We start from the raw sequence: 576,716 nt of genomic DNA, 5'->3' as shown, positions 1-576,716 counted from the left end.
CTCCTCAGTAGATTTATTTGCGCGGAATCCGTATTGAGACTCCGAAAGGAGACTGTTCTTCTCCATAAAACCAACGAGGCGCCTGTTTACCAGTTTCTCAAGAATTTTGGAGAAAACTCCCAGTAGAGAAATTGGCCGGAAATTACTAGGATCCGACTTATCTCCCACTTTGTGTATTGGAATTATGGCCGCTTCTTTCCATCTACTTGGAAACTTGCCCGTGGAAAGGCTCAAATTAAATATATAAGTGAGTGGCATAATGATGTGAGCTTTGACTGCCTTCACAAACTTGTTGGTGATACCGTCAGCACCTGGCGCACTATTTGGCTTTAAAGAATTGATTACAGACTCAACCTCGGCTTCGACAGTAGGGGTGAGGAACATTGAGTCTAAGGGGCTTCTGTCTATGACAACTTTAGCAGCAAGATGTTCTTCAGTGTTGTTGGTGGCTGTGAGAATACTATTTGCTAAACAACGCCCTACGCCCGAGAAATAATCGTTACATTTGGCAAGAGAGGCCGTTATCGTGTCTCCGATTTGAATGAGAGCATGTGAACCTTGTTTAGACTTTTTTGTTTGCGCTATCGTTTTGATTGTATCCCAAAGTTTTTTAGTATTTGATTTGTTTTTCTCAAGTTCTGCAGACTCGTAATTATGTTTTAGTTTTTTAAGTAAGTTGTTATAAAAGTTTTTGTAACGAGTGTAAGTCTGTTTCAGAATGATGTCATTTGGGAAACGTTTACTTCTTGTATGGAGACGATCCCTGTGTCTGGAACATCTGATGAGACCAGGTGTCATCCAGGGTTTGATGGTAAATTTAGAACGGCTGACGGGGACTTGTTTTGTGTGTTTTTTAATTAGATCTGTTAGAACCTCATCAAAAGCGGCAACCGCATCATCAACTGTGGTGGCACGGGTAATATTGTCCCAATCAGTATTTTTTAAGTATTTTTTAAGTAATGTAAAGCATAGTTCACATAGTATTGGCACGCGTTTAGCGACGAATAAAAAAAATATATTTAAAAATTTTAAAAAACTGATAATCACATCTTAATTTTAATACGTTGATAACTCTATATTAGAAATTTGGTTGATCTAACTTTTTGCGTTTGTAAGTTATTGATGATGGACGTTGACCGGCGAAAATGCACTTTGAACAAATACGTGAAAAATCCCCTTGGTCTGGGTCAATGATTGCTAAATTGTTGAATTTCCAGAAAACTACTAGGCAATAATTATTGCCCAAATCATTATTTCATTAAAGGACAATTAAATAATAGTGGCAAAATAATTCAAAATATCCACTCCTTGCGGTCCACACGGAATCAACAGACAAAAAAGATGGATGAAAATCTTGTTCAGAGGATGATGAATACTATTTTCAGAAAAGTCCGTAATTTTGTGCATAAACATACTGAATGATTGAAATATATGTGACACGCTATAAATTAATAAACGATCTTTTATATTCTGCAATAAAAAATATTGTTTACTTTTTTCTTTTCATTTAAAAATTAAATTCCTCCCATGGCGTACCAATTCTAAATTAACTATGCTTTATATAAACTTAATAATAGTCTTTCAAAATAATGTAAAAACCGTGGAGTCACGGGACAGGCTCTGCCTAGTGTGATCCACTAAATGTGTGAGTAACAAAATGACTTATTTTGGAAATAAATTTTACTTTACTTTACTTTAGGGTACCCCCCCTACATGTAAAGTGGGGGCTGATTTTTTTTTTCATTCCAACCCCAGCGTGTGATATATTGTTGGATAAGGGTTTACTAAGACCGTTTTTTGATAATATTAATATTTTCGGAAATAATCGCTCCTGAAGGAAAAAAAGTGCGTCCCCCCCTCTAACTTTTGAACCATATGTTTAAAAAATATAAAAAAATCACAAAAGTAGAACTTTATAACTTTTTTATTTTAAAAGTAGGACTTTCTAGGAAAATTGTTTTAAACTAGATAGGTCCAGTAGTTTTTGAGAAAAATACGGAAAACTACGGAACCCTACACTGAGCGTGGCCCGACACGCTCTTGGCCGGTTTTTGAACTACCTAAAAGTGTAAAATGCAGGGAAAGCAACTGTATGTAAAGCGTTCGACTCACATACCAGTTGCAATTCTACCAGCCAGTTGTTTTTGTTCCAACTTAGCCTTAATTGGCGGTTCGGACGGCCCTTGACAAACCCCAGATTTCTACGAGTTTCATTCAATATACCTATTCATTTTCAGAAAATTTTGGAGTTAGTGCCTATACGGCACCTATTTAGTCTGCAGTTTTTGGCTTCTGATACTTTTTACAGGTTTTGGGTTCGAAACCTGGTTTTTATATAATACCTACCGATATTTCTTTAGTTATACCTATATGTTCAGTAGCTATACGGTAAAGAAGGAATATAAATATACATATTATAGATAATAAGGTTTTTTATAATTCGACAGTATGATGCATTTCGATATTTATGGCCATCTATGGACATATACCTATGTATTTACATTCCAAATTTCAACGTTCCGGATAAAAGAAAATGTTAATCAATTTTAAAAAGGTTTTGGTCCATCAATTCTGATCAGTTTAAACACAAAACATAAATAAAGTACAAGTTTAAAGCATACCTACACAGTTTTAAAGGATTATTTAGGAACAACAATTCTCTGTAACTGTGTCTCTTTTGTTTCCTTTATGTACAATAAAGCTTATACATACATACATACATACAATTCAGTGAGCACAGTAATCTCGCGCCGTAATACTTCAATAGTTCTGCTGGTGTAAGTACCTACAATCAGAACGGTACCTTAAGACCACCCGCAATGTGGTCGTATGAACAGTATCCCACTGTCCCTGCAGGAAACATTTTAGCGTGTCACTTAACCGAGAAGGAATAAGCTTAATTGAAAGATAACATATTTGTTTACTGATCACATTGAAAAATATGTATAAATATGAACTTTAAAACTTAGGGCCGGTTGCATCAAACCGTCTGTCACCGTTAGTCCGTTTTCACACTATCCGATCCGATATCGGATGTCGGAAAAATTTCAATGGAAAAAATCCAAGATAGCGCCTGTAATGTATGGAATATCGGTCCGACATCCGATATCAGATCGGATAATGTGAAAACGCACTGACGATGATGTGTCTGTCAAATGTGGTTGATTCAACTGGCCCTTATTTGAAGCGAATGAAACTATGATCCTATGGTCTGTATGCCTCCCTTTTTTCCCATGAAGAAAAAGGACCATGTTGCCTATGATCATATTTCTATGAAAGTGTAATATCCGCTTAAGTTAAAAAAAACGCAAAGCGTCTCTATGGTATGTTACCCGCGCAATAACTCACAACATGCCGCCTTCCTCGTTAACGTTCGAATTTTAAATTCATTCGAGTCATTTGCTGTCGCACTCGCGGCTGCGCGGGACGTGTGACGTCATTAGTCAAGAAAGCTAGGGGGCAACAAGGGTTTTGATACTTAGTGAATTTAAGTATAAATTACTTAGCAATAAATATTATGTACCTATTTACTCTGTATTAAAAACATGAAAAACAAACCTCAGTAGCTGGCGAGCTGAAAAGCTAATTTTAACGATAACTTAAAGAAAAACCTTAGTCACGTTATTGGTATCGATTTCTATATGTCGTTTTTTACACTTCTTCCTCAATATTTCAGAAAAATTTGTCGCAGTCACGAATTAACAAAGTGTCCATCTAAATTTAGGCTAAATCTTTAGAAGAAGAATTTAGAAGTAGCGTTATAAAAGTCTTTTATATACCTACCTACATTTTACATTTTTTTTCATAAAGTCATTGCCAACAAAACTATGTTATAGATTTCATCAAAACAAGAAGTCGTTTGCGAAAGTACCAAAACGCGTCAGTCCTCGTAGGGTTTGTGTCGCGGGCGGCGACATGACGAATGGCTGCTCCGAATTTAAAATCTGCCGCGTAACGCGAGCTGCTAATGGCATTGTTTATGGACTTTCTCGGCGGCCAGTGTTGCCATAGACTAGGACAGAGAAAACGAAGAAAAAAAAACTTTTTTTTTTGAATTTACCCTAGGTTGATAATTTTAATAAAAAAATAGCTTTATTTCAGACCAAAGTCCATACAGTGATTACACTTTTAAAACTTATTCTAATTAAGTTAATCTTAAAAATTAACATAATTATGTAGGTACTGGACAAAAAGCTGAGTGCCTTGGTAATAGCCACTTACACACATATAACTATGTGTAGGTGGCCACCACCGAGTAATGGTAATAATTTTCTTTGTAGTAGGTATATATTTCATAATTATTGCGTAACTTTATTATTGGAGTATGAAATGTACTTATATTCTAAAATTGTCAAAAGCGCTTTTTCAATATCAATGGCTGAAAGGTGACTGTGAGAGAAATAGCTCTAGGGTCATTTGGCGTCAAATCATTTGTTACCCATCGACATCGACCCATCATGAAAATTGGATTATAGCATACATATAATTATTTATCAAACGAATACTGGAAAACACGTATGTTTATAATTTACTTCCATTAAATATTCAGTTTATCGGTAATATGAATTATAAGTCTGTAGTTTCACTCTTGAGAGGGTTATGTCTGTGGTCATAATCATTATTTTGTATACTTTCCGGAAAATGCTAGCAATGGCAACACCAGTCGCCAGTGACTTACGAATCTGCAACCATTTTGGCTGAACGATTGCTTCTTCCTAATGAAGCCTGAAATTGTTTAAGTGTAGGGAGCTTAAAAAAATGCAAGTAATGTTTATGTGGATCAATGTTTTCGGAACAAATAGATTGAACACAATTTATATATGAACAAGTGAACAGTCGCTATCATCAATATATCGGGTGGCCGAAGTATTCGAAAATATCATTGTTCGACTTTCAAGTCAATTGACAGATTGTCAAATGACCTACCCTATCTGGCATAGTCGGTAGGCCTAATACTTATATGGTTTAAGATATTTACATATTTCCCAAAAGATTTACATAAATTACTTACTGAGAAAACAAAAATTACTTGCTGATTGTAAGTAATTACGATTATTTTCTACATTTAGTAAAAATAGTTACGAGAATATACCGGACATGGATATGGGACTTGAATATTCATTCCTATTTTCGTAGGTAATTTATATCGTTTTAAAAATGAGATCGTAACTTGCTTGGGATCGATATTTTAGAGGCAAGTTAATGTGATAAGTAGGTACTTAACTCAATTCAGGTTATTGCGTGATTTATTCCTAAAAAACATAGCCATTGAGCTAACGGAGATGCAAGGAGCCATATTATAAACACTTACCACGCATCAGGTAGCATGTGACACATTAAAAAATAAGCATATAAGTAGGTACATTAGATGTAGGTATCTGAAATATAATTTTTAAGAAAAAAAAAAAACATTCCGTCGAATTGAGAACCTCCTCCTTTTTTGAAGTCGGTTAAAAAAACCGCCGCTTTTGTGGTTCTGGTGAAAGGTACTTCCAATGTTGGATTATGTAGAAATGTGTAGGTATTTTTTTTAAACTGCTTTTAATGTAAATCTTTGATTATTTGATGGAAACATAAATGAATATACGTATACCGTTAAGGTTTGAAGAGTTTCCTCAATTCCTCATGAATCCGATATCCGATATAAGAAATTGAGCTTGACAAAACTTGAAAACTCAATATGTAAGCATAACAAAGAGAAAAAATCTCCTAACAAATAAATGTGACTGTTCTGAACTTAAATGCTTGCTGCTCCTATAAAAAATACGAAAGTCACTATAAGTGTGCCGTTCAGATTTGAGGAGTTCCGTTCTGATCATCGTCAGAAATTCCACTGTACCAAATGTCACTGTTCTGGACGTAAGTGCATGCTGTTCTTATAAAAATACCAAAGTCACTATAAGTGTGCCGTTCAGATTTGAGGAGTTCCGTTCTAACCATCATCAGCAGTTCCACTGCACCAAATGTCACTGTTCTGGACGTAAGTGCATGCTGTTTTTATAAAAATACCAAGGTCACTATAAGTGTGTCGTTCAGATTTGAGGAGTTCCGTTCTGACGATCATCAGCAGTTCCACTGCACCAAATGTCACTGTTCCGTACGTAAATGCATGCTGTTCTTATAAAAATACAAAAATCACCATATGTATGCCTTTCAGATTTAAGGAGTTCCCTCGATTTCTCCAGGATCCCATCATCAGAACCGGGTTCTGATAAAAATGGGACCAATCTGTATGCATATACATTGAATCAAAAAAAATATCATAATCGGTCCAGTAATGACGGAGATATCGTGGAACAAATATAAAAAAAACATACAGACGAATTGAGAGAACCACCTTGCTTGAGATTTGGGGCGGCGGTTTAAAATAAAAACTAAATTCAAGAAGGCGTCGAAGGTGAACCTACTGATTTTACGACACAGTATACTGCGAGCTTTGTAACAGAAAACAAAGACTCATAGACATAAACAGTTAATTAAACTCTCGCATTTTACACCTTGTCTCATGACCTTAAGGTCTATGGTCTATTGTCGTAGTCATCTCGCTAATTACCGCGCGACTAATCAAATTTGGAACGCTCGCGTGCCAAGATGGCCGCTTGGTGCAGGGTTCTCAAAGTTTGGTGAGTGAACTACCATATAGATGAGTAATTCCCAAAAAGTTTGCACATTTGAATCATTTCTTTGATATTGATAAAAATTTCATGATGTTGAGCAAGATCCACTAAGTTTCCCAAAAGTCAAAAGTAGTTTGTATGAAACTTTCCTTTTTTGTTACCAGATTTTGCTGAGGAACGGTAGCTAGAAAAGGAAAAGTGTTCGCAAAAAGCTCTGTGTAAAATAACGTACAAACGTAGGTACGTACGTACGTACAGCTGTCATTAATCCTATATGTATTACAACGAGCGAGTTCGATCATGCCGATTTGATGTCATGTCAGGTGTAAGTATATTATCGAATTTGCCTGTGAGGTATGAATTTGATTATCTCGCTGAGGTTTCGCTATCTATTAAGAAAATTTTCTGTCATGCAAGACATTGCAAACAACGAAAAGAGTACATACGCTTTGCAAAGTTTGAAATGATAGTTATTGTTGTCTTCATAAAACACTCATTATTGTCGATAACACTTTTTATGGTTCTTAACTATGATTCCCAAAAACGACGTGGCTCTGTTGTATAAGAACTCTAGGATATTGATACGTGGGGTAAAAACTTTGAGAAACTCTGGATCGACTTGGCATAATGCATTCGGCAAATGCCAGACGCTAAACTGATTCTCGGGCAATGAGTGCCATTAGCGTCTTTATGCCAATCAGGCCACGACCGAGCCACAGCCAGTGCCATCAGAGCCTTGAGTTGAGACCAATACTGATATTTAGTCAATCAAGTACGTCTTGATATTTGAATGGACGTACAGTCTGACCAAAAAGTGTAGAAATTAAAAAGCGGCGAACATCGTAGTGTCGTCCCGTTTTCTCACACATAGATTTGAAAGGGATGACTAGGGTTGCAAAAAAACGGTTTTTTTTCTGACTTGAAAAAAAAAACATGAAAAAAAACCGTGAAAAAAAAAACAGTTTTTTTCTGGAGTATGTTTTTTTTCTAAAGTACGAAATCTCAAAATTTGCAAAGTAGTTAATACTTCTATACGGGTTTTTAGACTTAATGTTAACTATTAAACGAATTTAATCAAACAAGTTTAATTTCTGGTCTTATAAAAGTAACATTTACGAAATCTGTAGTTGGTAGTTATCACTATTTACTGTTGGCAACACCACCGCTACACGCAGCATCGGGGATTCCCCAATAAACTTGTGTATACTGAATGTTAATTGAATTAAAATGTACGTTATTGTTATTTGAAACTCGTTACAAGTCACGAAAAACCGTTATTGTCGTATTATTTGTTCATCTGAAAAAAAACCATATTTAGAAAAAAAAACCATGGTGCTCGGTTTTTTTTTTCATGTTTTTTTCACAATTCTGAAAAAAAAAACATTTGGTTTTTTTTCTATTTAGGTACAACCCTAGGGATGACACTACAATGTTGCCAGTTTTTAATGTCTACTCTTTTTGGTCAGACTGTAAGTAGCTATATAAAGGGGAGGGGAGAGAACTTTATCGGCTTGATAATAGTGAACGTTTATGAATAAGGGGGTTATTATGTAACATCGTTTGCTGAAAATTTCTGCTAGATTCAAAATTAAGGAGTTCCGATACCTACCTTATTATGTATTATTTCGCCTGACCTTTTTCGATTAATTGCATCATAGACTACAGGTTTGAGGTGCACTGTAAAACGTCTAAAGATATGAAGATCAAAACCAGAAAAAAATTGTTCAGTCAGAATTGAACCTCGTGATTTGAAAAATTCCTTATCCGTCCATATAGCTCACAGGTTTCTGGTTGGCTTAAATTCCTGAATCGCAATTAGTGTTCATTAGTTTGGACTGAGGCGTTATGACTTCTGTTTGTACTATTTGTCATCTTTGAGTCTTCTTTGTATCGTTGTTAGCAGTGAGTGATGGAAATACGGGAAAAACAATATTTATTACTGTTACAAACTGAAATACGATGCGATTAAGCTCTTTCATACCTCATCGACCAAAAACTCAGAAACTCACATGCAAATTACACGAACTCACTGCTTACTTATACATACATACAACATACATACAATCACGCCTGTATCCCATGAAGGGGTAGGCAGAGCACATGAAACTACTCAAGTTTCAGTGCCACTCTTGGCAAATAAGGCGTTGATAGAAAACGAAACTGTGACATTGCAGTGACAGGTTGCCAGCCTCTCGCCTACGCCACAATTTAACCGCCAAGTCGCTTTCTACGACACCCACGGGAAGAAAGGGGGTGTGGTGAAATTCTTAACCCGTCACCACACGGGCAACACGGGTGCTGAACTTATATAAATAAATAAATAAATATTATAGGACATTCTTACACAGATTGACCGATTCCCACGGTAAGCTCAAGAAGGCTTGTGCTGTGGGTACTCAGACAACGATATAATATATTATATAATATACAAATACTTATATACATTGTAAACATCCATGACTCAGGAACAAATATCTGTGCTCATCACACAAATACATGCCCTTACCGGGATTCGCACCCGGGACCGCGGCATAGCAGGCACGGTCATTACCAACTACGCCAGACCGGTCGTATACTTACGCTCTCGTTTTAAAAATACATTGAATGAAACTTAAAACATTATAATATACTTGCTTCGTCCCGCGGCTTCGCCTGCGTACTAATCTGAGTAATCTGATCTTGTTTTCCCATACAAACTTTGGACCCCGATTTCACCCCCTTAGGAGGTGAATTTTGAAAAATCTTTTCTTAGTGCTTCTCTTTACCTTATAAGGGACTTACGTGCCGGAATATCTAGGACCAGCGGTTTTGGCTGTGCGTTGATACGTCAGTTAGTCAGTCAGTTTCTTCTTTTATATATTTGGATTTGCTACTGGTTTTGGTTGCTAAAAATAGTTACGAATCATTAAAATAGAGCGAGATGCAAGATAATACTACTGTAGTAGTATCTCGCACACTACAAGAGCAGGTACAGATACGGAGAGATTGAAAACCCCAATAATTTCGTTTTTTTTTATCATGCAGAAACGTTTGCGAGAAAGAAAAAACGTCTATACAAAATAAAAACGTCTATAACGCCACCCTAAAGCGGTTGAGAATTGTGGGAAGGCATGGATAAATTCGCACACCTCCAGCAGACTCCGTTGGCGCAGTTGGAAGCGCGATGGCCCCGGCAAGACCAGAGGTCGCAGGTTCGAGTCCTGCAGGAGATGTGAATTTTTGCATTTTTCCTTTAATTTAAAAATACCCAATAATTTCGTCTGGACCTATTTTCGGTAACTACAGATGTATTTGTTGTCTATAGGTACCTATTACGACTCGATAGTCTCATGGTCATGGGCTAATAAATATTTATTAAAAATAATTGCCCCTTAAATAGCATTTACCATAATTTGTACTGTAACAATTTTTTGTGTGACCAAGCCTTAGAGAGTAACAATTATGTAATACCAGTAAATGATACATAAATCCCAGTCTTAATCTTTTAATTTCAAGGTTCATTTTAAACTAAGATTTTTACTAAACTTACTAAGGTGAGATACCTTATTAAAAGCGAATTAATAGCGAAGTTATCATCAGAGTCAGTTGTCGGAACTAAGTGACTAATGATTTTAGTGCGTGATTGGCCTTATGCATATGTATGTCTGTATATCTGTATGTAGGAAATATCGGTCTCGAATATATGTAATGGCCCTGTCATGAAGGCTGTCAATGTTGATGAGGATTTAGAGTCAATGGATCACCGTTTTGCTTTTTTCTTTAAAATAATATGATAAGTAAATGATGTGCCCGCAATAACTCGGCCCTTGTGGAAGTACCGCAGCCAAATAGCACTAGACCCTAACTCATAGTGTTGTGTTCCTGCCGGTGAGTAAGGCTGCCAGAGCTTAACGAGGGTGCGGTGTACTGGTGACTAATTATGTATTTTCGTCTATTGTCCTTTGAGTCATCGGAACCCGAACCCTCCTTGTAATTTGTACACTCCTTTTTGCTGTGTACTTAGCTCAGCAAAAAGGAGTGTACAAGTTTCTAATGGGTTGGCAACGCGCATGTGATACTCCTTGAGTTGCAGGCGTCCATAGGTTACGGTGACCGCTTTCCATCAGGCGGACCGTATGCTTGTTTGCCACCGACGTAATATTAAAAAAAGGGTGATATTTGTGTCAATTCTTTATTTGTCATTGAAACTGGCTAAAAGAAATGCATCATCTAAATACACCGTGTTTCACTTAACACTAAAAACCTGAAAACAGTTTGTTCAGAATCGAGAGTAGAATCGATTGAGCTATATCTTGATGGGGGTAATATTTTTATTTAAATTTGTATTATTAGTTATTTTTAACGTGCCCATTCTATTGTACTCGTAATACAACATTGTGTATATCGCATTGCTAGAGGTTGTTTACCTTTTTTCAGTATTTAGGGGTATTAATACTGGCCGGTTACTTGGACGATTATTTTTTCCGCTACTAGTTTGACGTTGTTTGTCAGTTTAATCTTAATGTTTATCATAAGTCATAACAAATTGAACTCGTACTTAATTACAACCTTGTCATTTTGAATATTGAGTTTATTTGCTTACTGCGATTACCTGTCCAATTTGAAATTTACTGTGACAAAGCTTTAAAGTGTTTTACAGTGACATCTTAGCTGTCTATTGGTAAACCTTATGTTGTTGCAATAACGTACACAAATAAATAGTCTTATGGTTTATGATGGTAGTTAGCAATTATTTCATTGAGTGTAGAGCTAAAAGTCAAGTAGAGCTGTACAGAAAATTAAAAATTCAATTTAAAAAAAAGTAACGATCAGATTAAAAGATGAATACTCTAGATGAGTTTAAAAAAATAAAAATCAGTTGGGGTGTCTGAGGTTTTGAGTGATACCGGAAACACCGTGTATAGTACAGGTTATGGCTACTTACAAGTCTCACAGAGTTCTGATAAAAAGAGTAGATCTGCAAGTGTACTCTATCCTTTTTAATTTGAGGCCCAGACTTGCACCCGTTTTTTGAGGCATAGGCATCTACCTACTTATCATCATAAGGCCTCGTACGTTACTCGTCCAGTACGGCCTTGGCAGATGATTTAAACAGCGTCTGAATGTGAGAGACAACTCCTCTCGTGACTATAAAGACATCCGGGAGTGGCATTAACGTCCGCATTTCTTACATTTAAATTGATATCCAATCGCCGAGGAGACAGTATCGCGGTTGTGTCTTTTTGCACGCTTTACGGCTAAGTCTTGAAACCTGTGTGTGTGAGGTGTTACCTACTTATATGACGATTTTTTTTGCTAATTTAACCAAAATATCTGGGCGACTTCTCTCGGTTCTATTATATATCACGTCTTTAGATATAAAAAAAACTCTTATAAATTCAAAAACAAAAACTTAATTTCTGGCCGGGATTCGAAACCCTGACACCTACGATCTATCTGCGTACATTAGACCGACCTCGTACGGCTGAGCTAAGCGGAATCGATGCGCGCGCGGCGAAATTAACGACCATATTTTACGTTCACTAACGCGGAAGAAAAACTCATGAAAACTCGCAAATTCGCGTTTTCCGGGATCTAAGGCTACGCTAGATCGATTTTTCACCCCCGAAAACCCCCACATAACAAATTTCAGCGAAATTGTTAGAGCGGTTTCCGAGATCGTCGGTATAAATAAATAAATATACAAGAATTGCTCGTTTAAAAGTATAAGATAAAGATACCAGTGGAACATAATTGAACTGTACAGCCGGAGGCTTTGCCCAGACCAAATGGTACGAATGATATATACAATAGTCATATTTAATACATCATTAAAATGGAAATGGCCTTGACATTCAGGTGAAGTCTGATTGATAGTCCATCAATATTACGTGATTGGGTATCGTTAGCTGGCCAAGGTTGGATTGACTGTTTTGGTGACAATGTATTTTTAGTAAAAAGCGATTTTTAAGCATGACTCGAGTGATAAACCGAATGTAATAAGCCTGTGTGCGTAGCCGAATGCATAAACGCTCACGAAACGCTGACGATAATATCTCTTTCGTAATAGCTATCTATCTCTATCGCTCTTGCGTTTGGCGCGACAGAGCCAGACTACGGGTACGTTCAGATGACAAGCGTTCAACGCGCGTTGAACGCGCGCAAAATTTTTGTATAGTGTTCACATGACACGCGCTTGCCGAGCGTTGAACGCGCGTTGCCACGACCACTATGGTTCAGTCAGTAGATTTCTTACATTTGTCGAAGATGGACGTAGGAACAGTTTTAACGGTGATATTATACCGACGGTTGAAACGACGCGCCAGAAGACGGAGATCTTCGGTCCACCCAATTTTGTCAACCACGCTGACTGAAAGCCATGTCATACTTGTCATATCCCATATCGCAGGACGTTTCTCTATTTCGTCTATAAATAATTCCGTATCAAAAGCTTCGGTTTCCATTTCGGACGATTTCTGGACGACCCGATGAACCCTAAAATACGTCCATCCGCGTTGAAAGCGCGCGCTCAACTGAACGGAAACATAGAAAACCAATGATCTCAAAGCGCACGTTGACGCGCGCTGACAACAGTCGAGCGCTAGCGCAGCGTTCAACGCGCGTATTAATAAAACGCGCGTTAGCATGTGTACAGCCTGAATAAGTTGTTATGTAGTTGTAAACGCGCGTTATCAAAACGCGCGTTGAGCGCTTGTCATCTGAACATGCTCTACATTTCTGCGGCGTTTCGGTGGCGTTTCGCGTTGCAGAAATGCCATTCGGCTACGTTGGCTTAGCCACCTTCAAAGGATAGGTGATGATCGGATAGACAAGGACTTGACATGTGACTGTTATCACTCCAAGAGTGCATCTGAACGTCTGTCAAGTTACACCAGCTTGACAGCACTGGCTTCCTTCGAAAACGGTTGATAAGGACTTGAGTCGACCAACTGGACGCTGCAGTCCTGAGTCAGGACTGCAGCGTCCAGTTGGTCGACTCAAGTCCTTGCAGGACTCCTGACTGGTCCCATCCTAAATATCATTGGGCGAATAGAGTGGAGGCAGATCTCTACGAACTCTGCGTCGGCGAAAGCTGACGTGATACGCTATGGACCGAGCAAAGTGAAGTGCTCTTGTGTTGGAGGCCAAGACTCTTTGGATTATCGCGCCACGCCAACCAAGGAATTACATAAACAGAATGATGACCCTCAAAATAAATTGCTAATTATTTTTAAACACTCACTGTAGATCGAAAAGCTATTACGTTGACAAGCGTACGCATTAACTAGGAGAGATAAATCTTGTTCTTTTTTCAAAACGCAACGGCCGTCCCACCCCGGCGCGCGATTGGCCGATAGCTACGCAAGTACGCAGGCGCAACTCTGGAGTACTGTTCGAAATTTAAATGTCACAATATGTTTTTTTTTTAGAGCATTGGCAACAATATGAATTGTTATTTAGGTCATACCTCAGCAATTCCCGTCAACTTTGTGCAATGCCACGTCAGCAAATTTTAATTGATCCTATTTTGTTACCAACATTTAGTAATATAATTCGACTTTCGTAAGATATATACAGGATAATTGTTATAATTAAGAAAATATAGATACTAGAGAACCTTAATGACGAAATAAAACTTAATAAAATCTCAATTCATCAACAAAATCTTGGTAACAAAATAGGAATTAATAAAAACAAATTTAACTTTTCCCTTAATTTTTGTACAAACTTTTCGAGAACTGCTGACCTGTGTACCTATCTCTCGGGTCCTTAACTAAACTCGAATATGTATATTAATCGATGGAATCAGGCGTTACTTTACGGAAATTCATGATAGTCAACATTTTGAAAATTACTTTGCTAATCCGCGAATAAGGAACGATTTTGTTAGAAATTATTATTTTTCAATCATGAAGGTGGATGATGAAGAGACGGGCTTTCACCTGATGCAATCAATTTTAGTCTATTTGGGATGTTAGAGGAAAATTGATTAGATAAATTTATTTTTTGAAACGGTCATCTCCATACAATTTATAGCACTCCTGAAAATGAAGCTAAGGTCACTCTGAATCGAATATATTGTGAATTCTTTTGTAACGTTCCTTTGTGTTGTTGTTGTGACGACCGGTCTGGTCTAGTCGGTAGTGACCATGCCTGCTACGCCGCGGCCGCGGTCCCGAGTTCGAATCCCGGTAAGGGCATTTATCTGTGCGATGAGCAAAGATATTTGTTCCTGAGTCATGTTTTCTATGTATGTAAGTATTTGTATATTATACATATACACTGGAAACTGGATAAGTGGAACCTGGGTAAGTGGAAAACCTCTTTAAGTAGTCCCAAGTTCTCGGTCCCGGTCCCTTAGCAACGAATTACCTCTATAAGTGGAATTTTGGGACCTCTATAAGCGGAATCCATTTTTTCGTAAATTTCTTATTTTTACCTCTGCAACTGGAAGCAGTCGTCTCCGAAACCTCTATGAGTGGAAAAGCTTGACGTTATAAAATTTGTATTTTTAATAAACCGCCGCAAGGAGGGTAGTTTGTTTCGTTAACATTATGGTTTGTGTTTTAACTGTATACATATATCGTTGTCTGAGTACCCACAACACAAGCCTTCTTGAGCTTACTGTGGGACTCAGTCAATCTGTGTAAGAATGTCCTATAATATTCATTTGTTATATTAGGCTGAAACAGTGTATTATTTATAAATATTGCCTGGTACCTACATCCTACATAATATACCTATACGAGTGTAACGACTGTTCAGAATTTAATACATAATATTTAAATACATAAATAAAGTATGAAATCATTTACCAACGAGATATCACCTAGTTAAGTATCAATGTCATACTTCTACTTAGATAATAAATGCCTACTTATTCTACCTTTGATTTCGTGCAGTATTTTGAATTCGAAACTAACAACGATATAATTACTGGCATCAATCATCAGTGTCGCTGCCATTAATGCGTCATGACATTGACTTTAAATAAATCTCTATCAAACATATATCTATGTCAGATTTGTCCAAAAAAAGAAGTAGAGATTGTTGTATCATTATCGAGCAAGGCAAACGTTGACTCGCTTGTCTTTAGAGATCCATAGGCAATAATACATGAATCTGGAAGTCTATCTGATTTACAAAAGAAAAAATATATTGTCGTTACACCCAAGGACAATGTACCAAAGATGTATTTTCCTGTATTGGTCCTTTGACTTAGGCAGATTTTATACGACACCAAGGTCATCCACATACTATTCTGTAATTGGGAGCGAGAAAGAGTTATTCTTTTCTCGCTCTCACTTAAGGTGAAATACCCCATAATGGACGGTGATGCCATTATGGACAAAAAAACACAAATCCTTAAAAATAAGTATCTAAAATTAGTTTCTAAAAACTGACGGCTATATACCATAAACTAGAGTTATAGAGCTGTTTCATTTAAACTGTCCATGATTGGGTCCGTTTTAAAAAACTCCGTAGTCGCCGTAAGGTGCGCTCGTTTGTTAGCTATTTCAAATTTAGCTGAAAATTATACTGATACCGATAATGTTAAGAAGCAGATATACGTACACTTTACACAGTTATAAAACTTATAAACCTCGAACGCATCGGATTTTTTTTGTGCCTGTGCTATGAGTTGGCTGTACAGGTGCTCGCGAGGAACCCGCATAACTTGAACCACGCGTTTCTGAGGCCAAAAGAAAGAAAAAATGTTATATGAATTTGAAAATTTTTCGCAAAAAAAAAAAAAAAATTGTTTTTTTTTGCTTATTTGGACGTATTTACACATAAAAAAAATTATCCATAAAATTGGCAATTAAAATAAGTTTCTTAATTTCTTATTCGAAAAAGTTAGGTAACTTTTTTTGAAGTTTTTCTTGTCAGATTTTAACATCTATCAGTGACGACTAAATATTGACGGCTATGCTCCACAATTGCGCATCAGCGTTAAGAAGACCTTTTGTACTGAGTAACAATACGGAAATGTTTTTTTTAATTGGCAATAACTCTGAAACTAGACGAAATGTAGAAAAGTTTATATGGCATTCTAGTCTTAAAATGTGACCAAGAATACGCTGTTAAAGTTATTTGGGTTCCTCGCGAGCACCTTGTATAACTCATTTTTTAAAACCCAAAGTATACAGAGCTGAGAAGCTGCTGCAACATATTTGCCCTGCATTACTACACAATATTTCCTGTGGAACCCTTTGCCAAATAATGGCCTGTCATACAAACTAATTATCAAAGTTATCCGCCTGATGGATAGCCTCAGGTTTTTGTCGCAAATGATCTGTTTCAAGGTTTAATTACACGTGTGATTTATGAAGAGCCAATTATAGAGAGTTAGAAACCGTTATAGGATCGTTAGGAAGCTATAGTCGGGTGGTCAAAAGGGCTTCTTGAGTGTTCAAAATTGCGTGTTATTAAAAAGTGGAAATGCTGTTTGTTAGAAAAACAAATAGGACAAGGGCATAAATAGAGTATTAGAACAGATTGTTCATTTTTCGAAAGAATTTGCTACATAAGCTGTGTTTCCAAAACTTTGGTGCTGTGACCAAAATCCCATACAAAAGCTGTAACGTTTATGATACGTTTTACAGTATCTTACCTCACCATCATTCGATACGAGAGGTATAAGAAGGTGAATACACGCCGTAAGAACCGCCCCGTATAAGCATTAGTCCTGATTTAGACGGCGTGCGATTTTAGTTACATTGCGGGTTGTTGAAGTAACATACAATTTTGCACAGCCATCAAATAGCGCAATGTCATAAAAAAATGCGAGTTCTCGTACCGTCTAAATGGGCCCTTATAAACGCTACCTTTAAAGTAAGTTACCTACCGATACATCGCTACCTTTGACCAACTTTAAAGTATACATGATTAACTGACAGCATAAAAGCAATGCTTTTATGTTCAAAAAGAAAACCTCAGTTTCAGAATGATATTCTACTCAGTGCACAGTTACGGATCTCCATTTTACCCCAATTTAGCAAACGGTTCTAGTTAAATCATTAAAAGAGCTCGTGGCATATGGCGCCTATCCCTGGCCCATCATTAGATGAAGGAAAAAAACTATACGCGTGCCAACCGCTCCCAATAATTTTGTGCAATAAAACAAAAAAAGAACATTTTGCCGTTTGAGTTTTCGTTCCCTTCAACTCAATAGGACGCGATATGAAGATTTGGCTGAATTTATTTCATTGTTTTTTTTTATACTACGTCGGTGGCAAACAAGCATACGGTCCGGCTGATGGCAAGTGGTCACCGTAACCTATGGAAGCCTGCAACACATGCGCGTTGCCAACCCATTAATAACTTTTACACTACCTTTTGCTGTGTTAAGTACACAGCAAAAAGGAGTGTACAAGTTCAAAGGAGGGTTCGCGTTGTCGACGACTCGAAGGAGAATAGATTGAACAAATTAGTTCCGTAGGTCCTTCCGTCACCAGCACACTGCACCCTGGTTGAGCTCTGGCAGCCTTACTCACCGGCAGGAACACAAAACTATGAGTAGGGTCTAATGCTTTTGGCTGCGGTCTTCTATAATGCAGAGGTACTTCCCCAGTTGGGCTCTGCTGTAGATTCGAGTGAGATGATATCCATTGTAATAGGACGGATTTACATCACCATAGTTGAAAGTGAATATCAGTTGCGAGTGATAAAAACTTTAAAAAGTAAGTGTTTTTTTAAAAGCATACGCTCCTTGATCATTCAAAAATCATTCAGCCGTAATGACTTCGCATGAGAATGGATAAATTCTTATGCCAAAATCTAAATGGACACAATAACTCAAAATTGCCCGTGACAGGACACCAAATTCTGATCCCATAAGCGTTTCGTGATCCAATTTTGCAACGGAACACAAGTAATTGTAGTAGCAACAAAGTTGCAGCATTCTGATAAAAATATTGTAAACGGTAAAATATAAATGAATGTTTTATTTTGAAATCGAAATAAAATGCGTGCAAAAAATACGAAATGCACTATATTAGTGATGGTTACAATAGCCGCTCGCGGGTAGTCATTGTTCATCTGACAGTAACCGGTGTCCGGCTTTTTGTGAATTAAATGCTAAAGGGCAATGTTCACATTTCGACTTGGCGCCATCGTTCGACGTGCTGCGTTTCATGCGTTGTGTACAGAATATCCACCCTGCGTTTGCTTTGGAAAATGGTTCGTATTTCTTTTTAGGTTGTTGGTGGTTTTTAACAATTTAGCGTGCGAGAAAATAGTTTTGGCTGCACTTTATCGCACGGACATACACACAGGCATTATCTTATCTACCAATAAAATCTTTTAAAAATCTTTTATTGTGCCAGAAAAAGTGCTTAATTAAACTACTTACATTTTTATTTGTCGTGACTATTCTATGGTAAAAACCAAGACAAAGTTAAGTAAGTGTATTTCTGACCCCCGTACTAGTATAAACTGTATTACGGTTACCAATGAGTGACGGTTGCGGCGTTTGCATTACTACTGTAAATAAGCAGTTCTGTACGATTTTATCAAGGAAACTTGAGAGACCGTGATGTCAAAAACAACGACGCATCAATAATGCACATCATGCGGGTTATTTGTAATAAGCATAGTTAAGCGACAATCACGCGTCAACTAGCGTAAATTATCAGTACTGCTACTTGTCAATAGATGTTGCGACGAACGAAAAGTCTAATGCTCACCAATTTTTAACTAATATTACAAAAGTATTAATCAGTATTCTGTTTTCAATTCCTTCTGCTTATAATATAAGTTGTAAACTGTTCTAATATTACATTTTTGGCAGAGGAGGCATAGTTACCACCTAGTATCGAGTAGTGGTACTGATAATTCACGCTATTTGACGCGTGATTGACGCTAGATGTCACTTAACTATGCCTATATACAAATAACTCGCATTTACTGATGTATAGAGTTACAACTGTTCCCTTACTAATGTCTTATTCCTTTATTTATTTATTTATTTAATCAAAAAGTAACACAGCATTACAGTTTACACTAAGGCACCGTGAAACTACAAAATACAAAACAAGACATAAACGATAAATAATACAAAAAATAATACAAATTAAACATTACGGAGTAGAAGCATGGGACACTGACTAAGAAAATGTGCAAGCGTTTGAAAGCCTTTGAAATGTGGGTTTACAGAAGAGTCCTGAGAATATCATGGACGGATAGAGTGACTAACGAACGAGTTTTGCAGTTAGTAGATAAAGAGGTCGAGATTTTAAAATCAGTTAAAAAACGCAAACTACAGTATTTTGGTCATATCATGCGAAACGAGAAGTATGAACTCCTTCAACTCATAATCCAGGGAAAGATCCAAGGGAAACGATCATTCGGACGACGACGTAACTCCTGGCTCAAAAATCTACGAACATGGTTTAATCAAAGCACTCGCTCATTATTCCGCGCGGCTGCATCTAAAGTCCGTACAGCCCTTATGATAGCCAACCTCCGGTAGGAGATGGCACTGGAAGAAGAAGAAGAAGAAGAAGACGACGTAACAGCGTGGCTCCGTTGCGTCGTCTGACTCGGTGGTGGTCATCACATATTCATCCTCACAAAACGAAAATCTGGCGGTAATCGAGTGCGTACATCGCGGTAAGGCACAGTAATGTATTCCGGGATAAAGGAGAGCGCCGCAGGCACATTCTTGTACCGCGGGACAACGACGCGACGCCAACGACACAGTGCGTTTGCCAAGGGTTCCACACAAATATTATTTATTTTATAATTTATTAAGTATTATTTTAAGCCTATAGGTACTGTGTCCCACCGCTGGGCAAAGGCCTTCCCTTTCCATTTCCACTCGTCCCGGTTATGAGCGATCTCCGGCCAGTCGCTGAGATACATACCTGTAAGACGTAAGTATTATACTTTAGTATTTTTCTACTTGAGGTTTAAATTACATGGATTTCTGCACGGGTAGCATGGTCGCGCGATAGACGATAAAATATCATCGATAGGGACGGCCAGACGTTTTATCATTTATCGCGCGACCATAATAGGCTACCTGCTCTACATAGTCAATAATTTTAATACAGACAGACAAATATAAACTTTGCGTGGAATTTAGAAATTAGAGATTTTTCAGCTCTACGCTAATTCAAAGACACTTGGAGTTCTGCTCGATAGGTACCTAGTTCAAAAAAACTTTTGCGGTGTAACTAAAAGTTTATATAGTGCCCATCTGATCACATATTCCTGATATACGTAATGGCCGCTGTACACATATGGCCAACGGTTCCACCAACCCCCTTGGCCAAGCGTGTAGAGGGCTACTTGGCCGTAAGTTGGCAGTTGGCGCTTGCGCTGGCCGGCCAACCGATTGGTGTCGGTTTTTTGTCCACACATCAAAGGATCTTGGCGCCAATGGCCAACTGCGTTTACACGTTGGCGCTTCATTCAGTTTGTCGTCAGCCGTCAGAGAGGACAGTAGTGAATTATTTACGAAAATAATAAGTTTGTCTATGCCAATAATAGTGTTGATTTTAGGAAATAAAATAACCTTGAAAATGTTTAATGTATTGTCTAAAAAGATAAATGTGCTTATCAAAATATTAAAAAAATTGTTAATATTTCAAATAATTTAATTTTACTACGGGGTTATTATTATTTAATCAAATTTTGCTGACAACGTTAATGACTTAGAATTTCCTTTTTCATCCCACGTCCATCTTTCATGAAGAGCCAATGCCAAGTGATTGGTTCGCCAATGTGTAAACAGCGGCTCTTATCTTGGCCACCAAGGGTTGGTGGAACCGTTGGCCACATGTGTACAGCGGCCATAAGGCAGAATAATGTAACAGAATAAAAGTAAGATTAGTAATATTGTATTTTGTAGTCAACTAAATCTGTATAAAATACCTACAACTATTAAATATTCGAGAAACGGAACCCTGAAACAAGTCAGTTGGCCCGCGGCGGTGGTGGCGCGCGGACGTCCCATGTCGTTGGTGGCAAAAAACGCACGACTTTTATACGTTTTCTTTTTTGTGCGATATTGCATTTTTATTGCGGCGTTTTGCGTTCACAAACGCTATGGTATTAAGAGCAACGTATAAGGGAATATTATGATATACCTACCTAATATTTGTACGTTTTGAAATTTTTGAATAGAAAAATAATTTAAAGTGCTTCGCTACTTATTTATTAGGCTAAATGTACCTAATACTACAGTCAGGATAAAAAGTAGCGTATCAATCAACGCTCCAGGAGTAACTACCATTCTCTAACCACTAAATAAAAAGAGATATTGTCTTACACCTCCAACAGTGTAAGTATAGATTTATCTAGAAAACTTATTCAGGATGTCAGATACTTTTGGTGCCTTTTTTTTCCGCTACTATCCTACCTAGATTTGAAGGTTTTGAAGAAACATTCAAATCTAGGGTGAACTGGCATATTCTGGGCGGGCTCACTCCATCGTAGGCCACATCTTTGCCTTTGACCAGTCTGTGGCCAAGAGTAAGCCCATTTATAATTTAAAAAAAACTATTGATGTTGACAGTACATGTTTTGTTAACTTGACAAACAACTATTTATAACGCCTAAAGACACCTAAGCAAATAATCATCAAACATAATTAGCCAACCCTGGGAACTGTTAAAATAGACTGTCAATCCTATTTAAAATTAACTCATCCAGCAAATCGTTGCAACTTACAAGACATACATAAATCCCTGCTTACATCACCCGTTTACCTCCGCTACTAACTATATAAACCTCAGATTTTACTACCCCTGCAAAACCATTTTACTCTCCATCTTACGATTTTCAACCATATGACATACTTACAAAGTATAAGTTACATGTCTCGATTTTTATTTCAGACTAGTAAAATTACCTTTTGATTATGACCCATATTCCAAAGAGGTAAGGTGTAATTTTGTGTAAATCTAGGGATGGTATAGTAAAGATGCGTGTGCGCTCACATTAGGCGTCGGAGCGTGGGAACGCGATCATTACTGGCCGATAGTGATGGGATGGGATTTTATTTTTGCAATAAGTACCTCATTTTGTCAAGTAATGAGGTTGTATTTATCAGATATTGAAAGATATTTACGGGTAATCGAGTTTTGAGTAACTAGGACTCGTACAATGATACGATATCTACAGTCAAACTAAACTAAGTAAGGTACAGCGGGGCAAATCTCGACTGGGGGGCAATTGTAACTGATTCATGTTTTCCATTATTACACTATGATGTTGAGTTCTACATGTATCCACTAAACACGCCTACTACCTATATATAACCGGTGAACACTCTATTTAATGATGCAAACATTGTAAAACATGGAAAAAATTGACCAGTTACATTTGCCCCGCTGTACCTTAGACTAATTTAATAGCTCGGAGGAGGCAACTTATAAAATTACTTTTCCTTAACCCATGCCACGTCTGGGCTATCCAAACTGCTGCCAACTGTGTTACATGAGGAGGCACACTGACATTTTATCCCACCAGGTGGCGCCTGTGCTTGTGTTTTACTTGTATTGGCAATGACAACTTGTGGCATATTTCACGAAGCTACAAATTACAAATAGAAGACGCTATCTAACTCGACAAGTTGTGAGATAAAAAAATAGTTGCCCTGTACCTTAGTGAATTACCTCAGTAGGTATGTACCTCAAAATGAGGTAATCTCCCAACACTACGCGGCCAGTCTGGACAGCCGTCGCTGGTCGCTGAGTAATTTGTGCCGATTTTCCGCCTAATCGTCAGCGTAAATACAGGTAGTGGCAAATAATGGTCGAAGCGTCCAGGAAGATGCGCAAGAGTCGATCGACATGGAAACGATAACTGCACATGACGGGTGCAAAGGTTATATAAAGGTTACATTATACTTAGCTATAACTTTTTCGACCGGTCTGGCCTAGTCGGTAGTGACCCTGCCTGCTAAGCCGCGGTCCTGGGTTCGAATCCCGGTAAGGGCATTTATTTGTGTGATGAGCACAAATGTTTGTTCCTGAGTCATGGATGTTTTATATGTAAGTATGTATTTATCTATATGAGTAAGTATATCGTCGCCTAGCACCCATAGTAGGTACGCTTTGCTTAGTTTGGGGCTAGGTTGATCTGTGTAAGATGTCCCCCAATATTTATTTATTAAAAAAAACTAACCACAAAATTAAAATTTTGAAAAAACCTCCGACATAGTGGACCGATTTTCATGAAACATGGCTAAGAACACTCTCAGACTAACTCAGCTTTCAAACAAATAACAACTAAATCAAAATCGGTTCATCCGTTCGGGAGCTACGATGCCACAGACACACAGACAGACAGACAGACTGACAAACATACAGACAGACTGACAGACACGTGAAACTTATTAACTTAAACACGTCGTTTTTGCGTTAGTGGTTTAAAAAAATAAAAGTTAATCAGAAATGGTTTTATTGGTGACTTCTTTTCGGGACAACTTTCGATTTTTTTTTACCTGAAGCCTACTGTAACATTGTTCCAAAATCGAATTTAATCTTTTGATGACATTTTGTTTTGGAGTTGATTACTATTTTAGCAATAAGTTAAACAGGATATTCCCCATCTGAAGAAGATAAACAAGAAGTTTTTATTTAGCTCTTTTATTCTTACTTACACCTTGGTCGATACTGACTTCAAAATTAAACCCAAATCCCTTTCTCACTCTTGTAAACTTCTTTCTAATCCCAAGTGGCTACATCTTTCAGGGCCACGACATACACAAAGCATGCTGGACAAAAAGCGTGTTAGACGAAAAGAATGCTGGACGAAAAGCGTGTTGGACGAAAGAAGGTTTTGGACAAAAATCGTGTTTGTGAAAAGCGACTCAGACGAAAAGCGTTCTGGACGAAAAGCGTCTTGGACAAAATTGTGCTGGAAACGCGTGCTCTAACCCATTTGGACGAATCGCGTTTTGGACCCACAGCTATCAAATCCTACCCGTTTCCATAAAGAAATACATAAAAACGCTTTTATTCTGAGCAAACTGTGAATCGAAAATCACAACAAGCAATTTAATTTATCCTTTACAACCCGCGAAGCAATATCCTTACAATGCGTTCTCAAGGAATTAAAGACAATAACAGTGATAGGTCCGAGATCCGCTACCAATCCACCATTAGACCGTGCCATCGGGTGCCAACATCTCGACAACTATTAAAACTGAACACCACATTACTCTGCCAAGTATGGAACAGGTAACAAGATGTAGCGTTAAAAAAAGAATGAAGCACAATTTAACCGTAGATACCTACTGTGTCCGGTAACACGTTCCCGTGGTCGGGATTTTTTGAAATTGTTAATTTATATATTTTTTTTTCAATTAATAATAGCGCGCACAAGATTTTCGCAGAAATCGCGAAGCGTCTGATTGACGCAATGATTGAATGAATTTTATCCCGCCAGGCGGCGCCTGTGCAAGTATCTAGGCATGACACTGTAATTCATTATGTGAGAGAAAGAAAAACATATCTTCTCGCTCTCACGTATGGACTAATAGGGTGGCGCCATCTGTCATAACCTTTGAGTGTGCCTCCTTCATTGACGGAAGAGGCCTATCCTATTTCACAACAATTGTCGCCCGACAGTAACACTTCGCCGTTCGTTCATTGCCTGTTCAACGAGGAAATATTGACGCTGAGTAACAATGTTATCGACCCAGAAACAGACACAGAATTGTCAGTGCTGTCAAGTGTCAATGACACTGTGGTGAAATAATCCACTGGTGGCGGCTTTCTAGCTCAACATATCAATATTGCGACACGGAGGAAATGGTGCCAGTACCAACATCCTTTGTGGAGACTATGTTACTAGTAATGACTGGCTTTTATGTAAGGTCAAATGGTGTAGTCTAACAGTGAATTAGATAGGCAATCAATCTTCAACCTAAAAGTGCCAGGCACGCTAAATTAGGTACACAATCCCCATCAACCCCTAAAAAATGTAACGACTTCATGTAAGTAGCTAAACTTCATTTTAGCTCTTAGAGGATTCTTCACAGGTTCAGAGGATTCTCGTATCGGCCCGTCAGTTATTGCACAGTGTACCTATTAACTTATTTAACGAGACTATTCCGGCAAACTGGTAATTTTTTGCCCTTTTATTACTTCTTCTTGACGTAACACAATCGCTTTCGCCAGTGTCTTATGCCACATGAACACCAATATCTGTGCCGCGATCGCGCTTTGGCAAATGATGTTAATTTTCGAGTTTTACAGCGAACAAAGCAATGTGTTATCGAGCAGCATCGCTCACGAGCGTGCTATCGCCGGACTCCGCTTAGGCCGGGGAGCCAGTGGGAGCTATTTGTTACCTACCTACGATTGTGCTGGAAATTATTAGTTATAGCAAGGATAATTTATATAGGACTAGCTTTTGCCCGCGGCTTCGCTCGCGTTAGAAAGAGACAAAGTAGCCTATGTCACTCTCCATCCCTTCAACTATCTACACTTAAAAAAATCACGACAATTAGTCGCTCCGTTTTGCCGTGAAAGACGGACAAACAAACAGACACACACACTTTCCCATTTATAATATATTATTAGTATCGATTTACAGTCTCCATACTAAGAATCGTACCTCATCCCCACCTATTAATAAATACTATACTAACACTGATGACGCCTACAATTTCAAAATGTGTAATTGACGTGATGATATTAAAATAAAAAAGAATATCATTTGTTCTTATAAAAAATAAAAACACGCAAAAACATTTCGGGAAAATATGAGAGAGCATTTGTTCTAAGGGATCGAATCCGAAACACCACGCTGCGCTCAAAAAATTAAAAACATGTCGCCGTATGCCGAATGACTTGTGGGCCAAGATAGCCACGGAATGGGAGCCCCATGAGTCGAACAGAGGATCCGGCAAATGGCGGGATAACTGATTTTTTGACAGACTGGCCAGTTTTAGCTCAAGATCGAGAAGAATGGAGAAAGAAGGGGGAGGCCTTTGCCTAGCAGTGGGACACAATAGGCTCAACCACCACAACACCACCATCTAGTTTTAAAACTAAAAGGCCCATACATCTTAGGGGTACGCTTTTTTGTATGGGCTTTGTTTGTCCGTAATATATGGTCATTGGTTATAGTCCGGTTATTCGGAACTTTCTTCTAAAGTCTTTTTCATAGTCGAGTTATGTACTAGGTACCTACACTATCAAATAAGTCAAAGGTTTCTGCACGGGAAGCATGGTCGCGCGATAGATGATAAAATATCAGGCCGTCCCTATCGCACTTACAAATAGCGCGATAGGGACGGTATGCTATTTTATCACTTATCGCGCGACCATAATTGCCTGCCTGATTTCGTCTTATTGATGGTAGAGTTATGTTTATGTTTGTCGTTATTTAAGTATGAGTTTGTTACGTTAGTCCTAGTTTTCTATGGGTACATATTTCTTTAATTTACTTAGAGAGGTACCTACCTACTTTTCAAAATAAAGGGTATTTAAACTATAATATAGGTAAATACCCCCACCGGAAAGTTTTTCCTTCGAGCAACCGATGCTCAACTGTTCACTTTTTGAACCCGCAAACAAAAACCAATTACGTATCCAAAAGTAGATTTTTTATAATAATTATTTAAACCTAGATTTTGGTCAGTTTACTGCGCCAATATTTTTTAATTTTAGTCCATTTTCACATTATCCAATCCGATATCGGATGTCGGAAGGATTTCCATTGAAAAAATCCAAGATGGCGCCTGTAATGTATGAAATATCGGTCCGACATCCGATATCGGATCGGATAATGTGAAAACGCAGTTAGGGAACACAGATAAATGGACACCTTAATGTGTTTATGTGCCAGTGCATACCAAGCTTTACTAGAATCGGTCACACCGACTACCGACACGCAGCGCACCAAATTACGACCGCGATGCGATCGAGTCGCGACGACAAATCGCACGACTAGCTCCTAACACGGGGTACTAATCATCTTGATCTTAGAAACCGAGGTGGTAACAGTAGTATAAAGTACTGTACATTTTGAAGAATGCTTTTTCGATGTTACTGCTGCCGACTGGGTGCTATAGACAGGGATGACCTCGCGTTGCGACCGAGTCGCGACTACAAATCGCGCTACTAGCTCCTAAGACGCAGTAACAGTGGTGAAACGTACTGTAGAATGTTAGAATGCCTATGACTGATGTATCCAATGACTTTCACGGGTGTATGTTAGGAGGGAAAAAGTGTAAAAATCGGTTGTCCAATGCCCTGAGTCGTACGATCTAGGCATATATCACGTAGAAAGTTTGATGCAACTTTGAACAGAGAGATGCCATGGTTTTTATTTTTCAATTAATGGATCTACGAACGCTGGAGAATAAAACTGTCTAAGGCTTGGATTTATTTAAAAAAAATTGTACTGTATGAGTATTACTGCAGGGTTGTAAGTGCGAGAGGGACGGCCCGATGTTTTATCATTTATCGCGCGACCATAATTGCCTGCCTGGTTCATATTTGTTTTAAATTAGGTACAACAACACATTGCATAAGCGGTGTTATGCGCTTTGCCGTTTATATTATTTCCTCGAATTCTCTATTTATTCCCAAACAGACAACGCAATTGTTCGGCACCTTAAATTCTTTATAAGCCCTGCAAAATATTTGCTCCCGGCCATTCTCCAACTAGAACACTACCGACAAAACAACAATAGGCCAACCTCGACCAAAATATTAAATGTCAATCCACTTTTGTTGCTATTATTCACAATTGTAATGCAATTATGATTCTGCAATGTTCAATGAACAATAATGATGTGAGAGAGCACAATAGGGGATATGACAACGTATGACGATTGGACCTCCCGGATGGTCCGACTTTACCGACTTAGATCTTCAACTGTCAAACGTCAAATCACTCGAATATCACCTGTAGAACTTGGGAGTAAGATCGCTTCTACTTTTGAGTGAGAGCAAAGATAATCTGGTAAAGATTAGAATAAAACTGGCGCTAAAGCATTAGCATGCGCAGGAGCAAGAAGATAGAAAAATTTCATGCCATATTGAGCTTTATACTTCGCGCTTCATTGGACTCGTAAGGCTTTGTCTGTTTTACAACCTTTTACTACGAAGGACAGAAGTTACTATTGATAATGTGAGTGATGCGGATTGAATTGTATTTTGTAAGTAAAAAAATATTGGAAAAGAAAAACAGTAGCAATGCTTTGCTTTTGGTGGATAATTTTATATTCGGGAGGCATTTGTTTTTCTTAGTGTAAGGTATTCCTTTTTGTCCAATATGCACGATTCAACTCTGATTTGAGATTTCTAATTTTGCATTGCATTGAAGCTACTTATATTTTCATGGTGCTTCTGTCCAAGTCTCGTCACTCTAGTTCATAATTGTACCTAAGTAGGTACTACAATATTAATTACGTGGAATATTTGATTGCAGTTGGAAAACGTTCCCATGTTTGTTCGCTAAGTATAGTACTAATGGAACAGTCATTTATTTACATGAACAAAATTATTAATTCAGCAGAATCAAGATTAGGTAGGTACATATTAAGCGCCAAAACAAGCCATACCCACCTGCTCATCTCAATTCGCACTTATACACATGTTTCTGCGCACCGTACATAGCAATTAGTTCAAGCATTCGTTACACCATACCAACAGCGAGATTTCGACCGTATTGCATGATTCATAAGGCTGGTTTTTTATAAGAGGGGATTTTGTCAGATTTGAGAAAATTGCTGGGGTGATATTTCAAACACAGATTTAGTCGAGCGTTCAAGTAAACCAGAGAGCATATCCCCAACTTCGTATAACGTTATCTAAGTCTAGATACCTATACCTAGTGCAGTTTCTGTTCGTATTTGTCGTCCTAGCTCGGACAACAAAAGTAAAGCTGGGTCCACACTTGTGACAATTTACCGAACATTATCCCGTGACCGTATCACGAACACGTGTCAGAACAATTTGTTACCAGCTGCAGTATGGCACAATCCATTCCGAACACTGAAAGAAACTCCCGGACACAGGATAACTGTCAGGTTACGATCTACTAACTAGTCCCAATCTGGATGCTGATCTGTGTAATGTCACGCATTAAAGTTACGTGTTTCGGTTTTTTTTCAAAGGATGTTCGCTACTGTCCGCATGACCAGGACACGTCCACACTTGCATTTTTGACACGTGTCGAAGTATGCCAGATGACACATACAGATATGGGACAGACACGGGATAGAAGTGGATCACGTGACGTGTCCTGGCGGTACGTCCACACGTCCCTAGCAATTATAGGAAGGAAGAATAACAACCGCGCGTGCCACGCCACGCAGCAGTCTAGTTCGCCACCATGCGTCTACACTTGTAACATTTCGTCGTACTCGTGGATTGTGACCGTGTCAGCACAACTTAGATCGTCCACATTTAGCGTAACATGTCCTGTTCGATGCCACGTAGTCCGGTCCGTCGCCATGTCACAAGTGTGGACCCAGCTTAAGGTGGAGAAAGATTGAAGGGCTTTTCTTGAGGGATAGGATGAAATATGGTCCGTATAATGAAGCAGCATGGGCGGCTGTTTATCTTGCCCCGCAAGAAAAACCCTTCAATCTTTCCCCACCTTACCTTACTTCTTGTACTGAGTCTGACTGAAATAGCATCAGTTTCCGTGAAAATACGAACGCAAAATATTTCGCACTACATCCTGTTTTCGACTATTCGAAAAGGGAAGGCTATACAGACACTGCACCATCTTCCGAGCCAGGGTCAATACGAGTCTATCCTGCAACATCTACACGGTGTAACATGAGGGTTCCGAAAGATTTTAACTAAGTACGCATTTCTGAAGGCAAAATAAAGATAAATTATTGTATGACGTCAAGCAAATTCCACCAAAAATAATTTTTTTGTCATTTTTTTTGGATGTCTTTTCACATAAAAAGTAAATGTTAATTCGTAAAACTGGCACTTAGTTCAAATAAAAATTTACATATTTTTTTTCTAAAAAAATACATTTTTACAATAAGTTACTAGGTATTCTTTAACATCTATCAACGAGGATAGTTAGATTATGTACGATAACGACATCATCATCATTATCATCGCCATCAAAATAGCGTTTTGTTCTGAGAAATAATAAGTAATTGTTATTTTTTTTTAATCCTTACAACTCTGAAAGTAGGCGAAATCCAGAAAAGTTTGTATGACATTTACTCTTCTAATGTGATGAGGAATACGCTGTTAAAATAATTCGGTTTTCTCATGTTACACCGTGGTAGGTACTTACTGTGTTTAGACTATACTATTAAGTCTACTAACAACTTAGTTACTCTACACTAGTCAGGCTCAGTACCTACTCGACTCAGTGCGCAATTGAAGCACGTCGTAAGGCTCGATACGCAAATTGCCCACCGGCTATTTGCAAAGGGCCCTTTTGGGACAATTAGTTCCCATGCTTTTACCGGACGGTTGAACCGAAGTTTGGTACCAGATTGGCATTACAGTCAAAGGCATCGGAACAGGTCCTCATAAATATCTCAACACTTTTACTTTCAGCTCATACTGGCTTAAAATGCGTTTTTGGAAAATGTAATTATGTACTTATCTGATTTTACCTAATGTGTGTGTAAACACATCTCTTAAATAACTAGGAAATTGCATGTTATACTCAAAATAATAAATAAGTAGAGTCAGGGCTAGTCAGTGTGGTTCTGAAAAGGTTTTTTTTGCAATAGAATAGGAGGCACACAAGCAGACAGGTCACCTGCTAGTAAGCGATCATTGCCTATGGACACCCGAAACACCAGTGTTGGAGGTGCGTTGGCGGCCCTTAAGATGGGTGTAGGTACACTCTTTCCTTGAAGGTTTAAAGGTAAGGTTCTGAGGAAAGTGGTCCAAAATACTAGTAGCCAACTCTAATAACAAACTGCACTGAGGAATGATAATAGTTATTTGTTATACAAGGGGGCAAAGTTGTATTTTAACGCCGAGTGTGGAATTGAAAAACGAGCAAGTGAAAGGACTCTATAGTTGAACCACGAGCGAAGCGAGTGGTTCGATAATAGAATCCTGAATTTGCGAGTTTTTTAACACACGAGAAGTAAAATACATTTGCACCCGAGTGTAACACAAAACTTTTCCCCTCACAATAGCGAGGAAACTACAACGCAAAAAATGCGTTTATCACTGCTTCCAGTAGTTCCACAGGTGGTAAATCATCTTTATTACTAGATTCACCTACTTTTATCAATTTTAAAGCAGTTATTTTGACTTTATTCAAGGTCAAATTACTTTACCCACTAGTGGATAAAATCCGTTTTTACCCGCTGGTATTAAAGGACAAAACACGTGTTTCCGAGCTAGTGAGGGGAAAATATTTTTTTAATGAGTTGGGCTATGAAATTGGAGCAAACTTTAGGTGAGAGATTTTGGTAGTCAGTCACGTAAGTTTTCGCCGTCCAAAAAGTGCACTTGACTGTTTGGTAAGACACTATCACTATTTCTATAAGTTTACCGATAAAATCAATACACAGGAGGCACGCTCTAACGCCACCTAGTCACGCTACTAAAAGAGCAACTAATCCTCACGCCACGATCACGAGCGCGATCAGATCGCGACGACAAATCGCACGACCTGCCGTGTGGTCAGTGCTTTACGAGATCTGGTTGATTTAGGTTTTTTTGGCCGCCCTTACACAGTATAAATTAGATAAATATGAGGAATTCATAATTTGAAAAAATCAGAACGTTTAGGAGTTCCAAAAAAGTTAGGTAGCTATTATCCACATGTTCTGAATTTCTCAGATTTAGGTATGAATTTTCCAGATAGATCTGTTCAGACTGTGTAAGGCCGGCCTTACACGATTGTAGGGAATAGGTACAAATGTAAGTAAGTAAACTCTTTATTTTACCACCAGCACTAACATAAAATATACAAGACATCAAATGTATGGTCCATGGCAAGCTAGATCCAATAGGGCCGAAGCTTACAAAATTTCGTCCTTTGCTAAGTAAGGTACAGCGGGATTAATCTCGACTGGGGGTTATGGTTATGGGCTCCGATTTCCGCACTTAGCCTCATAGAGAGAGGCCATTCTGCATGCTGTGTTTGCCGGCTAGGGGCAGCAGGATCCTCCTGGTGTCTCCACAGGCTTCTCGGAGTGACCTCGTCGTTTTGAGGATTTGAGCCCGTTGTGTGTTCACTCCCTCGCATTCCAGGATGACGTGGGCGACAGTTTCTTCTAGGCTTGTGCCGTTTCGTTCGTTGATCGGAGCGCTCCGATCTCGTTCAATCGCTCCCATGAACTAGTTCGCTCTTTTAGGTCTTTCGCTCATTTAGTTCAGCCAGACCAGCGACCACTGCGGTCGGAAAGATCAGAACGAATGGGACCGAATAGTGTCAAAATTATACGAATAGTCCACAGATAGTAACATTCCGGGCCGAAAGGTTATAAGTAACCGAAGTTTAATATGAAAACTTGACTTTTTTATTTGTTGCTCTGCTAAGTAGCTCTCGCTCTCGGTCGGCGCAATCACACATTCGTTCTCGATCCAAACCGCTCGCGCTCGCTGATCCTATACTGAACTAAATGAGCAAAGACCGATTCTCAGACCACGGAAAGATTCAGTTCATTTCGGTCATTGATGGGATTTTATTCCTAACAGTTCATAGTTCGTGAACGACACAAGCCTAGTTTCTTCGGCCAACAGGCATCCTCGACATAGAGGGCTATAGGTAAGACCGACAGCCCTCTATGTCGAGGATACATGCAAATGTTTGTTAAGTGAGCAGTGTCCAGTAATGTTGCCTACGATTATTCGTAGCGATGCTCTCGACTGGGGGACAGTTGTAACTAATCCATTTGCCCCGCTGTACCTTATGACAGATTACGATGATACGATAGACAATGCGTTAACCCTGTTGATTTTATTGAATTATAATTATTATGTATTTACAAAAACCAATCACATTAACATAATAGAAATGTAAATCAATATTTGATTAAAATCGAATTGTACATTGAAATGTAGCAACACTAAGTGACACGATTTTTACAATGGCAATCTCAGATACCCTCACTTTGAACTTGAACGAACCTGTACTTGCTTCCCAGTGTTCTTGTAAAAGATAAAGTTAATATAATTATCTAATCCGCATACAATATTTTATTTCACGGCCCTAAAATAACGATAAACCCTTATGTAACGCAGACGAATATCAAACATTTTAATCATATTTAATTTATAAATCACGTCCATTAATATTGGATCTCTATTTTTTTACTCAACAGTTAAAAACGATTGAGGGGATTAAAAAGTAAACTAAACTTGAATACAATCAGACACCTGTATCAGAACGTCCAAAAGTAACGCCAAGCAAATGCAACCTTGTCCTCGAATCTCCACAAAACGTCCTAACTCCCCATTACGCCCGTATAAAACCTACCTTACGTGTTAGAAGGCAATCGCTATTATGTGTAATTATTCGGCCTCGCACTCGGCAATTTGGACGTCGAGCCCAGGAAGTATGCGCTTATAAGTCTTATAACTTCTGCTGGCAAAGATTTCAAAAGTGTGGACAAGGCAAATATAATTTCGGCTGTTTGATGCGCCTTGGTGGAACGCTACACGATTAGTTGAGGGTACCTAACCAACGTCATTATCAACCGCACGTGTAAACTTAGCACAATGTTTAGTTTACACGGGCTTAGTATTTGTCATTTATATTCATGTACCTAGTATAATCAATATCGCCCGCACGCTCCTTAGCGTATAGTAGCGTCTCGCTATCACACTTCTGTAGATGCATTTAATACAATATACAGGCGTGACAAAGTCAGGCAGAGAGCCTCGGAGCGTCAACGATTGTCACGTCGGCTTGACTGCACACTTGGCTCGGAAGCGTGTACAGCGATGTTATTATGTGTATGTGTGAGAACAACTTTCAATTTCATTTATTTAAAGGACCAACTGAGATCATCTTTAAGCCACGTCTTTACGAAGTAATATATATAAGTCTATACCTGCTGAATTTGTATTGTGTACTTACACTTAGTGCATGTTGATTTAGGGAGTTTTTACACATGAGACACTCAAATAAGATAGCCTAACGACAAAATTAAAATTTTGAAAAAAAAACCCCCGACATAGTGGACAGATTTTCATGAAACATGGCTAAGAACACTCCCGACTAACTCAGCTTTTAAACAAAACAAAACCTAAATTTAAATCGGTTCATCCGTTCGGGAGCTACCATACACACAGACAGACACGTCAAACTTATAACGTCGTCGCCTAAATAGAATATTGTTTTTTTTTCTCGTCTGTTTTTAATCTGTTTTTTACTAGTTATATGCTATACCTATTGTTTTTATTTTTTAGTCTCACAGTGCCTTGGTTTTACTGTTATGCCGTGTAACTTGTTTAAATAATAAATAAATAACACCCCGTCGTTTTTGCGTCGGGGGTTAAAAATGAAAGATTGACTCTGAAAATAAGCTGTAAAACAGTAATTACCTATATGTAGTAAAAGCATTTCCACCAGTTCAAAAACAAAAAACTTATTGGAAAACATGTAGTAAGTAGAGGGTATAGAGTTTCATTCTAATACGAATGTTTTATGTTCTATTATTAAGAGTTTACGTTAGGAAGCTTCCAAACTAGCGAAAATTCGGGAAATTTTAGTAGTTTTGCAAAGGAATCGATATTCCATTTCCAAAATGAACGTTTTTTTTTTTTTTTTATACTACGTCGGTGGCAAACAAGTATACGGCCCGCCTGATGTAAAGCGGTCACCGTAACCTATCCTCTGTCACAAATACATATTAAATTGTACTTTTATGACTTACGGTACCTACACCTCATTTTGTAGACCATCAGTACCATCACCCTTACAGCAGATGGTTAACTTTTAACCTTCAGTTTTACTTTAATACAAACTTAATCCAATCTACCCAATACACCCCTAATATTATAGCTATAAAGTCCACTTAAGCTCTGGTAAGTGTATAGTGAGTGTTGGTATTTATTAAGGCGCGGCTGTCAACCCGTCAGCAGGCACTGACTTGGTGTAATGAAGCACTACTTCAGTGTGGGGGTTTCTGTTATATATCTTAAGGAATATGTTAGAAATCAGTTATTTTACGTACTCATACAAGATTACGAATACCCACATGGGTTTTAACCTGACTACAGGTCCCAAAGAGCTGGACTTTAATGCTTTATCATTTCCTATTGAGGACTGTTTTGCTCCCCGATTCTGAAATTTCGGAATTCCCTAGCTTGGTGTTTTATACTCAGTATTTTGTTCGTGTTGGTGTGGTGAAAAATTTTGTGTTTCACTCGGTGGCAAAGTTTGTTTAACCTACGTGCCTTGAAATAACTATTACTGATGGATATAAAGTAATTTTTATTATTTTAGCTCTATAAGTATGATAGTAGAGAGGAGAAAGTAGAGCAAAGAGCAAGGAGCTGCTGGGGTTAAACGAATCGTGGTCTCGGGAAATTTGCAAACGACTCGATTAACTGTCCATTTTATTTTAATAACCAAGGTACTGTCAAGGTTCCCTTAAGTTCACGTTTTTAGTTGGTGTTAGTTATAGTATCTTTAAAGTGCTTTATCAAATGGTGAGTCCCATTTGATAATAGTTTGCAATCATGCCATTGTATAAACGGCTTTATCTACCTACATATTGTCGTGTACTTCTTCATCTACATAATAATTAATAAGACAATTATAATAAGAGTCACTTTTGAAATCCTTCATGACATAATTACGTGAAATAGGGCCATCATTTCAATCCAACGCCATCTAGTTTTAAGCCTAAAAAGCCCATACTTTTCAGGGGTATGCTTTTATGTATGGGCTTTGTCAGTCCCGTAGTTCTTGCTGTGACCAAATAATTAATAAACAAGCCAAACTAGCCCCAGTATTTTATAACAAGACCCACGAATTGAAGACCCTTACAAACAATGTCCATTATCGCAGCATCCGTGATCTAACACGTGGAGTCACGAGGGTTTTCAATTTACTGGCCGCCCGACTTGCTTTGGTTTACTGGAGAAAGCTCAGATTACGAGACGTGGAGTCGCCATTACAAGTTTTATATTGTTTCTAGTGCTTAGCATAATTTAAAATGAATACAATCCAATACAATGTAATGAGAAGATTATCTACAGTCAGTAGCTCTCATCAATATAAAAAGTAACCATTTTAGTTGAGTATTTCCACAGATAAGGTCAATACGGATAAGTTTGTCATAAGGTAAGTGTGTCTGGCCTTCTCATTTGGGCTATTTAAACGACGATCTGTGTTTATTGAGAGTTTAATACGTTTACCAGTAATCGTAAGTAGCAAGATGCAAAAATATGAACTCGCAAAACCACCAATGACAACGAGTAAAACAGCCAAATGTGAAGGCCAGACAGACTTAACCGTATTGACCTTACCTACTTTTCTTAGTCTTACTGTATGGCGCCTGATGCCTCGAGAACCATTTGACTATCGACTCGACCAAAATCCGACCAAACAGAAGATGAAGAAAGCGAGTCAGAAGGTCATCATCCTCCTTGCGTTATCCCGGCATTTGCCACGGCTCATGGGAGCCTGGGGTCTGCTTGACAACTAATCCCATGATTTGGCGTAGGCACTAGTTAAAGCGACTGTCATCTGACCTTTCAACCCGAAGGATAAACTAGACCTTATTGGAATTAGTCCGGTTTCCTCACGATGTTTTCCTTCAACGAAAAGCGACTGGCAAATATCAAATGACATATCGCACACAAATACCGAAAACCTCATTGGTGCGAGCCGGGGTTCGAGCCCGCGACCTCCGGAACGAAAGTCGCACGTACTTACCGCTAGGCTACCAGCGCTTCAGAAAGCGAGTCAGAAGGTAACACTACATATTCGTTCTCAGCGAGTGTGATGGTGACTCTCGAGGACTGTGTATACGCTTAAAGTACATCCGATGATTTTCGTGGTCGCTATATTTATTAACCTAAAACGTTACCAAAACTTGAAGTGTAATCAGTTTTTTCTGTTTTAGGTTCTTCTGAAGATATTAAAAAAAAGGCATTTATTGCAACCAACAAAATCACACGTTGGGGTTGGAAAAAAAAAATCAGCCCCCACTTTACATGTAGGGGGTACCCTAATAAGAGGAAAAAAACCAAATTTCAGAAACAAAGACGGATGAACGGACGAAAGAAAAAAATAAGGGTTCCTAGTTGACTACGACAAAAAATTTATTGCAACCAACAAAAAGAAAGAAAAGAAGAAAGAAAAAGAGGAAAGAAAAGAAAAAAAAAAAGATAAAAAAAAGAAAAAGAGAGATATTAACCCATAAATCCAATGTTGCGTCTCCACAGCATTCGTTGGCAGTGGAGTGCTAGTGGCGCGATCTATCGGCGAATAGAGCAGTAAATCGCCCGTATCGGCGCCGCGCAGATCGTGCGCGATCTAGCCACGAGGGCTTTTCCGGTTGCTACCCTGAACCCTCATACTTATTGGATCAAGTTCTTATATGAATATTTTCTAATTGGTTATTTGATATAGAGGTAAAGACTCTAGGTATTACTCACTGGCGTTATCCCGGGCTTAACTAATCCCAGGATTTGACATAGACACTAGATTAACTAAAACTGCCATCTGACCTTCCAACCCAGAGAGGTCAGAGGGGTCACAAGAGTCAATAATGACATTGACACGGGAACAGCAGAGGTGGTAGTATTAGGCCCACTTGCAACAACAACTTAACTCAGGGTTAGTGGGGTCATTATTGACAGCCCACTGGCTGTCATCTGTCAAATTCCATATAAAATAGTGGGTTAACCCCCGGGTTCACCCTCCATTTTCGTTGGAGCAAGTGGCCCTTAGGTACTTATGGTATTTTTGACCAATGGTAGGATCCTAATAAATCTCACGTCTCATTTAGATCTGGATACGATATATGAATTGGGCGTGTCTATTAAACAATTTTATTTTATTTTAATAAACCCCAGTATTATTGTGTGCCTATTGTGTGATTGGAAATGTGTCAGTAGACAGGCTTTAAGATATTCAATATCCTCCTTCTTAGAAGTTTCTTACAAAAGTTATTATTGACTACCGGGCTGGCCTAGCGCGTAGTGACCCTGCCTGCTACGCCGCGGTCCCGGGTTCGAATCCCAGTAAGGGCATTTATTTGTGTTATGAGCACAGATATTTGTTCCTGAGTCATAGATGTTTTCCATGTATATAAGTATTTGTATATTATATATATCGTTGTCTGAGTACCTGCAACACAAGCCATCTTGAGCTTACCGTGGGGCTCAGTCAATCTGTGTAAGAATACCCTGTAATATTTATTTATTTAACTTAAAAGTTGCGGTCCTCATTCAGAAGTGGGACCGGCAAGCTTGGCGGGTGCGAGTTGACGCCGCGCTTGCACGACATCGCGTTTACTACCAGACCAGTAAACTGATACAATACCACTGTAATGAGAAAACTATCGCTTGTTTCCGAAGTATTACCTATTACTTAGATATTTATAGTGCTGGATCTTTTATATTCTAATCTTGGGTTTTCACAAGTAGGAAGTTTAGGTATTAGGTACCCAAAGCGGAAGACGACAGGCCTTGGTATGTAGGTACGTGGCCGTTTTTGTGACTGAAAGTAAAATAAACTTAGTTCACAATAACATACAATAGTACATTACGTAAAAAAGGAAGTTCGAAACGAGTAGCGATAAATTAAAACACGACCGAAATCAACACGAGTTACGAATTTCCTTTTCGGACGTGTATCGTACGACGTTTTTCAGTACAGAATCTGAACTTACAGATGAGCCTCCGAAGTTTCGACCTGTCATATAATGAACCACTTCTCGCAATAGTGCGTATAAAAACACCATCTGGGTGGCTAGCCGAATGGCACAATCGCTCACGAAACGCTCACGAAACGAAGCGCTAGTAGATATCTATCTCCATCGCGCTTGCGTATTGGCGCGACAGAGCCAGCGGCGTATCGCTTTCGTTTGGCGTCGGAGAAATGCCATTCGGCTACGGGGCCAGGGTGGCTAGCCGAATGGCACAATCGCTCACGAAACGCTCACGAAACGAAGCGCTAGTAGATATCTATCTCTATCGCGCTTGCGTTTGGCGCGACAGAGCCAGCGGCGTATCGCTTTCGTTTGGCGTCGGAGAAATGCCATTCGGCTACGGGGCCAGGGTGGCTAGCCGAATGGCACAATCGCTCACGAAACGCTCACGAAACGAAGCGCTAGTAGATATCTATCTCTATCGCGCTTGCGTATTGGCGCGACAGAGCCAGCGGCGTATCGCTTTCGTTTGGCGTCGGAGAAATGCCATTCGGCTACGGGGCCAGTACTGAAAAATATATTATAATCTGTAGCATTTTTAACCCCCGACGCAAAAACGACGGGGTGTTATAAGTTTGACGTGTCTGTCTGTCTGTTTGTCTGTCGGTGTGTGTGTCTGACTGTGGCATCGTGGCTCCCGAATGGATGAACCGATTTAGATTTAGTTTTTTTTTTTGAAAGCCGAGTTAGTCGCGAGTGTTCTTCGCCATGTTTCATGAAAATCGGTCCACTGGGTATTCAAAATTTTAATTTTGTGGTTAGGTTATTTAAAATTTTATTATTTCTTGCTAGACTAGATCCGGCCACTTGTATGTACTTAAATAACTGTAGGTATGTATTTATGACTTACTTATTTCTAAGTCTGTAATATCAAAGAATGGCATGAAAACGTGACCAAACCTTTAAAATTTAAGAGCTTAATAATGTAATTATAATGTCATTACAAGATAATAATATCCACAGAAGTAAATATCCAAAAGAACAGTTGGCCAGTCAAGGTTTCTGTGTGATTGCTTTAATTTATTAGGTAGTAGCCCGGTCCACACAGAGCGAGGCACGTCGCGAGGCTATAGTGCGCTCACGCGGAAATTGTGCTACGTAGATGTGCCTCGGCCGAGGCATGCGCGCGTTTTGCCCGGCCGAGCAACCTGCCTCAGTCGAGACAAGTCTACATTGGACGATTGCCGCGTGACCACATTGCCTCGCGGCGTGCTTCGCTCTGTGTGGACCCGGATAGTTACTTTGAATTATATTTTATACTAGTTTTTGCCCGCGGCTTCACTCGCGTTAAATTTGAAAATTTCTGAATGCTCCATACGTCCATCTCCCATTTTAGGAAAGTGGGGAGTTCGAAAGAGACAAAAATTTGCCTATGTCACTCTCCATCCCTTCAACTATCTCCACTTAAAAAAAATCACACGTCAATTCGTGCCTCTGTTTTGCCGTGAAAGACGGACAAACAAACAGACACACACACTTTCCCATCACATCGTAGATACGCCCCATTAGCCCCTTTGATGCTTGGTAAGACAACTATCTACTAGCCTAAGGAAACTAATAGGTAGTAAAATTTCGACGATTTCGGCGATTAAATCCCGTTTGCAATTTTAAGTACCTAAGGTGAGTCTTAAAGTTTAAATCAGTATAAATAAGAAACAAATAAAATAAATAAATATTATAAGGTCGGTCTTACACAGATTGACCGAGTCCCACGGTCCTTGTGTTGTGGGGCTTGTGGGTACTCACTACTCAGACAACTATATATATAATATATAGGGATATACCGACTAGTCGCCGACTAGTCGGGAAAGCCGACTATCCGGCCATATTTGTAGTCGGCGATTAGTCGGCGACTAGTCGGCAAAAAAGGCCGATTAGTCGGCACTTGATAAGTGATAGGAAAACAGTAGGTAACTAGGTACAAAAATAAAATAAGGGGTGATTTATGGTCGTATTATGTACGTATTCTAAATGTCCTACAATGAACAGCTATAAAGAATGCACATCGGTCTTTGGAAAGAGACAATTAACGTCACATCAGCAAGATACACGTCACATAAGAAAGAGAAAACGCTCTACGAAGACGAAAAACCGATGTGCACACATTATCGACGGGTACTGTACCTAAGACTATGGGTCTCATAGGCAAGACCACTATTTATTTTAAGCTAAAAAATGGAAAATGTGTATAATTATTCTCATAGACCTTTGAACCTGAAAAAAAAATGAAAACGCGAAAGAACCAAAAATGTCATTCAAAAATTCTGGTGAATTTAGTCGAAAATTATGTTCTGGCCGACTAGCCAACTAATCGGCCACCCAAACGCCGACTAGTCGGTAGTCGGCCTAGTCGGCCAAATCACTAGTATGTATCCCTAATAATATACAAATACTTATATACATAGAAAACATCCATGACTCAAGAATAAAATATTTGTGAATCACACAAATAAATGCCCTTACCGGGATTCGAACCCGGGACCGCGGCTTAGCAGGCAGGGTCACTACACGCTAGGCCAGACCGGTCGTCAAAAGTGTTAACCAGTTTTAGTTTTTTGCACACCAAAATGGCAGTGATCCATGTTTTTGTGCAAGACATAAAAGCCCAATTTTCCCACAGTCAAAATCTCCCATTCATCTCCGCAATTGAGTGCACGCGCTCCCGACGGTACGTGGCGGGACTGCGAAAGCTCTGAAAAGCCACTGAGACAAGCAGACAACCAGAGTAACAACAACAGCCTAAAAACGAAATGAAAATTGAACTAGACATAATATTTCGATGTCAAAAATGTTCACCCGAGTATCTCAACGTCATAGTTACCTACTCAAATATTTAAATATACGGATGTACTCACTTTAATTAACCCGATGTAATTAAAGTGAGTACATCCGTATATTATGTTTCGAGTCATTTGGAGACCCGTCATCAGGCATTACGGTGCTGTTATACGGGCAACACAAATTGCCAGCAATTCACATACAAATGCCGCGTTTGTTCAATACGCAGCAACTGACTATGGAGCAAACGCGGTAATAGTATGTGAATCGCTGGCAATTGTGTTGCCCATGCACAGCACCTTTAGTTATTGTTCATAATTGGTCTCATCTAAAAAAATGTTGGTAACCATTGTAGTCAAAAAGCATACGGCTCAGGCTCACTTAATGAAAGCAGTCACCTTCGCCTATGGATACCGTCAACTCCAGACATACGCGTTGCTAACCCTAATTCCTTAACACGTTATGAATCATAACTTGTGATGAGGGTGTGCCCTGACATCCATAAGTACTCGATACTATTAAACAATTTCATACTTAGGTACTGTCTCTCTCGCTCTCTCTCTTTATCACTTCCAACCGCAAAACGTTGATACCGCGCTTTTGCGCTCTTTCAGTCACATCAAAGGTAGTTCACTTTACCGTGTTACTCTGTTTCCTTCACCACTCTGCCAAAGCTCCGTCCGAAAGCTCACGTTTCCGAACAATTGACGGCGTGAGGACGTTAATCGATACAATTCTTAAGCCCCGCTTTGTGTCGTGACACCGCATGACATAAAAGCTCTTTCAACGGGAATTATTGAAATTGTGTGAGTTTTCTTCGTATATAATTACTCGCATTCGTGCCATACCGTTCTTGAGGGAAATAGTCCCGAAAAGATATGACCTGAATACCTACCTCAAACTGTGGAGTAAGTATGAAAATCTTAGAAAAGCCTAATAAGCCTATATTACCTAATACTCGTAACCTAACCACAAAATTAAAATTTTGAAAAACCCCCCGACTGCGACATCGATTTTCATGAAACATGGCTAAGAACACTCCCGACTAACTCAGCATTCAGACAAAAAAAAAACTTAATCTAAATCGGTTCATCCGTTCGGCAGCTACGATGCCACAGACACACACACACAGACAGACAAACAGACAGACAGACACACAGACAGACACGTCAAACTTATAACACCCCGTCGTTTTTGCGTCGGGGGTTAAAAATGGATGATTCGCAGTGTCGTTAGACATTTCACGATATTTCAAGATGAAAACCCCTTATACTCTGGCTCTGTAGCGAAAACACCTAAATAATGTCTCTGACTGATGAATTAATAGTGATAGTGACTACCTTAGTACCTACCGTATATTTATGGTGCACCCAGTGTAGCGAGTCAAATACCTGAAGACCAGAATTGTATATACTGGTTCTCCAATCCCGTAAAACCCCGATCTCGACTATAGAATATAATTATATCTATACTAATATTATAAATGGGAAAGTGTGTGTGTCTGTTTATTTGTCCGTCTTTCATGGCAAAACGGAGCGACGAATTGACGTGATCTTTGATGTGGAGATAGTTGAAGGGATGGAGAGTGACATAGGCTACTACTTTTTGTCTATACCTAACGCGAAGCCGCGGGTAAAAGCTAGTATTTTATAAACTTAGGTCTGAGAGGACGCTCGGAGCGGAGAGTTCGGAGGAGCGTGCAGGGTCGAGCGAGCGTGCGTACACCCTACACAACACCGACTCAGGAGACTGTATGAGCTTCAATTGTTTGACATGTACGCCGCACGCCCAACTTGAGCGTGCACTCAGGGTTGCAAATAGAAAAAAAACCAAATGTTTTTTTTTCATAATTCTGAAAAAAAAAACATGAAAAAAAAACCGAGCACTATTGTTTTTTTTCTAAATGTTTTTTTTTTCAAATGAACAAATAGTTCGACATTAACAACGGTTTTTCGTGAGTTGTAACGTGTTTCAATAACAAAAACGTACATTTTAATTCGACTAACATTCAGTATACAAACGTTTATTGGGGAATCCCCGACGCGGCGTGCAGCGTGGAGAGGCGGTGGTGTTGCCAACAGTAAATAGTGATAACTACCAACTACAGATTTCGTAAATGTTACTTTTATAAGACCAGAAATCAAAGTTATTTGATTAAATTCGTTTAATAGTTAACATTTAGTCTAAAAAACCGCATAAAAGTGTTAACTACTTTGAAAATTTTGAGATTTTGTACTTTAGAAAAAAAACATACTCCAGAAAAAAAAACTGTTTTTTTTTTCACGGTTTTTTTTTAAGCCAGAAAAAAAACCGTTTTTTTTTCAACCCTAGGCCTTACACACTATAATTACTATAAATATAAGTACAAGTATAGGCATTCTCAGCCGGCACAGTAATGACACTGCACATAGATGCACGGTCGTGACCAGTGCAACGAAATATGTAACAGAAGAATCTCAACGGTTCACCTGTCTACTAGCTAGAGTAGCTAGAACTCGCGCACTCTTGTAGATAACGCAGGAATTTCAAGGCAGTTATTAATGCCCATGCCACGACATTGGTCTAAGCGCGACAGCGGTGAGCGGCAGCCATACGTGTGAATGAAAAGTCCCATCGCTGTGTCTCGCTCCAATGTATGGCCGCCGCTCACCGCTGCCGCGCTTAGACCAATGTCGTGGCTGAGCCGTCAATATGTAAAAGAAGACACTGACTGACTGACATATCAACGCACAGCCGAAACCTCTCCTCTAGTCCTAGAGATTCCAAATTTGGCACGAAGGTTCCTTATAAGTGTAGAGAAGCACTAAGAAAGGATTTCAAAATTCACATCCTAGGTGTGAAATGGGGGTTCAAAATTGAACGTTTGAATAAGATTACTTTCAGTACGCGAGCGAAGCCGCGGGAAAAAGCTACTTATAAAGAGATCAGGGTGGCTAGCCGAATGGCACAATCGCTCACTTATAAACGAAGCGCTAGTAGATCTCTATCGCGCTAACCAGAATATCGCTTTCGTTTGGCGTCGGAGAAATGCCATTCGGCTACGGGGCCCGTAACCGAATAGCAAGCAACTGCTACCTTTTCCTAGTTCCACTAACACGAGCTCGCTAAGCTTTATAAGTAATACGGAGGTGTAGGCAATCCCAGGTGGCACGGTAATGACACTGTACACACGGTCGTGACCAGTGTCATAGAATCTCAACTTGTAGCGGATCCTGTCTACTATAGTTGCCCCCAACCAAAGTGACGACCAGGGCAATAAAACGCTATTCGCGTTATCATTTTTCTATTGTCTTGCACGGAGTGAGCCGAGACCCATATCCACTTTCTTTTATGTGGGTTTACTACTTGCATTATAGGTCTCGGCTATAGTTGCATTATAGCTAAAGCTCGGGAAAACTTGTATCGTACGCGGAAGAAGTATTCCCAGTCGGTATGACACATGACGCGATCGTGAATTCGTGATCACTTGATCAGCGTAACTAGCGGTCTGCAGCTGAGCCCCGGTTCCAGTAACCAGAGCTCGCTAAACCATAGTATATATACACTATGCACGGGTGTAGTCAAAGTGGACCCTTGTGGTAATGGCACTCCGGTATCCAATGTAACGCAAAATGCATTAGAAGAATCTCAACTTGCAGCAGTATACCTACTGCGGGTTCGGCAAGTCTTGAATTTTATAGGTGTTTTTTTCAAACGTGGAGGAATCCCCATTAGATTCTGCTAGCCAAGTATTATGGCAATATGACCGACTCAACCTGTGTTGTTCAGTGCAGTACTTAGTATTTTCGGAAAAGGCATTCCCATTAGGCATGACACATTGACACGGTCGTGACCAGTGCAACTAGAGGTCTGTAATTGAACCCGTTTTCCCGGTTTCACTACCCGAGCTCGCTAACCCTTGTAAAGAACGCGGGTGTAGTCATTCCCAGGCGGCACCGGCGCGGTAATGATACTGTACCCAGCCGCACGCTCCTGACCAGTCTAACTAGATATCTGTAACTGACGAGCCACTGCTCGCTAAGCCTTATAAGTACCAGACTGTTGTACGGGGCTGTAGTCATTCCCAGTCTAACTAGATATCTGTAAATGACGAGCAACTGCTCGCTAAGCCTTGTAGCTGTTACACGGGGCTGTAGTCATTCCCAGGCGGCACCGGCGCGGTAATGACACTGCACACACGCGCACGGTCGTGACCCGCTGATGGCACCGCGATTGCGATGCCCTTTTTAATTCGCACAATAACGCACCGTGCGTCCGAGCGGGCACACGGGGTGGTTTGTTGCGTAGCAACCGTTTTTAAATAAATTTGATGGGATGATTATTGGTGTGTATTGTGTATTATTAAAATTATTGGTTCGCTACCCTGCAAAGGATTCCTGTAGGAAATTCAAGCACACTGACAGTAGTAGTAGTAATCACTTTATTGTGTACAACAGTTTATATACAATTTGCAGGAATAGAGATACAAAGGCGAGCTTATCCCTATAAGGGATCTCTTCCAGCTAACCTTGGGGTAGATGAGAGGATCGTGACCATACACCATACATACACCAGTGAGTTTCGATTCGACGGTTATTACAGCGGTCAGGTGATCTAGACGTAAAGACTACTACGGTAGCTATGTAGCTACGTAAGCTGAAGGCCGATAGTCCACTATCATATGATGAGAAACAAATGAGAAAAAGGATGGCCATCCTTTTTCTTCACGTTGGAAAAAAAGGGTAGACATACAGACCCATGATCATATTTTTATGATAAACGTATGATAGTGTACTATTGGCCGAAGACTTAGTCGGGTTTTCTTTGATTTATGTCTGGTACGTTAAGATATCCATTTCATGAAATTAATGGTTGTTTGCGTTACCGGTTTACTGCAAACAACCAAACCGCTAAGTAAAATAGGATTTCGTAAAAATATTTAGGATTTTTTATAGCTCGTGACCAACCTTCAGTTAATGCCTCTGATATTTCTGAGCAACTTGTGTTCAATATTTTTAAAATTGCTGATTGTTCTATTTCAATTTGGTCCAAGATGTTTCCCAAATCCATACTAATATTATAAATGGGAAAGTGTGCGTGTCTGTTTGTTTGTCCGTCTTTCACGACAAAACGAAGCGACGAATTATCGTGATTTTTTTAAGTGGAGATATTTGAAGGGATGGAGAGTGACATAGGCTACTTTTTGCCTCTTTCTAACGTAAACGAAGCCGGGGGCAAAAGCTAGTATATAATAATGCAAGGCAATATAATGGCGACTGTAGGTACTATAGGAACCTAAAGTATGCCCCCGTGTGGATCCGCGTCAGGCATCGCGCCCCGCCCTGCGCAGACGTTTCGTTAAGAGCTCGATCGTTCGCTAATGAAACGGCCTATGCGCATGCCCACGGAACACTAGAACAGACCGCTGGATGGAACATTTATCATACACACTAAAACTGTAGGGATCCATACAAGGACATGTTCACTGTTCAGTATCATGTTCTAATTAAGAACACGAAAAAATTAATATATTGAATTACTAGTGTTGGCCAACTTGCTCCATACAAAAAAAAATCGCGTCAAAAAGTTTATCTTCTAGGTACGATACCGTATGTTTTTTATATCGCTCGCTACCCTTGGCAGGTACTCAAACATCAAAATCAGTAGGCCTAGCACATGATTGCCGCGAGATAGATGACACGTCTTCTTCTAACTGTATTTATGACATAAGGACGGGTAGTCTATCTCGCGGCAACCGTATGCCTAGACAAGTAGCCAAATGTTTTAGCTAGGCCTTTTTGTGAAATGAATCTATGCTCATCTGTCCCATCTAGTGTTAGGTTATTACTAGGTCCAACACGATCTCAGCGCCTTAGACCTTTCGCTTCTGCGCACTGGGATAGGGCGTTATGTGGCTCGTTAATAATTAGAGATTTTATGCCTTTGCGACCATTTATAGGCTACATTCAGAAATGACATTTAGTGCTTTGGATTAAGAGTGTGTCAATAATAAGTGGGCAGGGATACATGTCAGCTTGACGAAGGTTTTTTTTTTTGAGTTTTTATTCAGCTTGTGTAATTTAGAGTGTATTGCGATTAACATCGTTAGCATTATGTTTACGTTCGAAAGTAATTTGTAAGATTAGTCTACTCCAAAATAGGCTAGTTTCCTATTATACTTAAAATATTTTTCCCCTCACTAGCTCGGAAACACGTGTTTTGTCCTTTAATACCAGCGGGTAAAAACGCATTTTATCCACTAGTGGGTAAAGTAATTTGACCTTGAATAAAGTCAAATTAACTGCTTTAAAATTGATAAAAGTAGGTGAATCTAGTAATAATGATGATTTACCACCTGTGGAACTACTGGAAGCAGTGATAAACGCATTTTTGCGTTGTAGTTTCCTCGCTATAGTGGGGGGAAAAGTTTCGTGTTACACTCGGGTGCAAATGTATTTTACTTCTCGTGTGTTAAAAAACAACTTTGCCCCCTTGTATAACAAATAACTATTAGACGACCGGTCTGGCGCAGTCGGTAGTGACCCTGCCTGCTACGCCGCGGTCCCGGGTTCGAATCCCGGTAAGGGAATTTATTAGTGTGATGAGCACAGATATTTGTTCCTGAGTCATGGATGTTTTCTATGTATATAAGTGTTTATATATTATATATATCGTTGTCTGAGTACCCACAACCCAAGCCTTCTTGAGCTTACCGTGGGTCTCAGTCAATCTGTGTAAGAATGTCCTATAATATTTATTATTTATTTTATGCAGTGCACGAAATAAAACACCACATAAATAGAAGAAAAATATAGACAGTACCTAGTTATTTTTAAACATAATTTATATTCAATAAGTCAAAGAGACAAATATAAAGTAAATGAATTGACCGTGACTCCTCAGTATTTCTTAGTAATTCCATAGTAGCAAATCGTTTAGACAGTTCTTAAAAAGAAGCTGATTTGACTAGTAGGAAACTAGCCTACTGGGCAATGCACACACACATACAATAATTTTCAGTGACTCGTTCTATCAGTGTCAAATCTTTCCAAAGCATTATAAAGTAGCTTATGTATAATATTTTCAAAGCATGTAAAAATAAGTAAAAAAAAAAAAGTCATATTTGGCTATTTACATCTTTATTTCTTCTTACAACTCTTCTTATGTCTCAATATCTCCACCGGTGTCAAATAAAGCGTCTCCCCGCAACTCTCGCACTGATATTCTCGACCATTAGGTTTATTTTCCATAGAGGTCGCCGGGACTTCGGTTTTGACCTCAGCCTTGAGTGAGCAGGTGAAGTGTGTGTGTTGGAGCTTTTCTAGGGGGGATAGACAGACGGATATACCGCAGTTTGGACAGGACCAGGGGATGTTGTAGGCTTCTTGGTAGCTGGTGTAACTCCAGTCATTATCCACCACGCTGTAAATAAAAAAAGTAAATAAAACAAATAAAGTCAGAATGATTTTACATTGAATCCTAAAACAAGAAATACCGGAAAGAAAACACAGGAAGCCAATAAAATGTGCAGAACAAGATCTTGGAAAAGACAGGGGACAAAGCGAAATATTGCCATAGGAAATTACTCGAATTATTAACTAACTAATTCACTACAGACGTTTACGTTGTGCTACGCTCGTGGACCATCATATACCTCTGCCACACACTCGACGAGCGGCGTGGGAGGTAGACAGAGGCATAGTGTGGCCGCGCTACTCGTCATACCCACCGCTCCCTATTTTGTCGGTTGTTTGGCGCGAGTCGTTGGGCCGGCAACAACCTAGTACGATTAATCGCGCGAGTGTGTGGGCGGAGAGGGCAACATCGCGGCAGCGCAAGGGACAGTGTGACCGAGGTAATAGGATTTTCTGCTATGAAGAGGAAAGCGACTAACAAACAGAGAACAGGGGGGTTACCATGACGTGCTAAAGCCGTTCAGTTTAGGTTGAGAGAGAGGGACGGAGCTATGTAACTGCTATAGCTGTGTCCCTTTCTCTCAACCTAAACTGAACGTCTTTAGTACGTCATGGTAACCCCCCAGGCCGACCTCAATGTGTTAAATCACTAGCAAAGATATTATAGACAGATAAAGTCTAAGAAAAAACGTACCTCGGAACCATAGAGAAAAAGGTACGGTGGGCTAGATGGCGATACAACTTTGGGGGACTCTCGGCTAGATGGCGCTAATAATGATATTTGACATTTAACACACATCAAGCTAAGAATATGGGCCAAATTGTCAAAACTGAGGTTCAAAAGTTTTAAGCCTGTGTCGAGAGATGGCAGTCTACTCGATCCTCTTTTATTACTAGTAATATCAGGGGCGGCTCACTCCGCGATTCTATCGCCGCGCTACAAGTACATCCTGGCGGCCGCGAGTTCGCGGCCTACTCAGGGGTAGCGCGCGTTCTCACGGAATGCACGTTCCCACTTTCTATTGTTACTTTACGTCGCGAGGTTTTTTTGAGCGATTTCCGCGTGTGGAATGGCTAATAATACTTAGTTAAATAGACATATTGAATACAATAAATACCATAAGACATTCTCACTCAGATCTACTACTGATTAAGTCCCACGGAAAAGTTCAATAAGGCTTGTGATGTTGGAACTTGAACAAAAATATATAAATACAGTATATATACCTAGAAAGTACCCAAGACTTGAATATAATAGTATTAATAGTACACAATTTTATGTGAGTATTAATTCGTTTGGATCCATTGGTAACCCTATCACCGGACGCCGCGCACGTGCGGCTCGTTTCTTTGTAAGAATTTTGTAGGTATTTAAAAAGGCGGCATTTCGTGAACATCAATGCAGTGAGCCTTCTGTACTTGTACTATTATATATTCTGTAGTAATATTACTTGTCAAATTTTCTACAAAGCACGTGGTTCCTTCTGCTCATCGTTACATAAATTATTTTTCTCTAATAGGATAGAAGTAGGATTAATTGGTAGGTAGGAATTAATGTCAATAATAATTAATAATACTGAAATAAATGTCATATACAAAGAAAAAAAATGACCAAGGCCTCCAAGTGCTCAATGCCATTCCATGCCCAGAATTTCACATTGCACATAGCATTGTTGGACACTTGGAGGTTTTGGTATTTTTTCTTTGTATATAACATTCATTTCAGTTTACAGTTAAAATAGTAGTCGGGATTCGAACCCCAGCTCGCACCAATGAGTTTTTCGGAATTGATGTGCGAAATGTCATTTGATATTTGCCAGTCGCTTTTCGGTGAAGGAAGACATCGTGAGGAAACCGGACTAATTCCAATAAGGTCTAGTGTTATCCTTCGGGTTGGAAGGTCAGATGGCAGTCGCTTTCGTAAAAATTAGTGCCTACGCCAAATCTTGGGATTAGTTGTCAAAGCGGACCCCAGGCTCCCATGAGCCGTGGCAAATGCCGGGATAGCGCAAGGAGGATGATGATGAGTTAAAATAGTAATGTGACTACTAAATAACCTAACCACAAATTAAAATTTTGAAAAACCCCCGACCGCGACATAGTAGACCGATTTTCATGAAACTTGGCTAAGAACACTCCCGACTAACTTAGCTTTCAGACAAAAAAAAAACTAAATCTAAATCGGTTCATCCGTTCGGGAGCTACGGTACAACCAGACAAACAGACAGACAAACAGATACGTCAAACTTATCCCCGTCGTTTTTGCTTTGGGGGTTAAAAACACAAATCAAAATATTTTCTATGAAAATAATTTAATTTGTTCTTAGAGTCAATAATAGTTTTAGCGAGGTTCGAAACTAATTTGTAAATAAGTAAACGAGAACTTACCAATTGTAAACGATGTGATCTGTAACACAAACACCTCCCTTTTTTTCATGCGCATGACATTCGTAACCTTCTTCGAACGGGTTAGGCTCGATATTCGGGTGAGCCTCGTCAGGTCCATAGTACAATACCTTCAGATCACCTGAAAATAAAGATATTAGATTAAACCCTAGTTTTTATACTGATTTACTGATTTTATTAATAAATATCACTTTTTACTATCCTATTTCTTAACTTTATGTGTTTGACACCTGTCAAATCTGACCTGACGAGTTTAACGGAAAACAAAAAAAAACACGGTGTATTCGACATCCATCATCATGCTTAACTTATAAACTAGCCAACATTACAACCCAAAGTTAAGGGTGGAAACTGAAGGATTACGAACGAGGGGCAGTTAGAAGCCGTTGATGTCGAATTTGATACCTTCCACAGCCCGTGATACACAAAATGTTCTTCATCAGTGTGAATCTAATAAACCAATTAGCTTAATTTAAATGAAAAAAGCCAAGTGAAACTTGGCTGTTCGGTTTACCACGGTATATTTACCTGGAACATACATACATACAATCACGCCTGTATCCCATGAAGGGGTAGGCAGAGCACATGAACAGAACTACTCAGGTTTCAGTGCCACTCTTGGCAAAAAGGGGTTGAAAAAAACGAAATTGTGACATTGCAGGGACAGGTGGCCAGCCTTTCGCCTACGCCACAATTTAACCCATATCCCACAGTCGACTTCTACGACACCCACGGGAAGAAAGGGGGTGGTGAAATTCTTAACTCGTCACCACACGGGCACCTATATTTACCTGGAAGTAACCTCTTTATAGTGTAGTAAACTTCGCTGGACATGTAGGAACTGAGATCGCAGGACAACTCGTGTTGTAGTTGCTCGTAGTTCAGTTTTGGTTGCTTCTTCAATTCTGATTCTACAGATTTTTCTGGATTTGCATCTGGAATAACAAGAAATATTTAAACTTGAAATTGAAGTTACAAGTGAGAAGAGTAAGGATAAGGTACTCAGGTGCAAACTTTTTTTTGCCCGAATTCATCTTGAAATCCCAAGCTATCTGGAAAATATGTGAGTGTGCACGGAAACGTCCACATTGTCGATTGCTATAAAGCAGCTTTATCAGTTTACACATACACACATACAATCACGCCTGTATCCCATAAAGGGGTAGGCAGAACACATGAAACTACTGAAGCTTCAGTGCCACTCTTGGCAAATAAGGGGTTGAAAGAAAACGAAACTGTGACATTGCAGTGACAGGTGGCCAGCCTCTCGCCTACGCCACAATTTAACCCATATCCCATAGTCGCCTTCTACGACACCCACGGGAAGAAAGGGGGTGGTGAAATTCTTTACCCGTCACCACACAGGCACCGTCACTTTATCAGTTTATTCATATAAAAATACAAGTAAACCTCGCCTTAATGGTAACCTACAAAGTGGGACGTTTTGCTGAACACACTCACATATATTTGTTTTAAGACTAAGTATTACTAAGAAAACATTTTTTACTAAAGCTTAAGCAATGACATTTTGCTTTGAGTACTCTTATCACGGCGTTACCGTTTTTTGAACATATCACAGTGTGGTTTGCAATATGAAAAAATCTAACCCATCGGGAGATCAACAGTTAATATTTCACCGAAATATCCCCCATAATTCTGACAAAGTATCAAAAGCCTAGCATGCCAGAGGGACAATCCTGATGCTTCAATAATAAATAATAAACATTTAGAGTCTGTTGAACCAAAACGTCTGTCACCAATTTTGCGTTCGCAAATTCCTTGCAAGGGAATTTCCATAGACTTCTGCCGCGAGGCACGTGACATTGATGTGCCTCTAAGGCCGAAAGTACACTATCACATATATGATCATGGGTCTGTATGCCTCCCTTTTTCTCCAACGTGAATAAAAAGGACGGCACGTTGCCTATGATCATATTTATATGATAGCGGACTATCGGCCTCACTGTGTTTGATGCAACTGCTCTTACCCGCCAATCGCCCGTTGATCAGAGCGTCCCACCGCTGCCGTAGTTTCGAAGCTTTCATTAGAAGGTTCAGACCAGTCTCTGGATATGGGAACTCCAGTAACAGCCACGAGTCACACACGATTCTGCAAAAGAGCAAATTACTGGTTTATGACACATTTAAGTACTAATAGGCTACTTGACCCTTTTTTAAAGTTTGTCTTATATTATTACTTTTTATCTGATCATTGATCAATGATACCTTGATAGACTTATGTCCCCTATAGCTGGCATGTAATTTGTTATATATATATGTATTTGTATGTTTATGTATTGTATTTATTTTTATGTGTGTAGTATATTGTTTTGCGTAGTATAGTTTGTGCTAGATTTCCTCTGTCTACATTTAGTACACATACTTACAAGGTTAAATTTATTATTCTCCACTACCTAGGTTGTCTGGAAGAGATCGCTCGCTCTTTAGCGATAAGACCGCCTCTTGTTTTACCTCTTAAGTTGTTGTTTATACTTGCTATGTTGTTTCGTGTATTGAGGTGTGCAATAAAGAGTATTTGTATTGTATTACTTACTGTCCAATTAACCGAAAAAAAAAATCACTATATATTATTATGACTTATAAACCGCAAGAAATATTTTTAAAGAATACTTTTAGATAATCAGGCAAAAACAACATCAGCCATGACATCTATAGATTTTCTGTGAATGAAGTCATTCAGTGCGAAAACAACACTTTCTGACACTTAAGTACGAGGCATAAAGGTCATTATGTCAGTGATTGATTTGACATGAATTCTATGACGTCACTACACGGCCGACAGCGTTTTCGGTGGCCAAAATTAAAAAAGAATACTCACATTTTCGAATTAAAAATACGTAGTTAGCGTACACATTTGATACCCAAAATCATTAAATATTGGTTTCTTAATGTCAAATATTAGATTACAGAAGACAATCATTTATTGTGCCAAATTAGATATGAGTCTAGTAGCCTATAGAGGCACATTAAAAGCCTGAGATAGTAAGGATTTAAAGACGCGGCCAATGTCGGCCGGCAGAGAAGTTATTTCTTAGTCCGTACGTTAAATAAATATTGATGATGATGAGACTATTACAGGGATAGTTAGCACCATAGCTACTTTGTTAACTATAATTTGCTTATTAGCATTTTTTAAGAGGATTCCATAACGCAATTTCCTTTAGTGTCTACTACTTTACGCATCTTTGTATTGTCGTATGTACATACCGAATATTCGGTAAATATTCGGTATTCGGCATATTCGGCAAGTTTTTCAATGTTCGTATTCGGCCGAATAGTTCGGTTACATTGCCGAATATTTACAGAGTAAACAAAGTAAATAAATAGCACAAGTTGTTTCGTAATTTATGGGATAATAACATCCTATTTCAGGATTCTAAGGACTAAAGGGGTTAAAAATGCGTTAAATATAAGTACCTACAATAATTATGTAAAAAAGTAAAAAAAGCGAAGCTTTCAAAATGCTCTTATGCACTAAATTATAGGAACATTAAGAGCCTTAGTTAGTACCCATTACCAACCATTGAAAAGTTTTTAACTCTAAGCCAGGTATTAAAATTAAATATAGTGGAAACGAATATTCGTCCAAATGTTCGGTTCGGTAACAACTGAACCGAATGTTCGGCCGAATATTCGTATTCGGCAAAGTCCGTATTCGGCCCATCTCTACTACATACCTACTAAACCCTATATTGGTGTCGATGGAATGAGCCAATAGCAGCAGAGTTTGAGCGGCGGGCATTCTCATAGAGTTCACTATGTACGGCTTCGTAGTTTCTAACAGCGACCTGAAATTGAAACATTTGTCGAAGTTTTGGCGAAGAATTTGGGCTAGTGGATGTTATCAATGATGAGCGTTTGAGGGTTTGAGTGTTTGTTTGTGTGAATCGGTCTTTGGGCTAATCCATACTAATATTATAAATGGGAAAGTGTGTGTGTATGTTTGTTTATCCGTCTTTCACGGCAAAATGAAGCGACGAATTGAGGTGATTTTTTTAAGTGGAGATAGTTGAAGGGATGGAGAGTGACATAGGCTACGTTTTGTCTCTTTCTAACGCGGGCGAAGCCGCGGGCAGAAGCTAGTACGTATACAGGGTGTAAACCTAATACGGGCGAACCTCTTAACAGTGGTGAGTATGGGACATAAAAAGTGGAATTAGATAACTTTTACTTAAAATTGAAATATTTTTTTTATCCATACAAATTAGTTCGGCCCGCAACGTAATGCAAACACACTCGCTTTAAACGCTCGTTGACAGTTGTCATTGATTGTCATCGCAACCACGTTTACAGTACATTGCTGCTGGGAAAATTTTCAAAAATTAATTATGGGCTGAAAATTAAGAGTAACTCAAAAACACCTCTTAATTCATGATAACAATATTGAATTATATGCCTGGTTTCATTTATCGCCCTTATTACGTTTACGCGCTGTATAAATGAATGGACACTGGGAAGATTTTGTTTGGTGTATTGATGTTTGGACAAATAGGTGTGTGAGCGAGTGTTTATGTGGATGGGTGTTTGGATGAAAGGGTGATTGGAAAATCGGCTAAAAGATAATGTTTGTGTATGGGCATTTTCAGAAATTGGGACCCAAAATTAGTGACAGTTGTTAACAAAAATTAACTCTATGAGTTTTGTGACGACAATTAAGAATACAATTTGTCTAAGATCGATAGTCCACTATCATGTTTATCATAGAACTCTATGCCTCCCTTTTTCTCCAACGTGAAGAAAAAGGACGGCATGTTGCCTATGATCATATTTCTATCATAAACATATGATAGTGGACTATCGGCCTTAAACACAACTTATTTCTTGTTTTAACGGTAGATTATTGCTTATAGTTTACGTAATTAACACAAAAGCAATATTTTTATTGAAATTTCATGCTTAATTGTCGTCACAAAACTGATATCGAGATTTTTGTTAACAACTTTCTTGTGATACATACAAGTAGCAAAGTATCTGATGTTTTGACGACACAGGCAGCTTGCTCTTGAAGCTAGCTGGCAACTCCGTCTGGATATCTGCTTCACTTAGCTGAAGCACCCTCGGCTGTTTCCCGAAGAATGACGTCGGGTGTAGAAACACGAAGGGCTTGCTCCAAGTGTGGTACAGTTGCTCGGATACTGACTGGAATTTATAAAAAAAATTAAAGAGTCATATATATTTCAGTATTCCAATTAAAGACAATTTTTCCTTGCCTATTTAAATATTTTAAGCGGGTTACTCACGTATTGGAGCGAAACATGTCGAGCGTTCTTAATACGTGAGTAACCCGCTTAAAATCCATACTAATATTATAAATGGGAAAGTGTGTGTGTCTATTTGTTTGTTTGTCTTTCACGGCAAAACGGAGTGACGAATTGACGTGATTTTTTAAGCGGAGATGGTTGAAGAGATGGAGAGCGACATAAGCTACTTTTTGTCTCTTTCTAATGCGAGGCAAAAGCTACTATTTTTATATATGTCTGAGTCTCACGGGAGTTTTATAGTTAAAATGTTCCTTTGCCGTTTAAGCAATTTGAGTAACCTATTCTAAAACGTGAAATACTCATCTTGGTGGAGGCTCTATAGTTGGCATTAAGAATACGATGAATTATTATAAACATTATTGCACAAAATAATGTATGATAATAGGAATCAAAGAATTTTTACCTTGCAGTGATTGAACTCATCTGCTACTGCTATTTGTGGGTACAGTGCTCGGCATAATACCACCTGTAAAAGCAAATATATAGAATAGAATAGAATGCATTTATTCGTTAACACACCAAAAATACTACCTAATACTACCTACCTAAAATACTACCTAAAATTTTAAAAAGTGTGAAAATCTCGAAAACCAGGCGACTTGTACTAAACCTCAGTCAGTCAGTCAGTTCGGAAAGACGAGTCGTGAAATGTATGGGGTCTAATACATTCACGAATCTTGACTTTCCGAACAGACTATATTAGTCATGTAGAGGTAGTTTTAGAATATTTATAATTTAATTATCTTTGTGAATTTTCTTCATTTTTTTTAAATTATAAATGGGCTTACTCTTAGCCATAGACTAGCCAAAGGCAAAGACGTGGCGTACGATGGAGTGAGCTCGCCCAGAAGATGCCTGTTCACTCTTGATTTGAAGGTTGCCGGGTTATCTACTCCAGATACCATTACTTTTTGAAGTATATTAATTAGTTAAATTTCTAACCTTCAGTGTGATTAGGTCTCGCCCGCTACTCGCGCTCGCTCCGCTTATGAGCGAATGTATCCGCTGCGCGTCGTTAGTCATTCGGAATTCTATATCTCTAATATCTAGTGAATTGTCTTCATCGGCGTTTTCGTCGACTATCTCCCAGGAATCGACTTTTAGGCGTTTTTTGCGTTTCTGCTCTTCAGCGGTCTTTTGTTTGTATTGCCTGAAAACGTATTGACAGTATTTTAATCATCACTATCCTACTAGCATTAGGGCGTATTCAGAATTTGGGACGCCCCAATTAGTGTAGGTAAGTTGTTAACAAAAATTAAACTAACTGTCAGTTTTGTGATGATAATTAAGGATGATTTTTTTATAAAAAAATATTGTTAATTACATAAAATTAAGCGATAATCTACATTCAGAATGTTAAAAAATGAAATTTTTAGACAGATTTTATACTTAGTATATAGTTTAGACAGATTTTATACTTATAATTGTAGTCACAAAACTGACAGCGAGTTAATTTTTGTTAATAACTTTCGCTAATTAGGGGATCCCAAATTCTGAAAATGCCCACTATCCCGGCATTCGCCATGGCTGATGTGAGCCTAGGGTCCGCTTTGACAATTAACAATTTGATAATAATATTTTTCATTACACTCTCATACTAAATGTGCTATTGCACGCAGGAGGAGCAGGAGTTAAGAAATTTCTAGAATCGCATTTAACATCTTCTTTTTTTATTTTTTTATATTGCAATTGTGATGAAAAAAAGATTTATACCTTCTCATATTTTTCAACTGCTTCATTTGTCCGTGTCGTAACGACCTTTCAGCTGAAGTCATTGATTCGGGTTCTGGAGTCTCCATTAAATTGTTGTCCTGTTAAAGAAAACTTAATTTCCAGTAAAAAATATGAAGTCATTATTACCACGCTTGCGTAGAACGCTCTTCTTTCATTTACAATGCTTTGAGTGAGGCTCCATTCATAAAAGGGATCTTGTCAGTGTCTTATTAGTTATTTCATGAATAGACGTTTTAGACTTTTTCTAGTTACCATTCCTGTTGCCGCCACTGGCGGCACGCCAACAGTACAGGGTAAAACGTATTCCCTTTGGCACAGGGCTACTTTTAGCACTTTTTAACCGCACATTTAAGTAACCTTACGTTACCTTCAAAAGTAATCATTCGTTACGCACTTCCGACCGAAGTTTGTGTGAGACGTAGCTTTTTAATAAGCACATAGCGTTGTCTCACTCAAACTTTAGAACTACGTGCGAACTGTACAAGTTATGATACAGGTATATTTACCTGCAAGAGGCTTCTAAGTTGCGCAGCGAGTTTAGTCAACTCGTATAGCCGCTGCTCCTCCACGCCTCGGCGGCGGCACCAGGCGCGGCCGCCACCGCGAGCCTGTATTTCATGAATAATAGATATATTATAAACTCTAATTATTATAGAACATTCTTACACAGATTGACCTAATCTTGAGATTTCAAGGTAAGAACAAGAAGGCTTGTGTTGTGGGTATTAGACGATATCCATACTAATATAAATGGGAAAGTGTGTGTGTATGTTCGTTTGTCCGTCTTTCACGGCATAACGCGGCGAAGCCGCGGGCAAAAGCTAGTATGTAATATACAAATACATTTTACATGTCAAATATATTATTATACACAGGAAACATCCATGAAAATTATATGATAGTCACAGATCCGAGTAAGACTATCGATATCGACAGGAGTCTCAAGCAAGAGTGATCTGAGTTTTGTAAAAATAACAATTACCTTTTCACCAAGCCACGCACAGTAAAGTGACAGAAGAGTTAAGGGGTCGCCGTGATCAGATTCGTCCGGTTTCCTCGCGTTCTGTAAAATTACAAATATAGTGATTATAAAACAAACATGCGAAAAGCGTGCTACAAGATAATACAATTTTGGCGGAACAATTTCGGGACTGTGTATCATTCTTGGTGATATTGAAAACGTAAGTGAAGGAAGTGGCATTAATATTCCGTTCATGTCAAACGAATGCCAGCAACGGCTTCGGCTTAAAGTGTCGGGCGAAGTCCGACGCACGCGGTCCTAAGCCGGGCGCCTCCGGCGCCCTCTAACTTAAAGTGTCGGGCGAAGCACGCGGTCCTAAACCGCCATTGAACTAACAGGCACAGACATTGAACTAATTTGATTTCATAAGATTAAAGATCACAAAATGAGGCAAGCAACGGTCGTGTGCCCAGCGAATAGGTACATACCTGTGAATATAGACCGTATGCCCAAGGCAGCTGCTAGAGCCAGGGCCGAATCTCACATAATGTGGTGGTAATGTAGCGCTGTCCATCACTAGGGCTTTGGCTAAGAATAACTACTTAACTCTTTGCTGGACACTACTCCAGACACAATATGAAGAACAATGGAATTACGCCTATAGGCGTTTAGTGTCCTCCTGTTAAGATAGTACCTAGGACCTTCCTATGTACAGTAAGTTACACTAAAATACTAAATAAACTATAGTACTGTAAGAGGTTTCGCATTCAGAATGAAACCTTTTACAGCAGTCATGGTCGCTGACTGGCAGTCCCTGATTTAAAATTGGAACAGTATAAGAACGTCAAGGAAAACAGACACTTCAATGGGGCATTCATATAGAAGCAGCGATTGAGAGTGAACAGTTGTACTTAGCTCCTAAAATATAAAAAAAATATTGATTCAAAGCGTTGTTTAAATGTTTGGATGCTCTCCACTGATAGGCCGACTCTCTTACATGGTGGAGGCACTAACGTCTGAAAGTTTCCCCTAGTTTCGGTTTCAGAGTTTTCAGACAACGAACCCCGACCTCACAGCGCGAGGAAGCGCATGCCAAGCGATAAGCCAAACGCGCTTTAAGAAGAAGGAAAACAAAGTGACCATCGTCGCCGATACGAAGAGCTATTCCGGGTGATATATTTCTTATTATCTAATATTCAGTGTCACCCATTCAGTAGTTAGAACATAGCTGTGCAAAATAGACATTAACATGGAATTGGAAAAATTCAACGGAACAACGGACGTTGAAGATTTCATCATCCAGTACAAAATTGTTTCTCAAGTAAAAAAATATAAGGAGGAACAAAATAAGTATGCAATTGCGGCATATTTAAGCGGACCAGCTTTGCAATTTTACAAAGCAAATTTCAACAACTTTGCATCCCTTGATGACATATATGACAAGCTCAAAAAGGAATTTCCATCACGCGTCAATTATGCACAGGCATTTTATTATAGAACACAAGCACCTCATGAGTCGCCGTTAGACTATTACTATGCTCTGGATGCTTTAGCCACCAAAGCGACGGGCATAAACAATGAGACATTTATAAAACACTTCCAGAGAAATACCAGTGAGAAATACAAAATGTATTTTGCGACAATACAGGCACAAACAAAAGAGGATTTGCGGAAAGCAGTTTGGCAATACGTAGACATTTTTGAAGCCGACAAATCCCCTCAGTTAAATATACCACTCACTGAAAGTGTTTCAATTTCATTGCCAACCACAATACCTGATAAGGAAACACTATGTAGCTCCTATACAATAACAGGGGCGTCAACGCCAATTGCGTCAACGTCAGCTCCATCATATCATACACATATGCAGTAAATCTTCCTAGATATGTAGGTTACATTAGATAGGCAATGTAAAGTTAGTTTCAATCTTTTAATTATACATTATATTGTAGAACTTACGGAATAATTGTGATTTGTGAACTAAAATGTACATTATTTCAAAGGAAAAACGACTTGTGACAGAAAATGTCATTTGCCTATCCCTAATATTAAAAAGGATAATTATTTGTAAATAACCACATAGAGCTAATTATTTTGGCGCAATATATAACATGTAGAATACTATACATATTATTTATGCAATGTTTATATTAGAATAAAAACTATTTGATAGGCTTATTTATTCCATAATGTTTTCCTATAGCTACCAATAAGGTTAAGTTATATGAAAATATGTAAACTGTGGAATAAAACACACCCCAGACTGTAAATATTTAATAAATAGATACAATCGTTTAAAGTTATAGAGTAATATGTCACAACACCCTTATAATTTCCTGACTACAAAGAACAACGTTCATACACATTTCTTTTACATGTATCAAGACAAGGCCGACTAGATGATCCAGCTGTTCACGGTGTGGCGAGATGGCTGGCGGTCATATGCAACCCCCACTTCGTCGTCATCACCAACGTGCAGCGCACTGCAGCTGCAGCAATCTTCATGAGCCGTTCGGGCTCCACTTCACTTCGCAACCGGCGCGGCGGGAAGATTGGCGGCCATGAGAAGCCCCCACTTCAACGCCACCGCCAACAAGAATCGGCATCTTCAATTTATTATGTTTTTTCATGTGAAATAAACGTTTTGCCTTGTTTTTTTACTTGAAGTTAGGTGAATTTGCTAACAGCTGTCATGTCAATGTCATCTAGTCATGGCCACAGACAATTAGCTGTCAGAAAGTTCAAAATAAAAGGGTTTAGTCGATGGCAGGGGTTAGGTTTTTGCCATTGGTTTTCCTAACCATAGTCCATATCTGACTAATTTGCGAGGACCTTGGCTATAGTCCAACTATCCAAATTATGGCGGTCTCAACCGTGGACTAGGCAACCACGCAAAGAGCGTTAGATGTTGGCTACCTTGAATGAGGCTGTCACTATTGGGTGTTAGGAGATTTTTTTTGTGTGTAGGGGGGCCTGGCTTAGGTAGGGCCAACCGGTAGTTAGGGTAGAATAGGATAGGATAGGGTGTAGTATTGTGAACAATGGCTGCTTCTAACATAAGGGGGAGGGATATGTAAGAGGTTTCGCATTCAGAATGAAACCTTTTACAGCAGTCATGGTCGCTGACTGGCAGTCCCTGATTTAAAATTGGAACAGTATAAGAACGTCAAGGAAAACAGACACTTCAATGGGGCATTCATATAGAAGCAGCGATTGAGAGTGAACAGTTGTACTTAGCTCCTAAAATATAAAAAAAATATTGATTCAAAGCGTTGTTTAAATGTTTGGATGCTCTCCACTGATAGGCCGACTCTCTTACAGTACCAACCTCGCATTCAAAATCTCTATGCGCTCTTGTAGTAAAGATCGACCGTATGCCCAAAGCAGCTGCTAAAGCGAGCGCCGAATCTCGCTTATGTGGAGGCAATGTTGCGCTGCCTATCACTAGGGCTTTGGCTAAGGACACCTCTACGGGTAAGTTGGCTAGCGCCCGGCCGAGGGATGTTAGCTTCTCATTTGAGGTTAGGGCGCCCTGAAATAAGTGTAATTTTAGATGAATTCAAAAAGCTTTTGATCCTAGATTAGGAATGAGATCGATTGGCGTCAAAAAATGCAAATTTTCTCGCACCCTGTATGTCTTTTTTTTAAATCCGTAAATACCATTTTTCATCAATTTCAAATCGAGTGAAGGTCTCCTTAGACCATTTACGCGTATGTCCACGGGATCTCATAGCTGCCCTTACTGACCCGCTATCAAAATACAACCTGTATATTGTTGGTGTCTTTGTGAGAAGCATTCTCTATATTCAGGAGGGGTGTCAACAAATGGGAATCTTCTAACGTCACTAACTCCGAACGAGCTCATAAGGGGTAATAATGAAGCGACTGGTACGCGTGACAGTTCGGGGTACTGTACTGTTCATAAAATTGTATAATAATATGTTACTGTGCTAGGTTTTAGATACTTACATGTTGCTTTAATTCTAGCAAAGCATTCTCTATAGCTTTTTCCGGAGGGGTGTCAACGAATGGGAACCTCCTCACATCACTCACACCAAGCGAGCTCATAAGAAGTAAAAGAGAAGCGACTGGTACGCGTGACAGTTCGGGGTACTGTACTGTTCATAAAATTGTATAATATGTTACTGTGCTAGGTTTTAGATACTTACATGTTGCTTTAATTCTAGCAAAGCATTCTCTATAGCTTGTTCAGGAGGGGTGTCAACGAATGGGAACCTCCTCACATCACTCACACCAAGCGAGCTCATAAGAAGAAGTAGTGAAGCCAGTGGTACGCGTGAGACTTCAGGGGTACTGAATGGATCCATCTCGTTGTATTGTTTCTCAGAGTATACGCGGTAGCACACACCGGGACCTAAAAAAAATAAGTATATTTAAGTCTCCTTTATTGATGTCTGCTTGTGCCAATTTTTACATTGAACACAGAAGTATAATTATTTAAAGTCGCCGCCAATAGAACTTGTGAACAATGTAAACAAACCTTGTAGTCAAAATGTGTTTAATTTCCATTCTAACTCATCAGATACGGACTAAATCGGGTCTCCCTCGGAATCCCTAATAACGTTTGTTCGAAAATCACTTGGCCTAACTCATTTGGCCGAATTATGAAATGCCTAACGCTCTTTTGGCTTAACGATCATTTGGCATAATTTAAATTTTGCCCCAAAAATGACATTACCCAGAACCGATTCGCTGTTAGAAAGGTAGGTTTAGGTTAGGTTAGAACCGTGACCTCACACAAATCCGAATCGCTTCTAAAAAAGTGGGTTTAACGGCGTTAGGCGAAACAATATTAGGACATTTAAATTAGGCCAAATTATCATTATGCCAAAAAATATTAGGCAATGTAAAAATAGTTCAAAAAACTTTAGGGATTCCGATATAGATCCGACTAAATCAAAGTGTTATTTAATCAATTCATCTCACATTATGATTCTCAACCTCTAAAATATTGATATTTTATATAATGGTTTGTTTACATTGTTGACAATTTCTATTGACAGCGATTTTACGAAACCTTTCGTGCTATTTATTAAACAGGACAGGATATTATTTCACTTTTAACTTCGCATGGGAAGTATTCATGCTTAACCTAGTGTCTGCTATAACTATATCTTGAAATCAGAAGACTGTATACTTATGAGCCCAGGGAAAAGCTAGAACAAGACAGAACAGAAGAATATGTTTGAGACTTTTAACGCTTTAACCACTCACTAGATCCAGAGAATTCTCAATTTTAACTAACTAACAGTAAACTTCATTTCCGTATTTAATTACTAGTTTTTGCTCACTCTCCACATCTTCAACTATTTCCACTTAAAAAATCACGACAATTCGTCGCTCCGTTTTGCCGTGAAGGACGGACAAACAAACAGACACACACACTTTCCCATTTATAATATTAGTACGGATTGATAAAATACCCGTTCTTCCAGCTCTTCCCTTCCTCTGGTCCGCGCTCGCTTGAGATATCCAGAACTCTTTTAACCGCTGCATTTTTGTAGTTGAATCGTAGCTCATTTCTTTAACCTTTAAAAAAAATGAAAATTAGTTATTTTATTAACTAATAAAAATTGAATAAAACAAATTATTCTTCCTACGAACAGGACAGCACGAAGAGGTATACTATGTCACCCAATAAAAATCAGGTTCTCTATCTTTTCATGCGTACTCGCGTTCCATGAGACCGTTTAAGTGTGAAAGAGATAGCTTGATGTACGAACACTTAGTTTTGCTTCAAGAATAGTTTAAAACAAGGACTAGAACGTACCTTTCCGGAGTCCACGACAAATCTAATCCCATCGATGGTGACAGATGTTTCCGCAATGTTCGTAGACACGATACACTTTCGGACCCCCTCTGGTGGGTAATCAAACACCTAGAAATGGTGAAAAAAAATATTATCGTAATACGCACATAATAATAATAGCCGGTAAGGGCATTTAACTATTTGTGTGATGAGCACAGATATTTGTTCCTGAGTCATGGATGTTTTCTATGTATATAAGTATTTGTATATTATGTATATCGTTGTCTGAGTACCTGCAACACAAGCCATCTTGAGCTTACCGTAGGGCTCAGTCAATCTGTGTAAGAATGTCCTATAATATTTATTTATTTAATAATGCACAACTAAATAAAAAAGTGTTTACTACGAGAATGTACGCATGGAGTCGCCTATAATGTTGATATTTCTTTCTACGGGCAACCATAATGTTGTCCCGCCTACTCCTTAAAATATTATGGCGGCTTGCAAGACTGAAAGCATGACGATATAATTTTGCGCGTGCGAATCCTGCGATATTCGAAAATACATACATACATACTATCACGCCTGTATCCCATAAAGGGGTAGGCAGAACACATGAAACTACTAAAGCTTCAGTGCCATTCTTGGCAAATTTGAAAGAAAACGAAACTGTGACATTGCAGTGACACTGTGACAGGTTGCCAGCCTCTCGCCTACGCCACAATTTTACCCATATCCCATAGTCGCCTTCTACGACACCCACGGGAAGAAAGGGGGTGGTGAAATTCTTAACCCGTCACCACACCACACTACCACACAGGTATTCGAAAATACTTGAATAAAAATTCTTTAAAACAAGGTACTACTATCTGTTCTACGATATGGACTCCTGTAAATTGAAATATGGCTACGCAAAAACAGCGTTCGTGGCGTACCTATGAAAAGGAATTCGATATTCGAATGAGCCGTACGCTGTTATCTTATGGATTCTTAGGGAAAAAGTCATACCTTGTCTTGTTCAGCAATAGACAAGCCGCTATGCAAAGGAAGTACTATCCATTTCTTCGTTTTCTCGGTATACTGTTGCGCCGCGTCGCAAATCGCTGTTATTTCTTGTACGCCAGACATGAATATCAATAGGTCACCTCTTTCGTCACCTGAAATTTCACAAGTCAGTGTTCAGTAGGGAATATGGCCAAAGCAAGTAGAATTGCTAAAGAAGCGAGATGTAACAGTCACAAAAATTGTTAAGTAACTGATGAAGAAGAGTATTCTGATGATTCTGTTTAAGCATAGATTAAATATAAGAAGATTATACCATCCCATACATTAAAATGCGACCGCCTAAGAACGCGCTTACACTACACCACACATAGATGGCGACACTTAACGCCAATCTACAAATAATCGATGGCAACAAGGCATTTTTTTGTGGTGTAGTATGGTATGCGCGTTCTTAGGTGGTCGCATTTTAATGTATGGGATGGTATAATCTTCTTATATTTAATCTATGGTTTAAGTCAACCATCCTTCCAATCAAAGCCAAATTTCTATCTACCTTTGTTTGCCTGAATCAGAATACAATATTGATATGCCTTTTCACGGAGCCCCTTTTTAGGGTTCCGTAGTCAACTAGGAACCCTTATAGTTTCGCCATGTCTGTCTGTCCGTCCGTCCGTCCGTCCGCGGATAATCTCAGTAACCGTTAGCACTAGAAAGCTGAAATTTGGTACCAATATGTATATATCAATCACGCCAACAAAGTGCAAAAATAAAAAATGGAAAAAAATGTTTTATTAGGGTACCCCCCCCTACATGTAAAGTGGGGGCTGATATTTGTTTTCATTCCAACACCAACGTGTGATATATTGTTGGATAGGTATTTAAAAATGAATAAGGGTTTACTAAGATCGTTTTTTGATAATATTAATATTTTCGGAAATAATCGCTCCTAAAGGAAAAAAAGTGCGTCCCCCCTCTAAAATTTGAACCATATGTTTAAAAATTATGAAAAAAATCACAAAAGTAGAACTTTATAAAGACTTTCCAGGAAAATTATTTTGAAGTTGATAGGTTCAGCAGTTTTGGAGAAAAATACGGAAAACTACGGAACCCTACACTGAGCGTGGCCCGACACGCTCTTGTTTTTTTGTTAAATATGACTTTGACGAATTTACAGCTGACTTTAGGTATATACTGTAAGCAAAGAGGATCGAGTTTCTAAAGAGTTACTGCCAAAAAGAAATTTGTAGTCACAGTGCATAGACTGCCATCTCTCGACACAGGCTTAAAACTTTTGAACCTCAGTTTTGACAATTTGGCCCATATTCTTAGCTTAGCTTGATATATGTGTAATTGTGTAAAATGTTAGCGCCATCTAGCCGAGAGTCCCCCAAAGGTGTATCGCCACCCACCCCACCCACCTCGCCCACCTCGCCCACCGTTCCTTTTTCTCTATGGTTCCGAGGTACGTTTTTTTCTTAGACTTTATCTGTCAATACGGAGTTACATATGTCTTTGCTGTAAGTAAACTTACTAGGATACTTGTTGTCAATCAACTGCATTATCTGAACGTAAGGCTGGGGGTCGAGCCTGTCGTCTCTAGTAGGTTTATCTTCAATAAATATTGGCTTGTACTGCAGTTCTATTGGAAATAATCTGCCTGGTACCTGAAATTATATACGTTTATAAGGAACTAGCTTTTGCCAGCGGCTTCGCACGCGTTAGAAAGAGACAAAAAGTAGGCTATGTCACTCTCCATGCCTTCAACTATCTCCACTTAAAAAAATCACGTCAATTCATCGCTCCGTTTTTAACCCCCGACGCAAAAAACGACGGGGTGTTATAAGTTTGACGTGTCTGTCTGTCTGTCTGTCTGTCTGTGTGTGTGTCTGTCTGTGGCATCGTAGCTCCCGAACGGATAAACTGATTTAGATTTAGGTTTTTTTTCTGAAAGCTGAGTTCCTCGGGAGTGTTCTTAGCCATGTTTCATGAAAATCGGTCTACTATGTCGCTGTCGGGGGTTTTTTCAAAATTTTAATTTTGTGGTTAGGTTATGCCGTGAAAGACGGACAAACAAACAGACACACACACACTTTCCCATTTATAATATTAGTATGGATAAGCGGGATGTCTTGAAATTTAACTGCAACATGAACACATTTAATAATTTTAATTGCAAATAAAAGTTTATATAAAAATATGCAAAATTTAAGCCTGTTGTGGAGTAGATAATATGAAAATTTTGTTTACTTATTTTTTAAAGATAGATATGCTACTTTATTTGGTATTGGAAAAAGTAGGCCCAGTACACATTGGACTAGGTTACATTACATAGCAGTTTTCCATAACTTATAAATGGTTACTATATACCATCTAACACATATCACGGGTCACGGCAAGCCTCTAAGGTACAGCGGGGCAAATCTCGACTGGGGGGCAATTGCAACTAATCCATTTTTAGGGTTCCGTAGTCAACTAGGAACCCTTATAGTTTCGCCATGTCTGTCTGTCCGTCCGTCCGTCCGTCCGTCCGTCCGCGGATAATCTCAGTAACCGTAAGCACTAAAAAGCTGAAATTTGGTACCAATATGTATCTCAATCACGCCAATAAAGTGCAAAAATAAAAAATGGAAAAAAATGTTTTATTAGGGTACCTCCCCTACATGTAAAGTGGGGGTTGATATTTTTTTTCATTCTAACCCCAACGTGTGATATATTGTTGGATAGGTATTTAAAAATGAATAAGGGTTTACTAAGATCGTTTTTTGATAATATTAATATTTTCGGAAATAATCGCTCCTAAAGGAAAAAAAAGTGCGTCCCCCCCCCCTCTAACTTTTGAACCATATGATTAAAAAATATGAAAAAAATCACAAAACTACGGAACCCTACACTGAGCGTGGCCCGACACGCTCTTGGCCGGTTTTTTTTCCATTATTACACTGTGATGTTGAGTTCTACATGTATCCACTGAAGACGCCTACCTTATACAATCGGCGGACGTAAAACATGGAAAAATTGACCAGTTACATTTATCCCCCCGTCGAGATTTGCCGCGCTGTACCTTATAACAAATTCGTAATGTTGACAATTCAGTTGGGACAGAGTGAAATAACATTAATCAGACATTATTACCTGTATAACCACAGCTGATTCAGCCGAGAAATAATCCTCAAAAAGCTTAATATTGATAGTAGCGGACATAAGCACAAGTTTGATATCAGTCCGACTGTGTATTAAACACTTTAGTACACCCAGAAGAAAGTCACCCATCAAGTGCCTTTCATGGATCTCGTCTAGGATTATAACGTCGTAGCTGGGCAGGGTTTCAGAGACATCTAAAAACAGAAACAAAAGTACAAAATGTTATTCTACCAATTTAACTGCTGTAAAAAAACAGTTGGATTTACCCACTCTTTTTATTTTATGTGACAGTGATAGAGTGAACACAGCCATGCGCGGATCCAGGGGAGGCTGGGGAGGGGGGGGGGTCATGTGGCTCATATGACCCCCCTATGGAGTAGGCTCCAACCTAGGCGTTGGCCATACAAACAGACCACGTGACCCCCCCCCCCCCCCTGAGGCCTGGGCCTTTACCACGTGACCCCCCCCCCTGGGCACGAAGCTGGATCCGCGCTTGAACACAGCGTTCTCTCAAAAATGTTTAAGTCAGCCAGTCAGTGTTTAAATCAGAAGCTTCAGACTTAATGGACACAGGAGGGAAATAAAATTATTAATTAGATAATATATTGTATAAGTCATAAGTTAAGTATAGCTTTAAGAATATTGTGTGTCCTTACAGGGCGTCATGTACCTACCTATATATACTTGTAACACCTACTGTATCATGCACATGACTACAATGAAATAAAGAAATAAAGAAAAGAAAATTGCCTTCCAGTAGCTGGAAGAGATCCCTTAAAGGGATAAGTTCGCCTTTGTACTAGTGATAAGCTCTTTTTCTTGTGTGTTGTATTATTTTCTGCTAGAATAAAGTGTTTTACTACTAATTTAAAAGTAACATTTTGCAACCAAGAACCCACTGTGCACTCATGAAATTTGCTCAGAAGCCAGACAACTTGCTCCGTGCTTGGCTAGTACAAAATTGTTTTTATAATATAAATTAATTTTTAAATTATGACTTACTGGGATATATTGTGTTTGACTTTCAATTTATAATTTAATTTTTAATTTTGTTATTGCATGTTCCTATATTAAGAATGAATAAATAATATGATGTGTATTAATGCATGATATAATTCCTAGTTAGACTAAGACGTGTAAGGAATGCTTTGTTTGTACACCTGTAAAGGTAGAGTTTTGGTGATTCCATGAAAATTGTTACAATAGTATTACTGGCAATGTAACCCATTTCTCACAAACAATAAAGATTATGATTATGACGGGTTGTCACTATACATGTGGATGGTTATAGATAACATTCAGTTTCTAACATATTTAGTGCACAATCTTTTGTCTGGATTCACTACCAGACAAAATGTTAAATAAAATATAATTACTTTTAGCACATACTTGTCTTAGCAGTAATCCTTCAGTGATGAAACATATCTTCGTGTCTGCAGTTTTGCTTTTCTCAAATCTGATTTGGTAACCAACTTTACTTTGAAATTGGCTGAGAGTTTCATATGCTACTCGTTTTGATAGAGATATGCAGGCTATTCTCCTTGGTTGTGTGCAAGCTGAAATCATAATGAGTTAAGTTCTAATTAATGCATACACTTAATTACTAGTTGGTAACAAAATATAATCTCTAGTTTAACTAACCTAGTAGTTATAATAACTGTTCATCATCATCATCCTCCTTGAGTTATCCCGGCATTTGCCACGGCTCATAGGAGCCTGGGGTGCGCTCTGACAACTAATTCTAACATTTGGCGTAGGCGATTACGAAAGCGACTGCTATCTGACCTTCCAACCCGAAGAGTAACTAGGTCTTATTGGAATTAGTCCGGTTTCCTCACGATGTTTTCCTTCACCGAAGAGCGACTGGCAAATATCAAATGACATTTCGAACATAAGTTCCGAAAAACACAATGGTACAAGCCGGGGTTCGAACCCGTGACCTCGGGATCGAAAGTCGCACACTCGTACCGCTAGGCCACCAGCGCTTCAGTTATAACTTTTCTAAAACAATAATTATTTTTTTAGTGGCAGAATGTGTATAGCTACTTCTACTATATTATTTGTAGGTACTGTTAGAAATAAGGGGTAAAAAAGTTAGAATCATAGCAATTTTGGATGAAACAAAACTCTGTTTAACACCTGTGCTGCAGTAATTAGCTTAACTCATAATCAGATATCGGATTTTTGTGCGTCATCTCATACTAAAAGTCATTAAAATGACGTAAGTCACTAAGAATGTCGCAAATCCGTCCGATCTCTGTTCATAATAGATCATTATAAGGTATTATCTTTAGACCCAGTATCGCAGTGAATGTGTTAACTTGTACAATCAATATAGGTACTTAACAAGGCATACAAGGGTCAGTATCAGTTGAAACATTGAAATATATTTACTACAAAGTTATTAGCATTAAAAATGTAAATTCATTCAATGAATTCAGACACTGCTTATGTTTCTCACCTATATTTTGAAATCCAGCATCATGTAGATACTGTGGCACCTGTGTGGACTTCCCGCAGCCAGTGTCTCCGGCAACTATGACAACCCGCTCATTCTGTACTGCTGATACTATTTCTTGTCTGAAAACATAATTGACACAATAGTTTTTTCACTATATTAAGTTTTTTTATATCACTCTTCAGGGGTGGATAAGATTGTCCAGTTTACTGCACACATTTAATATAACAAGTTTAATTTTATCATGGTGTACAAAAAATCATGAAAACTTGCCTTACAGAGTTTGGGAGCTCCTATTATACTTCATACTTCAGTGTTTAGCTGACAAGTATAAAATATGGTTACCAATAATATGTATGAGTAGTAGTGGCAGCTGGTGAAATTTTCTGCTAGGCAACACTGAGCAAAAAGAAACCTACCTTTACATTAGGTACTTTACTAGTAATCAATTTTAGGTAAGCCGGTGGGAATCGGCTTGTATGGATCAGCCGCTGCTGATGAGTAGTAACAATTCCTTATAGGGTTTTTGAATTTAAAATTATTATAAGATTATAACAAATAACAATAACATCTACAATAACAATTAGTTACCTGTATTTAGCTACAGGCAAATCCCTCTGAGCCTGCCTTAATTTCCTGAGCTTCTCGAATTTCTCCTTATTCTTAAAGTCCAAATAAATTGACACAACATTCAAAAACGCTTCAAATGTTTTCTTATCCAATTTTCTTCTTTCTTTCGCATCATGAGCAACATCAACATATTTTAATTTTGTGTTAAAGTTAATGCAGTTGAATTTAGAATAAGTTATTTTATCTTCAGCTTGATATTCGAGGATTGGTTTACCAGCCTTCTTCAACGTTGCTTCGTATTTTTTAACGAACACCCAAAAGTCGTCCAAACTATTCGCAACAGTATTGCTTTCACTGCTGTATAGAATTATCTTATTCAAAGTGCGTTTATGGTTTTCGAAACTAAATTCGGTATCTGGTTGTGAAGTGCTGGGGGCTGGAGATGTTTTGCGCTGTTTATAATCACGATACTCTCGTGAATGAGATCTTCGTCTCTTTGAAGAATACCTGTGCGGACTTGCATCACGAGGCATAATACAGTCTTGGTCATAAATCAAACACAGGTGGATTTCCCGTGCCCGGTTTATTTTTTAGTTAAATATCAATATTTATATAGAAAATGAAATGAAAACATTTTCGGCTTCCCAAGCCAAGACCACGGTATCAGGAATGTCATTGTCAATATTGACAGTTGACACTGACAAACAATCGGTGTACATTCAGAAATCATTTTAGCGTGACTGTGAGATGTGCGTTTTCTTATAAAGGAACTAAGGTGGAATTTAAATAACTATGTTACGCGTGTTAGATTAAGAACTTTATAAAATTAAAAAGCTTTTTAAATTAATTAGTCCTTAAACCACGGACCTAGGTTTATACAGAACTTCATGTCGTGGTTCTCGATCTTAGTATAAAAACGCTCTTTAAATACTGTCCCAAAACAAATAAATACATTAATATTTCAAAAAAGAAATAACAACAACATGTCGCATGTGGTTATTTACTTGTTATTTACTCATGAGCAGGTTTTTATTTATTATTTGAACTGATTTCGCTTATTTACTTTGGAGGTCATAAATTACGCACGTGTATTGTCAACAGAAATAAATACAAAACTACCAAACAAAAATCATCCATTCACTTTAGTTACAGCTTGAAGCAAAATTATCTAAAAATAATTATAAATTCATCCAAAGAAAAACAAAATTTGAAAAAGACGGTGTATAATATTTGTGACGATAAATCGAACTTAACTTGTAACATCTGTAAATCCCTTAATGACCGAATCAATTTCTGTATTTTGATTTCGAACGTCCACTTTGTTTGATTGACGTGTTTGTGCATTATGCATTTTATTGACTTATTATCGTACTTACTGGATTTGACATAATATTGGAAGGAAGACTTATGAAATTCAAAACAAGATGAATAAGAAAGGCTATGACGAAACAACTGAAAGAGACGAATTTTTTATTGAGACAACTGAAGACATGCTTACTGGATTTGACACATGATATTAAAAGGAAGACTAATGAAATTATATTTTATAACTTATAAGTATTAAAACAAGAAGAAGAATAAAGGAAAATAGAAATACTTCACTCAAGACGAGGCGGTATGGCCTATGGTCCTAGCCTGTCCAGAAGGACGAAGAAAAAAAAAAAAAATTGACGTGTTTGTACTGTCAAAACCAGCACGGGAAGCATGGTCGCGCGATAGACGATAAAATAGCAGGCCGTCCCTATCGCACTATTTGTAAGTGCGATAGGGGCGGCCTGATATTTTATCGTCTATTGCGCGACCATGCTTCCCGTGCAGTTGCAAATAAGAATTATTTTTGTGCAGAATAATATGGGATAAATACGTGTGATAATTTTCTATGTGGAATTTTAAGTGGACATATATAAATCATAATACCTAATAAATTATCTGGCCGGCAAAAACTCCAATCATGGACGAAGATAAATTCGCTTTAGTAGAAAAAATACTCAAAGATGTCGATAACATCCTGTCGAAGAACGCTGACTTGTAAATATTTTGACTTACTGGCAAGATTTCAATAAGTATTGCGTCTGTTTGTAAATATTGCGTTTTTAATTTTCAGGTGCTCGTTCGACATCGTGCCCGTGGACTGCAATTTTCAAAATAAATCACCAGTTTTGCTTTTGGAAAACTGTCTGGGTTTGGAATCCTGGTGCATGAAGCATGTTTACATGTACTGTTACTCGGAATTAATGGATAAGTACTTTGTAAAGCCAAAACGAAAAGTTGCCAAATCATCCGTCAACTCTGAGCGGTTAGAGAAGCTGCTTAATGTGACGCTACTTTTAAATCCAGAACTGAGTACCTTCTGGAACAAGCGGAAGGAACTTGTACTGAGGTTACTGCTGGATAAGACTGCTGAGCTGCGATTTACTAAATTAGTTCTGTCAAGGAAGCCAAAGTGTAATGATGCATTTTCTCATCGGAGATGGTTATTGGAAGCTATTTTAAAAGGTTTGTGTGGTTTTTTCAACATCTGTATCATCAGTGTGCATCTCATTAAATCACTTGATTCAAGTATAATATAAAGCAATAATAATAAAAAAGTCCCATCAATCTATCTGTTTGTCATAATTGTGTTAATTTTGGTTATTTGCTGGAACTGCATAAACAAGATTGTATACATTTCTATATTATTGAAGCTGAGGCGGAACCATTTTGCGGTAACCCTGTCATACCTTTTTTAATATTAAATTAAAATTTATGTAATACTTATGTAGATAATTATGTGTTTACCATGAATAAAGTGTTGAAACTTGAATATTACTAGAGTGTGTAATGTTACAGATGAATGTCTGCAAACAAATGACATTGAGTTGTTAATCAATGAAGAACTCCACATTTGCCAGTTATCTTCAGACAGGAGTCCAAACAACTACCACAGCTGGAATCATCGGACCTGGCTACTCCAAACGCTTAAACTAGTTGAGAGAAAAATTGATCTTAATTTTCTGTATGTCAAAGAATACAATTTCTCTGAAGGATGGGTGTCAAAACACATTTCCGATTTCAGTTGCTTCCATTACAGACAATTCTGCATTAAGAATATTTTTGCTATACCAAATGATCATTGGAAGTCATTTGAGGCTGCTATAGACGTGAATCTTCGTAAAAGTTTTGTTAGAGTATTAGCAACGCATTTTCCTGAAGATGCAACCATGCAAGCTTCTGAAAGGGATTTACTTTCATACTCCGAAGACAGTCTTATTAAGTTACTTTTATGTTATTCTTCGAAGAGTTGCGATTGCATTGCAGATAATGCTCTTTTGTGTCGAAAGTTGGAGATTTTGTTCCATGAACTTGTTTTGAATAATGAGTTAGTGAGATTTTATAAAGGTCATGAGACGCTTTGGTATCATCGGAGATTTATAATACACGAAATATTGTCTTCCATGCATGATCATTTTGGGGTGGTTAGATTAAATGGGGTATTAGTGAAGGATGTATGTAGAAATTGTAATCATGACGAATTAAGGCAGAAACAGGCAAAAATTGTGAGGTATGACAGTAATCGCATATATTCTTGTGTGCTGTTTAATGTATTATCAAAGCATGAGCACGAATTTATTGAAGAGAGACAAAAGGAATCTGACAATTATGCTGGTAGACATGAGAAGTATTTAAAGTTTGTTGAAGGTCTCAATAATGTTATGTAGGTTTTAAAATATTGCCAATACGGGTGGAAAAATTACAAAATTAACAAATTGGCTAGTAATTGTGTTTGGCATTTTAAAGTTGAAAAGCCTCAGGCAATTATTGTCTTTGTTTTCAGTCATTTTTGTAAAAATGGTTTACATACCCTATTTCCAAATATATGTCATGTATATATTATGTATGTACATTCTTATTTGGGAAAAGAAACATTCTCATAGTAAGGAAAAAATATGTTTATAACCAATTTTATCCTATAGCATTGTAAACTTGCATGTGATTTATAAATAAATAATAAATAATAATAAATAATAAAGGTTCCTCATATATTATGTATTTAAGATTAATAGTAATGGAATTATGATATGCATTTGTACATATGGTTTTAATTAGATTTAGTATTTTATTTTTACTAAACATCACAAATCATCAGCTTTATTTATATGATATGGTAATACCTACATTTTATATACCTACATATAAAAAAAAAAAAAAAAAAAGATATTTATTTACCAACACAGCACAAAATGGACATGTAAGGACTTATAAAAACTTAGTAAGTAAAATTACAGATGTGTGTGCAGTAAAATGGATGAGACTCAGAGAGACCGCTGATTTTCAGTCCCCAACCAATAAACTTAAATTTAATACTTAACTAAATAACTAGCTTACTAGCTAACCCATATAGCTAATATGTGCTTGTACAGTCGAGTTCATAAATATGTGTACATTTCTTCACCTTAACTGTATGCAATAAGGTGAACAAATGTACACATTCATGAACTCAACTGTACTCAATAGATTTTTAACTTTTGTGCGCCAAAATATTTGTGGTAACCACTAAGAACATCGTATTATAACAGGTAAAGTGGTATTTTATCATTTTTTTTATTACACGACTTGATATTATGAAATGTGTGTGAAGATCTTTTTTTTTTTACGATACACGTTCGAAGAGGAAATTCGTAGCTCGTGTCGACTTAAAACACACCCTTTGGTCGTATTTTCATTTATATTCACTCGCTTCGAATTTCCTCTTTTCTGCACTTTTATCGTAATCAGGGACCGGAAAACCCCTTTTTAGGCTTAACTTCATCAATTTGCTTACCCAATCAATTTTCTTACTAAATAAAACGGTAAGCTTTTTTAAAGGTAACCTTTTAAAACGGTAAGCTTATTGAATCTGTTACTATGAGGTTACCATAACTACTAACTAAGTTAACTCCGAAACCCTATCGCGATAGGGTTTTTAAAACCTGTTTTCATTGAGTTATGGTAAGCTTTATCCGTTCCTTGTTGTCTTTCTACATTGAAACTGGTTTGCTATAGATAGAGCTTGTCTCAGACGCATGCACTTGAATTTGCGTAGTTATTACCATTTGACATGTACGTCATTTAGTTTCTGTATTTGATAGTACAATTATTGACCTACTCGTACTCATCAGTATATTATAAGGGAATAAAATGAAGTAGGTTTTTACAGCAAGCAAGGTTTTGTACCTACTTTTAGGGTTCCGTAGTCAACTAGGAACCCTTATAGTTTCGCCATGTCTGTCTGTCCGTCCGTCCGTCCGTCCGTCCTTCCGTCCGTCCGCGGATAATCTCAGTAACCGTTAGCACTAGACAGCTGAAATTTGGTACCAATATGTATATTAATCACGCCAACAAAGTTCAAAAATAAAAAATGGAAAAAAATGTTTTATTGGGGTACCCCCCCTACATGTAAAGTGGGGGATGAATTTTTTTTTATTCCAACCCCAACGTATGATATATTTTTAGATAGGTATTTAAAAATGAATAAGGGTTTACTAAGATCGTTTTTTGATAATATTAATATTTTTGGAAATAATCGCTCCTAAAGGAAAAAAATGCTTCCCCCCTCTAACTTTTGAACCATATGTTTAAAAAATATGAAAAAAATCACAAATGTAGAACTTTATAAAAACTTTCTAGGAAAATTGTTTTGAACTTGATAGGTTCAGTAGTTTTTGAGAAAAATACGGAAAACTACGGAACCCTACACTGAGCGTGGCCCAACACGCTCTTGGCCGGTTTTTTACTTTTAATTTTTATTTATTTTGAACTTCACTATCAGTCTCATAAAAATAACTATAACAATGCATGTGCTCAAAAAGTGCGTTTACAATGCATGTGCTCGAAAAGTACGTTTTTTACGAAGCAAAATCGTGCAGCAAGTAGTAGGTACTTTTAAAGTAGTACTTTTCCATACTAGTTCTTTTTACTTTAAATTTTGAACTTCACTATCACTCCCATAAAAATAGCTATAACAATGTATGTGCTCGAAAAGTGCGTTTTCTATAAAACAAAATCATGCGGAAAAGTACTACTTTCCGATTTTAAACTCGTGCGGAAAGTAGTACTTTTCCGTACTAGTGCTTTTTACTTTTTTTTAAATTTGTTACTTCTCTATCAGTCCCATAAAAATAGCACTGTATGTGCTCGAAAAGTGCGTTTTCTATGAAGCAAAATCGTGCGGAAAGTACTTTTCCGCACTAGTGCTTTTTACTTTTCATTTTTCTTTAAATTTTGAACTTCACTATTAGTCCCATAAAAATAGTTATTAGAATGTATGTGCTCGAAAAGTGCGTTTTCTATGAAGCAAAATTGTGCGGAAAGAAGTAGGTACTTTTCCACAATATTCACTGGTGCTTTTAACATTTTTTTTTATTTTGCTTTTAACTTTAACTTAACTGATGACTGGGACTGATAGTGAAGTTAAACTTAACTTTAACTTCACTATCAGTCCCATAAAAATCGTGTGGAAAGTAATACTTTTCCGCACTAGTGCTTTTTAATTTTCAATTATTTTATTTTATTTTGAACTTTACTATTATAAGTCCCATAAAACCAATGTCTTTCAAATTCGAAAATTGTACTAACATTCCAATTTTATTTAAATTTTGAAGGCCACCATCCGTCCCAGAAAAATCGTTCGGAAAGTTGTACATTTTCGCACTAGGGTTTGTACTTTTTTTTTTTTAATTATGAACTTCGCTATCAGTCCCGTAAAAATAGCTATTATAATGTATGTGCTCGGAAAGTGCGATTTATATGTAGCAACATTGTGCGGAAAGTAGTACTTTTCCGCACTAGCGCTTTTTACTTTTCAAATGTTTTTAAATTTTGAACTTCACTATACGTCCCAGAAAAATCGTGTGGAAAGTAGTACTTTTTCAAACTAGTGCTTTTTACTTTAATTTTTTTTATTATGAACTTCGCTATGAGTCTCATAAAAATAGCTATTATAATGTATGTGTGCTCGAGAAGTGCGTTTCCTATGAAACAAAATCGTGCGGAAAGTAATACTTTTCCACACTAGTGCTTTTTACTTTTCTTTTTTTTTACATTTTGAACTTCACTATCCGTCCCCGGAAAATCGTGCGGAAAGTAGTACTTTTCCGCACTAGTGTTTTTTACTTTTAATTTTGAACTTCACTATCAGTCCCATAAAAATAGCTATTACAAAAGTGCGTTTTCTATAAAGTAAGATCGTGCGGAAAGTAGAGTACTTTTTGGCACTGGTACTTTTTACTTTTAATTTTTTATTTTATTTAGGACTTCACTATCAGTCCCATAAAAATAGCTATTACAATGTATGTGCTCGAAAAGTGCGTATTCTATGAAGCAAAATTGTGCGGATAGTAGTACCTACTTTTCCGCACTAGTCACTAGTGCTTTTTACTTTTAATTTTTTTTAAATTTTGAACTTCACTATCTATCCCAGAAAAATCGTGCGGAAAGTAGTACTTTTCCGTACTAGTGCTTTTTACTTTTTTTTAAATTTGTTACTTCTCTATCAGTCCCATAAAAATAGCACTGTATGTGCTCGAAAAGTGCGTTTTCTATGAAGCAAAATCGTGCGGAAAGTACTTTTCCGCACTAGTACTTTTTACTTTTCATTTTTCTTTAAATTTTGAACTTCACTATTAGTCCCATAAAAATAGTTATTAGAATGTATGTGCTCGAAAAGTGCGTTTTCTATGAAGCAAAATTGTGCGGAAAGAAGTAGGTACTTTTCCACAATATTCACTGGTGCTTTTAACATTTTTTTTTATTTTGCTTTTAACTTTAACTTAACTGATGACTGGGACTGATAGTGAAGTTAAACTTAACTTTAACTTCACTATCAGTCCCATAAAAATCGTGTGGAAAGTAATACTTTTCCGCACTAGTGCTTTTTAATTTTCAATTATTTTATTTTATTTTGAACTTTACTATTATAAGTCCCATAAAACCAATGTCTTTCAAATTCGAAAATTGTACTAACATAACTTTTAATTTTAATAATTACTAAAGTATTTTGTCTTATTATGTTTTTTTATTTACTCGCACAATGCAAAGTAAAGCATTGTTTGAAAACTTTGAAACATGTGCGCAAAGATGATTTCCGAAATTCCGACTCGTATCGGCTTATATGACACTCATCAGAAATCACCTACTTTCCGCACTTGTTGCATAAATAGCTATTTTGACATTTTTAACAAAGCCCAATTGAGAAGATGTTTTCAATTATCTAATCGTAAGATATCGATATAATTATTTGCTTTGTTCTTTCACAATATTTTTTTTAGTTAGTTCTTTACTAAAATTTGCTCTCGAGTATGAGCGTCTTTGCTGAGATGGTCCGACGGCCAAACAAAAGGTTGATCTTTAAAAAGCTAAAACTAGAATTGTTCGGAAACGCACAGGTAAGATAGATAAACAATAGAACGACCCGGCGCGCGCTACGAATGCATTCAATGCCAAAACACACTATGATAATTCAGGTCAGTTATGTTTTAAATTTTAGTGTAAGGTTTTAAAGTCCAATATTGTTTGAATCGACATAAAACTACGTTATTTGAATCGACATAAACTTGTTTAGAGACGATACGTATGAGCTTGTACTCGCTATGGTTATTCAATAATAAGTTGAATTTCAATGTGCGCAGAGATTAAAGTTGCTTAAACGGTTTAATAATTAAAATGATAGGGTAACCTTTAAGACTGGGTTTGGTTTTCGTTAGAGGTTATTTAAGTTAACTGTATCAGATAGGCTTACCCTATCAAACAGTCACCCTTACAAAAGGTTACCATTATGGTTGGGGTTTTTAAAACAACTTCTAAAATAAGCCTATGAAAAACCCCGGTTATGGTAAGCGGTTCCGGTCCCTGATCGTAATGCCCTATTTGGTTTAGGCACTGGTCCCACCGCGAGCTAGTAAGCTATGATCTATCGGCTATAAAAACGAACAAAAGATAATAAGCACCTCCGTGCAAATAAAAAAGACACGGCGAATTTGATAGCTCACCGCTGGGCCAGTAACTATAAACATCGTCGTGTCTCTTTTTAACCCCTGACGCAAAAACGACGGGGTGTTATAAGTTTGACGTGTCTGTCTGTCTGTCTGAGTGTGTGTCTGTCTGTGGCATCGTAGCTCCCGAACGGATGAACCGATTTAGATTTAGTTTTTTTTGTCTGAAAGCTGAGTTAGTCGGGAGTGTTCTTAGCCATGTTTCATGAAAATCGTCTACTATGTCGCAGTCGGAGGTTTTTTCTAAATTTTATATTTACACGTGAGTGATTATCTTTTGTTCGTTTTTATAGCCGATAGCTCATAGCTTACTAGCTCGCGGTGGGACCAGTGCCTTATTATCATCAATTATTATCTTAGTCAAATGTAAAATCGGTTGTAGCTATAGTCAGCTGAACCATACCTTAGTATACTCCATTTCAAAGACGAAGGCCCAATATCACTTGAATCTTAACCAAAGAGGATCGATAATTATAGAGAGTTACTGTCAAAGTAAAATGTGTAATCAGTGTAATCACAGTGCATAGACTGCCATCTTGCGACACAAGCTTAAAACTTTTGAACCTCAGTTTTGACAATTTGGCCCATATTCTTAGCTTGATATGTGTCAAAATGTCAGATATAACACTTTCGCTACCAAGAACCCGACTGTCGGGTACACCGCTCGTAGAAGCGTAGCCGATTACATGGGTTTCCCCGTATGTAGCGAAAATGTCGTAGCGCCGCGTAGAGCCCGGTTTCGAAAGTGTTAATATTAGCGCCATCTAGCCGAGCGTTATCCAAATGTGTAACGCCATCTTGGCCACCGTACCTTTTTCTCTATGGCTTTGAGGTACGTTTTTTCTTAGACCTTGGCCGTCTATACGTAGTTATATAGGTCTTTGATCTTAACAAAAAGGCTCATAATGTTTGCCCTTTGTTATCCAATTAAGACCTCTTCAAATGGCACGCGTCGGTGCAAACTGCATACAACAACGTACCTTACCACTCTGACAATACCTTCCAAAATCCATCAAATCAAATAAATATATCTATACGTATGTCTTACTAAATTCATATGACTTAGTGTTAGGGCTGCTTTCAAAAAAAACGTCAAAATAATGTAAAATTGATAGTTTTAGTCGGTGAAATACTACACTTTCCGTTATCCAATAGATTTATTTAATTCAAGTTCCAGTTAGAGCATCTTATTATCTTGATTTTTATAAGACTGGATTTTTGAAAACTAACTCACTAAATTAATTATGAATTTTTTTCTAATGCACGTTTAGAAAAACGCACGTATAGAGCTGAATCAGTCGACCTTATTTGTAAAATTTAGACAATTTTGAATATTAAAACGGGTAAATTTATAATTCGTATATCCTGTACCACAATCATTTCAGACTAGATTTTTATTTTAAGTTTTTGAAAAAGAGTAAACTAGCCTAAGGCGAATTCAATTTATTTCAGAAATTACCTAAAATTAAGTGACAATTTCTTTGAAAATCTACATCACATCAAAGTAAGTTTTATACTAAATTAATCTGCAACGTTTACTTAAATTGCTGTTATGCCTTAGTGATTATACATTGCTATTATTGATTTTTGCCAATTTTTTGAAAACGAGCCTTCACCGGTACAATTATTACCACTTTTGGACATTTTCTCATATTTTGTTAGACCAAGTAGAAAAAGTAATAATATAAAGTAATAGTATATAATAGGTGAGACCAAGGCACATCGTCTCCGCTGGCTTGGCCATCTTATAAGGATGGGTGAGGATCGGGCAGTCAAGAGAGCCTATCTGGGTTGTCCAACTGGACGCCGTCCCGCTGGCCATCCTAAATATCGTTGGGCAGATAGAGTGGAAGCAGATCTCCGTGAACTCGGCGTTAACGAGGGCTGGCGAGAGGTCGCTCTGGACCGCGTAAAGTGGCGTGCTCTTGTGTTGGAGGCCAAGACTCACTTTGGGTCGTCGCGCCAACAAAGTAAGTAAGTAAGTAAGTAGAAAAAGTCCTATAATGTGATATATATTTATAAACTACTCGCAAAGCCCTTTAATTTGATACCACACACGGTATGATCGAGTGCTCGGTTGCGATTTCACTATTTTTAACACGAAAGCCCTCTTAATACAAAGACATTAATAATATGAATAAATATGTACCTGTCATGTATTTGTATTTATTTAAATGCCATTCTATTAGTAGTCACATATCTCCTGTGCTAAGCTGTACTATTATAATATCCTGTGGCTAAGTCTAGTCACACCTCTCGGACAATCGCGATTAAATAAATTCGAGGGTTTACTGGTGAAACCCGATAAGTCGAGATCATTTGTCCTTAAAATAACAACATTGTGGAAATTGCACATAGTTCGAATTTCAAAAACCAGTTTGCTCAACTTATCAGGTTTCACCAGTAAACCCTCAATATATGAAAAAGGCGCGTTCCTAGCAGACAGTCTAAGCTCGTGTAGGTGATCGCGCGTGAAGCATAGTAATACTTGTATGAGTGAAACATGACAGGTCGACTGTTCGCGTTTTTGACAGGCGGTAACTGTGAGGTAACCGAGAGGGGGTGGGCGGCACTTTCAGCGGGGAGCGGGAGTGGCCATACTGTACGATAGTACTCTTTATTATACTGTGCCGAAGTGAAGTTGACGCTACGTGGCGATCGAAGCGCAACTGGCTCTGTCGCGCCAACACATGTAAAAGAGATAGAAAGTGCTACCTACGATACTACAGAGTGTAAGTGATGACGTTGGCTAGATACTCAGGTGCTCGTACAGTACTTTATTATAATAAAAAAATTAAAATATTTTTCCCCTCACTAGCTCGGAAACACGTGTTTTGTCCTTTAATACCAGCGGGTAAAAACGCATTTTATCCACTAGTGGGTAAAGTAATTTGACCTTGAATAAAGTCAAATTAACTGCTTTAAAATTGATAAAAGTAGGTGAATCTAGTAATAAAGATGATTTTCCACCTGTGGAACTACTGGAAGCAGTGATAAACGCATTTTTGCGTTGTAATTTCCTCGCTATAGTGAGGGGAAAAGTTTTGTGTTACACTCGGGTGCAAATGTATTTTACTTCTCGTGTGTAACACTTTCGAAACCGGGCTCTACGCGGCGCTACGACATTTTCACGGGGAAACCCATCTAATCGGCGCTTTACGAGCGGTACCCGACAGTCGGGTTCTTGGTAGCTTGCTTCAGGATTTTTTTAACTATAGAATCCTTTCACTTGCTCGTTTTTCAATTACACACTCGGCGTTAAAATACCTACAACTTTGCCCCCTTGTATAACAAATAACTATTTTATTTCCACTCAGAATCGCGAGCTTTTCCAATCCTAATAGGAGAAACAATGGTGTCCCAAAGTTTTGTTCCATTCCGTTACCATTTTTTCATACATTTTGTATGGCGGTAACGGAATGCAAGGTTTGAAAAATGTATGGAAATCTTGGGACATTTTTTTTCTCTTATCAGGATCGAAAGACCTCGCGATTCTGAGTACGAATCGCGTAAAAACTACCCATGTTACAAAAAAAGTGGGGTGGACAACTTTGAAAAAAAAAAAGGCCTGGATACATATTTTTAGCACTTTGTCCGCATCTATATTTAATAGGTACCTTGACTGTACATGATTTTAATCTTTTCAAAACTTCAGATGCTCCGTTTTAACTTTGGGCGGAGCGAGGCGTAGATCGGAGAAGCCGCGTAGCACCTTGTAGCACTGCTACGGGTTTTCGTAGCATCTTGTCTTACAGTATATTTAATTTTTACCTCTACTTTTTACTGAAACACTGCGTATTATAGATTATTCGGAAGACGTATTCCATTATTATTAAAATATGATATTGATTTCATGTAGGTAGGTACCGCAGCAAATGCCGGGATAACGCAAGGAAATTCCAAATATTAAAATATGATATTGATTTCAGTAGGTAGATTGTATCACAAGGGAATAAAATTACCTACCCTAAGGCCGATAGTCCACTATCATATGTTTATCATAGAAATATGATCATAGGCAACATGCCATCCTTTTCTTCACGCTGGAGAAAAAGGGAGGCAAACACCTATGATCATATTTCTATGATAAACATAAATGTGAGTGTGTTTAGTAAAACGTCCCACTTTGTCGGCTACCATTAAGGCGAAATTTACTTGTTTATCTTTATATGAATAAACTGACAAGGCGGTTTTATAGCAATCGGTTTTTCGTCTACCTATCTATACTAAAAAAAAAAAAAAAAAAAAAAAAAAATCGACAAAGTGGGACGTTTTCCCATGCAACACTCACAAATGATAGTGGACTATCGGCCTAATGTATACCTAATTATAGCGAGGGCGGTAGTGAGGAATTATAAAATATTATTACATATAAGCCTGTGTGGTGACGGGTTAAGAATTTCACCACCCCCTTTCTTCCCGTGGGTGTCGTAGAAGGCGACTATGGGATATGTGTTAAATTGTGGCGTAGGCGAGAGGCTGGCAACCTGTCACTGCAATGTCACAGTTTCGTTTTCTTTCAACCCCTTATTTGCCAAGAGTGGCACTGAAGCTTTAGTAGTTTCATGTGTTCTGCCTACCCCTTTATGGGATACAGGCGTGATTGTATGTATGTATGTATTACATATAATCCTGAGCTTAGTGAGGGATTTAAGTGTTAACAACCACGCCACGGTGGAAATTATTTCGCCACCATTTTCACATCACTTATGGGCCATTTTTTTTTCAAAGTCCACCCCATTTTGTTTTGGATTTGGAATTTTTTATGTGGTTTCCACTCAGAATCGCGAGCTCTTTCAATCCAAATAGGATAAAAAAGTGTCCCAAGGTTTTTTCCCATTCCGTTACCATTTTTTCATACATGTTTGCATAACGGAATGTAGGTATGGACATTTTTTTTCTCCTATCAGGATTGAAAGACCTCGCAATTCTGAGTATGAATCGCGTAAAAAATACGCATGTTACAAAAAAAGTAGGGTGGACAAGTTTGAAAAAAAAAGGCCCTTATATGAGGATATTAAATATTATGTTTCATATTATTAACAAAAAAATGTTCCTACCTACGCAAGAAAAAAAACATCTCGTTTGATTTAACTTTGATTTCTCTTAAAGAGGAAGAAAGTCTACTTTCGGTAAAGGTGATATGAAAAAAACTTGTTGAAGTGGGAAAGTTTTTCCGAAAAACTTGGTGGAGTGAATCTATTCATAAAATAAACAGACAAAAATATGTAAAGTTTGCGACCGAAATAGGACTATTGTTATGCGGTTCGTATTGAAAAGACGTAGGTGTAGTACTACTTTTCTTATGAAAACTTATGAAAAATTCATACCTAGTCGAAAGATATTTCTGTGCCAAGAATTCAGGAGTGTAGGCCACCGGATGTTCTCTATGATAATGGATTTATTATTACTCTCAGTTTTATCACAGTATAATAAAGAGTACTATCGTACAGTATGGCCACTCCCGCTCTCCGCTGAAAGTGCCGCCCACCCCCTCTCGGTTACCTCACAGTTACCGCCTGTCAAAAAAGCGAACAGTCGACCTGTCAAATTTCACTCATACAAGCGTGGTACGCGATCACCTACACGTGCTTAGAATGTATGCTAGGAACGCGCCTCTTTCATATATTTTATCGCCAGTGTCCGAGGTGTGGTTTGACTTTAAGAAAATCATTTTAATCATTTAGCAGTAGTATACCTAGTAGTAATCACTTTATTATCGCTCCGGGTCGTTCCTGTTGCAAAGGTTGTCCATCGCGGTTCAACGTGGCAACGCGGCGAGCGTGATGGGCTCCTTTGCAGCTGGAGGGACTCGGAGTGGATTTAGTGAGTAGTTTATTTCTAATTTTATTTGTAATTATTAATTTATTTAGTATTTGTATATATAGTATAAGTCTTAATTGTAATTATTTTATTTCCATTAAAATGAAAATTAATCTTTATTATGTACAACAGATTTATATACAGTTTACAGCAACAGATGTACAAAGGCAAAGTTATCCAGCTAACCTTAGATTAGATGAGAGGAACATTAAAGTCGGTAAAATAGACAAACTTAGAGAAGTAAAATAAAGGTCAGAAATAATGTCCACAAGTAAATAAACTACATAAATACTAAATAACATTTTGATGGTTACTTAAACCAAGAACCATTTAATGCCCATGTAATCGTCCTTGCTTAAACTAACTTATCTACGCGAAATAACACTATGGAAACGGATTAAATCGCGTATAATAATCGCGTGTTTCCATAGTTTTATTTCATGACTTCGTTAACAATATGATTCGAACTTTAAAAAATTGGTCTAGATACGTTATAAATTGAATAAGAATGTCAGTGGATATTATGTCTGATCTACAATATCTGTATAATATGCCAATTTTTGACATTTATTTAGAACACACATCCTGATGTGTATGTGTGTATCCTACTGGCCTCAAACTACATCACATAATACTAAATTTCATCTCAAACAAACAAAATCGTGGGCAGAAGATAACTAGTTCTATAAGACCATCCCAAACTCTCAATATAATTAACAGTTCAATTTTAGTTGTGTCTGAAATAATATCAATATCTATTAATAGACACCTCAGTTTTAGATGCCTCCAACGCATACACGTAGTTTCAATAATACACTACTACATTTGCACAAACTATTAATTATGTGTGGTGCATACGCAGTACGCACTATACTCTACTTTACGAGATGTGGGTCAGGAGGCTCGCTTGCGGGGGACACCAATCAAACCAACACCAAAAAGAATTAGCACTAAAATAAGCAACATTGAAAATCTAACCTCAAAATTATATTTTAAGGTTCAAACTGGATCGCTCCGTTTGATGCTGCTAAGTCGTTCGTCGTTCCCCCAACCCAATGCTGACGTCACAGCCGCGTCGCGCGTTCGCTATTCGTCCGGTCGATATACGTGCCGACTTCGGCTTTTTCCGGAAACATTCGGTTCCCGAATGACGCTGCCACCACCACGTGCGTGTTACGTAATGATGGCTACAATTCATTGACAAAGGTTATTTGAGAAGCCTTGGCTCAACAAGCTATAAGTATCACATCGGTTAAAAAGTTAGACGTGTATTATTTATATTTACAAACAATGCCTATAACCCTATAGGCGTAATGCTGTTTTTACAGCATGGCTGTGAAGAATGGCATTTTGCAATGAAACCTTTCAAACCTTTGGTTTAAGTCGGCGCTTAATGGGCATGTTAAATTAAGTAGACATGTTTTATCGTTGCCTTTTGGGTACCTAATTGGAATTAGCGAAGGCAATAATGTAGCTTAATATATTTCGCTGATTGTGAGGCATTTTTACGTTATAAAGGAAATTTAATTTTACAGTCGAACAAACAGGAAACAGTCTAATTTCACCAGTTTTGCTGCAGATACATACATACACACATATCCCATAAGCCGTGGCAAAATGCCGGGATAACGCAAGGAGGATGATGATGATGACACAGTTCATTTTTTAAATCCACGCCAGTGGCTAATAATCACGCGGTCCCCTGATACGCGGTGTCTGATGACCACTGTAGCTTATGGACACATGATGAAGCGAAGAACAAATGACATGCTTTTTATTTTAATACCATGATATCACGTCAATACACATTTTGAAAAAAAAAAAAATTGTAGGCATCATCAGTATGATAGTATTTAGTAGGTGGCGCTAAACAATCGAGGTACGATTCTGAGTATGAAGATTGTAAACCCTATATAAATTATCCTTGCTAGAACCTAGTTAAAAGGTATTGTCCAAAACTCTGATATAATTGCTGCTGACTGTACTTAGTACCCATCTGCATGAAATTTATTCAAGATCTGCTAAAGTTTGTGTAATTCAACAGATATTACGTCGTATATCGTACAAAAGGGCCCTAATATGGTAATCCGACACATTATCTGGAGCAAGAACGTGGTCAGTAATTTCAAAGGTTACCTACCTCAATAATTAATGGGAGTAAGGTATCTACACTTAAGGCTAAAGAAATAGGTTTTTCATATAACCTAACCACAAAATTAAAATTTTGAAAAACCCCCGACCGCGACCTAGTGGACCGATTTTCATGAAACATGGCTAAGAACACTCACGACTAACACAGCTTTCAAATAAAAAAAAACTAAATCGAAATCGATTCATCCGTTCGAGAGCTACGATGCCACAGACAGACACACACACAGACAGACAAACAGACAGACAGACACGTAAAACTTATAACACCCCGTCGTTTTTGCGTCGGGGGTTAAAAACAGTACTTATGTAGTTATGTACCTACTCATTTTACTTTCTGGTTATTTATTTATTTAATCGTATTAGGTACATTAATTTTTATTTCTACATTACAAATTTAAATGTCAATATTTGGGAGTTGCTGAGGGTGATAGTCAAACAGTAGACTTAGCTAAGTGCGTTTTCACATTATCAGATCCGATATCGGATGTAGGAAGGATTGCAAAGGCAAAAATCAAAGATGGCGGCTTAAAAATATGGGATATCGGTCCTACATCCGATATCGGATCAGTTAATGTGAAAACGCACTAACGATGCGGTCAATTATGTATCTATCAAATATACTTTCTTAACTCTGTCATCCGCGTCCACCGATCCACCAGAGACAAAAAAAATCGATTCAGATAAAAATAACTGTCAAAGATGATTCCGAAATTTTAATAAGATTCGATTGGTTCACCGCCCACCTATCTGAAGGAAGCACTCATTTCTCAGTCCCTCAAAGCTATGAGTCGTGACGACTAGGGAGTAGGGAACTAGGGGCCTGTTTTATAAGTAGGTCAAGTCATCTAAACGGCGTGCGTGCCGTTTAAAATTTTATTTTTAAACTTTCGTAGGGAATTTTGTTTAAAAACTCAGAAGGTTTTGATAGGAGAGGGGGTAAAACCGCCTCCTTTTAACCTCTGATTTCCGTTTACAGTGGAGTTCATAAATCTGTAGGTATGTATAAATTTGATCACTTTAATATTGCAGTATTAAAATGAAAAACCTTTATATTATTATGAAAATGTACTACTTGTTAGCCTTTTTGCTGTAGGTACCTTGATCTATTAAAAAAAAAAAACAATGACATAATGTGTTTTTAATGTCATTCACTGCTAGATGATAAGTTACGCTATTTTCATAAGGAAATAATAAGGAATATCGTGCAATCTGTTTCAGTATTGTTATTTTATACTGTATGTGCAATCAGTTCGAGTAATTTCATAAATGCAAGAATACCAAACGGAATTTAGTCTCCCGAAGCAACCTGCCATGGTAGCCGAATGGCAATCGTTGACGCCAGACGCCGACAGAAATGCAGGCTGGCTCTGTCGCGCCAATACGCAAGAGCGATAGAGATAAAGAGCTACGCAACAGATGTTATCGTGTTATCGTGAGTGTCTGTGCATTTGGCTACGCACCTTGGATTATTTGCATCGTTTGCGCGTACCCTGGATACACAGGTGAGTGAGTGTATAATTGTCTGAGCATCTTGTGCCAATATTGCTACATACCAAATACATATGGTAACTCCGTATAGACAGATAAAGTCTAAGAAAAAAACGTACCTCAAAACCATACAGAAAAAGGTACGGTGACCTAGATGGCGGTACACCTTTGGGGGACGCTCGGCTAAATGGCGCTAATTATAATATTTGACATTTTAACACATATCAAGCTAAGAATATGGGCCAAATTGTCAACACTGAGGTTCAAAAATTTTAAGCCTGTGTCAAGAGATGGCAGTCTATGCACTGTGATTACACATTTTACTTTGACAGTAACTCTCTATAATACTCAATCCTCTTTGCTACATACCAATGCTAGCACACAAAGGCTTTAAATGATCAGCCGACCGTGCAATATGTCTATGTAATCGCTTCCTGCTCATGAGATGTCCATTCTAGGACCTCAAATTCTAAATTCACCCTATTTACAATACCAAAACAGCAAATATTCTACGAATACTATAGTTTATCATTATCAAGCAGAAGCTTCTGCAAGTGATACTACAAAATGTGAAATGACAATCGTAATGAATTGATAGACTCATTAGAAAGTCGAACCTGTAGCCAAGCTCGTTATATACTGAAAAAACACTTATTAAAAACGAAAAAACTTAATAATGTATAAATAAAATAAATAACAATTCATATGTACCTAGACTCTTTAACTCAAATAATCTTTTCAATTTAAGATTAGCAGTTAAGTTCATAAATGCATTACGTTTCTTAAAAATAAACAAATTATTTTTTTTTGACGCTAGACGCCGATCGAAACGCATACACAGCAGACGCAGTCTGGCTCTGTCACGCCAATACGGAAGAACGATGGAGATAATTATGCGATAACAATATTATCGTAAGTGCGTTTTCACATTATCCGATCCGATATCGGATGTCGGCCCAATATCCCATACATTACAGGCACCATCTTGGATTTATTCTATTGAAATCCTTCCGACATCCGATATCGGATCGGATAATGTGAAAACGGGCTAAGATTTTGTGCATTTGGCTACGTACCCTGGCTTGACTGGAACCTAATGCCTTAGTGCGTTTTCACATTATCCGTTCCGATATCGGATGTAGGACCGATATTCCATACATTTAAGCAGCCATCTTTGATTTTTTGCTTTTGAAATCCTTCCGTCATCCGATATCGGATCGGATAATGTGAAAACGGACTTACGCCAACTTAAACCGTTTAAGCATTTAGAAAAAGTCACATATACACCGTGTTTTTTCCGTTAAATTAGACACGTAGCTGGGTTCGACCCTGTATATCACTTTTAGTTAAATTCGCAAAAAAAACTTTTTATCATTTTCACACATAATAAATGATTTATTAGTGTGAGAGACCCTTAAGAATGACATTCAAGTTAGTGTCAAAAGTGATTGACGGTACATGTCAAAACAAATAACATTAGGAATTGGTAAAGGCTGTCATACACGTGTTCAGTAATTATTTTTATTTTTTTAATAACTCGATAACCGTAAGAGTTAAGACGCTAGTTTCTCAGAGAAATTAATTGTATTTGATCTAAAGAACCTTACCTTAAAGTTAAGGAAGTCAATAAAAACAAGGTGTAGAAGGCTTCTGTGACTCAGTCAGGCAATTCTTCCAGGAATTTCTTTCAATAAAAAAATGTAACGAGTATCTTACAGGGAAGGTTGTTTTCCATTACGGATTGTTGAAAGGCGATCACAAAATTATTACTACCATGAAAAGCTAGGCGTGGCTCCATTAATCGACTTATTTATCGTACTGTTGACACGCCAAGGCAATTTAAACATCAAAAGGCTGAGAGTGGTCGTTTACCACCGCGATTAAAGCGCCTCCCGGGGGATAAGACCCGAATTTATTATGACACCTCATCGTATCTCGTGGCGATTTATTAAGCCAACGGATACGGGGCTAAACATGAGACTAACCAACAAAGCCTACGGTGTGGCATAATACGGTAATATTATTCATACCTGTACCGAACTGGCACTTCTCTGCCGCGCTGAGCGGTCTTGTATCACAGGCCCATTCTAACTAGATTATGTTTAATTTAAAGTAAGCGAAATATTGTTTTTAAGTACTTGATTTTTTTAAACATTATTACAGGATTGTATTTAAAATTTCATTAGTTTGCGCGTGTTTACGTCTTGTGGACACTGTCATGTGTCAAACAGAGGTTCTTACAAATCTGGGACAATAAACACATGTTGTTAGGAAATCTGTAAAAATATTACCCAGCTATCGCGCGTTTGCCTCACGTCAACACAACTACGGGCAAGCACATGCGAAATGCACGACACGTTACAGTATACAAATTATATCTAAAATACTATCAGTGTAAGTTGGAAATTCAGGTCAATACCTGATAGTCTGCGAAATAATAACACTGAATCAATTAAAGGGCCTCGGACCACATAAAGTTCAAAGTTGTTTCGCATTATCAAAACAGATGGCGCTGTCACGTTCTACATCTCGCTAACACATATCAGTTCATCTATTTTTTTTAATTTCTAAAAACACTAAACTGAATACAACATCTTCCTTCTGGTTGAAGACTGATACTTAAAAACGTTCCGTCGACTTCAGTCCCTAGACACTACACACGTCTGGAAAGAGTACACTTATTATTTTACTTCTCTCGACTTTCCACATCTACCCACTCAAAAGAATATTTGATTTTCTATCGCTCTTAATATTTCAGAAACTGTAAATTGCAATGTGGTTTAAATTATTACGACTATTATTAATTTTGTATATTCAAATCATTGAGCCCAGTGAAATTACAAACAGAGACAACTTTTTACGTCAATTTAGTTTCTAGGAAAATGATAAAACGGATGGGCCGTTTTTTAACATCACTTACTCAAACACCTTTAGTCAAACCTGTGTTCTGATCATTTCCTTACGACAGTAAACTTATATCATTTCTCTCTACCTTTTGGAGTAGAAAAGTAGAAATACGTAAGTGTTATGTAGGTATAGATTTTATCTATGTTGGTAACACAGGGATTTAGCACCTAACTTAGGGGATTACCTGAAGCCACCAATTTTCATAGGTAATATTTTGGCAAAATACCAACGAAAATGGGTTTGGAAGTTCACCCTGTATGGACCTCGAGCCACGTACAGCTTTCCATGACCAATCGCCTCCCGGTATTTTGTAATGTATAATGAACCCTAGTGAAAGTCAGCTGCCACTTTCTTGGTGGCAACTGAATCAGGTAAAAAATAGTGAATTCAGTCATCGCCTACCGTTTAATACTTTGTCTGTAATGTATCATATTTAGCCTTATTTTTTTACAGGTAAGACCAAAATAATATCTTAATATAATATTATAATAATATATCTATACAATACAATACAAATATTCTTTATTGCTCATCAATATAACAAGATGACATTTTAAAAAAACAAACACATAACTTTAATTAACTATGGTAGACAACAGGTGGTGTTATCGCTAAAGAGCGATCTCTTCCATCTATATAATAATATCTTTGACAAAGACTGTACAATTTGGACATTTCTTCTGGTACCTATAGATTTTATTTCAAAAATTACGATGGAAAGTTTCTTAGTGAAATGCGCTCGGAGTTGCGAGTATAAGGTATAGGGTATAGGAAACTGTTTAATGATGAACTAATTGAGCGGACTGTAATTTAATAAAATATCTTTAAGACGAAATTGACAAAGATAACTCGAAATTTTAGAGATTTAAACAAACACTTACTGGGGAAAAAACAGTGCATATGTCACATACCTTTTAGCATGAGGTTCCAGTGGGTTGGTTTCAGCTCGCTAACCATCAGCCTTGGTATGCAAGGCGCACGTGCGGGCCCGGCTTACCGTCTCCTCGAGCCCAGAACTGTTCTTGGAGCAGAGCTTTCTTCCTGTCCACTTTGATAATGTGACTAGCACTGAGTTTAAACTTAATTTAACGATAATTGTTGGGAAAATGTGACTTTAACTATTTAATTAGCAATAAATGGCAATTTTAATGCAGCGACGCGTTCGCAAGTTAGATCGAGAGCGAAAAGAATGTGAGGTAATGGCTACCGGAAATGATTAGTGCCGGGCTAAACACACCGGAAGCTAAAGACAAAATAGTGTTGTTTCTTTAAAAAACCGATATTCATACGAAAGTTGAACATACCGCTCACCTAAATATGCAATATTTACTCTACAAATAGTGCTAGAGTTCGACAAACTACTTAAAAACTATAATGTTAAACTAAGTGATAATACTAGAACGACGAAAGTTAATTTGAAAGTGGTAAAGGACACAGCTTCACAACTGGTCTTCTGTACTGACCAGTAGCAGTTTGAATTGTGACCACTCTACAGACACCGTCAACTCCGGGATGTAGAGCAACGATGCGCCCAAGAGGCCATTTTAAAGGGCTTGTCTGTTCGTTGATCAACAAGACCAAGGAACCCACGACAATGTTTGTATTTACTTTATTCCATTTAGTCCTCTGTTGTAGAGTATGGACGTACTCAGCGTGCCATCTACGCCAGAAGTCTTGATGCATTTTCTGTATCATTTTCCAACGATTACAGACACTTACTTTTTGATCTACAAGATTTTCCTCTGGGACAATCGACAACGGTTCCAGAGTTAAAAAATGGCCTGGAGTTAAGGCTGAGAGATCACTAGGATCCGAGCTAAGAGGTGTCAATGGACGAGAGTTGAGCATAGACTCAATCTGAGTCAGAATTGTATAAAATTCCTCGAAGGTTAACCTTTGATTACCTACAACCCGTGCGAGGTGAGTCTTAACCGAGCGTATCCCGGCTTCAGCTAATCCGTTAAAATGAGGCGTACCCGGAGGGTTAAACGAGAATTTAATTTCTTGGGCATCAGCAGCACCTTTCATGAGTGAACCAAGATAGTTACTAGCGCCCACAAAATTCCTACCCTGGTCAGAGACAATGTTACTGCATCGACCACGACGAGCGACAAACCGTTTAAGAACACAGAGGAAAGCTTCTGTCGACAACTCTGAAGCAAGCTCTATGTGAATGGCTTTGGTACTAGTACATACAAAAACACAGATGTAACCTTTGTACGTTTTCGCACCACGGCCACGACCGAAAGCGATATCAAATGGTCCTCCATAATCAATGGCGACACTCGAAAAAGGTTTAATTTGCGAGACGCGAAAGGTAGGCAAATTTCCCATAAGCGGCGGAGATGCCGCAGAGGGATTGGCACGAAAGCATTTCACGCAGCCTCCAATCACTGCCTGAATTGCTCGTTTTGGCGACAAAATCCAAAACGTTTGCGCAAGTAAATTTTGTAAAGTTTGGGCACCTGGATGTAAAAATCTTTTATGATATTCGTCAATTATTAAAAGAGTGAGTCGGTGGGAGCGAGGCAATAAAATGGGATGTTTGACAGAAAATTTAATAGGAGAATTTGCCAAGCGACCGCCCACCCTGACAATACCCTGACTGTCAATGAATAATGAAAGCTTGCGCAAACCCTTTGGCAATGCGTTCAAACGATCCTCCCTTAATTGATTGATCTCTACACTGAACGAAGTGAGCTGCACATGTTTTACTAAAAACATGAGAGCTGCAGTGGTTTCAGCTGACTGTAGAGATCCGACAACTTTTCCATCCTTAGCTGACCGTAAAAAACGGAAACAGTAGGCTAACACACGCTTTAATGTGAAAAGCGAGGAGAACCTGCTAAGGACTTCATCAATTAAGTTAGGATCGGCCGTCACGAGTAAGCTACAAATACGTTGTTCCTCTACAATACAGTCATTGCTTGGATCGTGCAAAGGTGAGCAAGGCCAATCCTTCTCTTCCTTTACCAACCACGACGGACCCTTCCACCAAATATCACACTCTACCAAATCTTCAGGCAGTAACCCCCTGGATCCTGCATCAGCAGGATTGTGGTGTGTACTGACGTGACGCCAGCGATCAGGAGCAACAAGATCCTGGATATGGCTCACACGATTTGCAACAAATGTTTTCCAGCGTGAAGGGCACGACTTGATCCAAGCTAACGTTACGGTCGAGTCTGACCATGCAAATATTTCCTGAACAACATAGAGAGGTTTTAATGCCTCTTGTGTTGACTGCATCAGGTCTGCCAACAACACGGCAGCCTGCAGTTCCAATCGAGGAATTGATAATTTACGCAGAGGCGCAACCTTACTTTTGGCACAGCAAAGCTCTACAAAAGTAGAGCCTTGTGTGTCATCGACACGACAGAAGACGACAGCAGCGTAACCACGCTCCGACGCATCACAAAATCCATGCAATTGTAATGAAACAAACGAATGGATGATGCGACGGGGAATAACGACAGATTTCAACGACGGAAGTTGATCGGTAAATTTCATCCATTCTGATGTGATTGCTTCTGGAACATCATCGTCCCATTGCACCCCAGATGACCACAAGACCTGCATTAAATATTTAGCGTGAAACGTGACAGGACATAAGAATCCTAGCGGGTCATATATGCGCGCTATATTCGATAAGATAGTACGTTTAGTACATTTCTGATCACGTGGTGTTGCAACCTCAAATTGGAACGAATCTGTTTGTGGACGCCATAACAATCCCAATATTTTAAGGGACAAATCCGAAAGTTCATCAAAATGTTTAAAATCACTCGAATACAACTCAGAAGATGGAAGGTCAACGATAAAACCTTTATGGTTGGAGGTCCATTTTCTCAAATGGAACCCACCCGACGACAAAATTTCAGATAAATCTGATCTAATTTTTAAAGCTTGCTCAATAGAGTCAGCGCCTGTCACGACATCATCAACATAAATGTCTCTCCCAAGCACTTGTGACCCTTCAGGATAGGAGTCAGCAGTCTCCTCCGCTATCTGTGCTATTGTGCGCAAAGCTTGATACGGAGCCGATTTCACACCATAAGTTACCGTCCGCAAACGATAGTCTTTAACTGGGCCGTCAGTCGAAGGTCGCCACAATATCCGCTGATACTCAGCGTCCTCGTTTGGCACGAGGATTTGACGATACATGGCCTTTATGTCACCCGTAAAGACTATTTTATGCCATCGAAACCTAGTAAGGACATCAAAAATATTAGTTTGTAACTTAGGTCCAGCTAGTAGTGTATCATTAAGCGAAATCCCATTGCTGTCACGACAACTTGCGTCAAAAACGGCTCTCAGAGGTGTACTGACAGATTCGGGGCGCAAAATACCATGATGTGGGATGTAATTAAAATTCCCGACACTAGAGACAGGCGGCGCAACCTGCTCCATATGACCACTGACCTCATACTCTTCCATAAAGGAGGCATAAGCTTTACGAAAATCCGCATGCTTTGTAAGCTTGCGTTCCAACGAAAAAAATCTCCGCATTGCAATTTCACGAGTGTGCGAAAAGGTAGGCTTGTTCGAAGGATCGACGAAAGGTAGAGGTACCTCGAACCGGCCTTCACTCGTGCGACAATAATTTGCACGGAAGTTATCTTCACATAGTTGATCCTCTTTCGACAAGATAGGTTTACTCGGACCACAAATATTTTCTAGTTCCCAGAACCTTTTAAGAGAATCATCCAACGACAGCGACAAGTTTGATTGTGAAGCATTCGACACGAAAAAACAATCTTTCCGACAATTAGTGAAAGATTGTGTACGAGAGGCATAACAGTCACCCATCAGAACCCATCCGAAAACAGTCTCCAAAGCCTTTGACTGCCCCTTCCGGCCCTCCTTTTTACCACTTAAAATGGAAGATGCAAAGATCTCTGCATTTAAGAGTAAATCTATTGGGCCCGGCTTCGCAAAGTCAGGGTCAGCGAGAGGTAGACCTTGAATGTGATGCCATTCCGATGTATTGACTCTATAGTATGGTTGCTCCGAACAGATAACTGGAAGCACTGACGCTTGGAAGTCAAAATTAACCATTTCTGATCCAATAGGTTTAACAGAGCATGATAACATACCCTTAGGTGCAACTTCAGATAGTCCAATTCCAGTAATTGGCTCACTAGTATCATCTACCTGTAAACCTAATCTTCGAGCACAGTCATGGGAAATAAAATTGACACCACTAGCACCGTCCAAAAGAGCACGAGCTATTTGATAATTACCTGAACTATCCCGAACAGCTACCCGAGCAGTAGCAAATAAAACTAATCCATTACTTTGGACCGACGTCAAAGTCACTTTGCTATTTAAACCGCTCACCGTTGGCTGAGGTGCTGGTTCAGCCTCTGGCGAAGCCGGTTCCCTTTTTCCAAAGTGTAATAAAGTGTTGTGGGAACAACCGCATATACTGCACCGACAATCCGATCGACATTGTTTAACTTTATGAGTTTTGGAGAAACAACAAACACACAAGCCCTTGTTTTTCACCACCTTGAACCGCTCCGAAGTGTCTAAAACTTTAAATTTTTTACAATTTTCTAAGTTATGCAGTTCAGTACAGAAAACACATATATTTTGTTGTGTGGCAACTAGTGTTACCTTGCCTTTACCTTTAATGGCACTTGTTACGGGCTTAACCTCCGTTACTTCCAGAGCGCGGACTTGTTTTTCAACAAACTCTTGTAGCAATTCAAACTTTGGAATTTCATTGGAATTGAACTCGAGGAGGAAGGCCTCCCGAGTCGCCTTGTCCAATTTTCCCCACAACAGATGAAATAACATAAAGTTTTTATCGGGTAAGTCGAATCTTTCTAACACTTGTAATGTTTCTCTAAAAACACGATGAACTTTTTCTAATTCAGTTGAAGACTTGGTCTTCACCTGTTCACAAAGTAAAATCTTTTCATAGTACCCAAAGGCAATTTGCCGTTTTCTATTGTAAAACTTGTTTAAAGCATTGTAAGCATCCATGTAACTGTTGTCTGAAATTGGGTAATTCTTAATCAAATCTAAAGCCTTACCTTGACACGATGTCATAAGATAATGCAGCTTTTCAATGTTCGAAATATTCCTTTTATGAATTAAGGAATCAAAGAGTTCCTTAAATGACAACCAATTGTGCAAGGAGCCATCAAATGGTTTCACAACAATTTTAGGTAACTTCGCTGAATTATTATCACTACTATCATGTTTGTCAACAGTTTCATGTTTGCTTGTAATGACAGGCTCAGCTTTCCTTAACCTTGTCAAGATTGACTTTACTTTTTGTTCAAAATCGACAGTAACCGAGAACTCCGTATTTACATCCTTTGTTTTCTTCATTATAGCCTTTTGGGCACGATGAAAGTCTTCAACTATTGGGTTTAAGTCGGCCGCGACATAACCCTCTAAATCTATACAATCAAAGATTAACTCTAACCGCATAACCGCGTAATTGCGTTCAACCCTATCCATGTCAACGTCTCTATTGCTCACATCAATGTCCGACATTTTTCACGTAATAATCACTGTTGATTTATCGAAAAACGAGAACGAAAATATAAATAAACAGTTTACGTTACTCAATAAAATTAACTTGTTGACTTTGACAATGACAGATGAGATGACAACCGAATTGTTGCCATACACCAAAGCATAGACTAAGACCGAACGAGATGAGCGGATTGAACGAACTGTCACACTGCTACCAACCTAAATTCTACTATAAAAGTCACACTTCCGGTCAGCCATTAACCGAATCGAGAATTAAAAGTTTTACCCACCAATTTATTAGAAAAATATTACGACACGACAAATTTGATATTTTACTAAAAATAGGTAACTTTTCAACGGATCCGGCCGAAGGAACAAATGTTTAATGATGAACTAATTGAGCGGACTGTAATTTAATAAAATATCTTTAAGACGAAATTGACAAAGATAACTCGAAATTTTAGAGATTTAAACAAACACTTACTGGGGAAAAAACAGTGCATATGTCACATACCTTTTAGCATGAGGTTCCAGTGGGTTGGTTTCAGCTCGCTAACCATCAGCCTTGGTATGCAAGGCGCACGTGCGGGCCCGGCTTACCGTCTCCTCGAGCCCAGAACTGTTCTTGGAGCAGAGCTTTCTTCCTGTCCACTTTGATAATGTGACTAGCACTGAGTTTAAACTTAATTTAACGATAATTGTTGGGAAAATGTGACTTTAACTATTTAATTAGCAATAAATGGCAATTTTAATGCAGCGACGCGTTCGCAAGTTAGATCGAGAGCGAAAAGAATGTGAGGTAATGGCTACCGGAAATGATTAGTGCCGGGCTAAACACACCGGAAGCTAAAGACAAAATAGTGTTGTTTCTTTAAAAAACCGATATTCATACGAAAGTTGAACAGAAACAAAGTTTTAAATTCATGGCTGCGTAGCCACATTAAATTAGAAGAACGTAAGAATGTCCAAGCAGTCGTCATCATCCTCCTTGCGTTATCCCGGCATTTGCCACGACTCACGGGAGCCTGGGGTCCGCTTTGACAACTAATCCCAAGATTTGGTGTAGGCGCTAGTTTTTACGAAAGCGACTGCCATCTGACCTTCCAACCCGAAGGGTAAACTAGACCTTATTGGAATTAGTCCGGTTTCATCACGATGTTTTCCTTCACCGAAAAGCGACTGGCAAATATCAAATGACATTTCGCACATAAATTCCGAAAAACTCATTGGTGCAAGCAACCCGCGACCTCGAACGAAAGTATTAATAAAGCAATCGTAAATAAAATAAAAGCTGAAATTTACATTTAAGATTCTGTTACGTAGGTCAACAATGCTATGAAATAAAATCGTTTACCGACCACTAATAACAACATAATTAATGTAGAACTTCCTTCAATAACAAGTTTTATAATTTTGAATGGCTCCGAAAAGAATAAAATAAAAATTTAACGCATATTTTATAACTCATCAACGGGAGAGCGTAGCACAGGCGGCGTAGCCGAGTGGCAATCGTCGACGCCATACGCCGACAGAAATGCAGTCTGGCTCTGTCGCGCCAATACGCAAGAGCGATAGAGATAGATAGCTTCGAAACTGATATTATAGTGAGCGTTTGTGCGTTTGGCTACGTATCCAGTTACGCTGTAGCACGTCGCATGTAAATTGTATGGGCGGGAAATCGGCCCCACTACCTTACTTGCATGCTAGTCATGCGCGCTAGAAACGTAAGTTATACTTATATGTGTATGCGTATACCTGAGGCGTCATTCGAATGTTTCTTATTATAAACTGAAATTAAAAAAATCTGCTTACGTGACTAACGCCCGTAAAATACCTGTTTCTATTGTTAATTTGGATTATTATTGACATCACTAACAGCATATTGTGCTCGAACCGTATTTCAAGCTTCAACTATTCGGGGAGGCAATTTTATAAGTAAACTTTTATTACCACCTACTACTAACTTTTGTATCGACCTTAATATGTATGAAATGGTAATCCCTTATTAAGCCATTTAATTTTGGTAGTTATCCAATAATGATTGACTTGTAATATCTGGCGGTCTTGTCTATACTTGAATTCGCGCTTAATGTAACTTTGGATTCTCGCGCGAGGACTAAAGTTGTGCTAAACTGCATTGTACGGTCTATCTGATAGCCTCCTTAAATATGACGGTATACCTCTTGGGTCGACACGTTCGTTTTTCGTCACATTCCTAAATGTGTCCGATTCTACTTTCGTCAGCCATTCTTCATTCGTCAACTTAGTCTGCAGTCATTAACGTCTTTGACCATAAGTTTTGTCGCCTTTTTCTTATTTCGACTCAATCGTTTTTCGTCATTTCGTATTTGGTCAAATTCAAAGTTGGTTTTGACCTAAGACTACGAAAAAACACGAAAAAAATAGATTTAATAGCGAACATGCCGAAAGAAGAATATGACGAGTAAAAAACGAGTCGAGTCGGATTAAGATAAAGAATGGCTGACGAAAGCAGAATTGGACGAATTTAATAACGTGACGAAAAACGAACGTGTCGACCCAAGAGTATACCAAAATGATATAGGTGTCAAAAAACCTCTGTAAATATATGCTAGATGGAAGTGATATTAAAATGCGATCTCGTCAAATACATTAAGCATTTCGAATCCCTCGAATACAAGTCGGCAAGAAGCGACAACGAGTTGAGAACTTATTTAAATTGGTCGAAACTTGTGTGGCTCTGTTTTACTTTAATTAAGCCAGTTTGCGAATTACTTGAACGTCATTTATCGTGGTTAAAAACGGGTTGTTTTGTTTACGTGGCTTTTGTATGTGTCTTTGGGGGTGAGGAGTAATTTTACTACAAAAATCACAACCTTCTGCAATTCGCTTTTTGAGGTAAAATAGTATATAATGATACAAGTGCGGAAAAGGTAAGTCTGAAACGAGTGGCAATAAGGCTCGGAGTGGTTCAGTTCTTGTCAGGTCGAAACTTCCCGAAGCTTCGGAGGGCGATCTGTACTGAAAAACGTCGTACTATACACGTGCGAAAAGTAAATTCGTAACTCGAGTCGATTTAAAACACTCTTCGGTGGTGTTTTAATACTTTTAATTTATCGCCACTCGTTTCGAACTGCCTTTTTCCGCACTTGTGTCGTAATGTACTATTTTATTTAATAATTGAGATGTGTTTTAGAAGGGTTTCTGACTATTTAAGAATTTAGTACATCACACTGACGATGTCTAAATAGAATGTACTTTACACACCCTGCAGTAAACCTATGAGTGAGGTCCGACACAGCTAAACGAACTAAAAACTAACTGAACATTACTGAACTGCACATCACGGTAAGTGCGTTTTCACATTATCCGATCCGATATCGGATATCGGACCGATATCCCATCCATTACAGGCGCCATCTTGGATTTTTTACATTGAAATCCTTCCGACATCCGATATCGGATCGGATAATGTGAAAACGGACTAACTCTAGCGTGCAATTCCCATACCATGTTGTCCAGCCGTCCGTCTGAATCAACCCTTACTTTATTATTATTGGGTGCAACGTATCGCGACAGCTATTCGGTAAAACTTAAAATTTTATCTTGAAAATCAAAATCAACTAGGCTCAAAACAGGAATCCTTATATAACTGCTACACATAATTTTTTTTCATAGACTGAATAAACAAAGAATAACTATTTCTAAAATTTTCAACAAAACCTATTTTTGGCAAAATTTCTGCCAGAAATGGCTTCATTAGAAAGCTTCACTCGGTGGCTGTGAATTAGGTCACACTTTTTTTATAAAACCAAATTGGCACAATTTCTCAAATAGCCTAAAACAACCATTTTATTATTAGGTCTGTTCATTGTCATGCGACTCGCGAATTGTGCCGCCAAGACGACTGGAACCACCTGAAACTCTTAACCCTTTTGGCGTCGAGCGTTGAATAAAAATTAGAGGCCAGGCGGCAAAGTGCCACGTTTGAATATATTTCGTGTAGGGTTTATTTTGAGTTTTTTTTAATTACAAGTACAAAAGTTTCAAAATAATATGGCAATGTGGCAGTGACTTATTGAGTTTGATACAGTAGATACTTTAGTTGATTTATTAATATTTATAATGATCTAATAATGTATGATATCGTCTAGTATGAAAAAAATATTATGTCCTAACTTCGACCTCAAAATTCAGGATGAATTAGATGATTAGTAGAACATGTAACATAAAAACAAGAGAGCTTATAATGCATATTTTATTTATTCAAAACATAAATTAACAATTTTCCTCACTAGTAAACAAAAAAACATAATTTCACCAAATGTAACACTCGCAAAAATGTTCGTCTTCAGCGTAGCCGATGCAGAAAAGAACAACTACCACTTGGTGGCGTCACCTTTTGCATCTAAAACGGCCTTAATTCTGAGCGGCATTGTATCTACCAACTGTCTATACTCCTCAGGGGTTATTCCATTCCAGACACCCACAAGTTTCTCCTTAAAATCAGCTTTGGATTTAGAAGGATCTTTTCGCAACTTTTTCTTCATTTACCACTACAAAGTTTTTATGGGAGACAAGTCTGGACTGCTGGATGGCCATGATATGGTAGGAATTTGTTTTTGTTTCAGCAACTCCATCGTTGTCTTGCCAGTATGACATAAGGCACCATCTCGTTGAAAAGTAAATCCATTTATATACTTGAACTTTCTTATAGACGGTAGTGAACTCTATTCCAAGATGCTTTTGTATTTCTCTGCATTGACGGTTCCATCTATAAATTGCAGACATCCCACACCCTGTGCCGACATACAACCCCAAATCATTTAAAGATGCTGGAAACTACATCTTGCGTTCAAGACAGTCTTTGTGAAATGCATCTCCTTTATCTTGAATGACTTTACTTCGTACATCGCCAACTATGACCTCAAATTTGGATTTGTCGCTCCATATTATTTTTCGCCACTGATCGGCAGTCCAGTTTCTGTACTTTTGTGCAAATTTCAACCTGTTAGTTTTCTGCTTTTGAGTAAGTAATGGTTTCTGTTTAGCGGTGTGAAAACCGAAGCCCATTATTTTCATTACTGTCTTTCAGGTATCGACTGAAATGTTTATTTTGATCGCGTCATGCCATAGTTAGGTAAGTTCTCCTGCTCTTGCATGACGATTTTTCCTGATGATGCTCCTCAAAATCCTGTTTTCTCAACTAGGCGTATGTAATATTTGTAAATAGGGTATGGTTACGGGTTAGGAATTTCACCACTCCCTTTCCTCCCGTGGGTGTTGTAGAAGTCGACTGCGGGGTATGGGTTCCTTTCCACTGTGGTGTAGGCGACGGGCTGGAAACCAGCATGCAGTCACTGTTTTACCATTCGTTTTCTTCAAACCCTTAAATGCCAAGAGTGGCACTTACAGTTTCATATTCTGCCTACCGCGCTTGGGTAGACAAATCCCGATCGTTTATGTTTAATTATTCATGTAAATAACACATAATTATGTTCAAAGGACAAAGTACACAGAAATAAACGTCCGCGTAGCGAGGTTTGTCGTCTTGGGGAAATAGTATGTATGTATGTATGTATGTATAAACTCTGTATTGTATAAAACACAAATATGACACAGGATAGACAGTTAAGTACAAAGGCGAACTTATCCCTTTAAGGGACTAGTAAGGGTCAATCCGCAGCAAGAGTAACGTAAGTCACGATTTTATGGCATGTTCCATTTATTCACGATGCATGCTTTGTATTTAGATCCTTCCATTTGCAGCTGTAGTTCAAATAAACACTCAATGAAGTCGTGACTCACGTTACAGTGTGGATTTACCCTAAATGATATCACGATATAATTATCCAGAAAATCTACAGTTGAAAGATATTCATCCACCTATAGTTGGGTAGTGGGTAGTTTTATTTAAAGGCATACTTAACTGCAGAAAACTTTGGCAGAGAGCTTATAGCGGAGGAAAAATTCTGTAAATCCGAGTTCCCTATTTTATTCAAAACCAGTGTAAACTTCGAAGCAAGGAAAAGAGAAGCAATATCTAAAAGTAGGTAGATACGAATATTCATGTGAAACTACCTCGTGATAGTAAGTTTTGAAATACTTATCGAACAGTAAAACTTGTCGAGAAAGGATTCTCTAAACCCGAGGAGGGCGAGTCCAGCACCGATAGCATGGAAGGTTTTGTTTTATTTTTGAATTTGGAACCTTTTGTTACTCAATAAAAGTTTAAAATATATTTTGGAATATGTACAAAAATTTGTACAGTCGACTAATACAAAGAGATGTATCCCCTTTTTCACCTTATTGCAATGTGATGTGAAAAAGTGGATACATCTCTTTGTAGTCGACTGTACACGAGGACTGAGGAAGATAAATATAAAATAAGCGTCCTTAATATTTTTCAAAGGCTTTGTGATGTTTTACAAATATTATAGTCGAGTCCGTGACATAACACAACTCTGTGACGTAATTTGATGGTCTCGGGGTTAGGCTACGAAAAAATAAAACTAATTTTCATCACACCAACTGATAAAGGCTTACTTTATTCTCAAATTATTCGAAAACAGATAGCAAAAACACGCATTTTATCCACAAGAGTGCAAAGTAATTTCATACAAATTTGAACATGATATATTGAGCTGGCTGGTAGAAATTATCTATAAATGATGATTTTGAATTATAAATATTGAACAAATTCATAGATTTGATTTAGTTTGATGTTTTATAGTCAGTATTTTGTTCGTGTTGGTGTGGTGAAAAATTTTGTGTTTCACTCGGTGGCAAAGTTTGTTTAACCTTTGTGCCTTGATATTGATACCCTCGCAACGCTCAAGATTCCACTTTTTGAACCACTCGCTACGCTCGCGGTTCAGTATTGGAATCTTTCGCTTGCTCAGGCTTCAATATTGGCACGTGCGGTTAAACAACAACTTTGCCCCCTTGTAAAACAAATAACTATTTCCTTTTTATGTGACTTTACCAAAAACCTTAAGCATTTTAGAGTTAAACTTTTAGTAAAATCAATACAATACATGTAAATGCAGCGCGCGACTTTCAATCCGGAGGTCGCGGTTTCGAACCCCGGCTCGTACCAATGAGTTTTTCGGAACTTAGTGCGAAATGTCATTTGATATTTGCCAGCTTTTCGGTGAAGGAAAACATCGTGAGGAAACCGGACTAATTCCAATAAGGCCTAGTTACCCTTTGGGTTGGAAGGTCAGATGGCAGTCGCTTTCGTAAAACTAGTGCCTACGCGAAATCTTGGGATTAGTTGTCACAGCGGACCCCAGGCTCCCATAAGCAGCAGCAAATGCCGGGATAACGCAAGGAGGATGATGATGACATACAAAAATACTTATGTAGAATGTAGGTAAAGTTAGAAGTAGGTACAGTCAACCAATTGGAACCCTAGGCCACTCTACAACTATGTCAAAATGACAATCAGTAAGAGATTTCTTACAATCTGATCAATAACGTCACTATGACATAGTTCTACAGTGGCCTTTAGGGGAACCCTAGTTCCAATTGGTTGGCTGTATAAAGTAGAAATGTCTACACAGTAATCTTCGAATACCGCAAAGTACGTTCCTAAACGTGACCTGAATTTTTAAATACGTGATTTTAGCTGACTATTTCTATTTGATTAAATTTCTGTCCCCGTGGAAAAGCTACGTGAACGACTTCTTTTTTTGATAGGCTTCTTGATAGTTTAAAACCAGAACCTGGTTAATGACATTTCGTCACTACTTTGAAAAAATCTCGTATCTCACGCTGCTCCTCAAAGTTAAAACAATTGTGTCATATACTTGAAAATTTCGACCCTTGCCGCCGTGACCGGTTGGCCGAGCGGTTTGAGGCATCCGTGGCTATAACGGAGTACGCTGGTTCGAATCCAGCATCGGACACTTGGAGGCCTTGGTCATTTTTTCTTTGTATATGACATTTATTTCAGTTTACAATTTTCTTTTCATTGACAGACGAAGATACAAGTTTTTTTTTAAAGTAGTGACGATTTTGAAATTTCATGTTTAAAAATATATGTTTTAACGAAGCGAAACAGCCTTAAAGTCACTTTTAAAAATAAATAACCTTGGTGTAGGTTCTATGTATATTTTCAAGTAAATTGAAAATCTAAATTCTTTTATAATTCGCGAATGCATTGTGTTTCTACATTGTGTATTCATTAATTGGCCAGGGAAAGCACTCGCGCTTGGTACTAAGAAGACACCATTATCCTGCAGTAGGCACCTATTTTGATAAGACTTTACATCCGGCGGTATCTTCGCTCAGAAACCTAGTTATTCATGTTCCATTCCAAAGTTTTCGTTTGCCGAATATTTTTCTTATCTATTTATTTTTTATTTGCACACTTTAATAAAGCTTCCTAACGTTTTTAGGTCAAAATCGAGTATATGTTCAACCTGTGTGACTGCGCAACCCATATAAAAGCGACTTCACAAAGCTCACGATATTCCACCTGACTAGTTAGTACGTCGATGTTTAGAAATCGAAGCTTCGGTCATCGGAACTCGTACCGTATGTTCGCTGACTCTGACTGTAAGTATTTCAAAGACTAGCTTTCTAGACTACGTATTATAAGGCATAGATGTCGCTGTCACCACAGGCCTTAGCCGAATGGCATTTCAGCGATCCGAAACGCCGCAGAAAGGCAGCCTGGCTCTGTCGCGGCAATACGCAAGAGCAATAGCGATAGATAGTTATCTATCGCTACTCTTGCGTTATCGTTATTGCTAAACGCATCGACTCATCGTGTCTGATCATAAAGAGAATACCTAAATGCAATTTTCTAGATCAATGTACATCCAGCGACAATATTGCATGGCCATTTTCCGAACGAATGCATAACAAAATGTCCTTACCATTTTGCAGTTCGCTGAACAGTACACGCATAAAAATATGTATTAGCCGAATGCACAAACGCTCACGATAATATCTCTTTCGTAACTACGAAAGAAATATTATCGTGAGCGTTTCGTGAGCGCACACTTATGCATTCGTTCGGAAAGTGGCCATGCAATATTGTCACGATAAGTCGATCCGTTTAGTTGTAGCTAAAAATGTTTTTTCATGGTCATATTAGCTTCTCACATCAAACACATGCCATGCCAAACACAGAGTTATAGATACTGCATCTCCACGTTTACAACTATATACGTGCACTTATATAGTTTCTTTTTTTTTTTACCTTGCGGAATGGAGTATCGAGACAAACCTTGCTGGTTTAGCGATACTTTTTAAAAATATATTATGTAATTTGTGGTGTTTAAGTAAAATAAATAAAAATAAATAAATAATAAATAACATACATACATACAATCACGCCTGTATCCCATAAAGGGGTAGGCAGAACAAATGAAACTACTAAAGCTTCAGTGCCACTCTTGGCAAATAAGGGGTTGAAAGAAAACGAAACTGTGACATTGCACCACACGTTTGATAGACATAATTGTCTTTTTATCGAACGCCCCTTTGATTTGTAAAAAAAACCGACACCGAAGTCGATCTTTGGCTTAAACACTGTTCAGATACCTGGGTACGTATCCGAATGGCACAAACACTCACGAAACAAAACGCTCGTAGATATCTATCTCTATCGCTCTTGCATATTGGCGCGACAGAACCAGACTACCTATTCGCGGCGTTTCGTTTTCGTTTCGCGTCGCAGAAATGAAATTCGGCTACGGGGCCTGTCCAGCCGAACGTATTCGTTGTTTATTTTTGCTGCTTGAAAATCATATGAATAGGCTATAACTGTCATACAATACCCAGCGATAATGATTGCACATCGGTTTTTCGTCTCTCTTCTTGCTTATGTCTCTTTCCAAAGACCTATGTGCATTCTTTATCGCCGTTTACTGTACATGCAGATAGAGTTACTTTTGCATTTTTTAATTACAGAAGACACATGGCCGTCTAAGTTGACTATGGTTCCATCACATGCATCATCTACTGGTAAGTACCCTGTGATTTCAATTTTGCTTACCCAGTTTTACGATCCCTACCGAAACGTACGATTTATTATCACGGGCAGCATTCACGAAATATACCCTTTTACTCTTTAAATCTTTTAAGACTTGCACAGATTTAGCATGTCTCATTTTGTATGTAAATATAACCTGTAGGTACAGTCAACCAATTGGAACCCTAGGCCACTGTAGAACTATGTAATAGTGACGTTATAAATCAACAAAGATTGAACTCCAGACATCTCTTATACTGATCAACATTTGTCGGCGACTTTTGATTTTGATTTTTATCATTGGTTGTAGAGGTAGTGTATTGCCTGTTAAGTCTAAAGTGTGACAGACAACGTTGACAACAATAATGGCGTTTGAAGCTAATATTTAATTTGTATGAAAAATTAAAAATTTAAAGACTTCATAATTTTTAAAAGTCACTGAACAAATGTTGATCAGTATAAGGAGAATAACGTACAGTTCAATTCTTCGCCTTTGTTAAGGTCGTAAATGTCAATCTTGTCATTTTGACATGGTTGTATTAGCTTAATTCATTACTGAAAAGAGAGTACAGCGAAGGTTGTTGTCATTATGGCTGATTACGATTACTAATTCATCATTAGACGAAATAAGGTGTGGAATATTTTCAAATATGAATCTTTTACCGCCTCATAGCTTACCCAAAATGTAGCGAAAAATGCTTAACAGAGGCAAAGCGCCTTGTCGATTAGCGCTAAACGGGTTAACGGAGGAGAGAAATCCATCATATTGTACCTTGCAATAAACGCAACAAAAACAAACCAGGCCTACCGCAAACGTCGAATAACGAGATTTCGTCACATGCTTCTATCGCTGTTGCATATGCGAGAGATAGAGAGACAAATAGAAGAATAAACGATAGATATGGTTCGTAGTAGGCCCGCGGTTATAACGCCAGCTGCGTGACCTCTTAATGTGACGGCACCATCCAGGGCTACGGGGCTAGCACAACTTATTTTAACAACTTTGTCACGCGACACAATACTTATTACTGTACATATTTATTGCAATAATTAAGGATGTTAGCTAATAACCAGTCGAATTATTTGGATATTTTGTTGTCGTTGGCTTTAAAGTGATTTTATGTTAATTTTATATTTATTTTCTTTGTCAAAGATGGTAATTTGTGCAATTTATGATAAAATAAATAGAGTCAATATCTATATCTTATATTAGAAAACTCTATTTTGCTTAACGGTAATATTTTTATCAAGAGAGACTGATTCTCCGCCTTCAATATTATTAGAATGCTATTATAAATACCGTTCCTAACTTAACCGGACTCAAGTTAAGGTACAAGTACACCGAATCGTTGCAACTCACTGAACATAAAACGTCAATACAAGCGAAGGGATGACCTAATTTCAGGGCCGGATAAGGGTCAGTGTACCAACCATGGAAACTGCATGAGGCCCAGGACAGTGCAATAATTGCATCAAGTTTAACCGGGTCCGATCGATGTGAGGGTATTTACCTCTCCGGGCGAAAATAATCCGGTGATGTCAGAGGCGTAGTACGCTTGCGCGGCCGGTGGCGAGTAGCCGCCTAGCCGGGCGTCAGTCGGTCGCCGGCCCGCGTGAATCGGGCGCGCGAGTCGAATAATGCCGCCCCGCGGCGGCCGGTGAGGCGGCGGCCCCGCCGACCGCCCCGGGTCGACGGGCCGAGCCAGCTCCTGAGACAAGAGCCTCACCATGTCTTTGCTCAGCGTCACAGGTTCGAGAATGTTCCACCTGGAGTGCCCGCTCGCACTGTCTTGGGCCGTGTTTTGCTTTTAGTGCAGGAAAACACTGAGGAACACCTTTAGCCCAACGGATCGAAATTGCTGCAGGATCTATACAATGTTTTATTATTATGCATTTGTGTAGCAGGCACTCCAGGTTACAGTCAACAATGTTTAAATCTAGTGTAGGTACTTAGTGTTTTGTATGATATTCATAAAGGAAAGTTATTACCGAGGCGAAAGCCTTGAGTGTTCGCATTAAACGCCTGTGAACGAGGGAAACGTGATGTTTTGTTTTGTCCTGGATTTAACCTGGATGTACGGCAAATGGTTTTGTTAGCGGGTAATTAAAATCCGTAGTGACGGGCAATGTGCGTCTGTGCTTTTAGTTGTGACTGAATGTGTATGGTTTTTATAATTTTAGAATTTATTTTGTTATTTTCAACATGGTTTGACGGTGTGACCCATTTTTAACAAATGTAATGTTATTAAATCCGTATATATTTAATTACATTACATTGCTGCAAATTGTTTTAGTCCAAAATAACGTTTTGATATACATATACATATGTCTTCACGAACACGTATTACAGTTAACTTGTTATGTGAACTCTGCTCAGGGTAAGAAAAAATACATGGACAAATTCACAGATTTTTCCGAGAACGTTCTTTTTTTTCTGCTCTTAAGAAGATTGCCCGACTCACACATATGAAAGTTCAACCCAAGAATTCACTATAAAAAATAGCGTGAATATTTCATGGTTTAAGCCTAAATCCCAAAACGGTTAAGTGAACATTCATGTCGTGTCCAGAAACGGTTGACTGGTTTCAGAACGAATGGTGGTATAATTTGATGTAATATTTCAATTTTTGTTACCGTTTTCCTTGTTGTTAAAAGTATAAAGGGATAAGGGGAATGTAGGATAACGGTTTTGTTTACGAAATAGGTAAATAGGATAAGGTTTACTATGTTGTTAACTTTGATTTTTAGGATTGCCTTCCTCGTGTATTGTAAGTAAGTAAACACTTTATTGTACAGAAAAATAATACAGCACATAATATTTAAAATAAAAAGTTTCAGTACAAAGGCGAACTTATCCCTTTAAGGGATCTCTTCCAGTTAACCTTTGAGCATTTGAGGGAGAGTTTGAGACGGTAGACATCCACATAATACAAAAACTACAAAATAATAACAATACATTTTTCATTCCTTAGTCTAACACGCAGTATATATTAATAAATATATAAATAATCAATAAATATTTAATATATATAAAATATATATATACTACTTACAAAACCGCATACAATCCCTGTCTCAGTTTGTGTCGTCTTCGCCAATATTCGGCTTTGAAAGACTCATCCGGCAACCTTCAAGTTCTATGAATATGTGACGACCGGTCTGGCTTAGTGCGCAATGACCCTGTCTGCTAAGACACGATCCTGGGTTCGAATCCCGGTAAGGGGATTTATTTGTGTGATGAGCACAGATATTTGTTCCTGAGTCATGGATATGTATAATTTTATAAGTACATATAAGTGTATGTTTATCTATATACGTATGTATATCGTCATCTAGCACCCATAGTATGTAGGTACAAGCTTTGCTTGCTGTGTCCCCACGATATTGATTTATTTATTTATTAAAAATGTTATATTTTTAGCCCCTGACACAAAAACGAAGGGGTGTTATAAGTTTGACGTGTCTGTCTGTCTGTTTGTCTGTCTGTCTGTGTGTGTGTCTGTCTGTGGCATCGTAGCTCCCGAACGGATGAACCTATTAAGATTTAGTTTTTTTTGTCTGAAAGCTGAGTTAGTCGGGAGTGTTCTTAGCCATGTTTCATGAAAATCGGTCTACTATGTCGCGGTCGGGGGTTTTTTCAAAATTTTAATTTTGTTGTTAGGTTATTTTAATGTGTAGTTGTATTAATTCCAACATTCGAGGAACTATAGCCAATATCATCAGATGCTTATCGCCATGAGTTTACTGTTAATCTATTATATTGATAACAATCGTGTTTTATCTCGCTTTTAATCTACTTTCCAATATGTTTCATTGTGTAACAAAGGCTAGAAAGGCTCTGTTTTTACATGGGCCTGAAAAAGAGCAGGTGTAATTTTTTAAACATATTTTTTGAAGTTTGTAATGTATTCACTCTTTGAGACATTTTCAAAATAACCCAGTTTACGAACTAATCTAAATGCATCCTATATGTACAGTCTACCAATTGGAACCCTAGGCTAGGCCACTCTAAGTAGTTACAACCATGTCAAACTGACAAGCAGTAAGAGTTTTCTTTCATTCTGATTTATAAAGTCACTATGACATAGTTCTATAGTGGTCTAGGGTTCCAATTGGTCCACTGTACTTATAAAGAAGTTAAGGCATCATATGAAGCATGGTGTAAGATAATTATAGTCACAGTATTTTGACTGCTGAATTGTACGTGGTTCCGTACTTGAAGGGTCCAAGCGTCCTTTGAATTTCTGTCTAATTCCCTTCTGTCTCATAGGTACTCGTAAAGCCATATACTTCACATAGACAAGCTTCTATGTTTGACGACCGGTCTGGACTATTCGGTAGTGACCCTGCCTGCTACGCCGGCGTTCTGGGTTCGAATCCCGATAAGGGCATTTATTTGTGTGATTATGTTTTCTATGTATAAAAGTATATATATAGTATGTATATCGTAGTCTGAGTACCCACAACACAAACCTTCTTGAGAAATGAAACCGATCATATTTTTTGTACCTAAGTGTAAAACCATTTAATATGTAGTTTGATAATCTCGTCTATGTCTACTACCAAGTCATATATGTGGTGCATATTTAAGTAAGCTTTTGGTGACCCTTCCTCCTTCTGGTATACTTATTACCTTGGTCAAATTATGGTAACATTGCCAAGAATAGAATTTTTTTATTTTAGAGATGTTGATCACTTGATAGTTTTTGGATAGTAAGGTCAACCAATTAGATTCCTAGGCAACTGTAGAATCCTGTCTTATTGACACCGTGTTCTATTTGTCACATTGACGTACTGTACAAACGTTCTACTGACATCACATTGACGTTTACTGCACAAACGTCATTGACGTTTACTGCACAAACGTTCTACTCGTACTTACAGCCTAGGATTCAAAGTAGTTGATTGACTATCAGCTGCAAAAGTGCATGGCAAATTTATCAATGAATTCATTCATAATTTCTCCTTGCACTTTTGCAGCTTATATACTTACATACTCACACTATTCGTGGAACCGACATGTGAAACCTACGCTTGAGATATCTGTAAATGAAAAATATTCGATGCCTATCTTCATTCACACTACAAGGTTATTGTTTTTATATCGGCTAGGTCAAATATCCAATAAAGCATCATATGGAGTACCGGCGTTGACCGATTCAGTTATCGAAATTGTTAATCAAAGCTCACTTATCTATCGATTGACGTACACTGCTGAATACTTCTGCGAAATGCGGGCTAGATAACCAGCGCGTACATTGCAATGTCAATGCAATGTGATACGAGTATACTAGCCATACAAACATCAAGAAAAAGGGTCAAGCATCACATGAAACTGCTGAAATTTCAGCGCCACGCTTAGCTTGAATCTTAAGTTAGTGCAAACGAATGTTAAATACACCTTTTTGCGCTTTATTGAAGTGAAACTTCTAGTGCGTCTTCCAACTAACAGAATTCATGAAAATAACTATCGTAATTTCACGACTTTACGTAAGTCAACCGTGAAACAATCCAAGTTGGCGCCTGTAATGTATGGGATGTGGGTGCTATATCCTATATCGGATCGGATAATGTAAAAACACACTTAGTTGTAACTGGTTCGACTTCGTATTCTGGAGGTCGCAGGTTAGAATCTCAGAAAATGTAAGTTTTTGTATTTTAGCATGCCAGCCCAGTATTGAAAAAGAACACATTACGAAGTTTCGCTTCTTCCGGTCGGAGGGACTCTACGCATATTTTTTTTATATTGAGGCATATAACTCATTCATTCAATGTTTACTGAATGAGATAGACACTGATAATTCACCTGCTGTAACGAAAATCTTTCGTACATTTTATAAATCCTTGAGGTAGGCGTCTTCATCAACATATTTTAATTAGCTTCCTTCTAATTTATCAAATGTAATTTGTATAACCTTAATATAGTATTTCCTTCCTTCACAGAAAAGTCTGTTTAATATCAAATTATATTTTGTACTTAAGGTGCATTAGGGTAATTCTGAAAGTCGTCTTAACTATTACGAAAGTCGCATAAATTTACGCAGTGTCTAGGTACAATTAATGCTGTAATTAGTGACTGTGATGCTGAAAGTGTCTTTATTCTGGGTGATTTTAACTCGCATCCCAACGAGCCTTTTTGTAATGAACTTCTTAATTATTGCTCGGACCAATCGTGGATCTGTGCTGATTTTGATAAACTTGGCATGTATTCCAGTTGTTATACTTACATTAGTGAATCTCACGGGTGTAAGAGGTGGCTTGATCATTGTATTGTTACAAGTGCAGCTTGGCCTACCATTATTGATGTATATATTAAGTATGATGTTTACTGGTCAGACCATTTTCCACTCATAGTGAAGTGTAATTTGGGCTCCGTACAGCCAAAACAATTTATCTATTATCAAAGTAAAAATAGTGTTCTGTGGGGAGAGAGAGATATAGAGGAAATTGAGCTGTATAAAAATAAATGTAACTTGTTACTAAAGAATATTGACTTTCCCCAGTCTCTGTCCCAATGCTGCGATGGTATGTGTCATAACTTGGAACATAGAAATATAATTACCAAATTGTACTGTGATATTATTAGTGCTCTAAGTTTAGCTTCTATAACTTCTAAAAGTAAACTGTGTAGAAGGCATAGAGGTAGGCAGATCATGGGTTGGAATAAATATGTGGCTGATGCCCACAGGGAGTCTAGGAGTAAATTTCAGATGTGGCAACTTTGTAATGAGCCCTCAGCGGGTCCAGTGTATGAAGAAATGTGTAGTAGTCGACGCAGGTTCAAGGCCAAACTAAAGTGGTGTAAGTTAAACCAAGAACAGATAAAACTTGATAGGCTTGCTTCATGTCATTCCGATAAAGACTTCCGTGCATTTTGGAAACAAACTAATAAACTTAACATAAGACCTGGACTTCCTGTGAGTATCGAAAACAGTACTGAGCCGAAGGTGATAGCGAATAAGTTTAAGGAACATTTTTCTGTGAAGTCACCATTGAACTGCAGTGCTGCGGTGCCTGATGCTGGGGCAGCCATGGCCGGGGTGAATGTTACCAAATTTTCTGCTACGAGAATTTCTCAGATTATTAATAGCATGAAGAGGGGTAAGTCTCCCAGGCATGACGGCTTGAGCATCGAGCATCTCCAGTATGCAGGTGCTCATCTGCCTAGGGTTTTGGCTATGCTTTTTTCCTTTTGTATGAGTCACTCCTTTATGCCAAGTGAGATGACTAAAACAATTGTTGTACCTATCGTTAAAAATAGAACGGGAGATGTATCTTGTATAAATAACTACAGACCTATCTCACTAGCTACTGTTGTGTCTAAAATATTTGACAGTTTACTTAATGCTGAGCTTGATAAGTATTTGCAACTTCATGATGCACAGTTCGGGTTTAGGCCCGGCCTGTCCACCGAAAGTGCTATCATATGCATGAAGGAGACTGTTAAGTATTATACTAATAAAAATACACCTGTTTTTGAATGCTATCTTGATTTATCAAAAGCTTTTGATCTAGTTAATTATGAGCTTCTGTGGAAAAAGCTTTTTGAGGCAAATGTACCTAGAGAAATAGATAACATAGATATGATAGAGAAAACATAGATATGTTTTTAGGCATTGGTATACTAGTCAAACTAATGTTGTTAAATGGGGTGATGCAATGTCTGATGAGTATGGCCTTGAATGTGGGGTTAGACAGGGGGGCTTGACTTCCCCTAAATTGTTTAACTTGTATATAAATGCACTTATCGAGGAGCTCAGTAGCATGCATGTCGGCTGTCGCATACAGGACACAAGTTTCAATAACATTAGTTACGCAGACGACATGGTGCTGCTGAGCCCCTCGGTAGGCGGGCTTAGGAAACTGTTACTAGTCTGTGAGCAATATGCTAACAGTCATGGTCTTAAATATAATTGCATTAAAAGTGAATTAATGATTTTTAAATCTGGTAATAAGTGTCCTGAAGAGGTTCCTCCAGTGTTGCTTAATGGAGTGCCATTAAAAAGAGTGTATGTATTTAAGTACCTTGGCCATGTATTATGTGATGATATGTGTGACGATGAGGATATAAAGAGGGAGCGGAGGGCGCTGGCGACCAGGGCGAACATGCTGGCACATAGGTTCGGGCGATGCACAGTGCCTGTCAAGATAACTTTGTTTAAAGCTTTTTGCACATCACTATACACATGTGCACTATGGGCCAGCTGTACGCAGAGGGCGCTGGGTGACCTCCGCGTCCAGTATAACAATGCGTTCAGGGCGCTGTTGCGGCTGCCGCGCTGTAGTGCATCGGGAATGTTCGCGCATGCGCGCGTAGATGGTTTCCAGGCCATGCTGCGCGCGCGGTGCGCGGCATCTTTGTGCCGCCTGCGTGGCAGCCGGAACAGCCTTCTGGCCGTCTTAGCTGATCGCTGGGATAGTCAGCTCCTCATACACTGGACTAGAATGCACTCGGTGGTGGCCACCTACACATATAACTGAGTGTATGTGGCTGTTACCAAGGCACTTTAATTATAATTAGAATAAGTTTTTAAAAATGTATTTTGCTCACTGTATGGACTTTGGTCTGAAATAAAGATATTTTATTTTATTTTATTTTTATTTTTTTTTTATTATAAAAATCACCATTATTTCCATCATATCAAGATTCCCCTTTCGGAATTACCAGAACATTTCTGTCATTCGGAATTACCCTAATGCGACTTTTATCTTTACTTTAGCTAAAATAATATTTTGAAATGGGATTCACGATATCTGGAGCTCGATTCAAATTTCACATCTTGCTTTAGCTTTGATCGTAAATTGATACCCCGTGTGGTGACGGGTTAAGAATTTCACCACCCCCTTTCTTCCCGTGGGTCTCGTAGAAGGCGACTGTGGGATATGGGTTAAATAGTGACGTAGGCGAGAGGCTGGCAACCTGTCACTGCAATGTCACATTTTCGATTTCTTTCAATCCCTTGTTGCCAAGAGTGGCACTGAAACATGAGTAGTTTCATGTGCTCTGCTACCCCTTCATGGGATACAGACGTGATAGTATGTATGTAAATTGATAAGCTTTTGAAGATATGAATGAAGATACTTGAACATGGTTGGGTGGGTGGTATCGTGGTGAGGTCGTATTAAAACCTTATCAAAATACATAGTAATAAGTAATTTTATTAAAATAATGCGTATGACACACTTATCCGTATTGACCTTATTTTTGTTTGATTGGATTATTTTATATTCATTTGCTAAATATGCATAAGTCGACGTATTCACAGATAATATATATTTCTCCTTAGATGTAGAAGACGACGATCTAATACAATATTATACGGTTTGCCTAATAAAACATCGAAACACTTAAGTATGCTATGTAAATATGACCTTAATCCCCTCTAACAGAAAGTACATATTTCACCCCCACATCGTTACACGTGTTCGTCTCAAACCGTTTGAATATAAAAGCAAAGCGATTTTCAACTTTATCACAACACAAATTCAAGTGATTTTACTTCGTCGAAGCTCTCCATGGCTATCGGAAGTCCCGTGTGCAATAGGTTTTCCTGCTTTCGATGCGACGCTGAAATGAACGACGTTTTACGGGAGGTTTTATTTAAAGCCTGAATTATGCTGCTGTTTTTGATCTTTTCCCCTTACTAGCTCGGAAACACGCGCATTTTATCCACTAGTGGGTAAAGTAATCTGACCTTCAAGAAAGTCAAATTAACTGCTTTAAAATTGATAAAAGTAGGTGAATCTAGTAATAAAGATGATTTACCACCTGTGGAACTACTGGAAGCAGTGATAAACGCATTTTTTGCGTTGTAGTTTCCTCGCTATAGTGAGGGGAAAAGTTTTGTGTTACACTCGGGTGCAAATGTATTTTACTTCTCGTGTGTTAAAAAACTCGCAAGTTCAGGATTCTATTCTCGAACCACTCGCTTCCATCGTGGTTCAACTTATAGAATCCTTTCACTTGCTCGTTTTTCAATTCCACACTCGGCGTTAAAATACAACTTTTCCCCTTGTACAACAATACTATTGTTCGCAAATTATAAATGCAGACATCAATCTCAATGAAAAAATCAACAGTGATCGACCCTGACCAACGTGCCAAAAAATGCGTTTATCACTGCTTCCAGTAGTTCCAAAGGTGGTAAATCATCTTTATTACTGGATTCACCTACTTTTATCAATTTTAAAGCAGTTAATTTGACTGTATTCAAGGACAAATTACTTTACCAACTAGTGGATAAAATGCGTTTTTACCCACTGGTATTAAAAACAAAACACGTGTTTCCGAGCTAGTGAGGGGAAAATAACTATTTCCAACTCCCTTCTTCTTCCTCGGTTCCTCAAGGCTGAGGGTCGCGACTGCATGCGGTCGTTATTTTTCGCACCAAAGCTCTCCATTCCGCACGGTCTTCTGCAGTCCTAATAATAGGAGCCTTTGTTAATCCCTGGCAGGCCTTCTTAATGCTGTCCACCCAGCGGGTTGGTGGATGGCCACTTCCCCGTCCTCCATCCACCATGCCAAGCACAATGCCCATAATGACCATAATGCATATTTTCCAATTAAACGTGTTGAAAATTATATATAACGACGAAACGAGTACAGTCGCCATCATATATCATATCCTTAAACCACAAAAAAATATTAAATAACCACAAAAAACGATAAAAAAAAAGAAAAAGACTTGTCTGTTTTGAGCGACATCAATCGTCAATTGTTTATAAAGAAAGAAAAAAATGTGTCAGTTCACGATTTAATTTTCAACCAGTTGACAAGGGATTCTCTGCAGCTAACCATGAGTTCGTCTCATCCAAGGCAGACATTTTCTACTTTTAAATTCAATATCTGGGCAACCGAGCTTCGCTCGGTTCTGTTTCGTATCCTTGACATGTGTCGCCATCTAGTTCAAAAATGAATAGTACCTACATCGAGCGAAAGAATTCTCAGCCTTAACAACACAACTACTCCACACGAGATGGCGCGCATTTCGCCACAAAAACTCAAATAGTGTATTTTTCTATTCGTTTTAGCCTTGACCTGTGTCGCCATCTAGTGTTTGCAATAAATAGTACTTACATCAACCGAAAGAATTCTGTCTTAACAGTACAACTACTGCACACGAGATGGCGCGCAAAGAAAAACGCATGAAAACTCGAAAATTCGCGTTTTCCGGGACCTAAGGATAAGTTAGACCGATTTTTCACCCCCAAAAACCCCTACATAACAAATTTCTGCGAAATCGTTAGAGCGGTTTCCGAGATCGTCAGTGTAAATAAATATATATATAAATAAATAAATAAATAAATAAATAAATAAATAAATAAATAAATATACAAGAATTGCTCGTTTAAAAGTATAAGATAAATGTTGAGGTCCTTAATTAAGCATTTCTTTTTTTTTTGCCAATAAAAAATTTTTGATTGTTTTAGGGAATTTTAGGTCAAGTGTACTCAGAATCACGAGTACTTTCAATCTCCCTGGGAGACAAAGTGTCCCAGAATTTCCACACATTTTTGCTACCTTCCTCTTTTGTTACCCCATACAACATGTACGGAAAATGGTAACAAAATAAGAAAAAATTGTATGGGACAATTTTTTTAACTGCTAGGATTGAAAAAGCTAGTAATTCTGAGTAGAAATAGCAAATTTTTTTTCAAAAAAAAATATCACACTTACATCACAAATGCTAATTACATCATCCATACTAATATTATAAATGGGAACGTGTGTGTGTCTGTTTGTTTGTCCGTCTTTCACGGCAAAATTGGAACGACGAATCGACGTGATTTTTTAAGTGGAGATAGATGAAGGGATGGAGAGTGTCATAGGCTACTTTGTCTCTTTCTAAACCCCCGCTTCCCTAAAATAGTGAGTGAAAGCTTGTATGGAGCATTCTTTTTTTAGGTTCCGTAGTCAACTAGGAACCCTTATAGTTTCGCCATGTCTGTCTGTCCGTCCGTCCGTCCGTCCGTCCGCGGATAATCTCAGTAACCGTTAGCACTAGAAAGCTGAAATTTGGTACCAATATGTATATCAATCACGCCAACAAAGTGCAAAAATAAAAAATGGAAAAAAATGTTTTATTAGGGTACCCCCCCTACATGTGAAGTGGGGGCTGATATTTTTTTCATTCCAACCCCAACGTTTGATATATTGTTGGATAGGTATTTAAAAATGAATAAGGGTTTACTAAGATCGTTTTTTGATAATATTAATATTTTCGGAAATAATCGCTCCTAAAGGAAAAAAAAGTGCGTCCCCCCCTCTAACTTTTGAACCATATGTTTAAAAATTATGAAAAAAATCAGAAAAGTAGAACTTAGTAAAGACTTTCCAGGAAAATTATTTTGAACTTGATAGGTTCAGTAGTTTTTGAGAAAAATACGAAAACTACGGAACCCTACACTGAGCGTGGCCCGACACGCTCTTGGCCGGTTTTTTTAATTTAACGCGAGCGAAGCCTAGAAAGAAAAGGCAAAAGCTAGCCTATTATAAAAGTTGAGTAGTTATGTACATTATGACAAATGCGCATATTCGTGCTATTTATTACTATTTACTCAAAATAAAAGAATAACTGGTTTCCTGTTCTGTCGATCAGAAGTCACAAAAAACATCTGAGTAATTCTTTCAATACCAATACAAATACGCGTACTTAAAATGAGACCAAGAAAACATTGTACAAAATGTACATTGATTGGTAACATCGTGAAACAAGGAAATGAATAGTCCCCTCCTTTTTGAAGTCGAGCCTTTGATGAGCTCAGTCAGTACCATCACGAGGTGGCTGCCATTCTGTCTCGATAGAACGGCCCATTGTGATGTAAACAGAACAATGTGTATTGTTTTGAATTCATTATATAGTTATGCATATTGTATACTACTATTCTGCCTCAACGTACAGTCAACCAATTGGAACTCTAGGCCACTCTACAACCATGTCAAAATAACAAGCAGTAAGATATTTCTTACAATCTGATTTATAACGTCACTGTGACATAGTTCTAGGGTTTTTTTAGGGTTGAATTGGTTGACTGTACTTAGAATAGTTAAGAACTTTAATATCTATTCGATATTCGAGAAGTTTGTCATTTACTTTCCTGGCAGTTATTCTATCGAAATCTTAAGCATGCTTAATAGCTAAGAATTATATTGTAACAAGTAATAGAAAATTCGTAATTGAACAGAATTCTAGATAGTATTTTTCTAGCAATTAATTAATATTATTGTCCATCCATCAAAAACTAGAATAGCTGTCTTGTTTAGAAATATTTTCAAAAGATTATTGAATCAGTTTTGATAGTAATTGAATTTATAATTTTCATTGTTTCGTCATCAGTTAGTTCCAGAAAATGTGTAATTTTACTAATTCAGAATTAAATGTTTTTGCTCCAGCGAACATATTTTATTTAGGAATAGTTTTTATATATGCCATGTTAGAGCACTAGTCTGTTTTAAACTTCCTTTTATCGGGATGAAATTAAGATTGTCGCTTTTAGGTAAGTTACAGGAAAAAATTCTCTTAATTTTAACAAAGTCTCACGTTTTTGACGATTTGGAATACGTTATTCAATAGCGAAAACGTCAAGGACTGCTGCAAGGCGCTTTTTCCTTTCGCCATGCAATGAATTTTCCGTAACGCGTACGCTATCGGCACAGTATAATAAAGAGTACTATCGAACAGTATGGCCACTCCCGCTCCCCGCTGAAAGCGCCGCCCACCGCGATCGGTTACCTCACACTTACCGCCTGTCAAAATCGCGATCAGTCGACCTGTCATATCTCACTCACACAAGCATGGTACGCGTTCATCTACACTAGCTTAGACTGTGTGCGTTAGGAACGCGCCTCTTTCATATATTTGATCGCCATTGTCCGAGTTGTGCTATCAGGAAACTTTTGAAATACACACAGTAGACTCAGTGGTAAAAGCGTCGTATAATTTATATTTGATTTATAAAACTATGTCTTTCAGTAAATTCGAAATACAATCGGTTTCTCGTTTCTCTAAATCCAGGCCTGAGACATAATTTGCGTGCCGCGCTCACGTTGGTACGTAGGTACATAATAGAATGTGCGATTTATAGAATATTTCACAAAGCTCATACAGCGGTAGATTAATTCAGTAAGTCACCTTATTTATAGACATTGCTTCTTTGAAACATGAAATTTTGAAACAACAACCAAACCAGTAAAAAATCAACAACAACATACAACATACAATCACGCCTGTATCCCATGAAGGGGTAGGCAGAGCACATGAAACTACTCAAGTGTCAGTGCCACTCTTGGCAAATAAGGGGTTGAAAGAAAACGAAACTGTGACATTGCAGTGACAGGTTGCCAGCCTCTCGCCTACGCCACAATTTAACCCATATCCCACAGTCGCCTTCTACGACACCCACGGGAAGAAAGGGGGTGGTGAAATTCTTAACCCGTCACCACACGGGCACAAAAAAAAAGTAAAAAATCAGGTTTAAACATTCAATATCTTTCGAGGACCACCTTATCATCTTAGCTAAGTCTACCTTAAGAGTTTTGAATGATTCACGGTTATTTTCATTAGACTTATATTGACCGGGATATAGACCGTGATTACCTTTTTGATTTTTGTCGAGCTCCCGATATTTCGACGCAGTTGCATGCATCATGATCACGGAAAACTGACGAAGGCGGGTGGATGTTAAAGTTGCATAGACAGCGCGCGATCTACCCTCCTTCGCGCGCGTCGGCTGCGTTCACTTTCACTCGACAAAAATCAAAAAGGTAATCACGGTCTATATCCCGGATATTACCTTTTTGATTTTTGTCGAGCTCCCGATATTTCCCGGGGTATCCCGGTCAATATAAGTCTAATGAAAATAACCGTGAATCATTCAAAACTCTTATTTATCAGTTAGGTACGTAATAAAGTTAAAAATTATACACTTTTTTGGAGGCATTCGTTATCGGTTGCGTACTTATTTAGTATTCGTCGGTACCATTACCAAAACCTTTTTCTACAAAAAAACTCCACACTCAAAAGAAACATTTTTATAATCGACATCACAGTCCACCACCTCGATTTAGATAGAAGAAACAAGTTCATGCGTGATTTTAAATATGTCTCAGTCCCTTGAGTGTTCATAATTTGTATGTTGTTGCAATTAAATATCACGTAACGAGGCATTTTTAATGTTTTTGTTGACGTCAAATTACAAAAAAAATATATATTTCCGGGGTACGCTTTTGTATGGGATTTTTCTGTCCCGTATTACATGGTTCTTGCTATAATTATTAGATTTGCTTGTTTAAACGATTAACCTGTCAAAGATTCCTTGTAGCAAGCGTCCAATTGATACTTTTTGTGGCATCGACACGTCTTATCTACGCAAGTATATAGTTGCAAAATGTAAACTACTGTTTGATAATGTGTACCGTGTAGTTGCGTAATACGAGCCGGCGGCGTATTTCGTTGTATTTTCATTGTCCCACTTCCTTTCGTCAGTTCAATTGTAAATCGCAATGTTATTAAAAGGTAAGAACGTTCGACTCAAAGAGGCTCACGAAAATATTTATAGAATCACTAGGTTTTGCCCGCGGCTTCGCTCGCGTTAGAAAGAGACAAAAAGTAACCTATGTCACTCTCCATCCCTTCAACTATCTCCACTTAAAAAATCACGTCGATTCGTCGCTCCGTATTGCCGTGATAGATGGACAAACAAACAGACACACACACTTTCTCATTTATAATATTAGTATGGATTTTCTGATCAAAAAAATGTATTGGAGTTTATCTTTAATATAATATCTGAGTAATATTCACTGTTGTATTATTAAAATGACAAGTAAAAGATTAGCTAAATACAAGGGAACCACGAAACATCGAGGGTTTGAAGGTAACACCCGATAAATCGAAATTATTTTTCAGCCAGGTCCTCACAGAGCAAGGCACATCGCCGTCGCGAGGCATTTCGCTCACGCGGAAAACGTCCAACCAACGTGCCTCGGCCGATTAAAACGCACGTGCTGCATCAGTCCGAGCATATACATAGCACGATTGCCGCGCGAGGAAATTGCCTCGCAACCTCGCTATGTGTGGACTTGGCTATTAAAATAAGAACGTTGCGGAAAATACACATCATTAGTTCGAATTTTATATACCGGTTTGCTCAGTTCATCGGGTTTGACCACTAACCCTCCGATATTTATTGCAAAACCTATTTCTGAAGTTGGTAATCGAAGCTTCCGAGGGGCAAAATAAATCGATTGACACCTCATCCATCAATATGGGTTCTCTAGTTTTGACACTAGGACGGAAGACAAGACAAGTTAGAAAACTTGAAAGGGTAAATGGGTTCATAGCTACATATACATAAAGGAGGGTGGCAATTTTTGTCTTGGGTTGTACTCGTACAATAAAAATATTGGTATATAAGATCCCAAATCCCGAAGGGCGAATTGGAACCATGATGACTTAATTTTTCTTGAGTTTTATGTTTTGTTTCCATCTGCAGGGCGATTGGGTCTTACAAATGATACGATACCATCGTCATAAAAGGAAACTTCTATTAAGTTATTCGAATTTTAGGAGCAGTTCATGATCGATCCATATTGGTCTTTTCTAATACATGGCACTATCACTTAAAGCTACCTATTTATGATTATCAAAATCAAGTAATTATCTGTGGCAGTGCCCGCAGAAAGACGTTTAGCTGTGCCAACCAAGATTGTTATATTATAATGGCTGTATTTTATTGTATAACAATGCTGAGCCGAAAAGAACCGAGTTAACCCGAAGTTTACAGTTTCTGTCCACTAGCGGTGGCGATAAAATGTCTCCAGAGTATGTACAGTCAACCAATTGGAACCCTAGGCCACTGTAGAACTATGTCATAGTGACGTTACAAATCAGATTGTAAGAAATCTCTTACTGCTTGTCATTTTGACATGGTTGTAGAGTGACCTAGGGTTCCAATTAGTTGACTGTACAGTACAAAGTACCTGCAGTAACTTCCCACAACGAAGTGCTTAATAATTACAATACAAAATTTATATTTTGAAAAGACCCCCGACATAGTCACACCTCGGACACTGGCGATCAAATTTATGAAAGAGGCGCGTTCCTAGCTCACATTCTAAACTCGTGTAGGTGAACGCGTACCATGATGAGTGAGATATGACAGTTCGATTGTTCGCGTTTTTGACAGGCGGTAACTGTCAGGTATCCGAGAGGGGTGGGCTTTCAAGCGGGAGTGGCCATACTGTAATAGTACTCTTTATTATACTGTGACATAGTGGACCGATTTCCATCAAACATGGCTAAGAACACTCCCGACTAATTCCGCTTTCAAACTAAAAAAATTAATCTAAATCGGTTCATCCGTTCGGCAGCTACCATGCCACAGACAGACCACAGACAGACAGACACGTCAAACTTATAAAACACCCCGTAGTTTTTGTGTCAGGGGTTAAAAATCCTTTTTAATGAAATAATATCGTGACTAATTTGAAAAAATCTCGTATCTCACGCTGCTCCTCAAAGTTAAAACGCAGTAAGTCTATATGCATTCCATACATACTTACTACAATTTTCTTTTAATTGACAGACGAAGATACAAGTTTTTTTAAAAGTAGTGACGATATCTTCTACATACTCTCATCGCCTATAAACTTCCGAAATCTCATACTGCTGTAACATGTGAAGGTATTTTGCAATCTCAATAATTGAACCCTTCTTGTGTATTCGTGACGTTGATTGATTATATTGTGGAAGTTACATTGAGAGACCGTGAGAAATGGGGTACGTGGCGGTATATTTTCCTAATTTGAAACTTTTTATTAGCCCCGCTTTGTGACTCATGTACGAAGTTTTAATCCCGCAAATAGTCCGATTAAGACCCTAATAGCTTTTAACAAAAAAGAGTCTGAACAGTCTGTCGTCTATTTTAGGATTTCAATCATGCTTCTCTGAGAAAGTACGTGTATACAGCGTGTGTATTCCATACGGGCGAATATCTTAATACTAATCGTTATTATATCGGATCTAAGATGCCTAACTACATGTTTTTTTAGACGAGATTTTTTTTCATACAAAATAATTCAGCACGCAATGTATTACGTCCACATCAATTAGCATGTCTACCTAATCGTCATTACGACATGACGTTTATGTCATGTCAAATTAAGTTGGACGGTGTACATTGCCGCTTGGTCAGATTAAAAAAAATACTCTTAATTAAAAACACTTTATAACAAAATGATTATCCTATACGATTCGTATAATCAGGTAGTATAACTGGATACATTATTCGCCCGTATGGAATCCACACGCGGTATAAGGGTATACTAACCAAAATTATTTTAAGTGTGTCAATATAGTTTTTAAAGCTTTTTTATTATGATATTAGCACCAAATAAAGCGTAGGATATAATTATTAGTCTTCAACTTGGTATGAGTTCGCCTTGGGCGCCCAACATTGTACCGCTTAGGGCCACTTGCACCAACGAAAATGGAAGGTTAACCCGAGGGTTAACCCACCATTTTATGTGGAATTTGACAGATGACAGCCCCGTAACCCCGAGTTAAATGTTTGGTGCAAGTGGACCTTATTAAGTTTCAGATGCTTAGGTTTTACATTTTAGGGCCACTTGCACCACCCGTTTAAGACAAGGTTAGTGTGCTGTTCACTGTTAAATTCCTTATAAAATTGTGGATTAACCTCGGGTTAACCCTCCTTTTTCGGTGGCGCAAGTGAACCAGAAGTATAAAAACATAAGGCGACTTAATTGTTTGAATTAAAATAATGTCAGAGTTTTGAATGATTCACGGTTATTTTCATTACACTTATATTGACCGGGCTATAGACCGTGATTACCATTTTGATTTTTGTCGAGCTCCCGATATTTCGACGAAGTTTTCCGTGATCATGATGCATGCAACTGCGTCGAGATATCGGGAGCTCGACAAAAATCAAAAAGGTAATTACGGTCTATATCCCGGTCAATATAAGTCTGATGAAAATGAAGTCATTCCACTAAAATAGCTGCAACTGTTTTGCCTCCAGTTATTCACCGTAAATACTACCTTATCACAATGGAGCTATTACCATCTTGCCTAGCCGTGGGCTCTAAAAACAGCGGTGTTATGCAAGCATCACGTATGCAGGCTGGAGTGTCACCCACATCTCACATTGACACACAAAATGTTAGGGTGTGTGACAAGTGACAGCGTGTTTGGCGATATCCAACCAACGCTTTACCACACCTCGGACACTGGCGATCAAATACCTCTATATATGAAAGAGGCGCGTTCCTAGCACACATTCTAAGCTCGTCTAAGTGAACGCGTACCATGCTTGTAGAGTGAGATATGACAGGTCGATTGTTCGCGTTTTTGACAGGCGGTGACTGTGAGGTAACCGAGAGCGGGTGAGTGGCACTTTCAGTGGGGAGCGGGATTGGCCATACTGTACGATAGTACTCTTTATTATACTGTAGCTTTATTAATAACTTCTAAATAGTTCAGAGTTACACCAAGCTAAGCTTGTAATGGCTTTGATAGACTCCGCAAGGGTTTAAAAACAAGTTTTTCGTCAAAATTTCAATAAAAATGAATTACAAGAGGAAGTTTAGAATGGAAATTAAAGAAAAGTCTTTACAACTCTCAGTATTGATAACAGTCACGTGGACGAAATATCATACTTACTCGTGTCTGGGACAATTCCCAAGGTTGAAGGGAAATGCTGTTCAGTTTCTGTTTGTAAACACTTTCATAAACTAAGTTCACCATATCGTGCAATAAAATTTGGTCTCAATTTTCATAGTTTTTTCGCCCGCAAAATACTCCTATCGATTTCGGACATTTAAAAAAATTACTTACAGTAAACATAGCGATCAAGGAAAACGATCAATTCCATCTATCTAATCTGTAAAAATGTTATGTTTCGTTCTCATTTGAATTCGCTTAAATATTAAGCTGTGTTGCCAAATTGTGAGTACCACTAGAAGCGTTGTTCAAACTTCCTTAAAAATGAGGCACCGAAAACTTTTCCTTCACGTTTTTGAATTAGTTACGCACTGGAGGTACTGGGTATGTAACCAAATGCTTACGTTAATATCCTCATTGTAGCTAGAGCTTTATCGCTCTTCCGTATAGGCACGATAGAGCCACACTAGTACGGCCACTCCCGCTCTCTGCTGAAAGTGCCGCCCATCCCCTCACGGTTACCTCATAGTTACCACCTGTCAAAAACGCGAACAGTCGACCTGTCATATTTCACTCATACAAGCATAGTACGCGTTCACCTACACGAGCTTAGACTGTGTGCTAGGAACGCGCCTCTCTCATAATATTTGATCGCCAGTGTCCGAGGTGTGGCCACACTGTGTTTCTATCACCATCTAGCGTCAACAACTGTAATTTCGGCTAGTTCGACGGTTCCATGGCTGTTCTATCTTAGTTTGATCGCTCGTAGCTTGCGCCTAGTCAGGTGTACTCCGGAAACGATGTCATGTCAAGACGCTACGCTGATGCAACGTTTCATGCCTGATAGGGCATTTTATAGCAGCCTTATCCGCCCATAGACCAAAGAAACGCTGGTCTGAAGACATTACCCATATAGCCGGAAAACAATGAATGAAAACAGGAGAAGACAGAGAAAGCTGGAAAAAACTGGGGGAGGTCTTCACCCAAAGAGGGATCCATACTAACTAAAGAAATAATAATAATAATGGCAATACACCGAACAAACTATATATGGAAACCAAGGCTATATAATATAATAATAGCAGCCTTATGAGAAGAGTATTACGGATAAATTCCTTGTATTTATAATCAATTAATCACCCATGTTTATTTACTTGCTCCACAACAGTTTAAATTTAATAAGTAGCCTTATTATTAAAATGCATAGAATAATACAAACATGTATGTAGCGTTGGATGAGTTATCGATTCTGATAGATAAAATGTCAGATAAAAAGTTTGCCTACCTACACGTTCAGCGATTACTCAAACCTACGTAGGTCGGGAAGAAATATTACATAAAGTTTTGATAATGACATTTGAGTTAGGTTAGGTTATGTATTACGTAGGCGGTGGAATGATATAATAAATTAAAGTAAGAAATGTATTACCTACTTGTTACTAAGAAATGTTTTAAGACGTCGTCTTAAAGACGCTGAATTCTATAGGTTTTATGTCTGTTTTCGAAGGAGGTAGAAAGTGGCTCGTTTAGCGCAACGGGTTCAAAATTGACACTTTCTAATCGAAGCAGTAAATTTTGTCGATACTAATGTAACTTTTAGGTAGAATTTTTTCTGCAAAAACCTGTACAAATTGGCAATAATTTCTAACAATTTTAAAACGCTTATAAATCGACTTCAATTGGCCATTTAAACGTTATCTAACTAATAATATGACGATGAAGAAACTTAATAATATAGCGGACATGCAAGCCCGTATAATAGCCTTTAGGTTGGTCGCCCCTGCCTCCTATAGGAGTAATATTACTTAGGAGTGTGTGTGAATGTGGCTTGTCGTCGTAGTTAATGGACGACACGTGACTGCCACTGGCTATGACAAATAGAGCTTAGAAATGCGAATGGCTTGAGTCGTATATCTGCAGGTTTAGATGGACTGAAAGGCATTTATTCCCAAGAACTTAGTATTTTCTCAACTATCAATAGGGATGTTACGAATATTTGAATTCGCATTCGCATATGCGAAAGATTCGTATTCTTTTAAACATTTGCATTGACATTCGCATTCGCTTCAAACGATGCGAATGTTTTGCGAATGCGAATATGTGCAAGTCGCAGCTTGTTCCTCGCCCGCGCCGGCCGCTCCAATTGCTACTTGTCGACTGTCGACTCGCGCATGCGCAGATAGCTCAAATTCGTACGGCGTAAAGTTCGTACTCGGCATTTTGACCAATAGTAAGCATTTTTACCCAGCGGGTTGTTGGTGATTGCTTGGTTTTTATTTTGGTTTTTTATGAAATTCAGCGATATTCGCATTCGCATTCGCACATCCGCATTCTGAATATTCGCATTCGCATTCGCGAATGTGACACATGCGACATTCGTGACATCCCTATTAGGCAAACACCGAATAGACTTAGGTATTTGCTAGATTTTATAAAATTACCTTCAACGGCTGCTGCTAGCATTAGACAATGTGCGATATTGCATCCTAGTCGAAAGAAAATTTAAAGACTCGAGTTTGAAACATTCTTACATCCCGAATCATACACAATATTTTTCATTACACTTGCAATGTAAAAAATATGTAAAATGATAAATAAAATTTAAACACTACCTTATATTTAGTAGTTATATAGTAGGTACTAGAAATTCCATAACTCCATAAGAGAACGATTTTGTTGTAACTGCCGCTTCGCCTGCGCCGTAGTGTGATGAAAAAACATTACCACATTTTTCAAGTAGTAGCGAGGTAACCACTAAACAATTACATTTCATCCACAAAAAAAACCGGCCAAGTGCGAGTCGGACTCGCGCACCGAGGGTTCCGTACAAACCTGCAAATTAGATCTAAGTATTTGATATGAATTTCAACTTGATAGCTCTACGCGTTCATGAGGAAAAAAGTAATAAGTTTATATTTATTAAAAAATATATATTTTGTAATGTAACTAAAAATTTAAGGTTTTCGGAATTTTTCCTTTATGTGTGCTATAAAACGTTGCTTCATGCCAAATTTCAAGATTCTAGGTCGACTGGAAGTACCCTTTAGGTTTTGATTCCCTTGCGAGTACTTGCGAGTTTCAAAATATGCAGCTTAAATTGCTGTTTCTTTTGATTGCGTTGACATAGAAGTTTGATTTTGTTACAGCTTAAAGGTATTATAGACCTGAGTATTTGGTATGAATTTCAATTTAATACCTCTACGCGTTTATGAGGAAATGGGTAGTAAGGTTAAAATTATTAAAAAAAAATATATTATGTGATGTAACTAAAAATTTATGGTTTTCGTAATTTTTCCTTTATCTATGCTATAAGACGTTGCTTCGTACCAAATTTCAAGATTCTGAGTTCACGGGAAGCACCCTGTAGGTTTTGATTCCCTTGCAAGTGTCGAAAATTTGCGGCATAAACGGCTGTATCTTTTGATTGCGTTGGCTTAGAAGTTTGATTTTTTCACAGCTTCAAGGGACAGTAGACCTGAGTAATTGATATAAATTTCAGCTTCATACCTCCACGCGTTCCTGAGAAAAAGGGTCTTGACAGACGGACGGACGGACGGACAGACGGACAAAAAAGTGATCCTATAAGGGTTCCGTTTTTTCCTTTTGAGGTACGGAACCCTAAAAACAACATTCCACCATCCCCGACCTCTTACAAATTACACTAAAACCTACATTAAACGGAATTACTCGCTAAAATAAGTGCGCATCCACTGACCCATTTGGCTTTGAAATGAAACGAAGAATGGGCGAGAAGAGCGTTGAATACGAAAAGCTGAGTCGACGCCTCCATTTAGAGCCCCTGTATTGTTGTTCCGGCGTTTGTTTAGGCTTCATCCAAAGATAATCTAACTTCGTATAAGATAAACAAAGTATTTTTTTAATATAAATTGGCTTACTTAGGGTCACCGAACTCACAGACTATTTATTTAACCGAGGCGAAGACATTAAAAGTCTTAGAAAAAACGTACCTTAAATTCACGCCTGTATTCCCAAAAGGGGTGGGCAAAGAAAATGCTCAAGTTTCAGTGCATATCTTAGTAGGTAATTAACGGGTTGAAAAAACCCGAAATAGTGATATTGCAGTGAATGGTTGCTAGCTTACCGTCCAACACACAAACACACAACAACACACAAATGAACACAAATCTCACAAAGAAAACGAAAGATGGTAAAATATTCAGCCCTGCAACACGGAGGTCCACCACACAGAACTAGATTTAGATAGAAGAAACAAGTTCATCTATTTGTATAGGCGCCGAGCGTGTCAGATTTTATACTGAAGTTGTTACTTGCCTGTGATTTTAAATACGTCTCAGGCCCTTGAGTGTTCATAATTTTTGTGTTGTTGCAATTAAATATCATGTAACGAGGCATCTTTAATGTTTTTGTTGATTTCAACTTACAGAAATTGACGCCCGAAAGCTGCAAGCTGCGATTAAAGACGGACAACTCAGTGGATTTTACTGAGTTCATTTGACACGCTAAATAGATACGTTTGCTTGATCTATGGTATATATGACTTCTGTGGTCCACCACTTTGGAAACATCAATAAAAAAAATGTATGTACCAGCATCCTTATATGATATGGGTCAATTTGACAAAACTGATGTTCTAAAAGTCTCTGTTGAGAGATGGCAGTATATTCACCTCGACTACAAATTTTACTTACAACAATAATCCTCTACTATGACTACTATACCCATTCTCTTTGTCTCAACTTTACTCAAATTGTGCATCCCGGCTTTGCGTATGGAAATTGGTGTTTATCGATCGCGATGGGGCGAACAGTGGCGTAGGAAAATATTTGCAGAATGCTTTTCACCAGCTTTTATTCTTTGACAATGGAGTTACTTCCTGTGACTGTCAGTGACCAATATGTTAAGCTACAATACGAAGCGATATATTTTGCTGAATTTGGTACTTAGTTGCTATCAGTTTGAAGCTAACAGTACGTTACGCGAATTCTCTATTTTAGGGTGTTTTTAAAAGGACTCCTTTTTGCGTAGATTTCATAAATAAGTAATGTTCCGTTTTTTACATTTTCATTTTATATCTTCACTAGCTTTTGCCCACGGCATCGCTCGCGTTAGAAAAAGACAAAAAGTCTTAAAATAATTTTTAAGAAAAAAAAACCGTCGCCTTTCGGGTTCTGGTGAAAGCTACTTGCGAATGTTGGATTATGTAGAAATGTGTAAGTATTTTTTTAAACTGCTTTTAATGCTTTAATTATTAGATGGCAACACAAATGAATATACGTATAACGTTAAGGTTTGAGGAGTTTCCTCAATTCCTCATGAATCCGATTATACGTATTATAAGAAATCGAAGCTTGACAAACTTTGACTTGAAAACTCAATATGCTTAACAAACATATATAACTAAATAAATGTCACTGTTCTGAACTTAAATGCATGCTTTTCTTACAAAACTACCAAAGTCACTATGAGTGTGCCGTTCAGATTTGAGGAGTTCGGTTCTGACTATCATCAGCAGTTCCACTGTACCAAATGTCACTGTTCTAGACGTAAGCGCATGCTGTTCTTATAAAAATGGCAAAGTCACTAAAAGCGTGCCGTTCAGATTTGAGGAGTTTGGTTCTGGCCATCATCAGCAGTTCCACTGCACCAAATGTCACTGTTCTAGACGAAAGTGCACGCTGTTCTTATAAAAATACCAAAGTCATTATAAGCGTGCTGTTCAGATTTGAGGAGTTCGGTTCTGACCATCATCAGCAATTCCACTGCACCAAATGTCACTGTTATGGACGAAAGTGCATGCTCTTCTTTTAAAAATACCAAAGTCACTATAAGCGTGCCGTTCAGATTTGAAGAGTTCCGTTCTGGCCATCATCAGCAGTTCCACTGCACCAAATGTCACTGTTCCGTACCTAAATGCATGCTGTTCCTTTAAAAACACAAAAATCACCATATGTATGCCTTTCAGATTCGAGGAGTTCCCTCGATTTCTCCAGGATCCCATCATCAGAACTGGGTTTTGAGAAAAATGGGACCAATCTGTATGCATATACATTCAATCGAAAAAAAAAAAATTTTCAAAATCGGTCCAGTAACGATGGAGATATCGAGGAACAAACATAAAAAAAAAACATACAGACGACTTGATAACCGTCCTTGAGAGATATGAGGCGACGGTTAAAAAAATCACCACAATTCGTCGCTCCGTTCTGCCGTGAAAGACGGACAAACAAACAGACATACACACTTTCCCATTTATAATACATATTAATATGGATATGGATAAAGTCATACATATAAAAGCAATAGGTAATTTACCTCTACCTGCCAACCTACCTACAAAAATAATATCTACGCATAAAAATATCATTAATTACGAGTGTTAATCGAATGTAACAACTAAACCTAGTAATAATTTACTACTATCATTATAGAAATTAGTCTTATGTCTAATAATTGGACGTAGTTACGCAGAAACGTCCAATCCACATGAAATTGTCATTAAGTTTTAGACCTTGTATGAAAAACAAAAGTCTTTCATTTCAATGACAATTTCAGATGGATTGGAACGTTTCTGCGTAACTACGTCCAATTAAGCAATGTTACCATATTACGAAATAAAGTAATCACTGTGGATTTTAATTTATAATAAAAGCGCAGTGTTAATTTCTGGCCCAACCCAGCGACCTTCGCCTCACTTGGCATCTGGCGAGTCCACGGCCACCCCGGACGTTATTCGCAGTTAACCTCTTTTCGCACGCTTTTATTTTACTTATTACGAGCGGGACTGTATGTAAAATCCTGGTTTTATTTCAGGTCGACAATGTTGCTCTTTTTGTACAGATTTTTAGAAGGGCTTGGTAACGCTATAGTGCTTCTGTCTATGAAATATTCTTCTCTGACGTATTCAAACTAACACTGCATTAAACTTATAGATACATACCTATAATTGAATGTTGAATTGAAAATAATAAGTGTCCGGAGTCGCCGCTGCAAAGGGTAGACGCACGCTTCGCTCCGAGCGTCTACTGATTGTAAAATAAATAAATAAATTAAATAAATCAATTTTAATTCAGGCAAAAAACCCATATGAATGACAAAAACAAACATCAAAGTAAAATAAGACAATACAGTGTATAAAAAGTGTAAAAATACAAAAACAATAATTAAGTTAAAATTCAATATAATAAAATAATTAAAAGCCATTACATTTCTACAATTAGATACACCTTAACGTTTACTAACTTACTTCCGGTTCGCATCGAGATGCAGCCAAAACCTAGTAATTAAGTCCTCACTACAAGTGGCAAGGATACAGTTTTCAGATCTGCGCAGCCTATTCCAAAAGGATGCCACCCTAGACAGAATTACAGCGAAGAAATCCGGAACGCGAGCCTCCGCAAACATACTCGATGCGCTGCAGAACCTTGGCAACTTCATCAGTATTCTGAAGGCGTCATTATATTGAACCCATTGGTGTTGATTGTGTTGTGAGGCATTACAAGTGTATACAAAAACCTTAAAATTATAAAACACTAGACTCAAAATTTCGTCTCCTCTTAACAATAGGTTGAAAGATCCTTACAAATAAATTATTATTACCTCGAAAGCGGCTTACGGCTGTATATTCAATCAAAATGAAGCTTACTTGATATCATTAGGGCTTGTAATAGGATCGGAGAAAATCTCTTCTGCGAAACGTTTTCTTTAATGACATCCTTATTGAAAATTTATGTTTGAATATAATACGTAGTTAATGAACAATGCTTTTATATTAACATATAAGGTTTAATACAGGGAAGTTAGAAGCGAGGAGAGAGAAGGATTTGACCATAAATACCTGTAATCATAACCAAGCGTAGGCACAATCGTTATTATGGTGTCCATATACCTCTGCCACACTATGCTCCTCGCGCTGCCGCGATGTTGCCCTGTCCGGCCACACGCTGCCCTACTCACGCGATTATCACACTAGGTTGTTGCCGGCCCTTTGACTCGCGCCAAAAAAATCGACAAAATAGGGAGCGGTGGGCATGACGAGGAGCATGACGAGCGGCATGACGAGTAGCGCTGCCACACTATGCCTCTGCCTACTTCCCACGCCGCTCGTCGAGTGTGTGGCAGAGGTATTACAGTGTCCAATATCCATATAGTATCGTAGTTATAACTCCCTAACTCCGTGGCTTACGTGGACGACGCTCGCGCGTCCGTCGCCGTCGCGTCGCATCGCATCGTCTATCATCCACAGTCCATTGACGTCGCCCACCTTACCTCTGCTACACACTCGACGACGAGCGAGGGAAATAGGCAGAGGCATAGTGTGGCCGCGCTACTCGTCATGCCGCTCGTCATGCCCATCGCTACCTATTTTGTCGGTGTCGGTCGGCGGCAACATCGCGGCAGCGCGAGGGCATAGTCTGGCAACGGTATAAGACACTTCCATGCAGATCGAAGGTTGAATTCGTATCATATTGCATCGTATTGCATCGCCGTCGTGTCCACGCAAGCCAGTGGCGTATTGTTTACTACTATAAAGCGTAAACGATTGTACTCTTGGCTATGGGCTCTGTTCAGTAGTCTTCTCTAAATTGACCTGAAATAAAATTATGACAATAACAGCGTAGAGAAATGGCGCTGTCTCTCACAAATTACACGTTATCGAACGTGCTAGCAGCAGCAGCCGTTGAAACTAATTTGATCCCATAAGATTTAACATAAAAAAGCCCACAAAAAGAAAGGCAGCACCAGTCGTTATATGTAGTTTTAATTCAATGTTGGCAATGTTGCCGACACAAAAATATCGTGACCTGGGTTCACGCGATGTTACAAAATGATACAACATGCACTTCTGGCTAAAGCATAGTTCATTATTTTCATTACAAATAAATGTCAGGAGTTAACCGCGTTTAGTCAATGGAATTGAAATATTAATCATTGTTTTCTTTTTTATAATGCAGCCTGCACGTTGTTTTATTGGAAGCAAATCTCTTTATTTACATGAACATATTTACATAATTAAATAAGAAACTAAGACTAAACTTAAAAGCTAGCTAATATCTAAAATAGGCCCTTGAGGCATTGTACCAAGGATACTGGCGACATTTCCTCGCTTTATCGCAATACTGATACGTTGTGCGAGGAAGTCGCCAGCTCTTCGGTCACCAGTTACCTCAACCAGACGCTTCGCGATTTCTGTGAACAACTTGTTCGCGCTGGGGCCCCATGGACCTAGAGTTTCTACACCAAAGGGTACAAAAAGGTATTCTTTGCCAAGACTTTTGTATTTATTACGTTTCAAAATTTCGGCACTTTCTGCCGCTGCGCCCGCTTTTATCTTGGTCCGTTGGAGGTGAGACGGTGCCAATGTGTCTACGCAGGTAGCATCCCACACTAACATTTTTATAATTAATATTATACCCGTTCGATTCAATTCAAATCCAGTCAATTAAAATCAAAAGGTAAAACAGTCCGGCATTGCCGAGCAACAATATCGTCCGGGTATATAGTCTATGCGCTTCATTGTTTGTATATGTCTTGGCCATGCTCAGTATCGTAAGTCATTCTCAAGATTGCTACGTTTCCTCGTCCGTAAGTCCGCCGGTATTCTATTATTAGACTGCCTGACAGGCCCGGCAAAGCCTCTGGCCACAGACTACTCAGATACCGCATTATTAAGAACCAGCTTTAGCCCGTGGCTTCGCTCGCTTTAAATTTGAAAAATGCGGAATACTCCATACAACCCCCCCCCATATTTGAGGGAAGAGGGGGTTAGAAAGCGACGAAAAGTAGCCTATGTCATTTTCCATCCCTTCAACTATCTCCACTTAAAAAATCACGTCAATTCGTCGCTTCGTTTTGCCGTGAAAAACGGACAAACAATCAGACACACACGCTTTCCCATTTATGATATTAGTATGGATTTTACTGGTAAATACCACGATTTGAGCAGCGTAATTGAGCAACATTGGTTCAACCCTAAAACTATTGTTTTATAATTATACCTAAATTACACGAGTGCTTCTGAACGTTGTCACAAATTAAAAAAATAAAATAAAATAAAACTGTTTATTTCTATAAATAATTACAAATAACATGTTTTTTCTTAACTACTAATCTTAACTAATAAAGATTTTTTGAGTAAAGGAGTCCTATCTTTTATGGCTAAGTAATTATACTAATCTAAATCGTCACTACTTTTAAAAAAAACTTGTATCTTCGTCTTTCAATGAAAAGAAAATTGTAGTAAGTGTGTATGGAATGCATATAGACTTACTGCGTTTTAACTTTGAGGAACAGCGTGAGATACGAGATTTTTTAAAAGTAGTGACGAAATAGATCTAGGGATTGCAATTCCATGCTTAGTAAATTACTACGGGAAATCATATATGTGTGCTAACTTTAAGTTGGCTTGAATTCTCCGTCTAGTAGTTGGGGTGATCTGTGCCTCTGGCTTACAATGCGACGGTGTGACTTGCAGACAAGGTAGGTAGTCCTTGGAATTGTTTGTGGTACCTACTACAATATTATGAATGGAAATGATACGGCAAAATAATTTTAGTGTTTTTCATCCAAATCGATTGGTATAACAAAATGCATGTACATATTTTGTACACCGTTATGAAAAACTCACATAAATAATGGCTCAATTTAAAAAAAAAATCTGTTCAATGGACCCGTGTCCACCACCAACATATATGTCTCTGTTAAATCCAATGGTTGACTGGTAGAGAATGCCTTATGGCATTAAGTCCGCCATTTATACATGTTTCTTTGGTTATGCAATGAACTTTAAATAAATAAATGTGCATGTTTTATTATCTGCTACTTGTATTGCGAATACAGTTATATTTAGATTGAATCTACATATTATATAGACATATTCAACATCAGCCAATAGAAAGTCACTTGACGCACACACGACCCCATTATACCTACATACTACTATTAATATATTGCACTTCATGCATTTTTGCATCGCATATGTCATAATACAAATATAGCAGCCGCGTAGCGAAGCGTACTCACGCGTAACCTTGGGTGTGTCCAATTAGCAGCGTACGGCGATTAGGGATTGCAAACCGGATAAATTCTGACCGGACTAAGCCGGATGTTGAACGTAACCCGGCCGGATCTCGTCGAACTTGATCCAGTTCTCTAAAGGAATATCAAAGATTGCTTATGAATAAAAATTTCATGCATTTTTGCATCCTATATGTCATAAAGCAAATATAGCCGCGTGGCGAAGCGTACTCACGCGTGACCTTGGGTGTGTCCAATTAGCGGCGTACAGCGATTAAGGATTGCAAACCGGATAAGTTCCGACCGGACTAAGCCGGATGTTGAACGTAACCCGGCCGGATCTCGTCGAACTTGATCCAGTTCTCTAAAGGAATATCAAAGATTGCTTATGAATAAAAATTTCATGCATTTTTGCATCCTATATGTCATAAAGCAAATATAGCCGCGTGGCGAAGCGTACTCACGCGTGACCTTGGGTGTGTCCAATTAGCGGCGTACAGCGATTAGGGATTGCAAAACCGTCCGGAACGAATCCGGATCGGATCCGGTTTTCTATAGAAATATCAAAGATAAATTTCGTTTCCTTTTAACACATTAATAGCATTCAATTTAAGCAGTTTCATATACTCTTCCTATATCAAATGGAAACACAGGCGCGCGCGAATAACATAATTTTTTAGTTGCATGCTTGATATGAGACATAATTTGAAATTTTCAGCTATAAAACTTTAACGTTACAATATCAATCTCTCTGTTAAAAATATAATATATTATATATGATATAAAAATGTCTCAAATATACACATATACACAACATTTTCGTTTGACCTCTGTTCGGTTCAACTCACAGCTTCTATTCGTCGCCTTTGCCATAGTAAGAAATGCATAGTGTGCAGTGTTTAGGCGTTTTTGTTTTTGGGATGCAGTTACCGAATCTGAAAAAATCCGGTTTCGGTAACCCGACAGAATAAGAATCCGGATAAAGTCCGGCAAATTGGAATGCTAACAACAATTCACTATCGCACGTTTAAGGGCCATACTGTTACGGAATTCGTTAGTGTTTTATGAGCACGCGAGCCAAATAGTATGAAAGGGCTATTAAGTGTTATGGTACAAAATTGCATGTGTTTTCTTTGCAACTTCAATGGGTTATTAGTTGATTATGTAACTATAATAACGAATATCTGCATGCCTTGCATTTAGTTCGCGTGACATTTTTGATATTTAGTTTATAGAATAGAATAGAATAGAATAGAATCGTTTATTGCATGTCACATACCAGATATAAAGGTGTTACATATAATGTGTGGTTAGTTTTGTGTGACGTCCTGTAAGGACACAGCAAATCTAATACTTACATCTAACTTAAATATAATGTTTAACAATATAATATCTGTGTGTTCAAAAATGAATTAGTTTTGTGTGACGTCCTGTAAGGACCGAAAGAATTCTGTCTTAAACAGCAAATCTAATACTTACATCTAACTTAAATAATTATAATGTTTAACAATATATTTATATCTTAACAATAGTAGGAACTCTGATACATTACTTAATCATATGTCTCGTTAAAGTAATCTTTAATACCTGTAGTAACATTTATTAATTAGGAATATTTTTAGCTTATTTTTAAAGGACTTGAGGTTTTTTAAGCTTTTTAAGAATTCGGAAGGTGATTATAAATTTTTATGCACATAAAATGAGGACTAGATATAAAACACATCGTATTGAGTAAGCGTCATTTTAATCTAATTTTATTACACACTGAGGTTCAAAAGTTTACATATTATCAAAGACATATGTAACTCCGTATAGACAGATAAAGCCCTAGAGAAAAAGGTACGGTGGCGTTACACCTTTGGGGAACGCTCGGTAAGATGGCGCTAATATTAATATTTGACATTTTAACACATATCAAGCTGGACAATATGGGCGAAATTGTCAAAATTGAGGTTCAAAAGTTTTATGCTTGTGTCGAGAGATGGCAGTCTATGCACTGTGATTACACATTTTACTTTGACAGTAACTCTCTATAATACTCGATCTTCTTTGATATTATCTATGTTATAGGTTATGAACACCCTAAGTAACACACTTTTTGTTGTATTCGAAATAGAATAGAAATAGAAATACGTTTATTATTAAAAAGAACATTACAGAAATTATCAGGGATCTCCGCACTAGGCTAAGCCTGTATCGCGGGGAACCAGATAACAGTTTATATTGTAGAACTAAGTTACACATTAAATCTAACATATTGTGTCATATAACAGACACAAAACGATAAGTAAACTAAAAAAAAATCGAAATACTTATTCGATTTTCTCTCTATTCCCTTTCAGTGAGAAAAGTTGACAGTTTTTTTTTCATCTTGCACCTGAGCAAAACAGAAAATTGTAGTCACCGGCATAAATAAGTGATGATTTCTGTACCTTGTCACTTTAACGTCGTGTTTGAAATGTCATACGAAATTGTCAAACGACTAAAAGCGACAAGGTACAGAAATCATCACTTATTTATACCGGTGACCGTACCGACGATGTTTAACTACCTTGCATATAAAAGGGTATCTTATTGTCCGAGAGCTGTAAGAACCTCTTTTTGACACATGACAGCATCCACAAAACGTACCTAAACTCGCGCAACCTAATGAAAATTTAAATAAAATCCCGTAATAATATTTAAAAATTCAAGTACTTAAAAACAATATTTCGCTTACTTTAAACTAATCTAACACACCACCGCAAAAATAAAAATAAATACGCAAATAAATATAACAACCCACCACCAAAAATACAAAACTCGACACGTGTTTCACCTCTCTACGAGGCATCCTCAGGAGCTGATGTTGACGGTCCGAAGTCCCGCAACTGACTGATCGTCCCCAGAATGGTCGGCCATATTTATACTTTGTCCACCCCCTACCAAGCAAGTTAGATGGAAAAATTCGTAATAACGGCGATGACGCAACATTCAACTGCTCATTAAGGATTAACCCCCTATTGTTGTACCTAATTATCTCCAACTGTTCCAGAACCCCCAAACGCAGCCCTTTCTCACATACATGTAAAACATCAAAAGAATGATTCTCTGATACAGTATGGTCACTCTCTATCAAATGCTTTGCAAAATTGGATCTCTCTGGATGGTTGTGCCTGTATGATGCCATATGCTCCTTATACCTAGTAGTGAAATTGCGGCCCGTTTGGCCCACGTACACTTTGTTACAAACATCACAGCTCAACTTATAAACCCCAGATTTTTCCCTTTCTCGATCCTATCTTTGCCGTTACAAAGCTTGGAGTGCAAAGTGTTATTTGTCCTAAAGGCCACAGGAATGCCGTTCGACTTCAAAATCTTATAAATGTCCTCTGACACTTTGCCAACATAAGTAATGCTCGCTTGACACCTCTTAACCGGTTCAGAAGGACGTGCCGCATACAACATATTGTTAACCATAACCATTCGCTTCTTTCTGATGATGCCATCAACGATTGATTTATCATAACCGTTCGAAACCGCCAAGTGGTAAATATTGTCCAATTCGGCTCGATAGTGTTGTTCAGAAAGAGGCACAGACAACATCCTATGCACATAACAGTGAAAAGCGGCCAACCTATGCTGCCAAGGGTGTGTAGAAGAAGCTGGTATAACTGTATCAGTATGTGTAGGCTTGCGGTAAATTTGAAATTGATGGCTATTATTAACTCTAGTAATGGTCAAATCTAGAAAATTCAATGACTTGTCTTGCTCTAGTTCCTTCTTAAACTTGATCTTTGGATGTTTACTATTAAGCCCAGTAACAAATTCATCCAGCAGGTCCATACTCCCCGTCCAACAAATAATCAAATCATCTACGTATCTGAAGTAATACAATATATTATCATTCCCTGCAATATGCTGGTTCTCAAAGTGGTCCATAAAGATATCCGCCATTAAAGGACTCAGTGGAGAACCCATGGCTAAACCATCACTTTGCAAATAATACTGTCCCCCGAATCTAAAATAATTATGTTTCATACATATAGCAGTTAGATCTATCAACTCATCTACCTCCCCTGGATGTAAACGTTGCTTTTCAAAAAGGTCCCTTAGAATATCCAAAGTCTCCCCATACGGCACATTCGTAAACAAACTATCTACATCCAACGAAAGCAAGACAGCATTATCTGGAATAATAATATCTTTGATCTTTTCTATTAACTGCAAACTATTCCTCAAACAAAACTTCGGCCGGAACTGAGACTTTTCTCTAATAATGTGATTCAACCTCTTAGCTAGATTATAAGTTGGTGCACCCAAATATGAGACCACTGGACGAACTGGAATGTTATCCTTATGAATCTTAGGTAGCCCATAAAGAATGTGCCGTATGGGGAGACTTTGGATATTCTAAGGGACCTTTTTGAAAAGCAACGTTTACATCCAGGGGAGGTAGATGAGTTGATAGATCTAACTGCTATATGTATGAAACATAATTATTTTAGATTCGGGGGACAGTATTATTTGCAAAGTGATGGTTTAGCCATGGGTTCTCCACTGAGTCCTTTAATGGCGGATATCTTTATGGACCACTTTGAGAACCAGCATATTGCAGGGAATGATAATATATTGTATTACTTCAGATACGTAGATGATTTGATTATTTGTTGGACGGGGAGTATGGACCTGCTGGATGAATTTGTTACTGGGCTTAATAGTAAACATCCAAAGATCAAGTTTAAGAAGGAACTAGAGCAAGACAAGTCATTGAATTTTCTAGATTTGACCATTACTAGAGTTAATAATAGCCATCAATTTCAAATTTACCGCAAGCCTACACATACTGATACAGTTATACCAGCTTCTTCTACACACCCTTGGCAGCATAGGTTGGCCGCTTTTCACTGTTATGTGCATAGGATGTTGTCTGTGCCTCTTTCTGAACAACACTATCGAGCCGAATTGGACAATATTTACCACTTGGCAGTTTCGAACGGTTATGATAAATCAATCGTTGATGGCATCATCAGAAAGAAGCGAATGGTTATGGTTAACAATATGTTGTATGCGGCACGTCCTTCTGAACCGGTTAAGAGGTGTCAAGCGAGCATTACTTATGTTGGCAAAGTGTCAGAGGACATTTATAAGATTTTGAAGTCGAACGGCATTCCTGTGGCCTTTAGGACAAATAACACTTTGCACTCCAAGCTTTGTAACGGCAAAGATAGGATCGAGAAAGGGAAAAATCTGGGGTTTATAAGTTGAGCTGTGATGTTTGTAACAAAGTGTACGTGGGCCAAACGGGCCGCAATTTCACTACTAGGTATAAGGAGCATATGGCATCATACAGGCACAACCATCCAGAGAGATCCAATTTTGCAAAGCATTTGATAGAGAGTGACCATACTGTATCAGAGAATCATTCTTTTGATGTTTTACATGTATGTGAGAAAGGGCTGCGTTTGGGGGTTCTGGAACAGTTGGAGATAATTAGGTACAACAATAGGGGGTTAATCCTTAATGAGCAGTTGAATGTTGCGTCATCGCCGTTATTACGAATTTTTCCATCTAACTTGCTTGGTAGGGGGGGTGGACAAAGTATAAATATGGCCGACCATTCTGGGGACGATCAGTCAGTTGCGGGACTTCGGACCGTCAACATCAGCTCCTGAGGATGCCTCGTAGAGAGGTGAAACACGTGTCGAGTTTTGTATTTTTGGTGGTGGGTTGTTATATTTATTTGCGTATTTATTTTTATTTTTGCGGTGGGAGGGTGGGAAAATTAATTGCATGTAAAAAATACGCAAGTAATTATAACAGGTTAGCACTGATTGACTTGCACGTTATCTATTCGCGGATTAGCAAAGGAAAGTTCTAGTTTACGATTAACATGGATTTCCGCAAAGTAACGCCTGATTCCATCGATTATTTGAAAACGGCTAGCGTGGCCGAACAGGCACGACTTTATGTCAAACTAACCAAACAACATCGTGCAGCTGTCCAGAATGTGTGGTTTAATCAACAGTGCAAGCGTTTGAACGTTGTGCCTAATTACATCCAGTTGCGTTGTAGTAGCAATTCGAGGGCTGCTAAGTTGGCTGTTAGTAGGGCTCAGAGAATTTGGTTGAACGAAGAATCTCGCCATTGGTTTTCGGTTAGAGATAATTTGAAACTGCATCTTAAAGTGTTGTATTCTGAACTCTCATTTAAGTTGCATAATCTCGAGTTTGATATCCTAGACCAAAAGGCGAGATACTTTGCTTCTGAACTTGCACATGAGATGTATACTACTCAGCTAAACAAATTGCGTAGGTTAACGGAGTCGAGTTCGAGTTCGTTTTTGAGGGGAGGGAAACGGAACCAACACCTCACCATGACTTCCATCCTCGTGTGAAAAATTTAACTGATGTGGAGTTTTCGGAGAATGAAGTGGAGCTTTTAGGAAAAGGGTTGAAATATAATTTCCAGCCAAAAATAACTCAGGGGACGTTAGAGAATTTGGCTGTGGATTCAGAGGTAGCGATAGTGCGGGGCCGTGGTGATTTAGATACCAAGACCATGGTGGCCAATGTTATTAAGAGTACTGTTCCGGCACAGGGTGGTGGATTTAGTTCAGATGGTTTGGCACTGAGAACTATTCAACAGAAAGTGCGAGAAAATGATTTGGTAGTTTCGAAAGCAGACAAAGGAAATTGCATTGTTATTATGGAGAAAGGAAGTTATAATCAGAAAGTTCTTGATCTGATTCAAGGTGATGGCTTTTTGAGTTTGCAGAGAGACCCAACTCCAGGATTCCAGAAAGATCTGAGACAGGCAATTAAGAACTCTATGTTTGTTTTTGAAACTGAACACCAGAAGAGCATGGTTGTGCCAATGAATCCACGAGCTCCTATTCTTTATGGGCTACCTAAGATTCATAAGGATAACATTCCAGTTCGTCCAGTGGTCTCATATTTGGGTGCACCAACTTATAATCTAGCTAAGAGGTTGAATCACATTATTAGAGAAAAGTCTCAGTTCCGGCCGAAGTTTTGTTTGAGGAATAGTTTGCAGTTAATAGAAAAGATCAAAGATATTATTATTCCAGATAATGCTGTCTTGCTTTCGTTGGATGTAGATAGTTTGTTTACGAATGTGCCGTATGGGGAGACTTTGGATATTCTAAGGGACCTTTTTGAAAAGCAACGTTTACATCCAGGGGAGGTAGATGAGTTGATAGATCTAACTGCTATATGTATGAAACATAATTATTTTAGATTCGGGGGACAGTATTATTTGCAAAGTGATGGTTTAGCCATGGGTTCTCCACTGAGTCCTTTAATGGCGGATATCTTTATGGACCACTTTGAGAACCAGCATATTGCAGGGAATGATAATATATTGTATTACTTCAGATACGTAGATGATTTGATTATTTGTTGGACGGGGAGTATGGACCTGCTGGATGAATTTGTTACTGGGCTTAATAGTAAACATCCAAAGATCAAGTTTAAGAAGGAACTAGAGCAAGACAAGTCATTGAATTTTCTAGATTTGACCATTACTAGAGTTAATAATAGCCATCAATTTCAAATTTACCGCAAGCCTACACATACTGATACAGTTATACCAGCTTCTTCTACACACCCTTGGCAGCATAGGTTGGCCGCTTTTCACTGTTATGTGCATAGGATGTTGTCTGTGCCTCTTTCTGAACAACACTATCGAGCCGAATTGGACAATATTTACCACTTGGCAGTTTCGAACGGTTATGATAAATCAATCGTTGATGGCATCATCAGAAAGAAGCGAATGGTTATGGTTAACAATATGTTGTATGCGGCACGTCCTTCTGAACCGGTTAAGAGGTGTCAAGCGAGCATTACTTATGTTGGCAAAGTGTCAGAGGACATTTATAAGATTTTGAAGTCGAACGGCATTCCTGTGGCCTTTAGGACAAATAACACTTTGCACTCCAAGCTTTGTAACGGCAAAGATAGGATCGAGAAAGGGAAAAATCTGGGGTTTATAAGTTGAGCTGTGATGTTTGTAACAAAGTGTACGTGGGCCAAACGGGCCGCAATTTCACTACTAGGTATAAGGAGCATATGGCATCATACAGGCACAACCATCCAGAGAGATCCAATTTTGCAAAGCATTTGATAGAGAGTGACCATACTGTATCAGAGAATCATTCTTTTGATGTTTTACATGTATGTGAGAAAGGGCTGCGTTTGGGGGTTCTGGAACAGTTGGAGATAATTAGGTACAACAATAGCTAATCTAACACATGTTGCATTTTTGCGGATCTTCGTTAGTGAGTATTTTACGATATTAATTTATCACGCAGGATTTACTTATTATGTAATTTATCATTCATTTTTATTTTTAAACTAGTGCTGTGGCAGAGTCTGTCATTTCGATTCAAATGACATTTCAATAAGTTGATAGAAATCGTATATTAGTTAAGCGCCTCCTTGTACATAGGGCCTAATCGATTCAACCAATTCGAAATTAATCGTTAGATTAGGCAAACGATACGTCTTAGCCACATCGCAACATACTTCAAAACAAATGTGTCAAAAATGTGAACTTACAAATCCGGGACAATAGTTAAGTACTTATGTTTCCGTTTACTTTCCTCTTGATGTTACATCATTTTTATTCACCAACCCGCCGTTTCCCATGATTCAGACTAGCCCCGGCCATAGCTTGCAGCCGACATCTGTTGTGACATTAATTTACGCGCTCTTCACCCCACCGTATAGTCATTAAACAGATAGATCTGGATACTTAGGTAAATGCACAAATGCTCACAATATTATCGTATCGTAGCTGGGCCATTTTTTCAAAGTTGTCCACCCCACTTTTTTGTAACATGGGTATGTTTTACGCGATTCATACTCATAATCGCGAGGTCTTTCGATCCTGATATCCCTACATTTTCAGACCTTCCATTCCGTTACCGCCATACAAAATGTATGAAAAAATGGTAACGGAATGGGAAAAAAACCTTGGGACACTTTTTTTCTCCTATTGGGACCGATTCTGAGTGGAAAGTACATACAAATTTCCAAATCCAAAAATAAGTGGGGTGGACAACTTTGAAAATAACCTAACCACAAAATTAAAATTTTGAAAAAAACCCCGACCGCGACATAGTGGACCGATTTTCATGAAACATGCCTAAGAACACTACCGACTAACTCAGCTTTCAAACAAAAAAAAAACTAAATCGAAATCGGTTCATCCGTTCGGGAGCTACGATGCCACAGACAGACAGGAAAACAGACAGACAGACAGACAGACATACACGTAAAACTTATAATACCCCGTCGTTTTTGCGTCGGTGGTTTGTATGTAGAATTTTCCACAATTTCAGGATTTACCGCGCGTGAAGCCGCGGGTAAAAGCTAGTATTGCTGTTAAGCAGGGTCTTAATTGTAGATACACCTTTTTCATCACACTTGCAAAAAAAAATATGTAAAAAATATTTAAAAAATTAAATACCTACGGTTCTTGAAATTTCATGACTCCCTAGGATAATTACGAATTAAAAATTATTATTTTTTATCATACGCTTACATTACGCAATTTAAATAATTTCTATGTATAATAAATCAATAAGATTCAACTAAAATCTACTGATATCGGAAAGTTGACGCGCTACGTTCGCCGACGTAGCACATCTACGGCGTAGCTGATTCGTAGCAACTTCGCTATCTTAAAATCACTAAACTTACAAAACTTCAAATAAAATTTATTATGGGTATATTTAATATACTCTTGAGTTTAATTAGTTTAAATTTAAAATCGGGCGTAGCTCACTAGTTCAATAAACTCTATCGCATGGTGCGTCCCATGGTAGGCATACCGCACTTACAAATACTGCGAAAAGGACGGCCTGACATTATATCGTTTATCACGCGACCGTGCTTGCCTGCCAGTGAGCCTATTATGCTTGCAATTTTATCACTTATCTAGTGGATAAATTATCCGTCACGTTTGAGTGACAAATGTCTTATCCACGTGGGTAAGTGATAAAATTGGAAGCATAATAGCCCTGCAGGGTGAATAAGTGAAATACCAATTTACATATTACACCGTAATTACCTAGCGATTTTTTTACCTATCTATTACCATAATAAAAATTACTATGGGGTCAACGCTTGTACTTATTCTGCAGACAAAATATTTCATATCATTTGTGTTTTCAAAGAAGTTTTAAAACGAGTGCGATATACAAAAATCTCTGGATCACTTTATTTCCCTTCCTTTACAATGAATATTAATAATCATAAACTACGTAGGGAACCAATCAAATTATTTTATTAAATATTTTTTCCAGCCTCAGGCACCAGAGGACTTGGTCACTTTTTCTTTCATATGTGTAATTTATTTCGGTTTTAATAAAATATTTTTTTAATTTGTTTTTTTTTAGTAGTACTGACACTACCGCAGGATAGAACCACCGTGTATAAATTTCATACAATTCATTATCTATCAGAACTACGCTTTATCTCTTTAGTGTATGTTTTCATACTATTTCAGTGTATAATCATAATTACATTTTATTTGATTGACGGCATTGGTAACAATTGGTAAATGCTGATACACGTGTTCATAATTATTTTTATTTTTAACCGTCGCCTCATTCTCTCAAGAAGGACGGTTTCAAGTCCTTTTTTTTTTTTTTAAATGTTTGTTCCTTGATTGTCTTACCTTTTGAAAAAAAATTTTTTGATTGAATGTATATGCTCTTGGTTTTTTCTCAGAACTCGAATCTGAAAGGCATACATATGGATTTTTGTGTTTTTAAAGGAACGCATGCATTCGTCTTCAGTGGAACTGCTGATGATGGCTTGCGGAACTTAAATCTGAACGGTGGACTTTGGTATTTTTATAAGAACAATGCACTCGTCCAGAACCATTTGGTGCAGTGAATCATGATGGTCACCGAACCGTCAAATCTTTTTTTTGGTATTTTTGTAAGAACAGCGTTTCATTCAGAACACGACATTGTGGTTCATTGGAACTCAATTTATCAGAACCAAACTCCTCAAATCTGAACGGCACGCTTATAGTGACTCTTTTTATAAGAACAGCATTACGTCCAAACAGTGACATTTGGTACAGTGGAAAATGGTCAAACCGAACTTTCTGAACGGCACGCTTATAGTCTTTGTTTTCTATACATAATCAATAAATTAATCAGTGTGAGAGACCCTTAAGGATTACATTCAAGTTAGTGTCAAGTGATTGACGGCACATGTCAAAACAAATAACATTAGGATGTGGTAAAGGCTGTCACACACGTGTTCAGTAATTATTTTTATTTTTTTAGTCTAGTATCTTACATAAATTAATTGTATTTGATCTAAAGAACCTTAAACGGAATTCAATAAAAACATGATGTATAAGATCAATACGGTTAAGTGTGTGATAAGGTGAAGTGTGTCTGGCCCTCTTTATAAAAGCTTTTTTCTTCTCGTCGACTGTAATCTGTCAATTAGGACACCACAGACTAAACTATAAGTGCTAACTTTTCAGTGTTGGATACTCTATGGCAGTTCCGACTCAACTATAATAATATATGTAATCTCATTATAGTTGACTTTAAGTTAACTGTAATAATTTCAAAAATAGAACATCATACAATTTCTATACTAATTTGCGATACCTGGCAAATTTTTCTGCATCTGAAATACATTTTTTTTATTTGTCACGTTATCGGCCAATCAGAGACGGTTATTACAAACAATTGGTTGCTAGGTAATTCGATGTTGATACAAAGGTGAACGACGCTATTAACATTAATTTTAACTTGCATGAATGATGATATTTCCGTCCATTGATGATGAAGATGATGACTCGTAGAAAAAGTATTGTATACAATAGTGATATAACTAAGCTTTTCACTCTCGTACCGTACTATTAGGCCACTCAGCAAGCTTCGTGGCCTAAACATGGTACTCGACTGAAAAGCTTTGTATTATATCACGATTGTATAAAATACTATTATTCAACTTGCCTTGTAATATACTAAATATTACTTTTTTGGGTCAAAACGTAGAAGCTAAATTTGACCCACTTTCCGGTTTCCGATTGACCTGAAATTTTGCACACATATGTAAATAACGTGACAATTCAATATTTTGGTATCATAGAGCTGGGGGATTACCATGACGTACTAAAGACGTTCAGTTTAGGTTGAGAGAAAGGGACACAGCTATAGCAGTTACATAGCTCCGTCCCTTTCTCTCAACCTAAACTGAACGGCTTCAGCACGTCATGGTAACCCCCTGATCTAATTATGGAGCAGAAAGGTGGTCGTATCAGTATATGAAATGTCGTACCCCCATCGAGTAATGGGTTTTTGGAAACGTCTCCGAGAGCAGTAGATGACTGTTGAAAGAAAAGTACAGTCGGCGATAAAAACTTGTGCCAAAAATGTTTTTTTTTTTTTTTTGCAAAAAAACTTTTTATTTACTTACTTAAAATTATTTTATATCTGTTTTTGCGCTACAGACAGACACACACACAGCCAAACAGACTGACAGACATGTCAAACATAAATAACACTCCGTCGTTTTTGCGTCGGGGGTTAAAAAAATCAAATGTCCACCTCGACATTGGCAAAATCCACCTTGTTTAAATTAGCGAGGAGTAAAAGCCATGACGGTAAAAAAAAAATCTTATAGTACCTTTGGCGCCTGAGTTGGCGCACGCCTTAGTTATAATAGTTTTTCTTTATCTTTAACTGTGAAGGCTAGTTCACAGACAAAATAATATCATTTCATATATAATATTGCTGTCTAGACGACTTACTTGCCCGATGACGAGATAAACTAGATAAATAAGAATTTCATGATCTGTCAGATATAAAATTGATAAATTGCTCCTTTATTGTTGTTACTCTTGTTGAGAGCTTTTGTCTCGTTACATTTTCAAAGGCTTTTAGACCGCTTTGGATCCAGACGGAGGCTAAGCTATTAAGACCATAAATAACCCGATATCTTCGAACTTGGTTGCTTTCTAAATCCTAGTGCTTGTAACACTATAGACAGAGAGTTCTGTAGGGATGACATGACGAGAATTGGTATTTAGGTTATAATAAATATGATGGTTGAATCTACGAAGCTTTAATATTTTAATAACAAAACTACCGTGAGACACTGACATACATGTTAAACATGTAAAATCGGGTAACTTATGTCGAACAATCTTCGTCAATTTTATTTTACGTATTTATGTATAGGCGTAGGGTGGTGTACAGAAATTCTCGGATAATTTCGAAACGGGAATCTTGATATGATGGAAATAATGGTGTATTTATGTAACTTTCGAAATTGGAATTAATTGAAATTTTAAATGTCGCAGGGAAATGGCCAAAACAGAGATTTCATCAAATCACTAAGGGATATGATCAAATCACGCACGATGTCAAAATGGCGAATCCATTTTATCATTTCTCTAGAAAATTTCAGTCATTTGACAAAATTATTTACTCTGTTTAGTGAAATCACAAAATCGACCAACAGACACGCCAAGTTTTGTCATTTCACTAGATTTGTTTAGGGATTTGATAAAATCCCTGAACCACGTCAGTAAGTTGACGAAACGAGCTTATAAAGTCAACTAGTTTTATCATTTCGCTTAACAAGTTCAGTGAAAAGACAAAATGTTTTAATACATATGAAAATAAACATTTTTAGCTTTGTTTCTTCACTTATTCTATTTTTTTTCTTATTTATAGAAAACCAAAAACTCTTAAAAACGGATTCATTTCTACCATTTCACTAATCTAGCTAAAGATTCAATCAAATCAAGTGACAAAGGCAAGAGTCTAATAAATCTAATTGGATATATTAGATTCTTGGCTTTGTCATTTCACGAAACCAGTTCAAAGATTTGATCAAATCACCAGTTGAGACTCTATCATTTCCCTAAATTTGTTTAGGGAAATGTTAAAACTAGTTGACTTTTTGAGTTCGTTTCGTCAACTCACTGTTGTGGTTCAGGGATTTTATCAAATCCCTAAACAAATCTAGTGAAATGACAAAAAGTGGCGTGTCTATTGACCGATTTTGTGATCTCACTAAACAGAGTCAGGGATTTAGTCAAATGACTGAAATTTTCTAGAGAAATGATGAAATGGATTCGCCATTTTGACATCCTGCGTTATTTGATCAAATCCCTTAGAGATTTGATCAAATCTCTGTTTTGGCCATTTCCCTGCGACATATATATATATATATATATATATTTTTTATTTTTTTCATTCAGCATATTTTTAGATTTAACCAGGGCCCTATTTGTTTTGTGTGGGTGCACAAATTGCACATGCTGCGCGAGAAATTCGAAGTTTATCATATTTTTAGGTATTTCCTTATAGGGATAGTTTTTTTCTAATCATTTTTTTTTGTTTTCAGGTAATGATCCGAACTAATAATCCCAAGCTATTCGGAGTGGTAATATTTTTATATGTAATTGAATCATTTATAACGGTAAGTAAGTCTTGCTATGTTACCAGAAAGGCAAAGTTTTACAAATCCGTTAAATTTCCTCTGATACTGACATCACTGAACGTATGACTTTTCATCATAGATTATTAAAAAAATACTAGTAAAATATGCAATCTGTAAGCCAGTTTAACACACGTCACTTACTGTACACACGCACAAACAAGTACATAAATAAATAAATATTATAGGACATTCTTACACAGATTGACTGAGTCCCACGGTAAGCTCAAGAAGGCTTGTGTTGCAGGTACTCAGACATTGATATATATAATATACAAATACTTATACACATACCCCCATATTCATAAACGTACTCTAAAGTTATCAAGCCGATAAAATTCGTTTCTCCTTTTTCGACGTATTGGTGTGATAGAAAAGGACAAACGAACTTTATCGGCTTGATAACTCTAGAGTACGTTTATGAATAAGGGGGTTAGAAAACATCCATGACTCAGGAACAAATATCTGTGCTCATCACACAAATAAATGCCTTACCGGGATTCGAACCCGGGACCGCGACGTAGCAGACAGGGTCCCTACGCCCTAGGCCAGATCGGTCGTCATCACAAGTACATCATGTGACTGATTTAATAGTGAATAAAACGCATCTCAAAACGATGACGTCACTCAATTAAATGCTTGCCCATCAAAGCCTGATGACATTAACATATTTGCCTCTTAATGCCATCCAGGAGCATTACATCACTTTTAATCATATGCTGTATCTTCACAATATCCTATTACAGAATTTATCATGAATAATATTCATATTATGTACAAAAGTACTACCAAAGACATATATAACTCCGTATAGACATATAAAGTATAAGAAAAAAACGTACCTCAGTACTATACAGAAAAAGGTACGGTGGCCTAGATGGCATTACACCTTTGGGGTACGTTCAGCTAGATGGCGCTAATATTTATATTTGACATTTAAAAACATATCAAGCTAAGAATATGGGCCAAATTGTCAAAACTGAGGTTCAAAAGTTTTAAGCCTGTGTCGAGAGATGGCAGTCTGTGCACTGTGATTACACGTTTTACTTTGACAGTAACTCTCTATAATACTCGATACTCTTTGGTACTACTTAAAAATGCAATCTATTATACAAACGAACATCTTACTCATCTTAGGTACTCTAATCTTTCAAGACTAAATAGTAAATCAAATACATGACCAGCTGTACGTATCGAAACGATGACGTCACTCAATTAAACGCTTACCCATCAAACCCTGATGGCATTAACATATTTCCCTCTTAATGCCATCCATGAGCGGACCCGGATCCGACCTTCGGGCCAAGGTCACGGTCGGATTGCGTACGATTACGTCACTCGCCGCATTTTTGTACAAATGTATAGTAGGTTTGAGGTTATTTTGAGCTTACGGACATTTTTACTCGCATTTGATGTTTATTCGTTTACCTGAGCATATACTTTTTAAGACGATACGATACAGGTCAATTCTCCATACAAACGCTCTCGACTATTTCCTCCCTGGATTTTGAAGATAGAGCAATGATTTTTTCAACACAGATTATTATTATTTTTATCTGTGTCGGACCGTTTTGATTTTTTTGCTATTTTTATTTTAAAAGATGCTAGAGCCAATCAAAAATATCTCAAAACGGCCTTTTTCAATATGGCTCATAAAAAGGTGTGATACTCAAGATCGGTAACAATTAGCCAACAAATCTAAACGGTCCGACACAGATTATTTCATTTTTATTCAAATTCTCAAATTTCGTTCCGTTTAAATAAGTTTTGAAGGAGGAAACAGTCGAGAGCGGAACCTCGATTTTAAAGATTTTTTCGCAATATCTTTTAACTGAGTTGTTCTTAATGGACATTTTTTGTTTCGATAAATGTAGTTAATAACACTAGTATATTTAACTGAAATTCCCAAATTTTCTTTCCATTTTAGCATTTTCGCTCCCGTAGCGTCTGAATAGGTACATTCACCGATGAGCTACGGTCGTAGCCGATAACATGGTTTTCCCGTATGTATCAAAAATGCGTCCTAAATGCAGAATGCCAGGGTGTCGTGATTAGCACTGAATGGGTTAACGTTTTAATCTATTACAAGAAAAAAGACCCATCCATACTAATCATACTAATATTACAAATGGGAAAGTGTGTGTGTTGTTTGTTTGTCCGTCTTTCACGCCAAAACAGAGCGACAAATTATCGTGATATTTTAAGTGGAAATAGTTGAAGGAATGGAGAGTGACATAGGCTACTTTTTGTCTCTTTAAAAAGCTAGTAAATTATAAATATCATGACAAAAATTATACGCGATTTAATCCGTTTCCATTGTTTTATTTCATGAGTAACTATCGCGGTAACCGAAGACAATATTAAAGAAGCATTGTTTTTTTAATCTGATGAATTATGATTGTAACTATTACAGATTCTAAGTTCAGCTAATTTAATGACTACCCAATACCCATTCCGAATAAGGCGACGGTGACTACGAATTTAAACTCGCAAAATCCATCTCATTTCCCTTACGTCATCCCGGCTTTGTACCATGGCTCATGGGAGCTTGGGGATATAACATCGTATGGAGATAGTAGTCTGAGACACGAGCAATGAGATAAATATGTTTCATAAGCAAGTGCTGCCATGTTTGTTCTACAGTTTATCCTACGTTACACATCTCACTTGCGTAACTGGCCTTTCAGCCGCGTATAAAAATACTCGGATGCCAGTCCTTAGTAACTTTGTACGATTTGTGCAAACTACAGGCATTGTACATCACATCACAGTCATATAGGTAGTTTTGAATAGGCCATAGACAAACTTGGTTGATTGATTAAGGTTATAGCCGTGTTCTTTCAGCCGAGAAGGTCTAGGCTACACGTGCTTCTGTTGCGACGTTATTGTCTCTCTATTTTTACTCGACGCCCTCAACCCCTCTCAAGCGTTGAACTTTTATCACAACTACTGAAATATAACAGAATTTGAATAGTTTCAGTATGCCGTAATCTGAGATCACAATTCTCTTTACAGTAAATCTGAAACATGTTTTTTTATACAGAATGTTTTAAATGGTCGCTTACTGCAAGTTTACGTAATTTTCTTCCTAATGGGTTTTTCACGAGGCTATAGGTTTTTTTTAAAAACAGTTGTAAGAGATTTTTCCCAAAGACTTCAAACTTCAAAAATATATAATTAAATTAGGAGTATTTTATCAGCAATGACGGCAAACCTTAAGTAGGTACTACTTAGCCTGGAAAAAAGAGAGCAAGAAATAATAATAAAAAACTTCGAGTTCTATGACGTTACCATTTTTTTAAATCTACTCCTGAGGATGTCTTCGGCTTTCTCATTTCCGAAAACTTCTATCAATTAAGCGTTTTTGTTTCCCGGATATCGCATGAAATCTAAATTCGCATTCGGCCATTAAGGTTACTTTTAAATACTTAACATCGCAGTCCAATTAACTCCTAATAACAATCATCAACTACTCAGGGTGTATTAATTAATCAAAAAGTTTAAAAAACTTTAAGCACCGTTGAAATTTTAATCTTAAAGTTGCGAGTATAAGGTTGGAAAGAACAGCTGGCGGGCGGGAAGTTTTTGCAATCAGTTGGGAGTTAATGGCTTCGTGCCAGCAATAACGGATAACCAGGTGCACAGTGGAGTTTGGGGACAGTAGTGTCAGCTGCAGGCAAGGCCGTGTGATGTCAAGGTAATGTCAAATCAGTATCGGACACCATAGATTGTGGAAACACCTGGATGTCAGGTATCTGTCGTTATCACGGCCGAAGCCAGCTGGTCTCCAAATATTTATCTGGAGAGATTGAGCGGTACCACGATACTAACGTTTTTGAATAAATTTGTGTAATTAGATAAGCCGTGTTTCCAAAATATTCAAAACCCCATACAAAGTGATGCTTACGTTCTTTAATTTAGGGTGAAGTCACATCTATCAGCATCAAGCCCCATTTTGTGTATGAGAAATCGCTCTTTAGTATGAAAATGCGTACGCATGCTTTCAGCTTTCTTCATACTAACGAGCGATTTCCCATAGATAACATGCGGTTCGATGCTGATAGATGTGACTTAAGCCTTAGGTTTTCAAATGTAATTTGAACTATTTCGATGATCCATAAAATTACGTAATTAGACTAATTAGTTTCACTGTAGATTGAGATACTGCTTGTTATATTTTTTTAAGCCTCCTTTGTGTGTGTGTAAATTCTTCATGTTCAATTGTTCATTTGTAGTAATAGCGCTAAGCTACCTTTAGGCATTAAGTCGCCATTCTTACATTTTTGTTTTTCGTACCATAAAGTTGAAAGAAACTGAAAAAAAAATTGTATTGAACCTTGTTTACCTCAGAAGTTATAACACCAGTTAGAAATATGTCACCAAAATCTTCTTACTGCGTTTAAAATGTTTACTATTTCAGTACGTTATCCGCGGCTTGCACGAATATAAAACTAGTGCGATGCAAACTACAAATGTTGCGTGAATAGTTCGTTTACCCGCGAGGGATTCGGAAGTACTTTGCCAGCCAGTTGTTGGTTCACGGAATGATTTTTAGTTTTTTCGGCGGAATAGCCATTGTTCAGTATGTACAATAGTGACGGTACACCTACCTATTTATATTCATGTTGTTTGTAGTCATTTGTAGTAATAGTGACTTAGGCACTGGTCCCACCGCGAGCTAGTAAGCTATGAGCTATCGGCTATAAAAAAGAACAAAAGATAAGCACCCCCGTGCAAATAAAAGAGACACGGCGATATTGATAGCTCACCTCTGGGCGAGTAACTATAAACATCGCCGTGTCTCTTTTATTTACACGGGGGTGATTATCTTTTGTTCGTTTTTATAACCGATAGTTCATAGTTAACTAGCTTGCGGTGGGACCGGTGCCTTAGTAGGTGACTTAGTAATAGTAATACTTAGTGACTCAGAACGAATGAGAAATATGTCGATATGGAAACATTTATTTAGATGTAGTGTAGGTATCAGGGAGACACAGTTCTCGGAATTGAAGCTCTCTTTCGGATGATGTAGTGTTGCATTACATTTGAAATCTATTAGGGTCACTTAACAATGGGGGTAGTTTAAAATGTAAAATGTCTATTAAAACATATTTTTATTACAACGACAAGACAAGTGCTAGTGTAGTAAAGCGCGTTTGATTTTAAACAGTGGTGCCATTTTGAACCGCCTAATTATACAATTTTCTGAAGTTTATAATTTACTAGCTTTTGCTCGCGGTTTCGCTCGCGCTAGAAAGAGACAAAAAGTAGCCTATGTCACTCTCCATCCCTTCAACTATCTTCACTTAAAAAATCACGTCAGTTCTTCGCTCCGTTTTGCCGTGAAACACGGACAAACGAACAGGCACACACACTTTCCCATTTATAATATTAGTATGGATAGTATGGATTTGTATATTATATATATCGTTGTCTGAGTACCTGCAACACAAGCCTTCTTGAGCTTACCGTGGGACTCAGTCGATCTGTGTGAGAATGTCCTTTAAAATTTATTTATTTATTTTTCACCACACCAACTGATAAAGGCTTTCTTTGCTATTTGAAAACAGATAGCAAAATTGCATTTTACCCACAAGAGTGCAAAGTAATTTCATACAAATTTTAACTTGATGTCTAAATTGTCTAAAGCTATTGGAATTCACGTATAAATGATGATTTTGAATCCTAAACGTTAAATAAATTGAAGTATTTTATTTATTTTGATGTTCTACAGTTCATATTTTCCTAGTGTTGGTGTGATGAAAAATTTTGTATTTCACTCGGTGGCAAAGTTTGTTTAACCTTCGTGCCTTGAAACCCTCGCAACGCTCAAGATTCCACGAGTGGTTCAATATTGGCACGTGCGGTTAAACAACAACTTTGCCCCCTTGTAAAACAAATAACTATTGAACCATGTATGAAATAAGGCATCTGATAATTATAAGAAAACCTAGACATTAAGTTATTTTTAAGCACAATTTCTATTTAATACGTCCAATAGAAAGATTATAAAGTAACTGAGTTGATCGTGACGTCACTACTCACTATTTAAGATCATTAGAGACTACCGCTGTTATCGGGGACAGAAATAGTATTTTATACAATCGTGATATAATACAAAGCTTTTCAGTCGAGTACCATGTTTAGGCCATGAAGCTTGCTGAGTGGCCTAATAGTACGGTACGAGAGTGAAAAGCTTAATTATATCACTATTGTATACAATACTTTTTCTACGAGTCATCATCTTCATCATCAATGGACGGAAATCATTCATGCAAGTTAAATTTAATATTAATAGAGTCGTTCACCGTTGTATCAACATCGAATTACCTAGCAACCAATTGTTTGTAATAACCGTCTCTGATTGGCCGATAACGCGACAGATAAAAAAAATGTGTTTCAGATGCAGGAAAATTTGCCAGGTATCGAAAATTAGTATAGAAATTGTATGAAGTTCTATTTTTGAAATCATTACAGTTAACTAAAGTCAACTATAATGAGCTTATTATAATTAAGTCGGAACTGCCATAGAGTATTCAACACTGAAAAGTTAGCACTTATAGTGGTGGCCTAATTGACAGATTACAGTCTACAAGTAGAAAAACCTATTTAATCAATGCAAGAATCATCTGGTTGGCACTAAAAGTTATTCACATAGCAACCGTTACATAAATAACTAAGTTGAAAGCATATTATGGACCAGATCTGCTCCTAAGCATTCGTGGACAATGTACTAGATCTAACTCAGCGATACACGCTCGCGATTCGTATCGGGCTCGAGCAGGCCTTTGACCGAATCACTCGAATCAGGCTAAGAGTAAGAGGCAATCTAGGCAGGTTTATGGTCACATGTGATGTAAGACTAGCGGACCATCAGCCTAGACACCGTAATAATTATTTGGGGTTAAGTAATTATTACAGAACTAACTATTAAGGCACAGTCTGCTGTTTGTCAATTACTGAATTTTTCATTTATGTATTTTCCTAACCAGGTGTAAATAAAATTCATTATTATGAAGGTTGTATAATTTCAGTCTTTTATCAATTCGGCATTTGATATTTATACCATTATTGGATCAAGAAGAAAAATCCGCTTATATCTGACATAATATATTATAATCCCGGTAAGGGCATTTATTTGTGTGATGACTAAATAGTAATGTAGAAATTGCAGAACATTCCCAAAAAGCGGAAACATTCTTGAGAATGTTCGCAGAACATTCCCGCAACATGCAATTTATTATTTAAACAAGAGAATATACTTGAAATAATGTTTAAATGGGCATAATATAAAACTATATGTTATTGTAGGTATAATATTGTCTATTACAGTTAGCTATTTTGTTGATAAGTGATAAGTTACCTAAATTCTCACTATACTTCAGGGAACATTTCGACTTTCAGACTTCACAGTTTTAGTCCTGACTTTTTTAAATTAGGTACCGAACTATTATTTCTTGATGCCTGTTTTTGGTCATGCCAATATATGTATATACAAAAAAAAACAAACAAAATAAAAACAAAAAGATCGCTGTCAGGATCGAACCTGAGAACATCGGTATACGATGCCAACGCACTACCACGGGACTATAAGAATAAGAATAAGAATCGTTTATTGTTTACCGTGTTAAACAAGATGTTAAAAGATACATAATTATGAACAACGGCTACCCTTTTCGGGTATACAATACAATGTTACACATTTACAATTTCGCATTATATACAAGTCACTTAAATTTTTTATAAATTAATAATACATAATACATTACTAAAATAAAATTACACTGTCTTAAATAAAAAATATTCATTTAAATTGTAAAATGCATGATCTAGTAGCCAGTGCTTTAGCTGCCGTTTAAATGGTTGACCACTTAACATTTTAATGCTACTGGGCAAATGATTAAAAACTTTGATGGCTGAGATAAATGTACTTTTGCAGTAAGTTGTGTTATTGACCCTGGGGAGCAATATATTATACTGATATTGTGGCCGTAAATTTTCACGACGTGCTGACCAAAAGTTGAAGTAATGTTTATTTGACGAAACAAATGAACACAGTTCAAGAATGTAAATGCCAGTTAAGGTAAGGAACTTGTTAAGTTTAAAAATATGTCTAATAGATTCCCTGTTATAAAGGCGGTATATGATGCGTATACACTTTTTTTGTAACTTAAAAGTCGTTTCAACATTGACTGAATTACCCCAATAAATAACACCATAATTTAGGAGAGGGTAAACATTTCCATAATAGGCTTTTTTTACTACGTCTTCTGAGCAAGTACTGGATAAAATAGAGAGAGCGTAACATTCGCTAGAAATCCTTTTATTTAGCTTTTCAATATGGGATTTCCAGTTTAGGTGTGAGTCTACAGATACGCCCAAGAAATTTGCACTATCTATGTTTTCTATAATAGTACCCCCGTGTTCTACATTTAGAGGTATCTGGTTTGTTTTATAGTTTCTAAATTGCAAAGTTTTAGTTTTAGTAACATTTACTTTTAAGTTTAAAGAATGTAGCCAATCTACAACTGTTTTCATAGTGCTATTGATTTTTATTTGAAAGTTCAAATCTAAATGTTCACCTGAGAATAATATGGTCGCATCATCAGCGAACATAACACACACCTCATTTATGATTTTTGGCAACTCATTTACATAGACTAGAAATAATAGGGGTCCAAGAATACTTCCCTGAGGAACTCCAACCTTAATGGGTTGAAATTCAGACTGCGTTTGTTCAATTGTCTTATTATTTTTGTTATACCTTTCAAGCACAGTAGCTTGTTTTCGGTCACTTAAGTAACTTTCAAATAGTTGTAACGCATTTCCTCGAATACCTACATTGTTAAGTTGGCATAGTAAAATTTCTGGAACTACGCAATCAAACGCCTGCGACATATCTAAAAAGAGTGCAACGCATGGTTTTTTTTCATTAATTTCATCCCAAATATTTTTAAATAATTTAAATATAGCGAGTGACGTTGATTTGCCCTTTTGAAAACCGAATTGGTTTTGATCTATGATGTTATTTGAATCGAAAAATTTCACAACTCTATTATATATGCACCTCTCCACTATTTTTGAGAAGCTCGGTAATAGTGCAATGGGACGATAATTTGATATTTCATCCCTTTTCCCTTTTTTAAAAAGCGGCTTAATGATAGCTTTCTTTAAATCATCTGGAAAAGACCCTGTTTGGAAAATAAGATTAATCACGTGAACAAGTGGGTCTGCTATATACTCTAAGGATGCCTTAACAATTTTTATAGGTATACTATCGTGACCAGAACTCTTTGTGTTTTTAAGTGATCTCGTTACCTTCTTTATTTCAAATGCATCAACTGGATCTAAAAATATACTTTTGCAAATAGATGGCGAAACTGGTTTGAAGTTCTGATTTGATGCATTTTTATTATAGTTACGTGATATATAAAAGTCGTTAAATGTATTTGCCATTATTAAAGGATCTGTTAAGACCTCATCATTTACTTTAACTCCTTCAATTGTAGTTGCTATAGAATTTGTAGATGTAGTGTGTTGCTTAATTAAGCTCCAAGTAGCCCTTGTTGTATTAGCGCTGTCAGTGATATACTTATTGCTGCTTATTATTTTTGATGCACGTATAATTCTTCCGAGTAATTTGCAGTAATTTTTGTACTCTGATAAATGTTTGGTATTCTTATTATTTTTTAATTGTAAATATTTCAGTCTTTTAGTTCTGCAGCATTTTAAAATGCCTTTAGTTTTCCACTGCGGTTTCTTTTTATGCGTCACTCTTATTTTTTGAATTGGGATACATAGATCGAAAATTAGCATAAAAAGATCTTTAAAGAGAGTATAAGCTGAACACGGATCTGTCTGCAAGTATACCTCTGAGAAATTAATCTGAGATATGTATTTTAAAAAAATGTCTATATTCGAATCAATTTTCCGTCTATACATATACCAGTATTTTTCATTGAAGCTTAAGTTTGTTGGTAGCTTGAGGAGTTGGCCGGTGTGGTCAGAAATTCCTAAATCTAATACTTCTACATTACACTCCTTGGCATTTGTTATTATGTTATCAATGCACGTTTGCGACTGACATGTTATTCTAGTGGGTGCATCAATAGTCAATCTTAAATTATATTTACATAACATTTCTTTAAATCTTTTGGACGCACTGTCGTCTTTGAGCGTGTTTATATTAAAATCGCCTGCAATGAAAACTTTCTTATTCAATCTACGATTCCGTAAAACTAGTTTAATGAGCAGAAGTTGTAACTTTTCTATGAAGACATCAAAATTACCATTTGGTGATCTATAAATACAAACGAAAATACTGTTTATCTCAGGGACACTAACACCACAAACCTCAAAGTCCACTTCAACTGACAAAGCAGAGATCCAATCAAGTGCTACATAATTGATAGATTTATTTACATATATGCCTACGCCGCCTCTTGATTTGCGTTTTCTACAGAAGTAAGCGGCTGTTTGAAACTTGTCCAAATTTAGAGTAGTTACTTCATTGTGCTTTAGGAATGTTTCTGTGAGACAAAGGATTTGAACATTTCTGGAATCTGCTAAAATATCTATTTGATCCACTTTTGATCTTAAACCTTGGACATTTTGGTGGAACACATTTAATGTATTAGGCTCGAAAAAATTCTTCTTGCGATTTTGAATTTTCCTTTGTTTCCAGAGATTCATTTATATCTCCCAGAAGTTGAAGAACATTTGTATATATGTTTCGCAAACCTTGGTTGTTTAATTTACCAGACCATGCAGAAAACATGTCGAGTGACACTTTCAAATTGGAGTCAAAGAAATAGGCGTATTGGTGTGACATAATGTCTTGATTTAGCAGACTATTAAACAGTTCCACTCGGCAGTTATACACCTTTGCTCCACATATATAGGTTGGTGTGCAAATTACAATATTGGTGTGCGTGATTTTTTCGGTTTCTGTTTTAATATACTGAACCAGTTGAATATAGTCTCTAGTGGATTTAAAGTCAGGTTCGCCTATGAGCATCACACAGAAATCATTTAACGTTAAGTGTTGCACTTTACTTTTTAGATTGTCAAATAATTGTTTGATGCCTCCTCCTTTCATTTTGTAGTGTGTGTAATCAAAATCCTCAAAATACTCTTCGATAATTTTCAGCATACTGTTGTTTTCACTGCTGCTTATTATATTTATTTTCTGCTTAGCTAGACTGACAGAGTTATGTCTGTTTATACTGGATTGCTTCGGTTGACTTCTATTGGAATTGGTTGGTGTACTACTATTATTATTGAATCTTCCTGTCTCACGTTGTTTTTCAGGTGATACGTTTTTAGGCGATGGCGTGCCTGAGTTATCTGTGGTTGGAGCTTTTTTGGATATAGGAGATCTACGGGGGCTTCGCTTCTTTTTGCCTCCTCTTTTTGGAGTAGTTTTGTTGGGTGTTAAAATTTTATTATCCCCGCAAAGGTTTCTTAACACAGCATTCTGACGCTCCAATTCAGCTTGTCGTTTTTTAAGCTGTAGAATTTCAATATTTAGATTTGCTATTTCATCATGTGCACTGTCAAGTTGTGTAGTGAGTACATTTATCTCGTCCTTCAATTCTTCAACTTGCGAAAATTGAGCAAAGTTTGGCAAACTTTGTGCACTGTCACTTGAGTTTAGGGTGTCTGATGACTTAGTCGTAAATGAATTATCTGACGTGTTTATAGGCGATAGGCTTAGTTTTTTTGAGCTTGGTTTCCGAGTAGTTATAAAGTCTTGTTTTTGTGGAGTACATGTTAATACATCTTTTCCATTTTCTATGTTTAGGTTAGCTAGGACGTCTTGGGGCTTGCTCGTGGTGGCATGGTTTTGATTTGATTCGTTCAGGGTACATTTTAATTTATTAAATATGTCTTCAGAGCCCGATGGGAGTTCATTTTCCTTTGGCGGCTCACTTGCGACCGATTGTTGTATACATAATGATTCTCCGGTTTGTACTAAGTCTTTAGCGATTTGCAGGTCAGTTGTACTTTTTTGTGATGACAATGACAGTGCCAAGACTTGATCCCCGTTCTCGCAGATGTTTTGCGAGTTTTGCGACATATCTGGGTCTGACGGCAAATGATTAGTAGGTGAGTTTAGTAGCGAGGACGATGAGTGTTCAGCTGAGACATCTTTATGGGACATATTTGCGTCCGATGCCGTCATCATCTCTTCAGCTGCGGCCTCTTGTAGAGGCGTTTTTTCGCTTGGTGGTGACGAAGCTATAGCTACTGTGTGTTTCAGGGTCAGTACATTTTCTGGTGATGATGAAGCTTTGGCTACAGTCGTTTTCGGCGGGTTGGTTGTAGTATTTGTAAGTGGCAGTTCTATTTTAGGCGAGTCATTTTTCTTAGGGACTGTTTTATTTATTTTTCTATTTGTTATACCTGAAGGGCCACTCTGAGCCTTATCATCTTTTTTTGATAAACAGACCTTGCATTTCCACTGTTTTTTTGATTCCTCACTCGATATATTATACAATTTTTCAGAGTGTCCGGCACAGTCAAACTCATATCTATTCTTACATTTGGAGCACTGTAGCGTATTTTTTATGTCAACATAGGATCTGCATTTAAAGCAAGATACCAACGGTGCCATCTTACGGCCACTACCTGCAGCTCTCTGATTGAGTTTGTTAGACATGATTATCTTTTTCCTCTCCCTTATATTAAACACACTAATTGTTTACTAATTTCGTTCTCTCGTAGTCGTTAATACGTAGCACCGAAGCAGCACCACTTGAGTCTTGTAGTGATGTAGGTGTAGTAATTTTAAAAATAGTTCCACTTTTTTATTGATTATACTAGCACTATCATCCACTTAGGTGTCACTTATTTATTTTAGGATAAGACGTCTAATTTTGCTTGTGCAAAATAAACAGTATTTACTGGCAATAAATTAATAAGTAGTCCACAATAACGTCCATGTATAAACAAAATAAGCAAATTTAGCAATTAAAAAAAAGCGTAAAAAGTTAAAAAATAGCAATAAAAGAACAAAAAGTCAAGCAAATAAAAAAAAAAACAAAATATAATTTTAAGCTCTGCGTGGGATTCGAACTCGAGCTCAAGTAGCGCGCTAATCTTTAGTCTGTAGCTTTCACACCGCGCCAACGACTCATGTGACGTAGGTGGCAAAATTGGCGTAGTATTGTTGCACTAGTCAGTCAGTGGGAGTGGTTTTACGGAGAAGTAACCGCTGATTGGTGAAAGCACTTAACACACACTGCGCAATGTTTATATGTGTGCGTCAAATTTAAATGACCCGGCGCCGTTGGTCATATTATTTTCATTGTTTGTCGCCAAATTACCACTATATATAGTTCACAAAATGTACTTCACAGATATTCAACAATGTCTTGGAGGTATATGCACTTTTGACACACTTTTCTATTTATTTTCGCGGAGCAAAACAATAACACGTCTGCTCGAAGGTAGCGCTATCCCCTCTCTCGTCTACGTCTTGACTTGCTGAGTTCTACGAAATTATGGTATAAACTACGAAGTTACTAAGTATTCTGATAAATTCTCGTTCTCGAGAACATTCTCAGAAGTTACCGAAAATTCTCATTAGGAATGTTCTGCAACTTTGGAAACTTCTCGACCGTGCATTGCTAGTGATGACCACAGGTATTTGTTTCTGAGTCCTGGATATTTTTTATGTGTATAAGTATTTGTATATTATGTATATCGTTGTCTGAGTACCCACATCACAAACCTTCTTGAGCTTACCGTGGGACTGAGTCAATCTGTGTAAGAATGTCCTATAATATTTTATTTTAAGACGATACGATACAGGTCAATTCTCCATACAAACGCTCTCGACTATTTCCTCCCTGGTTTTTGAAGATAGAGCAATGATTTTTTCAACACAGAGTATTATTATTTTTATCTGTGTATTATTATTTTTTTATCTGTGGACCGTTTTGATTTATTTGCTATTTTTATTTTAAAAGACGCTAGAACCAATCAAAAATTTCTCAAAACGGCCTTTTTCAATATGGCTCAAAATAAAATGTGATGTGATACTCAAGATCGGTAACAATGAGCCAAAAAATCTAAACGGTCCGACACAGATTATTTCATTGTTATTCAGATTCTCAAATTTCGTTCCGTTTAAATAAGCTTTGAAGGAGGAAATAGTCGGGAGCGGAACCTCGATTTTAAAGATTTTATCGCAATATCTTTTAACTGAGTTGTTCTTAATGGACATTTTTTTTTGGATAAATCTAGTTAAAAACACTAGTATATTTAACTGAAATTCCTCCTCTCCATTCTCCTCAGGCTCCTTTCCATTTTAGCATTTTCGCTCCCGTAGCGTCTTCATTAGGTACTTATGTATTATAGATATTAGATGCACATTCAAATTTTAGTATCGTTTAATAGTTATTTGTTTTACAAGGGGGCAAATTTGTTGTTTAACCGCACGTGCAAAAATTGATACCCGAGGAAGCGAAAGATTCCATCATTGAACCGCGAGCGTAGCGAGTGGTTCAAGAAGTAGGATCTCCACCCGCCCGCCCGTGCGCGTGTGTGGGCGGGCGTAGGCCACCAGTGGGCCTTGAAACCCTCTCAAGGCACGAAGGTTAAACAAACCAACACCAACAAAATACTAACTATAAAACATGAAAATAAATCAAATCCATCAATTTATTCAATATTTATTATTCAAAATCATCATTTATAGGTAAAATCTACCAGCCAGCTTAAGACATCAAGTTAAAATTTGTATGAAATTACTTTGCTCTTTTGTGGATAAAATGCAATTTTGCTTTTTTCGAATAGCAAAGAGAGCCTTTACCAGTTGGTGTGGTGAAAAGTATGTTTGTGCTCTTATTTTGCGACTTCAATCGAACAAAAATATTTCTATTTATACCTAATTAACCCTGTGATCCGATTCACCTCGCTCTACCCTACATAAAATATTCAACTAAGTAACCACTTCCTACTTTAAACTAATTAAATACCGTAGAACAAAGTTCCGGATAAAAGGATATCAAAGAATTAAATCAACTTTTATCTCAGAACAAAGACTAGTTCACAATAGAACGAGATTAAACTACATTTTAGACAAAAGTCTTTGCTAACAAAATTATCTTGAAAAGTAATGCTCGGTTGAACACTACATAGCTATCCGAGTGGACATGGTCCCCTTTAGCGTCCTCTGGCGGCAGCCGGACGTACAATGTCAGGTAGAAAATGTAACTGTAAAACTTACTTTGAAATATATGGAAAAGGAAAGGATAGTTTGATGTAGCATCTGAAGCGGGATTATTTTTATCTTTCTCCTCGCTTCATTTAAAAGAACGGAATCCATACTAATATTATAAATGGGAAAGTGTGTGTGTCTGTTTGTTTTTTCGTCTTTCACGGCAAAACGGCGCGACGAATTGACGTGATTTTTTAAGTGGATATAGTTGAAGGGATGGAAAGTGACATAGGCTACTTTTTGTCTCTTTCTAACGCGAGCGAAGCCGCGGGCCAAAGCTAGTACAATATAAATTTAAATAAATAAATAAAAATATTTTATTAGACTTATATAGACTGGGATATAGACCGTGATTACCTTTTTGATTTTTGTCGACCTCCTGATATTTCGACGCAGTTGCATAATATCGGGAGCTCGACAAAAATCAAAAAGGTAATCACGGTCTATATCCCGGTCAATATAAGTCTAATGAAAATAACCGTGAATCATAAACCTCTCAAAATATTTTATTTTAAGTACAGTCAAGTTCCCTATTGTCAGTCTTGATTTACTATACTGCTCGCCGTTACCATGGCGACGGCGGTAGGCTCTAATGGTCGTTAGACACGCGACAATTTGCAGCGGCTTTTTATCTCGCCTTATAATTAACAGACGCTTTTTTCTTCATTTCCTGTTTTGGAAATTGCTGTTCGTTACGAATAGCAGCAGTTCAGTGCCCCTAGTGTAAATGTCATACAATCATTAAGTTTTGTTGTCAAATGTTCACGTGGCGCATTGATAAAAATCTCGTTGAAAGTAAGGTTTAAAGACATTTTTTATTTTATGTCACTATTTTGAAAGCTCGGCCACACATGCGCGTTTTAATAGCGTAGGCGGAGCGGTAACGGAGCGCAACGATAGCCCTTTCCGACCGGTTTGATATAATCCTGCAAATTATTTTTAAAAAATCTTGACAGAAAGTAAATTGTATTTTCGGGCTCAAACCTATACCGATCGAATCTGCAGACACTAGCAACACGTAATAATAGTAAATACCTTAGGTTAGCCGGGTCAGTCGGTCGCAGGACATGTTTGAAGATGGCGCGGTATTTTGGTGAGAGTAGTGACCCACGTAAGTTCATAATTTCGTATATTTTTGGTGACAAACCTTTTATTTAATGCATGATTTATACTGTTAAAGAGCTAGTGGTTTTATTAATTATGAATTAAGACTAAAATTAAGTGATTTCGTGTTATTAATAACATCGTAAAAAAGAAGTGCACGAATTTGTAGGTTCGGTCGTAGCCCGTAATCCGTTTGCCATAAATATCTGCACGTTTATGTGTATTCGGCCTTTGGGCGTAAAATGAATTTCGAACAAATAATCAAATATTTTCGCGATTTATTACAAATTTCGGTTTGTAATTCAATATTTATATTCTATAGGGCGTCCATTAAGTGATGAACAAATCCTTAAAATTTTGTGCAATGGTGAAATATCAGATACTGAAGATTTTGACGAGGGCCTTGAAGAATCAACTTATTACCTTTTTGAATGGCGTGACAACGAAAGTTTGGAGGTTGACCAGCTGTTTTTTGAACCTGCGTCTTCAAATACTTTAACTGATTTAAAAATACACGATTCGTTAATTGTTTCTGAGACGCAATGATAATAATTTAGCTTTGGTGAATGCATGGAGGGCATACGTACAAAATTGTTTGCGACGCCATGGGCCTCCCTAGACGCAAAGTACTTATACTAGATTTCCGCTTGGAAATCTTTGCAATGCTCATTAAAGCACCAAGAAAACGGCGTAGTGAATAGAGAAGCATGTTCGAATGACGTTTCACATGGTAAAACACCTGTGAGGCCCAGAAAGTGTCAGAGCTCGTCAGCCCCTTGCGTCTATCATATTTGATAGTTAATAATCAGTTGCCTATATTTGACGATATGAAATCCCCCAAAACCCGCATTTCCCATTCGAATCCTGATCCAGTCGAACTACCTAATACACGTTGCATCACCTTTGCATTACACACAAAAATTTGTTTATAAGATTTACATACGAAGTAAGTGATAGTTGGAATGAGATTTTTTTCGTCAATTGTTTTTTTTATAGTTTTTTAATCGTTGTATTATGTAAAAACGAATAATAGATGATTATAAAAAAAAGTTTTATTATGTAAAATAAGATATTTAGTCATTTTTTTACGTGTCCTTCCGAATTTGCACTTTTGTGCATTTACATATAGGTCCTGAACGTCACTTTCCTGCATGCGATTTTTTTATTGATTAAAGGCAATAAATTTTTTTATATTATTTTTTACGAGTATTTGACGACCATTGAAAACTGTTCACATGCATTTTTTATGAGATTTTAGAAAATAATTTTCTCGGTCGTAAAGGGATAGCGGTGCGCCGGACGAACGCTGGCGTTGCGTCCAGCGGATGCCGCGCCGGCGGGAACTAACGAACGCAGATTGTGAGCGGAATACGCGCAGATTGCGAGCGGAACGCCAGCGTTCCGCCGGCGCACTGCTATCATTGCGCTACGCTAACAAAACGCTTTATGTGTCGCGTAGGCTTGAATGAAATGTTCGTAATATTAAGGTACTGGATGGACAAAGAAAATATTATATGACTCAAGTTTTCGATTTCGTGTAGGTAATTCAGATACCTTGACTCCGCTATGGAAGTCGCAGGTAATAAAACGTAGTAGTAGTAGTAAAACACTAATGTCTTTATTGTACCAAAAAAGAATACAACATACAAGAAAAAGAGCTTATCACTAGTACAAAGGCGAACTTATCCCTTATGTATTGTTATTACTCTGAGGGTGATTCATATAAAAGCAAAGCTATAGAATCTCTAGATTTTTCAGACAAAAATGTTATTGAGAACTCAGCGAAGCTTATAAATATAAAGAGCGATTGATTTAAGGACAGGCGCTCATGCACATTTATTGTGGGATAAACTGACAATTGCGATGATAATATATATTTAACAAACAGATACACGTATCGAGAACAAAGCAATCTAAGCGTTTGTTCCCTTTAGCTTTGGTAACGATCTGATACAATACACATACCTAACGACATGTTACAAACGGCTTGTCTTATCGACAGCGGCAGGTAAGGATAAGTAAAAGAAACCCAGGTTGTTTGGGAAAAACCATTTTGTGGTAATAAATAAACAATTTCAACATGACATGACTAATAAAGACTGTATCGTTAAATATGGAGACAACTTTGAGTACCCGTATTTATTTGCTATTATATTTCTTTCTTATAACAAGACATGGGCTTAATAAGGCACATAATAAGGTACGCATTTTGTCCTAGAAACTCGACGTAAAGCATGTGGTTTAGACAGCATTGACTTAATCCTCCCGAGTACCAATTACGATTTCGGACAAATGCTACTAGAAAATTCACAAAGTGCGTACAAGACGACACAATTGCGAAAAAAAATTGTACAGTGCGAACCTCAACGACACATGATCCACAAAGCAGAATATCTAGACATAGTCTAGCCACTGTTATTTAAAAAAAATAAAGTTCATGATCTGTGTATGGCGGCCATTTAGAGAATGTGGCATGGCGCTTACGCTAACTCCGACTTTGATGTCGAATTTAACTATCATACACTGTTTATATCGATCTGGTTTAGGCACTGTTCAAACACCATGAATGTCTATTAGACATTGGCCTATGCCTACTTTTTAGGGTTCCGTAGTCAACTAGGAACCCTTATAGTTTCGCCATGTCTGTCTGTCCGTCCGTCCGTCCGTCCGTCCGTCCGTCCGTCCGTCCGCGGATAATCTCAGTAACCGTTAGCACTAGAAAGCTGAAATTTGGTACCAATATGTATATCAATCACGCCAACAAAGTGCAAAAATAAAAAATGGAAAAAAATGTTTTATTAGGGTACCCCCCCTACATGTAAAGTGGGGGCTGATATTTTTTTTCATTCCAACCCCAACGTGTGATATATTGTTGGATAGGTATTTAAAAATTAATAAGGGTTTACTAAGATCGTTTTTTGATAATAGTAATATTTTCGGAGATAATCGCTCCTAAAGGAAAAAAAAGTGCGTCCCCCCCCTCTAACTTTTGAACCATATGTTTAAAAAATATGAAAAAAATCACAAAAGTAGAACTTTATAAAGACTTTCTAGGAAAATTGTTTTGAACTTGATAGGTTCAGTAGTTTTTGAGAAAAATATGGAAAACTACGGAACCCTACACTGAGCGTGGCCCGACACGCTCTTGACCGGTTTTTTTTTATCTATTTCTCTCATCCTGCTTGTATCAAAAATTTACGGCAATCCGGAACGTTGCTCAAAAATGCGTTTTTTTTAAATATATAAATTCACCGCATTTATTCTGCAAGTACCCAATTGAACAACCATGAAGAGGACTCTTAAAAAATATATTTTGGCAGCATATTAACCTTTGTTTGTCGAAATCGTACAAAGAGTCTTTGAGATATTCTCAAATTAAGCCAGATTAGGGGTTGTCCGAAATTTATTTGCTAGACCTTAATGAAAGTACCATAAAGTCCCTAAAATAAAAAAATATCAGACCTTCTTATATCAAATAGTACTTACCAATACCTTCAGATCATACTCTCGGACCATAATAATACAAAATTATGCACGTGTCAACATTTAGACGAGGTTTGTTTTGTCCCTATAATTAACGATACAGTCCTTAATGTTCATTTTGTGCAGTTGTATATTTAAAAATAGAATGAGTAAAAATGATGCGTTGGTTAAAACTTATACAGTGAGCGAACTCGTCACATAAATACGTACTATCACCTGCAAAAGTGCATGGAAAAACTATGAATGAATTCATTGATCAATTCGCCATCCACTTTTGCAGGTGATAGTACGTCATTCACATACTTACATAAATATAAAGCTTAAGAATAGTACAATTTTACGAATATGAAATATAACGAAATAACTTTTTACGCCTTAATGTTACTTAGGACTTGCTGAGTGCTGAATAAGTTGAACTTAGTTTACTTACGGTTACTTTTATGGACCTCAATATCATAATAATTTTAGATGCAGTTCGAAAAAACATTTAAAATTTTACTACAATCCGTTATGGTAATGATTTATTAATTCAAATACCGTAACATCAGAGCATTTTGACGATTTCGATAGCGTAAAATCCACAAAAAAAATTATCTTGTTTTTGGACCTCCTAAGTAACGGTTTGAAGGCTAACTAACCGCTTTCTCTATACAATCTCATTTTCCTATACGTTTATGCTATCCAGTAACGTAATTATTCTAAAATGTCAAAAACATACAGAGGAGGCTATGGATTTTAAGTTTCTTTCCTAGCGGATACCTACCGTAACCACGATTGCGACTGACACTAATAAAAATAAATAAATATTGGGGACACCTTACACAGATCAACTTAGCCCCAAACTAAGCAAAGCTTGTACTAAGGGTGCTAAGCGACGATATACATACTTAAATAGATAAATACATAGTATATACTCGTACATAGAAAATATCCATGACTCAGGAACAAATATCTGTGCTCATCACACAAATAAATGCCCTCATCGGGATTCGAACCCAGGACCGCGGCTCAGCAGGCAAGGTCACTACCGACTGAGCCAGACCGGTCGTCAAGGTAAAAGGTAGGATCATTTTTGTAGAGACTACAAAATCTGTGCAATTACAACAAGCTTTATAATAACGTGACTCCTGACATTTACTCACATGTAGAGCTCTTAAACAGGCACTTAAGTGCAAGACAGAAAATAGGTTTTAAATTTTATAGAGACTTTAACGAGGCGGAGTTGAAAAGCTAGCGATAAATTAAGTAATACTTGAGTGCTTTCACTACTTACAAGTCATCCTTGATGTTTATTATTCAGCCATTAATGTAAGACAAATTGCAATTTTATTTGAGTCGTTTAACTCATGTTTATTTTGTTGAGAGACCAGTAAAACGATAAGACTGCTGGCCCCATAGCCGAATGGCTTTTCTCCGATGCGAAAGGCCGCAGAAATGTAGTCTGCCTCTGTGGCTTCAATACGCAACAGAGATAGATAGCTTCGAAAGAGATATTATCATTTGTGCATTCGGTTATGCACACTGAATTCCACATTAATGGAGTTTAGATATTATCACAGAATATATAATAGTACAAGTACAGAAGGCCCACTGCTTTGATGTTCACGACATGCCGCCTTTTTAAATGCCTACAAAATTCTAACAAAGAAACGAGCCGCACGTGCGCGACGCCCGGCGATAGGGTTCCCTTCGGATTAAAACGATTTAATACTCAGATAAAATGTTATACTATTATATTCAAGTCGTGGGTACTTTCTAGGTATAAATATATAGTATTTATAAATTTTTGTTTAAGTTCCAATATCACAAGCCTTAGATCTGTGTAAACATGTCCCATTGTATTTATTTTATTCATGATATCTATTTAACTAAGCATTATTAGCCATTCCACACGCGGACATCGCATATGAACCTTAAAAAAAACTCGCGACGTAAAGTAACATTAGAAAGTGCGAATGTGCGTTCCGTGAGAACGCGCGCCACCCTGATTAGGCCGCGAACTCGCGGATATTATTATAAAATATGATATGAAAGGAACGCAGCTGGATGATATCATTATTTATTTGGAGCCCGTCGTGTCCCACTGCTGGGCAAAGGCTTCCCCCCAATTTCTCCACTGATCATCCAGTGCTATGTCTGGCCATTCCTCCATGATATCATAATACTTAATATTGTAAACGGAACCACAAACCTCCAACGTTTCAAGGATGACATTGTCCCCGTGGTTTAGGAGCCTAGCTAAAGTTGACATCAACATCTAGCTGTACGAGTTTTTCGAACTAACAAAACATGCTGCACCCACCCCAAATGAGTAAGATAAGGCAAGAAAATCTTATACTTTTAAACGAGCAATTCTTGTATATTTATTTATTTATTTATTTATATATACCGACGATCTCGGAATCCGCTCTAACGATTTCGCCGAAATTTGTTATGTGGGGGTTTTCGGGGGTGAAAAATCGATCTATCGTAGCCTTAGATCCCGGAAAACGCGAATTTTCGAGTTTTCATGAGTTTTTCTTTCGCGGTAGTAAACATAAAATATGGTCGTTAATTTCGCCGCGCGCACATCGATTCCGCTTAGCTCAGTCGTACGAGGTCGGTCTAATGTACGCAGATAGATCGTAGGTGTCAGGGTTTCGAATCCCGGCCAGAAATTAAATTTTTGTTTTTTGTCTTTTTTTTTGTTTTTGTATTTATAAGAGTTTTTTTTTATCTAAAGACGTGATATATTGAAATAGAACCGAGCGAAGCTCGGTCACCCAGATATTGATAATGATATTGATAACTATAATGTTCATAATAAATTGCATTTTTTTGCGCAATTGGTAACGCATTGGACCGGCAATCCAAGGATGTGGGTTCGACCCCCACGTTGGCCAGAGTCGATCACTGTTGATTTTTTCATTGCGATTGATGTCTGCATTTATAATTTGCAATGTTGATAATACTTTGACATTTTATATTGATTTAAACTAACATGATCTTCACTCATATTATTAAATGCAAATGTGGAATCCGGTGATTAGCAAGTGTAAACGTGAGAAAACTTCCGGTCCCATACCATCGGATATCGTGAGTGTTGTTATGTAGGCAGAGTGGCAACCCTACCGTAAAAGTGACTAATGACAATCAAGTGCGGGTAGTTCGAAAAACTCGTACAGCTAGAAGATGTTGATACAACTCAAGCCAGTCTTTATTATTAGGTGATCTTTGATGTCAGATACTTACAAGGTTAAGCTTCTCTCTAGTTTGCCTAAATTAGTTATCTATATGTTTGAGCACTAAAGCATTTTTTTTAAACTACGTTGATGTAAATATTTTCTTTTCTTAATCTAAATTCTAAAATAATCTAAATTCTAATCTAAATTAATCTAAATTCGATGAGTTAAATAGGTATTTTTTTTAAAACGTTAGTAAATATTTAAAATTTTAACTAATACAATTTGATGCAAATATTTATAATCTGAACAAACTAAAATAATAAATTACCTAATAATGCTTTGTATGTTTAGATCAAAAGAAAACAAATAATCTCTTTGCTTATATTAAATATTTAACAACCCGATTAACACATTTCATTTACTCAGTTTGTAAGTCTCAGATTTTTTTTATTAGTGATACAAGCTAGCAACTTGGCAACCTGGCTGGCTTAGTCAACATTTATCGAAAGTATTTAGTAGATTGGATACACAAGTAATTTTTTAACGCATTTCTGCGACCCTCTTTTTCTGACCATTCTCCAGGTGCCGCACTTTGCTATGTGCTCCAAACGCACATTGTGAGTTCCACTGACAATGAGTCCATACCAATTTGATGTTTTTATACAAATTCAAATATATATGCTTCGTGTATATCTGCGTCGGTGGCAGTGACTGCGTTAATGAAAAAAAATACGAATGATTGGATCTTTGTAATCGAAAATCTTCGGATGAAATTCCAAATAACAGTCACGACTGTAAAATATTAATGCCTTCACTTATTCTTATAATAAAGTAGTCCACTAGGCGTCCACGTTCACCCTCTTTAAGGATGCATCCGAGAAAGTGGGAAGTGGGAGGGCAGATGGCATGACGCCTAACTTATACGCAAATGAACGGCACGTGGCGCGAATATATCTGCACTTTCATAAAAGCTTTCTTGAGCTCAGTGTGCATAGCCGAATGCACGAACGCTTATCATAATATCTCTTTCGTAGCTGTCTATCTCCATCGCTCTTTCGTATTGGCGCGACAGAGCCAGAATGCATTTCGTTTGCCGTCGCAGAAATGCCATTCGGCTACGAGGCCAGGTCACGACGTTCTCATATGTCAGTAAAAAATATGGGAACGCGAACGAGGTTTCGCAAAGTGTTGGCATCTGGCTAATGTTTCTTACCGTTAATGGTTGTAATTAGGAGAAACCGAGGAAAGTAGGCATATTAGGGAAAACATCAATCTAAAGAACACTACTGTTTTGTTGGTATTGTGAAGTTGCCAGAGCTCCTAAGGGATCTTTACATTATGAAACAAATATTTCAACCTACCTTTTACTCAGCATATTCGGCTATGTATAAGATATAGGTAAACGATGATTGCTTATTAAAACAAGACTCTGACCACGCCGCTCGTCGTTCTTGCGACAAAATACGTCAAATCTCACGTCAGTTACAAGGTACCTACCCTTAATTTGGTCATGTCACTTACTTTCATGCGTTGTCGAATATTTCTCAAAATTACAATACCAAACATCTCGAAAGGAGATTCTAAGCATAGATGGCATAGGCTAGTTTCTTACTAGTCAAATGAGCTTCTTTTTATGAACTGTTAAAACGATTTGCTAATATGGAATTACTATGAAATAATGAGTAGTGACCTCGCGGTCAATTAATTTACTTTATATCTTTCTCTTTGACTTATTAAATAGAAATTATGTTTTAACATAATGGATGGTGCTTTATGCACTGCATAAAATATTCTATTTTAAGTATAGGAAACTAGCCTATTATCATAACCGAAATTACCGTTAATGGTGTTTCAATACTTGTTCGTCAACTGTCACATGCGACGCTCGATTACAAGAATAGTAACGAAGTATCCCAGTCTTCTTAGCCCACAGGGACGTTCTACCCAGTACTTACCGCTTATCACAAAGTAGTAAAGTCGAAATGGGCGAAATGGCGGCTTATAGCAGATGATAAACGTCAGGCGTTTCCCTGAGAGAAGGTGAATTATTACCGAAACCCGTGGCTACATTTCATTATGTAATGGATTATTTTGTACTGGATACTCGTAATATTATAACTCGAATGACGGTTATGGGATGTGATGTATTGATAGTATTGAGTTTGATAGGTACATTTTTTATAGTTTATCAATTTTGTCTGATTTTATAAACCCAGACATCCGATAATTTATCATCAGGTAAATAGCCAAGAGTGCAATTGTTAACGCTATGAAATGAAATATTTATTTTTCAAGTAGGCATATTACAATGCGCATATGAATCGCATAATATCCTAGTTGTCTCCTTTATGCCACTCTTCCGTATTGACGCTATTGCTCTAGCCGAAAATATGACAATAGTTGACGCTAGACGCTGCTCGAAAGGCAGTCCGAATGTGGCACCAATACGGAAGAGCGATCTATAGAAAGAGTAATAGGGTTACAAATAGAAAAAAAACAGACTGTTTTTTTTTTCAGAATTATAAAAAAAGAACATGAAAAAAAAAACCGATCACTATGGTTTTTTTTTTCTAAATATGTTTTTTTTTTCAGATGAACAAATAATTCGACAATAACGGTTTTTCGTGAGTTGTAACGTAATTCAATAACAATGACGTACATTTTAATTCGATTAACATTCAGTATACAAACGTTTATTGGGGAATCCCCGATGCTGCGTGCAGCGTGGAGAGGCAGTGGTGTTGCTAACCCGTATAAAAGTGTTAACTGCTTTGCAAATTTTGAGATTTCGTACTTTAGAAAAAAAAAACATACTCCAGAAAAAAAAACTGTTTTTTTTCCACGGTTTTTTTTCATGTTTTTTTCAAGCCAGAAAAACAACCGTTTTTTTGCAACCCTAAGAGAGAGATACGATACCGATATTATCGTAAGTGTTTGTGCATTTGGCTACATACTCTTATTACTTACCCAGTTGCATATCGTTTGCCAAAGAGCGTCAACGATTGTACGTTTGGCTAGCCAAACATACAATCCCGTAGAATACATCAAATAGTACTGAAAATTGTTTATTAAAATCCGGTATCGCCAAAATGGGTGCGGTAACCAAAGCGTTTTTACAAGCTTTTATTCAACTTGCCTTGTTAGTATGTTAGTGTGCGTCAAAACGTAGAAGCTAAATTTGGCCCACTTCCCGGTTTCTGATTGCGCTGAAATTTTGCACACACATGTAAATCACGTGACAATGCAATATTATGGTATCATGGAGCTGATCTGATGATGGAGCAGAAAGGTGGTCATAGGAACTCTGTCATGAAACGTCGTATCCCATCGAGTAAGGGGTTTTTAGAAACGTCTCGGAGAGCAGTAGATGACTGTTGAAAAAAAGGAACAGTCGGCGATAAAAGCTTGTGCCAAAAATGAAATTTTTGCAAAAAACTTATTTAAAGTTTTGAATACTTTCCAAAAATCTACCTAATCTACAAAAAGGCCCAGGTGTTTTTCCGCTTCTTTGCCTTTACTAAGAATGAAAAAAGTTTAACATTCAATACACCGAATAATTCTGAAGCCAATTTGCAAAGACAACATAGACACTTAACACTTTGGCTGCCAAGAACCTGCTAGACTGTATCGTTCTGTACAAGAATCGGGTTTGGCTTTGCAAGTATTAAACTTTAAAATATCAATTCCGACCTCGTTTGAAGCTTTGGTCTGTAAATTATAAATGAACCGACCAGTTCAACGCTGGAAGATGTAAAGAATATTTAACTAATATTTGGTAATGATAAGTTTGATTTGGACGCGTTCAATTTGTTAACAAAACCCTTATGAGCGACACACAAAAGAGTATAAAATACATTTAAATGGGCAATTCACGTTGTTTAACTTGTTTGGGTAACGTCAGTTTATTTTGATTCATCACACAAATAAATGCCCTTACCGGGATTCGAAGTATTGCCGAATTAGATTTGAAAGTTCATAAAAGTGATTTTGGGACTCTATGAACATCGATAAAAAGACGTGGCCCAAGGACACTTATTCTAACTGTGACTTAAATAATATAGTATTACATATAAATGTTGGAACTAACTATTATTTAATAATTGAACAATTTATACCTGCAACCGATGGCAATATTTTAAATTATTTGCAAGTTTTATTAAGCAGGCAGATCAGATCTAAAATGCGATAAAAACTTTTTACAAAACAATACAACCGACTTCAAAAAGAACAATCATCCTTATGAGGTTCACTTTGTGAAAGCGCTAGTTTTCGAGAGAAAATACTCGAGTTACTTAAGAAAACACCGAAATCACCATACGTGTGCCTTTAAAAATTGAGGAGTTCCCTCAACTTTTCATGGATCCCACCATCAGAACAGCTCCAGATTAATATGGAACCACCAGCCCCCCACAGGTAGCTCCTTTCAAACATAAAAATAATTATTGAAATCGGACTACGGGTCTCGGAGTATTCAGGTAACATAGGGACATAAAAATGAACCCGAATATATAGCCTCCTTCTTCTTTATTTTCAGTAAAGAAGTCGGTTAAAAAACTGAATTTAATTTGATTTGTATTAGTTATTACTTATGAATACCTAATCATCACTATCAAAAGTGACGACCGTTCTGGCGTAGTCTGTAGTGACCCTGCCTGTTAAGCTAATGCGCGATAGAGATAGATATCTACTAGCGCTTCGTTTCGTGAGCGTTTCGTGAGCGATTGTGCCATTCGGCTAGCCACCCAGATATCACAGCGGTAATAAATTGGGTCCGACCAAGCAATGGTTTAGAAGAGTTTATTAACTTTGAACGCTTTGAATATGAAAATGTTTGTTTTAAAAATACGTATAATCACAGAATATATAATAGTACAAGTACAGAAGGCTCACTCCTTTGATGTTCACAAAACGCCGCCATTCTAAATTCTTACCTACATTAACAAACGGACCGCACGAGTGCAGACGACATTGAATTCTTTTGCGCCGCGCGAAGGTCGTCGCCACTGAATGGGCCGCGAACTCGCGGCCGCCGGCATGTACTTGTAGCGCGGCGAAAGGATCGCGGAGTGAGCCGCACCTGGCCCCGTAGCCGAATGGCATTTCTCCAACGCCAAACGAAAACGAAACGTAGTCCGGCTCTGTCGCGCCAATACGCAAGAGCGATAGGGATAGATATCTACTAGCGTTTCGTTTCGTGAGCGTTTCGTGAGCGTTTGTGCCATTCGGCTACGCACCCTGGTATAATATAAGTATTAAAACAAACTTGCAGTACGTACCCTATCACTAGCTCAAATATTTAAACATATACGTATTACGTACGTACGGTTAAGATACTGATTTTGACGACTGGTCTGGCCTAGCGGGTAGTGACCCTGCCTGCTAAGCCCGGTAAGGGCATTTATTTGTGTGATGAGCACAGATATTTGTTCCTGAGTCACGGATGTTTTCTATGTACTTATATAAGTATTTGTATATTAAACATATCGTTGTCTGAGTATCCACAACACAAGCCTTCTTGAGCTTACCGTGGGACTCAGGCAATCTGTGTAAGAATGTCCTATAATATTTATTTATTTATTTATTCTATAATTTGTTATGTTTTCGATATTCTTGGCACACGAACTTTAAGTTCGCTATCACCACCTGCAACTGATTGGTTGCTTTATGAAATGAAAGTCGTGAGGGATATGCGTGCTAATAATACAGTACATAGGTGATTGTCAAAGTCGTGTCAAAATCAATGTAATCCATGATTTTTACGTTGCAAACGGCCTTAAATAATGTCTTTCTTTACTTTAGTTTACATCAAAATGTTTCATACATTTAGTAATTAATAACTTAGAACGATGATAATTATTACAATTAGAAAAAAAATGCACATCAAATTTAAAAAATGAGGTTTTAAAACAATTTTGGTGTATCGACAAGGATAGCACTAACGACTACTGAAATCAATACCTATTAAATGGCCTAGTATATTGATATTTTTCTATTATGACATTTATGACTCAGTCCAACTTATCCTATATACGACCTCGTTTAGCGGTTATTCCTTAACGATACCCTTGTAACGACGTACGCCATCTAGAAAAGTTTTTCTTATATATCGTATCCTGCCGGCGTATTATGCTTACAATTTTATCTTATCCACGCGGATAAGACATCTGTCACTTTCACACTGACATACTTGCCAAAGCGTGACGTATACTTTATCCACATAGATAAGTGATAAAATTGGAAGCATAATACGCCGGCCTACTAATATTGTGGCTGGTTTTTAGGGTTCCGTAGTCAACTAGGAACCCTTATAGTTTCGCCATGTCTGTCTGTCCGTCCGTCCGTCCGTCCGTCCGTCCGTCCGTCCGTCCGTCCGTCCGTCCGTCCGTCCGCGGATAATCTCAGTAACCGTAAGCACTAGAAAGCTGAAATTTGGTACCAATATGTATATTAATCACGCCAACAAAGTGCAAAAATAAAAAATGGAAAAAATGTTTTATTAGGGTACCCCCCCTACATGTAAAGTGGGGGTTGATATTTTTTTTCATTCCAACCCCAACGTGTGATATATTGTTGGATAGGTATTTAAAAATGAATAAGGGTTTACTAAGATCGTTTTTTGATAATATTAATATTTTCGGAAATAATCGCTCCTAAAGGAAAAAAAAGTGCGTCCCCCCCCCTCTAACTTTTGAACCATATGTTTAAAAAATATGAAAAAAATCACTAAAGTAGAACTTTATAAAGACTTTCTAGGAAAATTGTTTTGAACTTGATAGGTTCAGTAGTTTTTGAGAAAAATACGAAAAACTACGGAACCCTACACTGAGCGTGGCCCGACACGCTCTTGGCCGGTTTTTTTTTTTTTTTTAGTATGAATAGGTAGACGTTTGACCACGATCACACCTGATGGTAAGTGATGATGCGGTCTACGGTGGTTTGATCGTAATCGAGCGGCATTCGAAACAGAATATGTTTTTGCCTGTCTATAATAATGTATATCATGTATATAACGTACATAACATGATATAATTACATATAATCACGCCTGTATCGCATAAAGGGGTAGGCAGAGCACATGAGCTGCTAAGTTTCAGTGCGACTCTTGGCAAAAAGGGGTTGAAAGAAATCCAAATTGTGACATAATATAGACAGGCATAAAATTAATTCTATTACTACTAGAAGCTCGTCGTCGCTCTATTATGTATTTTACACTTATTTTAACATTTTTAACCTAGTTTTTTTTAAGTATGTCGTTACTTAGAAGAATTCATACTAATATTATAAATGGGAAAGTGTGTGTGTCTGTTTGTTTGTCCGTCTTTCACGGCAAAACGGAGCGACGAACTGACGTGATATTTTAAGTGGAGATTAGGGAATGCAGAACCGGTACCAGTCCCAGAACCGGGACTGAGATTTCCGGTTCTGGGAAAGAACCGGGAAATCCCGGTTCTTCGGTACTTTTCGGTACTGAGGGTTTACTAGTACATTTGTTGTAAAATTATGAATAAAACATAAAATAGAAGTCGTCGATAAGTTTTGCTACCTTAGGTCGACCGTATCCAACAATCTCTCGCTTGATGCAGAGATTTTTGGATACGTGTTGCTGTTGGCCAAACATCTCATTATTTTTTTATGGTGTCATAAACATCTCATTATTTTTTATTATTATTAAGAGCCTGCGATGTCCCACTGCTGGGCAAGGGCCTCCCCCCGCTTTTTCCATTCCTCCCAGTTTTGTGCAGTCCTCGGCCATTCTTTCAAAAAGGAGTCCAACTCGTTCCGCCATCGCATACGTGATCTGCCGGGTCCCCGTTTTGGCCTGGGCTGCCACTCTGTGGTAATCTTGGCAAATAGCTCGTTCGGCATTCAGCAGACATGACCGGCCCAGTCCCACTTCAGCTTTGCCGCTTTCCGAACTACGTCGACTATTTTTGTTTTGGAGCGCAGCGTGGTGTCCTATGTCCATGAGTTTTCGCTTAAGTTATGAGTTGAATGTAACTGCTATCTATATCTTGATTGCGTAAAGCTGTGAAAATGGAATTGTGATGAAGACTGTCGAAAGCTTTAGAGTAATCGACAAATGCGATGTAAACTGGGATTCTGTATTCTTGGCATTTTTCGATAATTTGATTAAGGGCTTGTAGGTGGTCGGTGGTGGAGAGGCCTGGGCGGAATCCAGCCTGTTCGGGTGGTTGGTGACGATCGAGTGTTCCCGAGATACGGTCTTCTACGATTTTAAGAAATATCTTGTACAGATGGGAGACAAGACTGATAGGACGGGAGTTTCCTATATCAGACTTGTCTCCTTCTTATGAAGGAGAATGATGTTGGAGTGGCACATTTTTTGTGGAAAAGTTTGAGTGGTTATTATAGTATTAAACAGTTTGGTGATATACGGGATCAAATTATGTTCTCCTACTTTCAGTGCTTCGATGGTGATTCCATCCTCGCCAAGGTTTTTCCCGTACTTCATTTTTTGAAGAGCCATATGTGTGCCGTAACTGGCGGGATAGCTTTGAAGCTTTCTTCTAAATCAGGCACAGGCTGTGGGTGTGTGGGAGATTCGGAGTAAAGGGTTTTGTAGAATTTGGTGGCTATTGTTAGAATTTTATTCCGGTCGCCTATTAGGACCAAAATTATAATATACCAGACTGCATTCTAAGCATACTTTCAAAAACCTGGACGACATGTGCAAGAAACCATTACAGACCTCAACTAATTCTAACATTAGCAAAGTTAGTTTGGTTTACCCTCTAAGTATAACCGAGCCGAGGTCCCGAGTCCCGATCACAGCCGATGAATACCGAGCGGGACGAGTACAACGCATTTGAAACTATTTATATTACATTTGTACAGCATTCAATGGATATTCCATCGTTTACGTTCAAATTTTTGAAGCGATTAAATGCGTTTTAGTTTGTAATCTTTGTCCATTTTTCAGTACCGAAAAGTACCGAAGAACCGGGATTTTATAACATCAGTACCGGTACCCAAAGAGTTCAAAAATCCCGGGATATCCCGGTACTTTTGGTACCGGGAATTCCCGGGAGCATTCCCTAGTGGAGATAGTTGAAGGAATAGAGATGGACATAGGCTACTTTTTGTGGCATTTTTTGCAGCTGAATTCTTGAATATTCCTTAGTACTTATCTATTTATTCTGCATTCAATGACTACGAGTATTTAATTGTTTTAATATTGATTTATAGAACGCAACAAATAATATACTTTATATTAATATTTTTTTCATCATAGCTCTATCTAAACAGCAGAGCTTTCCTATTTAATTTTAGTTTATTAGTCCCCTTTGTTTCAATAAACGTTCATTTAATTGAAAATCAGTTTCTCTTTGTAGTTAGCAACGTTAGAAATTAACAAACAGAAAATAAAAGGGCAGAAATTCGCTTAAAGGTCAAAGCAACCCACATAAAATTTAGAGGAATGCCGAGTGGGACGGACACAGGAATGAAATGTCACCATTTGTTATTAATCTTAATCATGATTAATTTTTCAAAGGGCATTTGTGGCGCTGTACTGTCGGATTATTTTATTTGTGTTTTAAAGCTTTCAAATGTAATTAGTTTTTTTATACCCTGTTTTACGCCTCGACCTACTTTGTATAAATGAATCGAATTAGAAACAGAACACCTGACAACAGTTGTTGACGTTTTAGAAAACGTCGAACGTACGCAAGTTTAACAATAAAGATTCCACTTTTCAAAGAAATCGCTACGCTCGCGGTTCATTATTACAATTTTACATCCTCTCATGATATTTAAATATTGGCGTAATAAAATAAACTTTGTCCTTTTGTTAAAAAAAATAAAAATGACTTTATATTTATAACTAGTAATAGTAATAACAAAAATTATAATCGTTCGTTGTACGTTTTTATAACGACAATTCTTTGGCGATGTGACTACGACATCACGGTCATTTTTCTTATGCGATAGGGGGCAAATGAGTCGAGGCTGTCCTCATTCATCACAGAGAAACATCATATTCAATACATATCGCATCAGGATCTGATATTTGACGTAAGTATATTAAAGTTTCAGCATGTGCATCTCAAATTAGGTAATCTAATGGTCGTAGGTTATTGACCTTTTGGTCATTTCCCCTTCATCAATCCCCCTCCCTTCCCCAATGTCATTTGACCGCGCGGGTCCGAAAGCATTTGCCTGGTCGCTGTGATTCATGGCGTTCCACTTTGACAAGCTTTGTTTAATGATTTTGGGTCAGGATGGTTATTTATAATCTCTGAAGCAGGCTTTGGATTACCATGTTACTGGTTGGTTTTGGTGGCTCGTTTAAAGGTTTAGGGGTTTTGTGGGTAATCTTCAATATGTCTGAATGTCTTATTAGGTACCTATTAAAAGTTGTGAAAATTCGAATAGGTAAGTAGCTACGATTATATGATTTAATATCGATATAATCTATGACAAAATTCAATTAGGAGCATGTAAGGAGAATAACAAAGTTGTGACAAGAGATATAAGTATATTTTTCCGTGATAGATAGCGGGTGTTGGAATAATAGAAAATGTGGATGTGACTAAAATGCGATTAGTTTGTAATGACATGTTTGAGGTGGTTCACTATTATCTTGCAGAAACTTTTTTCTCATATATTTGATTTGCATAATAGTTCTTGGCAGAAGTCACGTTTGACAGAATATACGTTGGCATAAATCATTTCGCAGAATTTTGTAATACCGAATCGTACGTTGGCATAATGTTGATGAGCATAATAGTCTTCTAGTCGAATAGTACTTTCGCAGATAATATTTGAGCATAATATTTAGGCGGCATAAAGTTGCAATTGCGAGTTGATAGCGAGTCAGATGTGTTGGGGATGCAAGATACCTAACACTTCTCCTCGCTTCGCTCATCGTCGTACCTAACGGGGGCTCTGAGAAAGTATTTCGTTTTCGATAACGTGTCATAATTCTGCTCTTGTAATAGTATGCTATAAGTACGACTATTATGGTACATACAATTATGCTAAATCAAAATCGACCAAAGTAATGTTCTGTGAAACAATATTCTGCTAAATGTGTCCTATGCGTCGTAGTAATAATGCCAACTAAGTTTTCTGCAAAATTACCATTCGACCGAATGTTTTTCTGCGAAGTGTGTTTTTGACCAAAATTATTCTGCCAGATGAGGGTAACCCGTTTGAGGTACATCCGGAAGCTTTCCATCTAAAACTTATCCATACTAATATTATAAATGGGAAAGTATGTGTGTCTGTTTGTTTGTCTGTCTTTCACGTCAAAACGGAGCGACGAATTGACGGGATTGTTTGTGGAGATACAATAATAGGCTACATTTTGTCTCTTTCTAACGCGAGGGAAGCCGCGGGCAAAAGCTAGTTGTAAAAAAATTGACCTACCCCAGATAAACAAAACCATCGCCACACAAAAAAAAGAAATTTAACCTACTTATAATATTTTTTTGCGTTTACATATTACCTATACTGAAAAGTAAACGCTCCTGACATGCCACGACATGCAACTTCGTTAATAATATTCTTTGGTCATTACCATTTCCGATAACACCAAAAAGAGTACTCCTAATAAGAACCAGTAGTATCCGAATGAGATTGGATGTTTAATATTCATTTGCCTCAGTTACGTTCGGTACAGATAAATCTCTGTCGTAGATTACGCGAAATTTAATTAAATAAATGGCTTGCCCGAATCAGCGGTATCTTTTTGTGGCGTTAAGCTAAATGTAAAGATTCCATTTCATTTGTTTACATTTTGTAACCAAAAGTTGTAAGGTAAAACGTGGACATTCTGAGGAGGATCTATTTAAAATATTCGTTTAGGGTTAGCACATGATTGCCGATACACTACACTACCCGTCCTTAAGTCATTAAGGGTCACTTGTACCACCGAAAATGGATGGTTAACCCGATGTTAACCCACCTTTTTATATGAAATTTGACAGTTGACAGCCCACTAACCTTGAGTTAAGCGGGTGGTGTGCAAGTGTCCCAAATACAATTAGAAGACGTGTGATCTATCTCACGACAACATACTCTCGCGGCAATCATGTACTAGGCCTACATAAACCCATAGTACAGGTTTATACCTACGTTTTTTTTAAAGGTAAATAGCAATTCCATTCAACCACAAAGTCAAGAGTGTCAAAGCGTTTCGAGGTTTTGATGTGTAAAATACCTCGGTTTTTGTCAACTTGCTCGGTTCCACTTCAAAAGAATGGATTAACATACTTTTAGTACCTTTGTTGTTCATGTTTGGTTTTTAGAGTGCTGAAGAGAGAATTTTTTACAGCGCTGTACCAATACTTGTTGGGTTAACTTTGATTGAGACATTTTTAGCAATTTTAAGGGGACCCATAGCAAAAATTGCTTACATTTTGTAACCAATTACAAAAGCTCATTAAGACCTAAATTGCTCACCTCGTAAATTATTGTAGGCGACGTATAATAACCTGTATAACGCCTTCGCCCCCAGTTACGAATAAAACTCAAGTTTAATTCATGATGGTGGATATTGTTTCTCTTCCAGTGATTTGTACTTTTGTGCCTACATACTAACCTACCTTGCCATCTTATTTAGAATAACACACAATAATAAAATATAAGGTACAGCGGGTCAAATCTCGACTGGTGGGCAATTGTAACTAATCCATTTTTTCCATTATTACACTATGATGTTGAGTTCTACATGTATCCACTGAACACCCCTACCATTATAATATAACCGGTGGATACTCTACTTAATAATGCAAACATTGTAATACATGGAAACTAACCTAACCACAAATTACAATTTTGAAAAACCTCCGACCGCGACATAGTAGACCGATTTTTATGAAACATGGCTAAGAACACTCCCGACTTACTCAGCTTTCAGACAAAAAAAAACTAAATCCAAATCGGTTCATCTGTTCGGGAGCTACGACGCCACAGACAGAAACACACACAGACAGACAGACAAACAGACAGACAGACAGACAGACAGACAGACAGACAGACAGACACACAGACAGACACGTCAAACTTATAACACCCCGTCGTTTTTGCGTCGGGGGTTAAAAATGGACCAGTTACATTTTCCACCAGTCGAGATTTGCCCCGCTGTACCTTTCCGATTTTTAAAACAAGTTATGAAAATTAAAAGCATCAATCACAATATCCATTTTTTCTCTATTATACTTAAATACAATTAACTCGGCGATAAAGAGCAAGGGAATATGCATGTGATTTGATACATTTTTCGTAAAACATTTTAATTTCTTACGCCGTGTCTTGCGTGGGCGACGGTCGCGCGACCGTCGCCGTCGCGTCTCATTCTTCCATATCGATAAGGTTTGATTTCGTATGCGTAGCATCGCCGTCGCGCGATCATCGCGCGACCGTCGCCCACGCAAGCCACGGCGTTAGCTACTTATTAATATGGTCAAAAATAAAGTAACTAAGTGCTTTCCTTTTCACAATACAAGTTGATATCATTTAAGTTGTGGTCAGTACGTCAAAGCGGGCAATAAATAAGCTAGTAATAAATTTATACCAAGTTACTAACTAACTTAAAACACGTTGAAGACTTAATAATAGGCCTTCAAAACTTCATATTATTGACGGTGGAAATGTTCAAAGTAACATTCGAATTTCGAAGTTTAGAAATCTAAACTTGATTTCATTACTAAGTTTTATTTCACTTTTAGTATAAAATAAAGTTTTTTATGGGTCAAATGACAAGTTTCTAATTGGTCGACAACGCGCGACAACACCCCTTGAGTTGCATGCCTAACCTATGGAAGGTTACGTTGACCGCTTTCCATCAGGCGGACCGTAAACCTACCTGTTTGCCACCGACATGGTATAAAAAACATGTTGCAACTTAGTTTGCCCACTCTCGATACACACCTCGGATAATGGCGATCAAATATAGATAATTATGAAAGAAGCCACATTCCTAAGCACATAGTCTGAGCTCGTGTAGGCGAACGTACCATGCTTGCAACAGTGAGATAAGACAGATCGACTGGTCGCGTTCTTGACAGGCGGTGACTGTGAGGTAACCGAGAGCGGGTGAGCGGCATTTTCAGCGGGAAGATCGTACAGTATGGCCACTGCCTGCTGCAGGCAGTGGCCATACTGTACGATAGTACTCTTTATTATTATATACTGTGCCCGGAATTCTAATTAATGGTTGCTGCTTTTAGTGAGACTTGAATTCAATCATGGCCTCTGGATCCAGAAATGTTGTTTGAATTAAATGCCTGAACCTGGAATTTCTTACCGAGTCAAACTTCAAAAAACTAGTCATCAAACTCAGGTAATTTTATGAAATCGCTCAGAGAATGGGGTCACAGATGATTAACAAGCTGGTCAACATCGATTGAAGGCTTTCGTGCGCCACGCGAGCCTTGAAGCAGATTGAAAAAGTGCGATTTACCTATAGGTACATATATTTATTTTCGTTCTAACATCTAGCCTAGAGCGTAGCAAACTAAAAACTATATTTAGATAGAAGAAACAAGTTCTTCTATTTGTATGGCGGCCGAGCGTGTTAAATTTTGTACTGAAGTTGTTACTTGTCTGTGATTTTAAATATGTCTCAGGCCCTAAAGTGTCCATAATTTTTGTATTGTTGCAATTAAATATCACGTAACGAGGCATTTTTAATGTTTTTGTCGACTTCAACCTACAAAACTTGTCGCACCGAAAGCTGCACGCTGCGATTAAAGACGGACAACTCAGTGGATTTTACTGAGTTTATTTGACACGCTGAATAGATACGTTTGCTTGATCTATGGTATATATGTAAAGATCGTTATCAGCGTGCTGTATTGGTGGCAGAGTATGGTTGACAAAAAAACAAATACACAAGTATTTAAAACACTACATATACTTACCAAAATATGATATATATACATATTTATAATTACATAGCCAAATTACATTGAATAAATAACTAAAATTTGTTCAACATATTTGGCTGTCAGTCGTTCATGTCGATTAGAAAAAAATCATTTTAAATAACTAAATGACATTTCTACGTTGACAGAAGTTACAAGAAGGTTGTTATAAAATCTAGGTATTGTGTATCCCATACTGTGAATGAAGATGCTGGGATTATTCGTGCATTTTATTACACTCCTCCGTGTTCGTCTTACTTCGTGCACTACTTTTGACTTGAACTACTTGAATAACAATTCTAGATAATTAGTCGTATCTAGAGTGCATTTGATTATTTGGATTTAAATAATATAATTACACTTCGCGTAATGTATTTTTATAGCATACATAATTAATGTCATTTGACGTATATTGTTTTAAAAATATAGGTGTAATCCTAAGGCCGTTTTCACATTATCCGATCCGATATCGGATGTAGGAAGGATGTAAAATGTAAGATTTATGCGCTTCCAGGTTTTTATTTATGTATTTGATAGATCATTATTACTAAAAAACCGGCCAAGAGCGTGTCGGGCCACGCTCAGTGTAGGGTTCCGTAGTTTTCCGTATTTTTCTCAAAAATTACTGAACCTATCAAGTTCAAAACAATTTTCCTAGAAAGTCTTTATAAAGTTCTACTTTTGTGATTTTTTTCATATTTTTTAAACATATGGTTCAAAAGTTAGAGGGGGGGGGACGCACTTTTTTTCCTTTAGGAGCGTTTATTTCCGAAAATATTAATATTATCAAAAAACGATCTTAGTAAACCCTTATTCATTTTTAAATACCTATCCAACAATATATCACATGTTGGGGTTGGAATGAAAAAAAATATCAGCCCCCACTTTACATGTAGGGGGGGTACCCTAATAAAACATTTTTTTCCATTTTTTATTTTTGCACTTTATTGGCGTGATTGATATACATATTGGTACCAAATTTCAGCTTTCTAGTACTTACGGTTACTGAGATTATCCGCGGACGGACGGACGGACGGACGGACGGACGGACGGACGGACGGACGGACGGACGGACGGACGGACGGACGGACGGACGGACAGACAGACATGGCGAAACTATAAGGGTTCCTAGTTGACTACGGAACCCTAAAAACGATATAAAACGCAAAAATTGCGGATTTAATGCAGATGGCACTTTCCTACAACAGTTTTTGTCCAAGGCACCATCGAACTGCCGATATCGGCAAGACGCTTCCGACATTTTTGGCATGCCGGGCCCCCCGCCAGCTGTCGGTCGATAATATTTGTATGTATGCGTATATAATGTAGGTATACGTTTGTAGTAGTGTGCGTGACAAAAATGGCGTCTATTAAACAGCTGTTAATGATGAATTTCTGTTGAAAAAAAAAGATTGTAAATTGTAATTCATCGGTCCGAATTGCGGATACTAATTTTTTCATGTTTTAGTAGATATAGTTAAATGTAAAATTATTTATTTTACCTGCACACACTTGAGTATTTTTATGCTCATTATTTTAATTTTACAATAAAATATTTGAAATATAGTGCTTATAATTATTAAATATAAAACTTTTTAAAAATATTATTTGATACAAATTCATACTTGATTGATTTGGAACAATGCGTTTTATCGGACCGACATCCGACACTATCGGAAGCGTTTATCGGGTGTAGGATGTCGGTCCGACACCCGATATCGGATCGGATAATGTGAAAACGGCCTAAGAAGGTAAGTATTTATTTTGTAGTTGAGAACAAAGTAAATATTTAAATGTATTTGTTTTTCTTTGCCAACCGTACCTCTTGCCACGAAAAGTGCACCCTGATAACGATCTTTAATATATGACATCTGTGATGCTAAACATAAAGAAAATCCAAAAAAATACGCCATAAAAATACAAGAAGTAAGAGGTAAGTGGCACACGTTATAAACTTTGCGCGAAAGCTAAAATGGAAGTGGGCGGGGACGTGGCACGTGGCAGATGGACCAGAAGAATATCTTCCTGGAAGGATCCTATAGGAATCGTCGAAGGGCATGACCTTACACGAGATGGGTAGATGACATCATCAAAATCGCTAGTCGTGTCTAGCGAAACCGCTAGACAAGATAGAGAGAGATGGTTTGGAGGAGGCTTATACCCAAACAGGGGTTCTTGCAACAGAACCAGATAATAAGAAAAAAACTGTAATCTAGATATTTTTTGCAAAAAATAAAAGGATTTTTTATTTTTATTTATTTTATTTATATTTATTATCAAAAAAACACAAGAACTTTCGACATAAGCACGTAATACAGTACTATTTTGCGCACTAGCTCCATAAAACGACACTATAATTAAGTATGTAATTGTATAGATACTGTAACCTGCATTTTTTGCCACATAAAAATCATGATTTTCAAAAACCTTCGTGCTAAGCCTAATATATAATGTCACGTCGAATTTCAATCAAAACTAAACCAATAAATACCCTTAAAGTGGTAAAACAGCTTTACATTTCTCAGCTATGACGATTACTCATCTACCTCAAAGTTGACTACCAATACCAACTCACACAAGCCGACTTAAGTTTAACTGATATGATAAAGTCAAGAGTCAAGAGGAAAGGCCACTAATTGTACATATAAACTTCGTCCTCATTTTCCTCCGGATATTGACATTCTGAAAATATTTTAGGGAAGTACATATTTGCCTAAAAATGTGTTTTGCCACATCCCAAAGCGTTTGATTTATTTAGATTTTTGTTATAATTACTAGCAGACAGATTTCATACACATGATACACATTTTCAAATGATTTTAGCTCTTATAGTAATTAAAAAAAAAAACATAAATATTCATATTTAGAGCGAATGATGTCAAACGTGTAACAAAAGTATAATTAAATAGTGGTACAGTCACCGGCACAAATATGTGATGATTTCTATACCTTGTCACATTAACGTCTTGTTTGAAATGTCATACAAAATTGTCAAACGATTAAAAGCGACAAGGTACAGAAATCATCACTTATTTATGCCGGTGACTGTACATGCAACAAATTGTGTAAAAAGTGTAGCAGTCTCAAGCAAAACAACACGTAGATTATGCGTATTACGATACGAGGCCAATTATGGCTCATTTTCAATGATTTTAATAACCAAGGAGTAAAATGAGGACCACGTTTGTATGAAAAATTGGTTTCTGTACCTACGGACGTCCACTTTTGTCTTAAGTTTAACAGATAATGTTAAGCTCAGTTCCTTAGGGGCCTATAGTTATTTCACTTTGTTATCTGACTTTGAGTTGATATATTGCTCTCTAGTGAAGAGGAAATGACCTCAGACATTTTGAAAACACTTTTTTCTTGTGTTAGTTTGAAAGTTCGCTTTGGCCCGAGTTTCTTTTGTTTGTTTTGTGGACGTGATGCGAGGTTTGTTTTTGTTCGAGAAGTTTCGGCCTGGGGCCCGTTTCTCGAAAAGTACAAGCCTTGTATTACAAGTGCGCGAACTGTCAAATCGTATGGGTTAGATAACGGCACATATATTATACTTGTAAATCATCATCATCATATCAGCCCTTTATCGCTCACTGCTGAGCATATTAATATGCCTCTCTTCTAGTACCTACGCCACTTCTCCCCGGTCCTGGGCTAGTCTCATCCAGTTGTGACTCGCAATTTTCCGGACGGACCCAACGAGCTTACGGATGCCTGGCACTGCTTACATTTGTTAGCGGCCACCATTCAGTTAACATTTTATAGTCCACCTGCCGTTACTCTGCCTAGCAACATGTCCCGCCCGGTATTTGGTAGTCAATAAGAGTCAACTAGTTATATAATAGGGAAATTAATGAATTAACCTACCTGATCTAAACAGAACCATGTTTAGGTAGAAGAAATAAGTGAATCTATTTGTCAGTCAAGAGTGTCACATTTTGTACTGAAATTTTTTTCTTTCCTGTGATAGGAAATGTCGTTGGCCGTTCAGTGTTCATAATTTCTTTGTTGTTGCAATTCAATATCACGTAACGAAGCATTTTGCTGATTTCCACCTACCGAAATTGGCGCGTGAAAGCTGTGAGTTGGGTAGGGATGGACTACCTATGCCTATCCCTATCCAACTCACAGCTTTGCTTAGACCAGGGGCGATTTTTTAATGTCGACTATTCGATTACGTGAATTTCGTTCAATAATATCTCCACTACTAGCGATTCAAATTCTACTAATAGGATCAAAAACGAGTGGTCTTTACCATATATTTAACATTACTAGCCGTCCTTTTTCAAAAATAGCATTATTACGTCGTTTTCCACAGACTTTCGAACGGCGATTCAAAAATCGGTCCCCTGACCGTGTTCGGGTGCGCTAAGATTTTCTTGACTATTCTGTTGGTGAATTCTGTTGGCAAAGGGCGATCGAAAGAAAAGCTTTAAATATTAGACTTATTGACAAAATACGACACAAGAATATACGGGAAAGAACTAAAATAATCGATGCCCTCGAGCATTCATTAAAACTCAAATGGCAATGGGCAGGCCACGTCGCGAGGATGCCAGATGACAAATGGGCAAAACGACTTACCATCTGGAAAGTTGGCAAACGAGGATCAGGGCGCCCCCGCGCTCGCTGGGCAGACGACATTGAGGCAGTGTCGAGCAACTGGCCCACAGAGGTACAAGACCGAGAACGGTGGAAAAAGTTGGAGGAGGCCTATACCCGGAAGGGGTCCTAACCACTAATAAATAATAACTTATATTTAAATTTAGTTTATAAGGAAAAAAATTGTAAAGTGTTTATGGAATAAAAAGGCTTTTTATTTTTATTTTATTTTATTCTGTTGGTGGCGACTTGCAGGTTGTTTTTGAGTTGTAGGTGTTTTTTTAAAGTGTGTAATTTTAGGTTTAGTTTATTGACGAAGATTGTAGCAAATAACGAAGTTTGTATTCACCTGACGAAACCTTCGTTGCGGATTTAAGAATATGGTCTCTGAATAAATTACGTTCTTACGAGTGGCAAACTCTGTTGTGAATTGTCCAACTGAGTTAAGATTGTATTTGTAAAACCTTACTGTGAACTAATATTGTTATTTTCTTTTGTTTCAGTTAAAAAAGCGCGTTATGTCGGTATACAAGGTGAGTTGAATTTACTTCATATTGCACAAGTACATAGTAGTAGTAGTAATCACTTTATTGTGTATAACAGTTTATAGGCACTACCAATCAAAACTTCAATTTCAGCATCTTTTTATTTATTTGTTTTAGTGTTAAAAACTTATAATATCAATATAGTTCTTATATCACAATTACGATGTAGAAACATTTTTTTTACCTTAACCAAATTAGGAAATGAACAGAGTAGAAATATACGTAAATTATTTCAAACTAAAACACACGAAATCAAAAAAAAAACCAGTGGTAAATAATTTACATAAATTTCTACTCTGTTCATTTCCTATAATGGTATACTTATTAACAGAACTCTGTTAACTAACCCCCTTATTCATAAACGTTCACTAAAGTTATCAAGCCCATAAAGTTCTAATCTAGAGCAGAGCCCAACTGGGGTAGTACCTCCGCCTTACAGAAGACCGCAGCCAAATAGCACTAGACCCTACTCATAGTGTTGTGTTCCTGCCGGTGAGTAAGGCTGCCAGAGCTCAACGAGGGTGCGGTGTGCTGATGACGGGAGGACTTACGGAACTAACTTGTTCCGTCTATTGTCCTTTGAGTCGTCGGCAACCCGAACCCTCCTTAGAACTTGTACATTCCTTTTTGCTGTGTACTTAACACAGCAAAAGGGAGTGTACAAGTTTCTAATAGGGTGGCAACGCGCTTGTGACACTGTTTGAGTTGCAGGCGTCCATAGGTTACGGTGACCGCTTTACATCAGGCGGGCCGTATGCTTGTTTGCCACCGACGTAGTATTAAAAAAAAAAAAGTTCGTTTGTCCCTTTCTATCACATTAATACCTCGGAAAGGGACAAACGAACTTTATCGGCTTGATAAGTTTAGTGAACGTTTATGAATAAGGGGTAAGTCACAGAATTAGATTTAGATAGAAGAAACGAGTTCATTTATTTGTATGGCGGCCGAGCGTGTCAGATTTTGTACTGAAGTTGTTACTTGCCTGTGATTTTAAATATGTCTCAGGCCCTTGAGTGTTGATAAGTTTTATGTTGTTGCAATTAAATATCATGTAATGAGGCATTTTTAATGTTTTTGTTGACTTCAACTTACAAAAATTGATGCCCGAAAGCTGCAAGCTGCGATTAAAGACGGACAACTCAGTGGATTTCACTGAGTTCATTTGACACGCTAAGTAGATACGTTTGCTTAATCTATGGTTTATATGACATCTGTGGGGTAAGTATTTAATGAAATGCCTAAGATAGCATTATAATATAATTTTCTATTCAACAGCAACACAATTCAACACGTACGTGACACTCAAGCTGCAGAATGTCAAGTCGACGACGGTGACAGTTAAGGGGCCCACGCCGTGCTGGGAGCAGGATTTCCTGTTGTAAGTACATACTAAAACCACCCTAACTATGCAGCGCGAAAGCTGAAATTCCACTGAAGTGGGCAAGACACAGTCGGGGGTTACTATCAAATTTACCTTATCGCTAAAAGACTATATATCTGACATGTCTGGATTGTGTTATGTCTTTATGGCTACGTAGACATGAATGCTAAATGCGTCTTTAGCAAAACGTCTGGATATTAAAACGTAACAATTTAAAATGATCTAACAGCAAAACATCTTCATCTTCGAATGTCTGTATTACAAAACAGACATGAACGCTAAACAGTCAAGGAGCAAAAAGTCTGGATTGTTTAATGTTTTTATTGCTAAAAAGAATAAACGCCAAACGACCCGTTAGCAAAACGTCTGGTTTTAAAATGCTTAAGTGTCTTGAGAATTCAAACCTTCTCGCACTGTTAATAGGAACTGTTACATATTTATTATAAAACATGACGTCCATGACACATTATATTTCCGGACGTTTTGCTACTGTATCGTTCTGTGTTGACGTCAATTAACTAACTACGCTTTTGGGTTTTAGATATGCTAATCATACGGACTATGTAAATTTCCAGACGCTTGGCTACTCTTTCATTCTAAGTCTTAGCCATCCAGTTAAATTGACTTTTTGCTGATTGAGTATTCTACTTTCATGTCATCCCAGCTGAATTGACTTTATGATGACATCTAGCTGAAATAGTCGTTTAGCGATAAGGTAAACTTGATAGTGACCCTCGATCGGTAAAGTTCAGAATACTAGCCGAAGTGACAATTGTCGCTGCGTCGCAATCGAAACGCAGTCAGGCTCTGTCGCGCCACTGTACACCGTGTTTTATATTTTCGTTAAATTCGAGAACTTTAGGGATCATTAACAAAAGTTAACTGGTATTATCGCTTTTTCAAGTGTATAATACGTGTGAGAGATTCTTAAGAATAACATAAAGTGAATGTCAAGTATCTGACGGCAAGAGTTAAGACACTATTACTTAGGCCCACTTGCACCAATCACTTAACTCAGGGTTAGTGAGCTGTCATCTGTCAAATTCCATATAAAATGGTGGGTAACCCTCGGGATTAACCTCCATTTTCGTTGGTGCAAGTGGCCCTTAGTATTGTAGAGAAATGGATTGTAGTTGATCTAAAGATCTAAAGAACTCTCCTTAGAGTTAACGGAAATCAATAAAAACAAATGAGCGATAGGGAAGGCTAGCTACGGTACGCTTATATCTAAAGCGTAAATTATTGTGACCTTTGCTAGGTAACTTGAGAAAGCATAAAAATGATATTTATGTAATAGGCCCTATGGGACATTGAAGTTTAAATTGGTTGGTTATACAAGGAATACTTTTGCTAAGCAATAGAGGTTTATGTTTAACTGTAGCGAGTTTCTTTGTGGTGGTATCACTGTTATTTTGGGTTGATATCTTGGGTTTTGACTCTGAGTTCTTTTATAGAAGTTAGAAAGACTTGAAAGTAAGATGAGTATAATTTTAAAATTATACATAGTGTTTATTTAAATTACTGGGTGAATGGTCAACTGCGCAACATTTAAGAATAGGGCCAAAATCGAAGTTGTCAAATTCTACATAGGTATAGGCAACAGGTATAGAGGTTGCAAAGTTCATTTTATACTTAATTTAAAAGTCGTACGCCGATAGCGTTTTTTTTGGTTTTTTTTTCAAAATCAAGTCTCGGGTTACCGTTATTCATGATTCATGAACGAAACTCAACTAAACTAAATCGTTATATTTTACTAAAAGTAAATAAAGTTTTAATTTACTTAAACTTTTAGCTAATTACCGCACCTAATTAATTTAATTTACCTTACCAATTCCTAACTGGACATTTCTATTTTAGTAACCACAAATTCTCGAATTGGTACTTTACACTTAAAACCCCGCCAACAACTTATTGCATTACGAGTTTAATTCAGTTGACTGGTTCGCGCAATATAATTTGGCCAATTTAGCGCTTTTCACCTGGACAACTTTTCTCCTTATTATATTTACAAAACCGCATCATTGCTATTTTATAGGTACTGCCATAATTATAAGTTTAATGCCTGACTCAAAGTAGAATTTAGAGTTTTTTTATTCACGAATTTAAATAAGAGGAAAATAAACGGACTGTGACCTGCCTGTGAGTCCTGTGACTGATGGACGGACAGACAGACAGACGCACGAGTCATAAAGATAAAGAGATAAAGAGATATTTATTTTCGAAAATGTATTGTTAACCATAGGTGGACAGAATTAATAATGTGCGTACACTTTGCTTGAAGAAGCATGGAAAACATTCTTATAAGCTAGGTACTAAATCTAAACATTATATACAAAAGTATGTTATACAAGCAAGCTTAGTCTACACATATTATACAATTATAAAATAGACATTATTAATTCAATTATTCATATTAAAATTCTGATTACTCTTAATTCATATATTGAAATTCATATAATTATTAAAATCCTATTATTATTCATTCATTTACAGATGCCAAATATTCGTCTATTCTATAAAAACATTTTTCTAAACAAAATTTATACAATTTACATTTAAAAAGTGATCTCATAAGGTTTCCGTTTTTCAGTTAACAACAAAAAATCTTTGACTTGTAGCTCGGTTATATCGTGTAAACGTCTTGCACTGAAATACCATCGTGATTTGGAACATTGCCCCTTTAGTTCAACAAAATCTTATGAAACTATTGTTTTCTATAAAGATAAGTCGTTTTGCTCCTAAGTTTAGTCTTCTCGGCTAGATAAAGTAACGGATTGTTAGGGGAATGAAGGTTACGTGACAGGGATCGCAATTTTTTCTAACCAGATGTGATTGATCTCTGAAAATGGACGTGTGTTATTAGCACTTTATTCTCTTTTAAATTGGATTTTGGATATGATCTCTTAATATTTTAAGGCAAAACGAAAATAAAATAAAGATTAACTTTAAACTTAAAATAAATTATGTAAGGTCAGTGTGGGGAAGACCGTCTACCCGGAAAGACCGTCTATTGACTATAACTTTTTTGTTTATATATCTACGCTTCTCACACCTCTGGAGGTATAGCAGTTTTTCATCCTTAATCCATTGGTCTTCAATACATATCCCTAGTACGAACACTAGTTAACAATAGACTTGTTTCTCGTTTCGAACTCGAACATCGAGTTCAACAGGGCTCCGCAAAAAAATAAAATAAAATAGAAGCAGTCGGAATATTTGTATATCATGTATGTAACGCAGTCATTTAATAACCGTTATTTCTGACTAGTACTATTATTTTACTCAAAACGCGCTCAATTTCTAGTTTTATGTTCTGAAATATGTAACTTAGAAATTGTGCCTAGTCAGAAAGTCCGGCATAAAAGAGAAAGGCAAGACCGGCATATGATAAACAAGGAGTTGCCAACCTTTTTAGGCTTTATTCGAAATAAGTCGAGTGTAAACAATATCAATATATAGGTACGTTTTTGGCTTATGATAGTTGTACCGTTTTTAGGGTTCCGTAGTCACTAGGAACCCTTATAGTTTCGCCATGTCTGTCTGTCCGTCCGTCCGTCCGTCCGTCCGTCCGTCCGTCCGTCCGTCCGTCCGTCCGTCCGTCCGTCCGTCCGTCCGTCCGTCCGTCCGTCCGTCCGCGGATAATCTCAGTAACCGTTAGCACTAGAAAGCTGAAATTTGGTACCAATATGTATATCAATCACGCCGACAAAGTGCAAGAATAAAAAATGGAAAAAAATGTTTTATTAGGGTACCCCCCCTACATGTAAAGTGGGGGCTGATATTTTTTTTCATTCCAACCCCAACGTGTGATATATTGTTGGATAGGTATTTAAAAATGAATAAGGGTTTAGTAAGATCGTTTTTTGATAATATTAATATTTTCGGAAATAATCGCTCCTAAAGGAAAAAAAAGTGCGTCCCCCCCCCCCTCTAACTTTTGAACCATATGGTTAAAAAATATGAAAAAAATCACAAAAGTAGAACTTTATAAAGACTTTCAAGGAAAATTGTTTTGAACTTCATAGGTTCAGTAGTTTTTGAGAAAAATACGGAAAACTACGGAACCCTACACTGAGCGTGGCCCGACACGCTCTTGGCCGGTTTTTTATTTTAACTTCGAAATACAGTTTTGATAATGATTCGTATGGTGTTACTAAAATAATTCAAAAGTATTCAGTAAAAATAAAATATATGTGACATGGTTGTGAAGAATGATAAGAGGTGAACAGAAGTAAGCTTACACTGCATTATTCATCATCATATTTAAGTTGGTAGAATTATCGTTTTCTATTATATTTGTTTAAGTATATTTAGATTGTGCAACATGCGACGACAAATATGTATTTCAAAAGAGAGTAGGGTTTCCAGTTGGTCATTATTTTTATAATCAGCATTACCCAACAGGGACCGTATCCTTTAAAGCGGTTTTGACACTTTTGACCGACTATTTTACGGCTACCCGACCGTTAATTGACATTGCTGGCTATCACTTTGACAAAAAGTCGTCATGGGTGTCGTCGATAGGTTTTCGGGGGTGGTAGCTCAGGTATGTGGTAACTCTGGTAGTAACTATAGAAAAGCCAAGCATTGCTAACAAATGTTACCAAACCAATTCACGTATCTTAATATCCTATTACCTTTTCTTAATAAAAAAGTTTCAAAAACAGATAAGTAGTTGGATTTATATGAGCCTGTAATATCGTGACTAAATTGTATCGCAGGTGTTCGTTGGAAAAACAGTATTATGCAAAATCTGGACCTGAAAAGAAAAGGTTTTGAACCCCATCTACGGGACTTATGCCGGTCTTGCCTTATAAATAGAAAAATGCTTATATGTTCAATATTTTAACATTATTTTATTAATTATCTAGCACATTCTGCCCTGTTATTACGTAAAATAACAATGATCATGATTTTGGAACCTAGTATCATATGAAATTACGCGACAACAAGCACTAGACGGTCTTTCTGTACTCATCGCGGGAGGACGGTCAACCTGCCGAGCCTTATAAAATGTGATTTTTATGACTTAAAAGTACCTTATTTCACCAAAATATTATAAAAGCTTTATAAAATATAATATTTGCCATCTCATAGGACCATGCGCATTACGCCAGACTTCATTAATTATAGAGTTTTATCCACTCAAACTTTATTTCAAATAAACTATGCCGGTCTTGCCCGCACTGACCTTACCTAATAACTAGCGGCCCGCTCCGACTACGCACTGGGATTAGCGTAAAAATGGCGATAGTAAGTTATCGGTCGAGAGTCAGCCGGGAGTTATAACCTAACCACAAAATTAAAATTTTGAAAAAAAAAACCCTGACCGTGTGACATAGTGGACCGATTTTTAAAACATGGCTAAGAACACTCCCGACTGACTCTCGACCGATACACTCGACTCGCTTTCAAACAAAAAAAACTAAATCGAAATCGGTTCATCCGTTCGGGAGCTACGATGCCACAGACAGACACACACAAAGACAGACAGACAGACACGTCAAACTTATAAAACCCCGTCGTTTGTGTCGGGGGTTAAAAATAATTGTATTTATTCTAAGATTTTTGAATTAATGAAACTGTAAGGCAGTTTCATTTCACTTCACATGCTCACATTCTTTTACTGTTCTCTATAATTTTCAAACAATGTGAGCATCGGAAAATTCGGAAAATCCGCAGAAATTTGGCTGAAAATCGAGTGCCGACTGAAAGCAGCTAATTGTCTCTATTGAGACCCGGTCTATAATGGAAGCTTAATATTCGCGTGAAATTATTGGTCTGCGAAACGATTAATTTAAAGTCTAATGATTGCAAATTCACATTCTTTGTCTTTATACACGTTTTTAGGGTTCCGTAGTTAACTAGGAACCCTTATAGTTTCGCCATGTCTGTCCGTCCGTCCGTCCGTCCGCGGATAATCTCAGTATCCGTTAGCACTAGAAAGCTGAAATTTGGTACCAATATGTATATCAATCACGCCCACAAAGTGCAAAAATAAAAAGTGGAAAAAAATGTTTTATTAGGGTACCCCCCCCCCTACACGTAAAGTAGGGAGTGATTTTTTTTTTTCATTTCAACCCTAACGTGTGATATATTGTTGGATAGGTATTTAAAAATGAATAGGGGTTTACTCTCACTCTCTTGGCTGGTTTTTTTTAAGTTGTCCAGGTATTACCTCTCTATTAATTTATTTTAGTAGTAAAGTAGGTTGAGGTTTGCTCCTCCTAAGATACGAATTCGTTGCATAATTGCAATATTGCGAGAGAGATGGCGCTGCAATCTATCGAATTAGGGAAAAGATCAAATGATTTTCTTGAATCTAAATTTAATCTTGTCAGTGTTAAAAGTTATTGCGCGTTGTGGGTTGAAGAAAAGTTTTCGGTTTAAGTCATCCTTGATACTAACATATGATTAGTATCTTCTATTTGAGATCGCATAGTTTAATTTTTTTGAAGTCAACTAACACCATGCAGAAATTGCTTCTTTTCCATTTTTAATGTCTCTTAAAATTGTTGAGTGAGTGTAATACTAATAAGTAATAGTTCTTGGAACTTATATGTCATTTATAACAAATTTAAACTATTAAAATTGTCAAGTTGCCGATTTTGAATCTGAAAGGTCAACCGTCTCTTGATTTAAATGCGTCTACCAATCACTCTCAATTGAACTTAAAACTTTCAATCTTCAAAGCGATTGATTATGATTATTTAAACGCGTTTGCTAAATTGAGGTTTAGATTTTTAAATGAATTTATTTTAATATGAGAAAGCTAAGACCTTTTACAAAAGGTCCTTATTATTAAACGTTAAGAAAAAATAAGTAGAAAGAGTAAGATGGCCCCGTTGCTAATCTTTCCCACTTTCTAAATTTCTTAAGTGGGAATGCTGACTGAAACTGCAAGTTTACATAAGAAAAGAAAAATAAAAATAATAACGGTTTAGAATCGTCCCATGAAAAGTCTGCATACATTTTAATAGCCCCGCCTCTGCAAGGGTTTAATTTCATCAAAGCATGACGATTAAAATAACATCTGCACTGGCGAGGCTGTGAAAATCGTTGCAAACTTATCGTGGATTACCTATATCTTAGGCGTCAGTACAATCATTATTAACTTAAAATAGATCTCACCCATGAAGCAAATTTATTTTAACAAATTCAGTATCACTAACATATCAACATGAGCAAGATGCATATTATACTAATAAATTACGCACACCGCGCACACGCTATCAGTGTTAGATAGGTTTAGGGCACGTACACTAATACCGTTATCACAGCTAACTCTCTGTCTCTCTTCCATATTGACGCGATAGAGAGAGCTATCTGCAATAATGATATTAGTAAGCGATTGTGACGTTGCCAGGTACCCAGTAGGCCTATGCTGCTCTCAGTTTTACCACTGATCTACGTGGCTAATGCATACATCACGTTCTCGCAACTATGTCAGTGTGAGTGACAGGTGTCTTATCCACATTGATAAAGTGATGAAATTGCAAGCATAATAGCCCGCCAGGTCAGTGTCAAGCTTGTTATAAGTATTATGTATAGATTTCTAGCGAATCACCCTGAAGCTCCCCGCCTCGCGAACCCGCCCTAAAGTTATTAAAACAAACTAATATTAAATTTGGCCTAGTAAGGTGATAAATATTTTCGTTGCTCCACGCCTTTAGTTTGTTTACGACCGCTGCGTACAATCCAGCGTAACAAGCGTACATTTTGGATGTTTGTTTATTATTAATTTCCATTGTAAAAGTGCACAAAAACTAAGTGAATCATTCACAGTCCATAATAAAAGGTGCCAACAAATATGAAATCTAATCAATTTAATTAAGACCTAAAAGTTAGCAAGTTTTAAATGGATCCGTGTTTTAATATCATTTATTTTTTATTTTCTCGCACTTTATTGATTTCATTATCAATTAACTTTTGATTAGGTACTATTAATTTGCTATTAATTTAGCAGTTGCCAAAGAAAGCGATTTTTAACAACCAATATTTTTCTACTGGTAATTTAATTTATAAACTTTGTAAATAATTTTAAATTTAAAAGTGGAAAATGTCTGCGTTGGGTGAGACTTGATCTTAGTGGTGGAAAATTTCGCTAGCTTGGTTGAAGTCTTGGTGGCTCAGTTGGCAGAGCGCTAGAGTATCGATCCAGAGCCACCCAAGGCAGACGTTTTCCAGTTTTAAATTTATTCTGAGCCTAGTGGCATCGATTGCAGACGTTTCTGCTAATCAGAAGGAAAAATATTTGTAAATAATAACAAAAAATAAGAGAATTTTCATTAACTTAAAATTACTTTATGCCTAAATGTACTAGTATGTAAATATAAATATGTGTTGTGTACATGCATTGAAATATTATTACTTTCTAGAACTTACAAATAACAAGGAGCTACTCTCAAAAACATTATAATATAATTATATTTCGTACATGTATTTACATACGATAACATTCCAGTAATGCCTAAGGGTTGGCACCCTTGACGAAACATGTTCGTACTTTAGAAGGGACGAAACTACATGCTCATGTCAGACCGGCCAAGGGGCTGACGGATAACCCTCTCAAAGAATATTCTTGTAACTATCAGTGTATTAGCGTCTGGGAAACCAGTAACAAAGAAGATCAAGTATAAAGGGAATTACTGTCAAAGTAAAATGTGTCAGTCACAGTGCAGTGCCCACAGATTGCCATCACTCGACACAAGATTAATACTTTTGAACCTCAGATTTCACAATCTGCCATATTATTCACTTTTGTCTTGATGGTTCCGTATGTCCCTACGTTTTTATCTTACGGAGTTATACCTATATATGTGTTGTGTTTGTCAGGATCAAAGGGAATGAGTATAGAAGAGAAAAGTATACCTAATATTTTGAGCCATAATGCACTTACTGTCATATTTCAAAATTTTAAAAACCCCTGTTTTGATAATTAGAACCATATTCTTCAACTGGTGTGCATCCAAATTGTTAAAATTCAGTGTCGCCACCAATCAAATGAGTCTCAACGAGAATACATTTTTCTTGATGGTTCCTTGGTATCCATGGTATGTACATACTTTTTATCTTATATGGAGTAATATATGTACCTATGTATACCTAACTTTGCCAGTACTTCTTGTTTTTAACGGCTCAGCCACGACATTGGGCTTAGCACGACAGCGGTGAGCGGCGGCCATACATTGGAGCGAGACACTGCGATGGGACTTTTCATTCGCACGTATGGCTGCCGCTCACCGCTGTCGCGCTTAGACCAATGTCGTGGCTGGGCCGTAATAATGCATATTTAAGTATATAGCCGACTAGCTTATTTGGTCTAAGCTAAGCAAACGCTGAGTATGTGATAGGAATAGAAGGCCAGCTTGCGTAGAAATTCGGTCAGGAAATACGGCCAAGATATTTGGCGCGACGCCAACAGGATATTTAACATTATCTTTACCGTAACTCTTTTGGTTTCACTTTAGTTACGGAACAAGTTCTTGGTATTGATTTGCCTATAATCTTGTTATGCTGGCAACATTGAACGATATTAAGATCACACAATCTGCGGCATTCTAAGAGGATTTAGTTTAATACGCGGAACAAACCAACCTGACTTACTGGTATTATTAAACGTCTTACAATATTATCTAGGTAGGTAGATAGGTAGTTTGGTGGAATAAGTTTGTAGTATTGAGTTTTACCTGATTTCGTTTGATATTAATTTTGTTAACATTTCGCAAATTTTATACGGGTTTCGTTTTTTTTTGTCTTGGCTGACGATTGACTATAATTGATAATTTTATGATGTCGAATGTGGCAACTTTACCATGTGTGACAACTTTATCGTTATGTAGATATTATATAACTTAATATAAATAGAATTGAATATAAATAGCTCAAAATAACCTGATTTTAGTATAAATGTGTATAGTTTTAAGTTTCTATTTACCTTCAACTACTGCAACATTACCTTATGTCAAATTCTATGTTAAAACAGAGCTACCACAAAAGGTAAAGTTGCCACCCTTGATAATACTTTGCAACTCAATTAATATTTGAGGCCTTATATTTCGTTGTGGAGGGTCGCAGAATTTGTGATGAGACATGGTTTGCTGCACTTGCTGATAAGAGACAGAAGCGACGCCAAGGTGCCTCTCGAATGTTACACCATAAACCGTTTGCAATAGACGTTAAGGCAAATGATGATGATGATGATGATATTTCAGCACACTTTTTTTAATTTTGATTAATTATCTTACGTAACCGTATCCTTGTGCTCTGTTTCGCGGCATCAATGTTTTTGGGCACATTCGTTTATGTCCCCCAGGGAGAACCCAGATCATGTTCTATCCCGGCCCAATTTAGGCCTTCCGCAATATATTCTTATAAGAGTGATTTTGTTTTTGCGAGGACGAGGATAATGTCGTCAAGATATTGTAGCGGCGAAGGTTTATGATGATTCTGATAATGTTAGAAGTGATTCAAAATATTTTATAACTAGCTTTTGCCCGCGGCTTCGCTCGCGTTAGATTCGAAAATTGCGGAATGCTCCATACAAACTTCCACCCCCCCTTTAAGGGAAGTCGGGCGTTAGAAAGAGACAAAAAGTAGCCTATGTCACTCTCCATCCCTACAACTATCTCCACTTAAAAATCACGTCAATTCGTCGTTCCGTTTTGCCTTGAAAGACGGACAAACAAACAGATACACACTTTCCCATTTATAATATTAGTATGGATTAAAATCTTGACAAGAGAATCTATTACTTAATTCATAAATAAAAGTGTGTTTAGTTAATGATACAATCTTTTGCGATAAAGAAACGTTGTGTCTCTCTCTGTAATTCTTCCATAATTCCGTATTGGCATGTTGGATATGCACGCAGGGACTAAAACCATTGAAGCATGAGTCTCCTCCTAAGTGGGGAATTATATAGTTTTACTTCGATCATTACATTGCGGTATTGAATCACATTGTGTTTAAAAGCATTTAGATTGTATAGTCTAATCATGGCATTCATGATATTATTAGAAGTTTTGGTTATTCGTAGAAAAACCACGTTAAAATGCAAAAGCATCATTAGTTGGCATTTGGAAAGACGGACAAACAAACAGACACACACACTTTCCCATTTATAATTTTAGTATGGACCATCTACCAATGACTATGTAAACGAAAATATTTAGCTTTTTTTTTAAAAGCTTAACGACGAAATATGTATTGGTGGTAGAATATTATTTGCATCAAAAACACTAACTAAATGTATGTTTTGTCCACAGTGAAACCAACGACATCAACCAGGGCTTACTAGTAGAGGTGTGGAACAAAGGCGTCATCTGGGACCGGGCGCTCGGCTACCACTACTTGCCTCTCACCTCCGTCGCTTATAACGAGGTGAGTCAGAAAAGGATAGATGATCTGCTGAAATGAACAGTGATTGCTGACTCTAGATATATTATGACATTCTGCACGGCCATACGAGTAGGTATGCGAAGAAAAGGAAAATTATGTTCCGATTTCAAAATACTGCTTTAGCCTCTGGAGTTTTGGCCGTAGACTCAGAACGGATTGCGTCAATAAAATTAGGAATTTGATGAATTGAATTAAAGTCAAATATTACAGCATGCCACTGGAAAAGTTAAAAGTAATATGTGTTGTTAACTTTGTGTCCTTGCCCTTTCTTTTTACAAAAATGTAAGATACTAGCTTTTGCACGCGGCTTCGCTCGCGTTAGAACTCTTTCTACAAAAAGTTGCCTATGTCACTCTCTATCCCTTCAACTATCTCCACTTAAAAAATCACGTCAATTCGTAGCTCCGTTTTGCCGTAAGACGGACAAACAAAAAGACACACACACTTTCCCATTTATAATATTATTATGGATTAGGAATGTAATTTAGTTGAACAATGCAATGCAAGTTTGCGATTTGCTGTAGATATTGAATTCAATTTTATTTCCATACTAGGTTTTGCCCGCGGCTTCGCTCGCGTTAGAAAGAGACAAAAAGTAGCCTGTGTCACTCTCCATCCCTTCAACTATCTCCAAAACATCACAACAATTCGTCGCTCCGTTTTGCCGTGAAAGGCGGGCAAACAAACAGACACACACACTTTCCCATTTATGATATTAGTATGGATAACCTTTTATAAAGAATTGATACTTTAAAAAACATTTCCTAAAAAAATATAACAAAAAGAGTAAACCGGTCGGATAAAATTAAGTCCAATATCCATAATAACTGTCTTTAGATTCGAAATCTCACCTGATCTAATCATTCCAGACAATCGGACAAAGAATAATGAAATCCCTATTTCTTTTCTCATTGTTATCAAGAATATCAAGGAATATTGAGGTAGGATTTTGGAAAGACGAGACTATTTATAGTACTTATCCGGTAATGGGGACTAATGGTTTCAGATTGTAAAAATAGTAATGCCAAGTCATTTTAGGCACTAATGTACGGTCGGTGTCCTAAGTAGCTATCCACTTGGCATTTTTGTATAGCGATAGTAGGTACTAAAGTCGGGGAACATTATGTACCTGACTCGAGTCTTAATAGACATGTATCTAAAATAGCAAAAGTTGTCTTATTGATACGATTATCCTTAATTATTTTAAGTAATTATAATTTATTTAACATTAGAAAGAACTTCACAGAAGTAAGCCTGCGATTCAGAAAGTAGTAGTAGGTTGTACTTGTTGCGGTAAAGTTGTGTTTGCTTTGAGAATTGACTTAACTACATTATTAAGATAGGTAGTTCCTTTGTTTTTAATAAATAAAGAGCTCGATATAACTGCTTGACCTCTCTTCTGTTCTGTCGAATATTTATCAATATCGAATAAAATCAGATTATTGAAAAAAAAAAAACATTATTTGGTTTCAGTTATTTGATATTATCTCAGGAATATCTATGGTTTTGAACTAACTGCTGTCTCTTGTCAAATCTCTTCCTGTGCGTTGCGCGATATTTTATTGATACCTACTTAATTTTGTAAGGTGTTATAAATAAATCGTGTCACAAAATGTACCTAACGCCGTTCAACCAGCCAGCTTTATGAATAAATTAAATACGTTTGTGTTAGTAAATTGAGTTATACAAATTTAACCATTGTTTTAACTAGGCGTCAATAGAGCAACTGCTCGTTAATTTAGTACGGTTCAAAGTCTAGGCAAACACTTGAGTCTGAACTCGGAACGCGACTGGTCATTGTGTTGCACGACAATGGAGAACTTTGTGGAATAATTGGGCTTTTGTTAGTTATAATTATTGGTAAATTGACGAAAAAATTGCAAATTATAAATGTCTGCATTTATAATTTGCGATTTATAAAGTGGTACGTTCCACAATAAAAAAGGAAAAAAAATCTATATGTTTATATTTAAAAAAAAACATATGGATTATTAACATGACGAAAAAATTTATGGAATTTTGACAAAAATAGTCTAATTTGTATGTTTTTAATAACAAAATTTCTGTGAAGGAAACACTATGTAACATTACGAAGTGGAACGCGTATCGTACGACGTCAGTACAGATGGCCCTCCGAATTTTCGACTTGACAAGAAATAAACCACTTCTCACACTAGTGCGTAAAAAATCACCATATGTACTGAAATAATACATTACGATACAAGTGCGTAACTTCCTTTTCGCGTAAAGTTACGAATTTCCTTTTCGCACGTGTATCGTACGACGTTTTTCAGTACAGATGGCCATCCCAAGTTCAGATGAGCTTCCGAAGTTTCGACCTGTTATATAATGAACCACTTCTCGCACTAGTGCGTAAAAAAAACACCATCTGTACTGAAAAGTATGTTTTGATACCAGATAAAAACAGTTTAAATATGTATTTATTATTGCTTGAAATTAATTTTTATAGAGGCACATGTTTATTTGTAAGTTCTTGATGTAAGTGTATTTATTGTGTTTTACGTTGTTTTTTCGTTATTCAATAAATTAACTAATAAGGAAGTCAAGTGAATCAAAATGAATAGGTATATTACTGGTAAGAGCAATTCCCGGCAACTTTGTACATAGCCACGTCAGCAAATTTTAATTGATCCTATTTTGTTACCAACATTTAGTAATATAAGTCCACTTTCGTAAGATATATACGGGTTAATTGTTATAATTAAGAAAATATAGATACTAGAGAACCTTAATGACGAAATAAAATGTAATAAAATCTCAATTCATCAACAAAATCTTGGTAACAAAATAGGAATTAATAAAAACAAATTTAACTTTTTCCTTAATTTTTGTACAAACTTTTCGAGAACTGCTGGTAAACAGAAGATACGTATAAACCTAAATTAGATAAAGTCAGTATAAATACCACGTTGTTCAGTAACAATATATGAATAATAACGATATGATAATTATATTATTATAATATGCATATGCATATATCCCCCTTATTCATATAGGTACTTTCACTAAACTTATCAAGCCGATAAAGTTCGTTTTTCCCTTTCTATCACACCAATACGTTGGAAAAGGACAAACGAACTTTATCGGTCTGATAACTTTAGTGAACGTTTATATGTCGTTAGGTAATCAAATTTCATAATATCACAAATTGCCCACGGCAAGGATAAAATATGCCTACGCACCAAGTTTACTCCCACGTGTGTTTGGAGATCTAACGTGCCGTTATTGTTTCGTTTATCTTTCTTATTATTTTAACATTGCTCTTGCAAATGTCAAGAATGTTTTCTTGTCTTCGACGGATTTAGTTTTATTGAATATTTCCTTGGCAATATTTAATCATAATATCAAACTTGGCAACTTTACCATGGGTAAAGTTAGCACAGATGGTAAAGTTGTAACGTTTGATGGTCATTTTAAAGCCATGGTAATTTTATGAAAATGTGAACTACTTGCCTTGCTAAATTAAGCTACGTTGATATTGATTTTTAACCCCCGACGCAAAAACGACGGGGTGTTATAGTGGTTAGGTTATTACAAGCTTTTATTTCAAATTGCCTTGTTAGTATGTTAGTGAGCGTCAAAACGTAGAAGCTAAATTTGACCCACTTCCCGGTTTCCGATTGAGCTGAAATTTTGCACACATATGTAACGCCGTGGCTTGCGTGGGCGATGGTCGCGCGATGGTCGCGCGACGGCGATGCGACGCATACGAAATCAAACCTTATCGATATGGAAGTATGAGACGCGACGGCGGTCGCCCACGCAGGACACGGCGTAAATCACGTGACAATGCAATATTATGGTATCATGGAGCTGATCTGATTATGGAGCAGAAAGATGGTCATAGGAACTCTGTCACGAAACGTCGTATCCCATCGAGTAAGGGGTTTTTAGAAACGTCTCGGAGAGCAGTAGACGACTGCTGAAAGAAAGGTACAGTCGGAGATAAAAGCTTGTGCCAAAAATTAAATTTTTCCAGAAAACTTATTTATTTATTTGAAAGTTCTATAAATATAATAAAAAAATGATATTTGAACTTTGTTTTGTATCTTATGGTACAAGTTTGTAAGGAAGAGATGTTAGCTATTGCCAGAATAATGAGAACTATAAGTTGCTTAAAGTAAAAGCTGTTATTTCTGATTAAGTAGTAAAGGGTAGTGACTTTGTAAGCATAACTGCCGTGGTACAACCTCGGGGTGGGGTCTACTTTGTGTAAGTTATCAAGGAAAATTGGCCTTAATTAAGGCAAACAATGTAGCACTTATCGAAGACTATCGATTATTTACTCGTAATGATGGTTCGAACTTTTATTATATTATTATACAACCTGAACATAATAAATTCTTAACATTTACTTTCTTAAACCCAATTTACACAAATTTATGCATGTATGTTTTGTAATGGAAGTAGGTAGGTACATAATGCTCCTAGTATTATTATCTAGATATGTACGAACCAGTTTAAAAAAAAATGTTAAAAGATAAAGTTTACATTTGTCCCCGTGGCCTTAGATTTCACAAGGAGAGGCATTTCACTCACATGTAAAATTAATCAAATAGCGTTGGCCTCCTTATGTGGTTTTTTTATAACTGTTGATTTCTTTAACCTTTTCGCTGCCTTGACTCACTAGTAAATTAGTGTCCGCTGAAAGATTTTGGTCATAGTTAATTCCACTTTTGCCATAATGTACAGATTTTCGTTTGTTTTTTCAGTAACTTGCCACGTGATTCATCGCAGTATAGCGACAATAAAGTTATTTCTCTTTCAGCAGGAGTGCGGCGGTCGCTGGGTGGAACTCGAAGCACAGTTGATGATGAGAGGCGGGGCCGTTGTGGGCACCACGGGGCCCACGGGCCACGCTCTGCTGCTCGACTGCCGGTTCGAACCGCCTTTTGGTAAGTTTACCACACTAGTCAGTAAGAGTGTGAGCTCGAGGCCCAGTTGATGATGCGAGGCGGGGCCGTTGTGGGCACCACGGGGCCCACAGGCCACGCTTTGCTGCTTGACTGCTGCTTTAAGCCACCTTTTTGGTAGGTTTAATTAACTGATTCAGTTCATTCCAGGCGGACCTGTAATGGATGCTATATATTTTTTTAGATTTTTCAATCATGTGCAGCCAACACCAACTTGCCAAGGAAAAACAAACAAAAAGGGAAATTTGTAAAATGTATTGCTTATGGTTATGAGTGCGACCGTGATTCTTAATTCTTACACCTACTCTGTTACAATTCGTTGGTTTATTGGCTAACTTTAATAAGACCTGTAGCCACATCACGCTGTCCTGGCATATATTATATGTATAATATCTGGGCAACCGAGCTTCGCTCGGTTCTGTTTCGTATCCTTGACATGTGTCGCCATCTAGTTCAAAAATGAATAGTACCTACATCGAGCGAAAGAATTCTCAGCCTTAACAACACAACTACTCCACACGAGATGGCGCGCATTTCGCCACAAAAACTCGAATAGTGTATTTTTCTATTCGTTTTAGCCTTGACCTGTGTCGCCATCTAGTGTTTGCAATAAATAGTACTTACATCAACCGAAAGAATTCTGTCTTAACAGTACAACTACTGCACACGAGATGGCGCGCGAAGAAAAACGCATGAAAACTCGAAAATTCGCGTTTTCCGGGACCTAAGGATAAGTTAGACCGATTTTTCACCCCCAAAACCCCCACATAACAAATTTCTGCGAAATCGTTAGAGCGGTTTCCGAGATCGTCAGTGTAAATAAATATATATATATAAATAAATAAATAAATAAATATAATACAAGAATTGCTCGTTTAAAAGTATAAGATATACTATTATACATATACTGGCTACGTTTGCATTTTTGAATTATAGAAACTGATGCTGCTTCAATAGCCAGTCATATAATTATCACTGCTTAACTTTTTTTAGCTCTAAAATGCTGATGAACCCGGCTCAATTTTCACTTTAAAATTATCATCTTTAAAAACTAATATATCTCTTACAAACTGTCAGTAATACAACACGCATTGATAGTTTTCTAAATTGATATTTGTTCCAATTACATAAAACAATTCTAACGCCCATTTATAACGATACCCTTGTGGAAAGAAATGGCATCGCTATTTATATCGATTGCAATTTATCAAAGGCTCACTCGAGGCACCGTGTGATATTATGACGAGATATTTTTTTACGACCATGGGAATTGTCAGTCTGATACAACTCATGTGATCAATGATTATCGCCAATCAATAAAGAACATCGAAGGACTAAAGATTTTTATAAAATGTAGGTCTTCAGCTTTCCCACTTTAATCATTATCATTACATTTTTTTATAAATAAATAAATATTATAGAACAGTCTTACACAGATTGACTGAGTCCCACGGTAAGCTCAAGATGGCTTGTGTTGCAGGTACTCGGACAACGATATATATAATATACAAATACTTATATACATAGAAAACATCCATGACTCAGGAACAAATATCTGTGCTCATCACTCAAATAAATGCCCTTACCGGGATTTGAACCCGGGACCGCGGCGTAGCAGGCAGGGTCATTACACGCTAGGCCAGACAGGTTGGTCGTTTTATGCATGATTAATTTACAAATTAATACATTTGAAGCTTTTTGGTGCTTTGTGAACATATTTTTATGCATACGTATTTTTTCTTTTTATTTCAACTTGAAATAATTTTTAATTTGAAAAATACTAGTGTAGGTACTAGAATCGTCAAAGATTGAATAAATTCATCCCTAACCCCGACTTGTTTTGTAACCGGGTTAAGTTTATAAAGAACATCCATAGACCACTCAATAGTGGATGTAAACCCACTATAAGATAATATATTGCGGTCAACAAAAAGGAAAATATCCCAGAATCTTGGCAAGGAGAACTGTGCCACCGTGGCGCCGTCTGACTGGTGGCCTTGCCAATTTTATGTCCTAGTAAGGAACGAACAACCCTATTTTTAGGTTATCATGAGCAATGCTCATAATTTTAGTTCGGAAAGTTTTTCGGGGCAATAGTTTGAGACGAAAGAGCTATATTTTATGATGATGATTTAAGTCTACCCTACATATTAAACTGTTTGCCTGCGGATATCGGGACGGAAGCCAATAGAGCTAAATTCAAAAGAAGTCTGTTTAAGTTTTTTTCTACTCCAGCACTTAAATTTGTCAATTAGACAATAATGTCAGCGGTATCTAAATTAAGTTTATTTGAGTAACGATAAAAAAGTCTATTTGTCTATAGGTTCATATGATTACTGCTAAGCATAGGTTCATATAACGGTTTTCACAGTTTGACTGTGAGATCCTCTGATCCCACAGTCAAACTGTGAAAACCGTTTTGTGGGACATATGTTTAGATTGTTTTTTTTTTTAGTTATAGATGTTTGACCACGATCACACCTGATTTAATAAATGGTAATGGTAAATAAATAATAATAATAAAAGTGTTCTAGTTTCAATAGTTTGGGCAGTCTAGCATAACTTGCGCTCTCGCCCACGCTTGAGTCCATACTTGAGTTGCCTCGAAGATTGGACCCGCACGCGCATTTCAGACTAGCGCAATTTTACGCCCGTGTACGAATATTTTTAACACCCGACGCAAAAACGACGGGGTGTTATAAGTTTGTCTGTCTGTAGCATCGTAGCTCCCGAACGGATGAACCGATTTAGTTTTTTTTGTTTGAAAGCTGAGTTAGTCGGGAGTTTCCTTAGCCATGTTTTATGAAAATCGGTCCACTACGTCTGGGTTTTTTTTTTCAAAATTTCAATGTTGTCGTTAGGTTATTGTTAAACGTCTGCTGCATATATTTCCTTACATTTAATTTGATCGTATGTATGCGGTCGTAACTATAGTATTATGCGTCTGTGTGTACGCAGGCATGCGTACAAATAAAACACTATAGTTTGTAGTATATGTCAGTGTATTTTATTCGCGATAATCTTGCAAATATTAGTATCTTTCTTCAACACTATTTTGACATATTTTTAAAAATCGGGCACAAAATTAGAGCCCGTGACCTCTAATTTGAAAGTCGGCCCACCTGGCTATCCCAACCAAATTGAGTTAAAGCTTTACGTTAAGTTTTCAAGTTCAAGGCCTTATTCCGAGGTTAGGCTTTATTCCGTCCTATTCAAGAACTATGAAAGCTCATTAGTAGCGGCTCTCAGTATGCACTAATGAGTTAGCTTGGGTAAAATGGCAGCAATTTATTTTTCACTGTTTCGAGGACTAGCGTAGAATACTGGCCGAATTTAATCTTTCGTAATGTATGTGGGGTTGGAAAATTCTTTAATTTTATATCGTTATTATGGCTACGGATCTTTTTACTGGCGGGGATATTGTGTTTTGTTATGACCAATAGAATTCAAAATTGCTTTCAACTAGTAGTTAAACTACCCCAGTTTAATTATAGGTATCCATATTCAATTTATAAAGTGTCATTACCATTACATTAAATCCATATTCACTTACAAATACAAGTATATGTTGATGATACACTAGTGCAAGTGAAAAGTAGGTCCATTTGGCACTTTACTCGCATCTATATTTAAAAATCTGACTGTAAGGTACAGCGTGGCAAATCTCGATTGGGGGGCAATAATAACTGATCCATTTTTCCATTATATTCCTCTTTATTCATTTTAATTCTTAGGCTAGGTTTTATAATATGATTATAAAAGTAAAATACAAAACCACATATTTACAAAACAATACAAAATATATAAACACATTGTAGGGGCACGGCGGTGACGCATGCATTAGAGTCAGCAAATATGAACTTATTACTTTGGAGCTTTAGCTAACAGTCAGTCAGTCACTGAGCGCGAGGCATACAGCGCGCACACAAACTAGTAGTCGTACCGCGGCACCGCCTGGCCCTCACATAGTTTTGTGTACTTATAATTGTAACCTTCTGATCATATAAAGTCGGATTAAATACAGAGTTAATATCGGACATTTAAAGTTTAATTTACCTCCAGTAAAGGTTACCCATAGACTCTTTAAAGTTCGCCACAGTGAATCATTATAGTAACTATTTAACGTTTGGCAATAAACGTTAAAGTGGTGACCCCGACGTGATCTTTAAACCGGTGTGGTGAACATCATTTAAGTCAGAGGAGCCAGGCGGGCTGCGAAGTTGTGAGGACTTTAGTGAATGAAAGTGACATTCCGTGCAGTGACAAGTGCGTAAATGTGCGATCGAGGATCCAGACCAGTGGGCGTGCCAGTTCTAGCGGGCGTGCCAGTGCCAGTGACCGTGCAAGGACAGATACCGCCAGAGCGTCCAGTATCCAGCGCCGAGAGGTTGGAACAGCAGCCTACAGGGACAACTGAACAGAAAACAGCGACCATGGAGAGTGAACTAGCCGCGATTACAGTGTCAGCTAGGATATATCCTTTCTGGAAAGATATGCCTAAGCAATGGTTCAACCAGTTTGAGGCGATCGTGGGTCCCCAGAAGATGTCCAAAGAGGCAAAGTTCGACCTGGTAGTGGGCAAATTAGGCCGAGAAGAGCTGACCACGATAGGAGACATATTAGATAATACGGAAAGGAATTACGACACCCTGAAAGCTAGGCTCATCAAGGCGTTTCAGGAAAGCGCCGACCGGCAGTTTAACAAGCTAGTGAAAGAAATGGACTTAGGGGAACAGAAGCCGTCGCAGCTTTACAGAAGAATGGCCGAAGCGGCCAGAGACGCTAACGTCGCAGAAGAGACTGTCCGGAGGTTATGGTTGCAGAGACTCCCGACAGCATCGAGGGCGCTCCTCGCAATGGTACCAGAGAGCGCAAAGTTGGAGGAGCTGGCAGCGATGGCCGACAAGGTGCAGGAGTCCATGGGCTCGGGGGTGATAGCAGCTGTAGCAACCCCGGAGAGCCAGTTGACCACGGCGATAAATGCTGACCTGATAAGTGGGTTCCGAGATATGGCTTTGGAAATAAGGCAACTTAGGACTGAAGTGAACGAACTCAGGTCAAGGCCTCCGACGAGAGATTTCCGTCGGAACAGGAACCGGTCGCGTTCAAGGTCGCGCGGCACAAACAGGAATCCGAATTGGTTGTGTAGATACCACTTCAAGTTCCGGGAAAATGCACGGAGCTGTACCCAGCCGTGTGCCTGGGGCAGGCAGCAGCCGTCGGCAGGCGTAGCGCCGCCGACAGCATATACCTGGCAGCAGCAGTCGGCAGGCGCGGAGCCGCCGACCGCGTTCAGCTGGCAGCCACCGCAGGGAAACTAGACGCGGTGCACCCTGGAGCGGCTGGGGGGTGCGTGGAGCCGAGATCGGAAAGCCACCGCTTGTGTGTTTTAGACTTCAATAGTGGTATTAATTTTTTAGTAGACACCGGAGCAGACGTATCCATCGTACCAGCTAGTAGATTCAGTGCCACAGTGCGTCGCGAGTGTGGTTTAAAATTGTACGCAGCTAATAACACGGAAATTAAAACTTTCGGTACAGTGTCGCTAGAGCTCAATTTAGGACTGCGGAGAGCGTTTCGGTGGACATTTATATTGTGTGACGTGACTCGAGCCATCATCGGTGCAGATTTCTTAAGGACTCATAAGTTAATGGTAGATTTGGACAGTAGAATATTAGTTGATAAAGTGACAAACTTTAGATGCGTAGGGTCTATTGAGCATTGTGAACATGTGTCCATAAAATGTATTCGGGATGATAACCCATACCGTGACATCTTGATGCGTTACATGGACGTAGCAAACCCCGTATCGTTTAAAGAACCTGCTAAACACAGTGTAAAGCACTACATAGAGACATCAGGTCCTCCGGTATATGCGCGAGCTAGGCCGTTACCGCGAGATAGATATGAGCAGGCAAAGCAGGAATTTCGTAACATGCAAGCTTTAGGTATTTGCAGGCCGAGTAAGAGTCCTTGGGCCAGCCCCCTACACATAGTTCCGAAGAAGGACGGGCAGATCAGACCGTGCGGAGACTATAGGAGGCTGAACGCTGTCACGAAGCCGGACAGGTACCCGATTCCCAGGTTACAAGACTTCACGTACGGATTATCGGGTAAGTCACTATTTTCCACTTTAGATATCAATCGAGCATATCATGCCATAGAAGTCGCACCTGAAGACATCGAGAAAACGGCAATAATTACGCCTTTCGGATTATTTGAGTTCCCAAGGTTATGTTTTGGATTACGTAACGCAGCACAAACGTTTCAGCGTTTCATGAACGCTGAATTACAGGACATCGAGGCGATCACTGATAACCTAGGCGCAAAGTCTTCATTATTTTGTTACATAGATGATATAATAGTAGCTTCAGAGAACGATAGTGTGCATAGGGAACATCTTGCAAAAATTTTTGAGCGTTTCGAAAAAGTCGGTTTAACGATTAATTTGAGTAAATGTCAGTTTGGATTATCGCAGGTAGATTTTTTAGGTTATACAGTTTCAGAAAACGGATTACGACCACGCGACGACAAAGTAAAGGCTATTATTAACTATCCGAGACCCGAGACCGTTGAGCAACTTAGGCGTTTCTTAGGAATGGTTAACTTTTATAGAGCACATCTAGGTAAAGCCGCGGAGATACAGAATCATTTAAATAAGTTTTTGCACAACTCGAAGAAAAAAGATCAGACGAAAATTGAGTGGGACGCCGAGGCAGAGACCGCGTTCGAGCAGTGTAAGGAAAGCCTTAAAAGCGCCGTTACATTGTCATTTCCGGTACCGGACGTTCCACTAGCTCTTATGACCGACGCGTCTGGAACTTTGTGCAGGTGGCGTGCTACAGCAACGCACGAATAACGTTTGGAGACCCCTTGGGTATTTCTCAAAAGCATTTTCAGAGGCTCAGAAAAAGTACAGTACATATGATAGGGAATTGACTGCAATATACATGGCTATAGCACATTTTAGAAACATGGTAGAAGGCCGGAGGTTGATAGTGTATACGGACCATAAGCCCCTCACGGCAGCGTTAACAAAAGTAGGCTCAGCGAAAGAAACACCTAGGCGAGCGAGACAGCTAATGTTTATAAGCGAATTTACGAGCGAAATAGAACACATTAGCGGCTCTCAGAATATAGTTGCTGACGCGCTATCACGTGTAGAAACAATAGCGTGCCCTGTAGCAAGCGATTTCGAAGAAATTGCGCAAGCACAGGAAGCAGATAAGCAGTTCGCGGACCTGTTTACAACAGATAGAACAAAGTATAAATTGTTAGGCATGCCAAATTCAAACGTAAAGTTATATTGCGAGATATCAGGTGACGTGGCTCGACCGTATTTACCAGAACAATTCAGGAAGATAGCGTTCGAGTCAGTACATAACGTTAGTCATCCTGGGATTAGGACCACGCGTAAGATGGTAGCCCAAAGATATTTTTGGCCAGGCATGAATAAAGATGTAGGCACATGGGCAAGGGCGTGCGTACAGTGCCAAAGGGCAAAGGTAAATAGGCACACGATATCGAAGTTAGGTAAATTTCAGGACGCGGAAAGGTTTAAGCATATTCATGTGGACATCGTGGGACCTTTACCCACGACAGCTCAAGGTTTTAGGTACATAGTTACTATGATAGATCGTCGCACTAGATGGCCGGAAGCCATACCAATTGTTGACATGACAGCGGAAACAGTATCTAAAGTTATTTATGAAAATTGGATTTGTAGATTCGGTTGTCCAAGTTTAATTACAACGGATCAAGGTAGACAATTTGAAAGCGATCTATTTAGGGGTTTGATGAAATTTCTAGGCGTTCAGAAGGTACGTACAACGCCTTATCACCCTCAGAGCAACGGGATCGTCGAACGTTGGCATCGGGTAGCTAAAAGTGCTCTAACAGCCAGGTTAGCAGACAACGCATCCTGGACGGACGAGCTTCCAACGGTTCTACTAGGACTCCGAGCAGCGTGCAGGTCAGACAATGAGGTAAGTGCAGCTGAGATGCTATACGGTCATGTATTGAGATTACCGGGTGATTTTTACGTTCAATCACAAAAAAGTTCCGACGACCCATTTTCATATGTAGAAAGACTTAGATCTGTAGTTGACAGTCTACGTCCCGCGTCACGAGCGAATAGCGATTCAAGAAAATTATTTGTGCATAAAGAGTTAGAGTCATGTTCTCATGTTTTTGTAAGGAATGATATGGTACGTAAACCGCTTACTCCTAATTATGACGGACCATATTTAGTTTTGAATAGAAGGCCTAAGACTTATAAAATTCAGTTACCTAACAGACAAGTAGAGATATCCATAGATAGGTTAAAACCAGCATTTTTGTTAAATGAACAGCCAGAAGTAGAAAGTTCCTCTGAAAAGACAGGTAATAGTAATACAAGTTTGAGCACAAATGAGCCTAAACAGCCTTTAGTGCAACAAACGCCGACACCTGTGACTCGTACCACGCGGAGCGGCGAGTTATAAATAGGCCAGTTAGATTTTTGCTTGATGAATAGTTGTCACATACAAGTAGTACCACAGTCAATATATGGGAGTACAATGACTTTAAGAATATCGATGTCGAGAGCTGAGGAGTAAAGTTACTTGCGCGGAGGGTTTCCCGCAAGTGATCATTTCTTAATCCAGGTTTTCCTAAATTCAGGAAACCCGGGTCCACTACATTTGTCTTTTAACTTAGTATCTCCTGGATGGAGACTGGACCCTGGGGATGGAAATCCCCTAAAGTAGGACGTTAGTCACTCCACCGGGTGGATGGCTACATTCAAACATAATTACTTATTGCTAAAGTTTTTCAGTTTCAAGTCGGGCTCTATAAAAGAGTTCCGCAACTTAATTTAGAGTTAATGTACGGCAGGTCGCGTAGGTACTGTGACGATGTTTAATTGCTAAGTATGCGTATCAAGGTGGTACGTGATATGTCATAAGTAGTAAATATACTGATTCATGATTGTTGTAGCATATTTAAACAGATGTTTTTCTAAATACATGTATTAAATCCAAATTCATCTCGAAACGTATTAGACGTTAGAGTATCAAATTAGTTTGCCAGTTTATATAATATTTCAATTGTTTAACAATGGGATTATCTCAAGGAAAGCAGGACGATAGTAACTCACACAATGCTATTGCTATAGCAAAAGTAGAAAATTTGTCTAATCAAGTGGAGTCAAAACTAAATTATGTCGGAATTGGACTTATCGTTTTGGGAATAATTTTGTTTTTGGCAATGTGTTACATTGTAAGAACGAAATGTAAGCAATGTGCAAGATCGTGGGTACAGAGAACTGTGGAGAACATACCACCCACAGCGATCAAAGTCCATACTGTTCCTGCTAACCCACAACAAGTGTATTAACAATAAGTGTCATTATGTGAAGAAACATGTTTAGCTTGTGTTATTAAGTTTTAAGTTCTCAGAACTAGATGTATGTTATTATAAATGAAACAGTGTTTGTGTAATGTAATGTAATGTAACTAGAGCGGATACGATTTCGCAACTCTTGTTTACCATATGAACGTTAGCTTGGTAAGCGTTCCTTGAACCTTTAGCACTGTAAGGTTTGTGTTACATTGTTAGCAAATACTTGGCTATTATTAGCTTTGATTATTTTTTGTATGATGTTGTATTAATTTGGACCTTTTCTTTTCTTTTTGAAAAAAAGAAAAGGGGGAATGATGTAGGGGCACGGCGGTGACGCATGCATTAGAGTCAGCAAATATGAACTTATTACTTTGGAGCTTTAGCTAACAGTCAGTCAGTCACTGAGCGCGAGGCATACAGCGCGCACACAAACTAGTAGTCGTACCGCGGCACCGCCTGGCCCTCACATAGTTTTGTGTACTTATAATTGTAACCTTCTGATCATATAAAGTCGGATTAAATACAGAGTTAATATCGGACATTTAAAGTTTAATTTACCTCCAGTAAAGGTTACCCATAGACTCTTTAAAGTTCGCCACAGTGAATCATTATAGTAACTATTTAACGTTTGGCAATAAACGTTAAAACATTATAAAATACCTAACCTAGGGTGCCGCCAGCAGCGGGGCAGGGCCCAAGCTGCCGGTGGTTAGGGCTGCAGAGAGAGGAACCGTCGGACTATACGCGCCGTGTCCAAGATCACCGCCTTCTGCATCTGGCCCTTGATCCAGCCACCTAGCGAGAGTGTCTCGAGATGTTGGTCGAGACTCTTCGCTATGAGACCGTTCGCTGAAACGACTATAGGGACAATGATCGTTGAATCAACATCCCACATGGCGGTTATCTCGTGAGCCAAGTCTAGGTACTTACTTTACTTTTTTCCATTATTATTATTACACTATTAAGTTGAGTTCCACATGTATCCACTGAACACCCGTGCTGTATACACCGGTGGACACTCTAATTAATAATGCAAACATAGTAAAACATGGAAAAAAAATGGATCGTTGCATTTGTCCCCAAGTCGAAATTGTATCGCTGTACCTTACATAAATTTCTCTAGATTTTCTGAACTTAAGCAGAACAGCACCTACGCATAAATCCAAGACACAATTTAACATGCCTCAGTTAAAAAGATGACGTCAAATATTACGGATTTAGATGTTTTCATGAGATGTTCCGATACTTAAATTGGAATTTTTGAGCTAATAATAACATAGGCTAAATACTGATGTGCCGACGAAAAATTTCCAAAATTCTGAAGTTTTCACATAGGAAAACTTCGGAAACTTTCCACACTTTGTATGGACAATTGTATGGATGGAAACTTTCCATTTCATAAATTTAAAATCCCTTTATTTTTCGTGAAAGTTTCGTGAATTTTTCAAGAAACTTAAGATTTTATTGGAAAGTTTCCGCAACTTGCACATCATTAGGCTAATATCGTAAATGTTTATAGAGTAATTTGAAGCGTAAGTGACTGTTCTCATTTGATTGAAGTCATAAATGTTTCCAGAATAAAACACGTCTAATTCAAATGAATCACTAGTTTCTTAAGAATATCATTACATGGTGTTGCGGTGTCTGCAGGCTCCACCTCTCTGAGCTCAGTGGATTGTAGAACGGGTACATCGTCATCGTAGTCATCGTTTTCCAAATCTCTACTGCCTTTGTACATAAGCAGCTGGTCGACATGCTTTCTAGTCGTTACTTGAAGACTTTTAATGTAAACCTTGAACATTGACGAGCCAATGGTACTCAATATTGTTCCTTCTAACCACGCATGTTTTGTACCGTTTTTAAAATATGATTTAATAAGTACTCTGTCTCCGACTTTAAATTGGATTTGCCTCTTTCCATCGTAGTATTTACGCTGTAAGATCTGTTTTTGGAACACAATTTTATCAGCCGAGGATACTGACGAATTGGCGTCGGATGAGTCGTTCGATGTTGGCACGAGTGAATCAAAACGACAGCGCAGAGGCCGCCCTAGCATTAACTCTGCTGGCGAGTGTCCAGTCGTAGCGTGAACAGAGTTTCGGTACTCAAAAAGGAAATAATTTATTTTATTATAAAAATCAGTCTTCGATACATTTTGCGCTAAGATTGTTTTCAACCCCTTTTTAATAAATTTAACGCTATTTTCAGCGAGACCGTTCGATGCAGGATGATAAGGCGCAATTGTTACGTGCTGTATGCTATTACTTTTACAAAAATCCTCGAAAACCGCAGAAGTAAAATTCGAAGCATTATCCGTAACTAACGTTTTAACTAAACCAAACCTAGCAAACATGTCGCATAGTTTCGCTATAACGCTCGCTGAGTCGGTACTCGACATAAAATAAACCTCCACCCATTTGGAGTGTGCATCAACCGCGACGAGCACCCGGTAGCCCGCCAGCTCCGCCATGTCCAGGTGCAGGCGCTGCCAGCACGCGTGCGGCCGGGGCCACACCGCGAGCGGCGCGCGCGGCGGTGCAGCGCGGATCGAGGAACAAATACTGCAAGAACCAATTTTTTCCTCGATCTGTTTATCAATATTTGGCCACCACATGTATTTACGCGCGATGCTTTTTGTTTTAACCACCCCGAAATGTGAATTGTGTAGTTCATTCAATAAACGTTCCCGGTAGATAACTGGTATTACGATTTTATGGCCCCTCATCAGACAGCCTTTTTCCATAGACAACTGCAAACGGCAATTAAAATATGGCTTAAGCTTGCTATCAACTATTTTTCTTGGCCAACCTTGCAAAATATGTTTAGATACTAAGCTCAAAACGGGATCATTTCGCGTTTCTGATTGTATATTTTGCACGGAAATAGGATGAATGTCATATTGAATAAAATTTATAAATAAAGCTTCATCCTCTACTAAACTATCCTCATTAGCAACTTGTTGCGAATCTTGTATTGCGCGTGATAAAAAATCAGCTACGTTATCTGCACTTTTAATGTACTCTATTTTAAAATTGTACGCTGATAAGAAAAGAGCATATCGTTGTAATCGATTAGCCGCAAACTCCGGTACGCCTTTTTTGCTGCCAAAAATTGAAATTAAAGGCTTGTGATCAGTCCTTAAAATAAAAGGCTCTGATCTACCGTACAAGTAATGATGAAATTTTTTATTCCAAAAATTATTGCAACCGCTTCTTTTTGAATTTGAGCATAATTTTGCTCACTTTTTGATAACGAACGAGAAGCGTAGGCCACGACGCGCTCCCTACCATCCGCTTGCGTTTGAGCCAGTAAAGCTGCTAGGCCCTTGGGCCCCGCATCCACTGTGACGATCGTCGGTAAATCAGGGTTGTAATGAGCTAATACTTTGTCAGACGCCAGCTCCTTCTTAATTGCTTCGAACGCGTCGTTCTGAGCATCGCCCCACTGCCATTTGTAATCTTTTTTTAATAACAAATTTAAGGGACTTAACACACTCGCTGCAGCGGGAATAAATGCCCTATAATAATTTAGCATACCTAGAAAAGATTTCAATTCCGACACGTTCCTAGGCTGTTGACATTCTAAAATAGCAGTTACTTTCTTTTTAGACTTGTGCAACCCATTTTTGTCAATAACAAATCCTAAATATTCTACGGAATCCTTAAAGAACTCGCATTTTTCCTGTTTAACGCGTAAGCCGGCCTCCTTTAGTCTGCCTAAAACTTGTTCTAACCTAGCTACGTGTGATTCCCTATTTGGCGCGGTAATTAATACATCATCTAAGAATATACACGTGCCCTCAATGCCAGCTAACAGTTTATCCATACATTGCTGAAAAATACACGGCGAGTTGCACAAACCGAACACTAAACGGGTATACCGAAATAACCCCTTATGGGTATTAATACAGGTTAAATTGCGTGACGGTTCGTCTAGTACCAGCTGATTGTAGGCTCTGGACAGGTCTAATTTTGAAAATTCTACCCCGCCATGTAATTTAGAAAATAAATCTTCTATCCGCGGTAATGGATAGTTGTCAATAAATAACATTTTGTTTAACGTTACTGAGTAATCGCCGCAGATACGAATATTTCCATCCGAACGCAACACGGGAACAATCGGCGTAGCTATATCGGAATGCTCGACTTTCTCCAATATTCCCAGGTCTTGTAATCTCTGCAATTCAGCTTCAACTTTAGGCTTTAACGCTAAAGGTACCGTTCGAGGCTTAAAAAACTTAAACTCTGCATTTTTATTAATTTTTAACTGAATTTGATAAGGTTTAAAAGTGCCAAGTTCTTCCGAAAATACTTGCGAATACTTTTCGTACAAGTTTTTAAATATCTGATCCTCCTTTATGTTATGACAATTAAAGTTACATAAATGTAGGTCAAACTTGCTAATAAAATCACGCCCTAACAATGGTAACTGTGCCATTTGTGAATCAATCGAAGCAATAATAAAAAACTTAATTTCAATTGTACGGTCATCAAACTTAACCGGTAATAAGATATAACCTACAGGTGTGATTTTATTGCCATCGTAACAATTGAGCCTTACGTTACACTTACACAGAGCATACTTTGATTTAAATGTTTTTGTGTAAACATGGGCGGGTAAGACGGACACTGCGCTGCCGCTATCAACTTCACACAAAATCGACTTGTTATTAATCAATACCGATTGCATCATAGGTTTCCCATTAACAGAACGGATAAGAAAAAAATCATAAATACCTTCGCAAATATCATCAGTATCCTCCGCTAAGAAATTTGTGGCCTTAACTTTAGATTTACACACTCGGCTCAAATGGCCTTTCTTTCCGCACTTTTTACACGAATACTGAGTAAATTTACACTGATCTTTGGAATGTCCGTGATAACCACACGCACTACACTTGGTTTTCTTCTTATCACTTTCCGCGGCGGGGCGCATCGCGAACACACCTGTAGACGTGCCGGCGCCGGCGCTAGCCGTGCCGCTGTTGCCATGCACGGCTAGCCGGGCGCAGCGCACACTCTGAGCCAGCTGCAATGCTTTACTAAACGTCAACGAAGTTGGGTCTTCAGCAAAAAGTTTTTCTTTTTCCTTTCTGTTTTCTAAACCAAGCACAAAACGGTCTCTCAACGCCGAATCGAGTTCTGTAGTGAACGAACAATATTGTGCTAAACTGCGCACACGCGCCGCCCAGTCACTTAACTCCTCTCCCGGGCGCTGTTCCGCTTTGTAGAATAAATATCGCTCCGCGAAAACACATCGCTTAGCTTCAAAATGGCCGTCTAATTTCGCAATAAGGTCCGTATAGCCGATCGAATCTAGATTGTCCGGAGACACTAAGTCCTTAGCGATGCGGAACGTGTCCTCCACCAAGGCAGAAAGTAGTATCGCTCGCCGTGTAGCACCAGATTTATCGGTTTCTTCTGTAAATTTGTTTGCCAAACAAAACTGTGTAAACCGACTTTTAAAAATGGCCCACTCCTGCGTGCGGTGGTCGAACACCAGGCTGTTACCTAACACCAGATTCGTTGCTAACATCTTCTCACTCGTGAATTACTGAATTTAATCGTAAAAACTTCACTTTTTACACGCGTATGTTCTTTTTCGTCGCCACTGAAAGGTTTCAGGATATATTCCAGAATAAAACACGGGAGTACTAGTATAGCGTGTACTGGTCGGTTACAGACTGACTTACGTCACTAGTTTCTTAAGCTACCCTATATTATAAACATTACACACATGTCCTAGGGACATTATTATTTACATACGTTCTTACCCTGTTATACTTAGGTGCAAACATACAAGTGCAAAAAAGAGATAACGTGACGAATAATCATCACTTGTCTATTGTGTCACTTTTAAAATTTTTAAGATTTTCATTAAGAAGGGCCTGTGATCTAGGAAGAGTAGATTTTAAGAATCTTGTTAAAATAATTAGAAGAGTCAGCGGCGAACCCAAATTGAGGTTTACGACTCCTGGCAGCCTGTAGACTTTTTGCTTGTTACTTGCTTTTGATTAAATTTGAATAAACTCGTTTTAACTGTTCGACGTCCCGGAAAATAATGAATGCAGGACGAGACGAATGGAATCAGCCATGAATATTTTACATTTAAAAATAGAGTTTGAAGAGTTTTGAAGAAAGATGTTGCTAATGAACAACCAACCAGAGGCAAAGTCCAATGACTAGTTGCTACATATTTAGGGCCAGTTGCATCACCCACAGTTAATAGACACATCAACGTCAGCAGCAAAAGTCTATGCCATGAAAAATAAGGAGGTTAAATTCGGTAACAGACGGTTTGTACAACCGATCCTTAGTGTGACACACGGTTGCGTATCGTGCGCCATGGAGCGTTACTTGTGAATTGTTTGTGAGGCTTACCCCCTTATTCATAAACAATTAAGATAAGCCGATACAGTTCGTTTGTCCCTTTCCAACGTATGGGTGTAATTAGAGATGGGTAGAGGTGAGTAAATACTGAGTATTTACCCGTAATTTACTCAAAGCACCGAGTAAATACTCGTATTTACTCATTTGGGTGAGTAGAAACTGTTACCTAAAAAAAATTTAAAAAATGAGATTTAAGTACTTAGTCGTGTTTATTTTACCTGTGTGGACATGTTTAAATGAGATTTATATTATTAGAAGTTTATGGGAGTCTTAGTTTGTCGAAAAAGAGGTAATCATTGTGAGAAAAAAAATAGTGATAATGTTTAGTTAGCAGTTTTGTTTTAAAAAAGCAGGTATTTACAGTAAAAGTATGAGACTTAAATAAAATTGATGTTCTAGATAACGGCATGACCTTCGGAAGTGATTATTAATGTGGCACTTACGACCTTTTATTAAGGGTTTTCTAAAGAAAACTCAAAAATGGCTCAGCTGGTGACGTTTAAAGTACTAGTTTTGTGTTTTGTATTATATGGCCAATAATTTGACGGTTTCTGGATATTTTTCCAACAACGAATTCGAAAGTTATAAAGGTATAAACATTATTTCGACCTTAATTATCGTTTTATTCCAAAACTGTTCATATTATTAAAAAACTTTTTTAGAAACATTCAATTAATTTTTAAAGACCTATCAGATGATGTATAACACACTGGTAATTTCTGAATTTTATTTTTGTAAAAATAGTTACGGGTATTTTGAGTAAATAGAAAAGGACAAACGAACTTTATCGCTTGATAACTTTAGAGTACGTTTATGAATAAGGGGGTTAGCTTTTACTTAGATAAAAACTTTCCGTCGCTGGACTTTATTTCTTCGAGTATTAAAGAGAGTTACTGTCAAAGTAAAATGTGTAATCACAGTGCATAGACTGCCATCTCTCGACACAGGCTTAAAACTTTTTTGACAATTTGGCCCATATTCTGAGCTTGATATGTTTTAAAATGTCAAATATTAATATTAGCGCCATCTAGCCGAGCGTACCCCAAAGGTGTATCGCCATCTAGCTCACCGTAGCCTTTTCTGTATGGTTTTGGGGTACGTTTTTTTCTTAGACTTTATCTGTCTATACGAAGTTATATAGGTCTTTGGTGAGAGGAACAATAAGATCTTACTTGTGGGTCAGTTTAGAAACTCTGAAGGTAAACTATTTCAAAGGAATCTGAATGAACGTTCAGTTAACTGATTTGAATCATAGGACACTGTAGAACCTTTGCACAGTAAACGTCAATCTGACTTCTTATGGCAAATAGAACACGGTTTAAATAAGACAGGAGCAACTGTCGCAAGAAATTTCTGGACTACGAGATAGGTTATGCTTCAAAATTGCTTTAGAATGTGCATCCGAGGCACACGCCACCGCTTCAAGGCCATCACCCGATGGCTCGGCTTTGACGACGGTGCTGCCCTCCCACATATAGACTAGATATTATAAACAAATATTTTATAGATATATGTTATATAAATTTCTGTTTAACTTGGTTCTATAATAAATTTTGGTTCTCTCGTGAAACATATATTTTTGCTTTAAATTGTTTACCGTCATATACTTGTATGTCGGGTAGACTTATTTGATATTTGACGTTCGGTTTGAGACAATGTTGAAAATATCAAGGTATATTACAATGGGCAATTGAATCCTATATAGTCATCTTCAATAACGAAAACATCAAGAATATTCAACACCAACTTATTTGTGGAGCCATGAGAGCTTTTCATAGATTTTTACACATAATTATACCTAGATATTTTTTTGGCACGAACAAAGTGACTTCCTTCCGATATTTAATTCATCGATAACTTACACTATAATAATATAATATGTCAGTATTTATTTCCTTTATTCGTTTTTCGTCCTAATTTAGGCTGTTTATAATATGAATATAAAAGTAAAATACATAAAACACATAAGTACAAAACAATATAAATAACATTTATTATAAAAAACCTAACTTAGGGTGCCGCCAGCAGCGGGGCAGGGCTTAAGCTGCCGGTGGTTAGGGCTGCAGAGAAAGGAACCATCGAACTATCCGCGCTGTGTCCAAGATCACCGCCTTCTGCATCTGACCCTTGATCCAACCACCTAGCGAGTATTTATTATTATTATGTCATTAATTATTGCCGTGGCACTGAATCTTGAGTAGTTTCATGTGCGCTGCCTATCCCGTTTAGGGAATATAGGCTTAAATCTATGAGTAAGTTTATAACATTAATGTTTTAAAAAAATTACAATCATGTTTAAAAATATATGGCCAATAATTATAAAACGAACCATATTTTAATATTTACATAAATTCTTACATGTTTAGGTATTCAAGATTTTAGAGATTGTTTATGGGGGTAATTAATAACCTTATGTAAGGCTATTTATCGATAAAAGTATTGTCGATGTTTTTATTTTGTTAAGCACTAGCAAAATATCTAGGTATATACACATAATTAACCCTTAAATGCATGGTGATGTATAAATGCATCATAAATTTAATGGCCCGTGGCTCGATATGTGGCTATCCAAAACCTTGCTTAATTATTATTCATTATTTAATATACCATTAAATAATATAATGATTTACTATTTATTATTTAAGGCGAAAAAGAAAGAAATGGCGGAAAAGTGTGAAAAAACAGGACGGTGGCGATTTTTAGTATGTGATTTAGGCTGATTTTTTCGGAGTTAGTAATTATATAGTTTATGTTTAAACATTTTATCATAAAGGTTTCACAAATAGTTTACCTTTTTAATAGTAGTTTTTTTTTGAAATAATTCTTACTAATTACGATATATTGGTATAAATAAGATTTGGCCTATTTAACTTCTAACACTGATTTAGTATAAAAAATCGATCTTAAATATTTTTTTTTTATTTTTCCCAGAGTCAAAAAACCATTGTCTATCACATATGCATTTAAGGGTTAAAGGTGACTACAATGTTCATCCTACTGACTGCGCCAGGTTCAGTAGTTAAGGAAGTTCAACAGGGTTAGCATATTCCTTCCGAAGCACAGTCCTTATGTCATTAATACAATTAGAAGAAGACGTGTGATCTATCTCGCATATGCCAACCCTGCAGACTGCATAATACAAAATCTATACAAAGTGAAACGTCTACCAATAAGAATGTTAATTAAACCCCCCATGTCTCTGTTACTCTTCTAAACCTGCTAACCTCATCAAAAAACAATCCCGACTACCGCCCCCGGCGTTTATTTTGATCGTCTGCCATCCTGGCGCCGTCTGGCCGGCGTTTTGGCTAGACATCAAGGACGCCGGCGATGAATGAACGTACAGACGCTTTGGCGGGAAATTGTTGATGAGTTATGTCAATGGCTGTTAGGGGAGAAAATAAGTGAATGATTCTCACGATATTTGAGGATTTAAGTGTAAAAGGGAAAGAAGATGCCACCGAAACGTGGCAATCGGTTGCAACCTTCCCTTGTCAGCTATGTGGCAAAATATGTCGCTCTTGCATAGGTCTATTTAGTCATCCATCAAAAGCGACGTCTCTCGGACATTACACAATAAATCGTCTGAACTAGACGCTAAGGCCAGTAAGTAAGGTGTGAAATGAACAAAAGTTGTTTAGAAACTTTAATATTGTTAGGACTGATTGACTAGCACGTTATCTATTCGCGGATTAGCAAAGTAATATTATCTTCTAAATTTTTATCGATTCTACAATTATATCACAGGATATGATACCGCTCTCAGGGCCATGAGGTTTTTGGTTTAAAATAATTATGTCTCTTTTATATACTTACACGATAAAAGTCACGATCTAACGACTCATAAAACAGACAAATTCTCATTACGTGCTTATTACTAACCTTGGCAAAAAGATGGACTAGCTAAACGTGATCATTATTTTACTATACAGCGTGTGTATTCCATACGGGCGAATATCTTAATAACGATTAGTATCGGACCTAAGGAGCCTCACTAGTCTCACTACACGGTTTTTTTAAATAGATGATAAATTTTTTTTCATACATAATAATTCAGCACGCAATGTATTATGTCCACATTAATTAGCGTACCTACCTAAACGTCATTACAACGTGACGTTTATGTCATGTCAAATTAAGTTGGACGGCGTACATTGCTGCTTGGTCATATTTAAAAAAATATTACTCTTAATTAATAACACATTAAAAAAATGATTATTGATTACCCTTTACGATTCGAATGACCAGATACTATAACTGGATACATTATTCGCCTGTATGGAATCCACACGCTGTATATGTGCTTATAGATTTGAACACAAAATTCGACATGTGTTATCATCAAAACTAGTAGTAAATACCTTACGTTTTGAATTTCCATACTTAGTAACTCATTTATTTATAAAACAGCTACTAATGATAAGCATTTTTGTACCTACTGAGTACTTATTTATCTATCTTTCGTGTGCTGCACAGTAAGTACTGTATATAAATCTAAAAGTACACTTATAATAAAAACTTGATATTATCTACTTCTAACTTTTCAATCACCACCTGTAGTTTGTTATTCGTAGCATCGACAATTGACAACATTTCATATTTTTGAGTACTACTTTTTATTGTTTGGTTTGAAAGAACTCAATACTAAAAGATACACGTATTTTTTTATTTTTCCAAAAACTGCTATTTTAATGAGAAAATCCCTTTTTATTACTACTTCGAGCAGAAAGAGCGTAAGTTACAAACGTCAAGACGCAGCTTCGTGACGTCACATGTGTTGTTTCATACACATAAGAAAACGACAAAATCATTTCTAAAAAAAAAGTTTTAACAGTCAGCTCAAACAGTCCGGTATGTCTGACTGTCAAGTGTCACTGTCAACCAATAGTGAATGACTACGAACCATAGACTAAGCCATGAATTTTTTAATATCTTTGCTACGAAATGTGATAAGTGTCACTGTCAAACTCAAGTGACATCTCAACTGTGAGATTTTTTGGTATAGTGGCACCTCTAAATCAGCTATTTGACGTCACTTCCCCTTTAAACTATTTTTAAGATTTTTTATACTAATAATACGGTTTTTTTTTTAAATTATTTATGTGATCTACAAGTGTATATCTCGAAATGGTTTTCGATTTAGGGACATTGAAAATTTTGAAACGTTGTCAATTACAGGATAAGTAGCTATCGTTATCGAGCTATCTCTATTGCTCTTCCGTATTGGCACGACAGAGCCAGACTGCGTTTTAATCGGCGTCTAGCGGCAGCGATTGTCATTTAGGCTAGGCCGGCAGAGGTAGTACTATCTCAACTGGGCCATTTTTTTTTCAAAGTTGTCCACCCCACTTTTTTTGTAAGAGTATTTTTTACGCGATTCATACTCAGAATCGCGAGGTCTTTTGATCCTGATAGGAGAAAAAAAATGTCCCAAGATTTCCATAAATTTTTCAACCTTCCATTCCGTTACCTCCATACAAAATGTATGAGAAATTGGTAACGGAATGGAAAAAAAACCTTGGGACACTTTTTTTCTCCTATTAGTATTGAAAGAGCTCGCGATTCTGAGTGGAAACCACGTAAAAATCTCCAAATCCAAAAAAAAGTGGTCTAACTAAACCTATTTGTGTTTACTCGCGACCTGTATTGTATTGGCAAACAAAAACGCCTTCTGAACCCTTTTCACGGCTTGACGTTTACGAGCAGGTAAGCAGGTAAGGAAAGGCTCATATTGTGGCATGACGCGGGAAACTTTGTAGGTAGACGGTGAAACAATATAAAGTGTAAGGAAAAAAGGCCTCAGGTTGAAAAGTAAAGATTTTATTTATCCATACCAATATTATAAATGGGAAAGTGTGTGTGTCTTGTTTGTTTGTCCGTCTTTCACGGCAAAACGGAGCGATGAATCGACGTGATGTTTTAGGTGGAGATAGTTGAAGGGATGGAGAGTGACGTAGGCTACTTTTTGTCTCTTTCTAACGCGAGCGAAGCCCCGGGAAAAAGCTAGTTTATTATAAATTGACCGATTGACCTTAGTCGCACATGATGGAAAGTGACGACAACGCCGAAGTTGTAGCTCACTGGTTCAGTAATAGCTTATTTCCTTTAAATTGAGAAACGAATGCTCACAGCATTTGTTTATAGCAATTATAGCAATTAAGACCTTAAAAATACAAAAAAAAACTGATAAACAATTGCAATTCTTTAAGGTCTTTTTGTATTTTTAAGGTCTTGATTGCTGTCAATACTGGAAATGAGCATAAAAGACAGTTTAACTTATAAGAATCAAAGCCAAATTTTTTGAATGTGTAAGTTTTGTAAATCACAGCTTAAACTTTTTTAAATCACTCACAATTAAATGACGATAATGACAGAAGTGTTTCAAACCGCTGTCAAATCAAGCCTGATTTAAGGTATATTTTAACCCCGACGCAAAAACGACTGGGTGTTATAAGTTTAACGTGTCTGTCTGTGCGTATGTCTGTCTGTGGCATCGTAGCTCCCGAACGGATGTACCGATTTAGATTTTTGTTTGAAAGCTGATCTCAGCTTTCAAACAAAATCCCGACTATCTAGTCGGGAGAGTTCTTACACATGTTCCATTCAAATCAGTCCACTATGTTAAGGGTTTTTCAAAATTTTAATTTTATGGTCAGGTTAGTTTACTTATATTTTCTAAGAAACAAAAGTGATGTATAATACAAAATTTCTTTTTAAATTGTGGCTGCTTCCTGATTATCACAAAATTATCTTTATGTTCATTGTAAGGTAGGAAAACAGGGGTTACCCTGTACTGTGCTTCTCGAATAGTGTTGACGCGGTACTTGAAAACTGGAAAACTTGAACTTCTTGAAACTAACGACATACTTGGACTACATTCTTATATTTGTATTTGAAGTTGAAGAAGATATTTTTCTATACAAAGTTGCAAAATAAAGAAATACCCTTTAAGACGGGATGGAAAGCCAGGAAATTAGAAGGAAATTAAACGTAATCCCGTAACTTTACTTTTATGTCAATCATTTTAAATATAATTTTTTATAAAAATTAGCTTGTCAAAACCTTCTGTATATCGCAATCTCTTTTCCAGGATAATTATTTATATTGATATGAATGCTAATCATAGCATGGCAGGCAGGCAGTGTCACAGGTGAGGGATCATTTTAATTTACGACTTAAAATAAACAGAGAATTAGTTTTTATTTTAAAGTTTAATAAAAGAGGCAATTACATGTGTATGAGAGGTATTTATTTAAACCAAAATATATAATGGAATCAGAATTAAATTAATTTACATAGATTAGTATTGTAATGATGTGAATTTTACCTCAGAGGTATAATTGTATAATTTAGTAATTAGGCACCGCAATATGTTACACTTTTTTTTATTTGTAATGTGACGGTTTATTGGTAAAACTAAATGAATCCTGTTTTATGAAGGTTTTGAGCTGACTTTTACTTTGATGATAACATGAAAGCAACAAGGATGACAGCGATGAAAAGACGGGAGATACAAAATGGAAAAATAAATCAGTTTGTTCTGTCGAAAGAAGTGCTATCGTTATTTTCGTATTTGCTATGATCATCGAAACGACAGGTAATCGCTAAAGCCGGATTTTTGTCTTTTATCTCAATTTTACCGCCAAGGAGTGGAATGCTCTGCCTGAGTCTGTGTTTCCACATGAGTACAATCCAGGTCTCTTTAAAGCGAGAGTAAATAGGTATCTCATAGGTAAGCGTGCTCCACCGTAGACCGCATCATCACTTAGCATCAGGTGTGATCGTGGTCAAACGTCTACCTATTCATACTAGAAAAAAAAATGATATTGTATGTATACGTATACGATTTCGTACCATACGGAAAAAGTGCCACAAATGTTACACGTTAAAGTATTTTATGCATATTTTGAGACTTTGTCCATGTTCATATACTTATATTCTATCCTAATCCTAATGAACTTAACACTTATGTAGGTAAAATAAAGAAATATGTATGTCATTTGTTCTTATAAAAATAAAAATATTTGGGGAAAATATGATTCTGACCACTTTCAGGCTGCGAAATAGCGCCATCCAGTTTTAAGCCTAAAATTCCCATACACTCCAGGGGTACGCATTTTTGTATGGGTTTTGTAAGTCCAGTATTAAATCGTTCTTGCTTGCTACTAGATAGTTTTACGTTCCTCGTATTTTTGTATTAATTTCATGATTGCTTATCAAACAACTTGAATAAAATAGCGAATCGTGGCTATACCTATCAATAAACATTTTGATTCCCATCGTGTAATTTAGTCCAGTAGCAGAAAAAGTAATGAAAAGAAGCGCTGAATGTAAAAGAAACAAAATAAATAAGGCAAAATATTTGAAAAAATAAAAGATCTTTGGAGTTTCTCCGGAGTCTCATTAAAAATGTTTTCAGAGATTTCGTTTAAGCAGAGTGATTTATAAACGTAACTTAAGTATTTTTATTTTTCTCGTTACGCACTAACGACGTGTTAGAAATTCTTAAAACTATACCGTTTTATTACACTTTGAAAAATAAATGTGAGTATAATTGATAGCCTTTTTAGATACATACTTTTTATAATGTGACAGATTAAAATTAGAATGAATCATAATGCGCCTGCCATATTTAACAGTATTGATTCGTTTATTTTAGCTCTAAATTATTTAAATAAAAGTCTATAAAAAAGTGTGAATCATTTCCTTGCGATCAATAAGGTCTCAATTATATCGAAATAGTGCCAAGAAAAAGAACATTTTAGGTCATACGATTTAGTCTAGTTTACTGCAGTAATTAATGTTATTATGGTACCGATCTATCAGTATAAAGTTACGTTTCCTTAAACAAAATAATCATATTTAATACTGTTTGATACCGTCTTTGATATAAGACAGATAGCAATATAGACGTTATATCATATAAATAAATACGTTATACATAATTATAATACAGTTTTATGACTACCCTACATACATACACAATCTACCTAACCGCAAACATCTTTTAGATTAAGATGCGTCCGAAAGCCATAACTTTTTTAAATTCGATTTTAGCGATGCGACCGATTGACACTGTCGAAGGGGAGGTGGCAATGAATTCCATAATTTGACAGAGTAAACAGTAAAGGACTTGTCATAGGATCTATGTTTGTGAGGTGGGATAGACAGGGTGAGATCTGCACTGGAACGAAGGCGGTGCCCGCTGCCGTCTGCTAAAAATTTAAATCTCTCAGAGAGATAAGGGGGAGAGGAAGGAGAGAAAAGAACATTAAACAGAAGGGAAAGAACATGTATGTCTCTGCGACGTCGAATCGGCAGCCATTTGAGTTGTGAGCGAAAAGAAGAGATGTGGTCAAATTTGCGAAGGCCAAATATGTACCTAATGCAAACATTTTGCAAAACAGATAGGTCTAATATTCAACGTTTTATTTACATGTATTTATAGTACGAATACGGAGGCTAGCCCCATAAGTTTATGTTACTTTTAACTTCACCGATTTTACTTACATTTTTACACGTAAGTATTTAAAATTTCAAACGGGACTTAGGACGGGACAGACTCAATGATAAAAGCGTCTGCTCCGAGACCACGGGGACAATGCCGTCTTTGAAAAATGTCGGAGGTCATGTTAAAAACATAAAAATATGCGATTAAGTCCCGTTTGCAATTTTAAATACTTATAACTTCGTATTACATTATACTAGTAGAAGGTTAAGTATATAGGTCTGCAGGTGCTCAGCCGCGCGTGAATTGTGCCGGTCTTTGATGTCACATCGATCGCTTTCTAATGGATGAAATGCAGAAAACACTATTAGGTACCTATGTCGGAACTACGATGATGTGATTGAAGTTTTAGTGCAGTTTCTGAAGAAAGACCTTCTAGGTAGGTAATGATTATTATTCTATGATACTTAAAAATTTCTAATGGGAAAGATATACTAAAAACTAAGTAGTTAGTAGGTACGTAAATCTATACTAATATTATAAATGGGAAAGTGTGCGTGTCTGTTTTCTCTTTCTAACGCCGTGAAAGATGACCTATGGACAAACAAACAACACACACTTTCCCATTCATAAGATATAGTGGTCTAATCTGAAGAACACATATTAGAAAGATATAGAATAAACTATCTCCACTTCGAGGAAAATCACGTCGATTCGGATGGACAAACAAACAGACACAGACACTACATTTGTATGAAAAGTCTCGTCCACAGTCGTCTAAAGACTTTTATAGCGCCTTAATATTAGCCACTCAGTATTCAGGACGGGATTGGAACCGAAAATGGCGTCTCGGATGCCTTATCTCCCCTTGCAGGAAAATGTCAATTGTGTTACGTAAAAGTTCGTATTTTTATTTGTTTAACAAGTTTTGTCAGCCCCATTCGGTGTTAAAGGTACATCCAATATTAGCTCTGGATACGATACGGTTCGGATATGTTACGCGCGTTATCTTATGACCATTTTTGCTTCGAGTATGTATTTTTGACATTGATTGATGATTTCCTATCGAATCTGTCCGTACGTTATGTTTGTTTTGATATTTTCACGTGTTATTAACTCATTAATTTTATTTAAACTGTAATATCTATAAACTATATAAAGTTAAAGAAACAACTTCTATTATAATTATATCAATACATAATTATACATAATATGTATAACTTCTACAACGTATATACTTAAACAGACGATTTTGAGTTTTAGTAATTTGGTACAAAAATTTCACGTTTGAAAAAAAAATATCGAAAATAAAGCTATTTACATGCATTCTATGTTTAGTAAGTTATAAGTTTATTTTACGCGAATAAATCTCTGGTTGTACGAAACGTCACGAAACGAAGCGCTAGTAGATATCTATCTCTATCGCGCTTGCGTAACAGAGCCAGCGGCGTGCTTTCGTTTGGCGTCGGAAAATGCCATTCGGCTATAAACTTATAATTTAAATTTTGAAAAAACCCCCGACCGCGACATAGTGGACCGAGTTTCATAAAACATGGATAAGAACACTCCCGACTAACTCAGCTTTCAAACAAAAAAATAAATAAATCGAAATCGGTTCATCCGTTCGGGAGCTACAATGCCACAGACAGACACACACAGACAGACAGACAAAAAGACAGACAGAAACACACACAGACAGACACGTCAAACTTATAACACCCCGTCGTTTTTGCGTAGGGGGTTAAAAATGACTTGTACTTGTGAGTTTCAAATTAATAACTGAGTAGCTTTACCATGATTACCAGTGTGCGTAGCAAAATGCACAGAGGCTCACGATAATATCTGTTTCGTTAACTATCTATCTCTATCGCTCCTGCGTATTGGTGCGACAGAGCTAGTCTGCATTTATGTCGGCGTCTGGCGCGGAGGATTGCCATTCGGCTACGCTGGTAGTATTCACCTTCTAAGATTTACGATTCTAAGCTCTCATAGTATTTTTTATTCCACACACGTATTGTACACATACGAGGCGCTTTCTCATAAATTCTTAACTATGGCATTCCCGTGTGAAAACAAAACACAACATGTATGTATAAGGAAGCAAGGAAATTGGGAATTAGAAGTAGGTAGGTACATTAGATAGGCAGTGGGTACATAGTTAGTAAGTAAAGTAGATATTTTACTAATCCGAATCCGAACACCCGAAGGATCGTCATTTCGCTCGTGATGGCCTGTATCCCTGTATCATAAAAGTCACTACAAAGAAATAGTAACACAGGGAAATTAAATGTGAGAAAATTTTCGTCTATGAATAATTGTGAAAAAAAAATGCGTTTAGGAAGCCTATCTTACAAATGGCAATATTGACGTGGACGAGACGCGCGGTGCCTGGATTACATAACTTTTGGGTATCGTTCGGCCAATGTTATATAAACACCACGTTTGAATTGGCCGGCAAATATTTAATACCATTTAAAAATTAATAACAATAAATCAAACAACTAACCACAAAATTAAAATTTAGAAAAAACCCGGACCGTGACATAGTGGACCGATTTTCATAAAACATGGCTAAGAACACTTCCGACTAACTTATAGCTTTCAAAAAAAAAAGAACTAAATCGAAATCGGTTCTTCCGTTCGGGACCTACGATGCCACAGACAGATAGACACAGACAGACAGACAAACAGACACACACACAGACAGACACGTCAAACATATCACCCCGTCGGTTTTGCGTCGGGGGTTAAAAAATAACAATACGAATATACAATACTCTTTATTGTCCTTGATAAAATACAACAATACAAAACAAGGAAGAAACACGAACAAAGGTAAACAACAGGCGGTCTTATCGCTAAAGAGCGATTTCTTCCAGACAAATATGTATCCCCATATTTCCGTCCGACGCGTCCACACAGCAGTCAGAGGTTTAGTATTAGCGCCTGAAATAGCCTGGATTGAGGCAGCGCTGGAAACGGGGGCAGTGAAGAGTCATGACCTCTCTATTTATGGAGCCAGTAGTGTAGGTTGCCGTGAGGTGAGTTTGGCGCGCGAATGTACTTTGAGACATAATTACAGGAATGAATAAAAGTTTGTTGAATCAGAATCCATTTTGGTACAAAATTATTTTTTAATAAACAGAAACGTCGGCTAACGAATTTCCAGATTTCTATATTAAAGGTATTAATGGAAAAATTTACCACCATAAGGAAAGGCATGGGTTATATTTGCGAGGTCCGGCGCGGCTTCCGTAGCTCAATTGGTTAAGAGGCACGGAGAATTGGCACGGATTGCATTTTGGTACTGTCAGGAAGACTGATTTCTGACCTGTTATAAAATAGGTACAAAATAAAAATTCTCGAAACAAATATGCAAGTATGTCACAGATATAAAAAATACAATTTTGGCCTGAGAATGGCCAGATAACTTAGCTGTTTTGTTTATTTTATTCCCTCTTTATTTTATTCCCGCTTTATTTTAAAATAAAACTAAAATATAAAAACACTTGAAAAAAATGCAAGACACATATAAACACATGATAAAAACCAAACTTAGATAGCTTAGTAGTGGTTAGAGATGAACCATAGGATTATTCGCGTCTTGTAGTCGTGTCCAAAATTACACCCTTGTTTTACTTAGGCCCACTTGTACCAACCACTTAACTCAGGGTTAGTAGTGGGCTGTCATCTGTCAAATTCCATATAAAATGGTGGGTTCCGTCCATTTTCGTTGGTGCAAACCCTCCATTTTCGTTGGTGCAAGTGGCGCATTGTTTAATGAAATAATGATCTAATCAGTGAAGAGACAAGCCGGGATTCTTTAGAAAACGCATAAAAGAAGTGATTTTCCACAAGGACGTGTTCCTTGTCTCTGAGTATCTTCGAAGAAAGGGTTACGTGGCGTTTAGGAGCAATAAAACGTTATGACATACTATTACTTACATTGTGTGTGTTCAAGAACTATGTTTAAGTGTCTTATGTGTACGTGAGTACGTACGTGTGAGGGGCTCTTTGAACCACGATTGGATTTCTTTTTATGATCTAGATATGTTAATGGGAAATGTCTAAGAGTGTCACTATGACAAGAATGAGTCTGGGGGACTTAGATTTGATTTATAAACGATTCCTTTTCGGAATTTTTAACTGGGTACTTATTTAGGTTATGTAGATATAAATGTTGTTAGTTCGAAGGACTTTCCCACAATTTTTCTATTCCCGTCTATGAAATGTCTACATTTTAAGAGTATTAAGGTATCGACATAAAAATAATTTTAGTTTAATTATTTATTTCAAATTGAGAATTTTACAAATTGATCTTTGTTTGACTTTATTTGAGCAATTCCCGTTTAGTTTGTACATTTGGATCACGTCTCCGATTTTGATAAAAATTGGTAGGCTGATAGAGTCCATGATGCAGAGCAAGATCCACTAGGTTTCCCAAAATGTCCTGTGTAGTTTGTATGAATCCTTCCTTTTTTGTTACCAGATTTCTATACATTTTTGGTAACAAAAAAGGAAAGTTTCATACAATCAATCTAGGACATTTTGGGAAACCTAGTGGATCTTGCTGAGCATCATGGACTCTATCAGCCTATCAATTTTTATCCAAATCGGAGACGTGATCCAAATGTACAAACTATAATTTTGAAAAATATTATTTTGAAAAAACCTTCGACATAGTGGACCGATTTCCATCAAACATGGCTATGAACACTCCCGACTAATTAAGCTTTCAAACAAAACAAAAAAAACTAAAATAAATCAGTTCATCAGACAACAAGACAGACACGTCAAACTTATAACACCCCGTCGTTTTTGCGTCGGGAGTTGAAAAACAAATTCAACAGGTTTCGCAAATAAGTGAAAATAATGTCAATCAGACAGGAAATAGCAAAATCACCAACGGACAATATTGTAGGCACAATAAAAACTTAAGATAATGTACCTTTAAGTGAATTGAGAGTAAATAAAGCTTATTTGAAAGACTATAAAAGGCTCCAACATCGATTTATCTACAGCCCACTGCAATGTATTTTTAACTAGCTGTCTAGAAGAAGTATCGTTCGGTATTCTGAACCGTGAAATAACATGAAACAGGCGCCAGTTACTTCGTGATAGGGACGTGCTTTATCAAATGTTTCTTTAAGAAAATATCTACTTTAAAAATCTCGAGAAGAGGCATTCCACGAGAATAAACTTTATGCGTGTTTTGTGTTTTATTTCATGATCCATGATACAGGGCAAAATCATTTATTTCATTAAGAACGTTTTCATGCAATGAATGGACATGATGGATTATATTGTTATAGTAAGTAGAATCATAATCTATAACTACACACACAATACATAATCTATAATTGACGCAAATATAATCCATACTAATATTATAAATGGGAAAGTGTGTGTGTCTGTTTGTTTCTCCGTCTTTCACGGCAAAACGGAGCGATGAATTGACGTGATTTTTTAGTAGAGATAGCTGAAGGGATGGAGAGTGACATAGGCTACTTTTTGTCTCTTTCTTACCCCCCCACTTTCCTAGAATGGGGGGGGTGGAAGTTTGTATGCAGAATTCCGCAATTTTCGAATTTAACGCGAGCGAAGCCGCGGGCAAAAGCTAGTTAAAACTATTCTATAAAATCATGATGATGATGATGATTTTACAAATTAAATTTTCCACTTTTCATAGAAAACTATTTTTAACTTGGTCGTCCGCGGGCGACCTTTCTTGATCCGGTAATACTAACACTACTTGCTATGGTATGTTTGGTCTTCGTAAGACATGACCTATCCAGCGCCATAAATATCTCTTTGGCTATAGGGTTTTGTCAAATTCCCACAATTTGACCAAAGCCGTCCAGAAGACTCCAACGATTCGCCGCAAACACTTGTTTACAAACACCTGTAGTCTTCGCTTATGTCTTGTGTCACGGGCCATGTTTCAATGCCGTAGAAGAACCGACTTGACATTGGTCCAAAAGCAAGCTTGGTGCGAATGATTTCTACACGGGTTTCATTAGCGCATATCCGGCACGGGCTTTATTAATTCGAGCGACCCTCTTCCATCCCAGTGGGTCCAGAACACTTCCCAGATATGGAACTTCGGCTACTGGTTCAACCGGCTCCCCGTCTTTTTGGCGTTGCATATGAGGCATCGCTTTGGTTTTATGCCGGTTGATAAGTAACCCTTCTTTCGCTGCTATAAAATCATATACATTTCATAATATTTTAGACATAAAGGTAGGCATTGTACTCGGTTATACCTAATCGGAGCCGATTCTAAGGCGGGTCATGATTTATTCGTACCGAAGCCTGACGTAGCATTTTCGTCACGCAAGCCTGCTTTTTGTTGCTACACATTTTATGCAAACTGTTTTGAACTCTATTTCTAAGTCTAGAAAATAGAAATATTAATAGATATGAATCTAATAGGACTATTTATAATAAGGCTATTTTAAGTATTTACTGGTTTTTGCATTAACGTGTTTTGCGTATAATTAAAATCTACGACGACAACCTAAGCACTAAAGTAGGTACTGTTATTGTACTTTGTGTTTTCTTTTTATGGTCTTGATGTTATCGTTGGCAGAATTCTTAACAACGGGTTATTTTTGACATAAAGGTAACTTTATGGCCACTTGCACCAACAAAAACCCACCTTCTTATATGGAATTTGACAGTTGACAGCCCACTAACCCTGAGTTAAGTGGTCGGTGCAAGTGCGCCTTAATGTTTTTTTTGTTACAGTTTAATAAAGTCTAATGGAGCTTTTAAACGTTCCAAATTTGCACTGCAATGTGGCCAGTAACTAATAAATGAAATAAATGAATTATGGACTATTGATATCTTTCTCCAAAATGTGAGTAAGTGAGAACATGGCTCCTTTAGAAGCCCCTTTACCTCTGCCACACACTCGACGAGCGGCGTGGGAAGTAGTGAGGGAAGTAGGCAGAGGCATAGTGTGCCCGCGCTACTCGTCATGCCGCTCGTCATGCCGCTCGTCATGCCGCTCGTCATGCCGCTCGTCATGCCCCTCGTCATGCCCACCGCTCCCAATTTGTTGGTTTTTTGGCGCGAGTCAAAGAGCCGGCAACAACTTAGTGCGAATATCCCGCGAGTAGGGCAGTGTGTGGCCGGAAAAGGTAACGACTAACGTCGCGGCAGCGCGAGAAGCAGCGCGAGGAGCAACGCGAGGGGCAGCGCGAGAAGCATAGTGTGGCAGAGGTATATTATGTTGTAGCGTATACTTCAGGCTAGGAAAACATTCGTGGAAAAGTATGGTTAATCCAATTTCGGGGTTTTCCTAAGGGGCTATCGATCGGTATTATTATTAATTATTCAAGGGCCAAGGCTTTATTTAGTGTCGTTCTAATATCCTCATTATCTGATAATAAAACAAATTAGGTCAGTAGACTCAATCGCCTTCGTAAATTAATTCTAACCCAGCGGCGTTCAGCTGAATGCCTGTGCAACAAAAGGAGTCTCATGGGGTCTAGCGAAGATAACACGCGCAAAACGAAAAGTGAACAAATAAAGATTATCTTCTTCTTCTTTACATCCTGTTACCCTCTGGTGGGGTGTAGGGTTCGAATCATATTTCTCCATTTATTCCGGTCTTGGGCAGTTTGGGTAACCTCTTCCCACCCCATCATTAACACCCCGAGCTCTTGCTGAACCGAGCGATGCCAAGTCGATTTAGGACGGCATGGTTTCCGCTAACTTTTCGCTAACGATTTAGGACGGCAATATTTCAGGTGAGGGCCATTTTGGATAGGTATCAGGTTCTCTGAGGATAAATATGTCCAAACCAATGCCATTTCCGCTTCTAGATTTCTTCCTGTACGGGTGCTTGTCCAGTTATGCTATTAATAACTAACGTCACGTGAACCCATACTAATATTATGAATGGGAAAGTGCGTGTGTCTGTTTGTTTGTCCGTCTTTCACGTCAATACGGAGCTACAAATTGACGTGATTTTTTAAATGGAGATGGTTGAAGGGATGGACATAGGCAGTCTCTTTCTAACGACATAGGCAACTTTTTTGTCTTTAATACCAGCGGGTTTTTATCCACTAACGCAAATTAACTGCTTTAAAATTGATAAAAGTAGGTGAATCTAGTAATAAAGCCACCAGTGTAACTACTAGAAGCAGTGATAAACGCATTTTTTGTGTTGTTGTTTCCTCGCTAAGTGAGGGGAAAAGTTTTGTGTTACACTAGTATTATATAACTACATTATTTTATTTTCAACTGTACAATCCTTTCACGGATACGGTAAACGGATACGTTTTAAAAATTTGACGTGTCTGTCTGTCTGTATAGAGAAAATGTGTCTGATTTTTGGTTAAAATAGCGCCTACGTGCTCTTTGGTTCTGTCATTTGAATCGGCATCTTAGCTTTCCGGAACGGTCGAACTGAACCAATTTAAATTTAGTTTTTTTATGTGGTGATTTCTAATATTTAAAGTTTATATCGTGGTTATCTACCCTCAAGTTTGAGCTAGACTATGCTCCTAAGCGTTCACGCTCGGAACATAAAGATTTCTCTTATAAACGAATTCTCATGTAAAAGTTTGCTGTTAAAAACTGTAAGTTTATATTGAAAGAAAATAAATGAAATAAAAATATTTTATTTAATCGTATACACTGGAGGCCCCCCGGAAGACATTAAAGTGAATTGAACTTAAAGACGAAGCTATAAAGTTGATTAATTCTCTGGAGTTAGATTATGAATTCTCTGTACATTATATTGCCATACGATTAAATAAAATCAAATAAAAATCGAAAGAGCTCATAATAAAATTCTGAGTAGAAAAAAGTATTTTTTAATAATTGCATGTTAAGATATTTTTAAACACCTCAGTCGTTCGGATATAATTAAGACGTGGGTTCCGTGGCTCTCGGTCCTCTCGGGTAATGGTAGTAGCGGGTGGAAATTAGTTTAATACAAGAATTGGGTCGCGTATAATGGCAGAGATAGGAGCTGAACGCACTGTCTTGATCTCGTGACCTTTTCTTTTAGGTCACTGTGCAATTAGGTAGAATTTAATTTAGAACTTATTGTGCTCGAGGATACGAAACTACCACAGGATAAAGTTGTTTTACAAATTCTCAAGAAATCTAATATTTTGTAGTTTAATAGTGTAAGTATAAATAAATACGTACATATAAGCGTAATAAGAATGCTGGCATAAGAAACGTAGCGGTTTTATTTAATACTGAGTATGTAGGCATCGAGCACATACCGCAGCGCACAGAAACTTTTACAACTCTTTTTCCTGGGGGATACCTAAAGTCATATTCTACTCTAAGCCCTGACATCTCGTCACTACTTTTAAAAAATCTCGTATCTCACGCTGTTCCTCAAAGTTAAAACGCAGTAAGTCTATATGCACCATACATACTTAGTACAATTTTCTTTTCATTGACAGACGAAGATTTTTTTTTAAAAGTACATCTGTAGGAGGACGTCCAGGAGGACGTTATGTACCTCGCAACGGCATGCTCGAGCATATTCCAGTACCGTGATAGAAATTTGTAAACGAACTGAATCTACAGACTAACATTTATCTTTTCTCTAATTATCGCTATTAGTAATAGTTATTTGTGACACACTTAAAACATAAATGACGCTTACGTCGATCCAGTTTTTGAACTTTTTGAACATTTTTCATAATGCGCAATTTTTCTTACAGGTATGATTTAAGCTCCAATACCGTAAGTGCGTTTTCACATTATGCGATCCGTTATCGGATGTAGGACCGATATCCTATACATTTAAGCTGCTATCTTTGATTTTTGCCTTGAAATCTTTCCGACATCCGATATCGGATCGGGCAATGTGAAAACGCCCTAACTGGCTCTTAAAATCATCGTGACTTGACTGTTGTAATGACATAAAGCACTTATAAGTGTTTTTCACTTACGCGTATGCATTTATGCATAAAACATATTGCGAATGTCTATTGTTCACAGAGCCACTTGTGTAATATGAGATGTGAGTCTAATATTTCCATTCGGCTGCCGTGACATGGTTGATTAACCATTTTACTATGTCCATTTCAGACGCAGAAGGCACGGGCGGCGCCGATTTACAGCGCAAGCTGGACCTTCTCAACGGCGCACTCGACGCTGAGCGCGCTGAGCAGGCTCGCCGGCAGATGCAGTATATAGCTCATTGTAAGTACCCATATTACTGACGTAAATGGGATGACTGGCGGTGACTTACAGCGCAAGCTGGACCTACTCAACGGTGCGCTCGACGCTGAGCGCTCGGAGCAGGCTCGTCGGCAGATGCAGCATATTGCTTATAGTAAGTCATATTATTGACGAAAATGACACGAGCAAGTATTTTACTAACGTAAGTAGCACACGTAGCGGTGATTTACAGCGCAAGCTGGACCTTCTCAACGGCGTCCTCGATGCTGAGCGCGCTGAGCAGGCTCGCCGGCCGATGCAGTATATAGCTCATTGTGAGTATTTTACTAACGCAGAAGGCACGAGCAGCTCTGATTTACAGCGCAAGCCTTCTCAACGGCGCCCTTTATTTCAAACATTGTTTTTATATTAAATAACGTATAAGGCATGAGAAGCGCTGATTTACAGCGCAAATTGACCTTCTCACCGTCACCTTCGCAGTGGTGCTCTTGACGCTAAGCGTGCCGAGCAAGCTCGCCGACATCATCCCGGTAGTTCAGAGGCTGACATGTGTTTTTTTTAATGGAAATTGAAACATCTGTGACAGCAATCCTTTTTGTTGGCCTTTGCCTGCCATTGCTTTTAAGGGCAGGTGGACCAAAGTGGAAACGTTTTGGTGGTTAATTTTGTATGAAATAAGCGCATTAAGCCCGTTGACACCATGGGCGGGTTGGCCTGTCACTGTCACGAAGAGAGGTCTGAGGGGCAGAGGACTCAGCAGTAATTAAAATTACAATGTGCTACCCTGAAATAGAAGCTAGATTTTTAACATTGGCTATTTCGCCGATGATACTGATCAGGGCCATAAATTCATTATATGGATGATGAGATGACAGGCGATAGAGAGGTATGGAAGAAAAGGACATGGTGCGCCGACCCCATATAAATTTGAAAAGGCAAGCTAATGGTGATATAGACAGTTTCTCATTACATACTTAATTGTTGTTAAATATGCATTTTTTATTTTCCAGCGGGTTACTCCGAGGATTCCGACTACACGTCGGACCTCAACTATCCCGTGGGCCAGCACGCTAACTGCAGCGCCTCACAGTTCCGTACCGCCGCGCACCAAATGCACACACCACAGGTAATATCACATAATATGACTGAGGCCCACGGTAAGCTCAAGAAGGCTTGTGTTGTGGGTACTCAGACAACGATATATATAATATATAAATACTTATATACATAGCAAACATCCATGACTCAGGAACAAATATCTGTGCTCATCACACAAATAAATGCCCTTACCGGGATTCGAACCCGGGACCACGGCGCAGCAGGCAGGGTCACTACCGACTGCGCCAGACCGGTCGTCAAAACAAATACAGGGTGAAATAAAAAGGACCCATTAAATTTCGCATAGTGACTTAATAAGAGGTCGTAATGAACAACCTTTATTATCGGACCAATGCTGAAATCACGAAAATAAAATATCGTCACTACTTTAAAAAATCTCGTATCTCACGGTGTTCCTTAAAGTTAAAACGCAGTAAGTCTATATGCATTCCATACATACATACCACAATTTTCTTTTCATTGATAGACGAAGATACAAGTTTTTTTAAAAGTAGTGACGATATGCTTTTCCATAGACCGGTCTGGCACAGTCGGTAGTGACCCTGCCTGCTACGCCGCGGTTCCGGGTTCGAATCCCGGTAAGGGCATTTATTTGTGTGATGAGCACAGATATTTGTTCCTGAGTCATGGATGTTTTCTATGTATATAAGTATTTATATATTATATACATCGTTGTCTGAGTACCCACAACACAAGCCTTCTTGAGCTTACCGTGGGCCTCAGTCAATCTGTGTAAGAATGTCCTATAATATTTATTTATTTATTTATTTATAGAAATGAGCGGCATCATGACAGTCGAAATGTATGAACAGGTTAAACACGACGCGGGATTTCCTAGATAGATAGAATAATGTAAATCTGAAAAAGGTATCTCAACTTATCCCATACAAATATTGAAAATATAGCTACCGCGTAAATGAATGTTTGTTTATACACAAGAACAAGTGGTGCCTAAGGCACTGGTCCCATCGCGAGCTAGTAAGCTATGAGCTATTGGCTATAAAAACGAACAAAACCAGTGCCTTAACCTGTTGCCTGGCTTTAAATTGGCACAGACTTTGCTTAGGAGCTCGATTCTTAGATAATTCCATTTACCACAGCGGTTAGGTATATTTAATATTTGTGGTTGTCTCTGACGATATAAGAAGTCCGGTGTTTAAACACTGGAATTTCATTCTCATGGACTAGAACAAAAAATGACACAGCGCTGATCTAGTGCTATATTAATATTAATTTTAATTTTTAAATTTGATTTTTATTATTTGACGACCGGTCTGGCGCAGTCGGTAGTGACCCTGCCTGCTACGCCGCGGTCCCGGGTTCGAATACCGGTAAGGGCATTTATTTGTGTGATGAGCACAGATATTTGTTCCTGAGTCATGGATGTTTTCTATGTATATAAATATTTATTTTAAAGATTTTTATTGAACATAATAACATACATTTAGTAACAAATTTGTTCGTAATCAGCTGCATTAGTATAAACTGTGTCGCAGCTATTTACGCCCACCTCGGAACATAGTGAATTTTATGTTCTACTTATATCTAATAGACACATCAGTTTAGAAGTTTAGTAAACTTAAGTTTACTAGTTCAAACATGTGGTAATTGTTATAATTAACATTAAATAAAATTTAATTACAGCGCCTTTACGTTTTCAGGAATTAATAATATATATCGTTGTCTAATTAAATAATTTATATATTATATATATCGTTGTCTGAGTACCCACAACACAAGCCTTCTTGAGCTTACCGTGGGCCTCAGTCAATCTGTGTAAGAATGTCCTATAATATTCCCAGTATTTATTTTCTATCTTAGGCTAGGCTGTTTATAATATGGATATAAAAGTAAAATACAAAAACACATACAAAACAATATAAAAAAAACATATAAACACATTATAAAAAACCTAACCTAGGGTGCCGCCAGCAGCGGGGCAGGGCCCAAGCTGCCGGTGGTTAGGGCTGCAGAGAGAGGAACCGTCGGACTATCCGCGCCGTGTCCAAGATCACCGCCTTCTGCATCTGGCCCAGTGTTGTCACATACAATTTGAACAAAATGGTAGACCAGGGTGAAAAAATAGGTAGAAACTGGTAGAATTAGAAACGAAAAATAGGTAGATCTACCTGTTTTAATACCATCTAAGGTAAGTCCAGTTTTAATGATTAAAAATGCTTCTAAACTATTAAAAATATATTTATTGGTTTACTTGGTGAGTTCTTTATGGTGTTTATATATGTTTTTGTTAAAATATTTTAAACACAAGCTAGCGTCTCCATTGTTCGCAATGAACCGCTTTGTATGAAGCAGCCCCTCTAACGTTTCCGTACATAATCTGTTCCTTTGACAAGTTTTCATCAGATTTATTGAAGAAAATAGCCTTTCTACATTGTCATATGCACTGCTATGAGGAATGTCATTGTCAAATGACACTGTCACTGTCACTACCAGGCTGTCAGTGTCAAAACTGTCAAACATCAAGACTTTCAAGCTGACTCACCCACAGATTATTCACTAAACACGTTCCGATTTAAGTAAAATGCTGTAATTATAAGACAGGTAAAACTTAATTTCGTAACACGCATGGAGAATTTTCTACAATAGTAATATTTTAGAAAATAGGTAGATTTAGGACCGAAATAGGTAGACAGGTAGACGGGAGGCAAAATAGGTAGATCTACCTATAAATAGGTAGATGTGACAACACTGATCTGGCCCTTGATCCAGCCACCTAGCGAGAGTCTCTTAAGATGTTGGTCGAGACTCTTCGCTATGAGACCGTTCGCTGAAACGACTATCGGAACAATGATCGTTGAATCAACATCCCACATGGCGGTTATCTCGTGAGCCAAGTCTAGGTACTTACTGGACTTGTCCTTCTCGGCTTTCACGAGATTCTCATCATGGGGGATGGTGATGTCAACGAGCACTGCCCGGCGTTGCAGTCGATCTATTATCACAATGTCAGGCTTATTGGCTACAATAGTCCTGTCAGTGATAATAGATCGATCCCAATAGAGCGTGGCACGACCATTTTCAAGAACTGGCGCAGGTAAGTACTTGTAGTACGGTACTTCGCGGTCCACAAGGCCGTATTGAAGAGCAAGTTGCTGGTGAATAATCCTGGCTACGAGATTATGTCTGTGCAAGTACTCGCCGTTAGCAAGATGAGAACAATCGGAAATGATATGCCTGAGTGACTCTCCGGGACGGCGGCATGCCCGACAAATGTCGACCGTACCGTCCTTCAGGATATATTTCCGGTAGTTGTTCGTCATCATAACTTCGTCCGCAATTGCACAGGCAAAACCCTCGGTTTCTCCGAAGAGGTCCCCGAATCGTAACCAGTCGTCTCAGAAAGTTGAAAATTTTTATTATATTTAGTTTTAAGCCAGTTCTAACCTATCTTTGGGATCATTATGCCTGAAATAAAAGCTTTTTTATTTATTTATTTATTTTAGGTACCTAACTGTCTTTAGTTTTCCGATACATGCAAATCTTATACCTACAGTACATTATCCTACAGCCAACACCCACGAAGTTCTGAAAAACCAACAAACGTTGGAATGAATAAGTTGCACTCGACTGAAACGAAATTCACTGGCTTGTACTTTTCTATCAAATAAAATGTTCACTTTATGGTATCTGTATCTAGTTAAATGTTTATTTTATAGACGTTCATTGAATGCAGATCTAATCGGGCGTACGATATGTCTGAAGCGTATACGTTTACGTTTTATGATCGTTTTATAGCAATTCGTTACGTGTTTCAAATCTTGGGATCCATCTTGTTACTTATTGAAATGTTTTATTGTTTTTTGAAACGTTCTGTATTTAATGTGCGGCAATACTGTCGAAGTAAAATGTGTAATCACCGTGCATAGACTGCCATCTCTTGACACAGGCTTAAAACTTTTGAACCTCAGTTTTGACAATTTGCCCATATTCCTAGCTTGATATGTGTGTTATGTCAAATATTAATATTAGCGCCATCTAGTAGCTGAGCGTACCCCAAAGGTGTAATGCCATCTAGGCCACCGTACCTTTTTCTGTATGGTACTGAGGTACGTTTTTTTCTTAGACTTTATCTGTCTAGATGGAGTTATATATGTTTTTGATGTGCGGCAACTGCAATTTTATCATAGGGTTGTATGTATTTATTTCTGTAGTTCGATTTTTCTAGGTTCATGACAGACGAAAACTTTTTCAAATGTAAATTTTTCCTAAAAGAAAGCTTTTTTTATTCAAGCCAGTCCCTAAAAAGGTCAAAATGGAAATAACTTTTTTATAGGAACTATGCGTACTTTTGAGTAGGAGAGGTGTAACGCAAAAAAGGTTGGAATAGGTATTAGGTATGTGAAGGACTGGAGGTAGATTCAGTTTGAATCGACAAAACATGGTTTTGTTTCCAAAAAACATCAACTCTACAATTACCTAATCAACTTTTTTCTATGTTATTCCAGAGATCACTGGAGGTGTCCAGAGAAAATTCATCCGAGAGAGAGGAGTACCATATGCACGGCGACACCGACCCGCTTTACTACAATAGTCAGCCGAGAACAAATAGGTACAGTATAAACACAGTATAATAAAGAGTACTATCGTACAGTATGGCCACTCCCGCTCCCCGCTGAAAGTGCCGCCCACCCCCTCTCGGTTACCTCACAATTATCGCCTGTCAAAAACGCGAACAGTCGACCTGTCATTATCTCACTCACACAATGCATGGTACGCGTTCACCTACACAAGTTTAGACTATGTGCTAGCAACGCGCCTCTTTCATAATTATATATTTGATCGCCAGTGTCCGAGATGTGTGTATAGACTTCCAAAAAATAATACGTGCCATTATTTGGGTAAAGGGACTTTATAGTTTAGTTTCCTACTAGTCAAATCAGCTTCTTTTTAGGAACTGTCAAAACGATTTGCTAATATGCTACGACCCTGCTTGCTACGACGCGGTTCCGGGTTCGAATCCCGGTAAGGGCATTTATTTGTGTGATGAGCTCAAATATTTGTTCCTGAGTTATGGATGTTTTCTATGTATATAAGTATTTATATATTATATTGTATATATCGTTGTCTGACTACCCACAACACAAGCATTCTTGAGCTTACCGTGGGCCTCAGCCAATCTGTGTAAGAATGTCCTATAATATTTATGTATTTATTTTACTATGAAATACTGAGGAGTCACGTCACTATCAATCATTTACTTTATATCTTTTTCTTTGATTTATTTTATTAAATATAAATGGTGTTTAAACATAACTACTGTCCATATTTTTCTTATTACACTGGTCAAAAAGAGAAATAAAAAAACAAAGTGTGATGTAAAGCTGCATTTTTGGTATGTTATTTGGGATCCTTGGGGGAATGTAGGACTATATTTTGCAAGCAAAAAAATGGTGTGCTAACTTCGTAATTTAAAAAAAAAGTAAAAAAATCAGACTTATTTTTTTATTTTATTTTAGGTTATTGCCGTTTTATTAAAAAACTATGCATTTTTGGTCAAAAGTTGCTGTGTAATGTTGAAAGCGCATTAAATTCCAAACAGTTTGACATCTTTTTTATCAATGTCCGTCAAATATTTTTTGAGATATGAAGCGTCAAAAAATAGCATTTTTCCCCTTTCTATGAAAATATTCGTTTTGCTAATATTTTGAGACAGATATCAGCAAAACAACTCAGGCTATTACATAAATTGTAAAATAAAAATGTAGAAAATTTCACTAGTTTTCATTTAAGACCAAAAGAGTGCCAGTTATTTAAAAAATAGGATTATATCATAAGTCTAGTATAACTGGATCAGAAATAATCGGTGGATGGTAATGGCCAAATGGGATAGTTTACTCATATTTACAGGAGGTGTAGCGGAGAACGAATTATTATTATTATTTGGGGGCTGTTCAAGTATTACTCAGACACATATTTGCGTATATCAAATCAACATTTATTTAGTAAGTTAAGTTTACGGTCAGAAAGAGCTTAGGATCGCCGCTTGGCGGAAAAAAATATTTACGAGTAGAAAACCCTCATTAATTGAATCAGATTGTTCCGAAATTGTTCTTGTACGGACTGGTTTTTAAAGCATATCACTGAGGGTCAATAACATCGATGCAATCTCACGAGCGTTGTCGTGGACGTGCCCGAATCATAGTATTCTCCGTTTAACGAAATATCAGTACATAGTATGTGTTGTATTGCACGCGCAGGTCTCTCACCGCCGCGCAGGTGTAGTCGGACCATAACTCGACAGTATACACGCTTGTACAAAAACTGAGGAACAGCTGTCTTTTTACGCTGTCACTACATTTGGCGAATCTTCTAGCCGACATGTTTGCCCTTACTGCGGTGGCTCGCCTCTGCCTTTCTATGTCCTCGTGGTCTTTTAAACTGGACAACAAGATGTGGCCAAGATATTTGACTTCGTGTACTCTCCGCAATTGAACTCCATCAAGCAAAAGAGGTGGTACATGTGTGGGCGTATGTGCTGCGTCCATGAGCATAAATTCAGACTTGTCTGGATTGTATCTCACGTTATGCTGGCTGGCGTATCTCTCGCATTCTGCAAGTAACTCACGCATAGCTCCCACAGATGGTGCTAGTAGGACCATATCGTCTGCATATGCGATGTGATTTATCATTTGCCCATTGATGGAGCAGCCAACCTCGGTACTGGTCAAAACCTGCGACAGCCCATCCATGTACACGCTGAAGAGAGCCGGAGACATACTGCCTCCTTGTCTCACGCCACAGTTTAGCCCGCTGGCTGTGGACAGAGTTGACTTCCATCTTACTACGTTCTTCTGCTGGGAATAGGTACCACTTCTCCAGTATCTTAATAATTGGCGTGGGCGCTTTCCCTTCCCGTAGTTTATTCCACAGCAATTGGTGGTCAAATACAACTCAAGTGGACTTTCTATCACTACAGGAGTTATGCCATCAAGATGCAGAACCAGGACCCTCAAAAGAAAAAGTAAAATATAACTAATTCTGTTTTATTTTTCTAATTTACTAAACTTCAAAATTTTACTGTATTTTATTTCTTCATTAGTAATAGTCAAATCGATGCAAAGTTAGCTTAGACAATTTTTTCAGATAAACGGATGTCAAAGAAAGTAAGATCGAATAGATAGCACTTTCAACCTAAAACTTTTACCGTAAACTATTTTACCTTAACCAATCTACCAGACTCTTGGCTTCTCTATTTATAGATTTTTTTTTGTTTACCAAAGTAACTATTCGTCTTATTGACCTTTATTTGCACTAAAACTAAAGCAATATAATTTTTATACAATGTTATATTGCAATATATATCATATCATGAAGTATTTTGCAGATATTTGTCTAAAAATATTGGCAAAATGCTACATTTTATAAATTCGTCAAAAATTAACCTTTTTTGACGCTTCATATCTCGAAAACTATTTGACGGACATTGATAAAATAGATGTCAAACTGTTTGAAATTTAATGCGCTTTCAACATTACAAAGCAACTTTTGACCAAAAACGCATAGTTTTTTAATAAAAAATAAAAACCAAAAAAAGTCCGATTTTTTTACTTTTTTTTTTTTTTTTAAATTACGAAGTTAGCACACTTTTTTTTGCTTGCAAAATATAGTCTTACATTCCCCCAAGGACTCCAAATAACATACCAAAAATCCAGCTTTACATCACACTTTGTTTTTTTAGCCGATTTTCATGTAAGATTTGACCGGTGTATATAATTATGTGATGCTTTATTTAGTGCACTGCATAAAATATTTTATTTTAAGTATAGGAAACAAGCCTATTTGCGGCGGTGGCGCTTACGTCCCACGGCGTCGTATTTGTATACGATCATCGCTCATAACGCCGTAAGCGCCATCGACAATAAGGTCCCTTTACCCAGATAACGTCACATATTATATTACGCATATTCGTATAACTACTACTCGAATTCAGGGCATTCCATGAGAATTCCCCTTACGAAATGCTATTCTTCTAGTAGGTACATATTTCTAAAAACGCTCAATATCTTTTTTTTTTAAGTAAATAACAAGCAACCACTATTTTATGTTTGACTAAATTTTAGGACATCACTAACAAATTGGCAGTATATTTTCGAGCTTTACGGCTTTGATTAAAGCAATTGCCATAAAAGACATAACCATTTCGCAAGAGACAGGTTCGTGGAATGCACTTTCAGCTTAACTTGAAAATTCAGCAAAAGTTTCAGTCTAACGGTACCTTACTCGTCTCTAATAAAATTTTGATTATCAAATATTCAATATACTTAGGACGACGGCTTAAATATATTTTTCACTACAAATGGTGCTTTTTGCAAGCACTAGTGCTTGCGCACTAGTGGTTCATTTTTAGTCAGGTCAGGAAGATTACTTCAGAGGGCCATCTGTACCTACTGAAAAACGTCGTACGATAGACGTGCGATAAGGAAATTTGTAAATTGTGTAGATTTAAAACACTCCCTTCAGTTGTGATTTAATTTATCGCAAGTCGTTTCGAAATTCCTTTTTTCCGCACTTGTGCAATTACCACATATTTGAATTACCATATTTGAATAACTGTTCATGTTGAGCATACCAGAACTACCCTGATATTCTATTCAGTGACTCATCTCAATTTAACATAATAGATGGCGCTAGCAGCAACGATCAATTTTTTGATACCAGCGCCATCTCTCGTGAATGGTTCAAACTATTAACCGTGAATGTTGGCTAAGAAGGGGATGATTTGGAGTAGCTATCTTATGTTTACCAATCAGCGTGATTGTGTTCTTATCCGCAATACGGAAGGAATCCTACTGTCATAGCAACCTAAATAAAGACAAATATTATTTTCATTACTTACTTTTGTGATTGCTATTGATATTAAAAATGTAAAAAATCCATTTGATACTTACTTACAACAATTCACTTTTATAGTGTAGTGACGAAGTATTATCGTCATTCCATAACCTCTAGGTACTTATAGTAATTTGATATACATATATACATGTACATAGCCACAGTTTAGTCAAAAGCACGTTGTGCGTAAAACTAAATTTTTATACCATTTGCAACTATGTGTGCATTTGTAAAATACTCAACATTGTAATCGATATTGTTTCAAAACTGTTTATGAAAAAAAACCCAAATCCAAAAATAGTTCAAATTTTTTGGAACTAGGTATAGCCTGACAAGTTTTTATTTGACCCTCGCCACGTTGCGGATTTTCAGCAGAACTAATTTCTTTTACTGGCAAGGATTACTATTTGACACCCGTCATCGAAAGCCATCGAATGTCAGTGATATAAACAAGAAGAAAAGATTTTAAATTTCCTAACGGTTTCATCACAAATATGCCCAAAATAATATTGAAAAAGTGAAAATAATTATACTTAATGTGAAAAATGAATTACAACAAAAAAGGATGAAGGATTTCACAGCATTTCGATGATAATGTTCCGAAATCGGTTGTTGACATGTCCGGTACTGACGGTTTATAGTTCGGTTCTCCTGTATTGATTTGTTGGTTTCGATTAAGCTTCATATATTTTTTGTTCTTATTTAAGGTGTCTGTAGCTCTGCCGTGAAAAATATTTATAGAAATAAGGAGTCTGTTCCATCATTGCTACCAGTACAAAACAAGGTCTCACGCAAAAAGAAAATAAACATTGACGACTTCGATGCAGGCACAAGATTCATGTGTATTTTAGGCTGTGCGGATACAAGTAGCGAGTATTCAAACCTTGCTTATTACATTTTTGTTCTCTAAAACCGTTTTAGTTTTCTACAAATATTAACGCGAGACCAGTACACACTGTCCCCATTATATATGACGTCCGCACTTTATTGCCATATGAAAACGTTTTGTAGCGACACTTCTTCAGGGTCAAATAAAATCTTGTCAGGCTTTACTTACTAAAACCTGTTTAGAATTGTATCGAGGATGCGAATGTGTTTTTATTAATTTTTAAGTCCTGTTTATTGTGACAAATTTAAGAAGTTTTTTTTGGTTTTAGGTTAGAAACGTGGTCACAACTTCATGCTCAAACAAGCGTCGAGTCTGCGATATCTTGGCGGACAGCTGCCGATTGGCAATCTGCAGGTGAGTTATCCTAAAAAGATGGATAAATAAGATAAAGATGGATCACGTCTTCGATATTGATAATAACCTAAACTAACCACATAGTTAAAATTTTGAAAGAAAAAAAAACCCCCGACCGCGACATAGTGGACCGATTTTCATGAAACATGGATAAGAACACTCTCGACTAACCCAGCTTTCAAACAAAACAAAATCTAAATCAGTTCATCCGTTCAGGAGCTACGATGCCACAGACAGACACACACAGACAGCCAGACAGATAGACAGACAAACATACAAACAAACAGACAAACAGACAGACAGACACGTCAAACTTATAACACCCCGTCGTTTTTGCGTCGGGGGTTAAAAATTGGTGGGCTGATAGAGTTCATGACGCTGAACAAGATCCACTAAAATATCTCAGGAAGTTTGTATGATTTTTTTTTACCAGATTTCTATACATTTGCATAATAAACCGTGTTTTTTGTCTATTGCAGAGGACCAAAGGCGGCCAAGCCTCGAGAGGCAGAACACGCTATACGACGAAAGTATGGGCTACGGTTATGACCCATATACCAATAGCACGCACATTAGGTATGATTATTCGATAATAATATAGTTGTTACATACATACATACATAAATACTCACGCCTGTATTCCTAAAAGAAGACAGATCACAAGAAACTGAAAGAATGTCCTCATATATAGTGCCAAGAATTTATAATAAAATTAATTTGTTAAGACATACTTACTCCAAAAATGTCAAAAACTATGTTAAAAACTAAACTTAAGTCCTATCTATCAGAGGACAACCAGGAGTTGTAATAATTTCGATAGTTAAAAGTAAAAAAAAAAAACAAAAAAGGGTTTAAATTAGTATTAAGTTACAAACGTTAAATATTAATCTTAGAGTATTAAGTTACGTTTCTGTTTTATATCAAAACTGTATTTAAGTAACTAATGTCTAAAACAATGAGCGCCTCTCGCCATCAAACGTTACAGTTTGGCGAGGATTCCTGTAAACTGTTAATTATAAGTTTAGTTTTTGTGAATAATAAAAAAAAAAAAAAAAAAAAAACTGCTCAAGTTTAATGACACTGTTAGCAATTACCTAAGGGGTTGGAGAAAACGAAACTCTGATAATAATACAAATATATAATAGGATAGGGACATCTTACGACTTCGCACGTCCTATGACCCGTCAAATCTTTATTCAAAAACATAATATTATGTTACAATACAAACTTCTAACATCAACTTCGAACAATACATCTAATCTTATAATTAACTTAAAATTAAATCTTAAAACCCTAAAGACAGCTTAGCTAACACAAGTAGGTTATAATTAAATATAAAAAAACCTCCCTCAGATCCCCTGCTTCCGGAATAGACCCCAGAATGCTTGCGGCGTTTCCCCTTTGCACCGCCAGATTCAACCTCTGAGCAAAGAAGGAACCCGCTCTTTGGTCCCCCAAGCTATAAGGCGTTCCGACACCTTTTTAATAAAAAAATTCGTATCAGACGACCAAGGACCCATAGTCTCCAATGCAAGCGCCGCAAACTCATAATCGTTCACTAAGAAAGAGTATTTGCGGCGCTTTATCGTTTGGGCTTGGTCGGCGGCAGACCCAGGTTTCCTAACCGAGCCCTCCACGTGGGACGGAGCCAAAGTGTCGACGCAATTAGGGCGTCCCACGCCAAGGCGCGGATATCTACCGTTGAATTTGTCTGATATATGTTTGCTGTCACATATGTCCGGGAACGTCGCGCCATTATTGTGACCTTGAGTTTGATCACACTGAAACACATCACTGAAACTTTATAAAATCTTATATTTAATTTTCTAACTTAGTAAGGTTTTAGGAGATAAAAGGAAATACACGTAAAGTACGTCCTGTTGTATGCCTCTATTTAAAATCAATAGTCTTGTCTCTGTTGTATCTTTTGCTGAAATGTGCCAATAAATAGTATTATATCTATCTGTCTACAGTGCAGTCAACCAATTGGAACCCTAGGCTACTGTAGAACTGTCATAGTGATTTATAAATCAGATCGTAAGAAATCTCTTACTGCTTGTCATTTTGTCATAGTTATATAGTGGCCTAGGGTTCCAATTGGTTGATTGTACCTAAATATGCAACTTTATATTTAAAAAATGTGTACTTCCAGGGACCATTCGCATTTATCTCAACAACCCAGCTACGAAGAGTACTACGACTCTTCCAGCTACCCTTACCAGATGACATACGCGGCGGAAGACTCGCGGCAGTGGGACAGCGGCGGGCGGTACTTCTACGACGAGTGTTACGGTCTCACGCCGACCGAGTACGAGAACATAGTCAATAAGAGACGCTCTTCTGTCGTTCAGTTGCCGCAAATACCACCAAAACAGGTAAAATCAGTAGATAGTCTAACTCTAAAGAGTACTAGTAAGCTTTCTGTTTAGCCCAATGGTTGACTGGTAGAGAATGCCTCAAGGCGTTAAGTCCGCCATTTGTACTCTTTTTTTGTAAATTTGTGCAATAAAGTTTAAATAAATAAATAAATAAATAAATAAATTTCTAGCCACGTTTAAAGAACTTGTTATTCATGTCATTAAAAGAAGATTTGACTAATTCACACGTCATCGTGAATGACACAATCTGTACTAGATGTAATGCCACAAAAAGTGTTAAGAAATACAGCGATATATCATTTTGTAGTAGATAATCCAACTACAAATATTACTAGGAGATTATCAGCTACCTTTTTTAGATTATGCCATTCACATTGTCATGTCGTCAAAGTTTAGATTTATCAAAACACGCGTCATCATAAATGACACTATTAATACGCGACGGAAGACTCGCGGCAGTGGGACAGCGGCGGGCGGTACTTCTACGACGAGTGTTACGGTCTCACGCCGACCGAGTACGAGAACATAGTCAATAAGAGACGCTCTTCTGTCGTTCAGTTGCCGCAAATACCACCAAAACAGGTAAAAGCATTAGACAGCCCAATTATAAAAAGCACTACAAAATTCACAGCTACCTTTATAGATCATGCCATTCATATTGTCATGTCATCAAAGGTTAGACTTATCAAAATCACACGTCATCATAAATGTCGCGAAAACATAATGAAACATTATCATTTGTTTAATGTTATTTGACTATGAGGTACCTAGGTAACGTCAGTAACAGGCATGCAATCAGTAATAGATGGGATTTGGGAATCACCCACAGAAGATATTGGGAGCATTTTATTTATAGCTATTATGGTGGGCAAAGGTTTTTCATTGAATAGAATAGAATAGAATAGAAAACGTTTATTTGGTGAAAATATACAAGTAAAACAACAATAGCCTTAATCTATATACATCTTAAACTAAAGTCACCAAAAAGGATGCCACTCAGCATATGCCAATGGCTAATTGATATTAGCCACGGCGCTGGTTTTCAGGGCAACCAAGAAAACAGGGTGGGATTTCATTGCGGGCCATATTTTGAAGGAATTTTAGAGGCGGGTCAGATTACACCAAAACTGCATTTTTACTACAGTGCTGGTCATATCTTATCACACACACTCACACACACACACACTATTTTGAGGATAAAAGCCTTTCGTGGGCCAGACTTGGCCCGCGGGCTGTACTTTTCCCACCACTGATTTATAGAATAGAAAAGTATTTAATTTTATTTGCATGAATACGTTACAGTAAGATCTTATAGTGCTTGTTGTCTTGTTTCAGCTACCGGCGTCCTCACGGTTTTCGGACTTCAACGGTATGGCGCCATACAGACCGCGGCAGCGGCGGACCGCCGCGAGTTTACCAGGTAATTGCAGTTTCAATTACTTCATCTGTGATTGTAAAAACGTGGTCATCTCAGATCAGTCAGATCACAGAACAGAATGATTTGATAATTTACTTAGTCACCACCAGGCGCCTGTATCAAATCATTCCGCGCCTTTAAACTGAAAATTATGTAGAGTCAATAGATCAATAGGGATAACCGTGTCTTAAGGGAAATGTGTCTGGGCACATTTGACCTTTTTGCTCATTGTCACAGGTGTTTTTTCGAGTTCAGACTTTTGCTACTTCCTGCTCATGATTAGAACAACACTTATGAACTCTCTATACTTAAGCACTGATCATTGATTTAAGCAGGTAAAATATAAAGACCATCGGACACACTTGCCCTTATGACACACTAATTACCTTATTACTAAATTGACCTTACAAAAACGAAATTCTTTGACAATTTACCTCAATTGTATTTATGTTATTACCAGCAACACCCTCATCGACGCCGAAGCGCGGGCGCGCGCTGCCGGTGCCGCCAGGCAGCGACGCGGGCTCCGTGCGCTCCCGCGGCGGCCGCCGGCTGCCGCGCGCGCCCCTCGCGCCTCAACACGTGCCTTACCTCCCCGGTAACTATCACAGGACAATGCTAGCACTCGTCTACACCGAGGCGGGCTACGTGCGCTCCAGCTGCGGCAGCCGGCTGCCGCGCGCGCCCCTCGCGCCTCAACACGTGCCTTACCTCCCCGGTAACTATCACAGGACAATGCTAGCACTCGTCTACACCGAGGCGGGCTACGTGCGCTCCAGCTGCGGCAGCCGGCTGCCGCGCGCGCCCCTCGCGCCTCAACACGTGCCTTACCTCCCCGGTAACTGTCACAGTATACTACTTACTAACAGTCTACGTTGAGCGCGGCAGGTTTTCGAAATGAAGAAATAGCGGTGCGGTGCGTGCGAGATACCAGATATTTGCCGGACGAAGTGTTATAGAGTTGTTTAATTTTGTGTTATTTAGACGCAGCTCGCAGTGAAAATAACTGAAACAAGTTCAGACGGCCGAGCGATCTGGGTATACAGTCTGGTAGTAAACAGACGACGGTAGTCTTACAACTCCAGCTCTGGTCACTAGAGAGGCCTTGGTCATTTTTTTTTATATTTTGACATTATTTTATTTCTGTTTAAGGTGGTTGTCCTGACGTGAATTTCATACAACTTTATTGACATGATATCTCGTCATACATAGCTTGTATGAACTTCAAACCTTGACGTGTAGTTAGTTACGTATGCATATATATCGCATAATTCTACAGAAATACCAGTTACTCTTTAATATTAATTAATATCGCATTTGAAAAAATGGCAAAATTGTAGTTGATAGCTTGTTTGTATGCGTGACCTTACGCTGTCCGTGTAAAACAACATGGCGAAGTCAAGTTTAATCATAGTGAACACAGATGTCATCTTAACACAGGTAACCTAACTATTTAGTTACAAATTTGCTCAATAGGCGGCAACGGATAACATTATCTCATTACAAAATAATAAAACATATTTTAGTTTGCAAAAATACTCCAGTAAAATTGGAACCATTCATTCGTACAAGTAACTATGTAATTGGATGTCAGGTAAGATTTGATTCTTTGATAGTTTCCCGGAATCTTTTTTAATAACTAACCAGTTTAAAGACCTAGAAAATATGTAATAAATTGACAAGATTTAAATTAAAATAAAAGATTATATATATTTTTAACGCGTTATCATTGATTTATTTACTGAACTAAAAGATTAAAACATTTATAGGAGCATTATCATTACCCCATTACATAATAATTGTGTCCGGGAACGTGCGGATGGCACTTTATTTGCCATAGACAACTTGTGATTTTTTCTGCATTCATTTTTTCCTACTACCGCTTGATTTTGTTTCCGTTCATGTCAAAACAGTTTCAAAATATTGTATGTTGATTGCAAATAATATCAGAAGTTTATTTGTTGTTAAGTGTTATTTGTTCTTTATTATATAACGGAGAAACGGAGAGTGGAATTCCTTGTATAATAATTGTATATAGGTAAGTAGTAAATTACAAGTTTTGTTTGAATAAATGTCACTGAACTTCAAAACCTACATTTTTGCTTTCATAACATGCGATCTTTTTTCGCAGCTTATAGAATTGTCTGGTCAATTAGTTTTCCCCAAACGCCGCTATGGGCAGAACCAACAAAGCGGCGTACAAAAAACATACGTGGTCTGGTGGAAAACGAAAACGGCGTAAAGTACAAGCTGCCTTACAATATCACTATGGCACCAAATCGTATGTACCTATTTTACTATCTTTAATTATGTATAACAAATCATACAAAACCTTTACTACTTACGTAAGTTGACGCACTTAATGCAATCTTTACTGTCCAAATCATATATACAAGTAAATGATACCTCGCAAATACCTTATTGTAAATTTAATAAGTACATTATTTTCCATGTGCGGATTTGACTATACTCGTGTCTAACAGTTTCCTAAATTTTGTTAATTTTGTAAATTTTGTAATGCCGACTTTTTAAGGTTCCGTAGTCAACTAGTCTGTCCGTCCGTCCGTCCGTCCGCGGATAAATTATGTATATCAATCACGCCGACAAAATGTTTTATAGGGTAACCAACCAACTTTATAAAGCCTTTCTAGAAAAAATATTTTGAACTTGATCTTTTAGAAAAGTCTCATAACTAAGAGTCGTAATAATTATAAGGCAGATATATATATATTTATATTTATTTATGTATATTATAATGTTATATGTATATATGTATATTTATTTGTACTTGTAAGTAGGTATCTATATTATGTTAAGTATGTATATTTTTTAAATATATATAATAGTAAGCTGTATGATATACATAAACATTTATGGTTATTTAGTAGGTATTCCATTTCTCGTCATTGCGACATTTCCTGCACCTATTAAGCTATTATAGATCTCTGTTTGGCCCAAAGGTTAGCTGGTAGAGAATGCCTTCTGGCATTAAGTTCGCCTTTTGTACATTTTTTTTACTGTGCAATAAAGTTTAAATAAATAAACTTGATAAGTTGAACAGTTTTTGAAAAAAAAAAATACGGGTGACTGAGCGTGGCCCGACACGCTCTTGGCCGGTTTTTTATTGATGTTTTAGCCTCTCGGTGTAAGTCACAAAAATATTTCATTATACATAACATAAGTATTGTTTCATATTGCATGACATTAATAAATATGACGATTTCAGGAGAAACTTGGCTTGGCGGAATGTTTTGAATAATACACATACTGCTGAAACGTCAAACGGTTCAACGAATGCAGAGTAAGTACCTAAAATTGATACATTTTGACACAACCAAAAATATCCAAACACCGTATGTTAATATACCTAATACACCGTATGATAAGTTTATATAATGTCTGACAAACTTCAGCCTCTATTTAATCATAATTTAAACGTCAATAACTTCATCACTGTCTTCACATTTTATACACCAACTGATGCGCTTGATAATATCAAATCACAAAATTCATTATTCTGGGTAAATTTTGCAATGGAAAGCATTCCATGTGTGATCTTCGCAATGTACACGTTTCAACATCCCAACTAATATTACAAATGGGAAAGTATGTGTGTCTGTTTGTTTCTCCGTCTTTCATAGCAAAACGAAGCGACGAATTGACGTGATTTTTATGTGGAGATAGTTGAAGGGATGGAGGGTGGACCTGGGCTACATTTTGTCTCTTTCTAACGCGAGCGAAGCCGCAGGCGAAAGCTAGTACGTACCTAATCATTTTGTGTGATCGACTTTTGTAAGTGTTTCAACAGGCCATAATCATTACTTACATCAATATTTGTGTAGCTTAACTTCAAACTTGGGTAACTCCATTCTGCTTTAAGGTTGAATATACTTGTAAAACATAGAATATGATCTGAAAGATAATACCCAGTTTTGAAGTTAAGCGACACATTTTTCTGTTCAATCCGTAACGTATTTATAATACATACTCGTTTGTTACTCCAAAGATATAAATAAATAGTGTTAATTTTGAGTGTCCATAACTGGAACCGGAAAACTGCATACTTCCTATGATCCTTCATTCCTCCATCAAGGAACAATTTACGAAACCAAAATTTACAAGAAACAATCCTATGTTAAAATAACCCAAACTAATTTTATTTCGGGTATATAAGATTGACTCATTGCGTATCAGTTGGCTTTGAAAGTAAAATTTTAAACATTTCACTGTCCATAATGGGGCATCCATTACTGGATAACTGCCGTCCATTATTGGATAAAAAACACTTCGTTTTAATTTGTTAACTATAAAGAAACCAATAGGAGTATTTATTCTGCAAAACGCTTGAAATGTAGAAGGAGGATAAGACATTCAAGTTTTAACACGCTTAGTGATAGAATATACACGTATCAGTGAAATATCAAAAATATATAGGCAAAATTTTATCTTAAACTGTCTATGATTGGGTCTGTTACCTTATGAATGTATAGTCCCAGCTGGCAGAAAGTATAAAACTTGGCAGCTTATAGGTTTATAAGAAAAAAAAATAGAAGTAGAAACACGCCGAGGTGTCAACGTTTCCCCTTTTTCCTTTCATTTTAGGTCCCTATTTTCAGATTTTTAACATTTTAATTAAAACCGTATAAGCTACAATAATAATGTCTAAGAAAAGATATTGTTTATAAAATTATTTACAAAACTTTTTTGGAAGTATACATATAGCTGGAACTTATAATTATCAAACTATGCTTATTTTCCCTTTGCAATATTTGTGTTTGGTGACCAGTATGATAAGTAAGTAATACCAGCGACTTTGCTCCTTTGCCTGTGGCGATGCTGCTTGGCAAAATTGTTCTTTGGGTCAAACTGATCCGATTTAGCATATGTGTCATGAAATCACACGTGACTTACCCCCCCACAAACATTTTTTTTATACTACGTCGGCGGCAAACAAGCATACGGCCCGCTGATGGAAATCGGTCACCGTAACCTATGGACGCCTGCAACTCAAGCAGTGTCACATGCGCGTTGCCACACCATTAGAAACTTGTACATTCCCTTTTGCTGTATTAAGTACGCAGCAAAAAGGAGTGTACAATTTCCAAGGAGGGTAAGAGGGGAAGATAGAGGGAAAGGGCCGGTTCCCTCGGTGAAATCTATGCAATTAAATCCAAAACAGTGACATTTGGTGCAGTGGAACTGATGATGATGGTCATAACCTAATTCCTCAAATCTGAATCGCACACTTATAGTGACTTTGGTATTTTTATAAGAACAGCATGCACTTACGTCCAGAACAGTGACATTTGGTGCAGTGGAACTGATGATGATGGTCAGAACCTAACTCCTCAAATCTGAGTCGCACATAGTGACTTTGGTATTTTTATAAGAATAAGGATTACGCACAAAAGGAACCCTTATGGTGCGATTCTGTCCGTCTGTTGCAGTAGCAAATTGGTTCAAGATCATATTAAATAAGTCAGCCTCACGACTATTTGCCGTTATACTTTACTCCTCAACGAGACATAGATCACGTTAGATTTTTTTTTCTTCGTTATGTTTGCTAAATACTTTTAAAGTTTTAAGTCACAAATAGTAATTTTGGTCAGACTCGAGTTTTAGTGACGGGATCATATATTAAATGATATTTGATGAAGTGGCGCTGCTGGTGATGATAAGAACTCAGACACAATTAGTTTGTATTTTTATCAGATCATCACAAAGACTTACATTAAAAATCGAAACATTTGCTGCAGTGAAACTGTTGATGATGATCAGAACAGAACTCCTAAAATCTGAACAGCATACTGACAGTGACTTTTATATTTTTATCATACAATCAAGAACTGAAATTTCAAAAAGTGACATTTGATGAATCCGAACTGCTGATGATGATCAAAACGGAACTCTACAACGACGCATATCACAGATCAGGAAATTTGTTCTCTTTGTTATGTTTACTAAGCACGTTGAGGTTTCAAGCCACACTTTTCTCAAGCTCGTGCTGATAATGGGATTCATGAGAAATTGAGGGAACCCCTTGAACGTTAACGATATAGGTACAAGGTACGTTCATATATTGACTGTTGCATTTCAGTCCAATAATCAACAATTTATTTTATTTATTTACTTATTCAAGAATAGTAGCAATATTTGATGAAGCGGAACTGATAATGACGATGATGAGAACATACGAGTAAGCTGCTTTAAAACTTTTCTATATGATTCCTAAGCAAGTTACCCGTCCGGCTTAGGGCGACGTCCGAGCCGGATCCTCATCATTTTACTTTTTAACCGACTTCTTTTCTGAAAATAACTAACCGTCTTCTTTACTGAAAATAAAGAACAATAAGGTTATATATTCAGGTTCATTTTATACCTGATTACCAACAATTCTTTTTTTGTTTGAACGTAGCTACCTCAAAGGTGGTCCCATATTAATCTGGAGCTGTTCTGATGATGGAATCCATGAAGAGTTGAGGGAACTCCTCAATTTCAAAAAGCACGTGTATTGTGATTTCCGTGATTTCTTAAGCTTAAATGAAGCTGATGATGATGATTGTTTTGATAATAATTATTTTTGAAATAATATATTTTGACCGGTTACTCCGAAACCTGTGATTCGATTTGTATATTTTTTTTTGTTCGAAAGGAGCCACTTTGGTCCCATGTAGATGACAGGTGTACATGACATCCATGCAGGTCAGGCCACATGGTCTAAAAGTTTGCCGCGCACTGTACCTGTTGCGTAGCGCATGAACTCGAAATAAAAGTTACATTCAGATTTGATTTACATTATTTACACACATGCGAGCCAAGTCCAGTTTTCCGTGATCATGATGCATAGCAAGCACCAAAGAGTTAATCACGGTCTATAGGTACAATAAGTGGACAGTAGTTTGCGGCAGTCAAATTTGTGCTTTATAATTTACTAGTTGTCCTGCTCGACCTTATCAAAGATTTCTGGTGGCAATAAATAACCTAAGGTAACGAACTCAATCATGGACAAGTAAGAACAATTTTCGCCTGGTTTTGATATTTCACTGATAAATGCAAAAATTCTACCGCTAGATAAGCGTGTTAAATCTTGAATTTCCTATCCTTCTTTTACATTTCAAGCGTATTGCAGAATAGATACTCTTATTGGTTTCTTCAAAGTTAACAAATTAAAACTAGATTATTTTTCTCCAATTATGGGCGGCAGTTCTCCAATAATGGATCCCCCATTATGGACAGTGAAATAAGTTTAAAATTTTACTTTTAAAGCCAACTGATACTCAATGTGTAAATTTTATATACCATAAATAAAATTAGTTTGGGTTATTTTAACATAGGATTGTTCCTTTAAATTTTGGTTTTGTAAATTGTTCCTTGTCCATCATAGGAGGCACGCAGTTTTTCGGTTCCAGTAATGGACACTCGCAAAATAACGATATTTCTTTATATCTTTGAAGGATCAATCTAGTATGTTTTATACCTTATCTCATGCTTGATGCAGTAAGTAAAACTCTTTCAAGTTTACACCGAGTATTATTTTTTATTATTTTATACATGAACTCAACTCTTTTTAACCCCCGACGCAAAAACGACGGGGTGTTATAAGTTTGACGTGTCTGTCTGTCTGTCTGTTTGTCTGTCTGTGTGTGTGTCTGTCTGTGGCATCGTAGCTCCCGGACGGATGAACCGATTTCGATTTAGTTTTTTTTTATTTGAAAGCTGTGTTAGTCGGGAGTGTTCTTAGCCATGTTTCATGAAAATCGGTCCACTAGGTCGCGGTCGGGGGTTTTTCAAAATTTTAATTTTGTGGTTAAGTTAGGTTATTCAGTAAACTGATGACTTTAATCTTGCCGCCAAATCCTTCAGATATTAAATGAAACTTCAAAAGTAAGCAGCTCTATGACTCTTGGTTATTGTACGTCAACGTCAAAAGTATGTGATCAAAATCAACGTTTCAAAACATCTTCTAGTATGACGTGCCAGATGTAACAAGTTTTTGACATGATAACGTCTAATAACTCGTTACTACGGGCTGCATGCACGAAAAAGATGACGTCATTGTCCCGTTCCGCAAGGCTCGCACGCGAGAGCGCGGCACGAACGAGAGAGAAGCGTGATCGGCTCGAGCGATCGGCTCAGTTCGGTTCATGCTGCATCTATCTCCCTTTCACTCGATTAGCCTAGCGCAAAAGATACACGTGAACTGTTTTCGTCAAATTTAATGTTTATAAAGTGAAGTGAACATAGTGTTGTAAGTCATGTGAAATTGGTTTGTGTATGGACCATTTTGGTGTGTGGTGCCTAGGCAGAATAAAAAGATGGCTTCCAATATGAACGTGTTCTCATTTAATAAGTTAAATAAAAAGAAAATTAATTATTTCAATTTATACCACGACTTTTTGGCAGAACATATACTACAAAATTCTAACAAAGAAACGAGCCGCGCGTGCGCAGCGTCGGACGATAGGGTTGCCTATGAATTGAAACGATTTAATACTCAGATAAAATGCTATTATATTCAAGTCTTGGGTAATTTCTAGGTATATACATGTACAGTATTTATATATTATTGTTGAAATCCCAACATCACAAGCCTTATTAAACTTTTCCGTGGGAGTTAAGCAATAGTAGATTTGTGTAATATTGTCCTATTTTATTTATGATGTTTATTTAACTAAGCATTATATAAGCCATTCACTTTAAAAGAAGCTTAAAAAAAACTCGCGACGTAAAGTAACAATAGAAAGTGGGAACGTGGGAAACATTTTTCTCGATTTGATAATTTTCTAGCCGGATTTTTTTGTCTCATACAAGCTTTGGATCTTTGATAGAAATGGGATCGATAGGCGTCAAAAAAAGTTTGTGAAAAATTATATTTTTCTCGCACCCTGTATGTTGTTTCCGAAATCCGTAAACGCCAATTTTCACAAATCAAAAATCAAAGGAAGGTCTAAGACCATTTTTGAGTGCCAGCTCTGGTAGTTGCCTTTACTGACCCGCTAACAAAATACACCCTGTATGCATGTGTTTCATCATTTACAGAATCCCACTTATTAAAACTTACACAAAATCACCAACTGTTCGGTTTGAGGCCCCAGCCCCAGTAACGTCGACCTTGAGTAAACCTCAAACAGTTCCAGTTGTTGACGAGGCACCAACGAAACCGGCCGACGTGAACTGGCCAAACCCTGACCCTGACGTGGAGACTCACCGACTGCTAGTAGAGCCAGTCCCACACGAAACATTTACTGACCTCACTGGTTATCGCATTGTTGATATCAACCATGTCGTTGAATGGGCTTGTATGCTTGAAAGGCACAAAAATAACTGTCATGGTTCTACTATAAAATTTGTCAAAGAAATCAGAGACGGGTTAAGCAGCGTCCTTATTTTCCAATGCCAAATTTGTGACAAAACTTTTAGAAATTCAACAGAAAAAAATGCTACTATAAACAAAGCCTTCGTATGGGGCACAGTATCGGCCGGCAGCTATTATTCTGCCACAACACATCTTGTCAGTTGTATGGATGTCCCAACAATGGCAAGCAACAAATTTCGGTCAATTGAAAAAGAGTTGGGGGAGGTTTGGGAAAACCATTTGACAGAAGTAATTATGAAAGCTGGCCAAGAAGAGCGAGACATTGCCATTAAAAAAGGACAGGTTAGCGAAAACGGATTGCCCTACACGACGGTTTATGCCGATGGGGGTTGGCTCAAACGATCGTATGGGCATAATTATAATTCATCATCTGGAATGGTAAGACGTTATTACTTTATCCATATTAATATTATAAATGGGAAAGAGTGTGTGTCTGTTTGTTTGTTCGTCTTTCACGGCAAAACGGAGCTACGAATTGACTTTAGGTAGAGATAGTTGAAGGGATGGAGAGTGACATAGACTACTTTTTGTCTAGATTGACTGAGTCCCACGGTAATAACATTGATATTGGTAGTTTATAATATTGACTGTAGTTTAGGTACAGTAAATACACGGTGTAACATGAGCGTATTCCTGATGACGCTGACGTTGACGGCGTTGCGATAGATCTTATAAGTTTGTTTATTATGAACTAAAACGATTTTTTTAGAATATGTATAACAAAATACGAGTTGATGAGTCTAACCACGTGTTGACATTCGCGGAAACCAAAAAGGCATTCTGTAGGTATTAAGTTATCCAAACACACAAATATTTCTTTCAGGATTGTCAGTTCCCCTCTAAAAAAAAATCCCACTATCATTCCAAGTTCTACGATATTGTCGCGATAGTAAAATAAGATTATTAGCTATATTACTGAAGTTCAAAGTTCTAAGACTATTTTTCAATTAGTTTGGTTATCACTGTTATCACAGTGAAATTGTATTCAGAAGTACCATGTTTTACAATACGGCTAGTAGATAGGATTCATCGCTTCGGGCCCCTTCTGTTCCCCCTACCATGTTTCAGTCCGTCAGTCAGGACACTTGCATTTTTATGTATCTAGTACTATAGTACTACCTATACACCGTGTTTTCAGTAAAATTCGACGTATCAGTAACCACTTTACATTTATAACTGACGAAAATAACCTTCCTTTATAGTAAACGGAAATCAAAAAAAATATTATGGGTTGTTGATAGACTAAACCACTTTGTAAGAGAAATGTAAATATGCTAGAATTAACGGAACAAAATTTTATAGAGTTAATTGATATTGATGCTAACCACACATACTTTTCAGGCTTGTATTATTGGCAAAGAGACCAAGAAGTGCTTATTCTTAGGGGTGAGGAATAAGTATTGTTATCACTGCCAGTATTATGAAAAAAAAAAAATGAAGCCAACGGAACATGTATGTTTCAAAAACTTCAGTGGACCTTCAACAGGTACCTACATAAAGTACACAAAGTGGAATTCATTTGTGATTTTGTAGCTAAATAGTCTTTAAAATGTAGGTACCGATTATGTGGGCATATTTTTTCTTGTTAATATTATGTTTATTATTGTTTTTTCTGACAGCTATGGAAGCCGATATTGTTGTTGAAGGTTTCAAAAAAAGTGAGGAAATGCACGGACTGCAATATCTGGCCTTCATTGGTGACGGTGACTCATCAGTCTATGCGAACATTAAAAAAAATGTTCCTTATGGACACAAAGTTACGAAAACAGAGTGCAAAAACCACCTAGTGAAAAATTATACCGCTGCTTTGTACAGGGTAATTATCCAATTGGGTCAAAGTTCATATAGAAATTGAGGTTGTTTGTTGCTTCAGTTTATATTTTAAGTTCCTTCGGTTTTTTATTTTTAGATCTTAGCCAACACAAAACTACCCCTTCTGGGCAGAAAAATGCTTAAACAGAGACTCGAAAATTTGACCGCCGTCACTAGGAAGGTAATCCTCCACTCCTTCAAAGATCCTGATGTTCTACGAAAAGAACTGAAGAATGTGTCGTTTCACGTTTTCGGCCGACACAACGAGTGTAAGGCATATTATTGTAAATACACTCAGCCGAGTGAAAACGACCCAAAAACAAACGAAGACCTAGTGGCAAACATAACTTCTAAGGCACCCGGAGTCTGGGCCCTTATCTGTGCGGCCAATGAAAATATAATGTTGAAGTCCCACAGATTGACGAACGAAACGACAAACGTGGCCGAAAATTTTATGAGCATCGTCAACAAATTTAATTGCGGCAAGAGACTTAGCCTTGGAAAAGGTGGGTCTTATCAAAGAAGAGTCCTTCTCGCAGGTAAGTTAACTTAATATCAACGTTATATTCAATTAATTTTACAAACTGTCCCTAGCCACCATCAAGAGCTGATCACTTGCTATACGATGTTTGGTTGGGTAAGGGGCAGTTCATAAAGCGGAAAGGTAAGTAGAGAGAGAAGGGCATACTTTTCATATGCATGCACTTTCAGCACATCCGGAGGTAGTTTCTCGAAACGTATGTACAAATATCATTTGCCAGTCGCTTTGCAGTGAAAGAAAATTTCGTGAGGAAACCGGACGAATCCCAATAAAATCGAGTCATCCTTCGGGTTGGAAAGTCATCTGGGAGTCGCTTTTGTAAAACTAGTTCCTACGTCTAATCATGGGGTTGTCAAAGCGGATTGCCGCGCCGGATAACGCATAGAGTATGATGAGTATCTAGAATATGTGTTTCTGATAGTCGTGTACTGATTGCGATTTATTGGGTTTATTTTCGCCGTGACCGATTGGCCGAGTGGTTGAGGCATCCGTGGCTAAACGGAAGACGCTGGTTCGAATCCAGCATTGGACACTTGGGGGCCTTGGTCATTTTTTTCTTTGTATATGACATTTATTTCAGTTTATAGTTAAATAATAGTAGTGTGTCTACTAAAAAAACACAAATTAAAATATTTCCTATGAAATAATTAAATTTGTTCTTAGATTGTATTTTCATCCAGTCAGGATTCTATGGAATGAACCTATGTTCTATTTTTATTTTTATAGTGAACTGGTGCGTTTTACTCTCGGAAATCATCATTTGCTGAAGCAACACCTCTGATTACCACGAACATACTTTGTCGGTCATTTCGATTAATATAAATTATTTTTTTAGGTCTGTCTCAAACTACCGGATATGCTTGGCATGAAAAAGCATGGAAAAAAGCATGTAAGAATCATATCGGCGAACATTTTCGGCGCTACTTAAAACGGAAAGAGCATATCCGGAAGCAACGACAAAAAAGTACACGGGTACGCAATTATACACGTTCGGTTGCTCAGACTGATAATAACTATGGCCCTAATGCTCAGGATCATGTAGACTTAAACCAAGTGGAGTTAAAAAAAATAGTATTAGAAAAACTCAACGAGCTCAAGGTCCCTGCTGACCAAATTTCCGAAATAGAACGAAAAACTAAGGACCAGCACGCAAACGACCTGTACAACGCGATAAGGAGTGACAGATTGACTGCAAGCCAATTTGGGATGGTAATTAATAACTTTTACACTATATCTTATCTAGTTTGAGAGGTTTAATCTTTTGTTATATCCATTACCAAAGATCATAATTTATTCATTCCACAGGTCCTTTTTTATGTGATACATGATATTAATATAGATGACTGTGGTACTCATTACTATTTATCAATAAATTTTGTTAGAATAGAACAAATAGGTCTCCCTTCATGATATAGGGCATGAAGGGAGACCTTCCTCTGTCACTATGTAGGCCCATGGATATATGCATAGGCATACTTCCAGTCCTCACTTACGGTACTCAGACTTGGTCTTTGACGGAAGCTCAGAAGTCCAAACTAGGGGTTTCCCAGAGAGTTATGGAGCGCAGCATACTAGGTGTGAAACTAAGAAACCAAATTCGACTGCTCAAAAACTTAAATAATTGATATAGCTCGGAAAGCGGCCACGTTAAAGTGAGACTGGACTGGCCGCGTCTACCGCATGTCGAATGATTTATAGGCTAAAACAACTACGGAGTGGGAGTCCTTTGAATCATACCGAGGATACGGCAATTCCGGCAGACAGACGCGAAAATTACGGGGTTTCAAGTTTAACGTGTAGTCTATCTTATATGTCTGTCTGACTGTGTGTGTGTGTGTCTGTCTGTCACATCGTAGTTTTCGAACGAATGAACCGATTTAGATTTTGTTCTTGTTTGAAAGCTAAATTACTCGGGGAGTGTTTTTAGCCACGGTTGATGAAAATCGGTCCACTATCTCTCCAATATTTTCATAATTTATTATTTTATAATGGTTGGATTCATTTACACAAATTTTAATTCTTACGAGATTTATCCTATCTGCAATTTATTGTATGAATATTTTAACCAGGTATGCAAACGAAGAAGTAAAACTCCTTGCCACAATCATGTCAAACAAATTCTATACAAAAATAACATCTCAACAGCGGACATGAATTACGGGCAGCACAACGAAGCCGTTGCAAGAACTATTTTTGAGACCACTAGGAATAAGAAAGTGGAACGTGCTGGCTTATTTATTGATAAGCAGTACGGATTCCTAGGCGCTAGTCCAGATGGTATATATGTGTATAGAATCCTTATTAATTTTCAGACAATGTTTTTAATATAACCATTACGTTAAATTTATTTCACCTAGTTTTATGCAATCAAACATTATTTTAAATAAATTATGCTGGTCTTACCCACACTGACCTCACCAAGGCATATTACCATTTCAGGAATAGTAATGAATGAAAATGCTCTACTTGAAATAAAATGCTTTCCTTCATTAAAGAGGAGCCAGGAAACCATCGAAACTGCGGCTAAATCTCGTGGCAATAAGTTTTGTTTAAAGTACAATGAAGACGGGGTATTGATTATGAATCGTAACCACAATTATTATTATCAGGTAGGTAATGTTTTTGGGGTGTGTAATGATTGGTATAACTTTTTTTGGTATAGTAACATTTGATATAATAACATTTGGTATATATCTTGAGGGTATAATCACTCATTTGACATAATTAACATTTGGTATAACCACAAAATATCTACTTTTATTTTGTATAATCATTACTTCGTATAACACTTATTTGTAATAACCGTGGTATGGTATAACTATATATTGATATACGACTAGTATAATATAACTAGGAAACAGTATAAAACATTTCATGAATTAATTTTATTCTTTTTTGAAGGGATCACAGTTCTAACCTAACCTAACCTAACCTACTTTTCTGATAGCAGTACGTATGTTTAAGGGTCACAGTTCTAACCTAACCTAACCTGTTTGTCTGGTAGCAGCGCGTTGTGTGTAAGGGTCACAGTTCTAACCTAATCTACTTTTCTGGTAAATGATGGATTTAATTTATTGTGCAATTCTAACTGGGCTTTAGAAATAATTTGTGTTATACAATTTATTTATTATAGGAAATAAGCATTATATTCAAAGTATGTTATAATAAATGTTATTCGAAAAAATGATCATTATATTAAATAAGAATTATACAATTTGTCAGTATATTATTTGTTGTTATACGATTCAATAATTATATCAAATGATCGTTATAACGACTAAAAATATATCAAAAAAAGTTATACCGATCGATACGCACCCATGTTTTTGTGTATAAATATTCTTTATTCACATAATTGACATAATATTAAATATAATTGCATCTATTATGTGTCTTTAGCGAAACCCAACTTCGATTTTTCTGCATTTTTATCGTTGCTTTTTACACTACGTCGGTGGCAAACAAGCATACGGCCCGCCTGATGTAAAGTGGTCACCGTAACCTATGGACGCCTGCAACTCAAACAGTGTCACATGCGCGTTGCCACCACATTAGAAACTTGTACATTCCGTTTTGCTGTTGGTAATGAGTTTATTGTTATTTTTGTTCAAATAGTGCTCTTTTTTTGTAGTGTTCTAGTTCTCAATATATTTCCATGGTTTGCATTTTATAAAACACTTTTCATGTATTAGGTGCAAGGACAACTGCGAGTCGCAGACATGAACAAATGTTACTTTGTCTGTTTTATTGACCCTGGGATAAATATTACTGTAATTGAAGTAGACCGAGACGATGATTTTATACAAAACATGATACCAAAACTGGTATCATTCTACAAAAACTGCGTCGTCCCGGAGCTTATTCTGCGGAGAGTTCCTAAAAACCAAAAATGCATCGAGATTTCAAGCTTGCCTGGTACGTTACAGATTTTTTCTACTCCCAGTATCGTGTATAGATTTTTTAAACCTTATATAATAAAATATGCCACCTCCCCGCCGACTCTCCCCGAGAGCGCCACGCAGTAACCTGATATCAAAAAAATACGTTGTTACGAGTTACGAAGCCTTTTATAGATATACACACAAACAACCACTCAAGTGTATGCCTTTTTTTAGCTGATCATCAAGCACAAACGTCGGTGTCAGATGTCAATAACGGGCGTGAACTCCCAAAGAACACGAGGAAACATACAAACCAATAAAAATAATTTGTAATATATGTATATAAATGCAGAAAATAATATATGTTTTTAAGTATACAAACCATGTATGTTCGTTTTCTTAAGTTATGATAACATAATATGAAACCAGATAATACATTTATCAATGAATATACAAACTCGTCACTCTAATATCATTCGAACGATAAGCGCATTACTTATGATCAAGTAGTAGTAGTAGATGATATTCACAGATTCTGACCCCGACTAAGGTTGGGTAAGGTCGAAACATTGGCAAAATATATCAATACCTACTGTCTACTATTAGGTCATTTTTGCGAGAAGAATCACCAATAATTTTCTACGATAGGTAAATGTTATGTTTTTCCTATTCAGAATCACGAGCACTTTCGATTTACTTATTAGAACCAAAAATGGTCCCAATATTTTTTCTATTATTTTGCATACTTTCTTCCGCTTTGTAACCGCTGTTCAAAGTGTTTGAAAAATGGTTAGGTACAAAGTGGGAAAATTAAATTTGGGACGCTTTTTTCCGCCTAGTAGGATGGAAAGGTCCCGTGATTCTGAGTAGGAAAAACATTAAATTTGCCTATTTTAGAAAAAAAAAACGTTTTTCAATATTTTTTCGCGAAACGCCCATTACTAGTTTCATGTATGATGGGATATAGCGTGATTATATGTTTGTATGTATAGCACTTTGACCATAATGTATGATAATCCGATAGAGTTGTGATCAGAGCCCGGAAAATCCATAGCAAAACAAAAGACTGTCGCAATCAAACTAGGGTGAGAAACATTTTTTTATCGATATCGAGTAAGTTTTGTCTAAAAAAAATCATACCGATATGTTTAGGTACGTACGTTATTTTATAATTATTCACGCCAAACGCAAAACAAGTAGTAAGTTAAGGGTTTGTTTTATATGTGTTATTATTTCATCTAAAATACAACGTAACCTATATTATCAACGTTACTTATATTTCTGCATATTAAGTAAGTAATAACCCTTTCCTTTTAGCTTGGCCGTAGTCGGGTGACAAAGAGGTAATCAACCTCATTGTAAATTTATAATAGACACTGCAGAAAATTAATATTCCATAAAACATTGAATGTCATTATTGTCATTTCATTGCGTATGACAGTAATAAAATATAAGTTGTGTCTCTGTAGATAATTATTATTTAAACCTTAAATATTTTGACACGTACGTGGTTGATATATAAAACTATTTAAAATGAGTAATGTGCAAGATCGTATTAAAACGTGGATCACCCTTCACCCTGAACTACCTAGTCTACAATGAGTTTTATAAATTTGCTCTCTTGACGTCGAGTGAAGTCGAACGTTCATTTAGTATACATAAATGGCTTTACAGTGATAAACGAAACAGTCTTCTCCCAGAGAATGTTGAAAAATTAATGATTATATACTCCTATTACTATAACAAACCCAATAAGATGTCAAGTGCTGCTGTGTGTACTGACGTGGATTTCGAGGAAGAAATTTCATCTGTCTGTACCTGTATAATTATTTATACATTTTTTTTTTCATTTGGTGGGCCATTTTCTTCTCATATTTAGAACTATCGATATCGATAAAAAAATGTTTCTCACCCTAGTTTGATTGCGACAGTCTTTTGTTTTGCTATGGATTTTCCGGGCTCTGGACTTGTGATTAAAACTACCTATCCGCCAATAACTAGACCCCGGATTCTTGTCGCTAGACGTCCCAATACTTAGCGTAGTTGGGGAGCAAATGGAATGGCGGAACAAAATAGTACAGAGTGACGAGTTGATTGTTATTTTTGTTTATATGTATAGTGCTCTTATTCGTAGTGATTAATTTACAATAATTATATTACTGTTCCGTCGCAACTAGTTGGTAGGACAATAGTCGCTAATAATTAGAACCCAGATTCTTGTCGCACGACGTCCCAATAAGGTAGTCGGAGAGTAAATGGAACGGTGGAACAACGTCATATACAGCCTGGAAACCGGGCACAGAATCCATTATAGTGCGGGGCGGAAACGCGCGGCTAATTAGTATGAAGAGTACAGTTCCTGCTGGCAGAAAGCATGAAACTTCGCATGTAATATCTTATAGGTTTATAAGAAAATATGGAAGTAGAAACACGCCGAAGTGTCAATGTTTCCCCTCTTTCCCCCCACTTTTGTATCCTTGATTTCAGTTTTTTTATATTTCCATGAAAACCGTGTAAGCTACCATCACGATATCCAGGCAGGCAATTATGGTCGCGCGATAAATGATAAAATATCTGGCCGTCCCTATCGCACTTACTATAGTGCGATAAGGACGGCCTGATATTTTATCGTCTATCGCGCGACCATGCTACCCGTGCAGGAGAAGTATATTCTTCATAAAATTCTCTACAATATTGTCTTTGGAAGTATAAAGCTAGAACTTACAATTTTCAAACTATGTTCATTTTCCCCTAACGATATTTCTCTTGGGAGACCTGAACCAAAAGTAAGACTAGCGCCTTTGCTCTTTATCCTGTGGCAATGTTGCTTCACAAAATTGTTTCTTGGGTCAAACTGATCCGATTTAGCTCAATAGTCATGAAATCGCACGTCACTGTGCTACCCCCCACAAAGACAAGGGGAAAGGGCCGGTTTTCTCAGTGAAATCTATGCATTATTTATTTCTGCTCTTAGTGACTAGGACGAATCGTATATCATTTTCGTATAATATAAGGACGAGTTAATCACTTCTGAAAAAATCGTTGCACCTTTTTATACAAAAATAACGATTTGTCACTGTTCTGAACGTAAATGCATGCTGTTCTTATATAGAAACACAAAAATCACTATATCTCTGCCTATACTATTAGAGGAGTTCCCTCGACTTCTCCAGGATTCCATCATCAGAACTGGGTTATTGGCTAATCTGTCCTATTTTTTATTTGTTGATAATTGCCGCGATGTAACTTCCATACTTAATGAAATACATAAAAAATAATTATTTTGCTATAAAATCGTTATTTTTGTATGAAAAGGTGCAACTATATATTTAGATCCTTAGGAGTGTGTTGAATAACGTCTTATGAAATATGTGTGTATTGTCCATTACACACATCACCTCTCTTACACTCACTAGCTTCGCTTGCATTCACAACATCGCCTCCTGTGATCACATGTGATATTGGTCATTAGACCAACCTACTTGAATCATATGTCATTTATGTCATTACATTTCATATGGTGTTTTTTCCCGCACTAGTTCGCAAAGTGACCGTACAATACTTACTTGACATTTCGAAACTTCAAAGGGACATAATCATAATACAGCACAGAGCCGTCAGACCTTCCTAATTTTCTCAAGGATGAAACAAATGGGATAATGTACCATATGCCTTAGAAAATACTGTTAGGAATTGATATTCATCATTTTCTGACTATTTCCGCCGGTCGTAACTTTTACCCGACGCTTGAAAGTCTTTCTAACTTACTCTAATTTTTTGAGCTACGAATCATGGAAATGGAAATGGTTAAGAAATGATTATTATGAATTCCTAATAGAATTTTCTTATATAATTGTAGAATATGAAATTGTGGCGATACATTTTAATCGATACGAATTACGAATTGAGGACGGACTGCGAAAAGAAAATATCACTTGTTGCAAGGTATCCAAAAACGGTATATTTACTAAGTGTGTTATTCGTTTTCATTTGTAAGTATGTGACTCATAAATGTATGTGCTAATATTTTTCAAAATTATTTCATATAGGTAATTATAAGCATGTATTGCCACAAAAATATCTGTAGACTTTGCATAGCTTTTGCGTCGTATGTGCGATGCTTCAACGATTCTAAATTTCTTCCTAAATTCACAAGACGACGGAGATCTGTCAAATGGCTGAAGAGAAAAACGTGAGATAGATGTATGTGATGACAATTCTGTACTCTTCCATGGTTGTCAAATCGCATACCTAAAATAAACGTTTTATTTTTATTTAACTTTAGACGTTATTATCTACGGCATACTCTCTAAACTCCTTCTCGCTACGGGCAAACATGACTGAACGATGAAGGATAAGTAAGTACAAAATTTGCCCATGTGTTTATTATTTATTTATTAGTAAAAACATGTTTACATGACATTACAGTAAAACCAATGCGTCACGAAACTTAGATAACAAAACAGAGAGAAAATAAAGAGAACAATAAATTAAACATTTGATTTGGGCGATGACGTCACAGCCTGGCTCCGTTGCGTCATTTGCCCCGGTGTGGGATTTGGCAGGATGCCCCGGAACCGCCGAAAAACCACACCTTTCGGCCAGAAGTCTGCGCTTGCGATGGTGTCCTGCAGCGGCCGCGGCACGCGTACCACGAACGAACTGAAGTGCACGTAGTGACGCGACTGCAGCTGTTGCACCCTCAGCGTGTAGCCAGTCTTCCGGCGAACGTACTCCACCACCTCGTCGGCCACAGCGAAGTAATGCAGACGAGACACGTAGAGCGCCCTACTCGGTGTGGCAATCCGTAGACCAGAATCCACCGGTTCCGGAGAGCCACACAGTCTTACGAGCCGCTCTGCGCGCCTTGCTCTTCTTTTCCGCCAATGTGAACCCCTCTTCATCCACATTAGGGCGGGGAGTTTATATTATTATTCAATCAATCAATCAATAAAAAAAATATTTGCAGATAAAACATAAATGAAGTCGCCATCAGATATATAAGAGCGTCCGAGGTACTCAAAAATATCTGAACACGCCTCTATTGCCTAATAGGCGTCTTATATATCTGATGGCGACTGTACAATGCATGCAAACATAGCATTAATTTATTATCGAGTTAATACCTACACATACGGGACAATATGATAAGTTCTGCTTAAGAAAGGCTCTCATAAGATATTACAAGCCTAAATTAACTATTAATCGTTTGACTTTGTCCTATCTACTCGTATAATTTAGGCTTGTAAAGTTTTAATAAGGGTAAGATAAATAAATATCAAAGGTCTGCCTAGGTCACCTACAAAAAATATCCAATAACTGCTATCAATTTGTCATTAGACTTATATTGACCGGGATATAGACCGTGATTACCTTTTTGATTTTTGTCGAGCTCCCGATATTTCGACGCAGTTGCATGCATCATGATCACGGAAAACTGACCCGGTCAATATAAGTCTAATGAAAATAACCGTGAATCATTCAAAACTCTTATTGCTATCAATTTGCTTTACATGCTAGTATTTAACAGACGATGTTTTTTTACAAAATTGTACCTAAACAAGTTTGTTGTCAGGTAGGTGGTCCGGTCTCGATCTGGTCCGTGACCATAGACAATCCGCCGAATCTCCTGCCAAATTTAGTTCGTCTGGATGCGCCTTTCTGCTGAATTATTTTTGCTATGAATTCACATCGTACACCACGCCATCTAGTTTAATGTTTTGTCCCTAGTTAGCTAGTAAGGTTAATAAGAAAAGTCCAAGTTTTTACTAGTGACCTCTAGTCTAAATTGGCCGCAACGGCTACGAGACTGACACTGATGGATGACAGTAGATACGCTAGTGTGCGTGAATGCAAGAAATTGCAATATATTGCAGTTTTTACATGTTATTGATGAATCGAGACACAGTTGAGCTTCATATTTCTCGGATTGGGTGTCATATTTTTTTTTCTCCACGCCGAATCGAACAGATCTTGAAAAATTTCTTGACTTTTAGAAAAAATGGTGATAATTTGCAAATTGTGCACAGTAACGCCATCTTTTAGTGCTTGGTCGGCAGGAGATCCCGGGACTTCCACCTTGGAAAAATACCTTGTCTCTACCTCTATAATATCGTAAACTAGAACTTTCCTTTGCTAATCCGCGAATAGATAACGTGCAATTCAATCAGTGCTAACCTGTTATAATTACTTGCGTATTTTTTACATGCAATTAATTTTCCCACCCTCCCACCGCAAAAATAAAAATAAATACGCAAATAAATATAACAACCCACCCACTCCCCCACCCACTCCCCAACCCACTCTATAATATGTTGATTAATCAATCAGTATTTTAATTCAGAGTGAACTTTTTTTACGTGTTAATTTGTATCATTCCAGTTGGTAAGCGATAAACCATAATCTGTTTTTTTTTTTACAGAACCTGTCAAAACGATACCAGATACGAGCTATGGTTATGACAGCTACGGGTACCAGCCGGAATACCAGGATGCCGTGACCGAACAGTATCAGGATCATAATTACAACACGAAGTAAGTATAATTTTAGGATAATTCTTGGCTTAAATATTATACATACATCTTACACCGAAAGACCTATAACAGTTTCTCAAGTCAATTTGAATTTAATGTGACGGGGTATTGCTATATGTATGACTTTTGCTGGCTTTTCTATATTAACTCGTATGGTGTCAAATTATGTAGTTCTTAACGGCTGCCGCTAGCATTTAAGTTGGATATAATATTATCCATAAGAGGACGTATATTTATGACAATCAGCACAACTCTGTCACGTACGTTGCCAGTAACTTATACCTTAGGGCCTCCTACGAATTATATTCCAACCTCACCATAGCATTTATTTGTTACAGCTACGATGAAGATGGAATGCAGCCTTTCTTTGATGAAACCCCACACGCTACACCCCCTGCCGCAGGTAATATGCGTACAAAAAACTGTCTTTCTAAAATACAAATATGCAATAAATATTTTACAATAATAATGTGTAACATTTTTCTGTCGTCATTGAATAACGATTTATAAATAAACTCTTGATAACAGCTTCCGTAATAAAAGATTAATCAACTCAGTTAGTGTCATAGTACAGCCAACAAATGACGTTCCGACTCGCCAATTGGCTCTGCGAGGAATTAACCTTTAACATATTCACAGGTTTCTTTAAAATTTCAGCTCAAAAAACTCCGTGGAGTGAAACGGAAACAACGACACAATTCACATATCCAGTTACTAGTGAAGAAGACTCTTTAGTTCCCTTATCAGTGCCATCAACTATATCAGCGTATTTACCGCAACCCCCAGTTACTACACAACACGATGTTTATCAAGACCAAAGCTATCAACAATACGATTTACAATACGACACTCAATCACAATATCAGACATACGATCAGCAGCAACAATATCAGGAACCACATAATCAGTACATGGATCAAACACAAGACTATCAATATCAGCAGCAATACGAACAAGAACAATATCAGGATTCACTTAAACAGCAGCAGCATTTGCAGCAGGAACAACAATATCAAGAACAGTTTGCGTTGCAGCAGCAAAGACAACAGGAGCAACAATTAAGACAGCAACAGCAGCAACAACAGCAACTGCAGCAGCAGCGCCAACAACAACAAGCACAACAAAAACAGCCAACCCAGCAACTCCAAGCGAGTGTCCTTACTGGAGCTGCTACGCTAGGAAACTTTATGGCTGGTGGTGCTAAAAAACTTGGAAGTCTATTTGGCTCTGCCGCTGCAGCTATTGCAACACCTGCTGTGAGTCAACCATCTGCAACACATCCAGTTCCTGCCACTACAACCCATTACATACAATCATCAGTTATAGCACCAGTGACGCCTTTTACGAGTACAACAACTCTACCCGCATCCGTCCCCGACGTATCGCCGCCAGTGCCCACCGTAACCACCTCAGCACCTATCACATTACCTCGAACACCGTCGCTTAGAAGACAAGAGTCTATACAAAGGCCTTCTGTGCAAAGGACACGAACGTTGCCCGATGCACCAGAGGAATTACCCCCTTCGAGTTATGACGAAAGTGCCTACGAAGATGAGTACCATAAGACTGAATACAATCAATCTGTTGAACGTGATAGAACGGGATCTTTGGACAGGTATCATGACGATGAGTATGTACATGATACGATACCTGAAGAGATCTTAGAAGAAGGGCATTATCCAGAAGAAAGTGCTCAGCAAAGTCAAAGCCCCTCTACCCAGAAAACAGCATCACCGTCTAGATCTGGCTCTGTAATAAGGAAACCTTCTTTGGACAGTTACCATAGTCAAGCCCCATCAGTAGTTGACCGGAGAACTTCCCAAAGCTCTTTCCATCTTGAAGATAAACTAGCTGTCCCTACTACAAAAGAAGGTAAGAATACGTGTATTTGCTTTTTCATAAAACCTTATATTTCATGTCAATGCGAGTTAAAAGACAGACAGCGAGAAGCGACTTTTTTATACTACCTAGTGATCGTCTTACCCGAGTCTTAGATAAATCTTATTAAGTAAGTTAACAAACTTACAACAGTGTTCAAATGGCACAGTTTTAGTTCAAAATAGTTTTCAGACTATTAATTCAGTTCATAATAGTATAGACACGTTTGTACGTTTCTGTAAAAATACAACGGAAAAACATTTCGCACTACATCTTTAGACAGTTTTATTGACCATCAAATATTTTTCAGAAATAATAGCTGATAAAGGAAAACTCAAATTCCAAGAAGAACGCCCAACGTTTCACGAAGTGCCGGAAGAGCCAGAGCAATTTGAAAGACGAGAATCATATGCTAACCGGGAAGAAGAAGAGAGGGAATCGTTCCATGAGGACGAACCTTTTAGTGAAGAACAGGAGAAGTTCGATGATCAGGAACAATTTAATGAAGGAGACGAGCATTATAATGAAGATGAGGTGTTCCAAGATGACCAAGATACTCAAGAGGAGGAGCAGTTAGAGTTCCAGCCGGAACAGCCGAAGCTGACGCCGAAGCAGCGTTGGCACCGCGCGTACAACAAGATCGTGATGCAGCTAAATGTGAGTCCTTTTTATATTTCGATGAAAGCAGAATACTTTTTAAATGAACTATGGTTTATTATGAATTTATGATATGTTTTACTGTTTGATCTGAAAGGTTTTACTTTAAAGTTACAGGTTCTGCTTTCATTATTTGTTTTATAATTACGGCTGCCAATATATACCTAACTTTAAAAATCATTTGAATGAGAACTTCAAATGTTTACTATTCAGATATTTATATATTATATATATCGTTGTCTGAGTACCCACAACACAAGCCTTCTTGAGCTTACCGTGGGCCTCAGTCAATCTGTATAAAAATGTCCTATAATATTATTTTACGTCTTCATTTCGTAAGAATTACGTGTGACAATTTCATGTTGACTGACAAAAAGTTCGTCTAATATTTATTTTAAGTTGGGTATGTAATGGTGGCTAGTACCCAATTACATCATTTTATTATTTCGTCAACATGGAGAATTCATATTTGAGTCATCGAGAAAAAGGTAAGTTAGATTTAGTCATGAAATGATAAACTTAAAAATGTATAACAACAAAAAAACTATATTACACTGTCCCAATGACCGAAGTTTTAAATACGCATTATTATATTCAATGTGTGATAAAATAACAATTATGATGTGCTTCAAGTATTAAAACCGGATGCCACGATAAGGTAAGTACACATACTGTCGAGATAATAATTTAAATTTGTCAAAGAAATGCGGAATTGAAGGTATACGAACTTGTTAAGTAGTTAGGTACAATATACCTACGACGTATTTGATATCTTTTTACTTCTTATCTGCTATGATATAAGCCATCTAACGTATAATATTTAGGTAAAATATGGACAATTAAAAAAATATATCGTTTTCTCGAAATTCAATATCCAGAAGAACGGTTGCCAACTTTATCATTTGACAACCGATTTGTTAACCACCTTTTCATAAATCCCATGCTACGTAACATCGAAATGTCATTTTCCCTAATATCATTTTATAGAAACAATAACCAGAAGAACGGTTGCCAATCTTATCATTTGACAACCGTTTCGTTAACCACCTTTTCATAAATCCGATGCTAACGCGACATCGAAATGTCATTTTCCCTAATATAATCCTAAAAAAAATACAAAAAAAATTGGTTAGGTTACGTCACGGAAACAAACATTTGCTAGAAAAGTGGGTTAGGTTAGGTTAGAACTGCGACCATACAGAAACAAACTTGTGCTAGAAAAGTGGGTTAGGTTAGGTTAAAACTGCGACCATATAGAAACAAACTTGTGCTAGAAAAGTGGGTTAGGTTAGGTTAGAACTGCGACCATACAGAAACAAACTTGTGCTAGAAAAGTGGGTTAGGTTAGGTTAGAACTGCGACCATACAGAAACAAACTTGTGCTAGAAAAGTGGGTTAGGTTAGGTTAGAACTGCGACCATACAGAAACAAACTTGTGCTAGAAAAGTGGGTTAGGTTAGGTTAGAACTGCGATCATACAAAAAACAAACCTTTGCATAAACCCTTATGGCAAGGATTCTTAAGTCAAGTAAGAACTGCGACCGTGAGGGTCGGCAACAAACTTTTGTTAGAAAATTAAGGATTTACTGAACTTTTGATATAGCGGCTTGATAATATTTCGAATTATAAAATTATACGCCATACAAAATAGCTGTCAAAGGATACTTAGGAATTTTAATAAGTGTTAATTCGAATTTCGATCTTTTTATATAGCGGCTAAATAATATTTCGGATTAGAAATTTTACGCGACAAAAAGTAGTTGTCAAATGATTCTTAGGCATTTTAATAAGTGTTGATTCGAATCATAAGCGAAACAAAATTACAGCGAAATAATAATGGGGAAAATAATAATAGGGGAAAAGTACTTTCGGGCAAACAAAATTTAGGGCAATTAATAAAATGGGAAGCGTTTTCGGGCTACTAATATTCGACATTACAATTTTCGACTTTTTGATAGGTAACCGTAACAATTTAAAAAATATTAAGTACCGTCAAGCGGGGTGACTTTAGGAAAATTTGGGGCTACTTTACTTTTGTATCAATTTCCCAACTCCTTGTGTAAATATCATAATTTTATTTTACGTTTTATACCAAATCCGTTTTTTTTTTCTCTCAGCTGTCTTTTCAAAATACCTACTTTCCCACTACTATCATTTAAAAAAAAATTGACAATGATTTCTATACATTTTTATCTAAGAAAACATACCAAAACAAATAAAAACTGTATCCAACTTAATTCGAATTCTTGTAACAATGTTAGTAACAAGATTAACGCATATAGTGACATAGTGCCACTATAACCCCCGCTGAGTAAAAGCTCTTGGCAACGTATATTGTGTATGTTGTAACATAAGCGCCTTACGAACGCTGACCTCTTAATGTAACCTTGAAAATAATATTTTTATTTACCGAGTATATTACACTCGGCACTAGGCAGCTTTATGAACGACATTTATTGTTATTGTATGGAGAAAATATTTGATAGTAAAAGGACTAATTTCAGATTGAACTCTACGCAGATACGAACTATGAATTGTATAGTTTTTAAGCAAAATAGTTTGACACTGACACATCCAAATCTTTACCGTCTCTAGAACTTAAACTTACTTCTAATAAGTATCCTAAACTTTTAGTGGGACCGATTTTGGCACTGGTCCCACCGCGAGCTAGTAAACTATGAGCTATCGGCTATAAAAACGAACAAAAGATCATCACTCCCGCGTAAATAAAAGAGACACGGCGATGTTTATAGTTACTCGCCCAGCGGTGAGCTATCAATATCGCCGTGTCTCTTTTATTTGCATGGGAGTGCTTATCTTTTGTTCGTTTTATAGCCGATAGCTCATAGCTTACTAGCTCGCGGTGGGACCAGTGCCTTTGAGCTGAAAAATAATTATATCTGGATATGATTTTATTTCCGGACGTTACGTAGCGTCTATTTTTTTATAGTGAAACTAGCGACCCGCCCCGGCTTCGCACGAGTACTATACCTACATATAAACCTTCCTCTAGAATCACTCTATATATTAAAAAAAACCGCATCAAAATCCGTTGCGTAGTTTTAAAGATTTAAGCATACATAGGGACATATGGACAGAGAAAGCGACTTTGTTTTATACTACAAAAATATATAAATATAAATATATGTAGTGATATCAGATACTTCTTTCCAAATTGTTTATGTTTCAAGATAAATACTTATTTACCATTCATTTTTGTTGCGAAACATTATACCAATATAGGTACCGGATATTAAGTATGAAATAAGCTCCAATTTATACTTTCATTAACTGTCAATCGCCAAAACTTGTACGGAAAATGTCTATGAAAACGTATGAAGCTTCTTAGGAGACATCACATGACATGTTGAATTAAATTGTCTCATTAAAATCAAATGAAGATCCCTTAAACGAAATACTTCATTAACATTCAGGGAATTTTTACAAAGTTTTCTTTTGATGTTGTTTCATGCAAATGTATTACGATGAAGTGGATTTTGCGCATAATTATAATGCGTAAGATAAATCCTTGTAAGTTTGCCTTCTATGAAAATATTAAATGACATTTATTTTTAAAATGGAATCAGTCTGTAATACAGTCAAATTTTGACATAGACTAGGGCCCATTTACACGGTTTAAGCATGCGAGTTTGCTCGCCGTCTAAGTGGGTCTTTAGTGTAAAAGTAAAGCGCGGGCTTCTTACAGGACCCGGACGCAAAGTGACAGAAGAGAGATATCACCTTTAGTGTAGGAAAAGCTAAAGCTAAAGGAATTTAAAAAAATCCCCGTCCTTATTCAGTAGTTTTGTACCTTTATTTAGTAAGTAAATAAAAAAAGTAACTTTTAAGTAACGAAACTTTAGGCATTATGTTGGCACCTAAGTTCTTGCAAACAAAGGTGCTGCAAGAAAGTTCAGGCTTAAATGTAAAATTACTAAGTCCCACCTAGTTGTTCTGGTTTCCAAATTGCTTTTATGATCAAGTTAATGTGTGTAGTTTCTATTGCACTACTTTATTTAACGGCAACTGCCGTATCCAAGCGTTGCTCACATTGGCAATAATCGTCCGTGGACGTCGTCCCCGCGAGATTGTTTGTAACTATATACACCGTGTTTAACGAGGAATCCGAAAGATTTCTTGATCATGTTTTTGAACTCACCCATTAATATAAATTCATCTAGTTCCAGAATTGATGGCCATAAAAACATAGTTTGTGACTTAGTGTTAACACGACTTTTTATATGTATAGCTTAAATGATATAATTTTCTTGGACAAAAGTGACACACATACACTACCTATACAAAAATTTGTTTGAACGGAGGAAAAAAACAAAAGTTTATTTTAAATACCAGTTTAGTAAATCAAATAAGGTTTCATCAATTTATTTTATTATGAAACTGATCTTATATAATGTATCGTAATATGTTTTTCCTTCTTTACGCCTCAGAAAATATATCTTAAAAGCTTTTCGGGTTCCTCGTGACACACCAATAGGGAATACGATTAGTGTCACATTTACATGAGTGAGTTTATTTATTTTATCTGGGTCGCCGGGAAGTGTCGTCGAACGAACTAATTTGATTCTAACCTAGTCGATTGTTGTAGCGGAAAGTTTATCGTCGACCACAATACAGTTAGGTTTTATTTTTACAAGCTTTTTATTAGGGTTCCGTAGTCAACTAGGAACCCTTATAGTTTCGCCATGTCTGTCTGTCCGTCCGTCCGTCCATCCGTCCGTCCGTCCGTCCGTCCGTCCGCGGATAATCTCAGTAACCGTAAGCACTAGAAAGCTGAAATTTGGTACCAATATGTATATCAATCACGCCAACAAAGTGCAAAAATAAAAAATGGAAAATAATGTTTTTTTCGGGTACCCCCCCTACATGTAAAGTGGGGGCTGATATTTTTTTTTATTCCAACCCCAACGTGTGATATATTGTTGGATAGGTATTAAAAAATGAATAAGGGTTTACTAAGATCGTTTTTTGATAATATTAATATTTTAGGAAATAATCGCTCCTAAAGGAAAAAAAAAGTGCGCCCCTTTAACTTTTGAACCATATGTTTAAAAAATATGAAAAAACTCACAAAAGTAGAACTTTATAAAGACTTTCTAGGAAAATTGTTTTGAACTTGATAGGTTCAGTAGTTTTTGAGAAAAATACGGAAAACTACGGAACCCTACACTGAGCGTGGCCCGACACGCTCTTGGCCGGTTTTTTACTTTCACCTGTTCTGTTGTCTGTCTGTAAATAATCAAATCTTGCAATCTAATTATGTTAAGAAAATACGAAAATAAATTCCCAATACAAAGAGAGTCCTCATTTCCCTCCCAAGATATCGACTTTGTGAAAACTCAAGGAATGTTAAACTAAATTTTCGGATATCAAATCTTATGGAACAAAAAAGACTATTGGAAATTTTGTTTAAATATTTTGTATAGGAAACAGATAGCTGTAACGTTTATCAAACCGTGTAAAAAAATCCCAGTAATATACTTATCTAGGAAGGTAAATCAGAAAAACGTTTGTATAAAATACTGGTAACGGGGTTGTCATCTCCTTTCGTCTTAAAAAGCTATGAGAATGCTGTCTGGTGTCTGGTTCGTTATTGAAGTTAATTGACACAATGAATTTGTCGCGTCAGTCGTAAAAATATTGTATCAAATTGGGTTGTATTATTAGTACCTATAAGCTAGTTAAGGCAAAGGTTTTCAAGATTATGACTGTCTGTGTGTTAGAATAATAAAAGGTACTCTTTGTCGATAAAGGGTTTTCTTTTTCCTTGAACGGTATCACATGAGCAAATATTGGCGGTAATAAAACCGGGGCTATGATAATATTCATAACTTCTAATAGATAGGTATATAGTTAGTTCGGTTTAGATATCATATTATTTTTCAATCTATGATACTCATGCGTTTGTCAAAGGACCTACTTTAGCGTACAATAAAAAGAAAATAAAACTGTCTAATAATACATGTTGCTCCGAAAACGACCTTCAGCAAGCCTGCCTGTGGGAATGCTTGCGGACGGCCACATGTTTGATGTTACAAATTACACAAAGCAAAACTGGATGTTAATTAATTTTACGTTTAATTAAGGGCGGTAAATACTTTCAATTTTCAATTTGACATAGGCAAAAATGTGTTGTTATCCTTATATAAACCTACATCCGTACTTTTGGCATCCCGCAGTCTGAAGCCCGAGGAGGTAGCCGCCCGTGGAGCTAGCGGCTCGCTTTGAACCCGATCACCTCATTAGTTCAGCTGAGTTACTCTTACGTACATAGGCAACTACGCAATCCACTCAGTCCGTTAACAGACTTCGTCCCGTACGCACTCTTAAAACGATATTTATATCTTGAAGAGTTTTGAGTTTACATGATGGCGGAAACCCGTAATGTCGCGATAGCGGCATCCTGCGGGCCGTGGCCTTACTGATACGGCTCGTACGCAGCCATTTGTATGCAAATGAAGTGCAGCTACAGGTGCGAGTGTTAACATTCAGTGGAGTCCCGGACGTGGCTTGTAATGTACTTTAAACTTGTCTGATAAAGTCGTAAAAATGGTGCGTGGACGTAAAGTGCAGGCAATCAGCGAGGCTGACGTGCGTCGCGACCAGCCTAGCGTTAGCGGGTCTCGCTTGCGCGTCCGTCGCGGCTCCAGCTTGACTGACTTAGATAAGCTGCGAAGTGGCGGGTCTAGTGGTGGAGGATCCATCGGGGATCTGATGAACATGTTCAGTGGGAGTGCTAACTCGGTGGGCAGTGATACGTTGGTGGCTCGGACCGTCCCTCTTGAGACTGTCAGGAGAAGTGTTGCTCCGCCTTCATCGAGCCTAGCTCGGCAGATTCCGTCACCACTGATTCACGTGTCGCGTCCAGTCGGGCCGCTGACGATGGCTCAACGCACGCTGAGATTCAGCAGGCTGTTGAAATACCAGCCCTGTTCAGCCGACGCTCCTATAACTTTGGTGAGTCAAGTTTATATGGCGTATATAACCTATTCACAATTATGAAACCAAAAAATGTTTGTTGGCTACGTTTAATGCCGAAAGCAAACAAATCACTTAAAAAAAAATGTTCAAATCTAATTAACATTTAAGTTAATCGATTGAGTTATTGCTACCTAACCTTTACACGAAAAAACCTAAGTCTATAAACCCCGTTGCTCATTATTTTGATGCATTTAAGTATAATTTTATAATTGCAGTAAATTCTATTTGATGTCGACTGTATAGCCACTACTCGTTAAATCTTGTCATTATCCGATTATCGGCTTATAACAACGTTTACTGATATGATTAACTATCGATTAACACTTATCTGAAACCGATTTCAGTCCTGTTTTAATGATGGATGCACAATGTTTGGTTTTGGATGCACTTATCGTCATAGTTATAGTATCTATTTATGATCATAGGCCCTTCAAATCTCCATAAAAAGAGTGTCCTTCCATTTCAAGGCTACTTGAACCTCTTCTAGAATTGCGGTGTCCATAGCCTGTAAATTACAATCAGCCTGCTCAGTTGTTTCTTTATACAAAAAATATACCGTGGATTTAGGGATTGTCAATTCTTCAACAGGAAATGTATATCTATAAAAATATTTTGATTAAAAATATCGAAAAAGTAACATTATGAATACAGTAGAAACAGAGATCGGATATGAAACTGAAATGCAAAACAGATTTATTTTTATTGGGTATATTCCATATTTTCACTGCGTAAACAAACCTTGATTGTACAAATAAAATCGATAGCAATGCATAGAGAAGCAGATGCATTAGCCAGAGCGGAAAGTCATGCATTTTCAAAGTGCATTTTTATTTAAATATTTCCATTTACATTTGAAATGAGTACGCAGGATTGCAGTAGGATGCAGTAGACAGCTCGCTCTGAAATATAAGGTGAGATCCAGGACACCTCTGTTTATCTTGTTAAGAGAAAATGTTTTCTCTTACATTTCGTTTTACTAGTAAGGTCAAAACGTAACTGTAACCACATTATTATTTTTAAAAACCGGGACTTAATCGCGTATAACTACATATTAAACTGACCTCCAACGTTTCAAGGACGGCGTTGTCCCAGTGGTCTCGGAGAAGACTGGCTTGAAATGACATCAACACCTTCTGACAGCCGCGCGAGTTTTTCGAACTACCCGCACTTGGTTTTGATTATCAACTTGAACTGTTTGCGCACTAGGGATGTTACTCTGTCGACATACAACACTGACGAAAATAATTATGTGTAATAATCGTGAAAGTTTAAATCAGTGTCTAACCACATTTTCCTATACAGTGTGTAAATCTAATACGGGCGATCTCTTAACGGTGGTTAGTTAGCACATAAGAAATGTAATTAGTTAACTTTTACTCATAATTGAAATTAAAAATGTATCCATACAAAATAATTCGGTTCACAATGTAATGTAAAGACGTTCGCGGCAAACGCTCGTTGACAGTTGATTTTAAAAGTTCGTAGATTGTGTGGTATTATTGACTGTCATTGCAACCATGCAGTACATTGCTGCTAAGCTGCAAAAAAATTCAAAAAAATAATTAGGTATTCGGTGAGAATTAACAGTAACTTAAAAACACCCTCTTAATTAAAAAAGATAACACGAATGAATGCTTGGTTTAATAACCAACAGTAAAATATAACTTTATAGTAGAAGTACCTAAATACCACCATTTAGTGTGGAAATGGCCATCGATTTTTTTTGCTATAGGTTCCTTTAACTGTTTCTGACGAAACCCATGCATTTATTACCCACCCATTACTTGGAAAAGCTTTAGCTTAAAATTGTTATTAATAACTTTGCGAAAGAAGTGACAACGCCTCACGGAGTTATTCATTGGTCCGGAAAATTGTCAAAAGCGTGACTGTCTAGACATTTAAAAACAAAACTTTAGCAAAATAATAAAATGTTGGATTGGTGCCTCTGTTATCCCTTAGAAATAAAACCATGATTTATTTAAACACTAATTATATTACAACATGAGCGTCGCTTGTAATACAATATCCACAAATATATTCTCGTCGCGACCCTTACCTTGTCTTTTAGGTGTCCTTATCTGCTTATACAGCGTGTGGATTCCATACGGGCGAATAATGTATCCAGTTATAGTATCTGATCATACGAATCGTATAGGATAATCATTTTGTTGAAAAGTGTTATTAATAAAGATTAATTATTTTATTAAATATGACCAAGTGGCAATGTACGCCGTCCAACTTAATTTGACGAGGTACATTGCGTGCTGAATTATTATTTATGAAAAAAATTATCTCATTTATAAAAAAAAAAAATGTAGTTAGGCTCCTTAGGTCCGATATTATTTAATCGTTATTAAGATATTCGCCCGTATGGAATGGAATACACACGCTGTAATAGTTCTAAGAATTTTTAGAAGGAACAGAGTTGCAGTAGTTGAGTATAGTTCAATTTTCAATAAGCAATAGTCAACTATCTCTCTCAATTTGACAGGGCAACTCCAAATACATACTTATAGATTTATAATTCACTGGTAAATTTCAGCCTCCGAAAAGAAAATAATTATATCAGCCTATTTGTAAAGAAAAAACAGACTGTCACATTAGTACTACTAGTACTAATTAGATTTGAAACCAAAAGGCAAATTTCTTATGAATTTCCTATTTAATGTAACAAGGTTGAAAGTAACCCAATATTGAATATGTTTGACCTTTAGTTGATTCCATTTAGGCACTGGTCCCACCGCGAGCTAGTAAGCTATGAGATATCGGCTATAAAAACGAACATAAGATAATCACTCCCGTGTAAATAAAAGAGACACGGCGATGTTTATAGTCACTCGCCCAGCGGTGAGCTATCAAAATCGCCGTGTCTCTTTTATTTGCACGGGAGTACTTATCTTTTGTTCATTTTTATAGCCAATAGCTCATAGCTTACTAGCTCGCGGTGGGACCAGTGTCTTATACTAGTACACAACAAATATTCAATTACCTCTTGCCCTTTTGATAGATTGAGGGACGGACACTTATCTCTCGTCATATATAGACTTTTAAGCAATTCCTTATTTTTTCTTTTATACATGTCAGTCGCTTAGGTACATACTTATAGTTATAAAGATTCGATTACATAAATACAATACATGAAAAGCTTGCGCTCAAATGGCAATCATCATTCATAATGTACATTACAGAAATTACTACTTTGAGCTGTTTCACCATAGTGACTATTAGTGACATTGACACTGACAATCATATGTCTATTTCTGGGTTGGTAAGTAACATTATTTCCTTGTTGAATAGGCAATAAACGGTGAAGTGTCACTGTTGGGCGACACTTGTCACTATTGTGATATAGGCCACTGCTACTCATATTCTTACAACTAAAACCTATTTCTAAGCATATTTCTTCATGAATTTTAGTAAGTACTTCAATTTTGGCATTTCAATGTTGTGGATACATCGGTTAAAGTCACCGATGACCTTCACAGAGTGCGTCATCATGCGTGAGATGATGTCTTTCAGGCAGACGCTTAGATCTGACACTTCTTTGAAGCCGTGTATGCCAATCTCTGCCATTACTACTGGGAATGGCGATGTTTCGTAAAGGAACTGGAACAAAAATACATAAACTCAAAATTATACATATTGCCTTACAAAAATCAAACATATTTCTGGAAACGCAGTCGACTCGTTTGAAAAACACACTTATTTGTCGATCGTAAAAAGTGTAAGTAAGTATAGATGTTGAACTTAGATATCGTTTGCTTTCTTTGGTATGTGTCTGACGGTTAAAAATATGGGTTCGATGGGTAGATTTGGTGGAGAGGGGAGGGGCGTAAGTAGAGCAAAAAATGATAATTTGATCAAGATTCTTAAACAGTCATTATAATAATATAATAGTAGAAACGAGAAATACTCTATCCACCAAGTTCTAAGACTGGCATAATATTATTTCATTTGTCTGGGTAAAAACCATTAATTCTACCTTAAAACCTCGTATTGTACAGCACAACATGACGACACGAAAATTTGCAATCTAATTCATAATGGGCATTTAATTAAAATGACACGTGCAAAATCAGGTCAACGTTATCCTAATTACAGACAGTAATTTCTACCATATGACGTCAGCGTCAACCATTTACTAAGTGCGTTGAATCGTTTGATTAACCTGGCAGGTGCCGATATTGAAATTTGGTACATGTAAATTACACGTTGTAATGAGGAGGAAGCCCACAGGCGGTCTTGCTGTTCATTGTTTACAAATGGGTTATGTGCTGTGTTGTTTGTGCTCAACTGTTTGTGATACGCGTGAGATATGTATATAATAAATACGTCGCTTACATGTCGCAATACGGTGTTGCAAAACTGCATTACTTAACTCTATATATCGGATCAAACAGAGAAAACAAATCTGGTGCTGATATACTAGCTTTGTAATTATAAGTAAGTTAGAATACTCGATAAATCTCGTTTCCGGGGACCTAAGACTAGGCTGGATCGATTTTACATCCCTGGAAATCCCTACATAACAAATTTCAAACAAATCGTTAGAGCTGTTTCCGAGATCACCGGTACTGGAACACGGTCCTATTCAATAAAAAATCTGTCGAAATAGAGCAAGAGTATGATTATATGATGCAACTATGAATTTCTGAACATCTAAATTCATTGAACTGACGTCAAAATCTAGGTAGTCTATCTCCCGTGTAAAATATACCAACTTCCAATTTACCCCAAGCTTCCAGACTCACGTTTTTGATATATTACACCGGCTGTCAGAATCCCGAATAGACGCAGCCATTGCCCGCAACGAATGTTGATATTTCACACCGCTCCACACAAAGCAATCAAGTACATGTTTACCCTGCTTTAAATGCCTCACACTTGCCAACAAGTCAATCACGCTTAATTTCCCTTCTTGATTACTAACACACAGTTTGTTTTGGAAACTTTTTTGTTTGAGTTTTCAAATTTGATTGTCTTTGAAGACAATGAACTTGTCTGAATTAAATTTGCATTCTTTTCAGTTTCTATAAGGTTTTTGTTTACAATAACGTATTGATTGACAAATGACATCTATTTCTCCGGCACTGCTTTAGATTTGGAATGACATCCGCTGTGATTTGCCGTACTACTAAAAGCGAGATGCCATTTTATTCCATATCTGTCTTTTGGACGTAGTTTTAGGACAGACTCGAGTCCTATAAAGTTGTTGACAGAAATATGCACCAATAATTTATGTTCGATTCCTCAATGTGGTGAAAGGAAAAATATAATACCCAATTTTACACACCCTGCCAACACTGCATGACACATCTAAAATTGACGAATTGTAAGAATTTAAAAATGAATAACGATTCTTTAAGGATCTGACTAGTATCTTGAATTTTCAATAATAATATTAATAATATGCCTGCTGAAACCGGTTCACGGGTATTTATATGTACCCGTGAATGGGTTTCAGCAGGCGTTCTACATGACATCAAATATCTCCAAGCGGCCTCTACGTGTTGGATCTATATCCCCACGCACGCCTTATAAATGACCGGGCTCGAAAGACCCGAGAGTTTAAAAACGGAAAAATTAATAATATAATATTGAATTAAATCTAAAGTATAATACAAAAATAAATAATTCTTACCACAGTCCGCTCCAGATCTTGACTTTCATGGGAACAGTTGCCTCCAACCTGCTGTTGCTTCTGGCACTCAAATAGTTTAGATGCCGAATATTTCTTTAAATTTTCTAACGTTTCAAAATGTACTTGTAGTTTTTCTGTAATGAATGAATAAATTAGTACCTACATTGATATTCAAATCGAATTTTGATATTACTTGAATACAGTACTGCCTACTTATTTAATAGGTGTAACCTCCCTATTTTTCGTTACTCAAATATTTTAATATACTAGTACCTACAAATATGTATACCTACATTGCCATACGAGTATTCAAGACTAATCATAACATGGTTCAAATATTTATTCCAAAACAACAACCTGGTTTCAATACCGTAATATCGTTTGCGACACATTATAATAGGATATTATTTGTTTTGATATTGTACACCGGCAGTGGAATGGTTCAAAACTATAAACAAACGAAGCGAGATCCAAATAATATGCGAGTTGATGCGTTTACCGGAAACTGCTAGCGGAAAACAAACAAAATATCCTTAGCCTCACGTTGCTTGGACTGAAATTGCGCGATTTTAAAATGTATTTTGCGAGAGACTAGGTTCCTAGCCAACGTCAGAATCGCTTACGTTTCGCAAGCGTTTCACAGCTGGTTTACCCTATCGCTCTTCTGTAGCACGACAAAGACTGCGGTTCGATCGGCACGTAGCGTCAATGAATTGTAAATTCGGCTAGGCCGGCTGGAAAGAACTAGCACGTTACAGTAACGGCTAGTAATTTTCGTGTGGGTTTAGAGATTCATTTTGCAATTTTCTTTCTCATTCTGTAGAGTAAATTGTGGTTTACTATACTCTTCGAGGTACTATTTATTTGTATTATTTACTCTGTGTAGTCTTTACAGTTGTTAAAGATATGATTTGCTTAAATGAGATACAAAGGGATGTGATGTAGGCAGAAAGGGGAGTATCAGGGTATTATTCAATTAAATATTTATATTAAAAAATTCAATAGGTGTAAATAAATGTAACCTGTTTTAGTCTGTTTCCGTTTTTTAAATTCCCTTGTACAGACAATAGTTGCGCAACGAAATTTTTGATAATAAGTGCGATAGATTTTTTTAAATGTCTACTAAACGACAATACAGGTGCGATTCCGATTTAACATTGCACCACGTATTGTTGCAGTATTACAGTCTGATCAAAAGAGAAGAAATCAAAAAGTAGCAACATTGTAGTGTCATCCCTTTCAAATCAATAATATGCGAGTAAACGGGACGACACTACGATGTTCCCTCTTTTTAATTTCTACTTTTTTTAGTCAGACTGTTCAGTGCCACATCATCGATATCTGCCGAGATTTCTGACAGTATTATTTAACAACAATACAGTGGACATTATTGTTCCGCTGACAGTAATACCACAGTATAATAAAGAGTACTATCGTACAGTATGGCCACTCCCGCTCCCCGCTGAAAGTGCCGCCCAGCCCCTCTCGGTTCTCACAGTTACCGCCTGTCAAAAACGCGAACAGTCGACCTGTCATATTTCACTCATACAAGCATAGTACGCGTTCACCTACACGAGCTTAGACTGTGTGCTGGGAACGCGCCTCTTTCATATATTAAATCGCCAGTGTCCGAGGTGTGGTATTACTAGTGCAGAATGAATCTGAGATATTGACACTTGACACTGACAATTCTGTACCTATTGACAACTGTCACTGTTGTGAAATAGGCCACTGAATGCCAGATTCTCACCTGGTAACCGCTGGACTCGCTGGTAACCTAAAGCGAGGCATAAAGTGACGTTTTCATCGGCGAGCTGTAGATTCTCTCCCAGCAGCTTCACTATAGTTTCTTTACAGTATGTGCCGTTCCGAGGTTTCCGATCGTGGATGATAACCTAAAAATATAAAAATGTATTTACTTTTGAAGGGATTTTTACTTAATATTGTATAGTGCGGGTTTGATTTATGCGATAGATGCAGCGTTGAACTCATGCTATCACAGAATGAATTATGACAACGCGCTTACCGTGGCGAATTTCTGATTTTAAATGTATTTTTGCTATATTTAGTCCATCAAATAATTTGACCGTATAGTTCTAACTGAGTGATATACCTTAAACTCAGTTAAAAATACAACACTAATTATCAAACCACGATAGCACATATTTTCCCCTTTTTGAAAAAAAAAGTGTGCCGTATTATAACAATGATTATAGTAAAATGTCAGTGTCAAAAGTGAGGTTTGTTTTTAAACAAAAACATTACTTTTGACCCAGAAATATCCGACGTATCTAAATCGAACGTTTGATGTAGGTAAGTATATAAAATGACGAATCTGGCCATATGGCATCTAAAACTGATAATACATTGCATGACCTGGGGCCCGTTTCTCGAAAGGTACAAGCCTCGTATTACAAGTGCGCGAACTGTCAAATCGTATGGGTTGTCATGGAAACACACTTGTAATACAAGGCTTGTACCTTTCGAGAAACGGGCCACTGGTCATTGAAAAACTTACTTGAAAATACAACGATATCTGTTCCAAATAAACAGTCATGTAATTTATCGCCTTGTCGGCTTCGTTTTTCATGAGGAGTTTTATTTGCGACACCAGCGTATCCATATCTTCTCTCGATTTTTGTGTTCGCATCTGAATATCTGCGATAAGTGCTCGGTAGCCATTTACTAAGTTGTCTTGGAAGTCTCCAGACTGAAAAAAAATACTAATGGTAAATATGTATGTAAGTATTGTATGAAACAAAATACTGATACAAATGACATTCCGAAGTGAGCTAATCTAACTTTTGAACCATATATAAATCACAAAAGTAGAACTTTATAAAAAAATCTAGGAAAATTAATTACATCTTGATAGGTTGAACAGTTTTTGAAAAAAAAGGAAACTACGGCATCCTTACACTGAGCGTTGTCCGACACGCTCTTAGCCAGTTTTTATCTCGCTTAGGCTAATGAAAAATGTTGTTGACGATTTTTTGTGAAAAAAGTCTCAAGTATTTTATAATAATCAAAAAATGATTCATTTTAAAACCTGATAGGTGTAAGTAGAAACTCGCAATTTTGTTAAAATTATTAGGTGTAAGTAAAGTGTTGTTCAGTTCCTTAATATTTACGCAGAGTCATGAAATCTACTCAGACACAATTTTATAACAATAGTGCGCCTAAGTGGCCCCAAGGACGTGAATTTCTTTCAAGCGATATTGAATTATGAATTTCCCGAGTATTCCACGTAGCATTTTCCCTCGTTCAAAACATGCCTTCTCACTGAAATATTTTCTGAAGCAAATAAAAGTTGTTCTCTTACCTGCACAGTGAACGCAATGTAAAAAGTCAGTACAGCACAAAGCAGAAACTTATTCATGTTTATATTTATACCGCATCCCAGGTCACCGTAACGCACTAAACATTTCTTCCTTAAAATACCCTTCTAAATCTGCTGAAGAAACTGTGTTGGAAGTATCTAGTTACAAATTTAGTTTCTTGTAAAGCGGGTATCAAATAACGATCCAGGCTCAATGGATCTCGAGTAAAGACTGATTGTTTTGGACGACGTCTTTTGTTTTGGCTTACCTCGCCGCTTTCCGCGTTGATTGTTTGAAATTTGCTCCAAACTTATGACGGTACATAAATGAATCCAACCGTTATTACTGCGGCCGGTTACTGAACAATTCTTGTTTACTGGACAGCTCGTAAGCTACGATAGTTTATAGAAAACATGGATGAGTGTGGTAGCATTGCGTAGTACAATAGGTTTCCAAATTCAAAATAGGATGACATGATGACGTAACTATGATGAAAGAGAATAAAATAAATTGTGAATAATCGCATACAGTCATCCTGTTGTATATTTATAAATGTTTCGTTGTTGTACAAATAAAGTTTACATCCATACTAATATTATGTTTTTTATTTATATTTTTTATTATTATTTTTTGACTGTGTGGTGACGGGTTAAGAATTTCACCATCCCCTTTCTTCCCGTGGGTGTCGTAGAAGGCGACTATGGGATATGGGTTAAATTGTGGCGTAGGCGAGAGGCTGGCAACCTGTCACTGCAATGCCACAGTTTCGTTTTCTTTCAACCCCTTATTTGCCAAGAGTGGCACTGAAGCTTTAGTAGTTTCATGTGCTCTGCCTACCCCTTTATGGGACCCAGGCGTAATTGTATGTATGTATTTTTTATTATAAATGGGAAAGTGTGTGTTTCTGTTTGTTTGTCCGTCTTTCACGGCAAAACGGAGCGACGAATTTAATAAGACGAAGTTATAAGGTAATATCCTTTTAATGAACTTCAGAATAACGAATAGAATTAAGCATGTAACGTATGCATTGTACACGTTTTGTTTGATCTCGGAGTGTGTTTCATGAAACATCCAATATTTTTAACGAAACATTATACTCAGAAACAGGAGTTAACATTAAGTAGCGCCATCTACACGACGTCAATGGAATCTCCTGACGGAGAAAGCAGTGGGTACCCGCTTAACGTTGTTCTTACAGAGATGAACAGCAGAGAGTCGCAAATGGTTTCTATATTATTTCACATGATGGCGCTCTAAATCAATTGTTGATATATAATACCATATTACTGAATTGTTTTATATCTCAGAAAATAGTGGGCACATTACGATATAAGAATAAAATAATACAGGTAACTCACAGAGTAGGCGCTAGAAAAATGGGACGCCAGAATATAGAGGTTCAAATTACATAATATAATCCAATACAAGTTATAATAATACATCTGTATCGTACAACGTTTTAATGTGTAATTAAGGTCACTTCAAATTTTCAATCACCATACGAGTAGGTATGTCATGTATTTATACAGTGAAAGTATATGATTTTCAATGTCAATTTATTTATTACTTTTATCGTTAACACAACAACATGTAAGAACGAATTTACTTAAGCTACTCATGTCACTCATGTGTTAGCTAAAACCAGAAATATTATGACTAAGTATTGTCAAGAGGGCGCTGTTATCTATGAGGTGACAGTTCGAAAAAAAACTGTTTTGTGCCGTTTCGTTCGTTGATCTAGAGCGCTACGATCTCTCAATCGCTCCCACGAAGTAGTTAATACTTTTACACGGTTTTTTAGACTTAATGTTAACTATTAAACGAATTTAATCAAATAACTTTAATTTCTGGTCTTATAAAAGTAACATTTACGAAATCTGTAGTTGGTAGTTATCACTTTTTACTGTTGGCAACACCACCGCCTCTCCACGCTACACGCAGCATCGGGGATTCCCCAATAAACGTTTGTATACTGAATGTTATTTGAATTAAAATTTACGTTATTATTATTGAAACACGTTACAACTCACGAAAAACCGTTATTGTCGTATTATTTGTTCATCTGAAAAAAACCATATTTAGAAAAAAAAACCATGGTGTTCGGTTTTTTTTCATGTTTTTTTTTTCATAATTCTTAAAAAAAACATTTGTTTTTTTTTTCTATTTACAACCCTAATTATGACTAAGTATTGTCAAGAGGGCGCTGTTATCTATGAGGTGACAGTTCAGTACAGTATGAAGAAAATAGTTCTTGATAACGCGTAGGCCGATAGTCCACTAACATATGTTTATCATAGAAATATGATCATAGGTATGTATGCCCCCTTGTTCTCCAACATCAAGATAACCTAACCACAAAATTAAAATTTTGAAAAAACCCCCGACCGCGACATAGCAGACCGATTTTCATGAAACATGGCTAAGAACACTCCCGACTAGCTTTCAGACAAAAAAAACTAAATCCAAATCTGTTCATCCGTTCGGGAGCTACGATGCCACAGACAGACACACACACAGACAGACAGACAAACAAACAGACAGACACACAGACAGACAGACACACGCACAGACAGACACGTCAAACTTATAACACCCCGTCGTTTTTACGTCGGGGGTTAAAAAAGGACGGCATGTTGCCTATGATCATATTTCTATGATAAACATGATGATGTCTATCGGCCTTAGTCATATATATTACTGGCCAGGCTTTACCAACTTGTACAGGAGCCACTTATGTTTTATTGATCACAACAACATCAGTATAACCGATTGTATAAACTACACGTAAAACGCGTCTTCGTGAATGAAATGATCTTTTCCCCTCACTAGCTCAGAAACACGTGTTTTGTCCTTTAATACCAGCGGGTAAAAACGCATTTTATCCACTAGTGGCTAAAGTAATTTGACCTTGAAAAAGTTAAATTAACTGCTTTAAAATTGATAAAAGTAGGTGAATCTAGTAATAAAGATGATTTCCCACCTATGGAACTACTGGAAGCAGTGATAAACGACTTTTTGCGTTGTAGTTTCCTTGCTATAGTGAGGGGAAAAGTTTTGTGTTACACTCGGGTGCAAATGTATTTTACTTTTCGTGTGTTAAAAAACTCGCAAGTTAAGGATTCTATTCTCGAACCACTAACTATAGCCTTTCGCTTGCTCGTTTTTCAACTCCACACTCGGCGTTAAAATACAACTTTGCCCCCTTGTATATAACAAATAACTATTACCAGCCCTCCAGCCTAGCTGAAGATACCATCGTTGACGCTAGGCGGAGAACGAAACGCAGTCTGGCTCTATCGCGCCACTACAAAAGATCGGCAGGAGAGCTAGCTACGAAACGCTTACAAAGCGTAACCGATCGTGACGTTGGCTAGACACCTTGTCCTGGTTTGCTCCTTTAACGAGAGGTTAGTTAAGCAAGCTCCGAATTTAATTTACTAGATTTGAACAAGAGACTGTTGCTAAACAAGCTTTGCTGTTTTGATTTGCTTAAATACAATCGAATTTGTATGGTATTGATACAGAACGCCATGGGCACGAAAAGTATTAAAGTAAAGCATTTTCTGACCCCCTAATAGCGTAAGTTGTTAACAAAAAAATTTACTCACTGACACTGAGTTTTGTAACGATAATTAAACATGAAATTTTTATTAAAATATTGTTTTTGTGTTAATTTTATAAACTTTAAGCGAAATCTACATTCAGAATGTGAAAAAAGTAAATTTTTGGACAGATTTTATGCTTAATTGTAATCACAAAACTGACAGCGAGTTAATTTTTGTTAACAACTTTCGCTAAATTGGGGTGTCTCAATTTGTGAAAATGCCCTGATAACTCAAGGTATTTTAGGAAACGGAATACATAAAGAATTATAGTGCAGTCGGGAGTAAGCAGAGATCGGCACCTGTAGGTATAAAAAAAAAACCTCAATATTGATGTTTAAATGTAATGCTCTTTATATGATCTAGAACTGACTATAGTGTATTTAGGTAACAACAACGAATTATACCATAACTCATAAAAAACTGAATAGCGAGAAAATACCGGTTTTCTTATGGAGTAAATAATACCGGTCTTTCATCCCTGGATTTACTTACTAATTCAAATGTGTTGTAAATATAACCATTAGTTGCTAGTATTGTATTTAATGGTACTGTAAAAGTAAGGTGATGAAAATTCAGGCTTCTAGTTTTATCGACAACGGAGTAACAGGGGGTTGAGAATGGTCTGAATTGCGTCGAGAAAAGGATGGTACGGTCGTGCCTCTTTTTGCTCGACTTGGCGGGGCACTAACGTGCCCCTAAATACTGATTACAATACTGGTTACAATTTAAAATACTTAGGTAGTAGGAATCGATAGTAGAGGTATAGTAATGGTAGTATAAATAGTAGGTAATATCAATATGTATGTACTAATTTTAATGGATAGCGGCTTGATCTTTAAACCTTGTTAGTATTTTATAGTTTACAATCTACGTGCATGTGTTGGGCTTAAAATGTACTCAAGGTATTACGGCACTATCTGGAAACAGATTGCCCCAGCTTGTATCAGATCTGGAGGCAACCAACCGCCGCTGATACCAGTAGCTTTAGTTCAAAGGCAACCAAGATAAGGTACAACATTATCTCGTTGTGAATTTTAATTCATTTTCGAAACTTGTTAATAAGAAAATGTTATGTTTTTATTTCCATTAGCAATCTCAAAGGTAGCATGTGAATAGTCAAAATATTATGACAGATACATTTATTGATTACTGAACATTGATGCAGAACTTCTGACAAATTGTTGTAAAAAATCATTATTAAAATACCTGTTTATTATTTAAACGTTACTGAATTTATTGTAGGTCTGCTTTCTTTGTGATAGCCTGATACACGATACACGAGTTGCTATTCTTTTTCTTCATCCCACTAAGCCCACAGTGCCATAGTTCATGTTAATTCGCCTTTTAACTTTTTTCAATTATTTTTATAAAAAAAAAATCATTCCGTTATTCATGCTACAAACCACCATTATTCTATAATTTTTACAATTGTTTGACATAAGAAACAAGAAATAAAACTATGGAAACGGATTATACCGCGTATAATGAATTTACGGGTGACACCCGTTGACAATAACGAATGCTGCAAAGTGTTCTAAACGTAGGAATGAATTTTAATCATTATACGCGATTTTATCCGTTTCCATAGTTTTATTTCATGAGTAACTATCGCGGTAACCGAAGACAATATTATAAGAAACAAGGTAAATATTGGACATGAACAATTTCTCTCGTTAATTTTCTCGTAATTCTCGGTTAATACTTAAATAAACATATTAACCGCTTGAATGCTCTTGAAAGTACCTCCCAAATGGCACATTAAACAAACTTCTACAAAAGCAATGAATATACTTTTGGAGTGCTTAAATTACATCATTTAGGAGATGTTGGGGTTAAAATTAAATCAGTTTTTAAACTGGTTTAAATTAAAACAATCTCACAAATAACTTAAAAAAAAATTGGCAGTGTTTTTTTCTAATTTATTTTCACGGTGGCCAGAATAAGTATATAATTATGTTGTACATTTTCATAGTGATCCAATAATATAGTTTTGTTATAACTAGAGAGCGGATTCCAAGTAGCGATTTAAATATTAATATGGAAATGAGTGGCATAATTTATTATTTTTTCTACACACAAAAAAAATGTACTGGGACATAAAAGTGAAACCCTACCCTACTTGAAATATAAATATTTCATTTTCATTTTCATTTTCATTTTCATTTTCATTTTTTCCTTTTTGGATTCTTTTAAAAATATTTAATAAATAAACTATTAAAAAAGTTAAAACATTTTTTATTTACTAACATCATAATTTTTGCCCAGTATTCACAAAAGTATTCAATAAACCGGCCAAGAGCGTGTCGGGCCACGCTCAGTGTAGGGTTCCGTAGTTTTCCGTATTTTTCTCAAAAACTACTGAGCCTATCAAGATCAAAACAATTTTCCTAGAAAGTCTTTATGAAGTTCTACTTTTGTGATTTTTTTCATATTTTTTAAACATATGGTTCAAAAGTTAGAGGGGGGGGACGCACTTTTTTTTCCTTTAGGAGCGATTATTTCCGAAAATATTAATATTATCAAAAAATGATCCTAGTAAACCCTTATTCATTTTTAAATACCTATCCAACAATATATCACACGTTGGGGTTGGAATGAAAAAAAATATCAGCCCCCACTTTACATGTAGGGGGGGTACCCTAATAAAACATTTTTTTCCATTTTTTATTATTGCACTTTGTTGGCGTAATTGATATACATATTGGTACTAAATTTCAGCTTTCTAGTGCTAACGGTAAAAAGGGTTTTACTTTTATGTTCTGATACATTTTTTTTGTGTGTAAATAAAATAATAAATTATGGCAGTCTATTCATATTTAAATCGCTACTTAGAATCCGCTCTCTAGTTATAACTGATGTTTCGAATTTTTTCCTAAAAAAACTATAAAGATTTTTAGTAGCCATTGTTAAACTGACAAGAACCAAATTTAAAACATTAACATAATATTAAAATATACTGTATTTCCTATATCAAGCTAGAAGCTTTATTAGTCTATAGTCTTTTTCAAATCTAATATTGAGAAAAGGTTCTCTTAAGCTAATACTAAAGCCAATTTGCCTTATCAAGGTGAACATTAAAGTGCCCGGGGATAATAGAAATATGAGCTTCCTTCTTCAGTTTTACATTTTTCATAAATAATTTAATAAAAGCTACAGGAACGCGCCTGTCAAAAACGCGAGTCAGTCGACCTGTCATATTTCACTCATACACTCATGCAAGAATAGTACGCGTTCACCTACACGAGCTTAGACTGTGTGCTAGGAACGCGCCTCCGTCATACATTTGTTCGCCAGTGTCGATGCCAGTGCAGATCAGGGTGTGCCCCAATGCTGAGGGTTATGACCTTCTACGTGGATCACTTACCTAGGAGCAGTGTGAGATGCAAAATTATTTCCTAGTGACGATACTTACGTACGTAGACGTGACAGTAGTGAATCGCTGCGCTGCAAACGGTGAAGGCCATATCATAACAATATCATAGCAATATCAAATTACACAATCAGAATACCGTTCTAGATTAATAATTTCACATGCATACAAACGTTGATTTCTGACTTTGCGGGCATTGCAGCAATCTGGACGCCCGCAATCTCCCTAATTGGTTTTGCGTTCGTCTGATTTCACTGGCCGCGAGGCGTTAGACCGGTATGAACGTCGTTTACTGTATTTGAATTCAGTTCCTGCCGATTAAATTCAAATTTAATAGTCTATTGAAATCGCTGAAACTGTTGTGAAGGCCTAATGATGTTTTATAAATACTAGCTAAGCACGAAATTATCAAGTGTTAAATAAACTTACTCAGAACAATCGCGTTTATTAAATGGTAAGCATAAATAAAAACATGTAAAAATGTGGACTGTTAATTGCAAATTGGCTTCGCAGTTTAAAGGAAACACCAAAAAGTTAATCTGGCACAAAAACGGAGACGTTCGTTTCGTCAATAATAATATAAATATTTACAAAGTGCCCTCGATATGACGTTAAACTGTCGTGCACTTTATTGTGTAGATAGAGTCAACTAGGGCGCGCGTAACATTGGCGCGGCCTGGTTGAAACAACCGGTGCCAGGACAGGGTACTAGTTCAGAGCGGCGGCGGAAGAACGTCAAGCACGTCAACGGCGGCGCTCACAGGCCTAGTTAGCAGGCTTACTGTCCACTCACCAACACGCACTGGACGAGCGTGGTGGGTTAACCGTCCAACCCCCTCATATAATGAAACGCAAACCCAAATCCCGGCCCCAAGTGCCTGGCAGCTCCAGCGATGGTGCTGCTGATGACGGTGAGCAGCGTCGCGTTGGAGATCGGGGTGCTAAGAATCCCCAGGCGGCGATACCTCTCAACCGTCAAACGAATAACGCAAACGCTAAACGGAATTCTGATAGAAAATTGAACATTATAACATACAATGTCCGCACTTTGAGAACAGAGGAAAGACTTATAGAATTAGAAAATGCCCTTAAGAACATCTCGTGGGATATTGTTGGTCTGTCCGAGGTAAGAAGAGAAGGGGAAGACATTATTGAGCGCGAAGAAAACATCTTTTTCTATAATGGAAAAGCTGGCGGTCTTAACGGTATTGGCTTCATGGTTGCCAAACGATGGAAAGACAACATCCAAGAGTTTATTGCCTATTCCGAGCGGATCGCTGTGCTGAAGTTTCGAGTCACCGCTAACGAAACCATCACCATCATTCAAGTGTATGCCCCCACTTCATCACACAGGGACGAAGAAATAGAAGACTTTTATGACTTACTTAACAGAGCCTGCGATGAACACCGTGGTACATGGAATATAGTGCTCGGTGATTTCAACGCCAAACTTGGGACAAGAGAAGAACTGGATAACAATCGAATTCTGGGACCTTATGGTTTGGGAAAACGAAACGAACGTGGGGCCCGCCTTATCCAATTCGCTTTTGGACAAAATCTAAGTATCTGCAACTCCTTCTTTCACAAAAAAACCCCACCGCAGATGGACTTGGATTTCGCCTAACGGCGATACCAAGAACGAAATAGATTTTATTCTTACATCCACCGCAAATAAACAAATTGTACAAAATGTTGAAATTATTAACCAAATACAGTATAATTCAGATCACAGACCCGTCCGAATCCGGCTACAATTTAATTCAAAACTCTACCGACAGCTTAAAATAGTAACGAAAATTAAGAAATTAAATAAAGAAGCACTCATACTGAATAAAGACCGTTTTAACCTAGAATTACATAATGCCTTCAGCCTATTAAAAAATGACCCTGATACCGACGACGTAGGCAAAGAATACGATAATATAGAGAAATGTATTAAAACCGCATGCAGCACTATTAATAAACAAAAACCTAAACTTAAGAAACTATCTACTGAAACAACGAGAATCACACCGACATAATATAACTGGCACGCAATATAAACTCATCGATCGAAAAGTGAAACGGAGCATTAGAAGCGACATTAGAAAATATAACAATAATTTGATACAGATAGTCTGGAAAAGAACCGTTCCTTAAAAATTGCTAAACAGGGAATATCGAAAGGCAACACTTGGATAACCTGCTTACGCGATGACAAAGGTGTCAAACAAGGAAACAGGGAGAAAGTAACACAGATATGCACTAATTTTTATAAACAGTTATATTCCGACCAAATATTTCTTGAGCCTACAGTCAATTACCTCTGTCCTGATTCAATCCCACCTATTACTAGCGACGAGGTTCATCTTGCTCTCGCAAAGATGAAATACGGAAAAAGCCCTGGCGAGGATGGCATCACGACAGAGGTATTGAAACTAGGGGAACCATCTCTTTTACACCATATCACTAGTCTTTTCAACTCCATCTTAAAATCAGGCAAATTCCCCGAAAAATTCTGTCATTCGAACATAATCTTACTACACAAGAAAGGCGACAAATCGGATATTAATAATTACAGACCGATTAGCCTAGTTTCACACCTCTATAAAGCCTTTATTAAAGTAATTGAGCGTCGCATTGCTGGCCAATTAGATAGCAACCAACCTCCCGAACAGGCCGGGTTTCGACCAGGACTTTCCACTACAGACCACCTACAAACACTGAACCAGATTATAGAAAAGTTTCATGAATTTAACTTGCCTCTCTATTTAGCCTTCGTTGACTATAGTAAAGCTTTTGACAGCATAACCCATAGATCCATATTTTCCGCACTGCAGGAACAAGGCATAGAACCCACGTACATTTCCCTTATCCGTAACATCTATACATCCAGCACCGCCAGTATCAAATTACAGTCTCCCGGACCGTCTTTTCACATAAACAAGGGCGTCAAGCAAGGTGATCCCCTGTCACCCAAGTTGTTCAATAGTACCCTGGAACAGGTGTTCAGGAAGCTGGCGGCAGGATGGGAACGTAAAGGAATTGACATCGGCGGAAGGCAGCTAACCAACTTGCGTTTTGCCGATGACATTGTTCTGTTCTCATCATCAGCTACTGATCTCCGCATCATGCTACAAGACCTAAGCAGGGCAAGCCTTGAGGTTGGATTAACAATGAATATGTCAAAGACTAAGCTCATGACCAATAGGAAACAAATAAGAGTAGAAGTGGATGGAGGGAGAGTAGGATATGTCCATGAGTATATTTACCTGGGCCAAATAGTCTCCTTCCAGGAACGGCAAGACAAAGAAGTCGCAAGACGGACCGAGAATGCCTGGAGGAGCTTTTGGTCCATGAAGGAACATATGAAAGGAAACCTACCCATATCACTTAAAAGAAAACTCATGGACATGTGTATCCTCCCCATCCTTACCTACGGAGCACAGACTTGGTCTTTGACAAAAATTCAAAAATCCAAACTCAAGGTTTGTCAGCGAGCCATGGAGCGTAGTATTCTGAACGTGAAGTTAATCGATCGCATTAGAAATACAATACTACGCTCCAAAACTGGGATTACAGACGTAGCTAACACTGCCGCCAAGCTCAAATGGAATTGGGCAGGACACGTTTGCCGGATGACCTGTGGGCAAAAACAGCCACCCGTTGGTTGCCACAAATTACAAGGCCAAGGGGTAGACCACGTCAAAGATGGCGGGACGAACTCGAGGCCTTTGAGACACACTGGTGGGAGACTTCCGAGGATAGGGATACGTGGAAGAGTAAGAGGGAGGCCTTTGCCCAGCAGTGGGACAATGTGGGCTAATAATAATAAAATAATAATTTACAAAGTCCCGCAAAAAGGGACGTTTTCTGAGGAATTGCGGAAAAAAATGTCGTAAATACTATTTTCAAAGTCAGTAGCAGCGCATGTAAGGCGAAGAAAGTTACGAACTGAAACTCGAGTTAGCGAATGACTTTTTCTTTTTTAATCTATCGAACTTTATAAAAGTCGGCCAGAGCTAATCCGCGTTGGGTCAAGTTTTAGTTCAAAGTTTACAGATCAACCCTGGGAAAATTGTGTCTTGTGAGAACAACTGCCAAGGAGTGGAATTCCCTGCCGGCGGCTATATTTCCGAGCTCATATAACCCGGCAACCTTCAAATCAAGAGTGAACAGGTATCTTCTGGGCGAGCTCACTCCATCGTAGGCCACGTCTTTGCCTTTGACTAGTCTGTGGTCAAGAGTAAGCCCATTTATAATATATAAAAAAAGGGCCCATTTGCACGTTGCGAAAATTCACATGCAAGTCTTTGCTGCTGGCTGAATTGGATGCAACCTCAGTCCGAATTGTATCTAAAATTGTAGGCGAGTTCGCAGGCGTGGAAATTGGCCTTACTTATTTTACTAGTACAGTCAGCCAAGAAAGTGGTTTACCACCAAAAAGTGGTAAACCAATTTTTTGGCTGACTGTACATCAACATAAAAATGTAACTCCTGCCAGAAATTACTAGAGTTTGTTTAGATCCCAACCAAATTTTCTTCCATTACATTTATGTTAAAAGCTTCATTAGTCTAACTGTACTAACAATCAGTGGAAATAAAAAAAAGCACTTAGATATTTCCAACTGTATTTCAAATATTTAATACCTTAAATTTACTCGACTTCTTCATTAACCAGAACCACAGAACTAAAATCTCGTGGCGTCCGCTTAAGGCAGTATTTCCTCTGAAGATTATGAACAAGATAGAGAATGTGAAATATATCGCTGAGGGTCTAGCCGAAAATGACGATCGTTGACGCTACTGGGCGACTGAAATGTAACTGGCTCTGTCGCACCAATACGGAAGAGCGATAGAGAGAGGTAGCCACGATACGCTACGGAGAGTAACCGATTACTGATACTGGCTAAGTACCCAGTTAAGCTAAAGCCGAGTCAGATACGGTGCACTGTTTATTGGCAAAGGAGTTAGAGCTACTGGATTAAGCTTGATCGGATAGACTTTCCTATTCTTTCTTTGTTTTTGTTTTAAAGTGGCTGGGAAATTAAATGTATTTGATAGAATAGGGTCTTCAATAACCGAGCGGCAACTTACATATCTTAGATACGTTTTTGTCATGAACTTTATATGATTGTAATCTTTTAACTTTAATATGGAGAACTCAATTATGTACCGCAGAATAAGTAGGTTTTGAAACGATATTCGATTATCAGTAGTAATTAATTTATATTTATTTTGTACTCGTAATAAAACTACACTTTCTTGCTAATTTTGTGGAAATAAATGAATATTTTTTTCTTGTCATGTTAAGTATTTTTTGCTGTTAATAATTTTGAGTAGATTTATAATGCTTTTGATTTTTTAAGTGTCAAGTTTTTTGTTTTCACCATTACTATAGTTTCTATCACACCACTATAGTTTCCGTCACAAATACATAGCTGTCCTGCAAATATTTAAAAACGAACCTTGATTTTGGCTCGGCGGTCGCACGTGGAATCCAACTGTTGCCACCATGCCACGGTTCGGCTGTTTTCCAAGGTAGTTTCCGTTATGTTGCATCCAAATGTTGGAATTTCATTCCACCGCCAGAGCGAAACGTGCAAAATATTTTTTACAGTTTTAAATCGTAAACTAAAATAGTGAGGCACATTGCGCAGCCACCAACTTAATCAGAAGTAAGCCTGCAGAATAGATACGTTTCAAATTAAATGCAGTTTCTCTTTTTTCACCAAATAGTTAAAATTTATTCTGTATTGCCGTAGCACACTATTCAGTATCCATCGATAAAAATAATGTCGTTTTACGATCGATCAGAGAAGCCTTTACATACCTGTGTTTTCTTTGTACTTTCTTCATGTTTAAGAATATATTAATTCGGTTTCTAATAATTTATACTGAAAATGACATGACCTAGAAAAAACTACTGCCACCATTTTTATAATTACTTACGTTAAACACTTATCTTGATGAAATACCATAATTATTAAAACCACTGGCACACCTTTCTTTTTGAAAATACGAGTCGGCTAAAACGCCGCGGGGACAGTAATTAAATAAATACAATTAAAAAAAAACGATTTCCTTTGAAACAGAGACAGGACAGGACTGTTCTTTATAATAAACGTATGACCGCAGGCTCTCTTCGAGTTGGTTTGTAGATTTTATCGTGTTTCCTCTGAGGCAAGCGGTCGTTTCAAAGGCACTGAGTTTGTTTGGATTATAAAGTGGTCAAATAGGCTTTAAGGCCAAATGTTTACTGAAATGTTTTGTTCTAGATTGTGGAAAGTTTTTATAAACATTAAGATTTCAAAGATATTTCATAGTTTATGTCTTTTGAGCACTGTCTTTATTTTGGATGCTGCGGTTCTGTTCAAGAATGGTCAGCTATTATGATTTGATAAATTATATTTGGAATTACGTAACACAATATAAATATATAATAATTCGGTACTTAACAAGAACTCACTATTCGAATGTTGTTTTTTTCTGTGACCGCTTTTCATGCTACAAAATATAAACAAGAGCGTGTCGGGCCACGCTCAGTGTAGGGTTCCGTAATTTTCCGTATTTTGCTCAAAAACTTTTAAACCTATCAAGTCCAAAACAATTTTCCTAGAAATTCTTTATAAAGTTCTACTTTTGTGATTTTTTTCATATTTTTTAAACTTATGGTTCAAAAGTTAGAGGGGGGGGGACGCACTTTTTTTCCTTTAGGAGCGATTATTTCCGAAAATATTAATATTATCAAGAAACGATTTTAGTAAACCCTTATTCATTTTTAAATACCTATCCAAAAATATATCACACGTTGGGGTTGGAATGAAAAATAATATCAGCCCCCACTTTACATGTAGGGGGGGTACCATAATAAAACATTTTTTTCCATTTGTTATTTTTGCACTTTGTCGGCGTAATTGATATACATATTGGTACCAAATTTCAGCTTTCTAGTGCTAACGGTTACTGAGATTATCCGCGGACGGACGGACGGACAGACAGACATGGCGAAACTATAAAAGAAAACGGTAAAAGTTTTTTAAGTTTATTCATTTGAACTACTTGAGAACAAGTTTTAAACAGTTTAAATGTTGCAAGACTCTAGAAATTTATTCATGCTGTTATTTTGAATGGAATACTGCAAAGAAACTAAACTCAGATTGTTCCTTTGTGCAGGTACAAGTTTTTCTTTGATTCCCTTTGAGAATGCTCAACCTTTGTAAAAAAGGAATTTAAAGTGTACAACTCAAAGTTTTTTAATGAGAACTGATCACACTGAAACAGTTTCATTAATTCAATTCAATAATTTATTTCAGGTAACAATCCATCGTACATTCCCTGAAATTAATGATCCGGTTTAGAATTATTGAACCCAGTTGATTGATCAAGAATAAATAAAAAAACCACTCTATCCACGACATCATTGGTCTAAGAAAATTGATAACCAGATATTACCATCTATCTAATTGTCGAAGATGTAAGTACTTATCTAAATTGAATGCTTCTATAATATTTTCGCTAACTTTTTAAAGTGAATTAAGCATTTTTAGATATATTTATACGGGCTTTCCCTTATCATAGACCACTATCTTTAAGTGCGATAGGGACGGCCAGATGTTTTATCATATATCGCGCGACCTTTGCCTGCCTGATATGGAAATAAAATGGTACCTTTATCTTTACCTCAAGATATTTGCGGGTCAGTTTTATATGTCTTTTTATGCCTAAAATGAAATTGCTTGGTCTAGGGGCTGTGTAATAAATGACCGTATTTTGCAAATCTTGGTTTTACGATAAGGTTATCGAGATAGTAAGGTAAGTAATTCTGCTGAGAATAAATCTTTAGTCTGAATCCTATCTGACATAAAAGGGACATCGTATGTATGTATGTATGTATAAGCTTTATTGTACATAAAGGAAACAAAAGAGACACAGTTCCAGAGTCAGTAATATACAATGTAGGCGGACTTATCCCTTAACTCTGAGGAAATGAGTAGAAGCGAATTAACGATGAGTGACGAATTCAAAAATGTACAACCACTAAAAGAATTAAATGCAAATTTTGTATACACATGGTAACAAATAAAATTAAGTTTTGAAAAACAAACTTGAATAATAATTAATAACACTGTCTTGTACCTACACACAGTCCTACACTTATTTTCTTTTCTGGTGTTTTCAAATCGTTCCTGATCCATACGTTGCATAATTAGACCACCTGTCAGTCTCATATCAGCATCGACTCGACTCGCTAATACTTTATCTACCTACGATAATATCGTTAGCGAGGCCGTCGACTTTGTAAGTAAAAATACTAGGTATTAGCGTACAAAAGTACAATAAGTAAATACCTACTTATAATATCATTTAATTTGTTAAAATGTACGCTCCGTCTTATGAATTACGCCGCTCTTGTAAGTCCTATCGCTCGCGCTCGTAACAGAGTACTGGCCCCGTCGCGCTCGTAACAAGAGTATTGTATTCACAGGAAAGCATACGGCTGGCTCTGTCGCGATACGCAAGCGCGATAGAGATAGATATCTACTAGCGCTTCGCGCTATCGCAAGCGCGATAGAGATAGATATCTACTAGCGCTTCGTTTCGTGAGCGTTTCGTGAATCGCCCACCCTTATTCACAGCGATTACGCGCTATCGCTTTTTACGGGCTTTTTTGATAGATGGCGTGGTATTATGTTGACGTGTTCAGGATTGTGGATGAATGAGTAGAATTGGGTCAGTTTGATAAACGGACTTTTGTTGGTGTTTTCAATTGATCGGCATTTGTTTTATACTTTTGTAGACTGACACGCGTAGGCGGGGTGAAGTTTGATGAATAAGATATAAATATAACTGCGGACCTTTTCCTTGATAGCATTGTCGCTCAAAATGTAGTCCATATTTTTTTTTTGTTGAGTTCTGAAGGAAGAGACAGTTACTTTGGTTTATTTTTATTAAAATATATTCAGGAGAGATATTAAATTTGCCACTGGAAATTAGAAGAGCACAAAGTACCAAAAACAGTTTCAAAATCATCATAAAACTCCAGATTAAAAACAGAGTTTATACTTAAATGCTTGAATGTGAAAAAATCGGATTCAATTTAATATAATCCTGCTCCCGAAACCTTCTTGTCAAACGTTTTATGCGGCCCGCATCATTACTTTTGTCGTAAAGAAATGTCAAGCTTTACAGCTCACATTTCAATTAATTTAATGGCTAGCGAGATTGAAAAGCGATCATTCCGGATGGGATAGCGGATTTAATCCGTATTTATTCATAAAACTGGATGAAATTTTTCTTAACGGTCGATTCAAATAATGCAGTGTAGAATGCCTTGCATGCGATCATCGTTGAATTTAGTGAAACCTACCGGTAGGCGCATTGCATTTTTCATACATTTTATGATCTCATGCGTTTAGCCCTACCTATCCGTCCGACTGTTCGCAAAATTCGTACGTGAATCACACTGTCCTCTGCGGAGTGTTATCAGGATGTGAATGAGAACGAATCGTTAGCTGGAAGAGATCATTTATAGGGATAAGTTCACCTTTCTATCTCTATTCCTACAAACAATAAAGAGATTAATACTACTACTACTACCATTGATTGATTCTACAATCTCCGATCCGCTTTCCCTCAGCGGAAAGGCAACTTTAGAGATATGTCTTATTTGAATTTGACGATCTTATTGTGAAATAATTATAAGTAAGATTAACATTATTTTATTAATGTAGTTTTAAAACATGATATTTAGAATAACATGTACATTGTTGGCTATTTAAAAGGGCTTATAGTACCTAAGTCTATTTGCATAAAATATATTTTGACAAGGAACAGAATCCTAAGAAGGAATCAGATGATCTTCAACAGAAGGATATGATGTCACGAGCCTCAATATTGAAGGAACGACTAAAGAAGAAGAGGAAGAAGAAGAAAAGTTACTTATTACTTTTACACAATACAGAATGTGAAGGTGTAGAAGTTCATCAATCTTCCAAATAAAACGCAATACATCCTGAACTTCACGGAAACTTCCAAATAATTTAAGCAAAATACTAAAGTTCCACCTGAAATACGCAATCTATTTTAACCTATATAACTCTCAGCACAAGGATGCTAACCGCCTGAAGTTTCTAGTCAGGACGAGTTAAGGAATGCTCTGTGAGCTCATAATTCATAATTCATAATTTATTGCATAATAATCATGTGGTACAAGCAGGTGTTACAATAAGGTAAGTTCACACATGAACCCTGTTAGGGCACAGCAAGTATTCCTTAAAACTAAATTACAGCTAGGAAGTGCAGGTACATTCATTTTGCAAGGATGGTTCAAACAGGCTTAAAATTGGATTCCGTGCACCTAGAAAGGGATTGCATTGAAATTTGTGATAACTTTGAAATACTCACGGACTTAACTTGGTTTCGATTTTCTTCTTCAAATGAAAACGACAGTTACAATTTATTTTTGACGTTTTTTATGCTCCTCAGTCCTGGAAACGTTTGATTAATTTTTGAATTAGTAACTTTTGGTACTCGATAAAAGTTGAAAATAAATTTTGAATTACTAATACTACTTAATTTGTACACTAGCCGCCTTATTCATAAACTTACTCTAAAATTATCGAGCCGATACAGTTCATTTGTCCCTTTCCGACGTATTGGTGTGATAGAAAAGGACTAACGAACTTTATCGGCTTGATAACTTTATTGTACGTTTATGAATAAGGGGGTAGGAGGTTCAGTTATTACGAGTGTAGCGAACACGTATGCAAATAAAATCATCTACTGCTTATGTAAGCATTACGGAGTATGTCAATTCCATTTTTAATCTTTTACTAAAATCTTTAAATAATTTCCAAGAGAAATTTATATTCACATTTGATGAAAGAGCCTGAGTAAAACATTATTTGCTTAACGACTTTTATAAAATAAATTTCAAAGCGAAGTTTTTACGTGTCTTGCTAAAAGAATACAACTTTATAAGAATTGACGTGATATATGCCACTTTTAAAGTAAGTCAGGTTTCATATAAAGCCATATTGAATCACGTAGGAGCAAAGCTGCTCAATTTAGCTTACGCTTCGCAACCAAAACGAGCGAATGTTCCTGTAAGCGAGATATCTCATAATATATTATCTTACATGATGTTTCTTGCAAGTTATAAACGTAAACGTTTATGGTTTTAGAGAAATTGTTACTGAATGTTGTTCTCTTAATGAAATTATAATTATTTAAGAATGCTTATTCAGCTATGGCAATATCAATTTTAAATAATTTAGTGGATGATCAGACTGTTTATGAAACCTCGTAATTGTCAAAAACTAGGTTTTTCTGGTTGTCTTAATGTATAAGAAGTTTGCGTTCATCAATTGTGACCTCTAGATACCGACAGGTAATCTCTTACAAAGACGAAAAAGACGAAAGATTTTCATTTTGTCGAATTGAAAACTGGGAGACTGTACTTAGGTATATTGTTTTGGATGGCTAGAAGTCAAATTTACACTTAGTCCGTTTTATAATAGATGACAATGATCAAATGAATGTACCAAAGCAGCCAAATAATTTTATCAAAAACTTCCAATGTCATTGTTATCCAGATAAAACCGTCAATTGATAGGCTAGCGATACTCTTTGTTCCCTATCGAACTTTTCATTTTGACAAAGCATCGGCAGAAACGGTACAATTTACTACCCAATAAACTAACAGCTCCCTCCAAAACCCAGTGAATGAATGCTTTTACGACCGTGATCTCTAAGTAAATACAATATTTATATGATCTATTATTGCAAGGCCGGATTATATTGAACTATTTTATTGAGTCGGATTTGTTTTGTTAGATTTTATATAAATATTGCCTTTTGGCGACCTGTGCTTACAATAGGGTATACAAACTACCAAACTAGAGAGACAACTGCTGGATAAACTGTCGGATAGTTTTAAAATTGTTACTTTATCAAAAAATAAAAATAGAAAATGCTTTTCCATCTTTCAGTATATAAATATATCGTTCTTTTTTATATTCTATGAATTCACTACAAGTAGTGAGTAGGTAGCGTCAATTATACAAATAATAAGTGTTTTAGTAAAAATAAAACTATAAATGTATTGAAATAGACAGTGCACTCTATTCTTACCTACTTATTTCTGTATGCATCCTGTCATCTTCACAAGTGCTCACAATACATACATACATACATACAATCACGCCTGTATCCCATAAAGGGGTAGGCAGAACACATGAAACTAATAAAAAGCTTCAGTGCCACTCTTGGCAAATAAGGGGTTGAAAGAAAAACGAAAACTGTGACATTGCAGTGACAGGTTGCCAGCCTCTCGCCTACGCCACAATTTATCCCATATCCCATAGTCGCCTTCTACGACACCCACGGGAAGAAAGGGGGTGGTGAAATTCTTAACCCGTCACCACACAGGCAACACAATAATTTTATGTAAACAGCGACTGGTTATGCTTATTGTTACAAGTGTTACAACACGTATTTTAAGTATTGAATAAATAAGGAAAATCGTCTCAACAATATGCTACTTTGTACTTTGTCATATTACTTTGCAAGTTTAGTGTCTCATAAAATACAATGTTCAGTGATGTAGCTCGTACCTTGGACATTGTTTGAGTTTGTGTCGACAAATATTGTAAGTTTATTAGCTTTTCATTCGCACAATTCCCATTTACTGAAATAGCTTTTGAATATAATTTCACAAGAAACGATTGGTATAAAATGTTAATATATTTCATGCCACTTACAGGTTGAACGCTATTAACTACAGTTACATCTAAATTTTGTTTATTTTAACAACGTATAAAGGCACATTTGCACATTTGGCAATTTTATTGTAAAGTAAAATATTTATTGAAAAATCATAAGATATTCTACAAAACCGCCAACCATGGTTCATTACTAGAACCATACCACCCACAAAATAGAAGATACGTATACTGTCAACATACAAATATATAGCGCATTTTCTCAAAAGTTACGTTAGTGTTATACAAGGGGGCAAAGTTGTATTTTAACGCCGAGTTAAAAAAACGAGCAAGTTTTATTGAACAGCTATGTTTACTAAAATACATTTGTGGAAAACAACAAGGTGGTAAATCATCTTTATTACTAGTAATAAAAAAGCAGTACATTAAATTTTTTTTATCGTTTCCAAGCTAGTGAGGCGGAACAACAAAGTAATAAAATACATTAAATTTTATCGGAGCGGGTAGTCCTCCCTTCGCAGCCAAACTTTAAACAAACTTCACGCTCAAGAGCAAAGTTTCTGCCATAGACAATTACTTTGTTCTCAAGAGATAGACAAGGAACAGTCACAGTCACTGACGGTTAACAGCCCGACAATGCTGACAGCGACAATGGCGTATTTTGTGAAACAGACTAACGTTGTGTATGTATATGTATAGTAATGTCCTGTAAATCAAATGTTGCTACTTCATATCATAATTATATCACAAGGAGGTAGCAGTAGACAGGAGTTGATCATAATTTTAGAACTAAACAGGACTAAATAGTGTAACACTTACTTAGGGTGGTTTAGCCGGTTGTCGGCCAGTTTAGCAAAACTTCGAATTCAAATAGATTTTCTGAACAATGTATTCAACAAATCTTTGTCATTTGCAGATTTTTAGATTTAAAATATATTACACTTGCTATTTTTGTATATCGTCGCTTAGCACCTATAGTACAAGCTTTGCTTAGTTTGGGGCTAAGTTGATCTGTGTAAGATGTCCCCCAATATTTATTTATTTATTTATTTATTTATTTAAAATGAGTTAATAAGTAACAAGTTAACAACGTTTTGTTTATATAATTAAAAATATGAAAAAGTACCTATTTAGCCCGTTGTCGGCCACTTTGTTCGATTCTCGGCCGCTTGTTAATCTAGTTGTCGGCCACTGTTATTAACGATTTAAAATGAGTCTTAAATCACAAGTAATAAGATTTATTTTGAATAAAACAATACAAATTCAATGTTATAATGCATTACAAGTAATATAATAAGGAACGTTAAAGGAAACTCTTATGTATGTTACGATATTATTATTAAAGCCTATTGTGTCCCACTGCTTGGTAACATGTTACGATATACTAAAAAAAAAATTTGGTAACATCGTATAAGTTAGAGACGGGGGAGGTACACAAAAAAATGCCAATTTCATATTAAACAGGATGGATCTATAGTAAAATCAATGTAATTAATAACATACAGGCCGTACAATCAATACTTTGATCTGGAGCCAGACAGAATTTATTTTATTTCAAGATTCGGGAACTTATTAAATTTTACATACGAAGTTGCCTAGGCCGAAAACTAACTTTTTATAATCCCGTTCTCGGCCGCCAAATGCAAGAAAAATTAAAGCACATTTTAACCAAGTTTTTGTTCATAAACATGCGGCCGACTGCTAAATATAAGAAAGATGATGATAGACTTAAGTCGTATTTTGGATTCTTTTTTCTTTTAGCTTTCATTTAACGACCAAATTAATCGATTAAAAATGACGTGTCTCCAGCCCGTTCTCGGCCGGGTGGCCGACAACTAAATATCAATGTGAAATTGCATTTAGTTACCCGACCACCTAATTTTTTTTTTTTTTTTTTTTTATTATAAATGGGCTTACTCTTGCTTGACCACAGACTAGCCAAAGGCAAAGACGTGGCCTACGATGGAGTGAGCTCGCCCAGAAGATGCCTGTTCACTCTTGATTTTTTTTTATTGACTTATATCAAATAATGTGTACATTAAAATTAAAATATTATTAATTCAACTTATCCACGAAGCACATTATCCCTTAATAATATCCTAATACTCACGGAAATAATATTTTACCCACCTCGAAAAAAATGTTCAATCAAAATATTTTTTACGATTTGAGCAATATCCACACTGTCCAAATTGCTTTGAGCTTTTGACGAGCCAATAAAAACGTCATCAAGCAAACAACTTTAGGATATTATGTCAAAGACAACTCAATTTATCTGATAACACTTTTAATTATTAATATATTGAACAAAAGAAATCATTAAAAAATACATACGTTTAGATCCACAGCGCAGGCTTCGTCATATAACAGAGTGTCCATCCACCTAAGGTTTCGTCAAAATAAAACATTACCATAACATACATTATCCGCAACACGCATCGTCAAAACTCAAGCACACAAAAAAAAAAAGGCAAACACAATACCCTTAATAAAAACCTTATATCCCAACCCGGTCAGTACCCGCAACAAACGTCCCCAAAATACCAGCCGCGTTGCCGCGCTGTATAGCCAACGATATACGTTGTACCAGGTACGAACCCGATCTAGGATCGCAACCCCTATCCCGCAAGCGTCTACCCAGGGCCTTCACAAAATCCTTGGCTTCGGCGCACCAGGGACCAGCCGACTCAACCGCAACAGGGACAAAATCGTACACCGGCTTCAAGTTCGAGTACTTGGTATGCTTTTGCCTTGCCGCGTACTCCGCCGCCCCGCCCGCCGCACGCGTAGTCTGTGCCAGATGTGATGGAGCAAACGTGCTCACACACGTAGCATCCCACAACAAACTACGACCTTTAGCCCACGGAACGAGAGTGAGACCGTCAGGCCTCTTTCCATCCGTACGACTAAGGCCCTGGGGCTCCAACACGCACGGCAGGTTCGCCGACACCATCGCCCTGCGAACGATATCATTAATCGCATGATGTCGAGGAAACCTACCAGAACACCGCGCACAACTCAGCCCATGGTGCCCATTTGCCTCCACCGTTACACCACAGACACATGGATGAGGCTCACACACAGTACACCCGAGCCTTAACGCAGCACCAATCCTCAAGGAGTCGTTATCCAACAACGTACCCAAGTGCGATGATGGCAAGGCGTGTAGCCAGGCCCCCGACTCGGGCGCTACTGCCGCCTTTAACCGAGCCAACTCAACCCCCGATGCGCTCTCCAGCAACTGTTCGTATGCCTGACGGCACAGAAGGTCATCCCACGATCTCTGAGCTCCGAGGTTGTCCGGTCTGGCCCCGCTGGAATAGCGAACAGCCCACTCATCCAATGCGCTACCCACAAAAGGCATGTGCATATCGATCTCACGAACTGACAAAATACGCGCAACCAGACCCTGAGACGCGTGTGAAGATGCAAGAAAAGCTACAAGTCCCACATCCTGCATGCGACGCACCCCCAACCCGCCATGCCGAATGGGAAGAGTAGCCTGCAACCACTGGGATTCCTCAAACCGGACATTCAGGATGGACTCCAGACCGCTTTGGAGAACCTCATCGAATCTCATCACAACCTGCATATGCATCCAAGTCGGCGCCGTTCTCAAAGTGTATGTTACGCGTGGGATTGATAAACAGTTACGTAACAACACCAAAGATACATGCGCCGAGACATGCTGCAAGTGCTTCATAGACTCTGAAAGCGCCACGGTTTTGTCCTGAACCACCTGATTAACCCCCTCCGAAAAAATCGGCGCCCCAAGGAGCACTAAAGATGACTTCTCCACCAACCTTAAGCCAGGCAAAACATCTTCAAAATCGGCTACCAACCCCCTAGTTTCCGGACCACAAAGAAACAACTCGCACTTCTCAGCATTCACCTTTATCTAATTACCTAACTTTTTTCAATAAATACAGTAAATTTTACAAGTTATTTCAATTTTAATACGTAGTGGCCGACAACCAGAGGTGGCCGGTAAACCGGCTAAACTACCCTACGTTTTTATTTTTTCGTTTATTATGTCCCGTTTAGTTCTAAAATTATGAGTGCAAATCGTGTTAGTTTAGACCAATAGAAGTGGGTCAAACCAAAATTTCAAACTAACAAACAAGTGATACCGATAAAATAAAATGAACATGTATCTATAGTTATTTTTGAGATGTTTCGCTTTTACTGCAGCTTTAAGGGGAATATTTATTTTATTACATAAAAAATATATTTAAATCATCAAAAACATCTCAGCTTCCAAGATATCCTCTAAAATTTCCTATTCTTTCTAAGGTTCACTTAGATAAACAAATCAAAACAGTAGGACTTTGGAACGTGACTTGTCGTTTAAAACCAGTGAGTGCACGTCTGCTCCTACGGCTACACAGAAAAGGTGTAACTTTTCAGGGTACTTAGCCATCCTCACAATAGCTTATACTAATATCTTTATCTTATATAGCTCGCTCTATCGCTCTTGCGTACCTATTGACACGATAGAGAGAGCTAGCTACGATAAGGATAGTAGCGTAAGCGATTCCGTAATTGGCTAAGTATCCAGGCTAGCATGGAATATAATAAAAAGGATATACGGAATTCCGAGTAGGGGTTGCACCTAAAGCAATAGAGGTTGCTAAAAGCTTTGTATTTGCAGGATGAAAACTGGAACATGATCAGAAATTTTTACTATTTCGTACGGTGTTCATATTTTTGATAGGTTTGTTATTGTTAAGACTAGTCATTACTCAATCGATTCTTTTCATTTTCATCATCTGAATTGTCCCGTTTGTTACTGTCATTCAATTTTCTCAACTAAATAGATAGCGTCATAATGCTAACAGTTATTATTCACTGTTTGGACATATAAAATCGGCGTACATTTAAAATTTATCTTTTATATACCTACTGTGTTTAAGGGTACTACGTATCGAGTCCAATCAATGGTTGTTAGTTATTGACATTTTGAATTTTATGTATGATATATTATTTGATTTCTTACCTATCGTAAGTTCTCAATGGAAGGAAACATCTTAATCTATTTTGTACTAGATACGTATATTTTTTCATGTTACATTCTTCACTTGTATGTTTCTGTTTGTAATAAAATAAAATAATAATTGTATTTTGCTATATAATTATTACTTTCACACGCAAGAAGCGTGTGAATATAGGTAACCTGAATAATCATTTATTTTGTGGTCGATTCACAATTTTACACCATAATTCAATGTATCTGTAAATTATTGTAATATATTTCATTACTTGTGGCAATTTACGAGATATATTAAATGATTGCATCAGATTGTGGTTATCAGAAATCACGCCAATTTCTCTGCTGCATAATATTGTGCTTACGTGACATGAGTTTCAGATTAATGGGGTAGTTATCATCAACTGTTAAATCGAGGTGAGGTCAATATGGCTAAATGTGTCATAAGGGTAAGTGTGTCTGGTCCTCACATTTCACCATTTTACTTATTGTCATAGGTGGTTTTGCGAGTTCATACTTTTGCTATTTGCTACTCACGACGTGGTAAACGTATTGAATCCTCAATAAACACTGATCATTGGTTTAAACAGGCCAAATGAGAAGGCCAGATATACTTCACCTTATGACACACTTACCCATATGGACCTTAATTTATGTTAGTATTATAATTATTACAAGTACATAGGTCTTTCTCAAAAGCTGCCTAGTCTGCTAGGATTCTCGGTAGAGTTGGGTTGGAAGAGTATTACCGGTAACGAGTTACGTAAAATTCGCGTAAGTTTATAACTTCGATTTGCGGGAATGTACCTCGCGAAAACTATGAAATAATATAATAATTACAATTTTTAACCTTAAAACAAACCACTGTACAATCAATTATTTGTATTTAATTAGTATTTTACCTCTGTAATACACTGTCTCCAAAGTAATCAATGTGTTTTTTAAAGAAGAAACGAATATTAAGACAAACTTAAAAACACATCTCAATTAATGATGACACTATTGAATTATTTGTCTGTGTCTATGCCAAATCTTGGGATTAGTTGTCAAAGCGGACCCCAGGCTCCCATGAGCCGTGGCAAATGCCGGGATAACGCAAGGAGGATGATGACTAATGAATTATTTGTCTGGTTTAACACCCGTATAAGGCTTACACACTGTAGTGCAGTCCCCAATACGCACATGCATAAAATCTGCATCATCAAAAACATAATTAAGGTTGCAGCAAGCTTTAACTTGCACTCCAGCCTTATTTACCTGCCCGCTTTCCACCGCACAGTTTCCAAATGACGTAACTACATATGAGCTTCCCTAGAATATAGGCTTCTTTTTTTAATCAAGGCACATTGTCATGATGCGTCATTTCAAATTCAGACTACGCTTCATTTCAGCTCGTACGTGGTTTTAAGGACTGTATCGTTAAGTATAAGGACAAAACAAACCTCGTCTAAATGTTGACATGTGCATAATTTTGTATTATTATGTTCCGAGAGTATGATCTGAAGGTATTGGTAAGCACTATTTAATATAAGAAGGTCTGATATTTTTTTTATTTTAGGGACTTTATGGTACTTTCATTAAGGTCTAGCAAATAAATTTCGGACAACCCCTGTCTGGCTTAATTTGAGAATATTTCAATGACTCTTTGTACGATTTCAACAAACAAAGGTTAATATGCTGCTAAAATATATTCTTTAAAAGTCCTCTTCGTGGTTTTTTAATTGGGTACTCGCAGAATGAATGCGGTGAATTTATATAATTAAAAAAAACGCATTTTTGAGCAACGTTCCGGATTGCCGTAAATTTTTGATGAGAGCAGGATAAGAGAAACAGATAAAAAAATTAGCCATAGGCCAAAGTCTAATTGATATTCGTGGTGTTTGAACAGTGCCTAAACCAGATCGATATAAACAGTGTATGATAGTCAAATTCGACATCAAAGTCGGAGTTAGAGTAAGCACCATGCCACATTCTCTAAATGACCGCCATACACAGATCCTGAACTTTATATTTTTAAAATAACAGTGGCTAGACTATGTCCAGATATTCTGCTTTGTGGATCATGTGTCGTTGAGGTTCGCACCGTACAATTTTTTTTCACAATCGTATCGTCTTTTACGCACTTTGTGAATTTTCTAGTAGCATTTGTCCGGAATCGTAATTGGTACTCGGGAGGATTAAGTCAATACTGTCTAAACCATATGCTTTACGTCGAGTTTCTAGGACAAAATGTGTACCTTATTATGTGCCTTATTAAGCCCATGTCTTGTTATAAGAAAAAAAAAATAATAGCAAATAAATACGGCTACTCAAAGTTGTCTTCATACTTAACGATACAGTCTTTATCTGAGCAAGCTGTTAACTTTTATGCAGATACGACTATGGATATTATTAAAAAATGTTAAAATTCTGTGTGTGGTGACGGGTTAAGAATTTCCACCGATCCCTTTTGCCCCGTTTTCTGTAGTAGAAGTCGAAGGTGAGATATGAATACGATTGTGGTGTGGGCGACTGCAATATTACGATTTTGTTTTTATTCAACCCCTCCCTTAATTTCTCAGAGTGGCATTGAAGTTCAGGTGTTCTGCTCACACGTTTTGGGAATGCAGGCATGTTTTATAAGAGTTGTATGTATTAAAATTGAGTTAGGGAGATACCTAAATAAGTATATGTAAGTTGATCAAACATTAACTAGCAATCTTGGTGTCTATGAAACATTTTCAAGTCATTAATCGTTATTAATAAGTTCAGAATGTTTCGTGTGAAATCACGTCTTAGGGCAGTCTTTCATTCGTACATTGTATATTTTGTCTCACTTTCTCGTAAAGCAAAATGTGAGACGCAAGTACACATATCAAGATGATGGATAGAATACCCTTAGGCTCGTGAAATACACGCTCGCCTCAACTTGTAGTAACTAACCTAATTAAAAGTTTAGGCTACATAAGACTAACTTTCTTCTTGGCTACAATAAGTCGGAATTTAGGAAATTAATTATTGCAGAAATAGAATTACGGGCTGAAATTTAACAAGCTTAATAAAGTTCCATATTTTTTAACCGACTTCAAAAAAGGAGGAGGTTCTCAATTCGACTGAATGTTTTTTTTTTTATTTTTTTTTTTATTTTTTTTTTGTATGTATGTTACTCGATATCACCGAGAATCGTGGACCGATTTTCAAAATTTTTTTTTTGATCGAACCGGTATAACCCCGAGATGGTCCCATTGGCACCAAGTCAGGGTCTGATGATGGGATCCTGGAGAAATTGAGGGAACTCTTCAAATGTTATAGGCTTATGTAATGTTTTTAGTCTATTTTTCAAAGGTACACCAGTATTTACGTCTGATGGTAATAATTTTATGTGGCTGAGCTGATGATGGAAGGTCAACTCCTCAATGGTTAGGAGTTTAAGGATAATTCTTTCACTACTGTACATGTATTCGAACTGATACATATAATATCACTAGGAACCACTAAAAATCAACTGAGCTGATGATGGAAGGTCAACTCCTCAATGGTTAGGAGTTAAAGGATAATTCTTTCACTACTGTACATGTATTCGGACTGATACATATAATATCACTAGGAACCACTAAAAATCAACAAATAAATAAACTTTTTAACAAAAAATAAAACCGCCTTCAAAAATAAGCGCGTTACAAAACACGGAGAAACTAAAAAGCCAAAAATAATAAACCTTTCAATTCAGATTTCTTATCGTATTGCAATAAGCTAAACATCCAAATTATAAACAAATCAATTATTTTTGGAGTCGGTACCAGCCTGTGTATGGTTGGGTGGGGCAAACAGGCAATAGCAAGGCGACGAACAGGTCTGGTACCGACTACAAAAATAATTGATTTGTTTATAATTTGGATGTTTAGCTTATTGCAATACGATAAGAAATCTGAATTGAAAGGTTTATTATTTTTGGCTTTTTAGTTTCTCCGTGTTTTGTAACGCGCTTATTTTTGAAGGCGGTTTTATTTTTTGTTAAAAAGTTTATTTTTATAGACAAGACTTTTAAATCAGTCAGTCAGTCAATACGGGTAAGTGTGTCATAAGGTGAAGTGTGTCTCGCCATCACATTTGGCCTTCTTAAACAATAATCAGTGTTTATATTAAGAGATCAATAGATTTACTTCTAATAAGTGAGTAGCAAGTCGCAAGAGTATGAAATCGCAAATTCACTTGTGACAATGAGTAACAAGGCCAGGGTGGCTAGCCGAATGGCACAATCGCTCACGAAACGCTCACGAAACGAAGCGCTAGTAGATATCTATCTCTATCGCGCTTGCGTATTGGCGCGACAGAGCCAGCGGCGTATCGCTTTCGTTTGGCGTCGGAGAAATGCCATTCGGCTACGGGGCCAGATGTGAACGCCAGAGAACGCTTTCCCTTATGAGACACTTACCCGTATGGACCTTATTATAATTTTAGTTGACTTGAATAAGCGCGCACACTTGCATAGAATTTTAGTTATATTGTGAACTGACGTACACGAGTTCTCGTACCGCGAAAATATTTTTGTTAAGAGCCTTAAAGATCCTTCTTGTAATATTGTTAGGTACAGGTACTCACTTTCAAAACACAAACAAATGATTTAAAAAGTACAACATCAGAATGAATTTCAAACTCCCACCTCATTGCACCTTCCCACTCGATCTTAGCAAAATTTTTATGAGCTTTATGAGACGCAGCTCTATCGAAGTTTTCGGAGACACTTAATCCTTAGCGCTTTCAGCTAGATTATAAATGAACTAGGCTACATTGGCTTAATGCCAGTACTGTACCGTGGCGGCGGGCCTAAGTAAACAGAGATTCTACCATGAGATTTATATTTAAGAATACGTTACTCAATAGCTTAACAAGCACAAGCTTAACATGCACAAGCTTAACATGCACAAGGGAGCAAAGTGACATATTACCGGCGAGGGCGTAAAATGAATCCTCAATACAACAAAGGATTTTTCCCCTCACTAGCTCGGAAACACGTGTTTTATCCTTTAATGCCAGCGGGTGAAAACGCATTTTATCCACTAGTGGATAAAGTAATTTGACCATGAAAAGTCAAATTTTCTGCTTTAAAAATGATAAAAGAGGATGAATCTAGTGATGAAGATGGTTTACCCCCTGTGGAAATACTGTAGAAGCAATGATTCCTCGCTATAGTGAGGGGAAAAGTTTTGTGTTACATACGGGTGCAAATGTATTTTACTTCTCGTGTGTTGGAAAACTCGCCAAGTTCAGGATTCTATTCTCGAACCACTCGCTTCGCTTGTGCTTTAACTGTAGAATCCTTTCACTTGCTCGTTTTTCAATTCCACACTCGGCGTTAAAATACAAATTTACACCCTTGTATAACAAATAGCTACTATAATTAAATTCTGAGCGTAGCGAGAGAAACTAGATGGAAATTATTTTGTTACCATGTGCTAGGTTATATTGCTTAATCACGTCTGCACTCACGAAGAAATTATATTTTTCTAAAATTTAATCAACCTGTTTTTTTTTTAAAGAAAAGTTCCGTTTTCGATTGGGTTTGAAAAAATTCAGCCCCAGCGGTAACTCATTAGAACGAAAAATTACATAGATTTTCCATACTCATGGTAGTGTCTCTGGGCTATATTTGTGTTAACACTGCTTGACCTTAGCTGAGACGGCACAGAGGGAATTCGTGATGTATATTAATGTATGTGAATAACGAATGTGATTAGACATTTAGAGGGTTAATCCTCGATGTTGGAAATTAGTGATAAGTGTGTCTTATAATAAGATAATTATTATATTATCGTCACGATGTTTTTTTGCTGTTACATACATTTTTAACAAATCGGACCTACTTTACATTTATAATGACGATATTTTTTGCTTTAAATATCTGTATTTTTAATAAATAAATATTATAGGAAATATCTCTGCTCATCACACAAGTGCCTTTGATTTGAACCCGGGACCCTCGGCTTAGCAGGCAGGGCCACTAATTTTTATTTAAAATAAGTGCGATCTCTGATTATGATACCTTTCCAAGATGCATTTACAGCAAGTGACGACATCGATAACCTTAATAATAGCTGCATAACTAACCATTTTAAAGAATTAGAATAAGTTGAGTAACGTTGATATCAAGGAAAAGGCTACTCAATACATGGCTGATCACATGATTGTTCGTTCTCTGACGTTTTTTACAAACTTAATCAGTTTTACGTTGATTGAAAGCCAATTGGTAAAGGTCGAATTATTTATTCAATACGTGAACGGGTCATGATCGCAATTTTAAACTTGTTTTTGCTGCAATCAACTGAGTTAAATTCCTGTTTATATTTGAGTTTATCTGTGAAAAAAAAAGCGTTATTAGGTAAGTAAGTTTTAAAAAAGTGCTATTATCTGGATGTTTCACTAAGATAATCACGTAAGTAAAGTAAATCAAATTGTTTAATTTTTATCTAAAGTAGTTTTTTTACCAAAGTATTAAACTGGCTTTTTTTATTTACATTAATAAATTGACATATATGTAAAAACTAGCTGAAATCTAAAACAGATCCTTGAGAGAATGTACTTTGGTCTTTGTGTTGATGTATCCTTAGATGCTAGCGACATTTCCTCGCTATTTCAAGCATCAATGTCACCAGGCCCCGTAGCTGAATGGCATTTCTACTACGCGAAACGAAAACGAAACTCCGAGAAAGGTAGTCTGGCTTTGTTGCGCCAATACGCAAGAGCGATAGAGATAGATATCTACGAGCGTTTCGCTTCGTGAGCGTTTTTGCATTCGGCTACGTACCCAGTTACGTCAACTAGACCAGTACCTACTGTCGTAAAACAGACAATAAAAAGCTAAGTATTTATTGTACAAAATATTTCGCTGGCGTAAATAATCTGAACAAGCGAACAAAGACTGTTTCGGATACCTAGATTTTTATTACCCATTTTTTTATCCGTTTCCTTTATATGAATCTCCACGGAGCTCAGTAAGCTGAGGTACTAAACTGAACGAATTATGGCCGCCATTAAAAGGTTTATTCTCATAAACAACGGGGTCAGGAAAAGCGTGATGGTGCTAATCTGTCATGAGCCTTGACGGCCTGACACCGGGACGAGAAGAGATGAATTGTGGTCCCAGTGATTTGATTGGGATGAGAGTGTATTTTCCTTGTTCCCATACAGGAAAATTTTGATTTCTTAACCACATTGAATGTAATGCAAGATGATAAAAGTATCAGATGTGCAGAGTTGACTGCTACATTGTTGATGTATTGAAACTATAAAAATCTGCCGAATTCAAACAATGTATAGATGTGAGTATATCACTGCAATGTCATATCGATAGATACATTCCGTATCTAGAGCTAATATTTGCAGCAGTTTGAATCGAGTCTTTAGTTGGCTTTTATCTAGGTAACTAAGGATTTCTCTTTTATCGGCTACGCCCAAAGCCACAGGATGTGTTTAAAGGCAATTATGAAATGGGTGTTTTAAAAATAAATCTCGAATATCGAATTTTACCAGATCTGGACGTGTTTGTGCTCATTCTTGTCAGAATCGAGCTGATTCGATCCCGGTGATAAAAAAATGTGTAAAATTTGGGACACATTTTTTTTATCACCGGGATCGAATCAGCTCGTGATTACCACACAAAATTCGAGTTTCCAATACGTCACGCTCGTAGTAAATTCATACTAAAATCGTGACGTAAAGGAAAACAAAATGAAGACATATTTTTTTTATCGTTAGGATCGAATCAGCTCGTGATTTTGAGAAGAATGAGCCCAAACACGTCCAGACCTGGTGAAATTCGATATTCGAGATTTATTTTGAAAAACACCCAAAATATCAACCTAGAGAAACGTTGTATTCAACCACAGAAAGGACAGGATATTCTCAGTTACTCTCTAATTTCTTAAAATGTTATTTAATGAATACCTACAGGATCCATTTTGGGAAGTAACACAACGGGTTTTCGAAGGTATATTTTGTATTTCCTATCAGCGAGTTTTCCCAAGCATTAACGACGCTTTGCCGGATTTCACGGTGACGTAGTACGGCTACAATTTCACAGGCTACGGATCTCACTGATTTTGAATGGCGCCCCTTTTAAGACCAGTTAAAGGGGTAAGAATAGTTTCAATTAGTAACCCTACTAAACCTTGATGAGATGGGATATTTAAGAAGGGGTTCCGTAGTCAACTAGGAGGTCCGTCCGTCCGTCCGTCCGTCCGTCCGTCCGTCCGTCCGTCCGTCCGTCCGCGTAATTTAACAGCCTCCTTTTTTAATACTAAAAGCTCGTTAAACTTTCCGGCGTCCTTAGTAATTTCTATTGATACAAATGAAATAGAGCGTAGAGTGAATAGGCTATTACTGAAGCTCACCGAGCTCCATCTTAGACTCTGTCTTCACTTCCCATCAGGTGTGACTAGGGTCAATCGGCGATCAGTACATCATAAAAAAAACGAAATAGGAGCGTACCTAACCCTAAATAAGTTGTACATAATATTGTCTGCGGTTACCGCGATAGTTCTTTACTCATGAAATTAATCCGTTTCCATACTTTTATTTCATGCCTAACCTAACTAACCTAACTTGTTTTCAATCTGAAGTAACTTTTGTCTTGTAAACAATTAATAATGGCACCTAAAGTTGTGTGGGCAAAATATAAAAAAAATATATAGCTAGAATAGATTACTTACGTATTATTCGATATCTGCATCTTAAACGAAATTTAACCCAAACTTCTTTTTTTTACTTTACCCCTCATAAAATAGCGATAAGTTATTCGCTTCGTTAGAACTTTCTTGATCACGTTTTTCTGTTAACCTCTGACAGCGCCCGCTCTATTTAACTTTACATAGAGCGACTTCTAAGTTTAAGATACTCTAGACTTGGGGATTTAGGTTACACTAGAAACTTAACTAACCATCTCTCTCAAGCTAGCTTAAAGCGATTTGAGGTTTCGTTTTTAACGTTTGATCTTATAAATGTATAGATAAGTTACAATTTTTTCATTTATATGTTAATATATATGAATATTAAATCTTATAAAAAATATAATTTTAGAAATATTGTCTAAAACCGATAAGGTGCAGCGGGACAATTTCGACTGGGGGACAAATGCAACTGATTCATTTCTTTTTATGTTTTACAATGTTTTGAAAGAAAGAAAGAAAGAAACTTTTATTTGGTGTATAAAAAAATGAAAACTCAACCTATTACATCTTAGTCTAATAACACTTTATACACCAAAATGGTTGCCACTCAGCATATGCCGATGACTAAGTTAGCCATGGCGCTGGTTTTCAGGGCAACCAAGTATTTTATATTAGTAGTATTTTATATATAATTTGCATTAGTAAATAGAGTTTCCACCGGTTATATATGGTAGGCGTGTTCAGTGGATACATGAACCAACTCAACTCAACTTCATAGTGTAATAATGGAAAAATTTGGATTAGTTAAAAGTCGGGATTTGCAACGCTGTACCTTACTTATTTGTTGAGTGAACAGGTGCCGTAGCCGAATGGCATATCTGCGACGCAAAACGAAAACGAAACGCCGCGAAAGGTAGTCTGGCTCTGTCGCGCCAGTATGCAAGAGCGATAGAGATAGATATCTACGAGCGTTTCGTTTCGTGAGCGTTTCGTGAACGTTTGTGCCATTCGGCTACGTAGTACGTACCCTGTCCTCGTAAGACCGAGGCCAATTTTTCTCGTGATTTCGGAACTTTTATTTCCATAAAAATTTAAAACTTGTTTATAATTTGTAGTTGTTTAAGTATGACGGGACTTATGAAGCTAAGCGTACCTATGTATTTCTCTGTACATAATTACCTATACTTTTTGTGATAGACTGCAAAAGAAGAAAAACAGTGTCAATCTGTAGTACTTACCACAATTTAAAGGCTGCAAATAAATTCGAATAATCATATTAGCACTAGTGTAAATTGACTATGGCTGAGCGCTTGAATAAACCAAGTCACGAACTTGGAAATACGCCCCTAAAGAGTTCCACCTAAATAACAGTAAAAAAAAGCAAAGAGAATAAGTTACGTCGCTACTAACAAGGGAAGATACTATTAGGCGTACTAAGATGTACGTGACATTGAATATCTGAAATGTCTTGTCATTTCATTTGCTTACTCGTGTCCTTTTCTGATATGTATAAACGTTGCATATTATATATTACATATTTCATGTACAGTCAATCAATTGGAACCCTAGGCCACTGTAGAACTATGTCATAGTGACGTTATAAATCAGATTGTAAGAAATCTCTTACTGCTTGTCATTTTGACATGGTTGTAGTGGCCTAGGGTTCCAATTGATTGACTGTACCTACATTTATGCCTCTGATACTTTGGGTTTAAAATTACGATTAAATTTGTCAATTAAGCAGGTATTGCGATAAGAATATATTTTATCATTAAAAAGGATCCTAAGCTCCTTTTAGGAAAGAGAAGAATGCGCGGATAACGCAAAGGGAGAAGACTAAGAAGAGAAAAAATAAAGAAATACCTCTAATCAGTGACGAAAATACATTTTCATAAACAACACAACACAGCGAATGTCAAGTACATCCACAAAGCAGTTCTGTTCAAATTCATGTCACATCACACGGTATTTATCAATTCCGTCCGCATGAATGGGTTGCGACGGTAAACCTGCAAAGTTCCTAAAAACGGCCAGACGGCCTAGCCAAAGTGACAACCGTTGACGTTACGTGACAATACATCAAAACGCAGCCTGGCTCTGTCGCACCACTACAGAACACCTAGGCAGAACTAGTGCCGTAGCCGAATGGCATTTCTGCGACGCGAAACGAAAACGAAACGCTGCGTAAGGTAGTTCTCTGTCGCGCTAATACGCAAGAGCGATAGAGATCTACGAGCGTTTCGTTTCGTGAGCGTTTTGTGAGCGTTTGTGCCATTCGGCTACGTACACTGGCTACGACCCAGGTGGTTCTTCTGTCCGCGGTAATATTTCGCGTTTTGCGTCCGCAGTGCGACTTAACTCTCATATTTCAGAGCAGTTTTTTAAACAACTATTTTCAACTACCTGCAGGAAAGTAGAACAAAAGTTACTGCATTCAGCAATATTTTTAAATTACAGCATCCTTTGTTCTGTTGTTTTGAATAATTTGTTAAATTATATGACGCTTTCATAATTGCTAAACGTAGACATGTAATAGTACATTACATCAGAGGCCGGGAAAATAAGGATTTCCGGCCAAGTGGGTATATACGGATACGAGGGATAGGGATACGAGGCCGGGAATCCGTTTTCACGCCGAGGCATGTATAGTGCTTTTCTCAAACATACAATGAAATAAAAAAAAAATGCTCTAAAGGACAATATTTTATAAAAAAAAGTTACTTTGCAGGCCTAGGCCTAAAAAATAATATGAAATCCCTTTACAGTCCTCTCGAGTTGTTGCGCCCAAAAAGCGATACTTCCCAGCCCATTTTAAGGAACGTAAAGACAATATTTCATTGCATGTTTGAGAAATAGTACATTACGATACAAGTGCGTAAAAAAGGAAGTTCGAAACGAGTGGCGATAAATTAAAACACGACCGAAGGGAGTGTTTTAAATCGACACGAGTTACGAATTTCCTTTTCGCACGTGTATCGTACGACGTTTTTCAGTACAGATGAGCCTCCGAAGTTTCGACCTGGCATATAATGGACCACTTCTCGAACTAGTGCGTAAAAAAACGAACATCTGTACTGAAAAAATATTTTTGGTTGAAAATTGAGCAGTCTACATTCTACTTAGTTAAGTAAGTATAATATGTTTAGATGCGAAAAACTTCGCAAATTCGGTAGCTTAGAAGTGATGAGATGAGGTCACCGTTCCGGATTCTGCTTCATGAGTTAGAAAATATATTAACATATATAGGGTTCGAATAAATCTCTCCGATTAAGCGTGGAAAATTGTCGAAGTAGCGACAGCAGATGCGAAAATTAAGTAAGCGAATTTTCTTGTGTGGTTTTCTAAGTTGAGAAGTAAACAGACAAAGTAAACGCGGATTCTGGCATGATTTTAGTGTAAGTTTTCACATCGATTTAAATAGCGTCAATCAATATTGGCCAAAAAGTCTCTGTTTCCAACATTATTTTCCTTGTTATTTTTCGGAAAAGCAATTGTCATACAATAAACTCATTGCTTTCACACGTAGGTACTCGAGAAAACTTATTATTTTTAAATATGACGAAAAATAGGCCGTGATGATGACTGAGCATGACTTACTGAGCGTGCTTTTGACACGTTAATCTAATTCGACTTGTAAGTATTTCGTAAAACGTTAGGAAAATTGCCGAGAAAGAAGTTTTCAAGAGTATTTTTTGCTTGTGTTTACGATACCTTTTTCGGTTTAATTGAATAATTAAATTTATTTAAACGTAAAAAAAATATACATCTATCTGTAGAAATGTTTGAGAAAAAAAAACTACCTACGGTTAAAATTGGATTCTGGTAGATAATAGATATCTTGTTGTGAATGTTGTTTACTGACAACTGCCATATCATATCATTTAACATACAGTAAACGGCCATAAATAATGCACATCAGTCTTTGGAAAGAGACAATTAACGTCAAGCAAGAAAGAGACGACGCTCTATGAAGACGAAAAACCGACCTGCCGTCCTATCACTAGAACCCCTCTAAGCTGCATATTACCAGTTTTCATTTGGATAAATATTCTTAAATAGGAAAGAATTCCCCATCGACTGGTCTTGGAATCATATTTTTATCATTTTTAGTTACCGAGATACAGAGTCGACATACCTCGCTAAGTGCACTATTTTATAACCCTTTTCAATAGTATAAAACCGCAAACCCACATTTGTCTTCTATAACTTATATTAAAGCGCTTAGCAATTGTTTATCTTCATAGTTTTATCACACGATACATAACTATAACAACGTTACTTGACATAAGCTTCATAAATTCCCATTAAAGCCGTTTAAGAGCCCGTCACGATGGGTAAAAATTCAGTATCTGTCAAATTACCCCATTTACACACACTAACGCACGTCACACTCACCAACATACTTTTCGCACACTACCGCAATTTACTGGAAGAGGTCAGTGACCTAAGTGAGAGGAACTTAAGACAGGTCTATAGTTTCACTGAAGATCAGTTGTAACGTTAAAATCCCATCAAAACCAAAAAAGGGAAATATGAGCCAAGTTCAATATTATATATGCCTTGGTTGTTGGCGTCAACGACAAAAGCAGTGAGATCTAAACGGGTGCCAAGTTCAATGGCAGTCCTCAAAATGTTTTATGACAATTGATGACATAAAATGTGTCGCTTAACTTCAAAACTGGGTAAATCCATTCAGCTATAAGGTTGATTATCTTTCAGATCATATTATATTTTTTATATATTCAACCTTAAAGCAGAATGGATTTACCCAGGTTTGAAGTTAAGCGATACAAATATCATTTCTTATAACTTTTATAATAGAATAGAATAGAATAGAATATAATTAATTTATTCGTTAACACACACACAAAATAAACGTTACAAATAATAAGACATAAACAAGAAGGAGATCCAACGAAATGGTCTAATCTTCCGATCAGACCATCCGGTGAAACAATCACGACAGGCACATAATATGTATGTCACAAATATCAATATAAGAGCCAAATTTAAGACGTTTATGTGAAATAGTTTTTGTTGTGAGGACGCCCATAGAGGCTCCAAATAGTTCGTGTAATATTACACACGATGTTGTCTGCCAGTTCGGTTACTTGAACTTGGCTTGACACGCTGCCGCGTGTTTAGATTGCGGACAGTGTCAATTTAGTGTTACCATCTCACACGAATTGACTCCGATTATTTTTCAAAATAAATTTGTGCAAACACCATATAAAATCAAAACAACTCTGGTGTAAAAAACAGTGCTTCGTTTATTCTAATTATAAATGGTTAAACCCTTTTCCGAATGAATTAAAATAATTCACTGTTCCTGATTGGTTTAGCCATTATAACATCCGTTATAAATGCACTGAGACAAAGGTTGAGGTTATGTATGAACAGAGGTTGACAGTCAGTTTACATGTAAAATTGTTGCCATATATAGAATTCTTCATTAAAATAATAATTTTCAAAATTTAGTTAAAGTTGTCTGAATCTAAGGCTGAATCTGCCCCGTGTGCAAACACCATTTAAAAATTATATTGAACGTAAGAAGGTAAGTCATACAGAACAATTTTGTGATAAGATAATATTATATTATTACAATTAATAAAATCGCCATTTACGTAAATAATCGTTTATAGAATATAATTATAATGATTAGTTCTGTTAGTTTTTTCATACGCCACACTGAATGTCTCTTCGCGATAGAGAATGTTACACACACTGACACACTAAATAATGTGACCAGTATAATGAAAATAAAGTCCAACGAGTTAAAATTAATTTTAAAACTCTTTCATTTTAATAAAGTTTAGAAGACAAAAAATACCTATATTTCTTATCATTGTATTAAAGTTACATATATTTTTTTATTTCTCAACAATAATAAGTAGTGAACAACACAAAAAAAAAACGATTTTAAACTGAGACTCTTTTTAGACGTGACGATATTTATTTACCTTATTACTTTTGAATACATTCATAGCACTGGCAATCTTTTTGTATCCGTATATGATTTCCAGTGTCAAAAACAAATGTCATTGGAGCAAATTTGGCGACACGTCCGCTCCGAACGAGCCCGATCGGGCGTCTGACTCAATAGAATCTGTTCGCAGTTTTGACGTTTGTATGGAAAATTTACGAAAGTTTATATTCAACATTGATTTTATTCGTTCTCTTTGTAAGGAAAAATATGCAAAGGTAATAATTCTGTAGTCCAGTTATCTAGCTTATAAAATAACATTATTTTAAAACTAAAACACGGTCGTACATATTCAAATTTATGAAGATGCCGACAGGGGCCGACCGCATTTTAGTTACAACTTTAAGTAAGTATGTATCTAAAATTGGAAGTGTTTCCTGATTTGTATTCACAGATCAATACAACAAGATGGCCCTTACAGGGCGACTCGCGGTCACCAAGCATACGACAAATCAGGTTTATAAAAGTTTGAACGCGTGCGACACCGATCAGTAGCGCCCAAGTATACGACCCGCTAACAGTGTCCGTGTCCGCTCGGGAAAAAATCTTAAATAATCAATTTTGGTTGCAAACAATGGTCTCTTACAGCATAAAGTGGTGTGGCAAGTCTTCTAACACTTCTACATGTAAAAAAGATGGAACAACATTCCACAGTTAAGTCAAATTAATTATTTTGTTGAATATTGTTTATTGTCCGCGGAGTTCATTTATACTGGTCAATATGGTTGTGCTGAGCGGCGCCGAGGCGCGTCCATCCCTCTTTACCGAGTTAACAATGTGATATGCTATCCCTTTCACGTAAACGACTAGGCATGGGGCCATGTTAGTTTATGTCTGTTGCGGGAACTTCGTACTGCCGTTCGTACCATGTGCTACCATTTTATGAAATATAAAAGAAAGCAGATTTGTAATAGTGAATAATTATCTAGAATCTGTAGAGTCTGTAGTGGTATTTAGTTCATTGATTAGTTTAGAATATTTAGTTGGTTATTTAACTTAGTAAACGTAAGTAAAAATGCACAGTTTAGTTATAGTATGAATTTTCTGAGATGCACTTTTCGCTTTTGCCCTAATCTGTTAAACAAAGGCCTTTGTTTCTATTATTTGCCGCGGTTAGCTCCCGTTTCCACAGCACGTGCCAAAGCCTCAGTGTAGTTAAAAATCAACTATCATGATAGCAATAAGGTTCAAATCCATAAAAAGCCCTTTCGGAGATAACACGTTTTGTTATCTTCAAAAAAAGTTACCTGCACACTGCAAACTGTTTAATAAATTTGAACCTTATTGCTATCATGATAGTTGCTTTTTAACTACACTGAGACTTTGGCACGTGCTGTGGAAACGGGACCTAACCGCGGCGAATAATAGAAACAAAGGCCTTTGTTTAACAGATTAGGGCAAAACCGAAAAGTTCATCTCAGAAAATTCATACTATATTAGTTACTAGAATGATTTTTATTGAGATGCTATCACAATTATCATCCTCCTTGCGTTATCCCGGCATCGGCATTCGCCACGGCTCATGGGAGCCTGGGGTCCGCTTTGGAAACTACTACCAAGATTTGGCGTAGGCACTAGTTTTATGAAAGCGACTGCCATCTGACCTTCCAACCCGAAGGGTAACTAGGCCTTATTATAATTTAATTATAATATTATAATTTGTTGCAAAACAAATTCACCACAGTACTGGTACCGGTACCATTGTCTATAATAGACATGTCCCATTCCCATCCCTACTGCTAATCATAAAGGCGCGCCATTATTTGAAACGACCAATGGCAGCACCGTGCGCGCCCGCCTCACCCCGCAAGGATTGGTGATTTGCGTCTCGAACAATATCGCTTGCATTTGGCTTCTAGTGGGGTGTTCTGTGTTTGTATTACACACTATTTTGCATACACATACTTAAAGTTTATAATTATCAAGAAAACCTTTTGTTTGCCTAAAAGGTTTCGAAGTAATTGCCATTTGATTCGAAGTATTTTTAGACAAATATTGATGTCGTTTAACTTCCATTTACTGTATTTTAGTAGCATGATAACACACATGTAAACTACTGAATTTTTAGTTTAGGATATAAGTAATGCCACAACATCAATTTTAGTAGCCTAAAGTATACAAAATTGAGCTCAGCTCACTCAGACGTGAGCACTATTTGCGGGTTTTCTTAAACTAGTGTCAGGAAAAAAATCATAATTAATTCAGGGAGTAACTTTTCCTTGATGTTAACTACTGATTTTGTAGATAAGAATACGCGCTGTTTAAAACAAGTGCTTTTCTTATCAATAAGTATATACTGAAACTAAAACCGGACGTAGAAAACTACCAATTTTACGATTTTCTACTTTTTGATATTGACGGCCTCTTAATTGCGTTATTACATTTTATAACATTCACTTTTTTAAATAAAATACTACGCTTAAACACGGCTAATGTCCTTTAACCGTGTATTTAAAGACTTTCATTGTAATTTCGGTTACAAATACATCACTAAAACCTAGTTACTGCGCTTTACGGTGAATTTATTACTAAAAAATATTCATAACGCCACACTGAAACAGGACAAACCAGCAAAGCTACGCTAAAACCCCGCTAGTTGTAAAAGTATACCTTCCAAAGTTATTGCGCCAGTCCGACAGTCGGCCGAGCGGCTCGCGCGCAGAAGGTTGTGCGAAGGCTGTAGTGACCGGTGAATGAACATTTTCTCCTTAAAATGTTAAGAAACCGAAGACCAGGTAAGTGTTAAATATCTTTTTTTAAGGTTATTTTCAAGCACAACTTGCGTTTTGCTAACGTATTATCACACGTTTGCCGCGACAAGTAAATACCTAACTCATAAGTTATTCGATCAAGAGCCCAGTTAAAATTATTGTGTACAAATAAAGCGTAAACAAAAAAGTCAAGAAATTACATTGTACCATCCTATTGCTATGTAGGCATTGCCATAGCCACATACATTTTGTAAGCATTTATTTACCTTACAATGTTTTAGTACCTATGTAGGTATGGATTACTTGCGCAACATTATATTACCGTCAAGCTGATTTAATAATGCAGTCAAAAATCAAATTAATTAATGTTATTTCTTTTAGGCTTGTTACGAACTTCAGGATACAAACGATAACAGAGATCTGCGAATAAAATGAATACCGAAAAACCGACCACAAGTCATCACACCAGCAGTAAGTTTAATAAATGTAGAACAGAAGGGGATTGCTCAACTCGATCTTTACCAAGGAACATTCTATCGTTGTGTATTGTTTCAAGAATTTTTGAGATTGATACCTCAGAATTCTTTGCCTAACTTAGCCACGTCGGACGTTTCTGCTTTAATTTTCAATGCTGACGAAAATACATCAATTTTAAAACTCCCTTTTACTGGTCCAAGCTAAAACCGTTGCTGACGATCATCGAATTTGGGTTTATCCTTCGTTGTAACAAAATCGAACAACGTTTACTTCTTTAATCATTCGTAAAATGCTTCTCATCTTGATATAAGGAAAGAAGGTTTTTGACTATTCCGTCGCAGACGCATTGAAATTACAAGTGATGACTCGAAAGAAGAAGAACTCTATACCTAGCATGTAAAAATTGTAAAATGACAACATATGTATCATCCAAAATGAAGCTTTATCTTGATTTATCCGCTCCAATTCATACAAACAACAGAGAAACAGACTTAAATTTAACCTAGTTAATACAATTTTAAGCAATGATGCACCTGATTTTACCAGAAATTGTTAACAAAGATCTCTATATTGATTCTAGTTTAAAGAAAAAAAAACCGGCCAAGTGCGAGTCGGGCTCGCGCACAAAGGGTTCCGTAGCAGCAAATATAATAAACCAATAACTTAACCAAAATTACAGTTAAATCAACCTATCTCAAAAACTATAAGAGATACTTTGATCAAACCAAAAATCGTTGAAAGAGTTAATTAGCATGCATCACCTCTATTTTTTTTAGAATTTTATACCCCGTAGTTATAAAAATAGAGGGGGGGGGACATACTTTTTACGACTTTGAGAGCTGATATCTCAAAAACCGTTCACTTTAAGAAAAATGTTTTTTAGAAAACTTTATATCATTTTAAAAGACCTTTCCATTGATACCCCACACGGGTATGTACATCGAAAAAAAAATTTTCATCCCTCAGTTACATGTATGGGGGGCCCCACCCCCAATTCTTTTTTTTACTATTTAGTGTCATAATTTTGTAGCGGTTCATACAACACATATTCCCATCAAATTTCATCACTGTAGTACTTATAGTTTCCGAGTAAATCGGCTGTGACAGACGGACAGACGGACAGACGGACAGACGGACAGACGGACATGACGAAACTATAAGGGTTCCGTTTTTGCCATTTTGGCTACGGAACCCTAAAAAAGATGTATGATATATAAGTATTCTGCTGTACCAATTCATTCAGACCCTTCAAATCCAGAAGTTTTACATACAGAAAAGGAGGACTGACCTACACATAAGTACATATAACCATTTATCGATGTAGAACCACCGTCGATATAGAGCACTACACTCGTAATATTAATATTAATAATACAACTGTCGAAAACCAAACGCACAAAAAAAGAAAAATAAATTTTAAGAAGAACGGAATCAAGCGGAAAGAGAGAAAATTATTATGTCAAACAATCCTAAATGTATTTTGAATTTTTGAAGTATAAAATAAATAAAGATTGCTATTTTCACTTGCTTGGCGAATAATAAATGAAATCCGTGTTTATTTTTGTAAGAACTGCCAATGTCAACCGTTTTTAACCTTATATAACTCGGTAATAAAAACATTATTTTAATAGTGTATTATAGTAATAATACGAATAACTTTGGATATCCAAGAGCGACACCTTTCGCCGTGTCGGTATAGCAAATTGATTTGTTGCAATGTAAAAAGCGAATTTTATTGTTTCATATTAATGTTATGTTAGTTTTCACTAATGTTAGAATATTATATTAAGTTTAAATATGTTAATTTGTAACATAACTTATAACGAGGTTTTTTATGCATGCAAATAAATGGTTACAATATCATACAGTTGTCTTTTATTCATTTAACAAATTGAATTGCTCTTGAAACTTAGTGCAGGTACTGCAGGTAAACGGGACATTGCTAAAATGATAAACTCCTTTTAAAAAGAATGACAATGCTAAAACCTAGTAATCGTCGCTGGTTTGTCATATAGCGGGCTTTTAGATTAGGAATGCATACAAATTATTTCGATGTTAGTAGTCATTGCATAGCTTAAAAACGGTTACAGCCTTTTTTTAGAGCATATACGATAGTATAAAATTGTTTAGTGTCTTTGCGGTTATTAAGCTATGTTTTTAGATTATTATGCAATGCTCAGTTACGATTACTATAAACACGTAAAATTACTTTGCCGTTATTAAGCCATGTTTTATGTATTATTCAATCCTAAAAAACGGCTAAAGTATACTTAACCGTGTTTTAACAGTAAAATCATACATATTTTAGGAATTATTTGCATAACTTAAACACAAAATGGCGAATTTCTAATAAATTAAACAATATTTAATTAAATTGATTTTAAATAATATTAGCGTGAATTTAGTTTTAATTTAAGAACAAAAGAAATCTGGACTAAATCGACACATTTCCTAGAGATATGGGTTTTTATGTTTTTTGCCCATATCTCAAAACTATCATTTGTGGGTTAGATGGGTTTTAGTGATAGGACGGCAGGGACTACTACTTATGATAACGATACATTTCTACGTCAAGATTTTTATCAACTTTGATATTTTGTAGCAACGTATGGCAAACTGACGCCAATAATAAAAACTAAAGTATCTGATAAAAACTTTGAGTGTTTCCGATATACTTTACTACTGAACTTATAAAATGAAATACCAATTATTATCCCAGCAACTCCACCATGTCAGTTACTTCGAAACCACAAGGTCATAAAGTACTAGTTCGCTTGCGACAGTAACAAAGTTATTTTTATATCGTCGTTTCGATGCTACTTTGTATATTCAGTGTATGTAAGAGTAAAAATGAGATTACATACAACATATGTTTATGACGATGTTTTGAAGTAATCTAATAAGTGTACAAAGATCAAAGCCTTTTCCTTTGAAGGCTTTTTTAATTGATATCGGTCCCCGCAATTTTTTAATTTTTTTATTGATATCGGTTTCTCGCCCTTCATGGAATTAACCAAAAAATCAGATAGCAAAATCGGTTATCAAAAAAAAAACAATGAAATAAAAAAATGTTTAAAAAGTTGCCGCTAACAATAATGTTTACCGTTCTGTAAGATTACGTTACATATATGTGTGATAACACCGCCATTCTATTTAATATGTATGCATAGGTCAAAAATATCACATGCGGGAAAAGTCACGGTTCAAGACTCTTATTGGGATAAGAATATTCGAATATTGGATTTCTTATAACCAATATAATGTTTTTTGCCTTGACTTAGAAAGAAAGTCACAGCAGTTTGATGAAAATCACTCTAAATATTTCCGTATCGCCAGCGAAGCGTGAAGGCGCGAAACGAGACATTTTGTCACGAACACTCGGGGAGGGATTGAACCCGATTTGTTCGAATATTATAAAAGTTTTTTGATAGATCCGTCATTTTGATGTAATGAAAATCATGATGGTAAAGTAAGAATATAGTCTGCCGCTGAGAAAAATGCTTCTTCTCTCCCTAGTAGTATCTATAACAGCGTGTGTGCACATTAGCTAAGCGACTTAGTACATATTAATAAATAATCAATTTTATAAATTTTAATAACACGTTATATAACTGTAGAAAATTATCATTACCTATCAATGCATTTTACATAAGGTAACCAAAACATACCAAAACATTGTTGTTCAAATTAAGGACCACGTATCTAGACTTTAAAAGCAATCTTACATGCTATATAAAAGTCGTAATGTGAAAGATTTTATATCACATTTGAGTAAATGGCGTAATTTCGAGCAGAAATGAGACTTTAAACACGTTTAGTAAACTCTGAGTTCGTGTAACTGGAGGTCGTAGATGTGGTATGAATTAAAATGAAACCTTTTATGCGTTATTCATTTTTAATAATCTCTGTATGCCGCTTTATGCAGAAGGTAGACTCTGGATGGAGCAAAAAACTTGGAAAACTAGGCAAAACAACTCCAAATTACAACGGGGGTGTTCACAGGCTATTACGGGGTCAAAGGAACTTTGGCCATGATGGGACACGCTGACAACACTGATTGTCGCATGTGTGGTGAAGAGGAAGAGACCGTCAGACATCTAATGTGTGAATGTCATGCCCTCGCCAGACAATGAATGAAAAACTTTAGAGCAGGTTATCTGGTGTCAAAGGACTTCAGAGAGCTACCCATGATCCTCATCATCCGACACGTGGAGATTATCGAGAAGCTCCTGAATAGCTGAAGGATTTTAGGATCGTAGGGGGTAATTGCACAAAAGATCCCTATGAGTCGAAGTGTATTCATTCATAAGCCGTTTTGCTCCCGAAATTTCGTTGTAAAATCATTGATAATAAAGGTTTTTTCTTCTTGATATTCTTTTATATACGACAATCCGTTGCTAGTATTTCAGTGCAATAACACTGACACATATGTAGAGGTATTATGTGTCACGTAAAATTAAGTTAGCTTTCGCATGAAATCTAAATCTATGAGCGTATTCATGAAAATTGAGTAGTATCACAGATTATTTCAACATTTATGCATCGCGTTTTTATGTACCTACTCCATGCCTATTGCGATGTGCGGAAATCAAATTGGGATCGTATTCTGTACTTTTGAATATTCTCTTGGTACATGTATGGAAGTAATATAGAGGTATAAAAACAGTCCGAATTGAAATGGACGAGCACTCTGTTCCATTAAAATACGCGTCTGCCTAACGTTAGACGTGGCAGGATGTATTCACGAATTATTATGATTACCTACAGCGTTGTTTGTGTTAATTTTGAGAGTATTTTAACAAGGCGGTATTTTGATCATTATTTCAATTAACTTGAAGTATTCTTAAAGAAAAGAAAGTATTATCTAAAATGTTTATGTAAATTTAGAGCCCATAGCCCAGCAGCGGTAGACCAGACATAATGTGCTTTAAAATGTATAAAGAGAACAATAATAAATTTAATTGGTTTCGGTGTTTGTACATCATTTTTGTACAACGGAGTTCATAATAATGCTGGCATGCAAATTCGGTTGTTACTGAATATTCTTAACATTTTTAGCATATTGTTTAAAATAAAAAAGTAAGAATATTTCACGTGTAAAAAACCTATGTAAAAACATGACTAGTGCAAATACATTTTTCAATTTACATTTATTATTTTATATGACAGACAAACAGACAGACAGACGCGTCAAACTTATAACACCCCGTCGTTTTTGCGTCGGGGGTTAAAAATTAAATACTTGTGCCGTGACGTTTACACACAATCTTTACTTGCACCAACCACTTAACTCAGGGTTAGTGGGCTGTCAACTGTCAAATTTCATATAAAATGGTGGGTTAACCCTACATTTTCGTTTGTGCCGTTAATTTTTAAAAAGAAGACCGTTCGGCTGACGCGTCACACCGTCACCAGCATCCACACACACAACATCCAGACGGCTGGGTTGGAGCCTGAGTCGTTCGCCCGCCGTCGCCCCTGCTCCTCTTCAGCGCTGACCCCACACCTGCTGCGGACCTTCATCATTACCACCAGCCAGGGCAGTACCGCTCCGCGGTGGCAAATCTTAGACCCGGGCCTTGACCACCCACGACCCTATTCCAAGTTTTAGTTTTTTTTAAATAAATTATTTTTGTTACCAGTCCTAGACGTTACATTGGCCGTGGCCGTAATAAAAGCTTTCACTAAAGTACAAATTTTAATAAAATATGAGCACTTTACTAGAGTTTTCATTAAAATAATACATTTCACGTAATTAATTAACTTTCGTGCCCAAAGCAGATAGGATCTCAAATGACCTTGCTTTTACTTCTATAATTACAAAATAATAGCGTTAAAAAGGCAACGAGAGATTCTATATAATAATATTAATAACTTTCATCAGGGTTTCAGCACAATCTTACTAAAAACTATACAATAACAAAAATATTGTGTCGTTTGAATGTTTAATGATATTACAATAAGAACAAAGAGTACTCCTCCTCCTCGTGTGTCCTCGTTTATCATGGTGGGCTGGTTTTTCGATGTATTGTTTAACTTTACTTAGACATTGCCACCATGATTAGAAATTGCCCCCCAGTCGATTTGCCCCGCTGTACTTTAAACGTATGATGGTAGGTGATTAAGTTGTCCGACTTGTCCGCAATATAATTTAAAAAGCATGTCCGTGTATTTTCCAAATATTTTACAAATTATATTTTAAACCATACAAAGGCGCTTGTTTGACAAAAATATGTGATGTTTTTAGGTAACGGGTTGTATAATTAATTGTATACTACGTTGGACTTCCTCACCGTAATGGTCCCACGGATGCGCTGAATTTTCGCCAGCACAGAATGGCACGCCAGAATTCCCTAAGTAATTTGCATACCCTGTTGACTGCGAAAACAAAATTATATTCTACCCTACTGGGATAAAATTACCTAGCAGGAACCCGAGTCCGATGTTTAAACTTTGAGTTTATTATTGTAACAGAGTGACGTTTATGAACGCACTCTTATAAATGTCATATCAGTGGCTGTCAAAGTGACAGCTTTCTCTTGCTTGTCAGCCACGGCGATGCGTGGATGTCGCACCAAACATCTAATTGTATTAATATTATTTATGTTAAGTAATACACAAAATAAACACAAGTTTAAATTCATCAAGACTTTTAATAAAGATCACTACAATTATTAAAGGACTTTTGTCTTTATACATTTTTATAACCAGCAATATATTTAAGGAGGTGTTTCTTAAGCCGATACAGAACCCAAAATACCCTAAAACCTTACCATAATTTTACTTAAAAAATTTCTATAATTCCATTACATATTTATGGACACCGAGCGCACGGCGGTCCATCAAATACAATACCCATATTGCACGACCAACTCGTCCCGCGCGTTGAGTCACCGATATATGGCTGCGTGTGTGCATGTTTTAGAGATTTTTCGAGACTTAATGAAATGTGGCAATGTCTAAGTAAAGTTAAACAAAACATCGAAAAACCAGCCTAGCATGATTTACGAGGACACGTACTCTTTGTTATTATTGTAATATCATTAAACATTCAAACGACACAATATTTTTGTTATTGTATAGTTTTTAGTAAGATTGTGCTGAAACCCTGATGAAAATGATTATATAGAATCTCTCGTTGCCTTTTTAACGCTATTATTTTGTAATTATAGAAGTAAAAGCAAGGTCATTTGAGATCCTATCTGCTTTGGGCACGAAAGTTAATTAATTACTTGAAATGTATTATTTTAATGAAAACTCTAGTAAAGTGCTCATATTTTATTAAAATTTGTACTTTAGTAATAGTACATTACTACAGAGGCCGGGACAAATGGGGTTGCCGGCCGAAGACATATAGACGGATAGGTCTGAGGCGGGCAACCCCATTTCCCGCCGAGGTATGTATAGTGCTTTTCTCAAACATGGTATGAAATAAATAAAGTCTACTGAAAATAGTAACTTTGGATGGCTGTATCTCCTAAACGGTGCGTCGTAGCGCAAAAATAATCCAATTTTCGTTCCCCTTTAATACCTCGTATACGCCTATAAAAAAAACAAAAAAAAAAAAATAAAATAAAAAAAAAAACGAAAAATATTTTTTTTGTATGAAAACGCACCCAAAATCAAATATTGTCTAGGGCCCGTACCAGTTGCAGTCGGCACGTCTATAAAGCCCCTTATAGTTTTTTTTTAATTGGCTAAATACCTGGATGTTATGTCACAATTATCTGTGTTTGGAAATTAAAAAAGAAGACTGCCGGCCTTGGCCTGCAAGGTTTGTATGAAATTCCATTATCTATCAATCGTCCTAGCCGCACCTGCAACGTCATATTTCGCTGCCAATTATAAGGCACATAACATCAATATTTCATACCATGTTTGAGTAAAAGCTTTTTGTTAGGTAAGTAAAGATTGTGTGTAAACGACACGGCACAAGTATGTAATTTTTAACCCCCGACGCAATAACGACGGGGTGTTATAAGTTCGACGTGTCTGTCTGTCTGTCTGTTTGTCTGTCTGTCTGTGTGTGTGTCCCGTCTGTGGCATCGTAGCACCTGAAAGCTGAACGGATGAACCGATTTAGATTTTTGTAGTTTTTTGATACCTACTAAACAATCGTCTGAAAGCTGAACTTCAGGTCGTTTACGCTAAAGTCTTACACCAACCACACACTTTAATATACACGGTGTAACATGAAAAAACCGAATAATTTTATCAGCGTATTCCTCAACCTCATCATATTAGAAGACTAAAATGTAATTTTTTTTTCTGGATTTCGCCTATTTTTAGAGTTATAAGCATAAAAAAAAACAATTATTTATTATTTATAGGAACAAAACGCTGTTTTGATGGCGATGATGCCTTTATCGGACATAATCTAATTGTCCTCGTTGATAGATATCAAAAAGTAACTCCTTACAAAAAAGTACTTTTTTATAAAATCTCGTAATTTTTTATCTAAAGTGCTAGTTTTACCAATAAAATTCACTTTTTATGTGAATATACATCCAAAAAAACTAAAAAAAATACACAAAGAAAAACCTTTTTTGGCGCATTTTGCTTGACGTCATATAACATTTATAACCCCCGACGCAAAAACGACGGGGTGTTATAAGTTTTATTTTTATTTTGCCCTTAGAAATGCATAGTTAAAATCTTTCGGTTTCCTCGTGTTACATCGTGTATAACTCTTGAACTTTGCAAAACACCTGGAAGTAAGTTCCCTGGAAATAAGGCGTCTTTGTATAACTCTGTGTGGTAGGTGTGAACCAGTGCCTTGTATATGGGAACTGTTATATACTTACTGCTACGCTTAGTAACAACATGTGCCGAAAATTAAATTGCAATTGGACCTTTGTGGTGTTATCTTTCGGTGATTGTAGTAAATAATAGTCGTGAGGACCTACATACAACATAAGTATACAGAATTGAATAAATATAATAATTCAATAAAACCACAACTTTTTTTATATCACATCACCTAACGATAATAGATGTCAACAGGTCTAAAATAAAAATAAATAAATGCTTCTTTTCAAATAACAAAGACACAACTCTTATTAGATTTTTATAATATTTATAATCATTAAAATTACAGACAATCGAGTATTATGTTAACCTCATTTCCGAAAAACGATCACGCCCTACTAAATTTCCGGTACAGAGCCCCCAGTATGCCCAATTGTCTCTTTGATTTGATTGACGGTTCGAATGTTGTTAATAATGCTTAAAAAATTCATTAAATAAGCTACATTACTCAATACCACATTTGAAGTCAATATATTATACTAGTTTAGTTACGTACTCCATAAAAATCCTTTCTTAGTGCACATCTTAAAAAAAAACCTACGTGCCAAATTCGGAATCTCTAGGACCAGCGGTTTCAGTCAGTCAGTTTCTTCTTTTATATATTTTTAGACTTAAGAAATCTCTTAAGGGTAAATTTCTAAAGACCAAACCACAACCACTCTATTCCCTTGCCACCACGCACGACGCACGTATCCTGATTGTTGGGTGACGAATTTCATTTTCATTTGTTATGTTCTGTATTATTATGTTAGTGTCATTAGAGACGTAAAAAAAGAGTTCCCTAGATAAAAATGTAGGCGTTAGATGCGATGAGCCATTTTCTATTAATTTTTGCCCTTGTGTGTGGCTAACATTGGCAGGCAACGATAAATTCACGCGGCTTGAGCTCCAACGTCAATGTTGATCAATCTGGTTTGAGCCAGACGTGTGCTAGTTTGGGACCCAGGGCGAGATTATCCCTTGTGACTGGTGGCTTGTTTGTTAATTCAAGTGTGCTTTGAATTACTTGGATCGCTTTACATTAATTCAGTTGATTATCCCTTTGTAGGTCACTGGACTCACTGGTCTCAAAAGAGACCACCTTGTAAAACTATCTTTTTGTATTTTTTACTTGCATAGAATTTTTAGGACTATAGAATGGCGATGAGGTTTGAATCCACGATATTTTGAGTTTTGCACGTTAAAGCCAAGGGTTATAGAAAACTGGGCCATTTTTTTCAAAGTTGTCCACCCCACTTTTTTTTTGGATTTGGAAATTTTTATGTGTTTTCCACTCAGAATCGCGAGCTCTTTCAATCCTAATAGGAGAAAAAAAGTGTCCCAAGGTTTTTTTCCCATTTCGTTACCATTTTTTCATACATTTTGTATGGCGGTAACGGAATGGAAGGTTCGAAAAAATGTATAGAAATCTTGGGACATTTTTTTTCTCCTTTTAGGATCGAAAGAGCTCTCGATTCTGAGTATGAATCGCGTAAAAAATACCCATGTTACAAAAAAAGTGGGGTGGACACCTTTGAAAAAAATGGCCCAACTAGGGCAGCCGGGTAACATGAAACTATATTCTCTATTTATTTTGATTCGATTGTTCTTAATATCCATTAAACGACCTTTACGGTACGTTTTATTTTCTAGTTACTTATAAATTAGTTTATAACTATTCGAAATGTGTCAAATGATCCAATGCTTTCATTTTTAAAATGGGCCAAGTTAGTTAATTTTTTTTGTTGCTTTGACCGCTTGAAAATTTTGTTTAGTATACAAACTTATACTAAATAGCGAATAATATATTACAACTAAACTAGATACTGTGGTTACCGGTAACTGTCTCCGAGCCGTCTTATCATGTTGCAAAAAGTAACCAGCATTTTTATTTTATAAACTTTTTCGTGTACTATTCCAATTTAATATTTAAAAAGTGCAACATTTTCTTTATCACCTACTTTTACCTCCATAAATTTATCACAAAATGTCCCGAAACAAGACAAATTCTTGAGCAGCGCGACTCCATAACGGTCGCAGGTGCGATAACAAACGGGGTGATGTTCTGAATTTAAAATTCAAGCAAAGTTGCAATGCAAATTTAATCAACATGCTTCAAAGTGGGTGTTGCAAACTAGTAGTGGTGTGGCCGCGATTAATGAGTATCACCTTGCAAAAAAGAGTGGAAAATAATAGGGGCGTCATAATAATTGTGAAATTTAAGTGTTGCTATGTTAAAAAAAATGTTCCGTCTCTACTCTTTTTTTTTACAAGCTGATACAGCTTATGATGAAACTTGCTGTTTTTTAATACAAAAAAAAGATATTTCTGTTGGGATATTCCATGACTTTTCGTATTTTAGAATACAACGTAAAAAATAAGAATACGTAACTCACTGAGTCCATAAATTGATTAACATTTTATGTGATGTTTGAATAATTATATTATCCGTGATGTTCAAGTTACATATCATTAATCATCATAACGTAATGATAAAGCCTCTGTTCTCCTTTCTATTTAGACTTTGTAAGAGTAAGAGATAAAATGAGAAATTTCCAATAAAATTGATTCATGTCATGAAACAGCAAAGTAAGATCATTTCTTATTAACTAGCTAAGGTATGTATTTTTCTGTTATACGGAGACAGTGAACGGCAACTTCGTTTAGCGCAGCGAACTGAAATTTTACGCTTTCCAACCTGAGGACAAAGAAGTATTATACTTTTACTATTAGTTATATAAAAAAAAATCATTTAACTGTTCTAATTCTCAAAACATCCAAGTTTGTGAAATAGGGTATACCTACCTACTAACCTAATTTTCCCTTTAAATAATTTTATAATATTTATAAGGGCACGAATATGCAAGAAGCTGAAATCAGGTCATTATAATAATACAATGAGGGTCATTCGTTAACAGATTTTTAGGTACATTAAGCACGCGGAGGCAAGAATGAATTATTATAAATAGAATTCCTTTCATTTATTAAGCTGTCGTTAAAATAAGCACTGTAATTAATACTAATTATTTTTATTATATTAATATTTTTTGATAATATATATATGTTAAATATAGAAGTCAAGTATAAAGTTAACTATAACTTCTAACGTTATAAAAGTAAAAACAACGCGCAATAGTACATTTATTTATATATTTATTTAAACCCCAATATTTGTAATGTTTTTCATCATGTTTGGGATAAAAGTCTGTAAAAAAAATCTTACCTAAAACATAATATTTCCACTTTTTAACCCCCGACGCAAAAACGACAGGGTGTTATAAATTTGACGTGTCTGTCTCTCTGTTTGTCTGCTTGTCTGTGTGTGTCTGACTGTGGCATCGTAGCTCCCGAACGGATGAACCGATTTGGATTTAGTTTTGTTTTGTCTGAAAGCTGAGTTATTAGTCGGGAGTGTTCTTAGCCATGTTTCATGAGAATCGGGGGTCGGGGGTTTTCAAAATTTTATTTTGTGGTTAGGTTATAAGTTTATTATAAACCTAGTAGGATGGAAGAGTATTACTTGATCGTTATTAAAATAAAAGCAGACATCAGTTGGACTATAATTGCTAGCAAATTAATCCTCTTGTATCTCAAAATAATACTGAGTACAGTTAAGTGTTGTACTTATTCTCATTTCTCTTGAACATAACGAGTATTTGAAGCACTTACTAATTAGAAGCAAGCATTAAGTACTTAAGAGATTAGTGTTTTTGAGTCTAGTTTAATTCTGAGAGAAATGCAACGTGAAATAAAATTGTGGTCCAGTTGCACTGGGGAAAACAGCAGTGCATAAGCGGAAATGTTTTTACACGTAGAATGCAACGTGCCAATGTAATACCAGTATATTTGGACATAAAACTTAAATAACAAATAAATATTATCTAACTCCAAAAAATAATAATAAAACAACTTAAAATTAAATTAAAAACTAAACTAAACTAAAATACGTCTAAATAGGGCCCCCGTGGCATGGTGCCAAAGATGCTGGCAGCATTCCTTCGCTGAATAGCAAAGCTGCCAGCTCTCTGGTCACCGGTAGTTTCTATGAGCTTTGCGCTCAGCTCTTTAAAAACCTCATGGGCGCTTGGACCCCATGGCCAGGGCTAGGGTCTCGATGCCAACTGGCCCCAAAGGATATTTTAATTTAGAAGTTTTTTTAGCTTACTTACCCCTTTACGACCGAGAAAATTATTTTCTAAAATCTCATAAAAAATGCATGTGAACAGTTTTAAATGGTCGTCAAATACTCGTAAAAAATAATATAAAAATTTTTATTGCCTTTAATCAATAAAAAAATCGCATGCAGGAAAGTGACGTTCAGGACCTATATGTAAATGCACAAAAGTGCAAATTCGGAAGGACACCTAAAAAGTGACTAAATATCTTATTTTAGATAATAAAACTTTTTTTTATAATCATCTATTATTCGTTTTTACATAATACAACGATTAAAAAACTATAAAAACAACAATTGACGAAAAAAATCTCATTCCAACTATCACTTACTTCGTATGTAAATCTTTCAAACATTTATTTTTGCGTGTAATGCAAAGGTACACGTTGTTGCAACGTTGATGCAACGTGTATTAGTTCGACTGGATCAGGATTCGAATGGGGAATGCAGGTTTTGGGGGATTTCATATCGTCAAATTTAGGCAAATGATTAATAACTATCAAATATGATAGATGCAAGGGGCTGGCGAGCTCTGACTCTTTCTGGGCCTCACAGGTGTTTTACCATGTGAAACGTCATTCGAACATGCTTCTCTATTCATTACGCCGTTTTCTTGGTGCTTTAATGAGCATTGCAAAGATTTCCAAGCGGAAATCTAGTATAAGTACTTTGCGTCTAGGGAGGCCCATGGCGCCGCAAACAATCTTGTACGTATGCCCTCCATGCATTCACCAAAGCTAAATCATTATCATTGCGTCTCAGAAACAATTGACAGATCGTGTATTTTTAAATCAGTTAAAGTATTTGAAGACGAAGGTTCAAAAAACAGCTGGTCAACCTCCAAACTTTCGTTGTCACGCCATTCAAAAAGGTAATAAGTTGATTCTTCAAGGCCCTCGTCAAAATTTTCAGTATCTGATATTTCACCATTGCACAAAATTTCAAGGATTTGTTCATCACTTAATGGACGCCCTATAGAATATAAATATTGAATTACAAACCGAAATTTGTAATAAACCGCGAAAATATTTGATTATTTGTTCGAAATTCATTTTACGCCCAAAGGCCGAATACACATAAACGTGCAGATATTTATGGCAAACGGATTACGGGCTACGACCGAACCTACAAATTCGTGCACTTCTTTTTTACGATCTTATTAATAACACGAAATCACTTAATTTTAGTCTTAATTCATAATTAATAAAACCACTAGCTCTTTAACAGTAAAAACCATGCATTAAATAAAAGGTTTGTCACCAAAAATATACGAAATTATAAACTTACGTGGGTCACTACTCTCACCAAAATACCGCGCCATCTTCAAAAATGTGCTGCGACCGACTGACCCGGCCAACGTAAGGTATTTACTATTATTACGTGTTGCTAGTGTCTGCAGATTCGATCGGTATAGGTTTGAGCCCGAAAATACAATTTACTTTCTGTCCAGATTTTTTTTAAATAATTTGCAGGATTATATCAAACCGGTCGGAAAGGGTTAAAGATTTATTACATTTAAAAGTGGGGAGACATTTACTTTCTTGGGTGAGACTTGGTGGCTTAGATGGAAGAGAACTGGGCTAGCTAGGGTCTTGGGAGTGGGATCATGTTCACTTATGAATCTTGTGATACAACATTTTCTACTTTTCATTTATCTTTAAACTTAACTGGACGTTTATTATTAGAATACATGAATGATGAAAGGCAAGACAAAGGTGAAATTGTTTTGGTGGTAGTGTTTTTTTTTTCAGGGATCTATTGTCATTGATTGTCGATTAGATGAGAATCAGTGATGAACGAGTAGACAAATGACAAACAGTGGGCTATATAGGTCAGTCTAATTATAGATAACAATTATTAGGTATCAATAAAAAGAAAATGATTTTTTTAAGCCAATTGTAATTACTAAGGTACAGCGCGGCAAATCTCGACTGGGGGTCAATTGCAACTGTTCCATTTTTTTCCATTATTACACTATGATGTTGAGTTCTACTTGTATCCACTGAACACGCCTATATATATAACCGGTGGGCACTCTATTTAATGCAAACATTGTAAAACACGGAAAAAAATGATCAGTTACATTTGCCTCCCAGTCGAGAATTGTCCCGCTGTACCTTATATAGAAATCCTTTCCATTACTTTATCAAACATCTAAGAACTTGTGAGCATTAAATTAGGTAATAGGCATATATTATGTAGTTCTAGTAAATATTTCCTTCGGTTTGAATCTCATCATTTTATTGGAAGCCGTATGACATACCGATAGCATTCACAAGTACTTATATATAAGTTAAAATCGTGTTATTTACGGGGTATATAGCGTGTTATTTTATATGCCTAATACTATTGATGTTTTAAATAAGATACATTTTACTTAGCTATTGACATGTAACCTAATGTTACCAATAAATTTTCATTTTCATTTTTTTTCATTTTATACGCAGCGCGTGTTGAAATTGTCCTCTGCGCGTCTTTCAATACTTACTAAATTACAAAATAAATAAGTAAATACAATTTATTTTCAAGCCATATTGGATTCCCGTACTAGGTCAAGGCTCCGCCTATTTCGAACCGTCTCGGTCTAGAACCGAGGCGCTTACATCCAGAAAATACTCGATAAAATACTCGCAAGTATTTCCATTCAGAGTAACAGTCACCGGCGTTGGTAATATCCGGTGCCGAGTATTAATCAATGTTTCCTAGGCGGTATAAATTGGAAATGGATCTGGAATGTCATTCCAGCTTTTAAGTTAATTACTGAAAGGAGAATATGCGATGATGCTAAAAGGTTAACTGGGGCTGAAACCTTTTTTAAATGGAGGTCTTAAAATAAGTGACTACTTAAACGTCTACATAATACCAGAGTGATTTGAACATTTCGTTTTACCTGTGATTTTATAAGTATTATTTTACCCATTCGATGACTAAATTGAAGTCAAATAAAATGATTAATTGTTTTTTTTTAAGTTACCATTCAATTACCTACATTTGTGTCGCTTAACTTCAAACCTGGGTAAATACATTCTGCTTTAAGGTTGCATATATAAAAAATACAATATGATCTGAAAGACAATCAACCTTATAGCAGAATGGGTTTACCCAATTTGGAAGTTAAGCGACACATTTTATTATCATATACATTATGTAGGTATGTATCCAATTGAAACATAGAAATCTATTTGTAGCATTAAATTTTCATGCTGTACAGTTTTTTTAAATATAGATAACAAATGATGACCTTTTTTACTACTTTTATTGCTTGATGAATGATTGGCAAATTCATGACGTTAAAATATACTACACACTTACTTTTAATACTACTTAATCTTGTTTATTTCAAAGTTGAATAATATTTTTCAAATTTAACTGGTTAATTTATTATTTAATTCAGAAAAAGTAAAAGAAAATTTTAAAATATTATCCACTTATCTCAAATCAAAAGCAGCTTCAGATCTCATCGGCAATTTATTATGAAAAGTGTCTCGAAGGAGATAACATCGTTATGCTTCTCGCGAACGAAATGGGTCACAGAGGACTGCGGCTGCAGTGTCCGTATATCACTGATATCTTTCAAGCAGCTTGTTTGAACCAAATTTAGCTTTACTGAGTTATCAACACCATTAAAGTTATAGCTTGTGCTGTTTACAAAATCTACAAACGATTTTCATAAATTTGAAATCAAGGAAAGGGCTCCCAAAACAATAGGGAACTCGACTGTAGTTAAAATGAAATATTTTATACCATGCACGTAATAAAGCATCAGATAATTATAAGAAAAACATCGACAGAAGTTATTTTCAAGTAAATCCAATTTCTATTTAATAAGTCAGGTAGATAAAGTAACTGAGTTGACCGTGACGTCACTCAACTCGATTTCATATAAATTCCATATTAGCTAGTCGTTCAAATTCGTATTGACAGTTCTTAAAAAGAAGCTGATTTCAAGAAGGCAAGTAGCCTATTTTCGCTTGACAATTACACAGGATCTCTGGTAGCTACCCTCATTGACCCATTAAATACACCAGTATATGTATCCTCTATAATTAATAAAAAAAAAATCCTATGACTTTCCATATTTCAGTTTTTGAAAGTCACTGTAAAGTCTGCCAGCAACGTAGTTATACTGATGTAAAAAAAATAAGTAGTCTTATTGTACAGGTAAAATTGTCCTCCCTGAAAGTACAATTATGGTCATATTTATAGAATTATTTACAACTTAGTCGAATGATCAACTGTAAAGCGGATAGCACTATTGCAGTCACATATAATATAACATAAGTCATACAACAGTAATTATGTATTGCCTCCAAAAATGTTTATATTCTTCCCAGTTCCATAGAGATAAACTACAACCAGCTGCATTTTTATCGGGAACGTAAACAAGTGCATCAGGACATCCGTTTCTGAACAAATTACAGTCTGGTTGCAGTCTCTCTATGTAGGTCCTAAGCGATACACAAACAGTGTCTCTACCGTGTCAAACAGGATTGTTTGTGAACTCCTTCCTGTACCGGTCGTCACGTTTTAGAATCATGATCTAACCTCGAAGTTAAATGCATCTTCAGACGTGCAGGCGTACTGAGGTCGCAATTTGATTATAGACTTGTTGTGTTGGTAGCACAGATTCCACAAACGTGATATACTTTACGATGATAGCCGACACACCCATTTTGTGACTGCGTGACGTGGATGCTAAGATTATTTGAAAAAGTCTGTATACCTACAAATAACTATGATATCTACACATACATGATGACACGCGTGGAAGAAAAATTATACTGACAATGTAATACTCTGTATCAAGATTTCAGTTTTTTTCTGGACTTATAATGACCGTCATTGGCGTATTATTTTCTTTTTGTCGAGCTCCGGATTTCAATATACTACTTACAATTACTACACTAAATTAGCTGTGCCAATTTAAGGAGTTTTTGTAAAACCAATATTTTGTAAATATGTGTATAAATGGCGTATCAAAGTTACTGGAGAAATGCTCGATATTATGTGCATAGCTCTGGAAGTCGTGTAAGCTACATTTATCAAACTACATAAGTTATCGCTTGCAGTTTGCGGCAGTTACTGTGGGCTTTGTGTGTTTCTTGGTATGAGTGGTTCGTACGTTATCACTTGGTAGGTACTAGGTAGCCTACATGTATCGTAAGTACATCGCGTCAGTTCTGCTGTTATTTGGTTTACCTTGTCTTATATAATGTCTGTAGATAAATCGAAAAGCTCGTTTTAATATTATGTACAAACTGTCATTGTACAAACTGTTATGTAAAAACTGTAATATTTATAGTTTATATTATGTGTAATATTGTCTTCGGTTACCGCGAAAGTTACTCATGAAATAAAACTGTGGAAACGGATTAAATCGCGTATAATGAATTTACAATTCATCCCGACGTTTCGAACACTTTACAGCATTCGTAGTCAACAGGTGACTGAGGAAAAAATTACAACGAACCATGACCATGAATAATATAGATTTTTAAGGCAGGTTCACACACTATTAATAAAGCTAGTTATACAACATTAAAAAAAAATCATATAAATTATTAATTATTCATTTATTATTATATTTAAATTATATTATTATATTATGTTGTTAGCGACGCGTCGAAATATATGTAAAATAGCATAAGAATTCGATTAAGACTGTATTCGCAATAAAGATTATTTCGTAGGTAGGAAACGGGTAGAACTGCGTTAGTTAAGTTAATTTTGTCAATTCCGATTATTAAGTATGATAATAAGACTCATATGTGATGTATTCGATAGCAGGCAATTCCCATATTCCTTCCTTCCCAAGTCGCGGAAACCGAGTCCAAAGTTCAATCTAAACTCAGACTGTCCATTGGACTACGATTAATAGCCAATAAGCACTAACGTGAGAGGCTTAGAGCGAGAAAACCGAACTCTCCTCTGATTGGCTAAAAATATTTCCTTAAAGTTCCGAAATCATTTTCCTTTCACCCGAAAATTGCCTTAGGATTACTCGAATCCAAGCCAATAACTCGATAACTATAAGACATATGAAGATGTAAATAGTTTTAAACGTAGCTGGGAACTTACGTAATACGATAACCTACATTTCCATAGTAATATGCCGTTATCGATAACAATGGAGCTCAAGGCAAGCTGAGAAACCAGTCTATTGTATGGCCCGGACGGCTAATCACCTCTTCTATTGTGTAAAAACGTAAACAAACGCAGGTGCATTCCACTCGAGGTGAATGACCCTAGTGTCAGGTGCATTGTTACGTAATTTCGAAGCGATAGCCTAATTAGTTTATAAGTAATTAGGATTTGAACGAAAAATGATAGCGTTAAATTCACGTAATCGAGCGCCGTAACGCGTTCGACCAATCACGACGCGCCATCCGTCGCCTATCGGGCGCAATTATTTACCTCTCTATCGCACGGAGCCTCGCGCTCAGCCGAGTCGTGATTGGGCGAATAAATTGAAATGTTTCTTTCCGTGAAGCGTAGGCGCATTCTGAAAAGGGGTATAAAAGGAACGATCGCTCGGTATGGGACATTCGAATTCGACCGGAACAAGAAGAACCAGCAGCCTCCAAGGAAAACCAGCAGCCAGCAGCCTACTACAAGCAGCCTACAGCCAGCAGCCAGCAGCCTACAGCCAGCAGCTAGCAGCCTACAGCCAGCAGCCAGCCACCCTCCACGACGGGTAGCGGCAGCAGCAGAAAACGACAGCATCGCGACGTATCGTCCGTACCGAGCGTTCGTTAGGATATTAGCTTAGGAGTATTTTTATAACCGCGTTAAAATTAGAGTCGTTGATTATTGTAAATATAAACCATTTGATTTGATTCGTTTTTTAGTTAGTTTAATCCAAAATCATAATCGGTACGGTTGATTGCTGAGGACGACATCGAAGCTCAAGGTACAGGCCCGGGACGAAAGAGTGAGTCGCACGAGCTCCAGCACATTCTCTCCACTTCGAGCCGTCGATAGGAAGCTTTGCGGACGCGGTCTGCAACAGTTTCTGGTCCTTCGAGCCGGATCTTCGTGCGGACTACGGGTCTACAGCGACGTACCTGTCATGAGCGACGACAGGATGGTAAGGACGAGGTCCAGGTCCAACCGAGCTGCGTCAGTGACGAGCGAAGAGGAGAGGCAGCAACTACTCGACGAAGGCGCGTCGGCGGCCCGCGAACGAGAGGCCGCACGCGCAAGCGCTGAGAGGGCGATGGGCGCCGACGCGGCGCGCCCTCCCTCACCTCCCTCCGGACCCGCTGGCGTAACGGAAGGGCTTAGCGTCGCCGGCGCGCAACCGATGGGCGCGGCGACAGCTAACAGCACGCTCAGGTATGGATTAACCGTAGAGACACCGAGGTCACCGTCCTACGACACGACATTGCTATGGCGAAGGGATTTAGCCAAGCGGTTACGGCGTCGTTCCAGACCCACGCCGATCCCAGCTAGACATCCCAAGGCTGCCGTCATAGACAGAACTACCGAGAAACGAAAGTCGCTGCAGGAAACTACCAAGGAGGTAAATAAACCAATTATTAAAGCTCAGTCCGTCAGATCACATGCGAGCAGTCGCACTGTGATAGAAGCGCAGCTGTCTCAGGCGGAGCTCGAGGCCAGCGAACGGCTAGCGGAGATATCCCGGAGGGAGTTGCAGCTAGAAGCGGACATGGTACGTAAACGGCTAGACGCCAGAAAACTGCAGATCCGCGCTAATGCGGATAGCGCAGACGAGCACGAATCTGCTGGTAGCGTGCGGAATTCGAATCAAGATCGATTAGACGAATGGCTAGAGAACTCGCGAGACGCGACGTCAAAACCCATTTGTAAGAGGTTAACCGACGAACCTCTACCCAAGTACGAGACTCCGAGACGACCTGCGCAGGCGGAGCGGCATATTCGAGGCCTCTCACCGGACCGCCAGGTATATCGGCGATCGATATCGCCACCGTCGGAGTCGCGTAGGCGATCGATATCGCCACCGGAGCGACGCAGGCGATCGACGACGCCGCCGGCGCGTCGCGAGCGATCGACGTCGCCACAGCTGGACGCGCGTACTCCGCACACGGCGCACACGCGCGCCACCGAAGGTACTGTAGCAGAGTCCATGCTGCACCTGTTCGAGAGGATGCAGATGGCGGCCCGTCCAGCCCCGAAGGATATATTCGAGCTGCCGCATTTCTACGGAGACGTCAGCGAGTGGAGAAGTTTCTACAATACCTACGCAGAGACATCGAAGCGGTATAAGTTTACTGACTACGAGAACGTGGCGCGGCTCAGGATGGCTTTACGCGGGGACGCAAAGACGTGTGTGTCTCACGTGTTATCGACAGCCACCAGACCCGATATGATCGTGAGAATACTGAAAAAGCAGTTTGGACGCAGCGAGGTATTGTTAGACAAGGCGATTGACGACCTGCGAAAGTTGCCGCAGTTGGGGCCTACCGCGAACGACCTCAACACTTTCGCGATAAAAATAATGAACGTGGTATCTACAGTTATGGATATCGATCGAAGGCACTATGCCGATAACCCCATGCTCATCAGAGAGGTTACGGACAGGTTGTCGCCGCATCTTCGAAGCAGATGGTGCGACTACGCGAAGAAACATCGAGACAGCAAGGACCCGGAGATTCTGCAGTTGGCGGATTTCCTCATGGAGGAGAGCGAACAGGAGATGTCCTTCTGTCACGCCCGCGCCGCCCCGAGGCGAGCGCAGGCGCCGTTATCAGTGCCGCACGCGCGCGCAGCCGGCGCTCGCGTGAAAATATCCGCAACGCACAACCCGCCGAGAGCTCCCACAGGACGTCAACACGAGGTGCAGAAAGTGACGTACGCGACACGTCAAGCCACAACATCCCGTTCGACGACGTGCCTGTTCTGCGGTGGCGGTCACCCGACGCCGGACTGCCGCAAGTTAGCCGCCCAATCCGTGGGCGCTAGATGGGAGTGGGCGAAATTAAATCGTATATGCTATCGCTGTATCGACGCGAAGCATATGAAAACACAATGCAAGGCCAAAGCGTGCGGCGTTGCAGGCTGTCCTCACGTACACCATCGACTGCTTCATGCGGACTCGCCGCAGGAAGTGCGTGAGGATACGGCTATGGTGCTAACACAAGAAATCAGGTCAGCACCTACATCGTCAGCAGTGACGTCATCGGCCGAGCCAGCGGACACGACGGAGCCGCGAGCTGCGGACGACGAGAACGACGCCCGCGTGTACGTGTCGTCAACACCGGACTACAGCGTGCTGCTAAAGGTACTACCCGTAACCGTATCAGGTCCAAAGGGAACGGCGCATATCTTCGCTTTCCTTGACGATGGATCCACCTTGTCAATGATCGACCAGGACGTCGCGGACGAGATCGGCGCGGTCGGTCAAGACGAGCCGCTATGCATAAGAGGTATTCAGCGGTTGAAACTTAGCTCAGTGACACAGACGGTCAAGGCTAAAGTAAGCCCCGCTCGTGGCGGCTTGACATACGATATATCCCTAAAAACGGTAGACGGACTAGGGATACGCTCGCAGTCATTAAATAAGAAGCGTCTATTGGAATACGAACATCTGGCGGACTTGGGCGACGAGTGCTACACGGGCATGGGCGTGCCGCAGATGTTAATAGGCGGAGACTTCAGTCATCTTATAAACCCGACGGAGGTGAGGCAGGGCGGCGAGGACGAGCCGTGCGCAGTTAAAACCTCGTTAGGATGGGTTTTCTTCGGGCGAATGCCGAGGTATGTACCAAATAACGAGCAGGTCGTGATGCACTGCCACAGTGACGACAGTGATCTCGTGGAGCAGGTCAAGAAACACTGGGCAGTCGAGGCGCTTGGCATAACGGCAAAGGACAACATTCGACCCGACGACCAGCGAGCGATCGATACATTCGAACGAACAGTAAAAAAGGTAGGACAGAGATACGAAGTCGGCCAACTATGGGCTGCCGACGACATAAAGCTGCCACCGAGTTTCAACATGGCGAAGGCGAGATTACGCAATCTAGAAGCCCGCATGTCGAGAGATCCTGACTTCGCCAACGAGTATCAAGCACAGATACACAAGCTTCTGGAAAAGGGGTACGCAGAGCGCATCATGGAACCACCGCAGTCAGATCGGATGTGGTTTCTGCCCCATTTCAGCGTCTACAATTTAAATAAAGGAAAGTATCGCGCTGTATTCGATTGCGCCGCGAAAAGTCAGGGATGTGCATTGAACGATTTCATCCTCGCGGGACCGGATTTACTACAGAGCCTGCTGGGGATACTACTTCGATTCCGTGAGTGGGAATTCGCCGTCACCGCGGACATACAGGAAATGTTCCTTCAAATACAGCTGCGAAGAGAGGATCGGCATAGTCAGCTCTTCATCTGGAGGGGATCGCGGCGTGACGTGACACCGTGGACGTACCAGCTAAACCGGGTATGTTTCGGTAACATCTCTTCTCCTTTTCTCGCACACTCGGTGCGGAATAGGAATGCGACGGACAACAAGGATCGCTATCCGGACGCGGTCTACGATATCCATAATAATCACTACATGGACGATTATGTGGCATCATATGAGACAGAACGGGAACTCATATCAACAGCGACACAGGTGAGACTAGCACACGCGGAGGCTAGCTTTCGGCTGCGCAGCTACGCTAGCAACAGCGAGTTGTTAATGCGAAACATCGATCCGGAGGAGCGAGCGACGGGACCTTCTCATCTCGGAGAAAAGCAACAGACCGTCCTCGGAATGACGTGGGACCCAGAGACGGATACGCTGGGGTACAACACGAAAATGCTACGAGTGCCAGACGACGTGAAAAGGTACGAGCGATCGCCCACTAAAAGGGAACTTTTGAGTGCCGTAATGTCAGTTTACGACCCATTAGGCCTCATAGCGCAGTATATGATAAGCGCTAAGATCATATTCCAACGTGTGTGGACAAAGGGCACGGACTGGGACGAGCGGCTGCCGGCGGAGGAAGCGGAGGACTTTTTCCGGTGGCGGAGGGCACTGAGCGACGTGTCCGCGCTGCGAATACCCCGACGATACGCCACGCCCACCGGTGCAGTTAGAAGAGAACTGCATATTTTCAGTGATGCATCGACCGAGGCCTACAGCGCGGCGGCCTATTGGCGAGTATCGAACGACGAGGAGGAAACGCAAGTGAGCTTAGCTATAGCGAAAAGCCGAGTTTGCCCGCTAAAGGTAATGACAGTTCCCAGGCTCGAATTAACCGCAGCAGTCGTCGGCGTGCGGCTGGCGGAGACAATTTTACGCGAGCAGCGTTATCCTGTGACAAAGGTGACGTATTGGACAGATTCCATGGTTGTTCTCGGATGGGTTCGCGATGACGCGCGAAACTATCGTCCGTACGTGTCACACCGACTTGCGGAGATCGCCGAGAAAACAGATAGAGACGCGTGGAGGTATGTACCAACCGCTCAGAACCCCGCAGATCGAGCGACGAGATGTCAACCAGCGCAGAGCGTGCGCATCGAGGACGAGTGGTACGAAGGACCGCGCTTTCTCTATGGACCCGAGACATCATGGCCTAGTCACACATCGAATCGAACAGACGACCTGCCTGAGAGGAAGGCGAGGCCGTCAACCGAGACATCACTGGCGATCATCTCAGCGAAGCCAGACCCTTCGAGCGTACTGCCAGACGTGAGACGGTTTAGCAGTTACGACAGACTGTTGAACGCGACAGCGAACGTCTTGCTATTCATCGAGAAAACGAGAACGAAGAATAAAGCCTTGCAGCTACAAGTCAGACATTTGAGAAAGGCAGAACACATGTGGTTGCAATACAGTCAACGACGAAGCTTTCCCGAAGAGCTTCGAGCCTTAAGCCAGAATAGGCTCATCGATCGCAAATCGCGATTATACGACCTGGCACCCGAGCTAGGCGATGACGGCGTGTTACGCATGAAGACGAGGCTGGGCAGCGCTCCAGTATTGTACACCGCGCTACAACCGATAATACTGGATGGCCGCGAGCCGTTCACCCGTCTACTTATCCTGCGAGCTCACCGACGATCAGCGCACATTCACAACGAAGCAGTAATCAACGAACTGCGACAAGAATATTGGATACTACATCTGCGGCCGACCGTGAAGTCTGTAGCTCGAAACTGCGCGCTATGCACACTACGACGAGCAACACCGAGAGCGCAGCCCTTAGGCGATCTCCCGCCCGAGCGACTACAGGCGTATCAACGTCCCTTCACTCACACCGCACAAGACTACATGGGACCGATGTTCGTCACGATCGGACGGCGCAGAGAAAAACGCTGGGTGTGTCTATACACGTGCCTAGTGACGCGCGCTATTCACCTTGAAAGCGTGCACAGTCTTTCAACCGACAGCGCGCTACTATCACTACGAAGATTCGCCGCGAGAAGAGGATGGCCCAGGACGATGTACAGCGATAACGCGACGTGCTTCAGGGCGGCGGCGACGGAACTACGTGAGGCGTACCGGCAATGGCTGCCTGTACTGCAAACTTACGCCACTCAGAACCGAATGGAGTGGAAATTCATCCCACCTGGCAATCCTTCGGCCGGGGGCGCGTGGGAGCGAATGATAAGGACAGTTAAGATAGCGATGTCCTACACTTTCAACGAACGAGCACCGAAACCCGAAGTTTTCGAAACTCTACTCGCCGAGATAGAGAATATCGTCAACCGACGACCACTTACACATGTCAACGTCGATCCAGACTCCGAAGAAAGTTTGACTCCAGCACACTTTCTACTTCTTCATAACGCTAACCTACCGATGATTGGCGTTTACGACGAGAACGAAAAGAAGCAATGGAAGATGGCCCAAGCGCTTGCCGACCACTTTTGGCGGCGCTGGACCAAAGAGTACTTTCCTCTACTGGCACCGAGGAAGTCGTCCCACGACGGAGGGCGGCAACTTCAACCAGGCGATGTGGTCATCGTCGCTGAACCCAATGGTCCACGCAGCGTGTGGCCCCGAGGCGTCGTCGAGACTACCTACCCGGGACCCGATGGACGGGTCCGCTCCGCTGACATCAGAACGAGACACGGGACGCTACGCAGGCCCAGCTGCAGGCTGGCGGTCATCGCGTCGCAACCCATGCACCAGGAGTCTTCGACTGCGGGGACAAAATGTTAGCGACGCGTCGAAATATATGTAAAATAGCATAAGAATTCGATTAAGACTGTATTCGCAATAAAGATTATTTCGTAGGTAGGAAACGGGTAGAACTGCGTTAGTTAAGTTAATTTTGTCAATTCCGATTATTAAGTATGATAATAAGACTCATATGTGATGTATTCGATAGCAGGCAATTCCCATATTCCTTCCTTCCCAAGTCGCGGAAACCGAGTCCAAAGTTCAATCTAAACTCAGACTGTCCATTGGACTACGATTAATAGCCAATAAGCACTAACGTGAGAGGCTTAGAGCGAGAAAACCGAACTCTCCTCTGATTGGCTAAAAATATTTCCTTAAAGTTCCGAAATCATTTTCCTTTCACCCGAAAATTGCCTTAGGATTACTCGAATCCAAGCCAATAACTCGATAACTATAAGACATATGAAGATGTAAATAGTTTTAAAACGTAGCTGGGAACTTACGTAATACGATAACCTACATTTCCATAGTAATATGCCGTTATCGATAACAATGGAGCTCAAGGCAAGCTGAGAAACCAGTCTATTGTATGGCCCGGACGGCTAATCACCTCTTCTATTGTGTAAAAACGTAAACAAACGCAGGTGCATTCCACTCGAGGTGAATGACCCTAGTGTCAGGTGCATTGTTACGTAATTTCGAAGCGATAGCCTAATTAGTTTATAAGTAATTAGGATTTGAACGAAAAATGATAGCGTTAAATTCACGTAATCGAGCGCCGTAACGCGTTCGACCAATCACGACGCGCCATCCGTCGCCTATCGGGCGCAATTATTTACCTCTCTATCGCACGGAGCCTCGCGCTCAGCCGAGTCGTGATTGGGCGAATAAATTGAAATGTTTCTTTCCGTGAAGCGTAGGCGCATTCTGAAAAGGGGTATAAAAGGAACGATCGCTCGGTATGGGACATTCGAATTCGACCGGAACAAGAAGAACCAGCAGCCTCCAAGGAAAACCAGCAGCCAGCAGCCTACTACAAGCAGCCTACAGCCAGCAGCCAGCAGCCTACAGCCAGCAGCTAGCAGCCTACAGCCAGCAGCCAGCCACCCTCCACGACGGGTAGCGGCAGCAGCAGAAAACGACAGCATCGCGACGTATCGTCCGTACCGAGCGTTCGTTAGGATATTAGCTTAGGAGTATTTTTATAACCGCGTTAAAATTAGAGTCGTTGATTATTGTAAATATAAACCATTTGATTTGATTCGTTTTTTAGTTAGTTTAATCCAAAATCATAATCGGTACGGTTGATTGCTGAGGACGACATCGAAGCTCAAGGTACAGGCCCGGGACGAAAGAGTGAGTCGCACGAGCTCCAGCACATTCTCTCCACTTCGAGCCGTCGATAGGAAGCTTTGCGGACGCGGTCTGCAACATATGTGGTGAACGATAACTTTTTAATGTCTCGTATCTCAGCATTATTTGACTTAACAAACTTGAAACTTAACGCGGTCTGTAGTAAAAGGTATAACATATTTTATTAATAAGTTTGGAACTTAGTTTAATACTTTAGCTGAAATCAAATAAACTTTTTGAAGCTCGTTTCAAATTTAACAAATAAATTTTTATGCAACTTTGGGAAGAAATAAAATTATTTTAGCAAATATTTTGGTCTGTGTTTATATACATACGTACAAACTATCACGCCTGTGTCCCATGAAGGGGTAGGCAGAGCACATGAAACTACTCAGGTTTCAGTGCCACTCTTGGTAAATAAGGGGTTGAAAGAAAACGAAACTGTGACATTGCAGTGACAGCCAGCCTCTCGCCTACGCCACAATTTAAACCATATCCCACAGTCGCCTTCTACGACACCCACGGGAAGAAAGGAGGTGGTGACATTCTTAACCCGTCACCACACGGGCAACATATATGCAATACATGGCATTCTATTGTACTGTATAGTTCGCATTGTACCCATTGGTCGGCCTACGTCACTCGCTCGCGGTCGCGCGTTAAGTACCTACACGCTAGCCGTTCATTCGAATGAACAAGTGGCCCAGGGGCGCCACGCGCCCGCCTGTGTAGTCGCGTGGCACGTACCTACTATTCTTCTGAGTTTTACGTGGTAACTCATTAGTATTAGTTAAATAAAGCGTAGGTATTTGTCGTTTTGCGGGCAAGTGAAGGATCTGTTACGTTAGTAACTTATTAATAATCTGTGACATTGGGTACACCTTGCTTATGATACTATATTAACTGGAATATAAAAGTTTATAATATCGATAAAGGATTGCATTGGTTGTAATTGAAGCAAAGCTATCGTTTTCCTCCGTAACTTAATTAAGTTTCTAGTAAACTTGAAATATTCCTTGCTAACGATCCCCAAGACAGACAACAAAGCAATCACTTAGTCTCCGGGTAATACAAACTAACAAAGTTTCAATTTAACTGCATATCGGGTTTCTACGCTTAGTTGCTGCATTGTAAACTTATAAACAAAGAGGAAAATTCTGTTTTTACAAATTGATACGGATATTTTCTGGTTTTGATGCGACTATGACCGTAAGCGCCAATCAGCGTCAGCTGCTGAGAAAGTCAAATCGCATCCTAAGGCAGAGCTCGGCTAGGGTGTTATATTTGCCTTGTTACATGACGTCGGATTATATAAAAAAACTAGCTTTTGCCCGCGGCTTCGGCTTCTATCCCTTTAACTATCTCCATTTAAAAATCACATCCATTCGTCGCTCCGTTTTGCCGTGAAAGATGGACAAATAAACAGACACACACACTAAATATTTCCCATTTATAATATTAGTATGAATAGTTCACCCTACTGCTCATAAGGCTTCATTCTCGCACTTGTTACTTGGCGGGTGTTGAAGTCAGAGGCCTTACTATTAATTTCCTTTCAGCCCTATATATCGACTATATATAATTTATTTTTAAATCGGGACTTAATCGCGTATGACTACACATTCAACCGACCTACAACGGTCTTCTCAGAGATCACGGGCACAACGCCGTCCCTGAAACGTTGGAGGTCAGTTTAATATGCAGTCATACGCGATTAAACCCCGATTTAAAAATAATTACTTATGTGTAATAATGAAAGTTTAAATCAGTGGTTTATTATAAATATGTATCTTAATATGAATTTCCTGTGAAAAAATCCCTCTTGCAAACTACTATAGTGAGACTTTTTGCTTAGAAACTAAAGATGTCATGACAAGATGCCATCAAAATGATACGACAACCACATCAAAGTGCTATTACAGAATCAGCCGTAAAGGGCCTTGTAAACTGGGGTACAGAGCACGATAATTTATTATCTCGGTCGCTCAGTGTTCCAGATTTTAATTAAAAACCCGACCCAGCGTTCACAATACTTTGCGCTGCGTGAAAAATATGACAGTGCCATTTTTTTGATGTCGCCAGTATTGATTCTCAGCGTATAAAAAATTATCTGTAAGTTTTATATATGTATATAATTTTATCTGCTTTGTCACTGTTAAGCTTAACCGAATGGAGTAGATGACTACGAGTACGAGTATGGGCTTGCTGCTACCTGGCCCCGTAGCCGAATGGCATTTCTCCGACGCCAAACGAAAGCGATACGCCGCTGGCTCTGTCGCGCCAATACGCAAGCGCGATAGAGATACATATCTACTAGCGCTTCGTTTCGTGAGCGTTTCGTGAGCGATTGTGCCATTCGGCTAGCCACCCTGATGTTATTAATCCATACTTATATTATAAATGGGAAAGTGTGTGTATCTGTTTGTTTGTCCGTCTTTCACGGCAAAACGGAGCGACGAATTGACGTGACTTTTTAAGTGGAAATAGTTGAAGGGATGGAGAGTGACATAGGCTACTTTTTTTCTCTTTCTACCCCCACTTTCCTAATATGGGGGGCGGAAGTTTGCATTGAGCATTTCGCAAATTTCTAATTTAACGCGAGCGAAGCTGCGGGCAAAAGTTAGTAGTATATTAAGAAAAAACTTTGGAAATTTGAGAGTTTTCAGGATTATTGAAGATGTCAGAAAGTAATTTAGAAGCACTTACTCCGGTTCGGATTATGTTAAAAAAGTGAACTAACTACACCTGGTGAATGTTACATTTTAAGTTATGAAACTTTTGAAACATGATGGAGTTATTCAAAAGACCAACTTGCATAAATATAAAACTTTATTCATATTAGAGCTTTATAGAGATAAAATGTGCATGGAAAATGTTTTACACGATCGCTTAAGGTTTTATCTTTTTCATTGTCATAAATTTTCACGGCTTTAATAATACTTGCACAACAATAGAGGGTATCCTCTGCATAGTATTTTTCTTAGTAGATTCAAATATTAGAGGTATATCCTGCAAGTAAATTAGACCGGGGCTAGTTGACTATAGGGGTAGGTTGACTAACTATTAAAAAATTGAGCTAATGGAGGAGGAAAACCGCGGAAAAGTTGGAGGGACTATGTGCGAGATAATATGAGACAAAAGGAAGTGAATGATGAGATAACAGAGGATAGAGAGGCAAGGAAGAGGAAGAATGCTGCGCCGACCCCAAATCACTTTAATTAGGACTGGCAAATAATTATACCTACTAATAATTTCCTGTACAACATACAACAACAACAACATACAATCACGCCTGTATCCCATAAAGGGGTAGGCAGAACACATGAAACTACTAAAGCTTCAGTGCCACTCTTGGCAAATAAGGGGTTGAAAGAAAACGAAACTGTGACATTGCAGTGACAGGTTGCCAGCCTCTCGCTTACGCCACAATTTAACCCATATCCCATAGTCGCCTTCTACGACACCCACGGGAAGAAAGGGGGTGGTGAAATTCTTAACCCGTCACCACACAGGCACCACATTTCCAGACAGGCATTTCCTATACAGTATGGGTAAATGCGCAGATTATTTAAAAATCAACATTTGTTGCTCACGGAATCATTATTAGGCTATGCACACAGGTTCCGGACAAGTGGAAATGTACAGCAGCTACAGGAGCTACAGGAAATAACTTTACATAAGAGTTGTAACCCTATTTGTTGCGAATGACCCTTAATTATTTCATAGTACATAGTTGTCTTATGAGTTACGACAAGTCTTAACTGGAAGCAATACGCTGAGCTGAGGCCAGTTCGTGGCACTTATTTCCTTTCTGTTTTGTTGTTATTATGTGTATTTTGTCTTGTTTGTGTTTATTCTATTCTATTCTATTTTAATTATGCGTGGCAGGCTAAATTAACTTGCTCGAATTTTCAAACAGAAAAATTAAAAGGATATAAAGCAGAGAACAAGGCTTTACATCTCGAATATACACGGAATATATTATGTCGCATCGGAGTGTCCTTTAATAACGATTTATAGCAACAGTGCAAAATATGCGCGGCAGCGATAAGTCGAATCCTTGTTGTTTCTCGTCATAACCAGACATTTTCAAATCGATCTTATTAATAAACAAAATACAAATATAAACCAACAAAACACAAATGTGTTAAGAGGGATAAGAGACTGTAGTCGTTAGAATGTCAATTATTATATCAGTTAGGTGAATGTAAAAAATTATACATGTTATAAGGGGTCAGACCCTGTCATTTTACTACGACGGTAAACATTAACCCCTATTCATAAACGTTCACTAAAGTTATCGAGCCGATAAAGTTCGTTTGTCCCTTTCTGTCACACCAATACGTCGGAAAGGGATAAACAAAGTTTATCAGCTTGATAACTTAAGAAAACGTTTATGAATAAGGGGGTAAATCTCAAATCGCTCATCATTTGTACCTAGATCTATGTCATATCAAATTACAAATATCATGATTTATTTAGGTCATACACACATCAACTTGTTTAAACAAGCAAATTGTGATTGTCATGAAAACACGCGATTATGACTATTTTTATATGAAAACTTTACTACGGAGCTCGCAGCAATTTGTCACTAATACTTTACTGTAATTACCTACTGGCTTATGAAAAATACATTTTGATTGATCGTTTTTAACCCCCGACGCAAAAACGACGGGGTGTTATAAGTTTGACGTGTCTGTCTGTCTGTCTGTCTCTCGGTCTGTTTGTCTGTCTGTGTGTGTGTCTGTCTGTGGCACCGTAGCTCCTGAACGGGTGAACCGATTTCGATTTAGTTTTTTTTTGTTTGAAAGGTGAGTTAGTCGGGAGTGTTCTTAGCCATGTTTCATGAAAATCGGTCCACTATGTCGCGGTCGGGGGTTTTTTCAAAATTTTAATTTTGTGGTTAGGTTATAGAGATATAAATTCTTAAGTTATAGGTTGAGGATTTTATTCATAACATGCAATAAAACTTGCAGACATATAATAATAACCTAACCACAAAATTAAAAAAAAAAAAAACCAACAAAGTGGACCGATTTTCATAAAATATGGCTAAGAACACTCCCGACTAACTCAGCTTTCAAAAATAACTAAATCGAAATCGGTTCATCCGTTTGGAAGCTACAATGCCACAGACAGACATACACACAGACAGGCGGACAGACAGACATACAGACAGACAAACACACAGACAGACACGTCAAACTTATAACACCCCTTTCTTTTTGCGTCGGGGGTTGAAAATAAGTCTCAATACGTTATCGGCCAACGTGCAAGGAATATAAGTTATAAGATAATTATACTGAAACACAGTATAATTATCTTATAACTTTAGAAAAAAATACTAATGGCCAGTTGCATCAACCACATTTGACAGACATCATCGACACGCAGCAGATGGTATGGAACTTCCCACACTGAGAGAAATTTGCATTGTGAATTTAACAAGTTCGACTTTTTGCGGTTTATCCGTTTGAATCAGCCAAATGTATGCTTAAAACAATATGTGTCAGGTTGTTTTTAAAAAATCGACTTGTTGATTCAAATATATTGCTGATTCAAATGACAAGTAGCTTGTTGTTTGAATTTGAACCAAAGAGCACGTAGGCGCTATTTTAACCAAAAAACTTGTTGAACGAACATGAAAACTGGTTGTATTTTCTCTCAGTGCATACAAGAAAATTTAACCAACGCTTTAACGGTGACAGACGGTTTGGTGCAACCGACCCTAAGTGACGATAAATTAAAAATATAATTCCCATAACCTAACTAACATCAACACAAAAGTGGTGGTGATTACAAGCATCGAGTGTCAAGTTTGTTCCTTTGCCTCATATCTTTTTAGGGTTCCGTACCAAAAAGGTACAAAAGGAACCCTTATGGTTTTTTATATGATGGTGATATTGTATTGAGCAATGATACTTAACAAATAAAGTACTTACAAGCATCTTACACTGGTATTGTCTGTATTCGTAACTGTAGATAAGTGCTATCATAAATTAAATATAACAAGATCATACCATCCCATACATTAAAATGCGACCGCCTACGAACGCGCTTACACTCCGCCACACATAGATGGCGCCACAAAAAAATGCCTTGTTGCCACCGATTATTTGTAGATTGTCATTAAGTGTCAATTCCAAGCCGTAAATCTATGTCAAAAGTGACACTTAACGCCATCTACAAGTATAATCGAAAGCTACAAGAAATTTTTTTGGGGCGCCATCTATGTGTGGTGGAGTATAAGCGCGTATGGGATGGTATGATCTTGTTATATTTAATCTATGGTGCTATGTAGGTACACAGAATGCAAATCATGCTAAAACTAATTACGTCTTATATATGTGTAGGTTTTCATATTTACGTATTCATCTCGCGCGAGAAGTAATAAACTCGTAAATGAGATATAAGATTACTTATTCAGACGTGCATTATCACGTGCAGAGTTATTACCATAAAATAAAACCCTGATGGGAATCTTAGCAGCGTTATGAAATAAATTACAAATAAGCAGCACTATATCTTTTTTATCTGAGCTTATGCAGGACCCTTATGTTTTATATTTCGCGCCAAAAATACTGCACACCAAACAATGTTTTATACTTTATCCTTGTTTGTATAATATCCGTATATAGCATAAAAAGCTGATTCCGCGAGGCTTTGCATTAATTCGTAGTTTCCCGTTGCCGGCATACCATTTTTCAGAATGCAAGGATGACGAATACGCGAATAACACGAATCAAGCTGGCGTAGAGTGTAACGTAACACGTCTCGTGTTTCTGTGATATTTTTTTTCTCTACTAATTAAACAAGAATTGGTGAGGTGCCCCGTGTGGTGACGGGTTAAGAATTTCACCACCCCCTTTCTTCCCGTGGGTGTCGTAGAAGTCGACTGTGGGATATGGGTTAAATTGTGGCGTAGGCGAGAGGCTGGCAACCTGTCACTGCAATGTCACAATTTGGATTTCTTTCAACCCCTTTTTGGCAAGAGTGGCACTGAAACTTAGTAGTTCATGTGCTCTGCTTACCCCTTTATGGGATACAGGCGTGATTATATGTATGTATGTATGTATGTGTGAGGCAAAGAGTGAGAGATTTAAAATATACCTATTCTAAGAACAGGTGACATTACTTAATTAGGCTATTTAGGCTAAAACTAAACTAAGATTAGGAAATATTTTGCATGCCTTGTGGCGTACTATGCACTCATGAATTTGTACCGCACTAACATAACCTGTATTGAAATCTGTGTGTATTAGCAAATAAGTTTTTTTGCAAAAATTTAATTTTTGGCACATACAAGCTTTTATCGCAGACGTACTCTTCTTTCAACAGTCATCTACTGCTCTCCGATAAGTTTCTAAAAACCCTTACTCGATGGCGATAAGACGTTTCATGACAGAGTTCCTACGACCACATTTCTGCTCCATCATCAGATCAGCTCCATGATACCATAATATTGCACTGTCACGGGATTTACATATGTGTGCAAAATTTCAGCTCAATCGGAAACCGGGAAGTGGGTCAAATTTAGCTTCTATGTTTTGACGCACACTAACATTATACTAGTTAAATAACAAGGCAAGTTGAATAAAAGCTTGTTATACACAAAAATACATTCATTTGCAGATAAATAAAGGTTAAGCTATGTTATCTCTTTATCACTTTGTATATCAATCTGTGATACAGAATTACAACAGATAATATATCTTTGTTCGAAGGGTACCTTGGCTGGGCCCTCTGATCTGTTAATATTATTCATGAATTTAGGCAAGACTTTTATCTTTCACAGAAGTTTTATTAGAACAAGTGAAGCAGAAAATGTTGCAAAATAATGGAAGGTAAAAGATTTAACTCGGATCACAGACTACATAGATACCGCAATATGAAGCATTTATAAAGAGTGAGAATACAGACTAATCTACAATTTTCATATTAAATACCATTTTAGCAACGCGATTGCATAGAATCTTACACAATTTTAGTACAACGGCCCAGATTCAATCCTAAAACTCTTTTTTTAATATTCTATAATTACACGAGTGCAGCTGGGGCCCTTTTCTCGAAGCTACAAGTTAAAAATTACAAGTGGTAGTCAATGTAATATGACAAGTTGGAAAGAGACTTCCGCTTGTAACTTGTAGCTGTCAGTTTTGAAAAATGAGTCCCTGGTTGTAAACTTTGACATAGCTATATCAAGCGATTGCGTTCCCATACTAAATTACTACGGAGGAACGTATGTGTGGTGACTCTTTTCGACAGGTACCATGGCGGTAGAGGTCTGGTGGCGTAGAGGCACGTTATCCTAATAAGCTGAAGACCCCACTTTTACGACCAGTGGACTTGATCGGTTTTTCTTTGGTGTATGGTAACTAGTAGAAAGCAAACCAAGACTGGAACCTCCGTTGGCATGAGATTTTTCTTGCAAAAATGTGGCAGGTCGTGCCGCTTGCGAATCAGCCTCCACAGTCATCAAACCCTTTGTCTAAGCAGCAATGTGTAAATCGTCTGCAATAGACGCAAAGGCCTGTGATGATGATGATGGTGACTATCTTTGATTGGGTATGGATGCTTCGTCTAGTAGTTGAGGTGGTCTGTGACTGGGTACAGAATAAAAGGCTCGACTTGTCCTGAATGGGTGCCGCCAGCTGCTGGAATTTCACTCGGAGCGTTCTCACTGCAAAGGCATTTTGCTGAGAAGTTTTTAAATCATCATAAAGAAACTTGGAATTTTATTGAGGTATTTGAAGTGTTTAGAAGTTGTTTCTGTTTTAAAATTTAGTTTAAAAATTAATTTCGTTAGAGAACAAGACAAGTCAAGATTTATTGTATAAAATATCTTTTCGATTTTAGTTTTCAAGTACCATTTCAAAATTATAGATAAACTGCAATATATTTTACACACTACCTAGTAACGGAAAAATAACCACATACATAAATTCACGTCTATATTCCTAAGGGCCACTTGCATTGCACCACCTTGCTTAACTCAAGGTTAGTGGGCTGTCAAATTCCATATAAAATGGTGGATTAACCTCGGGTTAACCCTCCATTTGCGGTGGTGCATGTGACCCTAAAAGAAGTAAGCAGACTACTCGAAACTAATTTAGTTTCAGTGCGACTCTTGGGTTGCAATAAAACGAAATCTTTTTGCAGCCCGTCTCCTACACGAAAGTCAAATTGAACCAAAATCAGGCAGTTGACTTCTATTGGTGCTGAAATTTTTATCTCACCACGCGTAGTAAAAAAAAACAATAATATAGGGGGAGAAGTTTAGTAATTTAATATAAGTTTGTTGGTATGAGCCATTTGATCAGTTAAATGTTTAAAAATGATAAAACAAGTACCTCCATCAGGCGGACCGTATACCCGTACCCGTGTTTGCCACCGACATGGTATAAGCCCTGTTACCAGATACAATGGACCAGCTGAGGATTTTAAAAACCTGACACAAACTGCGTGTTTGTACCTGCAGACTTCTAAAGTTTAAGTTTAAATGTAAATAATATTATGTGTGTATTGTATCGCCATACGATAAATAAATAAATGGTATAAGAAAAGACTAAGCAGTAAATTTTGTAGACAATTAGCTTTCATCAAGACCAATCCTGTTTTTCTGAAGCAAAGCAGTGTAGCAGGCTAATTTGAAATAACGGCAAAGAGCATAATTTATTCTATTAACTTCCTTGGCGCTGTTTGCGAGATGCCAGGCAAATGAAACCTAATTTAATTACACATATTCATTGGTACGAATGTAAGCTTCAGCTTAAATTTTTCTTTTGCTTCTAAATGAACGTAATCAAACGAAAAGGTGTTACGATAAATAAGTGTTTAAAAATGTTTAAATATATTATATTTATAAAAAATATAATTTATGAAATAAAATGTCAATAACTTATTCCAACTCACGTCCATGTCTGTTATACAACATAAATCCATAATTATAATAATTTAACTACTTTAAGACTAACATCTTAACTATATTCCTATTATTTTTTTTATTTTGAAAGAAAATTATAAATCAACAAATACCTACTTTCAGCGATACGCCCTACGCCCTAATTTTATTTACACAAATTTTAATGTCACGCCCAACTCTCACTTGACTTATATACTGCATTTTTTATTGTGTCACAAGTAATAATATTTTATGTAAAATAATATTTCGTTACTATCACGATATCATGACCAATGTAGTATTGTATTATTTTCCATTAATTTTGTCATTCGAAGATTAAAACGGATAATCTTGCTAAAAAGATTTAAAAAATAATCCTGTGTTAATCCATGTATTATTTTACCCATTATTATTTACGACTATAGTATTATGCGTTTTGTACTACACCGCTTTATGGCTCGATCATAATTCATAAACAAGTCGGGTTTATGTGAAGATGCTAATTCACGAATGTGTATGGAAAGGATTTATATTCCACTCTTTCAGATGACAAGATAGGTCAAAATTCTTGAAATTAATGTTGAATTGATGTTGTTGGAAGCGCTGGTAGCCTAGCGGTAAGTGCGTGCGACTTTCGTTCTGGAGGTCGCGGGTTCGAACCCCGGCTCGCACCAATGAGTTTTTCACGTATGTCCGAAATGTCATTTGATATTTGCCAGTCGCTTTTCGGTGAAGGAAAACATCGTGAGGAAACCGGACTAATTCCAATAAGGTCTAGTTACCTTTCGGGTTGGAAGGTCAGATGGCAGTTGCTTTCGTAAAACTAGTGCCTACGCCAAATCTTGGGACTAGTTGTCAAAGCGGACCCCAGGCTCCCATGAGCCGTGGCAAATGCCGGGATAACGCAAGGAGGATGATGATGAATGTTAAAGTCTGCCCTTTTAATTACCTGTTGTAAATGCACCATCTTATGCTATACTTCTGATGTGATGCATCACATGTAGGTAACTAGGTCTCCCTTACGCTGTCCCGTACGCTGTTATTTATTCAGGATTTTGACTTTATTTATTCTCAGTATTTATTTTCTTTCTTAGGCTAGGTATTTTTATAATATTATTATAAAAGTAAAATACAAAACCACATACAAAACAATACAAAATATATAAACACATTATAAAAAACTAACCTAGGGTGCCGCCAGCAGCGGGGCAGGGCCCAAGCTGCCGGTGGTTAGGGCCGCAGAGAGAGGAACCGTCGGACTATCCGCGCCGTGTCCAAGATCACCGCCTTCTGCATCTGACCCTTGATCCAACCACCTAGCGAGAGTCTCTCGAGATGTTGGTCGAGACTCTTCGCTATGCGACCGTTCGCTGAAACGACTATCGGAACAATGATCGTTGAATCAACATCCCACATGGCGGTTATCTCGTGAGCCAAGTCTAGGTACTTACTGGACTTGTCCTTCTCGGCTTTCGAGATTCTCATCATGGGGGATGGTTAGAGATGGGTCGTGGGTAAATACCCAATCTACCCACCCAGGTATTTACCCGGTAAATACCTATCTACCCGGTATTTACCCGTATCTACCCAAATTGACGGGTAGATTCATTTCATGTTGCACATGCTGATTTGTGTTAAAATGGAGATAAATACTAAGTTAGTGGTGGTAATTATTATACACAATTCAAAACGAAACTGTTCAGTCAAATATACAATAAAGATTACAGAAGTTTTAATGTATATTTTTAAAAATAATTAAAAAAATATGTTTTACGTGTGCTTTTTAGATTGCATTAAATAGTCGTATTTATACGATAAAGATAAACTTCCTAGTACTGGTTGGAGGGGGTTATGGTGGGGTTAGGGGGGGTAAAATGTATTTTTTTCATATTTCATGGAAACTATCATGAATATCGAAAAGTTTTGTATGTACGAACTAAAGTAAATTTCCTACAAAAAAGTTTATATATACATTTTTGTCATAAAACATACTATGTATGAGTTATGAGCTTCAAAAAGAGATTTTTAAAATATTTTTATTCAAATATTTTCATTTACAGTTTTAATTTATCAGACTTATAATTTATATTAAAAGCATTTTAAATTATTTCCGTGTGTCAGAGAATGATATTACACCATTTTTATAGTTGGAAAGATACACTAAAATCACATTTTATCTCATAAGCAACCTATTCGTTCTCAATTTGAATAAACATTATGTGTACAATTACAAAGACTGACTTAAATTAATCTATTTTAGCCCAAAACACCATTTAAAACGTCAAATTTGGAAGAAAAATGAAAATACCCACGTATTTACCCGCGGGTAAGTAAATATCGGGTATTTACCCGGTAAATACCCACCGTCGGGTATTTACCATTAACAGGAAACTTGTAGATATTTTTTATTGCTAACCAAATAATCAAACTAAAACTTGAGACAATGTTACGAAGTTCTTATGAGTTGCGTTTTGTAAAACACTTTGTTGTTGTAATTTAACAAAACGTGCATAAGTTGGGTATTCTTGCAGATATACATACCCTTAGATAGGTCAAGTTACCCACTTTAATAAATCACGGGCTAACAATTTCTAACTAAGCTCATTTTGTTTAACTTACCCTAGTTGTAATTTTGTTCGCAAAGAAAATCTGGTTAAGTACTGCTTGTATTGCCCTTCCCTGTTCCTTGCAAATAAAAGAAAACTCTGAACAAATTTATAGGATTACAAAATTGCTTTGTTTTCCTTTTCGGAGCTTTACTTTTTGTTTGTAGGTCTGGGGCCTTACCATGATCTCTTAACGCGATTCAGTTTAGGACCTAAACTGAACTGTGTCGCTATTTCCTACCATGACATTGTTATTGCGATCAAATTTCGACCGAGCGAGCGATAAGCGTCCCAGCCGTTTCATTCACTCATCTCAAGTGTATTTCGTACCATGACATGCCACTTGAGCCTAAACTGAATCGCAGGAATGTCAAATTTAGCGTTTCATAAAAAGTTACTCACTTATGGCATTATTCTGAATCGCTTTGTTGGAACACTAGCGATACTAAATAGTTTTGTGTTTTTTATAAGGAGTAGGAGATGGAAAATATAACTAAAGCTGGTTTCATGACCTGATAAATTTATTATTTTGGTTTTTAGATCCTTACCGATTCGATAACAAAATATAAAGTTTTATGATTTTGTTTAGTAATATTTACGGACCAACTATTCCAACTAACTACACGTTTTTACATTTTTAGAGTGCCCTATGATCTCGCAACTTTCGCAAAAACGCAAATCAAAAGGAACGAGAAAATGTCTGATCCGTTTTTAGTCGATAGGCAAGGAGTCATGTTAACACTTGCGACAAACTATGCCTAGAACTAGGATGGCTAAGGAATCAACTAGGTCTAGCATAACTTAGCGATATACATTAAATTTAGACACGAGTGAGCTACCTACAAATACTAATGACTTACGTATTTGTTAAAATATCATTCAAACACTGCGAGTTCTATAGCCGAGCACAGCACTTCTAATACATAAACAAAAACTTTATTATTAATTACCTACAGTTAGTCAAGGGCGCGACGTTCGAAACATAAGCTTTAACGAACTGTCATTATATTATTTTTCATTTATGTATATTTTTGCTCAAAAAGATACGAAATCTTACAAAAAACATTGCAATTATTATGAATTTTACTTTTAAATGTTTCCTTTTCCAGTTATGAGGACAAAATTAAATTAAAAATTTGTAAGTTAACTGCAAATCGTTCCTGGTTTTCGAACGATCAAGCGTCACAAGGGGAAAACGAGATAGATTTATACGATTCCTATAGCGTCATCCTTTTCTTGTCAAAACGATTCAGTTGCGGACCAGAGACAATATCGGTCTTTCATTCACTTGTACGCGGTTCAGTTTCGACTCTGAACATTGGAGGTCATGGTAGCGAATTGAGACGCTCAGTTTAGGCACCTAAACTGAACTGCTCTGCGTTTGAATAGTTTTTAAAAAGATCGTGGTAAGGCTGAGTTAATGTTGCAGAGTTATTTAAGAAACAGTCAAAATTCATAACTGTCTTTTTAAAACGCGAAATTATGTTCAGTGATTTGTTTTTTGAGGTAAACCTTTCATATATTTACTGAAGTAGGCTCCTTTATCATACCAAGGCCGGAGTTACTTAAAAAAATAGAATTATGAACTACAACGGGAACAAAAACTTTCAAACTCAACGCCGATAAATGAACCTGAGTTTTACGAGGCTATTTTAACCTGGTATGCCACAGCGTGGATCTGTGCACTGAGTAACTTTGATAAGAGTTCAATACCTAACATGGAATCACTAATCAGGTTATCTGAAAAAAAAAAAAAACAAAACTATAGTTTCAAGCGTACTCGATAACTGTCTGCAAAGCCAGTAATAGTTATTTGTTATACAAGGGGGCAAAGTTGTATTTTAACGCCGAGTGTGGAATTGAAAAACGAGCAAGTGAAAGGATTCTATAGTTGAGCCACGAGCGAAGCGAGTGGTTCGAGAATAGAATCCTGAACTTGCGAGTTTTTTAGCACACGAGAAGTAAAATACATTTGCACCCGAGTGTAACACAAAACTTTTCCCCTCACTATAGCGAGGAAACTACAACGCAAAAAATGCGTCTATCACTGCTTCCAGTAAGTTCCACAGGTGGTAAATCATCTTTATTACTAGATTCACCTACTTTTATCAATTTTAAAGCAGTTAATTTGACTTTATTCAAGTTTAAATTACTTTACCCACTAGTGGATAAAATGCGTTTTTACCCGCTGGTATTAAAGGACAAAACACGTGTTTCCGAGCTAGAGAGGGGAAAAATAAATTTCCAAGCCAAACTTAGATAACAACAATAAACTTAAATTAAATGGAAATTCTGTGTATCCAAACCTAATGGTATTTGCCTGTGGGCAATGCAGCGTGATGTTTGAACTGGCCTAATAAATACCGGCGATGCAAGTAATTACCAACGTTACACTATCCGAATACTTTGATTACATTTTCCTCTCAAAGATCTTACCAAAGTGAACCTTGTGAATAGAACTATGAGGCTGAATTTGCTAAGAGCGTATAGTTAGTGCATTTGAATCCAGCGACAAATGTGTCAACAACGTTCAATAACATCGCCCAACCAAAACACGTACGAAATACCAAATTAGGAACTAGATTCGGTCCATTTTGAACTTTAAGATGAGTACATCAAATATTGGTTTTCAATACGTCATGTTGTTTATTTCGCTATGAAAGGTGATAGTTTTGTTTGAGAAACGTCATTTTGAAGAAATACACAAACCCAACCACAAACCAAACCACAAACGCTCACGAAACGCTCACGATAATATCTCTTTTGTAGCTATCTACTCGTATCTCTATCGCTCTTGCGTACACTGAGAGAAATTTGCATTGTGAATTTAACAAGTTCGACTTGTTGCGGTTTATCCGTTTGAATCAGCTAAACGTATGTTTAAAACAATATGTGTCAGGTTGTTTTTATAAAATCGACTTATTGATTCAAATATATTGCCGATTCAAATGACAAGTAGCTTGTTGTTTGAACCAAAGAGCACGTAGGCGCTATTTTAACCAAAAAACTTGTTGAACGAACATGAAAACTGGTTGTATTTTCTCTCAGTGTATTGGCGCGTTTCGATGATGTTTCGTTTTACAGAAATGCCATTCGGCTACGGGGCCTGATTTGTTTTGTCTGTAATTGGTATCATTGTTTCATACATTTCAAATATTATAAAAAAATCTATATTTCTCATAAAAATGAGACTTTGTTTTATTATAACTCCAAATAAATTAAAGAGATTGATAATGTTAATAATACGTCAAACGCTTATTTTCCGAGAAGATTAACTTATGTTTCTAAATCAGAATTGAAGCAATCGTAATCTTATCTTTTAATTGCCGACCGCTTCAACTCTGACCTTATAAAAGTGTTATAACCGTTGGTTTTAATTTTAACACTCGTTTCGCTTTGGTAACTCTCTAAAACTCTTAATTCACTTCAGAAACTACTTGCAAAAGCAACTTTGATATCCGAAAAATAAAGTTCATTTTTCATGAAAAATCTTCGAGATGGAAGTTTAAAGAAGTCGATTTTATATGACGACGGCGCACAGCGCATACCGAGTTCCAATTACTGTTAGAACACTCCATCCAATTAAGGTTTTATATCTCTTGGAAATCTTTACTTCTGAAGCTTTAGAGTGTCGTTCGTCCGTCTTTGAAGACTACAAAGTCGGTTATAACTATAAGTTGACGGACGATTTTGACAAAGCTAAGCTTGAATTACGCTGCTTTAATGATACCTATATCAATAGAAACCAAAAGGCGCGCGTCTTTGTGAATGCCACAATCTGTATTCAAAAATATTTTATATAGGTCTAACTAATGCCCGAGGCTTCGCTCGCGTTAGAAAGAGACAAAAAGTAGCCTATGTCACTCTCCATCCCTTCAACTATCTCCACTTAAAAAATCACGTCAATTCGTCGCTCCGTTTTGCCGTGAAAGACGGACAAAGAAACAGACACACACACTCTCCCATTTATAATATTAGTATGGATCATGGTACTTAAAATAAATTGTGCTGTACATTGTAATTTATTGGTCAAGACTGGAATTACATTTAAATAATTTTGTTGTAATTTAAATTTTGTCATAGGGGTTTTTATTTTCTGTATATTTAATTCATGTCAACTTATACATTTGCATGCTGTTTATTTGTGTATGTTACTTTTAAAAAGAAAAATTGAAAAGGCCTATTTTATTTCTTCTCTCATTTGTAATATTGTGCCCATCATGATCTATTTTCATTTCTATTTATTAACAGTATTAGGTTATTCCACAAAATAAAACCATTCCGTACATCCAGTAAAATTTTTCTCGTCGTAAATAAATAAAAAAAACAAACATACATACATTTCATTCTACCTACGGATGCTAAAAACATGCCTTGTATTTGTTCTCCAGAAGAATAGCTAATGAATTTTACTGCTTTAATTGCCAAGAGGGAATACTAAATTGTTTACTTTATACATAGAAAGGACTATTCTACTGGTAACAATAAATTATTTAGCATTGGACTTTATTAAATATTCTAAGCGATGTTGGAAATCAAAAACTTTCTTGTATTTCGTGTTGTCGCATTATGTGTTGTATGTGAATGAAAAACATTTTTCGAAATTCTTCAACACTGATTGGCAATCTTTTTTTTTCTAATTCAAATATCCTACAAAAATTATTTGATATTGCTTAAAACAAGTCCGTTAAATATTAACTTACCTTACTTAGGGTCACTTGGACCAACTACTTAACTCAGGGTTAGTGTGTGTAATCTGTCAAATTCCATATAAAGTGGTGGGTCTGCCCTCGGGTTAACCTTCCATTTTCGTTGATGCAAGTGGCCCTTGCCTACTTAAATGACTGAAATAATAAAAACCACTTGATTACTATTTTCAATACATTTTTATGGTATCATCACATTAACCGATCAATGGCAACGACTATTCCATGCCAACGTCCGTCAAAAGTTTGAAACCTAATAAAAAAGCAAACAGTATAAATGTACGACAAATCAACCGACGGCGTGATAACACCCTTAGTTCCATAACATCATTGACATCAATCACGGTTGATTTTCTAGAAAAACATTTTATTAGTGTTTCTATAATCCAAGTACATTTGAGTACTTATAAAAATAATGTTTATTTAGAAGCTTTGAAATAAATTCTACGCTATGTTATGATAAATTTCGTATGTGTAGATACAAGCAATCCTCACTAAGTTGCGCGGAGCACTTAAGGCTTTTTGAGCTCTTAGTTAATCCTCATGCACAAACCAAGTTCGAAACAGCTTAAAATGAAGTCATTTCATACATTTCATTTTATGTTGAGGTATAGATAAATAAATAATAAATAAATATTACAGAACATTCTTACACAGATTGACCGAGTCCCACGGTAAGCTCAAGAAGGCTTGTGTTGTGGGTACTCAGACAACGATATAATAATATATAATATACAAATACTTACTTATATACATAGAAAACATCCATGACTCAGGAACAAATATATCTGTGCTCATCACACAAATAAATGCCCTTACCGGTATTCGAACCCGGGACCGCGGCGTAGCAGGCAGGGTCACTACGCGCTAGGCCAGACCGGTCGTTGATAGATAGATACATTTATTGGTACTAATCATATACTGTCAAACATTGTTACAATTTTGTAAAAGTAAATAAAATACAATCATTGAAATAAAATTCCAATATATATATATCAGATTATGGTCCCTTCATCAATAAGTAGGTATATATAGTTTGTATTCCTATAATAATTATAGAATAGCTTCAATACTTCATCAATCTATCAATAGTCGAAATAGTTGTAATATAATAAACAAATGACTATAAATGTGACTAAATGAGATATTATTTTTGTTACCTACATAAAAGGCGTCAACTTTTTTTGCAAATAATATACCTACTTTATTTTAAATATTCTTTATTTTTATTCAAACGTGTTTATAAATTGTGTGAATAAACTATGCGTCTATGATTATCCCTGAAAATTGGGCTAAGAAGCATTATACTCTGCCAACAATTTCTCTACCAATTACAAGAGGCGTTTCAATTGATAAAAGCTCGAAACTCGTTCAGCACACTGACACACCACGTCGGTCGTTTCAATTCTGCCAACGTAAAATTTATAGCTTATGCATCGCGCTTTTATTTCCTAGATCCTGATCTTTTATTTGTTCTCTCTCGCTGTTTGATGTGTAGCACATTGTAGCTGCAGTTGGATTATTTTACATACATAAATTCACACCTTGTATTCCCAAAAGGAGCAAAGGAGCAAACTGCTCAAGTTTCCGTGGCACTTTTAGCCGTGAGCAGTTTGATAGAAAAAAGGAATATTGATATTGAAGTGACAGGTTGCTAACTCATTGACCATACCAGAATTGAACCCAAATCCCACAGTTGGCTTCTGCGACACCCACGGTAAGAAAAGAAGTGGTGAAATTCTTAAAATTTCGCAGCAGCGAAAACAAATATTTTTTTATTTATTTTAATCGTATGGCTACAAACTGGTCGCGTTCTAACAAAATATGAACAATTTAAGGACAACAATATCTATCTTAATAATTATAATTAAGTACACATTCAAACTATTTCTTTTCAGAGCATCTTATCCTTATATTTTGTGCAATTTTATTCCTGATTACCAAAAAGTAGGTATGTATGTAGGTAAAAAATATTGTGTCTTTTGTTAACACGGTGTGTTTTTAACCTTAAATAATTAGTGTGAGCCTATCGGTATTTTTTTAACTCTTAACCTCGTTTTATAAGTCCCCTTTTTAAATGTAGAAATATTTCCATCCATCTAGTTGTATGTGACAAGAAGATGAGTTTAGGTACACTCCCGTGGGGAAGCCACTAGAGATGCTAATTCCTCGCGATAGTATCTGACGCGCGTACGCCATACTCGTATACGTTTTACTTTACATATCTCGTTGGAATTCAGCTAAATATTAAGTATTTTTAATGTAAATGTAAAATGAGAACTTTTTTTGGTACCTAACTACGAGTAAAAAACATATATATAGCTACGCTTCTATTTATGTCATATAGAAGTAAAGTCAGAATTTTCATTGCACATGCAGTAGAAAATAAAAATTTACCTCTTTATTCATAGAAGCCGATAAATATCGTTTGTCCCTTTCTATCATGCCAATACGTCGGAAAGGGATAAACGATTTTTATCGGCTTGATAACATTAGTGAAACTTTATGAAGGGGGTTAGAAAATTCCTTGTTTTTTTTTTTGTAGGTAACCAGATCTCAAGCCGGCTGTTAATCCAATAATACGCTTGCATGCGTTCAATGCTCCTATTTCATTAATAGAAATAAATCAACACTTTGTGTAAAATTAAATATAAATACTTTAAAATCTTGTAAAAGTAAATTATAATATCAAATTCAGCGATTCACGTCAACAGGAATCCTCAGGTAATTTCTCTTAACAGATCCCAGAAGCTTTTAGGTAGATTATTGCATAATTAAAATCAATTAAGCGGTACGTAAGGTATACCGGAATGCTAAACAAGGGATAAGTATAACTCGAGTGTAATTTAATTACGGTTTTTGGAGTTTTCTATTAGATAACAAACAAGAATGCTTTAAAAAATGGGTAATAATGTCGAAGACATAAATATATCAGAAATACTCGAAACCCACTAGCATGTGGGCATTTTCAGAATTTGGGATACCAAACTGATATTAAGTATTTTTGTAATTACTTGAACACGCATATCTCTAGATATTCCTATAGAAACGTAAAGGAATTTAAATCAGATTCTGAAAATCTAAATAATGCTCCAATATACTGCGTTTTTTTCCATCGTTATTCTCACGATTTACAGCTTCGCCAATATAATTCAGGATCCTCGGAAATGAAATCTTTGGATTCTACACGTTCTGGTACCTATATCAGTAAATTTTTAGATTTAAAAATATGCTTATGGTGGTACCTTGAATATTAGTTTTCTGACATGTATTTTGTTTTATAGGTATTGAATCAGTTTGAATATGAAACAATTTCGAGAAATTACATAAGATACAATATTCGATGTATCATAATATTTTACTCATCTTAATTAGTTTCATTAATACGAAGATAAGACTAAAATTGTTTGTAGATTGTAGATATATTCACTCCTATGCTCTCTTTCACCCATTTTCCAGTAGGGCATTTAAACAATACGAGTAGAAATAAAACTATGGAAACGGATTAAATCACGTATAATGAATTTAAAATTCATCCCGACGTTTCGAACTCCTTACAGCGTTAATACGAGTAGACTTATATCATTGTTATACAGTGCCTTTGCTGCATGTAAGATTTGCAAATGTAACTTAGTTTGACACCTATCAATAGAAGCATAATAATTAACTCAAACGCCTTGTTCCAGATCTGTCCCAGACAATTTTAAATGTAATTAACAGATTGAAGGTTATTAATTCAGTAACAAATTTTTGACAAAGGCGTTCTAGGGGTTTATACATTTATTTACTTGACCTATAAAACCCATGGAAAGTTTACTCCAATTTATTTGCTCCCAGATTTACATGCTCAAATGTCAACAGCTTTGTCCGCAAAAGTCGTAAGCTCGTGAAAGAATGTAACTGTAACACATCATGGAATATTTGGATGTTGTGGCGGGGCGGGCCCGGGACCTTCTATTGATTTTGCCCCGCTCGGCTCCCGACCCCGCACGCATCGCAACTGTTGCTTAAGAATCGTCCTTAGCCGAGGGGTATCGAATCGAGAAGTGCATTTCCGGGATAGGATAGAATGTCCATGGATAGAGGAAATTGAATTTGACAGCTTTGGAATTGCATGTTTACATTCCCTATGCGTACATTTTCTGAGGTTATTGACCTGGAAAAAAAATAGAGATACATATTTTTAACATGGCGTGAGAAAGTGCTAAGGAAGATCTTGGGCCCTGTGATGTGAGGAGAGCGGGTGGTAGTTTTAGGTTCCTCAGAAATCCCGATATTGAAGACCTTGTGCTGCTGCACCTAACATCATCGGCGAGACTAAAGCCCACCGTCTCCGTTGGCTCGGCCACGTTTTAAGAATGGAGGATGATCGTGGCGCGAAAAGGGCATACCTAGGTTTCTCAGTAGGATGGAGGCCAAGTGGACGACCCAGATATCGTTGGGGTGATGCCGTTGAAGCGGATCTGCACGATCTCAAAGCAGACAACTGGAGGGACGTCGCTAAGGATCGAGATAATTGGCGTACACTTGTGTCGGAGGCCAAGACTCATATTGGGTCGCTGCGCCAATTAACGCCAAGTAACGTGGCGTGTGTTATTTTGGTGTTATTCTAAAATTAGTAAAGGAAGAGAGCTTGAGGGAGAAAATCCCTTGCATCAAAATAAATAATTGACATTGGCAACCCCTATAATCTTATTTTTAAACCTAAGATTTTGTCCTGTGATATCAACATCAGATAGTTTCAAGGACAAAATTTTTAAACAAGCAACAAATGTTAGTACTAGTTTTCGAATTTGAACTATCGCATAAGCCAGACTTTATCCTTAGAAAATATACCTCTTACTGTACGAGTTTATTTATAAGCGAATGATACGTTATAACTTGTTATACTTAATGCCAAATCCAGGCCATGAGGCCACATAGCCAACCGATCGCATCAGGAGTTTAGCATTGAAATGGCATGAAAACAATGTCATCAGCTCTAGTTCTAGGTCGCTAGCTAACTAGCTCGGACACATACTCTCTCACCGTTATACATCACATAATTTTGAAATTACCAAGCATTTCCATACTAAATAATATTTTCCAGAAAAGGGGAGAGATGCGAGAATGATTGAGATGAATGGGGACCTAAGCTTAATTGCGTGAAAATTAGTGGGTGCTCCTCTTTGATTTACACCACTTTGTGCGCGACCGCGCATTACGACTATTATTGGGGACAACCATTTTCACATCATTTATTTTGACTTTTAAGCTCAATTATTTCAGGCTTACTTTTTAATTTGATGTCTATTTCCTTTGACCACGTACTTTAATGACTAAAGTAATAATATGAGAAGAGTGATCGGTGTAATTATATTTGTAGTATGACCTTGATTGAATTGGTCATATGTTACTAAACGGAAGATAATATCTAATTGACAGATTTATGCTGGAGTAGAAAAAATAATTAATGATATTTCGATGATATCATGTTGCATATTCTGATAACATAATATTATTATGTTATCAGAATATGCAACACTTGATATCATCGAAATATCATTAATTATTTTTTCTACTCCAGCACTTAAGGACTGTATCGTTAATTATAGGGACAAAACAAACCTCGTCTAAATGTTGACATGTGCATAATTTTGTATTATTATGGTCCGAGAGTATGATGTAAAGGTATTGGTAAGTACTATTTGATATAAGAAGGTCTGATATGTTTTTATATTTTAGGGACTTTATGGTACTTTCATTAAGGTCTAGCAAATAAATTTCGGACAACCCCTAATCTGGCTTAATTTGAGAATATCTCAAAGACTCTTTATACGATTTCGACAAACAAAGGTTAATATGCTGCCAAAATATATTTTTTAAGAGTCCTCTTCATGGTTGTTCAATTGGGTACTTGCAGAATAAATGCGGTGAATTTATATAATTTTAAAAAACGCATTTTTGAGCAACGTTCCGGATTGCCGTAAATTTTTGATACAAGCAGGATGAGAGAAATAGATAAAAAAAATTAGGCATAGGCCAATGTCTAATAGACATTCATGGTGTTTGAACAGTGCCTAAACCAGATCGGTATAAACAGTTTATGATAGTTAAATTCGACATCAAAGTCGGAGTTAGCGTAAGCGCCATGCCACATTCTCTAAATGGCCGCCATACACAGATCATGAACTTTATTTTTTAAAAATAACAGTGGCTAGACTATGTCTAGATATTCTGCTTTGTGGATCATGTGTCGTTGAGGTTCGCACTGTACAATTTTTTTTCGCAATTGTGTTGTCTTGTACGCACTTTGTGAATTTTCTAGTAGCATTTGTCCGAAATCGTAATTGGTACTCGCGAGGATTAAGTCAATGCTGTCTAAACCATATGCTTTACGTCGAGTTTCTAGGACAAAATGCGTACCTTATTATGTGCCTTATTAAGCCCATGTATTGTTATAAGAAAAAAATATAATAGCAAATAAATACGGCTACTCAAAGTTGTCTCCATATTTAACGATACAGTCTTTAAATCTGTCAATTAGATTATTGTCAGCGGTATCCAAATTAAGTTCATTTGAGTAACGATGAGAAAGTCTATTTGTCTATAGGTTCATAGGATTACTGCTAGCAGTAATCATATGAATATAGGAGTTCTGTTAATTTTTTTTTAAAAGCACAACTTCCATTTATCAGGTATGTTTTCATTTACAGTAATAAGTAACTTTTAATAAATAATATAATATTTAGGTTCATAATTTAAATCAAGATGAAAAAATAAACTTAAATGCGTTTTACATATTAGATATTGCAAAACAAAGGTAAAAATCATAAGTTTATTCAATAATTTTACATTCGACATTTAAATATTCTTGAACGCAACCACATGTTCCGTAATTGAAAACCGGCTTATTTTCTATTTCTCTTGTCTATGGTATGTTTGACATTTGTAAACTTATCACGAAACTATTTGAACTATTTCGGTGGTGTGTAGTTTGTTTTAATTCGACGTTATTGTGCAAAAACATAAGTAATTATGAGTGATTCTGGTGAAAAATTCACTTCCGAAGAAATCAAGGCTATGGGCGCTCAAAGTGACTGACAATTTTGTTACATGAAAAGTCAGATAAAGCGTACCAAAAATGTTATGATTGTTTTGACATGGAAATTGCAAAAAAATGTTTCAACTTTCTCTGAAACGGCGTTGTTGGCATATTTTGAAGAATTGTGCAACAAGTTCTCGCCATCAACATTGTGGACAGAATACTCAATGCTACGACGATCCACACAAATATTCCCATTCATTACATGAAGTAAGTAACTAACCCATTTTATTATTCTCGAATAGGTATGTATGTGGCTGTCGTAGAAAAAGTATAGTATACAATCGTAACATTATGAAGGCTATAAAAGTCTCGTACCTTACTTAGGCCACTCGGCAAGCCTTCGTGGCCTAACCGCGGTACTCAACTTTTATAGCCTTCATAACGTTACCGTTATATAATATACTAATTTATTACTTCGAGGAAGTCCACATTTAGTTTCACAAAATATAACTTTGTTAATTCTCGCCTTATAATTGCGGATTAACAAAGTTATATTTTGTGAAACTAAATGTGGACTTCCTCGATATAGATATAGCTAGTAACCTAATTTTCCATCATAATTAACACTTGTAACGTACATATAATATGTCGTTGTGAGGCTAACGACTTGGCCCGCACGCACTAACGTGTGTTCAGATATTATTGAGGATCGGGACCGCTCCTATAGCTAACGGCGACAAAAATAAAAAATATAGTATCAACACACACGTCAATAAAATTAATGTTAATATCACTTTAGTGACACAACTTCTAACTCACGAGGACATTTTGTCAATAACAAAGTTGAAATTGTCAATTACGTCGTCCGCCGGCAGTTGTGCGAGTTTGAAGTGTCCTCGAGCCGTCGGAAGATTGCTCTCGCAATAAATATCATTACATTATGTATAGTTACCCCGAGCGGTGACGGGTTAAGAATTTCACCACCCCCTTTTCTCCCGCGGGTGCCATAGTTGACTGTGGGTTGTGGGTTTCGTTGTGGTGCAGCTGGCAGCCTGCCGCAATTTCGTTTTCTTTATTTCCCCTTAATGGCCAAGAGCGGCACTGTAACTATCATGTGCTCTTCCTAAAATGAAGTCGCCGTCTGGAATATAGGTGGAAGTTTATGTATGTATATTCGACCTTATGAATATGTCGTCACGTGGACTATCACCACCACAGTTGGAATCCAAGGGGTTCAATAAAAAACTCAATGGTTACCTTACTTTTGAAACATGTAACCGGATCTACGTACATAGTGGTAGTTCAATACTGTACAACAAAGCTTGAATACATATTGTAATATGTAGAAAATATTCGCAGCGTCCGTTTCCACTAACCATACGTCAATCAAGTCTGTCGATATTTCTCTCGCAAAGCGAAACGTACCAATTTATGGCTTCGGAAATGAAAAAAAAAATATATACAAAAAATATTTCGAAACAGAATGAAAACGTAATGGGACAATTCACTTTTCTATAACGACTTTAAAAAGCCTGGAAAATAAAACTGCCTGTTGCCCTATAGCTTTAGCTCGAATGTACACATACGCGCTAATAGTATTATTCATTTATTTAATTTTATTCTTAAAAACATGAGCGTAGAATATAAGCGTAATTTTGTTTTTCACAAAATCAGAATTCAGTCATAAATTAAGTAAGCCCATACATAATTAAAAAAAATAGTTTTTTTTTTCCAGAATTGAGCAACAATAATAATACTTTGAACTTTTATTATACTACTACTACTACAGATACGCATCTGGATTTAATTCCTATTCCTAGAATTATAAATGTTCCTTTAAGCGCCACCAAAACAATTTTGAATTAATCTCAGCACGTCAATAGCACACTCCAAAACTTGGATATGATTTGATTGCGTTCGAGTGAAATAGGCGATTCCGTTAATGTTATTGTTTTCCGGGAACTGTAGATTGTATTCGTTTAGAATATTTGATTAAAAGTATCCATGAATACTAAAGAGAAGACGGGTATCTCGTAGACGACAACTATTGTGAAGAATGTGGAATGCTTGGGAACTTAAGATGCTCGAGCCAAGTAGCCGAATGGCATTTCTACGACGCGAAACGAAAACGAAACGCCGCGAAAGGTAGTCTGTCTCTATCGCGCCAATACGCAAGAGCGATAGAGATCTACGAAGGTTTCGTTTCGTGAGCGTTTCGTGAACGTTTGTGACATTCGGCTACGCACGCAGAATAGTACTTAGCCTGGAAGCTCAAAATAAGGAAAGCCGAACACGTATAACAAGAAAAGGCAATGACCGAAATATAACTAATTATAACACATATCGTATTTAAGCCAACATATTAATGATGTAGATAATGGTTACTAACTAGTAAAGTACCGCATTAATAATGTACACAGCGAATTGAATAGTTAAACAGAGATAATTGCGAGTTGATAGATTATGATGTCAATTGTTTATACCTAAACAACAGGAGAAGCTGGTTCAGTTTTACCTTCACTTGATAAGGTTTTGATATTGTTATCGATGACCTTGACGTTTGCATACGTCGATTACCATGCAAAATATACTGTAGCATAAAACCTATCCATGCGAAATCGTGAATGGACGATAAAAAGTTTGGTAAAATGTTATATTTGACACAATTGTTCACAATAAGAGTCGCACACAATAATAATTAGGAATCTATTTGCATTTAAATGTAGGTACAAATCGTAAGTAGACAAAATCATATTTACTTACTCTTTTGGAGCAACGACCCAAAATGTGTCTTGGCCTCCAACATGATTTCTGCTCGCCATTGATTCCGGCCCTATACAGTTTCTTGTTAGTTTTTAATCTGGAACAGTAAGTCGTTTTATTATTCAGAGCCCACTGTATCCCATTGTTGGGTAAAAGTTTCCCTCATCTTTTTCTACTAGTCTCTGTTCAATCACTTGCCAGCCACTTAAAAAGTGATTCGTATCATAAACAAAATAAAATCAAACGATTTGTTAAATCAGAATTGGCTTACTGATACGGCAACAATGGTAACATACACACCCATCAGCTAATAAGATTGATCCGTTCTACCTACATGATGAATAATAGGTAAGCGTAAGCGTAAGCGTTGTTACTGTAAAGTAACAACGTCAATGACACATTCATTTACAAAACAAAACAAACAACACAACAAACATGTACAAAACTTAAAGAAATAATGTTAAATATACACCATAGCAGTCTTCGTTAGCCTCAGTAATTCTAATTACCAAGTTATACAACCTGTTTTTATTGATGTTAACCTATTGTATTGTGTTTACTCTTACTTATACTATAGCATAATACTTATAGTAAAATATAATAGATACATGTACAAGAGCGCACCGCCAACAAACTGTTATACAGTTTGGCGATAATTTGTAACTTTAGACTTTAAGGTTTTTCTTTTTTCAATAAATTAAAAAAAAAAAAAATCATCTCTGCTTAGTTGAACCGCAGCCTGATCTGGTAAAGTGACATGCAATTATTCTTTTCTTTCCTTTGTTTTGATTTTACTGTTGTAATTGTAGCACCGCTCACAGTCTCTCTGCTTAGTCTCAAGGTTAACTGGTAGAGAATGCTTTAAAGCATTAAGTCCGCCTTTTTGTACTGCAAGATTTTTCTTTTGTGCAATAAAGATTAAATAAATAAATTATCTGGAGGCTTGTGCCTACTGAAGTTTGGTAGATTGTAGTGACTTCATGAGGTACTCGTGATATAGGTATTAGGTATTAAACAGTATTTAATAAATATTAGGTTTAAGGCAATCTTGTTGGAACATACTAAATTAGAAGTGGAAGAAATTTCCCATATCGTCACTACTTTGAAAAAATCTCGTATCTCACGCTGCTCCTCAAAGTCTATATGCATTCCATACATACTTACTACAATTTTCTTTTCATTGGCAGACGAAGATACAAGTTTTTTTAAAAGTAGTGACGATATGACTTAATTAAGTTTTGAAAGAGGAAGCAATCGATTCGTTCGCAATATTATTCACTTGAGTTGTTCTTATTTCACTATTTTTGTTTTCAAAAATCTCGTCAGTTCGGAGACTATATTTAACTGAAATTCCTTATTCAAAAAGTGGCTTACTTTCGGTTTTCAAATTTTAGTTCCTGTTGCTTTTGAAGCAGTTTAAAATCGACAAGTTTTAGTTAACTTGCATGCTAAAAATTCTCATTACGCAAAACATTCAGCACAATTTGCCACTGATTCATGTAGAACAAATTATTAAGTTCCGCACGGACAAACTGATGGTCACTTGTAAAATAAAATAGATAATTAAACCAATCACACTATATCTCACAAACTGAAGTGCAATGGTCTAATGAAACGTACTGTGCCCCAGAGATCCAGTCTAATATCGCGCAGTTAGGTATCCTAAGGGATCTCGGCACTTACCGACCGAGTTGCGATTCAGAGTAGCTATCTACCGACCCAGACACTTAATTAACATATGTGGCATTTTTGATTAAAAGGCACCACTTCTTCTTCAAACTTAAGCGCTGTGCTCTTGTAGGTGGAGCAATCTCCAATTCTCTTCACTTTCTGATTTGAAATAGTTTCCTAGGTTTTCCTGTTTCTTTCTAATTTTCCTTCTACACTGGACAACGGTAGTAAAAGGTCGCTTATAAAGATGCACTAACAAGTTATTCGATTAAAGATATAATCAAATTTCATATTTATGACAAGTGACAATGTGGTACCTTTTAATTCAGAAAGGCGCATATTATAATATATGTGCTATGTTACTATGGAGTGGAGATCATAATTCATTTCGCACACAGCTATTACAAATAGCTGTTTGATATTAGTCTTTGCTACTTTTTAGGACTTTACTATAGGTACCTAAAACTATGATTTTAGCTACTTTAGCTACAAAATCTACTTGATATCGATGCCATCATGACTTGTCATCGCCTTTGCGGTCTCCCACCACAACATAGTCAATTCAAACATTTGTTAGTTAAAACAACAAAGCTAAATGCAAACGTTCATAATGTAAATACTATTTATTTTACACTTAACCAGAACAGGGACGTAAATTTGTCGGCCGTCAATTGTTCGAGCGAGGTTCGATCGATAGAGGTTTAAAGTTAGGCTCTTCGCCCGAATAAGGCAGTCTGAATATTTTATGACACAGAGTACGCCCGGAAACGACGCCGTACGTGTATCTAATCCTATTTGGGGGTGTTGTTTCCAAAACAAAGGGACTATGGATAATAAATAATACATTTATGGGTTTTTAGAGCACCGTTTTGTCATAACAATCTCTTATTCCGCAGAAAAGAAGAAACCACGAGAGAAAAATCTTACTCATACATGTATTTTGTAACTCTTATTTTATTTGAAGGAAGACACTTGGACCACTTTAAATTTTCTCAACAGCTTTTGCTTACCTGCTTACGAGTACCGTCACCGCCGTATCTACGTTTACGAGACTTAATTTATTCATTAAATGTAACATCAATCAGATTCAAATTAAAAGCATCTGCATTTTTGGAGATTATTTTAAAACGCAGAACCAATGGTGTATAACTTGCTCGATGTTAACTAGAAATGTCATGTTAGCAAAGTACCTTGATGATTCTTAACCCCCTAGAATCCTCTTATTTATGTAAAGGAATAAATTTCTTACAAAAAAGTATTACACATAAATACTCTCCCCAGAGAGCCAACTAAAAGATAAAGTTTTATTTGGACGTTGCGCCTTGAATTCTTATTCGTTTGATTCATTTTTCAACGTCACGAGATGAGATTCTATGATGTATCACCATTGCTGAAGCTATGACTTTTCAAGATTTCAGGCCCCGTAGCCGAATAGCATTTCTACGACGCGAAACGAAAACGAAACCCCGCGAAGGGTAGTAGTCTGGCTGTGTCGCGCCAATACGCAAAAGCGATATAGATAGATATCTACGAGCATTTCTTTTCGTGAGCGTTTCGTGAGCGTTTGTACATTCGGCTACGCACGCCACTAAAATAAATCTGTATTATATATTGAGGGAAGATAACATTACTGACAGACCAAATAAAATGATAATATTTTCATTTTCAAAATTAATTTAAATATTCATGACATGCATAGATGTACTACTTACTTCAAACTTATGTTATTTATCCTTCAAAATTATATTCTATCTTCAAAATAATGATAACACAGATATAGCATAGAACGCAGAAATTTTGCACGGAAAGGAAAATCTATTTATTTTAGTATAACAACAATAAAATGGGCTGTCCTTTGTTGGTTGAAATTTGCTGTATAACCTTTTTGAAATCACGGTATTCAAATAATAAAGTCGTCATAATTGTCGTCAAAAATACATAATATAAATAACATAAATAAATAACGTCATCAAGTCGTACCGTGTGAGACGCGCAACGTACTGACTTTACATCAAGTCAATATCAGCGAAAGGTTTAAAGAAAATATACGGTTTGTTATTTTGCATGCAAGTATAAACTAAGCCCGGCTGTGGCGGGCCGTCTACCCAATGCTTCTTAATATAGGCCTGCATCTTTCTGAGACCGATTACGCCGGAGGCCGTCTGAGAAGTTTATCTTTAGAAAGCCAAAGCCAAGTTCGCCTTCCGCTGACGACGCGTGTGACTGTACTTTCAGTGGTTTAGAGACGGAGCTTAAATGAAATATGATCTTTTAATAAATAAATAAATATGTAAAAAGCTTTTATTTCAGACATAATGAACCCATAGGTTAGAACCAGCTTAAAACTAAATACCTGTTTATATTAAAAATCAAATTAAGTGTCTTGACACTGTATAGGGGTGCCACTCATTTAAAATTAAAATTTAATAATAATATAGCACTAGATCAGTGCTGTGTCATTTTTTGTTCTGGTCCATGAGAACGGAATTCCAGTGTTTAAGTGTTTAAAAGTTTTGTTGTAAGATTTTGGGTGTCATTATTATAATATTTTCTTTATTGGATATCAGGAACCGATGTTTCATTTAGGTATAGCTCTTGATTGTGTCACTCTGAAACGCGTGTTAACTGTATTGTAGGAGATATTATGTAGTATTAAGGGAAAAAACAAAATCAAGCGATTGATATTCAAAAACCGGCCGAGTAGGGTCACATTCGTCCGTCCTTAAAAAAATCTCTTATTAGAATTTCAAAACACAACAGAACTAAGTTCATGTTAATGCTAACATACCCAGATATACATAGTATGAATTTTCTGAGATGAACGTTTCGCTTTTGCCGTAATCTGTTAAACAAAGGCCTTTGTTTCTATTATTGACGGCGGCTAGCTCCCGTTTACACAGCACGTGCTAAAGTCTCAGTGTAGTTAAAAAGCAACTATCATGATAGCAATAAGGTTCAAATTTATTAAACAGTTTGCAGTATGCAGGTAACTTTTTTTGAAGATGACAAAACGTGTTATCTCCGAAAGGGCTTTTTATGGATTTGAACCTTATTACTATCATGATAGTTGCTTTTTTAACTACAATGAGACTATAGCGCGTGCCGTTTAAATGGGATCTAGCCGCCGTGAACAATAGACACAAAGGCCTTTGTTTAACAGATTACGGCTAAAGCGAAAAGTTCATCTCAGAAAATTCATACTATACTCACTTCGTTACTTACCCATATTTCGTATAAGTTTCATGAATATGCCGCATACTATAGCTAAAGGTCGGGAGGATTTTCATAAATTAACCTAATTACGCCAAGCTGACATTGAATATTAATATCACAATTGAAAATAAATTTTCCACGGACACCCGTCCGTACGGTGTGATCTTATGAAATTGTATGCACAGAGATTTTCGTATCTAAAGTATATTGTTTAAACGACTTCTTTACCCAGAAAAGGGGTTCTATATTCGGGTCAGTGTATGTATGTATGTTAACCAACTTGATATGATTTAAATAATTTTAATAGTTAGTACCTACATATTTAATTTTCATTGTAAATTATGTTTTTCTACTGATTGATTTAACACATGTTATGTTGTTAGTATATTTATGACATTTTTGATAATTTTCATGATATATATGAGGCGAAATTTAACCTCTGAAAAGTTATAAGCATTATAATTTATCCAAAAATTAGTTTCGATGCCTTTAAACGCTTCTAAATGGTAAAATGTGACACATTCTGCGCAAGTTTTTGGCATCATAAGTAGTTTCTGCAGTTGTTAAAAGAGTGCATTGCAAAGTTCATAAAACCGAATGAATGGGTCAGCCCACATAAAGGCAAATAAACTGCTCATGGAGCTTAGTGAAGGATAACGAGGCACTTTATCTAAATTTAGCTTAGCTTAGCTCTGGACAACGTTTTATACTTTTAAAATTAAAAATATTACGTCCTAAAATATGCAACCTTTTCAAGTCGTAATCGTTTTAAACGCCGTTATATAACGTTAAAATGTTTAATCGCTTATTAACCTGTTAAGCTTAAGGCGTTTATTTTAATCCTGATATATGGACGGAAAATGTTTATAGTAAACTGTGCCTACATTAATAAAAAGATACATCTGAATTATATTACAACTGAATTGAAGACTAACCCCTTATTCATAAACGTTCACTAAAGTTATCAAGCCGATAAAGTTCGTGTGTCCCTTTCTATCGCACCAATACGTCGGAAAGGGACAAAAGAACTTTATCGGCTTGATAACTTTAGTGAACGTTTGTGAACAAGGGGGTAGGTAAGTATTTAAAAAGTATGAGTAAGATATTGGGCGAAACATATTGCCAGGCAGAGTGATGGCAGGTGGAAGCAAATGTTGACAGAATGATGACCGCTTTTGGATGTTAGAAGCGCCTAGTATCCGTTGGCTCGTTGGGTGGACGATTTGGAAAACTATGGGGCACCTATAGATGCATATAAGTTAAATATTTAGCCAGTTATTCATAAATTGACTTGCCTCTTTTGCAATTGTTGACTATTTTTACAAAAAAAAAAAACTTATTTACAAAACTCTAATTATTTTCGCTACAAATACTTGGACTTGATACGTAAAATAAAAACAAACACTAGCCTGAGACTATTAACTGTCCTATCGCACGAACCATATACAATGTTATAGGTATACATATCAGATATAACATTATATTCCCAATGTTCATGACGCCTCCCCCGCTGGCTGTAATCTTATCTATCGTAATTATTGGCTACTCTGACCATTTGCGAGCGTGCTCCAATATCGAGCGCCAACGATTTGCTCCAAATGAATATCTTTGTTCTCAAGGCTAAAATGTATTTACATACATACTTATATAGTGAAGCTTGTATTCTGATAAAGGGTACGCAGAGCACAGAGCAAGTTTCAGTGCCATGAATACCTTGGCGTAAACGACAAAGAAAATGTTATGTAATTTTTTTTTATAGTATACTAACAGCAACATTCTTAGCTAACCATCGCTAGACGTTATGCCCTTGTAATAGCTAACAGTGTTGCCAATGGTACCAGCGGCCTGTAAGCGGTCACCGTGACCTATGGACGCCTGCAACTCAGGGGGTGTCACATGCGCGTTGCCGACCCATGACAAAATTGTACACTCCTTTTTTGAAGAACCCCATACTGTAGTTCATCGGGAATACCTCAGCTCATTCCACAGCCGGAGCGTCCGCGGGAGAAAAATCCAGGTTTAGGTTGCAAGGTGTGTGGGATGAGCGCCCTGTCGATGGTGAGTGGTCGGTGGATGTAATGTAAGTAAGTAATGTCTACTTTCTCCAATTTCTTTGACGTTAACTTACTTAACTTCAGTAACGTATTCTAAAATGTCAGAAACCCATAATAGAAACTGTATAAATAAATGTGATTTGATACAACGTGCGTTGTTTTTTTTTTTGGGCAATTTATTTTTTGGGAACTTTTACTTTCAGATTATTAAAGCTGACTGAAATTTTAAAATAGTAGAATGCAAAAATTCCGCATATTCTTAAAGAATTTTTGATTCAAGTTAATGCAAACTTGAAATTAGTTAGGCGAAGTCAAATATTTTAACACGAGCAGTTCAAAGCTTATATCATAACTTTTCTCATTATAATCGTAAAAACTACAGGGAAACTAGTTTTCAACTTTTTGCCAGTGTTTCAGTAAGATTTGTTAGTACTACTTGTATGATACGGTATATATGGTATTCAAAAATCTCCCACGTAGAAAAAACTTCAAAAATGTATTTAAAAAAACGTTAATAACCACTGCGAAACAGATCCGTCTTTCAGCCAAAGATACGTTTACTTGTCTTCGCCCGCATTATAAGCTGACGTTACCGCCTAGTTTTTAGCACAGATTCCGCATGATTTAGTAAACGAAACTAAATCATATTCATATTTTTTTGAAGAACCAACTTTAAAAAGATGAAAATATTAGCTTTTAGAAAGCCTGGTGAAGATAGGCAAACTAAGCGAAGAGGGGCTACGCTGCGTTTTCACTTAGTATTCTGTGTGCGCAGCCGAATGCAAAAACTCACGAAACGCTCACGTTAATATCTCTTTCGTAGCTATCTATCTCTATAGCTCTTTTGTATTGGCGCGACAGAGCCAGACTACATTTCTGCGGCGCTCTTTTGAAACGCTCACGAATCGTGAACGAATCGTGAGCGAGAACACTAAGTGATAACGCAGCTTTACATGGTCCTAAATAGCGTAGGCGATTTAATTCTCTTATAACTTGTACCGAACTTCATTGAGAGCACAATGGCCTCTGGTAATCGGATCGAACATTAATTAATACTTATCGGAAAATAATTAGTTTCCAATTTCACTAGCTAGATGAATTCTTGTACATTGCGGACCAGACTATTGATAAGAATGATATTTATTGTGATGGTCAGAGTCCAAACAAATCGTTATGGTTTGTGATGCCATTGAAAATAGGTCTATACAATTACAAAGATTTGTTATAAGATATAGATGTAGATATGGTTAATTTCAACTATAGAAATATTTTAAATGCTTGTTTGTGTGTGTTATCATATGTTTGGTGGGCACATAATGGCCCTCTAGTTAATAATGTAGAACATGGAAAATATTCCGATTATTTAGTTGAAATTACCTGCAGTCAGGATTTCCTTCCCATATATCTTACGGAAAGTCTCAAATTTTGCACTACATTTTTTTAGATTAGATATTGTATATTTTTGATTGTAGAAATGTTTTTGATGACTGTGAATACAGTGAAATTTGGTATTATGCTAAAATATATTCTTGTGTTGAGTACTATTTTTATAGTTATCATGATCTTTTCAGGCAAAGTTGTAGTAAATTCTATTTTTTTTTCTGATTTTATAAGCCTAAAAGAATCCCCAAGATAGAAAATTGGATCGTTCGCTCGTTACTCAATCAAGCTCAAGCGGGCGGCAGTTTCGGTTAGTTGATGTTTCAGTTTAACGGGCGGACGCATTGACGACCATTCAAACTTACGTTTTATTAATTTGAACTCATTCTGTTATTATGCGCTCAGACATGAATAATCAAATGTCAAAGCAGTGTCCATGCTCATATAAGCTGGCTACCTTCGGGTAAAAAGACTTCTTGGTGAGCTCGCTCTTATCTCCATTGTAGGCCATTTTTTCGCCTCGGCTAGTCATTGGGCATAAGTAAGTCAATTTATAATTTTGAAGGAAAAAATCTCACGTAGTGTTTTTTTATTATTATAAATTGGCTTACTCTTGGCCACAGACTATCCAAAGGCAAAGACGTGGCCTACGATGGAGTGAGCTCGCCTAGATGCCTGTTCACTCTTGATCCGAAGTGTATTCTCAAAAGGGCAAGCAAAATCCACGAAATTACTGAAGTGTCAGTATCACTTTTAATAAAGGGTCCGAAAGAAAACGAAACCGTGATACTGCGGTGACAGGGGCTGATGAAATTTTTAATCCGTCACCAAATGGGTGTGTAAAGTTTGGAGCGTTAAAAAAATGTTTTCTATTATATTATTCTGAAATATTTTTGACTGACATGTTACTTGCTATTTTGGTTGTTTATTTCAGCAGATGATTTTATTTTTTATTTTTTGAATCGGATTACGTTGATGGCTTTAAAAACCTGTGTGAATAATGGACATTGGACATATTTTTTTAATTGAGCAACAGGATAAAGTTCGGTTCGAATGCCGCTCATTGGTCATACCTTTATAAAGCCACTTTTGTACCGTCACTTGAATGCAATTTGCCGCTTTGACGTTTCGCCTACCTTCATTTAGATTAATTAAAAACGAAACTTGACGACTTGTACGTGCAGTTTGAGTCAGATGAAATGCTGACCGAATTCCAGAGTGCCTACTAGCGTTTATCGTCGGTACTTCTACTATACAGGCACTTTCATATTTATTTTTCTTAAGTTCACTATTATACTTATGTATTATACACAACTCGCTTATTAAAGTTTAAAAAACAATGTCTTAAATTGGCTTATTAATGAGAAAGGTACAGCGGGGCAAATCTAGACTGGTGGGGGCAATTGTAACTAATCCATTTTTTGTATGTCTTTCCCATCACGGAACAATGGTGTTCCGGACCTTTGGGAGGCGTGCGCGGGGCCGAAGCCAACGCGTAGAGGCCCTTTCGACACTTTAATGATATGTAAGGGGTACACCGAGCGGATGTTGCCCTTGCCCGTATCATGGGACACACGCAGAGGCAGCACCCGCCAGGGTGTAAGGACTATTTGAGAGTTAATGGAATCTAAAATGAACTGGGCTATTTTGATGAAAGTGATGGACTAAATACTGGGCTATGGATAAAAAACCGGACGCCTGCCTAATAAAACGGTATCCAATTTTATTTCCGGCAGACGGTGACTCGTCCCCACAAGATGGGCCCCCACAAAAAGCGACATCCAAGATGGCTCAAGGGCAACACCGGTGTGAGAACTCAAGGGTGTCGAGAGGTGTACACCGCTTTCTGCCCAGTGGCTGTTAAGCCACTGTACCAACTCGCGTCTTATGCAAATTTTCACTTCCACCCCTGGGGCATGTAGCCCTAACGACTCCACTCTGGACGGCCAGCCAAGGCAAGCCAGAGGTAGAGAGTACTGTCCCACCCACCCGCCTTACGGGTAACAGAACTCCCCAGGAGCACTCGGGTACGTGGGGTCGCTGTTCCCCAACAGCTCGCCACAAGCTGCCCTGCGTTGACTGATTGCACTGGTAAAACCAGTGGGCGATGGGCTCGTCACATCCCTACTTCACTTTCCATTTTTTTATTATTAGTCTATGATGTTGAGTTCTACATGTATCCACTGAACACGCCTACCATTATATAACCGATGGACACTCTATTTAACAATGCAAACATTTATTATTATTAATATATATATATACCTATATATTGTAAAACATGGAAACAATCGACCAGTTACATTTTTCCCCCAGTCGAGATTTGCCCCGCTGTACCTAATAATAGAATATTTTGATATACTCTTATGTATTCTGTCAGCTGTGATTGATATAGGGTACAACAAATTTAATCAAAATGTTTTCAATGTTCTAATTTACAAATTTTTTTTTTTGAACTTTAATCAGTCATAATTCAGTAATCAAAAGTTACAAAATTATTTTGTAACATAGGAGACTTTTTTATTACTAAATTATGATTGATATAATAATTTAAATGATATATAATTTACCTCTTTATCTCGCATCCCTTACCATTTTAAATGCAAATCACACCAAGTTTATCAAGATTTTAAATCGCATAAGCGATTCGTTCGAACCAATCTCTTTGATGGCCCTTTTATCACAGTTTCCATTTCGGCGAAACATAAAAACAAAAGTGTAAAGAATTTATTGCGTATTACGAGTTGATTACATTTTTCGTTCATATTGATTTGCCAGCTATGACTATGTGGGAGAACGTTTAATATATTCAACATGTATTGGTAAATAAATTCCAATAGTATCTAAGGCACATATCACAATGATACACACTGAAGGAACGAAGTATGTATCTTTGTGATAATTATGTGCCTTAGATACTAGAAACCCGCCCCGGCTTCGCATGGGGAGTGAAGTATAAAAATCGATAGCACAAGTAGTTCTCTCTATATATTTAGTAATGTGACAGACAGACAGACAGAGACAGATAGATGGACAAAAACACGCCATAAGGGTTTCTTTTGTAACTTTTTGGTTCGAATTCCTAAAAATGGGAATAAATAATATAAAGTTGGAAAAAAATGAAACGACACTTTCAGCACACAGTCATTGTGTTGTTATATCTTAAACAGCTTGGGCAGCGTTTTCGATTGAAGCTCTTAACCAATGTGTTTTTTTTCCGAAAATACGAAATGACTAAAACGATTGAGCCGAAATAAGAAAAAGTCCAACAACTGGTCAAAGACGATAATGACTGCAGACTTAGGATCGGTTGCACCAAACCGTCTGGCACCGCTAAAGCGTTCGTTAAATTTTATTGTATGAGAAGTTCCATAGAAATCTGCTGAGTGACGATGATGTGTCTGTCAAATGTGGTTGGTGCAACTGGCCCTAAGTTGACGAATGAATAATGGCTCACGAAAGCAGAATCGGGCAAATTTTGAAACGTGACGAAAAACGAACGTGTCAACCCAAGAGTATACCTCGTAAACATACAAACAAATATACAGACAGACAGACAGACGCGGGTTACTTTATTTTATAATGTGTAGTGATAGTAAAATGACATTATTTAACCGCGTATAGACGTGTTTGCCTGGATTCTTTATCAAGATTAATCTCGTCAAGTATTGATGAAGTTTTTCTAGACTTTTATACCCACGAGGCTCGGGTTTTATTCTTATTTAGTATTTTTTCTTTCACAGCTAAAAGCTTTTCACTGAGACTGTTTACGTCTTCTCGAAGGCAAACAAAAACATTTATTTGTTGCTTACTTTATAAGTTAAACATGTTTTGACTAGGTAGAAACTTAGATCAGAAATATTTTTTTTTTATTTAAACAGCGAGCGCTTAGGTACAAGTTTTGTCTGAGTATTTAAATTGAATCTATTTCCGAACCACAGAGATTAAATTTGTACCTACATAATTATTATTTTTGCCACCAAAAGGCGACGAAATTGCGGAATATAATTAATTACTTTCAAATTTGTAATAAAAATATGCCTGCCAAATAAACTGATATAATATCTATTTTTTGGAATAGGTATGGCAAAATTTATCAAAAACGTATCTCTTCATCTACCAACCCATCAGAGTGCGTGGCCGAATGCACAAACGCTTCACGAAACGCTCACGAATCTTGAGCGCATCGTGAACGAATCGTGAACCAATCGTAAAGCATTCTGCTACGCACACAGACACATTTGGGCGTACGAACTCGTATGAGATTTTAAGTACCTAGTTACATTGCGGACTTATGAGCTTAAACAGTTCAGCACACCAATCAATACCCGCAATGTAATAAAACTCGCATGCGAGTTCTCTCATTTCCGTGTAAATGAGCCCATATTTCTATGTTATGCTGATAAGAAGCCGATTTGTATTCAACCTCATTTTATTTTGACAACTTGGAGGAGCCACGACCATAATAACTCTCGGAAATAACTTAATATCTCGTAAATTCCTGTCATTGCACGAAGTATAATAACGCTCTTCCACTTTAAAATTACCTATCAATTCAGTGAATTATTTCATTACAATGTTCAGTAATTAAACAATTATACTAAAAGTATTGTTGGAACAAAGCTTTGTTCGGTAAACTTTCCTTGTTGAGTAACCTATTATTAGTAATTTAATTCTATTAATAGAATATTCGATAAAAATGCTGGATGTTGCACTCAAGTAGTTTTACATATAGGCACAAAACCATTTCTTATTTGTTATAATTTTAATAACATAGGTATATGAAATGCAATTCTATAATAAGTTTCGTGTCATTAAAATAAGTCACGGTAACGTGCAGAGCTTAAACGCAAAATGCCACAAAGGATTGCCCTTTCTGCTTCTAAAGGGGTTTCCAGTGGATGCGATTTATCCGGGCATCTTAATTTTACGCCAGCGTGAGACGGTTTTATTTGACCACGTAAAGTGTTCTGTTCACAATGCACTTTTAGTCGACAAGGGAAAATGCACCTATTATGTAGGTTAACTGAGATTACTTCGCGTTGAATATAAAAGTGATTTATTTTGTCACAAAGATGGGGTTTTGTGGAATGTCTAGTGGTATTGTAGAACTGTCCAAAGTATTAGGTTAGACGATGTGCGAATTAAAATAATTATTTTTTTTGTTGCTGTTGGTCGTAGATTTCTGTCCCGCTTTTTTGGCGCGAAGAAGCAGTACATTGCACTGGTTATAATTTTCAGTCTATTGCTCACTTTTAGTTAATTTTAGATAATATTTTTACTACTCAAATGTCGCAAACAGGGCGGTTTCCATCTTTATTTGCGTCTATATTCCACCAATTCGCACAAAGCGTTTTGCTTCGCCTCTGCTATTTTGTAGCTATGCGTAAACACATTCATATTAAAACATAATTATGTATATTTCGTGGCCATGTTTAATATAATATATAGTGTACCTACGGTTTGTATTGTATTTATAGAGGTTGCAGACATTTTTATAGGCTGGATCCAGATGACCACTTTACCAGACGATTTTACGACAGGGTGTGAGCTCGTGGTGCAGATTTATCGTGACAGGTGAAAGCCTTAGACACTTGATTTGTTGTCTGAACTTTTCACAATCTTGGTATAATAATATATTGGTTGCTGAAAATTCAGCTTCTAGTTCTATCTACAACGAAGTAATAGCGGGTTGAAAATGGCCTGAATTGCTTCGAGAAAAAGATGGTGTCCGTGCCGCATTTTTGCTCGCCTTGGCGGGGGCACTACCGTGCCTCCATATAGTTAGGTTTGGGATTTTTAAATCTAGAATAACAGCCGCCATGAGATATCGCACACACAGGAACCTAAAAAAGGGTATTTTACGCACCTTGGCTGCTTTGATATTTCTGGAGGTAACTGTGAAGTTTGTAATAGGTACAGATCCATTTAAGTTGCAATTTGTAAAAATTGGCCTAACTTAATTTCTTTTGCTTTTCAATCTCTTTTGTGTTTTGTATTTGAGAAGAAGTCAAAATAGATTGTGATCGTCATGATGAAGCGGTCCCAACAGTATTCATGCTTTTATTGACATCTATCTCGAGACATACTGACATAACTAGCTCATTATTCAGTTTAAAGTTGTCTATATGTTAACCGTTATCAAACTTTTGTGCTCATAACCTTTGACGATCCATCAAAAAGTTATTAAAAGCTTACTATATCAACCATAAAACTATAAAACAGTCTACCTTCTAAGATTTTAATATTCTGTTACGAGCATAACTGCTGAAGTCACACTGTAAGTGTTCGTTTGTAACAAAGCTACGAGTAAGCCAGCTCGAGTCTACGGAATAGCGTAATTACAATTTTCATCGCGGCACTAAAGCCCTGGTTTCCTAGCGTACCTACTACTAAGTACTAGTACGCAGTCTGGAAACCCCTATTTGACGGCACCGCTATTCTATGAAACCCGAGCTTAAGGATGGAAACTTTGAATACGTAAGAGTTCGCAATTAAATTGTTCTCGCACTGGCTTGTTACTGTTAGTTTACAATTCGTGTTCGATGTTTGTTTATTATTGGTTCTTCATTTCTCTCTTCGGGTTCTCGTAAATTACGTTTTACCTTGTGTTAATGATTCAATGAGTATCTCATACTTTCACGATTGGGTCTTGCTATTTCTACTCATTTATATGTATAATAGATATACATAGTTTTCTGTTATTTCAGTTCGTATTGCGGTATGGAGACAATATATGAGGACTAGCTAGTGAATTGACCGCGAGAGGCGATAGTACCTACTCTCGAAATATCACAGATGAATTACACTTGCGCATGACTTGCGAAACAGCGCCGAATGCGCAAACGCTCACGATAATATCTGTTTCGTAGCTATCTCTATCGCTCTTGCGTATTGGCACGACAGAGCTAGACTGCATTTCTGTCGGTGTCTGGCATCGACGATTATTATTCGGCTACGCCGGCAGGCCACAAAGTGCGTCTGCACCTACTCGAAAATTAGTTAACTATAAGCAATATAATTTTTTCCGCCTATAAAAACCCAGACAAACTTCTTACTTTCGAATCATAGCCAACATTTTTTAACGGTATATTTAAAAAATAGTAAATAAATACTCATTAATGAAACAGGAAGCATTTCATACTAACATCACATACAACTGCTTGCTTGAAACGACGTATACCAATGTTCTTACCGTTTGACCAGTACAATGCCTTCTATTACTTCATACATAAGTATATACTTATTACGTAGTTTCTATAAAGTACGATAACCGTTTACTTACCACAAGGAGATCTCGTTTCCTCTATGTTATGAAACCGCCTGGAATATCAAAAATGATGGCAGTGTTTATCAGAAAATCCTCTTACTAACCTTGTGAAAATGCGACAATTATTATACCCTTTTAGACTGCTATAACTTCATTTTAACAGAATCCTTTTGGTATGATATTCACTCTGGACATATTTTATACAAGATCCTGCCTAAGAAAAGATGGATGGAATGTGTGAACAAAGATATGAGAGTGATAGGTGTTAGTATGGAAATGACGTGATAGAGAGAGATGGAGGAGGAAAATCTGCTGCGCCGACCCCAAATAATGGAAACAGGGCAAGAGAATGATGATGATGATCCTGCCTGGCATTTTGTCTGCGCAAAATAAATAATCTTCTACAGATGCTACCCCCATCCTTTGACCTTTCCCATGCCTCATTATATTTCCTATTCTCTGTTATGATCAATTGTTTTGTCTCCGTTGTATCTTTTTCTGGGGTGTGCCAATACGTAAAGAGTATTATATCTGTGCTATGTACAGTCAACCAATTGGAATCCTAGGCCACTCTACAACAATGTCAAAATGACAAGCAGTAAGAGATTTCTTACAATATGATTTTTAACGTCACTATGACATAGTTCTACAGTGGCTTAGGGTTAAAATTGGTTGACTGTACACAAAGCAAGCAGTCGCGCGCAAAACGGGTGAAATTATGGAGAAATACCCGTTCCCGCATCAGTTAGCGGCACTCGTAATATTTTTCTACCCGCTGGACCACTGTGCTCACAGCACATGCGTGATCTAACGAACGACCTTAAATTAATACAGTGGTTTAGCATGAAACACCAAAATAAACAGTTTCTGTCGTATTCATCCCCATCATCCTCCTTGCCTTATTCCGACATTTGCCACGGATTATGGGAGCCTGGGGTCCGCTTTTGACTACTAATCAGAAGATTTGGCATAGGTTACGAAAGCAACTGTCAATGTCATCTGACCATTTAACCCGGAGGGTAACTAGGCATGTCCGGTTACGATGTTTTCCTTCACCGAAAAGCGACTGGCAAATATCATATATTTCCGAGCTCATATAACCCGGCAACCTTTAAATCAAGAGTGAACAGGCATCTTCTGGGCGAGCTCACTCCATCGTAGGCCACGTCTTTGCCTTTGGCTAGTCTGTGGCCAAGAGTAAGCCCATTTATAATGCTGAGGGTGCAACAGCTGCAGTCGCGTCACTACGTGCACTTCAGCTATAAATAAATAAATAAATAAATAATAAAAAAAAAAACAAAAAAAAAACAAATGACATTTCGCTCATAAGTTTCGAAAAACTCATTGGTGTCTCTCTCTCAGTGGGGCTCCAACCCTAGCTAGGGCACCAGCGCCTTGTTGAGTTGTTGTCGTATTAACACTAGAAAATCAGGATTATCAACCCACGGCACATACAAGTTTTCCTGCTCATGACGTAAATATCAAAGTTAGGTGGTAGGTAGGTGCATTAGCTTGCCACTTAATGCCAGATGGTGCAGATAGCGCTAGTGTGTGGAGGTGCCAGTAACTTATACCTGCACTAATGAAGGAACTTTTACAACTTTCAACGCTTTTAACGAACGACTAACGAGTTTAATTTTTTAACTGGTGAATGTATTACTTTTGTAACATAAATTTAGCTAGAATTATACCGGGAAACATTATGCTTATTTTTACGTTAAATGTATTGTAAAAACCAACGCCCTTTAATTATAAGTGGATGCCGTCTGATCTCGCAATCATTTTATTCACAAGGAAAAAAAGTATCTTTGTATACTATGTTAGTAGGTTACTTCAAATATAAATAATTGAAATTTCAAACAGGTAAAAAAAAATGTTCAACTATGAACAAAAGTATTTTATTGAATATTTTTTGATTTGTTCTTTTTTCAAGTAGTCACACTACTATAAAGTATAAATTATAAATTGAAATAGATATCATACACGAAAGAAAAAACTACAAGGCCCACCTGGTGGCTGAGCCGGGAATCGAACCCGGCCGCCGAAATCCTTACCACCAGACCACCCTGCCGCCGAGCGGGCCTGTGGGCCAGTGGACCTTTTCGTTTTTTCTTTCGTGTATAATATCTATTTTAATTTATAAAAAACTAGATTTTGCCCGCGACTTCGCTCGCGTTAGAAAGGGACAAAAAGTAGCCTATGTCACTTTCCATCCCTTCAACTATCTCCACTTAAGAAATCACGTCAATTAGTCGCTCCGTTTTGCTGTGAAAGACGGACAAACAAATAGACACACACACTTTCCCATTTATAATTGCTATTTTTGCATATTGCATAATTGCTAATTGTTATATCGAAGTCTACAATTTAATATAATTAAATACTAGAAAAAACAAACGGTTATCAATAAATACTTCATTAATAATTAACGTCGTTATTAACACTCGCTCTCAATTGCACCCTTAAATTGATCGGGCTATTAATTATTACGCTACAGGACTGCTTAATTTGGAACGATCAAAGTAAAATTTACTGTAATCTAAAGACCGATTCTGTTTTTAGAATTAAATTTTTTTGTGACAACCGTGACCGTGAGTTCCTCAGCGTACAATCAACCAATTGGAACCCTAGGCCACTGTAGAATTATGTAAAAGTGACGTTATAAATCAAATTGTAGGAAACCTCTTACAGCTTCTCATTTTTCATCAGTAAGTAAATACGGTTCCAATTGGTTGACACTTTTACATCAGTAAGTAAATACGGTAATTAAGATGCCTTTCAAGAAAATAAAAGGTCACATCAAAATAAACCATAAATTAATACTTTTTACAGACTCTTTTTAAATCTAAAATATAGGTAACATTTTTTTACATAACAGGCAGTCATTTCCATGACAATGAATTCAACAAAGAAAGGTTGAAAATAAATATCTATCTTAATGTCTACTATAAGCTGTTTGTAAAAATACGTTGGAGGAATGCTACTAATTACTTCGTTAGAACAAGATTGTGGCAATCAAGGTATTTTCATTGAAGAGAAATTTTACTCAGTAGGTATTTCACTGATATTTTTCCCGAGCACATGAAGCCTAGATTTTGTATTTTTATACCCAAATTATATATATATTCCTGACAGCCTGGTCCTGACGGTATATGTCACTTTTAATGACTATAAATGAAACTTATTTCATGCCAAATATAAGACCATCGTGTACGATTTAAGGGCTATAACCATTATTGCACGCTAAAAACGAAATGACTCAGAAACAAACATTTTTAACTTGCCATCACATCCCTCAAAGACTCTTAACGTTATGTACCAAAATTAGGGTTCAATTTTTTTTAAATTATAAATGGCTTACTCTTGGCCACAAACTAGCCGAAGGCAAAGACGTGGCCTACGATGGAGTGAGCTCGCCCAGAAGATGCCTGTTCACTTTTGATTTGAACTCTTGATAATCATTTATTTGGTAAAAGGCATTAAAATGTGTCCGCCATCTTAGATCTATTTAGGGTGATCTGCTCTTAATACAGATTGCGACCCGGGTTTATCACCCCGACCCACTTCTGGCCGATAAAACTTCATCTTATTTAATCCAGCGTCGGAGTGACAGGACACAATGCCTCGTTATGGCCTGATTGGGGTTCATTGATGGACTTGGATGGACCTAAATAAAATTTTGTGTCCTTCACTTATACTTATAGTGAAGTTTGTTGATAATGATTATGAATAATACGTATGTCCGCATTACGTTGCTGGTATGATTACCTTATCGTTTACTATAGAGGAGGGTTACATTCTGGTGGCCTATAAACTATTGTCATATTTTCACAAGTGTCAGAACACTATTCACATAACCAGAGATGTACAAAATGGTTTTAAAAAAAGCATTTAAATACAAAATGCAAAATACTTTTCAGATTTACTATTTCAAATGCAAAATACCAAATAGTTTTGAGTTTTGTATTTCAAATGCTAAATGTAAAATAGGTATTTTCAAAATACTTTTTGAAAATAAAATACCTTTTGACCAAATCTCAGATATTTTTATTTATTTTCGGTATTAATAATCATGAGAAATAGAGTCACAATGCCGAACAAAAACGTCTAATAACATGGGACCTAATGAAAGTAATGAATGACATTTTGGTCATATTTATCAGTAGGCAATCAATAAATTATGTTATGTTATTTTATTTATTAATAACATAACAGAATTTTTTGATCGCCTACTATTTTTAGGTATTATTATACCTACTCACTTAAATAATGTAAAAAAACTAGACTAACGAAAAGAGAGTCATAGCAATGGAGCCCCATTTTGTTGATTGTGCATCTAGTTCTTATATTTCATACCTATATCACCTAAATGCTCTTTATTTATTTTCATTCTATAGCTTAGGATTTTTACAATAGGAATAATAACTCAACACTTAAAAGTAGGTAGGTAATTAAATCAAAATCAGTCATTAGTACTCAGCACCAGCAGTCCAGCAAACAATAAATCCGTTGAATCGTCGGCGACAGTGGCGTCGCTTTCCATAGATAATATTCGTTTTCGTTTGACATTGACAGTGTCAAATTGACACTAGTCAGTCAGGCGCGCATGGCTAGCAGGCGCCTCTATCGGTCAAATTCGGCAATACAAGCGTCATTTGTTCACATTTTGTTTGACTGGTAATGTTGGCTAAACTTAATTTAATCATAAAGTATTTTGCATTTTGAAATGCATATTCAAAATGAAAAATACATCTCAAAAAGTATTTCAAATAAAATACAAAATGTTTTTTACTAAAAGGCATTTAAATGCAAAATACAAAATAGGTATTTAGCATTTTGTATTTGCATTTTAAATAGAATTATTTCAAATAAATCGCATCTCTGCACATAACATTGTATGTCATAAAACTTTGAAGTCAGAATAATTTTTGAACATACCTGTTTTACGTCATAGCTGTGTTATGTCATATTGTTATGAAAACAATAAAATTGTGCTGAACCCTGTTATAATAAAAGCAATACGTAAACTGAAAAACAGATATCGATTCAAATTAACATACAGGATTGTTCCGGGTAATGTTTGTGTAGCTTTTGTAAACTAATAAAACATTGTTTTCAATTCATTCCATCAATTTCAAACAACAACAAAGTCAACAAACTATTCCAAAGATTTTCCGTCAAACTTTCCTTTCACGACTAAAAGGATTCGAACCAAATTGGCTCAATTATTCATTCGACTTTTCAAATTAGAAGTCCAGTGTGGTCATAAAACATTTTACCACCCCCTTACTTTCCGTAGGTGTCGTAGAAGTCGACTGTAGGATATGAGTTTCATTGTGGTGTGGGCGATAGGCTGGTAACCTGTCTTTACTATAATCACAATTTGTTTTGTTTTTTCAACCCCTTAATTGCCAAGACTTGAACTGAAATTTCAGCAGTTTCTGTCGTCACAAAACTGACATTTAGTTAATTTTTGTTAACAACTGTCACTAATTTAGAGTCCCAATTTCTGAAAATGCCCTTATGTATGAATTCATTCAACTTTTCAAATTAAAAGGCATTGCGGGCACTGGAATTATCTTAGATCAATACCTTAAGCTGTGGACTCTATTATCGGAATAGCAGAATGTAAATAGGCTATTTGTCACTGCGAGTCTAGCGAGGGACGATTAAGCGACGCCATTAGGAACACCTACTTGCCTGAACAAACTTTTTATCTTTGTTACCAGACCGGAACTTTGCTTTACTGATTGAACACCTTTGGTTCGAAGTAATTCAATGTAAGCGACGCGGTCTTATGAATTTATATTTATTTTAATTTATGCGTTCCCTTTTTATACCCTTTTTAATAACCTATTTCAAAACCTCTATTTAATATGTCTTAGTTTAACGATTTATTTTAGATTTATTATCATTTGGTCTAATGTTTCAGGTTATGCATAAGATAAATGTATAAATAAACACTAAAGAGACATTCTTACACCCAATGAATACTGTCCCACAATGATTTCAAGAAGGATTGTGTTGTGCGAACACAGTACAATAAAATACATAGAGAAATTATCCGTGACTCAAAAAGAAATATGCACTCAGTTCTTAGTCTGTCTGTTAGTCATGCAAATAAGTGCTCATATCAATATTGGGACCCAGGGCTATCAGCTTCACAGGCAGCGTCACTACCCATTGGCCAGGCCAGGCCGATCACACAAAACAAAAACATTCACTTAGATTGCCTTATCCAGTACAAATACAGTTTCGATAAATTGAATTAGAAATACGACTCACCACACGTTTCAAATGCAATTTCCACTTGGGTATTCCTCAGGTATTACTCAATATTCCGAACCGCGCTCGCAAGTTTCCGATTCTTTTAAAAACGGGTGCATATATTTTTCAACAGCGGCTGTCGGTCTAGCCAAAGTGACAGTCGTTGACGCTAGGTAGTGATCAAAACGCAGTCTGGCTCTGTCGCGCCACTACAGAAGAGGAATAGGGAGAGCTGGTGCCGTAGCCGAATGGCATTTCTGCGACGCGAAACGAAAACGAAACGCCGCGAAAGGTAGTCTGGCTCTGTCGCGCCAATACGCAAGGGCGATAGAGATAGATATCTACGAGCGTTTCTTTATGTGAGCGTTTCGTAAGCGTTTGTGGCATTCGGCTACGTGCCCTGGCTACGATACGCTTACGTAGTGTAACGGTGCTCTTACACGGGCAACTTAACTCCAAGCAATTTACATACCATTGCCGCGTTTGCTCCATAGTTCGCTGGTGCGTATTGAACAAACGCAGAAATGGTATGTACATTGCTAGCAATTGTATTGCCCAAGTAACAGCACCGTAACCTTTTTTTTTAACAAAATATCGCTAGCTTTAACAACAAAGACAATGTACACAAGTACTGTAAGCATATTATTAAAGTTTCGCCAAACTGTAAAACAGTTTGTTGGCGATGCGCTCGATACCTAATAGATACACTACCTACAGACAGTGCATCTGTTCCCAATATAATGAACCGTATTTCGACGCCACACGAGTAATTATGCCGGTAAATAAGCGTTTGTGTTGTTGGCTAGTCCCTAGCCGTGCGTCACGTGCGATGCTGCATGCTGCACTGAACCAAAGGTGAAATTTACAAAAGTTCAGCGGTGCGTGTAACAAGCCCGTGCTTGTTAAACTTTTCCGTGTTTGAGTAGTTTATAAACTTTAGCTATATTATTTGGAGAGAATAGATGGTAATAAATTTAAACTTTAAACTCTGTGTTTGTGGTGGGCGAATATGAACGCAAAGTCATAAAGACCATCCACACATTCATACGTCACTGATTATAGTGCGTTGTGCAACATGAAGCTTATTGCAAACGAGAGTATATTTAATTGCAATTCAAAAACTTGAATTTGCAATATTCTTACGCCTCCAGTTTTTTAAACATGTCCCTTAGGCTTTTTCTCTAACTCCCGCTACGCATGTGTGCAATTGCGCAGTTGCTACTGAGCAATGATAAAAATAATATAAATAAGAGACTCTCGCTAGGTGGCTGGATCAAGGGTCAGATGCAGAAGGCGGTGCGGTGATCTTGGTCACGGCGCGGATAGTCCGGCGGTTCCTCTCTCTGCATTCCTAACCACCGGCAGCTTGGGCTCTGCCACGCTGCTAGCGGCACTCTTGGTTAAGTTTTTTTATAATGTGTTTATATGTTTATAAATTGTTTTGTAAGTGTTTTTGTATTTTATTTTTATATTCATATTGTAGTAAACCCTAGCCTTAGAGAAAAGATAAATAAATAGATATAAATAATAAGGGTTCATTAAGGATTGAGTGAGTAATCATGTTGCAGCTGTGAAGATAATTGAAAACAATTTATTTAAAAAGGCGCTTTTCTGTCTTAAAATAAAAATGACAATTTACAATTTTATGACATAGTTCTAGAAGATGAGTACAATAAAATGTTTGAAGGGGAAGCACTAATATCTTCTTGCACTTAGCTTAATGTTGAATCATAAAAAGGCACTTTATTCAGCCCGGGCCCGTGGGGTCTCGTGGATAATAAAATGCATCGTTAGTATTATCTCTTCACACGTACCATGTTTTATTTTAAGCTTAATCCAGGGAACACTTAAAATGTTATACAGTGTGTAAGCCTTATACGGGCGATAAATTAAACCGGACAAAGAATTCATTAGTGATATCATTGATAGTGTTGTTTAAATTTAGTGTTCATTTTCACCCCATAATTATTTTTTGAAGATTTTCTCAGAAGCAATGTACTGTAAACCTGGTTGCAATGACAGTTAATAACATTATATACGCGATATAAGTAACTGTCAGCGCGCGTTTAACGTGAATGTGTTTGCATTACCTACATTGTGGTCTGAATTAATTTGTATGGATACAAATTTTGTTTCAATGTTAAGGAAAAGTTGTCTTGAGCAATTCAAGTTGACGTCATCCAAATGTACAAACTTTTCGGGAATTACTGTCTTATTGTTACATTTCTTATGACCAGGGCCCGTAACTTTCATGCCGATGACATCAATTTGACGTCACGCTGCATATAGGGTGATGCAAATATTTTTATTGTAATAATTAACCATTATTCATTAATCAATTTAATCATGTACATTTGACTTCAAAAGTAAGCTATTCATACGTGGAATAATTAATACCTACTTGATACGTGAAACGAAAAGGAAACAATTTGTTTTGTTTTTATAATTTATTGAATTGTGGTAACAAACCTATTTAATAATATGTATAAAAATGTGTATGTATGTATAAAAATAAACAAATAATTTAATTTACTTTTCACGTTTTTTGTAGGTATTAATTATTTCACGTATGAATAGACTAGTTTTGAAGTCATGATTAAAATGATTGATGAATAATGATTAATTATTAAATAAAACTCTTGAATCATCCTATATGCAGCGTGACGTCAAATTTATGTTATCGGCATGAAAGTTACGAGCCCTGCTTATGACCTATACAGTGATGACATCATTAAAATTTTACCCACATTAGTTTTACACACTGTATTTCATTTTATGATGAATTCAACCTCCCAATATTCCCAATGCTCTAAATGGTATTAATACTACTAACACACTTTACGTGCCTAACGTGCCGTTTTAGTTCCTTAGAAACGATTAAATGCTAAGCGGAACTATTCACGCAATAAAATTTGCATGTAAAAGTGTACTTTAATTTTACGTAATAAGGTCTGTGCTTAAACTAATGTACTCGAACATACAAGTTCTCATAAAAAGATAATTACTGATTAAAATTAACCTAGCTTTTTAATTTCCTGTGGTTACCGATGCAGTGCGAAATGTTTTTCCTTCGTATTTTCACGGAAACTTACGGAAACTTAACCAAACTTCAGGCATAGCAACATGATCAATTCGAACGTTTTTGAAAAAGTAAAATGGTAACCAATTACACACTAAGCACATCTGTATTGGCTCCTTTTACCTCATTTTATGAATTAAATAAGAAATATTGTTAAATTGTTGATAAACATGAGTTTTGACGTGTTAACATTCAAATGCATATTATGCCATAATCACATTACATAATAGGAATGTATATGACCACGCAACTTTGACATCCACCCGCCTTCTTCAGTTTTCCGTGATCATGGTGCATGCAACTGCGTCAAAATATCGGGAGCTCGACAAAAATCAAAAAGGTAATACCGGGCTATATCACGGTCAATATAAGTCTACCGTTTAAAAGACCACATATCTATCTCCACCTAAGTTAGTTCTGAATCTTGGTGTTTCTATGTGGCTTCTACTGATCCTTGTGTAATTAACTTGTATATTTCAGTACCAACGTTTCCTGAAACTTAGGAACGTACGAAGTAACCTTTGTGTGTGCAAGTTTAGTTTGTGTGTGTTTGTTAGAATCAAAGTTCCGAAGAGTTTAAGATAAACGGCTTTGAGCCCCACCAAAGATTTTATTTCTACAGAAGGAAGGATTTGTCATTTAAAATCTTGTAGGTACAATTCTTGCACTTATATCGTACTCTTAAAAAATAAATGAATTTGTGTTTAAGTTGACAAATATGTAGTTCCTTAAACCGACATTCCAAAATGTATGATAACTACAGGATAACTAATGTCGTGTAAATATTTTTGCAACGTGCTTGTAAATATATATTTTTAGATTATCTCGATCATACAATTCCTAACATAAACCAACCCAGTTTAATATCAATCCATAAAACACCTAAAACAAGCGTGCAAAGTGACAGAAAAAAAAGAGCTCACATTTTTGGGCATAACACCCCATCGCTGACACTAACGAGAACATACACACAGGGGCAGCTGATTCATGGGCCACATAACTCCTTAATGGACAGAGCTGTGATACATCTGGGTATTATTTCATCTTTGCCAGTTGCTCGTGAACTCACTACCTACTATGTATAAATATTTCTTTCCGGATTCTCTGCTTACTCCAGTCGATGGAGGAATTTTGGCTTAGAAATTTTTTGTCAAAAAAATCATTCTTTGTCCAGCCCATTTCCCAGTTCAGCTGCATGGGGTCGGGCCTCCTCGTACGTCGGCGCCAGGACAATATATCCTGGGTTGTCTTTGTGGTCAGGTTTTGTGTCCGCATATCTCTCTCTCTCTCTTGCCAAAAAAAAATCTGTTCAAATAAATCATTAGGTAACTAGTTTATGTTTTTCGGTATGGTGGAGTGGGTATAGTATATATTTTATAAATTATTTTATAAATAATTCTTGCTTTCATAATATATAAGTGACTATTCTCCTATCCTCAAAATTTATGTTATGAACCAATTTTCATAAAATGTTGTTAGCATAGATTTAGTTCAGTAGTGTTATTTTTAGTCGTTTCATATTTGTAAAATAAAACACAATTCAATAGGCTACTTGACCCTTTTTTAAAGTCTATTTTATATTATTAATTACTGTCCAATTAACCGAAAACAAATACTACCATATTTTATTACGACTTGAAAACCACAAAAAAAAACATTTATAAAGTTTACTTTAACTAGGCAATTAGGCAAAAACATCATTAGTGATGTTAATCTATAGATTGTCTGCGCATGATGTAAATCGAATTGAGCACAAAATTTTCTGACATTTAAGTTATGAGGCATAAAGTTCATCATGTCAGTGATTGACTCGGCATGAAGTTAAGTTAGGTTCTATGACGTCACTACACGTCTGACAGCGTTTTCGGTGGCCAAAGTTAAAATAAATATTAAACACATTTTTAATCGAAAATACGTAGCCACCATACACTTTTAATACCCAAAATCTATAAAAATTGGTTTCTTATGATGTCAAATACTACAGGAAACAATCATTTCTTGTGCCAAATTCGATAAGAGTCTAGTAGCCTATTAGTTGCGATTCTAAATTCATTATGAATACGATGAACGTTATATTATGTGGTTTCCGGCTACACACTTCTTTTCTATTAAGCTTATCGCAAGGTTGCGGGGCACAGCAAGTTGCGACTGTTGTTATAGTGCCCTTTCTATCTCACTGAATAAAATATATTTTACAACTAACATCGCATTACTCTCTCCGTCGACTGAGCTAACTTCCCGTGGCTGAAGCAAACGGTTATGCTGCTTTATCCGGGGCATAAATTGTGGCGAGCAGTAAAAGGTTTAGTAGTAAACATTAACGGTGTTTCAGCTTTTTAAGAGTTTTATGTGATTGTTATGTTCTCTGGTAATGTTGTTACCTGCGTATATTTGAAGATCGTAGATGAACTGTAGGTACCTTTGTTTGAGTAAAAAAAGTGTTTAAAACAATCCTGGTAAGGGCATTCATTTGTGTGATGAACACAGATATTTTTTCCTGAGTCATGGATGTTTCTATGTATATAAATATTTGTATATATTATATATATCGTTGTCTGAGTACCTGCAATACAGGCCATCTTGAGCTTACCGTAGGATTCAGTCAATCTGTGTAAGAATGTCCTGTAATATTTATTTATTTATTTAATATCGGTTTTGATGTCAGCTCGTTGTGAGTTCCAGTAGTGGTGATGACGATAGCCTCATAAGCTGAAGCCCTTGGTTCGAGTCCCAGCTCGGCCACCGGCGGATCTGAACATAATTTACCCTTTATTTAATTCGTTGCCCGTGATCATGATGTTTGTAGCTGCGTTGAAATATCGGGAGTTCAACGAAAATCAAAGAGGTCTCAATATAATTCTAGCAGTGTTTGTTTATTTTTTGTCGCAGACAAAACAGTTCCCATACGTCATAATTATAAATGTCATTTCATAAATCTGAATATGCACTGATATATCGCTTGTACAGACGGCAAAGCTTTTACCACATCTAACGCGGTTGTGGTGCGCTTTGAGCGCGGTTGATATTTTCCAAAATGACAAGCTATTTGTTAAAACATGGCGGGCTTTAACGCTGCGACACATTGCGGGCTCTGTGCAGTTTCCAACACACAGATGCTCTAATATGCTGACCCCCTTATTCATAAACGTACTCTAAAGTTATCAAGCCGATAAAGTTCGTTTGTCCTTTTCTATCACACCGATACGTCGGAAAGTGACAAACGAACTTTATCGGCTTGATAATTTTAGTGAACGTTATGAATAAGGGCTAGGGTGGAGCGAAAAAACACTTTTCTGGAATTAGCAAACCTAATAGTTATCAATCAATGCCCCTTAGTCTATGAAGCCTTTGTGCAAATTTTCACCTTTTTAAATCAACATCTTCTGCCTCCGCATTAGGGTTGAAATTTTGAAAATCTCATACAAACCTAAAAATTCAACTTTCAGATAAAAAAAAATTTCGACAGTATTATGTTTAGTATATGTTATTGATACATATCATTATGAGAAACTACAAAAAGTTGCGAAAATAGCGTCAAGAATCGCCAAAATTTGTCTAGTTTCAGTACATTCGCCAAAATAGCCGCTAAAATACTGAATATTGGCGATTTTTAACGCTGTTTTCGCAAGTTTTGGTAGTTTTTTGTAATAATATGTATCAATAATGTATACTGAACATAATACTGCCGAAAAACATTTTCTATCTAAAAGTTGAATTTTCAGGTTTGTATGAGATTTTCAAAATTTCAACCCTAATGCGGAGGCAGAAGATGTTGATTTAAAAAGCTGAAATTTTGCACAAAGGCTTCATAGACTAAGGGGCATTGATTGATAACTATTAGGTTTGCTAATTCCAGAAAAGTGTTTTTTCGCTCCACCCTAATAAGGGCCTAAGTATTTTCACAAAACTTAGCTAAAATGATTATTTTTTAATCATGTGTGAAATGCATACGTTAAAATTGTATGTTTTGGTTGAAGAGTGTGAGACACATCTAAGAAGAAATAGTCGATACTTTTTACGTGTAGGTACACACCGTGTTTTTTTTTGTTTTCCGATAATTCGACACGCAGTTAGGTTCATCACCAGGAACCACCCTGTATATCGGTTTTTGTTAAATTAGATTTTTTTTTCGTTTCCATACATAATAAATGGATTAATTAGTGTGAGAGGACCTGAATCATAAATATTAAAGTCATAGTCAAGTGTTTGACGGCACATGTCAAAACAAATAACATTAGGAAGTGGTAAGGGATGTCAGTATTTTTTTTATAATTCGATAACCGTGAGAGTTAAGAGGCTAGTTCCTTAGAGAAATAAAATTGATTGTATTTGAACTAAAGAATCTTCCCTTAAAGTAAACGGAATTCAACAAAAACATGGGCTTTATATAAAAAATGGTAACGGATCAGTAACAAGGCAGCTATATCGGTCAGGTTAATTTATTTGCATTTTCCACCAGTTACGTGTTTGTGTGTTTATTAACACAAAAATAATATATATATATAATCTTCTTCTAAATATATAAAAGAAGAAGCTGACTGACTGACTGACTGACTGACTGACATATCAATGCACAGCCGAAACCGCTGGTCCTAGAGATTTCAAATTTGGCACGTAGGTTCCTTATATAGTGTAGAGGAGCACTAAGAAAGGATTTTCCAAAATTCACCTCCTAAGGGGGTCAAATGGGGGTTCAAAGTTTGTATGGGGAAACAAGATTAGTTTGACTATTTTATTCGAAACTTCACAGGAAGATTCCTTAAGACATATGACTGAATACGTGTTTCAGGTTTTTTGAAAATTCAACCCCTAAAAGGGTGAAAAGGGGGTGATAAAGTCAAAAAATCAATATGGGTATCGTTTTTATGGTTTATCGGGTCGCTGATCACGATAAATACAACGTTTTAAAAATCTAACGAGGCGGAAGTTAAATACCTTCTCCCCTGTTGTGGTGTCTAAATATATAAAAGAAGAAGCTGACTGACTGATTGACTGACATATCAACGCACAGCCGAAACCGCTGGTCCTAGAGATTTCAAATTTGGCACGTAGGTTTCTTATATAGTGTAGAGGAGCACTAAGAAAGGATTTTCCAAAATTCACCTTCTGAGGGGGTCAAATGGGAGTTCAAAGTTTGTATGGGGAAACAAGATTAGTTTGACTATTTTATTCAAAACTTCACAGGAAGATTCCTTAAGACATATGACTGAATACGTGTTTCAGGTTTTTTGAAAAATTACCCCCGAAAAGGGTGAAAAGGGGGTGATAAAGTCAAAAAATCAATATGGGTATCGTTTTTATGGTTTATCGGGTCGCTGATCACGATAAATACAACGTTTTTAAAATCTAACGAGGCGGAAGTGAAATACCTTCTCCCCTGTTGTGGTGCAATGCAATGGGGTTTAAATATCAAAAAAATATATAAAAGAAGATATTGACTGACTTACTGACATATCAACGCACAGCCGAAACCGCTGGTCTTAGAGATGTCAAATTTGGCATGTAGGTTCCTTATATAGTGTAGAGGAGCATTAAGAAAGGATTTTTCAAAATTCGCCTCCTAAGGGGGTCAAATGGGGGTTCAAAGTTTGTATGGGGAAACAATGTTAGATTCACTGTTTTATTCGAAACTTCACAGGAGGGATCCTAAAAATATATGACTAAAAGACGTGTTTCAGGTTTTTTGAAAATGTAACCCCTAAAAGGGTGAAAAGGGGGTGATAAAGTCAAAAAACTATTATGGGTATCGTTTTTACGGTTTATTGGGTCGCTGATCACGATAAATACAACGTTTTTAAAATCTAATGAGGCGGAAGTGAAATACCTTCTCCCCTGTTGTAGTGCAATGGGGTTTAAATATCAAAAACTATATAAAAGAAGAAACTGACTAACTGACTAACTGACATAATATATCAACGCACAGCCGAAACCGCTGGTCCTAGAGATTTCAAATTTGGCACATAGGTTCCTTATAGGGCGTAGAGGTGCTCCTCTACGCCAAGGATTTTTCAAAATTCACCTCTTAAAAGGGTGAAATGGGGGTTCAAAGTTTAGATGGGGAAACAAGATTAGTTTGACTATTTTATTCGAAACTTTACAGGAGGATTCCTAAAGACATAGGACTAAATATATGTAAAGAAATGAGATTTCTTTGAATGGTCTACAACTTATGACTCGGTCGGTAAAGTAGAAGTTCACATAGCAAGACAACAGATGGCGTGGCAAACTCCATAACTGTTCGGCGCGTAGGTGTCATCCATCTGTCATGGCGACTATGAGAGGTTATAAACCCGGAGAGTGAAAATCAAGAGACTAAATAATTTAAGGTGTAAAGTGGGAATCGACATGCCAATTAATAGACTTTGAATGTCGTTTCTTTGTTTTCAGGTATGTTTTTAGTGTGATCAATACTAAATAAGTTAAGTTTCAAATGTAAACATTTGGTTAAATAAAAATCTTTGTTTTCAGAGCAACACTTCGTTTATTTTTGGTTGATTCCTAACAACCCATGAGAATTGTCTTATAAAACGACATTCTTAGTAAAAACATAAACATGGAAAAATTGAGATTTACGTTCGCAGTATTAGCGACGGGGCCAGAAGGAAAAACAAATACAATCTGCATAACCTCAATCGAAGTACCCGATGGTCGTGTTTTTGAAGTTCCTGATGATCTGAAACCTGCTAGTAAACACACTGGTATTACGACTACGGATGTATTCACGAAAGTGAAGAACTCATTAAAGAAAAGACATCAAACACGCAAATTATGGATCCCTTTAACGGAAGACTTGCGAAAGACCTACTTGGACGAAGGTGAAAATGTTCAATTTGGTGATCAGTATTTGGACGAAATTGTAAGTGAAACAAAAAGCTCAGTTAGCAACAATAACAATACGGAACCTGTTAGTAAAAACTTGGGAAAAATTGCTGAACGGTTTTTACTGGAAAAATTTTCTGGAAAAACAACAAATGTTGAACAATGGATTAAGGAATTTGAGAATGAATGTAAAAGATTTGAAATGGTGCAGGATGTTAAAAAAATTGAGATGCTAAAGCATCTTATGGATAAACAGTGCTTAGATTGGTACAACAGCATGATAATAAAACATACCATAGATTCGGACTGGACAATTTGGAAAAGTAATCTGTGCGAGTCATATGGAAATAAAGGTTGGTCTCAGATTAAGTACGCATTCACATTTAAATACCAAGCGGGGTCCCTAATAGAATATGCCACCAAAAAGGAAAGGCTACTCCTAGAGGTAAATAAACAGACTGATTCGCAGACAATGATTCATCTCATTGTAATGGGTTTACCAGATTTCATAATGGACAAAATTGATAAAGGAAAAATAACATCCACCATGAGTCTTTACAATGAGCTTGGAAAGTATGAGCATACAATGAATAAAAAGACTTACTATAAAAAGAAAATAAACACGGACATAAAAACTGGAGCCGAGAAGATCAAACCCTGCAAAATATGCGAAAAATTAAACAAAGGTACCCGCTTTCATCCCGAAGAAAGATGCTGGTTTAAACAGACAGGAGAACATGAGAATAAGAAAAATTATAAAAATGTGAATAATGTCATGCTGGATGTTGAATTGAGTGACGAAGATCAAAAAAACGCGTGATTACACCATTGATTAAAGTCAAACTAATACTTAACGATAAATTAGAAGTATTGGGTATATATGACCCAGGCTCAAACGTCTCTCTAGTTAATTCAAAATTATTAAAACTGAAGAGGTCAGCAAAAAAACATTATGATAAAAATGCAAAATTAGTAACAATTAATGGTGTAAAAAGAGCAAAAGGTTTGACAAATTTGAAAATAAAAATAATGGAAATAGAAAAACATATGGATGTATACATTATAGATGGAAAGGAATTTAAATATGATTTCCTAATAGGACTAGACATAATCAAAGAGTTTAAGTTGACTCAAGATGAAAATTTGAAGATCAGTCAAAAACCAGAAAGACTATCAAGAGAAAAAGAAACACATAAAAATACTGCTTCCGTAGAACTCAAGGACAAAATAAATTTACTTTCTGTAAATTTTAATGAACACATGAAAGAAGAATTCAACACAAATGTCAGCCACTTAAATGAAGAGCAAAGACAAGAAATAAATAAACTTATTGAAAAGTATAAATCAAGCTTTGCCAAAGATAAATACGATATAGGAACAGTAAGAGACTATGAGGCTCGAATAGATTTGCTAGTGGATAAATATTGTAGCAAGCGGCCTTACAAATGTTCTATGCAAGATAAGAAAGAAATTGAAGAACAAGTTGGGAAATTACTTCAGAAGAATCTCATAGAAGAGTCGTACAGTCCGTTTGCTGCACCAGTGACTCTAGTTTTTAAAAAGGAAGAAAATAGAAGATCCAGATTATGCATTGACTTCAGGGATCTAAATAAAATAGTAATTCCACAAGCCCAGCCATTCCCGTTGATTGAGGACTTAGTAATAAAGACAAGAAACTGCAAATTTTTCTCAACACTGGATATTAACTCTGCTTTTTGGTCTATTCCCCTACGGATTGAAGACAGAAAGAAGACTGGCTTTGTCACGCAAGAAGGCCATTATCAGTGGACCTGCTTACCATACGGATTAAAGACCTCATCTGCGATATTTCAACGAATATTAAGTAACATACTAAGAAAACACGGATTAACAGAATTTACCGTTAATTATATAGATGACATCTTAGTATTTTCAGATTCTTATACTGAACACATCAATCATCTAACGCAATTATTAGAGGCAATAAAAAAAGAAGGTTTCCGGCTAAAGTTCACTAAGTGTACATTCGCTTCAAGTTCAGTAAAATACCTTGGTCATGTAATACAGAATAACACAGTGCAACCAGTAGCAGATAACCTAATTTCAATAAGGGAATTTCCAACACCTAAAACACAAAAAAACATTAGACAGTTTTTAGGAAAAATTAATTTCTATCGAGAATACATACCAAACAGCTCCATTATTTTGGAACCGCTACATAAGCTACTAAGGAAAAATCAGAAGTTTGTTTGGACAGCGGACTGTCAAAAATCATTTGAAGAAGTGAAGAAATTAATGTGTACTCAACCGATCCTAGAAATTTTTGATAAAAATTTACCAATAAAAATATACACTGATGCTTCTATAGAGGGGATTGGAGCAGTCTTGAAACAAACACAGCCAAACGGAGAAGAAAAGCCGGTGGCTTATTTTTCAAAAAAATTGAACGAGGTTCAAAAAAGAAAAAAAGCGATATATTTGGAGTGCTTGGCCATTAAAGAAGCCATAAAATATTGGCAATATTGGTTATTAGACAAGTCATTCACAGTATATTCTGATCACAAGCCGTTAGAAAATTTAAATATAAAATCTAGACCTGATGAAGAACTCGGCGAATTAACATATTATCTATCACAATACAATTTTTCAATAAAGTATGCACCAGGAAAGAATAACTTAGAGGCCGACTGCTTAAGCAGGAACCCAGTATTGGAATCCAATTCATATACAGAAGACCAGTTGAAAATAGTAAACTTAATAAATTTACAGGAAATACTCACAGACCAAGAAAAAAACAAGGACATTAAAAATGATAAAAACAATTTGATACATAGACACAATGTATATTATAAAAAATTAAAAAAAAGAGAAAAATAGTATTGACTGAAGAATTTAGCATAAAACTAATTAAAAAAGTACATGAAAATATGTGTCACATAGGTATGAAACAATTACAAATAAAAATTGGAAAACAATATACAGCAAAGAATATGACAAAAAATATCATGAATATATGTAAAAATTGCGAGGTCTGTATAAAAAACAAAAGTAGAGGACAGATAAAATATGGCTTGATGTCGCATTTAGGACCTGCTACTAAGCCTTTTGAAATCGTTTCCATAGATACCATTGGTGGATTCGGTGGTTCGCGTTCTACAAAAAAATACCTTCACCTTCTAGTGGATCACTTTACGCGATACGCATATATAGTGACCTCGAAGACCCAGAATGCAAAGGATTTCATAAAACTAATGAACAATGTAATAAAAGATTATAAAATTGACATGGTTTTATCAGACCAATATCCGGGGATAAATTCCAAGGAGTTCAAAGATTTTTTAAACGAAAGATCAATACAGCTGATTTTCACAGCAGTAAATGCGCCATTCTCTAACGGTTTGAATGAGCGTTTAAATCAAACTCTAGTAAATAAAATAAGATGTGTAATGAACCAGAAAGAGAATACGAGTGCTTGGACGACAATTGCTCATGATTGTGTTAACAAATATAACAATACTGAACACACAGTTACTGGTTTCACACCAAGATACCTTCTGGAAGGCTCAGATGATTCATTGCTACCAGACGAATTAAAATTAGATAAAACGGTAGATGACTGGATTGAAGATAAAAAACTTGCATTCGAAAATTCAATTAAATCTCATACTTATAATAAAATGATGAACGACAAGACTAGAACATACCATAAATTTAATACAGGTGATATGGTTTATGTAGAAAACGGACATAAATTAAACAGAAAAAAACTAGATGAATTAAAGATTGGACCTTTTGAAATCAAAGAAAAAATTTCAAATTCCATATATAGAGTTAATACAGGCCACAAGAAGTTGGAATCAAACCTACTCGTATTTCATATAACAAAACTCATTCCAGCACCAGCATAAGTAAGAAGATACAGACAACTGTTGTAGCATCTATGAAAATTTTCTAGAGTGAGAAAATTTTCTTCCCGTGGAGGGGAGATGTAAAGAAATGAGATTTCTTTGAATGGTCTACAACTTATGACTCGGTCGGTAAAGTAGAAGTTCACATAGCAAGACAACAGATGGCGTGGCAAACTCCATAACTGTTCGGCGCGTAGGTGTCATCCATCTGTCATGGCGACTATGAGAGGTTATAAACCCGGAGAGTGAAAATCAAGAGACTAAATAATTTAAGGTGTAAAGTGGGAATCGACATGCCAATTAATAGACTTTGAATGTCGTTTCTTTGTTTTCAGGTATGTTTTTAGTGTGATCAATACTAAATAAGTTAAGTTTCAAATGTAAACATTTGGTTAAATAAAAATCTTTGTTTTCAGAGCAACACTTCGTTTATTTTTGGTTGATTCCTAACAACCCATGAGAATTGTCTTATATATATGTTTCAGGTTTTTGAAAAAATTTGACCCCTAAAGGGGTCCAAAGGGGGTAAAGTCAAAAACACAATATGGGTATCGTTTTTATGGTTTATCGGGTCCCTGATCACGATAAATACAACGATTCTAAAATCTAATGAGGTGGAAATGAAATTTTCTCCCCTGTTGTTGTGCAATGGGGTTAAAATATCCAAAATAGCCATAAGTATAGGTTTAGTTTTTATCTTTACTTGTGGTTCAAAAGATTTAAAATTGACACGGCAGTGAACAGGAACGGGATAGGGATAGGGATAGGGATAGGGATAGGGATAGGGATAGGGATAGGGATAGGGATAGGGATAGGGATAGGGATAGGGATAGGGATAGGGATAGGGATAGGGATAGGGATAGGGATAGGGATAGGGATAGGGATAGGGATAGGGATAGGGATAGATAAGGATAGGGATAGGGATAGGGATAGGGATAGGGATAGGGATAGGGATAGGGATAGGGATAGGGATAGGGATAGGGATAGGGATAGGGATAGGGGTAGGGGTAGGGATAGGGATAGGGATAGGGATAGGGATAGGGATAGGGATAGGGATAGGGACGGGACGGGGACGGGGACAACGATAGAGATAGGGACGGGGATAAGAATAGGGATTGGGGTCGGAATAATCGGTCGGCAATCGATATCTAGGCAGTGTAAAATGCAGGTGGCTCATTGGGAAGGGATTAGTAAGTAGGAATCGGCGAGTATCCTGCATCCGTAATAACTTTTACATTCAATGTGCTGTAAGAAGATCGTTGTTTGCTTGCCTTTTATATGTTTACGTTTGCAATAAGTATAAGCAAAATGGAAAAAATTGTAAGCGATAATGCAACTAAGTACTTTTTACCTTACCGACCATAGCGTCGAGATACTGGCTATGTGGGTTGTATGAAGTTTCCCCAGTATAAATATTTATATCAGGTAAAATACAAACATATTCGTACCTACTACCTAAGCTGTGGTCGCTGTGTAACAATTCTACAATCCTTGCAAGAATTTCTTTTAAAACAATAGTAATATGTGTAAGGTACAGTCAGCCAAAAAAGTGGTTTACCACTTTTCGAACAATAGAGTCGAAAAGTGGTAAATCACTTTCTTGGCTGACCGTACAGCAAATAGATCAGTTACAATGGCCCCCCAGTCGAGAATTGCCCCGCTTTACCTTAATCGAAATAATCGCGGACAGATGTACTTACAAAGAAACCTACGGATCCAAATGAAAATCTTATTTTTTGTAAACGTTTCAATAAGAATACTTTTATTACGCGGGCGAAGCCGCGGGTAAAAGCTAGTTATATATATTCGCACTTCCGAGCACGCATTTCCATCTCACTGACACTTAAGGCCGATTTAGACGCGCGGCGCGGCGTGCAAACATACGTTTCGTCACATGAATCAAAACCACGATGGAAAGAAACTCGTATGCAAATTCTCGCACTACGTAAAAGGGCCCGTACTCTTATTTTGTACGAACTCACTACACCTAAAACTAGTTGTTCATTATTAACTTATAAAATGAGTTGTCTTGCTGATAATATTGCCAATACCCGGAAGAGACAGGCCCTTTCTTTCATTTATACAGAGAAAAGAATCAAACTCATTGCACCTAAAAAATATGTGTTCATTATTGACTTATAAAATTAGTTGTCTCGCTGATAATATTACCAATACCCCGAGGAGACAGTAGCGACAATACGGCCGTGGTTTTCCGCCCCAATTAGTCTCGCATTAATTCGATTTCCCTGCGGCCGCTTTTTCTGGCACTATAAATTAAATGGGACTCGAATCCCTGGTCGTTTTCGGTGATTATGCTTCTGTCAATTGACAGTGTGGATGTATTTATACCTCAGTATGTTTGAAATAGTATGAATATTCTTCTCAATTTTATAAATAAATATGTGTAGGTACTTAATCAAAACTTACGGGACTCCTGTAAATATTTAATTCATTAAATGTTAATATTAATTCACATTTGTTTAACTGAAATACATAATAGAAAAAGTATACCGTTAAAATTCCCTGTATGTAGTTTCAGTTCAGTCAGCCGTAGTACAAACTCCACTCTGCAAATAAATCTTTTTTAGAAAAGGGATTTAACAGTTATCGCGCATTTTTATTTTTTATGAACGTGTGTAAAGCCGTGGAAAAACGTAAACGATCCACTTCTCACCACACACCATTGACTAAATAAAAGAAGACCAAAATGTAAGGGTCCCGGCTCACGGCAGCCGAACTCGCATATGATTTCAGTTACATTGCGGACTGATGTTTACTAGTTAACCCTTTAACGGGCAAGACTCAAAAAAATCGTGAGTTCATACCTCATCGCCATCCTGTAGTCCTAAAAATTCTGTACAGGAAAAAAATACAAAAAGATAGTCATATAGTCTTTTCTGAGACCAGTGCCCTATAAAGGGTTAACCCAGTTCAGCACACCAATCACATACAGCAATGTACCTACTTAAGCCCAAATGCGAGTTCTCACACTGTGTAAATGGGCCCTTAGGGCCGTACTCAGACATATTCTAACACTAGATACAAACAAAAAGCAAAAACCGTGTAAAGTCAAGGCTCACAAGTGCAATCATGAATTAAAGCGGCGCTCACATTTGAGGTTTATTTTCAAAAGAGCGTATATCTCTATGAAAGCAATACGAACTTAAGTCCTTTTTGAAAATACACTGACATTTGTCGCTCGCGTGGGCGGCGGTTCGTCGGCTGATGTCCGGAAAGCGACCGCATCCGGTTCCGGCCCAGGTACTCCATGTAAATCAATCACTATGACATAAATAGCATTAGTGGTAAACGGGTTCATCTATGATTTTAAAATGCTATGAAAAGGGTGCAAAGTTTATCTATCAAAGTAAATGTTTAATATAAAAATCTGTTTTCATCAACTATTAGCGACACACCCCGGCTTCACGTGATGAGTAACACAATTTGTTAAACACCTAAACTTTGTCTAGAATCACTCGATTGATAGTTAAAGTACTCTTTGGTTCACTTAATCGAAATACATTGGCTAGCGAATAAAAATACATTCTTTAAGCTTTTGGGTTTATCGTCAAAATACAGATATACATACAAACAGTGGGGGACTTTTTTGGAGACACAGAGCAGTTAGTTAAATAATAAATCTATGTTGAATAAGAGTAGGTACTACTTTTACCTCATCCTCTTAATTTAGTTTGTTGTCCCTAAATAAATTTCTCTCTCCAAATCAAATAATCAACGAGATGTAACGGCAGTATCATTCTGTTGTTTCATAATAAATTACCGCTCTCTTCATTTACTTATTTTCAAATACACGCTAAAGAACTTCACAATCCGTCACTATTAAATCCGACACGAGCAGGGTTTACAAACAAAGGAATTTAAGTCGAAAAACGGCTAACTAGCTCTCACCCCGATATCTTTCAAACAAAGCTGCTTTGACGTCGGAAAAACAATGACGCTAACTGTCAGTTTTGCACTATTCCGGAGACGCAAAGCGAAAAGAGCAAATTGCACGTCAGAAGCCAGTGGACAAAGCTACAGTTATTGCGCTCCCGTGACCCATTGTGCGACACTTACTGATATTGCAACTGTTTTGGATTCGCAAAAGGATTTTTTGCTGCGTTTTAGACGCGTTTAGATTGGTGGATAGAGTGAAGTATTCGTTCGGAGACACGTCATATTTACAACTGTTGTAGGACCTAATATTGACAGCTGACACTACATGATATGTCATGTTATGTTAGTTTATATATTATGTTATGTGAAAAGAGCAAATTGCACGTCAAAAGACGCCAGTGAACAAAGCTCTAGTTTATTACCGCGATCCTGTGATTTATGATGATTTTAAATATAGATGTATTAATTTTTAAAATAATAGTAGCCAAATAGGTATAAGTGATAACATAAAATACGTTAATGAAACATTTTTATCACAAGTTAAAATGAAGTGTTTCGTTTTATTTTGAACGCGAATCACGTCTAAACCATAACACGCTCGTGTTTTCCTCTTTCCCTTGAAACCACAAGTCGAGGGTATCTATGCAGTTTATTGCGAGTGTCTACGTTGGGAACGTTCCCAAGATAGAGCCCATTCCGCGTTATGGGTCATGGGAAACGCTCCACGTTCTTAATTTTCTACACAAACAGCTAGTATACAAACTATTTGCATCGAAATAGATATCTTAACCTCCTGGATCCCCCGGTCCTCACTTGAGGACATAAGATCAAAAAAAATCTCCTGTGAAATGTCAAAGCAGCATAACAAGTTTGTAGGCATAGAACGTTACCGAACGAAACTATCAACCAAATAAAACAGACACCTAGCCTCAGATGGCCAATCAGCGATCAGTGCGGCTTTGACATCTGTCACTACCGGCTACACGGTGTCCCGCGGTAAGTAAATCCGAATTTATCTAACTGAAAGTCTAATTATATATTTTTGTTTGGTTTTAATTAATAAATATATAATGTATTTCATACGCCAGTAAGTAGATTTCATCCATATAGTTAAAAAACTTTGGTTTTATATAGCTCTGAAGTTTATGTACTCGTGTGAGTACTAGCGTATTTAAACAAGTAATTTATGTTCTCGGACGAGTACAACCGGTCTCAATAATGTAAGATTTTTTATTTTACATAAAAGTTGATTACATTTTAATTCCAATTTTCAGGCTTAAAAGACTGGAATAGAGGAAAGAAGAAGATATATATCAGAAGTTATCAGATAGAATAAGATTGTATTAGAGCTAAACACCGTCAGCTGTGATAAAGAAGATGTTTCTGAGGTGAACTGGCTCCAAGAGATAAAGAGATGAAGATTGAGATTGCACATGCATCTTCTTCAATTAGACTTCATCAGCAAAGTGGCTCGGCATATGCCTATGATGACTGAAAAGCAAACAAGGATACCTTCAAACTGGAAGAAGAGTAGAACCACATGCTCTAGATTATAGCTAGAGCATTTGGTACTACTTCTTTGGGTATCCGTGTCTAACTATTCATAGAAACTGTAATGTATACTGATTTCCATACCAAACAACAGTCAATTTTGTTAGTCTTATTATTTTGTATTGTTAATAAAATTAAGATACAAAATAATTATCTTCACTAGTCACTGATACTGAAAAACACATGTCCTAAAAACTAAATTTTAATGTAAGACAAAAGTCCTAATCAGTGTAAGACTGAGAATTTAAGTTACTTAATTAAAGCTTAATCTATAAGGTAAGATAAAAATGTCCTATGAAATCTAAAACTGAAGATTAAAGTTAGGCACTGAATTAAAACTAAACTATATGTTCAGTTAAGATAAGATAAAAATGTCCTAAGAAATGTCAGCCATAAAATGTTATTTATTTAGTAAGGAAAATTGTTACTGTAATTTCTAGTTTAGTTTTCATTCAAGTAATTTACTTGATATGCAACTTACGTACCTTTGTTACATTATTATGTACTCGATTTTTCCGAAATAAATACAGTTTTTCCAGATTTAATACCTTCAGGATCCAGGAGGTTAAGCATCGGACGCATCGCATTTTCGTCCATCGATATTGCAGTGCGTACAGCGTGGATCGGTGGACTCAACTTGTGTGACTTTCTCAAATAACACTAAATGCGATGCATCCGATGCGGGAAATGCGGATCTGTGGAAGGTAGCCTTTAGCCGTACGTAGAATTATATTTCCTCGCTTCATTGTTCGATATAATTATTAAGTTTACATTATTGTAGTTTATTTAATCTACTGGCAACATATTGCACGCTTATTTTAGAGATTTATAAAAAATAAGTATTTCAATTGCCTCTAAACCCCACCCTCAGGTCGGTGTCAACCGGCGGTGGCAACCTCATTATTTTTTCGTGCACGGCAACAGACGCACGCGTCCACTGCACTATCTTTTGATACTAAGTTTATCTTGGTCGTTGGCAATGCCAAAGCGTAAAACGCACTGACCAAGAAAAACAGTGGACTAGTATTTTTATCATCATCTACGGATGATCACACAACGCGTACTTTTAACAAGACGCGAGCCTGGGGGTTGACCGTGAGTCAACACGAAGGCATAACTCATGTAAAACATGGTGATTCTATTACGAACACATGTTGATATGAACATTAGTTACTGAATGTTATCCGCGAGATAACACTAAGTAAGACGCGCATTCGCGCATATGGGTGAAATCTACACCGAGAGAAATTTGCATTGTGAATTCAACAAGTTCGACTTGTTGCGGTTTATCCGTTTGAATCAGCCAAACGTATGTTTAAAACAATATGTGTCAAGTTGTTTTTATAAAATCGACTTGTTGATTCAAATATATTGCCGATTCAAATGACAAGTAGCTTGTTGTCTGAACCAAAGAGCACGTAGGTGCTATTTTAACCAAAAAATTTGTTGAACGAACATGAAACTGGTTGTATTTTCTCTCAGTGTACCCACAATTTTGGTACTATTTTTATTTTAGTTTTTATAAAACTAAATTATGGCTTGGTTTTTGTTCTGTTCAGAAAGCACCGTTGCTTTCTCGAACAAGAAGTCACGGAGACCGAAATGGTACATTCCGGACAACCAACTCGATTACCAGGACTCGAATTCTCCATACATCGAGAATGTTCCGGAGATCTTACCTGAAGACGCAACACCCTGCGGGTACGGCGCCAGGCTCAACTCCTGAAAATTCAGCTCCAAAAGTACCTGATTTGGACCCAGACCTGGTTACCGCGTTTAGGTGAGGCTATATACCGACCATACACCCATATTTGGGGAAAAATTCACGGTAACTTAGCCTCCCCTTGGTTATCATTAGTCCGCAAGGGTTTACCAAAGATTTGAAGGATAAGATATTAAAAGAATACCTTATCTCCGAAAATTGTACGTTTTTTAAGCATTTAGATGCTTCATGCAGAAATTTCTGCGGCCATTACAGCCATGCTGTTTGTGGCAGCTGCCAGTTGGGTGTAGGCATTACAGCCATAAACCGAGCTATTACTGTTCTATTGACGTCTGATGATATATAAGATCACTGCTACCAAGCTGTTAAGCGACAGTTGTCGCATCTTATCAGACTTGCATTATTGCAAAACCCAAGCACGTACAAGGCTTGTCACACCCAGGTTATAAAAACCCTTCTTGACCATAATTCAAGATGCGGGCGATTTACTCTATGGAAGTAAACTCCCGGAAAAAATAAAAGCCTCAAAAGTAATTGAGAAACAATGGCTACAGATAAAAAAGTCTGTATATTCGGGAAAGAGCAACACGGCTCCATCAACTTCGACAACAACGTCGGCGCGCAACCAATACCAGTTTCAGGGAAACGGGTCAGGCCTTCCTCGTTACCAGTCGAAAACGGCGGGGGGAGCCCAGAGAAGGACAGCAGTCAACCAACCCCGAACCCTCCAGCCAGACCAGCAGGCCAGGGCAAGCCCCGTGCCACTCCTCAACAATGAGTCAGTTACCTCACGCTGGTAAAATAAAATATTTTTTATGATTGCTGGTCAAAAATAACATCAAATGAAGTTATTTTAGATTCGCTTAAAAACGGTTGCTCGGTAACTTTTGAACGTCCGGTTTTTCAAGACGTTGTACCCCAAATAAATTGGGCAAGTAGTGAAAAAGCCGTTATGGAGGTACGTCCAAAATTTAATTCAGCTGGATGCAGTTGTCCCTTGCATCCCACAGCATGACCAGTTTATTTCGAGAACGTTTTTGTCACAAAAATGTAATGACACCAAACGTTTTATTCCAAATCTCGAAAAGCTGAACAAATTTATTCCTAGAGAACATTTCAAAATGGAAAACCACAGACCAACTGTTAAGCTTATACTTACTAACAGGTAGCTTCATGGCTACAGTTGATTTGAAGGAAGCTTACCCACTGATTCTTATTGCGAGACAGTGCCGCAAATATCTGAGCGTCCATTTTGAAGATGAAAACCCTAGTTTATTAACTTAAATGAATTTACGGCTTTGTCTTATGGTCTTTTTTAGCGCGGTATTTTATGTGTCGGGTACTCTTATGTAGAGTGTTTACGAAACGTAAACGTTAACCTACTAGAATGCTTGTGCTTTGTCATAAACTATACTAATAGGACATTAAAACCGCGACAGGTTTGTCGAGACTTAGGTTTTATGTTCAACTCAGTCGATTTTTTTACCTACGGGAAAAATGAGAGAAAAATCGACGTGATGGTTAGAAAATCTCTGTCACTACACTCTTGTTCCGTTAGAGAATTATCTCAACTGATCGGAGTACTTATTGACGCATGCCCTGCAGCTAAATTTGGGTGGCTATATACTAAAATTCTAGAACGCCAAAAATTTCTAGCCTTGCAACGCGACCCAAACTATAGTAAGAAAATTAAATTACCGAAACTAATATTAAATGATCCGAACTGGGGGATGAATATTATATTCTCTTGCACACGGAGCGTCGAGATCCGAGGAAAAAGCTTTCCACATAAACCAATTGGAAATGTTAGCAGTATGTTTACCTCTTAATATTTCTTTAATGACCGTCGTTGTGACTGTTTTATATTAATTCGTATAGACAATACGAAAGCTATAACTGATATAAGCGATGAAAATCGCATGGGCAACGTTCAATTTCGAAATTTGACCGACCCTTTCAGACGGATTTGGCAGTGGTGCGAAGAAGCTAAACCTTTGGTTTTTTTGCATCGTATATAAATATTAAATATACGAAAAACAATATAGAAGTAGACCGGGTATCACGAAATGTGAATCTCGATACTGAATGGGAACTATCTCATGAAGCGTTTATACTGCTACGCATAATGTATACTGCTGGTGAGCCTGATATTGATCTTTTCTCTTCTCGCTCCAATGCCAAATGTACACTTACTTATCATGGTGGAAAGACCCAGATGCATCAGCTGTAGATGCTTTTACACTAGACTTTTACAGTTTTCCTCCATTGCCGATCATTTTAAAATCTTTAAAAAAGATAATTTATGACAAAGTAACAGGAAGTTTAGCTTCCCCGTCTGGCAATCCCAAGCGTAGTTTCCTTTGTTAATGTCACTAGTAAAATCCGATATTATTTACATGAGCCCCGAAGAACATAAGGTCTGTTCTGATCACAGCACCAGGAATCCGTTCCACAAGCGCCTTCTCCTGGGTGCAGCGGTGCTCTCCGGTAAAGGTTATCTGAGGAAACTTCATGTGATCGCATCTATTTCTAAAAATACCATTCAGCAATATAACGTTTCGTTTAAACGTGGTTTAAACTATGGTGGACATTTTGATCACAACTCGATCAAAACCTTTTTAGTAGTTCGATTAAGTTGAATCTAAGATTTTTAACGGACCAGTTTAACGCAGGATCGTCATATTATGGATCCATAAACAATCATAAGGTCAGCATTATCCCTGTTTCTCAGGACAAAAAGAACATGTTAAACGTTTGTTAAAACGCACATTTAAAATGAGACCTATTTTTCCAAAATATAATTACTCTTGGGATCCAAAAATAGTATTGGATTACATTGATGAATGGTATCCAAATACGACTATAGAGCAGATTACCTAGGTACTAAAAAGCTTGTCGTATTATTGGCATTATGCACTGCCCATCGCGTGCCAACATTCTTACTGATTAAATGAGTGAATATACACTACCCAAATGGGGTAAAAATTATCGTGTCAGATATAACCATCTGCCCCGACATACTTATACTGTTCCTTTCGTACCTTAAAGAAACGTGTCACGCGACTTCGGTCCTTCGCGAGTATCTTACTCTAACAAGCGATAAAAGGGCCTCCGAACTCAGAACACCTCTTATTAACTGCGAAGCGCCCTCACAGGGACGCGATGGCACAGTCAATAAGCAGGTGGATAAAACAAGTACTAGCGGAGATCGGGATGGACGTGGCAACATTTAGTGCACACAGGCACTCGCCATGCTACCACGTCTACTGCCGTTTCGGCAGGGGTCAATGTTTGACATTATCAAAAAAAACTGCGGGTTGGACCTCAACCTCGCAAATATTTCCTAAATTCTGCCATCGTCAAATAGTTGACCTATTTGCAAGATCAGTTTGCTATAATTAATTATGAACTGTGTTACTGAATAAGACTGATCTTGTGTATAAATTACATAACTATGTAATTGCTAGTTGTTTAGTAATAATTATGCAACAAAATTGAATGATAAATATTTAATTTTGTTTTCACAATTGCCATACGCAAAACTTTGTCTCTAAACAACTACAATAATGTAAACTTAATAATTATATCGAACAATGAAGCGAGGAAATATAATATATGATCAAACGAGCTTCGCAAGCGAAGTTCGATCGATATTATATGACTCGCTTCATTGGAAGATATAATTACCCTCCCTCCCGATACACCCAGATTCCAAAGTTTTGCTTGGAATAATCTCTGAAAATAATGAGGTTGCCACCGCCGGTTGACACCGACCTGAGGGTGGGGTTTAGAGGCAATTGAAATACTTATTTTTTATAAATCTCTAAAATAAGCGTGCAATATGTTGCCAGTAGATTAAATAAACTACAATAATGTAAACTTAATAATTATATCTTCCAATGAAGCGAGTCATATAATATCGATCGAACTTCGCTTGCGAAGCTCGTTTGATCATATATTGTTTGCATGGCTGCTTTTGTCAACACAAACATATATTTCTATGAGACTAGATAAGCTATACATTTAAAATGTTAAAAATATCTCGTTAGAGTTAAAACGTTTACGCTCGCTGAATATTTAACTAGAATAGAAAACATGTTTATTGGGAAATAACTGTTTTAATAACGTTCCTGTTAGTTATTTCGAAAAACTCTTTTCAAAACGAGCCACGAGAAAACATTAAATATCTTTAGAAAACTTCATTAAAACACGACGGCAAAATCTCTTTTATCTCAGTGTTTATCACCGCAAATATTATACTCAGACAAAACGCGTTGAATATTTATGCCATCATAATCTAGGATATAACATTCAAGGCATACCGTCATGTTCCGTCAACTTTACTACTATGTTTTAATTAAAGAAGACGAATGGCGTCACGGCGACTCGGTTCTCGATGGCGAGACTGCTCGGTAAGCACGTAGTTGCGATATCTTATGGCTGTTGGGATAGTTGTGTGGGTTCGCTTGGCATTCAGTTCGGGTGGAAGTTGTGCGTACTAAATGGACACAGCACACACAGCACACGCAGCACGTAGCACAGCTCTTTAAGTGTTATAGTAAAAGAGTTCTTTACTTTTCTAACGTACAGTTAGCTTCAAAAGTGTATGACGAATTTATCAATGAATTCATTCATAATTTGGCCATGCGATTTCGCAGCTCACATCAGACAGTTAGCAACTTATGACCTCGATCACTTCGATGGATTTTGAAACATTAAATATCGATATATTTTGTCATTTGTTCATAACCAATTTACTAATTTCTTCACGCCAATTCCCACACCTTTTGATACAAAGATTACTCGCGTCAAATTAATAGTAGGAGAATGAGTCTGACTTTACAAAACAAAAAAAAATACTAAAGCCATATTTTTTATATAACAGAAAGGTTTTGAATCTTATACCAAAGGTTACGAGTACAACACGTTTTGTAATAAATATCATGCAACTTTTACTACACATAATAATAACATTCACTGTCATAATTTGTCGATTAAAGTCCCGATACTGTAAAGGTCGATACAGGGCAGGTTAGAAGCTTAGTTACCGGCATGCATTTCGTACATACCAATAAATTAATTATGTACGATTCTCCCATCGGCAATAGATATTCCAAACTTGCCATGTAGGCTGGAATCGATTGGTGAAATATTTGCCGAATCCATCGAACTATACGCCTTCTGGGAACGGCCGAGCTCAATTTCTACCGTTTTCAACTCTCACATGTTAAATATTTAGACGATTTCTTAGCTACAGGAACCTCTTTGCATTACTGATAAAGCAATTTTGGATGGGGTGCAACTACTTTTTTAATATAAACCAAATGATGAGAAACAGTAGGTAAAGTTTGTATTCCCTGCTTTATAGTTTTTCAGATAAAACCACAGAATATAATAATAGTACAAGTACAGAAGGCTCACTCCTTTGATGTTCACAAAATGCCGCCATTGTAAATTCTTACCTACATTAACAAACGGACCGCACGTGAGCACCTGACATTGAATTCTAATGCGCGGCGCTTAGGTCGTCACCACTAAATGGGCCGCGAATTCGCGGCCACCGGCACGTACTTGTAGCTCGGCGAAAAATCGCGGAGTGAGCCGCCCTTGATAAAACGCAGAAAAAGTACTAGAAAACTAGGATCTTAAGTACAATACTTAGTAAATATAGTAAAACCAAACTATGGGCTGTAGCACGGGCCAATCCCGTATACTTTACTCGTAATAGTAGGTACATTGACATCAAACAAAACCTGTATCCAAGGCAAGCTTCAGTATTCACAGCACGTCAAATCCAAGGACGCATAAAATTATATGCCGGTTTTATCACACCTTATCACAGTACAAACATAAACAGGGCTCAGAAAATACCAATCACTCGGAAATCTCAGCGTTTGAAACCCTTTTTATTTCTCTGTGTAGCAACACAAGTTTGCTTATTCCGATCGTGATGGCGCCACTGTCTATTCTGTTTTAAGGAATTAGTATGCTGGGGCTGATTTTCCGGAGTTTCTCGTCGGCACAGAAAAGTTTGTGGTTGTGTAAAGGAAATGTGTCGGAGGGACGCCGCGGGCATCCGATAAGGCAGTTCGGAGCTGAACTTGGCTTTAGTGCAATATGCAGCTGTGTCGCAAACTGGCTTCTGTATTGATCTCGATGTATCGCAATGCCGTAAATTGCATTTCTTTATATCCGGTGTATTTGAATTATTCAAGATGTTTAAGACTTAGACAAGTTTATTTTCTGAGCTAATAACAAAAATAAAGAGTATACTTTAACAAGTTGTTTGCTGCTGTACTGCTGGTTAATTCAAACAGTAACCTTCTCCTTACTCCCTTTATCCGACATTTAACCACGGCTCATGAGATAATCTCAGATCGGAATTGACGAACATTTCTAGAATTTGGTATTAACACTAGTGACTGCCATCTGACATTCCAACCCAAAAGACAAACCAGGCCTTAGTGGGAATAGTCCGGTTTCCTCGCGATGTTTTCCTTCACCGAAATGCGACTGGGAAATAAATTTCGCACACGAAAGCGACTGCCACCAGACCTGACCTTCCAACCCAAAAGACAACACTAGGCCTCATTGGGATTGGTCCGGTTTCCTCACGATGTTTTCCTTCGCTAAAATGCGACTAGCAAATAAATTTCGTACACAATTTACGAAAAACGTTATATTTTCCTGTACTTATATTCAAACGAGCAATTTTTGTATAGTATTTATACAGTACTAGCTTTTTGCCCGCGGCTTCACTCGCGTGAGAAAAAGTAGCCTATGTCACTCTCCATCCCTTCAACTATCTCCACCTAAAAAAATCACGTCAATTCGTCGCTCCGTTTTGCCGTGAAAGACGGACAAACAAACAGACACACACACTTTCCCATTTATAATATTAGTATGGATACCGACGATCTCCGCTCTAACGATTTCGCTGAAATTTGTTATGTGGGGGTTTTCGGAGGTGAAAAGTCTATCAAGCTTATTCTTAGTCCCGGAAACGCGAATTTTAGAGTTTTCAAACGCCGAGTAAAACTCGGTCGCCCGGGTGCTAATAACATTTTTTTTTATTATTATAAATGGGCTTACTCTTGGCCACAGACTAGCCGACGGCAAAGACGTGGCCTACGATGGAGTGAGCTCGCCCAGAAGATGCCTATTCACTCTTGATTTGAAGGTTGCCGGGTTATATGAGCTCGGAAATATAGCCGCCGGCAAGGAATTCCACTCCTTGGCAGTGCGCATAAGAAAAGAAGAAGCAAAGTGCTTCGTGCGGATTTATTTATATTAACAACAACACAGTCATGTTTACACGTGCAAGTATAAGTAGTAATACAAATTAACACCCGAATCCTCGGTCCAATCATAAATCGAAGTTATTGACAAGTAACCTTTACAAAAAGTAGGTCAGTCCGCGTTCATTATTCAGCGCCTTCACGTACAATTTGTATATAATGTATACACAGTGTAACAAACCGAATAATTTTAACAGCATATTCTTCATCATATTAGGAGAGTAAAATGTCATATAAAGAATTCTGGATTTCGCCTACTTTCAGAGTCATAAGCTCATAAGCATTTAAAAAAATAACAATTACTTATTATTTCTCAGAACAAAACGATATTTTGATGGTCATTTTTTTTTATGGGATGGGAGGCAAACGAGCAGACAGGTCGCCTGATGGTAAGCGATCACCGCCGCCCATGGACACCCGAAACACCATGATGATGTATGATGTTGTTATCGCATATAATCAATCTTCGACATAGTTGACCGATTTTCATGAAACATTGCTAAGAACAGTCCCGACTAACTCAGCTTTCAGACAAAAAAAAACTAAATTTTAATCGGTTCATCCGTTCCGGAGCTACAATGGCACGGACAGACACACACAGAGACAGACAGACAAACACACAGACAGACAGACAGACACGTCAAACTTATTATAACACCCCTTCGTTTTTGCGTCGGGGTTTAAAAAAGAAGGCTACTACATAAACACCCTGTTATGGCTCTAGAAGTAAGATTGTTTTATATATTTTACGGCCTTCTTTTTGTGGGATGATTACTACCGGTGACTGTACCACACCTGGTATCGCAAAATATTTGATTTATAATTTAGGGACGAAATCTGTTCTCTGATCAAATCTGTCTCCTTTCTAACCTAGTTCCCAAGTAAATTTGGCACATATGTATGTCAATGTATATTTGTATATCTGGCATTGTTTATTAACGATACAAGATCAGCGATAACGCGTGCTGTCAATAAATCCCCTTGAATAGGACGGCAACACTGAGAGGGACACAAAACAGTCCGCAATCACGGGGCACGTGACGAGGGCGATGTGTATTATCTGTTTTCTATCGTGAAACCCTACCGAACAATGTGTACAGTCACCGGCAATAATGGCGTACAAAAAGAAGGTTGCAATATCTGACACACTCTTATGGCTCCAGGCCCCGTAGGCGAATGGCATTTTTGCGACGCGATTCGAAAACGAAACGCCGCCAATACGCAAAAGCAATAGATATAGATATCTACGAGCGCTTCGTTTCGTGAGCGTTTCGTGAGCGTTTGTGCCATTCGGCTACGCACCCAGATGTAGGATTGTGTCGGATATTATTTTTGTGTGAACATCATTGCTGGTGACTGTCCATGTTATTTTTTTGATTATGTATGATGTGGGATATGTGTTCCATTGTTAAAATGGGCGATTGGCTGGCAACCTGTCACTTCAATATCTCAATTTCGTTTTCCTTCAACCCACGAATTCACGAATAAATTTACTTTGCCCAGGGGCCACTGAAACTTAATGAGTTGCATGTGCCCTGCCTACCCCGTTTGGGAATACAGATGTTAGTTAAGTATGTTAATAGCAAAAATAAGGACGAACATTTCTGAACCGCATTGTCAACTAATTAAAACCAAAAACAGTAAAAAAAAATCATTTATTAAACTTTAACACGTATAGGATACTTAGAAAACATCCATGACTCAGGAACAAATATCTGTGCTCATCACACAAATAAATGCCCTTACCGGGTTTCGAACCCAGGACCGCGGCTCAACAGGCAGGGTCACTACCGACTGAGCCATCAGACTGGTCGTCAAGACATATTTAAATTAGAAGAGATAGACAGAGATATATTTATATTTTTGACATTTCGTGAACATACAGTCCAACAAAAACACGGAGAAACTAAAAAGCAAAAAATAATAAACCTTTGAATTCAGATTTCTTATCGGATTGCAATAATATAAACATCCAAATTATAAACAAATCAATTACTTTTGTAGTCGGTACCAGACCTGTTCATCGCCTTGCTATTCCTGTTTGCACCACCCAACCATACGCAGGCTGGTACCGACTCCAAAAATAATTGATTTGTTTATAATTTGGATGTTTAGATTATTGCAATCCGATAAGAAATCTGAATTCAAAGGTTTATTATTTTTTGCTTTTTAGTTTCTCCGTGTTTTGTAATGCGCTCATTTTTGAAGGCGGTTTTATTTTTTGTTAAAAAGTTTATTTATTTGTTGATTTTTAGTGGTCCCTATTGATATTTTATGTATCAGTCTGAATATATGTACAGTAGTGAAAGAATTATCCTTTAACTCCTAACCATTGAGGAGTTGACCTTCCATCATCAGCTCAGCCACATAAAGTTATCACCATCAGGCGTAAATACTGGTGTACCTTTGAAAAATACACTAGAAACTTTACATGTGCCTATAACATTTGAGGAGTTCCCTCGATTTCTCCAAGATCCCATCATCAGACCCCGACTTGGTGCCAATGGGACCATCTCGGGGTTATACCTGATCGAATGAAAAAAAAATTTTGAAAATCGGTCCATGATTCTCGGAGATATCGAATAACATACATACAAAAAAAAAATAAAAAAAATAAAAAAAAAAAAAACATTCAGTCGAATTGAGAACCTCCTCCTTTTTTGAAGTCGGTTAAAAAGAGTAAAAATTATAAAGAGGCAACATCGTAGTGTCGTCCCGTTTTCTCACACATATTGATTTGAAAGGGATAGTACAATGTTTCCACTTTTCAATTTCTACTCTTTTTGGTCAGAGTGTAATTGTGTTTAGGAAGTGTTGTAGCTGTCTCAGTTACCTCGTCTTTCGAAGCTAGTCGACACATTAACTGCCAAGGCGTAAGTAATGATCACGCATGTTGCCAACTAGAGCCTGAGAAATATTTTCGTTCAGTTGTGTTGTTCAAGATTTTTCTCTCTTTAATAGTCCAATCGAGTACTGAGCAAATCAAAGTATAGTTTTGTTTCTTTTAGACAATACGAGTATGATAGATAACATTTTTATTTGGCGTTCTTTGTTTGAACCATTGAAAGTATTCAGAGTCGTCCTATACGTAATAACTCCTTTTTATTTAAGATTAATTTAATTACATCTCTATACATACATACACAAAAATAGTAAACTAGTATCAAATACAAACGAGCACAAAAATACACAAATACGGTAATCGCACAATTGTTTATTCCAGCAGTGATTACAAAACCTATTAAACGCAGTGAGACAAAGTACTATAATTTTAATTTAATTACATCTCTATACATACATACACAAAAATAGTAAACTAGTATCAAATACAAACGAGCACAAAAATACACAAATACGGTAATTGCACAATTGTTTATTCCAGCAGTGATTACAAAACCTATTAAACGCAGTGAGACAAAGTACTATAATTTTAATTTAATTACATCTCTATACATACATACACAAAAATAGTAAACTAGTATCAAATACAAACGAGCACAAAAATACACAGATACGGTAATTGCACAATTGTTTATTCCAGCAGTGATTACAAAACCTATTAAACGCAGTGAGACAAAGTACTATAATTTTAATTATACTGCCAGGCTGGTATACTTTAGCTACTTCCACAGTGTTATGTCATATGGGATCCTGTTATGGGGAAAAGCTGCAGACATTCAGGCTATTTTTGTGCTGCAAAAACGAGCTGTCCGTTCAATCTACGGATTGGGCGGTCGAGCATCTTTAAGAGAAAAATTCAAAGAGGTGAACATTCTTACCGTTGCCTCTCAATACATATACGAAAATATTATGTATGTTCGGAAAAATATCCACGAATTCAAGCTTAACAGTGACATCCATAACTATAACACAAGGAACAAACATAAACTTGCTGTGACCGCCCACCGTCTCCGTAAGGTTGGTACGTCTTTCGTCGGGAACTGTACACGTTTTTATAACAAAGTACCAACCGATATAGTGGATTTGCCATTTGACAAATTTAAGGCACGCATTAAGCGTTTGTTGTTATGTAAGGCGTACTACACTGTGAAGGATTTTATAGATGATAGGGATGCCTTTAAGGTGGTTGCTTGTCAATAGATGAATGAAGTCGTATATATTTTTTTCATTTTCTCTGCATTGTGTAATTAAGCATACTAGTGTTCAATTGACGTATGAGAACATATTCTCGTCTGATTATATTGTTTTTATTTAAGTTTAGTTGTGGACACTTGGAGACCTTATACATCTCCAAGATTATGTGTTTAATGTTTAATGTTTATCTTACTTTAATTTTATTGTATAAATCTATATTTCCTTCCTTTGTAACATACGAGCACAGAATATAGTGTCTTACAGCTATGTTTTATTATTTGAATATTTAATTTAGCCTGGCAGCTTAAACATGTCATGCACACTTAAAAGTCTTTGCTGCGGTGGCGTCGTTGATCGGGTCGCCACCTTCCCGAATAAAGGTTGAGGGAGGCGATGGCTGAGATATGCGTCATACTCGTGAACGGGTGCCGTCTGTGAAGACCGGTCTGTTTAAGCTTACTGGGGCTGTTATAACTTAGTAACTTTAATTCTAATTTTTATTAAATTAGGACACTTTGTTCGGTTGTCGTTTGTTTCCTTTCTTTTAGTGAATATTTTAAATATATGATTTTGACTCATGGAGACCATATACATCTCTAAGGAGAATTAGATTAAGTAGATATACATTTTATTTTTAGTTGTGACATTTAGAGTCATTTGCACCTCTAAAGTAATTTTAGACTTTTTTTTTGTATTTGTACTTTTTATATTAAAATTTAGTGTAGTTCTTGGTTGTAATTCGACATTTAGAGACCTTCTACATCTCTAATTAATTGTATAGAGTTAACTTTAGTTAGAACTTAGAATTAGTATATAATAGTATCAATTGTAATTTCAACTCAATTTTAAATATTTTTTTAAATACCTATGTACATGTGACGTGTTAAAGTGCCCCTGTGGCCTGTTTGCTGAATAAATTATTTTGATTTTGATTTTTGATTTTTGATTTAATTACATCTCTATACATACATACACAAAAATAGTAAGTATCAAATACAAACGAACACAAAAATACACAAATGCTGTCACGATCTCTCAAATGAAGACATAGATAGCTTACAGCTTCTGCAATCGGATTTTGCGGTCAACGACGTATCAATAGTGCATGCCAGCAAAACCACTAACATGACGAGCTGCCCGAATTGCAATTCCGTAATACTCATTATTGGTGTGACAGCGATGATTTCGGATGCGATTAGTCGCATATGCTTTGACGCTAATTCAACCAATGGCTGTTATATTTACGAAAGTACCGTGGATAGTTCTAGATATTTTGACGAAGCGGTCCTTTTTATACAGAGTACCTATATTTTGACAGTGTGCGAGTAGGGGCAGCTACTAGATGATGTTAAGGGGAATTTTAGAATTTGGAATACCCCAATTAGCGTAAGTTGTTAACGAAAAATAATTTGCTGTCAGTTTTGTGACGACAATGAAGCATAAAAAAATTACTTTTTTCACATTCTGATTGTAGATTATTGCTAAAAGTTTATGTAATTAACACAAAAACAATATTTTTATAGGATTGTCATGCTTAATTATCGTCACGAAACTGACAGTGAATTAATTTTTGTTAACAAATTCCAGTTAATTTGTTAATTTTTGTTCAAATTGTTTTGTTTTGTTTCATTATACGCTATTTAATCCGTTTCCATAGTTTTATTTCATTTTGTTAACAACTTACGTTAATTGGGGAGCCCCAAATTCTGAAAATGCTCTAAGAGAAAATGATTTTCGTTAACCTTTCCTCGATTTTAAATCGACGAAAATTGGCATTTACATATTCTGGATAAAGCGCATTAGGTTTTTCACAAGACATCGGCGCTAATTCAGAGGATCAGGGTTTTCACACAAGTAGTCCGGTTTATAATTAACAAGATGTCGTTGATATGTAGGTACGTCTTAAACTTTCTGGATAAACATTTTTGACGAACCAGTAACTACCTCTATATACCTAAGCCATAAGCAATAAGTAGTTGGCAATTAATCATACCACATAAGCAATAGGTTCCTGCCTGACCCCGTTGTTTTGTTATGACTGTTATGAGAATATAATAACATTAATAACCTTGAATAGACCTTTGCTAAGATGTAATTGTTTGCGCCTAACATAATTGTAATTTCTCTTTATCATTCTTCTAAATCATTATTATCATTAAAATGGTTTTGACGATGAAAAAGCTAAAATCCGCTTTGTAGTACTAAACGATTTTTTTTATATCACGTCTGTGGCAAACAGGTATACGGCCCGTCTGATGGAAAGCGGTCACCGTAACATATAGACGATTGTCCTTGTTTTTCTTTAAATATTTACAAGGGCTTACATTCACCGTACAATATCAGTCTTTTAGTTATTCGCCACTGTTAATTTCTTTGCTCGTGCCTATTAATTGCCAGGCTGATATCATTCGATGAATAAAATTGGTAACCCAAGAGCCGCTTTAGAATTGTCAACAGTTCAGCAAAAATTGTTCAGTAAAACATTACATATTAACCTAACCACAAAATTAAAATTTTGAATAAACCCCCGACCGCGACATAGTGGACCGATTTTCATGAAACATGGCTAAGAACACTCCCGACTAACTCAGCTTCCAAACAAAAAAAAACTAAATCGAAATCGGTTCAGGAGCTACGATGCCACAGACAGACACACACACAGACAGACAAACAGACAGACATACAGACAGACAGATACGTCAAACTTATAACAACAAACGTCGTTTTTGCGTCGGGGGTTAAAAACAGTATTGTAGATAGCGTTTGCAACCACTTAGTACGACTGGAGAGTAATTCAGCGGCGTGTCCGGTAGTGACGTGTCAGCCTTTCCGCTCGGACTGCGCTCAATCCCGCACGGCTCCGCACGAATAGGGCGGCTGACGTTTTTATTGCTACATGAAATAAAGTGTGCTCGCTAATATCGTGTCAAAAATGTTCTTGCGCATATTTATAATCCTTATTATCTTTCTATTCTTCATTCAGTCTTCTTTACTTTTGCGAGTAATATACATTCACTGATTAGATTAGATTTCTTTATTTCATGATAAAAATTACACTATAAATTTGTTACATGCCAAAGTTATGTTTATCATCTCAAAAATTACATTATAAATCGAAAATAATAAAATGAATAGTTTCTCCCAATAAGGATCGTCATTTACAAAGAGAAATACACAAAGCACGATAAAATTAAGAAATGAAATAAAATTCGAAGTCAGTGTAATCAAATGCATGCTATCATAAATTCAATTCCATGTACTGATTTACAGAGTACAGAGGGTTATCTAATAAAAGGTTTCTAAATTTGCGCTTAAATGCTTCGTTACATGGCTCATTCCTAAGATCGGCAAGTAAAGTGTTCGTAGTAAGTAGGGCCGATGACACGCGGGTTCTTTCCTGAAAGATTCAGATTCAGATTCATTTATTTCATAATACAAATTACAGTATAAATTGCATGTCAATCTACAAGAATTCATATTACGATCGTCAAATACAATAATATAAATAATTTCATAATACCTAGTTCTCAAAATAAACGATTTAACAATATCTAATTAATGTTTAAGTATTATCTCCTGTAGCGGATCGTCAAATTACACAAATATAAGTCAAATTACAAGAAATTCAATAACATAAATATCGATTTATAATAACAACCTAATTTAGAACATGGTATTCAAAATGTATTAATTTCAATATATTATCTCCTGTAGATCGTCAAAATAACCACTGTCAACGTTTTCGTAGCGCTACGCTTGTAGCCGATCCGAGCGAGTGTTTGCCAACGTATGCGTAGCCCTACGCTCACTCGTAGCTGATCCGAACTCGTGTGTTTTCCTGTTTATACAAGAAAGCAACTACAGACTCACCTGCTTTCGAACGGATTTCTCGCAAGAATAACAGACTTAGGTACCTACCGAATAATTTATGTCAAACTTTGATAAATACGAGTACTTATTTTCGACAATAATTTTAATTCAGCGCTAACTATTTTATTCAAGTGTAATCATACTCTACCTGCATTTGGCTTGATTACTTGAAATGGATCAACAATTAAAGTCTCATAGTTAAGCTATGACCCTCCAGTATAAAATGAGCTAGATATGGATCAACAATTAAAGTCCGTGACTTTACTTACTACTGTCTTCACCACTCTCTTTTTGTCGGTACCTACTAAGTACCATTTTCAATTCCTGTTGAAATATATGTACGAGCAAGTACATGTGCTTTAAAATGGAATTAGAATTTGTAACTAACTTCATTCGAATTGAGACAAATAGAATGCGGCTCTGGCCTAAACTCCGCTGGTCGCTGCGGTCTTCTCATCAGACAATACGATTATTTCTGTCGTCCGTAGCTAAAAGGTCGTAACCGACGTGTCTTTCACGTTTAAATGTGTTGTTTTGTCACCAATGCAGTGCAGTCAAACGTTAAGCTAAGTATAATTCAACGCAAATGACGGTTGTGAACGTTTTTCGTAAAGCCTAGCGGTTAGAATGAAGCGGTTGCTTTTATTCTTGTTAGTAACAGCCAGAAAAATTAGGCGTTTGTACAGTTGTTAAAGTTTTTGTTTTCAAATAATATGTAGTTATTTTAAAATATTTTTGGAGAGATTAGTCGTGGATGGTAAACTGCGGAGATAACGGGGTGTGTGGGGAGGGAGCGGTATTTTTTTTTTAATTTTCCTTCAAAAAAGGTTTTTTTTTTTCAACAAAAAAATAATAATATTGTCTCCGATTACCGCAATAGTTACTCATAAAATAACACTATGGAAACGGACTAAATCGTGTATAATAAATTTATAAAAAATAATCAAAATAAAAAAAAATATATAAAAAATAGTTTTGATATGTACAGTCTGAGCTCTTTCTAACGATAGCCCACTTGACGATAGCCAACTTGACATTTACAGTTTGCCCCCCTTTAATTTTGGCTATTTTCTATAGTTAATATTAATAAATAAATAAAAATACTTCTAATTATTCCTGATGTTCATAAATGTTCCAAATTTCAAAGCGATAGCATAAGTAGTTCTCGAGATATTTAGTAATGTGACAGACAGACAGACAGACAGACAGACCGGACAGAGCGGCACCTTAAGGGTTCCTCTTGTACCTGTTTGGTACGGAACCCTAAAAAGAGTCATCGTGAATATTGAGGTGTTTAAATAAAACTGCATACACATTTCTGTTTTAATTAAGTGATGTCGAAATTTTTTTACGAGAAAATGAGATTCACGCTTTATGCTTGTGAAATGATTTTTAAATATTTTGTTGCTTTTATTCGATTGACTGAATATAAAAGGATGTTTTCAGAATCGGTTAATCACACTCAATGCTTTTCCATTTAAATAAATAGTATACGGTTTAAAAAAAATTGGAAATACAGGGAAAAATGTTGTTCCCGAGCAGTTTTAATAAACACGATTGAAATTTTCTTGATTGTCTTGAATTGGGAGGGACTGATTTAGCATTTTTATATTTGTCTTTGAAAGAATGGCCGAGGACTACACCAAACCAGGAGGAATGGAAAAAGCGGGGGAGGCTTTTTCCCGGCAGTGTATAATAATAATAATATTTGTCTTGATTTTTTAAGGCGGAGTACAGGGCCTTGTCCTTATCATAGTAGTACTAAAGGTAATAACTTTCAGGCTTCCTTTTCTATATTCATTCTATCAACCTAAGTCTGGTCGACCGGTGAAGATTGATGTAGCCAAATTAAAAACCTTTTTAATTGAAGGAGATCCGAGGATAACGAGTCGTACTCTTGCTACCGAGTTAGGCTGCTCTCATGTCACCATAGAAACATATTTACACGAGTTGGGAAAAAACTATAAATACAGTGTTTGGATACCGCACGAACTTGATAGAGATCAACTAAACCGCCGTGCCGATATCTGCATACAACTTCTGTCTTTTCGCCGCACATTCAACTGGTTGGACCATCTTATCACTGGAGATGAAAAATGGATCTTATATATAAATCACACACGCAAACGTCAGTGGCTAGCTCCAAACGAAAAAGGAATAGAGGCACCAAAAACAGAGCCTCACCCGAAAAAAGTTATGCTGTCCGTTTGGTGGGATATTCATGGTATTATTCACTGGGAACTCATACCAAGTGGAATGACTGTTACCGCATCAGTATACTGTAATCAGCTTGAAAATTTAAACCAAAAAATCTGTCAGAATCGTCCACAGCATGCTATAGTTATTTGTTATACAAGGGGGCAAAGTTGTATTTTAACGCCGAGTGTGGTATTGAAAAACGAGCAAGTGAAAGGATTCTATAGTTGAACCACGAGCGAAGCGAGTGGTTCGAGAATAGAATCCTGAACTTGCGAGTTTTTTAACACACGAGAAGTAAAATACATTTGCACCCGAGTGTAACACAAAACTTTTCCCCTCACTATAGCGAGGAAACTACAACGCAAAAAATGCGTTTATCACTGTTTCCAGTAGTTCCACAGGTGGTAAATCATCTTTATTACTAGATTCACCTACTTTTATAAATTTAAAAGCAGTTAATTTGACTTTATTCAAGGTCAAATTACTTTACCCACTAGTGGATAAAATGCGTTTTTTACCCGCTGGTATTAAAGGACAAAACACGTGTTTCCGAGCTAGTGAGGGGAAAAAGTTTTTTTCTTACACGACAATGCTCGCCCCCACATTGCATGATCATCCATCCTTGTTACGCAGTTGCATGTTTCTTTACCAGAACAATTTCGGTGAAGGAACAAGTAATATTGGTTATGGCAACTTACCAACCCAATATATCATCCTTGTTAGGAGGTTTCGCATTTCGGTGAAGTACTCTTGGCATTATGTATTATGAGCAAGGTATTGTCGTTACTCTAATGCGCGAAACCCCGTTCGCGAAATAGGACGGATCCTTCGGGATCCACGTCAAATTACTTTTTCAGTTAATGTGACCTTTGTTCTGATGGACAAATATTATTTTATTACTGTATGTTTGCCCCGTGTGGCAAAGTTTTAGGTACCTGACATGCTGGTGTATATTTTATTAAATGTTGTCTAAGAGACCTATGTACGTTCAACCAATTTGAATTCTAGGCCACTCTAGAACCCTGTTTTATTGGCACCGTGTACTTTTTGCCGTAGAAATTACATTGACGTTTAGTGCGCAAAGGTTTTTCAGTGGTCAAGACACAAAATAATTGATCTATTGTAGGTACATGTGTACATGTGATTGTAGTGTGTATATTATTCGGCCAACCCAAAATTATTTTAACTACTACGCTGTAATTCCAATTTCCAAAGATCAGAACAATTGTGCAATCCTATCACGAAGTCTTTTTCTGTTATCGCTTGTTGATTAGTACAAAATGTAATCACAAGACTTATTAAATAGACTGAGAATAGCGAAAATAAATTTGCTAAATGACTGTCTAGACTGAATGTTCCAATCGTTTGCTTAAAAAATAAACTAGTCGTAGCCATAGAAAAATACGAGTAAATGATGTCGTGTCAAGTCGTGACATTGAAGTTTCGCTTTTATAAAGTTAAGATGAAAATGTAATCCGTCTCCATAGTTTTGTTCTATATTTGTTGTGGTAATCGAAGACAATATTATCAACTGAAGATGTTTACAAAAACAAGATGATTGACATACTGGTTAATGCTTGTAATCTATTTAAGTGCGTCTGTACCTAGTGTAAACAAGTCTAGTCAACATTTATATTATAGTAAAGTTTATATTAGATATTACTGTTTGGTTGGTACATTTCTGAGAAAGACACATTGACCTATGGCCATTCTTCTAAATGATCATGCCGTATTTATGCAATGCCTATTTTTGCTAAATCGATATTACCTAGTTTCTTTCTTAATATTAAGTGGTTTTCTACCCATTGGATAATTTAATATTTTAAACGCGTTTTTGGCCAAAATAAGTTACACTAAAATATATTAGTACATTACAATACAACTGTGGAAAAAAGGAAATTCGAAACTTGTGGCGATACATTAAAATACGACCGAAGTGACTGTTTTAAAATCGAAACGAATTATACATGTCATGTTTTAGTCGCACGTGTATTATAAAACGTTTTAAAATGCATATATTGATCTTAGGAATTTCGACATATGCACCACTTTCTGCACTAGTTAAATGCGATAAAGTAGCACCCTATTCACTTACCTCGTAAGGCCCACCATAGTTAGTTTTCTTATTTTTAATTTGAACCCTGTTCTATAAGTAAACTGATAAGAATTTCGTTTGTTTCAAAAGCCAATGAAACAAAAGAAATGCTACGTTATTCGGTCCATGAAAGATTCAAATTAGATTGCAACAACTATGTACATAGTAATGTACATTGGGCCTTACGAGGGTAAAATAAATAAATAAATAAATATTGGGGGACACCTTACACAGATCAACTTAGCCCCAAACTAAGCAAAGCTTGTACTATGGGTGCTAAGCGACGATATACATACTTAAATAGATAAATACATACTTATATACATAGAAAACATCCATGACTCGGGAACAAATATCTGTGCTCATCACACAAATAAATGCCCTTACCGGCATTCGAACCCAGGAGCGCGGCTCAGCAGGCAGGGTCACTACCGTCTGAGCCAGACCGGTCGTCATATACCGGACGTCACAAAATATATTTCTTCCTCAGTATATTTATGTAATAAGGTGCGTGTAGGCGGGCCTAATTAAAAACCACAAGCTTTTGTACGTTGACAACAAAAAAAGTCTGTATTCACATTGTGTGCCGCGGAACATCTCAAAGTTGTAAGGACCTCAAAGGGCGGATAAAATGAGGCAGATTTAGGGTTCTCAAAGGTCGGCAACGCATAAGTGGCTCCCCTGATGTTGCTTATGTCCATGGGCGGCGATGACTGCTTACCATCAGGCGGCTCGTCTGCTCGTTTGCTGCCTATTTCATTAAAAAAAAAAAAAAAAAAAAAAAGAGGCCCAAATATAATTATTGTAACAAAATGAAGGTTTTATTTTGACGAAACAGTTACTTTTTGTGTCGTATATAAGCGTACAAGTCCTTGTATACACACTTATCCCTAGTTGTCACGTAGGCATTATTGTCAACCAGATGTGAGAGCATTATATTATTATAAGATGGTTCATCCTAAGATAAGGGGGGGAAGATTTGAAGGGTCTTTGCCCACATTACCTTACATACTTTTCAATAAGTACATACTCGTTATATCCTCAACTTCGCTATATTCAGTTAGTTTTAATACCTATATAAATATGATGTTTTTATTTAAAGTCCGTGTGGATCTTATAAACATTTTAAAATATTTTATAACCGTAAAAATACCTTAAGTAACAATATGAGTGTAATTGCTATATATTTTTTTCTAAAATTATCAAATTGATATTAATTAACTCAGGAATAATGATTAAACTTCATCAGTTTGTTTTCCTTATCGTAGCCATTACGACTGTTTCAGAGAACTCCCCAAAATTCCTAACCTCCAGTAAAACGTCTCCAAATTTTAATTACCAGCGCTATTTCAAGCCATTTTGACGGCTATAAGTAATACTGCCCGTACACATATCAACTTGTGCAATCGCAAAAGCAACCTTATTTGTAAACAATGAAGTTCACAATACACAACCATTTTAAAGTTACTTAAGAGATTGGGAAAGTTATCAGACATTACAGCGGTCTCTTTGAGTGTTATTACTTCGCCCGTGGCAGGAAAAAAGGCACTAAAATATTATTAAATAAGACTAAAAGAGTTGATTACGTTTTTGGGACGGTTAGCTAGTATGAATTGTGTTTTTAACTTTAAGTAAGTGTTTTCACTTGAGAAAATTGGATCGCTAAGTATTTTAATCCTTCAGATACTTTAACTAAAATATTTCAATTTACTAGAGAACCAAAAATATTTTCGATAAATGTACAATCTTTTGTAGATATCTAATTTTACCACGGAAAATTGGCTGTGCATTTTCTCAATCTTGCTGCTATTTCGAATTGGTACAAAACTAAAATAGGTGTTTTTTATTTTACTCAACGTATTATTATTTTCGTTGAATATTATGTTTTGTGTTCACCTCTGGACATTCGTCACTTTTTCTCTAATGTGTAATAACAATGCTTCCACTCAATGATAAAAATCTCGTTAAAAATAAGTTTTTCGTTTTGAACCCATATTGGAATTATTTTTAGTAAAGTAAATAAAATTGTGCTGCAATTATGAAAACAAAAATGTTACAAAACCGTGAACAAGCCATCCTATTATCACAACAGAAAAAACAGTACATTGTTTGTCAAGGACAGATATTTTAATCTGATATTCCAGCCGCCCTAAACAAAATGACAATAGTTGACGCTACACGTAATGATTAACACTCAGTCGGGCTCTGTCGCGCCACTATTATTTATATAGAAGAGCGATAGGGAAAGATAGCTATGAAACGCTGACAAAGCGTCAGCGATTGTAACGTCGGCTTGCACCCAGGTACCGTCTCTCGGCAAAGTGCTTACATAATCTCGTGGGTATCTAAGCTATAACAACGTATTTTGTTTCCGTCCTCCTACGTAAGGTTTACAAAAAATATCTGTGAGGTTCGCTCGAAAACATCAAATACTCAGGTACTTAATAGGTAGGTAGGTAGGTAGGTTGCTTAATAGGTTTTATGAAATCATATACAAATATTACAATTATAATTATGCCTCTCTTCTTAGACATTTATTGGGTGTAGTATGTAGTCGTAATGCCTGAGTTTCAAGTGTATTTATTGATATGTGTTTATAAAAATAATAAAAAATAAAACTATATATTAAACTTAAGCTCACACGGACGTTGATGTTCCACCATTTACTCGTAAATGAATATTCGATATGCATCAAATATGAATAAACTTGGGAATGTAATTATGGGGTTGCTCTTGGATTTTGTAGATACTAATGAAAACGTTGGGTATATAATCTAGTGTGTCGGGGCGTTAACGTGAACTTCATACTTGGAAATGGGTATCAAAAACCAATCTTGAGACATTGTTTTTTTTAATAAGTATTTTTATTTAAACATGGATTTGATTAATATCGTAAAAACAAATGCTATCGCAAAATATCCTGTGGCCCATTTTCCTTAACTAAAATTTACAAGTTACAAGCGGAAGTCTCTTTAAAACTTGTCATATTAGACATTGGTCCGTTTCTCGAAAGGTACAAGCCTTGTATTACAATTGCGCGAACTGTCAAATCGTATGGGTTGTCATGGAAACACACTTGTAATACAAGGCTTGTACCTTTCGAGAAACGGGCCAATTGTCTATCACTTGTAAATTGTAACTTGTAGCTTCGAGAAATGAGCTACTGTTAGCCAATGTAGTCTAAGTCGCGTAGCCCCGGTTTTCATATAAATACTGTCAAAATATTTTTATATTTTTATGCAGACCTTTTTTTTTGAGTTGAGGGTAAACCCTGTTTTTAAATTTGTCCTCTATGAACGTTTTTTCAATAAACAACCTTTTGCCCGCCAAACCTCCGGTCACCGAAATATACTAGTAATTTCAACAAGCACGCAAAATGTCAAAAAAAGATTAACGAGTACAACATTCGTAGTAATGCTCTAAAAGGATTAAATATTTAAAATCGTACCAAGAGTCAATAATTGCTTTAACGATTTACCTTCACGCGAGGTTAAGTGGCAAATGAAGTGAAACGCTCTCATTATGACTGGGGTCCAACCTGCGACCGGTCGGCACGTGATAGCCGTCTGTTTAGTATGCCCATTGCTTTAAAGAGCTTACGAAAAATGTATACAAACTATGTCCACGGCTGTACTCGGTGCGTAGCCGAATGGCACAAACGCTCACGAAACGCTCACGAAAGGAAAAGCTCGTAGATATCTATCTCTATCGCTCTTATGTATCGTTTTGCGTCGTAGAAATGCCATTCAGATACGGGGCCTGGACCCGTAGATGAATGGCATTTCTGCGACGCGAAACGCCACCGAAACGCCGCAAAAAGGTATAATGGCTCTGTCGCGCCAATACGTAAGAGTGATAGAGATAGATAGCTACGAAAGAGATGTTATCGTGAGCGTTGTGAGCGTTTGTGCATTTGGCTACGCTCACTCTGATGTAGTGCATAATAGTTTTCCAGCGTATTTTCTCGGAAAAATTCGTTCGGAAATGTTAGTCAACATGACAATCGCTTACGATAATATCGCCTATAAATATGGAAGAGAGATAGAGAAAGCTAGCTGAAGAGAGACTGACTGAAACAGCATGACACGTTCGTGAGTTTCCTTGGAAATAGAGTCACCGGCATAAAGAAGTGATGATATCTGTACCTTATCACTTTTAATCGTTTGACAATTTCGTGTGACATTTCAAACGAGACGTCAATAAGACAAGGTACAGAAATCATCACTTATTTATGCCGGTGACTGTACAATAGAAAACATTTGGCACTATTTATTTATTTATTTATTTATTTATTAAGGAGATAACACAGAAGACATACGAGTACATACTAGATCTGTATTCTCTGGGTATATAATTGCCCTTGTGTGGCTTGTTGTGGTGTTGCCCTCATTTTGTCAGCCGTTCAAAGTTAAATCTTATATTAGTAAAATTAGTTACAACGCCGTCCATAAATCTTTAACATTTGATAGAATTACGTATATTTATTTTGTGACAGTCAGCGCCACCTACACACACCTTTTCAATAACCTGCGAAGACATTTTAATCTTATACATATAATGTCTACCTACTAAGTAACTGTATTTACCCGTACCCATGGCATCGTAACCATGGCAATAACAGACAAGAAAAAGTTGATTCACCCATATGTAAAATATGTATCCTCGTGCCACCATCCTTATGAAATTTTTGCTAGGGAATTTAGACCCTAGTCGTATTTTGTACAATTCGTTCGAACTATTTTAAAGGCAAAAACTATTTTAAAGTAACGCTACTTCATTTGTTTATAAATAAAGTAGACATTCCATTGAAACAATACACACCATGCAATAGGTACCAATTTTTTCTGAATTTAATCAATGTTTCTTTTCTACGACAGTTTCATAATATAGAATTTCTGTATACGTAAGTTGAAATATTTTAGTTTTCGTTTATTTCTTAGTGACAAACGATAGTTTAATAAATAAATAAATATTATAGGACATTCTTACACAAATTAACTCAGCCACACGGTAAGCTCAAGAAGTCTTGTGTTGATAGTTTAGTAAATTAATATATAATATTTTCCGTTGCAATAACTCAGTTTTCATGACAATAAAATTCTCGTTCTAGGTATTTCCTAGATTCCTAGCAGTAAAACGTTAATTAAAAGATGGAACTTGAATGCACATCGCGTTCTACTTTCCGCCAATGACGTCCGTGCAATTTGAACTGGTTCGATTACAAGCAGTTTCATCCAATAAGCTCGATGCGGACACCGTTTTGTCACTAGAATAACTTGCTGTTTATTCTTAAATTAAACATACATTATTCTTCATAAGACGTCACTATGTCATTTGTTGTTACTTACCAGATTTGTTGACATCATTTTTAAAAGGGTTATATTATTATTTATACCTACCCAGTTTTCCTTATACCACCTGGTAACAAAAACTCATCAAAAATAATAAATCGCCAGACAATTCTTGGTAAGTCAAACTCGGAAACCGGCTTGCGCCCCCCTCGAACCACTCGAACGATTATTACCTTCATTTTTAACCTTTGACCCTCTTTTTGTGTTATTTTCGTAATAAAATCATTTCGTTTCCTTTTTGAGCGACCTTCCCTATTTGGTCTTTAATTATTTCTTAAAATTGAATACTGTTCATAATAAAAACCCATTTCTGTAATCACCTGAATACCTCGACAAAATTTCGGCTAATTTTCTACAAGTCCTTGCTATTTTCGTCCGACAATATGCTTACTTTATAAACGTAGGTCCCATTTCCTCTATAGATGAATGGATAATGACTTGGAAAATGTGTTTGCATTGCTGGTTTTTTTAGCCAAAGCTGTATATAGGTAGGAGGTATGTATTTGGCATAATACGATTTTTTTAATAAATTAAAAAAAGCATATTTCATTAAGAATAATACGTTGAATGTTCCTAATCCTTGGCTTATATGAACAAGTATTTAAGTCATCACCGTTGATAATGTCATTGTTGTTAACTAAATACATTCACTCCTACTTGAAAACGCATTCAATAATTCAAAATATTGATTTATTTCGGGCTTTTAAAAATACTGGTTCTGAGCCACAAAAATATTCTCAGCCACAGTAGTCTTGATGATTTTACATTATTTTTATCAAAAAACTTGCGTACACTTTAATATTTTAGGCATTTGAGTGAGAAAAACAGCAACATAATTAAGTTGTATAAAGAATATATTACCATATTTAGCCGCCCGATACTGCCGAAGAAAGTAATTAAGCAGCCTAATAGAAAGTAAAATTAATGGCCTTTTAACTGTCTAAGAAAACTCCCCAATCTTTTTTCTACTGTTAATGTGAAGAAAAAAGCATTTAAAAGTTAAATTTATGTTATATGTACTAATAGATAAATAGAATATTGTATTTTTATTTATTTATTTATTTAAACTTTATTGCACAGTAAAAATATACCGTTACAAAAGGCGAACTTAATGCTACATGGCATTCTCTACCAGTCAACCTTTAGGCCAAACAGAGAAGACCAAAAAAAGGTGCGGGATATGTAAAGAACACTAAAGCCTTGATTTTATTGGACTACGTTATAGAAAAAAAAAATAGGGACTTATATAAATATATTTACCTATTTAAGACAATAATAACTATAATAAATACATATATTAACAATAAATACATATAAATTACATATTATAGATTTACATAAATATGACATATATACATACATATACATTTAAATATACATAAATATATATTCATATACCTGCTCTAAATATACTTAGTCTTGATACTTCTCAAAAAGATGTTTTCGCAGCTTGCGCTTGAATGTAAACTTAGATTCGGCTTGTCGTATATCAAGAGGCAAATCATTCCAGAGGCGTACGGCTTGCACTGTGAAAGAATTGGACATGGCATTGGAACGATGATGTGGGACAGCTAGAACAAGCTTACGAGCAGTGCGAAGTTCGCCACCTGGCCGAGCAGTTTACTGTTTTAACAAAACAGTATTTTTGTTGTAACTATTTATTGATATTTTGTATTGCAGATTGTTCGAGTATGACAGAGTTGTAGTTATTTTATTGAAAATTTTACGAGTACAGCACGTGAGACGGTTTTACTAGAAAACGTTTACTAGCTAAAAATAGTAGAACATTTTATTTACCTGAAACATTTTGCAGCGTACGGTCAGCATCGATAGGATTACCTACACTACATCCAAAGTGCAATATATCATTTGTAACCATAAAATAAAGATGCATTCAAGTCAACGTCTTCTTTATTTAAATTTGCTTACAACAAGCATTATCATATGTTTATCATCCCATATAACCATTTTCGGTCGTCGTTCCTACGCAAATCGGGATATTTTGCGTGCACACAGATGTTTGTGTCTCAATTTTAACTCGCAGTATGGTCGTCGTTTAGTCGAGGCTACCCAAATGGGGACGATTGGTAACAGGCACAATTGGTCACAGAACTGTGCACTACCCGTGCACAAATTGTTACCGTTTGGCGACTGTTTTCCCGAAATCATTCGTTCATTTCATTCTTTTCAAATGGTGAACTGTCAGCGACGTCAGAATGAAAAATAAATAAAACTATATGACATTAAAACGTAATGGCGTAAGAATTTGCAAAACGTAAATATTAATTATTTGCATTTGTATCATATTATAATGTGGGTTAACCGTCATTACCGTAATGAGTGCGTACGGCGACTAACAAAGTGTAGTTAGAAACCGCCTGACAGTGACATTGACAGCCACAAATTCGTACACATCGTGTTACCGCCATGTGTGCATACAGCGACTAAAAAAGTAAAGTAAGAAATCGTTCTGACAGTGACATTAACAGTCAAAATTTGTACACATTTTGTTACCGTAATGCGTGCATACGTCGACTACCTACATTTCGTTATTGTATCACGACGGCGCATGTGTGGCCGAGCTTTAAGTCTGCCGATCGAGCTTTAATTCTCAACAAATAATAACAAACAAAGACAGCTCAATACACCCCGAGGGTAGGTAGTGAAATCCACGGGACAGTACACAATGACTTTTTATTTGACAACGTGTCACCGGGCTCGGTAAATGCCGGGTTTATCTGACCGGAACTTGTGTTTGTCAACAATATGGCCTCGTAAACTCAGTCACGTTTACAAAGCCGTTATCGGCCATAGTAAAAGTTTGTAAGGTGTGGTTAGGGCTGTTTCATATGAAACAATATTGGAAAAAAAACGACAGGCGCAGTTATACGAGTTACACGATAAAGTAACACCATGCTGTTTAGCACAACTTGCGCTCTCGCGTGCGAATTCATACATCTAGCGCGACTTGAAAGGTTAGCTGGAAGAAATCCCTTAAAGGGATAAGTTCGCATTTGTACTGTCTATCCTGTGTCATATTTATGTTTTGTATTTTGTACAATAAAGAGTTAAAGGTCATTACATACATACATACATACATGAAGTACGAACTCGCGCACGCGAGCGCCAGTTAGGCTCCGCCATATTATGTACTGAACAATTTTTTTATGTGTGCTGGTTTCAAAGATGAATTGTTTCTGGTTTAACTATCAAACGATTTAATGTACAAAAGTAGCTTTAGCCCTGAAATGGTATTACAAATAGTTGGCAGGCGGCAACCCTAATCACAGTCCAGGGTAGTTATAGTGGGCGGTACGCCAGGGTTGGCACGAAAGTGACATCACTAAACTTGTTGCTTTCAACGGTGTCAAATGGAATTCCGTTGCACGGACGTAGCGAGTGCAAATATCGATTCGAATAGCTTTATAATCGGAACGCCTTTTCAAACGATGGTTCGAGTTGTCGATTTATTTTGCTTTTCATGTGGTGATTGGATTTAGAATTAATAAATCGTGATCGGTAAATTTATTTGTAAACACATTCAATTTAGAAGCTTGAGAATTTCACCCGTGGGTGTTGTAGAATGGAAGTTGATTGTGCGATATGAGTTTATCACATTCACTGCCAGAAACCCACCTGACTTGTGAACTACATTGGTATGTCGGACAACCAGCTAGACAGGGGGTAGTTATAGAAAATAACGGTTATACATAGATAACGATCGGCTTCTGGATTAGTTTGCTATTTTGTGTCTGGCAGTGAATGTGTTCATTTTGATGTGAGCGATAGTCACTGAAATATTACAATTTCGTTTTCTTGCAATCCCAATTTCTAAAACTGGCCCTCTAGCAGTTCATCTGCTCTGCCTACCCCTTTTGTGATTCATCATGATCACAGGCTTTTGCGTCTATTCGCAGACGATTTAGACATTGCTGTTTACATTTGATGACTGTGGAAACCGATTTGCGTGCGGCACGACCTGCCACATTTTTGGCAGAGAAAAATCATGCCACTGGAAGTTCCCTTATGAGATTACAAGTGTGAGTTTACATAAAATGTATGTGATAAACAAAAATAAGGTACAATGTTTGTATTGTTTGTTATGTATCATTTGTGGATGATATTTATGACACGACTCTGCACTTGAATTGTTTGATATTTGAATCGAACCGCGGCTAAAAGGAAATAGCGATAAGCTGTCAGAGTAAAATAATTGGGGCAGTGACATAGCCTTTTCATACACTGTATACATATAATTTATAAATAATGTAATAGGGGCTTAGTTAAATAACTTCGGACACTAGTTTTAAAAATACATATTTTTAATTTAATATGGCTTTCAATGTTAGTTTAGGCAGAAATAAGTTTCATTACTCTTATTAGATATTTATACGCTGTAGGCCATTTTCAGGTAACTGTATCTGTTTTACAATTTACTCGTGTAATTTTACTACCAACAGAAGTAATTGGTTGCTGACATTGCTTGTATACATATAATATTTCTACTGACTTTCTAATTGTCTTATTTTCATGTGATAAGGTGCTTTCTATGAATCCCATCAGATATGAATATATTGTGAATAATACTTCGCATTTATATCTCTTTTTCAATTAAAAACAATCGACTAACTTCCCTTTTTACATCCTATGCCATTGAGAAAATAAACGCAAAGCTAAAGAAAGCAATTTAAAATTAAGCCTTAGCTAACAGGATTTGAGATGGCGTCTGCTTACGAGCAATATTGATTAGTGCGTCGCTACTCAACGGGAGGCGAATCGAGACTTATGGCCGACACTGGCTATTAATTGTGCGGGTAAACTAAATACACCGCTTGATTCGAGCCATGGAACAATCTGTATACATAGGAAATGTGCTGACATTATTCTTCTTGTAAGGGCGTATAATCATTAGATTTTTTGAAATATTTGGTTTGTATTTTGATACCGCAAAAGGCATCTTTGAATCTGAACAGAACTGTGGTATTCCAATAAATGGCGGTGTGCTGGCAACACTCAGTTGCTGTCAACATGGCACCAAGTGTGGGAGGTCGGATAATGCCGTACGGAGAAATATACTCTGTCATCCAAGTCTGTCAGTAAATAAGAACAAAGAAAACTATATGCATCCTTTTCTTTAGGGTGCTAGAGAAAAGGTTACCTATAGTTTTCTTAGTTCTTATTTACTGACAAATTTGTTTGACAGAATATAGTTGTTTTATTTATTACAGAACTCCTCCTTTTGATATAATATATCAAAGGAGGACAATATACCGTTGCACGACTCATTTGCTAGCCCAGCGGGAGTAGTGAAGTTCGGCTTAGTTGAATTAGTTGTGCTGTATGAAATATATACATTTGTCTCTAGATATTTATCTTTAATTATTTAAATCTATCCACACTTAATACCTATTATAAATAAAGTGTGTGTGTCTGTTTGTTTGTCCGTCTTTCACGGCAAAACGGAGCGACGAATTGACATTATTTTTATAAGTAGAGATAGTTGAAGGGTTGGAAAGTGACATAGGCTACTATTTGTCTCTTTCTAACGCGAGCGAAGCCGCGGGCAAAAGCTAGTAATTTATAAATGCCCGTATATAAAAGTGTTTTGGAATGAACCTAACTCTCGTGATACATAATATATATCACGAGAGTTAGGTTAGGTTAGTTTAATGTTTAGTTCATATATTATATGAACTAAACATTAAACTCGTATAATAAACAATAAGGGGTCGGAAGGGTCTTAATAAACCGCCAAAATATTATAAATATTTAGAAAACACGAACGCAACCTTTATTAGTTCGAAACATGCGATAATCCCTGTTATGAAAACTTGGAATCAAAACATTCGCTAGTTAAGCAATTAATATTTAGCCTTTACCCGGGACAGGATTTAATCATCGTGACCAGTATAAGCCACACTTAATGGCTGAATTATATTAAAGGGGCAATTTTATTAACACTATATTATGAGTTCACTCGCTTTCTGTGTGCCACGAAAATTCATTCTCACTATGTAAACATTGCGTTCAAACTCACAGGTTTCAGGTGTCCATGGGTGGCAGTGATCGCTTACCATTAGGCGACCTGTCTGCTCGTTTGTCTTCTTTCTCATAAAAAAAAACACTAAGATACCTACGTCAAATGAGGAGTGTCTTTTCAAAAGGGCTCATTTCCTTTTTTTTTAAACTATGAATGCAGTTTTTCTTAGGATAGAAAATTACGTGTTGTTTTGTCGAGATTAAAGCTCAAAAAGTCTCGCCTTGATCTTTAAAAAAAAAGAGTAACATCAAAGTTTAGAACAAATTTTGAAGAATGTGTAATGATTATTTATGTGGATAAACCAATGTATGTAGTACAACAACATTGATATTAACTAACTTAATACAAAATCCAAAAATAAAATAAAACTATTTTAAAATAATAACATTTACGCTACAAGGCCACAACAAAAGGGCTTAATTCCCAAAAGTTCGCATCAAAAGTGCTTAATTCTCAAAAACATAATACATACATACATACATACATACATACAATCACGCCTGTATCCCATAAAGGGGTAGGCAGAACACATGAAACTACTAAAGCTTCAGTGCCACTCTTAAACACATAATATATGGTAATTAAAAACATAATATATGGTAATTAATTATTTATTTAGGTACACATGTTACGTTTCATGTAATCATAGCATTAACGTCAACTTACAATATTACAATTTTGCAAATTAAATATTAATTTCAAAATAAATACCGTGGAATTATGTTTTTCTCGATTTCCCAAAAAAAGTTCAAAGTGGAAATAAGCCCTTTTGAAAAGACACTCCTCAAATATTACCTCTAGATAGGATATAAATCGGGTAGGTCAGTTTAAAAAAATGGCTAATAGAAAAGTAAGTATGTAGGTAAACATACAGTCCTCAAAAGAAATGTCTTGTAGGGCGATAGTCCACTATCATATGTTTATCATAGAAATATGATCATAGGTCTGTACGCTTCCCTTTTTCTCCAACGTGAAGAAAAAGGACGGCATGTTGTCTATCTATATTTCTATGATAAACATATGATAGTGGACTATCGGCAAAACAAACTGAGTTTCAAAATGCTTAGTTCGAAAGTCTGAGATTCATATTTACCCAAAAATCAATCGCGACACTAGTCGCCTCATGGGAAATCTTTTCCCACTGCCAAAATATTATGACAACATCGTGGCCAAGGGCACCCATAAAATTGAATGCTTTCAGGAAGATTTAATCCTATGAACTTGAGTTTGGTTGGCATTTCCCATTGGAAGGAGATAAGTAATGCTCGCTAAAGCATATTTTCCTAACTCCCATAAGATAAGCCGCTTATCGTGTCGTCGTGCGGTTAATGCGACGGTTTATTGGGGGTGATACCCTCCTTCTAAGTTCTATAAGATTTTAATTATACTTTTTCGTTTTGACTATTGATTAAGATAATTATAACACAATATATTTTTCAAATAGTAATAGATAAACTCTTTATTGTACAAATAAAAAAGACACAATACATAGTAAAAATTAAGAACAGTACAATGGCGAATTTGTCCTTCCGATTGATCTTTTCCATTATGTATCTACCAAAGACATATGTAACTCCGTATAGACAGATAGTCTAAGAAAAAAACTTACCTCAAAACCATACAGAAAAAGGTACGGTGACCTAGATGGCGATACACCTTTGGGGGATGCTCGGCTAGATGGCGCTAATATATATTATATTTGACATATATGACATATTGACATATATATAAATTAATATTTGACAGTTTAACATATATCAATCTAAGAATAGGGGCCAAATTGTCAAAACTGAGGTTCAAAAGTTTTGTTTGTGTCGAGGGATGGCAGTCTATGCACTGTGATTACACATTTTACTTTGACAGTAACTCTCTATACCTAATACTCGATCCTCTTTGGTACCTACACCTACATTCGCCATCAAATGACACGCTTATTAAGTCAAGGTACTAAATACAGCGTGTGTATTCCATACGGGCGAATATCTTAATAACGATTAGTATCGGAACTAAGGAGCCTAACTACATGTTGTTTTTAATAGACGAGATTATTTTTCATACATAATAATTCAGCACGCAGTGTATTACGTCCATATCAATTATCGTACCTACCTAATTGTCATTACGACATGACGTTTATGTCATGTCAAATTAAGCGGCGTATTGCATGCTTTAAAAGAAACAATTATCTTTATTTATCCACGTGGATAAGACGTCTGTCACTTCTTTAGCAAGTATGTCAGTGTGAGAGTCGACAGATGTCTTATCCACGTGGAAAGCTGATAAAACGGTCTTCTGCAGTCATGGTAGGCCGGCTGACGTTTATGTCATGTCAAATTAAGTTGGACGGCGTACATTGCCGCTTGGTTAGATTTAAAAGAAATAATTGCCCTTATAATTAATAAATATTAATTATAACACTTTTTAACAAAATGCTTATCCTATACGATTTGTATGATCAGATAATATAACTGGATACATTATTCGCCCGTATGGAATCGACATGCGGTATATTTTTGTACACCTTGGGCGCTTTGAACTATGTCACGATGACTGTGTGGTCGGTAAATACATTTAAACTACCTATCATGCAAATAGTCAGTGTATTAGAAAAATAGTTTGGCTATAATGTACCTACAAGTTTTTAGTATACTTACGAATATTCGCTTAGTTACCTAAATCATAATTTTCACTAATAAATAATTAGAGTATTATTAATTCAGTACTATGGTCATATTCTCTAACCATTCTCTATTTCGGCCTCAGTCTTTCTCATTTAAAGGGATCTTATCTATATTAGATTTCTACAAACTAAGAGTAACTAGAGGTAGGTCTACCGAGAATCCTGGAAATCCTGTCAAAACAAGCATTATTTACGGCTTCGATAACTATCCGATACCCTCGCGTGGCGCGATCCATGAGAACCGACGTGGTGGTAAATGGTAAATAGACTGTATCTTATGTATAGGGGCAATACAATCAATAACAGATTGAGTCGGTATTCACAATCGTTCTATCATTAATGATCTCGCTTTTAGCACTTTATTGCCTCCAATCCAAATTACCTACCTATTGTTTTGTACTTTACTGGTATGGCAAAAGATTTATGTAAGGTCAACACGGGTAAGTCTGTCATAAGAGGAAGTGTGTCTGTTTGTTTGCCCGTCTTTTACGGCAGAACGGAGCGATGAATTGACGTGTTTTTTAAGTGGAGATAGTTGAAAGGATGGAGAGTGACAAAGGCTTCTATTTGTCTCTTTCTAACGCGAGCGAAGCCGCGGGCAAAAGCTAACAATACATAAACTTTAACAGGTAAATAGGTATCATCCATGATTGAGCAGGCGTTATATAAGAAGCCTCAGGAAACGAGTCGTAAGAAACCTAGCCAGGTCTTTCAGGCACGCCATTTTCTGCTAACTGAATATTTTCTCCGGAGACATATCGATTGCTCGGCAGGGACTTACTTAAGAGAATAAAATATTGAAAACCTCCCCCTGCAGGACTTTAAAGCGTATTCAAATAGCAAACACTTCGCTGCTAAATATTTGATGCTAAAGTCTTAGTACGTTTCGTAAATCCACATTCAAACTTCGGCAAGGGTAAACCTAAACACAATTCACATCAACACGTCAGAATATCAAAATTGAATTTTGAGGCATGTTTTTTATGTTGCCAGTAAGCTTTTTTTCAATAAGTTGACTCGTCACTGGACGTTGATGGTTGGTCATTAAGATTGATTGTTAATGACTTATTTTGCTGTTATATGGCTCCTGAATGGGACAAAGGGTATTATAGCTCATCGCCACCATTTGGATCAGTTTTGACCTTCATTCTTAAGTTCGGTCTAACTTTTTAGCTTTCGGCTCTGAAACTAAACCTGGTATAAATAATTTCGACGGTAAATATTCTCTGACAATTCCAGGCTAGGACTTGTGGCCAGAATCCTTTCGGAGAGTGTGCCAAATTGCTGTCCACTGCTCCGTTTCCTGTGTTTGATCGATGCACACGTTGCAATTTATTATTAATTTTATAATGATTTTTTTTCATATTCCTCCAATATCGAATCATATAACCAAAGAATCAAATATTTTGCCTACATGTTATACGTTTGACCGCTAAAACATATGAGGTTAACATAATTTTCCCAGATATTGCCTCACGAAGATTTTACTTGGCACAGATGTTCACAATGTAGAGTGCAACGGGGCGATAACATGAGGCCCAGAATATATTCAGCTTCCAAAACGAAGGTGCTACGTCTTTTTGCGTGGCTATTGTACTAAAGCTCTTTTCAATCTAGACGCGTTATATTATCCCCCAAGGCAGGCTCGGGACCGTCGAAGAAATCAGTCGCATGATAAGGGAGGGTGTACTGACGAGAATATATAAACATATTTCTCTTTATTGCTTTAATAAAAATTGTGCTATTGAGCCAAAGTACAGTCAGCAACATATTGACACTGAATATGTAGTGTACGTATTCACACGTGCTAATAGTTTGGTAATAGTCAAAGTGATTTTATTAAGATTCCTACGAAAATAATCGCTGTACAATTTTTTTACGTTTTGAGCAATTCATTGGATTAAGTAAATAATATTCTTGTTCGAGATTTTCGTTTGGGATAATTTTGACGTAAAAAATGATAAGTCAATAAAAAAGTAGTACGTAATTATCATCCTGAAATGTTTGATGCTTCAAGTAAGTTTTATTACAAAACATAGTTATCAAAACTAAACTAAAAATCTCAAAAATTTACATTTTATTTCGTAAATTACATGAAATAAAATATGTGAAAAGGTTTATTGTCTCATTTAGACTACAGAGAATAATCATTTCATCCGTACGTTACTCGTGACAGCCGCATATAGCTACTAACATAGGAATTGCATTATCCTGGTTTGAGGAAATCTCTCGTTGCAAATTTTCAAATAAAGGGTAATGTTTGATAGGATTTGTTTTGTAGAGCCTTCAATTTCGTGTGACACATAATAGTTGCCTACAATAATTGAATGACGCATTGATGTTCCAATGTTCCTTTATCATTTAGGTGTCTATAACATGCGCATAGTAACACATTTCTCTCCATTACTTATCCGTCAACAGTTGATCATCTTTGGTAACTAATAGCACACGAGATACGGTAAACACTTCATAGGTTTCTCCAATACCTAAACTATTTAGTATTTAAGATAAGGTCTATAACGAGGTAGTTCCGTACCTAGATGAAATGTTATTACCTATATAACAGCGTCTTCGGCTATCCAAGTTTAGACCATGTATACAATACAATACAATACAAATATTATTTATTGCTCACCAATATAACAAGATGACATCAAATCAAAATGTATATTAATATTCATTGATTTAGTATTCAGAAGGAACATGGCTGTTCGAATTACTCGTTACTAAAGTAGGTACCTATGTAACATCTTTAATATAGATAAATAAAAAATGACATTGCCTTGAATTTTAATTTGACATACCCAAGAGAAATCTTTTTCACAATACCTGGTAATTATATCTATATCAGCATAAACTAATGGAATTTTCCTAAACTTAGTTTGTTCGAAAAATCACTTAAAAGAATCACGTAAGATACCATTAAAATGTCATCGCTAGAAACATGCCAGTCTTTATTTCTTCGCGCCACGAACCGAATCCACGTTTTATGGCGCGCTCGGGATATTCGTAATTTACTTAAGTTTTGAACTTGCTGACTCTTAACCCGCAGACACATTTATAGCATTGTAAAATAGAAATATAGGGGTGCGGAAGTGGTGCAGTAAAATATGGTGGAAATACAAAAATTGGGCAATTTAAACAAGGCCATTTTAGACGTTTTCCTACTTTTCCTATTATTGGCGGCACATGGTCCTATTTGATTTTTAATTTATGTCAATTATTAGCTCTAGATTCATACGAATAATTCATATGACGTGTCATAATAGTATTTTATACAATCGTGATATAATACAAAGCTTTTCAGTAGAGTACCATGTTTAGGCCACGAAGCTTGCTGAGAATGCTGAGTGGCCTAATAATACGGTACGAGAGTGAAAAGCTTAATTATATCACTATTGTATACAATACTTTTTCTATGAGTCATCATCTTCATCATCAATGGACGAAAAATATCATCATTCAAGTTAAAATTAATCTTAATAGCGTCATTCACCGTTGTATCGACATCGAATGACCTGGCAACCAACTGTTTGTAATAACCGTCTTTGATTGGTCGATAACACGATAGATAAAAAAAAACGTGTTTCAGATGCAGAAAAAATTGCCAGGTATCGCAAATTAGTAAAGAACTTGTATGAAGTTCTATTTTTGAAATTATTACAGTTAACTAAAAGTGAACTGTAATGAAATATTATAGTTGACTAAGTGTCAAAGACTCTCTAACACTGAAAAGTGAGCACTTATAGTTTAGTCTGTGGTGTCCTAATTGACAGATTAAAGTCGACGAGTAGAAAAATTACATTTTTGTTTAATAGGCATTCATCTCATCAGTGTGGAAGAAATCGTTCTTTAGCGATAAAAACGCAGGTTGTTTAACTTTGTTCGTGTTATTTCTATATTTTGTATTATTTTTTATCAAGTTGTGCAATAAAGAGTATTTGTATTGTATTGTATTCATGTTTGTCACTTGCATATCCGTTGCATATCGCATAATACCTACTGCATAATAGGTATCTGACAGATCGTAAAGTTTATATCAAGCCGACACTGCTTTTATCTTTGCTCCAACTTTGTCATTGTTATGGATAGCGATGCATTCACATCACATAGCACTGCTGTCTCTAAATTCAGATCTCGCAATGCGCCCCAGGGCTTTGCCATTAAAAAATATTATGACACAATCGCCAAAAGTATTGTTAGTCATCGAACCTGCTTAAATAATTTCGCGAGAATTGGTTGAAGAATTGATGTGTGATTTGTAAAGCAGGTGAAACTGACCTAGCACCGGTCAATAAGCATCGTTTTTATTGACATGTGTTTAATATAGGAGACTAAGATAAACCTGCACTCATTAACCTTTCTTAAAGTTACTTACTCATTACCAAAATGTGGTATTCCTCATTTAGCATACCGTAAGTTTTAGACCTGAAATTGTAGCCGTTTTAAATAACCGCACCCTATTTGGGCCCTTATTTATTCAGCGCGGCCGGCTGCCACGGCCGGACATGTTCGTAATTTATCATGAAGCTTTTCATACTGTACCTAAGGATATTCACGTAATTCGTGTTGTAATGTGTACCTAGGTACAGCTTAGGTATAGTAAATCCCCGTCCCTTCGCCTACTATACCTAATTTCGCCTGGCGTTGTAAAAGCTGAAATTAACGCCTAGATTTTAGCTCAGGTGCAAAAACCTAGTAGTTAGATTTACCGCCCAATAAACATAATATTTTACAAAAACTAAAAGATATTAATTAAGTTTAGCTATTTGCAAGCAATGACTAAACGAATGTGTTAAATTTGACATTTATTTCGATTCCTCTTGATAACTATATATTTGAGTCATCCATCCTATATCGGCTCGACGTGTTGCCTCCCTTTCTCACTTACGTACACGTGCAGTTCAGTGTGACAAATTTCTTTATCTCAAAATAATATCTTAAATGTCAAACTGACATTAACTGCCCAAATCTCAACGTTATCGTTTAGTATCGTTAGATTATCAAAAAGTTGGATTGGGTCGTTAGTAATGTTTAGTAAAATTTGCAGAACCCGCACTTAAAATTAGGCGATAAATTCAGCTTCTAGGCGAAGTTAGGTATACGGGAAGATTTTATCGAATGAACCCGGTTTTACGAGTACGATGATCCGCATTTAATACTGTAGTAATCTTATTACATACTGGGACCGACCTGCTGCGCTGTAAATTAACACAATATAACAAAGTGAAATTTAACCTACTAATTTTGGAAATATACGCCGTAAACTCAAGACGATTTCATCAATCTTAGGCAACCTTCATTAATTTGTGTGTAACATAATTGAATGTGTTGAGGTTAAGGGAATCTACGTAAGACCAATCATTTATAACTCTAGACAAATTTATTTTTTGAGATTAGGGCTATACCAAAAAAAAATATGAAAACGGTAAAATTGCACGGGAAATGCTCAGACTGGTTGAAGAAAACTCACTTTTGACAGTGACATCAGCTATCATATATCTCGCCGTAGTACGGTCAACAGAGTGCAAATATCTATGTATATCGTGATAGAAAACACAGGTATACAGAAGTTAAATCCAATTAGTATTAATACAATATATCTATTAAATACGAGTACTTACTTGTAGACAACTTTACCCACCTTATAAAAATCTCACGGTTTATACCAATGTGCTATTCTATTGTCAAATCCAAGCCAAGCCAAACAAAACTTTTGGCAGGCTATTTAAACATATTTATTTGGACGAAAGCCATATGCTTTGAGCATACAGGTGGTAACTAGCAAACTTCAAGTAGGGTGCGTGCCAAAATCCATTTTTAAGCGCTTGAATAATTTCCTAGTCTTCAACAGGCTATGCGTAAAACTAGTTCATTCAGTTATTCCGACTACCCCGTAGTTGAATGGAATGGATTTTTTTTCCACATTGTCACACAGATTTTATTTATCACTTCGCTCATTTAAACTCTTTGAGTTACTTCGCACCAAGTGAATTATTTCACCATCGTCCTCGTATAAGCTAAACAACGCTTGCTCAGGGCTTTCAATGATCGCAACAATATTCTATCCTTATCTCTCGTAGGTTTTCAGTATGCAGATAGAAAGAGTAGGTACCTAGAGGTATAGTTGTCATTATACCTAGATAGAAATGTGATAAGAAATACTGCCCCATTATGTGGTTCAGGAGGGTAAGGTCGTGTGTTCGCGATAATAAAAAAGTAATCGACGTATTCCGAAGTGCAATTGAGTAAAAAAAGGCAGCGATATAAACGATCGATTCGAGGAAAATTTTATTATGTTGGGTGTCGAAAATTGATCATTGAAAGCGGACAGGGTTGACAAAACCCATGGCATGTTGTGACGGGCCTTACAGGTGGTAGAACGGGGTGTGTGGGGCGCGGTGCCGTATTGAGCGGGAGGTATTGCGCGCGCAGGACAGTGCACCGGGCGCCCGCCGCCCGACCGGCCGCCCCACGCTCAGTGGATGCGAACCTAGCCTGCCGCCCGTGCGGCGGACCCGCCACTCACATATCCCACACATATCTGTTAAACGGAAGCAGTGCCACTGGAACCGGTCTTCTAAAGACCACATCACATAAACTAAAGCTACACTCTCAAGTGACAGTGACTTTGTTTAGTTTACTCTCGTGCTGCATATAGAAACGAATATTTTGTTAACACGTTATTTTTATCGATTTGTGTTCTTATAAAGTGTTATAGTAAAGGTATTTGGGTTGAAAGCGGAATTTTTCGCGAAAATATCGGTCGATCCATTCATCACTTTCCTTTGGAGTAGTGGTAAACAAAGTTTGTAAGCGATGGTTGATGCGTCTCGTTGTCTTGGTTATACATATAGAGACACGTGATTATTTTTCATGTTTTGTTAGTTCTGGTGTGGTCGTGATTAGGTGGTCAATTATGTAACATACGAAATCACAATTACCTGAGCGGTTACGATATAAATTATACCGGAAATATTTCGAGCACGATCGCGTGCTACATGCCTAAGTATATAAATTATGAAGTTGTCACAAACTTTCATTAAATTTGATTTATGGTAAAAAGGTACGCGTACTTAAAGTACATAGTAAGCCTATAGTTTTAGCTGATTATCCAAATTGAATAACTATTACCCGGCACTACCTTTCTAAAACCAGAAATCCTATGGTATTATATTAATAAATCATTTTTTGATCTACATACTTAATGTTATTATTCTGATTTTAATAATACATAATGAAACTATAGGTTGAAAACTACTTTTGGATTATATATGGATCTGCTCTCAGTGGCAAACATAAATGATTTTAGGAGATTTATATGTTTCTAACTTAGATCTACTGACCTATTATTGGAATAGGAATTCGTCTGGGTATTTGTTTCGCATCTCAGTAAAGTCACCCTAAATTCCTTTATTAAAATAGAACCTAAATCCAGCAGTACGATGTTTGCGTCCTTTAAATGTATCTGAATGTTGTACAGCTCTTTTAAAATTGCTAAACTGCCTGTGACCCACTACAGTCTACGTCTAGTGATAAAATTATCGTCTACGTCGCCGTCGTATTAATAGCTCGTATTTAATTCGTAGCAGACAGGGATCCTGACGTAGCACTTGCTACGACGCGCTAGTTAGAGAACTAAGGGACGGTGCTACGCGTTTTGAATAACAATGTTTTACGCGCAGTCTCATCTAACGTAAGTCAGTATATACTAGTAAGTAGATTTACGCTTAATATTGACAATGCATTGTAGTTTTACAAAGTATGTCAATATTTTAATATAGATGTACATATTGAGTCTAAAATTATAGATTTTTGAGATTCATTAAAATTAGAATCAGGGAGCCGATTTTTGAAGTTCAACCATTAAATTTCGTAAATTTTGTTTGCGAATATCTCCACTAGCACTAGCCTTCTCAATTCGACTAGTAGAATTGATAAAATAACGATTGACTAATTCAACTAAATTCCAAATTTCTAGCGTACGTTTTTTTTCCTGAATAGCATTTTTCGTTTTTCACAGACATTAGAACGATTTAATTCTAAATTCAAAAGTCAATATCCACTTACAAATAGTGCGATAGGGACGACCAGATGTTTTATCATTTATCGTTATGGCACGATCATACTCGTACTTGCCTGGTCGAAAATTTATTACAATATTTATTTCTGTTTGATCCTTAATATTACGAAACCCAAAGCTTATAAATTCGCGAAACGTTTCAAGAATTCCTGTGCCCCTCTTGGTAATTTATAAAACGTCACGTTTAACCCAGTTACGTGTGGTCTTGTACAAACAACAGACCCTTGTTTCGTGTCTGCAGATATCACAAGCCAAATGACAGGAATGTCAAACTCCTATGAATGATATTCAGCTGGAGACATGCAGGGATTCATGAGTGTTAAAATGATGAATATACCTAATACGCGTAAATTTATACCAACTGGAAATACGGCGTGACGTGTCAAAATTTAAGGGACACATAATTATGCTATAAAATATTTGTGTCTTGATGTGTCCTGATCCATCCGCTCTATGGTGACGATAGTTAGAAATGGCGTTGAAACAAAATCGTCACATTTCTGAGAGGTCCTATAGCCTATGTACTTATCTCTTATTTTTGTCTTATATAAAACTAGCTTTTGCCTGCGGCTTCACTCGCGTTAGAAAGAGACAAAAAGTAGCCTATGTACCATCCATCTCTTCAACTATCGCCACCTAAAAAAATCACGTCGATTCGTCGCTCCGTTTACGTTCTGCCGTGAAAGACGGACAAACAAACAGACACACACTTTCCCATTTATAATATCAGTATGGATTCTAATTCGGTCAATACTTCCATAACATCAAGTCCTAATAAGTGAAGTTAAAACATTCTTACGATTTCAAATATAATTATTTATTTATTCAAATAGTTATGAGGTTTGATTGTATGACAAAATTCGGTCACCTATATGTTAAAGGAAAATTCCGAATAACAAGTTTAAATTCCAGTAAAACAGATTATTTGCCTCCTAAAATCATATTTACCACATCCGTCTACAGAGGCATGATCTATAAATGTGCGTGTAGTTTTGGCTCATTCAGAAACACGTTTCAAAAAGGCTGACAAAACTACTCATTAAAGTGTATACGGACTTTTGAAGCTCGTGAACGAGAGGTTACGTCGCAAACTTTTGTTGGTCCGAATTAAATATTGCAGTTATGCCTTAAGTATCTTGATTTTAGGGACTTCTCAAGTACGAAGACAATAAACAATATTTAAGAATGGCATAGAAGAATAAAGTGCCACGAAATGGCCTCACTTCAGCTCAGCATATTGCTGGTGACTATAGTGAGTATTAAGTGAGAAAAGTCTCGGAAGGCAACAGACAAAAATAAAGAAACATAAAAACGAACTACAAAAAGAAAACATTTAACAATAATAATGAATGTGTGGCGATTGAACCTGTATTGGTCCGGTCGGACACCGCATGGCGTGACATTAAAACAAAATTATTAAGTATCTATCATTTTAGTCCCCTAAGAGTTGATTTTAGAAACTTCAATAGACATTTCTCAAATCTCCGTTGGGAACGTATTATCGTTCGAGTTTAATGTTTCAGATATCAGAATGGACATGCGATTTGTCTTTTTCGGACGTGAAAGTTATTATATTTTGTTAAAATAAACGTTCACTCAACGCATGTCATATATTCTTTGATACTGCTTGATAATTATGAATCTGTTAATAGACTTAAATATGAGTGTCATATATGATTTCGTGTGAATTTTGAGGTTAAGTAGGTATTATTTATAAATATCATACTAAATCAAGATTGGAATTTACTGATTCTTTCACTGATTGACCTTTAAATAATGATATAATTTAATATCTACTCCATATTTTATTATCTTTTTGGGTTAAATTGTGGCGTAGGCGAGAGGCTGGCAACCTGTCACTGCAATATCACAATTTCATTTTCATTCAACCCCTTATTTGCCTAGAGTGGCACTGAAACTTAAGTAGTTTCATGTGCTCTGCCTACCCCTTTATGGGATGCAGGCATGATTGTATGTATGTATAATTTAATATCCTACCATGGTGCATAACCAATGTGACAATGTCTTACGTAACGATAACGAAACGTTTGTGTCTTCATAATTCTTCGATTATTGGCCACGCAGTTGTAATTAATTAACATACATGGGGGTTTTCGGAGCGGGAATGATTTGAAAAAGAGTAGAGATAAACAGATATGTTAGTCTAAGAAAATATCATATTATGCCTAATGAATAACTACCTCTCTGCGAGTTGTATACAATCTCTGACAAAGTTTTATTTTAATTTCCGTAAAAGTCTTATAACTTATAAGCAGAGATCGGACGGATTTGCGACATTCTTAGTGACTTACGTCATTTTAATGACTTTTAGTATGAGATGACGCACAAAAATCCGATCTCTGCTTAATAAGGTAACAATAAAAATAACTTTAATTAATTACCTGCTTTAAATTTAATAGTTGACACGATTTTCAGAATAAACTATGAAGCATTTCCTTATTTATAAATGAATAGACTTAACTGAAGAGGTTGATAATGAATGGCCATTAAAAAATATATACCTATATGCATGATTAATCTTTATTTATTTTTTAATCAATTATTCATTCGGTAGAAACCTGCTAGAGTACGATCTGTTTTTAAGTAAATACCTACTCTTTGGCTAATGTCAAACGTTCCCGCTCCGAAAACCCCGATGTATGTTAATTAACAAATAAAATATTTATGTGACGTTAAGAGTTTAATTATTCAACAAAAATTCATAATTTCTTTGACCTGGAAATTCAATTTCTAATAAATATAAGCGTGTCAGTAAACTATTTGTGGTGCATGTCACGTAACACGCCGGCAACCACTTAGCAGTCTATTTTCAATGATAGAAGTTGAAGTTGTTGAAGTTGTTTGAAGTTATATTGATAGTGTATTCATTTGATCCACTTTTTTATATTGAGTAATCAAAGTTTGTTTAGTAAAAATAAAAATTGGGCCGGTATGATGTACATAAATAATATTCCAGATGTTTTTTTCCCAAAGCAGCGTTATTATTAATATTGTAAATAAAATAAACAATTATAACTTAAAACCTGACTTACCGACTTAATACACTAAAACAACCGAATTTTGTTGTAGACATCACTTTAATTGTAGCTACATAACTAGTATAATTTGTTAGCCCTATAAAATATTTTTAACTACATGTTTCCGTCATAAAGTCGCGGGTTTGAAAGTCTACCGATGGCATTGATAGGTGAATGCATTTGAAAATGACAATTAAATAATAACTACACATAAATAGTAACGTTAATGATTACCAATTGATGTTCAGAGTACAATAGTCATCACTCATGTGATGTTATTGTACGATGACTATGTGACTTCATGTAATCTTACAAAAATATTCTCATCACCATTACCGATGCGTTATATTGGACTTTAATAGGTTTTCTGCCGGGTGGAATGAGATTTCCCTGTAGGGGTATATTTTTCTCGCTGCTCGGGTAATATACGATGACAAAATGACAGACTTATATCTTCCTGTAAAATATGGGAATCAGTTAAATGAAGTGTTATAAAAACAAAAAATATGATCAACTGTAGTATGTTCACATAGTCCAATAATTGGTGTTAAGATTCATGTATTTTATAAATGGCGTTACGTGATACGTGTTCATCTATTTACTTAAAACCACAGGTGCAGGTTAATATTTATATTTTACGTTAAGTTCACTCTTTTGAACTTATTTAAAAAACAAAAAAATATTAATGATGCCTTTGTTTCAACTTCAACATTTCAGAAGTACGTTTTTTACTTACTCATAAAAAATAATCAAGACTTAAGATTGAACGTATATTAAAACAAATCTCATAATATAGCTATAAGAAAAGCGTGCGCCTAAAGCCTACAAATTTACAGCGGCAATTTTCTTAGCAAGTTTATCTTTTTTATAACGTGTGAGGGCGTGATGAATGTACAAGGTTGCGGCCGCGCCGGCAAAAACTTTGAGAAGCAAATTGCCTGGAATGCCTTCGTGAAATACTAGGCACCCTATATTTTCTTTGAAGTGTGTTTAGTTAAAGTAGGTCTCAACATGTTTAGTCATGGTAACAATATAATTAGAACTATAAATAAGCCTTTTGACAAGTGCTTACTCGTGCTGATTGATGTATAATTATTTCCATAGAAGCTTTATACGGTAAACTGTTGTTTACGTAATTTATTTATGAAACAGAATAACGTGATACTTACTATATAAGTGATTTCGAAAACAATTTGGTAATAAGACTGAGTAATTGCAGTGATTGTTTTAATTTTGAAATGACATTTTTTTTATTTATTTATTATGTCACTTTACCTACGTATTTATTTAATCAATAACAAAAAATAAAACCGCCTTCAAAAATAAGCGCGTTACAAAACACGGAGAAACTAAAAAGCAAAAAATAATAAACCTTTGAATTCAGATTTCTTATCGTATTGCAATAATCTAAACATCCAAATTATAAACAAATCAATTATTTTTGCAGTCGGTACCAGACCTGTTCGTCGCCTTGCTATTGCCTGTTTGCCCTACCCAACCATACGCAGGCTGGCACCGACTCCAAAAATAATTGATTTGTTTATAATTTGGATGTTTAGATTATTGCAATACGATAAGAAATCTGAATTCAAAGGTTTATTATTTTTTGCTTTTTAGTTTCTCCGTGTTTTGTAACGCGCTTATTTTTGAAGGCGGTTTTATTTTTTGTTAAAAAGTTTATTTATTTGTTGATTTTTAGTGGTTCCTATTGATATTATACGTATCAGTCCGAATACATGTACACTAGTGAAAGAATTATCCTTTAACTCCTAACCATTGAGGAGTTGACCTTCCATCATCAGCTCAGCCACATAAAATTATTACCATCAGGCGTAAATACTGGTTTACCTTTGAAAAATACACTAAAAACATTACAAGTGCCTATAACATTTGAACAGTTCCCTCGATTTCTCCAGGATCCCATCATCAGACCTTGACTTGGTGCCAATGGGACCATATCGGGGTTATACCCGTTCGATCAAAAAAAAATTTTTGAAAATCGGTCCACAATTCTCGGAGATATCGAGGAACATACAAAAAAAAACAAAAAAAAAACATTCAGTCGAATTGAGAACCTCCTCCTTTTTTGAAGTCGGTTAAAAATACACATACGTTTAACATTATATGGCATACCTAAATGAAGCAAATCTAAAGCAAATAGTATATCATATTATGTCAAATTAGATACCTCTATTCGCCTTATTCACTCCATCATCACCCTTCCGTGGAGAATAAGCTGATGGTAATTATAATGAAAGCGATTAGTCATTAGCGATTTTGAAGTTGCCTTCGCAAAGTCCTTGACAACAGCCGATCTGCTCCTGAGACAGATATCTCGTTAAACTGACGCTAATGACAGCGATTGAACCAATTCAGAACCTAGTAAGGGACAAAGCTTTTTTTAAATCCTGTATATTTAAATCATAACTGTGTGTTACCTGATATATTCGTAATACTATGTTGATATATATGTGCCAAAAACTTATTTTAACTATCTGCTTCTTGAGGTGATAGACCAAATTCTCGTGCTAGTTTTAATGAGTTTTATTCAATGGGTCGAAAACTATACCAAATTCCTAAAATATGGGTTATATTAAGACCGACAAAGATTTAATAGTAATTTAATAGTCTAGTAGCATCTTGACTAGGTCCAATATATGACTATAAATAAATAAATAAATAAATATATAAATATTATAGGACATTCTTACACAGATTGACTGAGGCCCACGGTAAGCTCAAGAAGGCTTGTGTTGTGGGTACTCAGACAACGATATATATAATATACAAATACTTATACACATAGAAAACATCCATGACTCAGGAACAAATATCAGTGCTCATCACACAAATAAATGCCCTTACCGGGATTCGAACCCGGGACCGCGGCGTAGCAGGCAGGGCCACTACCGACTGCGCCAGACCGGTCGTCACTAATACTCACTACTATACTACTACAATTTACAAGAGGACTACTCGACTATAATTTACAAAAGTCACTATGTTCCGAACACTTTTAGGTACAATTAACGACATAAGATTGACCGTAAACCAATTATTTTATTCATAGCTTTAAGCATGGTGTCTCAAAGTACGTTACCGAGTTTTGGTAGCCCGCAGACAAGTCCCAAGAGGGCCTACCACGGGGATGGCCCCCTGTCTCCCTATCGCTTGATTGAAGATCGATTGCCGAACGCTGGTATAATTAATGCCCCGGCCCTACGGATCTTTAACCTAGTAGGTTTATGTAAGACGAATAGCGGTTATCAATGATACCGTACACCGGCGCTTATACTAATTTAGGTTAACCTATTTTCAGTTGCGTTCATGTTCCCGAAAATACAAATACATATACATATACGAACCTTCTTTAATAAATGAAAGGTGAACTAAATATTTTTTTTTGCAAAAAATTCATTTAAAAGCTTTTGTCGCCGACTGTATATTCTTTCAAGTAATCAAATTACAATTCCACGTTGTAATCACGTTAATGACATGTCGCAGCAATGCTATATAATTTATGATGCAAATTGAAATCTTAATTTATCTCTAGATAAACTTTCAATCCTTAGATATATTGATATTTAAATTAGCACCATGAATAAAAAAACATGCAAATAGGTATTACATTTCTTTACCATGGAATCCCTACTGCTCTCCGAGACATTTCTAAAAACCCCTTACTCGATGGGATACGATGTTTCATTACAGAGTCCCTATGGCCACCTTTCTGCTCCATCATCATGTCAGCTCCATGATACCATAATATTGCATTGTCATGTGATTTACATATGTGTGCAAAATTTCAGCTCAATCGGAAACCGGGAAGTGGGTCAAATTTAGCTTCCACGTTTTGACGCACACTAACATACTAACAAGGCAAGTTGAATAAAAGCTTGTAAAAAAATAGTAATGTTGTATCATGCATTGGTTTTACTATTTCAACACCGGTACCTAAATAAAAAAGTGCGTGACTACTTCACGTGTAATTATAGGTATATTTTTAATGTTTCCCTCCAATCATACACTCTAAAAAAAAATTGGTTGCTCCTATCAATATTTTGATAGTCGTAGTCAAGCATCTTGATTCCATACGAGCCTGATAAGATCTTAGACAAATCAAATAAAGTAATTTTGATTGCTCTTACTTTTGCAACGTAACTGAATCGATTAAGATCTTGTTCAATAATTCCATGAAAAATAATTATGCTAACTAAATTACCTTAGTAAGTTCAACTAAGGATTGAATCAACCTATGTTACATAGTTATGGCTAACAAGTTAATAATTGATTCAAGGTGTACAATGGTTAGGAATAACAAAACACCTAAGTAATTAGTTCAATCATACATTCCCTTGTTGTTTTTAGTAATCAGCTTTATTTGAATTATATAAGATCGTAATTGTAGTGATTAACTTAACGTCAACTAAGAGAAAACTGCTCTTAGTTGGTCTTCATTTTTTAGAGTGTACCGTGTCTGTACATCGCTGTATGTAGGTAGGTACATAAAAAAATGACCAAGTCGCAAACCCCCACCAATCTTTATAATGTGTAGTAACATGTTTGACCTGAGTCTATAGTCTATGCTTGACCCCGTAGACAGACAATTATACGCCCTGTTAATAATTAGACCAATTGTCTCGTTGCTGACAATGCTGATGCACTAGATAGAGATAGACTATTGATGTTGTTCAACCAATCGTTCAACTAGTCCGTTCAGTCTATGAAAGGTCAACAGTGACAGAAGAACCCTCCTTTCAGCTATCACTTTCGTTATTTACTGTTAACCTGTCGTTTTCATGCAAGCTTGATTAACTATATCAAACCGATATGTACAATGTAATAATGTTTATTGATAAGTATTTGACTTAGATTCAAACGTGTCATCATACTCATTGCGTTATCCCGGCATTTGCCACGGCTCATGGGAGCCTGGGGTCCGCTTTGACAAATAATTCCTGCTGCGTTCACTTTCAGCGTTACCACTAGTCGCATTCACACTCGATGGTCTATCCAAACACACTACACTCACAGTGTCACTACGTTTGTTCAATTCTGACTTCACCGGTCAATATAAGTCTAATGAAAATAACCGTGAATCATTCAAAACTCTTAATAATTCCAAGATTTGGCGTAGGCACTAGTTTTTACGAAAGCGCCTGCCATCTGACCTTCCAACCCGAAGGGTAACACATATGGAATTTACTAACTGTCTAAAATCTAGCCTTCAGGAGGTTGTAGGCCTTATTGGAAATTGGAATTAGTCCGGTTTTCTCACGATGTTTTCCTTCAACGAAAAGCGACTAGCAAATGATTCAAACGTGTATTTTATCAAAATGTATTTGTTAGCGTAAGATTACATAGGGATTAAAATGAAATGGTCTTATAATACGATGAACGGTGACCAGCATTAAAAGAGCATAGCATTAAATGGAGAAGGAAAAATTTAGAGAAATCTGTTTTTCACTCTTACTCGGCTTTATTAGGTAGAAGAACTAGAAGACATTTCGTCTTACCCCTGTTTTGTCTTGGTACCGTCTTTAACGTTTCTCCATGAATGCATAGGCTAAGTAAAAACCTTGACACGTATTCATTGTATGTAGGTCTATCGGTTTTTTGTTCTATCCTTAGGTGGCCTCGCAGGAATGTATATTAGGGGGCCGCTCAAGGAAGCTATGCGTGCTATGTAGAACTTTGTGATGACATACGACATTCCACCCATCTCTGTAATTTGCTCAGCTCATGTATTTAGTACATGTATGATAGATTCGTAATTCTGAATATAAATTTTGGTTATAATATTAAAATTAGAAGAATATTTTTCGTCTTAGAGGGCTAAATTGTACATACATACATACATATAATCACGCCTGTTTCCCATAAAGGGGTAGGCAGAGTACTTAAAACTACTCAAGTTCCAATACCACTCTTGGCAAACAAGAGGTTGCAATAAAACGAAAATTGTGACATTGCAGTGACAGGACAGGTTGCCAGCCTCTCGCCTACGCCACAATTTAACCTAAATTTAATTTAGGCTAAATTTTAATTTTCAAAATGTTGCATCATTCAAAATGTCGAATAATCATCCTTTATATTGGTCTTAAAAGATATACCTACCAGAAAAAAATATAAAAAGTGTTTTTTTACACAGAAAAGTAAGTAGGTAGATTATACATACATACATACAATCACGCCTGTATCCCATAAAGGGGTAGGCAGAGCACATGAAACTACTACAGTTTCAGGGCCACTCTTGGCAAATAAGGGGTTAAAAGAAAATGAAACTGTGGCATTGCAGTGAAAGGTTGCCAGCCTCTCGCCTACACCACAATTTAACCCATATCCCATAGTTGCCTTCTACGACACCCACGGGAAGAAAGGGGGTGGTGAAATTCTTAACCCGTCACCACACAGGACAAATAGGTAGATTATATTTTAATAAATTTTCAATACGCGTAAGCTTTAATTTAATAAGATGGGAGCTTCGTTTATAATGAAAAAATTTATAATTACGTGAATAAAATAGTGAAATTCGTTAGTAGGTTTTAGCGGAAAGCTTTCTGTTCTCAAGAGACTATGTAGTCTTAAAACAACAATGGCGGCGTTTCGCTCGTTTAGTCTTGTTTTCAGAAGCGAAAACACCCTGTTAGCGTGTAACGAAGATTGTTGTCTTTGCTTTAAAATGAGGTATCAACATACCTTCGTTTACCAACGCATGCGTTCGTGCAATTTGAGGAGGGGACGCGGAAAGGAATATAAGGATGTTTTATTGTCACGCTTATTAGTAAAGCGACAGCTGAGATTAAAATGAAAACTGGGTAATATGTTATCTAATCACCTCATCAATAATCTGTATTTTTTTTTTTCAAATTCATTTTATATTTTAATTACATACCTATTTTAAGTACAATCTATGATAAATATAAATTTTAAACCCTAAAAGTCTAATCTAACTAGCCTTATCCTTTTTTAGCCTTGACAACCCCGGTAAATGTTTATTCTATTCTATTCTACGACCCGTCTGGCCTAGCGTGTAGTGACCCTGCCTGTTAAGCCGCGGTCCCGGGTTCGAATTACAGTAAGGGCATTTATTTGTGTGATGAGCACAGATGAGTTCCTGAGTCATGCATGTTTTCTATGTATATAAGTATTTGTATATTATATATATAGTTGAGTGAGTACCCACAACACGAGTCTTCTTGAGCTACCGTGGGAATCGGTCAATCTGTGTAAGAACGTAGTCCTATAATATTTATTTATTTATTTTATTCATCGCATTTGGGTTTTCAAATATTCAATACCGGGATCCAGCATCAGAAAGATTGTTTGAAAAGTTGTTTTGTTAGCTAGCTAGTGAAGTTAGTGAAGTTTTGTTAGGAAGCTAGTGAAGGTTGTTCCCAAACTAATTTCACCTGACATTCATAGTAGTCAAATATTTTTCATTAAGTTATTGCAGTGTCTATAACATAGGTTCTAACAAATAGTGAAAGTTGTACAAGTTATGATATGACAACTAAGTCTTTTACTTAGCTGTTAATATTATTACTTAAATATAAAAAAAAACATTTATATTAAACTAATTGCTCAAAAAGGACATTAAGCAAAAGTTTGAGAAACAAAACGAGATAAAAGTCATAACTCTAGAGTATCACTCTCTCATTCACTTGATGCCAATAAAACCGAAAACCGTCAGCAATAAAATCATCGAGTAAGTGCGGACCGAATTCTACGAAAGCTCACTTCTAAATAGAGACGGGATGAGATGGGTTGTTTTTGTTTCACCCTCATTAACGGCCGCGGATTGCGCTCTGCACAATACTGCGATTTCTACAAACCGTACATAAATAGCGGTAGGTTGATAGAATAGATGTGGCGTTTTTGCCTTTTTTAAGACACAGTGGAAAGAGGGCAGTATACCGCTCGAGGCGGCAGCTAACGAGTTATGACTGGAGACCAATCCGAATTGCTGCTCCATTGTGGTCAGAGAGAAAAAGATTTGAAAAATTTATATCCCTTAGGTTTTAGCAGTGAGAACTTGATTTAAAAACTGTTTGAATATATTTCCGTATTTTAGTCGCGCTGGTGATATTTTATTTTATTTATTTATTTTATTTTATTTGTTAGGAAAACTTACAGCTAAAGTTACAATATGGCTTATAACATAAAAACAATGAGCCAATAACAAGTTTCCACAGATAGAAACTGGGCAAAGTACATGCGTGCAAAGTTACAGAAAATTTTGAAATATATTTGAAGATTTAGTACTACATATGTATCAGTATTTAAAGTACCTACAGCAGTAATGAGTTTGAGCAATTATTGATAACAAACAATAAGAGAATAAGAGAAAAAGGGGGAAAAAAATCAGAAACCTATTTAGAAGGAATATTTGTTAACGATATACCGAGTGTGATAATATTTTTTAACAAAGTGTACCTCGTGTTACAAGCAGCAATTTGATATTATCGTATAATAAGTAATGTAGTTCATTTCATTGCGTGTTACGCGACCTCAGAGTAATTTCATAAATGTTTTATTTAGAGGTTTTATCTTGCCCAAGAAAAACTAGTGTTTCTGGATGAGTTGCAAAAAACTGGTATAATTATTTTGCTCAGTATAAAAATATATGTTGGTAACTAAACACCGTCAAGAAAATAAATAAGTGTACAATATACAGTACATTTTAGTTCGTGATAGGACTGCCATGGAAATGTCCATGTTTCAAGAAGTCGACAGCTGTCAAAGTCACGGTAAACATTGGCTCCGCGCTCTTTTAATCTATAAAATAAATATGTAAAGTATTCGGTGTTATTAGTTAGTGCAATGCGTGTAATATACTTAAAATATTACGGACGAGTGTTATCTCAAACTATCTTCTACTATTAAGTGTACTTTTAAGGTGACAAACTAATTGCATGAAATATAAACATTAACGAATAAAAAACATAAACAGTGACTGTGCGGACGTAATCTAGTGCTTTCAAGTGATTCTATAGTAACCATTGAACATAAACAAACCATTCCGCCACTTATAGAACAAAAACAAATAGTGCAGTCTATAAGTTCACAAAAAATTGTGTGCATGGGTAGATTTCGATGCATAAAAAGTACGTGACATCACAAGAACACTCTGGACTCATACTACAACTAAATTCGTTCAGTACGTCACAAGCCCGTTTAGCCTAATAGAAACATCGTGTGCCTACTGCGTAGAGCGTTCATGGTTCGAACCCCACGAGCGGTAAAACTTTTTGTATTTTAAATATTTACAAAAAGTAACAGAATGTCTTCTAAAGTAAAGATCTGTGTGAAGTGTGAAACTGAGATAATAACTAAAAATTATTTAAAGTGCAAATTGTGCCAGAGTTGCTATGACGTCAGTTGCACAGCAAATGTAACACAAAATAGATTTAATCTTATGACAAAATACAACAAAAGTTGCTGGATTTGCCACAAGTGCCGTAATCAAAGACCGAATACCGTAAAGAATAGCACACAGATGGCAAGCTCTAGTAAACAAGCAACGAAAAAATCATCCGTCAAAATAGCACCTAAAAAAAGTAATCCAGTGCAGAAAAGTACATCCCCAATTACTTCTCCGAAAAAAATAGAATGTCCTACAGTAGTAGAATCTCCGAAGTCATATAATTCTCCTCAATCAGTTGAATCTTCTGAAGCAGTAGTATCCCCAACGACATTGCTGGAATCAGACTCAGAAGAATACACTGGTGATGACACCGCGTTAAGCCTCCCCAACATCTCTACAACCGAAGACCCGCAGGTTCTGGAATTTAAAGCCGAAATATCCAATTTAAAAACACAACTTTGGCGAGTGCCCATGCCGAAATCGATAGTTTAAACTCTACAATCTTGGAAATAACGAAAAAACTAGAGAATAAACAAAAAGCAATAGAGCTTTACAAACAAATATTGGGCGATAGTAGACATCCACAGAAAATAACACCGAGAAAGAAACTGGCCATGACTATTAAAAGCCCAACTCAACAAACTGCCGATACTCTGTTTAGCTGCACACCGTGTAAACCGCCAACATATAGTAACAACGACAAAAACAATTCAAGCAACATCACAGAACCCATGCCTCATCAATTCAGTGCCAGTCCTAATAACGAGGAGTGTACCCCCTGCAAACTAGACACGCCAGAAAAAATAGTTAGTCCCTCCGCTGAGACTACTAGCCACTCAAGCACTCCAGAAACAACAGATAGACAACAGATCCCTGATTACAATATTAAAAAAAAGAGTCACTCAGAGGCGGCACAAATGCTTTTAAATGACAAGCAATCTTCGCCTACAGATCTTCAGTTGGAAAAGCGCAAGGTATTAATTTTTTCAAGCAGTAAAAGCGTATTCATAAGAAGATACTTGCAGAGACATCTTGGAGACTCTCACATCGTCACAGCCTATACAAAACCAGACGCTTCTACTGACAAATTGCTGGAATGCTGTCACTCACTGTGTAAAGACTTCACGAAACATGATTATGTTATTATTTTAAGTGGAAATAATGATAAGAGTATTATGAAATTACAAGCATCGTTATTTAATTACATTGAGAAATTGAATCATACAAATATCCTTATTAGTGATTTTTATTCTTATCAAAGCGACATACGGGAAGTATTTAAAATGATATGCGATGAATTTAAAGATTACTCTTATTTTATAAGCCCCCTTAATGTACCGTATTATAGTCGTAAGCTAAAGCTGTGTATTTCTCTGTTAAACCGCATTAATAGTTTAAATTATAAATACGACTATTATACATATAAAGAAATACCTGAACCTCATAACCAAACAGCACATGCTTCTGGTGAGGCTGAAAGTGCTGAATCTGATAGCAATTTTTTTCGTCCCTTTTGTGAATAAAGATTTTGGAGTTAGAGAAACAGTTGCACAATACAGAATAATGCATCAAAATATTGCTAGCATTCTTGCTAAAAAAGATGTCTTGGAAATAGTTTTATCCGAGCTTAAAGATTTAGAAACACATCCAGATATTATTTGTTTAAGTGAAACTTTTGTAAAATCTGGTGATGAGGGAAATATACGGTTTATGGATTACAATTTAGCTTCATTTTACTCCAGGAACAGTAAAAGAGGTGGAGTTTGTATATTAATTAAAAAGGACATGGACTTTGAAGTCGTTAACTTAATGGATGACATAATCGAAAGCAATGTGTTTGAATGCTGCGGGATTTATATTTCACAAATTAATATGGTCCTGGCATGTATTTATAGAACGCCAACATCGAATTTAAATACCTTTTTTGCTAAACTAGAACAGTTACTTCACGTTATGTCAAAAAATATCATAAAAAAAAATTGGTGCTAGTGGGAGACTTTAACATAAATATACTCAATCACAATCATTGCTCAGATCAGCTTTTGTCTATCGCGGAGAACTTTAATCTGTCTTGTCATATTAACGTACCGACCAGAGGGTTGAATTGTATCGATCACATATTTAGTAATATTAAAAACGCAACTGGTACTGTTCTACCGCTAGCACTATCTGATCATGACACGGCACAAATGCTAACATTTGAAGTTAGTAAAAACCCCTATTGCCGAAGTATATAACTATCATGAAAAGGGATTATTCTGAGTGTAACATCGAAATCTTCCGGAGAGCTTTAGGTTCCCTATCATTTTCTGAAGTCTACACCGAGCCTGATTTTAATAAAAGTTTTAAATGTTTTCATGACACTATATGCCTTTTTTACAATCTCTGCTTTCCTATAATTAAAGTAAAAGTAAATATAAACAGAAAGCGGAAATGGATAACTAAAGGTCTAAAACTGAGTACGAAAACTAAAAGAAAACTTCGGCTACAATATTACGCGCAAAAGACAGCCGAAAGTAAAAATAAATACATATCATATTCGCGTCTTTTAAGAAAGTGTATAATAAGTGCACAGAAAGCTACGAATAGGAAATATGTGATTAATAGTAAAAATATTTGTAAAGCGTCCTGGGACGTAATAAAAGATCAAGCGGGCAAACCCAGTAATAATCGGTACATAGATAGCATTGAACATAATGGTTTTAATGTTACGAATCCATCTAGTATAGCAACTATATTTAACAACCATTTTATAGAAACAACGAACAAACTTAATAATCCACTTAATGTATCTTTGATGGAAAACCGAAAAGTACCTAACTCAATTTATCTAATGCCATTCGAAGAACATGATGTTTTAAATCTTATCGCCTCGTTAAATAAAACCAATGCCGAGGGTTATGATGGCATTGCTACCGCGGTTGTTAAACAATGTAAACTTGAAATTGTCTCCGTATTAACGTATTTAATTAACTTTTCATTACTTTCTGGTATATTCCCTGATAACCTAAAGAAGTCAATAGTAAAACCGTTGTATAAGAAAGGCGATAGAAACGATCTGAGAAATTACCGGCCGATCACTCTTGTGCCTATCTTTTCAAAGATTTTTGAGAAAGCTATGTACAAAAGACTGATAAGCTTTATAAATAAATTTAATGTTATTACTAAAGATCAACATGGCTTCCAAAAACATAAGTCAACCACACTTGCAGCTTTTAATCTGGTTCATGAGATAACACATAGTTGTAATGATAAGAAGCCAACTACTGCTCTATTTTTTGATATGTCGAAGGCGTTCGACTTTGTATCACACAAGGTACTGCTAAAAAAATTGGAACATTATGGTATCAGAGGGCTTGCTCTGGATTGGATAAGGTCGTACTTAGAAAACAGAACCCAGTGTGTAGAAATAAAAAAAATAAACAAAAATAACGTAACGGAATTATTTACTTCTGAGTATCAGAATAATAACTATGGAGTGCCTCAGGAAGTGTCCTTGGGCCTCTGCTCTTTTTATTATATGTAAACGACCTTCCTGATAGTTTACAACATAAATGCATCTTATTCGCCGACGACATATCAATTATAATATCTAGTAATCAGTCAGAAAATCATTTAAACCACGAATTTGACATAAACAGTGCAATAGATTCTGTAGTAAAGTGGGTTGAAGGAAACAATCTTCAAGTTAATTTAGATAAAACCACTTATTTACGCTTTAATCAATCTAGTCAATCAATAATAATTAATTATAATGGGCATTTATTGCAAGAACGTGACATAATTAAATTTTTGGGAATACATTTAGATAATAAGCTAAATTGGAATGAACATATTGGAACTGTATGCACAAGATTGAATAGATTTGTTTTTGTCCTCAATAGATTGCGTAGAACAACTGATTACAAAACCACCATGGCTGCATATTACGGGTATGTCGAATCAATTCTCAGATATGGACTCATGATATGGGGCAATGGAATAGATATCATAAGAGCATTGCGATGTCAAAAAAAATGTATTCGTGCAATCTGTGGTATCGCACCACTCGAATCATGTAAACCGATGTTTCTTAAGCTGAAAGTTCTGCCATTACCTTGCTTGTATATTTTTGAAATTGCCAAGTTTGTAAAACAACATCCTGAATTATTTGTTACTGCTAGTGAAATATACCCCAGAAATACGAGAAACGGTGAAAGACTGGTAGCGGGAACCCAAAAGAGAACTGCTATTTTTAATAAAAATTGTACCGCAATGTGCGTGGAAATATATAATAACTTGCCATCTGACATCAAATGTTTGCCATTTCATAAATTTAAGCAAGCCTTGCATGAATGGTTATTAAATAAAATGTTTTACTCACTCAAAGACTATCTGACATAATGTATATAAAATAATACTTAGGTATTGTAGTGAATACTTAGTTTAAGAACAATATTTGCATGCTGTTTGTGGACGGTTGAATAAGGAGAACATTTTGTATTATGTAACACCTGTAATCTGACCCTATTCACGCAAATAAATGATTTATGATTTAAGAATGAACAGTATTTGAAGCGTGCCAATAATAGACCGCGCGCCACTTGACGTTTATGTAATACATTATGGATGAAAACATAATGATAATGCTGACCCGATCAAATAAACAACGACCTAGTTCTTTGTGATAAAATTACACTCCATTTTGAATTGCCTGCCTTCGAGCTCAATCGTGACTTGTAAAAATACTTAAGAGGCCGCCGTTTTTCATTTATTTCGAGATACATTAATGACTCCTATCGTCTGGTTATAAACAGTTTCATTATGCCTCTTACAGCACAGACTTGAATATATCACATTTATCCACCACAGAAACACTTCTGAAAAACTATATAAGTATTCAACTCATATAATATAGGTATACTATCATAAATTACCAACATTAGGTACCTATTTTACAAAAAAATGACGTCTCCACTTAAAAGAATCACGTCATTTCGTCGCTCCGTTTTGCCGTGAAAGACGGACAAATAAACAGATATACTCACTTTCCCGTTTATAATATTAGTATGGATAGTATAGATACACCTAATTTCTTTGCGTGTACCAGCAAGCGAGCATTAATATTACCCTGTAAATCCATCACCTTATGAATTATATTGCCTTTTAAACCCCCGTCACTGTTTGCGTGAGTCGCCAACACGTAATATAAGTTAGTTGCCTCAATGTGCGATAAATGTTGCGCTCGTGGTTAAAGAATTATCACGTTCGGAAATCGTCCCAAGTGATTTTGTATTGTGAGGTTCGAAAACTTTGCTAATACACTGTGAATCAAACATACCGAAAGTTTGAGGGGCCGATCCCAACTTTATTGGTGCAGAATACTTCTGAAACTTGCGCGATAGCATACCTACCGTGTATAGGCATTTTCGCGAGAACAATCACCAAATTTTGTTTTTTTTATGGTAGGTAAATGTTATGTTTTTCCTACTCAGAATCACGAGCCCTTTCGATCTAGGGCAAAAAACAACAGACAAAAAAATGGTCCCTAAGTTTTCTATTATTTTCGATACTTTCCATTTTGTAACTGTTGTACAAAGTGTTTGAAAAATGGTAACGAAGTGGAAAAATTTAATTTGGGACGCTTTTTTTACCTAGTATGATCGAAAGGGCTCGTGATTCGGAGTAGGAAAAACATTAAATTTACCTATTATAGAAAAAAAGTTTTTGAATCTTTTTTCGCTAAAATACCCGTATTCAAGTCTATTGACAAAAGGAATTCCTTATATGATATTGCGTTAACACTATATTAAGACATTACTCACTTCTGCACATTGGTACTTTTTGGTAACTTCATGTAGTTGATTTTATTTCTTGGTAATTTATTGTGTATTCAGCCACGATGACTTTGAACAAAAAAACAAAAGGCTTTTGATAAATTATAATTCCAGGTAAGCGTTATTCAAACAATAGCATAGAGAATATACCCACACAGAGTGAATGCCTTTCAAAATTTCTATTCGTAACGGAACCTTTTGTCAACGCAACCTCTTAAGACGATACAGGAGGGGTCAATTCTCCATACAAACGCTCTCGACTATTTCCTCTCTGGTTTTTGAAGATAGAGCAATGATTTTTTCAACACAGATTATTATAATTTTTATCTGTGTCGGACCGTTTTGATTTTTTTGATGTTCTTATTTTTAAAGACGCTAAAGCCCATCAAAAATTTCCAAAAACGGCGTTACTGATTATGGCGTAAAAAAAGGTGTGATATTCAGAATTGGTGACATTTAGCCAAAAAAACTAAACGGTCCAACACAGATTATTTCATTGTTATTCAAATTCTCAAATTTCGTTACGATTAGCGACAGTCGAGAGCGGAACCTCGATTTTAAAGATTTTTTCGCAATATCTTTTAACTGAGTTATTCTTAATGGACAATTTTTTTTGATAAATCTAGTTAATAACACTAGTATAGTAAACTAGAATTCCAAAATTGAAAGAGGGGCTCCTTTCCATTTTAGCATTTTCGCTCCTGTAGCGTCTTAAGTACAGCGGGTGCGGGCTCATTCCGTAAAGTGCTGAATTTGGTAACTGTTTGTACAGGCTTGTATGTTCGAGTAGAAGTAAAGCGGTGTGTCTTACGCGTTGCTGACAGAAAACAATGTGTTCGCAAACTGAGAGAGATCTCGAGTGGAAAAGGTTCTGATCAATATATTAGGTGTAACAGAAATTGTAGGTCTACGATTTTATGGTTTTCTTGCTTTTGCACTAAATACTCACAAATTATAGGTATTTGTGCTGATATTAATATTACACTTTTGATGAAAATTGTCGCTGTGGTCTTAAACATCGTCATGAAAGTTAATGGGTGGGCTGCTATCCATTTTTAAAATCATATTATTCATTTTCGTCTCTTTTTTATACATATTCAATTTTTCTTCTTGTGACGAACAATTTTATTACACATCCTTAAGGAACAAGTTTAGTACAAATAAATCTTAAATAAACTTCAAATACAGACTAAGACCTGTTTGTAGATATATTTCACAACCCATCCCGACAAGGCTAATAAAAGAAATTCATTTGACTGATCCCATTTTCCAACCCTTTGAGAGGATATTCACTCTTTTCCATTATTAAAAGTTCTATACATTCTGTAGCTGTAATTTGATTTGGGGTTTTTATTTATGTGGTTTAATGACAATTCATGATACCCCGTAATCCATAATGTAATGAATACTTTTTACTGATAGTTTTAGACTGTTTCATGATTATAAGAATTAAGAGAGGGATAATATTTTAAAGACGTATTTTTGTTTTAAATAATTTTTGTCGTTTTATATTTATAACGCCTATAAATTTTGATTTTCCATTTTGATCTTAAACTTCTATAGATTTGTCAGCTATTAACAATGACAAACAATCAGATAAACAATGGGACTTCTTAGAGAGATATATAAGTTTAATGATATCATTGTACTTTGCCATATTTCACCACGGTCTCTCTCTCTCTCGATTACTCTTAAAATGTGCTCAAAAGAAAATAAATATTGATAAATTGTTACCAAGGTGTTTAAACACAAATATCGTCGCTGACGTTAAAAATAAAAGACGATTTACACGTCTGTGAATTCTCAAAGGCTTTGAAGGCGGGAGTAAAGTGAGACCTTTGTTCCGGGATGACATAAAAGCTGACAAAAATGATGAAGAAAGCAGAATTTGCAATAAAAAATCAACGGTTTTCCGTGTGGAGATACGAGAAAGCTAGTATATACTAATGGTAGTAATGGATGTTTAATGACCGCTCCCAAATACTGCAGATGTGGTGCATTTCGAAGTAAAAGATATGTGTAACTAGAAATCTTTTTGAATACCAGTAACGACTTCAAATATAAATTATATATTGTGCACAATTCCATTTTTTTACCATTATCGTTCGACTACTCGTCAAAACAGTTTCAGTATCTTTTATAAACTGTCGAAGTTGTTTGATCAAGTTTCCAACTCTTTATAGTTTTACGATTTATAAAATAAAAGTATAGTCTACTTACTGCTGTTTACGTTGTTCAGTATTTTTGGGCTGGTATTTTTAATGCTTTATGTGAAATTACTTAATTTTATTATTAATGGTTGCTCCGATTTGAGTGTTTACACAACTTTTTGATGTTAAAAGATAAAATTTAAATTAGGCAAGAGGGTAACCTTATTCAGCTATCTGAATTTCTCATTTATTTTATATTTCCAGTATACAACGTTCAGTGATTCTCGTTGACCCCATTTCCTTCTCTGCTCGCTTTGTTATTTGTTATTTTGCTCATTCCCTCGCCCTTCACGATACTTGTCTACTTTTTTCCTCGGTATTCCTAGAGTACATTAACTTGGATTGATCTTTCAATTGTATTATTCTTCTTATTTTTTCTAGAAGTGCCTTTTGTTAAAAGTAAAATTACTTAAATGGGCAAATTATTCAAAAGGTTTTACATTAACAGCAATTATTTTCTTATTATTTCTATGAATAACCGCAAAATCAAAAAGAAAACATCTCATATCATCTCATTTTTTGTAAACGACCCAATGGGTACACCCATTGGGTCGTTTACAAAAAAACTTGCTCCTACACATTAAAATTAGAAGGATGAGCCTGGCACCTAAAGAACTAAAACAAGTTGTAGTCTTAAATGGGTCAATATTACATTTCAACAAGTTCTATATATCACAAAAGATTTGACATGCAAAATCTTCCGGGCCACTAATGTCAAAGAAAAGTACCTACCTAGGGCGGCATGTACTGCAAACCTATGAGATAGGTACAAGACCTTATAGCCCAAATAATTTGGAACTTCCTGGATTCAACGGCCATAAGTACCTAAGGATACTTAATTACAAAGATCCGTCACAATAGACCACTGGCTGGACGACCGGATGCAGAAAGGCCCACAATACCCCCCAATAATAATAATAACATGCAAAATTCTTTCAGAATATAAGAATCTTTTTTCCCAGAAATGACTTGCTGAAACCGCATGGCAAAACTCCATTTGTCTTAAAAGCGATGTTTATACAGGCCGACAAGCTTCCGGCCTTGTTAGGACAAAAAACTGCTAAACGTCAGCAAAGGGACGGCTCCGTACGTGTCTCAAGGGACAAAAAGGGTTAGGCAAAGGGATCGCTTCAAAACTCTTTCACTGGATTTGGGTACTTAAAAATTTGAAAGATTCCAGCGACCTGCATAATTAATTTAATTGCTGGCCGCCTTTGACAGAAATTCCTCCATTAAAGGATGCCGTTAATTATTTAAATATACTGTCATAAAGATTAAGTTACTGTTTTATAAATAAAAATTGAACAGCATTATAGGATGAAATGAGTTGATTTTGTAGTCCATTTATCAGCAATTTGTAAGTATTTGTGCAAGAAAAACAAAGTTATTGCGTTTGTATCCATTTAAGTCTAAAAATGTACTGAAGCGAATTTAGATTTATGATAACGTTTTATTTTTAACATCCCGCGAGGTCATAAATCACTTTTCATGACAAACGACCACAGTAAGAAGTTTAAGAAAACAGTCAACAAAAGTTAAATGGCCCGACGTAGAAAAGTTGTTTTTTTTATAATTTTGCTCAAGGATGGAAATGGTTATTCATTGAATAATTACAAGAATAACAATTATATAGTATGTAAGTAAGTAAAGTAAAAAGTAAAAATCGTTTATTGTTGCACATAAACACAAAGTCATTTGTTACAAAAGATAGGTAAAATTTACATCCATTTGTGCATATCCTAATTATTGTTAACACAAGTTTCCAGGGGTCCCCGCACTAGGCTAGGCCTGTACCGCGGGAGACCTGTATTGCATTTATATGTCATGAAAGTTAGAAAAACAAGTTAGCTATATAATTAAAGTACAGTGTAAACAATGATTAAACATTGATTCTGTTGTCTAAAGTATTACAGTTTACGTGTAGTCTAAGTTACCTCATCTAGGTATGTATATCAAACACTTTTAAAAACGATTACGTTTTAACCTTAACACAATTCAAAAATTAATAATGGTTATAAAAAACACCAACTTCGTAACAATCAGCTACATTTTTTACGGCTGCGGTATCCTAAGGTTTCATTGCCTTTTCTTCTAAACATGCCTGGAGAATACTATTGTCGCCAGCTCATGTTTTTGTGTCGTTTATACTTTTATTCTGTTTTTTAATGATGATTATTTACAGAATTTAATAGGATGTATTCATAAAGTATTCATTTGAAATTTAATTTAGTAAATGTTTTCAACTTCAGTGATTGTTCGAGATACAACTGTGCACGACTCCATGACAGTGTGTAGATTATATAAATTTAATGATTATTTAGCCATAAAATTATCTATTTCAGAGTATTGAAAAATATAGCCTGACAAGTTTTTATTTGACCCTCGCCGCGTTGCGGATTTTCAGCTGAACTAATTTATTTTACCGGCAATGATTTGTTTGACACCTGTCATCGAATTTCAGTGATGTAAACTAGAAGTAAATATTTTAAAATTTCTAACGGTTTCATCGCAAATATGACCAAAATAATATTTTTTAAAAAAAAAGTTAGAGGGGGGAAAAGCGAATTTCCGAAAATATATATGAACGTGATAAATTACGTACAACAAAAATATATCACACGTTGATGAAGGATTTCACATTTTTTATTTTTGCATTTCGATAACAATGTTCTGAGATCGGTTGTTGACATCTCCGGTACTGACAGTTTATAGAGATTCTCCTGTAGTTGTAGATGGTTTCAATTTAGCTTAAAATGGTGTCTGTAGCTATGCCATCTCCGAAAAATATTTTTCTCCTGTAGTCAAACATCGGATTCCCGGCCTCGTATCCCTATCCGGCCTCGCTCGCACGATCGCTCGGCCGTATATACCCACTTGGCCGGAAATCCTCATTTTCCCGGCCTCTGATGTAATGTACTTAGTAAGTTCCATCATTGTCACCAACACAAAACAAGGTCCCACGTAAAAAGAAAACAAGCATCGACGACCTCGTTGAAGGTACAAGATTCATGGATTTTAGGCTGTGCGGAAAGAAGTAGCAATTCTTAAAATCTAGCTTATTAAATTTTGATTCTCTAAAACCATGTTTTAATTTTCTACAAATATTATCGCGAATCCAGTACACGCTGTCCTCATTATACATGACGTCCGCACATTATTGCCATATGAAAACGATTTGTAGCGACACTCTTTCAGGGTCAAATAAAAACTTGTTGTTAGGCTTTACATTATTTCAATAGTAGAATCGATTAAACACGGAGAAAAACCAGATACTAACAAAAGAAAAAGTTTGTTACTATCCAAGTTGATTCAGGTCTCCCGGCCTTTCATTTATCCTCCAATATAATTCGTGCTGTTTACTCATAATTAAGAATCGCATAAATTCCGCTGGACAGAAAGAAAATTTATAGCGCACCGCCGTAATGCCGAAAAAATGAAATATATTTTCTCTTTTATAAAAGGACTGAAAGTCGCAGGTGTTTGGAAGCGAGTAAAAATATATCAAAAACGTCTTTTCAAATGATTCTAATATACATAAGTATGTCATATATCAAGCTTAGACACAGTATTTGAAAATGACTATAATTTTCTTCGAGCTTCATAATGGTTTGTTCAATATATTGATTTCAACTTTCTAATTTTTTTACAATAGCACTCTTCTGCAGTTCATTATAATAAATATTAATGATGCTGCAATCATTATCCATACTAATATTATAAATAGGAAAGTGTGGGTGTCTGTTTATTTGTCCGTCTTTCACGGCAAAACGGAGCGACAAATTGACGTGATTTTTTAAGTGGAGATATTTATTTGAAGGGATGGAGAGTGACATAGGCTACTTTTTGTCTTTTTCTAACGCGAGTGAAGCCGCGGGTAAAAGCTAGTATTATTATAATACAGGACGTTAACATGATGTGGATACATTTTAAGGTATTTTCGGTGTATCGTGTTTTTATTATGAAAGAAGAAAAATACCTACCGCACAAGAATCTGTCTTTGTATGGAGGACTGGGCGACTTAGATTATCTGTCGAAAAGTTAAAAACAATATATTGTATTCTAACTTTTTCTAATCAGAACATCATACCGTATACTGTCAATCTGATTTTCTCTATTTCTGTAGGTATAAATGTTTATTCGGCTTTTCCTTTCATTAAATTTCCCTTATAATATCGTTATCATAAAGTTAATACTTACCAAGTTTTTACCTTTACATTTTCCACCGTAACATAATTATTCTTACCTTATTTTATAAAAAACAAAGCACTAGCGCTAACTGTTTAATCGAACGCCATGTTGCCGCAACTAATGTAATTAATTTGTGGTCTTCGTACCGACCTAGCACTTTCAGTGCACTCTACAACGAATACATGTTAACACATTAAACATTATTACAATAGCCGTTAGGTGCAAAGTTGTGCAATGTACTCGTTGACTACAGCTTTTTTAATTGGAAAGACGTAACACATTATGACTAATAAAAAGTTCTTTTGTGTATGTAGTTGTAGCGAGGCGAGGAAAATGTACATTCAAGATTAATCGCTAATGAATTGGAAGCTTTTTTGCTGTGTTTTTTAGAGGTACAGTAAATCTGCAAGGCAAAGAAACTAGTTAGTACTTACTTGCTAAATATTTAGCATAGGTTTCCAGTAGGTTAGTGAGTTAGTTTAAATAAGGTTGAAGATTTTCTGTGTGATTTGTGCTAAGTAATCATTCTCGCTCTTTGAATATTAATCTCTACTCAAATGAACTAGACCATAACTTATTGAAGCTAGTCTAGCTCCTTAAGCAAACTTGTAATAAACAAGCAACAATGACGAAGCGCGTTAGTTTGTTTTTAGAGTCTTCTTATAAGTTGATCATTATCCAAAGGACGTTTCTGAAATGCCACAAACAAAACGTTTCGAAACGGAAATCGCCATTAAGTACTACAAAATTCGCTACTCAGCATTATGCCCACAAAGTACTCCTCACTAACACAAACATGCAAAGGGGCTCCCACAACACATGTGTAATTCACACACACACGCGCGTTTTCCCATCAAGTCTTCGAAGTAGTACATTAACAAATAAAACTCCCGTTCACGCTAAGATTAATCATGATAGTATACCGTGATCCAACATGCCGTGAGCAGTAACATCTGGGGGAGCATTTGAACGGTTGCCAACAGCTGCATACTGTTCTCTGCCTGTTTTCGGTAATAATCTCCAGTCCATTTCGAGCGCCGCAATCGAATGTGGCTCAAATGTTCGGAACAAACGTTTGGCACACATTGCGTTTGGGTTCAAGTTGGAGATTGAGCGTGATTGGCGGAAGCGGCTTTTGGCAATTGATTTCGTAGCAGTTTGACTACTTGAGCACAATTTTGGGGGATTCTGCAGACGTCTGTAACTAGGGTTTACGGTCTAAGACTAGAATATAAAAGGTAATATTGTTTTTAGAAAAGCTTTACGAAATTAATTTGTTTCTTCACTTACTTAATTATTCTTTAGTAAGTATTTAAACAGCTCGCAGACAAGCTTCTTAAAAATTCATAATTTTACTCTACTGTCTGATGAAAATTTATCATAATTAATTATTATCCAAATTTACATTTGTGATTTCGTATTCTCAGTCAAAAGCCTAAAAGTCTTATTCAGCAAGATATTTTAAAGTATTCTCTACGGAATTTACTACAAATCCAATTAGTGTTGAGCAAAAGTTTTGGTCGGTTTTGGCGGCCCTCCAACCATTTCAATCGTTGATTGCCATTCCAAGGCACTACGTTCTCCGTCAGGCCATTGGCACTAATTCAGAGGTGTCGTGAGAGGCAAGACAATCGCTGCCTGATTAATTTGGCCTTTGCTGTAAATGGCGACGTTTCGGTCAACACTTGCTGAATTTTGTATAGGTATTTTCTCTGCATGGGATTCAAAAGCAAGCAATTTATGATGTGATGGTTTTGTGCAACATAAAGTTTAGAAACAATAACTGACAATCATACTAACGTAAGTTGGCAGCGATTTTATTGCAGCACCTGTACAAATGGTATTTTATGCGTCAGACGTAGATGAGATTATGACGTGTAGGGTATAACTCTTGCATAGGTGCCTATCAAATTCGTTGGCAACCTAGCAACTCTAGCAAGCATCAGTCTGACTGTTAATATATTTTTCCCCTCACTAGCTCGGAAACACGTGTTTTGTCCTTTAATACCAGCGGGTAAAAACGCATTTTATCCACTAGTGGGTAAAGTAATTTGACCTTGAATAAAGTCAAATTAGCTGCTTTAAAATTGATACAAGTAGGTGAACTACTGGAAGCAGTAATAAACGCATTTTTTGCGTTGTAGTTTCCTCGCTATTAGTGAGGGGAAAAGTTTTGTGTTACACTCGGGTGCAAATGTATTTTACTTCTCGTGTGTTAAAATACAACTTTGCCCCCTTGTATAACAAATAACTATTATAAGATGGATAGATAGTATATACTAATATGCATTCATTTGTTATTCTGTAGGTCATTTATTATCCACACTTTTGTTGAATTTCTGATCGTACTTTTTCCATTTACGGCTTAGGTCGTACATCTTAGTAACTCTGTACTGTACAGTTCCGGTGCTTCAGGTTAGGCTTAACACGAATACATGCTTCATAAAAATATTCCTTTACGCGATGTCAAAGGAATTCCACGTTGAAAAGCCAGTCACGTTTCGGCCTCCTATATAGCCGTCCTTCATTTATTTACTTGGTGCCAAAGAACATGCGGTTTGGGCACGCCCTCTGACCCTATTATTTCATAACAACAGATATTCATAAATAGGAATTGTTTGTGTATCGTGAACTGTCGAATCGTTTGTTGTATTTTGACAATGAATGACCAAAAGTGAAAAATAATCCGATTTATGAATTCAATTTTGAATTTACGTAGGCGCAGAGACTTTGTTTACCATATTCTGATATCTTGATCCTAATTGAATATTTAATTGTAAAGCGAAGCGGTGGTGAAGCTCGGCGCATCATTTCCTGACACTAATTGATCCCATTTCCCTCCCGCGCCGAGTGACGCCCTCCACCTCTGAGTCCATCGCTCACGTGGAATCCAATAAGAACCGCTTAGCTGCCTCGCCAGGGAGCACGTCAACATTTCTTAAACATATTCGGTTTAAAGATCTTTATTTCTCAAAAGAATAACAATAATTCACTTATTTGAGAAAAAAATAACAAATATTTACAAATAGTTTCGTGATATATTCGAGACTTAACATGCCTTAATCTTCTGAGTTAATGGGTGATAAAGAAGTTTAATGTTAACGTGTTCCAAAGAGGTAATCCCTGTCCTTTTCCTAACCTTTTGACACTTATGACGCTGGTCCGGATATAAGTCACTTATGTCCAGATCAGTACAACTTTTTATCTTTTACAGAAAAGTGATGTAATTGTATTTAAAATCATATGTATTTTTTGATCAAAATTACCGATTTGATTCCGTCGAAGTGTTTACATAAAGTGTTGAAACGAACATAGTATAATGAAATGATAAAGTGGATCAAATGAACAATGATGTGAAATATAAAGTGATAATGACATTTAACAGAACTCTAAATGACGCGAACGTTTCATATGAAAAGTGTGAAAAACAAATCGATATGGGATGACTCAAAGTGTAAAATGTTATGTGCAACCCATTTTCCGACCCGGAGATGATGCGCGAATTTCACGACAATGCTGGGGCAGGAGCAGGCGGCGCGATGGAGGAAAACGAGGGCGACGAGAATGGGGCTGCCGAGGTCGATATGGACGACTGCGGCTCCCTCGCGCTGCCGCCCGACCTGCCCCCCTACTCCGGCGATTACATCATCAGCGACTACATGGAGCGCCTCGGCACCCGCCTTAATATCCTTGAAACGGAACTCAAGTACGCCTGGCGAGCTCTCGATCTCCTCAGTCAGGAGTACGTCAGAATGTGGGAACGTCTTGAGAGGCTGGAGGCCCTGCTCGCGGACCAACAGGGTGTTATATCAACATTGCTCGACTTCTACACGTGTCGGGGCGTTACTGCTAGAGATCCTATGACCCGTCTAGAAGTAATTAGAGAAATTTTAGGCAATGGAACGGTAGAAGATGGTATCGAAGAGGGTTTAGATATAGGACGTAGCTCTGTTTTAATGGATCCACAAGAGGAAATAATGGAATCTAATGAAGCTTTTTACAAAAGTTTAAACCAAGCTTATCGAGATGATCTGGTTTGCGAAGAAACTTCTCGTCCCCCGTCACAATTAGATATGATTTGGGAAGCGCCAGAAGAACACGAGATGGAAATTATACCTGTTGGTTCAAGACAAGTGTACAGTTCAACAGATTACAAAGATTACTGTGGATTACAGGGCGGACCCGTTATTAGCGAAAGAGATTTGGTACATTTATCGACGTTAAGTACAATAGATCAAATTGCCGTAGAAAAATTACATGAATTAGATAGGCTGACAACACAATTACACAAAGATTCGAGAGAGTTAAAAGACTTGAAAACTAGAATTCTTAGCCCAGAAACAATGACATCCAAGCACAATATAGATATCGAAGCCAAAGCACTTGTTGAAGACGGCAACATTATAAATGAACAACTTAAAAATGTTTACTCTGGTGAAGAAAATTGGGGTATCAACGATGTTATGAAAAGTTTTGACGATTTTTTATTGTCTATGCCTAAAGAATCTATCAGTAGAGAAAAATCTCCATCTCGATTATCTCTAACTGAAAAATCTGTAACGGATCGAGCTATGGATTACTTGCCTCCAACTGTATCTCCTCGACGAAATTATGTTCCTGAAAGAACAACAACAGAGCCGTATACTACTGTAACTGGACGATTAGCATACAGTTCGGCAGTTGCAAATGCTGAAATAAATGCAGCGAAAGCTTCTAAATCGCCTAGCGCACTTTCTAGAGACAGGTTTGAATATAGTCCATCTTATCAAATGACAGATCCTTCAATATATTATTCCAGTAAAGGAATATCTCAACCTATAAATGACATTTACAAATCAGCTGGTTTAGATCAGCCATCTCCTATGTCCGTTCAAGAAATGTATAAGAGATCTTCTGACGGTAGACATGAAGTAAGTTATGAAGAAAGTAGGTTACGAGAACCCCCAAGTCCACCTCCGCCAGCACCACCGAATGGAGCTAACTTATTCGCCACTATAGGAAATAACAACGAATCAATGGCTGCCAGTCAATCAATGCTTTCGGCCGCCAATTTGCCATCGGACACTTTACGATTAAGTCCCAGATCTCCCAAATCACCAAAAACGTCCCCAAAACACGTTAAAAGAGATACGACGAACATAGTTGCCGCTAAATCTGACTCAGGTTTATCATCTATGAGTGGATGGTCCAGTTTGGAGAAAAGCCCAGGCTCACCAAAAACAGGAAAAGTCGTGCATACTGGTCATGACTCGCACAAAGTAAGAATTACTTCACCTCAATTAGTTCAAAGAATGGCATATGAAATCGATTCCAAACCCTATTTAGAAACACTTACAGACTCATATGCCCACGAAAGTAAAAGTGTAAAAAGTGATTATAACTTACGAAAACTTGACAAAATGAACAAAGAGCTCTCATCAAGAGAATTAAATAAATTTCAAGGGAAGTTAGAAAGTGATTTTGCTCAATCTAGTATTCCACTTTCCATCGGGGCATCAAGTTCTCAAATAAGCATGAGTGAATATTTTTATGGTATTGAACCTCCTTCAATATATTCAGTTGCTGGTAATAGACAGCCAGTATTTACAACGGTTTATAGCACTCCAAGAGGCATGCTTCCTGAAGACCGAAATAATTTTTCCGAATTATTAGATAGAAATGAAATTGTAGAATCCAATGCACCAGTTGCAGACTCATATCCACCTGAACCTAGTTATCATGCGCAAACTGTGGTTATGTCAGCCGCAAATGTAAATAAAAGAACTATGACAAGAGCGAACACAATGGGCCCTAATGACCCCCCATTTCATCAAAATGGATATAAAGTGACTTCTCATCGTGGTGCCTATCCACCTGGCAACCTTACTGATGCATTGTCATATTACCCAACGTCCAGTAGGTATGATTCACCAAAACGTACATCATTAGATCAACTTTCTTGGCAGGGTGGAAGTAGATCACCAACTAGTTCAATGGATACATCTAGTTTAAAATCTCACTCCTTAAATATTTCCGATAGAAAACAATTTCAAAATCAGTTACAACAAGAATATTTTAAGCAACAACAATATGACCAAAGAAACGGAAATCTCAATTGTTACAGCGAACAAGAATATAACCACCAAATGATACCAGAACATCCAAAAACAAGAAAAGAACAATACGTGGACTCCGGTGGTATGTTAGTATCAGAGTCGGGATATTTGTCTATATCAAGAAGCAAACCCCAAGATAAGCAACCTAAGAAGCCAAAGAGAACATCTTCATTAAAATCTGCTATGTCTAGTGTGAGCCATTGGTTACCAGATCTACACTTACCCAAAAAACACAGATCTCATTCTTTGCCTTCCGGTGTTGATACTGTAGAACAACCTCAACAAGAAAAGAGTTTAAAAGAACGGATATTGTCAGCTCAAAGAAGGAAGAAAAAATATCATTTAGTAGCTTCCATGTCCGGTTTATTACAAAAAGCTAGAAGAAAGAATCAAGCAAGTCATCAATCATTATCAGACCCAGAAACATCAGAAACTGAGTGGTCTGGAGGTAGATCTAGTGCTCAATCCGAAGATAGTGACAGTGTATTTTCAGATTCAACTCACGAGCCCAATATGTTTGCCAAAGTACCCCCAAAACCAAAACAAAGAAAAAGTAATAATCAAGAGATAGTGGAACAACAACAAATGCTCCAAGAATTACAACAGCAGGGTCGAGATTTTCCCGAAGATATTTCAGAACATGAAATGGATGAACTTGATAAAATTTCAGTAAATAATACGATCCCAAGAGATAAGAGCGACGACATTGACTTTCACTTCGCACGAATTAGCCAAATGAATAAAGATAATATATCAGAATTAGAAAAATTGGACATAGATACGGATATTTCAAACGTGGACTTATTTGAAGATGATATTAAAGAAGAAGATGACCAATCACCTGGATCGCTTTTTGCGACTATCGGTGATGTTAAAAAGGCAGCTGCTGCCTCAGACGAGGGTCTTAATGAGAGTAATAAATCCTACAGTGGCAGTTCGCAAGAATTTGCAGTATCAAGGGCTTTGGGAAAATATAGGTTAAGAAAATCTACATCAATATCTGATGAACAAATGGACGATGAACTATCTCCGCCAAGAACCGAACCTGAACATCAGGAAGATGAAATCCCTAGCCAAAAAGAGAAAAAGGTTCGCAAAACTAGCACCCCTGAAATTATTAACACATCGGCACCCGAAGAAACATCAACATACCCAGAAAGGAGTCCATCAATTCAAAGTACTCGTACTATTCATGGTAAATTTCCAACGAGACATCAGCAAAGTTTAGATATCCCTAATAAGCACGATGATGATGACAGTAAAAGTACTCATTCGTGGCGAAGTGGCTCACGGGTATCATCAAGACGACAAAGCACGGAAGACAGCATCGATTCTGAAGATGAATGGTATTGCTATGAATTGAGAAAACTAGAAGAGATGGAACATCAGTCGCATAGTGAAATGGAAAGACAAACAACACTGCCAGAAGAACCTGAATATGAGGATGAGGAAGACCCGGCAAAAGACAAGGAAATATTAAAGGAAAAAATGTCGTTTGTACTAAGAGAATTAAAGCTTAAAACAGCTAATGTAAAAACGAAATATGACAAAACTCCAGAAAAGGAAACCTGGAAAGATATCACAACGTTTCCTGCGACGTCTGATTCACAGGATTACGAAAGCCCTATCAGAGATGATGAAGATGATAAATTTTATGCTGACGATTCTGGATCGGGTGAAACTTCGGGTCCAGATAGTCCTGTTCAGAGTGGGGACGAACTTGACGAAGATTACGATATGCCGCAGTTTCATGAAGAGGCCACTGCAGTTCAAGAATCACAACAGCAGCAAGATGCACCTGTTGGAAGTAAATGGAAGTTGTTGAAGGCGCTGAAGGACCGGAAAGCGGAGGACAAGGCGTCTGACACTCCGGTGGCAACAACTCCATCCACGGAGAAAGACAAAGTCAGTGCAGGTGTAAGTTATCTTATGCAAAAATTTCACGAAATTAGAGTTAAAAGTTAGATGCTCGTGTATGTTTACAGTAACACTAATGTTAAATAATGTTTCGTTTAACATAAAAGTTAAACTAATATTTAGACTGATGAACCGCAAAATAATATGCTCGCTTTACAATGTCAATATAAATAAAAACGTTATCAAATAGGTATCCTTGCGCATAAGGCATAGCTGTAGGAAATATTTTACAATGACGTAATACTCTGTCCATTTCAACAACTTCCATTACAACGTTAGCTTATTGTTGTTTGAGAAAGTAGATGTTAGGTGTATACTGAGATTAGGGTGTTTATATTTTACAAACTATCGGACTCGGATAACGTACGTGTAAAACGGTATTGTGTCACCTAAACTTATTTAGAGGTAGATACGAAATAGTCAATATACTCGTATAATTTGAAAATATGAAGACATTAGGGTTGGTAACTGGGGTTGTGATGACTTTACCTAATTTCAACCAGTTGTTTTGCTCCAGTGACATTAGCAATCCTATGACAGCGACTCTAAAAATGTTTACTTATATATTGTATAGGGCGTGTAATAGCAACTTTATAATATTTATTATACATTATTTATAAAAGTATTAATGCTCTTTCTATATAATTGAGGCAATAAATTAGTAAATAAGGACTTTCTACATGTATGTTAACAGTATTTTATACGAAGCTTGAGAAATTAATCCCTGTAATAATAAAACTATACAATTTTTAACTAAAGCGGTCTTGCTTACTATTGTTTTATATGAATAACTACATAACTAAAACAAGTAATAAGTAATCATTCAGTATTTTAAAATAGGCGAGTTTGTTGCTTCATCAGTAATCATCAATGAAGCTTATAATAAAATTAAAGGTGTGATGCTTTCTCCGTGTCGTGTCGTACAAGCGTAGATGGCATTTTATGTACAAATTACTCTCATAAAAAATCATATCATCTCATATCACATAAAACAATATTTACCATTCCTACAAAGCACAAATATTAGGGATAGTTCATACAATAGCATTAAATGCAGAAAATCTTAAAACAAATACTCGCATTATATCAATTAACATTAAATTTGAAGTGGTATTGGAACTAAAAACGGAGATTATTTAAATATTGAGATATTACATTACACCGATATAGATTTAAACCAATTAAAATAGATATCTACGCCTACATGTTAATAACCATTTATTTATTGTGTCATAGATCATGATCAATGACTACAAAAAATGTGTTAAAGATACGTATGGGAAGAATTTAATGCAAATTCCTTACACTTGTTCTCGATGTTCATACAGTTTTTTTGTTTTATTAATAACATGGTGTATTATTCATATTCTTTCATCCAAATCATAATGATCATCATCAGCACCAACGCTGTTATTTTGTCGCTAATAACTATCATTTTTAGTTATGCGTCTATTAGACAGTCTGTCTGTGTGCGATAAAGTGTAAATAAAATCAAAATAAGTATATTCTTCTTTAGTCATAATGCCACTTCAAAATTCATCAAAATAAATACAAATAAGTATCTATACTTTACAGTCACCATTATTCGAATTTTGAATTTCCATCTTTTCTAAAACAAATAATTTACAATCTTGTCTCATTCGACAACCTCATACATGATCATCATGAAATATAGCAAAGAAATAATTATGTCATAGAAATCACGTCGCTTAGATAATCGTATATTTATATTTACACAACGTAAAGAGTTAGCTGGCACTTTATGTACTAACGTATTTAGCGGATGACATTAGATGTTGGATTACGTAGGCAAAGTTAAAATACATAGCGGTTTTAATTAGGAATTTGTTTACTTATTATAAAAATATATTAATTTAACTACTTGGTCTGATGGGACAGTGTAATCATAACATAAATTCGTACCTGCAAATTATTAATGAAATTAATTCAGAATCTCAAAATTAAATTAAACGTTAAATAATACATGAATTCTCCTTGTTAACGTTTCGATCAATTTCGTACGAAAAATATAAATTCAATCTGGAATGAAAAAATGTTCATACACACTTGCCATTAAAGAGACAAACATTGATCATCATCAGAAAAGAAATTGATCGAAATTGATATTATACAATGTTATTGTTAAACATGTTTTGTTAAAAATAAAATGTTGTTTTTTATTTTTATTTATTTTTCTTTTTACTAATTGTTTTTTTTTTGTTTTTAGAATGGATCTGGAGGGTTCAACGAGGGAAAAGGCAATGGGTATGTTCTATTCCTTTAATAATTTATTGATTCAATCTACTTGTGGTGAACATAGCATCGACTTATTTAGATTAGAGTACGTAGATTCTAGTTCCCAGCGTATTATTTTTCATTTCAAGGAAAACTGCTCAGTTTGGTATTTATATCCAGAAGGTTTTTATAACAGCTTCATTTAGTTTTTATTTCCTATGAATAACAGTCTTATATTTGTGATGAATATGTCATCAGAGACGTAATGTTTTAACATCAGAGACAAGACTGAAATTATATTTGATACATAAGCTGAATATTTCATACTATGTGTATATAATATAAATGCTTGTTTTTGTCATTAGCCACCCTGGAGATAACCCCTTCTACAGTAACATTGACAGTATGCCTGACTTTCAACCACCTCGTAAATACATCCCACTCGTCTCTGAACTTGTAAGTATGAATCTATCTGTAACGAGAAGAAAATATTATTTCTTAATAATCAATAGAACGCTGTATCTCTCTCTGGCCGGTTTCAATAAACTATCTTAGGAGTCAATTCTAAATATACTTCAAATTTCTTCAGTCACTTATTATGTATTATCTAAACAATGATTATAATAGTAATGTAGGTACTTTTTTTTCGTGTAACCTATCATGATTGATGTTGAATTGTGAACTGGACAAATTTGATGTGAAAATATAAGAATACATCGATTATAAAATCTAATAGGGTTAGAGAAGGATCATGAAGAACATCAATAGGTTCTTATCTGGGAAGGTAGATATTTGAAACTGGTCGTAAATGTTTACAGGGTGTCTATTCCCAAAATTCGCAGCTCGCAAAGACGAAACCGAAATTGAGGAACGCCCGTTTGAAGTGCTCTCCCTTCGATCGTTAATGTGTGAAAGTGGTGATTCTTTGAGCGGCTGAATTTGCGTTCGGATTTCGTACTTGGATGTTGCTGAATTTGGAATAAGCGCCCCGCTCGCATCGACGTTTGCTTCCTCAGGCTTAGTAATATTAGGCGCGTAATAAATGTTTTCTTCTAAACGGAATATTTCCATTATTGTGTGTTTTGGACAATTTATGGAGCTATACGGTGGCACGGAAAGGGTGTGTAAACCTTAAACGCCCCCATTATGATACATATAAATTTGCAAACCATTATGGAGAAATTGTGGCAAAACAGCTTAACACATTCAAGTGTATAATTTCGACTCAAAGACTAAAATACATCGGAAGTGAAATCTCTTCCATTTATTGTCCAAATTAAATGGATATTTAAACAGAAACTATCAGAGGGCCTATTTGGATTCCTTTTTCTCTTTATTGGTGTCTCTGTGTTACCTGTAACTATGTGTCTCCCTTGTAACTTTCACTAATACCTTTACCTATTCTTAGATGGCCTACCAAGTCCAAATTACCTAACTAACGTCACATAAATAGGGGTCACCGGAGAAGTTAGCCGTAGCGAAACCAGTTACCAGAGAATGATTCTGTTCCTAATTAAAATTAATGATGTAATTGCATTTTACCCCTTACCACGGACCCGCAGGTTCTCAAGGTATTTCTCTCCCAATAACACTTTCTATTTCTATGCATGCAACACTTTTATCGTCAGTAAAAAGATAAAATCGTGCCCGTTTGTAATCCTATGTAATAACACTTTTTACCTTTTTACTAATGTGACGATCTCTATCTAGTTTGCTTGCATCTGAACGGATTATTGAAATTCTGCATGATCCTGGCTGTTTTGCATATTAAATGGACTCAATATTTTTTTCTATTTTAACCAACTTTTGAATTACTTTAGTTACTCGAACGCGAACGCGGGAAGGTAAAGTATGTTGACACACGATGTCAATTCTATGACATAGTGCTATATCTATTAATTAAATTTATTTATAATATTTTATTTCAGAATGGAATGCACGTGCTTCCGTGCTTGAATGTTTTATTGCGAGGCTTTGATCAACTCAATAATGTTTTTGTCGAAAAATCATTTGATTTAATGCGCATATTTTCTGTTATTCACACACACCAAAATAAGTTTTAAAACATGCACAAAAATGAAATGCAGCATTTACTTATTATAATTTCCTTTCTATTTGTATTTTACAAAATACCTATTTAATAAGGCTTACATAACAAAGTAACATTAACCAGTCATTTTTTGTAGTATAAACTCATGATTTATTATTTACATTAAAAGGCTTAAGAAACAGCTTTAATAAAGCATGTTAATGTAGATTAACTTGAAAACGCCAATTTAATTAGAATAAAAAAAAGTATTAAAATACTTTTGCGTAGGCAGGTACATATCTTCATTTCATTTAAATAGACACTTGAGAAAAAGCTTACATAATGTATTTGATTGCGGCTTTCAAAATATTTTAATCGTGATTTTAAAATAATCATATTTTTTAGACTATGGCTGCCACAAAAAGGAATGCAGGTTTGACATCAGCTGTGCATCGGGCTACGTTGAACGATGAAGAACTGGTAAGTTTTTTATGAAAGCAATAACTCGTGTAGTTTTAATCTGTGCAAATTTTCATAGGTGTGAAAATACGAGCATACTGACATAACTCCAAATTTCAGAAAATGCACGTATACAAGAAAACACTGCAAGCGCTCATATACCCGATCTCTTCAACGACCCCCCACAACTTTCTGCTTTGGACCGCCACATCCCCCACTTACTGTTACGAATGCGAAGGCCTCCTGTGGGGTATTGCGAGGCAGGGCGTCCGTTGTACCGAGTGCGGTGTCAAGTGTCACGAGAAATGCAAGGACTTACTCAATGCCGACTGCTTGCAGAGTAAGTTGTGCTTCACGATAGACGGAGCTTTTACGTTTGGCGATACTTTGAGACATTATCTTATTTTTCTTGTCCTTAGCCCCGCTACCTGCGGTCGGTTCTCCTTGTCTGCCGTTTCCACTTATCTTTGTATTTTTTTTAATTATTTTAAATTCGCCTATTCATAATAATTAAAAAACAATATTTAACGAGACGGAAATATGGCACATGGCCTATTGATCGACTTCCTCATTCTTTGAAAATATCTAAAAAAAAGCTTACGTGCTGGTAAAAATGTTACTGATACATAGTACAAAATCTCGCCAAACCGGAACCAATGAAAAATAATTAATAACCACTTTCATTTGAAAACAAAATGTATACATAATTACGCTTCTAATTGGAAAGTAGACTAATGTTGAAAAAGTAATTAATTATTTTTCATAATTGAAATGTCAAGGGAATGGACGTGGAAGTCGTCAGTTCGTTAAAATATGTGATGTCATGTTTGGAGACTGCAAAGCACAGTTCGCTCCTTATTAAACTGGAGTGGAGACAAGCGGCACTTGACGGGTCACTCGTCGTCACAAGATGTCGCCGCTGAGGCACCGGGGTGTATCGATACAAGTTTATCGTCTGCCAATATTGTTCCGTGTCTACACACAAAAAAAAAACTTAGATAGTATAAACTATAAAGTGTTTGATGGCGACGATGTCATTATGGAACGAAGTCTAAATAAAGTTATCGATACTTTGACGTCAAAGGCTATAAATACCTACATTTACAAAAAGTTATTGATTGGAGGATAAATACAATCCTAGTGTGATACCACCGTTTATTTTGTTGCATTTTTTATTTATATAATATTTATTCCTATATATTTTAGATATACTAAGACACTAATATAGATCCATATTCTTGAGTGTTTTGCGGAATGAACTATCATAATCAAAATTTCCGTTTTGACAGGAGCAATAGTTAATATAATATAATAATATTATAAATGGCAAAGTGTGTATGTCTGTCTGTTTGTCCGTCTGTCACGGCAAAACGGAGCGACGAATTGAGGTGATTTTTTAAGTGTAGATAGTTGAAAGGGATGAAGAGTGATATAGGCTAGTTTTTGTCTCATTCTAACCCCCATTTCCCTAAAATGGAGGGTGAATGTTTGTTATATTATTAAAGTAGGTAATCCATACTAATATTATAAAAGGGAAAGTGTGTGTATCTGTTTGTTTGTCCGTCTTTCACGGCAAAACGGAGCGACGAATTGACGTGATTTTTTAAGTGGAGATAGTTGAAGGGATAGAGACAAAAAGTAGCCTATGTCACTCTCTATCTTTTCAACTATCTCCACCTAAAAATCACGTCAATTATTTGCTTTGTTTTGCCGTGAAAGACGGACAAAAAAACAGACACACACTTTCCCATTTATAATATTAGTATGGAAGTATGGATTTATGCCTCAGTGCATTGCCGTTTTTTTTTTACCTACCCTTTGATACAAATAGTCGTTGTATGCAAAGAGTATTAAATCAAGTCACTACTCAAAGTATTTTATAATAAATGTTATTCGAAAAAATGATCATTATATTAAATAAGAATTATACAATTTGTTAGTATATTATTTGTTGTTATATGATTCAATAATTATATCAAATAATCGTTATAACGATTAAAAATATATCAAAAAAAGTTATATCGATCGATACGCACCCAAATCAAGTAGCTACAACTAATCAATATGGTGTCGCGACTTTAATGGTAGAAAAGTCTTAGAATAAGGTTTCTTAGTTATAATATACGGATTTTCGTGGTAGCTGTCCCCTCGCTGCAGGAGTTTCAAGGAGCACTTATTTAATGGAGCACCAGACTTTTCAAGAGTTGCCCTTTGTGCCCTCACTTTGAAGACTGCGTTACTTGTATCGTATCTCGTAGTATTGGAGCTGAGTAGTTTGACCTCGTTGCGTTTTTATATTAATAACTAGCTTTTGCCCGCGGCTTTGTCGCGTTAATTTCGTAAATTGCGGAAAGCTCTACACAAACTTCCATCCCCATTTTAGGGAAGTGGGGGATTAGAAAGAGACAAAAAGTAACCTATGTCACTCTCTAACCCTTCAACTTTCCTCACTTAAAAAATCACGTCAATTCGTCGCTCCGTTTTGCCGTGAAAGACGGACAAACAAACAGATACACAAACTTTCCCTTTTATAATATTAGTATAGATTACCTACATAAATAATATAACATGAACGAGAAACTTGTCGATACATTTTGGTGACTTCCTTAGTTATGGATACGTTCCTTAATTGAAATTAATTGTAGGCATTTGTTCCCGCGAGTGACCCGTTTACGATCCAAAACTCCTTGCACAATTTAGAGTTTGCACCAAATGCTATACATAAACAGCTAATTAGAAGCACCTACAAATCTAGACATTGGATAAACAGTATAAACGTAGGTATAGAAAGCGAAACGTGTTTTGCAAGTCCATGCTACGAATAGTGGCGATTATTTATCTGTATATTTGTAAGTGTACGCTCTCTAGGTGGCATCTAAATTTAAGGTAAACTGGTAAACAAAATGTCGTGGTAGTCCAAATTTTAATATAGCTCAAATTATGCATGTTACGTACGGTTTTTGCATGTTTCAACGCTAGACATCAAGAAAACATCAATGTCTAATCGACAATCATCGTTATTCAAAATATTAGGATATTATCACGTCAAACTATCACGATAAAAAATCATCCTCATAAATTTTTATCGATGTCGTGTCTTTTATGGCCGATCGTTTTTATATTTATTTTATATTTTTGACCTCATATAATAATAAAAGCATGGTGACTGTTCCCCTTTCGAATACCTTTTTATATAACTGTGTATATGCTTTTTCAATGTGCATGGCTACGAAAATAAGTAACACATGATAATTTTCTGAATGGTTACATTATTGGATTCGGCGGTAGTGCACGATTAGGCGAGCAGTCCTGTGTTCCAGATTTCAACACATAACTAGAATCCATTTTACACTTATGGACTGCACGCCGTTTTAATGGAAGTCTACATTTTGAAAACAATATTCTTCGTATAATGTATTTATATTTTACATAAACAATAATATTTATCTGTATTTTTATTACAAAAGCATTATTTTATTCAAACGAAAATTTTAAATTTCCGTAGTATTATAATCTCAGTTGGAATGAAACGTAGAACATTTTCCTTTTATTGATGTAGGTACCTGTGTCTCATACCGTACTTAGAGCAGGCTCCAAGGGGATGTTCGTTTGCAAAAATAGCGCACCTCATTCTGACTTCAGATATATATTTTCTAGATCCCGGACATCATATAAACACATGTTGCCAACCAGTTTTGTGGTCCCCTTCCCCGCACCCCGGCAATCAAAAATCGCATACAAAGAAAAAAAAATTTCATCAAACCATGCCGTGTGGGATATCAAATGAAAGGGCTTACTGAGTAGTTCACGAATATATAGCATACTATAACATTTATTACACTTCCTCTAAGAATTTTTTTGAAAATTTACTGAAATGCTCGATTTTCGACTTAACTTTAAACCACTATTGCTTGAGAAGTTATGAATCTATTTTAATCATTATTATTTTAAATAACTAACAATAGTCCATTGTATACAAAATAATAGTTAATATAGTCAAAAAGTTGCATGGGGGAGCGAGGGGAGCAATCAAAGATGGCGAGTTTCGATATTTTTCTCGTGGCCAAACGTTGTGTATAACTGTTGTTTTAGATTATTTTTTCTACTCTTGCTTTCTTCCTCCCACTTTAATCTGTCAATTATATTGTCCCGCAATGAAATTCCACTCAGAAACCGAATTTTAAGAACCATATTGAAACATCGAAACTCGCCATTTTTGATTGCTCCCCCGCTCCTCCATGCAACTTTTTTACTGTACGAACTATTGGTTCGCAAACAATGGACTATTGTTAGTTATTTAAAATAATAACGATTTAAATATATTCATAACTTCTCAAGCAATAGTGGTTTAAAGTTAACTCGAAAATCGAGCATATTAGTAAACTTTCAAAAAAATTCTTAGAGGAAGTGTAATAAATGTTATAGTATGCTATATATTCGTGAACTACTCAGTAAGCCCTTTCATTTGATACTCCACACGGCATGGTTTAATGAAAAATTTTTTTTTCTTTGTATGCGATTTTTGATTGCCGGAGTGCGGGGAAGGGGACCACAAAACTGGTTGGCAACATGTGTTTATATGATGTCCGGGATCTAGAAAATATATATCTGAAGTCAGAATGAGGTGCGCTATTTTTGCAAACGAACATCCCCTTGGAGCCTGCTCTAACTGTATTTTTACTGTAATAACTGCATGTTAATATCTCTTCTTATTAAAGTCCCAGACTATTTTATGTTTGACTTCATGCTATTGAAATCAATCTAATCATGTTTTCAAAGTGTAGACCGTAGATAAAGTAGATAGGGCCCCCTTCCGCTATCCGATCCTTCGGGTTGCCCCGCCCAGCGCCGAAACTTGTTAAAGCCCTTGTCGAATAAAATTAGTTAAGTTTACTACTTTCTGTGCCCTACTACACATCTACACTTTCTCACACACGACCCTAAGTAACGGTACAGAGCCTTGAGAAACAAGCTACCGGCTAATTTTAAAAAATCTGACACTAAACTTGCGAAGATGTGCCTGTCTAGCAATGTGTGCACGCCTCCAATGTCTGCCCACTTCGATATTATATGTGGTCCCATAGTTTATTTATTTAAGTACATTTTATTTCTTCATAGTCTTCCGCGTTTATGTGTTATTTTCACTATCTTTATGTTTCTATTTAATAATCCTTTTAAGACGTGTGCTTAGTGCTTACGGAAACGATGACGATGTCTTGAAACGTAAGAAGTCTAATACAATGTAACATGAGATGAATAATTTTAAACTGAAACATACAATTCTTATACAGACTATAGTATTAAAGGGTGTTTGATTTCTAATACCAACCTGACACTATCCTCAGACGTGTGATTTCAGTTATAATAGTCGTCGACGCGATTGCTGTAATGTTGATTGCAGTAATTACGTCTTGGATATTATGTCAGTTGATATTCGTTTTGTAAAGGCGTCGTGCTCCGGTCCGCTTCGGTTGGCGCCACTGGGGGTTAGCGACGCGATCAGATCTGGCATCGTTCAATCAGTGTTCGTATATTTTCGGTGTTTAGTTGGTATCTGGTCGAGTTGTGTCCCCGCAGAGGCCGCGGCGGGCTGGGGCGCGGGGCGGGCGGCCGTCCCGGCGCATTTGCTTCTACGAAAGAACCCCCGGCACCGCCTGAGCAGTGTGTTTCGCAGGGGCTGCCGAGAAATCTTCGAAGCACGGGGCAGAGGACAAGGCTAACTCCATCATAACCGCAATGAAGGAACGGATGAAGCAACGCGAGAGAGATAAGCCGGAGATCTTCGAGCTAATCAGGTATTGCAAGTTTCAAACTGTTGGTTGACTAATAAGAATTTCATATTTCACGATAAATGTTGTGACAGAGGATTGGTAATTATCTCCACGAGTAGAAAAAGGTACTTTTTAAATAAATTAAAACATAGTCTAAATTTCTAGTTAACTACTAAACTTCCTTTGCTTTCGTTTTAATTTAACTTTTTACTAGTCTAAAGAACCATTAAAATCCAAAAAATATTTTCCATGGAAGTGAACTTACATTTATAAAATACCTTGAATATTTTTAAATGTATATTTGTTCTCATAGTCACGTGTTTATAAAATCAAGTTTGATAACAGCACTTATTTCGGATTTGGTAAATACAAAATATTTTACTCTACTACTAAACTTTGTTTACTCTACTACAGTTTTAAAATTAATTAATGATATTTTCCACTAAAATAAGTAACTGCGAACAACAATAAACAGCTTATGCAAGTGTAATGATGGCTGACACCAGTGTGTATGTAACAGACAGGTGTTCAGCATGGAGCCAGAGCCTCACGCCGCGCACATGAGCACCGTCAAGCAATCTGTCCTCGATGGCACGTCAAAATGGAGCGCCAAGATAGCTATCACAGGTTCGCTGTAACTGTGTCTCTGTCTCTTCCCCCACAGCCAGGAGACCGCGACGAACCAGCGAAGATCCCGCTCAACCCAACACACACACCACACTTAAACCTTTCGTCTTTCGTTTCATGTGGCGGCCAGGCGGACTTTTAACGTCGATCCAGACACTCACATAGACAGCCTCGAACAGGCCGAGCAGGTCACTATAGAGGGAACGTCAAAATGGTCGTGCAAGATCGCCATTACAGGTTTGCGGTGGTCTTTTGCGGCTCCGGACCGCACGTTCGCAACTTTGGCTCTATTAGACAGATTTTCTTCGCCTGACTTCTGAGTGCTTTCTTTGATAATTGCAATAACATATTTCTTGCAATCTACTGATTAATTATTTTAAAATCGGGACTTAATCGCATATGACTACATATTAAACCGACCTCCAACGTTTCAGGGACGGCGTTGTCCCCGTGGTCTCGGAGAAGACTCACCCACGGGGACAACGCCGTCCCTGAAACGTTGGAGGTCAGTTTAATATGAAGTCATACGCGATTAAGTCCCGATTTTAAAATTAATTATGTGTAATAATCGTGAAAGTTTAAATCAGAAAGTACTGATTATTCTTCTTTTCATTCAAGATTACATATTCTATCAACAATATAATTATGGATTTCCCTTATTAGGTATAATTGCAGTTGTCAAGGAAATTTTGCATACCCTACTTGAATCCATACTAACCCGAACCAATCACGGTCGACTTGCACCGCCTCTGATCACTTTCATCAACAAATCGTAGTTAGGTTTCATTAAAACAGGAAATTCCACGAATCAAACACACCACTTTTTAACAACACGAAACTTGAATCAATCATGCACACGGAATTATTATATTTAAAGACCACATGACTTTAATAACAATGATCGCAAAATACCGACACGTCTGCTGGAATTACACGATTGCATGAGTTTCACGACAATAACACTTAATTGTTACTATTACTAATGGTTTCAGGAGCCTGCTTACTAACTTGCAAATGAAGAGACCCGAATGTAACTATAACTTCTCTGATAGGTAGTCATGACCCCTACACCTGTCTCCCAAATAGCTACACCCTAGTAATTAAATCGAATGAAGTTTCAACTACTGAATGAAATAAGAGCATGACGAATGAAAATACTCTTTTATCGAATTGAAAGTAAAGATGCTGACGCCTTTACTTCTACATATACTCATCCATTATTTTCGATTCGTGAAAATTCCAGAATCATTAGCATTGACTGCCGCGCATATCTTTTAGACCTCTTCTTTGAAACTTTCCTGGTCGAAGTTTGCATTAGAAGTTGCGATAATGTAGTCGCTATGATCTACTTGTTTTAGAGTTGGAATTTGGGCATAGACAGAAAGTTTTGTAGTTTTTTGAAGCTAGTGTCTTCTTCTTGACCCCCAACCTCGATAGACACGAATCCCGATTGTAGTGTTTCGACACGATCTTCACTTACACCGTTTTTAGTATGAAGGTAAGAATGTTTGCAGCACAATTACATTTAAAATGCTAATGTGACATGTCACCTGACAAATTAAACGGCACGACAAATATTATTATATCAACTTTTAATATTATTTTACAACTTTCTATTGTAAAGAGCTACACAAGCAGTGAGTTTGATCTTTGAAAGACTTAGTGGCAAGAGGTTTATCAGAAGTCGTTCGAGCTTGACATAGGTCGGCTTTCAAAGGTCCATTGAAAGGTCCCATATATGGTACTAATGAGCCTTTTTGATATATATCCCTTTTTGATCCTTTCACTTGCCGGCAGGATATATTTAACAATAAATCGACTTGGACGGAGAGATATCTTTATGTATTGAATTCTAAAAAGAGCGAGAATTTATGTACCTTGCAATTGAGATCGCTAAAGCTAGAATATTGTTTGAATGGAACTATGTTTTAGCTATTTTTTACTAAATTAGCCCTTCGTGGGCAGTTATCTGTGCTCAAGGGTTAATCGCCAAAGACAAGAGTGGGACTTCGGACCCCTACGTTACTGTCCAAGTCAGCAAAGTCAAGAAGCGGACGAGAACCATGCCCCAAGAACTTAACCCCGTCTGGAACGAAAAATTTTACTTGTAAGTTATATTCAATTCTCCACTTCGCTACCCGCTTTGTACAGGCTTATTGAAAACTAGAGGGCAAGTTATCGCAAATTACAGCTGGTAAATCCAATTTTGGGTTGTGCTTGAAATTTGTGTAGACTTTGTCCGCTGTTTTGCTGATGTTGCGATGAAGCCATAAACAAGATACAAAGTGGCAGGAGTGAGGTTTTAATGTTGGTTGTTAACTTTGCAGCGAGTGTCATAATTCATCGGACCGTATCAAAGTACGCGTGTGGGATGAGGACAACGACCTGAAATCTAAGCTTCGACAAAAGCTGACGAGGGAGTCTGACGATTTCCTGGGACAGACGATTATTGAAGTAAGCGTCTACCAAGCTTGTCAATTTATTACATGTCTTTACAGGATTGAATCAATTACTGAATTAAGCTTAAATAATATTGTTCATTAAAATCGTATGACGTGTTATCGCAATAGTCTCTATCAATTTAAGAAGTGATAATCGGTAATATCGGTATGGTAAGTGATGTCGATATTTTGACGACCGGTCTGGCTCAGTCGGTAGTGACCCTGCCTGCTAAGCCGCGGCCCTGGGTTCGAATCCCGGTAAGGGCAGTCATTTTTGTGATGAGCACAGATATTTGTTCCTGAGTCATGGATGTTTTCTATGTATATATGTAAGTATGTATTTATCTATATAAGTATTTATATCGTCGCCTAGTACCCATAGTACAAGCTTTGCTTAGTTTGGGGCTAGGTTGATCTGTGTAAGGTGTCCCCAATATATATATATGTATTATATTAATATAAGAGAAGTTCGAAAACCGCTTTATTGGTTAAAACAAAATGAGGTTAAAATTAAATGTTTACACCCAGGTTCGAACCTTGTCCGGTGAGATGGACGTGTGGTACAACCTGGAGAAGCGGACGGACAAATCGGCGGTGTCCGGCGCCATTCGGCTGCACATCAACGTCGAGATCAAGGGTGAAGAGAAGGTGGCGCCTTATCATGTCCAGGTCAGTGACTCTCTGTCTTATGTTCAAACTCTTTACATTTTGCTCCTTTTTGCTACGCTGTACACTCGGTGAGAAATTCTCAGAGGCGCTCCAACCCAATCCAAAAACGGCGAGATGAGAAGAGTAAGGTTGGGACAAAGAGGTACTAGTAGGTATATATGTTCAGATTCGCTCTCAGTCTGCCTCAGGGTATCTTGAGGAGTGTTATGTAGTTGCCTTAACCAAGATGAGGAGGATCCTGAACAAATGTTTAGTGTGTTTATTGCTATCACAATCGAGGCTTGAACCCACAACTTTTGTCTCAATAGACAAAGATAAGCGCACCTTTGGAGCAAAACCGACCTAACGCTGTAACAAATCCCTATCGAATTGGGTCGGTTTCACTCTAAAGGTGCGATAGATGAGATGTTAGCTGATTGCTGTACCAAACGTGTTAATATATTGATTTGTCCAGTTTATATTGCAAAAGTTACTTCCTTATCTGACTTTGCTTTCCCTTAGCATTCTTATAAAACAATAACAGCAATCCACGCGAACTCTCAACAGGTAGTTAAGGACGCTGGCATGCCGCCCTTTGGCCTTCTGCCAGTAATCACGTGTTTCAACCAATTACTAACTTGACTGATGGAGATAGTGAACCGTTAAACATCCGTTTCGGTTTGTTGTCGACGTGTTGATTCAACTTAATGTAATTCAGGGGTTGGATGTAAATCTAAAGCGTTTCATTAGATGGTTACATGCGTGACTGGTAAACGGGTACTTATCAAGAAACATTGCAATGTTGATAGGCGAAAATTTAAAAGTTGCATTTTTCACTTCTGGCGATTTAGCAGCACTTGCGCTCTGGCACGCGAGGCCGTACTACTAGAATTAGTGCTAAATCAATGAGTCGCGCGCGAAAATTCATTGATGCAAGGTGTGCTAATCGGTGACCGTAATCGCTTACCATCAGGTGGAGTAATCAACTTTTTCTTGTTACTCTTTGCCATGGATGCCTCTTCAATCAATTCTATAAGGTATTTCCATATGATATATAGAAAAGCATGTATTTTCAACAGTTTCTCTAACAATGTATGATACTTCTGTTTCCTGCTGATACAAGATACCAACAAGGAATAATTGATCGACCCAGATGAGCATAATGTTTCGTTTACACCTATATAATTTGAAAAAAAAGTGTCGCAGCTAATCAATTTCTTTTAAAAATGTTTTCTCAAATAAAATTAAAAATCTTATTTTTTACGTTAGCGCCTATACGTCTTCTTAATAACTCCATTCAACTTACATAATCTATTACACCTTGTTCGACTTCAATTGCGAACAAACAATTAAGACCGTTTATAAGAAGCCCTCGGATGCCCCAGTTCAATAGGCCAACTTTTCAGAATAAATGTGAAAAGTTCGCACGGCTAACTAAGCGGAGTACTCGTAGCTAATGCAAAAGAATAATTTCTTATTCCCTATAACTTTATTGTCTATCAATCTATAGCAGACTTTTAAGCGCCCGTCCTCGGACATAGGCTTTCTCTCCATTCCTCCACACCTTTCGGTCCATTGCCATCTACATCCAGTTCTCGCCAGCCTGTTGGCACATGTCATCTCTCAATCCCCGGGGCGGCTTGCCTCGACCGCGGGTGTTAGCGGACTTCCACTCCAGAGTTCGTCTCTCCCAGGGACTATGGTCTATCCTGGCAATGTGCCCAGCTTTCTATGTCAGATCTCCTCCACCACGTCTTTAAGTTTTGAGACCTCTATATTATAGGAGTAAAATCTCTAGCACGTTATCGTGAAGGGGCTCTTAAAATAGAATATTGATGCTAGCGGAGTCCACGTTGGGTTAACTATAGAAATAGGTAAGGTTCATGCATGCATAATGAATATTAAGAGTACCTGATTTAGAATTTTAGACCAACTCTTCATACGATCATTTATACCAACTGTTATTTTATTATTCATTACTTAAGAAGAAGACGTTTCTTCACCTCGTCTAGTCTGTGGCCATGAGTAAGCCCATTTAAAATTTCAAATAACAATTTCATATTACTGGGCAAACTCACATTTATGTATTTAAGCCTATTTCCAGAACTAGCTCAGTAGCTATTTGTGTTGTAGGTAAAAGATAGTAAACTAACGATAGTATATAGATGTGTCCGTCACATAGGTATATCTGGCAGATACACCTAATAAAGCAATATATCAATCTGTATATCTTCCTGAGATCTAACTGCAGATAATATACGTCATTTATGTAATTTAGATAGGTATGCAATTACCTCACAAACCATGTCACGTATATTGCCCAGCACAAGCATCAAGTTAAATGCTGATGCAGTGTTTTCGCTGCAAATGGTCCGTCCACAAATTTGCCTAAACTTACAGTAATTTCACCGGGCTGCAACTTACCGTAACTGTTGCTTAAAGCAGGATTTTATGCAGGAAATTTCCACTGTCCCGAACAAAGCCGGCTTCAGGTGATGTGCAAGTATAATTCCGTGGGAGTGCGTCCAGCACTATGAAACTTAAAAATGTTTATGTTAACTTGAATATTTAAAACTTCTACGTAGAACACTGCTCTGCTGCTCAGCGCTTTTACGTTTTAAAAATTATATAAAAACTTTTCTCATAACCCTTGAATCTTGCTGCGCGTTTCTTAGATATTTCGAATTGATGGGACTTGAGAATTAGTTGGTAAATGATTCTAACGGTAGATTAGACTTTAAGACGAATTAAGACTTGAGTTTGTAGCGCGTAATCGGATTTAATTTTCGGCAGAATGTTGTTTAATATGTTGCGTCGGTTCTAAATTTTTAGAACAACATCTATTCAAAATTAACCTTCTAAACGTGAAATGGGTTATGTAAGTTATTTTTCAGTACAGATGGTGCTTTTTTTACGTACTAGTGCGAGAAGTGATTCATTTCTTGTCAGGTCGAAACTTCGGAGGGCCATCTGTACTGAAATTCGTAACTCGTGTCGATTTTCGGTCGTGTTTTAATCTATCGCCACTCGTTTCGGACTCTGTTTTTCACACTTGTATCGTAATGTACTATTTCATGCTTAAGGGTTGAATAATTTTTGTTTTAGTTAACAAACCCAAATTATACATTATTCATATTCAACCTATTCAATTTTAACAAAATACCTATCATGAGCAGGGAGCGTACTTTTCGTGCCGGTGACATCAATTTGACGTCACGCTCCATATAGGGTGATCACAAATTGTTTTATTGTAAATTGTTAATCATTAGTCATTAATAATTTTAAGTTATGAATTTATTTGCATGGTAATGAATGCAAGAAGGATGGTGTGCTTTACGTTAGAGAGGAATTCTCTTTTATACGTATTTATTGTAATGTGTTGTTAACAATACTATTTTATTAAATTTATGTATAAAAACAAATGAAATAATTTTATTCACGTTTCACATTTCAAGTAGGTATTATTTATGCCACATGTAAATGGACTACTATATTTGAAGTAATTTGTACACGATTAAAATGATTGACGACTAATGATTAATAATTTACAATAAAACTATTTGGGATCAGCCTATACGGAGCGTGACGTCAGATTAATGTCATCGGCATGAAAAGTACGCTCCCTGATCATGAGGCATATTCACCATTTTTTGTGAAACTGTCAGAGATGACACAGACAAAATAAAACAGTTCCTATTAACCCCTCAAGCGCCTTGTTCCAGATCTGTCCCAGGCAATTTAAACTGTAATTAAAAGATTGAAAGTTATTAATTCAGTAGCAAATTTTTGACAACGGCGTTCCAGGGGTTAAACTCGATATCATTTATATAGCATCGAAATGAAATATGCAGCGAAAATAACCCGGAGAGTTGTAAAAGGTAGCCAACTGTTAATAAAACGTATTGTTTATTCCGAATTCGCGGGCCTTGTCGTATTTTAATCAACTTTTTCTGAAGATAAGATTTATTTACGAAGATTTTTTTTTAAATTGATTTACGTTATGAAAATGTGTGAAGCAAAAGTGGTTTGTCAGGAGCGTAGTAAATGGAAATCCGTGATATCTACCTACCCCTCTGGGAAACAGACGTGATTGTATGTATGTATGTGTAAGATTTATTATTGCTTTTTTTAACCCCCGACGCAATCGACGCGGTGTTATAAGTTTGGCGTGTCTGTTTTTCTGCGTGTGTCTGTCCGTGGCATTATAGCTCCCGAATGGATGAACCGATTTAGATTTAGTTCTTTTGTTTGAAAGCTGAATTAGTCGGGAGTGTTCTTAGCCATGTTTAATGGAAATCGGTCCACTGTGTCGGGGGCTTTTCAATATTTTGAGGTTAGGTTATTATCGAATTGATTACAACATGACACTTCTGATTCTGATAAAGTGGCTTAAGGTTTTATGGCGTTTGCAATTGTAGCTAAAGACGCCGGTTTGAATCTGGTCTTTACTACGGCTTCTTCACCTATCTACCTATGTATACCTACTACTCGCCGTTATTTCACTGGGAGAAAAACACAACCAATTTTCATGTTTGTTCAACAAGTTTTTTGGTTAAAATAGCGCCTACGTGCTTTTTGGTTCAAGCAACAAGTTAGATTCTGTTAAGTGCAAAGCGGATCGAGCATTATAGAGAGTTACTGTCGAAGTAAAATGTGTAATCACAGTGCATAGACTGCCATCTCTTGACACAGCCTTAAAACTTTTGAACCTCAGTTTTGACAATTTGGCCCATATTCTTAGCTTGATATGTCAAATATTAATATTAGCGCCTTCTAGCTAAGCGTACCCCAAAGGTGTAATGCCATCTAGGCCACCGTACCTTTTTCTGTATGGTACTGAGGTACGTTTTTTTTCTTAGACTTTGTCTGTCTATACGGAGTTATATATGTCTTTGGTTAAGTGTAACTAGTACATTCTACAAGTTACTCGTCATTTGAATCAAAAATATATTTGAATCAACAAGTCGATTTTATAAAACATAATATTGTTTTAAACATATATTTGGCTGATTCAATCAAAATAATATCTTTAAACAAGTTTGACCTTGTTGTTCGAACAAATTCGACTTGTATCATTAATATTGTGATTTATTCCGTTTACTAATACTTTTGTTTCAAACGGATAAACCCGCAACATGTCGAACTTCTTAAATTCACAATGCAAATTTCTCCCAGTATTCCAATGACCCAGCCATCAACACAAAACAAGGCATTAATAGTTCCTTTATCAGTTTTATAATTACGATTTTAGTAGGTGTAAATTTTATTACGCTTACGAAATTCATTATAATAATACAAAATAATTATTAAACTCTCAAAGACCACGGACACCGAAACCGCAGGAACAACGCGTCCTGAATAACATACTTATACGCGATTTAGTCCCTAAATAATATTAAACGTCGTGAAAATGAGATCCTTTAAAACTAACACGTCAACAATAACGTTTTAAAAATAATAATCTCCAGGGTACTTCCGAATCGAATCTCGCAAAGCTTTCAAGTAAAAAGCCAACAATACAACGGAACGCTGTAGGTCGCACAAAAAAAGATACAATCTTGCAAGATTCTGTACGCGACGTCCCGTCGGCTCTCAGGGTTTCATTTTAAATCCATGTTATTAAAAGTTACGGGCCTTTCAGTATTGAAACCTTTTTTTACCCGATACAGAACGGTGTAGTCAAAAGAATCGTGTATAAGTATAGGGAATTACTGTCAAATTGGAATGTGTATTCATACCGCATAGAGTGCCATCTCTCTTTCAACATGTTGAAAACATTTGAACGTCACTTTTGTAAATTTTTACCCATATCCTTTACTTTATATGTCTTATAATTGTTAAATATTAATATTGGGGCCATATAACCGAGAATAATTCAAAGTAGATACTTTATTTATTTTATTTATTTTAGTTCAGATGAACTAAAATAAATAAATATTTATGGCTCCGAGGTACGTTTTTTTTTTGTTTTACGGAAAGTATGTACGTCTTTGGTGTAGTCTAGTGTTCTGTAGATAAGCAGGGTGTCCTAGTTAGAGCAAGCTGTGTTGTAAATTATATAGTAACCTAACAGGTATTCCGTGAATGCTTCTTCGAAGAGAATTTACATTGACGCGGTTTCTCAGTATTGTGTTTATTTCACGGTAAATAAAGACTGTGTTTAATAAAGATTAAAGATTGTGTTTATAAATATGTTATAAATGGAAAAGTGTTATATCTAAACGTGTCTCTGTTGAAACCATTGGTTGATACTATTTATAATACAGTATGTAATTTAATCCCGTCTATAACAAAACATATACAAATCACGTCTGTATTTCCATGAGGGACAGACAGAGCATATGAAACTGCTCAAGTTTCAAGTCCTCTTAGCGGTAACGGGTTGATGAAAAACAAATTTGTGGCATTGCTGTGACGAGTTTACCTTTTACCCACATCACAATCCTCCAGGACCACCAAGTTGAATTCCTAAAATGTTGAAATCCCGAAATGTTGACTTTCCCAGAATGTTGATTTTTTTCAGTTTCGCAAAATGTTGAATTCTTATAACGTTGAAATATTAAAAAGTTGAATTCTCAAAATGTATACTTTCAACATTTCGGGATTTCAACACTTTAGGTTTAAGTTTCCTGGAATCTTTTTTTAACATGGGTACTTTTTTTTGGTCCTAATAGGAGAAAAAAAATGTCCCAAGATTTCCAGACATTTTTGGGATTGTCCATCCCGTTACCGATATAGCTATGAAAAAATGGTAAACGGAATGGAAAACAAATCTTGGGGCTTGGGATCCTTTCTCCTATCAGGCTATCAGGATTAAAAGAGTCCGCGATTCTTTGAAGAAATCACATAAAAATTACCAAATAAACCAAATACCGTTTAACACTAAAGACCTACTTAATCTTTCTGGTATAGCCCATTGGTTGACTGGTAGAGAATGCCTCAAAGCATTAAGTTCGCCATTTATACTTCTGTATTGTGCAATAAAGTTTAAATAAATAAATAAAAAAGTTTAAATATGCCCTGAAACTATATAGCATGTAACAAAAGTCAATAGGGTGCATTGAGATAATTTCGACATACAGAAATGCTTGGGTAATTTCGAAAGGGGAATCTTGATATGATGGAAATAATGGTGATTTTCATGTGACTTTCAAAATTAGACGACGTTCGAAATTACCCCATTGCACCCTACTTCAACAGCCGACAGGGTCAATACCCTAGCTGATTGCTATTTGAGCGGAAAAAATCGTAACTCATTTTTTTCGAACTACGAAATTTTTTCACTTGTGTCGCACTTAGGGTCATTAGTAACCCTATCAGCTGTTAAAGTATCACTCGGGACCTTTGCTACACCCTGTAGGTACCTACTGCAAATTCAATCTTATGGAAATTCAACATTTTAGGGTTCACCATACCGCAAAATCAACTTTCTGCAAATTCAACATTTTAGGATTCGACAAGCTGCTAATTCAACTTTATGCAATTTGGACATAAAAAGAACTCAACACAATGCAAATTCAACATTTTAACATTCAACATCCTGCAAATTCAACTTTTTGCAAATTCAACATTTTAGGAATTCAACTTGGTGGTCCTGGAGGATCACAATTGAACCCAAATGCCAAAGTCGACTTTTACGACAGCTACGGAAGGAAGCCAACAGGAGGTGGTGATATTTTTACTTGGGTGCACAAATTAAAAATAGTAAATAACTACGAAATAAGTTCCATTTTGGGTGTTGCTTAAGGAATAAACAACGTACTTAACCCTTAAAATGTTTAGTAACCCCTCGGCATGTGAATTGATGATCCTAAACTTATTAGTGTTCCAACATTTCTAGTGGTGAGTCAAACTTTGTAATTTCCTCGTTAGCGTCTCACAATAAGGGGTAATTAGGGAACTTGCGACACGTGACAGGGTCGGGGGTTAGTTACACTGCATTTCGTTTCTTTTTTATGAATATTTGTTGTAAAAGGGGGGTTGTTATAAGTTTATTTTTTGCTTTAACCAGGTCCATCAACGCCATGAATTAGAATTTCAAATGAATTTGAGAAAACATTAATTCTAAAAACATATTTTTATCTTTAAGCGTTTGTTCACTGTTTTACGATCGAAAAAAAAAAATATTTTGAAATCTTTTTATTTAGGTATTATTAATAAAAACCGAATCTTTCTTTATTTTCTGAGTGTATAACTGTATATGAAACCCCCGAGGACTTTTTTAGCTTTTTAGAAAGGTACTTTACTCAACTTGCATAACTACAACTTGTTAAGATACCTTGCACTACCTTGGCATTGTCTGGAAATATTTTGAATGTTACATAATAGTATTTTTCAGTACAGAATGGTGTTTTTTTCACGCACTAGTGCGAGAAGTGGTTCATTATATGCCAGGTCGAAACTTCGGAGGCTCATCTGTACTGAAAAACGTCGTACGATACACGTGCGAAAAGGAAATTCGTAACTCGTGTCGATTTAAAACACTCCCTTCGGTCGTGTTTTAATTTATCGCCACTCGTTTCGAACTTCCTTTTTACGCACTTGTATCGTAATGTACTATTTAAGTCGTTTTCTCCTATTTCATACACGTATGGTGCAGCAGTGTGCGTACCCTAACTCTTTCATCTGTCAGTGGCAGAACGCAATCAGAGGCGGCTTTGTTTTTGCGCTTTAGAAAAATACTTTCAGTTGTCTGGGCTGGAACGGTTTTACAGTTTACGTTAGTAGTAGGTTACGAATACCTTAGCATTTTGTTATTTGTATTAAAGGACATGTATACATATGGAAGGGTCAGTTGGAAGTGGAAGACCTAGGCGAACTTTTCTCGACGAAATCGGGGAAATATTGCAAAAAGGTCAGGTCAGAAGTACTCGAAACCGACGAGCGTGTATGAGAAACGTTATGAAAGTGTGTGAAACGAAAGCGGTTTGTCAGGATCGTAGTAAATGGAAGTCCGTGATCTCTGCCTACCCCTCTGGGAAACAGGCGTGATTTTATGTATGAATGTATGTATGTTTTTATGGTATGTTTTCATTTGTATGTGGCTGTCAATGGTAATTAGAAGGCAAATAAAAACTCAATTTTATTTAATTCCCAAAAGTGAAGTTTTTTTGATAAGATGAGCATACAGTTTTAGCTCAAATTATTGTGACCGTCAAAATTACGTTGACTGACCTTGAATAGTCTCGCAAAAAAGCAGAAGAATTCTTAAATAATGTCTAGGGCTTCTTTCCATTCCATTGGACTTTATGTAAGTACTTTCAGACTCATCGTAATTTATCTTGTCGTGTTTTGGTCTGCGAGTGACTATACAAAGATAGGATGTTATTGATCGAGCATCTGAATAATCGAATCCCATGTTTTTGCTAGCCCAATATTAATGTAACAAAGCGAGGAAAGAGCTAACTATTATATACTGTCGTTTAGCGTATTCGCTCCCTGAACCTGCTATAGATGTACCTCAAACCCTTATACAAGGTGCTCGCGAGGAACCCATATAACTTTAACGGCATATTCTTGGTCACATTTTAAGACTAAAATTGCGTATACACTTTTCTAGATTTCGTCTAGTTTCAGAGTTATTGCCAATTAAAAAAAAACATTTCCGTATTGTTACTCAGTAGAAAAGGTCTTCTTAACGGCGCTGATGCGCAATTGTGGAGCATAGTCTCACAGTAGTCATTGATAGATGTCAAAATGTGACAAGAAAAACTTCCAAAAAATTTGGTTTTTAGAAAAATAAATTAAGGAACTCATTTTAATTGCCAACTTTATGTATAAAAATTACTTTTTATGTGAAAATACGTCCAAAAAAATAAAAAAAAAAAATAAAAAAATTTTTTCGCGAAAAATTTTAAAATTCATATAACATTTTTTTCCCCTCACTAGCTCGGAAACACGTGTTTTGTCCTTTAATACCAGCGGGTAAAAACCCATTTTACCCACTAGTGGGTAAAGTAATTTGACCTTGAATAAAGTCAAATTAACTGCTTTAAAATTGATAAAAGAAAGTGAATCTAGTAATAAAGATGATTTACCACCTGTGGAACTACTGGAAGCAGTGATAAACGCATTTTTTGCGTTGTAGTTTCCTCGCTATAGTGAGGGGAAAAGTTTTGTGTTACACTAGGGTGCAAATGTATTTTACTTCTCGTGTGTTAAAATACAACTTTGCCCCCTTGTATAACAAATAACTATTATTTCTTTTGGCCTTAGAAACGCGTGGTTCAAGTTATGCGGGTTCCTCGCGAGCACCTTGTATACTTACCTACTTAGTAGACGCGTGTGTGTGTGTGTGTGTGTGTGTGTGTGTGTGTACCTGTGTGTGTGTGTGTGTGTGTGTGTGTGTGTGTGTGTGTGTGTGTGTGTGTGTGTGTGTGTGTGTGTGTGTGTGTGTGTGTGTGTGTGTGTGTGTGTGTGTGTGTGTGTGTGTGTGTGTGTGTGTGTGTGTGTGTGTGTGTGTGTGTGTGTGTGTGTGTGTGTGTGTGTGTGTGTGTGTGTGTGTGTGTGTGTGTGAGTGGATTTCTCTCGCCCTACCTATGACCACACTATTGTGAATGAGTATTACGACCCCAATCGTCAGGTTGGTCTGTGTCTCCATGTTGACATAGTAGTTTTATACTACGATATGAACAGCCGCTGCATAATGCATATATTAAATATTAATAAGGAAAACAACCAAAAAAGACAGTCATAACTCATAACTAACTTTACCAGTTAAAAGTTTGATAAGTACTTGTTATTTGGAATAGTATTTGAACACAGCAAGTAACTATTAAAAAAATGTAAACGGTAAACCTAACCTACGGTGTACCTGCGTGGTGACGGGTTAAGAATTTCACCACCCCCTTTCTTCCCGTGGGTGTCGTAGAAGGCGACTATGGGATATGGGTTAAATTGTGGCGTAGGCGAGAGGCTGGCAACCTATCACTACAATGTCACAGTTTCGTTTCCTTTCGCCCCTTTATTTGCCAAGAGTGGCACTGAAGCTTTGGTAGTTTCATGTGCTCTGCCTACCCCTTTATGGGATACAGGCGTGATTGTATGTATGTATGTATGTAAACGGTAAAGTTACTCAATGATTACTGGCATCGGTGTTCTGGTCACCACGCCCCCTTTCCAAAGGTATAATTTCCTATGAATGACTCTTTGTAACCTGCAGTTAGGCCAATAATATTATTTAAGTATTATGTCTTCTTCTTTCAACTGTAGAAATTAGTCTATTACTAGCTTTTGCGCGCGGCTTCGCTCGCGTTAAATTCGAAAATAGCGGAACGCTCCATACAAACTTCCACCCTCTATTTTAGGGATGTGGGTGCTTAGAAAGAGACAAAAAGTAGCCTATGTCACTCTCCACCCCTTCAACTATATTCGTCGCTCCGTTTTGCCGTGAAAGACGGACAAAGAAACAGACACACACACTTTCCCATTTATAATATTAGTATGGATATAATTTTTACTGAAATTAAATTATACCTTTGAGTGCTTGGTCAGGGACTGTAGCAAAGAGTGCGACCGTTGATGCTGCGTAGTGGATCTCAGATCTTGTTCGCATTAGTGCGACAGAGCCAGTTGCGTATTTTTTGCCACGGAGAGTTAAGAATTGTACTGTTGGCTACAGCGCAGTAATTGTGCCTAACCACAAAGACCCAAATTACCTAAACATTCAAAATTGTATAATGTGTCAGTAAACCTCACTTTGCTAAAATTATACACATTTTGCCAGCATACCCTAAATTTGCAGGACGAAAATTTATTAAGCAGGGTAATTTTATTTAGTAACGAGCGGGGCAAATGGATGTATTTATACTGAATTTTGGAGTTGGTAGAGTTGAATACAGCTTTTAGTTTTAACTAACATTTTGTTTAGTTTTGTGTGTACTCAAAATTGTGGCTCATTTTGGTGTAGTTTCAATATTTTAAATACAAATTGAAATATTCAAAAATATAAATTAACTACACGTCTTTTTATTATGTATTGTAGCTCGAACGGCCTAATGTGTTCACGACCTAACGTGTAAATGATTGCAAGTACGTATAATGAAAAATGAAGCCAATGAGCTACACAAAAAATGAAAAAGAAAGCTACAATTAGCTGTTTAAAAACGCAGAAATCACACACAAACGGACTGAAAACATTACGCCCAAGTTGCACGTTTTCGTCATTTACTACAGAAAACAAGTCTCGGCCCACTTTACCATGCTATTACGAGCTTCTGTATAGCTTAATAACTTACGTACATTATTCCTGTAAAAAGCCTTAACTAAATATCCGATTCGCGATATTTTTAAAAGTAAACCTTATATTAAAGGGATCGGGGTTATTTTACTGTACTGTTGAGGTTTAAGGTTGGAAAGGGTCGGTGGTCAATGTTCTCACGCGAGCCAGTTCTAATTGCATTACTTCGGCGTTTGAAGTGAGAGAGGATTTTTACGTTCAACAATGGAAATAGGAGGACTTTGTTGGAATATTATGTGGGCAAAAGAAGGGTTTTTAATATACTTGGTGAGTTGCACCAAACCGCATGCCACATTTTTTTTGTAGTCAGGGCAAAAATATGTATCGAAAAATTCGTCATAGTGCATAGTGATGTGCAAGTTGCGGAAACATTCCAAAAAAATCTTAAATTTCTTGAAAAATTCACGAAACTTTCACGAAAAATAAAGGGAATTGAAATTTATGAAATGGAAAGTTTCCATCCATACAATTGTCCATACAAAGAATGGAAAGTTTCCGAAGTTTTCCAATGCGAAAATTTCAGAATTTTGGAAACTTTCCGTCGGCACATCTGTAATAGTACCTACATATGGTGGGTACTGCGGCACACAGGATTGAGAGTATAAAGTACGGATAATGAATGTGAATGAATGAATGTAATAAGCGTTTAGAATGATCTATTAGTCATAATATATCTACAAATTATCCCTCTAACTGTAAAACTCCCGTGATACCCAAACATATAAAAAAAAAAAACGTTTTTCCCGCTTAAAATATTTTTAAATATTATCCCTCTATTTAAAATATTGAATAAATATTAGGTCATGCCCCCATGGGTATTATTTTATATGGATTGGTGTAGGTACCACTTGTAATCATTGTAAAGTACAGCGAGGCAAATCTCGACTGGGGGACAATTGTAACTATTCCATTTTTTTTTCATTATTACACTAGGATGTTGAGTTCTACATGGATCCACTGAACACGCCTACCATATATCACCGGTGGGCACTCTATTTAGTAGTGAAAACATTGTAAAACATGAAAAAAAAATAACTAGTTACATTTGCCCCCCAGTCGAGATTTGCCCCGATGTATCTTAATTCATTTCATTTCTTTAAAAACAATAAAACACTTTTCTTAATTTTGTAATTTAGTGGATTCGAAATGATTTCTTACAGTTTTATACCAAAATAATTGTACTAGGGTGAATCAACTTTTCTTGTCTGTTATTGTCATGGTTACGGTCTCCTGGGTCACGCTGGTTTTATGCAAAAATATGCTACATAAACTTTGCAAACATGCATTTTTCTGGTGTTAACAAGCCCTTTCCTTAATTTGCCACCTACATTACATATTTACATGGACTACATGCATGTTTGCACAATTTCAGTAGCATAATTTTGCATAAAACCAGCGTGACTCAGGGGACCGTAACCATGGCAATAACAGACAAGAAAAAGTTGATTCACCCACTACCTTTTGAAGAAGCCCAATGTCCAAAGACAACTTGACTAAATACCTCCCAATCCCAAACAATACTGGCATACAAGTAAAAGCCTTTTAGCCGCTTCTTACGATGGGGTCAAGTGTAATCCGAGGAAGGTGACGAAGTAATAACCACTTATCACAGTTGGGTGCTCAACGAACCGCACATCTACTCCATAAAATGATGTAGGTATATAATAGTATGTATTTATGTTCAATATCCATACTAATATTAAGTACAAATGCGCGTGTCTCTGTTTGCTTTTCCGTCTTTCACGGCCAAACGGAGCGATGAATTGACGTGATTTTTGAAGTGGAGATACTTGAAGAGATGAAAAGGGACATAGGCTTCATTTTGTCTCTTTGCTACCCCCCATTTCCCTAAAAGGGGGGGTGAAAATTTGTATAGAGCATTCCACAATTTTCAAATTTAACTCGAGTGAAATCGCGGACAAATGCTAGTGTTCAAGATTGCTTTATAACTGTACAGTAGTAGCAAGAGATTTTAACAATCGAATGGTCGAGATTTAGTCAGGTCGGAATAATTGATATCAATACTATATTCTTCTAAATCTAGAGCGTCTAGAGACTTTCGCTGACGTGTGTACAAAACAAAATCTATAGAACAGCCAAATTCTTTTTCGCGATTTCGGCATTGGTCCCAGAATAAAAGTATTTTATGTTGTTATAAATAAATTCAGAGCTGACCATTGAACTTGGCACCCATTTAGATATAGCTTCCTTTTTCATTGAAGTGAATAACTAAGGCATATATAATATTATTAAGCTGGGCTCTCATTTCACATTTATGTTTTTGATGGGATATAGATGTATCTAAAATATGAGGTTCCTGTGTAAGATTATAATTTATGTTGGACCAAGGCTCCTGAATATACCTGCCTTATACAATTACTGACTGCAAATGTTATATATTATGCTGTGTGACTTCACTCACACTAAACGAATATTTTACCACCGTATTCATCACCATATCTAGAAACTCCTATGAAAGAATCCCATGCAAATTGTCTAATACAATAGCAGATTGAAATGCCCGAATGGAACATTTTATTGTTTGTCCCGTGGTTGGCATTCTAATACATCTGATAGATTTTATTCCTTCTATTTGTATACATGACTAAGTCATTTAAACCACTGAACAATTTTAAAATGCTCAACGTATAATGGTTCTAATTTGAAATTCCCCCCGCGGCACAATTCGGGCTGTGGTCTTTGCGTCCCGATCTTTCACTTGAATTTTACGTTCATAATGTTCGGTAAGGCTTTCCTGACAAATTACGATGTTCTTCGACGAGTTTTGAGTGGGTATAGCGATGCCTAATTGGATTTTGAAATTTGAATGGAAGATACTGCTGGGCGGAGTGGTTGTTATACCTATTTTTTTTTTTTTTTTTTTAGATAGCCCGTTTATGTGTCCCACTGCTGGGCAAAGGCCTCTCCCCGTGATTTCCACAGCTCCCGTTGGTGTGCTATTTCTGGCCAATTAGTCATGAAGGTGTCAAAGTCGTCCCGCCATCTCCGTCTGGGCCTTCCACGTCCGCGCTTAATTTGAGGCATCCACTTGGTGGCTATGCTGGCCCACCTATCCGGGTGCATGCGACAAACGTGGCCTGCCCAGTCCCACTTTAGTCTGGCGGTTTTCTCCCCCACATCAGCTATTCGTGTTTTGGAGCGCAGTGCAGTGTTTCGGATGCGATGTTATACCTATACATAGGGAAATCTAAAGACTTAAACCACGCGTTTCTGAGGTCAAAAGAAGATAATATAGCATACTAGCTTTTTCCCGCGGCTTCGCTCGCGTTAGAAAGAGACAAAAAGTAGCCTATGCCACTCTCCATCCTTTCAACTATCTCCGCTTAAAAAATCACGACGATTCGTCGGTCCGTTTTGCCGTGAAAGACGGACAAACAAACACACACACACACACTTTCCCATTTATAATATTAGTATGGATTAAGTATGCAATAATTTTAAACTTGGACAATAGCTCTCATTTCTCCACTGTTATGCGAAGAAGCGAGGTTATTCGAATCAATAAAATAAATGAGCTCAATGAGCTAAAAACTGCGTTTGAACGGTTTTTAGTATGAATAGGTAGACATTTGACCACGATCACACCTGATGGTAAGTGATGATGCGGTCTACGGTGGAGCACGCTTACCTATGAGATACCTATTTACTCTTGCTTTAAAGATACCTGGATTGTACTCATGCGGAAACACAGGCCCAGGCAGGGCATTCCACTCCTTGGCGTTTCATTTGCAATGAAGTACGTCATGCTTTCTTGTCCGATAAGCGTATAAATACATTGGGAGATTTATTACCTGTGGCGTACAGAATCAGGCATCTGCTGTCCAGTTCTTAACTTTTTTTAGGACACAATTTTTACACATTCTGCCAAGTTAGAGATGAAAGTTTTATATTACGGATGTAGAGCGAAATGTTTTTCTTTCGTATTTTTACGGAAACGTACCAACACCAATTACCAATGTATCTTGCAACAGGCTACTAGACTCATATCGAATTTGGCAAAATAAATGATTGTATTTTGTAGTATTTGATTAATTTTGGGTATAAAAAGTGTATTTTGACTACGTATTTTCGATTGAAAATGTGTGTAATTTTTTATTTATTTTGGCCACCGAAAACGCTGTCAGCGATGAAGTGACGTCACGAATTCGAACCTTACTGCATGTCAAAACAATCATTGACATATTGAACTGTATGCCTTCATACTTCAAAAGTCAGAAAATGTTGTTTTCGAATAGAATGACCTAATGACAGATAATCTATAGATTAACATGACTGTGTTGTTTTCGCTTGATTACGTAAAAGTATCATTTAAAAATATTTTTTGCTGTTTTTAAGTCATAATAAAATATGGTTATATTTTATTTCGGTTAATTGGACAGTGCTTAGCTTAATCATATAAGACAGACTTTAAACAAGGGTCGAGCAGCCTATTTCAGTCAGTCGCAGTACAAGAAGTACTAACATTGTCTGAACTAGCTTCGTGCGTTTCCGTAAAAAACGAAGGAAAAAGATTTGTATAATAAAATTTAAGAATCTAATAGGTACATGCCCAGTCCCCCAGAGATGAAGCCAGTGGAAGCGTAGATAATAACGTCACGCTAAAAGCCATTTTAATGGCTGGCTCTCCCATTCTTCGAATAACAATGATGGCGGTAATTAAGGTTCGCTATTACATTAGATTGCTGACTCGTACATTCTTCTTTGGTGACGACAAAAACGGATATTTCGGAAGAAAGGTCTGTACATGATCAAGCTATTAATCTTGGGTATTTATATATTATATTTTATTTAATTAACTTCTTTTAATCAATACTAATAACCGAAACGACTAATACTCGTACTGTTTATTACAAACGTCAAATATTAGATATTAATACGATATGAAACGGATTCAACCTTATCAAAATATAACCTAAATCGGGCCGAATCGCACAAAGTACATGTGTTGGGTTAAGTCAATGTTAAATTGAGGCTTTTTGCTGACACAAATATATATTATGTTTTCTTTTTTAGTTTTGTTTGTTCTTATTGTTCATGTTGATTGTTGGCAAATAAAAGATTTTTCTTTCTTACTAAAAGTAGTATTTTCCGTTTCGAAGAGATGACATTTTTTACTGATATACCAAATCCTTATAACTAATATATTACGTACCTATTTTTGTAAATGATGGTCGCAATGTGCGGCTGAATATCCAAACCCTCAGACGTGCTATTTTCATAATAAATAAGAAAACATCACAGCCAATCGCTTTCGCTTCTACCAAATTTCCTTTTACCGTAACAAACTCTATTTGCAATAAAATAATATGGGCCGCGTAGCCACTATTTCTTGCTTTCCTCGCGTAATCAGTAAATCCGAGGCCTGAAAATTGGCACCCGTTCAAACAGCTTGAAAATGATTGTTACGTGAAGTAAAACATGGGTTGATTGGTTCCCAAGATATACTATAAAGATATGGGTATTGGGTACTTAATATTTTCGGAAGATTGTCATCAAACTAGAGTAAACTAGAGCGATAATAAATAATTGGACAGTATATTTATCAATTATACTTTCAGCTTTTGTGCCACCTAACAGTATATTAAATATATAAAAACGCACAGTTGAACTCTGCAAATAAATATTTATTTAATTTATTACCAGCGATAAAATGCTTCAGTAAAATTAAAAAAGGCCTTTGAAATCTTCAAAACCTTTTAACGGTCATAAAATACCGTATCGTGAGAATAAGTTTTATGTCTTGAACCGCAATGGTTTTCTTAATGAACTTGTGAATTTATTACACTTATTAACGTTCACAATTTCAAGCTTTCATTAAATTCATCGATATAACAACAATAGTACTCTCAACAAAGGGTTCACGCAGCAGAAGTAACTACTATATATTTCATCTTGTCTTCGAAATCGTCTGAGCTTAAACTTAATGGATATACTAATAAAATTAGTGAAGGTACCATCTTAGTACTTGTTCCCAGCTTAATCTCGTTAGACACGAAATTAAAATCATGACTTTTGAAAAGTACAACACAAAATGTATCAAAGTAGCAATAACTTAGACAACTAAGAGTAGGTTCATTTATTGATTGTTAACGTTTTTGTAAAAATAATCTAACATTTTCAAACATAGGCTTTGTTAGGTAGGTTACTAGATCTTTTATATATGTAAACCCATACATTTAGTTTTTCAATGTAGGTGCTTACTCTAATTTAATAAATGTCCCATTATGGCAATAGCGGTGCCATATGATATTCATACGCGTATAAATAATTGAAAAACGAATAATATATTAATCTTTAAATGACCTAAAAGATCTCAAGAACAACATACTACAATACTTTCCAAGTAACCTAAACAAAATAGTGTTAGAATAGAATAAGACATCAGTCTTGAATATCCTGTTTTCGGCACTTGACCCGAAAACCAATACCTGCCCAATATACATACACGAAACACATAGCAATATAAATCGTAGGGCGCTGGACATTTACCTTCGAGGTCTCCATTTAAACCAATTTATCTTTCCTTGATTTATTAAAGGTCCTCTTAATTAAATGGGGTTCAAAATTGGCAAGCTCAGGGCAAATTACGAGCACGGCACAATTAGATTAAGAACACATTGGAAGGTAACGGGCCTCTAAATATTAGTATTGGGTGTGTACATTTCTAAATATGGAAAATAAAAATTTATTAGCCACTTGAGCTACGCTACGCTAGTAGTATCGAAATGAATAAAATAAAAAATATATATTAATCACAGAAATAGGAAGGAAGGAGTTTGGACTTTTTGATTAGGGTTATTTTATAACATTACAAACTCATGTAGGTAGTCATTGGAATTTACAGAAAATAGACAATGTTGTGATTTTTACGTTTACCGCGTAAAAATATAAGTATATCCTGGCGGTTTAGCACAACCGAGTTCATACTTCAAGCCGCGCTAGATGTATAGACTCGCGCGCGATAATGCAAGCTATGCTAGCCCGCATGGTAATTACAATAAGTACCGACATATCTGATTTAAATGTCTCGAATTTAAATTAAGCTTTAAATAGTTTCATTCTCAATGAAAAGTAATATCAAAAAATACAGCTAGAAAATATTACAAAAGACCCATTCAATTACCAAAAAGATACTTCAGTATTATTATGGCCATTGCTTGAAAATTCTACTTCAGAAAATGTCCCCGAGACATTACAAATAATGTCCGTTCACGCTCAACTTTTCATCGTAATGAGCGAAAGAGACAGCTGACTCAATTTCCCTAAAACTTTGCTCAGCACTTTACTTTCACCGTGAATGTTTCCGACTGTGATCGTTCTTTATGAGCTTTTAATTTTAGGTGAAACTGTACGTTTCGAGTTCTGCCCCACTAGGCACGAGCAAAATTAATAAAGGTTAGTAAAAAAATATTAGTATCGTTTTGAAAGTATAGTTATGTAATTAGTATGATACCTTTTGATATACATATTAAGGTATTATACCGCACTCTATCGTCCTCACTTCCTGAGGCAACTCCCCTTTTACCATAATTTTACCGAATAAATTGGCAAACCGTACGTATCTCCTTTCTAGATACAATTTAATTAGTTGTATCAACGACAATACCTACTTATAATATGGACGGTAATAATCACATTAGGCTAACCTTTATCAAAAAGAATGGAGATTACTGTCAAAGTAAAATTAATAGTCACAGTGCCATCAGATCTCTTGACAAAAGATAAATACTTTACAACCTAATTTCTGACAATTTGTCCCATATCCCTTACTTAATTATATGTAAAATTATTGGCAAAGATTTATGAATAAAATTCTGTATAAAATTAAAATCTAAGAAAACGACGAAGGTACCTCAGAAACACCAAGAATGTTTATATTTTAGTCGATACTCGGGTATATGGCACTCATGAATATCTTATGTGTAATTACACATATCTTTGTCTATAATTATTTTGTGTTCCATTACAGTTTTGAATGAAGATGAATTAGGTATATATTACCGCCTTAAATTGACCTTGAATTTACTCTTAAATGTCTGACAATGTAATGAGAGTCTTCGGCATTAAGATTAATTAAAACCTTGAGCCGAGGCGCTCACAGCTCGATGACTCTTCGTTTATAAATTCATAATTAATTCCGTAGACACATAATTAATTCTCTGAATATTTTTCTTCCATTATAATATAAGGTACTTTTGGGTTCTGAATGAAAATGCCTTGCCCTATATTTTATTTTAAAATGCCTGACTGTATTATTCCAAATTTAAATGATGTATTATCATTTCATTTTGCGCTCTGTGCTTACTTCAAATCGGTTTAAAGAAAATAATATCTTTGGATAGTAACTTCAACAAAGGAATTCTTAGGATAAAATTAGATTCCTTATCGGCCGACCACAGTATTTCTTTCAAGTAAGTCAGAATTCCTTCCCTAGTACTAATTAGTTTTCCACGTTTTATCCTCTAAGCGTCTTCATACAACGCTTACATAGGTCACTAGAATAACGTAAGCTTTTTATCGAGTTTTCTGATATTCTTTGGAGTTTACGGTATACATAATCAGAGATCGGAAAAATTTGCGACATTGCTCGCAATAATGTGGACATGTCTCCAAAATTAATCAAATAATTAATATTAATTTCTTACTTGACATATAATTTGATTCCTAGTCAATAAACACAAAAGTTTGTTAAAGTATAGATTTATTAAATAAAATAATCAGTATTTTTTCCAAATTTTCAGCAGTCAGTTTATTTCTGTTTACATCAAAAACATACTTAAGTGCTGAAAAACTCCGCTCGCAATCCACTGATGTTAATGGGGCAAACTTAAGTAGTTTTATAGGAATATTATTATTCCAGTATAATTCAAAGTTATTTTCTGTTCTAAGTTGTGGGCGATAACCTCAAAATCGGGATTTAGTATCTGCATAGTTGTTTGAATTTACATCAATATAAATAGTATAGGTAAATACGCATACGTACCATTTTCACGTCGTATTATATTAAATTCAATTTTCGCCATTAATTCTTTTTTAAACTGGCGATATTGGGTACTCATCAGTAAAGTAAATGCCATTATTTAATTTTGCTGCCGTTTATGTAAGGTACGTACGTAATTTAGGTACGGCAAATACGACTGTAATTTGAATAAGTACTAGCTATCAATGTCAAAATATATATATTAAGAAAAAGTGAATCCACGGAGGTCTTATATCTAGAGAAATAGACGAACTAGTTTAATAAATCTACACTTTAACAAACTTTTATATTTATTGACTAGGAATCAAATTATATGTCAAGTAAGAAATTAATTAAATGATTAATTATTTGATTAATTTTGGAGACATGTCCACATTATTGCGAGCAATGTCGCATATTTTTCCGATCTCTGTACATAATATATAGATGTAAGTAGTTCGAAAAGATTTGCCTTCGTATTGTTACGGAAACGTAAGAACGTGTCATGCTATTTCAGCCACTCTCAGTACAAGATGTACAGTGTGTGTAGCCGAATGCACAAACGCTCACGAAACGCTCACGATAATATCTCTTTCGTAGCTGTCTATCTGTATCGCTCTTACGTATTGACCCGACAGAGCCAGACTACCTTTCTGCGGCGTTTCGATTTCTTTTTGCGTCGCAGAAATGCCATTCGACTACGGGGTCTGACATTGAAACTAGCATTACAAATACGTTCCGGAAAAATACGAAGGAGACCCATTACGCACTACATCTGTAGGTACTTTTTTTTAATGTTATAACCAGTTCAGAGCGGGATTCATTGGTTCGTGCGTAGATGAAAACTCTTGACTTCCATACCTTTATGGGTGTACGAACGAATGAAATCTCGCTCAGAACTGGGTACGTAGCCGAATGGCACAAACGCTCACAAAACGAAACGCTCGTAGATGTCTATCTCTATCGATCTTGCGTATTGGCACGACAGAGCCAGACTAACTTTCGCGGCGTTTCGTTTCGCGTCGCAGAAATGCCATTCGGCTACGGCACCTGTTAAGAACACTATGTCAAAACGCAGCTTTACAGCCAATACTTTTACGTAGGAGTTATATTAACGGGGATATAGACCGTGATTACACTGTTTTTTTTTTGTCGAGCTATATATTTTCCGGTATTTTTCCAAATATTTTTATCTTAATTAATGAAGTCTTACAAAACAAATGTGGTATTATCCCTTCCATCAGCGCGCGTGAATCTAAATTTCACAGTCGTATTATCTAATGATGATGGCAGAGGCGTGTGCTTTTAGAGCTTATTTGTTCACGTCTAGACGCAAATATTAGTATTTGTATAACCAAACCTTTTACGTGAACGTGACACAAGGTCTCATATATCACAATACATATCAAGTCTTGATGGATAACGTGTCGAGTGATATATCGCCGAGACGAAATGGGTTATTTATAAAATGAAAAATCAAGGCAGAGATAAATCTAGTTTGGACGGTACATGTTGATATTGGTGATGTAAAAGTTTGTCATGTGACTTGTTATTCTTTAATATGAAAGTATTAATAAAGGTGAAAAATTCCACATAGTTTGCAGTTAGAGGTTCTGGAGTTATACTAACTTTTCGGATAACAATATCATTAGAAAAAGAAATGTTGCTATGAGAGTTTTGAATGATTCACGGTTATTTTCATTATATTTATATTGACCGTGATATAGACCGTGATTACCTGTTTGATTTTTGTTGAGCTCCCGATATTCCCGTTTTCTGTGATCATGATGCGTGCAACTGCGTCGAAATATCGGGGGCTCGACAAAAATCAAAATGGTAATCACGGTCTATATCACGGTCAATATAAGTCTAATGAAATTATTGCTACGAGTAGTTTGGGAGGCAAGGGACTACCCTTGTTTGTAATATCAGACTTCGTAAATTTTATAGCAATTTTGGTGCAATTTTATCGTGGTAAAAGGCGTGTAGGTATGTCCGAATCCCTCTAGAATAGTAACTTAATTGGAGTACAGTAATAATGAACCTTATATGATCATCTATTCTAGAACAAGTTTGTAAAAAACCCTTTATTTCTATCATGTTATAAAAATAATTTACAAAGATAAGGTCTTTGGACTGTATCAAAGATGATATGAAACAATAGCAAGTAAATGAAGAGATGACGAGCGATAGAGAGGTAAGAAAGAGGAATACACTTTGTGCCTACGCCAAATGAATGGAATTAGGGCAAGCCAATTATGAAAACTTTTAATTTATCAACATTGCTAGACTTTTTTTACGACGTCTAATAATACATGGCTACGCTTAACAAACCCTGATAAATCATTTAAACCACCGGATTTAAACATTTAACTCGTTGCGGTTTACTTAGTTATCTCGCGGGGCTGTTGCAAAATTCACTGCCCGCTGCTCATACGTGCTCTGCTAAAATGGCACATCTCGTTGGTCAAACTATTAGAAGCTAATAGGTGTTAATTCCAAACGTAACATTTAGTAGTATTTTATTGGCAGAAACGCAACACTATCATTAAGATCTAATGTTACCTAATTGATATGGTTTTCTGGTGGTGGTATTCTATAGATATTACACCCGGTGAAGCCGTTGTGAGTTGAATTCCTTCAAAGAGACTTAAAAATTGCGCCCGAGTCATATCTCAAATTAGATGGTAAATCTAGCGCAACTCTACAAGTTGTAAACCATACATTAATTTAAAACCGTATGAATACTGAATTCAAAGCTGCACGCAGTACAATTTTAGGCTCAATGGGATCGTTTTGACCTCAGTTTAGTACAAAACTTTACACTGTTACGTTTGAAACAAGCCAACAACAAGATTTTACATGTTAAAGGACTAGTTTCGGTAATTCTACTAATTACTTTGTATGTAAGCAGATATTCTATGTAATATGCTTCATCCTATTTCTAAGTATTTTTTTGATCTGCAATTATTTTAGCTAAATATGCAATTAATCCTCTTTTCTCTTATCTTATTGGGATCACAGTAGAAACGACGCCCGGCTATAACTGGTCACGCCTACCTGTATGTCTTACACACATACATGGGCATCGGATATAACACCTAAAATCGATGGGCGCCAGAATTTCGGGACCCTCTTAAGGTGAAACGAAGTAATCGGTGTGATGAAACAGCAGCCTGACTGACAAGTTCAACTTAATCTAAAGTGACACAAACAATATCACAATAGCAGTGATATGACATGGCCCGTGTCGTCGTAGTTTGTGCGCGAGCTTCTAGCGAGGTCAAACACGGCTGGAACTCAATTTACGTTCAGCGTGGCACTGATTTCCCACGCGGTCCCATTTTCGTTACAGACGCTCCGATTGAAAACAAAGTAGGTAGGCATTTGTTTAACTAACTTGGTTTGATGTGTGTTGGCTGGGATTTTTAATCAATTAGATTCCCGATCGACTGAAGTTTTAATTATAAACCGTGTTTTTTTTTGTTTTCCGTTCAATTCCACACGTCGTTAGGTTCATGAGCAGGAACCACCATGTACGAGTATATCACTTTTAGTTAAATTCGCAAAAAAAATGTTTCATACATAATAAATGAATTTATTAGTGTGAGAGACCCGAATAACATTCAAGTTAGTATCAAGTGATTGCCGGCACATGTCAAAACAAATAACATTAGGAATTTGTCGAGGCTGTCACGCACGTGTTCAGTAATTATCTTTATTTTTTTAATAACTCGATAACCGTTAGTCCGCTTTCACATTATCCGATCCGATATCGGATGTCGGAAGGATTTCAAAGGATAAAATCTAAGATGGCGCCTGTAATGTATGGGATATCGGTCCGACATCCGATATCGGATCAGATAATCTGAAAACGCACTTAGACGTTAGTTTCTTAGAGAAATTAATTGTATTTGATCTAAAGAACCTTTCCCTTAAAGTTAACGGAATTCAATAAAAATACGGTGTAAATAATACTAAACCAAAGTAGTCCGTCCATGTACGAGGTTTCTAAGCTTTATAAAATTGTAAAAGCGCCTACGAATAGAGAATCCGACTTTCTGTCTACTAATCTTATTTTATTTATTTTAATCAAAAAGTAACACAGCATTACAGTTTACACCAAGGCACTGTGAAACTACAAAATACAAAACAAGACTTAAAAGAAATAATTAAACATTAGATTTGGGCGACGACGTAACAGCGTGGCTCCGTTGCGTCGTCTGACTCGGCGTAGGATTCGGCAGGTTGCCCCGGAACCGCCGAATGTTATGTTTGATTTCGAATTAAATAAAATTGTCCACTCGACCCTCGATTATAGAAAGAAGGAAAAAGGCGGTAGGCCTTCGTTTTTCCTTATTCTTATAATTCAACCTTTAAAGTTATATTTCAGAAATGAAAAAGTCAACTAATCTAAAATATGTAAATTATGTTCAAACAGGATACTCACTTGAGTTCAGTCACATCTCGGACACTGACTATTAAAAAATTATAATTATGAAAGACGCGCGTTCCTACGCACACAGGCTACGCTCGTGTAGGTGAACGCGTACCATGCTTGTGTGAGTGAGATAAGATAGATCGACTGGTCGCGTTCTTGACAGGCAGTAACTGTGAGGTAGCCAGGAGCGGAACTTTCAGCGGGGAGAGGGAGTTGCCACACTGTACGATAGTACTCTTTATTATATGTACTGTGCTTGAGTCTTGTGTAATTAAAGGGAATAATTACTCGACACATTTCTATCTTCAACTAACATTCTCATGTCTCAAGGGAGTTTTATACATACACACCATACACAGTTAAATAGTTTAATCCGGTTGCTAAACCAATTTCCTGTTTCCCCTTCCAGTACACGTGTCTGCACGAGAACCTGTTCCACTACCTGTGCGAAGAGACGGGCACGGTGACCCTGCCCACGGCCAGAGGGGATGACGCGTGGAAGATCTATTTCAACGAAAACCCGGAGGAGATTGTTGACGAGTTCGCTATGAGATACGGAATTGAAGCTATCTACCAAGCTATGACGTAAGTTTCTGAAGAAGATTGCGGATTTTTAAAGTCACTCACATGACGAATGCGAGAGAATATCATCATTTAACCTTTTTTTCCGACGTGGGTGACTTTAAAAATAATATATGTATTCCCCCATGATGAGAATCTCGTGAAAGCCGAAAAGGACAAGTCCAGTAAGTACCTAGACTTGGCTTACGAGATAACCGCCATGTGGGATGTTGATTCGACGATCATTTGGTATCATCATTGTCCCGATAGTCGTTTCAGCGAACGGTCTCATAGCGAAGAGTCTCGACCAACATCTCGAGAGACTCTCGCTAGGTGGTTGGATCAAGGGTCAGATGCAGAAGGCGGTGATCTTAGACACGGCGCGGATAGTCCGACGGTTCCTCTCTCTGCAGCCCTAACCACCGGCAGCTTGGGCCCTGCCCCGCTGCTGGCGGCACCCTAGGTTAGGTTTTTTATAATGTGTTTATATATTTTGTATTGTTTTGTATGTGGTTTTGTATTTTACTTTTATAATCATATTTTAACAAACCTAGCCTAAGAATCAAAATGAATAAAGATAATATATGTATACAAAACGCGAGAATTTAAAGTATTATATGAGACTTCGGATGCTGTACAAAACGTTTTTTATAATGAAAATATAGAAGAAACTGTTGCTTGCCTTAGATTCTTGTAAGTTTTCTTTGAGCCCATACTGAGAGATATCTTAAACTTACCCAAAGCAATATTGCCAAATCAATAAATGACGACAATTCATAGTACAAGTTAACTATTGAATTACATTATACATATTATAATATGTGCCGCTCAACTTCATATTTGGACAAACCTAACTGTCAGATTTGGTGATTTTGGTATTAAAAAAGATAATAGAAATAAGATAATTTATTTCTTAATTGGATAGTGCGTTTTTCTACGTCAGTAACGCATATTTTTTCTGATCAAAACTTTTTAGGCAATAGCCCCCTCCTGCCTCTCATAACTTGGCAAATTTTTAAACAGATTTTAAAACGCTCTACGTAAATAATGCCGAAATATCGCTGCGTTTGCTATATTAATCAATTTTGGCGACGAGCGATAAATAACACGACATTATCGAGTTCCGACACGGCCGTACGAGTTTACCTCTTCAACTACTTTGAATAATGTTGAATAATACATACATACGCAATAACATGGAGCAATAAAATTTGGAAGGTTACGTTGCGACGAGACGTTCGCACGTTTTACTTTATTTGTTACGCAATGTAATTTTTTGAGACTTAATTCGTACACAAGTACCTACTTAGTTACTTATTTTGTACCAAGCCGTTGACATATTACGACAGGCTTTTATTTTTATTTTTTTAACCCCTTCCCCGTATGTGAAGCTTTTTTGTCTCTTATGGATTATTACATTTAGTATGACCCCTATGTGATATTCTTTGTAAAAATGTTACGCATAGTAGGTAAATATTGAAATAGTATTTTTTGCAAACTGTTATCTTTTTTGGAAGAGCATATTATTTCCACAACTTATACCTACATATACTATTAGCGCCATCAAAACTATAGTTAGAAAACGGATAAACCTGAATACACCAGGCAGGTGCTTATGTTTACAAGCATTGAGCACAACAAAGCTTAAATTACGCTGATGCCGCGTTTGCATAACAAAATTTATGTCGGAAACTCAACGCATAAACACAAGGCGCTTTGCCAGGCTTTAAAGTTGTACGTACGCTATACCTCTGGCGTTGTCTAAAAAGTTAACAATATGTGACCAACATTAATATTCATACTTATGTTTTTTAAAGATATATATTTTTGTTTCAGGCACTTTCACTGTTTATCAACCAAATACTTGTGTGCGGGCGTGCCAGCGGTGATGTCTACACTTCTGGCGAACATCAATGCGTACTACGCTCACACAACTGCGTCATCCGCCGTGTCTGCTTCGGACAGATTTGCCGCGTCCAATTTCGGGGTACGTTGTAATTTATATTTTATGTGAATGAAGTGTTGGGGAGACTTTACGAAAATGAAGTGATTATTTTATTGGAAAATGTCTAAATCACTAATGGTTGATGTTTTTGTGTAGATCAGTTGACATATCGTTTGTTTTTATGCTATATCGACTATAATCATCTAAATGTTACCAGTAGAATTTAAAACGAGTGACTAATACAACATTTGATTATCAATTCCTATTGATTATATTGCAAAATAGATTTTTAAGTTTTCACCATTTTCTACAGATTTTTAAACGAGGAAATGGCTCTTGTAATTCAAAACCATTACGGATCGCCTTTTTGTTTGTTCTTAATATCGGGCATGAAGAAGGTTTAATAATCTGCAGAGTTTTATAGTTTGCCACACGATCGTTCTTATTTTTTATCTTATCTTTTCTCAGAAAGAGAAGTTTGTCAAACTACTGGACCAGCTGCACAACTCGCTCAGGATAGACCTGTCGATGTACCGCAACAACTTCCCCGCCTCGACGGCTGAGAAGCTCATGGACCTCAAGTCTACTGTCGATCTGCTCACTAGTATTACGTTCTTTAGGATGAAGGTAAACATTATATACCTACACCTTCTTTCCTTGCACAACTATGAAAGTACTTTGATGGCTGTGCGGAATCGAAGAAACATTCCAATCCATCTGAAATTTTTATTTTTCATACAAGGTCTAAAAGTTAATGAAAATTTCATATAGATTGGAACGTTATTGCGTACAAGACCTCTAAATAATAATGTACGAAATGAATCAACAATGTCTTTACTTACTACAATATTGAGCTCGTAACATAGATGTTTCTATTTTGAAAGTATTTCTTAATATTACTGTATTTTCTGTGTGAATATCTATAAGACGCCCTTCGTTGACTCAGTGACCTAAATATCTGGGCCTCCACTCCACTATTTCTACGCTACTTCACAATTCATCGATAATTCGATATCTTTTATCGATATAAACTAATGTATTGTTAATATTTCAGGTCCAAGAGTTAAGTAGTCCACCAAGAGCAAGCACTGTTGTCAAAGACTGTGTGAAAGCTTGCTTGAGATCGACGTACCAATTCCTCTTTGAGAATTGTAACGATCTTTATAATAGAGAATATCAGGTGCGTGGTAACGATATCGATGTTCAATTATGTTGTTACACTTTGCGCCTTACGCATTGCACAGTTTTTAATGATTTTTTCAATTGTTGAAATTATTGTTGTTGTCGTGTAATCAATTTGCCACCTTATCCAGCTTAAGCTCATCAAATTATACTGATCTGACTTATCATTTTGTGTTGATGATCCAAAATACAAAATAAATATTACGTGGTAAACTTTCTTTGAAGTCATGTGTATTTTTTAAGAGTTTTCAATTATTTTATAATTTGTTAAGCTTACTGTGTATTTTGCTTACATAAGAACACATTTTTCATTTATAGCCACTTGTCAATTCAAAGGTGGATCCGAACGAAGCGAAACGCGACGGCGACCACGGCCCACAGTTGGACTCTGTGGACTTTTGGCATAAGCTTATAGCACTCATTGTGTCGGTCATAGACGAGGATAGGAACAGTTATGCGCCTGTTTTGAATCAGTTCCCACAGGAGTTGAATATTGGACAGGTTAGTGTTCTGTAATTTTTTTAACTTCTTTTTCCTTTGTATTTAACGACAGTTGCATTAAGGAGTGAAAGTAGGTAACCTACTTGATTATTTGAATTCTGAAGACAAGTCTCTAAACGCACATCTCAAATATAAACTGCAAAAATTCAAAACTTCTTAACTGAGCGTCATTTACCTTTTCAACTTACTGCAAACTGATATTAACAGTTATTGTAATGTGCAAACTGATAAAACATTTGACAAACGTTATTTATTTAGTAAACGATCATTTCGATTTTCCGTACATGTACTTGTAGAGCATACGCACCACAACTAAATAGTATTCACAATACCTAAAACTTGGCCACTCAAAGAAAACTCTGGTGATTCATTCTTCTCCCGACACAATAAAAAAGAAGCTCTTTCGCTTAAATGTTTTTCATTTCTGCATTTTGATGTAATACAGACATGTATTACAAAGGCAACCGCGCTAAGGCATTATGCGTGGTGAATTTATAAAGTATGGTGCGTGACGAATTTAGAAGCAACAGAGCGCCTTTTCCCCCTCCCTCTCTAGGATTATGACGTGAAGTTATAAATTCACAAAATGTGCTGAACATTTCGTGAATTTATAACCGAATATGTAGGCGCAGTGATGTGAACGTACCTCTTCAGATTCTTAATGATAAACGATTTGTTACGGGATGTTGCCATTTGTCTACTTCATTACGAATAAGTATTATAGACAATTTTGAGAACTTAACATAATTATGGTTATGTCTACAGACAGGAAGGAAACTTTTACCATAGATTAAATATCGATGGTTTACTGGTAAAAGCATGTGAAACCCGGTAAGTTGAGCAAATTGGTTTTTGAAATTCGAACTATGTGCAATTTCCACAATGTTGTTATTTCAAGGACAAAAATTATCTCGATTTATCGGGTTTCACCAGTAAACCCTCGATATATTCTATATTTTTTCGAATGGTTTTCTCAATGTCTCTCAATATTATCTTATCTTATCTTATAACGTGTTCAACAGCTATCGGCAGCGACGATGTGGTCGCTATTCGCCGTGGACATGAAATACGCGCTCGAAGAACATGAACAGCATCGACTCTGCAAGTCTTCCGCTTATATGAATCTGCACTTCAAGGTATTTATGAGACCTGCTCTAACATACACATACATACAGTCACGTCTGTATCCCATAGGGGTAGGCAGAGCGGTCGGGGTGGTGTAGCGGTCGAACACGTCAGCAGCGTTAGCCGGAAATCCGGGTTCGATTCCCGGCTTCGCCACCAGTGGGCTTGATCATGCGCGGATCCAGGGGGGGGTCATGGGGGTCATGACCCCCCCCTGGAGCCTAGGTTGGCCATACAAATAGACCACGTGACCCCCCCTCTGGGGCCTGGGCCTTTACCACGTGACCCCCCCCTGGGCACGAAGCTGGATCCGCGCTTGGGCTTGATCGCTTTTTCTTTGGTGTATGGTATCTATTTCAGTTTATAATCATGATATCTCAATACACATTTTGAAACAAATACATTTGTAGGCATCATCAATGTAGTTATGATAGTATTTAATAGGTGGCGCTAAAAATTCGGTACGATTCTTAGTATGCAGATTGCAAATCCTATCTGTATAAATCATCCTTAGTATTAGCAATATTTCAAAAGTTCCTCTAAAAAAGATGAATCTATTTTTTTTCAGGTAAAATGGCTGCACACGCAATACGTGAAAGACGTTCCTCCGTATTGCGGCGCGGTTCCCGAATACCCCGCCTGGTTCGAGCCCTTCGTCATGCAGTGGCTGAATGAGAATGATGATGTGTCCCTCGAGTACCTTAATGGAGCTTTCAATAGGGATAAGAAGGATGGGGTAAGTTGGATAGGCTGTTAAACCAAAAGTAGTTAACCTTATCTAGAAGGAACTAAAGATATAACTGGAAAACTTTGACCAGTGGCCCGTTTCTCAAAACGGAAAGTTACAAGTTACAAGCGGAAGTCTCTTTCCAACTTGTCATATTAGACATTGACTACCACTTGTAAATTGTAACTTGTAACTTCGAGAAATAGACGCCAGTAGTGAGTCTTGTATTGTATTACATTACATCAATGGCTTAAGTAACTCAGTAAAGAAAACAATGAATGTGATCAATAATGACAAAAAAATACTACTGACGAAGGAGGGTGACGAAAGCAAAATATGTCTATTTTGAGAACTTGATAAAAAAACGAATAGGGTCCAAGACAGTACCTTTTAAAAATGATTGGAAATTGTATTTGAATACTATATATCATTTGATTTATAGCATAGTCAAGGCTTCAAATCATGGTAGGCTACGTCTTTGCCTTTGACTAGACTGTGGCCTAGAGTAAGCCCATTAAAAAAAACCACTTAGAGATTAAGTTTCGAATATTATAAGAGTCAATCTGACTAATAACTAATTTTTCTGATTCCAGTTTCAAAAATCAAGCGAGCACGCGCTCTTCAGTAACTCCGTGGTGGACGTGTTCACGCAACTCACCCAATGTTTCGACGTCGTGTCGAAACTGGAGTGTCCCGATCCGGAGATCTGGAAACGGTACATGAAGAGGTTTGCGAAGACCATCGCGAAGGTGCTGGAGGCTTACGCTGATATTGTGAAGAAAGAGTTCCCGGAGCATTTGAAAGAGGAGCGGGTGGTGAGTTTTAGAAAGATATGTAGGTAGAATATTCTTTATTGGCACATCCCAGCAGTAGCGGAGACAGAACAATTGATTATAAATCGCTGAAGGGCGATCTCTTCCAGTCAATCTTTAGGTAGCGGAAATAAACAATTTAATCAAAAAGAGTAGTAGTGTTACAAAGTAAAAAAGTTATGATTTTAATTTCAAACACAAATTTTAGAAAATAAATAGTCTTACATAAACATAGATGCTGTCATGGCGGATTGATGAAAACAGCTATTTAAGAGTTTTTGCTACGGGACAGTCTCTTTAGTGGTTTTGCGTATTACACAAAGCTTGAATGAATGCCTTGCATTAAGTAATAAAAGTTTTATTTACAATTTCTAAGTTTAGCATTAATCAGTCAGAATCAGAATCTATTAGAATCAGTATAAGTAGTTTGGAATTATCACAGTAAGATATTTGGCATTTATGGCATTAGGTAGGTAGGTACAGATGTAATGCGAAAAGGGTTTCCTTCGTATTTTCCGGAAACGTTCGTATTTGTCATGATAGTTCAGTCAATGTCAGTACATTTTGTACTGAGACTGACTGACATGACACGTTCGTTCGCACGTTTCCGTAACAATACGATGGCAAATCTTTCGCACTACATCTGAAGGTGCTATCTCAATTCCTGAACGACCAAGAAATTTTCAAATAACACCAAATATTTTAAGACAAATCAAGCATTACAATAATTTATTTCTTTTCCAGGCTTGTATACTAATGAACAACATCCAGCAACTGCGTGTGCAACTAGAGAAGATGTTCGAGGCCATGGGCGGCACGAAGCTTGAGACTGATGCGGCAGACATTTTGAATGACCTGCAACAGAGCCTGAACAGCACGCTGGATGAGCTCGCGTCTATGTTTGCTAACAGGTATTGCTAACAATCCAACACATAGGTAATAGAAGATTGCCCCGTGACGCGCTATGCCAATGGACCTACAGAAGACCTGATCACCCTTAGCGACGAGGCCAATAAATGGCTGATTGGACTTAACGTTAACCTATGAATGTTTCTGTTCTTTGCCATACGACTAAATAAACAGGTATATATAGGGGCATCTTCAGAAATTGGGCCCAAAATTAGTGACAGTTGTTAACAAAAATAAACTCGATGTCAGTTTTGTGACGACAATTTAAAATAAAATGTGTCTAAAAATCAACTTTTTTCATATTCTAAATGTAGATTATTGCTTAAAGTTTATGTAATTAACACAAAGCAATATTTTTATTAAAATTTCATGCTTAATTATCGTTACAAATCTGACATTGAGTAAATTTTTGTTAACAACTTTTACTAATTTGGGGTCCTAATTTTTGAAAATGCCCATTTTATTTTGTATGAGAATAAAACCTTGTATCAGTCCTAGTGTCACAAGATAAATTAAGTGTCAATCTTTATTTGAAACAAAAAAATTAAAGCCTACTAATCACTATGTACCAAACGAAACGCTAAATGTATCTGTCGCAGAAGTCTGTCGTAGATAGAGATAAATTACTAAGCTGCGGAGCATGAAGGATTAGCATGTTGGTTAATAAGCATCCACGGAACCGTTGATACTTAAGGATCGTAATCCTGATACTACCATTATTAGATGAATTTTTTAAATGTTTTTTTTTTTTCTAGATCAAATCTTAATTGTTACGCCTGACAAATGGCTGATTTTAATCTTGGCTGACTTAATTATTATTTTCAACAGCTTGGAGACCAGGATAACAGCCAGTGTGAAGGAGTTAGGTGATCTGCTGCAAAAGGTTGGCGGCGGCAACGCGCCAGGACAACCACAACCGCCTGTACATCATGAGGCTGACGAAGTGCTGAGGCCGCTCATGGATATATTGGTAAACAACATTTAAATTCTTTTCTTTACCTAAATAATACATATGTACATAAGAAATTTTGAACAGTAATATTATTATGTAATTCAATAATACTCGTACCTTATTGTGTCATATAATGTCTGGTTCTTTTTTGTGTAAAAAAATCTTTTGCTGATAATTTTAAACCAGCGTTTAATAATCAATATATACCTACTTATACACTTTTATTAAGATAAAATAGGTAATCTTTGTTCTTAATGCTCTTTCTATTTCGCCGGTTAGATGATAACCAATGACTTGCATTTATAGTAATAGTTTTCTTGTAAAGTGAACACCAGCCACTCAGAAATAACTGATAATATCGACGGTTCTACCAACAGTAAGAAAAGAGTACGCAGTATAACACTTCGTTTCTTCTTTCAGGATGGTTCATTGACTATGTATGCAGAGTCCTGTGAAAAGACTGTTCTTAAACGACTGCTCAAGGAATTGTGGAAGATAGTAATGAAAATCCTCGAGAAAACCGTAGTGCTTCCGCCTATGACTGATAAGACGGTAAGATCATATTTACTATTTCAAAATGAATAACTCAATCTACATCGGAACCTCAACATGTTCCTTTAGTACCGGCTTCAAATTGGGATTTTCCCATTACCGATTCGTAACCACATTTGGTAACTGGCTTCGAATCGGGAAAAAGAATCCCGTGTTGTAACTGGTTACAAAATGAGACTAAATCATTACCGATTTGTAGCCATGATTGGTAACCAGCTTCCAAACGTCATGAATACATGATTTATTCGAATAATGCTGACATCGAGTAATTTTTAGGGCTCCGTAGTCAACTAGGTTGACTAAGAACCCTTATATATTCGCTCTGTCTGTCTGTCCACCGTCCTAGCTTCGATTTGGTAGAAACTCCGATCAGTAACTCAGGCCCAATACGTAACCAGCTACAAACAGGGAATTTCGTATTCTCGTTCTGTATAGCCAGTTACAAAATTTAGTTACCAAACGCTGGCCCAACACGTAACACGGAATATTATTTGTCAAAAACTGAATTTAGTAACGCATTTCTTTTCTTTCTCAGATGATGTTGAAAAACTTAACGAACAATGCAAAGAACCTCGCAGCGAATGCCAAGATCGAGGACATGACACAACTCTTCAAGAGCACTGTTGGCAAGCAAGACGTCAAGCACGCGCTGTCCGGAGTTATGGATATATCTAAAGAGGTACTGTACAGTAGTTCGAATATTTATTTAGAAAATGTCAGGAACACTACACAGTGGAAGAGTATGTATGTAAAGTAGCTGACAATATACACGGAACTGCTCTAACTCATACCCTATAATATGGCATCTTTTAACTTACTTGATTATATAGAGAGCTAGCTGATGGTAGGCAGTGTATTAATCAAACTATAGGACATTATCACGCCGAGCATAAAATTAAGACAGCTGTCATGTCAACTTTACCTAAGTAGATAAAGTCCTTTTTTACGGCATATCTCTGCAGATGGATTTATAAATAAACATCATTATTTTACAGCACTTATCAGCCGAAAAGAGTTTGACTCCAAAGCAGTGCGCGGTGCTAGACGCGGCCTTAGACACCATAAAGCAGTACTTCCACGCCGGCGGCAATGGGTTAAAGAAGACATTCTTAGAAAAGAGCCCAGAGCTGCAGTCGCTGCGATACGCCCTCAGTCTATACACGCAGACGACGGATACGCTGATCAGAACGTTTGTCACCAGTCAACAGAATCAAGGTCAGTCTATAGATATATGACCCCACAGGTTTCCGTTCGGAGTACCCCAAGTGAAACTTTTAGGACCCCTACTGTTCCTACTGTATATACAGAGTACTCCAAGGAATCTCTTTATGACCCTTATTGTTCCTGTTCTCTTATTATTCATACTTATACACTTTCCAAAAATTTTTCTGAAGTTTAAGACATTTTTTTTACATACCTCTTTAAATACCTACCAATATTTTCAACATTATTTTTTATGATTGTCCAATGAAGAAGTAAGTAGTAAACAATTGTCGTTTGTAATTTCAGATGCAGCAGTAGCTGAAGAAGGTAGCGTTGGAGAAGTTTCGGTGCAGGTTGACATATTCACGCATCCAGGAACTGGGGAGCAGAAAATCACTGTGAAAGGTAAAAATTGGCGTCTAATAACTTGTCTAAAGATTGCAGATAAAAAATCCGGATTTAATTTGTTAAACTGCGGTTGTTGATTAGTAACAGACCTTACCCTTACATGTAGGTATGTAACTTTTCAAAATGCCAGTTAGGTTTACCACGCCATAACCGGTGATAAATGTAGATGCTACAATGTCAGTATAGTATTCGCTCACGGATGACTACGGCATCGCACTTGTGGGTGGATGAGGTCATATTACTTAAGTATTTGACAATAGTATGAAGATGTCGTTATAGGAACATACTGTGGGTCACCTGAGGAACCTGTAATGTTTGTATCCGATTCTGTTGAGCTGAAATCACAAAATATTTTTTCCGTACTGATTTGTACAAATATGTATTATTATTGTATCCAGTGGTAGCAGCGAACGACCTGAAGTGGGTGATCCAAAGCGGCATGTTCCGTCCGTTCATCGAGGTGAACCTCATCGGGCCGCATCTCGCCGACAAGAAGCGCAAGTTCGCCACCAAGTCCAAGAGCAACAACTGGAGTCCGAAGTTCAACGAGACCTTCCATTTGTATGTTTATTCCTATTTTACCTATAAATGTGATTGTGACTATCCTTCTGCCTAGTTAACCCTCAAGGATTTAACTCCTGAACAAACTTAGATACTTAAATGTTGTATGCAATTTTTTGTGGCCTGGGTTGATAATGACACAAGATACTAATAATTTTGTATCAGAATTCCACTCAGAGTTAACCAAAACTAAATGTGCCAATATCGTATAGAGAAAGATACATAAGAACAATTAAACAGTAGTGTAAGCTTTTTACACCCCACTCTGCATCTAGGCAACTGCGCCGCAATCGGCGGACCCTTATTAAAGACTACTAAATTCGCTAACGAATTACGTCGTTTTTCAGCATGATAAGCGCCAACGAGCAACTGGCACTGTTCGAGCTCCACATCTGCGTGCGAGACTACTGCTTCGCTCGCGAGGATCGTTTGGTCGGCGTAGCTGTCATGCGGTTGGCCGACAATATCGACCAGGTAATCATGATTGATTTTTAGATTGATCTCATTCTGGATGATAAAATATCGATTTTTCGTGAAGCGTTTTTCATTCCGGCATCTCCAGTTTCCACTAAGACTAAGACTTACTTTCAAAGAAATTACTGATTCCTTATTTTCCAATGTTGCTTAGAAGATTAAATATAAAATTACGTATTTCGAATTTCAGAACTCATGTGCCGCATGGCTACCACTCGGCACGCGTGTCAAAATGGACGAGACGGGATGGACGATCCTCAGGATCCTCTCGCAGCGACACAGCGACGAGGTGGCCAAGGAGTTCGTCAAGCTCAAGTCGGAGATGCGGTCGGAGGCCCCGGCCGGCGCCGGGCCCCCAGGCCAGGGGCCCTCGTGAAACCCGTAAGGGACACTCGCGAGCCACAGTTCTTCTAGCGACGTCCCACGGACGCCAACGAGAATCGCCCGACTGCGGTGATCCTTGCTCCACGCTCCTCAAACGTGTCTAACGCTCCGAAGTGTTGCCACCGCTCGAGCTCTGAGACATGGGGTCACGGAGATTCCGCCGAGAAGCAGACATGACGCTAGGCGCTGCGGCGGTTTCCGGTCAGTGCTCCTTTTCTTTAGTACGGCCTCGTGGCGTATTTTGTAAATATTATAACAGTATTAAGTTACGCGACAAGTAGAAATATTTTGCACAAATTCCTAAAAGTTAGCGAAAAAGACTGACCGTAGGCGGCCGCGGTCGCCGCGACGTCCACGCGCTCTAGGTATTCAGCAAATAAATCTACACTGCACTTTCTTAGACACACACTACTTATTTTATCGTGTCGTTTTCTATTATTACTTTTAACATTTCATACGAACGGATTTGATAGGTTAAAGTTACTTACGAAACGATTGACTTTAATTTTAATTTTTGCACGTTTTGCTGGGTGACTAAAGGGGTGGACGATTCACAATTTATGTAATAATACTTATATGGACCAAACTGTCACAAATACGGATACATTTATCCTAATCCATTAACGTTAAATCAACATTATTTATCTAATTAATCATCTACTCGTTATACGTGTACAGTAAAATAATGTATGGCCTTATGTAAATTATTTCCTCGTTTGTTTGAGAATACTTTGCTTGTGTCAAGTTAAAAGGTACTAAGTGTTAACGATGTACTGGATGTCGAGATAGGGTGAAAGCCGTATTCCCTGTATAATAATATCATGATCTGAGTGGTGTGTAGGATCGCGAGAGCGTCGCGAAGCATGATTGTATAGGAGATGAGTGTTTCCAAAATGGTATGAATATGGTTTAGGTTCATTAATTCTACCAAAGTATTGTAATGTTTTTAAATCTTCTGTTCGCGTCCCGTTTTGAGTGACCTTTGTTGTATTTCGTGGTCCATGTTGTTGCATATACTGATATGTAAATACCAACTTATATATAACATACTATCACATATTTGCTCTTACTTTTAATATGCTTGGCGTGTCTAATGTGTAATTTGAAATCTCCTATAACATTATGTATAAATTATTAAAAATTGTGATATTGTTATAAAATGATACATCTCGTGGATATTTTATGTAAACATGTTTTAGCTGATAAATCCAATATTGAAGTGTTGGTTGTTAATGTTACATTTCTTTTATATACCTCGTTTATTGATAGGGCACTGATAAGGATAACATTATTTTCTAAATTGATGTTTTATATTTATGGGTTACTCATTTTATCAGATATCAACATTCCATTTTAAATTTACTCACAAGTCACTAGCATTTAAAACGATCAGTGCTCAAAAAATAATTTGTTAAGGCTATAGTTATGGCAAATATCACTAATGAATCGTTGATTTAACAAGATAATATTATAATTATGACAATTAAATATTTATCACAGTCCAATCAAAACACAGCGTTTGAACATCACGTAAATAATAATTATAGTGTGTGTATATTTTCAATACCACTAAGACTTCTATTTCATAAACTTAAAATCAAATTATTTTTAAACGATATTATGCTTAATATCGTATTCATAAATATACGATTAAGACAAAAGATTTGTCTTAATCATTTTCTATGAATCTAAATTATTTTTTGAAAAGTACTTACTAAATTCATGAACAGCATGTAACATTACACTTACTTTACTATTTATCAATACTCTATCTTCATTGAACTTAAAACTGTTTACTCCTCTATCAGTTCTATCTCTAATGGAAGTAACTGTTTTTAGAAAAATCAAGTAACCTACCAGTTGATGTTTCCTAGTTGTACGTACTTTATGGGCTTCCTTTCTACACAGATTTGCTATAGAACTTTAGAATTTGACGTTAGATAATGTTCAATTTACAAAACATGTTTGAAAACTCTCCCAGTCACAAAATAGTACGTTTTCCGTAGATTCATAGAAAAAACACAATATTTCTACTTAGTAATATCATAGATTAAATGTAAGAAAATCATACCATCCTGCATCCCGTATAATAATATATTAGAATGCGACCGCCTAAGAACGCGCAAACACTACACTACACATAGATGGCGCCACAAAAAAATGCCTTTTTGCCATCGATTATTTGTAGATTGGCGTTGTGTCACTTTCTTGCCATAAATCTATGTCAAAAATGACACTTAATGCCATCTACAAGTATAATCGAAAGCTACAAGACATCATACGCGTTCTTAGGCGGTGGCATTTTAATGTATGGGATGGTATGATCTTACTATGGTAAAATCATGAAATAATATTAAAAACCTTTATTAGTGTTAAAGATCATCTTTAAAACTTAAATAGTTGCTCTTCCTCCTCCTTCCTGTCTGGTAGATCGAGAAAAAGAGTACCTGAAAACTAAATTAATGAAAATTAAAAAATAAATATGTACAATTTTAAATCAGACTGAGCTTAAACGAGTTATAAAAACATGTTTTGGATTTGGATCTCAATGTTTTGTATACGACATGACATGTTATCGGGTGTCTTAGTGTACCTAACAGTGTTACTGAATGTTAGTTGTATATGTTATAATAAATGTGAACTTGTGTCTAGGAAAGATGTAACCGGAGTTTGTAATGCCGATTGTTTAAAAATACAGTGTTTTAAGTCTTGTTTTTCAGCTGATGATGATTGAAAATCCCAAATATATGGGAATAATACATTAGTGCACATTTTGTACGTTAGTGCGATGGATTTGATGTTACCAACTAAGGAGAGGTGTTTGATGTTCGCAATATATG

The 576,716-nt window shown here is 36.9% G+C and overlaps 7 protein-coding genes across 11 annotated transcripts; 3 read left to right on the top strand and 4 right to left on the bottom strand.

Moving 5' to 3' along the window:
* Nucleotides 1-49,287: 49,287 nt before the first annotated feature.
* Nucleotides 49,288-73,550, bottom strand: LOC125234097 (probable ATP-dependent RNA helicase DHX34). The gene is made up of 21 exons (XM_048140281.1): nucleotides 72,929-73,550; nucleotides 72,341-72,459; nucleotides 71,265-71,435; nucleotides 69,871-70,073; nucleotides 68,270-68,402; nucleotides 66,742-66,890; nucleotides 65,755-65,862; nucleotides 65,408-65,513; nucleotides 64,133-64,338; nucleotides 63,292-63,495; nucleotides 59,985-60,065; nucleotides 59,509-59,610; nucleotides 58,982-59,079; nucleotides 58,211-58,418; nucleotides 57,672-57,734; nucleotides 56,965-57,146; nucleotides 55,685-55,795; nucleotides 53,975-54,096; nucleotides 52,778-52,921; nucleotides 51,969-52,107; nucleotides 49,288-49,587 (listed from the first exon to the last, which is right to left on the bottom strand). Exons 1-21 carry the CDS (start codon nucleotides 73,438-73,440, stop codon nucleotides 49,305-49,307), a joined length of 3,444 nt encoding a protein of 1,147 aa, XP_047996238.1. The 5' UTR covers nucleotides 73,441-73,550; the 3' UTR covers nucleotides 49,288-49,304.
* Nucleotides 73,551-74,728: 1,178 nt separating this feature from the next.
* On the top strand, nucleotides 74,729-77,518 carry LOC125233904 (protein prenyltransferase alpha subunit repeat-containing protein 1). Its single transcript, XM_048140073.1, has 3 exons — nucleotides 74,729-74,935; nucleotides 75,012-75,403; nucleotides 75,737-77,518. Exons 1-3 carry the CDS (start codon nucleotides 74,859-74,861, stop codon nucleotides 76,603-76,605), a joined length of 1,338 nt encoding a protein of 445 aa, XP_047996030.1. The 5' UTR covers nucleotides 74,729-74,858; the 3' UTR covers nucleotides 76,606-77,518.
* A 17,774-nt stretch (nucleotides 77,519-95,292) lies between these two features.
* On the bottom strand, nucleotides 95,293-101,307 carry LOC125234020. 3 transcript variants are annotated; one of them, XR_007177921.1, is made up of 2 exons: nucleotides 100,724-101,307; nucleotides 95,293-95,352 (listed from the first exon to the last, which is right to left on the bottom strand). XR_007177921.1 is itself a non-coding variant. In XM_048140200.1 (2 exons), the coding sequence occupies exon 2, from the start codon at nucleotides 100,084-100,086 to the stop codon at nucleotides 95,695-95,697; it is 4,392 nt and encodes a 1,463-aa protein (XP_047996157.1). In that variant the 5' UTR covers nucleotides 100,087-100,185; nucleotides 100,724-101,307; the 3' UTR covers nucleotides 95,438-95,694. The 3 variants fall into 3 exon arrangements, 1 of the variants encoding a protein (XP_047996157.1); XR_007177920.1 differs by lacking the exon at nucleotides 95,293-95,352 and adding an exon at nucleotides 95,370-95,402; XM_048140200.1 differs by lacking the exon at nucleotides 95,293-95,352 and adding an exon at nucleotides 95,438-100,185.
* An 11,025-nt stretch (nucleotides 101,308-112,332) lies between these two features.
* Nucleotides 112,333-576,084, top strand: LOC125233850 (protein unc-13 homolog B). Of its 3 annotated transcripts, XM_048139988.1 has the most exons (45): nucleotides 112,333-112,490; nucleotides 198,877-198,906; nucleotides 200,194-200,296; nucleotides 211,567-211,681; nucleotides 216,489-216,615; nucleotides 251,917-252,030; nucleotides 253,020-253,135; nucleotides 257,595-257,698; nucleotides 263,139-263,224; nucleotides 263,704-263,800; nucleotides 265,377-265,599; nucleotides 266,938-267,022; nucleotides 267,480-267,617; nucleotides 289,051-289,162; nucleotides 289,501-289,565; nucleotides 289,820-291,034; nucleotides 291,351-291,697; nucleotides 523,939-523,976; nucleotides 524,312-524,402; nucleotides 525,509-525,517; nucleotides 525,767-525,790; nucleotides 526,381-526,455; nucleotides 526,555-526,774; nucleotides 532,097-532,229; nucleotides 532,726-532,832; nucleotides 534,798-534,939; nucleotides 535,160-535,286; nucleotides 535,802-535,942; nucleotides 561,990-562,165; nucleotides 563,978-564,128; nucleotides 564,555-564,713; nucleotides 565,141-565,266; nucleotides 565,587-565,769; nucleotides 566,792-566,905; nucleotides 567,463-567,630; nucleotides 568,215-568,436; nucleotides 569,178-569,344; nucleotides 570,171-570,312; nucleotides 570,715-570,846; nucleotides 571,382-571,525; nucleotides 571,842-572,061; nucleotides 572,356-572,454; nucleotides 572,856-573,018; nucleotides 573,366-573,492; nucleotides 573,683-576,084. In XM_048139988.1, exons 1-45 carry the CDS (start codon nucleotides 112,469-112,471, stop codon nucleotides 573,866-573,868), a joined length of 6,885 nt encoding a protein of 2,294 aa, XP_047995945.1. In that variant the 5' UTR covers nucleotides 112,333-112,468; the 3' UTR covers nucleotides 573,869-576,084. The 3 variants fall into 3 exon arrangements, with proteins under 3 accessions (XP_047995945.1, XP_047995944.1, XP_047995943.1); XM_048139987.1 differs by lacking the exons at nucleotides 112,333-112,490; nucleotides 198,877-198,906; nucleotides 200,194-200,296; ... (13 more) ...; nucleotides 291,351-291,697; nucleotides 525,767-525,790 and adding an exon at nucleotides 516,987-521,711 and having other exon boundaries at nucleotides 532,109-532,229; nucleotides 565,605-565,769; XM_048139986.1 differs by lacking the exons at nucleotides 112,333-112,490; nucleotides 198,877-198,906; nucleotides 200,194-200,296; ... (13 more) ...; nucleotides 291,351-291,697; nucleotides 525,767-525,790 and adding an exon at nucleotides 516,987-521,711.
* On the bottom strand, nucleotides 227,659-231,726 carry LOC125233852. Its single transcript, XM_048139990.1, has 2 exons — nucleotides 230,751-231,726; nucleotides 227,659-227,956 (listed from the first exon to the last, which is right to left on the bottom strand). The coding sequence occupies exons 1-2, from the start codon at nucleotides 231,547-231,549 to the stop codon at nucleotides 227,943-227,945; spliced, it is 813 nt and encodes a 270-aa protein (XP_047995947.1). The 5' UTR covers nucleotides 231,550-231,726; the 3' UTR covers nucleotides 227,659-227,942.
* On the bottom strand, nucleotides 301,565-307,885 carry LOC125233853. The gene is made up of 5 exons (XM_048139991.1): nucleotides 307,660-307,885; nucleotides 306,856-307,047; nucleotides 306,088-306,232; nucleotides 304,338-304,471; nucleotides 301,565-302,302 (listed from the first exon to the last, which is right to left on the bottom strand). Exons 1-5 carry the CDS (start codon nucleotides 307,714-307,716, stop codon nucleotides 302,087-302,089), a joined length of 744 nt encoding a protein of 247 aa, XP_047995948.1. The 5' UTR covers nucleotides 307,717-307,885; the 3' UTR covers nucleotides 301,565-302,086.
* LOC125233851 lies at nucleotides 435,626-438,235 on the top strand. Its single transcript, XM_048139989.1, has 2 exons — nucleotides 435,626-435,879; nucleotides 435,961-438,235. Exon 2 carries the CDS (start codon nucleotides 436,046-436,048, stop codon nucleotides 437,129-437,131), a length of 1,086 nt encoding a protein of 361 aa, XP_047995946.1. The 5' UTR covers nucleotides 435,626-435,879; nucleotides 435,961-436,045; the 3' UTR covers nucleotides 437,132-438,235.
* Nucleotides 576,085-576,716: the final 632 nt, after the last annotated feature.

The sequence above is a fragment of the Leguminivora glycinivorella genome, chromosome 15 (assembly GCF_023078275.1).
Source record: "Leguminivora glycinivorella isolate SPB_JAAS2020 chromosome 15, LegGlyc_1.1, whole genome shotgun sequence".
In the NCBI taxonomy this organism is placed as follows: domain Eukaryota; kingdom Metazoa; phylum Arthropoda; class Insecta; order Lepidoptera; family Tortricidae; genus Leguminivora; species Leguminivora glycinivorella.
This window is presented reverse-complemented; position numbering and strand designations above follow the sequence as displayed.

What these genes read in the sequence shown, in the direction of transcription:
- LOC125234097 (XM_048140281.1), bottom strand. Translation starts at nt 73,440, where the DNA reads ATGCCTCGTGATGCAAGTCCGCACAGGTATTCTTCAAAGAGACGAAGA. An exon ending in CTATTGCTGAACAAGACAAG is followed by an intron (nt 65,863 to 66,741) that starts GTATGACTTTTT and finishes CACCATTTCTAG; the next exon opens with GTGTTTGATTACCCACCAGA. An exon ending in ATGAGTTCAATCACTGCAAG is followed by an intron (nt 57,147 to 57,671) that starts GTAAAAATTCTT and finishes TATAAATTCCAG; the next exon opens with TCAGTATCCGAGCAACTGTA.
- LOC125233904 (XM_048140073.1), top strand. Translation starts at nt 74,859, where the DNA reads ATGGACGAAGATAAATTCGCTTTAGTAGAAAAAATACTCAAAGATGTC. An exon ending in CTGTCGAAGAACGCTGACTT is followed by an intron (nt 74,936 to 75,011) that starts GTAAATATTTTG and finishes TTTAATTTTCAG; the next exon opens with GTGCTCGTTCGACATCGTGC. An exon ending in ATTGGAAGCTATTTTAAAAG is followed by an intron (nt 75,404 to 75,736) that starts GTTTGTGTGGTT and finishes GTAATGTTACAG; the next exon opens with ATGAATGTCTGCAAACAAAT.
- LOC125234020 (XM_048140200.1), bottom strand. Translation starts at nt 100,086, where the DNA reads ATGTTATTTCATCTGTTGTGGGGAAAATTGGACAAGGCGACTCGGGAG.
- LOC125233852 (XM_048139990.1), bottom strand. Translation starts at nt 231,549, where the DNA reads ATGTTAGCAACGAATCTGGTGTTAGGTAACAGCCTGGTGTTCGACCAC.
- LOC125233853 (XM_048139991.1), bottom strand. Translation starts at nt 307,716, where the DNA reads ATGAATAAGTTTCTGCTTTGTGCTGTACTGACTTTTTACATTGCGTTC. An exon ending in ACATTGCGTTCACTGTGCAG is followed by an intron (nt 307,048 to 307,659) that starts GTAAGAGAACAA and finishes ATTTTTTTTCAG; the next exon opens with TCTGGAGACTTCCAAGACAA. An exon ending in AAGATCTGGAGCGGACTGTG is followed by an intron (nt 302,303 to 304,337) that starts GTAAGAATTATT and finishes TTTTTGTTCCAG; the next exon opens with TTCCTTTACGAAACATCGCC.
- LOC125233851 (XM_048139989.1), top strand. Translation starts at nt 436,046, where the DNA reads ATGGAAAAATTGAGATTTACGTTCGCAGTATTAGCGACGGGGCCAGAA.
- LOC125233850 (XM_048139986.1), top strand. Translation starts at nt 517,164, where the DNA reads ATGTGCAACCCATTTTCCGACCCGGAGATGATGCGCGAATTTCACGAC. An exon ending in GGCCGCTCATGGATATATTG is followed by an intron (nt 570,313 to 570,714) that starts GTAAACAACATT and finishes TTCTTCTTTCAG; the next exon opens with GATGGTTCATTGACTATGTA. An exon ending in CGCCTATGACTGATAAGACG is followed by an intron (nt 570,847 to 571,381) that starts GTAAGATCATAT and finishes TTTCTTTCTCAG; the next exon opens with ATGATGTTGAAAAACTTAAC.